Raw genomic sequence first — 572,963 nt, 5'->3', positions numbered from 1 at the left:
CCGATGGCCTTCGGGAATTGTCATTCACGACCATCGCAAAACCCTGTGCCGCCCAAAACAATCAGCTACGTTAGGTGTCGTCTCCCCTGCGCTCGGCTGCACATCGAGCTCACTGCTCCCACGGGGCTGTCACACTGTCACCACCATGGGTCGCTCTGCTGGTGTGCCTGCTCTGTGTCTGGCACCTGTTGCTAGCCCAGGGCCCGCGCAGACACGTGCCCAGGAAGCACCGGGTGCCTAATGCTGAGCACCGAAGGGGGGAGGTCAGCACCGAACGGGGGAGGTCAGTACCCAATGGGGAAGGTCAGTACCGAATGGGGGAGGTCAGCACCGAACAGGGGAGGTCAGCACCGAACGGAGGAGGTCAGCACCGAACGGAGGAGGTCAGTACCGAACGGGGGAGGTCAGTACCGAATGGGAGAGGTCAGCACCGAACGGGGGAGGTCAGCACCGAATGGGGGAGGTCAACATTGAACAGGGGAGGTCAGCACCGAATGGGGGAAATCAGCAGCATTCACGATAGGCAGGAATGGCGGTGACAAGGCCTGAGACGTGGGTGGGTGACCGGGAGCGCCTGAGGAAGTGAGCACAGTAAGTCGAGCAGGTGTGGGGGCGTCTGTGCCACCAGAAGACCCGGGTACCCTCTCCCGGCTGCAGAGGGGGCATGAGGTTCCGGGAGTCTCCGATGGCAACATGGGTTTGCCCCACATCAGGGAACCCCGTCCGTGAAGGCCAGGAACCGCCGAGCCCAGCTGCCACCAGAGCAGGGCCACTCGAGGGGCAGGTGCACTCTGGAACCTTCTCCAGATTCCCAATGTAAAAATCATACCTTTCCCGAGAGGGCCAAGCTGTGGATAATTACTTTTACACTGAAACAGGAACAGAGATGTGGGGTAGATGGCACAGTTCAAATGTTCTTAAAGAATAGACAAGGGAGGGGCCCCTGGGTGGCTCAGTCTGACTCTTGATTTTCAGCTCGGGTCACGATCTCACCGTTCATGAGTTCGAGCCCCATGTGGGGCTCTGTGCTGATAGCTCAGAGGCTCCTTGGGATTCTCTCTCTCTCTCTCTGCCCACTCACTCTCATTCTGTCTCAAATAAATAAACGTTAAAAAATAATATACAAGGGACACACCACAAATATTATCGCTTGCATTGTTAATATGTGGCTATCACACTGCATGCACCATGTTTAACTGTCTCGTCCCTGCTGGGAGCCAATGAAAGGTCATCTCTCCTTACAGAAGCCTCAGCATAAATGTCAGAGGAATCCTTGCAGGGACGTCTCTCAACGACCACAGGAGACACCGGCTTCGCGGAGATGCACCTGTTTCTGCCACGCCGGCCCCCTTGCCTGGTGTGGGATTTCCTCTGAAGGAAGAGTTCTCCCTCAACCTGAAGAGACCCCTCCGTCCCCCAAGTGAATGTGTGGCCCCAGACTGTGAAATCCCGGTGGAAAAATCCAAGGCCTTTTAGGAACATGTTCTCAACTGCAAATAACACTGAGTGAGGAGCTTTTTGTTTTGTTTTGTTTTGTTTTTTTAATAACTGGCGATAGATTTTTAAAAACTACTTTGGAAATGAAAACACAGAAATTTGAAAAATCCTCTGAGGACGCTGAGACCTTCTGGACTACTTTTGCAACATCCGCAGACACCACATGAGACACCCTGCACTTCAGAATCCACAGAAGTGATATAATAAAATCAGAACGGATTCCGGACGCCCCACGACCCGCTCTGACTTGGCACTCTGTATTATTTGTATTCGGGAGGTGGCGTAGCCAGAGGTGAAGCCTCTAGGATCCGGGAGATTTCCGTGGAGCAGCTGCCCTGGGCTGTCGCTGCCTGAGAACATCAGGAAAAGACAAGGAGGGTCTGGGCGACGCGCGGAGAGCTGTCGGGTGGCCAGGACGTTCGGGGCTAAGGTCTCCAAGCAAAGGGAAGAAAGAGCTGTGGGAGCCCACATTCTGCTCTCCCTTCAGGCGTCTGCTGACTCCTAACACGAGGGAGACACCGAGAACCCCAGGTCCCTGCAAAGAGGCAGTGAGGCCACCAGGGTTTCTGGAAATCCCACAGGCCTGGGGAGACGGCAGCTGGGATTCAGGAGCGCCAAGTCAGCGAGGTCTGCAGGGCCAGATCCGGAGAAAAGCCACAGGGAGTTGGCCACACGTTTACGACGTGGGGTCGGGAGGCAGAAAAATGAGACGGAAAGTCGCCAAAAAGCAAAGGGGAATCTTAGGCAGTGTATCGAGTTTTTTCGTTTTCTTGTTTTCTTTCATTTAAATTCAAGCCAGTTAACAGATAGTGTAGTATTGGTTTCAGGAGCAGAGCCCAGTGACTCGTCACTTGCATACGACGCCCAGTGCCCGTCCCAACACGAGCCCTCGTTCGTGCCCATCCCCCATCTAGCCCATCCCCCCACTCCCCTCCCCTCCAGCAACCCTCAGGTTGTTCTCTGTATTTAAGAGTCTCTTATGGTTTGCCTTCCTCTCTGTTTTTTATCTTTTTTCCTTCCCTTCCCCTATGTTCATCTATTTTGTTTCTTAAATTCCACATGTGTGTAATCATATGATATTTGTCTTTCTCTGACTGACTTGTTTCGCTTAGCATAATACCCTCCAGTTCCATCCACGTAGTTGCAAATGGCAAGATTTCATTCTTTTTGATCACCGAGTAATATTCCATTGGGTGTCTATACCACGTCTTCTTTATCCATTCATCAGTCGATGGATATTTGGGCTCTTTCCATAATCTGGCTACTGTTTATAGCACTGCTATAAACATCGGGGTGCATGTGCCCCTCCGAATGAGCATTTTTGTATCCTTTGGATAAGTACCTAGTAGTGCAATTGCTGGGTCGTACGGTAGTGACTTTTAATGTGTAAAACAAATGGTCACAAGCATAACGGCCTTCAAATGTGCAAGCACACGTGTGTCACACCACAGGGACAAAGATGCTCTGGTTGACCAAACACTACCCAACTAGCTCTGACTTCTGGAATCCTTGTTCACCTCTGCGCTGTCCAATTTAACAAGAATCCTGCTAAGTCAGGGTCTCCAGAGAAACAGAACCAAGAGATGATGATGATGATAGATAGATAGATAGATAATAGAGATAGATAGATGAAAGATTGACAGATGATAGAAAGAGATAGATAGAAAGGAAGGCAGGCAGGCAGAAAGGAAGGGAGGGGGGAGGGGAGAGAGAGGGAGGGAGGAGAGAATTTATTATAGGATTGGCTCATGCGGTTATGTGGCTGAGAAGTCCAAGCATGTGCTGTCTGCACGCCGGAGACCCAGGAAAGTTGGTGATGTGATTCAGTGGCATAGATGGGCTGGGAATCTGAGGGTGGGGGGCGATGCTAAGTCCCAGTCTGAGTCCAAATGCCCTAGAACCAGGAGCACAGATGTCCTAGGGCAGAAGACAGGTGTCTCAGCTCAAGCAGAGAGAACAAATTCTCCCTTCCTCTGGTTTTTGTTACATTCAGGCTCCCAGTGACTTGGATGGTGTCCACCGGCACTGGTGAGGGCATCTTCTTAATTCAGTCTACTGATTCACATGCTAATCTCCGCTGGAAACACCATCATAGACACACCCCCAGAAATAATCTTTCGCCAGCTAAGCACCCCTTAGCCCAGTCAAGGTGACACAAAATTAATCACCGCACTTCCCCTGCTTGTCACCTGGGCACCTATATCCATCCCCTTAAACCAAACCTACTCTCCAAATAAAGACAAGAATGAGGTAATAATTTCTCCCAACGTGATACAACCACCATCCTGCGTACATCAGAAATGCACTAATTCCTTCCGCAGAGGAGGAAGGCTAGTCCTTGAGTGACGTTTACTCTCCTCCTGATAAGTTATAACTCACATATACTATTTATGGAAAATTAACGCTACCTAATCACTTACATAAAGTGAATAAAGCTTACATTACATGATAAGGAAATACGAGAGGAAAGAAGGCAAGGATATTTGCCCGATACAGATCTGTATATACATAAAGGTATTCACGACAAAATGAGAGGAAATGCTCATGACAATTGCAGCCCTCACTTCCTACAATGGGTCACGTGGTCACAGCAGCTATTTAGAATCCGCTCCTCCCACTCCCCATTCAGTGCTCCCGTTGCCCCAGCTGCTTGTGGTGCTTTCCTGGCAGGTGACCCAAACTCTCATTCCTGGAGAGTCTGAGCCATTGGTAGCCCTCCTGGATGTCCTGTATCCCAACATGGTCTTCCTCAGCTCCTCTGGGGAGTAGCAGTCCAAATTCCCCTCAGTAGTCAGGATCAATCACTGTAGCCAACACTGTAACTCCCTTCTTTGCCTGTTGATTCAGAGGCACGGGGAGCCCCAAGTGCCCAGGGAATGGTGCCATATTGGGGATTCAGTGTTGGTCTCTGCTGTGGGCAGATCGGGACTCAGCAGTGGCTGTCACCTGGTCAGTCTTCATGAATGGGAGTCAAAGAATGAGAAGAGCCACAGACTGTGGGAAAAATATTCTCAAAAGACACATCTGATGAAGGACTACCACTAAGCCATGCAGAGAACTCTTAAAACTCAACCATAAGAAAACACACAACCTGGTTGAAGAATGGGCCAAGCATCCCAACCTCCCCAAAGAAGATATAGAGATGCAAATAGTCATATGAAAAGGTGCTTCATGTCCTATTCATTGGGGAAATGGGAATTGAAACAACAACGAGATGCCACCACACACCTCTCAGAATGGCCACACGAAAACCTGCACACATATATTTTATTCATAATTGCCCAAACTCGGAAGCAACCAAGATGTCTCTTAGTAGCTGAGTGGGTAAATAAACTGTGCTGTCAGCACAGAGCCCAACGTGGCTCTCAAATTCATGAACCATGAGATCATGACCTAAACCGAAGTCTTAAGCTTAGCCTACTGAGCCACCAGGTGCCCCAATAATTAACATTTTCAATTTTTCTCCCATGCTTATGACATATTATTAACATCTAAAATTGCCTTTTTATTTGTATCTGTCTTAAACAAATTTTGAATTCAATCTTAAATCAAATAAAGTTGCCTTTTTCCCCAAAGCCCTACAAGCTAAAGCTGAATGACTTCATATAAACTTTAGAGAAATCACCACAATGGATCATGTTTGGACAATTTTCACCCCTACGGCAGTGTGGGGTTGAAACTTGTTTTTCAGAGAATTGTTTTCCCCAAAGCAGCTACTGTGTCTTTTCAGATCCCACTAACGAACCCACAGGCTGTCTCTGCAGAAGCTAGACTCAAGGTCACCTGATATAGTCTTAGCCTTTGAACAAGCAAGGCCGTGCATTCCTTACCCAAGATGACGAGCCCAAGACCCCATCCAGTTTATACCACCTCTTGGAGCATATGCCCATGACCCCTTCTCCTTGTCCTAAGGTCACCTCCTGGCATTAGGGCCTGAATTTTGCCTCATCCTGATGTTAAGTCTCCACCCCAAAGTGAACATGGGATGTATCCTACATAGGTATTTGCACAATGCTCAGGGTCCACCATTCCTCATCGATAGTCATGTCTCCCCACCCTTTACACCAATATGTAATCTCAACTCTTATGATTATAAAAAAACTTGTTCTTTCCCCCTGTTGGGAGGTGGATTTGAGGCTTGCCCTCCCATCTCCTCATTTGGCTGCCTCTCGAATAAACTCTTTCCTTGCTGTGTACCTGATGTCCCAGTGATTGGCTTTCCTGTGCATCAGGCAGATAGCCTTGGGTTCCGTTACAAGAATATCGACTGCTATCACAAGAATCATTCAAACTACAGACAAGAAAATTTATCAAAATTGCCACTGCCATTTATCCTCTCTCTGCCATCAAAAGATGCTTCGAGATTGATATCTTCTAGGCTGACTGCCTTCTGGACTCCAGAATGGGTTTATAATTTGTTCTACAGGGGTTGTTTATCTTGGCTTGAAGTATAGTAAAAACATTTATAGCCACCACACTATTAGAGGGGCAAAATGGAATATATAGCATACTTGATTAATTTTTTAAAGGCAAGAATGAAGAGAATAAATGGAGATAATAAATGTAGGGCAAAAGCAAAACCAATAGTAAGAGGATAAGAAATAAATCCAAAGAATTGTGAACTTTATGTAATATAAATGGATTAAATAATCCAATTAAAAGACAAAGATTTCCAGACTGGATAAAAAGAAACCACACATACTTGTTGCTGTTTTCAAGGTATACTACCTAACCTAGGGCAGAGAAAATGTGAAGTGGACTGTTGGAAACGATAAATGGAAGAACTAACCAGAAGCAAGTTGGCTTATCTATACTGACACTAAGCTCCAGATGAAGTAGACTTTAAGTTAAGACACATTACTGGAGATAAAGAGAGTCATGTCACTATGATGAATGGGTTAACCCACCAGGAAGTTATAGAACAACATAAACGCATATGCACCTAATAACCTAGGTGAAAAATGCATAAAACAAAAAGCTCCTTCCAGTTTCCACAGGGAGATTATTCTCAAACTACCAATGTGGAGTGTTGGGAAGGGCTGGTGTCTATTAAAATCATATTACACTGTGGCTACATAGAGAGTGTTGGTAAATATCCAACTTCACAGATGATGTAAAGTTCTTCCAGGTGGCAGAATGCATGCAAATTCCTCCATGCACTGTAAACCAATTAAAATATGGCAGATGAGCCTCAGTTACATATTTACATTTAGGGACCGAAACTCTGCATTCACAATAACTATGAGGAATCAGTTACAAAGGCAACAAAGAGCCATGGTATGTCATTCCCACAGACGTTGGCTTTATCACTGCTCCTAAGCTAACACAGCTCACAGCATCTGGGTAAGCACCATAATGGAGTCAATTTTGGAAACAAAGCAAAAATCATTAAGACCTCATGCAAAGCCATTGTACAACCGAATCCTGAATTCTGTGGGTAGTTTCCCTCACTGTGTCCATGGGCAAGGAAGAGAAGGAAGATCGAGGAAAAGAGATGTATAACAATTGGGGGCTATTATGAAAGACTTTGAAAACAACTGAACTCATACTGCAAGTTCTAAAGAGGTTAAGAGAATATGCTAGAATCTAAAACCACAGATGTCAGGCTGAGGGAAAGCCTAACATTTTTTCATTCAAGCTTGGTATAGGTGTTAGTTTTTTATTGCTGCCACAACAAATTAACACAAAATCGGTGGTTTAAAACAACACAAATCTATTACCTCACGGTTCTGTGGCGGGGGGAGTCTGACACGGTGTCGCCAGGGCTGTGTTCCTTCTGGAGACTCTAGGGGAGAAGTGATCTCCTCGCTCTCTCCCGTTGCTAGCTGCACCCCCTCCCCCTGCTTCTTCCGTCTTCAAAGCCAGCGCCCGCCAGCTCAGCCTCTGCAGAATGGAGGGCTTTGACCACAGACACGTACTGCCCTACAGCTCTGGATGTGAGAAGTCCCAGATGTAGATATGGTCCGGTTGGTTTCTAGTGGTTTCTGTATGTTCTCACACCCTGGCTGGAGACAGCGGCTCTCCTCTTGTCCCCACGTGGTGGAGAGAGTGGGAGCCACAGTCCTATGGGATCAGGGCACCCCACCCGATGGCCGAGTCTGACCTTAATCGCCCCCTGAAGCCCCTAGATCCAGTTCTGGTCACACCAGGACCTAGGGCTTCAGCTTATGCATTTTGGGGACACACGATTCCATCCACAGCACAGGATGACACCCCCTCATGTCACAGCCCTCTGACCTCCTTGGCCTCCTCATTCATCTTTTAAGGATCTTTGTGATTACGTCAGGCTCACCCCGGTAATCCGGGACGATCCCCCCATTCAAAGCTAGGCTGATGGGCCACCTTAGTTCTGCAGCCTTCATTCCCCTTGGCCGTGTAACCTACTGTCCTCACCGGTTCGGAGGACGAGGGCCTCTTTGGGAGGCCAGCGTCCTGGGACTCAGTACGCAAGTCACGAGACCCACCCTGAGGTCTGCACACAGCAGTTTTAGGACAATAAACAGATGTTCTTTATTGATGGTCACAAAAACACATCCTTACCATTTTCCAGCGTGTGGCTTGGCAGTGTTAATTCTGTGCACCTTGTTGTGTAGCAGACCCGAGAAACTGGAAGTCTGCCCCCACTGAACAGCTGCACCCCAGCCCCCCGCGGCCCTGCTGTGCTTTCGGAGTGGGAATGTTCTCGACATGCGGCGGGTGGGGGGAGGCGCCCTGTTAGCCTAACGCCCCCGCGGTTCAGCCACGAAGCATAGCGGTCTCCTTCCTTCTTAGGCTGAATAACCTCCCACGGCACGTCTACACATTTGCCTGCGCGGCCACCCGTCGATGGATGTCTGGGCGGCTTCCAACTTTTGTCTGTTGTGAGTAACGCTGTTGTGAACGCGGGTGTGCGAATATCTCTCCGAGACCCTGTTCTCACTTCTTTTGGGTTTGTTCTCGGAAGTGGGGTTGCCGGATCCTGGTGATTATTGGGAGAGGCCGTCTGGCGTGCCGACTTTCGACCCCCGCGCGGCTACGTGGGGATGGGGACAGGGGCCTGGAGCTCCTCCTCGCCGGAGGCAGAGTCCTCATGTCCCCTGGTGCAGAGCATCTGTCCCCCCGTCACGCTCCACGGGTGCTCCTCTGTTCTGCTGACGCGTGTGCGTCCCGTGGCGCCTGGCCCAGCGCTGCTCCGTCTGTCCCCCGTGGGGACCCGCTGCGGAAGCCGATCCCTCTGCCTCTTCTCCCGCGAGGAAAGCCGTTCTGTCCAGCACCTCACGGTGCCGCGTCTGCCTTGGCCACTTTGCTACCGAGACGCGGCAGAGCAGGCCGAAGGGTTCAGGTGACAGAACGGATGCCACGTGCTGGCACCTTGGTGCGGTGAGTGACGTCACCGGTGCCGCGCACCGAGGCAGGTGGGAGCACACAGGCTCTTCGGCCCCGCTGCCCCGGGGCGGTGCCGGCTCCCAGGGGTGATGGCTGACAAGGTGCTCCCTGGCCCCGGGGGTTCTGCCGCGGCATCCCGGGGGTCCCGGGCGGTGTCCGCGGGGACTCAGGTGCCTCATGCGGAGATCTGGTTTAGTCTACACGAGGCCACTGGTGGTGCAGCTGAAACTACAGTTACTGAAGCGAGACCCTTCTCTAAAACGGACGGGGACGGAGGCCAGGAGACGCGGGCAGCCTGGGTGGTGTGTGAGCTTGCTGAAGGGACGTCGCAGACCCAGATGTCGCCGGGGCACAGTGACACCGAGAAGTGCCCGAGGCCTCCAGGCCCCCACGTGTCGGGATGAAGAGAAGGGACTTGAGACTCTCCCGGGATCTTGCACCCCGGTGTTCACGTGACAGTATTTCCCAACCCCGTGAGGGTCCGTTTAAATGGATGGACATTTGGCTTTGAGAGGACAGGTGCAGAGCCTGCTTGGGATTCTCTCTCTTCCTCTCTAACTGCCCTTGCCCTGCTCGCTCGCTCTCGCTCTGTTTCCCTCTCTCAAAATAAATAAAATAAATTAAAAAAATATATAAGTGCATGACACGGGGGTGGGGGGGTGTTGGGGAAAACGTGATGAGCCACGACGGACAGAGGCCGATACGCCTGCGGGTGTGGGGTGGGTGGTCGTGGCTCCCACAGCCGACCGCATGACAGGCACTGACATTTTGGCTGCTCGTCCCCAGAACGTCACGGCACCCGAGCGGACGCACCGTCAGCAAGGACTTGGAGTCACGATACTGGGGCGTGTCCACCCTCACCCGATACCTCGGTCACCAAAACCCCGACAGGAGGACCCACACACCGGGTGGGAAGGTTAACATGGCGTTGTTAACCCAGGACTTGCTGTGGACCGGAACGTTATGAACCCTGGTCTCGAGTTAACGGCCCAGGTGGGCTGATCAAAAGGGCCTCTGGGATGTAGACACTGACAAGGTGCCATCCCAGGCTGAAAGGTACCGGATGTCATCACTGTCACTGTCCAGTCCATACCCCACACTGGAAAGTCGTCACTGACTTTTTCTGGCTACAGAGAAGCAGGTGGTGTCAGGGCTGAGCCTGGTCACTGACACGATGACTGTCACTGAACTCAACGCGGAGGTGGGTATTGAGGGCTTATCACCTGCGTCCCTCCCTGGGTTCCCTAGGCTGCACCACCAGGGCCAAGAGGGTTTAGGAGAAACAGCAGGGCCTGTGGGTCCCCTGGGAAGGGGTAACAGCTGCTCCCGCCGTGAGGCAGGAGGGGGTGGGAGCGTCTGGCTCTTCTCGAACCGAATCCTGGGCCGGGCCGGGCACCGCGGCACAAAGGCAGGACGGTCGTGGTGAGCAGAGGCCAGCTTCCACGTGTGGCCCCCAAACGACGTCTCTCGTCCCTAGTCCCTTTGCAACAGCCGGCCACACACGACGACTAGCTGAACGTGCCAGCCAGGTGGTGACGGACCCCTCGCCAGCCCTCGATTATCTGCGGGAGGACCAGCGGCCTTAGTGTCACTGCCGGCACCTCCCGCTGTCAGGGAAGGTGGAAACTGCCGGGAGATGGGCCGGCTCGGGTGGAGGCTGTCAGCGGCACCCCTGCAGCCCCTCCGGACCCGCTTTTATTCCCTTCTGGCTGAGCTTGGGCGCTTGGGGATCCTCCAGAGAGGCTGGTCGTCCTCCTGAGCCCACTGCTCCCGATGAGCCTGGCAAAGCACCTCTAAAACTGATCGGATCTGGGGCGCCTGGGGGCTCAGTTAAGTGACTCTTTCTTTTTTTATTATTATTTTTGTAATGTTTATTTATTTTTGACACAGAGAGAGAGCGCATGAGCAGAGGAGAGGCAGAGAGAGAGAGGGAGAGAGAATTCAAAGCAAGCTCCAGGCTCCCAGCCGTCAGCACAGAGCCCGATGCGGGGCTTGAACCCACAAACTGCGAGATCACGACCTGAGCCGAAGTCGACTGAGCCACCCAGGCGCTCCCTTTTTATTATTATTATTTTTTAATTAACGTTTCTTTCTTTATTTTTGAGAGAGAGACGGAGAGAATAAGTGTCTGACTCTTCATCTCAGCTCAGGTCATGATCCCATGGTTCATGGGATCGAGCCCCGCATCTGTCAGTGCAGAGCCTGCTTGGGCTTCTCTCTCCTCCTCTCTCTCTGCCCCTCCTCTGCATGTGCTCTCACTCTCTCAAAATAAAGAAAAGTAAAATTAAAATAATAAAATAAAATAAAATAAAAATAAAACTGACAGGATCTGTAAGAAAACTGCATCTGGGGGGCTCAGCGCCCACTGGAGCAGCCTCCCCACCACGCTGGGGTCGGACGATGGTTCTGCAGAATTTGGCATGCTTTGTCTCTGTGTTCATCCCATGCGAGATCTGGGACATAGGCTGAAAAATTATTTCGTGTTTATCTGCAGCTCAAATTTGACTGACGGCTGTGTTTCGTCTACCACCCCTCCGTGCTGAGGTCCTTCCTCTCTGTTTGCTGCAGAAGGGCCAGGACTTGAGCTCTGAGAGCCTCCCGGTCACACAGCAGAGCACACGCCCAAAGGGACCTTTAGGGACCGCGGGGCAGCGCGGAGTTTTACCCACAGGGCTTGACCCACTACAGTTACATCCACCTGTTCATTTCTATTTGCATACGAAAAAATTATCCTTTAGCCAAATCAGTAATGCTCGAGTGTGGCGTCGACTGGAAGATTTACGGGAGCTTTTAGGAACTGGCCAGCAATGTCCCTGGGGGAGGGTGGGGGGCTGCCCAGGGGATGGGGGTCTCTCAGCCTCCATCTTTAAAAATGATCGATGAAACACTGCAGTCTCAACGCTACGAATTGTCTACGGCCCCTGGAAGGAATTAGATGTGGGTGTCGTGAAATGTCCAGAGTCGGGACAGGCTTGCGTTCCTACGAGCATTTTGCCCTCCCTTCTGGAGGCTGCAGGCCCGGGCTGGGCCCTGGCAAGACTGCCACGGGCTGGGGCCTTGGTTCCGCCAGGTGACAAGAGACCTCTTCCCTCCCCTGCTGAGTCCCCAGGCTCTGACCCTCCACTCCCCCACGCAGATGCATCTGACGTCCAAACACCCCAGGCGGAGACGGAGAACAAGGCCTCACCTGCCGGGCCCTGACCTGGGCCCATGACAGGGCGGAGGGGGTTACGTGAGAACAGGGCTTTCGTATCATCACATCAGCAGAGAGAAAGGGCTCGTAGGGAGGGAGAGGCAGCCAGACCCGGAGGATTATAGAGCAAAATCAGACGTGCAGGGAGAGCCAGAGACAGAGAGGGACATAGATCAAAATCCAGAGACACAGAGACAGGGAGAGACAGAGAGTCTCTCACACAAGGTGGGCTGGTCCCACAGCCCAGCACATGCCTGCCCCACACCCACACCTAGGCCGTGGGCCGGCCTCCCTGCTTCTTCACCGGATCCCGCTCTTGGCAATGGATGCCTTCCCCGTACCGATATGCACGCCTCACCCCCCCCCCCCCCCCCCCCCCCCCCCGTAACCTCCACCTCCCACCGGTACGCACCCCTCGAGGCTGGATGAATCTTTGCTTTTGGTTTCAGTAGTTTCAGCCCTGAGGCTGCAGGAAGTGAGGTTGTCCTTCGGGGCAGACCTGGAAGCTGCCGGTCACAGAATCGGTGCCCCCAGCCAGGGCCTCACCTGTCTCTCCTGCCACTTTGCCCAGTGACATTAACAGCGACCAACGAACCTTGCTCTATTCCCTCTGCTTTGCCCCCAAATGCTCAAAAGAACCACACACAGAGTCACTGAGCCTCCCTGCTTCTTAGAGGGGTTGGTGGGACCTTAGAGGGGTTGAGAGGTGCATTGGTAGCCAACGCAGGTATTTTGTGCGTCTCTGTCAACACCTCAGGTCGTGACCGTCATGCTCTTTACTGCAGGGAAACAGCCCTTGGCGTCTTTAGATGGAATCAGACCAGAGAGCCAGTTCCAGAAACCCAGAGCCAATTCAGAAAGCTCGTCCTTAATATTCTGTTGCTTTAGAACAATTGCCAGTGCCCAAGTCTGTATGAGTCAAGGCTCCCCAGACAGACAGAACCGAGAGGGTGTGTGTGTGTGTGTGTGTGTGTATGGGGAGATTTATTACAGAAATTGGATCCACATAATTGCGGAGACCGAGAAGTCGTATGATCTGCTACTGGAGACCCAGGAAGGCCGGTGATGTAATTCGGTCCAAAGGCCTGATGACAGGGAGGGGGGAACGATGGTAGAATCCCAGTTTGAGTCCCAAACCCCAAGAGCCAAGGACGCCGATGTCCAAGGACAGGACAGGATGGACGTCTCAGCTCAAGCACGGGGAACGAACGAACTCTCCCTCCACCTTCTTGTTCTTTCCAGGACGTCAGCAGACGGTTCGATGCCCACCCACACTGGTGATCTTTACTGAGTCCTCTGAGTCAAACCCTCCTCTGTCCCCGAGACACCCTCGCAGACACACCCGGAAATCGTGCTCTACCTGGCATCTGGGCAGCCCATGACCCAGCCCAGGCGGGTCACACCAGGGAGACTTTATCACCCAAACGGGGATACTTCAAGAGGGAAAGGGAGCGCTGTTGATAATTCTTCCAGGACAACAAACACAGGAAGGTAAGTCCCATGTCAACTGGGGCGCGTGGTCACAGAGCCGACAACCGTCCCTGGTCCAAAGGCCGAGGTGCAGACCTCTGGCAAATCCAGCGGCAGAGGAGAGAGGGGAGGCTGGGGGCCCCAGTCGGTCACACTGGCCGCGCATGACCCTCCCCCCTCCAGCGGACAGGTGTTCAGCAAGGGAGAGCCCCAGGCATACCTGGTGGTTTCACATTAACCCAAAGAGGGCAGAGCGCAAAACTCACGTGCTTTTACAAGCAGAAGGAAGACATTTCAGACGCTGGGTCCTTGCTCTCTGTTGCTCCAGCTGCAGACCCTTCCCCCTCCCTCTCCTTCCTGAGTTGAGGGTCTCTGCCAGAAATGTGGGGACTCTGCTCCCGCCTTCCTGCCGCCACTAGGGGGACACCTCAGTGCCCTGACCCACAGACTCCACCAAGAGGCAACTGGCTGTTGAGAAGGACGAAGGTTCCCAAGTCTAGTGCCTTCAGCATCAAGAGTGAGCCTGAAGGCATCTTTGCCACCATGGGGCCTGGGAGGGGGAACCATCTGCCACCAGGTGGTCTCTTATGACAGGCGGGTTCAGCGAGGGGCCCAATCGCAGAGCCTCCAGGCCCGGCCAGAGGGGACGCAGAACATGCTCCCTAAACTGCGCGTGTTTCTGGCCGTGGCGGGCTGGGCTCTGGCGCGCCCTCTCCTCCCTGTGCCGCAGAGATCCAGCCTGGAGCGCACCTGTCCCTGCTGCGTGTCTCGGAGCCCCCGCAGCTGGAGGGGCCTCCCTGCAGACACTGAGAATTGCTGTGGGGCCCGGCTCTGAGCCCAGATGCAGGGCGTCCAAGGGAGCAAATCTTTAAGCAGGGGACACAGGCGGCGGTGGCAGATCCTTGTCTTCCCCTGCCCGCAGAGGGACCAGCCCCCTTCCTCTCAGCTTGGGAGGGGGAGGAGGCAGGAGCCTTCCAGATGTTAGGAAGGGGAGGCCAGGGTGCAGCGGGGCGCAGACCCAGCAGGCGCAAAGCCCTGAGGACGCGCATGCGCAGCAGAGGGACAGAAACGGGCGCACCCACGGGCTGGAGGGCTTTCTAAGAAAGGGGCACTGGGGGGATAAGGAGAAACAGGTTCTAGGAAGCGCTGGGGGCACTCCAGACGCGCGTGAAGGGGCCTGGGGTGGAAATTGCCAAATTCCAGTTTGGGGAGAAGCCTGGAAGGGGTGTCCCCCCCCTAGTTTCCAGTTCCCCCCTAAATCTCAGCCTGGGGTATCTTGCTGTCGGGGGTAAAGTAGGAGCAATCAGAGGGAAGGAAAGGGCCGGGTGGAGGGACGTGGGAAGGAGCCCCCAGACCACATGAGCGGCAGGCAAGAGAGAGGCAGACTGGAGAAGAGGGGTCCAGGGTGGGGGAGGGGAAGGCTGGAACAGAGACGGGGAGAGACAGAGAGGCAAGAGGAGAGAATCCGAGAGACCAAAGCTGAAGGAGACCCAGAGGTAGCAGCAAAGGGAAAGGGAGAGAGACAGACTAGGAAAGAGGAACAAAGGTATGGAAGGGTGGGTGGGTGGGCAGATGGGCGGGCAGATGGGTGCTGGAGTGGTTGGATGAATTCCAATGAGTGCCTTTCTCGCTGTAGCAGCTCCAGGGGCCTGACTGTTCACAAAGTCTGCTCCCGGGGGACACCCCCCCCCCTCCTCCCCGCACCAATGGTAGACCTGGAGCCTGGTCCCACAATCCCAACGCCGTGCCTTTCTTGACTCACTGTTCTTGCCGTAAAAGAGGTTCGGTTTTCCACCTGCCGGGGGTGTGGAGTGGAGGGGGGATTAACTGAATGCCTCTGAACTTTGGCTGCGTCGTAGGCCCTCAGTCAGGTGGCTGCATGGAAAACTGTATTTTTAATTGAGATGTGGTTTATGTATCCTAAATTCACCATGTGAAAGTTTACAACTCAGTAGTTTTTAGTATCCTCACAAGATTGTGCAACCATTACCACTATCCAGTTCCAGAACATTGTTTATCACCAAAGAAACCTCATAACCTCATACCCATTAGTGGCCACCCCCCTATTCCCCACTCCCCAGGCCCTGGCAGCCCCTCTTCCGCCTCCTGTCTCTCTTCTGCCCATTTCTTTCTTTCTTTGTTATTTAGTGCTTATTTATTTTGAGAGAGAGAGACACACACACACACACGTGGAGGGGCAGAGAGAGGGGAGGGGAGAGAGAATGCCAAGCGGGCTCCAAGCTGTCGGGGTGAGCCCTACTCAGGGCTCAGTCCCACAAAATGTAAGATCATGACCCGAGCCCAAGTCAGACGCTTAGCCGACTGAGCCCCTCCGCTCATTCGTTTGTGAACGGAACCACACACGCAGTGGCACTTTGGGTCTGGCTTCTTTGACTCTGCAGTGTTCTCGAGGTTCATCACATAGCATAAGTATGTCCTTCCCCTTTACTGTCAACTCAGAGTCCATTACACGGATGCGTTACATTTTATTTATCCATTCGTCGGTCCGTGGATATCTGGGTGGTTCCCACTTTTTGACCGTTGTGGTGGTGACGCTGCCGTGAAAAGCCATGGCAAGTTTTTTGGTGAGACGCGTCTCCACTTCCCTTGCGTATGAGCCCAGCTGTGGGCTTTTTGAGGAATTGCTAGACCGTTTTCCAAGGTGGCTGCACCATTTTGCATTATGAGGATTTGTTTTTTACTATTTATTGATATCCCTGCGATGCTCTGCAAAGGTCTTGAGGAAGCTTATCCTCATACCTAAAACAGCAGAAAATGGAAGAAGGAAGGAAATGTTGGTTACATATGGAAAGAAATATGGACACGTTGGCGAGAATGGCAAATGGAGTGGGTTTTAGCAAAGGGATCAGCTGCCCGCATGCTGCCCTGTGGGCTCTTCGCACCCCCACCCTCCCAGACATCAGATACTCCATCCAAATCAGGCACCTTCATTCCCCCCACCGCCACACCACCTCCCCCTCCGGCCTTAACCCCCAACCTCGCCCCCCCCCCCCCCCCCCCAGCTCCGGCCTTACCGCCCACTTGGGGAACCTTGGACAAGCTCTGCTGTACGCATCCCAGTGGCCACTAGAGGGCGCGCCCGCCATTCTCCGAGACGCACCTTCCTGGACGCACTTGGTTTCTGAGTTCCTCTCTTTCCAATGTCGCCAGCAGAGCTGATCTCTAGTGCTCACCCCAAAAACTCCCCAGGGGGACAGTGACAGCCTCAGACTCTTAACCTCAATTAGCACGTGGACAAACGAGAGGGCGGGTGAGAATCTAACAGCTGGAGGCAAAGCTCGCCCCAGAGCAGCCTGGCCTTGAAACCCGTCTGTGGCCGCGCCGATGACCTTGAGCGTATGTGTCCATCCACCTCTAGAAGGTGCTGAGAAGCAGGGCATGAAATGGGGCCCGGGACTGTTCTCAGAGAAGTCGTCTCCGGTTTGGTCACAGCGCTGGGCTCCTGGCCTCCCGGATGCACCTCCCTCCGGGACCACCCACAGGGCTGAGTGCCTGCCCCCCAGGAGTCAGTTCCACTGGGCCCTTTGGAGGGAAATTTTACCCGTGTGGAGAGACTGTGAAAGTCTCACGGATTTTGACGATAAAAGACTTCCTGGAATTTGATCATTTCAGTCCTAGACCCCTGCAGAGTACTCACTGATTTTCTTCTGACTTGGCTTTGGAGGTTGAGAATGTCTGTCGCCAGCTTTCGGGAGGGAAGGCAGATTCTCAGGGGCCAGGAGACAAACACACACGCACACAATTGCTCAGTGTATCCGCTTCAGATTGCATCGTCTTTGTCAGCCAAGCCCCACGCGGCGACTCTTTTTAAGGGGTGCTACTTCGCTCTTAAAATTTTACCAAGTAAAATCCATGTAATATAAAAGTAATCGTTTTGCTTACTTCTACCTTTAGAACATTCGATTTTTTAATTTTTAAAAATTTTAATGTTTATTTATTTTTGAGAGAGAGAGAGAGAGACAGAGCACGAGCAGGGGAAGGGCAGAGGGAGAGGAAGACGCAGAATCCGAAGCAGGCTCCGAGCTGTCGGCACAGAGCCCGACGTGGGGCTTGAACCTGTGAACTGTGAGATCATGACCTGAGCCGAAGTCGGAGGCTTAACTGACTGAGCCACGCAGGCGCCCCTATTTTTAGAACATTCTTTACTCAGTGTTCATCTTAAAAGAACACGTGTCACCGAAACTCCTTTGTATTTTCTGCTTTCTTTCAGTTGTATTGAGATACAATTGACCTACAGCCCTAAATAACTTTAAAGCACACAGCATAGTGACTTGACCTACATATATATTGTGAAATGATCACCGGAGTAAGTTTAGCATCCATTGTTTCACAGAGATACGGAGAAGAGAGAGAAAATGTTTTTTCCCTGTGACGAGAACTTTTAGGATCTACTCTCTTAGCGAACCTTCAAATACGTCGTACAGCTGCATCAGCCTGGTCCTCACGTTGCGTATCACACGCCCAGGACTTACTTATCTTCAGGCTGGGTGCTCCCACCTTCGACCACCTTCCTCCAATCTCCCCACCCCCCACCCCCCGCCTCTGGTAACCACACATTTGATCCCTGTTTCATGAGTCTGGCTTTTTGTCTTAGATCCACACATAAGTGAGATCACACAGTATTTATCTTTTCCAGCCTGACGCATTTCACTCAGCGGTCCGTCCGTGTTGTCACAGATGACAGGATTTCCTTCTTTTCCGTGGCCGAAGAGTATTCGACTGTATACCCACCACACGTCCTGTATCCACTCACCTGTTGGTGGACGTTTAGTTTGCTTCCGTGGTTTGGCTATTGTGGATAAGGCTGCTATGAACGTGGGGGGGGACGCAGATACCTCCTTGACATTGTGATTTCTTTTCCTTCAGATACACGCTGCATATATATTCGGATACGTGCTAGATCATGTGGTGGTTCTCATCCACTCAGTGCTGGAGGCTGAAAGCCCTCCTCTGAGACTGGGAACCAGACAAGGCATCCAATCCAGCCTCACTGCCCCTATTCGATACGGTCCTGCAACTCCTCATCAGAGCAATCAAGCAAGAAAAAATACAAAAGCACCAGCATTGGAAAGGAAGAAATAAGATTATCTCTGTTTGCAAGGGACATGGTTTTATGGGTAGAAAATCCTAAGGAGGCCACCCAAACTTGCGAGGTCGGACCAACTAAGTCCGCAAAGTCGCAAATACAGAATTAACCATCTTGAAACGTGCAGTTCGGCAAATTACATACGCTCATAACCTCCTGCTGTCAACTCCGCCCTCCATCTCCAGAACTGTCTCATCCTCCCAAGTGGAAACTGTCTCCGTGAAACAGTAACTCCCTCTTCCCCCTCCCCCCAGCCCCTGGCATCCATGCTTCTATTGTTGTCCTATGAGTCTGACCCTTCGGGGCACCTCGCCGAAGCTGGACTCAGACAGTGTTTGCGAGGCTTCTGTTTTTACCTCTGTTGTGTTCTTGTTGCTTATTTCATATCACGTCCTCAATTCCTCCTTGTTCTGGCAAGTTCAAAATGTCCTTCCTTTTTAAGGTGGGAAATTTCCCGCTCTTTGGCTAAACCACGTTTTTCTGATCTTCTTGTCTGTTGACGGAGGCCTGGGCTGCTTCTGCGTTTTAGCTCTTGTGGCTAACGCTGCAACGGACGTGGGTGTGCAGGTATCTTTGAGACCCCCGCCTTCAAGTCTTTTCTCTCTCGATATATATCCAGAAGTACAGATGCTGGCTCAAAGGGTAATTGTATTTTTAAGTGGTTTGAGGAACCCGCATACTGTTTCCCACGAGTGTGACAATTTACACTTTATACAGTAGACTTACATTTTGCATTGTACGTTTTATGTTCGCCCCGACAGTGCACGAGGCTTCCAATTTCTCCACATCCTTGCCAGCACTTATTTTCTGGTTTTTGTTTTTGTTTGTATTTTCAAAATGCGGTGGGTGCGAGGTTGTATCCTATTGGGGTTTTGGCTTGGATTTCCCTACTGATGAGGGACATCACGCACGGATTCTTTTGAGAAATGTCCGTTCAAGTCCCTTACCCATGTTTGAACCGGGTTGTTTGTTTTTCTACCATTGAGTTTTAGGAGTTCTTTAAATATTCTGGATACGAATCTCCTATCAGATATGCGAGTTGCAAATATTTTCTCCACTTCTGTGGGTTGCCCATCAAACACCTTTGATTGTGATTATGCTAATTTGTCTGCCTCTTACTCTCTTTTTCCCACTGGGGCTCAAGGGAAAGGAAGTGGCAGGAAGGGTGGGATTGAAAATTCCAGTCCTCGGGCACTTGGATGGCTTAGTCTGTTAAGCGTCAGACTCTATCTAGATCTTGGCTCAGGTCGTGATCGCACTGTGTGTGATTTCAAGCCCTGAGTCAGGCTCTGCACTGAGAGCTCAGAGCCTGCTTGGGATTCTCTCTCTTCCCCTCTCTCTGTCCTTCCCCTGTTGCACTCTCTCTCACTCTCAAAATAAATAAATAAACATTAAAAAAAAAAAAAAGAAAATTCCAACCCTCCATATGGCTGCCTTCAGGCACAGCTGGAACTAGGTGCTCAGACAATGCCAGCAGTCCCAATATACCTTCGTCTCTGGGACCCTTTCTCTTCCATGTTGCTTGAACTCTGAAGTATGTGATGACTTCCAGAATCCCAGCCCATCCTTGTCAAGGCCAGTGGATTAAAAGGGCTTGTCTCTCCTAGTCCAGTCAAAGTCCCAAGTGTGGTGCCTCCCTGGACCAACTTTCCTGAACCAACCACCGAGGCCAGCTGAATGGACTATGTTGACCCGTCAGACTGGGTCATGCGCCCGCCCCTGGCATCAGGGAGGAGTCTTGGCTCCACTGGTGTTGAGGAGGGTAGCTGCTCTGAGGAAATTAGAACTTCTGTTACCAGCAGAGGGGGACAGAGGCTGCAAAACAGATGTTCATGCTTGTAAGTGGGCCTGGGAAGGCAGTGACCAGGGCCAACACCTGTCCTCTAAAACCCTAGCCCGGGGCGGGGGGGGGGGGGGGGGCGGGCATGCATGCAGGCAGGTGTGTGGGTACATGATGGCACCGTGATGGGGTGCACGCCCAGCAGAAGGGGCACACAGTGCGTGGGAGTGGAAGGGTGCACAAGCAGGAACCAAATGCATGGGGAGGAGAAGCAAGGGAGGCTTCAGAGAAGAGGCAATACCTAAGCTGGGTCTTGAAGGGTGAGTAGGAGTTCACCAGGCCATGCCCAGTGGACTGGGCAGAGAACAAAGGCACTGACACAGCAGCTGGGGGTTTGAATGCAGGCTCCTTCCCATCCTAACGTCTTAGGACAAGTTACTTCGTCTCTCTGAGTCTCAGTTCTTTCCTCTAAAAAGGGGGGTGATCATAGGGGCTCCTTGCGGGAGCTGATGGAGAAGGACATGGGAGGAAGCCGGGGACGAAGTTCTCATCTGTATGGTGAAGATGGTAACTGCCGCCTCCTGGAGCAGTTGTGCTTAGCACTGACACCTAGCATTAGCTGCTAACTGTTGTTGCTATTGTTACAACGTTCTGAAGATGAGGAGAGGTCAGGACAGGAGATGCCAGAAGCAAGCAGCCATGTACCCCGAGGAGGAAGAAGGTGGGTGGGACGGCCCACAGCACCCAAGGCCAGCCACGTGGCCCGGGTCAGTTCCTCCCTCTCTGCTGCCCGCACCTCTGCATGTGTGAAATGGGCGTGACTGCACCTGGTCATGGAGTTGCTAGGGTTTGACCGGGACGGCCCTGGGGGAGCTGCTCAGGGGAAAACACTGGGTGGTGGGGCTGGAGGGATGTTGTCCCCTTGCGGCTCTGAGGAGCTCTGCCTGTTCCACTGGGCCGGGGGGTCCGATGGTTGCAAGGACTTCTCCAGATGACTCTGGTGCTGAGGAGGGTCCTGAGCCCATCACAGACCGGAGACTCTGCGGCTTCAAAGGCAAAAGCAGCGACTGCGGGAGCCCTTTGAAGACCGGGGGGGGGGGGGGGGGTGACCGGCGGGGGCTCTCAGGGGGCACTTCTAGTTCTTGAGCTAGCTGGTGGCCTCAAGGGTGTCCCACATCCAGTATGCGTTAAGCTAAACAGTCACGTTTCTTATTTTTCACGGAGGTAGACCATACGTACCACGGTGTGTGAGGGCAGCAATGACTTCCGCATCATTAGCAGGTGCACGGAAGGCGGCCACGGCGTCTCCCGCCCTGGGGAGAGGGGCGCTGGCACACGTCTACGCTCGCCGTCCTCTCATTTCCCCTTGGGGTCGGGTCCATTTCACGCCGCAGCACGCCGGCGCTCAGAGGGTCCCACGGCGGCTCTAAGTCAGCAGCCTCCTCGCGCGGTGATTAACTGGCGGCTCCGCCTCCCGCCCGCAGTCCCTTTAACGCTTCCAGGGCGCCCCCGGCCCCGAGGGCCCCCCCCTCCCCCGCCCCCGGCCCGGGCTGTGGCGCCGGGCGGGTCCCGGGAGATCAAGGTCAAGGCCGCGCCCCCAGGCGCCCCCCGCCCGGCGGAGGGGCGTGCCCGCGCGGTGCCCCGCCCGCGCCCGGCCCCCGCAGCCCCGCCCCCGCGCGCACCCCCGCCCAGTCTCCCGCACCCCAGGGCTCTGCGCGGCGCTCGGCGGCCCCCGCGGACGCGGCCCGGAGCGGCCCTCCGGCGCGATGCGCGGCCGGGGCGGGGGGCGCGCCCGCTGGCCGGCGCCCGTGCGCTCGCTGCTGCGCGCCTTCGGGGCCCGGGACGCCGCCGCCGCCGCCCGAGGCCCCGCGCAAGGTAAGCGCGCGCCGCGGGGAGGGGGCGCGGAGCCGGGGGCCGCGCCGGGAGCCCGCGCCCTGCCCTCCGCCGCTGCGGGGCGGCCAGGATGCCCGCCGCGCCCCCCGGCCCAGAGGTGGGCGCCTCCTGGCTCGGGCTGTCCCTGCAGCGCCGAGGCGGGCGACTCCGTCCCCAAACAAGGGCTGTGGGCGCAGTGGTCCGACGCTGGCCTTGGGGTCTTGGGGTCCGCCGTCGGGGTTTGGAACCCACCTCGGCTGGCTGCGTGTCCTGCGCGCGTGGCATTCGCCTCCGTGGCCGCATCTGTAGAATAGGGGCGAGCCAATGCTTGAGTCTTGGGGCAGTGGTTGGGATCACGTGAGCAGCGCCCCCCACCCAGTAAGAGTTCCACACGTGTTCCATTGCTCCCCTCCCCCTCCCCAAGGAGGACAGCGGGGGGGGGGGGTGGGGACACCACCTGTGTCCGGCAGGAGAGGCCGGGGCCCCTGCAGGCAGACACCTGGTCCTGGAGCGGGTTCAGCTGAAGTTAAAGGGACAGGATCTCCGGAGAGGGGCTGAGGGAGCTGGAAAATGGTAAGGGCACCACCTGGCCAGGAAGAGGCTCTGGGACTGGGCTGGGGCTCAGCTGCCCAGGTGAGGAGGCCAGAGAGTGTGGCCCGACCGCAGTGGCTGTTGATACATTTGGTGATCAGAAGGCTGAACGCTGTTGGGGCAGAGGAGACTCAGGCCACTGTTTCCAGACTGGCTGCTTGGTGAGAAACTGGAAACACTTATTGGGGGCTCTCTGCCCCCCCCCATTTTTCGTTGTTGCAACTCTCCCCTAATTACTACTAGCATCTAGTGGGGAGGAGCCCGGGACCCTGCTAAATGTCCTATGATGCCCAGGACCCCACAAAAGAGAAAAAAGAATGATGTAGTACACAGTGTTAGTAGGGCAGAGGCTGGGAACTGAGATACACAGAGTCAGGGGGTCTAGGAGGGAACAACAGGGATTGGGGACCAGCAGGTGTCCCATGACAGCCTGCTTCGCCAAGCCCTCTTGGTGCCCTGAGGGTGAGAAGCCTGAGACTGAAGCTTTGGGGCACTTAGGTGTGGTTCATGGAGCATCTGGAGTCCCAGCATGGGGTGGGGGGGAAGGGAGGGGCTGTTGAATCCATCCGGCCTGAATACCAAGCACCCACTACTCGTAGACCTTGTGTCGAGCCCTGGGGGTGCAGGCGGTGACCACCAGTGAGATGCCCCACCCAGGGCACTCGACCTCTAATAGGGACAGAAATTTCTTCACCCCGTGCCTGCACATAGGAGGTGCACAGTGCTGGCCTCCTCCCAGAAAGCAGCGTCCCCCGCCCTCACCTTTGGGTGCTGAGTTTACAGCAAAGTGTATATGGGGTTGGATTTTGAGAAAGGACAATTCAAATCCTGACCTCCGGCAGCTCAGCTGTGTATTCAGAGCTCTCACCATGTACGAGCTGCCTGTGGACATTACGAACTCATCCCAGTTGTTGGACGTGTTTTAAATAGTTCTGTGGCTTCCGTATAGGCCTTGAAGGATGGCAGGGCTCAGCCTGTGCTAACCCACTTTCACCAGGGAGAAAGCCAACTGCTTAGGGAGCGGGTCAGCAAATGTTTGCTCATCACTGAAAATGGCTCAGGCGCTGCCCTAGATGCTGGGTATGCAGCGGAGGGCAAGGTCAGCTTCCTGCCCTCAGGGAGCTTTTATTCTAGCTGGCGGGAGACAGATAACAGGCAGAGGAGCAAAGAAGACAGTACAAGAGAATCCCTGTGCAGAGAAGGGCTGAGAAGAAGGGCTGAGACCAAGGGCGGGTGACTGAGGATTGGGGCTGCCTGAGCCGGGCGGGCAGGGAAGATTCTTGGAAGAGGGATATTTGGCTGCGGGCTTGACTGGGGAGAAGCATGGAGCCCTGTGCCTGTGAGGAAGGGGGTGCGGGCATTGCTGGCAGGAGGAAAAGCACCCTGAGATGGGGATTAGGGAATGGGGAACATGAGGGTCACTGGGGCTGCAGACCCATGGGCGAGGGGAGGGGAGGCAGGCAGGTGGACCCCGGACCCCCTCACGAGCTGTAGGGCCTTCCCAAGTGCAGTCTGAGGCCCTGGGGGAAACTGCCTCACCTGCTGTGTCTGGAAGTCACAGGGCTGTCCTGTGGCAGAAGGCTCTTGGTGGGGAGGGAGACACCTGCTGTCCAGAGGACAGAGATGGGGGAGGTGAGCAGCATTGTGGCCTTGTGTGCTTGAAACTGAATCTGGGGTGAGTGGGGGGTGGTGGGGGCTCCGTTTCCGGCCCTCAAAGGCATTGAGGAGAGAGGCTGAGGGGGGAGAGGCTGGTGGGGGAGCCACCCCAGTTGGACGATGACGACGTGTGGTGTGGGCTGTGGAATATCTGTGTCTGGAGCTTGGGGCATGGGTCGGCCTGGAGCCCCCAGTCTGAGATTCATCAGGGTGAGGCTGGCACCTAAAGGAAGTCACCGGGGAGGTGGAAAGGGCCTGGGGCAGAAGGGGCTGAATTTCTGGGTTTCAGCATCGCATCAGATAGGACCCGGTCCAAATGCCAAATTTTGGTTTAGAGCAAGGGTCCAGGGAGCCAGGGTAGAGCCTGGCTGTGTGTCCACAGCTGTGCATTTTTTTTTAATGTTTGTTTAATTATTTATGAGAGAGAGAGAGAGAGAGAGAGAGAGAGAGAGAGAGAGAGAGAGAGAGAGAGAAGAAAGGCAGGCAGAGAGGGAGACAGAGAATCCCAGACAGGCTCTGCCCTGTCAATGCAGAGCCTGATTCAGGGCTCAGACTCACAAACCGTGAGATCGTGACTTGAGTCCAAAGCCAGAGTCGGACACATAACCGACTGAGCCACCCAGGCGCCCCCACAACTGTATGTTCTGATGGCCAAACCTTGGGACATAAGAAGGAGCCAGGAGCCGGAGGACTCCTCCCACTGCTGCTTGGAGCTCAGCTCCCGGAGGCTACCCCCTGGAGCCTGCTTTGGGTGTATCCTAATTCCCAACCTTAAAGGGATAATGTGCTATTTCTGTGGCCAGAGCCACTTTAATTTAGGAATGAATTAGCCACTCGTTCTTCCAGACTTTGAAGTCTGATTTGGAAGCACTGACTCGTAATGGGATATTTCTGCACCAAATGAGGTTCTGTTTTTTTGTTTGTTTTGTTTCGTTTTGAAGGCAAAGGCATGATCGATGAGACCTTGACACGCCCCAGCTGATAGTCCTTAAAAGTTGTGGCTTTAGGGGCTGGGAAAGGCAGCTGGGAATGTATGCCTTGTTTCCCTGGCTCAGCTCAGGACTCAGAGTTAGGGCTGGACCAGGCTCCCCCAAAGCAGTAACCCTGAAGACCGGGTTAGGGTGAGAGCTGCCCAATTCTGTTGAAGTCAGGATGACAGCCAGCTGTCCAGAGCAGGCTGTGGGGCTAGCTAGTGACTGGATCTCAGAAGCGAGAGGAGTGTTTGTCCGTGCAGGACATTGGAAGTCCACAGCTGGGTGGCTCAGTAGTCCAGGGCTTGGGCTGGGTCACGTCGCCAGCCCTTGAACCCGTCAGGGTGGCCTGGGACCAGGCTGGAGCTGGATGGGGGAGGCCAGGTACGGAGTGCACATCTCTCCGTAGCCAGGCCCGAGACCCCGGAAGAAATCAGGGCGATGCCCGCAGGAGAAGGAGGGTGGGTGCCGGACAGCACAAACACCAGCGTGTTTCCAGCTGCCCCCCAGCAGTGCGGGACCGCACGCCTGTGCTCACCTGACCTCCGTGGGTGTGGAGCCCTCCCGAGGGCCCCGGCCCTCTCTCCTGGGACAGGTGTGTGCTTGGAGGCAAAGGCAGTTGTGACCTTCAGGCAGCAGAGGCCCTGCCAGGGTTCACCATCCAGCTTACGACTTCCCCTCTCCTGCTGTCACCTGCCCAAAGGGGCCCAGGGCCCTTTTCTCTCTGTTTGTCTCTTGTCCCATGGGTATCTGCCACGCTGTTACCTTAAATGATAGCTGTCTGCTGATGAACTTGGCTGGAGGACCTCGTTGTTCACTCCATTTCTGGTTTTTTATTTAATGTTTATTTAGTTTTGAGAGAGAGACACACACAGAGCGCGGGCAGGGGAGGGGCAGAGAGGGAGACAGAATCGAAAGCAGGCTCCAGGCTCTGAGCTGTCAGCACAGAGCCCAACACGGGGCTCGAACCCATGAACGACCTGAGCTGAACTCGGATGCTTAACCGACTGAGCCACCCAGGTGCCCCACTCCATTTCTGTTTTTTTTTTTAAATTTTTTTTAATGTTTATTTTTTTTTGAGAGAGAGAGAGTGCCAGCAGGGGAGGGGTAGAGAGAGAGGGAGACACAGAATCCCAAGCAGGCTCCAGGCTCCAAGCCCGACGTGGGGCTCGAACCCACGAACTGTGAGATCATGACCTGAGCCGAAGTCGGATGCCCAGCTGACTGAGCCACCCAGGCGCCCCTCCATTTCTGTCTTAAGGGCAATGAGTGACCCTCAGGCTTTGGAACAGGTCTGGCCTATGGTTGGCACTCAGTGAATATTTGTTGGATGAAGCATACATAGTGTATCCTCCTGTGTAGGCAACAGGCTTCTCCAGGGGAAAATATAATTACACTGGTATTTCAAGACTGCCTTCTCCAAGGGAGGAGTGAAAACAGTACAGATAAGGAAGCACTGCTCTCTGTTTCTCCCTTACCCCCCAGAGGTAACCCCTCTATGACCATTTCCTGTGTTTCCCAGCAGACCGTCTTGACTTGTGTGTGTGGGTCTCAGAAAACGAACACCATCGTTTCCTGTAAGTATTTTAAAGAAATGGCATCTGAAGACAGTACATCTTGTTCTGAAATGTATTGTTTTTGCTCACCAAGGTGTCTTGGAGATTTATCTGGGTTAATAGATTCTTTCTAATTGCTTTAGAATATTCCACTGCTGTTTCGGTCTTTCCGCTGCTGCTGGCCTCGGAGATCGTTCCCGGATCTTCTGTGTTTTAGGCAGGGCCGCGGTGAGCGTCCCGTGTGCACACGCTTCTCTGTAGGGCACGTTTTAAGAAGTGGAATTTCTGGGGCATAGAATGCACACATTTTATGTCGTGTTTGGTGCGGCTAAATTGTTTCCCAAAGGGGCTGTGTTGTTCCCAAAAGCAGGTGCCTGTGTCTGCAGCTATCTTGAACTGTTCAGATCCTCGCGTTTTGTCAGTTCTACAGAAAAAGCGTGGAACTTCCTTGGTTTAATTTGTATTCCCTAGATTGTTAGAGAGGGTTTTTTTTTTTTTTTTCTTTGCGCAAGAGAGAACACACGTGCGCATAGGGGCACGGGGCACAGGGAGGCAGAGAGAGAAAATCTTAGGCAGGCTTCGCGCTCAGTGGGGAGCCTGACTCAGGGCTTGATCCCATGACCCTGGGATCATGACCCGAGCTGAAACCAAGAGTTGAATGCTTAATGGGCTGAGCCACACGGGCGCCCTGAGAGAGGGCTTTTTTTTTTTTTTAATGTCAATCACCCATTTTGTCAATTTCTGTGAGTTACCTCTCAGTCTGTCTTGCCTGTCTTTTTATGGGGTTGTTAGTCTTTTTCTAATTGGTTTGTAAGAACCGTGTGTTGTTTCTAACCCTCTACTTGCTGAAGATACTTTTGCTGTCTCTGTGGCTCAGCTTTTAACTTTGTTTATAGTGCCTTTAGTGGAGCAGAAATTTTTAGGGTTTTTGTTTTTTCAGATATGATTGACATAGAACATCGTGTTAGTTTCAGGGGTACAGCGTGCGGATTGGATACATGTAGACATTGCAGATCCCGAAAGTCTAGTGACCATGCGTCACCTCACATAGTGACAAGTGTTTTCTTGTGATGGGAACTTTTAACATCTACGTTCCTCTCCTTCTTTTAAAATTTTATTTATATTAGAGAGAGAGAGAGAGGGAGGGAGAGAGAGGGAGAGACAGAGCGCGAGCAGGGGAGGGGCAGAGAGAGAGGGAGACACAGAATCCAAAGCAGGCTCCCAGCTATCAGCACAGAGCCCGACGCGGGGCTTGAACTCCTGAACCGTGAGATCATGGCCTGAGCCGAAGTCAGAAGCTTAACCCGCTCACTGAGCCGCCCAGGTGCCCCAACATCTACCTTCTTAGCAACTTTCAAATCTGCAGCCTGGTGCTGGTAACTACCCTCACTATGCTGTATGTTACATCCCCAAGTTTTTAGTTTTGATGGAGTAAAATTTATCAAGCTGCTTCTTTAAGTCTTTGCTTTTTGTTTCTTAAGAAATCTCTTTCTGCCTCCAGCTTAGAGTGAATACCCTTCCTAGTTTATCTGGGATGGTCGTGGTTTTAGGACCAAAAGTCCTGTGTCCCTAGAATCCCTTGATTCCCCAGCCAGGGTGGCTGGTCATAAACATGTTTCCTTTCAATGGCTGAATAGCTGTTTCCTTCACAGTTATGTTTCTAATCCACTGTAATTTACTTTTGTGAAGAGTTTGAGGTGGAATCCAGATTTTTAATAGGGATTTCCAGAGTCAGAGAGTTTAATCCAGGGAGCTACTGACTCTGGTGAAAGTCTCCTACTTTAGCACAGGAGGAGAGGTGGTCTTGAGGGGTGGTGGGGGGCTTTGGACACAGATCACAAAGCAGATCATGTCTTCAGTATCATCAATGGAAGTGGGTTTTAGGCAAGAGTTCTCTGACTTCATATCGTATGTGACTTACCGATATGGTTACCTTTTGGTTGTGCGTTTAATAAATCCCTGTTACTGAGGAGCAGCAACCCAAAGGGGCCAGCTGTTCAGAGAATCCCAGATGTGCCTCCTTGCTGCTTTTGAAGGCCCGCCCCCCCCCCCCCCCCCGATGGAGACCCTCCCCACGTGCCCACCAAGATAAGCGTCCTTGAGACTTGACTCCTGGTAAACCCAGGGCATGGGGTCCCTGGATCCCTCTTTTGTTTGAGCTCCGTTAAGGCAACCTGCTGCATCTGGGATTTCTACCAAAATTGTTGCAGGAAATTCAGTTTTAAGGGAACAGTAACAGCAACGGCGCATACCCCTCGCCTCAGACTGCTTTGAGCCGGACTGGGGGCCTGGCTGGGATTATATGATGGGGCCCGCGGGGCCCTGGCAGGCTCAGGTCTACACCACACGCTCTGCAGTTGTGGGGGTGTGTGGGCCTTTGTAGGCCGGTGGCCTGGAGCACCTTGGAAGGTGTTGATTTTGTGTCGCTGCGGTATTTCCAGGGAAGGTGACTGGTTCCACCTGCCCCTGGGTACGCTCGAATACGTGTGTCTTCATGAGGCCTTCCTCCGGGCGGAATCCAGCCGCCCTGGGTCCTCAGCGCTGGGACATCGGCTCTGAGTCTCCCCGTGTGGGCTGAAGCTGGGCCCCGGCGTGCGGGTGGCAGATGGTGGGAGATGGTCGGACGTCTCAGCCTCCACGATCCACGTGAGCCAGTCCCTACAAGTCTCTTCGTATATGTCTACGGATCTCCTGTCCGTTCCGTTTCTCTGGAGGACTCTGACGCACGCAGATGGGCCACTAGTTTGCTGGGAGTCACCCTAACAAAATACCGCAGACTGGGGGGCTCACACACCGGAAAATAGATTTCTTACGGTTCTGGAGGCTGGAGGTCCAAGATCAAGGTGTTGCAGGCTTGGTGTCTTTTGAGGCCTCTCTCCTTGGCTTGCACTTGGCCGCCTCCTCACGTGGCCTTTGTCCTCTGGGCATGCCCCTGGTGTCTCGCCTCATGTCCAGATTTCCTCTGTTTCTCAGGACACCAGACAGACTGGTGATCAGGCCCCACCCCAAGGGCCTCATTGTAGCTTAATTACAGCCTTAAAGGTCCTGTCTCCAGAAATAGTCACGTGCTTAAGTACATGAATTTTGCAGGGACACAGTTCAGACGGCCGGGGCTGTGGGCTTCAGATCCTTGCCACACGGGCTTTGCATGGGAACGTGGGTCCCCAGAGGCGGCGTCCTGAGAGAAACAGACTCACGTTCTGTCATCCTCGATGCTCTGGCCTTGGAAGTCCCCCAGATTCAGGGGTGGGCGCTGACGCCCATCCCCCAGTGGGGGAGGTGCGCGTGAGGTGGCCGTATTTGGAACTTACCATCTGCCACGCTGTCCAAACGACCCCTTCCTCTCGCTGCACCAGTCCTAACATACTGTCTTCAAAAATTAATTCTAGTTAGTTAGCATACAGTGCAATATTGATTTCAGGAGTCGAATTCAGTGACTCATCGCTTACATCTGATACTCAGTGCCCGTCCCAACGAGTGCCCTCCTCAGTGCCCACCCCCCATCTAGCCCATCCCCCCGCCCCCTTCCCCTCCAGCAACCCTCAGTTTGTTCTCTGTATTTAAGAGTCTCTTGTGGTTTGTTTCCCTCTCTTCTCTTTCCCCCCTTCCCGTATGTGTATCTGTTTTATTTCTTAAATCACAAATGAGTGAAATCGTGCGGTATTTGTCTTTCTCTGACTTACTTTGCTGAGCATAGTACATTCTAGCTCCATCCACGTTGCAGATGGCAAGATTTCATTCTTTTTGATGGCTGAGTAGTATTCCACCGTGTATATATAAACCACATCTTCTTTAACCATTCATCAGCCGAAGGACACTTGGGCTCTCTCCATATATTGTTGATAGTGCTGCTATAAACATCGGGGTGTATGTGCCCCTTCGAATTTGTGTTTTTGTGTCTTTTGGGTAGATACTAGGGTGGCTGTATTCTTAGTTTTCTGAGCAACCTCCGCAGCAGCTGGTCTGGTTTGCGTTCCCACCAACAGTGCCCGAGGGTCCCCCTTTCTCTGCATCCTTGCCAGCAACTGTTGTTTCTTGTGTTGTGAATTTTAGCCATTCCGACAGGGAACACCCACCCTTCTTAAGTCCGGCACAGCCCTCACCCCTGTGTGTAACTGGGCGAGAAAGGGCTGACTGACCCAGCCTGTCTGCTTTCCTTTAAAGGCCTGCTTGCAAGGCTGGCCTTCAGCTGGCCCTGAACAGTCCCCACCGTCCTCTAACTGACCAGAGCGGCTCAACTGTCTGCACAGGCAACGCGGTCTGTGCCGAACCCCTGCTTTCCTTCTGGGGCTCTGGCAGGTGGGCAGAGGGGGCGGGTGGAGCCAGCCGCCAGTGCTGGCCCTGGGCGCTGGGTCTCTAAGGGGCCTCCCTGGGAGACAGCGGTTCACGGGTGTTGTCAGAACTTGTCGCTGGAGGAGGTGGGTGCGGTTGGTCAGCATGCCTCCGTGGGGAGAGGATTCTGGAAGCTTGTGCCCGGTCTCCCCTGGGCTTTACCCCACATACCTTTTCCCCTGCGCATTGTGCTCTGTATCCTTTTACGGTAATACGTCATGGCAGTGAGTGTGGCTGTCTCTAAGCGTTCTCCTGGTGAACCCCACCCTGGAGGTGGTCTCGGAGACCCCCGTACTCTAGTCCTCTGTTTGCTGTCTTGTTAATGACCCGTCTTCCCCGCCCAGTGTCTGGCCTGTTTTAGCAGTGACGTGCATAGCACGCAGAACGGTGCCTGGCGCATAGTAGGTGCGTTATAAATTCTGTGGCCCTACCGAGTACACGGGCAGCAGTCAGTGGTGGGAAACCTCTTCTTTCCTGGCCCCGTGGAGAGAGCCGTCCTCAAGTTTTCCTTCAGGTGGCATCTGTTTTGACACAGAGCCTCTGGCTTCTCCCCAGAGAGGACCCGTTTGGCCCACGAATCCCCAAATTCAGTAGCAATGAACCTTCACGGGTGGGAGGCAGGCTTACGGCCTCTTCATATGCATCACCGCGTGGCTCCCGTGTTCTCCTGAAAGCACATCGCATTCTTAGACTGTGTTGAATTATTTACGTACCATTTCTACAGGAAAACTTGCACTGGGGGTGTGTAGACCTACAGGGGCCCTACTCTCCGGGACGGTCCCCGTGCCCTGTATATGAGTTACCTAATCAAAGCGCCCCTGCCTTTCCTCGTCGCACCCTGTGCACCCCGACCCATTCCTTCCGCCCCAGGCCTGGTCTCTCGGAAGGTGGACAGGTGTCCTGCTGGCTGAGGACTGTGCATCACAGGTTTTCATGGTAGTTCTCTGCCGCTTCCCCAAAGAGCAAGAACTAAAAATAGGCTGCTTAGACAGGATAAGAACTGTATCTCCCGCTTGTGAGCGTCCAGAACCGCTGTGTGAGCTGAGCGGGATCCGTCGTCCGTGAATCTCTTTAACTGCTGTAATTCACGCTCACTCAGCGAATGAAGCTGTCCGAGGCTTGCTGCAAATTTCCATTCTGTTTTTGTTTTAGTGACTTTGCTGTCTGTGCTTTTTTCCCGCTATAATCCACAAAAAATCATGGCAGATTTTTACCTCTCGGTTAAACATCAGGATGATAAAAAAAATAAGAAGAAATATCTCTCCTAAGTGTAGATTCAAGTGATTTCAACCTGGAGAATTATGGCCGCGGGTGAAACTGCAAAAGCTTCACCCTTAATGCTTGCACTGGGTTTTCGCGGGAGTCCCCAGAGCGTGGGACCAGAGGGAAGTCACCCTGAAGTCACCCTGCAGGGACAGCGGTCATCACGCTGGCCAGGGCCAGACTCCAGGCTGAGTGCTGACCTCGTTCATCTGTGTGGGAGCTGTGACCTCACGCCACAGAGGAGGAAAACAGGGTCTTGGGGGGGACCGAGGAACTTGCCCAAGACCTCACCGCTGGTGGTGCTGCCCTTGAACCTGGGCAGTCGGCTTCGGCAGACTCTGGGTGCCCAGCCGTTTGCTAGCCCACTGTCGAAATTTACGCTCTCTTCCTTCTGTTCTGGAAGACAGGACTAGTTCTTAGTGCCTCATTCGGGAGTCCTTAACGGATGACCCACTTCCCGCTGCCCCTTGGAGGTGCCTGCTTTGGAAACGAGGAGGCTGGTGGCAGGAAAGAGCCGTGCTCCACACCGGGACGCTGTGTGCCCCGCAGGTGGGGTGTCACAGGGGTCCTCTATGCCTGTCCTCCTCTGTGGTGTATTCCCTTTGTCCGAGTCTCGAGTGGACCTCGGACGTGAACGTAAGTCTCTTCTGGGCATCGTGTCTGCAGGGTGGGGGGGTACAGCAGGGGAAGGAGCCTTGGGCTCAGGCGGGTGGCTGGTTCCTCCTCTACCCCTGACCTTGTGTGCGGGACCTCCCCCGCCTGAGCCTTGCTGTCCTGGTCAGTGCAGTGTGACACAGAGCCAGCGTCCTCAGCCACTCGGGAGGATGAAAGAGAAGATGTGTGTATTTGTTTTCTACGGCTGCTGAAACAAATCACCGTGAACTTCGCAGCCTAGAACAACACCTATTTATTTTCACCACCTTTTGTGGGTCTGAGTCCGGTGGGCTCGACTGAGCCCCTACCCTGGGTCCCAACGGGGCAAAATCAGGTATCTGCAGGCCTGTGCTGGTTCCTGGAGCTCTGGGGGAGAATCTGCTTCCTGCTCGTGCGGGTTCCTGGCAGATTTCATTTCCGTGGGTTGTAGGACTGAGGTCCCTGCTTTCTTGCTGGCTGTTGGCTTCTGGAGGCCTCTGCGTTGCTCCCCAGCTTGTGGCTCCTTGAGGCCAGCAGGCCGGGGTGGGGTGGGGGGGGGGTGGGCAAGACCCTCAGACTCCACGTCCCTCTTCCCTCCCCTCTGCCCCTCTCTCTTCCTCTCCTGCCTTCCCCTCTGCTTTGAAGGGCTCCTGTGATTGCCCTGGGCCATCCGGATGATCCAGGATAATCTCCCTGTCTTCACGTCTGTCGATCGTAGCCCTGATTCCGTCTGCTAAAGCCTCCAGAGCAGTGCCTAGAGGAGTGTGTGATTGAGTAGCCAAGGGTCAGGAGCCCTGGGGGATTAGCATTCTGCCGTCCACACTCTGGGTAAGTGGATTAGCCCAGGGTCTGGCCCACAGTGAGCTGCTCAGTACGGATGGGTGAACGGGGTGAGGCGAGCATGTGGGACCAGGCTGCCCCAGCAGCACGAGTTTACGGGGGCGTGGCGGCTGAGTCCTGCAGCGAGGAATCCTGACATGGAGACGAGACCTCCCTCTAACTTACAGAGCACACACATCGGTTGTTAATGATCTGTTTTAATAGTAATGGCGCATAGGATTTTTTTCTTCCTTACAGTTTTAGCTGCAAGGTGCCTCTGAATAAGGAGTTGCCTGGATATGGTTACAGTGCATCTGGTTCTGCCCACCTCTCTTTAGTTCCCTGACCGCCAGCTTGGCTGCAGCGTCTCCATGCACCCCCTTTGTTCCCTGGCCCCTTCTTGCCTCCCTCCACTTCCGTCTTCCACCCGGTGGCCCCACAGCCTCTTGAGAGAAGGTAAATCCTGTCTGTCTCCTGTCTGGAGACCCTCCTGGGTTTTCCATTCCTCCCAGGATAAAATCCATGCTTGACCCCACGGGCCATGAGGCCCTTTGTTCTGGGGCCTCTCCTGGACCCCCACCACTGCCTGCCACCCGGCCCTTTCTCAGCTGCTGAGACTGTGCAACCTCAGGGCCTTTGCACATGCCGGTGTCAGGAGCACCGTCCCCTTCCTCACCTCCCACCCCTGCCCCCTGCACAATGCCTGGCACTTACTATGTAATGACTAGCAAGGAAGCGAATCTGTGAATGAGCGAATCATTGGATCAGACCCAACCCGGGCCTTATGTTCTCAAGGGTGTTTCTCATAGACCAAGCCTGGTGGGTCTGTGTGGTCTTCAGGCCCCTGCCTTTCTAAGTGAAGGACCAGCTTCTCGTCTTCACCATGTGTTACAGGCAGTGGTGGGAGCAGGGGCCAGCCCCACTGGAGATCCCTGAACTCTTACCCTCTCCTGCTGACTGTCTCCTGGGGCCCGCTGCCCTAAACCCCCGAGGCTCCGTTTCTTTCTTTCTTTCTTTTTTTCTATAAACACAGTTAGGAGTTTATTTTTTATTTTTTCAGTTTATTTTTGACAGAGACAGAGCATGAGTGGGGGAGGGGCAGAGAGAGAGGGAGACGCAGAATCGGAAGCAGGCTGCAGGCTCCGAGCGGTCAGCACAGAGCCCGACACGGGGCTCGAACTCCCAAACCGTGAGATCGTGACCTGAGCCGAGGTCAGACGCTCAACCGCCTGAGCCACCCAGGTGCCCCTCTGAGGCTCCCTTTTATGCCGTGGTCTGAATGGACGCACGGGTCCCCTGAGGAGCCCTTGTGAAGAGGCAAGAGGGTCAGAACGCCCCAAAACTGCATTGTGAATCACCAGGAGCAGTCTCTGTCGCACCCCAGAGGCTGGCTGACTCAAGTGTCCCCTGCTGAGGCAGAAACGAATGCCGACTCCCCACAGGCTGCCGAAATCCCTGGGGCTGGCACTACCATTCCAGACTGGAGCCTGCCGGGGGCTCCCGAATCTGGTTGCCTGAGCGATGGCTCCCCCAAACACGGGGTCCCGCAGACCCACCAGCTTTACGGCACACGTCCGTTGTGACGAATGGCGGGTTCTGAAAGAGATCACGGCTTCTCTGAAAATACAGACGGAGCCAGCGTTATTTATGGGTTTGTACAAGTGCATTCTTGGGATTCTCACTGCAGCTACAGGACTTACGATGTATTTTTAAAGCACTGCCCATAAACCTAGTGCTATAGATTTTCTGTAATTTATAGATCAGGCTCGATGCCGTGTTTGAACTGTTACACTGTAAAGCACTTGGTCTGCTGTTGCTGCGACAGGCTGTTGGTGACATAAATCCGTGCTCTGGTTTCGGTCAATGAGCCCGGCTCTGCCGTCTCCTGTGGGAAGACAAACATGTCTCTTTAGCATATAAATCTGGTAAACATATTAAAATGTACACATTCTGTTGGAGGAAGGATTGAGTGTTTGGGTGACAAAGACCATTCTTTAAACATGAATTACCTTTTCTTAAAAGGAAAAGGGTGAGACGGGCTGACAGCTCAGGCTACCGGCACGATCGCAGGACAGAAGTACAGACTCACCCTCTTCTTTTTTTTTTTTTTTTTATTTATTTTTGAGACAGAGAGAGACAGAGCATGAACAGGGGAGGGGCAGAGAGAGAGGGAGACACAGAATCGGAAACAGGCTCCAGGCTCCCAGCCATCAGCCCAGAGCCCGACGCGGGGCTCGAACTCACGGACTGCGAGATCGTGACCTGGCTGAAGTCGGACGCATAACCGACTGCGCCACCCAGGCGCCCCTCACCCTCTTCTTTAACGTTATAAATCCTGCAGACGTTTCACGATCTCCTGCTCCTGAAAGAAATGAAAGCGTCTCTCGTGGGGGGTGTGGGGGACCCCCCTCTCCTAGAGGCAGCCGCTTCGGCAACGGAGGACGGAGCAGCCCAGAATCCCGTGTCCGTGCGTTCATGGTGATAGGAGCCTGTGGACGACGTATGGTGCCTGGGCGTATGTGTGTTGGTGTGAGTGATTCGGGCATCTTTGCATTATTCCGCAGTGTAGCCACCTGCCTGGAAAGTAATAGAGTTCCAGGGATGTTAGAATACCTAGATTTCTTTCACTTTAAAAAAGCCGCTGTGTAACATTCCCCCGTTCGGACATGTCCTGGGTCAGCCATTCGGCTTCGAGAGACATTGGGTTGTTTTCAGTATATGTGCCTCGTTCACACCTTCCTGTGTACTTGGGTCCCCGTAGAGAAGTTGACGGGGGATCTGGGTGGCTGGGGTGTGGCATTTTTCGTCCCGGCAGAGGCAGCCAGCCCCCTTGCCCCCAGCGTTTGCTGTCCCCCTTAGCAAGTCCGACACGGCCAGGAGGGGGGGGTCACGTTCTGTGTGTGCTTCTGCAAGCACATGGCTTCGTTGTAAGCTGGCGTTGCTGGTGGGTGATTGGGTGGGATGGGGGGCATCAGGCATGGGCTAGTACAGTGGAAAGATGGTAGGGGTCCTTTCCTGTCCTGTTGCTGTCACTTGTTCGCTCTGGGACCCTTAGTAAGTCGCACACCCCCTTCGTGGTTTGTAAAAAAAAAAAAGGACAGTTATGCCAGCCTCACAGGATTGTGAAGCATGCATGTCAGGTTCTCGCGAAGCCGTATGGTTGCAAAAATGCTGTCGTTAAATCTTCCGTCATCAGCATCAGCACCAGGTCAGTGGCTTTCGGGGGATCCAGAAAGCAGGAAGTCCCTGCCTGTCCCTCCCAGGCTATGTTTGATGTGGTAACAGCCTGAGCTCCGGAGCGGAGGACCTGGGCTCAGATCCTGCCTCTGTTATCCGGGCCAAGTACTAAGCGCTTTGCATCCCACTTGCAAAGTGGGGATGTGCTGGGATCTCCCTTATGTGGTCATTTTTAGCACCAGCCATGTTAATAATCATAAAGCCCTTAGACTGCTCTCTGGCACATACTGAGGGTATGAAGTGAGGGAACACCCAGGAGCAATGGCAGAAACTGTAGGATGTTTGCTTCCTCCACGACAGATCTGGGGGGGGAGGCGGTCCGAGGTCTCCGTCTGCAGTGGCGGGCGTTCCGCGGCACGTGTGGTCCTGCGGGGTCGCGGGTCGGCCGCTGCGGTGCAGACCCCACGGGACGCACCGAGGCAGGAAGCAGGAGCCCAGCTCTCAGCAGTGGCCACGACAACAAACGCCGTTTCTGTAAGTGGCCCCGGTTGTGTACCAGTATTTCCCGGAGGCCTCAGACGCCAGCCCCTGTGCGTTCATTAGCTGCAGAGAAGGGCTGCGCCCCCCAAACACACGCACCGAGGGAACTACGTCGGAGTCGGACGTACAGAGGAGGATGGGGGAAGAGGTCACCTGAGGTTTATGGCTTTGAGCTGACCACACACCCCTGACCCAGGTTAGCCAGAGCCCACGGCGGCTGGTTTCTCTTTCCTGCGGGGAGGGCTCTCTTCTCTCCCCTGGTTGTGCTTTCGGCCCCAGATCCATCACCACCAGCTTTTATGCCCTTCCCTGACCCACTGCGTGTACAGATTGTCTTGCACCGGAAGACACTTTGTGTTGATCGCCCCTGGCACGTGTAGACGCGTCCTGTGTGCTCGGTGCTGGGCCGAAAGCCCAGACCCTCAGGCGAGGCTGTCCCTTCCCTCGCTTGGACACCGGGCACAGAGGGCCACACAGAGGAAGCGATCGAACCCTGTCTCACGCCCAGGTCTTCAGCTCCTGCCCAGAAGCGCTTCACTAGAGAGCCTGCGGGTGGACAGCACTCCGAGGAGGGCTGGGGGCATCGCAGGAGGTCGGGGTCTCCCACAGCACGTTTTTCAGGCCAGCTCTGGCTGCCGGTGCCTTTCAGTATGGAGAGCACGGTTGGTGAAACAGAGTTTTGCTTGAAGAGAGTTTGCTTGTGTTTTACAAAGAGCCCTACCTGGCATCGCCTGAAGTACCGCCCTGGGCAGCCTTATGGGTACGGCCGTAGGTAGAGACCCCATCAAGGACGTGGCCCAAGGGCAGAAGAAACCAAAGTGCAAGGCTGGGTTCCCCAGGCCAGGTCCAGGAGGCTCCCAGGGTGACGGGTTGGACACAGTTTCTGCAGAGACCAGCAGAGGGCGTGGCTCCCCTCCTCACCGCCAGGCTCTGCTGGGGAGAGGCTGTGTTCCTCTGGTCCCTCCATCCCCTTGGCCCTCCAGTCCCCACCCTGGGGTTTGCCCTCTTGTCCCTCTTCTGTTTGTTCCCTAAGAGTTTGGACAGAGATGGCAGCTTGAGCGGGGATTTGCAAGAGATTGAGTTTGCTGGTGTAATTCTGTTCCTGTTCCAGTGTCTTTAACATCCAGCGTTACGTTAGTTTCAGGCGTAGATACAGTGATTGGACAATTCTGTACCACAGCCGGTGCTCCTCATGACAAGTATGCTCCTCCCTCCCCATCACCTGTTTCCCCCGCACCCCACCCACCTCCCCTCTGGTGACCATTAGTTCCTTCTCAGTAGTTAAGAGTCTGTTTCTTGGTTTGTCTCTTTTTTTTTCTTTTGATCGTTTGTTTCTTAAATTCCCCATGTGAGTGAAATCTTGCCATTTGCAACGACGGATGAATCTGTAGAGTCTTATGCTGAGCGAAATATGCCAGTCAGAGAGAGAGAGAATTCTGTTCCTGTTGACCTGGGCCACGGGAGAGGTGAGCCCTCTGCCCCGGGATAGGGACCTCACACCCACGTGTGCATCCGTGAGTTGGTTCAACCAACACGTATTTGTTTCCTGGGCACCCACGGTGTGCCAGGCGCATTCTCGGGTGAGCAGATTTGACAAAGGTCCTCGAACTCACGGCGCTGAAATCCTAGCAGCCCAGTTTCCAGGGCCATCAGCTCTCCGGCGGTCCTCGAACCACGAGGGACCTGGGGAAGAAGTTTGTGGGCTCTCGCAGAAGGAAACCACACCCTGGAATGACCGTCTAGATGCCTGCAGCCTTATGTTGGTGGCCGGCTGTAAGTCACGATCCCGCTGTTGTGCTCTCCGGGTGGCTTCTCAGTGTGTTTGGTCGTCGGGGAGTGAGGTCTGCAGAAGCGGAGCGGCCAGAGCTGAAGCCTTGACGGAGGGGGTCTTGTGAGACGCTTGGCTCAGCACTGGTCACTTGGTCCCTGGAGTGAGCGTCACGGGACAGCTGGGAGGAGTGACCACCATGCTCCTTCTAAGATGAGCTAAGATGCCGGAGCTCATGTCCTTTCATTGTCCCCACGTAAGGGGACAGACGGTATCTGGGAGTCCCGTGGGTGTTGAGCCAAGGCCGCAGGCTCTTCCGATGTCGTGTCTAATGCAGTGTGTCCAAATGGGGTTCCTTGTCCTTCTGTCCCATCCTGCCCCTTCTGCGGCCCTCCCTGCCCAGGAAAGAGCATAATGCCCACCTCGTTGTCAGGATCAGACTTGACAGGCACCTTGACGTCCCTGCAGCCCCATAACCAGTTAGTCGCCAGAAAGCAACAATCTGGCCGTGACCTGTGGCTCCCCTTGTCCCATCCTTCCACAGCCCCTCCTTTGCCAACTCGCTGGGGCCAGTCGTGCAGCACGCTGGACCCAGACTCAGCGCCCTCAGGCCCGCCTGGATGGTTGCCGGTCTCCCGGTCCGTCCCCGGGTGCTGAGGTCCCTTCTCCATCAGCAGCTGGGGGGATCTTCTGGGGACTCACTTCTGCCACCAGCCGCTTGTCACCGTCCTTGGAACAAAATCCAGACTCGGGAGGAGCGGCACGAAACACTGCATGCGTGGTCTGTGTCCCACCCGTGTCTGCAGCCTGGCTCACGCCCTGGCCCCTCACAAGGCCTCCTGCGGGGACTTCAGAGCCCCATGCTGCTCCCTCCTCCTGGCCTCTGCCCAGACAGGTCCCTGGGCCTGCGTCCCGCTGCCTCCTGACTCGTCTGCTTCATCTGTACTGAGTCTTTAGCTTCAGGAAGAGCGTCGCTTTCTCAGCCCAGGCTCCTCCCTGCCCCGGCGAGGCACCCCCAGCGCGGGGCCCGTGCACATCAGCGGATTGACTTGACCTCTTGGTTGCTGTCCTGTGTTCTCGAGACCACGAGCTCCACGAAGCCGAGGACCTATCCTGTTTTGTTCACTGCGGTGTTCTGGGAGAGTCATGTCTTTTGGCCTAAAATAGACGTTGCCCTGCACACTGTGCGAGAATAGAACCAACTCTAGAGACGCGTGTGGGTGGGATTGCGCGGCGAGGGCTCCAGCCTGATTTGAAGCCCCGGGCAGGGACAGGAGGGGTTTTAAGTAGGATCCCACTCTGCAGACGTGAGAGGTGAACCCAGTCTGCCTTCACATCCAAAGCTCTGCCTGGGTCCCTTCGTGTGCTGTGTTGCTGTTTTCGTCGCGTTCTATTTTTTTAAGCAGCTTTATTGAAATACCGAACATGCCAAAAAGCTCACCGGTTTTTGAAATTTCCAGTTGTGAAACCCTCACCATAACCTAATTTTAGAACATGTGAAGTGTTTCTATCACCCCAAAAAGAAACGTCAAACTCTTTAGCAGCTCTTCCCTACCCCCGCCCCAAGCTTCCAGCCTGAGGCATCACTACTCTGCCTCTTTGTCTGGAGACGCGTCACATACATGGAATGATACAATACGTAGCCCATCGTGTTGGAATTCTGTTCTTTTTCCACTTGGGATACTGTTTCAGCGTCCATTCGTATTACAGCGGGTTCAGTATTTTATTCCTTTTCATGGCTGAATAATGTTACAGTGGATGGATATGCCACATTTTATGTATCCATATGTCAGTTGATGGATATTTGGGTTGTTTATCTGTTATGCAGCCTTGCCGGTTCCTGTAAGGCTTCCAGAGTGGGCTTACGGGGATCTTGCTGCAGGGAGGGATGGTTGGTAACTTTCACAAAGACCCCTTGAGGACACTCTCGAGGCTGGGACCTTGTGCCGACAGCTGCCCTCTGCCACCCGTGGGCGGGATCCTCCTGCCAGCCTGTCCTGCTCTGGGGCTGAATGCCTTGGAAGGCCAAGGTCTCCCCCGAAGGCATGTACCCAGCAGTCTAGTCTCTATTGACCGGTAGCAGGGGTCACATTTCTGTTTTTTTAATTTAAAGCTTTTTTTTTTTTTTTATCATGGAACATTGCAAAGCCAGACAAAAATATAATGACAAGCTGCGTGTCTACCCAGCTCTGACAAATCACAATATTTTGCTAAAGCATATTTTTTAAGAAACTGAATCTTGGTTGTCAGTCTTGTCTTCTCCCTCTCTACTCCTGGAGCAAATGCCAAGCTGCTTCCTTTCATACGCTTTTTTTTTTTCAACTAAAATTTTTAAAAAGTTTATTTATTTTGAGAGAGAGAGAGCGAGAGAGAGCAGGGGCGGGGCAAAGAGAGAAGGAGAGAAAGAGATTCCCAGGCAGGCTCCACACTGTCCGCGCAGAGCCTGACGCGGGGCCCGAACCCATGAACTGTGAGATCATGACCTGAGCCGAAAGCAAGAGCCGACGCTCACCCGACGAGCCACCCAGGTGCCCTCATAGGCTTTGAAGTCCGGCCCTGACGGTTTGGTAGGGCAGCTGAGTGGCACCGCAGTAAAGAGTGTCTGAAGGGGTCAGAAATTATTGTAGCTGGTGCACGGACGGACATTGGCTTCCGTAGAAAATTCTTTCCATTCTTTGTCCTTCTGGTAACATTAAGAACATCTCTGGGGCCCGAGTGTCTGGATGCCTCTCCTACCATTGCTCCTCCCCCTTTTCAGCGAAGCTGGAGCCCGGAGGGGACCTGGCTGTCACGACCCGGTCGGCACCATAGTCCTTCCCGCGGACAACAGAGGGGCCACCTCTGTCGCTGTGGCGACGGTTTCCCTTAAAATGCATGTAAGTGCAAAGAGTTGATTTAAGGAAAAATCTGAAGTCAGTGGCAGCACAGGTTCTGAGCAGGCCAGTCCGAAAAGTGGGAGGGTGGACGGCATGTAGCTGGAACAGCCCTTTCTTCTCTTCTCCGGGACACGCCCCTGGGCTGACATCCTCCCCGGCCCCTGGCTGGTCAATCTCTGCACCTGCTGCCGGCTGGACCAGCTACAGGCTTCCTCCTCTCCATGAGGGAGGAGCTGAAGGTGTGCCCGGTTGGGTTTCGCAAGCCTGCCCCTGGGGCCAGGACTCAGCCCGGCTCTCCAGGGGGCTGCCTGAGGACCCACTCGTAGAGACCTTGGACCAGAAGCCCTGGCCCTGCCAGTCCTGGCTTCCTGGCAGGCCACTCACCCCTGTGACTTGCCCGCATGTCTAAGGTGGGGACAATAGTTGCTCTCACCTCCTCGGGCGTCGTGAGGAAGAGGCGATGCCTTGGAGTAAAGCGCTCAGCCCGGAGCTGGGCGCATCACCATCTGCGGATAAAAAGTATCCGCAGATACTTTTTTTTATGTGGATAAAAAGTATTTGGTAAGATGTCCTACCAGTTTCCTCTTTGTTTCATGGTAACTGTTTTGGGGGTCATCTCTTGGTTTATCGGTGACAGCTCTCAGCTCTACCCTCCCCTGCAATCCTGGAAGACCCATGGTGGGGGGTGTTTCTGCATTTGTCCACTGTTGGATCCCTAATGCCGATGTGGTACCCAGCATGCACTAGACTCTGGAATATTTGAATGATGAATGAATGAATGAATGAATGAGTGAATGAATGTTTTCTCTGGAGGCACCTGCTGCTGACAGCCCAAAGCTGTGCGTGAAGCGAGTATCCATGTTATTTCCCCACATCACGGTTCGGTTCTGTCCTTGGCCCTTCGTTGGGGTTCATCCAGCATTGCCAGTGTGCTCCCCCTACGCCCCAGCCCTGCTTTAGGTGCTGGCCAAATCCAGAGGAACAGCCCTCCAGAAGGTCCCCGTCCCTGTGATGCTGTCACTGGCTGTGGAACCCCTCTGACCTCCTCCTCTGACCTCAGTTTCATCCCCTGGCGTGGGGAAGCCCCTGGAGCTGTCTAGGGGCTGAGACTGGACCTCTGCCCTGCAGCAAGTCTTGGGTGGGAACAGTGTCCCCCAGTCCCCCCCGTGGCCCTGCCATCCGGGCATCTGGTGAAATGCCCTCTCCTCTGGGCACCTTCCCAGACCTGGTGATGGGCCACACCCCATGCTTCTCTGTGCCTTTACTGGGCTTTCCTTTTTTTTCATTACCCTCATGCCTTAGAGGAGAGCTGGAGTTGCCCGCTCCTCCCCCCCCCCCCCCACACACTATCTGGGATTGGTGAGAATTGCTCATTAGCACTTTGGAGGACACCTCTGTAAGTGGGAGCCCTTGTGGGGGGGGGTGTCACCTCCATTGTCTGGCCCATCAACTCCATCAAGGCATCTGGGGGAAGCCTCCCGGAAGGCACCAGGTACCCCCTCCTGCCTGTCTCCTCCCAGGCAAGGGAGGCTGAGGGCCTGGAGGAAGCAGGGCTGGCAGGGGTAAAACTCCGGAGGGCACCCCCTCCACCCCCCACCCCACCATGGCGGAGTCTCGGAGTCTCGGAAGCAGGACCTACTGGCCTTCCATATCCCTAAGGGAGGGCGGGCTAGGGAAACCAGCTGCCTGGAGCTGCGGGGGAGATTAGGCCCTGCCTCCAAGGGAGGCACCCTCAGGGTCTCCTCCCCTCCTGCTGGGGAGGGGAGGAAGTAGGACTGGGAGCATTCTTGTTTCTAGAGCCCTGCTGGGGTGGGGGTGGGGGTGGGGGTGGGGGGGCAGTGCGTAACTCAGGATCGCGGCCCCCACCTCCCCTGGGCAGGAGGCAGGCGCCCAGGTATTGAGACCCCTCCCCATCACCACGCTGGCTCTCAGCCCCTTCTCTCGTGACGTCATGCTCCTCTCGCGTGGCATGATGGGAGAATCCTAATGTTTTCCAACAGATGCTCCAAGAACAGCTTTCAGATTAAAGCAATTGCAAGAGCAAAGATTTTCCTTTTTTCCCCTTTTTTTCCAGGGGGGGGTGGGGGGTGGGGTGGGGGGAGGGAGCGCCCCCAGAAATTCCTGGACATCACCCCCTGCCCCAAGCACGCAATAAACACTGACAAGAAAAAGTTTTTATTTCCTGGTTCAACTTTTTTTTTTCCCCTGGAATATAGACTGAAGAATGGGAATAAACACGAATAAATAGCAGAGCGAGGCCGCGCGCGCCGGGATGCGCCTGGCTGCAGCCGCCAGGCTATTGTCTAACCGCCCTGAAGCCAGCCTGGCGTTGTCCCCCCGCTCCTTCCCTCTCCCTGTCCCTTTTGATTTTCCTTTTTAAAAAGACGCCCCCTCCAGCCCCCTCGCCTGTGACCTTGGCCGCCTCGGATGCTCTGATTGCACGCGCCTTCCTCCAACTTGCCCCCGCGCCGGCCAGGCCCATGGCCGCGTCCGAGGACGGGAGCGGCTGCCTCGTGTCGCGGGGCCGCTCGCAGAGTGACCCCAGCGTCCTCACCGACTCCTCGGCCACCTCCTCCGCGGACGCCGGGGAAAACCCAGGTAACGGGGGCCGGGCGAGGGCGGCCGGGCAGGTGGGCAGGCCGGGGCCAGGTGGCGCTGGGCTCGTCCGCGGCGCCGCTCCGCGCCGCGCTCTGCAATCGAGGAGCCGCGCCAGGACCCGGGCGCTCGGGCGCCGCAGTTCGCGTCCCCGGGAACGCGGCCGGGGCGCCGCGGAGCCCTTTGTCCGGGCAAGAACCGAGCTCGCCGGGCAGAGCCGGGCGCCCCGCATCGGCCCTCCCTGCAGGCTTGGGGGGCGCTGCCCGCCCCTCCGAGGGGCTTCCCTGCCTTGCGTGGCTGACCAGCTGGGGAAGGAGAGTCAGACCTGTGGCCGCCTCCGCCGGCGCCGGCTCGGGGCTCTGGCCCCCTCCCCGCGGCCCCAGCTCCCGCGGCCGGGGCTTGGGCGTCCCCCCCCCCGCCCCGGCCCGGGCAGGGCAGCGCTCCCGCGGCCACCGCGCCGAGGGGCTTCCGCTGGGCGCCCGGCTCCGGCGGGGCCTGGCCGCCTCTCGGGACAGGTGTGCCCGGCGGAGCCGCGGGCGGGGAGATGAAGGGAGTGCGCCGGGCTGGAGCCCGCTTGCGTTCAATTATTCGGACTTTGCCCACTCCCCCGCCCCCGCCGCAGCCTCGATTGTTTAGGTGATAAATCCGGCCACAAAGGCGTCTATATGGCTTGATTGATTACTTTCCAGAGAGGAAGAAAGGCCTAATAAAGCAGGAGGGGGGTGGGCTGTGCGGGGCCTGTCGCCATGGAGACGCAGGAAGCAAAGTGATCATTAAAACCTTTCTCCACCAGAAGGCAATTTTCACTTCACAGAGAGAAGTCTGAGCTTCTGAAACGTAGGGTTCAAAAAAAGAATCAAGGCTGGTGTTTTGGTATCCAGCCACTGGACGCGATTTCCTATGGGAGAAGCACAGCGTCCCCTCACAGATTAGGTTTTGACGAGAAGTTGCCCGTTGCCTTTGGCAGAAGACTTGTTTTCTCTGAATGCGCCCCCCCCACCCCTCCAGATGGGGACCTGGACACGTTAAATGGTGGGCATCAAAATCTAGATGATCCCTGGGGCTGGGGCGGAAGGCAGGCTTTGTGGGGAGGGATTCCTTCACTTCCCTGCAACGCATAGGAGCTTCGCTCTCTAACTACAGAGAAAGACCTCGTAAAGGCAGCTCTGTGGGCACCAGGGCCCAATTTGACATTTTAAACAATAAAGCCATGCAAGGCTTGTAAGATTTCTTTGTTAGGACTGTTGACACTGTGTCGTTTGGTCAAACTAAGGTACCAGCCGAGGAAATCCCTCCACTTCTACATTTGGGAGGGTAAGTTGATTTCCTCGGAGTTTCAAGCGGAGCCGGCCATGAGCAGACCCTTAAGGCTTTAATTAATCCTTTTATTAGGAATCGGGGATTAAGCCTTCGGCACTCCATGATGGATTGGTTCTCTGTGTGTCAGAGATGTGCATCCATGACGGTTCCAATTATGGAAGTTGAGTGGCTCGTCACGAGAGAATCCTTTCCAGCTTCTTTTGTCTCCCTGGCAGTAAAAGGAAGCAAACTTGAAACGGAAATTATGGAGGATTTAGCTTTTTGGCTGTCTGTGAGTTGATGCCTCCGTGGGTGGGAACAGAGGGCTCGGCAGGTGGCTGGTGCTGGCCCACCAGGGAGAGGTGGCAGGCTTGGATGATTAAATGTTGCCGTGGGAGGGCAAACGCTGGAGTTAGTCTCTGGTTCAGATGGTCAGAATGGGACCCCGAGAGCAGATGTCTGAGGCTAAAAGTCTAGAGCCTGTACCGTTCTGTGAGTGGTAGAACCTTGCTGAAGATATCAGGCAATTAAGTATTTATGGATTGTGTTAAGCAGAGGAGTTCTGGCAGAAAGAGAATCAGAATCTTCGAGTTGGAAGCAGCCCGGGAGCTGGAAGCAGGCAGGGTGGACCAGGGGAGCATTTTCTATAGCTGCCTTGCCTGGTTGCCTTGGCAGGTGCTTGCATACCTCTTTTGATGGGGGACTCACTTCTTTATGGGGCAGTGCATGGTTCTCTTGGGGCAGATGTGTCTAAAAATTCTTCAGGTGGCTCATAGGAGTGTACAAGCCATCAGTCCTGATGGGGTCCTCTCATGGTGTGTGTTACTCGGGGTTTCAGAGAGTCTGCTCTTCGAGGGCAGTTACCACACCGTTCTGACTCGTTTCTTCACTGCGTTGAAAAGTCCCAGCCCTCATCTTGTCCTCCCTTCGGGACCTCTTCGTTTGTCTTCCTGCCGCTCTAAAGATCTACTCCTGAAAACTGAAGCCGGTGAACCAGCTGTGGAATAACCCAGTACAAAGTCAAGGAGAAGGGTCATCTCCTTTGGTCTAGATTTTGTATTTTTAGAAAACAGCCCAAGGTTGCATTTACTCTCCACCCCCCCCCCCCGCCCCGCCCCAAATGCATTTTTAACGCATCACTATGCTCTTAGTAAAAACTCAGGAACATTCTCGGAAAGGTAAAATATCCTTCTCTCTCTCTCTCTCTCTCTCTCCAGAGGTTACTTCTGCGAGGAGCGTAGAGAATCCTCTCTAGATCTTTCCTACAGGTTCATATCTTCATGTTCCTGGAGAACGGTTTTGAGAAAACACTGTATGTCATGTTCTTCAGCTTGTGTTTCGGCTGCACACTGGGTCTCGGGAGGTCTTGTTCTATGGAACATTTTCATCTCCCTCTCCTCTAATAGGCACATAGTATACCAAGAATACATTTTTCATTGGATATTAGGCATTGGTGTTCTTTCCAAAGTTTACCCATCAGAGTCTGGCTGTGGATGCCCAGGCAAAGCCTCCTTGTGCTTGTGTGTAAATTTCCCCTAGGGCGTGTCCCATCTGGTGGGATGCCAGGGCCACAGGGCACCCACATTTTCTTGTCGTGATATCGCACCCTGGAAAATGTGCCGACTGACATTCTTCCCAGAATCCCCGAGAGTGCCCTTTCTCTGCAGGCTTGCCAACATCTGAGGTCATCAATCTCCTCTTCCCCGCACGAAGAGTGACAAATGGTGGCTCATTGTGTTAATTTGTGGGTCCTTGATCGCTGGTGAGCGCGAGCAGCTTTTTGTGGCCTTATTAGTGCATTAAATCTCTCAGTGGCCACGTCTGTGGCCACGGACTGTGTGGCGGGCATGAACGGCTTTCCCCGAGGGCCCATGCTTCCACTCTCTCCGCATCATTGCTGCGTTAACAATAATGTTGCATCTTCGCAAGACTCTTCTCTGTGAATCCCTGCTCGGTGCCCACAGGCACGGCCAGGCCTTCTCCCCCAGTTGAGCTGGAAACAAGGTGAGACAGCACCCCGTGGCCTTTCATCCTTCCGAGGAGTTCCTACTCACGGGGAGTTTTGCTAGGCTTTTTTCTGCCCCCTGCACCGAGAAGGTGGTCTGTGACCTCCTCCCTGTCCTCCTCCTTCCCTCACTGTCCCTATCCTGTCCCCTCGCTGGCCTTGCCCGGTGCCCCTTCCTGACCCTCTCTTCGCTCGGATTCTGCTGCATTTCGCTCTCCTGGCTCCCTGCTCAGCCGTCTCATCCTCCTTGCAGTGGGCACACTGGGGGTTCCTGTAGGGCCCTCTGCTGACTTCTTTCTCCACTCCACACCCCTCCCCCTTTCCCCAGATGCAGGACCAGAGTCCCCTGGGACTGACGTTTGCACCCTTTCTGTGGGGCCTGGCTGTTTCCCTTTGTGAAGCTTCTGCTCCGGGGGCCAACCAGTGGGGGACCTGTGCTTTTGGGCAGGTTCCTCGGGCTTGACACCCTTCACGTTGGTGCCTACTCACTCTCTGCGGTGGGGGCCGCCCTGGGCCCTTAAGATGCTAAGCGGCATCCCTGGCCTCTACCCACTAGACGACAGGAGCTCCCCAGCCCCTAGTTGTGACAACCAAAAATGTCTTCAGACATCTCCTGGTGTCCCCTGGGGGCAACGTCTCCCCGGAGAGCTGCTGATGTGGCCCGTCGGTTCCCAGTGTGTATTAGTCACCTGGAGTCCTGACCTGGAGTCCTGTTAAACCCAGTGTTTCTGCTTCGGCATGTCCGGGAGGGGCCCTGGTAACGTGCATTTCTAACAAGTGACAGGGTGGGGCTCAGGTGACCTCCCCTGGGGGACCGCTGAATCCAGTGCTCAGCCATAGCCTCGGTCTCTGTGCTGACAACTTCTGCGCGTGTGTGTCCCCATCCACGTGTCTGTGCCCGTGTGTGTGACCACGTGGGCCCTGCCCCGTGTGACTCCTGAGCTCCAGCCCTCGGTGTCCCGCGGTCCCCTTCCCATCCTTCAGGTCTTGGGCTGATGTTGCCTCCTGTCCCTCCTTTCTGATTTGCTCGTGGCGCGCTTCACCTCCTGGGATCCCGGTGTGTGTCATCCATGAGGACTGTCCCCCTCTAGGCCCGGAGCCCCGCACAGAGCTCCCACGCAGGAGGCTCCAGAGAGCATGTGTGGAACGCATGGGTGCAAGCACAGACCGCAGGCGTAGCTGACGAGGCTTGGGGCTGGCCAGCTGGACCGGCCTCTGTGCAGATCAGCTCGGGCACAGCCAGAGGGTGGCTGGGAGACCAGCAGTGGCTCCCTTCTGCAGCCCTACTTCTGCCTTATTGCCTGGAGGGGGAGAAGCCTTTCCGAGCGTCCTGTGCCCTCCTGAGCTGCGGGCTGCCACACGCGGACACGTGCCAGGCCACACTCTCGCTGGGTGTCCCGTGCTGGCCCCTCGCTGGTTGCGTCCTCCGTGCTCCAGCGGGCCCCCTTCCCCTCCTCCCAGGAGGAGTGCTCTTGCCGCTTCCAATTTCCCTGCCATCGGCCACCGGGAGCCCCTGCCGCCTTCTGGCTGGACTGCTCGGTACCGAGTCCTGGTGTTCTCTTCCCTCTGCCTGGTTCCGCCGTTGGTGGGACGGAGAGTTTTCCAAAGCGTAAATGTGGTCTGGGCTCTCCTTTGCCTCAGCCCTACGGCCTGGTGGCGACAGGGCAACGTGCCCCCTTTCTCCCTGGTGGTTCTGCCACGGTCCCCCCCGCCTTGCTCCAGTGCCCTCCTCCCCGAGTCCTGAGTCCCGGGGGTCTCCCTCTGGCCCCTCGCAGAGTGTCCGCTTGGCCTCATTAGGAGCGAAACTACGCGGTAATAACCTTGCCAGCTTCTTCGGGCTTATTAAAACTAAAAGCTAGATGCGTTAAAAAAATATATGGGGTTTAAGAACTTAAGAGTTTTTGTCTGATGATGAAAGCACTGCACATTCCTTACCGGAAAAGATTGGATGCTTCTGAAATTTCTGTTCCCTTCTCACTTGAGTGCAGCACAGAAGGCCACGACCGCGGACGGCTTTGTCGCTGGGGCCTTCCCAGGTGCCCGCACGAGGAGGTCAGCCGCCACAGTTGAGGGTCCCGGCTTTCCCCCTCCCCACCCTGCACCCCTTTTGATCACGTTAGCCAATTTCCCGCTGTCTTGTCGCTCTTTGAAATGATCTCACTGATGTATTTGACAGCCTAGTTTATTTTTTGTCTCTCCCTCTGGAAAGCACCTTCCAGTATGGTAGTCACTAGCTACCTACTGTAGCAATTGAAATCTAAGTTAAATAAATGAAAATGAAAATTTCCTGGCCCCAGCTGCACCGACCACATTTCAAGAGCTCAGTAGCCACGTGTGGCTGGTGGCTGCCATACTGGAAAATGCAGATCTAGACCATCCCGTCCCCAGAGTCCCCAGAACGTTGGGCCAGCACTGTTCTGAATGGGAAGCCCCCTGAGGGCAGGGCCTTGTCCATTATCCTCTTGGTTATGCCGCACTTGGCTGTTTCCCAGTGAATGTTTGTTGATGGCGTTGAGTCCACCCGAGCTGGTCATGGTCCGGAGCTCTTCTTCTGGAGGGACCCTTGGCCTCCCTCAGTCTCATCTTCTCATGTTCCTAAGGGAGGACATCCAAACAGAGATCATTTCTTATCCGCACAAGATTCATTTATTTCGACTCAGTGAGCTTCCCCAGAGAAGCTAAAATGTGCCATGTTGGGTCCTTGCTGGATGGCTGTCTTCCACGAAGACAGCAATGCCATCCAGACAGATACTTTGCCCGGAGCTGGACGGGTGGGTCCAGGTGTTGGCTTTGCCACACGCGAGCTCAGTGACTTTGGACAAGTCACCTCACCTGTCTGAACCTCCATTTCCTGTATGTCACATAGTGGTAGTTATTGTTCCTGACTCCCGGCGGGTGAGGCTTACTGAGCTGTTGTCTGTACCGGTGAATGCATTTTGAGACATTGCTCGTTGCTGTCTCAGCTCTGAGGAGACAAGCGTCTCCCGACATCCTCGGAGATGGTTCCGTCTTCGGTGGATGAGGTCAGGAGGCAGTGGACCCTGCGAGGAGGGCAGGAGGCAAAGGAGGGGCAGCTCCCGGGGCTGTTTGCAGCCCCTCCTATGACTGGGTCCGCGTCAGGGCCGAGCTGTCAGCCTCTCTGTGCTTCATTGCCTGCAGCTGTGACTGTGGGTCAGCCCGTACTGACCCGGCGGGGGCTGGTCAGGACCCGGGGCCCCACAGTGTCTCAGGAAATGGCGATCAGAAGGAGGAGGAAGGTTCTGGTTCAAGTTCAGGTTCTGGGCGCTTGCAGTAGCTGGGCGCTTGCAGTAGCTTGCAGTGTGGGCGCTTGCAGTAGCTTGCTGTGTGGATGGGCTGGCTCTACCCGTCTCTTCCCACCCAGCCGTTGGCTCCAGACCTCACCTGCCCTTTCCCATAACCACTGTTTTCCTAGGGCCGTTTCTGCCTCCATGGCTTCCTCCCTGTCCAGCCCCCGGGTCCCCTTCCTCAGACGCTGCTCCCCAGCTGCCCGCCAGCCCCCTCCCCAGACTGCGGTCCATCCAGAGTCCCCTCGCCTCCAGGTCGCTGCCTCTGGTCCTATAATTCTGGGACAGCATTTTGGGTGGTCTCGGAAGAAGATGTGAATACGTATTCTGGGGGAGAGAATGGTTCACTTTTGTGAGTTTGCCTGGCAGGCTCCTTTGGGAAAAGGGCACCCAGGGCTACCACAACACCCCGTTTCAAGACCTATGCTGGAAATCCAGATTTTGATGTGAAATGTGATTTTTAAGTGTTGTCAAGTTTATCAGTTAGGGATCGGTTTGGCTTCACGTAACAGGAAAGCCAAGTAGAGCCCCGGCTGGATTAGGATCAGGGCTTTGGTCTAGGGAGGCGCAGATAGCCCACCGGCTTCCTGGTCACGGGTTGAGGGCTCTGTGATTTCCTGGTAGCAGCTGGTTACAGGGTGGTTGCACCTCTCGCAGTAGGTACACTTTCTGGGCAGGACGAAGGGGCTGGGGACAGGTTGAGGGGTGTCCGGCTGCTGAGTCATGACCCTCCTTTCCTGGGAGCCGTACCCAGTGACGTCTGCTTACGTGTCATTGGCCAGAAGGGTTCAAATTGCCACCAGCAGCTGCAGGGGGCTGGGGAACGCGGGGCTTTGGGTGGTTGGTTTTGTTTGTTTTAGGTGCATGGCTACCCTTAACAAGAACCGGTGAAGAAGGGGGTAAGAAGAGTGGCTGCGGGTCATCAGCTGCCGTCCCTGCCAGGGCAGCCTAGAAACAAACAAAGCCCCAAGCCAAACCACGCACATCTGGGGATGCATGTGGCCCGCAGGCTGCCCTTTGAAAATTACATAGAAGGTATCTCGGGAAGGCTGAAGCAATTATTATGTTTCATGACATTTCTTTACCGAGAAATTAAAGGTTGGGAGTAAGATGTGTGATCTAAGCCTGAACATTATGTCCATCCAAATTTTATTTGATAATATTTGTTCGGGGTACAAGACTGACAAGGTCACTGGCCTTCACGGAGCTGACAGTCTGGTGAATTATTGATAGCTGGAGTGAAAATGTGCTCGTCGTCAACTCTGTTTTCTACACGGGGCCATCACACTTGTGTTTCACTTTCCTCTAAACCCTCGAGGAAGCACCAGAGGGCTGGGGAGGCTGAGGACCCCAACCGGGGGGCACACTTGGCGGGAGGGGGGGAGGTGGTGGAAGCTTGAATCCTGGTGAGTTTGATGCCCCACCCACACACCTGCCACGCCCACTGCGTGCCTGACCCACCCCTGTCCGCCGGGCTCACTCCCTGCCCCACCCACGCAGCCCCCCCACTCACCCTGCCCCACTCACCCCTGTCCATCCCAGCCACTGCCTGCCCCGCCCACTGTGCCCTGCCCACCCTGCCTGAGCTGCCCACTCTCTGCCTGACCTGACCCACCCGTGTCCACTCCGCCCCTTGCCTGCTCCACCCACCCTGCCCCTCTCACCCTTGTCCATCCCAGCCACTGCCTGCCCCGCCCACTCTGCCTGCCCCGCCCACTCTGCCTGCCCCGCCCATTCTCTGCTGGCCTCTTCACACACCTTCCCTGAAGGGCCTCAGTCTTTGAGATGGAACAGGTGCCTCTGCTTCGTCCCTTTCCTGGCTCAGGCAATCCATCTGACAGATGTATATGTATCTGTAGTCACATAAACACACAGACAGACATACTCCTCCATTTCCCAGTCCATTTAACCAGAATGGCCACCAGGACGAGATTTATTTATTGAAAGTCAGGCAAGGTGATGGCAGAGACTCAGCCATCGTTGAAGGTTTTATCTTTAATGGGCTGGGGCGGTGTCCCTGTTTGTTAAAGCAAGTCATTGGATGGGCAGCTTGGCATGTCCCTTATCCAGTGGGCACCGCATTAAGTACACTTTGACATTGATGAGTGGGCAGTCACAAAATGAATCTGCCAAGACCCCAGGGGAGGACGGGAGCTGTGGCTACATGACTTAATAAATATATTTATTACATGTTGTTATGCAGCTGTTTTAAGGGTAACACTTTGTTAAAGTCACAATCTTTGTCAATACTCTTACTGATGAGTTGTGTTATTACTTTATTTTGGGGGGCCGTTACTTCTTGGAAGTTTGTGTCTATGTGCAGAAAAATTTTTGCCGTGTTGTAATCACTAGCTCAGGGGATTTAAATAAAGTCAGAGAGATGTGCCAGAAATGATCTTTTTTGCTTCCCTTTGGCAGGAAAACATCGTCCCGGGCAGTGTTAATTCTGGGATGACTGTGTTTCTGCAGCCACATGAGTCAGGTTGTCGCTGACCTTGGCATGTTGGTCAGGGTCTTTTGTGCAAAGCTCCTGAGCGTGTGTGAGCGTCAGGACTGTCTCAGCACCTGGGCGCCGCTCTGCTGGGGTCGCCTGGCCCTGCCCCACGTTCTTTATTTTTTCACTGGACTCTAGGTGTGACCGTGGAAGTGGGCTCTCCAGAGAGAGTGGTGGTGTGTGATCTTCCTTTAAATCAAATTTATTTACGTACAGAAGAAGACGGCCTCAAAACATTATAAAGTAGCTGCGGTAATGCCCGGAAACACGAGGAGACACAGGCACGGCAGAGGTCACAAAGGGGGCGTAGGTTTCGGAGGAAGGGGGAGATGCTGTATGTTATCGTCCTGGGCTTGTGACCCTGGTTGGCATTTCTCCGTCTGCTGCCGTATCGAGCACTGCTGTGTGCAGGGGGGGACGGCGTGAGGGGCGATGGAAACACGTACTGCCTGTCCTGGAGGCTCACTGTCTGGCTAGCGACGTAGCACGTCAACGAGTACAGAGCGACAGGTTACCTGCGTAATAAGCCCAGACCCCTCACGTTTGTCTCCTTCTGTGCTGTTTCGAGTTTGTTCCCTCCCAGTGATCGGGGGTCTGCAGCACGGAGCATTCACCGGCGAGCAGGTGTCTGCAGGGTGGCAGGTCCAGGATGGGCCCTGGATGCACAGCCAGCACCTCTTTCCCGCACGCGCCGCATCCTCCGTGGGCCCAGGAGTGGTGTCTCGTGGCAGGTGGAGACGCACGGGGGGCCTCTTCGGTCTCGCGCCTTCACTTCCGGCTCCGTCTGTGAGGACAGGCACGTGGGCGGCGTGCTGAGCAAGGGATGTACACTCGGCCCCCGGTGGGCGGAGCGGGCGGGTCACACGTGGACGCAGGAGGGGTGGGGAGCGGGGGCCGTAGCGCAGACCCCACGGTGGGCTCGCTTCCCCTCGTAGACCGCCAGCGCCCAGAGACGACGGGCTCGGCCGGCTTGACGTCGCCATCCCCTGCCGCGTCTGACATGGCAGGGCTGACATGGGGACACTGGCCGACAAGGTGTGGGGGGGGAATCTGGCGGGTCCGTGGGCTCTGGCGTCAGGCTGCCTGGGTCCACGTGCCTCCTTACATCTCTCGGCCTCGGTTTCCCCGTCTGTAAAATGAAGATTGCTTGTAGCGCTGCCTGCAGTGAAGGGTGGCCGTGGGGACCCGGTGGGTTGGTTTCTGTAAGGCGTTGAGCAGGGTACCCGTCACTATGGACAGGCTTCCCCTCAAGGCGTCTTGGTGGCCCCTGAGCATTTTGGCCAGGGACACTGGGGAGCCCTGGTCCTCTGCAGCACTGAGGCTCTGACACCCACGTGTCCCGCTGGTGCCCTCATGACGTTGCAGGAAGAGTCCCTCCTGGCCTGAGGTCACCACCGCCTGGCGAAATCAGCCGTTCCTTCCCGCCTTCTCACCCTGGCCCCTGCTCGTCCCTGGGGCTGGTTCACAGGGTTGCTGGTTCGGGAGGGACACTCCTCCGGAGGCCCCGTGCGCATCTTCCTAGTTGGGGAGCTGAGCTGGGGGAGTCAGGATGTAACAGGGCCAGGTCAAACAGCAAGGTCGCAGGCTGGGTCACAGCCACAGCTGGGGTGCCGGGCTGAGAGCCCCGGGGCTGATGCTCAGTGCTGGCCTTGGGCTCAGGAGGGGGCATGTGGACAGAGGGGACCCTCCTGTCCCTCTTCCCCCCCCCCCCCCCCACCCTCATGGGTAGCTGGTTCTGCCTCAATAGGAAGCAATGAAAGACTTAGGGATAATTTACTATTTTGTCTCCTTTTTTAGTGGGATTTAATATCTCCAACATGGAACAAACGAGGGGCCTGGCCTGGTGCTTCGGTCCATCCGGGCAGCCCCTCTGGTGGGGGCACAGGCCCTCTCCCGTTAGTGTTCCCCGGCAATCTCGTCTTTTCCTTAAGGTCATTACTGCAGACACTGGTGGCATCTTCGCGTGACAACTTGCCTCTGATGTCTCTTTGTGCCTTCTGTCTGTTAGGACTGGTGTTACCCGCCGTTGTGTTCTCCGCTCCAGGACAGTCCTGCCCGGAGTAGGCGTTCAGGGAACGTGGCTTTTATCTTGAGTATATGATAATGACACCCATGTCACCAATGGTGTGGCTGCCATTCGCGGGTGGCCACGCGCAGAGGTGAAATTGAGGGGCAAACGTCCTCCACATAGCAGCAACAAAAGGCCATGACGGCTTTGGGGTGTCGGGGTGAATGGTCTTGCCCTTCCGGAAATCCCCAGAGCAGATGACCGAGTGTAAAGGGCGGCCGCTCAGAGCGCGACTTATCGGTGGTGCGCGTTGCTACAAAGAAGCCTACAGATTTGTTAATAATTAGTCTCTGTGTGCTTTTTAAAATTGACTAACGACAGTTTATTCCAGGGGGATATTAGCACAGAGCAGCTGTTCTCTCAGGAAAATGCAGGTTCCAATCAGTCGTTTTGTTTCTGGTTCCTTTTTCTGACCCTGGGCGGAGCCGCCGTTGGCTCTTGCTTGGTGAGCCCGTTAGCCAGGGGGCAGAGGTCATTTCTCCCACGGGCACCCAGGAGCCCAGCCACCAAACATTTCAGGGGGTGGGACATCGCTGGTTGCGGAGAGGCTGTTGGGTGGCTCCTTTCCCCAGCCCAGGCTGTCACTGGAAAGGACAGGCACAGAACACGTACGTGACAACACCGGGTGGCTCATTGCAAGTGGGTGCTCCCCTCCACGTCCCCTCCGTCCTCCCTCCCATCCCACAAACCAAGTGCTCTCTCTTAGGCCAGGTGTGATGGCAGCATGGGGACGGCGTGGACAGCCGAGGCGGAGGCACCGCCCCATGCCCCTGGGGTAGTCTAGCGGGGGCCTCGAGCAGGGACTGGAATATCCCATAGGCGAATACCAGTCACGCCGAGGTGAGATTGCCCTGGTGCTCTGAGGGGGCCTGCAGGCTGGGGGGGCTCAGGGAAGGTGTCACTTGAGTTGAGAACTGAAAAGTGGGTATGAGTGATGGGAAAGGCAAGGTTTCCTGGGTGGAGAAAATGGCCCGTGCAAAGGCCCAGAGGTAGGATGCTCAACAGGTAAAGTGAGCCAGTGGCTGGAGGGGGGGGGGGGGCGGGGGCATGTCACCATGTGTGCACGTGTGTGTACCCGCGTGCAAGGGAGGGGGAGGCGGTGGAGAGCTCCAGGCGTCCGGCCTGCTCTCCTTGTGCTCGCGGACCCCTGTGAGGGTTTTTGTAGGTGAGGGACCTGGCTGCACGTGGATGGGACTTCTCTGGGGAAGGAAGCCTGGAATCAGGCCTCACTGCAAGGATTGGGAGGGCCACCTCCGCGTAGTCCCTGTCCCCCTTGGGAAGCTTGGGGCCCATCTCAGCATCGGGGCTGGGACCGTGGTCGGGGCACATGCCACCTGTCCTCCCCCCCGACCCAGTCTCTCTGGCCTGCGGCGAGGGGTCTGCGAGCCCACATTCACCCCCGTCTTCCCTCTGTGGGTGCTCCAGAAACCCTTCCCGTGTCCCTCATGGTGGCTTTTCTCCCACGTGCCCGTGCACAGGATGCTGAGCACAGGCTCCGGCGGGTGCCTGTACTGTGCTAAGCGGGAGGAAGGGAGCAGGCCCCGGGGACAGAGGAATAGGGTCTCCTTCACAGAGTCTCTGGGGGTTTACGTCAGGCTTCCTCCTCCCCCTTCTATCCCTCCCTGCCTCCCTTTCTTTGTTTTCCTCCTTCCTTCAGCCTTCCTTCCTTGTCCCCTCCCCCTCCTCTCTGCACTCCCTGCTCCGCACTCCTCCCTGTTCTCTGTGCTCCTCCCTCCTGCTTGTGCTCCCCCTTCTTGCCTGTGCTCCTCCCTCTCCTTCCTGCCTGCGCTCCTCCCTCCTCCTTGTAGTCCTCCCTCCTTGTGCTCCTCCCGCCTCCTGTGCTCCTCCCTCCTCCCTGTGCTCCTCCTTCTTGCCTGTGTTCCTCCCTCCTCTCCGTGCTCCTCCCTCCTTCTAGTGCTCCTCCTTCCTGCCTGCGCTCCTCCCTCCTCCTTGTAGTCCTCTCTCCTTGTGCTCCTCCCTCCTCCCCGTGCTCCTCCCTCCACCCTTCCTGAGAGGCAGAGGCAGCAGTGGGGGAGGTCACACAGAGACTCACCAGCAGCCCTTTCAAGGTCAACCTGCCACCTGTCTCTCAACGTTCACGTAGCTTTTTGTCCTTGCTTTGTCAAAAGTCATTGGAGGAGTGAGTCCTAGCACGCGTGTGCGCACACGCGTGTGTATTTTTGTATGTGTGTGTGCACACGTCCATGCACTGCTGTAACCTCTCATGGTTTTCAAAGGCCTGGGTGGGAAAGGAGCTGGGCCAGGCCCCACGTCTGTCCTTCCTGCAGACAGCTGGAGCCAGCGGCCGGTGCCCAGGAGCTGGCCTTCCGGGCAGGCTCGGACCCCCGCCCTGCCGGTTGCCGCTGGCCGGCCTCCGCACGTGCCTTCATCAGGCAGTGCCTCAGTTTCGTGCTCCGTAGAATGGACACAGTGACGTTCCCACCTCCTGGAGTGGTATCGAGGTGTGGATGAGGCGGGCAGCCTCGGGCCAGTAGGTCAGCTGTAAGTGGCCTCCAGGCGCGTGCCCCGTGGATGTCAGCAGGTGGAGGCGAAAGCGAGGCGCCCCCCCCCCCCCACCAACTGGGGTAGCAGCCTTCTCCTGGTGCCCACTGGGCGGCGAGGCTGGTGACAGGCCGCCCCGGCTGGGGAGGGCGCTGCTCGGTGCCTGCCGGGCCCAGGTGCCGCGGCACGGGTCACCGTGTCATTGGGCACGGAAAGGCCTCGCATGCTTCTCGCCTCTCCAGCGGCAGGACAGGCGGGGTCGGAGCCGTCTTGTGCGCTGAGCGGGGCGCGGGTCCCACGGGGAGCAGGATGTGCACAGCCAGAGCCAGCTCCGGTCAGGCTGTCCCTGCATCCCTGGACACGTGTGTCCCTCCTGAAAGCCGCGGCTGATATGCAACCCCAGTGTTGCATTTATTTTGAGGAGGGCTTCTGCATGTGTTCTTTTTTTTTTTTTTTTTAATTTTTAACGTTTACTTATTATTGAGAGACAGAGAGGCACAGAGTGTGAGCAGGGGAGGGGACAGAGAGAGGGGGAGACGCAGAATCCGAGACAGGCTCCAGCACAGAGGCTGTCAGCACAGAGCCCGACGCGGGGCTTGAACTCACGGACCGTGAGATTGTGACCTGAGCCGAAGTCAGACGCTTAGCTGGCTGAGCCACCCGGGTGCCCCTTCGGTGTGTGTTCTAATTTTTATCAACTTGGATCAAAAAAATCTTCAGCAAACTCTCAGAACCACGTGTGAGGTGTAAACCTTGAAAAGTAATCCACACCCCCCCTTGGAAATACAGGCAGAGAAGGAAAAGTAAATGTTTCCCATGGGAGGTGGCAGGTACCATCCTTTTTAGAAAATAAGCAGGTTTTTAAAACTGGAAAAGTCATACATGCACATGTTGAGAAAAATGCGTGCCGGCCGGAGACAGGATGGGGGAGGGTCGGCGGCACCCTGGGCTGTGGTCTGTTCTTTTCTTCTCTGCGGTCTGTTTCTCCTCTCCGGGCCTCGGGTTCCCCACCTGTGAAATGGGAACGCTGTAGCCGTATCCACACCTGGTGGTTGCCTTCGGGGAGTCTGTCGGGTGTCTGTCACACTCTGTGCCTTCAGGTGGCCTGTGTCCCAGAGACTCAGCCACGCTGAGTTTTTCTGTGTGCTTCCAGAAAATTTCTCTGCATTATTTTCTTGCTCTCTTTTCCCCGTTCTCCACCTTGCTTTTTCCTCTCGAAACTGTGTCTTGCGAGATATTAGGCGTGAAATTTGGACGATGAGTAGGAACGAACCAGCATTCGAAGGTGACTGTTCCAGGCAGAGGGAACAGCATGTGTGGTGGCCCCGTGGCAGAAGGGGCATCCTATGTGGGTGCGGGCCAGACTGCTGGTGCATGGAGGTGGGTGGGAAGACCTCACTGAGGATTTTGGTCTTCATTCTGTTAGCCATGTGGAGCCATTGAAGGTTGTGTGAGAGGGTGACCGGTTGGTCCGAGGTTGGGAAGGGTCACGCTGCCCCTGCTTTGGGGGTAAATGGGCTGAGTGTGTGTGGGGGGGAGGTTGTTGCCTGAGAGAGAGGATGCCTGAGGCGGGGCAGGGAAATGACAGGGACGCCCGGACGGGTGACCTGTGCTGTCACATGGGGGAGACTGAGGTGAGGCTGGGGTGGGGAGGAGAAGAGCTCGACTTTAGGAGGCAGGCCAGGGCAGATGCCAAGAAGGAACGGGCAGTATAAGCTGGGCACCTGGGCTGCAGAGGGCAGGTCCCACTGACATACGAGTTCGAGGCTCTATGCTTCCCTTGTACAGTCGGGGTGTGGCTCTGGGAGTGACTTTAAATGTCACCCGGACTCTTTCCTGTGTAGTGTCACACGGGGGGACGCTGACCAGCCGGCCAGCCTTCTGTCCACCCACGGTGCACGCAGAGTGCTGGCTGCTGAGGACAGTCCAGCAAATTCCCTGTCCTCTTGGAGCTGGGCTGAGTGGCCTGTGCTGGCCACCCAGGTGGCTTGTGTCACAGTCAGAATTCGAAGTCTGGGAAGGGTGGGTCAGCGGGGGGGATGCTGGGTTAGATCGTGTGGCTTTGAGTCCTGAGTCTGTGTGACCTCTGGTGAGTTACTTGCCCTCACTGGGCCCTCCTCCACCTGCAGAAGGGGACAACAGTGTGACTCACTTTGTTTCCAAAGGTGGCCACAGCCATTACCTCCGACCCCACCCTCCCCTTTGCCATGTCTCCCATCAGGCGGGGTGCTCCTGCCCCCTTGGGTCCCCTGTCACTTGCTTTGACCAATAGGACACAGCAGAAGTGACACAGTATGACTTGTGGGCCTAGAACTTAGGGCCTTGTGGCCTCTACCGAAGCCCTCTTGACTGCCATGTAGAGTCGTCTGGGCCATCCTGCCAGAGGGGAACTGAGGTGGCCCCGTGATACCCATGCTTGCGAGTGGAGCCTTCCCCGAGGACCCCAGCCCAGGCCGGGCCTCCAGCTGAACACTGCTACGCGAATGAGCCCAGCCCCCCCCCCCCACACCCCCCACGTCGAGCAGATGAGCCCCTGCCCCTGTTTCTGGCCCACAGCAAGTGAACAGTGAAATCCTAAAATAGGCCCCTGGGTGGTGGGGTGGTTTGTTACATGCCCGTCGTAGATAGCCGGCACAAACTCTCACTGGTATGTTTGCGTCGCCTGGCATGATTTCCCCCGGTGAGTTACAGTGCGGTCCTTTGTTCCAAGCTGCCGGGCAGGTGCCGACTTTTAAATAAGGTTTCTCTGTCTCTGCCGGCCTCTGGGTCGGCCCTGAATTTGGAGGGTGCACCTGTTACGTCTCTGACTCTGTGCACCTGGCCTGTGTTGACGGCGATGAAGCTTTCTATCCTGAGAGCCAGCAGCTCGGGGATCTTAGTGCTGGGAAGAGGCTGGCCCGTCAGAGGGCCACAGGGCCGGGCTGGATTTTGAAGGGCATTCAACGCAGGTATTCTGAGCCAGGAATGTTCTTTGCGGTCCCCTATGGGGAGCTTAAAAATGCAATCAATCTGAACTTTCTCCCTGGAATTTGTGATGACCAGCTGTTAACAAGTATTTACTGGGCACCTGTTCTGTCCCTGTCACTGTTTTGGGTGCTGGGGATATAGCAGTAAAGACTATGTTGTCCTCCCTTCAGAGAATGAATCATCTAGTGGGATGAGAGGAAACAGATTGGAAAGAAATAGATGTACGGTGCGACACTGGGCAGTTAAAAATGCCCCCAAGCCAGGCTGGAGAAGAGTGGCAGGGAGGAAAGGCCAGCTATTTGACGTAGCATGGCCAGAGAGACAAGGCAGAAATGAGGGAATTAGTCATGTAAATGCCTTGGAGAATAGCCCTCCAGGCAGAGCAATAGCAAGTGCAAAGGTCCTGAGGTAGGTGTGTGCTTGGGCTGCAGTGGGGGACTCGGACCGAATGGAGTAGAGTAGAAGTTCACGTAGTCAGAGATCGTGGTGGGTGGGGGTGCGCTGCTTGTGGCAAACGTCTCTGTACCTGCGTCCTGTTCCCTAGGGCCACCTCTGCCTCTGCTGTGGTTCCAACTCCGGAACCCTCCAGGCTTGCACCAGCCCCGCAAGTGCCGTGGTTGCTGGTGGCCGTCATGTTGGTGGCTTGATATCGGCCACCGTGGGAGTATTTACCCCGTTGACACTGGCAGGTGCTACGTACGCACTCCCCCACCCCCTCGGTCGTGGTCAAAACTCACCAGCACCCAGTGCCGGGCCCCACCTCAGCCCTGCACTGGGTGCCCGGGGCCTTCTTCCCAGGAGCGGAAGTGTGGCCAGAGCAACCGGGGGAGGGGGTGCCTCAGGGCCACCCGTCAGCTGACGGGACAGGGCGTGTCTCCTGGCCTCCCGTCCTTCAGGGGGGCGGTTCCTGGAGCTCGTGCGGAATACCCCCCCTCCCCGCGCCTACAGCAGTGACCTCGAGATTCCACCTGAATGGATCGTCCTGCTCCCCGACTCCCACTTTCTCAGACCATCTTCCAAGCAGACTGTCTACTCCAAAGCCGCCTCCCGCTCTGCTTCCGGGGAAATCAGAGCCAGACGGTGGGGGAGCCAGATGTGGTGAAACGTGGCCAATTTGGAATGTGGTGTTTTGGAAGGGATGACCCTGAGGGCTTTGGTCTGAGCACCTGGAAGAAGGAGGTCGTCCTGGGCGGCGGCGGGGGGCGCGGAGGTGAGCAGGTTGGCAGTCTGGGCAAATCCGCGTGCCCTTCGGTTCTAGACAGTCCTCTGATCCAACGGCCTATCAGATGCCTGAGTAGAAACAGTGCGGAGTTGGGAGAGGCGTAGACGCTCGCCTGGGCTGAGACAGCATTGAGCGGTCGGGACCCTGGCATCTGACACTCAGCTGCGCCCTCCCCTCCGTCCCTCCTCCCCGCCTCCCCTCCGGGCATCTGCTTTCTTATATCTGTGTATCACCCGTCTGTGTGTCTGTCGTGCTCCCCTCCATCCGTCCATCGCTCTCTTCCCTCCGACCCTTCTTTAGCACTTCCGCCCAGCTGGAGCCTCGCCCCTGCTTGAATGCCCCCAGTGACAGGCAAGTCCCTACTTCTTGAGGATCCTGCTTGGAAGTTTCCAACTCCTGTGACCACTCGAGCGCACTGTCCTCTGGGCCCTGCACTCTTCTCTCCCATTTCCTCGCCCCAAGATTTATGGACACTCTCCACTTGCCAGGAGAGAGGCACTTGGGAGTTCAGAGCCGTGCGTCCCCTGGCAGGGCAGCCCTCGCTGTGCTGGGGAAGAATGGGGCCAGTCACGGGGGGGGGGCACCCCCCACCTCAGCTGCAGCTTTAGCTTCCCTCCTCTTGGCTCCCCGGGCAAAGGCAGCTTTGTGCTCCTCGTGGACAAGGCCCGCCATTGAGGCAGGCTGGGGGACACTGTGCAAGAGTGAATGATGGCTAGAAACTAAAATTAGGCATTTCACAGAGAGCGAGCCCTGCGCCCGGGCTCCGCGGCGGGCTTCTGCGTGCCTGCGCGTGAATGAGCCCTTTGCTCTCGGCCGCGGCTCTGAGCTGAGCCCGGGGAGAAAGCCGGTGCTGTTCCCTCCTGGGGCTCTGTGTGACAAAATGAACAAAAACACAAAGAAATGCAAAGCGGCCAGAGGATTGGTTCATTTTCTCCGGGCTACCCGTGGGCCTCCGGACCTGCCTGTGGGGGAAATGAGTGTTCTGGAAGGTTCCAGCGAGTGTTCTGGAAGCTTCCCCCCAGTGCATTTTCAGATGGGCCGAGAGGAGGCTGGCTTCAAGGAGGACCCGCGGGCATGTTAATAAGACCAAGGGAAGCGGCAGCCGTGTGCTGCTGGAAAGACGCAGGAGTTGGCCTGTTACCTTTTGTGTTACGTCTTCCAAGCTTTTCATTTTGACGTAATTTTAAACTCCCACGGAAGTTACCAGAAAGCAGTAACGCCTTAGCTCGCGTAGGACACCGAATGGACACCGGGAGACTGGCCGTGTGCTGTAACCAGACCTGAGGCCGCAGCCAGTGTCACCAGGCTTTCCTTGCACATTTTTGCTGTGAGTTGTGTGAAATGTTGGTGCATTTGCAGATTAACCACCATCAGGTGCGTCCCAGAGACCGAAAGCATTTGGCTCCTAGGTCGGCCTTGGTGCCTCAGGGCTGATGTTGGCGCTGGGCAGTGGTGGGGGCGGGGGGCAGGCAACCTCCTCTCCCCGCCAGGCCCCTGCTCCCCTGGTTCCCACCGGCGCTCAGGACCCCTGCCCCCTTCTGCACCGGCTGCTCGAGGAAGCTCACTTTTCCTCTGTGTCGCTGCCCTCCTGGGGCCGTGGTGGTTCCCAGGGTGGCTGTGACAGGGCACTACGCCCTGGCAGCCTACGGAACAGAAACTTGATCTCTCGCGGGTCTGGAGACCGGAAGTCCGAGATCAAGGGGGGCGGAGGGCCGGTTCGTGAGCGCGGCGAGGGCGCGTCCTGTCCAGGCCTCTGTCCCGCATCTCCCCCCCACCCCCCACATCTCTGGACATCGCCTTCCCTCTGTGCACATCTGTCTCTGCGTCCGGGCGGGGTGGTTGGGGCCCACCCATTAAGTGAGGTTAGGAGGACCTCATTCCGACTGGATCACCTCTGTGAAGACCCCATCTCCAGATAAGGCCAGAGACCGGGGATCTGGGTGGGGGCGGGGTGGTACTTCAGCATAGGGATTCCAGAGAATTTAAAGGGGACAGTTCAACCCATAAGAGCAGCCCTCACTCCCTTCCGTCCGAGGGGAGAAGCAGCCCATCTCTGTCCACACCATCTCTGCTAGGACCCGTTGCGTCCCAGGCTTCCTTTCTCCTTCCTCCTCTGGGTGCAGACGCGCTCAGGGATGCCTCGCTTTGGCAGAAGTGACCCACGAACCCCGCCATCACCTGCGCCTTCACAGCACTTCCGCCCGAAGCCGGACCCGCCAGGTTTCAGTCACAAGTGTCAAACAGTCCAATTTCCAACTGGCTTGCCCTGGGAAGGGAATTTGCTGGTTCAAGTGGGAAACGAGCCTGGCTTCGTGTTCCCGGACTTCGAGCGCAGCGGGAGCCAAGTGTTCAAGGCTTGGCATTGGGAATCTTTCTCTCCCTCACTCCTCCCTGCTTTCCTCTGTGTTGGATTCCTGTCTTCTGGAAGGCGTCTCCATAGGATGGCTCTTGGCAGTTCCAGACTCACTGCTTACGGCTTCGCGGTCTCTGCGGAGAGGGGGTCCCCCGGCAAGGTGGGCAAAGCGCTTGGGGCTGGTGCTGATTCAGCTTGCCTGGGTCACGTGTGCAGTCCCGACCAGTCGTTGATGGGAGGGCAGAGGAGTTCAACGGGCCCGCTGGGTTGCGTGCCTGTCTTCTAGCACCCGAGGTAGGGCAGGTGCGTTGAAGTCCACGCGCTGAGGAGGGGCGGGGTGGGCCTCAGGAAACCACGACGCTGCAGGATGCAGGGAGAGTGGGGATGTGGCGGCCACTCGGCCGATAGTGGGGTGAGCCTCCAAGGACAGGCACCCAGGACAACTCCTGGGCTCTCTTCTTCTATTGTCTGTCTGTCTCTCTCAAAGCTCGAGTGTTTTGTGCCACCGTCCTGTTCTTTTCCTTCCAGCGAACTTTTTGCGTCTCTAACTCTTACTTGTTCCCACATCTCCCTCTCCCTCCTGATCATGAGCTCCAGGAAGGAAGAGATCCCGTCTGAGTGGTTCCCCCGCCTCGGCCAGCACCTGGACAGCGACTAGTGTGTTCCGGGATGGCTGTGTTGCCTGGGACAAGTTGCTTGACCTCTCTGGCCTTGCGTTTCTTACCTGTGATAATGGTTCTCACCTCACCGGCTGGTGGTGACAATGTCACGAGACACCCTTTGGGAAAGCGTTTAGGGCTCGGCACTTGGGAAGAGCTGAGCAGGCCCGTCCTGCTCTGGCGTGACCGTGATGGGGGTGGGGCGTGGCGGTGAGGTTCACGGGGCAGCTGCCTGGGTTCAAATGCAGCTTCACCACTTACTGGCTGGGTGAGCTGGGGCAGGTTGGCTCATCGTTCTGTGCCTCCGTTTTCTCATCTGTACAGTGAGAGGAGGGATAACATCAGCCTATGGGGATTACCTATTTCTAAGCTTTTTCAACCGTGTCTGGCTCCGAACAGCCCATGGAAGTGTTAGGTATTGTTGTCCTTGGCGTTGGTTACTGTCAGACCACAAGGCAGATGGCACTGCTCTGGAGTGAGCCGCCTCGAAGCAAGTGCAAAACGTCCTTCAGGAAACGAACGAAGTGCCTGGGATCTGGATTCCGTGACTGTAGGTCATGCTGCGTGCTTTATCGTTGATCCTAAGGACTCGGCTGTCACCCTCCCGGTCAGCCACATCCCCGTTCACGTAAACACGCTTCATCCTTCAGCCAGAGCAATGTTTCCTTCCTGAGCACATGTCCTGTCTCTGTGCTCTTTGCCAAGAGAGGCCTCATGGGCTGTGAGCTACACGCGGGCCCCAAACAGACCCCTGAGCCTTCAGGCCGCTGCCGGGAGCTCTGGAGGTACACCTGCGACAGACAGCTTCTGTCCCGCATCAGGACGTGGGGCCGAATGAACAACAGTTTCTTCGTCTCTGGAACGGGAGATTAGTTCTTGTGGTTCTGGGGGAGCTCTTCAAAAAAGAAAAAGAGAAAAAAAGACAACCCCCTCCAGCCCATAACGGTCCTCTCAATAATCCCAGTGGGTGACCCTGGATGAGCATCCCACTCTGGAAGACGGGTGCCTCGGACTTCTGTTCACACCTGTGACTGATGGGAAGTCATCTGGAGGAAGCGTCCCAGCTCCTGATAACAGCGGTGATCCCACCCGTGGGTGTGGCTCTGGACCGAGCCGTCCATGCGGCCCGAGGAGAGAAGAAATGGCCACGCAGGATTGAAGACCCCTCGGCGGTGATCTGTGTGCCGGTTCCCTATGAGAAGGTTCCAGTGGCCGCCCATTTGCCAGTCGGCCCGTTAGGGTCCTGATCCGGGAGTCTGTACGTGATTTTAGGAGGTGATGACCTATTCTGTGAAGAGTGTGTATGTTTGTCTAATCTTTTTATTGGAAAAAATACCGTGTTTCCATGAAAGGAGCTGCCAAATTTCCCTTTTATTCTTTTCCCCCCGCTTTTTTTTTAAATATTAAATTTATTGTCAGATTGGTTTCCATACAACACCCAGGGCTCATCCCAACAGGTGCCCTCCTCCGTGCCCATCAGCCACCCTCCCCTCCCTCCTCCCCCATCAACCCTCAGTTTATTCTCAGTTTAAAAAAAAAAAGAGAGGGAGGGAGCCAAACCATAAGAGACTCTTTACCTTTTATTCTTTTTTTTTTTTTTAATTTTTTTTTCAACTTTTATTTATTTTTGGGACAGAGAGAGACAGAGCATGAGCAGGGGAGGGACAGAGAGAGAGGGAGACACAGAATCGGAAACAGGCTCCAGGCTCTGAGCCATCAGCCCAGAGCCTGATGCGGGGCTCGAACTCCCAGACTGTGAGATCGTGACCTGGCCGAAGTCGGACGCTTAACCGACTGCGCCACCCAGGCGCCCCTCTTTACCTTTTATTCTTAAGAACACATTAAGAATATATGAATTACAGGCCAGGTGGTTTTATTATGGCAGAATCCTTGAGAGCGGCGGCCGAGTTGGTGAAATCTGGGAGGTGTGTGGTACAAAGGTCCAGAGCCCCTGTCTGGGCAGACATACTGTTGAAGGTTCTGGGGGCACGGGGACACGGTCCCGGCACGCATTCAGGGAGCTTGCAGGGTGGAGGGGGGACGGGATGGCATGGGAGGTGTGGCCCCCTTGGTAGGGACTTGATAAGCCTGCCGCGGAAGCTCCTTGGCACTGGGGGGGATTCGGGGAGGAAGGTTGTGCTCACGGGTCGGTGGGGTGTGGAGGCATTTGGCAACAGGCTCACGGAGGACCAGAGATGGGTGTGTGGGGATTCTGGAGGTGAAGTGACCGCCACGGTGCAGGCTGGGAGACTGTCATCCTTGGATGGAAGTCAAGGTGTGGGCTTCTGGGAGCCAGTGGAGTGGTGTAGCCCCCCCCAACCCCAGGAGAGAATCACTTCTCTGAGAAGCAGGGCCTTGAGCTAAGAATCCTGGGCAAGCTCCCATGCTCGTGGGGCCCCCTCGTGGCAGAATTAGCGAGAAGAGGTCCTAGGTAGTCGGGTCCTGCACTTCCCAGACTTCCGTGTGCGCTCGGATGCCCTGGAGATCCTGCTACAACGTGGGTTCTGACTCGTCAGCTCCGGGGTGCGGCCTGGGACTCTGCCTTTCCAGCAGGCATCCAGCCAGCCCCCGACCCCCATGGAAGCTCGCTGACCCCCCGCCCCAGTGACACAGGTTTGCTCCGCTCACTCCGTGAGCCCAGAGTCCTGGGAGCACTGGGGTGGGCGGGAGAGGACGGGAGCACTTTGTCTGGAGGTAAGCCTTTGTCATTCTGGAGGTAAGCCTTTGTCACTCATGAAGCGTGACTCAGCCGAGAGGGAAGGGTGGGCACAGGTTGCCGGCTGTATACTTTTGGCCGAATGGGGATGTTTTAAAACAAAAGGACAACAATGAAGAAAAATCAGAACCTGCAGCTCTGACCAACCGGGGTTTCCCTAAAAGGAATGGAAGTCCCAGTCCGAAGAGCAGGAAGGCTGTCCCCACCAGTGGAGGGCCGTGTTTTAAAGTCCACGCAGCCAGCCCCAGGGGCGCCCTGCTGCGTCGTCCTGTCTGGGGGTCTTGGGAAGCGTCCCCACAGGCTGGCGTGGATGGACAGGCCGCGGTGGGGGCTGTAGCTGTGAGACAGGGGGGACTTCCGTGGTCCTCGGTGTGAGGGGTGCTCCCAGAAGGCCCCGGGTGGCACCTTTGGGGCCGCTCTGACCCGTCCTGGGAGGAAAGCCTGGGCCGGGTGAGACCAAGAGCCAGAGGGCCCTTCCCTCCGTGCTGCCCTCCGCTGAGGTCACCGTCCGTGTGCTGCACTCAGAGGAGGGAAGGGCCCTCGCCCTGACCCCAGGGCCTGTGTAAGTGGCAGGGCCAGAGTCCCAGTGCTAGGCCTGTCCTCCGACACTGAGCTCTCTGTCCTCCCGAGCACTTCTATTGGCCCCACAGAGGGAGACCTGTCTTCCCCATCGGCCTTCAGGGTGTCTGCCCCCCTGAAGGTTCCTGAGCTTTCTCCAGGATTCTCATACCGGAGTGTCTGAAAGAGTGAGAGAGCTGACGGGGGTGTGACAGGAGGCATCTGTCGCGGCCTCTGCCGTTGGAAAGACCTTACGACTCCCGACGACTAAGCAGGTGCTAGGGGTTCAGGCTTTCTTCACGGAAGTCGGGTTTTGCTTGGACACTTTTATATTGTCTGGGTCTGCGTGTCACGGAGGGCTCTGTAAGTCACTGGAAAGGGCATACTCGGGAGGTGCTAATGACATATTTAATTTTAATAATGAGACACTCATGCTCACCAGTTATCACCTCCTGTGGCTTTCTGCTCTGACTCTTTGAACGGCGTAAGAGTTTGCGGTTAATGGATAATGTGATGAATTATTTAGAGCGCGGAGACGGGAGGTTCTTATAAAACCAAAGACTTTGTCAACAGAGGAACTAATCGGTTCCGGACTTTAATTATTACTGTGAATTTCCCGAACAGTATTTTATCTACGATCACCCAACTGCATAAAGTTACCAGAGAATGTCTCATGTCTCTGTCTTTTCTTTACTAGGTTTACCTGTCGGTGTTCTTGTTGTCGTGTAGCTCTTCAGCTCGAAGCTTTTGGCCTTCATTTTAGTGCCTGTGAAATACAGACAATAGATTCAGACGTTGTGAAGCCTTTGGAAGGCTTGACCACACAGAGCGATATTTTAATTCCCCCAGAGCGAGAAATGCAATCCCGAGGCTCGGCCCTCTCCCGACGGCTTGTGTTCTGTACAAGTGACAAAGGACAAGTCCTTTGTTACAAGTACAGTGGCCTCTAGGGTCAGGGTGGCCTGGGTGAGGCTCCCAGCCCCTCCCTGCAGGTGGGTTGACTACTCACATCTCTGGCTCAGGTTCTGCCTTTGTACACCATAGCAGCATCAGGCTGGGTGGGCTCCCGCCAAGAGTAACTGAGAAAATGCAGGTGTGGCCGTGCACAGGGTGCGCAGGGTGATGGGTTAAGAGCGTCAGCTATTGTGGTGACGGTAATACTCGCTAGAGCAAACATCAGCAAACTGTGTCCCCGTGGGCCCCCCCTTGTGTTTGCAAATAAAGTTTTATTAGAACACAGCCGCACACACTCGTTTACGCCCTATGGCTGTTTGCACGCGACTGTGGCCTAATCGAGTCATCATGCGGAGATGTCTTAATTACATTTTATTTCGTTTTAGTTAATTAACATTGAGAGTGTAAGAGATCCCTTTGGTAGTGCTTGCGCTCCGGGCACGCGGTGAAATGCTCCTTCTCCCGTGTCAGAGTGTCAGACAGGTGGCACCCTGGGCGGCCCCTTCTGGAGTCCCGGGTGGGGGGCACTGGCTTTGGCTAACACGAGGAGGGAAGGGAGGCTGCCTGCTTTGTTAGTTACAAAAAATAAAGCCTTTTGTGACATATTTGCTAAAGGTAGAAAAGTGTGAAGGGAAAAATTGAGACATCTAAACCCTTGCTTTAGAGAGAAAGCCACGTAAACGTTTTGGTCTGTACGTTGGCGAGATCGGGCGTGCTCAGGGTGGCGTGGCCGTAGGCTGGCCTGTGCGTTTGGTGTCAATTTCATATGTTGTGTGACTATGGAAGAGGGGGTGAAAACGTCCCCGTGGGTGACGATATCGTCACCCACTTTGCCCACGGGTCAGGTGCACACGTGAAGCCCCGTGGAGTCATGGCCCACGTCTGCAAGGGTCCCGGTGGGGTGGTCCCTGCTCGGGCTGGTCACAGTCAGGGACTCTGTATGCAGTGCAGTGATCTGTTAGAAAGCATCTTTGTGGTTTCGTTTTTCGTGTTTATATGGAGTTGCCGTGCACCCGCCTAAGGGATTTTTATCAATTTTTGTTGCTGTAAAAGGTGTTAGAAGCTTCTGCTCCTCCCACGTAAGTTAGCGCTCAATCGTGCCCACCTTCCTGACCTTTGTCAGTCTGGCAGTGAGAAATTACCCATCTTGTATCTGCATTGCATTGGCTTTGAATTAGATGTGTCCCCAGAAATCAGTGCTTGAAAATATCTCTGGTCATTTCTCTTGCTCCTTGTAATCTCTGGGTTGGGTCAGTGGTTATGAACCAGTTACTGAATCTTTGGGTAGTTTGGAGGGGGCATGGGTTGGGTGTGCAGGTAGCCGACTTTTATAGTAGCTCGGATTTTTTTTTTTTTTTTTTTTTAGTAGGCTTCATGCCCAGCGTTAGGGGCCCAGGAGCCCCAGCAGCTCGTATTTAATGAGGGCTTTACTCTGCTCCTGGCAGCTTTTAGCTCCCCCATTCCTGATGAGGCAGGCATTATTATCCCCATTTAATGGATGAGACTGTGAGAACTCCCTCAAGCCTTTGGCGACTCAGCCACAGTCTGGATGGAAACAGATTGCCACCAGGGCTCACACACCTCCAGCCCCCAGTGGGAAGTGCGGTGGGGAGGGGGGAAGGTGGGGGAGATGCTGCAGGGCAGACCCAGCGGGGGTAGGGCTCACTTACTGGCTCTCCACCGGACGAAGTGAGGTGGCCTCTCTCAGAGCCTTAGTTTCCCAGCTCCAAAAAGGGCTACCAGGATATTTACCTTGTGGGGTTGTTTTAAGGATGGTTTTGTCTTTTTTTTTTTTAATTTTTTTTTCAACGTTTATTTATTTTTGGGACAGAGAAAGACAGAGCATGAACGGGGGAGGGGCAGAGAGAGAGGGAAACACAGAATCGGAAACAGGCTCCAGGCTCTGAGCCATCAGCCCAGAGCCTGACGTGGGGCTCGAACTCCCGGACCGCGAGATCGTGACCTGGCTGAAGTCGGACGCTTAACCGACTGCACCACCCAGGCGCCCCAAGGATGGTTTTGTCTCAAGGAGAAGCGAGTAAGGGCCCTGGCTCCGTCCCTTGTACCCCATCCGTGATAAATGGTGGCTGTTATCTCTGTTATCAGCAACGATTATTGGCACGATGATGTGTGCTAGTGAAGATGATGACGAGGAAGCATCTAGAACATTGTAGCTCCCTGGGTATTAGCTAGTATTTATTTTGTTAATATGTCACATGGTGTGTTTCCACATTCTGTAACATAATTAACAGTGAAAACTCTGCCCGCCCAAGGTTACTTAGAAAGCTCTTGATGGCCCTAGGTAGTCTCGCAAATCCAGATCTCTGATCCACAGCGGCCACAGTCCACTGTGGCCGGTAGCATTTTAGATCAATTGAAGCAAGAATGTCACCGTGCTTCCAAAGCAGCCCGCTCTCCCAGCATCCGTGGTGGCTGTCGCTGTCCTCCCTAGCCTGTCACACCTTTGCAGGCTGGTGGATATGTTTCTGCGTGTGGGATCTAATGATGAGAAACCTAGTGCCTGTCGGAGGTGGGACCCGGGCCTTCCAGAACTGGTGCTTCTGGGTCCCCAGTATTGTCCCGCAGCACCTGACTGGCTGTGTCCAGGGGTGGCTCCGGACTTTTCTGCTGCAGGCTAGCTCCCTCTCGGTGTGGACCGATGGCCTGGTCTGCGGGCGCATCCTCGAGTGACGCTCATTTTCAATGCAGAGGCGCCTTCCACCTTCCCCTGGGGTTATGGAGTTGGCCATGACAGCTGCCACTTGTCCGAGTTTACTGCTGGTGAAAAGTCTATGGATTAAACTCTCCCTGGAAATTTGGGTCCATATACATCTCCCCTGGGAAAGACATCTTCTTAAAGGCGACAGCCTCATCATTGACACCTGACTGTCCCTGTCCTCATCCCAGCCAACCATTATGCTCAACTTGAACAGATTGGAAATGAGCCTTAAAACCAACGGACATGCCACATAGAAAAAAAGAAAAAAGGAAGAAAACATCGAGCAACAGGGAAAAAAGTCATTCTTTGGCAGAGCTGTCCTCCTTATTGTGGTTGGCTTGGATGCATTTTCTTCTCGTGCAGACGTTGCTGGAAGGTAGGGTCAGTGATGGGTCCGTGACGGCAGCTAACATCTTCACTGCTCTTACCTGCCAGGCACCACACTTACCTTGCTGAAGTCTTATGACAGCCCTCGGAGACTCCCACTGCCATTATCCTTATTTGGAATGTGAGGAAACTGAGGTCCAGGGAAGGGAGGCTGTGTATCCATAGAGACAGGATCTGAGTCCTGGCCGTCTTGCCTCAGACCCCAAGGTCTAGGTTAGATGTCACCTGGGTTCCTGGACACCTGGTGGGGTGGAGTCCTCTGGTATGAGCCCTGTTAGCCTTTGGAAAGTGCCTTTGTAGCACTCACCAAAGCCGTGCTGTACCTGATTTTTGAGTCCTTGGCAGTCAGAAGTCTGTCGTATAGGCCGAGCCATAGACTTGTGAAGATGGGGGCAGTGCCCAGCCTGTTCTCCACCCTAGAGCCTTTGCTCCACCCTAGAGCCTTTGCAATGCTGCACACATAGTTGGTCTTAGTAACAGTTGGATGGATGAATGAAGGGATGGATGGACAGATGATGGGTAGATGATGGATGCATGGGTGGATGGATGGATGGACGGATGAATGATGGATGATGGATGGATGAGTGGATGGTGGGTGGATGGATGGGTGGGTGGAAGGACTGATGGACACTGATGGAAGGAGGGGCAGCTGCAAGGACAGATGTTTAAAGAAGCAGACATATTGTCTGGGGGGGATTTCCCCAGACAAATTAGGGGATTCCCCTCAGGGTCCCCCAATTTTGTTGCCCTCCGCTTCTGGAGAAAGAAGCACTTGGAGGAAGAGCTTTGCAGGTATGTCTTTTCCTTCCTTTTGGCTGAGACACCCTCACAGCAGTGCCCTGGTCACAGTCAGGAGAAGGTTCTACGGGCCACATAAAACTCCGAGGGGAGAGCAGCCATATCTCAGGCCTCCGGCCGACTCGAATCTCTGATTTCGAACCTCATCCTCCCCCTTCCTGCCTCGGGCCTTTTCTGGGCTGGCTGATTGAAACGAGAATATTCGCACAGGTGACTTTGAAGTATCTTTGGAGGCAGCCACAAAGACGACTGGCACTAGAAAGACTTCTGTTTGAGGAACAGCCCCACCGCTTACTCACTGTGCGGTTGGGGCCAGTCACCTCACCTCTCTGAACCTCAGTTTCCACATCGGAATGCCAGCCTGTGGGTCCGCTAAGGAGGGAAGGGGCACACGTATACACGGAGAAAAGTCGGAGCAAAATTGGTGTCTAGGAGGTGTGAATTGCCTTTAGCTCACTCCCCGTTTCACTCTCCTTGTTTCCTTTTCAGAAAACTCTTGGAAGAGATGTACCGTGCTGGAATTAACTTTCTAGAATTCTAGTCTCTTCTGTCCCCCATATTATCCATTCGAATGCAAAAGAAAGGACTCGCCAGGCCTGCCACTGTGCCCCCTGGGCTGGCGGAGCCTTCTTGGGTCCAGCACTGGCCCTGGTTGAGGGCCTCCTGTGGAAGAGGGCAAAGCGGGTGTCCTTGGTCCTGTGCACACGGGTTTGAGTGCATGGTGTGTGCAGCGGGAGAGGGGAGCGAGGCAGGTGGGTCGATAGTGTGGGTCTCGATTCAGACCCGCCTGGGTCAGCCACTCAGCGGCTGAGCAATCTCGGCAGAGGTCTTACCTCCTCCGGTGCCAGCCTTGGAGGGTGAGGAGGGCCAGGCTCAGGGAGGGTAGGAAGCCTGAGCACATCGTACGAGTCAGTCCCAGAGACTTCCCCGGAGAATGTGGGCTGGGCTCAGAGCACAAGCAGATGATGCAGATATCCCGGGGCCAGGCGGGCAACCCCAGGCGTGGGGAGACGCTGCAGCCGGCCCCAGTGCCGGGTGGGGAGACCCCGGGAGCAGGGAGGACCGCAGCCCCCCAGCACCCCTGCCCTGCCTGCTGTGGTGATCACATGGGAATCCGAGCTCAAGGTTGCCAGGCTCCTGGCTGTTAAGAGAACTTGATCGTCTAGATTTTCATATGAAATGTCTTGACTCTTTAAAAATGTTTGCTGTCGGTTCACGTTTTTTAAAAACGGGGTGCACGCCCGACAGCCTAGTTCTTGACCTGGCCCTGTAGAAGGCAGAGATGAGAATAGAGGTGAGAAGTCAAATGACAGAAGGAAACGGAAAATAGGAGTGGCCTCAGCGATGAGTCCATCAGTCCGCGGGAGCGAAGGCAGCATACGTTTTGTTTCTAGCGAGAGATCACACGGCACACTGGCTTGGAGTCCTGGAGAGACGATCTTGTGGACTGTTAGCTTGCACCTCGGAGAAATGCGGTGCAACCTTGGATGAGCAGCTTGCAAATGTGACGAGCTGTATGGAGAAGAGGGACAGGTACATCTGTCATGGCAAAAGCGTCATAAATGTGTCTTTGGAAATTAAGCCCTTGACTTCCAAGTTATAAAAATGTGCCAAAAAGGGACCTGCAGGGCAGGGACACACGATCGAGCATATGGCACTATTGTTACCTGCCCCCCCCCCCCTTCTTTTCCTCCTCCCTCTGTTTCTGTCTCTCTTTGTCTTTCTTTCAGTGGATGGATGGATAGACAGAGGCATGCACACACGTAGATATCTGTAGATGTGTGTGTATATACGTATACAATACGCAATTATCTTGTATTATACGAGGTATGACTCACAGCCTTGAGGGAGCGATTACCTCTGACCTGGTGGTTTCTAACATCTCTTTATGTACAAATAAATTATGCAGCACTGATGCCCTAGTCCTGTCTTATTAATTACTCTTCTGTTAGTCTGTTTAAAGTCAATTAAACTTCATGGAATCCCAGTTCCTCCTGCGAAAATCAGGTCCCTGTCACTTAGGAAACCCAAGCAGATGATGGATGGCAATTCTAGCTCTCAGGGAGACTGTGACACCTTCCCTGAGGACGAACCCCCTGGGTCTGGGTGGTTTGGTTGTCCTGTGCTGGGCAGGGGGCGTAGGGCTGCTGTGCCTGGCTGTCTGTGGGGAGCCAGTCTCGGGAAAGATGGGGTCTGGATCAAAGGGAAAAAGAAACTGAGACACAGGCAAGCATGTCACCCCAGATGCTTCTTTCTCTGGCTTCCCGGACTTGTGGGAGTGTTGGGTTATCTCAGTGTTCACTTACTGGCTTCTTGCTCTAATGTCTGTCTATACCTTTCTTTTAGACTTTTTTTTTTTCCCTGATCACAAAGGCGATTATATTCATTATTGAAAATTCAGAAAACACAGAAAAATACTGAGAAGGAAATAAAAACCCTTCATAAGCTCCCCACCCCACCCGGAGATAACTCTTACAGCTACTTTTTTGTGTTTCCTTCCTTTTTTGTATTTTCTATGTAACTTTTTTTTTTAAACTGTGTTGGGATTACTTAGTGTATTCTTTATTAAGAGCATATCATAAGCAGTGCTGTGTCTCCACATACTTGAAACCACGGTCTGTGGGGCGCCTGGGTGGCTCAGTCGGTTAAGCGTCCGACCTCAGCTCAGGTCACGATCTCGCGGTCCGTGAGTTCGAGCCCCGCGTCAGGCTCTGGGCTGATGGCTCAGAGCCTGGAGCCTGCTTCCGATTCTGTGTCTCCCTCTCTCTCTGCCCCTCCCCCGTTCATGCTCTGTCTCTCTCTGTCTCAAAAATAAATAAAACATTAAAAAAAATTAAAAAAAAAAACAAACCACGGTCTGTGGTGGTTTTGTGATGCTCCCGATATGCATGTGCCAAAATTTATTTATTTATTTATTGCCCATCCGCTTTCACTGGAGGCTTGGTCTGGCTTGACCTTGTTGTTTGCTCTTTGTTTCTTGCTATAATAAATAACTCCGTGATGGACTTCAGACTGGGTGTCTTTTTGGGTACATCTTTGATGATTTCTTTAGGCTGGAAGCACGGTTCCTGAGTCAAAAGGATGAAGGCTGGAGGCATTTAGATGCCCTCCTGCTGAAGGTGGGGTGTTTGTGGAGAGAAAGTCTATCTAGCTGAACCAAATAGCCTCAAGTAGAAATTTAATTCTACCCCTGAAAGTTGGGAATGAGTGATGGGGTGGGGGGGTGCATCTAGCGCCCCAGCACACGGTGTGCACGAGATGAATGTGACTCCTTTCTTCATTTATAGTGATTTTCTCCACCTCTGAGAATTCAGCTTATAACTGATTTCTTCGTCGCTTTAAATGGGTGTTATCCCACAAAGCACTGGGGGAAATTCACATACACACACACACACACACACACACACACACACACACACACACACAGCAATCTGTTTTTATTATTTTCAGAATCATGCTTTGCACTCTTCCGAATTTTGCTAACTTTTGTCTATCTCTTGAGTTCTGCATGAAACTGTGTCCTACTCCAAAAGGAAGGTGGACATCTGCCTCGATCTTCACAGGGTAATTAGACGCTAAAATTAGAAGGGAAACGTTGCATGTTAAAGATGCACGTAAGTAAAACCCCGGCGGGAGAGCTCGTCTTTCTTGGTGACGCGTGCTCGCCGACCCCGGGGAGCACGCGCACACGTGCGTGGGTGCTGCTGAGGCGGTCCCTTCACTTGGTCTAAAAGGATTCACTTCCACATGAAGAGGAGGAGCCATGTGCACCCTTCCAGTTACATCTTCGTAGTCACGGTTTGCAGATCCGCGAGGGCAGCCCTGAGGGGGCATGAGGTCGCACGCGGTGTTGCTCTGTGCACCTGTCAGAGAATATTCGTGGCTGCGCTGGAGGAAGCGGGTAGATCAGACACCCCGGGGCTTGAGCAGCTTTTCTTCCAATCACATCAGTCGACCCAGAACGTTCCGTAGGAGTGCCTCCATCCACCCTGCAAACATTTATCGCGTGACTCCTAAAGGTCATGGATGCAATGTGGGGCTTGAGGTCTAGTGGGGCAGAAGAGGCTCCTTTAACGAGTCAAGGCTCCTCAGATGCCTACTGTGTGCTGGCACAGAGTTAGGGGCCGGCGCCCTGATGGGCAAACGGGACACGACATCCTCCTTCCTTCTCAGAACTGCCGTCCGATGGAGGAGGCAGACAGTGGTCAATCACCAGCAAGTTTGTGGTGGAAAAGGGAGCCAGGCGTGCTGTGTATCTGGACAAATATTGTGTGTGCTGTGTTTTGAGGTGAACACCGTTTTGAATTAACTTCTGCTGTTGTGATAGCAAATGACGTCAAGAATGTGGAATTCAGACGCTAAAAATCCCAAAGGGCGGGACTGCGTCTCCTTTGTTCCCAGGCTGGCCTCCAGGGTCCGGCCCAGAGCTGGCACCACGTAGCACCTGGCGCGTGTCGGATGGGCGGATGTGCGTGTTGACTCTGGGAGGCACAGCTCGTCCCGTGCTGCGGTGTGGCCTGGGCACGTGGGGGTGGGGCTTCGGGCAGAGGCACATTTGTCTAGGTGTCCCCAGAGCGCGTCACAGCCAGGCTGTCCCCACACCCTCTCGGGGGCTCTCCTGAGGGTTCCCAGCCTGTCCCTTCCCTTCTACTGCCTCTGCACCTGCGCCCCCACTCACGTCACCCACCCCACCGGGCCGGTACTGATGTGCTGGGAGGTCTTTACCAGGGCTGGGCTCCCCTCCATGTGCCCAATAAGAGGTGCTCAGTATTTTCAGAACCAACGCCCGTCCTGTTGTAGATTCAAGAGGGAAGGAGGGAGGAGGGGGGAGGGAAGCAAGGAGGAAAGACCTTCCATCAGATCTTAGCGCCCCAGGCTCCTTCTCATCATTCGTGTCTCCGCTCCGGACGACCCTCTGTGGCCCCTGTCACTCAGACGCTGTCCCCTCCGCTCACCACCATCACTATCCTTTCTCGTCCCGCTGTGTTTTCTCCTGAGCACACTTCGCACCGTCTAGAAATATATTATTTATGCACGATTGACTGCCGCTTCTATTAATTATATATAAGATACAAGCATTTGTACATGTGATATGTATTCGTGTGTGCACACGTCCCTGTCTGCACTACCCGAATATAATTTAAAATGAAGACAGTCTTCTCCGGCACCCGACGCCTAGCATGCTGAAGGCTTAGACAGAACTTGAATGAGTGGATGAAGGAGTCCCCTTTCCCTCCCCTGGGCCATGGAGCCCAGGACCCTTGGCCACCGCCAGCCAGCTCTAGCGCCTGGGCTCGGCCAGGAGGACCCGCCGCCCGGAGCTCACTAGCTCATGCGGCTCCAGGATCTTAACGCCCCCGATTCCTGAGAAGGCCCCATGCGCGTGTCTCCGACAGAAACCCTGACCCAGAGGCAACGTCAGGCTCGGGTCCCTTTGCATCTTTTTGCCCCTCTCTTCCCCTCGCCCACCAATCCCTGTATCCCTTTGACAAATGGGCCCAGCAGTTCCAGAAGGAAAGGGGTGTTAGCACACACTCCCCTGTGTGGACACGCACACCCTGTAGAAAGTCGTCTCCTGCAACGTGCACATTTAGGAATGTTTCCTGGTTTCCTGGATGTCCTAAGCATTGGGGTCCCTGAATCCAGGTCTCGGTCCCACCGCCGATGTGCTTGTGGCCCTCGGTGGCCTTTCTTGGCCCAGTTTCCTCGTTTGTGGGATCTGGGGCTGGGATTATTCCGTTTTTCTGTTTCCTTCCGGCTCAGAAACGTTCCACGTGCTTCTGGTCCGTGTAGACGGCTGGGGTCAGAACACTTGCAGGCAAGGTGCCTCCCCTTTGGAAGGTACGTCGTCTTACCAGACCAGATTCTTTTAGTTGTCGGTGGCTTTAGTTGCCCTTGAGAAACTCAACCAACCACCCTGGCTTCACCGTAAAAGGCACTGAGTGACCTACAGACGGAGTTAGCGTGGGGGCAGTTTGGCCTCAGGCCCCCCGATGCAGAGGATATGAGCACACCAACGTTTGCTGCCCCTCCGCCTCGTGTCGCGATTCTCTGTGTTCACCTGTTCTTGGGCCAGCTCTTCCTCCTCTGGGGACCGTCACAGGCCAACTGATGAAAAGAGGAGAATTTCCGTTTCCTACTAGTTAAGAACAAAACTCTAGGAAATTGTCTTACTGGCCTGGAGATGGGCAGCCTCTACGAAGCCATACGGGCCAAAGGGCAAGGGGTGGGTCCCCCGAGGGAAATCCAGGGACCGCCACCAGCAAAGGGCGTAATGGCTGTTGGGTAGCGGGGAGAAAGCCCATTTCCGTGTCTAAAAATCTCTCCTCTAAAATTTCCCAATGACTGCTTAACAGGAGAGAGGATGGCTTGACTCTCGTTATCCCGGGGTGGGGGTGGAGGGAAGCAGTTGGAAGGCCTGACCTTTGGGGGCTGGTGATACCATTTATTTTCCTGCCCGGTAACAGGCTCGCACTGACCTTGTGGCTTAACGTGGGCCCTGTCCTTTCCTTAGCTCGCCAACATCCATCACTGTCATGTCCTCTGGGCGCTGATTAAAGAAGACGTGTTGGATTCGTAAAATGATAGATTGGGTGGATGTGAGTCGGTGTTGGGGCGAGTGAGAGAGAGAAGCTCGCTCTTAGAGAAAAGCCCCTGAGCAGTGCAGACAGCCTGCTTCAGGCGGTGACTCTGTAACCACCTCCTCCAAGAGACTTGCTTGAGTTAGGGACCCCTCACCTCCTCTGTCTGGAGACACCTGCGCGGAGATGATGAGCCACGAAGTGTGGACGTGGAAACTTCATTCCCCTGGCTCTGTCCAGCGCCGTGTTGTTGACTCAGGAGTGTGTTAAGGAACCAAACGTTCTTTCCCCCAGAGCTTATGTGCTGGGTAATGGATTACTTAGTTGAGTTAGTTTCTGAGTTTTCTTTCTATGACTTGGCCTCACATTAAAAAAAAAACAAAACAAAACAAAAAAAAACCTAACGAGAGCAAATTTTATGGCAACTATGTGGAAAAGCAAATAGCAAATAACCCATCTATGAAATTGTTACAAGAAAAGTTATTATGGTAATAGTTAGAACACAACAACTCTATTTAATGCTTGATGGTTATAGGGAGATTCCAACCAAGATCTAGAAATGTACTTTTCTTAAAAGATTTTTTGAGGCACACACCTTAATGTGCTTTCTATCATATATAGTCCCATGTCTTAAGGAGGTAAATTCCATAGAGTGACCCACCTGCAGAAGCCCCATGCTTGCTGGCTTTATTTTTGTTCTGTTAGATTGTTGTTGTTGTTTTGATGTATAGTTGGCATATAATATTATATTAGCTTTGGGCGTACAATATAGCGATTGACTCGACAATTACATACATTATGAACCGCTCACACAGGAGATGCAGTCACCATTTGTCACCATACAAAATGATTACGGCATTACTGTTTTCCCTATGCTGTACTTTTTGTCCCCTTGACTTAGTTATTTGATAATTAGAAGTTTGTACCTCTTAACCCCCTTCACCCATTACGCCCATTCCCCCCCCCCCCCATGATTTCTTTCTTCCAGTGCGGTATGTATTTCGTGTTGTAAATTAGGGTCTGCATTATACAAGATGGATTTTTTGGTAATGTAATGGATATGTGGGGATTTGTTGAGTTTCTGTGTATTTTCGTTTGGGTTTAAAGAACTTCTCTGTACCTCAATCTATTAAAAAAAAAAGGATCATCCTGTTAGAATCCCCGTTAGGAATGCTTGTTCCTGTTAGGAGCTCAGATGCCGGTACAGACTGGTTATTTTGAAGACTTTTTGCCAGTTCATGACTCAGTAATATTCAGTGGTGTGGTTCCTGTAGTAGAAAGTACCGCTGATAAATTAGAGCGCCTTCCGTATTAGATACAAATTGTCCCATAAGTACTCGCTTAACGTTTACCTTCACATGTTAAAAATAAGAAGACTTCATACTGTGGCGTTCCACATTATCTTTGTTTGCAGTGGGGACATACTTCTGTAAATTAGCTTTTGTCTGACTCACTTGAGTTATATTAGAGGTTGTATTGCACAGTTGATAATTGATAAGTTTCCAATTTTTTCATTGTTAAAAGTCAAGTGGTATTTTCCTATGTACGTCCCCCCCTTGAAGGTCAAAGGGTAAATCTGGCACATCGGTCAAAATATCGATGAATAATTTATAGACGTGCACGTATTTGATTTTTATGGGTATACAAATAGGTAAAAAGGGACTGGGAAGGATTTCCTTTTGGCAAATGAGCATAAAACCAATCAAACTATAAAGAGTGAAATACTAAGGATGCCTGGGTGGCTCAGTCGGTTAAGCGTCTGACTTCGGCTCAGGTCATGATCTCACAGTTCGTGAGTTTGAGCCCCGCATCGGGCTCTGTGCTGATGGCTCAGAGCCTGGAGCCTGCTTCCGATTCTGTGTCTCCCTCTCTCTCTGCTCCTCCCCTTCCCCCCCCCCCCCCGTCTCTCAAAAATAAATATTAAAAAAAAAAAAGAATGAAATACTAGGCTCTGGGTACAGAATAATAATCATGATACAAAATGTGAGAGTTTTTTGTTCATATTTTCTAAGACAGAGTTCTTAGAAATCTGTTTCTGCTGTGAAACAGAAAACAAAGAAATACTTAAACATCAGGAGAACAATCAATTAAAAAACAAATCAGGGGAATTTCCAAATGGATCTGCATGCTTTTATGCTTACATTTTCTCTAAAATTAATAAAGTATATGCCTTATGTATCTGCACATATCTAAGATAAGCTCTAATGATGCTAAGTTCTTAGCGATGAGAATAAATATGAAAAGCTGTCTCTTTTGCATTATGCCTATTGTTCCTGTGGGGATAAAAATTAATTTTAAAAAGCCAACTGAAAGTAAGTTTTGCCATTAAAGAAAGATACTGTTGTTTTAAAACGCTATCTCATTCAATGCAAATTAAAACAAGATACAATTTCCCCTCATCCGACTGGCAAAAGTAAAAACATGTAACGATGGGAAGTGTTGGCGAAATTTGGAGCGACAACTGTACGCACTGCGGATGTTAGCGTAAGTGGATACGACCACTTTGGAGAGCAAGCGATACGCCATGTCTCCTTGACTTCACAGTACTACCCCAGCCATGCCCTGGGCCTTTGCCTCAGAGAAAGTGACATCCCTGAGTAGCAGGAGAGTTATCCAGGGATGTTTCCCGCAGAATGGATGCAGTAGCAAAACATGGGAGGGGCCATAGCAGAGGAATGGGCGATCGTGGCAGAAAGGACCCACACCTCTGTGACTACCGTCATAGCCTCTGCAGTGGTGGCCGGGTCCGCGGTGTGATTGGGCTCCCAGGGTTACTTCAGGGGCCTAAATTCCACCTGCGGTGTTTGCTTCTTCTAATGAAAAGAAACCCTCTTTGAAGCACTTACGTCAAGATGTGAATCTTCGCGGGGGCGCCTGGGTGGCGCAGTCGGTTAAGTGTCCGACTTCAGCCAGGTCACGATCTCGTGGTCCGTGAGTTTGAGCCCCGCGTCAGGCTCTGGGCTGATGGCTCAGAGCCTGGAGCCTGTTTCCGGTTCTGTGTCTCCCTCTCTCTCTGCCCCTCCCCCGTTCATGCTCTGTCTCTCTCTGTCCCAAAAATAAATAAACATTGAAAAAAAATTAAAAAAAAAAAAAAAAAGATGTGAATCTTCGCTAATTCTGGCTACTGGACACACACATGCATGTTTATTTTCTGTGCTGGTGTCTTATTAAAAGCCATCAACACATTCAGATTGCATTTTTTAAAGTAGTGGGATGTTTTTTAAGTTTAGTTATTTATTTTGAGAGAGAGAGAGAGAGAAGGCTCGAGGAGGGGCACGGAGAGAGGGAGAGAGAGAGAATCCCAAGCAGGCTCCACACGGTCAGCACAGAGCCCAACTTGTAGCTTGACCTCACGAACCATGAGATCATGACTCGAGCCGAGACATAACCGACTGAGCCACCCAGGCGCCCCAGTAGTGGAATTTTTTTTTTTTTTATAGCAGAAACTAGAATAAACCAAGCCACTGAAGTTATGTAGTAAATTATGAACTATTGTCTCTAGTTTGGTTGCCAAAATATCCTGCCAGTGTGTATTAACTGATAAAAAAGAGAAACGTTGGAATCCGAAAAACTAAAATACCACGTTATATTGTCTTTACAAACTAGCCATATAAACCGTATGGAAGGAAATTTGGCTGTATTTAGCAGGATGACATAGACAGTTACCCTTTGAACCATTAATCCCACTTCTAGGAATCTGTCCCAGAATATCTTGGCAAAAAATAGCACATATGCAAGGCTTTTCATTTTGTCATTATTTGTTACAGCAAAATGTTGGGAACAACCCACATCTTAGCAAATAGTGGACTGGTTGGCCAAGCAATGTATGTCCACATGGATATTGGGAGTCAGAGTATTGGGTGGCTCTCAAGAGAAGTGAGGATTGCTTTATACTAGAAAGGAGGGAGGCTCAGGGTCCTTGAGTGGAGAAGAATCAAGGTGTAGAAGTGTTTATAGAATACTTCCTTTTGCGTAAAAGGGAGATGCGTGTGGACGTGTGGATGTACATGCGTGTGCGCGCGTGCGTGCGCCTAGATTCTCCGAAAGAATCCCTGGGGGCATAAAGCAACAACTACGAACCGTGGCTGCGTGTAGGGGAGGAAGCCCATGGTATGAAGAGCACAAAACAGAACTGAGGCCTCTGGGAGTGTCCTTTGTGGTATAACTTGGAGCTTTGAAGCGTGTAAATAGGTTACATATTCAAAAAATTCCAGTTGGAAGGTACGTAATCATTGAGCCTAACTGTGTATCAAGTCGGTGGCTCAACCTCAGACACAGGTATTTCTTCGAGTGACGTTAACACGCGATATTTTAACCGCCCATCCCTGGTGAGTTACAGCTTAAAGATACACATGCACGCGGGGCGTCTGGGTGGCTCAGTCGGCCGAGCGTCCGACTTCGGCTCAGGCGGTGATCTCGCTGTTCGTGGGTTCGAGCCCCGCGTCGGGCTCTGTGCTGACGGCTCGGGGCCTGGAGCCTGCTTCGGATCCTGTGCCTCCCTCTCTCCCTGCCCCTCCCCCGCTCGTGCTCTGTTTCTCCCTCTGTCAAAAATAAATAAACGTTAAAAAAAAGATACACATGCACGTGTACATGGAAAGAAACCATAAGCACCATTCGTTGGCCTCATTAGCAATAATGTTGATATTGTGACTTTGAAATGATTATAGGAATGGTGTTAGAGGAAGCAAATGAGCGACGTGTTAATGCTGGGACTCGAGAGCCTTGGCATGATAGCACAGGGATGAGGTAGAGTGTTGTTCGAAGTTGCCTAAAGTCCTATAATCTTAACTTTGAATTGAAATTCCGTCCTTTGCTCTTCAAACTATCTATGTCATATAGTCCGCATGCTGAAGGTGCCTGGAAGCAGGGATGACCCTACGGCAGGTGGAGACCTCCTCCTGCCCAGCATTTGCTCACTAAGTACCGTTTCCATGGAAAGGAAGCAGAGCTCCTGGGCCAGATGATTGCTTCCAAGTCTGGGGTACTTTGTTACACCAGAAAGCAAGAAAGCTATCAAAAATTAAGGGGATTATGTCAGAAGACTGTAGGAATTAGAATGAAGGAGTCGAGATATTTGCAGATCAAACAAAATGTTGACTCAAATTTATTGCAACATTAAAAAAGAATCCATGCCTTCGGATTGATACTTCAAAAAATACTTGGTCAGCATTGGATGTTGTGAGGGCACCAGCTCCTTATGCTGCCGGCCACCAGAGAAGGGGAAAGAGTCACACGTTGCCGCCTCCTTGTTTGGCTTACATTTCAGGGTAACCAAGTAGCGGGTGATGGAAAGTTTGCCTTTAGAGAAAAATTCTAATCAAGACCTGCAGAAGGAAAGATACAATTTGAAATCTACCATTTGACACCTCGAGTGAAATAACAGGTCTAGGCAGTTGTCATCACCGAGTGTTAACATCATCATGGGCACATACACGGGCAGTTGCATCATGGATGCATCTTGCAGGTGTAACTTGCATCAACCGATCTCATCTCACCCCTCTACAAGTACGACAGTCGCACATGACACGCCTCCCGATACAATTAGAAATACACGTCACCATCTGGACAGGGCTCTTGCCTAGAAAAATGAACCCTGAATATCATCCGGCTTCTAGATCTTACTACCAGCTTGCAGGAAAAATGGGGGCTGGAGGAACATGTTGGCACGTTAACCACCTTCTGAAGCAAGATGGGGAGGAGCTCCGTCACTCCAGAAATTTTGCTAGTTTCCTCCTCCACCCGATTCCACCTTTGCGCACAGGAACAATTATTTTCCGTAGATCTCGCCAGAGATTATCACATAAACGGAGCATCCAGGATGCATCTGTGCCTGTCTCTGGCTTCCTTCTCTAGACATAATGTTCTAGAAATTCTTCCATATTGTGTGTGTGTTTATATATATAATTGGTTTGTTCCTTTTTTATTGTTGAGTAGTACTTCCTTACATAAATATCCCCTAATTTGTCTATTCTTCTGTTGATGGACATTTGTGTTGTTTCCGGTTTCTGGCTGATGTACATAAAGCCGTGTGTGAACATTCTTGTACAATTCTTTTTATGGATATATGTTTTTATCTCTCTTGGGTAAGTTTTCAAGAAGTGAAATTGCTATATCACGGAGTAGGTATAGGACTGACATCGTAAGGAACTTAAAGTAGTTCTGAGTGATGCGGATTCTAGTTGCTTCACACCCTTTCCAGAAGTGGGTGTTTGTCATTTTAATTTTGCCTTTCGGGTTAATAGGAGATGGCACCCATTACGATTTTTTTTAATTTATTTTTTTTTACCAAACAGCTTTATTGAGATTCATATACCATGCAATTCACGCATTGAAAACGATGTGGGTTTTTTATATCATCGCGCAGTTGATCGTTTGTGACTTTCTAGGAGTCTGTCTGTTTCACCCAAGTTGTCTGGTTTATTGATATGCGATTATTCAGTGTTCTCTTCTCAGTCTTTTTACTTCTGCAATGTTGGTAGTGAAGGCTACTCTTACGGTCCTTATTTTAGTCATTTGAGTCTTCTCTCTTTTTTTAGTTTTTCTTCATCAGTCCAGTTACGGATTTGTAAACCTTTTTCGGTGCTTCGAACATCCAAGTCTTGGTCTCACTGATTTTTCCTGTTGTTTTCTGTTCTTTATTTCACTGGTTTCTGCTCTAATCTTTAACCAATCCTTCCTTCCTAGGTTTAGTTTACTCTTCTTTTTTCTACTGTCTTCAGCAGGAGCATTAGGTTATTATTTTGAGATTTTTCTTCTCTTCTAGTATAGGCATTTTGTAGCAGTAAACTTCCCTTCATGCTGTGTCCCATGCATTTTGGTCTGCTGTTTCCTCGTTTTTATTCATTTCCAAGTACTTCCTGATTCCCCCTGTGGTTTCTTCCTTGATTCGCGGGTTATTTGGGAGCATGTCTTTTCATTTCCACGTTTTTGTGAGTTCTTCAAATTTCTCTTAAGGATTTCTAACTTAATTCCATGTGATCAGAAGTCATGCTTTTTATAATTTACATCCCTTTAAGTTTACTGAGGCTTGTTTTATGACTTAGCTCACAGCCTGTCCTAGAGAATGTTCTGTGTGCGCTTGAGAACGGTGTGTATTCTGCGGCTGCCGGGTGAACGTGATCCATGGATGCCTGTCAAGTTGTAGATGGCACAGTTGGTCTGTCGTGATGCTTAGTTCTTCTGTTCCTTCTGAACTGCTTCCTGCTTATTCTGTTCATGACTGAAAGTGGGCTATTGACCTCTCCAACTATTGTTATTAAGTTGTATATTTCCCCTTGAACTTCATTAATCTGTACTTCATGTATTCGGGCTATAGGTCCTTAGGTACGTATGCCTGTAATTGTTATGCATTCCTGATGGATTGACCCCATTTATAAAATGACTCTCTTTGTCTCTACTAACATTGTTTTAAAGTTACTTTACCTGATATGAGTGTAATCTCTCCAGCTTTTTAGTGGATGCTGTTTGCACGATACATCTTTTTTTCCATCCTTTTCTGTTCAACCTGTTGTATCTCTGAATCTAAAGTGTGTTCTTGTGGACAGTGTGTGGCAAGATCTGATTTCTTATCGCCTGGCAATCTCTACCTCGAGTTGTTGAATCCGTTCGCATTTAGTGTTACGGACACCGTGGATTCGCATCTGCCATTTTATTCTTTGTTTTCTACATCTCGTATCTCTTTTGTTTTCCCGTTCCTCCTTTACTGCTTTATTTTGCATTAGTGAATACTTTTTCGGGTAACATCTTTAGTTCCTTGATGGCTTTTTAAACTTATTTTCTTAGTGGTTGCTCTAGGGTCTACTGTATTCAGGGTAACTTTTCAGAACACTTCAGATTTATACTAACTTAATTTCAGTCAGATAGAGACACATTACTCTTGTATAGCTCTGTTCCTTTCTACCCACGTTATAATGATTATACATATTACATGTTACATGTTATAACTCCTGTGATACATTGTTATGTAATTATTACATCATATGTATTTATGTCTTTTAAAGAAGCTAAGAGAATATGATTTGTTATATTAACTTTTCTGCTTACTCTTTCTTGTTTTCTTCATTTGTTCCTGTGGATTCAAGTTACCATCTGGTGTGATTTCCTTACCCCCATGCAGCTTTGTTTCCACACACTTCCTTTGTGTTATTATTGTCAAACACATTACATTGCTGTGAGTTGCAGCCCCAATAAGAGTGTGTGTGTGTGTGTGTGTGTGTGTGTGTGTGTGTGATTTTTTGTGGCCGTTTTTTTAAATCAGTTAACAGAAGAAAGCAGAAGAAATATGCATTCATGCTGTCTTTTGTAAATTTTGTTTATGTTTATTTATTTTGGAGAGAGAGGGAGGGGCAGAGGGAGAGGGAGACACAGAATCCGAAGCAGGCTCCAGGCTCCGAGCTGTCAGCACAGAGCCCGACGCGGGGCTCGAACCCACAAACTGTTAGATCATGACCTGAGCTGAAGTCAGATGCTCAACTCACTGAGCCATCCAGGTGCCCCTATCGTAGTTATTTTAAAGTCCCTATCTGATTATTTATTTTTAATTTTTTTTTTAATGTTTTTATTTATTTTTGAGAGACAGAGACAGAGCACCAGTGGAGGAGGGGCAGAGGGAGAGGGAGACACAGAATCGGAAGCAGGCTCCAGGCTCCGAGCTGTCAGCACAGAGCCCGACGCGGGGCTCGAACTCACGGACCGTGAGATCGTGACCTGAGCCCCCCAGGCGCCCCATCTGATTCTTTCAACGGCTCAACTATTTTAGGGTCTTCTTCTGTTGCCTGTTCCCTCTCATGATCACAGATTACATTTTCTTCCTCACACATCTTATTTTTTTACCACACGTCAGACATTTTGTATCAATAACACTATATTCCTCTCCTTTCGGGCTGTCGGAGTTGGAGCCCTGAGTCAAGCTTGTTCGTAGTTGAGCCGAGTCTGGGCTTTCCCGTAGCTTTATTTAGATTTGGTTCAGCACCGTCTGGGAGTTTCCCGCAGCTCTGCTCGGGCTCCGTGTGCAGGTCCTCTTGTGCTTTTCCTCCGAACCACCAGCCTTCTTCTGACCTTGTCACAGACCAGCTAGCAGACGTGGGGGGCACAGCGTGTCCTTGCTCTCCCGTCCCACCGGGAGCCCTCCGTGGCCTTCTCTGCTACTTCCCGACGTTGGAGACTCTAGCTGTCCCACGCTTAGTGCCTTGGCGGGGTTTCCTGCCCCACGCTTGCCTCTGCCCCCAGCCTTCAATGGCTGATGCCTGGCGTTTCCAGGATGGGTTTCTCCTGACTTTCTTGCCTCACTTTCAGGGGACTGCCTCCTTTCACTGCGGGGAGACACCACACATCTGAGGGGGTCTTTCAGTTTTCTTGCTTTACCTGTGGGAAAGAGTTTCCTGTGGGTGAAAACTCACTCAGGGGCCGGGCTGTTTCATGTTGTGATGTTATGTGGCCGTCAGAAATTCACTAAGATATCGTTCTCTGCTTCCTCCTGTCCTGTCACCGTTCTCTCAGGGGTGGGAGCAGTCGGCTGCCAAACCCCTAAAAAATATCGTCTATCACTCATTGCCATTCTCTGGATTTCATACTCATGTTAGTCATATGTAAACACTGCATCGACACAGAAAGGACATCGTTCTCTTAGAGAGCCAGAAAGTGAAGTGTTTTAAGAAACATCTCTTATTTAGTCAATAAAAAAAAAAGAATGCAACCAGAAATGCTACAATCATCATCGCTTTGCCCGAGAAAATTAGAGAGAAGGGATTCGGGGAATCATGACTTCATCTCTGGAGGATACTTTTTATTTGCCTTAAGATGTCCTTTACTTTTCCAAAATCTGATGGACGAGGACGAGAAGGTGGTGGCCTCAGGGTCTGTTTGACCTCGTCTCTTCACACTGGGATTCTCGTTTTCCCAGTGTCAAATTCCAGAATTTTCAAGCAGACAGTGGATTGTCCAGATTGTTCCAAAGCCTCTTGTTCCCTGGTCGTGAGGGAAAGTTGGGCTCGGGGCCAAGGACACAGTGGGCTGAAGTCCTCGCCCAGGTGCCGTGACTTTGCTCGGAATTAAGCACGTTTGAGCGAGAGAAGTCGGTCATTTCCAGCCGGGCTGTTGTCTTGTCGCCGTACGAGGTGTGTGATTCCAAAGTCATCCCCTGCGTCAGGACAAGTGCAAGTGGCCGGTGCCCTTGTGACGCTCCCTGGGCAATTGCCAGCATCCTTGTTTCAGGATTTGACTCTTCGGCCCCCACGCCGGCAGCCTGAGTCAGTGAATGTGTTTGGCCAGATCTTCTGAACTGTGTTGGAAACGTGTCCGGCGTGGCTTTCCATAGGGTGTTCTTTCTGCCGCCATGGGAGCCCGTACATGTTATTTCCTATGCTTGTGGCCTCGGCTCCCTGAGACTTCGGGCTGGCGGTGCAGTGACAGACCTGCCTCTCGGCGGGAGTTTACGGGATGTCTAATCAGATGGAAATCTGACCTGTGTGCATGACCGGCTTCCGCAGTGAGATGGGGCAAGGACCAAATCTGCCTTGGCTTCCCTCTTCGAGGGAAGAGGGGACCAAGAGCGGCACCCGGCTTGCTGTGGGCCCGTCGTCTTCTGGGTGGATTGCCTCGCGTTGGATGGTTTTTTCTTGACCCCTTCAAAAGGGAATCATGGTGGCCTATCATACTCAGTGCTGCGTGGGACACCATTTGGAGACATAACCTTGTACTCCAGGGGCTTTCTTTGTGCATCTGTGGTCATTCATTCATTCATTCATTCTCTCAGCCCCTATCTGTTGTACCCCTATATCCGTTAGACTCTGTGCAAGGTCTAGCCCCTAGGGTCATGGGAGGTAAATAGGAGAGCTTGCAGCCTAGAAGAGAGAGAGAGAGTGAACGGGCAATTACACAGGGGGATGTATGAAGAAGCCCAGGATACGGCGGGGCCCCCAGCAGGGAGACTTGACCGAGTCTGGGGTAGGGTGGGGACAGAGGCGGTCTCCCCAGGAAGCAGCCTTTCCTCTGAGACCCCCCCCCCCCCCCCGGAGAAGCAACATTCCCCAGGTGAGGAGTGACAGGTGAGACAGGGATCAGGACAGCGGTGAGGCGGGAGAGCTGGAGGCCCCGCGGGGCCGGGGGAGGGGGGATGAGCTGGATGTCTCATTCCGAGGTTCTGGATAGACATGACTTTGGGGGACTGCTGGAGGAGGGGCTGTTAAGGAAGGCTCCGGCTTTCTGGCTGAGTGGCTGGACACGTAGCATAGACAGCAGCACAGAGACGGCAGGGCCACCGGGCCACGTGGGTGCGGGCAAATGACCAGGCGGACGGAGAGTCTCCCTTCACCTCCGGCTGACCTTTTGTTTTGTTTATCCTACGCCGAAACCGGCTCGGCTCACCCGCACTCAGTGAAGGCGTCCGTAAACTGATGCGTAGACCTAAGCTCAATTCAGTGAAGGTTGTACGCTTTCGATAGCGTGACGGCCACCGAGAGCCACCCCGTGCCAGGTTCTAGGCTGTGCGGTAGGGAGGGCCCCGGCCCTGGGGCCCGGCCCACCTGCCTGCAGTGCCGACCAGCCCTGCCTCTCTCTAGCTGTGTGGACCTGAGCTCCTCTGAGCTCAACCTGCTTCCTTTGTGCGGTGGGGACGGAAACAGTTGGGGACGGGGCCATGGCAGGGACCATATAATGCTGGAAAGTGCCAAGCAGAGAACCAGCCTGGTCTCTGTTTTGTTTTTACTTTTCATGGAGACATTATGTATGAAGGTTATATTTTGTATTTTACCAAATACCTGAACGGGAGGGTGTCTGTGATCATATGATGCTCGTTGGAACTCCCATCTCGCTATTTAGCATCACTTATCGACAAGTGCTTGTTTTCTTGTGATTCTTCTTCCTTTCCTGAACACTCAGGAGAGAAAAAAATGAAACTTGTTTGTAGATTCTTATCTATTAAGGGTATACTTTATTTAGTAGCCTGGGGAAATGGTGCTTGAGGGATACATAGTAAGCACGCGAATAAGAAAAGCCATCAGGGGCTCCTGGGTGCCTCAGTCAGTTGAGTGTCCGACTTGAGCTCAGGTCATGGTCTTGCGGTCTGTGAGTTCGAGCCCCGCATCGGGCTCTGCGCTGACACCTCGGAGCCTGGAGCCTATTTCAGATTCTGTGTCTCTCTCTCTCTCTGCCCCTCCCCTGCTCACGCTCTGTCTCTCGGTCAAAAATAAATAAACATTAAAAAAGAAAAAGAAAAACAATCAGCTTCCCCCATGGGGAGAGGGCAAGGAAGTGAAAAAAATCCACAAAAGGAGCAGTGACAAAGAACGTTTAATTTTGGTTGATCTGAGAGGTCCAGTTGTTAGCCGGCTTCCTTCCGCAACCCACCTGCATGGACCCTGACCTTGATCCTTACATCACGCAGAATGGCTGTTCCTCCAGAGGTAAACTCCCCCAGCCAGCTGGCTTGCCCTCCGTCTCCTTATGACCCTGCCCTCGGCCCTCCTCCTCCCTCTCGTGTTGTAGGCCTCTCCTGGCCCAGTGTCCTCACTGAGCTAGTCCGGGTCCTAGGACCAGACAGCCTTGCTCTCCATTGGACCTCCGCCTTGACCCGCAGCCTTCATCCTCAACCTCCAAATGTCCCTCCTGCGGTTCAGGGAGCCGGCTTCTTGTTGATGGCAGAAATCACATTGACCGTGCTTTTATCCATTCCCCAGCCAAGGCCCAAGGGCTGCTTACCTATCTTGTACGTCCCGTCCCGGGATTGCAAAGCTGCTAAGACCTTGGTTCAGGTCTTAGCTCCAGCCCTCACTGGACGTACCACACGTCCTCTGCCAACCACGTGGATGCCACCTTTCACCCGTCAGGTCCCAGAATCTGACCCTGTCTGTGAAGCCTCTGCCCGGATTCATGAGAGGAGAGCGAATGTCCTGCTAACCTAACCTCCGTCTGGACGTGGGTTCTCCCGGCCCCCTTCACGTTCTCTGCCCTTGCGTGTGCATCACGCGCTGGTTCTGTCCTCAGCCCTGAGACTGCAGTACGCTCCCTTTGTTTTATTTGGTAATGAAATAAAAAGATTTATTTCACGGAGTCCAAGTTGCAGTCTCGTTTCCAAAATGCAGACGTAGGCAGTGTTTCAGTACTCACTCCAGTAGAAGTTACTTAACTGGCACTCCTCCTGTTGGATGTTTTCAGTGCTTCGGAATCTTCGGTGTGATTACTAATAAAACGGTAAAGCCTTCATGCATGTGGTGTTCTCCGTATTTAGGATTTCTTCTTCTTCAGGATAGATTCTGAGGCACAGATTTGGGAAGTGAAATGTTCTGTGCCTCTTGAAAAATAATGTGGAATTGCCATTGCGTAGGGATGTGCTGACTTACAGTGTCCTCAGCAGTGCACAAAGGGGTTTGATTTCACTGCACCCCATGAGGACTGGAAAATGGGATAGAAAATCATCTGGGAACGAGTGGAGAGCCTGAAGGTTCTCAGTGGTCAGCTCAAGTCAAATAAAAAGAACTTGTCGTGGAGCACGGTGTTGCGATTTTTCTCCAGCCGCTTTTAAGCTATGTGCTTGGGAGCAGAAATGAGAAAAAGCAGATGGCAGGGGCAGCAAGGCTGTGGCAGGGGCATATTGAGCCTCAGGTGCTGGTCGGACACGCTGCCCGTGGGGGATCACGTTGCACTGGATGGAAGTAGCCCTGGGGAGGAGCTGGCTGAGGGGCTGAATGCAGGAGAGAGAGCCCACATGGCCCCCAGGGCTCCGTGAACGGAAGGGCGGGAGGTCTGGGGGGAGTTGAGACACAGGGGCTTCAGGTTTTCAGCGGGGGGAAAGATCTGGGGGAAGCCCTGTCCATGTTGGTCATGGTGATTGGAGGTGGGTTGGTGTGATGGACTCATGATTCCAGGGACCGGGCTGGACATTGGAGCTGCCTGGGTGACGGTCGGGAGGAGACAGAAGACAGTGGCTGGGCTCCCGTGGCCCTGGGGGCATGGCCAGGACAGGCTGATGGCAGAGATGGGAACTAGGGGAACTGCAGGTCCTGAGCTTCGGGGGTGGGTGGGGGTGTTGAACAAAGATGGTGGGGATGCGGGGTGATATAGGCAGAGGATCACCAGGAGGAATCCAGTCCGCTGTGGCTCCAGCACCAGGGCCTGAGGGAGGGGGAGGAGGACCTTCGCGGGGGGAGAAGGAAATTGGTTGCAGCTGGCATGCAGAGGTAGAGACCGTGGAGCTGCTACGGGGGTGTCTGTGACCTCAGCCTGGCGCCTCAACCTCTCTGAGCCTCTGGAAAATGAGGACACAGACTCTCCCGTAGGGCTGCAGGGAGAGCTCTCGGTAGGCACTTGCACAGAGGAGGTGTTCCGTAAAAGCCAATGAAGACACCATGGGCAGCTCTGAGATTTACCAGCGTTCCACGTCTCAGACATTTGGTTATTTTTTTTAGCAACTGAAGGTGGGGTTAATTACTGATCACCTGGGGATGGAGAGTAATTAGGGCTGCTTTCCTTATTGCCTAATTTATACTCAGGATGTAGCTTCCACATTGAGAGCATCTGACCCATGGATGAGCTGCCTGGAAAATTTTCTTGTAATGTTTTGTTTTGGTAACAGCTTTATTGAAATGTAGTCTACCCATCATACAATTGACCCATTGAGAGCATCCTGTTTGGTAGCTTCCGGAATTCACAGACATGTGCAACCATCAGCATGATCAGTCTTAGAACGACCCCTTCCACCCGGGAAAAGGAACCCCGGCCCATTAGGACTAGCTACCCCCCTCCAGCCCCGCCCCCAGCCCCGCCCCCGCCCCACTGCCGCTCCGCCCCCCCACCTCAGCCCCGCCCCTTGATGCCTCCCCGCCCTGGCTGCCGCTCAGTCTCCCCACCTCAGCCCAGCTCCTGGATGCCACCCCGCCCCCGCCCTGGCTGCCGCTCCTCCCCCTCCCCGCCCCAGCCCCGCCCCTGGATGCCGCCCCGCCCCCCATCCCCGCCCTCGCCCCACTGCCGCTCCGCCCCCTCCCCGCCCCTGGATGTCGCCCCGCCCCCATCCTCGTCCCCGCCCAGGCTGCCGCCCCGCCCCCCAGCCCCGCCCCTGCCCCCCAGTGCCACCTGGCTGCTTTCTGTCTCTGCAGATCACCTTCCCTGCAAGTTTCGTGTCAGTGGCTTCATGCGATATTGGCCATTGTGACTGGCTCCTTATGTTTGGCCGAATGACTCTGAGGCTCATCCACGCTGTAGTGTGTGTCAGAGCTTCGTTCTTTCGTGGCGAATAACATTCCGCGGTATGGATGGACCACGTTTTGTTCATTAATTCATTCATTCATCAGCTGACGGATGTTTGAGTTGTTCCTCTTCACTTTTTCAACCTGAAAACCTTTCACAGCGTTCTCGTTTTGCCATCTGTCTCCGTTGTAAGGTCCATCTCTGTGTCCGCCCAACAGATACGTACTGAGCACCTAGTATGTTCTGAGTGCCCCGTGAGGCACTATGAGATAGAGGAGCCCCTCGGCGTCACGGGAGGCCACGCTCTAGTGACCCGTGTGCTAACAGCTAGGTGATATGTCAGGGGGGGGGGTGAGTGCTGGGCGGCGAATCAAGCCGGGGGCAGATGAGGGAGGTGCCCGGGTCTGTTTCTCATGTGCTTGTCAGGGAAGGCCCCCTCTAAGGAGGGGTGTGAGCAAAGCCGTGATCCCGCCGGTCTGGGTCAAGTTCGGAGATGCGTGGGTTATGATGAGCCTTCAGAGGGCTGGAGGTTGGGGCGAATTTTGAGGCCAAAGGCTCTTTTTACTTCCTGTGAAAAGCCTCACGTTTGGTCTAGCACCCCATACCCTCAACACTCTGGAGTCGAAAGAGCAGCCATGTAGGGGCACCTGGGTGGCTCAGTCGGTTAAGCGTCCGACTTCGGCTCAGGTCATGATCTCACAGTTTGTGAGTTCGAGCCCCGCATCGGGCTCTGTGCTGACAGCTCAGGGCCTGGATCCCGCTTTGGATTCTGTGTCTCTGCCTCTCTCTCTCCCTGCCTCTCCCCTGCTCACGCCCTCTCTCAAAAACTAATAAACATTACAAATTCTTTTTTAAAGAGCAACAATGTAGACACAGCTTCCGCAATGCTTCCATGATTTCTCTGCATTGGGCCTTCTCAGGAGAGTGGGGTGAGGATAGGCGCTTGCCATGTCTCCGTCCTGGAAGGCTGGCGGTCACCATACCGACCTTCAACCACACAGGGCACCTTGTCCCTATAGCCTGCGGCGCACGCCGTCTTCCACTGTAATTGGTTGCTTATAGGTCTGTAGCCCTGGATGGTCTTGTGGTTTCTGTCTCCAGAATATCTCCCAAATATGCCTGGGTATTCCCACGCTCACTGCCACCACCCTGGCCTGGCTCCTTGTGCCTGGACAGGTCCCGTGGCCTCCCCCACTTTTCTTCCTGCTTCTTTGCAATCTCGCGTTTTTGCTCCCAGCTAGGGGTGTGCTGTGTGCACTCATGTGGCCTTGCTTTCTGAGTGACCTTGAGGGGCTGCCCCACTACCCGTCGGCTCCTCCCCTGCTCCAGGGGGAGAGAACATTTGGTCCATGAAGTGCCACGTGGTTCTCCTTCTGCTTATTCTGAGCTTTCTCCTTCTTTTAGCTTCACTTCCCAGCATGGGAAATCATGGGAGCCAACTGGAAGAGACTTCCAGAATATCTGGCCTTCCTTAAATGGCCTCTTTGGCCCAGGCAAGTGGGAGCCGTGGCCATCCATATGCCTCGTGATCAGGGCTGAGGCGTAGCATCTTGCTGGGCAAACCTCCCCTCTCCTGGCCAGGGAAAGTCAAATGTGGGATCACAGTTTCCCCCAAGCTATCATGCTTTCTCGTCTCTCTCTCTTAAGTCTGGGTTGGAAGTCATCAAGTCTACAAGCAGCCCAGGGAGGTGGCTTGGCTCTGTTCTTCTCTAAATCTGGTGGAAAGGAAGGGAGAAACCCAAGGTTCAGAATAGGAAGCCCGTGGGCCAAGGTTAGCCTGTCGACTTCGTTGATTTGATGTGTGTGTGTGTGTGTGTGTGTGTGTGTGTGTGTGTGTGTTTAATTGAATGAACATTTAAAAGTTGAGGGATTTCCAGTATATAGAAATCCATTACATTTCTATACACTAATAATGAAGTAGCAGGAAGAGAAATTAAGAAAACAATCCCATTTACAAAATATAACAAACAAGTTTTGCAAACAAATATTATTAACCAAAAGTAATAAAGTACCTAGGAATAAACTTAACCAAGGAGGTGAGAACACCCGTACTCTGAAAATATAAAACACTGATGAAAGAAATCGGAGATGACACAAACAAATGGAAAAATATTCCCTGCTCATGGGTTGTAAGAACAAATATTGTTAAAATGTCCACATTACCCAAAGCAGTCTACAGACTTAATCCTTATCAAAATACCAACAGCATTTTTCACAGAACTAGAACACATAATCCCCAAACTCGTATGGATCCAGGAAAGACCCCAAGTAGCCAAAGCAATCTTGAAAAAGAACTCTCAAAATAAATAAACATGAAAAAAAAAAAGAGAGAAATATTTGTTTTAAAAAGAGAGAGAAGAACAAAGCGAGAGGCATCACAATCCCAGATTTCAAGATATACTACAAAGCTGTAGTGGTCAAAACAGTATGGCACCGGCACAGAAATAGACACATAGATCAATGGAACAGAATAGAAAGCCCAGAAATAAACCTGTGATTAATTATATGGTCAATTAATCTACGACAAAGGAGACAAGAACGTGCAATGGGTGAGTCTCTTCAACAAACGGTTCTGGGAAAACGTGGCAGCTACACGCAAACGAATGAAACTGGACCACTTTCTTACACCAGACACAAAAATAAACTCCAAATGGATTAAGGACCTAAATGTGAAACCCGAAACCATAAAAATCCTAGAAGAGAGCACAGGCATGAATTTCTCTGACATCAGCGATAGCAACGTTTTTCTAGATGTGTCTCCGCAGGCAAGGGAAACAAAAACAAAAATAAAACAGCTCATCAAAATAAAAACTGCACAGTGAAAGGAACCGTCAACAAAACTAAAAGACAACCTCCTCAGTGGGAGAAGATATTTGCAAATGACGTCTCTGATAAAGGGTTGGCGTCCAAAATATATGAAGAAGTTATATAACTCAATCCCAAGAAACCTCGAATAATCCAATTAAAAACGGGTGGACGACATGAACAGACATTTCTCCAAAGACACCCAGGTGGTCCACAGACACACGGAAAGATGCCCAATAGCACTCATCATCAAGGAAATACAAATCACGGCCGCAGTGAGATACCACCCGACACCTGTCAGGATGGCTAAAATCAGGAACCCGAGAAACAACAGGTGTTGGCGGCAATGTGGAGAAAAGGGAACCCTCGTGCATGGTTGATGGGAATGCAAACTGGTGCAGCCACCGTGGAAAACAGGATGGAGGTTCTTCAACAAAGTAAAAATGGTAATTCTGTGTGATCGAGTAATTCCGCTACTGGGTATTTATCCAAAGAATACGAAAACAACTAATTGGAAAAGATCAACCCCTCCCTATGTTTACTGCAGCATTATTTACAATAGCCGAATTATAGAAACAGTCCATGTGTCCACTGAATGGGTGAATGGATAAAGAAGATGTGGTGTGCGTGTGTGTGTGTGTACAGATAGATCGATAGATAGACAGATTGACAGATAGATAGCTAGATAGATAGGTATAGGAATATTATTCAGATATAAAAAGAATGAAATCTTGCCATTTGCAACAACATGGATGATCTAGACACTATAATGCTAAGCGAAATAGATCAGAGAAAGACAAATACCATGTAATTGCACTCATGTGGAATTTAAGAAGCAAAACAAATGAACAGAGAAAAAAGACGAACCAACAAGCAGACTTTTGACTGTAGAGAACACACTGACGGTCGCCAGAGGGGCGGTGGGCGGGGGATGGGGGGAGTAGGTGATGGGGATTAGGCAGCAGACCTGTGATGAGCACAGGGCGTTGTGTGGAAATGCTGACTCACCCTATCGTACACCTGAAACTAACACAACACTGTATGTTAACTCGATGGGGATTAAAATTAAAAAGAGGGAAGGAAGGAAAAGTTAAAAGAAAACCTCGGGGCTTCCGGCAGGGCTGGGCTGCCAGACCATACGTTTCACGAAGACAAGGTTTCTGCCTGTTTTGTTCACTGCTTTGTTTTCTCTGCCTCACATCATGCCTGGAGGTGCTGGTCAGTGAACACGAACGGAACACCAGCTGAGTGGTGGCTGCCCGCTCTGATCAAGACCCACCCCGTCCAGTTTGGCAAAGTCCCTGCCACCGGTATGGAGAACCCACCCCCGGCCACCTCTCCTTCCCCGTGTACCCAGCCCGGCCTCTCGGTAACAGCCCTGTGCCTCTTATTCTACAGTGTGGTCCATCCAGACCACAGCTCCCCGTGCTTCCTGAAATTCCGCCTGAGCAAGCCTGGGTGCCGAGGCTGTGGACGCAGCCTTCGTGAGCGACCACGTTCCGGAGAGGGGTCAGGCGGACGGCATTTGTTGCTGTTTGCCAGGCAGTGCCCGCGGAGTGAAGTGGCTTTGTTGCAGGAGCAGAAATGTCTCTGAGATGTGTTCAGAGATGCTCCCGTTGTCATTCAGCGTCCAGGAGAGTAAGTCTCAGACCCCAGCTGGAGGCAAAGGGCCACACACACCCGCTTCCTAACACCCTGGTGTTCTAACCTCTAGAGCCGGGCTTCTCCACTGGGAGCGGCTTTGGCAACATCTGGAGGCGTTTGGCGTTGTCACAACTGGGAGGGACGTTCTGTTGGCATTGAGGAGGCAGAGACTAGGATTTCAATAACCTTGGAGCTCTTGGGCGTCTTTCTGAGACAACCCTAATCCGTTTGTCTTCTCCTGATTTATGTGTTGGAGTGGCAGGAATGTGCTCAGACTGGGTTCCAGGACCGCCTCCACCTGCTGCCTTGCTGAGCCTCTTTGGGTCTCAGTTTCCCCATCTGTAGAACGGGGATAGAATCCTTCCCTCCATGGCTTCTTGTGAGGATTCAGCAGACCTGATGTTGGGAGTCCCTGGCAGAGAGACGGGCTCCTGAAATACAGATGGGAGGTTTCCGATAATGGCTCATCATCATGAAAGCCAGCCCCAGCGGTGCCAAAGGCCTCCCGGGAGCCTGGTACCGTGCTGAGCGGTTTCTGCGGTTAACCTCGTGTGGCCCAGTGACCGGGCTGGGGAAGACGTCCTTGGGTTCTCTTGTACCTGCTCGCGGCCATTTCTGGGGCTCAGCGTGAGGCAAAGGCTCAGTTGGTTCGGGGGCTCCTGGGGAGGAAAGGCATCTGGGATGGTGCCCCCAGATTCTCCCCACGAGGGGCCTCGGGCTCAGGACTTGCTCCAGGCTTTGTTTGGTGCTCCCCTGGAACCGGCTCTGAACTGGGACGGTGACTCAAGTGCCCTGGGTGTTGGCGCCCTTGAGCCACAGAGGGTCACATCTGGGCCCAGAGTCAGACAGAGGTAGTTTCTGTCGCCCTCCCTAGCCACCTCCTAATGAGTGGCCTTGGGCAGCTCCCTCTACCTCTCTGGGCCTCAGTTTTCCCTCTGGACGTGCTGGCCCTTGGGACCGTCGTAAGTGGGGGTGAGGCCGCAGCACAGTGCCTGGCAGAGAGACCCCCACGTTGCCAAAGGCCTGGCAGCCCAGCCATGCCTCTAGAGCTACCTCGAACTGGGGTCCAGGGGACGTGACCTGTTTAAACTTCCATCCTCTGCTCTCACCTGACGCTCCCCTCTGCTGTCCTCACACTGAAAAGGGCAGAAATGGACCATCAACCTCAGCACTAAGTGTGTACCCCGCTCCCCCCAGCTCCCAGGCGGGGGAGCATAGAGGTGTCATTAGCAAGGCAAGGCGTCTTTTCTGAAAGGCAGAAGAAACCTATCATTGGCTGCTGGAATTAGAGGTTTCCAGAGAGACCCCAAGTGTGCAATAGCTTGTGAAAAATGTTCAGGAATAGTGTGCTTACCCCAGGGACTGTTCTGGGGGGGACCTGGCTCTCCTCAGAGCCCTGCCCTCGGGATGGCCCTCCTCCCGCTTCTAGTCCCCCTCCCCCTCCCCCTACCTCCTATGTCTCCTTCCCCTCCCCCAGCTCCTGGCGCCCTGCACACCTTATTACAGCTCATGTCACCCAGCCTGCGGAGGGCTGTGCCCTTGTACAGCTGGGCAAGCAGAAGGGCAGACCGGGGTGTGGTCCCCACTGCAGCGTGCTGAGGCCGAGCCCAGCCCCTCTCCTGAGCGGGAAGGGTCTGAGCCCCTCCGGGGCCCCTGTGAAGCTGACTCTTACACTGAGAGCTCCATTAGCCAGCTCCTGGCCCGGGCTCAGTTCTTTATGGCCGTGTTACCCGCTTTGCAGATGAGAACGCTGAGGCTCAGACAGATGAACTCCCAAGTTCCCGCACGAAGTCATCAAGTTCCTGATTCAGACCCACAGCTGCCTTTCTGCAGCACAGAGGTTCTCAACAGGGCACCTCTGGCCCCAGGGGGCATCGTCTGGAGACGCTTTGGTTGCCATCCTGGAGGGGTGCTTCTGGCATCTAGTGGGGAGAGACCCGGGAGTCTGCCCGACATCCTATGACGTGCGTAGAATGGCCCGTAAGAGAGAGATGTGTGGCCCCAGTCGGCAGCAGAGTGAAGCTCAGAAACCCTGCTCTGGACCCCTCCTCACCGGGCACCTGCCTTCAGCGTCTTTGTCCTGAGGCCGCAGTGCAGGATTCCTTTCTCTGCTGTGGTCCCTGGGGCTCCAGGCAATCTCCCTGGTCTGAGACTGCAGCAGCCAGATCACCACTGTGCATGGCCGAGGTGCCCTCTCCCCAAGGTCAGCGAGGCAGTGCTGGGGCAGGGGGAGGAGAAGGGAGAGCACCCCCATCGTGAATGGCCAGGAGAGGCTGCTGGCACGGTGGGCTTTATGGGTGGGATTTCAGACTTGGGTTCTGGCGATTCCTGCCAGCTGCTGGCCCGAGCGATGTCCTGACAGTGCTGTGTGACAAATCCCAGGCACCGAGCAGAGCAGGGGGCTTGGTGGGGGCTTGAGCCTGGTGCTTGGTCCACAGAGCTGGCTCTTTAGCCCTGGGCGGCCCTCCTCACCCCCACCCCAAGCCTGTACTCCTGCAACATCTATATTTAAAAATGTTTACAGATAATAATGGTGTTCAGCCCCAAAAGGCAGACAGGAGCTTCCTGACAATTGCAGTGTTGTGCCGGGTTGGGGGTTGGTTCTGCGGGAGCTAAGCTAGTCCTGAGTGCTGGGGGAGGGGACACTTTGCCAAGCGTTACCTCCAAGGGAGGTTTGGGGAGACGGGATCCGGGAGCCTGCAGGGAGACAGAGTTTCCCGGGAGGATGAGGACTGTAATTCACAACACTTTGCCCCTGAGGTGAGCAGAATTCCCCCAGACGCTGCTTGGGGTGCAGTGGAGGGGAGAAGTGGGCATCTTCTGGGGGGAGGCCTCTTGAAAGCAAAGGCTTTGTAGACATTAACAGCAGCAAGACCGGCCAGAGAAGAAATGGCACCGTTTGCCCCCTTGAATCCAGTGGCCACGTGTGGAGTCCGGGCTGGGAGCTGGGTGCTGCCCGCCTCCTGGCGGATGGGTCGTTTTCACGCCTCTGATGCGTCAGGCCGGCGTTTGCCAGCAGCCCAGGACCAGCCACAGAGCCCGGCTCTTTCGTGCCCACGTGAATGTTATTTTGACCCTAGTACCTCTGGGCTAAAAATAAAAATTCCACCTGGATGCATTTTCATCTCCAGCCTGTAAGGAAATTTCCAGGAAATAATAGATTGTCCTCGATGTACGTTTTGACAGCACAGGGTTCTGTTCTAAAGCCAGGTTTTGAAAAAATTTAAAGTACGGAAGGTTTCCGACAGTAGAGATTTTCAACCTTCATTCCGTGTTTGGAATAAACACTGCTCTAGTGGAGTCTTTGTCCCTCGGGAATCTCCACCCCGGAATCCTGCCTGGGAGGGGGGAGGTGGGGAGGAGCACACATTTCGCTTTCCTGTGATTTTTGCACTTAGTTATTTATTTAATGTTTATTTATTTTTGAGAGAGAGAGAGAGAGAGAGAGTGTGAGCAGGGGAGGGGCAGAGAGAGAGGGAGACACAGAATCTGAAGCAGGCTCCAGGCTCCGCGCTGTCCGCACAGAGCCCGATGCGGGGCTCGAACTCACAAACCGTGAGATCATGACCTGAGCTGAAGCCGGACCCTTAACCGACTGAGCCACCCAGGTGCCCCTGATTTTTGCATTTAAGTATCCGTCTGCGGGTTTTGGGTTCTAAAAAATGGTTCGCAAGTGAGGTTGGATATCAGGAGCTGGGGCCAAAGAAGGAGATGGGGAAGCGAATCCGAGTGTTAATATGGGTCACGTGAGGTTCCTGGAGGCCAAATCGGTCCCCGATGGCGCCCGGGTCTGTTTCTAAGCTGCAAGTTTTTGGACTCGGAGGGAAGTGGTGATTCTGGATCCCAAGGACTTCAGGAGAGGGCAGTTGTCTGCACATCAACCCCCTCTCCCCCCTCCCTCCCCCCCCCCCCCCCCAATGCTGGCTTTCCTCTGGGGTGGGGAGAGGGCGGGGAGGAGAGATGGGAATTTAGCACTTGTGCTGTGCGGTGCCCTTGGGATGTTGCTCCGCCAAGATGAATTGCGGAATTCTGCGCGTGCATAATGATGGTAACCACTTCCAAAGTCTAAGAATAACCAGTCATAAAAAAAACACCATGCTTGAAGTTCATTCAGAAATAATCAAGGGTGCACCGTTTGATTAAGGAGAGGAGCAGGGGAACGCTGCCCTGGCACCATCTCCGTTGTCACTTCGGGGTGACTCTCGGCAGAAGCAAACACCGCCAGGGAGGCGTTCTGCACGTCGGCTGCTGTTTAATTTCCCGGCTTTTACCAGGCAGACGAAAATAAGCCTGTGTGAAAATGCACCGTTTCTGTAACCACCCGTCATCTCCCCTCCCTGAGCCACACCTATCGGGGGAGTCTGGCAGTTTGCACCCCCGTCTGCCGGCAAGAGATGGAGACCTTGTTTCTCTATTTTTGTTCCATAGTGACTCTTTAGTTGCGGAGCGGCTGGCCTGCCTTGTTGACCCGCAACCCGTGTCTCACAGCGTTTTTCATCGGTTTTAATCACATCGTTGTTACAATAACGCAATAGCTTTGCTTCGTGGGGTGACTGTTCATATCGTGTGCGCTCAGAACATTCTATTTTTAAAACTATAAAGTATCCTTCTCAGGAGCAACCTGCTCGTTCCTGCCTCCCTGGGAGCCCTACGTTTTGCACCCCAGCGGTGTGGTGGGCATGAGGGCACCTGACTTGGGGACAGAGCGGCCTCTCCTGCCTGGAGCCTCTGGGGGCCTGAGGAGCGGCCCGGGCGCTGTTTCTGTCGGAGCCCTGAGAGCTCAGCCTCGTGGTGCTATTTTTAGCTCCCTTTCTTCCTGGCTTCTTGACATAATCTGACATGTCACAGCTGAATCCCATCTTTTTTACAGAGGTTCCCGTGTTCCCGAAATCTGTGTTTTGTGGGGCAGAAAAAGTCCTTGCCTGAGCTCAGTGAACTGCCTTACTCAGGCGGGAAGTGGAGATGTTGCCGGTTAACGTCAAAAGGGACAAACAAAATAAAACCTGGCCTTTTATTTCTGTGCTGATTTCACTGGCCAGGAGCACCTGAGGGGAGGCCCATTCTTCCAGCTGCTAGCCCAGAGGACAGAGAGCCGCGGTCCTCAGGGTTTGAGACCCTGCCTGTGAATCGGAGGGGGGTGAGGGGTGGGGGTGGGGGGTTTGTCACACCATGAGTGCAGGCCCCACCTGCAGAGTTTCTGGCTGTGCGAGCCTGGGGTGGGTGTGAGGATTTGCATTTCTAGCGTGTTCCAAGTTGATGCTGCTGGCCAGGCTCTGCTCGGAATCACTGATGCAGATCACGGTGCAGAGTCAGTAAATATTTAGGGGCTGGAGGATGCCTACGCCTGGAGAGCCCATGTAAGAAATGTTCAGACAGAAGAGCTGGAGATTTCTGCTGGTTGTGTATCCTGTCCATGTGGTTGGAGATGAACGTGATTGGGAAATAAATCAAAGTTTCGATAAAAACTTTATTTACTAAGGGAGCTGGGATTCGGGGAGCGACGGAGGAATTCTTAGTGGTGTTAGATGCGATCATATTAGGGGGCACCTGGGTGGCTCAGTCGGTTAAGCGTCTGACTCTCGATTTCGACTCAGGTCATGATCTCGCAGTTCGTGAGCTCGAGCTCCAGTCGGGCTCTGCGTTGACAGCATGGAGCCTGCTTCGGGTTCCCTCTCTCCTTCTCTCTCTGCCCCTCCCCTGTGCACATGCGTGCCGTCTCTCAAAATAAATGAGCGTTAAAAAAGAGATGTCATCATATTACTTTAGGGGGAAGAACTGTTTAGAGGTGGAGTGCCTCTGCTTCAGTGTCCTCGGCTCCGCCGTGCCCATGACCTGTAACAGGTGCACGTATGGTAACATATGAAGTACATGTAGCAAAATACTAATCGCTCAACCTGGCCTGTTATGCTATTAATTCTTTTCTGCAAGTTCCAAAATCATATTAACGTGTTAACAATAATAGGGCTTAGGACTCAGATTTGCTCTGCTGTGTATGCGTGAAATGGATTAAGTCAAGATAATGTGTTTAGAGCTCAGTTGCTGTGGGTGCTGTGGATGCATGGGTGGCGCCCTCGAAGCTCTGACCTGCTGTGGTCACTGGGATGTCCTTGGGATGTGACCGTGCACCGGGCTGACGTCTGCTTGCGGTTGTCTTTCTAAAACTGGTATAAAGTTCTCTCCTGGAGCTGGGGTTAAACATGTGCCAATTCTGGGGACGTCTGGGTGACTCGGTTGATTTTGGCTCAGGTCACGATCTCATGGTTCGTGGGTTCGAGCCCTGCATTGAGCTCTGTGCTGGCAGCGTGGAACCTGCTTGGGATTCTCTCTTTCTCTCTCTCTCTCTCTCTCTCTCTCTCTCTCTCTCTGCCTCTCTCTCTCTTTCTCTCTCTCCCTCTGCCCCAACCCCACTCGCGCTCTCTCTCTCTCAAAAAAAAAAAAAAAAAAAAACTTAAAAAAATATCTTAGAAAAAAAATGTGCCAATTCTTACCCAACCTGTATATGCCCTATTTCAGTTGTTTCCCTGGGAATTAACCCTCCCAGTCGTTAACAGAAGAATTCCTTAAATGCACAGCCTGAGGCACCAGGAAGAGAACCTTCCAGAACCTGCCTGGGGACAAGGACCTGGACAGAATGAGTACCAGCTAGAGTTACCGCCCCAGGAAGCTGGCTGGAGTCAAGACTGCAGGGCTCCCATTTAGCAGAAAGGCCCCCCTGGGTGTGTGTGAGACGGCCGCCAGGGGCCCAGGGTGTCACCATCACCAGGCGACTTATGAAGAAGCTCTCATGCCTCCCTCCCTCCTGCCTCCTTCTGTCCTCAAGTCTTCCCTTCTTTTTCCCACCTGGCTTCTTTCTGACACAAGCAAATGGCACAGTAGGGAATCTGGTGGTGTTGAACTTCGTGGTCGGAAATAAAGCGTTTCGTCCGTTCCTTCCCGGCAGCGTGTGGCGGGGCAGTAGGCCCTTCTCCCCTCGTCCCCCCCGGGGCCTGGGAGGCAGGTCCTGCCACTGCCACCATCTTACAGACGGGCAAAGTGAGGCTGAGGCGTTCAACTTGCTCTTAATCCCAGTCTGGAGCCCAGTGACTCCAAGCCCAGTCTCTTCCCCTGCGGCGGTGAAGGGAGGGGGACGGGCTGGGGAGTCTTCTAGTCTCTTCCCTCCGCTGAGCCTCTCCGGGCTGAGCACTCAGCGTCTGAGCTTGGGGACAGACCCGTGGGCATCCGCCTCTCAGTGGGGAGTTCCCAACTGAGTCTGTGAGTTCCCAGCTCACTGCCCCTTGCTTCCCATCATGTGTCCCATGGGCTGTTGATGCCTCCTGGCCCCCGCGGCACGGCTGTGATCCAGGACTTGCGTGAGTGTGTGTGCGGGGTGGGGGTGGGGGGGTGCTGGATCTGCTCAGAGGAAGTTTCATCAGGGGCGAGTTGTCGTGTTTCCCGGGGTTGTGGGCTGCTGCCTGGTTTTGTAAATAAAGTTTTATTGGAACACAACCATATCCATTATGTATTTTTTATAACTGGATTGTTGCAGGGAAAATCTGCCGACCCCTGAATTTTCCTATAGGGTATCTGTCTAGGTGGAGATTACACACACAGACACACACACACACAAAGGAAATGCAAAGTGTTAATGGAAGAGTCTGGATATTGTGTATATGATTGTTCGTTGTACTTACTTTCCTACTTTTCTGTATGCTTGAAAATTTCGTAGATAGTTTGACACCCCAGGATCTCTAAAGGAATGCCACAAGGCTCCCTTCTAGGTCCTGACCCATCAACATTTGCCTTAACAGCTTGACAGGTTAGTCAGCTGATTAATTGATTGACGATAGAAATCGACGAGAGCATTAATAGTCTGGCCGACGTACTCCGGAGTCAGACATGTACTTTGATAGACGGCCTGGGCGGCCGAGCCAACGGGAAGGAGTTTAATGCCGAGGAGCGTGAGGTCCGCACTGAGGTTCACCAGGCTCACTGCCAGGCCCTGTAAGGAGTAGCCTTGGGTGGGAATCAGGCCTGTTCCCTGGGCTGGACCCGAGTCTTTCAGAGTGTTCTAGCACCCTCTGGCAGCTGGGACACCACTGAGCAAAGCAGACAGGACTGCCGACCCCCCGGGGCCTGCATCCCGGTGGGAGAGACAAACAATAACCAGTACCCACAGCCAGTAGAGGGTCATCCGCATGCTGGGGATGAGTGTTGGGCGGGAACGCCCAGGAGAAGTGGGGCAGGTGCGGGAATCGTAAGCGCAGTGGGCGGTGGACCGTTGGGTGTTGAATAGGGTGTCAGGGTCCCCGAGGAGGTGACGCTTGAGCCAGGACCGGAAGGCAGTGAGGAAGGAGCCTGTGGTTGTGGGCTGGAGGGGCCCTAAGGGGAAAGGAGCTGCCAGTGTGAAGACCACAGCGGGGTCTGCCGGAGGGTCCAGGAACAGCTAGGAGCCGTGGTGGCGGGAGAGAGCCAGGGAGGTGGGGGAGGGGCACACTACCAGGGTCGGAGCCCTGGGAGGGTTTGAAACTCAGAGACTCACCCTCCGACTCAGGATGAAGGGACCAGGGCCACCGCTTGGGAGCAGGCAAGTGCAGAAGCAAGGGGCCGACCAGTTAGCGGTGGCTGGTGCGGTCCAGGTGAGAGCTGGCGACCGGTCGCTGGGAGGGTGGCCTGTGCGGGTACAGGTGTGAGGTGGGGCGCTGTGACGGGTCGCCGTTGGGAAAGGAAAGGAAGGGATGGGCGAACCGAGGATGCCCCCCCCCCAGGCCCCGCAGGATTTGCTCTGCGTGTCAGGGGGACAGAGCTCCCCGCCTGTCCTGTAGGGAGGTGTGCGGAGAGAGGTGGGGTCTGGGTGCAGGTGCACAGGGCTGGCGCTCTGCACCCCAAGACTCGGGGACGAGGGCTGAATACATGCCTGCGAACCCTCTCCCACCTGTGTCTTAGCGTAGTTTGGTGAATATTGTCTTTTAATTCAAGTTTATTTTTACCTAAACTCATTTTAAAAGGCAATCTTTTGTTAAGACTTCAAGCGGCAGACCGGGATCGCTTGCATGACTGTAAAGCAGCATTTAGTTCAAACTAGATGTGACCTCCCGCCAAGGTTAAAACACCGAGAGCTACGAATGTCGGCAGGTGTCAGAATCATGGTAGCACCAGCTAAGGCTGTTTCCGTGTTCTCTGCAAGGTTAGAGGGAAATTGAAAAGGGCTGAACTTCTGTGGCCCTGTGTGCTAGGTCCCTGAACCCCCTAAAATCGCCTCATCACCCGCAGGTCTATGCCTAGACCTTGGGGAGGTGCTGGGGAGTGTTACAGGGTCAGGGAGCTTGGGGTCCAGCCTGACCCTCTGCCAGAAGTTGGGTTCACTTCAGGACCCTGTGTTTTCCCAAGTACTTAGGCAAACCGGCATTTGCAAGAACACTGCGGGGGCTGTGGTTATTTATTCTAGAACAGACTTGGGGGATGACAGCCTTGGAAAGAAAGGGTGGGATTTGTCCCGTGTGATTCTGGAGGGTGGCCCCGGGACCTGCGGGGAGGAGCAGGCAGCCAGCTTTCCTCTGAGCACACACTTCCTCTCTGAGAATTCTCACTGGAGTTTGTGCTTTTAAATGAAATAATCTGCGTCCTGACTCCTCTCCTTCTTCTGGGGAGTTTCTTTCTCCTGTCTGTCTATTGTGGTCTCTTTTGCACGTGACAGGCTTTCCTCAAGTGCCTGGTCAGCCATGGCTGACCTTTTTTGCTGGAGAAGAAAGCGGTAGGGAGCTGGGTACACACGCCACAGGCGTGTTCCCGGGGGCAGGTTCGCTTCAGGGCATCCTGGCCTGGCGCTGGCCTGGGGACAGGCACAGGTGGCCCGGTATGGTGTGCCTGGCTATGGGAGCCGGCCGTGTTAAGCACCGCCCACCGACGGCTGGGGTGAGAGAGGAAGCTCACCGTCACCAGGAGTACATACACAGGACCCGGTCCCTCCTGCGATGGAAGGGGTCTAGGGGGCCTCTGGGGTCCTTCCTGCCGTCCATTTGTACATATTGTCCCTGCGACATCTCCTGAGGGAGCCGCCGGGCTTCCGACACCCCTCTGGGCTGGGGGCTGCCGGCGACTCTGGGCGGTGCTGGTTGTGGTCCCGTCACACCCGGCCCTGCTCGGGCATCTGGGGGACTCACCGAAATGTGGAATGAATGGAAGGGAGAGCGAAAGAATCTGCCACTGAGGGCGAAGGGCCCCCGGGCCCAGCCTGGCCCCCACGACTTTGCTGCAAGGTCCCTTCTGCCCTTCCCTAGGCCCCCGGATCCCGCCTGTGCGTCCCCCTGCTTTGTGAAATCTTGACTGCCCACCTCCGCCTCCTCCCCCAGCTCGTGGTGAGCTTTCTGGTTTCTCCGCCGCCGGTTTCACGTGGCTGTTGGACAGCGTCACCAGCCTCGTGGCCGGCCTCCTGCACCCTCTCCTGTCCTCTGTGGGCCCCCCTCCACCCAGAGCCAGGAGCGGCTCTCAGAGTGCAAATCAGAGCTCATCCTGCCCCGCTTCCCACTGCCCTCGAGTGGAACGAATCCAGGCTTCCTTGCCGATGTCGCCTTCCATCCCTGTGGCGCGGCGGCCACGTGGCCGGGGGTCGGGGGCGTGGTCCTGGAGCCCCAGGCAGTGTGGGATGGAAGCCTGGCTTCCGGCTGCTTGCCTCGTGACTTTGCTCCTCGTTTTCCTTACTGGTGACAGTGACAGGGAAGTTAGCCACCTCACAGGTGGTTCTGAGGATGGGCGGGTGGAGGAGGCAGAGCCGGGCACCCCTCCTGGCACGCGGTCTGCTGTTTCTCTCCCCCCTGCCCACAGCGCTCCGGCCACTGTGACCTTTTCCATGCCCTTTGACCTTGTCAGGCTCTTTCCCTGGCTGCTCCTGTCTCTCCTTCACTAGGGACCCTTGTCCCTGGCTTGTCACCTGCTCAGCTCATTATTCTTTGGGTCTCGGGTTAAATGGCACCCCATTTAAAGTGGGCCCCCTGTCCCCGCTCTCTGCCACAATCCCTGATGCCTTTGTCGGCTGCCGTGTGATGTCTGCACCGACCAGAACGGGCCCGTCACGGGATGGGGGCCTTGCCTGCCGTGTCCACCGCTGGTCGTGCGTGGACTGGAGCCAGTGACTCTGGAGGGAGGAAGAAATGAAAGAGCGGATGCCGGCACGAATGCAGACACGAGCGGCGGTGTGAGGCCTGGGGACGTGGGCTGGGCCCCGTGCCTGCCTCTTCCGTACGAGAGCTGTTCCTCTGAATTCATGAGGTGCCGGCCTCAAGGGTAGGCACACCTCACGCCGTGTGGCGGCCGCCCTGCCAGGTTCAGTGAGACAGCGCGGTGTCAGGAATCAGGCAGGAAGGCATCGAGAAGGAGGGTCGGGATCCTGGCTGCCGCACGTGACGCGGACTCCTGCCGCTCATCGGCCAGCTTGGTGTCGTCCCTTGTTAACTCGGTCCCCTCGTCCGCAAGAGGGAAGCAACGATAGGACCTGTCCCGAGGGCTGCTGGGAGGACTAAATGGGTCGGTGGTCCGTACAGGTCCGGGAGCAGGGTCGGTGCCGGGCAAATGGTAGCTGCCGTGTGGGTGGGGGCTGCTGTGATAATGGCAGCGTTGGTGGTGGTGGTGGTGGGAATGGCGGTGGTCCTGTTTTGTAATAAAGTTCAGAAGGTGGGCTCGAGCAGATTTCCAGGAAGGACTCCGGGGCTGATGAGCGGAAAGCTGGGGCACAGCGGGTGCTGGCCGGGGAATGAATACGACCAGTCACGGTATCAGGTGAATTCCGACTCGTGAACTGACATTTCCTGAGGCTGATGGCAGGACCCCTGTTTCTTAGAAGGTGGACACAGCCCCAGCAGGAACCAGAGATTTCCCGCCAGCGTATCTCACAGCTCGGCGGGGTAGGACCTATTTAAAACTTTCCAGTCTGTTGCAAACTGATACTTTCTTTCCTGGGAAGAGAAGCCCTGTGGCACTTGACCCTTAAGGGAAGGGGGGGAGGTGTGCATTGGTACCCGGGACAGAGCCTTGCCTGGTTGCCGTGGCGACACTCACTTTCCAGGTGGGTGGTGGTCCGGATGCCCTTTGAGCACCACTGTCTTCTGTGTAACTCAGGTGGGGCTTTGATGTCAGAATCCTGCGGTCAGATGGCTGTCCCCTTTGAATTCTCCTTCAGGCTTCTGGTTGTGAGTATCAAGGAGAAGCTTTTAGTGTGTGGCTGGTGTGTCTGACCCCAAATGCTAACTGATTTGCCGTTTCTAACAAGTGGAGAACAGCCCCAGGCATGGAGCCCTGTTAGGGTACGGTGCCCGAACAGAATTCCATTGACTTGTTTCCACTGTATTTATTTTGTGGCCACTTAACATTTCTGGAAATTGATTCTGATTTTCTTCGTTAGAGCAGAGGTGCAAAGTTTCCTTAGTAGATAACTTTGGTTAGGTGCAAAAGCGAGTGGTCTTAAAATATAAAGTAAATCGTCTTGTAACTGAGTGGGCATATGGGACAGAAACCTCATGAAAGTGATAGGAGAAAGAATCTTGATAAGTTTTCAGAGAACCCTAGGGGGAGGTGGGGGGAGGGGAGTGGAAATAGATAGGATGGAAGGTCTGAGGGTCACTTGGGGGGGTCCGCTCCTCCCCCACCTCCCTGCGCCTTCTTTGTGAGAAACCACAGGAAGACATTATTCTTGGTGCCAGGGAAGGCTGGTTTGCTTTATTTTGGGCATGTGGAGAGTGTCGCAGCTGATCTTGTTTCTTTCTTCACTGGGGCTGCTAGGAAGCCCGGCATCTAACTTCAATTCAAACTTCCAGTCTCTGCACAGAATACTATGTGTTTTGTATATTTAAACCGTGGAATCGTGGATTTTCTTTCCTTCATGTGTTTTACCTTTTTTTAAGTTTTATTTATTTTTAAGAGAGAGGGAGAGAGAGAGAGAGCGAGCACATTGGGTAGGAGTGGGGAGAGAGAGAGAGACAGAGAGAGAGAGAGGGAGAGAGAGGATCCCAAGCAGGCTTCGCATTGTTAGTGCAGAGCCTGATGCAGGGCTCAAACTCCCGAACCGTGAGATCATGACCTGAGCCGACGCCAGACGCTTAACCAACTGAGCCACCCAGGCGCCCCAATCGTTTTTTTAATTTTAAACTGGTCTTTTTGTCAGGTAGCTTATGTCCTTTCTGAAACATGGTGGAGGTAATGGAAGAATGCTGACTACGCCGGTAAATAAGTAATGAGCAAGTCTGTTCTCACACTGGGGGGCAGCTGTGTTACTGGAGATACTTGCAGGGGGTCAGGACCAGGGAGCTAGCAGAGCACTGGGATGTGAGCCCTTGTTCTCCGAGGCTTGGCCCGGGTGCCGTCACGCTGCTCCGAACACTCATTTCTGTTATTCGGTGGCGCTCCTATCTCGGGCCTCTATTTAAGATACAACACAGATTTCTTCCAGGCGCACATTTGCATTCTGTGTGGGCTGAGGTGCCTGGCTCCGTTCTCTCTATATATACCCGCACCATCCCGTGGGTATTTTTAAATGCACGTCTTGAGAGCCAACTTCTTTGCAGGGTACAGGCTTATCATTGTGCCACGGGAGCTGCTGTGTGGGTTTGCGAGGGCTGAGGGCAGAGTCATTAACTTCAGGGTGGAGAACCGCCATCCTTGCACGGGCCACGGCTCGGCCCCCGGTGCTCCTGTGCCAGGTGCCGGAAGGGCCAGGAGGCCCCGTGGACGGGGGGGGGACAGGAGGGCGGCCAGGCAGGGAGGGTGAGTCAGACGCACTCCGGTGGCGGAGACGGACGGAGGCAGTGGGGGCTGGTGAAAGTGTGGAGTCTGTCGTTTTATCGACGCTTACTGGGGAGACTTTTCAGAGTTTGGAGGCGGTGCCCCACAGGCCCACCAAGAATTGGGGGGCACGCCAGGCTCTGTGCCCCGTGCCCTCTCATCCGATTGGCTTGTATCCTCGGGGGCTGTGTGGATTGGCGGGAGCCCATGCTTGGCAGGTGAGACAAGACAGAAAGCCCTGAGTTAGTCCAGCCTGAGGGAAACTGAGGCTCTGGAAGGGTCCCGAGCTGCGGTCCCTTGTCCTTTTGCAGTGTTCCCAAGGGAAGGCACTGCTTTCTACCTGGCTGCTACACCAGAAACCCGGGAGCCGGCCGGCCTCGGCCATTTCCCTCCCGCTCCGCATCACCCCCAGTAGCCCCGCGTCCTGCACTCTTCCCGAGAGCCTCTCCAACCCACCTGCTTCTTGCCACCTCCGGCCACCGGTGGGGTCCAGGCCTCCTCGTGTCTCCTCTGGGGGAGACAGCTGCATCCTGACCCACCCCCTGCTTCCTCTGATAGGCCCATCTAATTGGGTTTCTGCTGGGTAATTGGAATGATCTTTTTAAACCTCAAATCTCATTATGCCAGTATTTCCAGCCTGTCTCCTATGTGCCCATCTTGCTCAGAATTCCCCAGGGACCGCGCATGACTTGTCAGATTGAAAACACCCAAGCCCCTCACCGGGCCCGTCTGGCCTGCCTGCTCCGGCCCCTCCCTGCACTTCTGGCCTCGTGATGGCACAGCAGTCCTTCCAACCTCAGGACCTTGGCACGTGCTATGACCGGCACCAGAGCTGTCAAGATGTGAGCCCCCCCCCCCCCCCCCAGATGTGCAGACCTGGGACTTTGCCTCGCTGAGTGCTGCTCCCCTTTCCCATCCTCGTCCAAGAACAACTTCTTCACCAGGATCCATCACACCTCCTTGGTCCTTGGGGACACCCAGAACCTACCATCACTTCTGAGTTGGGGTGCCGTCTGGTTCTCTCACCCACTGGACTGTTGGCTCCGTGAGAGCCGAGCCCCCCTGCCTCATGCCCTGCGTCCCAGGTCTTTAGCTCCGCGTCTGTCAGGGTACGGTCATCCATGCAGAATGGATACGGCCCTTCAGTGTCGGGTGGAGGCCGTGTGCGTACGTCGAAGCGTGACGTCCCAGCGGGAGATGTCTTCTCTCTCCTCACTGTCCTAGCAAACGTTCCTTCCCTGGGGTCGCTGAAGCATCGTGTTGAAATGGTTGTAGATTCGGGGTCCCCAGGCCAAGGCACCATCTTCCGTTCACTGTCCCCAGAGAGTGAATCCTAGAAGGATTCTAGATCCTAGAATCCTAGGATCCTTTTGGCTCCTGGAAGGGTCTCTGGTGCGGCTGCTAATCAATGTTTAACTAATTCTTTCTGTCCGTCAGGCTCCCAAAGATTCGCCCTCAGACGCCGGCAGCAACACTCGTGGGAGTCAAATAAAGTTAGTTTTATTGAACTTGCTGCAGCGTGGGAGGACTTAGCTTCCGGGGGCCTTGGCAGCCTCCCAGTGAGAAGGGCGGGGAGGGGCTGCTTGTGCGGTTTGGGGCATGAGCCGGATGATTCCAGAAGGAATGCAGGAAGCAAGGGCCAGCGCGGTGGGATGTTGTCAAGAAAGGGGGCCCTTCCACTGTGGGGTCCCGGTGCAGAAGGGGGTGGAACAGGAGGGGTCAGGAGGTCACGGGTAAGAAGGCGGGACTCAGCCACTGAAGGGGTCGCTGCGGCCACCAGGCGGTTTTCTGCATGTCCTGGCGGCAACATCTCTGGCTGCCGGGCCGTCCTCTGGTTGTGGCAGGGGCCACTTTCTCCCCGCTCACTTCTCTATTGTTTGCTTGTTTTTTCTGTCTTCTGTTTCTGAATTCTCGTACATTAGGGAGGTTAGCCCTTCGTCTGAGATGCGAGCCGGAAGGGCTTTTTGGTGCTGGTGCCTCAACTGCTTATCGCGGTTTTTGTCGTTCAGAAAGCCTCGTTTTTATGTAGGTGAGTTTATCAAGATGTTCTTTCGTTTATGGCTTCGGGGTTTCGTATCCTGGTTAGAGAGGCCCTCTCCACTCCGAGATTATTTTTTTAAATGTTTATTCTTCTTACGCTTTCATTTTTCCTGTGCTTAACGCTCTGAGAAACCTGGAATTTACTCTCACGTAAAACGTGAGGGACAGAGCAAACCTACTTTTCTTCCCGCGTGCCACCGAGTGTCCTAGCTCCACGCACTGAGTGAGCCCATTTTTCCCTGATTTTCGTCTTCGTTCTTTACAAAGATATTAAGTTCCCGCGTGAATTGAGGTCTGTGTTTGGGCTTCTCGTCTTGTCTCATTGACAACTATTCTCGCCACAAAACCACGTTGTTCTAATTATCATCGTGTTTTTTTAAGTTTATTTTCAGAGAGAGAGAGAGAGAGCGCGAGTGGGCATGAGTGGGGGAGGGGCAGAGAGAGAGGGAGAGAATCCCAAGCAGGCTCCATGCTGGGCACGGAGCCCGTCATGGGGCTCAAACCCATGAACTGCGAGATCATGACCTGAGTGGAAATCAAGAGTCAGATGCTTGACTGACTGAGCCACCCAGGCGCCCCTAATTATCACCGGATTGTATGTCTTCATAACAGAACGATCTGTTCCCCTGTACCTTATTCCTCTTTCAGCTTTTTCCTGGTTTCTTGTTTATTTTATTTTTTTAATTTAAACTGTAGCTTATCTCCCATAGGTCTTTTGCATCTCTGATAGGCGTGGGAGTTTGGACACACGGGACTTGCTGGGTTCGAACCCCTGGGAGGATGCTTGCACGGCCTTTGGTGTGGCTCTCCTTTGCTGGAGGGAGCACGGATTTTGCCGAAGCGATGCTGAGTGAGTGTTGATGATAAACCAGGGAGGCCCCACATTCGCCCCGGACCCCGCTCCCCAGCCTGAGCCTCCAGCTCCGAAGCTGGTCTTGCCCACTGCCAAGGAAGCGCTCAACCAGGAGGTGACCTGCGTCCTGCCTTTGATGAACATTTGCTCTGTTAGGTCAGGGCACCACCTTCTGCCGTGTTGATGTTAGAGGAGACCATGGAGCTAAGGAATTCAACCTTGATTTTCGTTTTGCTGTTGGCGTTCTGAGCAAAGCTGCGACGTAGCCAGCACCCCTTCTTTGTGTTAACGTCGGCAGCGAGTTCTGTTAGAGGGCTCGGCTGCACTCGGCTTGTGGGAAAGATCTCCCAAGTGCCCAAGCAAGGGAGGGAGGGGTGTGAAATCGAGCCTGGGCCACAAAGGTCTGGCGGGCGTTTTACCCAGCAGGGCCACGGGACTGGAATCATAGTAAACAGAAGTGGGTGAGAGTCCAGAAGGTCACACATAGTTGGGCTCCAAAGGTGTCCTTGTTTGTGCCTTCGCTCAGCATCGGCTTATAAATAGCATCTGGCCAACTGCCCACGATGATCTTGACTGTCCCTTGCCGGAGGCCCGGACTGGTGGCTCGGTCGTGATTCTGTCGTGGGTGTCTGTGACCTCGAGGAGGGGGACGTCAGGCAATGGTGCATTCTGCTGATATCAGCAACTAACGTTTTTGGACAGCACGTCTGATACCGTTCTCTGCACTCTCCGTGAATTAATCCTTCAGTCTTCAAACGGCCCTTTGAAGCAGGTGCTGTTTTTATCTCCACGTTACCGATGGGGAAACTGAGCCCCAGAGGCGGGATGGCACAGCCACCTCCTGGCCACAGCTCCCTCCCCCCGCCACCTTTTATGTGAAGATAAAGACCACACCAGACGTAGCCCCACTTCCCAGAGGTGAGCGCCGATGGCGTCTTGGGTGAGCTCCTTGTGTTCTTCCCTATTCCTGTGTGCAGATATAGCTTCTGTAAACAAAATGGAATCATGCTGTTGGCTGTATCTGTGGGTTAACCTCACATTATTCTGCGAACATTTTCACGTGAATATCTCATTGACTGAGGATTTGGGGGTCACGTATTTTTCATTTTACCTCTTTTTTGAATGTTTATTTTTTTTATTTTGAGAGAGGTAGTGGAGGGCAGAGAGGGAAAGAGGGAGAGAGGGAGAGGGAGAGGGAGAGGGAGAGAGAGAAAGAGAGAATCCTAAGCACTGTCAGTGTAGTGCCTGACGTGGGATGTAATCTCACAGTGGTGAGATCATGACCCGAGTGGAAATCAAGAGTTGGACACTTAACCGACTGAGCCATCCAGGAACCCCTCATTTTACCTCTTAAACTCCATGTCTTTCTAGAAAATGAGGATTTAACAGTATCTACCTCATAGAGGGTGTTTATTTTGCTTTGCTTTGGGGAGGCTTTTAGGAGCTGGTGCCTTAGCCCTGTCCTGTAACCATCAACCATACACGTTCGACGGAGGTTTCGTTTATTTGGGATCAGAGCAGACAATGTGCTAGGTTCCAGGTATCCCCGCCCCTTCCAAAAGCTGGTGTTAGGCCACATCACTTTTATGAAAGACCCGCTTAGTACCTGTTTTTGCTAACTGCTAACCAGAAGTAATCCAAAGCAGGTTTTCGTAAATGCATTCAGTGTTGGTTTCTCAGTGAACTGTCATAGTGGGAGCACACCCCAGGTTGCAAGGGCAGCGCCCCCCCCCCACCCTCCCCCCAGCTCCTTCCCCTGGAGCCACACTCAGAATCTCAGCATCCGACCGCCAGAGTCTAAACTGTGTCTGTGATCATCTGTGCCTCATCTCGATTTATTTTGCGCATCTCTTATTGAGTTGGGTGCACAGATTTCAGAGAAGTCCAAGAGAGGTTCGTCTTGGGGTCTGGGAATGCTAAGAGAAAATTCTCCGTGTAAATTCTTGGCGATTGCTTCTCTGCTTCATGTTATTTCGGCTTCTGAGAGGTTTCCTGAGGAACAGTCTACTTTCAGAGAGCGGGGGAAACCTGTATTTGGAAGGTCCCACGTAGAGAGAGATGCTTTATATGCTTTGGTATGAGCACAAAATAAACTGGAATAGAGGTCAGAGCAGAGAGCACGTACGGATTCCCGAAGTGTTCAGAACCACGGTGACTGGCTGTAAATTACGGCCATGGTCCAGCGATGCTGCCCCTGCGACTGTAAACACAGCATCATTTAGCGGCAGACGGACAGCCAGCCTCTCCCAGGGCTTTCCCGAGAGCCTCTAGAAAGCGGCAACGGCAGAGTGGGATTGGAGAGTGGATGGCCTGAACCACCTCCCACGTACACGGGTTGACCCCACAGAGGGTGTGACCTGTCCCTTCTTCCTAAGCGGCCAGGCATGCTGGAGTCTGCCCTGGCAGGTATGTTTGGCTCCCCCGCTTGCTGGGATGCTCCGCCTGCCTCAGTGGGGCTTGTGCGTTCCGATGTGGGGCATCTGTATTCCAGCCCGCTCTGCCGAGGAGGCCGGAGCAGCTTGGTGAATACTAAGGAGGCTCGGCCGTGCCAGGCGCCCTGGGCAGCTGCCCACGAAGAATGCAAGCCAGCGGCCTTGAAGAGGGGCCGGCCAGCAGTGGGCCCCTCGGGGTTGACAGGGCCCAGAGCGGCCTCTCAGCTTAACCCTGACCTGCTTTGGGGAGATCTTAAAGGCCGGTGAACTTGCTCCCACCTCATTCTTGCTTTACCCCAGTCAACACTGGGACACTAGAAGGTGTCAAGCTTTCCTGCTGGGTGGTCTCCGGCTGGACGAGTGGAGGGACACTGAACCTATCGGCAGCAGTGCAGAGAAGAGTGTTGGAGTGGAGCAGAGAGAGGGTGACGGGCTTCATGCAGACGTCTGGGCAGAGAGGGGAGAGGCCTGCGGGTAGCTCACTGGTGATGTGACGCCGATCGCTCAGGAGCAGGTTTGCTTCGGTTCTACCAGGGCCCTGGGGGAGCAGAACGGCCCCACTTATCGGGCTGCCAGGCTGAGGCTCGGAGGGCTGAGGGGAGTTGCCCTAGGCTTGGACGGGAGCCCAGGAGCCTTCTCTAGAGCCTTCTCCTAAGGTGGCAGGCATGTGCATGTCCCAGCGGGCGCCTCCTTCCCTCCCTTCTCGGTGTGTGATAGCATCATATTTCACCGGTTGCTGCAGGGAGACTGAATTCCGATGCTCCACAGATTCACGTCGGGACTTTGTGGAAATAGGGATTTCTCCTATTTCTCCTTCCTTTTCACGGCGGCCCCAACCTGCTTCTCCACCCCTGTCTTTGCACACATAGGCCCCTGATGGGACCACAGGAGACTTGCCTGCAGACTCACTGCCCTCTCTCAGCCACGGGACCACTGGTGAGTCACACCCCCTTCCGCGGCCTCACGCAGCAGCTCTTGCCATCAGTGACCCAGGAGGACCGGGGAAACAGTCGTGTACGATGTTATAGGCAGTGCCCCAGCCAAGAAAGGAACGGAGACAATTAGAAGAAGACAGAAGAAGAAGGAAGGGGCAGGGCTTTGTTTCACCCAAGGGACTGAGAAAAAAATTTAAGTCTTTGACGATGTCAAGTGTTGGCAAAGATGTGGGGAAACAGCTCTCTTTCGTCTCAAGTGCAGGTGGCGTGGTCATTTTGGAGTGGCGCTTCGGCAGAATCCAGTGAAATTAGAAATGTGCGTGCCCCCCACGTCTCTTTCTGAGCAAGGAGGCCCGTGCCCGGGGGTCCTTACAGTGAGGGCACTGCAGGTTATAATATAATATTATTATACAGTGAGGGCACTGCAGGTAATAAACCCATGTAGCCAGACAGATCAAATGTGACGTGTTCTCACCCGGGACGCTGGGCAGTTAAAAGCAATGGACTAAATTTCTACGATAAGGTCAAGTTGCACGACAAAATGTACGGTGATGACATGTTTGTAAACCTGACCTCCCCGCCTCCCCCCAGGTCATATCAGACATATGTAAGTAGGTGTGGGAAGGGGGCTAGGAGAGAGCGTGTGTGAGCAAGCATGCGTGCAGAGCAGGTGTGCACTTGAAGCGTTGGCCTGGAAAGGCACGGACCAAATCCATGTGGCTCATTCCTTCTGGGAGAGTCGAAAGGAGCAGGGGAGCGTTTTGGCTTTGCCAGCGGTGCCTTGCTGCATGTAGAACACATACGTGTGTCCACACACACACACACACACACACACACACACACACACCCCTGTGGTACCTCAACGTACATATTATATATATGTCATCACGCGCACATCAGTGCTGCCTCACCGCGTATACTATACATGTTACATCGTCACCACACGCGCACACGAGCGCTGCCTCGCTGCGTGTATCATACGCGTACGTATATTTCAGCAGACACTTATTAATTGCGTATCGTGCATGCGGTCCCCAGAACTGTCTGTGGTGACAGTTCTAAGTTCTTGGCACACAAATAAATCCTCCGGTCGAGTTGATCTTTGATGACTTTTTTCTCTCCGTTTGATGAGAACTCAAGTTGCCATGCTCTGGGCCACCTAAGCTGCGGAAGGCTGAACGCCCATCAGCAGTGCCTGGGACGTACGCTCGGAAACACGACTGCTTCCAGATGTCCCAGACCTCAGATTCCCAAGGCCGCAATAAGTCCGAAGGTCACGTCTGAGCTGTAAAAACTCGTGCAAGTTGCTTGAGTATTAAGTGGAAAGGGATGTTGCTTCTTATTTTTTAATGGGCTCAGAGGACTGCGTGAGCAGGGAAATATCCCACACCGAGTCGGCAAAGGTCAGATATGCAAGCCATTAGCCACTGTGCTTTTCTGCTGCCAGGCATGGAGAAGGGGCGTGGTTCGCAAGGAGACAGCACCGCGTCCTTATGTTAAGTCTTGGGCTGTGTCCAATGTGCCGTTCTCTAGAGTCAGGGCTAAGAGCTACCGGAAACATGCCCTGAACCAGCAGCTTCAAAGCCAGAAGTCACTGATTCCCAAGGAACACATTGACCACGCCCTCCCCCCCCCCCATCCCTGTGACCTGTGAAGTCCTGATGTTCCTTTTTATGCTATTAGTTTTCTTGACTCTGGTCTCCTATGTGTATGGTTCCTTTCAAATCCCCACGGGGGCTGGGTCTTATCCTTGGTCTGGCAAATGGTTTTCTTTCTTTCTTGTTCCTCCTTACATTTATTTATTTATTTGTTTATTTTAATTTTTTTTCAACGTTTATTTATTTTTGGGACAGAGAGAGACAGAGCATGAACGGGGGAGGGGCAGAGAGAGAGGGAGACACAGAATCGGAAACAGGCTCCAGGCTCCGAGCCATCAGCCCAGAGCCCGACGCGGGGCTCGAACTCACGGACCGCGAGACCGTGACCTGGCTGAAGTCGGACGCTTAACCGACTGCGCCACCCAGGCGCCCCGTCCTTACATTTATTTTTAAAATATTTGAATAGATAATACACACATACCATCATCATCACCAGCATCCCCATCATCCCCATCATCCCTATCATCACCATCACCATCACCAGTTATTTGACCGGGAAGCCCCTCCCTCCTCTTCTTCACCGGCTGCCCAGTTCTCCTCCCCCAAGGCCACCTCTGTTAAGAGCCTCCTCTTTGACTCCCTGAAGATATACTCAAGTCGTGCGGCATATAAGCATACACGTGCGTGTGTCCCTGCTTTCTGACACTCATAATGGCATTCTGTACACCGTATTTGGTATCTTTTCTTACTTGGCCACATTTCCTGTAGATCATTCCGTATCGGTCCATGTCGGTCTGTCTCATTCTCTCTGTGTGCTGCCCCCTGTTCTAAGGAGGGCCCCTCGTCCTCCCCCAGGGCCCTCCCCAGCAGGCTACTGAGGTTGCTTCCAAACAGTCGTCGTTCAAGTCGGCTCTAGCACTAACACTCACCTGTGTAAGCATCTTTGTTCTCAGGTTCAGGTTTATTTGTGACCCGTGTTCTGGTGACGGTCGGCCGCTCGGTCAAGAAGTTTCATTTGGGTGGAATGAAAAAAACTGACCTGTGAAGATACCATACCAATTTATAACCACACGGAAATGGGCAGGGGCTCTGTTTCTTGTCACCAAGCCAGGCGAATCGAATATTCTAAAAGACGGGTCAACAAGAGGAGTGTTTAAATTAAGAAGTCGTTTTCAGTTGAAATTCAAGCCGCACTTACCGCTGAAAAGGAGGATGGCTTGCATTGGCTTCAACACCACGCAGTGGGCTGGGGGGGCAGGGGTCGAGGGGAGACCGTGTGCCTGTCTCTATACTTTTTTATAACAGACATTTTCAAGTCAGGTGTGAAACAGTGTCACTGACCCACCCAATACAAGTTTGGATGATAAGCTATCCTGGATTTTTAATTTTTCTGCCTGCCTTTAGGAAAAACTCGTCATGTGCCAGGCAGGTCGAGTGCCCTCCTTGATCATCTCATTTGCCCCTCCTGGCACCCCCCCCCCCACCCCGCCCCACCGAGTGTGAGTGGTGATAGTTTTGTTTTGGTTTTACAGATGAGAAAACAGTGGTTTGAGAGACTAAGTATTAGGTGGCTGAACCAGGAGCCAGACATCTCACAAAGCGACAGGCTGCTGTGATCGGCCGTCCTTTGCCCGGCACCTGTCCCTGGTCACTGCCTGTCTGCCGGGCTCCGTGGACACTAGTCGCTCTGAGGGTTTAGTTAGTAGGCAGGGTCCAGTAGGTTGGAAAAGGCCAGGATGGACACCCTGCTCTGCAGCTGTCCAGCCTTCCTCCTGGCCTCCCAGTGCCGCGCTGGGTCCCGCACCAGCACCTCCCGCTTCTTCTGTCCCTCTGTCCTTATGGCAGCCATCTCACGGGCCGGGTCCACGCAGCTCAAATGACACCTCCTCTGAGAAGCCCTCCCTGACCCCCCTGTGGAAGGAATCTATACAGCCCAGGAATCCTTCACAGGATTCACAAAACACTCCTGCTTTGGTTTCCTTTTTTGCACTTTTCACTCCCCAAAATGATCCCGTCTGTTTGCTTGTCTATTGTCTGTGTCCCCGCAGAGGGAAGGGCCCCTTCTGGCCCACCCCAGGCCCTTGAGTGGTGCCGGGGGTGGGGAGCGGAGGCTGGAAGGATATCTGTGGGATGAGTAAATGGCGGTAATCAGTCCGACCGCTCCAGTGTCCCTCCAGTCGGTAGCCTGACCTCTACGCTGGTTGCGTTCATCCGCTAAGGAGGAGATGGGCAAGTGGTGTGGTTGCGTCTCGGGGAGCTTTGGTGGGGAGCATGACAAGTTTTCGTGCACTTTCTGCTGGAGTTTTGTCCACATCCCCCTCCCTCCGGAACAGAAGGGATAGAGTCCGCCGTGGTGTAGCATTCTAAACAAACATGTTGCAAGAATCAATTTCAAAGGGATGCTCCTAAAATGAGACTTCTCTCCTTTTCCTTCTCATCTTTTTAGCCTTGGAAAAAGTTTTATGTTGGTTCTGCCATTCTCCGTTCCTGGCGTGCCGATAAGCACCATAGATATGTTACTTTCAAACAGGTCCTGAAATTTACTGACATAATTTCCATTTTCTTGTTAATATTTGTGAGCATGGATGTGGCCTTTTTTTGGGGGGGGTGGGGAATTGTCTATAGTTGGGGACAGTTTGAAGGTATTTTTGTGAGGACGTTGAGTCATTGGGGATCACTCGTTCCTGAGTCATGCATTTATTTTAAGCCGAAGTCTTTTGAAAGGTCATTTAGATTTTTCAAATATAGTAGGCAAATCATTGTCTCAAATTCTTTCTCCTCGCTCATTCTTGATGGTTACAAAGGAAATTATTGTCAGGGAAGGGAGGATTGAGACGGTGCACAGTCAGCCTTGGAAGAACATAGCTTTACACGCACACTGGTGACACATATCTTTTCATGGGGGGAGGGGTTGTGTCCTAGGTAGGACGTGGTGAGGACTTTACCCAAGGTCTCATTGCTGATTATGAAAGCGACACATGTGCATGATGGAAATGTTTTCGGGTAAGTGTCAGAAAGAAAATTATTACCCACGTTTCACCGAATATCATGGACATTTTTGATATTTGCTGTGTGTGTGTGTGTGTGTGTGTGTGTGTGTGATCTTACAGATTGGACTACAGACTCCAACCAGGCAGCCCCCTTGTCTGTCTTGTCATTCTCTAGAGTGTCTGTCTACCCCTGAGACGCCCACGGCCAGTTTGCTGGCTGAAATCAAGTTAAGTGTATATGGCTGTCCCATCTTTCAAAGCAAAATTTGGAGAGTTCTCTGTATTTAGTTTTGCATCCTGCTTGTTTTTCATTTAATGCCGCTGATTCCTTATTTTTAAGATTTCTTTGAAAACACGATTTTTAATAGGAGAATGTTTCATTGCATGAAAAGTCATGTTCGAAACCCCTTTCTACCTCAGTCTCCAAGACCACCTTCATTCACTGGCTTGAAATCAGTCCTTAGAAGCAGTATTCTTGGCTTGAAGGGCCTGAACATTTTTAGGGCTTTTGTGCATTTTTGTTAAGTAACTTTCCAGAGAGAAGGCGGCAAGGGTCACTCTCCTCAGCAAAGCGTCAAGTGGCTCCCCTGTTTATACCCCCATGGAAAGTGGCTTTGGGGGCACTCTCACGGGATGGATGGATTCCTGCTGTGTATTCTAAACATATTTGCTCTAGCGAGTAGAGTATCGTTCTGCTGCGTTGTTGTTATTGTTAGTGTTTAACGGTGTGTTTTTGTTAGTGTTTAATGGTGTGTTTTCGTAAGGTCGTTCGCACTGCCTGGTCAGATGAATAGCGACTGATTATTTTCTTCTGGTTCTTTTCTACATTCCTTCTCTTTATATTTGATCTTTAGCTCGTAGAAAATGCATCTAGGTGTGAAGGGTGTGAACCCCATCATTTAAACTCCCCGTTTTTGCCACTGATTTGAAATGCATGTTTTATACTATATCCACTTTTATTTATAGTAAGTTCTTCGTCTGGACTTTTAATTTTCTTTTATCTGCCTGAGCCTGTCCTTTTAATGACTGTAGTTATATATTTTAATATACAACCTCCCTGATTACATATTTGTATGCTATATACTAATTATAATTATATATTAATCAAAGTATATTCATTATGTTTTTTAGTATGAGACCTGTCCATTCTGTCATATGTATCCTACAAGAAGAATATTATGATTTATATCCCGTGAGATTACAATAGAATTGCATGAGACTTTTTAAATTTTTTTTTTTCAACGTTTATTTATTTTTGGGACAGAGAGAGACAGAGCATGAACGGGGGAGGGGCAGAGAGAGAGGGAGACACAGAATCGGAAACAGGCTCCAGGCTCTGAGCCATCGGCCCAGAGCCCGACGCGGGGCTCGAACTCCCGGACCGGGAGATCGTGACCTGGCTGAAGTCGGACGCTTAACCGACTGCGCCACCCAGGCGCCCCGCATGAGACTTTTTAAATCATTTTGGGGAATGACCATCTTTACCAAATTGAGGATCCCGTTCAGGAACCTGCTACATCTCTCTATTTTAAAAATCAATGTATTCTCAAGTTTAAATTTTATTGCTTCTTCCCGAGGAGTTCAATACTGTCTTAGGCCTTCTGTGTGCGTTCAATGCGGTACGTCAGTTATTGCCAATGGGATTGTTAGTTCCCTATTAAATTATCTGGGTGACTGTGGCTGACTAATTAGGGAAAAATACTGATTTGGATCCGTTCATTTTGTAACGAGTTACCTTAGAAACTCTCTTAGTATGTAAAGTAGCTTGCCAGGTGGTTTGGCTCAGTCCTCTGAGTGTGGATGGGATCGACCAGCAGCCCACAGAGCCAGTACCAAAAGGGGTGAGTGCATCCTGTACATGTCCGGGGCCTGCCCGGACCTCGTGCAGGTGCAGGGAACAGCCCTCTGGCCGGCTTTAAGCTGTCCTTGCCCTCCTGCAGGCAGTGATCCCAGAATAAGTAAAGGTCAGCACTCGGTCGGGAAGTGGCCACGGGGGACTGGACCCCAGCTTTCTGATGGCTGGGCCCATCCTGCCTCCTCCTCCGGCCTTTTCAGGATGCTGTGCTCCTGTGCTGTGCTGGTTCCCTGTACCGGCGCCCGCTCTGACCCAGCGAAATCTCCTCCCTCTCGCCTCTTCTCCTGCCACCCTGTCTGCCAGGACAGGGCCCCTTCCTCCTTCCCCATCTTGCTCACCACTGTGCATTCAGAACCGCCTCCTTCAGGAAGTCTTCCTGGACCTTGCCACGAAGCCGGTCTCCCCGGTCCCTGCTTCCATGAGGGCGCTTTCCTTTCTCCCCTGAGGCAGGGGCCCTGGGGTCTCGTCCGCTGATGAGGCCCGGCCTATAGTGAGCACTCTGCCCATCTAGCTGGCTGGTGTCAGGAGAATAATGGGGTGCCGCCGTAAGAGAATTTAGGAAGCCACCCGGGTCTCTTTGGTATCGGAGTCTGGGTCCCCCCACCCCAATAGTCAGGCCGCTGAAGGTGCCAGGCTGCAGCGTTTGGACGCCCGTGAAGGACAGTACAGTTCACTCGGGGGGTGCAGACTATGGGCTTACGTCCCGGGAAATGGAAAGAATCCGTGTGATAGGCTGACAACACCCTTCGGAAGCTAAGTGCCAACGAGGATACGGCACAGAGAGGTTCCCAAACCACGGGACGTTCTAGATCCGTCTGTGCCCTGTGCCTCTCCGGTCGGGCATGCAGACTTTCCTGGGGGCTTTTGCAAACATGGGAATAGCGACAGATGGCACTGTGCCCCCCCCCCCCCCAGGTGGCTGGGCCCTTCGGAGGCTCGTCCTTGCCCCTCCCACAGCAGAGACCAGGCGTCTCTGGCTCCCAGAAGTCAGTGTCCCTCAGGCTCCTGCCTGGATCCCATTAGCGCTAATGGACGTTACGCATGGGCCCGGAAAGATAATGGAGCCATTTCCCCAAGAGCTGTTAATTGGGAAAAGAAGTGTTTGTTCTGCTTTGCTCGTTCTAATCTTGCGATTTCGCGTCGCATGTGAGCACGCACGGTCACACGCGAGTGTGAAAGGCCGGACAACCAAGGGCCCTCTGGCGTGAGAAACCCATGCCCGGCCGACAGAGGGGGCGCCATCCCCAGCCCGGGTCCCTGCGGCCCAGGCCCTTGGCTCCCTGAGTGCGCGGCCCCTGGCCTTTGTCTCCTGGGCAGAAAACATCTGCACGTGCCCAGCTCCCCCAGACTGTCCGTGGGCCTTTTCCTCGGTGCTTCTCTCGGAGCATCTTGTGTTTTCTTCCCAAACAGAATGCAGACTCTGTTTGTGTGTAGTAACAGGTGCAGGGGGAGCGTCGGTGAGAAAGGGCGGTGGGGGGTTCGCGGGACCAAACCGTCCAGGGTGGGGATCAGGCAGCTGCGTCCCGGGCACGGACCTTGGGGGCCGGAATCGGCTCTCGGGTCTTCTCTGCATCCACCTGGTTTGGCTGCCCCCCGCCCCCCTCCGGCAGGCACTCCCCACGAGGGAGCAAAGAGCTGTCCAGAGCGGCGGGCTCGAATTCTCCGAGTTCAGCAGCCCTTACTTGGGAAGACAGATGTTAGTCTCTGCAGTTCTGTCAAAAGTCCTGGGGTTGATTCTCATCGGTCTGGGCCAGTCGCGTGCCGGCCCGGAGCCAGTCACCGTGGCCGGTGAGGCGAGACACTCTGAACGGATGCGCAGGCCCGAGCCGTGTGTCTGTGCGGCTGGAGGGGGTCTAGGGGGTGCGGAGGGTGGGAGGGAGGGGCGTTAGGGTCAGCGGGGCTCGTGCTGCGGTTACAACACGAGCGTCTGAGGGGCTCACAGCCCTCGTCCACGCGGATCGAGGGGCAGCAAAGGGGACTCTGCTCATCCAAGTGCTCTGGGGCCCAGCTTGACAGAGGCTCCACGTCAGCGTGGGTCCCCATGACCACAGCGGCGGGAAACGTGGCCCGCGAAGCATCCGCCCAGAGTGGCACCCGAGATTACTTCCCCGCAGCGTCCGGTGAGAGCCAGTCATGTGTGCAGGCCGAGTTCAGCGAGATGGGGGCGTGGAGTTCTCTCCCAGGAGAGGCACAGGCATCTGTGAACGATGATGGAGTCCACTACAGGCTGCCCTGCTGGCCCCCAAATGCTTAGTTCCTGTCCCCGTCCCAAGGGACATGACCTCAGAGTCCCAGCCGCTTGCCACAGCTCTGGGTCCAGGACCTTTGGGGGATGAATCCCCATCTTCCGCCGTGTTCGGATGGGGCTCTTGGTTCAGAGACAGGACAAGTTATCCGCCCCCCCGCCCCCCACTGTGGGTGCAGTGGACAGGGTGCCGCAACTAAATACTTGAGAAGGGGACGGAAGGGAGGTCGGCACGGCTGCTGAGCTGTGGCTGCAGACGTGGTGACGTTCCCCTCCCTGGGGGAAGGGATGTTCCTCGGTCAGGCCCTGGTTTAGCCCTTGGGACGGGCTCCCAGGGCACGGTTCTTTTCTTTTTAATTTTTTTTTTTAATGTTCATTTATTCTTTTTTTTTTTTAATTTTTTTTTTCAATGTTTATTTATTTTTGGGACAGAGAGAGACAGAGCATGAACGGGGGAGGGGCAGAGAGAGAGGGAGACACAGAATCGGAAACAGGCTCCAGGCTCTGAGCCGTCAGCCCAGAGCCCGATGTGGGGCTCGAACTCACGGACCGCGAGATCGTGACCTGGCTGAAGTCGGACGCTTAACCGACTGCACCACCCAGGCGCCCCATAATGTTCATTTATTCTTGAGACAGAGACAGAGCGTGACCGGGGGAGGGGCAGAGAGAGAGGGAGACACAGAATCCGAAACAGGCTCCAGGCTCCGAGCTGTCAGCACAGAGCCCGACACGGGGCTCGAACCCACGCACCGTGAGATCATGACCTGAGCCAAAGTCAGACGCTTAACCAACTGAGCCTCCCACGCGCCCCCCAGGGCACAGTTCTTAACCCACCTAGCTGCCCCTCTTAGGATGCCCTCTTCTCTTATGGTTCTTATGTTAAGGGAAGATGGTGAAGGACAGGGTTGTCCTGGGCTGTAAGCAGCCTGGAGGCTGAGGCCCAAGGATCGTTTCACGCAGCTCTCGGTAGCTGCTTTCGTCATCTGGTGAGAGTTGGGGCAGGTATGAACCTCTCAAATCTTACCTGATGGGTTCTTGTTGGCCTCGTCTGCCAGCATCCACACCCTGTAATTCTGTTTGAGGTGTGCCCTCCCTGCGAGTCTGATTTGGGGTGCTCTGACGTTGTCAGGCTCCCACAAAAGAGCCATAGCCACAGACCCTTTGCTGAGCAATTTTGGCCGTTGACAGTATTTACTAGACAGCAAATAAATCCGTTTGGGATTTTAATGGGGGGTGTGCCAGCAGATGGGGCGAGCCACCCTTCGTCACTCAAAGCCTTCTTGGGTTTGTGTTTGTGTTTTTCTTGTTGGTGCTAACGAAGCAGGGGGCTTTTCCCCATGTTGCAGATCTTTGAATTTCTGAATTCTCTCTCACTGCTGCTGAGCAGGGGGTGCATTTTCCCATATATATTGGTTACATTGTTGAGGTTAGCATCCACTTGGGACTTGAGTTTCCTTAACACGTCTTTGTTGTTGTTGTTGTTGTTGTTACTGTTTATTTTTGAGAGAGAGAGAATGAGAGAGAGAGAGACAGCGAGGGAGGGGCAGAGAGAGAGGGAGACACAGAACCCGAAGCAGGCTCCAGGCTCTGAGCTGTCAGCACAGAGCTCGACGAGGGGCTCAAACTCACGAACCTCGAGATCATGGCCCAAGCCGAAGTCGGACGCTTAACCGGCTGAGCCACCCGGACGCCCCTCTCCTTAACGTGCTGTAATGAGCAATCGGATGTTTCGTATTTCATGCCTCCCTTTGTCCCCGATGCATTTAGAAGCCAGTGGAAATTCTGGATGAGGTGGGGGGAGCTGGCGTGCATGGGACACTGGGTTGTGGACACTGACTCAGCACTTCTGGGTCCCCTGAGTCAAGGTCCCGGAGCCTGCATGACTCTGCGTCTCTGAAGGGCAGGTTACGGGTACTCACAGTCACCGGGACCTCGTCTTGTTGGGGTCCCGTCACATGTATCGTACTGTCTGGTCCTCTGCGGAACCCACAGAGTTCTGATTTTCTCCACACTGGGTTTCAGGGAAGGCACTGGTAGGTGGCGAAGTCCAGTCAGATGATCAAGTCTTTCCGGCTTAGGGCTATTTCCCCTCTTTACTTTTTCAGGTTGGTTTCTGGAGAGATTTCTTTTTTTTTTTTTTTCAACGTTTTTTTTTTTTTTTTAATTTTTTTTTATTTTTGGGACAGAGAGAGACAGAGCATGAACGGGGGAGGGGCAGAGAGAGAGGGAGACACAGAATCGGAAACAGGCTCCAGGCTCTGAGCCATCAGCCCAGAGCCCGACGCGGGGCTCGAACTCCCGGACCGCGAGATCGTGACCTGGCTGAAGTCGGACGCTTAACCGACTGCGCCACCCAGGCGCCCCTGGAGAGATTTCTTTAAATCTTCCAGGGTTTACTGTCTGATTCAGTAGCTGTATCCTGTAATCAGCCCAGAGAACCCTATTTATTTGGGTATTGCGGACAAGAAAGGCACAGATAGAAGTGACCCCATGGATTCACTGCGTTCTCTCGTTTTTGGTCCCAAGCTGGACGCTCCCAGGGTCTGAGTGGACCTCAGAAGGGATGAGTCTGTGAGGCAGCAGGTGGTGAACGTGAACACACACTTTTTACCCCCCACCCCCTCCACCCCCCCAGGCTCCAGTTAGCCTCTCGATTCTTTTTCACTTCTGGCTCCTGGAAATACCTGACCCCTGTCCCACCGCCTTAACCAATGGCTGCATCAGTGACGTCCTCGTTTCCAGTTCTGTCTTTTTCACGCTCCGCAGCCCTTAGCTCAGCATCCACGTCCCTTCGGGGTCTGCACACCCTCCCTCCCTTTCTTACTTCTCTTACTGTTTCTTCCCCTCAGCCCCCGAACCCACACCTGTCCTTCCTGCAACGCAGCTTTCCGGAGAGTCGTTCCCCACCCTCGAGGTCGAGGTCAAGGGCTGTACCTTCAGGAAGACTTCGAGAAGAACAGCGTTTGTCTGCATCTGAGAGCGTCGCATGCTTATTATAGAATATTTACAAATAAAATGAAAATCACCTGCAGTCACATCCCCCAGTGAATCACTGCAAATATTTACATATTTTACATTCATCCTCTTTAATGCGAGCATACACAGAAAATATTTTATGATACCGATGCCATATTGTAGATCTAATTACATATCCTGCTTTTATTAAAAAAAATTTTTTTTAACGTTTATTTATTTTTGAGACAGAGAGAGACAAAACATGAATGGGGGAGGGTCAGAGAGAGGGAGACACAGAATCTGAAACAGGCTCCAGGCTCTGAGCCGTCAGCCCAGAACCCGACGCGGGGCTCGAACTCACGGACCGCGAGATCGTGACCTGGCTGAGGTCGGCCGCTTAACTGACGGAGCCACCCAGGCGCCCCATATCCTGCTTTTAAATACAGCTCTTGGACTATTTAGATTGTATACTTGTACATAAATGTTTGTCCGTATCTTCAGAAATATGATTATGCCCAAGGTATATAAACTATTTTAAAGCCTTTGACACACATTGCCAAAGTGCCTCTCGGGAAGGTGGTGTTACTCTAGCCTCACATCTGTAAGGTATGTTTGTCTTGCCAAATCTTTCCAGACCCTGATGAGTTGTTTTTTAAAGAATCAGCTACGAATTTGGCAAAAATGGGAAACAGTATGTAATTAGCTTCTTTGGGGTAACTTGTAGAACTGAATTTTCTTTAATTTTTTTTTTTTTTTTTTTTTACTGTTTACTTATTATTTTTTTTCAGAAGACTGTTTAAGTCTTCCATACACTTTCCAGGGGGAGGCTTTTGTTTTTCTTGTTGGTTTTAAAGAGGTCTTTGTATATTAAAGATTTTATGCTTTGTCATTTCTTGTGAATCTGTTCCGGAATTCATTTGACTGTTTTTCATGTGGATTTTGAATGAAAAGTTTAAAAATTCTTACATAATTTGGACGACCCACTCTTTCATTCTTTATTACTTACATACGTTTTTAAATGTTTATTTTTGAGAGAGAGAGCGAGAGAGAGAGTGAGCAGGAGGTGCAGAGAGAGAAGGAGACAGAGGATCCAAGGCGGGCTCTGTGGGTGACAGCAGAGAGCCCGATGCGGGGCTCGAACTCACAAACTGCGGGATCGTGACTTGAGCCGAAGTCCGATGCTCCACCATCGGAGCCACCCAGGCACCCCATGATTACTTACCATTTTAAGTTCACAGAGTTCATCTTAATTCTGAACCCGTTTCATTTTTTTTCCAGACTTTCTACCATTGTACTTAAATGACTTAAACTGGAGTTTATCTTACTGTAACTATGCGGTGACGGTCCAGTGTGACCTTCTCCCAAACGTCTGGTTAGGAGTCTGCCACGTGCTGCATTGTGGAGGTGTGCGAGGCTCCCCATCAATTTTTGAGGCCACCTTCCCGGCGATGTATGCGAGCTGACTGGAGGTGGTCCAGGTGGCCACGTCCTGGGGTCTGGATAGGAATGCCTGAAGATTTGCAATGTGTCTGCAGGTCTGGGAAGGACCCCTGTTGTCATTCCTTTTCACCTCGGTCCCCTCTCGGAGGGACTTCCACATTCCGGGGGTTCTGCTGATTTGTGGCCGTGCTTTTGTTTCGTCAGCTGACGCCTTGAGAGCAGGGACTGTGTCTTCGGTCACAGCGTGTCCCCCACCCCCAGCGCTGGCGGAATAGAACTCCGGGATACGTATTTGTCACATCACGTATGCAATTTCTTTCAGGTCATTTTCTGGTTTACTTGTATTTTTCGGCAACCTGCAATTCAGGAAGCAAACGTATGCCGTTTTTATTAGGCTTTTGTCTCCAAGCGACAACCCCAGCTAATTGAACTCCCAGCGCTGTTAGTAATTACCAGACACTCAGTACATTAGTGATGGCTTTTTCCAGCAGCCGTTTATAGTCGCTCTGAAAAAATTATTTACTTTTGATTTCAAACCAAAACATTATCGTTTTAATTTTTTTTTTATTTCCTTATTCGTATTCCAAACTGAAAGATCACGCTGGGATATGAAATGATGTTGAAACAGCCAGAAAGGAGACCTTGGGTGAGCGACACAAGGTGCGGCTTCCTTTTCTCACGTCGGGGTCTGGGTTTGAGTCCCTGTTTGAACCATGATGGATGCGGGGAGACCGAATGACCTTCGAGGCTCTTCTAAGCGCTCTTTGAACACATGCCATCTGGGGCATCTGTTCACATTCAGGGAGGTGGGCAGACACCCGGAGAAAATTTAATCATTCCTGTGTGTGCTTGTGTTTCTGTTTTCATTTTAACACTTACATACATTTCTGGAGGTGTCCAGTCTTTTTTTTTTTTTGCACAGAATAGATCTTCAAAAGATGGGGTTTTTTTTTAACCTCAAAAAGTTTTAGAAGCCTTTTATTGACACGTCACACTCACATAAAAGTGCAAAACTCTCAAGTGTGCAAACCACCTAGAGAACCACTGTCATGACGGAACAGCACAGATGAGATTTTCTGGGTTCCGTGCTTTACACAGGTGGAACCGTTATGATACACACTAGTTTGTACCGGAGCGCCCCCTGCTGTTGGATGTGGCGATAGGTCAGTCATTTCTTTGCTGTATAGTATTCCTTTGGGTCACTATTGTGTCCGCTCTACTGCCGATAACCTTCGCTTCTTTCCAGCATCTGGCTGCTATGGAGAGTGCCCCTCGGAACATTCTTTGTTTTTGTTTATTGGCTGGCTTCTTTTCCTTTTTTAGTTTATTGTGTGTGTGTGTGGATTTGCTGGGTCATGTGGTCTGTATATGTTCGGCAGAAGCAGATCCTATCAAACAGGCTTCCAAAGTGGGTGAACCACTGTCCCCTCCAGCATCCCTCACCACCAGCAGCATAGGCGTCCGATGGTCCATCTCACCGCCCTTGATACAGCCGGCTATTTAAAATACTTAGCCGTTGGTTGTAGCGTGTGTATGCGAATACTACATTGTGGCTTAATTGGCATTTCCTTGGAAACTAGTAAGTTTGAGCATCTTTTCGTTTTCTTTAGGTTCTTCGTGTGTCTTCGTTTTGAAATGCCTTTCACATTCACTAATAGCGTGAAGAGAGCGGTACCGATCTGGAATAATTTCTAGGATTAAAAAAAATAAAGGTATATTCTAGATTGAGCATTTGAGTGGAGATACAGATCTCAAATTTTTTCCCTTGACGTGACTTGCCTTTTCATTCACCTAATGGTATTGTTTTTGATGAAAAGAAATATTTAATTTTAATGTGGGTCAATTTAAGTTTTTCGTCCTTGTATCTTGTTTGAGGAATATTAGCTCATCCCCAAGCCATGAAGGATTTCTGCTAGAAGTGTTATCGTTTTATCTCTGACATTTAGAATCAGAGCCGACTTTGGTTTGGTGTGAGGGAGGGATCAGGAATCCGCGTTCCCCTATGGCTGTCCCATAGATACAGCACTCTTCTTCCTGGAGAGGCGGATCTCTTTCCCACTGCACGGCTGTGTTCCCTTCCCCCGGGATCCCGCACCCTGTCGGTGTGGGTCTGTTTACGCCATTCCGTGTTCCGTCGGTCTCTTTGTCACTGTACAGCAGCACATTGTCACAGTAGTTGTGGATTTATAGTCGATTGGGATGTTCTGATAGTGCAAATCCTACCACTTTATTTATCTTCTTCGAGATTGCCTCGGCCATTCTTGGTCCTATGCATTTCTGTGTAAAATTATTAAATTGTGCATCAATTCTCTCTCGCTTTCTCTCTCTTACAAGCGCACACGCACACACACGACACAATCTGTTGTGATTTTGACAGGGATTGCACTGACCCTGGGAATCAGCCTGGGAGGAAATGAGATCCTTAAAACACTCAGATTTTCGGTCTGTGAACATGGTGGGCCTCACTGAATATTGACATTATATACTTTTTCTCTCAGTAACGCTTTCTCTGTAGATGCCTCATGCACATCTTTCACTAGGTTTATTCTGGTGTATTTTATATATATATTTTTAATTTTTTTTTAACGTTTTATTTATTTTTGAGACAGAGAGAGACAGAGCATGAACGGGGGAGGGGCAGAGAGAGAGGGAGACACAGAATCGGAAACAGGCTCCAGGCTCGGAGCCATCAGCCCAGAGCCCGACGCGGGGCTCGAACTCACGGACCGCGAGATCGTGACCTGAGCTGAAGTCGGACGCTCAACCGACTGAGCCACCCAGGCGCCCCTATTTTATATTTTTTGATGACTTTTAAATCTCATTATTTAAATATCATTTTCTGAATCTTCGGTTCTGGCATGGAGAAATATAATTTATTTTTGAAAAGGGACCTTCTCTGTAATAACCCTGCTAAATTAACTTATTCTAATTTTAGAGGCTCTTTTGGATTTTCTAAAAACATTACTCTGGGAAAAAAAAAAGATAGCTTCATTTCTTCCTATCGTGTACTTAAACTTTTTGTTCCTGTCGTAGCGGTTAATGTCTCTTAGCAATTTTAGACGAGGACACTTTTGTCTCGTTCCCAATCTCAGAGGCAAAGTTTTTAATATTTCATCATTAGGTATGAGTTTGCAGCGGACACTTTATTCTTCATGACGTCAAGGAAGTTCCCTCCTATTCCTAATTTGCTGATGGTTTTTTAATTATGAATGCACGTGGAGTTTTATCAAATGCTATTTCTGTATTTATCGAAATGATCATGTGACTTTCCCCCTGTATTTGGGTAATGTGGTGATTTCCACGGATCGGTTTTCGAATGTTGAACGAATCCAGGGGAAAATCATATGGTCATTTCCGGAACAAGCCCAGCGGTGTGTGATGTCTTCCTGCCTCTGTCTCTGATTTCCCAGCTTTGTGTGTAGGATTTCTGTATGTATGTTCCCGAGAGAGACTGGCCTGCCCTTCCTGCTTCTAGGCACGCCCTTTTTTGAGTCTGGTATTAAGGCTGTGCTGGCCTCATAGAATAAGTTCTCTCTCTTTTTATTCTCTCCGAGGCTGATGTTATTTCTCCCCGAAGAGCGTGGAGGGATTCCCTGTCAATCCAACTGACGCTTCAACAGATACTTAACTATTTAGAAAAGGCGACATCCTTCTCAGATGGTTGCAAACTAAGAAAAATCAAAAAAGGTAGAGGCAGAGGTACGTGTCCAGATTTCCCCTTAGTGAGAAGGGTTCGTTCGGCAAAAACACCGTGACCGTCTGAGCGCACCAGGCACTGATGGGTGTTAAGGGCGCGGTAGGAGCCAAACCAGAGGCCCTGTGCCTGGGAGTTTGCCTTTAGGACAAAGGAGTGTTTTCAACGTGAGGTTGAGAGTGCGTGTCCCCGCGCCCAGCACCCCACATTCCGCGCGTGCTGGCCCTGACCCCTTCTCCGGCTCCGCCCTGCTCCCTTCCTCCCAGGCTCCTCCGTGTTTCCAGGTCTCGGGTGCGCTGCGCCCCACATGCCTCGGGGGCCCTTGACGATCTGCTCTGACCTTCGCTCTTCCTCCGCGAGCCCTGCACATTCTTAAAGGTCACTTCTCCAGCGAGGGCTTCGCTCGCTGCTGTTTTAAACGTAGTAAACGCATAGAGAATTTGAAAGGTAATAAGGCCCACGATTGCCATCGGAAAGATAGTTTGTTACCGGTCCCAAGAGAAGGGGACAGCCACACCATGCCACGGGAGGGAAGCCCTGGGGTCGGTCGGGAGGCCCAGGGAGCGAGGGGAAAGCGGGGACAAGAGCCTTTATTGTGTGTCCCGGAGAAGCAACCCAGTCCCAGTGAGCAGGTAGCATAATGCCAGTGGGCTCTGGGGCACGGGGGCCACCCCTTGTTGTCTGGCACCTGGCCTTGGGGCGATTAGGGCAAGCGGGCGGTTGTCCAGAGAATGAGACCCCATGAGGAAGCGCACTGAGGGTTGGTTGGTTTGTATTTGCTAACCACGCTCGTGGGCAAGCTGTTCACGGTCTCTAAGATTTGGCTAGTGTGGGGAAGGACAGTCCCTCCAGGGCCAGCAAGGCTCTGGATGTCAGAGCATCAGAATACGGAAAGTAAAAGCCACGGCAATACGGCCACTGAGGCTAAATCTTCAGGCCACAGCCCTAGAGCCGCATTCTCTTCCCGCCTAGCACTTTACAAACATGCAGTTTAATCGCGCAATTACTGTTTTTTAATGTTACCCGTTCTCACCAAATTGTGGCGCTTCCCAGGGACACAGACTGTCCTCGTTCTGCTTAGCAGTGAAGTGCTTGTGCCCCATGCACGGCCAGGCACACACTAGGTGCTCAATAAATGTGCACTTCTTCCCTTCCTTCCCAAAGGGTTGTGGAAGGACATTAGTAGGTAAAAAAACAAAACAAACACAAAAGAAACACAACAAAAAACACAAAAAAACACCAAAAAAACCACACAAAAAACAAAACAAACACAACAGAAAAAAATAACGAAAAACCAACCCCAAATGCAGATTAAGACCAAACCCAGCTTGGTCCCGGTGGGTCCCTGAGCCCGGCACACGTTGCCATCAGCGTTGGTGAAGGAAAGGTAATTGACGTTTACTTCCCTCCAAGAGGAAGACAGAACAGTCATCACAGTGAGATTATTTTGGAAGTCACTTTGTTCTTACGCTCCTCTTGTTTCTGCCACAGACAGTACCTAGAGACAGTTAGTTTTTGTTTTCATGAATCATTGAAAGAACCCTTGAGTGTTCATTCACTGTATCCTCTGGGGCAGGATTAATGATCTTAATAATGAAAACAGCCTGCTAACTTCGTAAAATTGAAACTTGTGGGGGCACCTGGGGGGCTCAGTCAGTTAAGCCTCCAGCTTCAGCTCAGGTCATGATGTCACAGTTCACGGGTTCAAGCCCCGCGTAGCGCTCTGTGCTGACAGCTCGGAGCCTGTGTCTCCCACTCTCTCTTCCCTTCCCCCGCGTGCGCTCTGTCCCTCTCTTTCTCTCTCAAAAATAAACACTACAAAAAATTTTTAAGCTGAAACTTGTGTGGTGATGGTTTTAGACCTGAGTGCAGCCTAAGACATAGTTCAGAGCGATCTGTGTGGCCTTTCCTGGTGCCCTCCCCCCGCCCCCCAACCTGTGCCAAACTAGAGTGTTTAGTTTACGTGTCAGTATCCAACCAGGATATTGACATGGTCGCAAGCCCCTGAATTTATCACGCTCAGTTAGCTTTTAATTCCCATTTGGGGTGCCGTGCAGATTGCTTCTTCTCATGTCATTGTTACAACGGCCCTGCAAGGGAGACAGTGTCACTGCTTGTGTCCTAGAGCCCGGGGCACTACGGAGGTGAGGGCACTTGCCCCACCGGGCACATTCCACGCGGTGTTGCTGATTCACCCCAGGAAGCTCTTAACCGCGTTGATGTGAATGACAACACACGGCTCTGTCGCTCCTTACAGTTCGTTGTTGAAGAAGAGAATGACATAAGTAACAAAAAGAATTTTTTTTTTTTTTGTCTGTGTTTTCAAGTGTTCTTCCAGAATCATACTTTCCGTAAGTCTAAAGTGTCAGGAAAACTGCAAAAATCCAGGGCGCCCGAGTCTTTGAAGAAACTCTTTGAATGGATGTATGCATCATCCATGTTCCTTTAATTCAGCGGTGGACCGAGTCCCATCCTCCATGCTGTGTCCTCGTGTCCTGGAATGGCTCTCCCATCCAGGTCTGCAGATGTCCCATGAGGCTCGGGAAAAGGTCCCAGGGGGTAAGAACTCTGGGTTTGTGATGTTCTCACAGGCTCTTAGCGGCCAGCTGGCTGACGCAGCCTAGCCGTTAGGTGGCCAAGAGCAAAAAGATTCCCCCTTTCCTGCCTTTCTTCCCAAGACTTTCTCCCTTGGAAGATTGGAAACGGCTTCCCCAAGGCCTGGGAGCCGGACACCTGTGGCAGTAAGTTCCCTCCTCCTCCGTGAGTGCCGCCCAAGGCCACCCGCTTGCTTTCCTGCTCGCCGTGTGGCTCTGGGTGACCTCAGGTCAAGGCAGTTGTTGCTGCCCAGACCGACCTTTCCCTCTGGTCCCATCGCAGAGCAGCGAAGCTGTGGGGGCTGTGCTTGTGACTGAGCTCCAGCGGGACCCAGCCCCGGGGCCAGCGGGGCCACCTGCCTGGGCCATGGGCCAGGCTGGCTCCCTGTGTGCACGTGCCTGAGGGCAGAGGAGCAGGGCGATCATTTGCAGCGGTAAGGCTCATCCCGCAAACTTCGGTCTGGCCCCTATTGATGACGTAGGAGAACGCTCCCCGAACCATTGTGGTCATATTCCTATCTCTGTGTATTTCGTTCTAGAATGGGATCTGGTTTCATCTTGCGTTAGGCTGCTCTGTGTGAACCTACCATTTCTGTAAGGCAGCGACAGCTGAATATCGGCAGTTTCGAATGGTTCAATCCAATACAAGTTAAATTAAACTTTGAGGAGTAGGCCGATTAGCCCTTTGCGTGGCTCTGGGTTTCAAAAAGGACGTCTACGGATTTCAGCATATTTGTGTCATGTGTGGTGAGCAGTGGTTAGTGGGTAGGGCACAGTGGTTGGCCTACGTGTAGCCTGTTGTCACCAGAAAGCCCTAGACCTCCCCAAAGGACAGGGATTTAATCGTAAGGTCCTTTCCTTCCCTAGAGAAGAACCCATCGCATCTCATGAAAATTGAATGTGTCAAAGTGTATCGCATGAGGTTTTGTTTTTTTCTTCCCACTAAATTAGTTTGTATCCCTCAGTAACGCAGATGAATAAATTAATCATGCCCCCCCGCCCCCACTGGGTTGTGGGGCCCTCAGTGTGAAATTCACTTTCTCTTGTCGCTGCTCCTTCAAGGGAATTTTCTGCCTTTGACTTTTCTATCTGAGGTGATTTCAAGTTGGCCGGATTCTGTGGGGGTTTTAGCTGGACTTGGCACTTTTGCAGCAAGAGTAGGCCTTTTGCTCTCCTTCTTCCAGAGCAATGGTCAGATCAAACTGTGGTCCCCAACTGAGCCTCTGTTCTGGGGGGTTTGAACACTGTCGGGGAATTCTTTTGGCTTGCTGAAGCATGGGATTTCATGGCTGGTTCCTCCCCTGGTTCTGTCATGGGCATGGCCAATGTGGTGAGGGCCACAGGGCCACTGGAGAGGTCTGTGGCCTGACCACAGCCGTGGGGCCACTGGAGAGGTCTGTGGCCCGATCATAGCCACTGAGGGCCACTGGAGAGGTCTGTGGCCCGATCATAGCCACTGAGGGCCACTGGAGAGGTCTGTGGCCCGATCACGGCCATGGGGCCACTTGGAGAGGTCTGTGGCCCGAGCACCGCCACGGGGCCACTGGAGAGGTCTGTGGCCTGACCACAGCCGTGGGGCCACTGGAGAGGTCTGTGGCCCGATCATAGCCACTGAGGGCCACTGGAGAGGTCTGTGGCCCGATCACGGCCATGGGGCCACTTGGAGAGGTCTGTGGCCCGAGCACCGCCACGGGGCCACTGGAGAGGTCTGTGGCCTGACCACAGCCGTGGGGCCACTGGAGAGGTCTGTGGCCCGATCATAGCCACTGAGGGCCACTGGAGAGGTCTGTGGCCCGATCATAGCCACTGAGGGCCACTGGAGAGGTCTGTGGCCCGATCACGGCCATGGGGCCACTTGGAGAGGTCTGTGGCCCGAGCACCGCCACGGGGCCACTGGAGAGGTCTGTGGCCTGACCACAGCCATGGGGCCACTGGAGAGGTCTGTGGCCCGATCATAGCCATTGAGGGCCACTGGAGAGGTCTGTGGCCCGATCACGGCCATGGGGCCACTTGGAAAGGTCTGTGGCCTGAGCACCACCACGGGGTCACTGGAGAGGTCTGTGGCCTGACCACAGCCGTGGGGCCACTGGAGAGGTCTGTGGCCCGATCATAGCCACTGAGGGCCACTGGAGAGGTCTGTGGCCCGATCATAGCCACTGAGGGCCACTGGAGAGGTCTGTGGCCCGATCACGGCCATGGGGCCACTTGGAGAGGTCTGTGGCCCGAGCACCGCCACGGGGCCACTGGAGAGGTCTGTGGCCTGACCACAGCCATGGGGCCACTGGAGAGGTCTGTGGCCTGAGCACCGCCATGGGGCCACTGGAGAGAGGTCTGTGGTCTGGCCACGGGGCCACTGGAGAAGTCTGTGGCTGGACCACAGCCATGGGGCCAGCATAGGGTACAGCCAGCCCAAATGTCCTGGCTCTGAAGCCCCGGCTCTTTCCAGGTCGTTGAATGAGATTGTTGCGAGCTCCTTGAAAGCAGGCCCTGCACTCATTTTGTTGGTGTCCCTGTGGCTCTGGCTCATCATAGGTGTGTGACGGGCACAGAGGAAGGCCGTTTGGCGCCGGGTGGCTTCTGAAGTGAGGAAGAGGCATCGCCACACTACCGTTGGAGGGCACTGTGTCCAAGAGCAAACAGCTCCTCCCAGGAGGCCCAAACTCCCCACTATATTGGGTGAGCCCCCCCCCCAGCGGCCCCCACCCCACACAGGGCTCCCGCAGGCCGGTACGGTGCCCACATGCACATCAGTAGACGTTATAAGCACCCACGAGGAGGCCACAGGCTCACATGGACAGGCCGGTGGGGCCTGAAACAGACAGAGGCCACGGCCCCTTCCACAAGGTCTCTCCATTGCCATCCCCTTTGCTTCCTGGGGGCGGCGGCCGTGTCTCCGTCAGGCCCCCAAGGACATACGGCTGAAAATCCAAAACTGAATCACAGCGCTGCTTTCCTGTGATTCCCTTGAAAACTGTGGGACTTTGCCCAGGACCTCTGTGGTGTCTTCATGCGTTCGGCAGGTGTTTATTGAGTGCCTGCCGTGTGCCAGAGACTGTGATGCAGGAAGGCCACCCAGGGAGCCCAGAGAGACCGGGGACGAGCTGGCGGGGGCGCTCGTGGTGGGGGTGTGACAGGTGGCCGCGTGCAGTCACCGTGCTGCACTCCCACTCGCGTGAGGTCGCGTAGCCCTCCCGGCGGCCGGTGGCATGCTGGCGTCATGCCCCCTGCGCACACGGAGGCCCGGAGAGGCCCAGGGACTTGGCCTCGCTTCGGCAGCTGATGAGAGCGCAGCCACGGGCCGTCCGTCTGGCTGTGGAGCCGAGCTCAGGGTGGGCCTGCGGCGGCCTTTCCTGGGGGGACTGAGCTTGTGCGGGGGGTCGGTGGGGGGGGCTCCGTCCTGACTGGTCGTGTGAGCAGCACCCACCCGTGTCTACGCCCGACAGAGGCACCGTGGCCAGAAATCCAGCGAAGCCAGAGATTCCCATGCTCCGTGAGACACGATGGAGGGGAGCGGCGACGGGGGGCCGGGGCGCACAGAGCAGGGCCCCCAGCCCTGACCCTGGGAAGGTCTTTGGGGAGGAAGCGAGGTGTAAGCTGCGAGCCAGGATAGGAGCTGGCCAGGCTAGGATGCAGGGCGAAAGGGTTCTATTGGGAAGGCACCTGTAGGGTTCCTGAAGCAAAAGAAAAGAGGCGCTCAGGAACCAAGAAGTGGCCAGTCTGGTTGGGTGATCGGTGAGGAGGCCAAGAGCAGGCAAGGCCAGATCCCGTAGGGGGGATACTGTGGACCTCCTGGGCTCCCATCCAGAGGGCATCTGACCTTGAGCAGGGCGGTTACTGGGATCCAACAGAAATTTATGGAGTTCCTGCTGCCCTTGCTGTATCATGCTGGGTCCACAGAGTCCTTGCCTTCAAGAAGCTTCTGTGCCAATGTGAACGTAAACAGATACACGACACGTCAGAGAGCGACACGTGCCAAAGAAGGCGAAACAAAGTGATGTCTTCGAGTGAGCTGTGAAAGGTACCGGAAAGCCACATGGAGAAGGTGGGTGGGGAGGGGTGGCACGTGGGGACAGTTGAGATTTGGGGATGAGGAGTCAGCCCTGTGGCGATGTCGGGGGAATGCGTTCCCGGCAGAGGGGATAGCTGGTGCAAAGGCCCTGAGGCAGAAGCCCACCGGGCACGCTCAGGGAACGCAGAGTACGGTCAGCGTGGCTGGAATGGATCAGATGGGGTGGAAACGGTACTGAGGGAAGCCAGAGTGTCCTCAAGGAGTTTGGGTGTGATCCCGAACTGAGCGGGGAGCCACTAGGGAGTTTAAGCAGGGGGTGGCGGGCCTGATTTGTAACTCTGACCATCACTGTGCTTCTGTGCAACCAGTGGCTTGTGGAACAGCAAGTGCGGAGGTTGGGTGGAGGGGGTTAGCTCTTGCTACAGAGGACGGTGAATGGGGGTTTCACGCTCCCAGGGTGTGCCGCCACCCCCAAAATGCAGACAAATGGAATCCTGTACCGTGTGGGCTTCCGTGACTTAGTATGTTTTCCCGGGGCTCAGGCATGTGCAGCGGGTGTGACGTTCCTTTATATGGCGGAGTAAGAGTCCCCTGTAGGGACAGACCGCGTTCTATCCGTTCATCGGTTGTTGGAAGTTTGGGTTATTTCTTCCCACTCTCTGGCTACTGTGAGCCACGCTGCTGCAAATATTCACGTACGGGTTTTTGCGTGGACGTATATTTTTAGTTCTTCGGGGTAAACACCTGGGAGCGGAATTGTCAGACGGCGGCGCTGTGTAACCGCTCGGGAACCTGCCCGACCGTCTCCCACGGCGGCTGCCCCGCCTTACGTTCCCGTCAGTGGTGTGTTGAGGGTGACACTTCCTCACATCCTCACCCACACTCGTGAGGGTCCCTGAGCATCTCTGACCCCCGCCGTCACACTCGTCCTCAGCGGTTGCCGGGCGATCTACAAACCAGGCACCTGGCGATAGCACCCACCAGCTCTCGGCTACACGAGAGGCAGCACATCCACAGGCTCCCAGGGGTCAGGACGCCTTCAGGGGCAGGGCCCTTGCGTTCTCTCCTGCCCGTGTTCATTTCAACCCCCCGCTCCCGCTGGAAGGACTGGGGATCTCAGGCCTCACTTCATTTACTTAATGGATGAGGAAGGAAATGATTTCTGAGGCCAAATGATTTCTGAGACCAGAGCAGTCCCATGGACTCCGTTTCAACAATGCACTTAAACTTCCACTTGGGGATTCACTCATTAGGCTGGGAACTGTGACCAAAGACCTTTCAACGTATGATGTTTATAAAGGGAGTTTGAGAATGATGACTTTCAAAAAGGCATTTGAGCGGGAAGGATTGGGGTCATTTTGGGGTCCCCAGTGTGTTTGGAGCTTGTAAAAGCAGCTGGACGCGGGGCGCACTTTGTGCTACCCTGGTCTGGTCTCGGGGGCGGGTGAGCGGCAGAGATGTGCCGCAGTCTCCCTCACCCGGTGAGATGTGCAGCCCCGTGTTTGTGTCCAGGGCCGTCACCGGTGCTGCGTGATCCCAGGCCAGCCGCTCAGCCCTGCTGGGCTACATTTGTCTCTCTGGCACCTGGCTCCCGATGGAAATGCACGTAAGATCAACAGGCAGTGAAGATTTTTTCTGGAGCAAGGTGGGAATGTGAATATTCCAAGCTGCCGCTTTCCAGGTGGCTTCGCACATTGTTTTTTTCTGAATTGGATGTGCTCACCCCCAGCTCATTGTCATCGAGTCAGATGTCTTCTAGGGCGTTTGTCCAGACCTCCATCATCGCCCTCAGGCGCCTTTCTCCCTCCAAGCACTTACTTGGGCTGTCACAGTACAGCTGTGAATTCAGTTCTTTGATTGATGTCCCTGTGTCCGTGAGCCCGGGTAGACAGTGAGCCCAGGTAGGCTATGAGCCCAGTGAGGGCAGGCACCATGTCACCCCAGTTTTGCTTGTCAGTGTCACCCTAGCACGTGGCACAGAGCAGATGGGGGTCTTCGTTTGGGTTTATTGCTAGGCGACCCTGGGACGTGGGTCTGAGAGCAAGTAACTCCTAAGAAAGTGGTCCGAGGAGGGACCGAAAGGGGAAGTCACGTCGGGAAGAGGAAGAGGCTGAGTCGGGGTGTTCTCGGGCAGGGCTGTGCAGAGAGCCACTGCTCCCGATCCCACAGGGGACCCTGGAGCGCGAGCAGCTCCTCAGATTTGTCTCTAACAGAGGCGAGGGGACGGCGCTTTACTCGTGTCAAGTCACCGGCTCAGGCCAGCCAGGCCGTGTCGACCCCCAGCACTGCCCGCTCTTTCACAGGGACACTGGGAGGGCCCGAGGTCGTGGCCTCGGGACGGTGGGGACCCGGGGAGAGCCTGCCCTGGGCTCAGGACACACCCAGGGTCCTGCCCACGTCCTCCTGGTCGTGCTTGGATGAATGGGGCTGCCACCTAGTTCCGAATTTGCGGTTTCTGGGGTGCTCTGACGCGGGAGAAGGTCTGCGATGGTCAGCGGACGTGGAGTTTCGGATTCCCACGGCCGGAGCGCTTTGAAATTCGTGATCCTTCACAATTTTTAATTTAGGGTCATTGCCAGGTTTGCGTGAGACTTTATGCTTTTATGGCTCTTTCACATCTGCGTGAGTCGCAGTCCTGACGCACGTGTGGGTTATCGTTTGGCACCCCGGCCTCCTTCCTTCTGGACCCCAGAGTCCTGATGCTGCGAAGGGCGGGGTTGACAGGCAGAGGCCAGGCCGGGAGGCGCGGCGGCATTAAGTGCACAGGGAGCCTGCTCGGCTTGGTGTTGACCTGCCGCGGCCGGAACAATCGCGCGCTTCGTTCTCCGGGACATCGGTTTCGTCAGCGCTGGGTCAGGCCACCGCTCGAGGTGCAGGTGCATGGAAGAATGGAGGGCTGTCTGCTCTTTGTTCTACTGGAAACCACCGCTCTTTTTGGTGGGTTTTATGGCTCTGACTCTGGCTTTATGACACGACAGAGGGCTCCACTGGGTCAGGACACAGTGTCTGTTCAAATTGAGGTAAAATTACCTAAATTTAACATTTGAAATCCCGAGATTTAACATTTTGGCTCCTTAAAGGGTATGATGGTGTGGCCTGAAGTACATTCACATTGTGGCGCAACCCCTAATTCTAGAACTTTCTTGTCACCGAAACGGAAACTCTGCCCGTCAGCAGCCGCTCCCATCCTCCCCCCCCTCCCCCGCCCCCGGCCCAGCCCTGGCGACCACTAATCCACGTTTGTCCGCTCTGGCCTTTTCGTGTAAGTGGACAGACACGTCTTTGTGCCTGCTTCTCTCTCTCAGCATCACGTCCTGGGGGCCCATCCACGTCGTGGCGCGTGTCAGTGCGTCGTTCTTTCGGGCGTGTGATACGGCGCAGCCGTGTGGGAAACGGGCTGGCCCGTGAAACAGGGCACAGGAGAGCGCCTGGGTGGCTCAGTCGGTTAAGCATCTGACTTCAGCTCAGGTCAGGATCTCCCAGTTCATGGGTTCGAGCCCCGCATTGGTCTGCACTGACAGTACACAGCCTGCTTGGGGTTCTGTCTCCCTCTCTGCCCCACAGGCAGTCTTTCTTTCTCTCTCTTCCAGAATAAAAAAAAAAACACAAAACAAAACCTGGAACAGAAGACCAGAAATCCCCCTCCTGGGTGTATACCCCAAACGCGCTAGAAATAGGTCTTCAAGCGAGCACTGGTCCACAAGTATTCCCACAGCGCTGTGGTGGACCGACAAGCAAAATATACAACGAGGTAGTCCTTTTCTTTAGTGTTTATCGCATCAGGTGTTGTCGCTTTGGCAGGAATCTTACTGCGTCCGGAGACAGTCCTCTCCTTGGCACAGGGCCGCCAGCCTCACTCTCCGTCACGGCGCCCCTTCCGCTCATCGGCTCCTTGCCTGATTCCTTCCAGAATGTCTCTCGGGAACCTGCTGGGGCCGAGCCTGCAAGGCCCGTCCCAGTGGGGAGAGTCTGAGGGAGAACACACCAGAGGAGCAGGGCCCACGGAGCCAAGGACAGAGGACGCGCTGGCACTGGGAACCCAGGGACAAGAAGAGGTGGCCTGCGGAGGAGGGAGGAGGGAGGAGGGAGGGATGGGCCCCTCCAGGAGCTGCCAAGTGTGGGGCTGCGGGGGTGGGAAGAGCCCCCGGTGGCCGGAGCTGCTGGTGAGGGAGAGGCCGGGGCTGAGGAACAAAGTGGGATTTTATTCTGACGCCCGTGGAAGCCCCTGGAGCGGGTTAAGCGGGGTGAGGTGGGGGGAAGGGATGGTGGCATGACATGACCGGGGTCAGACGCTGCAGGCGACTGGGAGCCACGAGGGGGGCCGGGCCCGGGGTGCAGGAGCAGAAGACAGTGCAGGTCAACGTCTAGTTGTCCGTTCTGCTGTTGCCACCCATTTCCCCTAGACCTTGGGTCTGGGAGGGCAGGGCCGGGTCTCGGGCCCAGAGCGGTGCTCAGGAAGGAGCACTTGAGTGTGAGTCCGTCAGTCCGGTGTGCAGTGAGGCGGGGGGTGGACAGAGCTGACTGCCGCGTGAGAGCGGCTCCCGGGGGCCCCGCAGCGGTGGAGAGCAGTGACTGGGGCCAGGGTTAGCCCTGCGGCCATCAGCTGGGGCTGGCCCTGCCTGGGGGACCCCCGGGGGCTGTCTCCCAGCAGCCAGAGACTCTGGGCATGCTCCGAGCAGGCAGGTGTCACCGGCTCTTGCCTGTTCCCAGAAGGTGTGCACTGTGCAGAGTTGCTGGGTCGCTGAGCCGTCTCGGCCCCACTGTCACTTCTGTGATGGCACCAGGGGAGCCGGGGGCCGGGACAGGGCTTGTGGTGAAGCTAGGAGCCAGGGGGACAGCAAAGTGCAGGTGCTCAGGCGGGGCGGCCTTTGCTCTCAGGGGAGGGTCTCGGGGGCAGCGTCACATCAACCCCTGAGGGGCCAGAAGGAGGCGGCGTGGGGCAAGAAAGTGTGGCTAAAAAGCATCAAGTTCAGAAAGAGCTCAACTTGGTATAAAGCCTGAGAAACGTCTGATTGTGTAGGATTGTGAACTTCAGCTACGCCTGCACTAGGTCCCTGGGTAGGGACAGGTGGTTCTCAAATGCTTGCTGAGCCCTCACTGAACCCTCTTGAGCTCTGTGTTTGGGCCTGAGCAGGGGGCGGTTACATGGGACACACTTGGTCCCTGCTCTCCTGGTCACATAGCCGAGAAGGACATTCAGTTCACGGACAGGCAAATCCAGAGCTAATTCTAAATGATACTGAAGTCTATGGTGAAAAACCCGTAACAGGTGGGTATGGAGGATGGGACCGTGAGGTATGCGTAGGAGTTCATCAGGGAAGAGTGTTACCTCCAGAAGGATTGGCATGGGGGCAGCCCTGTGTCAGGAGAAACTGAGCGGGAAGCAGAAGAGAGATAGTGGAGGGAAGCAGCTTGAAGAAGCAGTCACCTGGGGGCGCCTGGGGGGCTCAAAGGACTCTCGATTTCGGCTCAGGTCATGACCTCACGGTTTCATGAATTCAAGCCCCGCCTCGGGCTCTGTGCTGACTGCGCGTGGAACCTGCTTGGGATTCTCTCTCTCTGCCCCTCCCCCGCTCTCTTTCTCACTCTCTAAATAACTAACTAACTAACTAACTAAATAAATAAATAAAAGTAGGATTGGGGTCACAGTTGGGGTCTTGGGTTTCACCAGAAAAGTCACAGTGACATTAAGCAGGAAAGTAATGCGAGGCCCTGCTGGGGGGGGGGGGGGGGCAGGGGGCGGGTCAGGCTTAAGCGGATACTGGGAAACCAGTCTGAGGCTAGAGTTGGAGGTGGGTAGTGACACTGGCTGGACCCTAGGGGTCAGCAGCGAGAGTGAAGGTAAGGGATCCTGAGCCAAAGCCATTCCTTCCCGCCTTCTTTCTTCTCCCGGCGTCCAGTGGGCCTTTTCCCCGAAGACGTTTCCGAAGGGACCACCTAAGGCAGGGGTCAGCTCCCAGAGCACGTGCGCCTTCCACTGGTGTTTATAAATCAAGCTTGGGTAAAGCGTATCCGCGCCTATTATTTAGGTATCGTGGATGGCTCTCATGCAGCGGCCCGGTAGTTGCCACAGAGATTGTCTGGCCCTTTACAGAAAGCATTGGCCCATCCCTGACCCGAGCGGCATGAACGTGGCACCCATTTTCAAGATGCAAATCTGTTGGCTCAGACTCTTCCCAGCCTTTACGTGTGTGTAATTCCTCTCAGAAATGCTAAAAGCACGCGTATTTCTAAAAATTAACATTTGTCCATAAGCTCTGACTGGCATGTAAGAGCCTCATGTCACACTTTAGCGTGGAAAGTCTGGGCTGGGGCTTGGGCTTTGAAGGCAGTGGGGAATATTACTTATCTCCGTTTATAGTGCGATGCTGACGTCTCTCGGTGCGCTGTTTTACGGTTTATCCTTTCTCTGAAATACGCGTTTTTCTCCCCTCTGTAGAAGAAGATCTTTAGGCGGCTGTCTTTAAAAGCAGCTTTTTGTCTTTGCTTCTTGCTAAGCAATTTCTGCAGGAGTTTGCCGACGTGCAAGTGCAGACCAACCTACTAAGCGCGATGCCGACAACACCGGTGTCCGAGACGCCAAAGGTGGCTTCCGGGTCCCCCCTTTCACCGTCCCCAACTCCACGGCCCTCGTGGTCTAATTCCTCGTTGCAAACCCCACGCAGCCTTTTCAGACCCACCTGATTTGCAGATTCGAGCTGATTTTCACTTGGAGAACCGGCCATATGTCTGGCAGACGTCAGCGACCATTGGCAGGATCACGGGGTTGATGCTAAACAGATGGTTTCTCTCGTCCCGTGTGCTGGTTTTCCCACCAGACGTGCGAGGCAGAAAGAAACCACTTTGAGGAGGCCTTGGTTTCTGCAGTGGCGTCGGGGCGTAGATGGTACCCACTGTCCCGTCTTTGTTTTCTCCTCACCATTGCTGTGCGGGGGCCCCGGGCAGCTACATGGCTCAGAGCCGTGGGAAGTTTCAAAGCCCAGCTTCTGCAAAGGTCTTAGAGAATCCCGTTATCTTTGGAACCCAGATATTAGGGATAAGACTTTTATATTCCAAAAATAAATTGTCGTGAACACTTCTTAGCAGGAATACATTAAAAAATTTTTTTTAATGTTTCTTTTTGAGAGAGAAAGCGAGAGAGAGAGAGAGAGAGAGAGCATGAACGGGGGAGGGTCAGAGAGAGAGGGAGACACAGAATCCGAAGCAGGCTCCAGGCTCCGAGCCGTCGGCACAGAGCCCGACGCGGGGCTCGAACTCACAGACCGCGAGATCATGACCTGAGCCGAAGTCGGACGCTCAACCGACTGAGCCCCCCGGGCGCCCCCTGCAGGAATATGTTTAAACTGCTTCATCTCACGTCTCCTGTTCGAAGTCTGTTGTTGCCTCAGCCTGTGTGTGGTTATGGTTATGGTTGTCTGGGCAACGAGGTGTAAATAGGGGTTGCCTAATCTGTCTGTTTAGGAAGAGCTGGTGAAACGGCCGTAGACGGTTGCTTACTGCAGGACTTCTCAGAGCGTTCACTGTGATCATTCGCGGCAGCCCTTCAGGGAGGGCTTCTAGTGTAGGCAGCATTTTCCCATCGGTCTTTATCCACAGAGCATCTCCCAAGCTAGGGTTCCATGGAACATGCTTTGGGAAACACTGGTGTTGCCCCAGTGCGAGCTCTACATCCAAAAGCCTGGGCTCCTGTGCCAGCCCTGCCACTTACCGGCTGTGTGACTCCATACGTGGGTCCTGTCCCCTCAGCCTCCTCTTCCCAAATGGCAAATGGAGCTGGAAACGTAGCCCCTGCCTCCTGGGGTCGTTTGCTTGGAATGAACGTGCCAATGAATTTGGCGGCTGCCCTCGGCCTTCTAAACCGTGTTCTCCTACGACGAAGCGTCCATTCGATCCGCAGGGTCCCGGGGCTCGTGTTCACTCCGACGCCTTGCCAGGGTCTCCTGTTGCCTTCCCTGTGTTTCTTGGGCGCTTTGGCTGACGGGCAGGGCCGAGAAAGCCTCCGTCTGTGTCAAGGGCTGCTCGTGGCGGCCGCCGGGGGAGGGGATGGGCCAGCATGAAGCCTGGAAGTTGCTTAGGGATTGTAATTATCTCCTGCCGTCCAGGGGCGCAGAGGCGACTCCGGGTCGCTGTTAATAACCAGTGACCTGCATTTGGATTGCACTTCAGTTTTTCTACCGCAGGATCAATGTCTCTCATTCATTCATTTATTCACTCAGTCCATCATTCATTTATCCCACACACCGGGTGCCGTGCTGGGCGCCCGAGGAGGAGTGGGAGCCTGCTCTTGGGGTCCTCGTGGCCTTTACTGGTGAGGCCGCGGTTATCTGCACGGGGGCTGTAAGGGACCACAGGTTCTGATGGACAGGCTCGCAGAGCAGCAGGAAAATCCCGCAGAGGTCCTGGGAATAGAGCCATCGGCCCTTAGAAGTTCTTCTCCCCTTTTAAGTAAGTTCACCCTTCTTCCTGCATCCCTGCCCTCTCCCTCCCCACCCCAGCGACCTGTCCCCGCCTCCACTCCCGGCCACGGTTACGTGGAGTGGACTCACGTAGGTGTTCGGCTCTGGGCCCTGGTTCTGTCTGTATTGATCAGTGCTCCCCAGATATCCTGCTCTAAGGTCGTCACTCAAGAATTTTCCAGGAATGGGGACAGTCAAACCACAGTCCTTGTACATCTGGGAGACTTAAAATCCATTTTGAGGGGTGCCTGGGTGGCGCAGTCGGTTAAGCGTCCGACTTCAGCCAGGTCACGATCTCGCGGTCCGTGAGTTCGAGCCCCGCGTCAGGCTCTGGGCTGATGGCTCGGAGCCCGGAGCCTGTTTCCGATTCTGTGTCTCCCTCTCTCTCTGCCCCTCCCCCGTTCATGCTCTGTCTCTCTCTGTCCCCAAAATAAATAAACGTTGAAAAAAAAAATTAAAAATCCATTTTGAAAATCTGGGTTTGGAGGTTCAGATGCATCCTGGTGGTGGTTCAATTAAAACACTGAGAACTTCCTTCGTAGACAGCTGTCAGGGCACATCTTTTGGGGCCTGGCCACAAGCTGTGGGTCTTTCGATGCTAAGTGCCACAGTTTTGCTCTATGCTGCTTTGATGCTTAGGTCTGCTCCAGCCCTGGCTTTCGCCCCTCATCCCCGACAGTGCTGTCTTCACCCGCTCCATGTGATCTAGCGAGGGGGTTAGGATGAGGGCTTTTGGAGCGGACATCCTGACTTGTAAGCATCCTGTCACCTTAGCTGTGTGACCTGGGAAAGTTATCTCACACCTTTGTGCCTCCGGCTTCCTCCTTGTCACATGGGGGATGAAAAGACTGACCTGCCTACCTGCTGAGGTCTTTTTTTTTTTTTTTAAGTTTATTTATTTATTTGGAGAGAGAGAAACAGAGAGAATGAGAGAGCACATGAGCAGGGGAGGGCAGAGAGAGAGGGAGAGAGAGAATCCCGAGCAGACTCCCCACTGTCAGCACAGAGCCCAGCATGGGACTCAAACTCACAAACTGCGAGATCACCACCTGAGCTGAAATCAAGACTCAGACACTCAACCGGCTGAGCCACCCAAGCGCCTCCACCTTCTAGGGTCTTGATGGGAACGAAAGGAGCTGATTCGTGTTCGGTGCTCAGGACGGGGCTTGTCGCACAACACAGCAAGTGCTCCGTAGATGTGCTGTTGCTGGAACAGACCTGGGTGTTCCTGATCCTTCCCTGTGCACCAATGCCCCAGGTGGAGGGCTCTCCCGGCTCTGATGAGGGCTCTCACTCAGCAACATCTCTGGATCCCTCCCTTCGCCGGCCTGTGCGACCCTCATGCTGCCTGTCCCCTCTCAGAGAGCCTCCCTGCCTGCAGCCAGGCTCCCTGCAGCCGTCATCCACACGGCACTCGGGGAGGCCCCTTCACAGCGCTGGTCCTCTGTGCCTCCCCTGCCCTCCCCATTCTAGAAACCCCGAGCTCCAGGATGAAGGCTCTCAGATTCGAGTGCCCAGACCCACGCTGGCAAATTGGTAACACCAAGGACGACACAGTTTTATTCATTTATGTATATTTTTAAATGTTTATTTTCGAGAGAGAGAGAGCAAGCAGGGGAGGAGCGGGGCGGGGGGCGGGGGGGGGGGGTGGACAGAGGACCTAAAGCGGGTTCCACACTGTCAGCCCAGAGCCTGACGCAGGGCTGGAACCCACCAACCGTGAGATCATGACCTGAGCCGAAGTCGGACGCTCAACCAACTGGGCCACCCAGGCGCCCCCGCGTCGTTTCTTATTCACTTATCAATATACTTTTAATTAAAAGAGTCCTCTCTTACCGTGAGGTTATTTTCTGCCTATTATTTATGGTCAGTCGTGGTGATAATACATGACAGTCTCGTGCAGGTGTATTTGCGTGTGTGTGCGTGTGTGTGTTGGTCGTTAATCGGCAGTGTAGGAAGTTGGCATCTCTGAGCACGTCCGTCTCCCACGTGGAAGTTTTACGGGGCTTCTGGACCTCCGAGATGAGGACGCCAGACCTTGCTTTTCTGCCTCATCTCCCATCGCCCAAATACCACGTCCTGTCGTGCTTTGATGGATTCGCACCCTTTATTCAGCTCCTCAACCTCCAAGGCCGCAATCAAGTATCACCCGCCCCCCAGCAGCCTTCTCAGAGCCCGCCTCCCTCCATGCAGAGCAGCTCTGGCCCCGGGCGGGCCTCACCTGATGCCTGCTGCCTGAGTTTGGGAATGAATGAATGCATGAAGCAAGCAGAAAGCGGTTTTCCGATTTTGACTGATAGAGAGGGCGTCTGTCTGTCTTCCCTGCGAGGCCAGCCACTCAGCTTGTGGGGGTCATCAGCGAGTGGGGGTCCCCTCCGTGGTGTGTTTTGGGGAGAGGCCAAGTGCTAGAAGAGGGAGACAGGTCAGTCGATGGAAGATGGGGAAGCAGAAATGCCCGGGGTCACTAAGGAGTGGACTCTGGAGTCCGATGGACGGGGGTCGGATCCAGGCACCAGAGTCACAGGCCAAGCAGGTGTTCATTTGAGTGCCTCCCGTGTAAAGATGCCAGGGGCCCACGGTGAACGAGACAGCCACAGCTCCTGTTCTCACGGACAGGACTTCGTTTGTCCAGGTGAGAAAGACAGATGGCAATTGTAAACAGTACGTCCCGGGAGGATGTCCGAGAGCTATCGGAGCGAGGGTGGACGGGATGTCATGAAGGAAGGGGCTGGCCCTGGGCCAGGCATGAAAATGAGCCCGTAAGCTCAGTGAGCTCAGTCATGGTGGCCTTCCCGGCCTTGTCCTAGAGCGGTACCTCAACGTAGGTCTGTGGGATCCATCGGTGGGGGAGGGAGGCAGGGTTGGGGACCAGGAGAGGGCTGGAGTGTTGGGGGGGCGGAGCTGTCTCGTGTCACCTGCCCCATCCATCATTTGGGAACCCGGGACGCCTCCCGCCTGCCCTGTGGCTGCCAGTTTCACTTCCTCACGCAGATGTGGGGAAACATGTTTCATTAATTAACTGCTAATGCTTCACAGGTGGCAGAGGTGGCCCGGGAACAGCCCCGCTGTGTCATTCGGAGGCTGGAGGGATGTGCTAATGTGTCTGCACCCCCGGAAATGCCCCCGGTGGGGGAAGGGGGCTCCCCAGCAGCCCGAGAGAGACACTGGGTGAACTCACGGGCTGGAGGTAGAGGGAGGAGGGCAGGGGCGCCAACCGCCCTCCCCCCCTCCCCCCACCCCGGGACACACACGTGCGGGAACACAGCCACTCCTGCGTACACACGTGTCCCCGTGCACACCCACGCTTGGTGTGCCCAGGAGGACACACACCCGCCTCTTGCTCACACAGACCCCCGGGCACACAGTCGGAGAGAGTCGTGCCCTCTCTGTCCTCGAGGTGCTTGTGATCCCTTCGCTGGAGGGTACAGCGTCTGTTCTGACGTTTCTGTCCTTGCTCCTGGTCCTGGGCTGAGCCCCGCGGGGGGGAGGTGGAGGAGGGAGGGGGTGCTGGGGGTGCAGCCCTCAGCCTTCTGGAGCCTGCTGCCCTGGGCTTTTGCTCCCCGATGACAGAAGGTCCCCGAGGCGTTGCTCAGACGAACGTGTCTGTCCTGGTCAAGCGAGGCGGGTATTTGCTAAATGGACAAATCAGATCTTTTTTTTTTTAATATGAAATTTATTGTCAAATTGGCTTCCATACAACTCCCAGTGCTCATCGCAACAGGTGCCCTCCTCGATGCCCAGCACCCACCCCCCATCAGCCCTCAGTTTATTCTGTTTTTAGTGAGATGAAGATCCCTCAATGGCTTCCTGCTGAATTTCAAGTCAAGTTCGAGCCCTTGGGGCCCCTGCCCTTTCTGTGCTCCAGGCTGTGCGTTAGGACCCTGTGTGTCAGAGGGGCATTGGGAAGCCCGGTACCTGCTCCAGCCACTAGGGGCAGAGGTGGGGGGGGGGGGGCAGGGAGTCCAGGGACTCACATGATGATGGTGGGGAGGACGGAGAGGGTGGGGAGGAAGGCGATGGCGAGGAGGGAGACTCTGCCCCTCGGCCCACCTTCCATGGGTTCAAGCAAGCCATGTGGCCGAGCCCCGGGCAGGGATTTGGGAAGTCCCGTGCCCTCGGTTCCCCAGCGAGGCCAGGGCAGGCGTGAGGGTGCAGGGAGGGGTGGTGCCAGCACGCCCTGCCCCGTTAGTGAGTGACAGAGCCAGGATGTGAACCCCAGATGCCTGGTTGTAGCACCTGCTTTCTTAACAACCGCACCCTACTGCCTCCCATAGCATGCTGCGTGCCGTGAATGTCGCCGTGCAGGGATGACGACTGTGAATAGGGGGCGGAGGTGAGTGGGTGGCCACCAGGAGCAGCTCTGGGGAGCTACACAGACGTGGTGATCAACCTGCACTTTGTGCTACAGGAGAAGGGGAAGGTCAGGGAGCGTGCGGAACGGCGATGTGATCAGTTATATTTGTAAGGGCGGGGATCGCGGGGAGACCGGCTGGAAGGCCTTGTGGGGCATGCGGGGGAGCCGCCGGCGGCCGGTGGCCTGGACCAGGGTCACGGGTTCTACTTTGTGCTGCTCTGTTTTTGCTTTGGCTGCTAGGAAGCTCGGAGCCGTGTGTGTGCCCTCCTCTGGATTTCCGCACTCCTCGTGTGGGGCATGTGTGTTTCTGTGACGCCACCTTTTGTGGAGTGGTGACAATGGTCCATTGTCCCTCCGCACATCTCTGGGGATCTTCATTTTCACTCCAGCCCAAGGCCTGGGGAGACCTGGCCAGTTCTCTTCCGCAGGACAGCGGCTCTCCTTGTGTCGTGTGGCTCTGACCCACACGCTTGAACCTGGCGCCCGTAGGCAGGAGAGGATGGTAAGGCACAGAAGCTGCTTCTGGGAGGAGAAGGGCCTGTCTGCATCCCGCGGCTGGAGCACGGTGCTGGGGAGATGGTGGGGGGGGATCCGCGACAGGTGCCCTGGGGCTTCCTTGGCTCCCCCCCCCCCGCCACCGGGCCCCTGCTGGGTGCCGGGTACTGGGGACAAGCTCGAGCAAGCTCGTCTCTCAACAAGACACCCCTAAGCTTGTTCTTCCACGTGGGTTGCTTTGTAGACCACCGGGGACAGTCTCCGGTATGTAGTTAGCGCTCAATTAATAACAGCCAGAGAGAGCGGCCGCGCAACCTGGGTGGCTGGGACAGTCCTGCTTTGTGCCTTCTGCTGGTGTCTTACCCATTTGTGTCCTGCTCCGGGAGATAAATTCACACAGTCACCGTAGAGGCAGCTTCCAGATACGAGAGGGGTCCGGGCTCAGGCCCCGCAGGGTCATGCCCGACCTCCGGCGTTTTCTCGCTCTGTGGGTCCACAAGATGACTCACTGCTCTGAGCCTCAGTGTGCTCATCTGTAAAATGGATATGATAGGAGTCCTGTATCTCATAGATTTACTGTGAGGGTAAAGTTAGTTGGTACCTGGCCAGGAACAAGCAGTGACTTTTACTCCAGGATAATTCTTTTGTTCCTCATATAATAGAAATTACTGTGAAAATTTCTACCAGAACTGGCATGGTGTTAGACACCAGAGTGTCTGTATGGTCTTAAAACGTAGTTAATATCATTCTACATGGATTGTAACATGCTCTCAATCAACTGTGTGTTATATATGTTTACCTAAGTTTCCAGCCTCTGGGGCCACCCTGCGTTTTCCTTTGAATGCTGGATGTCAGGGACGATCATTATCTTTCTTTTACACGTGTGGAAACTGAGGCTCGGAGGGGCTGGGTGCCATGAGCCCTGGCTGGCTGCTCCTAGCCCAGGCGGCTCGTCTCTGGGGCGTCCATCACCTGGGGCGCCGGGCCAGGTCTGGCCCCTCTGGTGGCCTCTCACGGAGGACCCTCCCGATACCCCCTCACTCCAGCCCTGCTCATCCAGCATATTTGGGCCCCTCTGGGGCTTCTTGTCTCTTTATAAACTCAGGCTCCCAGCCCCTGCTTGTGCATCGCAGTGAAGTGAATTAACCCACTGGCTGTGGGACTAAATGTGTTCTGGGTGGCACGTGTGTGTGCGTGTGTGTGTGCACGTGGGGTGTCCTGGCCGGGGTCCGGGCACCGGTGCCGGCAGCCATGCTGGGTGGGGAGCACTGGCTGGTCTGTGAACCCCCACCCGAGTGACACTGAGAGGTTAAAACTCAGCACACCCAGGGCCTCGTCACTGCCCTGTCCCAGGAGGGGTTTGGGGCATCTTGAGGTTTTCCCCCATCCTCCCGGGCGCCGGCCCGAGCTCTGGTCTGAGCTGTGCCCGTGGGACAGGGGTCCGGGCGGGCAGTGGAGACAGCAGCCGTCTGGCTCACGTGACTCTGCACTTTGACCGTCTTGTCCGCTGCACTGTTTTCCGTTCTCACCGATCTTTTTCCTTAAACAATGAACACATCGTGAACTACAGAGCGGACTGTGGAGAAGCATGTGTCTTTCTCTTCCCGGGCCCCACAGTAGCAAGTGTCCCCCGTTGCTCGAGGGCCCCACGGACGTCTTCTCTGCCCCGGACTTTGGAGAATCACCGGTGGCCCCGTGGGTGAGGGGAGCCACGCGGGATTGGTGATCACCTGGCCCCTCCTTGGTGTGCTCCCCTTGCAGATGAGATGGACCCAGCCCCCCCAGCGCGCTCCGAGTATCTGGTCTCAGGGACCCGAACCCCCCCCGTGAGGAGGAACAGCAAACTGGCCACCCTGGGCAGGATCTTCAAGCCCTGGAAATGGAGGAAGAAGAAAAACGAAAAACTGAAGCAGACCACATCCGGTGAGCATGGGGGACAGGGAGCCGGTGCCACTGTCCCTGAGCTTCTCGATGCTGATGTTGTCTCCCCCTCCCCCACGGGGGAGCGGGCTCCCACAGCAGGGGCTGCTCCGCCTTTGGGTCCCTTCCTTCCTCTGGCACAGGCCCCACCCACCTGGCTGGGGGCGGGGCCAGCACTGGGCACACCTGCAGCCCACTGCCCGCCCAGACCCACGGGGCACACGGGTGGATGGGACCTTGTTCATGCGCACCTGGGGGTCCCTGCGGGGCAGGGAGGCCAGCTGGTGACGGCAGTCCTTGCCGACCACACTGCAGTAGCACGCGCCCAGCCCCCACCCCCGGACCCGCACTTCGGGGGCCTGCCGTCCCTAGGAGCCCCCCCAGGTGATTCAGAGGGCCAGGGCCCTCATCTCGGCCCCAATTCCCGCAGGCTCCTCCTCTTGCTGGAAGCCAGGGCCGCCGGCTCCAGGGCTCCTAAGCTCTTCCCGAGGAGGGTGCCCACAGGCAGTGCCCCCCCAACGCCCTCCCACCACCGGGTCCAGAAGCCCCCTTCCGTCACTCACCTGCGGCCCCATCCTCACACCCTGCCGGTCCCAGCTCTGTGGGAAGTTGGGTTGCGGCGGGTTGGACCGTTGCCCCTGCCCCCTCGAAATCCACGCCAGGAGCTACGGCCACGAGACAACCACGCGGACACGTGGTGACAGCCATACAGCAGGCAGTGATAGCGAGCAGTGACCAACCAGACACTCAGAGCACCCACGTCTCCCGTCACCCACGTTCCCGTGACCCCGCCCATCTCAGGGAGGGCAAGCCGGTCCCGCGGCCAAGGTCTGGTTCTCGAGTGAGAGGGTGTCCTTGGTGAAGGGGAGGGGGGCCGGTGCCGTGAGAAGCAAACCCCATGGGCCTCGCGCTGAGCTGTGCACCTGTTAGCTACGGCTGGAAACAATTAGTGAGGGAGACGCGCATGTGGAATTAGTCTAGGCCTTGGGGACCAGCCTGGTAAGTGCCCGTCTCGGGCTGCTGTCTCTGACGGTCCCCAGGGCCCCTGTCTCCTTCCCAGCCCTGAAGCCGTGCGGCGTGCAGAGACAGGGCTACCCCAACAGGTCTTTCCCTCACACCTGTTACACGTTTTACAAATTATTTTTAACCCCCTGAGAAGCTGATTGACCCGTTCTCCTTGTCCACAAGGGCAGCACATCAGTGTTACTGCGGGAATCTCAAACACCTCCTGTGTGCCAGGGACAGAGTAGACGGGGGACCCAGGCCCTGTGCACTGAGGGCTCTCCGCCCAGCGGGGAGTGGGGCGACAGACCAGTGAGCATGCGTGCAAGCATGCGAGACGTCACGGCTCCGGTGGGGCCCCAGGGGAGCTGAGCAGGTGCTGGGGAGGAGTGCGGAGGGGTGCGGTGGGTGGGCAGATCTGAGAAGGCTCGGGTGAGGAGGCACCGTTGAACTGAGATGTGATTGGCCCCTTGAGAAAAGCAGGGCAAAGCATTGCAGCAGAGGGAACAGTTCACTCAAAGGCATGGAGTTGGAGAAGGCACCAGGGCCCAGAGCAGGGTGGCCTCCGTGACCTGGGGAGCCCCTGATGCTCTCTGGGCCGTGGGATTGGAGGGTTGAGCCGTGCAGGCCCCCTCGGCACTGTGCTGCCACTGAGTGGCCTGGAGGTTCGTCAGGATGCTGTGGGGTTCTTGTAGATGCATGGAAGGTCTCCAGGTTAATACCTGCAGGATCCCCACCTGGAGGCCCTTTATCAGGCATCTGGCCATCTCAGGAGCAGGACTGCATTTCGTTTACTTATTCCAGACCATTCTTCCCCGCAAAGTGTGGGATGGTAGTTATTTCAGCTTTTCAAAAACGCCATTTCACAAGCACTATTGGTTAGCGTGAGAGGAAGTCAATCTGAAGGTGATTTCAAGACACTAACGAAGCCGGCAGTGGTCTGGGCGGGGCGGGAGGGGCAGCGTCATGGGGACGGCTCCCAGAGGCTGCAGCTGGGGAAGTGGCCCCGAGCCGGCACCTGCTGTGGGGGGCTGGCTCGGTGACAGGGGCGGCCCCCTGAGACGGGACAGCAGACCCTCGCAGCTGCCTCTTTGGGGTGTTGGGAGGGCTCAGGAGTCAGAGCAGACAATGTCCTGTGTGTGAGCCGGGCCCCCGTGAGCGTGACCCGAGCTGGCTGGCTGATCACGCGGCTCTTTGGACCTCCACCCCCGTTCTGCGCACCCCTGTCTGTGAGGCTGGACAGCAGCCCCTCTACTCACACTTCCCAAAGTCAGAGTTCAGTGTCTCAGTTTCGTGCATACTTCTGGTCCCCGGACATTGGATTGGAAATTGGACTAAAAAAGGAAATTATGCTCCCTTTGCCGGAAAACGTCTTCCTGCTGGTATGTTTGGCTTTTCCCTGTCCGTCTTCAGCTGTCGGTGTGAGCGCCCTGAGGGAGGTCGGCCCGGACATTCCAGCACAGCCTGGGCTTCCCAGACCCCTACCTCCCAGTCCCTCTGGTTCTGGGTCATTCCACGGCCCCAGGTGTAGATGCTTCTCATCCAGCTTCCCCAGCGCTGCCTCCAGGCGGAGGCCATGCCTGTCTGGCTCCCCCATGCCTTTACAACGTAGGTGCTCAGTTAATGCTTTATTAGTTCTAAGCATTTGAGCAGCTCTGTTATCCCTGCCGGCTGGCTCCCACTCGAGCCCTGAATTGTTTCTGCTTCCCAGGGACACCCCAGCGCGTGCTCAGTAGATATTTTTGGCTAAGTAACTTCCTCGTCCTTACCTGTTTGTCCTCTGCTGCCAGTCTTTAAGCTCCGAGGGGAGAGGCCGGCTCCGGTCTGTGCTCCCCGCTGCAGCCCTCACCGGGCAGAGTGCTGGCACACACGGGTGACCCATAGGCCCTCTGGGATCAGGCTTAGTAGCCAGCAATTTGCATCTTTCAAAGAAGGGGGTCCAAGGAATTGCATGGGGTCATATTTGGAAATTGAGTTCTAACTGTAGGCAGATCGTTTTCTGGACAGATGAGGAAAAGGAGACCGGCAAGGAGAGTGAGCCCCTGGCCTCGCGAGTAGGGGTGAGTGGGAGCTGGCACCCTGGCCGGGCCCCACCCCCATCCTCCCTCCCTGTCTGGCAACTTCTCTGAAAGCTTTAAAACCCGGGGTTTTCTCGGAGGAACTTCTGGGAAGGCAGTGGTCACAAAAGACCATGTTCTGACCAGAGCTCTAGAGCCACCAGGGTGTCTGGAAACATAACAGGACCCACAGAAAAGCGCCCCCGGGTGTTGGGGGTGGAGGGAGGGTGCGGTCCTGGGCCGGTAAGTTGGGGAGCCTTTGGCGGAAGGTAGGCATGTGCAGGAGTCAGCGTAAGGAAGCGTTAGCCGAGGCATTGCTTTGCAGATGAATCACAGAAATCACTGCCTTGAACAGTGCGCTCAATGTGCTCCCCTCCGCCGTGCGTACGTGCAACGCTCATCAGGCTGCGTAGTAAAAAAGCTTGGAAGTCCCCAACGGCGCTCCCCGCCCGGTGGCCCCCAGCCCCGTGGTCTTGCCCGTGACTCACCGGCCTATTTGTATGTTGTGCAGCACTGGAGAAGAAGATGGCCGGCAGGCAAGGTCGGGAGGAGCTCATCAAGAAGGGTCTCCTGGAGATGATGGAGCGGGGTAAGTGGGGCCGCCACGGTGGCAGATGCTGGGCCAGGGTGCCCGGCAAAGGTCAAGGGCAGAACGGTGATCCGGGAAGCCGGGTATCGGGATACAGGGGCTGGACCCGAAGGAGGCCATTCACCGTCGGGTCCCTCCATCAGGTTACAGGGCCACCTCTGCAAGTGGCCCGGAGCTAACGCCTGTGGGGCCACGTCTGGCGGCTTCCTGCCCTAGCTGGGCCCGGGCCAGGCCGCTGCCGGGTCCTGGTTCCCCACGAAGTGGCAGGATTGGCTTTTGGTTTTTTCCTGTTGACGTCATTGTTCCTGATGCGGGCGAGTTGTTTTTACTCGCACGGCCGTCTAGTACCCTTGGTGGTCCTTGTGACGTGTGGACGGCTTTCTGGGTGCTGAGCGTCCTCACCCTCACCCCTTCACAGCACCCTCAGCCCCCCGGGAGCGCTCGGATGCCGCTTACACTGTGCCCTGGAGGCCTCGCCACTGTGATGTCTGCGTGGCCACCTCTGTGTCTTTGAGAAACACCACCTGTTGTGGCTCGCGGGTCATTCGTAACGTTCGTGGCCTCCCCGCCTCGTCCTGCTCTCTGGGTGATGACGAGGCACGGGACTCAGGGCCCGACGCACACCTTTTGTGGGTCCTCCTCCTCTGGGACTCTGGTGTCCCCCCCACCTCACTGCCGCTGGGAGCTCTCTCTCGAGCCGGACCAAGCTCTTGCCTCCTGACTGAAGGGTCCTGGCCTCCCGGAGCCAGTTCCCAGAGGGTGTGAGGGCACGTGGCGCCCCTACCCCCTTCCTGTCCTAGATCTCACTAGTGTGTTTGTCTTTTGGCCCAGGAATCAGGGCCGGGAAGGGACCTTGCGAAGTCAGGGCATCCGGATGTATACCAGGCTCCGCCCCCGTCCTGCCTGTCTGTTCTCAAACCCCCTGTGGTCTTTGTCCTCATGTCTCTTCTTCAGCTTCAAAGAGTGAAGTATTTTTGGTTTTAATTTTATTTATTTATTTTGAGAGAGAGAGAGAGGGAGAGAGAGAATCCCAAGCAGGCTCTGTGCTGTCAGCTCAGAGCCCGATGCGGGGCTCGGTCTGACAAACCGAGAGATCATGACCTGAGCTGAGATCGAGAGTCGGACGCTGAACCGACCGAGCCACCCAGGTGCCCACAGAGTGAAGTATTTTGAGGACGCCGTCTTCCTGGGAAACCAACACAGCAGATGACTCACGACTGATGATCTAACTTGCGTGTAAGAGGACAGCTCGCTACCCAGTCCTTCAGGGTTCGGATGCCGAATGTTCCGACTCTCGGGTTTGGGGGGATGTCGTTGCTGATAGGAACTTGGACTGTGTTAGTCTGGATGGGACAAAACAGCTCCAAATTCTGCATTTTGAGCATGTTTCCAGCCAACCTTCCTTTGGATCTTGGGGAAGGGGGATGGGAAATGAAAACAGACTTGAGGCCTGTGTATCATCTATCATAGAAAATACTATCGCTGGTGCATGAAAAGTAAGTGGACGGATTTGATTGCTGTCAGGAAAACAGAGGGGTGGGTGCAGAACCGAAGGGGAGTCTTCCAGAAGAGCAGTCTGCCTTTCCTCAGCTCTGAACCTTTGTTAAACGGTTTTGTCTGATGACTGATGGGCCATATGGAGCAGGCGGTGTCTGGCTTTGGCCCCCAGAGTGTCATCTGCCACCCCCCCCCTTTAGATCACACTTTGTCTCGCCGAGTGATTATGAACCGGGAACCAGGTGGGTCCGACACACGGTCTCCTTCCTCAGGGGTTGAAACCGTGCTCATTAAGTGATGCCACAGGAGATGGTCCCACGATGCAGGATCACCACGGAGGGGGTGGGGTGAGCACCCGGAGAACAAGACCCCGGGACCCGACCTGGGCAGGGGGCCACGGGGTCATGTCTGCGGGGGATCCCAGGGCCCCGGGAGAGCAGGCTCGTTCTCAGAGCGAGCAGCGCTGTGCGTTAGCTTCGCCAGGCGAGCTCTTGGATTAAATGCCCTGGGGGCGGGACCCACGCGGCTGGACTTCACGGTACCTCCCCAGCTGCCTCTGGCTTTGGTGCCACCGAGGCTGAGAAACAGAGAGAGCGGGGAAGTGGGACATATCTTCCAGCCCTGGAGGGCCCGCGGTGGAAGGGAGAAGGTGGGTGAGGGGCAAGCAGGTAGGAAGCGTGGAGGGGGCCCTGGGTCTGACAGAGCCTTGTATCTTCCCTGCACCACCACCCCCGGAAGCTACCGGGTGACAAAGGCACTTCCAAGTGGCCGCAGGAGCCCGGGACAGCACAGGGGCACGTGCTGAGCGGGTCTGCGGTGAGCCTGCCCAGCGTGTCGCTGAGGCTGGCATGCTAGGGAAGCAGGGTGCCTCTGGGAGGCGGCCTGGGGCCAGGGGGAGGAGGGGGACGTGCTCTTGTCGTGCTCTTTCCTCCATGTGCTCCAGCTCCTGAGGCTGCAGGGACAGCAGGATCTAGGACAGTGCTTGGCATCAGGCTCCTGGGGCACCTCCTGCCCCACACTGGGGTTTGTGCCAAGCACTTGCTTAGAAAATGCCTTTTCCCACTGGGGGCGGGGTCAAGTCCTGGTCAGGCCGTGTGCGCCCCGGATTTGTCCTGGTATTGGGATGGCCGGCTGGGTGCTGGGAATCCTTGGTGGGGGTGCCGAGTGCCCCCTTCCGGCTCTGGGCTCGGAGCTGAGCCTCCTCCCCTCCACTGGCCTCCGCGTAGCCTCGGTGTGGGGGTGAGCCCCGCCTCCGGGGTTCGGAGGAAGGACTCCGTGGCCACCACCAGCTGCCAGCCAGGCTGCTTGTCTGCAGCCGGAGCACCTCCCTGTGGCCAAGCGGTACCCAGGGCTTCATGCCCAGCGGGCGCCTGGGTGGTGGGTGTGGGTGACAGTGACCAAGGGGCCCAGAGAGGCCGCCACGCGCTCGGGTCACAGACCCTGCAGAGCTGCCCCAGACCTCACCCGTGCCCTTCTTTGGCCAGGACGAAGCCGCACACATGCACGGTCTCCGTGTGTGTCATCTGGGGGTTTGCCCACCCCTAGAGCAGTCAGCAGCCTGATGATGTGAGCTGGTCCCCGGGAGGGGACTGCAGGGAAGAGCCCCGGGGTCCCCGGGAGATGAGCCCGTGTCCCTTCTGGGCGTGTGGTTTTATGAGGCAGTCTGACCCCCCACCCCCCTTGTTCCTGCAAGTCTGCTGATGTGCCGGGTATGCGCGGGGAGGGGGCAGGTGACCCTTCCCTGCTTTGGCCAGGCTCCGCCGACTCCTGGGTGACTGGCGAGGGCCAGCAGCGTCCCAGCCCCTCCGCCGCATCCTAACCCACGGGACAGGAGCCTGCACATTTCCCCCCAGTGACTTTGCTCCGTCTTCCCGCGTGCGTCCACTCGGCATTTGCTTCAGTAACTGGAGGAATCTCCCGTTCCAGCACCGGGTGTAAAAAAGATACTTGTGTTCGGTGACCCGAGAGACGCGTGGTTTCCTTCCTCGGGGAGGGGGGGTTGGGCGGCGACGAGTCAGGTGCATCTGGCTGCTACATGGCGGGAAGGCCGGGCGCAGTGCGTGTGTTTGCGGCACGTTCCTGTCGCTGTGGCCGCTCTGTGTGACACCGGTGGTCCACCGTGTGCCCCTCCACAGCCCCCGGGGGGAGGACGGACATCCGATGGAGAGCAGGCCGGGAGGGAGGGCTGGCTGAACGGCGAGGCACAGGGGACAAGCCACCCACATCTCCTCGCCACCCCCCCAACGGCGTTTCTAGGCAACGGCCCTGCCAGCAGGGCTATTTTGGGAACTGCCAACTTTTCATTGAACGTGATTATGAACCGGGGCTCTGAGCACAGCCCAGAAAGGTCCTACAAGTGCGCTGAGCGGGGACGCAGGGGAGGGCCCCTAAGTCCGCGTGTTTGGGGAGGACGAAGACTTGGCTGAGCTGGCCACGGGCTGCAGGCCTCTGGGCCCCACACGGGCGAGTTCTGGTCACGTGATTGTCGTTGGTGATGACTAGGGGAGGGTCGTGGGTTCAGACAGTGGTCGTCCCTGGCCACCAGCGGCCTGTCCTTTCGAAGGAGGGGTGTGCCTCTGTAAGCGGCGGGCAGCAGCCTCCCCTCACGGAGGTGTGCGGTCCGGCCGAGACGATGCTGTGTCCCCGGCAGGCAGGCCCCTCGGTGCCAGCTGTGCTCTGCGCCCTGCCACCGAGGACCAAGTAAGCTGGTGGCAGAGACCGTCACGACTGCATGTCGAGTCCGCGTAAATCAGCCCTGAGCGGCGTCCGGGAAAGTGTAGTTTTGAGCTTTGTGACGTTCAGCTATGCCCACTGGGTCTGCGCCCTTGGCTGGCATCTGGGTCTTTGCCTGCGCCAGGGCGGGTTGGCAGACCATCGCTGCAAGTCTGCAGCAGGTCTGGTCCGGGAGCAGGTTTTGCAAGGCCCTCGGGTTGGGCACGGTTTTTAAACTTAAAGGGTTTTGTGAAAATTAAAAAAGAACGCAGTACCTGCCGTGTGGCCCACAAAGTCTGAAATACCAGCCGTCTCGTTTTTTGGAAGAGGCTGCCGGCCCCTCGTCTAGGACCTTTGGTCAGCTGACCTGGCTGCAGAGACGAGCCCTTCCCGGCCCCAAATCTCCAGGCTTCCGGCTGGCCGGCCTCTCTGCCCTTCCCTGGGGAGAGGGCTGTGCAGCCGGGGGGGCGGGGGGCTTGGTGGGCATCAGCTGCGACTCCCGTCCCTTTGGGGTCCCACGCCGGGCACCAGGCCCCAGTCCCGGGTGCGGCGAGGATCCTGCCGAGGGAGCCTGTCGCCCTCACGTGGGCGCGCGGGCTCAGCCCAGGGGCCGGGCCCTCAGGCTTCCTCGTCAGGCCTCATCAAGGGCAGTAACGATAATTGCAAGCACATGTCGCGTGCCTGCTCTTGGCCAGGTGCGTGGTGTAGCGGAACTGATTTAATTCCCACGTGGAGGCCGTGAAGCAAGTAGCGATGTTGTTACCCCGTCTCGGAGGCCAGGAAGCGGATGCCCAGAGGTGTCTGCCGTGGGATGGGAGGCATGGGTAGGGCGACCTACTTCTTGTCCAACTTTGGGGGTGAAAGGGACGTTGTTGGGGGACACGAGGGCAGCAGGTAGGGAGTGAGACAGGCGGAGGCGGAAGGGGCCTGACTCTGAGACTGATCCCCGCACCCCCGCCACGGGGATGGGAAGCAGCTCTCCCGAGCCAGGCTGACCTCCCCGCCGTGCCGTCTCCCCACGGGGGGACGTGTGTGGGTCACACTGCTGCTCTGTGCCGTGGTGACCTCCCCGAACTGGCCGTGACACCTGAGGGGGCCGTGCAGGTGCCCCGTGCGTGGGTCGGTGCTCTGTGTCTCAGAAGGCGTGATGGTTATCAGTTGGCTGTGTCCCAGTCCGGACCCGCCCTCTGGTGGCCATGCGACTGGGCCGGTTATGCACCTGGGCACAAAGCCCCTCATTTTCAAAGGCCACACCCTCCAAGTTCCAGCAGCCGAGCCCCCAAGCAAGGGGAGACACTGGATCCTTGTTTCAGCCCTACTAGGAACCTGGGGTCATTTTTTGAAATGATATTTTTAAGTTTATTTATTTTTTTTGAGAGCGAGAGGGAGCATGAGTGGGAGAGCGGCAGACAGAGGGAGAGAGAGAATCCCAAGCAAGCTCAGCGCTGTCAGCATGGAGCCCGACGTGGGGCTTGAACCCATGAACTACCAGATCGTGATCTGAGCCAAAACCAAGAGTCGGAAGCTTAACGGACTGAGCCACTCAGGCACCGTGAGCCTGGGGTTATTTTTTCCTGAGAAGGCCACCTGTCTAGACCGAGGGACTCCCCGCTCTGTGCCCCTAGTCCTGGGCTTGGGGTGCCTCGGAGTGTGAGCCCCCTGCCGGCAAGGACTGACTTGTTCATCCCCGCCTCCCTGGGTGGGCCCAGTCCCAGACTCACAGTGGGGGACTGAGAAGGTTTGCGTACCAGGGACCTGATTGTGGAATGGTGGGTGCAAACGTGGATTGGTTACCAGTAGCCGTGACAATGTCCTGTGGCAGATGCCTGCAGCACCTCAGGGCATATGGCAGCCAGGGTCTGTTGTCCCGTCTGGGTTGGCCTCTGCTGCCAGGACAGGAGCAGCTCAGGTTTGCACCGTCTGCCTCTCGCCCCGGCCCGCTGGCCCCGCATGTCCCAGCAGCGAGGGCAGTGGTGGCTTGACTGCAGGAGCTTGCGAGCACTTTTAAAGGCACAGCTGCGTCCAACCTGCGGATGCGCTGTTGGTCGAGCGAGCCGCAGGGCGGAGGCCAGCGTGGGAGTGGGGGGCGCGCACCACGGAGGTGGGTGGAGGCTTTCCTAGGCTCCCATAGGCAGGCGGTGCACAGAGGCCCCGGGGATGGCGGCGGGGGGGGGGGGGGGGGTGAGTGAGGCAGTGCTGGGACCCCCTTAAGAAGACCGGATGTGGAGGGGGACTCCGGGGGGTGGCGTGGGGAAGAACTGAAGGGGCACCACAGCAGGGCCTGGGATGGCACGTCTCCCAGGAAGGCACCCCGCGTGAGTGCAAGCGTGTCGGAAGGGAGGCGCGGGCTCCGCTGACCGCCGCGTTTCCTTACAGATGCTGAGAGCAAAGTGTGCAATCCTGACGGGGGCCCCCGAGCGGCACAGAGCGAACCGTCCACCCCCAAGCAGGAGATGCTGACTTCAGAAGAAGCCCAGCCAGGAAGCCCTTTGGCCACCGGGACAGACCAGCCTTCCCTGGACGCACCACTGCCCTCGGACTCCCATTCTGACGATGCAGGTACGGCTGTAACCGTGCGGGGCTGAGCCACTGCCGGGATGGCCGTCGGCCGGGTGGCAGCCGAGGTCCCTGGCCACGGCCCGGACAATAGCTCTGGTAGAATCCTGTCCTTGGAGGCACAGCCTGCTCTGGGCTCCGAGCCCTGCCATACTTTGCCGTGTGCAGTTTAAACTCTGCCGGGGCATTTTTCTCTGGCTCTTCCCGGGACAGTCTCTTGCCACTGGGAACGTCTGAGCAGGAAAATTCTCTCCAGGGGAGTGAGCCAGTGTCTGTAGGGGCATCCTCATTGACCCCAAGACAGGAGGGCGGGATGGCGTAGAGGGACCTTCCGAGTGGCCCAAATCCTCAGCAGGTGGCTGTGTCCTCCACAGAGCATGACCTCAGTGCCCGGTGCACAGCGCCCAGAGCCGTGCGGTGCATGTGGGGCGTCGGATGCCATGTTCCTCGCGCAGGGCTGTCCTCGCCACCTCGCCGAAGGGCGTGCTGCATGTGTTGCTTGAAACCTCTTTTCCCAGCTCTCTTAAGCGGGAAGAACAGTAGTTCTCATTCGGTGCCATTTGAAGGTAGTGTGCGCCACTCTGAGCCTCCGTGGGGACGGCGGGGGCCGTGGCCGTGGTGGTTTTCACTGACTGGACCAGACAGGGGCCAGCTGTGGGTGAGGTGGGGAGGAAGGGAAGGCAGAGAGGAGGCAAAACACAAGCCCCCCGAAGGAGCCCATGGTGCTTTGAAGCACCTGCATCTCTTCTGACCCATTAGCTTTTTTGCAGAAATACTCGGGGGGAACTCACCGTCAAGCTGGGAACTTCTCCCCTCATAAAAATTACAAGCTATAAGTACGCCAGGCACAGGGTGGGGGTTGGAAGTTGAACCGTCTGCGCAAGCGTGGCAGGTTGGAAATCCAGGCCGTGTGGACAGGCCTGCTGGGGCTTCTGTGGCTTTGGAGCCAGGTGGGCATCTGTTCTCTGCTGCCTTCTTCTGCCAAACAAGGCTCACACCGACGCTTTCCACCGGCCGCCCCGGCCGGCACTAGTGGGCACCTGCTGAGAGCCGTGCCCCGCCCTCCCTGGGGGTGGCTGTGCCTCCCAGTCTTACCCCAGCTTGAAGATGTGATAGGAGTTTGCGGTCTGAAGGGCTTGACCCTTGGGACAGTCCTGGCCTCTCCTGCAGAGACCCTCTCAGCATATGCCTGTGCCCCGGTGGCCCCAGGCATCAGGCTTGCGTCAAAGTGGTGGTCGGCCTGACCCCGCCTGAGCCCTGCCCCTTGGCCGCCCGGCCTCCCGCGTGCCAGGCTGCTGCACCCAGCCCCCTGCTGGCGCCTGGCACTTCTCCTTGGCAGGTTCCTTCTGCTGCTCAGCTCTGCCTGCTCCGTCGGCGCCCCTGCTAACCTCCGGCGCTCTCTTTCCCTGTGTGCTTGGTTTGGGGATGGAGTCTCGAGAGTACAGTTGGCTTGTTGAGGCCACAGATTCGTGTGAAGGACTTTCTCCCGGACGGGACGTGCTGCCGGGTCGGGGGTCCTCATGGCGAATGTGTCCGGGTCTCGTCCTCCCAGAGTGATGGGGGAAGGCGGACAAACCTGCGGATCTCCTTGAGCTGAGTCCGCGACAGCGGGCGTGCACACTGGGGCCCCTCCCTGAGTCTGGGGGCTGGGGCAGCCTAGCGATGAACAAGCATTGGCCGGGCAGAGAGTGAGGAAAAGGGCATCCGGCTGGGAGAAGGACCTCTGCAAAGACAGAGCACAGGGTCCACAAACTTTTTCTGCACGGAGCCAGTTAACTACGGTTGCCTTTGTGGGTCAGAAGGTTCCCGGTGAAACCGCCCACCGCTTCAGAGCAGCCCAAAAGCGGCCACAGAAGATGTGCTGGGTGCCAGCAAAACTTATTTACGGAAGCAGCCCACAGGCTGGATTTGGGGGCTGTGGTTGGCCAGGGAGCAGGACAGACCAGGGGACTTGTGCAGGGCTAAAGGTCTGTACGTGTGGCCAGCGCCAGGGTAAGATAGAGAGGGGCTGAAGGCAGCTGGAGCCCTGGGGCACGGGACGGAGGTGGGGCCACAGAAGATTTGCGCTGTGGGCGAAGCACCGGGCTGCAGGGCGGGCCCGGGGAGCGAGACCATTGTCCCTGGTCGGTGTGGGGCCCCAGAGATGCAGCCTCACCCCTCAGCTGGACTCTTCGTTCCTGCCCTCGGGGTGGGTCCTGTGCCCCCAGGGTGTGGGAGAGGAGTTTCCAGAGGTGGCTTGTGGCAAATAGCTAGAGAACGTTTTAACAGCGAAGTTTATTTTCATTAGCACAGGTGGAACAGGTTTCTCACTCCGGGTGGTGATTCGGGTTTTCTTCTAATAAACAAGTTGAGACGAAAAGTGTGAGTTCACGTGAAAGAAAACGTAGCAAACCAAAGTATAGGAACACAGAGAAAAGGCCCGATTTTCTGAAGGATGCCGGTTGTGTGCAGGACGCTGTTCTGAGCACATGCATTAGCTCGTTTTATGCTGGAAATGCCTCTGGGGTTTTATCACTAGTGTCGTTGCCTTTTCCCTCAAGGTGAAACGGAGGTACAGGGGTCTGTAGCTCGCCCAGGGGTATAGAATTAGGGAATTCAGGGCAACGTGTTTGCCGCGCCAACCTGGGTCTGAGACGTGCCTCGACTCACTAAGCTGTGTGACTGTGAATAAGTCACTCAACCTCTCTGAGCCTGTGTCCTCAACTACACGTGAGGATAATGCCTCACCATATCCCGGGGTTGCTGCATTTAGGTAATCCGCAGGAATCCCCAACTCTGTCCGGACACACCCTGAGCCCTCCGGAAGTGTCTGCTCCTGGTGATTGTTGTCGACGTCACTACAGAAAAGCAACTTTTGGGGAGCGAGGCATTAACACGCAGGATCCGGCTGCCTGCAGACGCCCCAGAGCCCCTGCCTCGTTCAGCATGTGTGTTTTGGGAGGCGTGTCCACCTGCGCTGTGCTATTGAGTGAGGCCACTGCTGCCGCCGGGAGCACCAGGTCTGTAGGGAGAAGCCTGGCCTTGAGCAGCAGTGAGGGAGTGGATTACAGTCTAACAGGCTTTAAACTCCCCGCTTAAATAATTGAAAGTCAGCATTTAAAAATACGGAGCTTTCGCGAAAACCTTCCACGTTGGGGGCCCCCCTGGGCTGCCGTGGCCACGCAGCCAGGGTCACTGGGGGCTGCGAATGGGCCACTCCCTTCAAGGGGCTCCCCTGTCCGCTCCTGCCCGGCCCCTTCTGGGAAGATAAGGAGCCTGGTCCCTGTGCTGCCGCGGGGGCTGATCCGCTCTGGGCCTCGTTATCACGTGGTGGATACGGTGGTCTCCCCGATCTGCGGTTTCAGTCACCTGCCGTGAGCCACTGGTCTGGACGCGGACGCCCCCTCTCCTGACACGTCGTCAGAAGTTCTGCCCAGCCTGCACCTGGGGTCTCTTCTTGACCCCAGGAAGTTCATGGAAACGTCCAGGGGCCCAGAATGGGATCCCCTGGGGACTCGTGTGGTGTTCACGGTGTCCTGGAAGGTTAGCTGCTTTCTCTTAGAAAGCAGACATCCTTCGAACTTTGCTGGGGGAGGGGGCGCGGGAGGGGCCACATGTCCATGTGCGTGGAGAAGCTCCTGGCTTCAGGGGACGTCACTCCTTGGCCAGGTGGTAACACCTGGGCTGGGGCTGTCACTTCCTATGTGTCACTAACTGCTGTGTGCGTTTGGAGGGGAGGGGTGGGGGTTATGTCCAGAATCACAGGTCTCTTAGGAAAAGGATGTTGTCAAAGATCCTGACCATTGTTTTTGGTTTTTGACCCTCACTTCGAGTTTGGTGATTTGGGTTTGGGATGACTTTGGACCCTTGTATTTGGGGTGGTTTTGTTTTTCTGGTTTTATTTGGATGGTGTTATACCGGTAGCCTAACATTCCCTAAAAAGCCCAGAAGGATCTGTTTTAACTTTAAATGGGACAGGTGGCTGTCCCGCGTTTCTGTTGCCAGGCAGGGCTGTGCTCTGACATTCTCAAGAACGCACGAATTAAAAAAGGAAAGTGGCATTCAGTAAACCTGTACTATGTTCACTGTATTTTCTTAACAACCCTGTTTGTTCAGATGAGAAAGCAAAGGCCCAGAGAGATTGTTGCTTATCTAAGGCCAGGGAGCCCATAAGTGGCAAGCTGGGGTTTGATCCCCGGACGTGCTTTTAACCATAATACTCTACAGGGCGCCTGGGAGGCTCGGTTGGCTAAGCACCCGACTCTTGATTTTGGCTCAGGTCATGATCTCACAGTCTGTGAGTTTGAGCCCCACATCGGGCTCTCTGCTGACGGCACAGAGCCTGCTTGGGATTCTCTCTCTCTCTGTGCCCCTCCCCTGCTTAGGCTGTCTCTCTCTCAACATAAAATAAACTTAAAAAAACAACAACACAATACTCTACAATCCAAACTAGAGGTGCTTCTGGAATGCTCTGGAATATGGGTTGTTTGTGAAGTGAGGAGGGGATGGTGAATGGCAGGCTATAGGTGAGACCCAGCTGCCACCTGTCTGGATGGCACACTCAGTGTGCTGGCCCTGGAAACCCAGACACCAAGCCGAGTCTGCCCCTCCCTGACTGGTGGGTGCACTTCAGCACTGCTCAGACCCTGGGCTCGTCCCGCCTGCATCTGGGACTCAGCCAGCTGCCTTGCCCTTGGCCATCTGTCCCAGTTGAGACATGCCAGGTGTTTGGGGCGCCATGAAACTACTCACAGCAGCTGTCCCCAGCCCACCGGGACCTTCCTGTCTCACCGGTCACTCTTGGTCTTGGAAGGTCTCCAGCGAGTGGTAACTGGGCTCAAAGCATGCCCACCGCCCGGAAGGCACTTCCCAGACCAAAGGGCAGGGTAGAGCTTTTTCTCTTGTTACCTAAGCACCTACATAATATTCTCGAGTTGGCCTCTTGTCCTGCAAAGCCTAAAATATTTACTATCTGTCCCTGTACATGAAAAAGCTTATCAGCCCCTGCTCAGGAAGGTGAGTGGAGGCCACATGGAAGCGTGTCACTGGAACGTTTCCTAAAGTATGCTGGTAAGTCCTGGATGTGCACACTTGGTTGAGCTTCGGTTGTGTCTGTTCCTCAACTGAGCCCTACGTTGTGGTTTGTGCAGCGACATGGGAGCCTTGGCTTAGAGTTTGGTTGGTGAGAAGCGACCTCTGCTGGTCAGGGGAGCAAAGGAACAGTGCCCCCCCACCCCCACCCCATGCCCCAGACAGGATCTCAAATGTGGGAAACCTGTGAAACTGACCTTGTCTTCTACATCTTTTTTCTGATATAGCATTAAGACTTTAATGGGTGTTCATGTCAAGATTCCAAACTGTAATGGTAGCTACACATTCACATGAGCTGCAGAGGACAGAGGCTAAAAGATCTCAGAGCCCCACTTTCTCAGCCTGCGGAGCCCCCGACAGGTCAGGGACATAGAGGTCAGTGTGTGACCGGCATGGATGAGTTTTGTGGGAAGATGTTGGAGAGGATTTTGGTGAGACCTGCCGGTGTGTTGAGTCCCAGGGCTCTCGGAGCAGAGGTGGGGGACCCGCATTCCACCTTGGGCTAGTGGGAAGAGGAGACCTCTGTGGGGCTGGAAGAAGCTTGCCCTGCGATCTCTGGTTGAGGGGTGGGGGCTGGGACCACTGACTCCCAGAAGTCCAGAGCTGTCCTCACCAGTACTCACTAGCTGCATGGCTATTTAGATTAATTAAAACTAAATGAAATAAAAAAATTCAGCTTCACACTGGCCACTTGTCAGTTGCTCATTGACCACCCATGGCTGGTGGCTACTGAAATGGACAGGGAGGAAACATTTCCAGCATCTCAGACGTTTCTGTTGGGCAGCACTGGGCATGCGTGCGTCCACTTCTGGCACAGGCAGGGAAGTTTTGCTGTTTGAACTGCCAGCCCTCTGGAGGTTGCTGCACCAACAGATACTCTGACCTGCAAAAAACCCTTTGTGGACAAAGTTTGCAAAACCCCTCGGGTAGAGAGTGGATTTGGGGCAGGAAGGGAAGGAGCCAGGAGGCCATTGCTGAGGTCCAGGTAGAGGCCAGGGAAGCTTGCATAGGGAGGACAAGTGAACGTTGCTGAGAAGTATTTTGGAAGGAGAGCACACAGGATTTATCTGTGAATGACATATGGGAGGCAAGGTAGTGGGTGTCCAGTCTGGCTGCACGGCTGATGAGCTGTGCAGGAAGCCTGGTGGGGGTGGGGATCTGTCTGGTTGGGTGCCATGTCTGCGGCTCCTAGAAGGGTGCCCGAACCCCATAATTGTTGAAGGACCTTTGCAAGATGGGTTGATGGGTGAATGCATCTGAAGGAAGGGGAAGGCTGGAGAGGGCTTTCCCTTGGGAAATCAAGAGATGGGTTTGAGAATGTTTCATTTTGCCTTTCTGACCTCCAGATGGAGATGTCACAGTGGCTGATAATGTATGAGTCTGGAGCTAGGAGGGAAGGTCAGGGGTCGACAGAGAGATGGGTTGGATTCTGAAGCCGGAGGACTGGATGGGAAAATTAGATGAGAGAATTGGAGCTGTGGACTGAGGAATGGGTCCTAGGCTGAAGGCTGAGGGCTGGGTCCTCCTGGGCAGCCCCGATGGAGCCTGCAGGGGGCTGAGCATGTGCAGACAGCGTGACAGGAGGGAACTGGGGAACAGGTGTCTGGGAGCCAAAGAGGAACGTGATGGAGACTGAGGACAACTGAGATCAAGCGGCCCTGCCCCGCCTGATGTAGGCATGGGGACCCTGACCTGGGCTGCCTAGGCTCCCAGTTAACCCATCTCTTGGCAGCCTGGCTAAGGGAACCTGTGGAGTCCAGATCATACATTGCTCACCTTGTCCAGACCCCCGGGACTCAGAGGAAGAAACTGTCCCGTCCATGTTTGCACATGGCAGGACCCAGGCTTGTGCCACAAGAGTGTCACGGCCGTGGAGTTGGCAGCGGACAATAAAGGCACAGAAATGGTAATAACCTGGGATCCATGGGATGCACAGTGTCTGCTTCCAGAGTTTCCGTGGAAATTCTCCAAGGGCAGGTATCAAGCCTGCGCCGTGTTTTCAGTACCACGGCCAGCGCTCCGCCCCTTAGGGCCTCCAGAACCTTTCCTGAAGGATGGAGGAGCCCCAGGCGGTGACTGTGGGCCCAGCTCTGCCAAGCTGTTCTGGGGAGTGTTTGTATCTTCCTCCTTGGCCGGTTGTAAAAAATGAGACGAGGCCATGTGCAGCAGGCATCTTACACCAGGCTGGGCACCTGCTGTGAGAGGGCAGGGCGTGCTGGGGTCCCCAGGTGGGGATGGGGCTGGGGGTCCACCTCTCTAGTATCAGGGAGGAAGGAAGGAAGATGGGGTTTCAGGGACAGTTGTGTTGGAGTCTGGCATCTAAGAACAGCACCCCCACCCCTGTCTGAAGGCCTCAGTTTCTCCTGGAGGTGAGGCCACACGGGACTGGGGAGGTGAGGAGCTGGAGGCAGGTTTGAGGCCGTGACTGCAGGGTGGAGGCAGAGCTGAGGGCCCTGACCGTGGCAGTCCTGAGGTGGCCACCACTGGGGTTTCTGTCTCACTATCTTCTGCAGCACTCAGCAGGGTGAGCCCAAATGAAAGGAAGGCAGAGGACTTGGGGGTGTGGGTGGGATGGGTGGTGCATGATGGTCAGTAGGACTTGAGTCAGATGAAGGGGGAAGGGAAAAGACAGTGCTCGTGGATGGGAGAAAGCAGAGGAGGGATGGACAGTCTTGGGGGGCGGTGCTCAAGGGGCAGCAGGAGGGAGAGGGGACAGGGGCGCCGGGCGGGCTGACCCTTCCTCTGAGCTGGACCTCCTTGCCTCCTGAACCACTCCCTGGGACCTACATGCACCAGGGGCCAGGGCTGCTGAAAACCACACATGTAAAGTCAATGGCTGCTGAATTTGAGGGTCTGCAGGTGCCAGACCCACACGACATTGTTCCCTCCTGTTTAAACCTTGCAGCAACCCTGGGAGGGACTCTGGTGTTTGTCAGATCTCCCATGTGGGGCAATGGAGACACTGGAGTTTGAGTCACTTCCCAGGATGACAGTGCAGGGGCCGACTGGAGCCTGGGTGTGTCTCATTCCCAAACTTCTGAGCGTGACCAGCCCCAGGTCAGGTGGGGACAGGAGCTTTGGCGCCACCTGTTGACCGAGAAAAGGAACAGAATTACTCCTGCTCCTGAATTCTTTCCTCTTCTCCCTCCCCCCTCCCCCAACAGTTCTATTGACTTCTAAACTTACAGGAAGTCAGGTCTGTACGTTGAGCGGCCCCTCTGTACCCCGGTCCTGTTAACAGTCCCACCCCACCCAAGCCACTTTACTGTCCTTGCTCATGTCCAACCCCATCAGAAGCAGCATGGCTTGTGAACTCTCTGTTTTGCCTTTGAACCCAGCCAAGATGCCGTCAGCATCCAGAGGTGAAGAAGCAGACGCCTCCGGCAGCCTCCCGCCTACCGCGGATGAACCCTCTCAAGCCTTAGCCGGGTCTGACTCCCTGGACAGCCCTCCCAGACCCCTGGAGAGATCCGTGGGCCAGCTCCCCAGCCCCCCACTGTTGCCCACACCACCACCCAAGGCAGGCTGCAAAACCACGAAAAATGTCACAGGTGGGTCCGCATGCATGCATCCTTCCATCCGTTCACCCATCCGTGCCTTCGACCAGTCTTGATGGGCTCCCGCTGCGCGCTGGTTCTCACCCTTTGCTTTTGGCGTCCGGGCTCTAGGCAGTCCCATGGGAGACGGACTGGAGGCAGGAGGCCTGGCTGCTCTTAGCAATGAGCTGTGGTTGTCAGGAGCAGACCCCTGGGCTCCCTGAAGCAAATGAGGCAGTCTATTGGCAGGAGTCCAAGGAGTCTTCCAGAACCTGAATGCACAAGGTGTAGCCATCCCCCAGGAGGGGGACTTTGTATGTTCAGGTGTCTTCTCTGTCTCATGTTCTCTCGCCCTCCCCCGCTCCTCCCCTTCCTTCCCCAGTCTGTCTCCACTTCTCCCCGATGGCTCTATCTCTCGTGGTCTCTGCTTGCTCTGTCTCATGACCTCGTTCCAGTGAGCTCCATCCTGAAAGGCAGAGGGAGGCAGGGATAAACACTGGACTGTAGGGTGGGGATCAGAGAGGGGAGCACGGCTGGGCAGAGGCCCCAAAAGGCATCCGCTCCTATAGCTTTGGCCACACTGGCTGAATAGTCCCTGGAAACTGAGACGTTTGCTTTCGGAGTTTGGGTATTTCTTGTCCCCTCACTGCTGAAAATAGGAGACGCTGCTGGTCTCAGGGAAAAAGCAGACCCTTCAGTCCGAGGTGACTGTTTTGAAGAGTCGATCCTTACCTGCTGCCTGAAGGCGGCAGGCATGAGGACAACGTGGATGGTGGACCTGAGCGGTCTTGCTGTCCGTGAGCCCCTGACCACCACTCACAGTGCCATTCCTTCCCTCTTGTTGGGCCACAAGGAGGCCCAGCTACACACCGCCCGTCCCTAACGCACGGGCCAGCACCTCGAAGAGACCGAGGCTCAGGGGCTCCAGCAACGTCTCCCAGGTCCCACGGCTAACGGAGACTGGAACCCAGTTCTGGGCCTGAGGCTGGTAACCCCCGTACCGCCCTTCCCGCTAAAACCTTCTTCCCCAGCGTCACGCGGTCAGTGCCTATGCGTCTCTGTCCCTCCTTCAGGGCCGCTGTCCCTGACCTTACCCCATAGCAGCATGCGCCTGGCCTTGGGGCACTTACCACATGCTCTGCCTCACCCGGTGGGCTGAGTAATGTGCCCTTAAAACTCACATCTACCTGGAAGCTCAGAACTGCGGTCTTCTTTGGAAGAGGGTCTTCGCAGACATGGTTAGATCGGGATCAACGTGAAATCGTCCTGGCGAGGGAGGGGCCCTAAATCCAATGAGCGTGTCCTTATACGAGACACAAAAGCACCCACCAGACGACCTGGACGTGGAGACAGAGATTGGAGCGAGCTGTCTGCAAGTCACGCCACGCCGGCGGAGCTGGGGGACGCCTGGCGTCTTTCTCTCTCCGCCGTCGGAAGGATCCAGCTGCTGACACCTTGATTCCAGACTTCTGGCCTCTACGACTACGAGAGGATGACGTCCCGTTGTTCTGAGCTACCCAGTTGGTGGGATTTTGTGACCGCAACCCGGGACCCTACCACGTCCTAGTGCTGGCATACAGCAGGTGCTTAGCGAGTGCGCGCAACTGTGACTGAAGGAACAAGCGGACGATCTGAGCCCCGCCTGCTTGTTCCTACCTCTCTGGGATGAGTCTAAGCCTATAGTCTTCCGGGGACGTGGCCACACGGATAGGAGTCAAAGTTTCAAGGCAGGATCACACTGTTGCAACTTGTTGCTATCTTGTGAGAGTTTTCTTTTCCATCCGTTGAGACTTGAAACAATCGGAAATCCATCCGATCAGGCACTGTCCACCATGTTTTATTCTGGCTCACGTACGGTTTGTTCTGGACCCTCGATAACTCACAGGCGTCCTGCCTCCTCTGTGCTTTGGACAGATCAGACCTAAGGCCGCACGGTGAGGTTCCTCTGCCGTGACTCCTCTGCTTGTCCGCACAGCTGAAATTCTGGATTTCGAGGGCCTCGTGCTCTGGGACCCTCCCCTCCCTTTTGAGGAGCTCCAGAACATCGGGGGGATTAATCTGGGGAACTAGACTGGGAGCTGGAGGGCATGGGAGGGTGGTTTCAGCCTGGATCTCTTTTTGACAGCTGAGACCACCTTTTGGCGACTCTGTCTTATTTCCTCTGTTCTCTTTTTTCTTCTCTTTGGGGGGAAGTGTTTGCTTCAGCGTGTGGGCGCTAGGTGGCAGCAGAGGAGGAGCAAGGCCCCTTAGCTGGGCTTAACTGGGACCAGGGTGGGGGACAGCATACACAAGCTGAGTCCCCACGGGGGTCTTTGCCTGCAGGCCTCCTCACTGACCCTCCACCAGAGGTCAGGGCATTGTCTTCCCCCTCCCCCCAACCCAGACCCACTCACAGACTTGCTTTGCCGGGTCAGCATGGTGTCGAGTTTTTTTTAACGGGTCGCCAACATTTTAAACATTAAAATCTATTTAAGCATTAAATATTAACATGTGTAAAACATGTCAGTTTTACCCAGAATCCAGGTTTCTGGCTTTTCTTGAAAAGTCTTCATATCTGGCCACCCCGGAGTCACAGCAGCCCCATTAAGGCGAGCAGGTGCTCTTGTATTTACCGACACCCTCGCCCCCTGTTCGTATGAATTGCGTGAGGTCCCTTGACTCACCTGCGTCTCACTTGCCTGGACCCTGGACCCTGGACCCGTGTGAGTTCACCCCCTCAGGACGAAGCTTTCCCCGTCCAGCTGGATGACGGTCGCTTCCACGTATGGGGGTCCCACGGCCTCTGCCAACCACACTTGGAATCCCGCCACCGAGTTCCAATCCCAGCCCCTGTCATACCCTGGAAGCACGATTTGGGGTTGGCTTCTGAGCCTCGGTTTCCTTATCTGAGAAAGGGGAGTGCTAACTGGTGCCCTGGGCGGCTGGACGAGGCGGGCCAGGTACAGCGCTCGGCAGAGCAGGAAATGGGGGGAAGCTCGTTCAGTGTATTCGTGATTGCCAGCGTGTGGCGACCCTGCGAGGGTCCTGGCTGAGGGAGCACAGACAAGCCACGCCACCTCAGTTTCCCCACCTGTACGCTGGGCCCGGGGATGCCTTCCTAGCAGGTGTGGGCGAGGATTCCAGGCAGCAGAGCGACACCTGCCGGGGAGGCGGTCCCTGTGAGGAGCAGGGGCCGCCCCAGGAGGGGTGGAGGTTGGTGGGGGATGAGCTGGTGGAGTGTGGAGAATTGGGGACGGCCCTGGGGGCCACTCTCGGGTGGAGCCCGCCCCCCGCCCTGCCCGTGTCTGGCCACATTGTGAATGGCTGGCACCGTCTCATCCTTGGGCGTCAGCTCAGATGTCCCCTTCTGCCGAGAGGCCTCGCCTGACCTCCGTAGCCCAGCCCACGTGCTCCCGACCCCAGGCGCTCTCAGCCCCCCTGCCTGGCACAGCTCTTTCTCCAGTTGGCTTTCTGTCTGCCTTTCCTCTCTTGGCCCCACCTGGCCGGCCTAGAGGCCCGTCGAGGGCAAGGCCTGGGCCGTGTGTGTTTCCTGGCCGTGCCCACCAAGACGGGTGTTTGTAAAGACCGCTAAATGATGTGTCCCGATGAGACCTACAGCCTTCCTTCTGTCTTCCTGTTAGTGACATCCACGTTCCAGGATTGCGTCAGAAAGTCTTTGTTTTTTATGGAGTGGTCTCGATCTCTGTGTCTCTGTGTCTGTCTCTCTGTTTCTCTCTCTCTTCCTGCTGAGGCTAAGAAGGGGTTGGTCTGTTTGTATCAGTCTAGTGGGAGCCCGCCTCAGCCTCTCTGGGAACGAGTCTGTGTATGAAGATGTAACAGGTGCCAGGGAACCTGTCGGCCAGGGAACTGTTGGCCCATTTTATAGATAAGAAGGCTGAGCCTTCTCGAGTCTTGGACAGCTGATAAGTAGCAGATTGAGACTGGAGGCCGCATTCATGTAACGACCAAACCCACGCCTTCTGCTGCCCCCAGCGCCTGACGCCATGTGGGACTCGGAGTGCACATTCCGGGAGCATCTGTTAGAGGAGCAAGAGAAGCCTCACCTTCTCAGGCAGGGTTTGAGCAAGTCTATTCTGAGTCTTCAAAATCATTTCATACAAACGGATGTCTATTGCACATGTATTAAGTGCCAGGCCTGGGGATACAGCAGTAAGAAAGGTAGACTTGGCCCTGCCCAGAGTCACAAAGTCGGGTGAGAAGGGCAGACCCAGTGAAGTCATTGATTCCAAGTGGGAGGAGAGGGGCGTCCGGTTTTCTGTGCCTGAGACCTTGCGGGGGGCTCGTTGGCACTGATGTCTGTGGAGCTCATCCCCCAGGCTTGGGGGCGGGGGGTCTCGTGGATGGAACCGGACAGAGGTGAGCCCTGTCTCTGGCTCTGGGGGCAGGGGACCTGGCACAACTTCTGGAACAGGGCGTCAAGGTCACCTGGCCGGGTGGTGGGGGGAGCTGTGTCCTCTGCCCTTGGGCTCATGTCTTTCTGCAGAGTCCCTCCTCCCTGCTCCCGGGGGCTCACGTTCCTCTCGGTCCCTCTCGTGCTCCAGGCCAGCCTGCACTCTTCCAAGGCTCTGGAGGGAAAAACACTGACCCCCCCCTCCGAGGACAGCTTTCCACGCCCACGGGGTCTCCACATCTTGCCACTGTCCACCGGCCACTGCCCCCCAGCCGCGTCATTGAGGAGCTGCACAGGGCGCTGGCCACCAAGCATCGCCAGGACAGGTGAGCCGCCCTGGTAGGGAGACCTGTGTGCCCAGTTTTCCATCCAGGCCAGTCTCGTGTCATGCGCCCGGACTGAGTTCCATGCACTGCTGTCACTGTCTTGAAATTCTTAAGGTTGGGACAAGAGCCCCGCCTTTTCCCTTTGCCCTGGGCTCTGGTCTTGGGTACCACACTCCAGGAGAGGACATTCGGGGGCTGGACACCGTGGGAGCCTGACCACAAAGCCCTTGCATTTCCCCGGGAGGATCCAGGTTAGGGAGTGCCGTGGAGGAGGAGTAGCCGTCCCGGCCTCTGCAGGCTTTGAGGTTTCGTTAGGCAAGAGTACAGGTAAGCCTGTTCCTGAAGCTTGCACGTTGAGTTTTCATTTCCTGTGTCTGTAGGCAGGCCGTGAAGGAGAAGTGGACGGAGGGCAAAGCAGACAGGGAATGGGACGCACGTGTGGTTTGGCAGAAACACTGCACACGTCCGTTCTCGGGAAGTCCTGGCCCCATACTAAGCATGGCAGGCTTCATCATGGGCGTGCGTATGCTGTTCAGGACAGCCATGTGCCTGGACGCAAAGCCTGTGTGCCATCTGGGGCTGCGTGCCCTGTGCATTCAGATCAGAAGCTGGGCGCTGCACGTACTTGGGGAATTCGCAATATTATCGGAAGCCCCCAAGTGGATATGCTGGGTCCTCGGGCGAAGCGGACAGCGTATAACCCAAACTATCTTCCGCTTCAGTTTTCCAGGACGGGACAGTAAAGCGTCCCCGAAGAAGCGGGTGGACGTCCGCCTGTCGAGAACGGCCAGCATGGAGCGGGGCAAGGAGAGGGAGGAGGCTTGGAGCTTTGACGGCGTCTCGGAGAGCAAGCGGACGGCAGCCAAGGGCTCGGAGGAGAACAAGGAGAACTTGATCGTGAATTCCGAACTCAAGGACGACCTGCTGGTGTATCAGGATGAAGAGGCTCTGAACGACTCCATCATCTCTGGTGAGGGGAGGGCGGGGTCGGCGGGGCCATGCTGACCAGGCGCTTCTGCCCCTGGCGCGGAGGAGGGGTGGGGGCGAAGGAAGGGAGACACGCCTCCGAGGATGAGCAGGGGTGTGTGCGGACAGGCCCTGGGCTGGGAGTAGGAGACGCAGACCGAGCCTCTGTTATTTTGGTAACTGCGTATTGATTTTCGTGTTTTTGTAAACACATACAAGAGGCTCAGCAAGTAACTTTGAGAGCGTTGCTGCTGGGGAACACACGGCAGAAAGTCGTACAGGCGGTGCTCGGAGGTCCGGTGCTTGGAAATATAGTAAAAAATGCTACCAGGAAAGCGAAATGAGGTGGAAGGGGGAGGGGGAACCCAGCGGCCATCCCGGACGTGGCACACGTGTGACCACACCTGCTTGTGTGGGAACGCAGGTTCACAGGCCTTGAGATGACAGGCATCAGGTCTGTCCTCACAGCGTGCTCTGGAGCCAGAGTGACTGCTGTGTCTTACCCTGAGGACACAGGCTCAGGGAGGCAGCGCATCGCGGCCGCCCCGATGGGGCAGAGGATGTGCAGGCCGGGACCAGTAAGCACAGGGAGGGTCACCTGCGGGCCCCGGGGGCCGTGCTGAGTGCCCACTACTTGGAGGAGGGTCAGTATCACACAGTGGTACGCCCTTGTCCACACGGTGCCTGGTCGTAAGGAGTGAGAGAGCAGCTGATAGATGAATGGCTTTATATAATTTCTGCAAGGCCATTGGGTCCCCTGAGGTCCGAGATATTGCTGTGTCGACTCTGTGTGTCCACCAGAGGGTCTCGTGGGTGTCTCCAGCCTTAGATCTTCAGGTCTGAGCTCTTGATCTTGGCCCCCAAACCTGGCCTGTTGCCCATCCCTGAAAACAGCGCCTCTGCCCTCCCTGTGGCCTGGACCCACCCTGACACTCTCTTGAAGTGGCACCTGCCAAGCAGGCAGGTGGTCATGGGTCCTCTGGACTCCTCCTTGGAGCAGACCCCAGGTCTGGCCGTGTCCTCCCCGGGACCTGTGTCCCTGCCTATCCCTGTCACCCCTGGGCTCTTCCTCTCCCTGAACTCCCTTGGACGCGGCCACGGGCCCTCGCTGTTCTTCACACGCACCGACCATCTGCCGACAGCGTCCTCCTGGCCTCTGCACGGGGGTTGTGTGTGTGGCTCCTCTGGGTTCAAAACCCCACCTCCTCCTGGAAGCTGGCCCTGGGTACACAAGTGAGCCTCTCCCCACCACAGCTCTGCCAGCCCCTCGCTCCACCTGACCTTCCCCGCGGCTCCGTGTCCCCCTGACTTGGCTTATGCGCCCCCCCTCCCAGAGCATAGACCCCATGAGGTCAAGGGCTTCGTCCAGTAGCTCGTGCTGTGTCTGCAATCTGGGGGTGCAAAGTGCACACTAGATGTCAGTGGACCCAGGCCATCAGGGGGCTCAAGGGGGAGGGTGCCTGTCACGTATTAACAGGTACCAGCCTGGGGAGCCCTCGTCCTCAGCTGCGCTGTCGCATGGACAGTTAGCTGTTTCTCCCGGGGTTTCTCCTGGGGCATGGGCCAAACTTGCACCTCTTGTCACGTGTGCCTCAAAATGTGTCCTCAAGCGAGCAGCGCTTGACTGTGGTCTGACGGGAGCAGGGGGGGTAGAATTCACTCCAGAAACCCTGCTGTTGCTAACGTGCACAGGCTCGCTGCCCAGCTGCCTGGGGAACATGATGCGCGTACTGCATTTGCAGACCCTGAGCAGAGCAACCCTGTCCTCTGTCCCCTCCTCCGCGGGCACCCGTGTTCCCCCCTCATGGTCGAGGCCTCACGTTCAACCCCAAGAACATCCTGTTGTGTGCTGGGCTTGTTGCGTGCGCCATCAGGCATATCTGGAGACCCCGGTCTTCTGCAAATTCAGCCTCTGGGTGCTCATCTCCAGGAGAGTCCAGGGCTCCTGAAGCCTGGGAACCAGTCTGGAGAATGGGTTCTTTGCTTTTTCACATTCTTACGTGTGTCTGTAATTCCCTCAAAGTTATGAACCTCTCAGCCAAAGTACTTGGGGGGGGGGGGGGACCTATTTCGGTTCTAGACAAAGCCTAGAAATGTTACTTTTAGGGAGAATGTTATCGTAGGAAAGACCCATGAAAGTATTTTGCTTTGCTCGATAGGACAGCAGTGGCTGTTACTTGCTTCTTCCGGGTTCAAGCCCTGCGCCCAAGGCTGGTAGGTTATTTGTCAGTCCATGTGGTGCTGAGGCAGAAAAACAGCAAAGCAGTGGATTCACCAATTATTGGCCACAAAAGCCCCGCAATGTTACCTATCTATTTAGCGTACTGTTGACGGAACCTTGGAGGCATCGTCCCGTCTCACGTGAACAGTCCCAGGATGGGTCAACCCGAATTCTCTAATAAGGTGGCACCAGAGTTTCATTTCCAGAGCTGGTGGTGACCCCACCCAAGGCAGGTTGCCTCGTGAATCAGCTGGAAGACGGAAAGACCGTCCTGCTTGACTGAGCTGTAGAGAAAAACGTCTCTTGTCCTGAGTCTGACGGTTGGACTTGCGCGCAGGGCAACTTCACTGTCGTGGTCAGCACAGAAAGGGGCGCAACAGACCGTGTGTTTCTACCTCGTGCCTCCTGCCAGACTGCGGTGTGCACACAGGGGCACCCTCACAGCTGTGCGCAATCGGTGCTGGGTGAAAACGGGGCACCGAGAACATTCTCCGGTTTGTCCAAGGTGAATTCTTAAGATTTAATTTTTTAAGAGCAGTTTTAGGGTCACAAGAAACTTAGGAGAAAGTTACAGAGACTTCCGTGTGCCTCCTCCAACCCCCCTCCCCCACCACCCCCCCCGCCCCGCCTCCCCGTGACCAGCCTCACTCACCAGACTGGTACGTTTGTTACAACAGATAAACCGACGTTGACCCCTCGTCACCCTAAGTGTTCACTCCCGATGTCGTGCGCTCTGGGCATTTAGACAAATGTGCAGTGACTGGTGTCTATCATGAAACTGTCATTCAGAGAATTTTCGCTGCTCCCCAAATCCCCCGTGCTCCACCTGTTCCACTCTCCCCACCGCCCCCTCCCCCGCAACCACTGATCGTTTTATTATCTCCGTGGTTGAACCTTTCAAGAATGTCGTAGAGTTGGAATCCTGTGGTGTGTAGCTTCTTCAGGCTGGCTTCTTTCTCGTAGTACCATGCATCCAAGTTTCCTCCGTGTCTCTTCATGGCTTGATAGCTCATTTCTTTTCAGTGCTAAGTAATATTCTGTTGTCTGGGTGGGGCCCCAGTTGACCCGCTCACCTACTGAAGGACATCTTGGTTCCCTCCAAGTTTTGGCAATTATGAATTAAGCTGCTACAAAAGTCCACGTGCGATTTTGTGTGTGTGGACATAAGCTTTCACCTCCTTTGGGTGAATACCCACGAGTGAGGTTGCTAGATCAGTATGGTAAGACTGTGTTTCGATTTGTAAGAACCCGCCAAACTGTGTTCCCAAGGCGCCTTGCCATGTTGCGTTGCATTGCCAGCAGCAATGAACGAGAGGTCCGGCTGCATCACGTCTTCACCACAGCATCGGGTGTCGCCAGGGTTCCAGATCTGGGCCGCTCTAAGAGGTTGTCGTGCTGTCTCATTGTTTTGACTTGCGTCTCCCTGATGACCGGTGCTGCGGAGCAACTTTCCATACACTTAACTTGCTCTCTGTGCATCTCCTTAGGTGAGGTGGCAAGGTTTGGGACCCATCATTTCTTAATCGGGTTGTTTCTTTTCTTACTATTGGGTTTTAAGGGTTTCTTTATATTTTGGATGGCAGTCCTTTCTCAGATGTAACCTTTGAAAATATTTTCTCGGGGCGCCTGGGTGGCTCAGTCGGTTAAGCGTCCGACTTCAGCTCAGGTCACGATCTCGCGGTCCGTGAGTTCGAGCCCCACGTCGGGCTCTGGGCTGATGGCTCAGAGCCTGGAGCCTACTTCCGATTCTGTGTCTCCCTCTCTCTCTGCCCCTCCCCCGTTCATGCTGTGTCTCTCTCTCTGTCTCAAAAATAAATAAATGTTAAAAAAAAAAAATAAAAAAAAATATGTTCTCCCAGTCTGTGGCTTGTCTTAGTCTCTTGACATTGTCTTTCATCGAGCACAAGTTTTTAATTTTAATGGAGTCTAGCTTGTCCATTAACTGTCATGGATCATGTGTTGGGCAGCGTATCTGAAAAGACCTCGTCATACTCAAGCTCACTTAGGTTTTCGCACATTATCCTCCAAGTTTTATACTTTGGAGTTCTACGTGTAGGTCTGTGATTCATTTAGTGAATGTCGCACGGTATGTATCGAGATTCATTTTTCTGTGTGGGCTGTCCAATTCTAGCTAATTTGCTATTTAAGATGAACATAGAATTCTAATGTTTCATTTGAATTTAACATATTTGATAGATAACAATTTAAATAATTGTTCCTAATATGTTGTTGAGGATTTGTGCACCTGTGTTCATGAGACGTCTTGGTCCATCGTGGTTTTTCTCTTGTAATATCTTGTAATATCTTTGTCTGGTTTTGGTTTTAGGGTCATGCTGGCCTCATAGAATGAGTTAGCCTCCTGTCCTCTGCTTCTGTTCTCCGCAAGAGATTATAGGGAATTGGCATAATACCTTCTTTATAAGTCCAGTAGAATTCACCAGTGAACCCATCTCGGCCTGGCGCTCTCTGTTTGGAAGGTTATTAATTATTGACTCAATTTCTTTAATAAATATAGCCTGTGCAGGGGCACCTGGCTGGCTCAGTCGGTTAAGTGTCTGACTCTTGACTTCAGCTCAGGTCACGATCTCCCGGTTCGTGAGTTCAAGCCCCGTGTCGGGCTCTGAGCTGACAGCATAGAGCCTGCCTGAGATTCTGTCTCCTCCTCTGCACCTCCTCTGCTTGCTCTCTGTCTCTTTCTCAAAATAATTAAACATGAACTTTAAAAAAATAAAAATAAGACTGTTCAGATCATCTATTTGTTCTTGTGATTTTGAACCGATTGTGTCTTTCCGGGAATTGGTCCATTTCATGTAGGTCATGCAGTTGGTGGGGATGGAGTTGTCCATAGTATTTTATTCTTCTAATGTCCAGGGGGTCCGTACAGCTTCCCCTTCTTTCATTTCTGATATTAGCAATTTTGTCGCCTCTGTCTTTTTTTCTTAGGTATCTTGGCTGGAGGCCAATCAATTTCATTGACCTTTTCAAAGAACCAGCTTTTGGTTTCATTGATTTTTCTCTATTGATTTGCTGTTTGACTCTCACTGATTTCTGCTCTAATTCTTATTTCTATCCGTCTGCTTACTCTGGATTTAATTTGCTCATCTTTTTCTAGTTTCCTAACGTGGACATTAGGGTATCGATTTTAGCTCTTTCTTCATTTCCAATCCATGCATTCAGTGCTATAAATTTTCCTCTAAGAGCTGCTTTTACTCCATCTGACAAATTTTGAAAAGCTGTGTTTTCATTTTCACTTAGTTCAAAATATTTTAAAATTACTCTCGACATTTCTTCTTTGGCCCATGCGTTGTTTCAAAGTGTGCTGTTAAACCTCCATGGGAACTGAGGTTTTCCGGTTGCCTTTCTGTAACCAATTCCTGGTTTAACTGCATTGTGGTCTGAGAGCAGACATTATAGGATTTGTATTCTTTTATATTTGTTGAGGGTGTGTTTTATGGGCCAGAATGTGGTGTTTTCTTGGTGAATGTCCCTCATGAGCTGGAGAACAACGTATATCCTGTTCTTGTTGGGTGAGGTAGTCTATGGGTGTCACTTATACGCAGTTGGTCGACTGTGCTGTGGAGTTCAACCATGTCCTTGCTGATTTTCCGTTCCTGGATCTGCCGGCTTCCGAGAGGGGTGTTGGAGTCTCAGTTATGATCATATGTTCGTCTGTGCCTCCTTACGGTTCTGTTTTTGTCTCACAAAGTTTGACATGCTGTTGTTGGGCGTGTAGTTGTTAAGAACTGTTACGTGTTGAGAATTGACCCCTTTTGGGGCGCCTGTGTGACTCGGTTAAGCGTCAGACTTCAGCTCAGCTCATGATCTTGCGGTTCGTGAGTTCGAGCCCCTAGTCGGGCTCTGTGCTGACAGCTCGGAGCCTGGAGCCTGCTTCGGATTCTGTGTCTCTCTCTCTCTCTGCTCCTCCCCTACTCACTCTCTGTTTCTCTCTCTCTCTCTTAAAAATAAACAAGCATTAACAAATTTCAAAAAAAGAGTATTAAAAGAAATGACCCGTTTATCATATGGAATGCCCTTCCTATCCCTGACAGCCTTTCTTGCTTTGAGGTCTGCTCTGTGTGAAACGCCTGCTTCCTCTAGGTTAGGGTTAGCATGGCATATTTTTCTCCATCCATTATTCTTTTTTTTTTTTTTAATTTTATTTTTGGGACAGAGAGAGACAGAGCATGAACGGGGGAGGGGCAGAGAGAGAGGGAGACACAGAATCGGAAACAGGCTTCAGGCTCCGAGCCATCCGCCCAGAGCCTGACGCGGGGCTCGAACTCACGGACCGCGAGATCGTGACCTGGCTGAAGTCGGACGCTTTACGACTGCGCCACCCAGGCGCCCCTCCATCCATTATTCTTAATCTCGATGTGTCTTTATATCCAAAGTAGTTTCTTTAGACAACATAGAGTCGGGTCTTATTTTTTGATCCACTCTAACAATCTCTGTCTTTTAATTGGTATATTTAGGCCATGACAGTCAAAGTGATTATTGATAAAGTTGGGTTAATATCTACCATACGTGTTTCTGTTTTCTATTTATTGCCCTTGTTCTTTGTTCTTCTGTACTACTTTTGTGCTTTCATTTCATTTTAATTCCAGTATAGTTAACGCACAGTGTTACATGTTAGTTTCAGTTGTACAACATAGTGGTTCCACGCTTCCATGCATCACCCGGTGCTCATCACAAGTGCCCTTTGTAATTCCCATCACTTATTTCCCCCACCCCCCATCCACCTCCCCTCTGGTAACCGTCAGTTTGTTCTCTATTGTTAAGAGTCTGTTTCTTGGTTTGTCTCTTTTTTTCCTTTGTTCATTTATTTTGTTTCTTAAATTCCACCTATGAGGGAAATCATATGGTATTGGGCTTTCTCTGACTTATTTCACTTAGCATTATACCCTCTAGATCCATCCATATTGTTGCAAGTGGCAAGATTTCATTCTCTATGATGGCTGAAAAATAGTCATTGTGTGTGTATACACACGCATAAACACACACACACACACACACACCACATCATCTTTATCCATTCATCTATCAATGGACACTTGGGCTGCTTCCATCATTTGGCGATTGTCAGTAATGCTGCTATAAACGTATTGGTGCATTATCCTTTTGAATATGAAGTTTTTGTATTCTTTGGTTAAATGCCCAGTAGTGCAATTGCTGGGTCGTAGGGTAGTTCTATTTTTAATTTTTTGAGGAACCTCCATACTGCTTTCCGCAGAGGCTGCACTAGTTTGCATTCCCACCAAGAGTGCCCAAGGGTTCCTTTTTCTCCACATCCTCGCCAACAATTGCCGCTTTTGTGGTTTTTTTATTTTAGCCATTCTGACAGTTACGAAGTGATATCTCATTGTCATTTTGATTTGCATTTCCCTGATGATGACTGCTATTGAGCATCTTTTCATGTGTCCATTTGCCATCTGTATGGTTTTTTTTGGAGAAATATCTTTTATGCTTTCTATCTATTTTTTTTAATTGAATTGGTTGGCTTTTTTTTTTTTTTTGGTGTTGGGTTGTATAAGTATATAATACATTTTGGATACTAATCCTTTATATATCATTTGCAAATATCTTCTCCCATGTGGTAGCATCTTTTACTTTTGTTGATTGTTTCCTTTGCTGTGCAGAAGCTTTTATTTTGATGAAGTTCCAATAGTTTATCTTTGCTTTTGTTTCCCTTGCCTCAGGAGACCTACCTCGTAAGAAGTGGCTATGGCTGATGTCAAAGAAGTTACTGCCCGTGTTCTTTTCTAGGATTTTTATGGTTTCAGTCTCACGTTTAGGTCTTTGATCCATTTTTTTTTATTTTTACTTTTTAACATTTGTTCATTTTTGAGAGACAGAGACAGAACATGAGTGGGGGAAGGTCAGAGAGGGCGACACTGAGTCCGAAGAAGGCTCCAGGTGCTGAGCTGTCAGCACAGCTGGAACTCACGAACCATGAGACCATGACCTGAACTGAAGCTGGACGCTCAACCAACTGAGCCAGCCAGGTGCCCCATAGGTCTTTAATCCATTTTAAGTTCCTTTTTGTGTATGGTGTAGGAAAGTGGTCCGGTTCATTCTTTTGCCTGTCGCTGCCCAATTTTCCCAGCATTCGAAGAGACTCTTTTTTTTGCATTGTATATTCCTTCCTTCTACCATATAATCGCGGGTTCATTTCCAGGTTTTCTACTCTGTTCTACTGATGCGTGTGTCTGTCTTTGTGCTAGTACCATACTCCTTTGATTCCTACAGCTTTGTCACATATCTTGCAATCTGGAGTCGTGGTAACTCCAGCTTTGTCTTTCTTTTTCCAGATAGCTTTGGCGATTCGGAGTCTTGTGGTTCCATACACGTTTTAGGACCGTTTGTTCTAGTTCTGTGAAAAATCCTGCTGGCATTTGGATAGGGATTGCATTAAGTTTGTATTGCTTTGGGTAGTATGGACATATTAACAATACGTCTTCCGGTCCATGAGCATGGAATATCTTTCCATTTGTGTGCTCCTCAATTTCTTTCATCAGTGCTTTATGGTTTTCAGAGCACAGGTCTTTCACCTCCTTGGTTAAGTTCATTTCTAGGTGCTTTGTTATCTTTGGTGCAACTGTAAATGGGATTGTTTCCTTAATACTTCTTTCTGCCGCTTCATTATCAGTGTATAGAAATGCAATGGATTTCTCCACATTGATTTGTGCATCCTACAATCTTACTGAATTCTCGTATCAGTTCTAGTGGGTTTTTTTGTGGAGTCTTTAGGGTTTCCTCTATATAGTATCATGTTATCTGCAAATAGTGAAAGTTTTCCTTCTTCCTTACCAACTTGGATGGTCTTTATTTTTGTTGTCTGATTGCTGTGGGTGGACTTCCAGTACTATGTTGAATGAAAGTGGTGAGAGTGGAACACCCTTGTCTTCTGACCTTAGGGACAAATCTCCCAGGTTCCCCCCATTGAGTATGATGTTCATTGTGGTTTTCCATGTGAGGCCTTTGTTACGTTGAGGTATGTTCCCTCAGGATGTTGTACTTTGTCAAATGCTTTTTCTGCATCTATTGAAATGATCATGTCATTTTTATCATTTATTGATGTGATGTACCCCATTTGTTGATTTGTGAATATTGAACCACCGCTGCAACCCTGGAATAAATCCTACTTGACGTAGTGAATGATTTTTTAAAGTATTGTTGGCTTCTGTTTGGTAATATTTTGTTGAGGATTTTTAAAATTATTTTAGTGTTTATTTATTTTTGAGAGAGGGACAGAGTGTAAGTGGGGAAGGGGCAGAGAAAGAGGAAGACACAGATTCTGAAGCAGCCTCCAGGCTCCGAGCTGTCAGCACAGGGCCCGACGCAGGGCTCGAACCCACAAACTGTGAGATCATGACATAAGTTGAAGTCGGACACTTAACCCACTGAGCCACCCAAGCGCCCCGAGAATTTTTGCATCTATGTCCATCAGAGATATTGGCCTATATATTGTGCCAATATCTCTTTTTTGGTAGTGTCTTTTTCTGGTTTTGGTATCAGGGTAATGCTAGCCTCATAGAATGAATTTGGAAGTTTTCCTTCCTCTTCTATTTCTGGAATAGTTTGAGAAAAATAGGTATTAACTCTTCTTTAAACATTTGGAATTCACCTGTGAAGCCATCTGGTCCTGGACTTTTGTTTGTTGGGGGTTTTTTGATTACTGATTCAATTTCATTGCTGATAATTGGTCTGTTCAAATTTTCTTTTTCTTCCTGCTTCAGTTTTGGGAGCTTATATGCTTCTAGGAATTTATCCATTTCTTCTAGATTGTCCAACTTGAATATTCTCTTTTTTTTTATGAGTCTCGTTAGACGTTTATCAATTTCATTGATCTTTTCATAGAACCAGCTCCTGGTTTCACTGATTGGTTCTATAGTGTGTGTGTGTGTGTGTGTGTGTTTTAATTTCTATATCATTTATTTCTGTTATAATCTTTATTATTTTTTTCCTTTTACTGGTTTGGGGTTTTGTTCTTCCTAGCTCTGATAGGTGTAAGATTATGTTGCTTGAGATTTTTGTTGCTTCTTGAGGTAGCCCTGTATTGCTATATACTTTCCTCTTAGAACAGCTTTTGCTCCATCCCAAAGATTTTGGAACGTTGTGTTTTCATTTTCATTTGTCTCCATGTATTTTTTGATTTCCTCTTTGCTTTCTTGGTTGACCTATTTGTCGCTTAGCAGCATGTTATTTAACCTTCCATGCATTTGTGCCCTTTCCAGAGTTTTTCTTGTGGTTGATTTCTAGTTTCATAGTGTTGTGGTCAGAAAAGATGTGTGGTATGACTTTGATCATTTTGAATTTATTGAGACTTTGTTGTGAATTTGTTTGGCCTAATATATGATCTATCTGGAGAACGACCCATGCGCACTTGAAAATAATGTGTATCCCATGGTTTTAGGATGGAATGTTCTGAGTGTATCTGTTAAATCCAACTGATCCAGAGTGTTATTCAATGTCATTATTTCCTTATTGATTTTCTGTTTGGATTATCTGTCCATTTATGTCAGTGGGGTAGTAAAGTCCCATACTATTATTGTGTTACTGTCAATTACTTCCTTTGTGTTTGTTATTAACTGTTTTATGTATCTGGGTGCTTCTATGCTGGGCGCATAAATATTTACAATTGTTATGTCTTCTTGTCGTGTTGTTCCCTTTTTTTAAAATTTCTTTTTAAATGTTTATTTATTTTTGAGAGAGACAGAGCACAAGCGGGGGAGGAACAGAGAGAGAGGGAGACACAGAATCTGAAACAGGCTCCAGGCTCTGAGCTGTCAGCACAGAGCCTGACGAGGGGCTCGAACTCAGAAACCACACGAGATCACGATCTGAGCCGGAGCCTGATGCTCAAACGACTGAGCCCCGCAGGCACCGCCCGCCCCCCCCCCCCCCCCCCCCACGTTCCCTTTTTAAAAAAAAATTTTTTTTTTTCAATGTTTATTTATTTTTGGGACAGAGAGAGACAGAGCATGAATGGGGGAGGGGCAGAGAGAGAGGGAGACACAGAATCGGAAACAGGCTCCAGGCTCTGAGCCATCAGCCCAGAGCCCGACGCGGGGCTTGAACTCACGGACCGCAAGATCGTGACCTGGCTGAAGTTGGACGCTTAACCGACTGCGCCACCCAGGCGCCCCTGTTGTTCCCTTTTTGATTAGATAGTGTCTGTCTCTTGTTACAGTCTTTGTTTTAAAGTCTGTTTTGTCTGATGTAAGTATTGCTATCCCAGCTTTCTTAACACATCCATTTGCATGATAAATGTTTCTCCATCTCTTTACTGGCAATATGCATATGTTTTAGGTCTGAAATGAGTGTCTTGTAGGCACCATATCCATGGGTCTTATTTATTTTTTTAATCCATTCTGTCACTCAATATCTTTTGATTGGAGCATTTAGTTCATTTACATTCAATGTAATTATTGATAGGATGTATTTATTGCCATTTTGTTACTTGTTTTATCAGTGTTTGTATAGTTCTTCTCTGTTCCTTTCTTGCCGTCTTCTCTCGTGATTATTTTGCTCTCTTTAGTGATGTACTTGGATTCCTTTCTCTTTATTCTTTGCATATCAGTTACTGGTTTTTGATTTGCGGTTACCCTTAGGTTTGTATATAACATCTTATGCATATAGCAGTCTGTACTAAGCTGATGGTCACTTACATGTGAACCCATTCTTTACTCCTTTCCCTGCCGTGACTTAAGTATATGGTATCATACTTTACATCCTTTTATTTTATGAGTCCCTTGACTGATTTGTAGACATTTTTACTACTATTGTGCTTCCTACTTTACGTACTCTTACTTATGGTCTTTCTTTTCTACTCCAAGAGTCCCCTTTAACATTTCTCGTAGGGCTGGCTTAGTAGTGATGAATTCCTTAAACCTTTGTTTTTTACTTTACCTCTCCTATTCTGAATGATAGCCTTGCTGGACATTCATGGCTGCAAATTATTCCCTTTCTGCATTTTTTAATGCTTATTTATTATTGAGAGAGAGAGAGAGAGAGCATGAGCATGAGCATGGGAGGGGCAGAGACAGGAGGAGACCCAGAATCCGAAGCAGGCTCCAGGCTCTGACCCATCAGCACAGAGTCCAATGCGGGGCTTGAACTCACAGACCGTGAGATCATGACCTGAGCCAAAGTCAGACGCTTAACCGACTGAGCCACCCAGGTGCCCCCCTTTCTGCATTTTGAATAGAGCATGCCACTCCCTTCTGGCCTGCAAAGTTTCTGCTGAAAAATCCGCTGTTAGCCTTGTGGAGTTTCCCCTTGTATGTAATTGTCTTCTTTTCTCTTGTTGCTTAAAAATTCTCTCTCATTACTTTTTGTCATTTTAATTGCTGTGTGTCTTGGCATAGTCCTCCTTGGGTTGAATTTTTGGGGGGATCTCTTTGCCTCCTAGATCCAGATGTCTGTTTCCTTCCCCAGAGTCTGGAAGTTTTCAGCTATTATTCCTCAAATAGATTTTCTGCCCCCTTTTCTCTCTCCTCTTCAGAAATCTCTGTAATGTGAATGTTATTATTATTGATAGTGTTCTTGAGTTTCCAGAGTCTGTTCTCATTTGGCATATTTTGTTTTTCTTTCACCTACTCAACTTGATTACTTTCCATTACTCTGTCTTCCAGGCCACTGAGTCATTCTGCTTCCCTCAGCCTGCTATTTATTCCATCTAATGTATTTTTAATTTTATTTATTGTGTTCTTCATCTCTGATTGGTCCTTTTTTTTAAAAAATCTCTTTGTTAAGGGTCTCATATCCTCTACTCTTTTCTCAAGGTCAATGTGTATCTTTATGATCATTACTTTAACTAATCTATCAGGCATGTCCCTTATCTCCATTTTGCTTTGGTCTCTTGCTGTGGTTTTGTCTTGTTTTTTCATTTGGGAGAATTCCTCTGTGTCTTCATTTTGTCTAACTCCATTTCTCCTTCTAATGAGGTGCACATCGTCTCCTTCTCTTGAACGTTGTGGCCTTAGGAAGCAGAGGCCCAGGCCTTATGAAGCACGGCCTGCCGTGCCGTGTCCCCTGTTCGCCAGAACCTGGCACTTCAGGGGGTCTCCCATGTGTGTTGCAGGCACCCTACTGTTGTGGCCCAGCCACTTTTTCCATCCGTCCCGTTGTCTGCAATGATTCTCTTTGCATGTTGTGGGCGGTGTTCGGTCGCCATGTTGTTAGTGGGCCTGGGGCCTCCTTGAGCTTGAGTTGAGTCAGACCAGGGGTTTGCCAGAGATGCAGGAGCATCTGTGTTGTCCCCCGAGATGCTTCCGTTAGTGGGCAGGGCCGGCAATCAGACCGGATGTCTGCCCACTGCTGGGGCTGCAATCCGACCGGTGTCCCTCTTCCTGAGGCCAGCAAGTGGCCCTGGTCCCTGTCGGGGGCTGTTTGCACACTGCTGGGCTTGTGGCACCCCTCTTGATGGGCTCCAGCCGGGAGCCTGTTGGAGGGGACGATCCACAAAGCAAGTGGGGTGAGATGTGGTGTTAGCAAGGTTTGCTTTGGTCCTCTGCAGGAGGGGACTTGCAGTACTGGGACTGAGGCAGGCCTAGCTAGAGGGGGCAGATCCGCTGAAGCACGGCAGGGGCAGGGCAGGGGTAAATAAGTGAGGAAGTGGGTGTCAGCACTGTGCTGGCTCCCGCGGGTGGCCGTGTATTTATGCTGGGGGATGGGGAAGGAGACAGCTCCTGGCAGCTCCTTGGCTCCTAGAGGAGTCTCCCTACAATCTCTGTCCTTCCAGAACATGCTCTGAAATGAGTAACTAACACTCCCTCCATTGTGACCCAGGAGCTCTTCAAACTGCTGCTTCTACCTCTACAGCCCACTGTATCTCTGCAGACTGTTTGTGGTGCTCCTTAAGGGCTGGGACTCAGTTTCCTCTTGCCTGCTGATTTTCAAAATTCCAGGTTTTAAGTCCTGCTGGTTTTAAGAACTCAAGAAATCCGATCCTTCTGGTTTTCAAAGCCAAATATCATGGGGAATCATCTTCCCTACACAGGCTCCCTGGCGTGATTGTCTGCTTCCCTTCTCCACACTGGTGGGTTCCTCCCTCCCACATACAGTCCTGTGGTCCATTTAGTTCCTAGCTCCATTGATGCGGCCTCTTCTCCACATTTAGTGGTGGAGTTTGTTCTGCCAGAGTCTTCGGGCTTTCTGGATTACTTATGCCGACCCGAGTATTATCTAGTCGTATCCATGGGACAAGGTAAACTTAGCGTCCTCCTACTCTGCCATCTTCCCAGTGATCCTTACCTTTTGTGGGTTTTATTTTATTCAGCATTTGATATAATTTCGTTGTCTCTCCTTTCTTTATGTATCAGTTATACTTTTTTTTCGTGGTTGTCCTTGAGTTTATAGATTGTATATAATACACATATAAGCCAAGTTCACTTTTAAATAACGCTAGATGACTTCACAGGTAACATGAGTACCTCATAGTGATGAGATCATCCTGATTCCTTCCTCTATCCTTTGTGTCATTGCTGTCATTTGTTTCATCACATATAAGCCCACGTGTACACATAAGATATGCACAAGTGTACCGAATATATTTTGTATGATATTTACATAAACATAAGTAATTAAATACATTTTCTATCACTTTGAACAAGCTGTTACCTGTTAGATAGATTAAGGATAAGAAAAATAAAAGCTTTTCTTTCACCTTTACTTATTTCCTCTTTGATGCGCTCCCTTTATGCAGATCCAAGTTTCTACTCTACATTGTTTTCCTTCTCTAAAAAAAAACCTTCTTTTAACATCTCTTGCAAGGCAGGTCAGCAGGCAACAAATTCCCTCCATTTTTTTGATCTTAGTAAGTGTGTGTTTCTCCATTTTTGAAGAATAATTTCTCAGGGCACAGAATTCTAGGATGGTGGGTTTTTTTCTCTAAACATGTTAAATATTTCATTTTGCTTTCTTCTTGTGTGGCTTCTGGGGAGTTAGATGTAATTCTTTTCTTTGTGTTTCTGGAGATGTTTTTTCTTCTGGCTTCCTACAGAATGCTTTTTCTTTATTTTTGATTTTCTGTGGTTTGAAGATGTTATGCCCAAGTGTAGTTGTTGGGTTTTTTCTTTTTCTTTTTCTTTTTCTTCTTGGCATGTATCCTGCTTGCCATTCTCTGAGATTCCTGGATCTGTGGTATGGTGTCTGACATTAATTTGAAGAAATTCTCTGACATTATCGTTTCAAGTATTTCTTCTGTTCTTTTCCTTCTGATATTCCCATTACGTGAATGCTACATCCTTCGTAGTTGTTCCTCAATCCTTCGACATTCTGTTCTCTCGTTCTCTTTTAGGGTTTTTTTTTTTCCTCTGCTTTTCAGTTTTTAAAGTTTCGGTCGAGATGTCCTCAAGCTCAGTGATTCTTTCCTTCGCTGGGTCCACTCTACTAATGAGCTCGTCAAAGGCGTTCTTCGTTTCTGTCACGGTGTTTGTGATCTCTAGAATTTCTTCTGGGTTCTTTCTTGGGATTTCCATCTCTGCTCTTGCTGCTCATCTGTTCTTGAAAACTGTCTACTTTTTCTGTCGTCACCCTCAGCATGTTAATCAGGGTTGTTTTAAATTCCTGGTCTGACGATGCTAACATCCCTGCCGTGCCAAACCCCTGGTTTTGCTGTTCTGTCTCTCCAAATTGTGATTTTTTGCCTTTCGGTATGCCTTGTAAGACTTTCCTGATATCTGGACGTGATGTCCTGGGTGGAAGGAACTGCCTTATACTGGGCTTCAATAGTGTGGGGCTGAGGCAGGTGTCTGTAGCCTGTGACAGGGTCTCTCAGTATTTCAGGGAGCCATGCCTCTGGGCTGTGACCCTCACAAGTGTTTCTCGGTCTTATTCTCCACCTCAGGTGGGACAGGATGGCTCTTGGGGCTGGCGTTGGGGGTTTCCCTTCCACCAGGTCTGTTAGGCTCTGATGATACCCCAGCAGGTTAGACTGCAGTTAACTGGTTTCCCTGGAGGGAGACCTTGTGAAGGAGAACAGAGTGGTCGGGGGTATTTCGGAACGGTTGCTCCCCCCTCCCCTGCTGGAAGGAAGCAGAAGGGGATTCCTTTGCAGACATTCAGTGTGGGAACCTGGTCGAACTCCCGGTGGTAAAATGCACGGCGTCGCGGGGGCCTCTAGGACTGGATCTGTAGCTTTTAATCTCCGACTCGTCCACCTGAGCCCCCAGCAAGTCCCCAGTCATCGTTCGGGTTCCCCGCACTCCTCCCGCCCCTGGCGCTGGTTCCTGTGTAGGCTGCTGCTGGGGAGTCTCTGCTCTGTGTTCACCCCTCTCCAGTCTTGGGGCAGAGACTTCCCGTGTCTTCCTTCTCTTGTGGATCCAAGAGGAAGTAACAATTTCCAGTCTGTTCAGCTTTTTACTCAGTGTTAGAACAGGGTGGTGACTTCTGGGCTCCTTCTATGCAGACCCGGAAAGCAGATTTTCCTCGCTTGGATGTGAATTCTACAAGCAACAGTTTTTACGCTGTTGCCACCCCAAGATTCAAGTTTCAAACCGGCCAAGAAGTTTGCTTTTTCTCTTTTCTCCTGGCCTGAACTCAGGGACCCCATCTGTCTAGTTTGTGCCACTCTCCCTGCACCGGCCCAGTGGATGACACACACACACACGACAGGTGCTCGGTGAGTGGGGGGAGGGGCAGCAAGGGGCAGAGGGGCTTCCCAGCAAGCGGGGCTGCGGGAGACAGGGTCACCGGCGTGGGAGGGCAGAGGGTCCCAGACCTTTGTCCGCGGCCTGACCCACGTGTCCTCTGGTGCACACGGTCTCTGCCCCGGATACTCACCACAGCCAGCCTACAGAGACAGGACACACAGGTGCATCCTGGCCGTGGTCCGCGTTCTGATGGAGCGGGTCCCCCCGCTTCACCCGTGTGGGGTGTCGTAGTCCAGGCTGCTGTGACGAGATACCGTAGGCTGAGGGGCCGAAGCAGCAGGACCTGTGTTTCTCACCCTTCTGGAGGCTGGGAGTCTGAGGTCAAGGTGCCAGCAGATCTAAAGTCCAGTGAGGGCCCACTTCCTGCTTAGCAGGTGGCCATCTTCTTGCTGTGTCCTCACATGCTGGAGGGACAGAGGGGAACAGTCTAGTGCCTTTTATTTTTAAGATTTTTTTTTTATGTTTATTTTTGAGAGAGAGAGACGGAGAGTTAGCAGGGGAGGGGCAGAGAGAGAGGGAGAGACAGAATCTGAAGCAGGTTCCAGGCTCCGAGCTGTCAGCACAGAGCCCAGCACGGGGCTCGAACCCACGAACTTTGAGATCCTGACCTGAGCTGAAGTCGGACGCTTAACCGACCGAGCCCCCCAGGTGCCCCTAGTGTCTCTTTTATAAGGAGCTGTACCCTCGTGATCTAAGCACCTCCCAAAGGCCCCACTCCCTACACCATCACAAGCATTCAATCTGAAGCATCGGGAATTTTGTGATTGACGGCTGTGTGTTCAGATGCGCCTTTGTCTCGGGGTTTACCGAGTGCACAGACAGATTTCTGCAATCACTCCACCTGTCTCAATGTATCCCTTTCTAGCTGCGTGACCTTGGCTAATTTCCTTAACCTCTCTGTGCCTCAGCTACACCATCTGTAAAGTGGGGTTGAGGAGAGGGTTATTCTGATGGTTAAAAGGATCAGTTCACCCAGTGGAGTCCTGGCTCATCATGCTGGGTGAATGGTGTTGCAGAAATAACCATCCCTGTCCCCGTCGTCGCCCGTTGAGCGGAGAGGAACAGGGGAGGGCCCGAGTGCCACCGTGCCCAGGATCTGAATGAATTTCGCTTCCGATTTTGTGGATATTCCATAGTTGATTTGTTCCTCGTCCCCTCAACCAGTTCGTTAGTTTAAAAAGAGTGTCAAAGTCCCTGCAGCCAAGCAGGCATGTCTGTTCTCTGTTGGGAAGTGAAATTGAACATTTGTGTCATCGGACGTGGTTGTAGTCTGGAACGAGGACACGGAGAATAGACAGTTGCCAGGTGGGCCCCTGGCGGGACAGGCCGAGGGCTGTTTGCACCGGGCAGAAAAGCCACAAGAAGGCCTCCGGTGGCACCTGTCCCCGACCGGGTGGGTGGGGGGGAGGATCCCCAGGCCGTTAGCCTCCTTCACGGAGACGGCTGGGCCTCCCTGGTCAGGTTGCCGGGAGGCTGACGAGCCGTCACCTGTGACCACCTGCAGGGCTCCCGTGGTGGCCGCCATCACGTGTCTTCCTTGCTCTTCCTCGCTTGAGAACAAGGAACGTTTGTCTGAGCCCCAGATCCTGATGCCCATGTACCTGTAACAGCAGGTGTCCTGGATCCCTTTATTTAACGTCCCTGGCACATAGCAGGTGCCAACCAGGCACCAGATCTGCCCCAAACACGATGGCAGTGGGTGGGGCCTCTGGGGGGGGAGAGGTGGAGGGAGGCACGGCCCATGGGCCTCGCTTAGGACGGGAGCAGTCCTGGGAGCAGCTTGTCCGCTTAGCTCGGCCCTTGTACTACCTGCTGGTGTGTGTCTTCCCCACTCCGAACCCCACGTTCACGTCTGCTTGTGTTCTAAGGGACCCACATCCTGCTGCCTGTGTCGCTGACCGTATCAGCAGCGAGCACTGACGAGCACTTATCAGGTCGTCAGTGAGGACAGTAACCACAGACAAGAAGTGACTGTTCCTGGCTGTGCCGAGGCTGGTGAAGTAATCTGTGAGGTGTGAGTGCCCCGAATGCTATTCTGTGGGCAGTAAAGGTCAGAAGAGAAGCCCAAGGTGGCGGGGGGGGGGGGTTCTGCGTGCACCCCTGGGCCCTCGGACCCCCGAGCGGCACAGGACAGCGTGCCGAGACCCAGGGACGGGAAGTCCGCACTCGTGCCCTTCGGTGTAGCCGCAAATGGACGTGACCTCCCGAAAGAGCGGTTGGAATTTTCAGTGCACGCGCTCTCTCTTCTGGCAACTTGGCTTCCAGGAATTTATCCCCCGGTAACCCAGCCCTCACGCCTAATGGGTCATATGCACGAGCGTTTCACCGCCGTGGAACTGTCACATCTGGGGCCGGCTAGTCACCTGCTGGGGGGCAGGGGGGGGTCCTACGTGCTGTAGGATATTTAGCAGCATCCCTGGCCTGTACAGCCTCGGAGCCAGAAGCAGCCCGCCCCCCAGTCGTGACATCCAGAAATGTCTCCAGATGCTGGCGAATGTCCACAGAGGAGGGCGGCTACCCGTGGGGGAGAGACACCGGTGCATCTGGACGTCCCCTGTGTCCTCACTGCGATAGGAGCCCTGAAACCCTCCCACTGGGCATCGGTCAGGGACCAGTTCAACAGGCTTTCCCCCATATCTGCAGCGGACACAGGTACTTCACAGAATGTTCCAGCTCTGGAACACGAAGTGCATCCAAAGTGTGTTGTCAGGCGACAGAAAGGATTGGAAGATTGTTGTTTTGTTACCCGTGTAAAATACCCCCCCCCCCCAACACACACACACAGCCATACTCTATATTGTAAGGAAGAGTAAACCAGAGAAAGCAGGCATTTTTTTACCGAGTGTGTTTTGGGCGAAATAGCTGCTGAAAGTTGGAAATACAAAAATGATGTGTACCTGTGCTTAACAAATCATTTCAACGTAAAGCAGGAATGCCAAAACCCCTACACACACAAACGCGCGTTTCTTTGCCCCTCTTTGTCGTGGGCCGGGGCCCCGTTGGGAGCCTTGGGACCGGAGCCCCGGGTCCCTGCAGAAAGCACGCCCGCTGCGCGCCTTCTGTGGCGTCTAGTTCAAGTTCTAGAAGGCAGAGTAGGAGGTGAGGTGCTTCCCAAAGCAATGTGGGAGCTCGCTCCTTCCCCATGTTGTTTCTTTCCGGTTCTTTGAGTAGTAAAAACTACATTAGTCCTTGTGATCCTAAACTTTGTAGAAAGTGCCAAGGGAAGTAATCTTCGAAAGTGTTGGGGTGCCCGAGTTTCTCCTGGATCCGTAGAGGTTGCACCTACTTTGTACTTGTCACGAAGTTCAGGAGAACAGTGCTACTGTGGTTCTTCCCTGTTTGCTTCTTTCCTAAGCAGATCTGGAAAGAAACAGCTGTTTGCCAGGGTCCAGGACTAACCGGGAGGGCAGAGCCTCCCCCCTGCGAGCTCAGGGCCGGGGAGCGAGGGCAGCTGTGGCCACCTGGCCCAGCACAGGTGGGTGAGAGCATCTCCCGCAGGTGCCCAGGCCCCCAGAGGGAGGGCTTGTGTGTTTGCGTGTGTGTGAGAGAGACCGAGAGAGAGAGAATTCTGGGTGCGTCTGGATCCCTGTCGCCGGGCTTGAAGCACCACGTCTGGTCTGTTTCCTGTTTCAGGCAGTGTGGTGAGCGCATCTCTAGAAGGAAGTCCTGGAAGGAAATGCCAGGTCGATACGCCTGTGCCTTTTGCACGTTGACCGGGGGTGGGAAGCCTGGGTGAGGGCTGTGTGAACTCCCTTCTCCAGGCAGAGCAGGGAGCCCCCAGTCCCCCCACTGCCTTCAGCACCCTTTCCTGGGGAGGGAGGCGAGAGGAGGGCTGGGAAACCGCCCAATCGGAAGGGATTGAGGAAGTTGTTACAGTTTCTTACTGTTCTGCTTTTCAGAATGGGCCCGTTTGCTTTTATCATTTGCGAACAGACAAAGGCTGTTTTTGAAAAGGTCCCCTGCCTGCCTTGAGGACTCAGTCACACTGAGCAGGTGCCAACTGAGCCTGACAGAGCCCAAACCAGGGAGCAGACCCTAGGGCTAGGAGCAGGATGGGTGGGGGGCGGATGTCACAGGGTTGGCAGAGGAGTTTGCTGTGGGTTTGAAGAACAAAGAAGAAGTTGCCAAGTGTGCAGTGTCTCTGAGACTCGGCAGAGGTGGGCACATTCTGGAAGCTGGTGGGGCTGCCTGGGGCCCAGGTGTGCGCATGAGGGAGGGTCTTACTCTCTATCACTTTTCCCAGTCCCCGGGTAACCCGACAAGGCTAAGGACACCAGCCATGGGGTCACTAGCCAATATTGCTAATGGCAAAAAAAAAAAAAAAAAAAAAAAAAAAAAAAAAAGGACCCTATTTGTCAAATTGCATCTGTTTTGGAAAGTCAGTAAATAAGCAGCAGCACCTGGACCCCAAGTGGAGTGAGTCTTGAGGGGACCCTGGCAACTCACCCCAGGGAGCTGGGATTGGAGGAAGCGATCCCTGAGGGGCTGTGGGGCGGCTCCCACACCTGCCAGATCCTTCTCCCTCCTGAACGGCATCACCTGGGGGGGTGGGGACAGTTCTGGGAGCTCTGTGACCTGCTACCAGGACTGGCCCCTTGAACTCCTTTGTCCTGAGCAGATGAGGGAGACACAGGGTCCGTGACGGTCTGGTGAATCCAGATGATAATTCGAACCGAGACAGGACCGCTGTGGTGGGCTGACAGGTGGTGACGGTCAGGGGCCAGGCTTCCCCCTGAGGATGGGGCGCCTATCAGACACTGCTCAGTGGGAGCGTGACCAGATTGGCATTTGGAACCTACAGTGTAAAGAGAAGTTCATAAAGTTTTCTGATGGTGCACCCCAGTAGCAGAGGGCAAAACAGTCCACCCCGGATATATGTATGTTATTTGTAAACTATATGAGTGGTATGATGTGAGTATATTGTAAACGTCATAAAATGTACACAGAAATGGTAAGGAAGGGGCGCCTGGGGGGCTCAGTCGGTTGGGCGTCCGACTTCGGCTCAGGTTGTGACCTCGCAGTTCGTGGGTTCGAACCCCGCGTCGGGCTCTGTGCTGACAGCTCGGAGCCTGGAGCCCGCTTCGGATTCCGTGTCTCCCTCTCTCTCTGCCCCTCCCCTGCTCACACTCTGTCTCTTCCCGCAGCCTGACCTATGGAATCCTGGGAGGGAGGCCCAGAAGCTGGCAGGTCCCTGAGCACACAAGTGTGCGTGTTGGGGGAGGGCTGGGGGGTGACTGTGATGCACTTGATCCAGAGTTCATCCTTGATGTGAAATAGTGTAAGAAGTAGAATTTTTTTTTAAAGCTTTTACAAATGCTTTTGTTGTTTATTCAACAAGTACTATACGTCCCAGCTCTGGGCCAAGCGTTTTAAGGATAAACCAGACTGTCCGGGGGGCTCCTGGCTAAAGTTGAAAAGCTGCCTATCAGCAGAAAGGAAGGAGTCAGAGAAGGGGGCGTGTCTGGGTGGGAAATCCCAGGACCCTGGGCGGGGCTTGGGTGGACTTGGGTGTGGGGAGTGGGGAGGGTGAGCACTTCCTGCTCTGGCAGAGCTGGAAGAAGGGGTGATGCCCTGCGGGCTCCGGGACCCTCTCCTGGGGGTCACATTTAGTGAAAAGCAAAAGCTGAGATGTAGTGTGTTCGTTGAATCCTGTTTTAAATGTAGCAGAGGGCGTGTGCAAAGCTGCTCGCAATGGATCCTGTGAAGTCACCTGTGCGGAGTTAGGACTCCCCTGTCCTCCCCAGGGGCCAGGCCCTTTCACAGAGCCAGCGCCTGCTCCCTGCCTGAATGGCACCGGCCATTTCCCCCCCGCGGACACCAGGTGGCGCTGCAGATGGTAACTCGGGCAGGTGCTCTGGAGGCCAGGCCTTTGGGACAACCTGGTGGCCTCTGTGGTGGAGGGTCAGCTGTGGGTGAACCTTGCTGGGCACAGAGCAGCGCTGTGGGGGAGGGGCTCACAGACCCAGTGATGGCCCACAGCAGCCGAGCCGTACTTTCTCAGAGCCGTCACTTCCTGCCGGGTGGTTTGCCAAGCTGTCACCACCTGGTCCCCATGGCAGCCTCACGAGGGTATTGTCCCGTTTTGACGGAGGCAAAGAGGGGAAGGAAGGAGCCACTTGGAGCACCGCTCTCTCTCGTGTCTTGCTGGGAGCGTCACTCTGTCATCCATCGGCAAACTCCCGCTGTGCTGTGAGCAAGGAGATACGGCCAGGCCCCGCCTACAGCCAGCCCACAGCAGGCAGGCGAGGGAGGACCCCCTCAATGCAATTTCAGGATTGAGGGATGAGTCCCGGGATGTGCACAAGCCAAGGACGTGTGCGATTTCTCCTCCCTGAAGCCTCCACTCTCGGGCCGGCTTGTGCCCTAAAATGCTCTGACGCGCGTCCCATCCTGGAGGAAATGCGTCAAAACTGTGGACCCACTGGTCCTGACCCTGCTTCAGACAGGCGTCCAGGCTGTGTCAGGATGCGGGCAATGGGAGGAAGGTGGGAGAGGGGCCGCGAGGAGGGCCCTGGTCCGGCGAGGGGGGGGCCTGCAGAGGGAGGCTAACAGGGTATACCAGTTGGCTCGGGCTGCGGTAATGGGATGCCAGAGACGGGGCGGCTTAGACATCACGTATTTCTCTCTTCACAGCTCTGGAGGCTGGAGGTCTGAGATGTGGTTTATGCTGAGGGCCCCCTCCTGGCTTGCAGATAGCCACCTCCTCACCGTGTCCTCCCGTGACCTTTCCTCTGTGTGCACAAGGGGGGGCCTGGAAACTTCTGTGTCTCCTCTAAGGACACCAGTCTGATCAGATCGGGGCCCCGCCTTTATACTCTCTTAACTTTAATCCCCTCCAGAGGCCCTGTCTGCTGACACAGGCACATATCCGGGCAGGGCTTCAGCCGTGAATTTTGAGGGGGGCTCCATTCAGTCCATAGTGCTGGGACGGGGGGGCGGACAGGGGGCGCTAAGTCAGGATAGGTTGGCCAGAGCGGGGGTAGGGGTGAGGGTGGGGGGAGGCCGCTAGCTCAGAATTCAGGGGAGAGGAGGGGTCCCCTGCACTAGGAACTCACAAGAGGAGGAGACTTGCCCGGCTCATCATCAACCAGGGACCTCACAGTCCCTCAAGAGCATTTATTAAGCACCCTCTGCATGCGTGGTGAGCGAAGCCAAGTGCCACTGGGGGGGGGGGACACAAGTGAGCGTGTGCACCTGGGTGATCCTTGGGGCCACGTGGTCTTGTTTTCCTCACTCCCTCTTCATCCCCTCCTTCCGGTGAAACCCAAGTGGCACATGACCTTTCTGTTCGCTCATACGGGTCTCCAAGCATCATGCAGTCTAAGTCCCAAACTCCATTTGGTTCAGAAATCCGAATATCCTTCCCATGTGATGATCAAGGCTTCTAGGTGATTCCCTGTCTCGCCTGCCCCTCCCCCACAGCCCTCGTCCCCATCCCCCAGCGGGGGCTGGTCCACTGCAGCAGGATGGCCCTGGGCTCTCAGCTGTCATTGGCCGCTCAGACCCCGGCGCGCATGGCCTCAGGGGTCACATTAGAGCCTCAGTTTCCCTCAGAAGGACGTGGTATCTCGCTTGGACAGTTAGAGAACCCGAGACCCTTTGGGGCCCAGATGAGGATGGAGCTGCAGAGACATGGAAAGGATACAGTTCAGAGATGAGAGTTTTGGGGACCCGTTAGTCTCGTCTCCCTGCCGCCGTAACACATCGCCGTCCTTGATGTTTTTGAATAAGAGGAATTCACTATCTCGCAATCCTGAGGGTCTCGCTTGGTTAAGATCATAAGGTCGGCCGGCTCTGTCTCCTAAAGACACCAGGGGAAGATCTGCTTCCTTGCCCTTCCCAGCTTCTGATGCTGCCACGTTCCGGGTCTTGCGGTCCCACCTCCGTCTTCAAAGCCAGCAGTGGCTAGTGGTGACTTTCTCGCGTCTCGTTACTCTGATGCTGACTCTCCTGCCCCCTTCTTCCACCAAGAAGGACCCTGTTGATTACATTGGCTGCCGCTGCCTAATCCAGGGTTCTCTCCCCATCTAAGGGTCCTCTGTCACATCTGCAAAGTCGCTTTGCCGGGTAGGGTCACGTATTCGTAGTTTCTGGGGTCAGGAAGTGGACAGCTAGATAAGGCAGGACACCCTCGAGCTCCTCGTTGTGACCGGCACCCGTGCTCCTCCCTGAGACCAGGCTTGGCCCTGGGGACGTGGAAATACGGGAATCCACACGACTGCAGCACTAGCTCACGTGTGAAGCACACACCGGAAAACGTGTTCTTCCTGGGGAAGGTCGTCAGCCCAGGATGCCGGTCTCTGGGTTCCCCCATCAGGCTGAGAAATCTTAGGAAGTGCCGTCTCCTTTTGAACAGGATAGAGGAGGAGGAGGAGGAGGAAGTAGTTCTAGAAGGCAGGCTGCTCCACCGCGTGCTTTCTGGGAAGGCACGGCAGGAATTCAGGGGCCCCGTGGACGAGAGTGGCGGACTTCCTAACCTGCGGCCCCGAGGCGGGAGGAGAGGGGCATCCAGACAGCCCCCTCTGTGTGTGGTCCCCGTGCTCACCGGTCTCCAGACTCGCTCTGCGTGACCCCGTGCCCCCCCCCACCCCAGCTCCCTCCCTGCTTCCTTGGCTCTCTGCTCCCTTGGTTCCTGGATGTTGATGCTGGAGGCCGGCGGGTGCAGGGGGACCCGGCCCGGTCCACGGAGAGCCCTGGATGTTGACGCTGCAGGTCGGGGGGTGCAGGGGGACCCAGCCCGGTCCACGGAGAGCCCTGGATGTTGACGCTGGAGGTCGGGGGGTGCAGGGGGACCCAGCCCGGTCCACGGAGAGCCCTGGATGTTGACGCTGCAGGTCGGGGGGTGCAGGGGGACCCAGCCCGGTCCACGGAGAGCCCTGGATGTTGACGCTGCAGGTCGGGGGGTGCAGGGGGACCCAGCCCGGTCCACGGAGAGCCCTGGATGTTGACGCTGGAGGTCGGTGGGTGCAGGGGGACCCGGCCCGGTCCACAGAGAGCCCTGGATGTTGACGCTGCAGGTCGGGGGATGCAGGGGGACCCAGCCCAGTCCACGGAGAGCCTTGGATGAATACAACGGATGGTCTCTTGAAAGTCCAGAGAGACCGAGTCTTAGGAGCAGGGAGCGTGTCATGAAGGACCACGTTCAAAACCAAAATAAATTCGCAGCTGCTAGAAGTGTGTTCAGGGTCTTGAAGGACAAGATGGAGGAACAGATGGAGAATCGTAGCAGAGAAGCAGAAACTATAAGGGAGCTGAATGCAAATTGTAGACAGAAAAGATACAGTGGCTGAAATGGAAATTTCACAGCCAATTGAAAAGGGCCCCACAGTGTCAGCTTCTCGTGCGAGACAGGCTGGGGGGCCGTTCTCACGCAGGGGCTCGTGAACCAGGACCTGGGGCGGGCGGGGGACCCCTGGCATCCTCGTTTCTCTCCTGGCACCCAGCCCTCCTTGCTCCCCCTTTTCCGCCCCCTGCCGCTCAAATGCCAACGCTTCCCGCACGCGAGCTCCTGCGGGCCGAGCCCGGCGGGCTCCAGGATGGCCGGTTCCGGCTGGGAAGCGGCTGCATTAGCGGCAGGAGGCGGTGCATCCTCGGAGCTCAGACTTGTGCGTCCCCGTAATTACAGCCTTAGGATCAGTTCCAACGTGGGACTGATTGAGAAAAAGCTTTCTCATGGCTGGCTTGTCTGTCTGTCGCCGCGGAGCCTCTCAGCCATATGTTCGTATGTATCCACGGCCCCATTTATGTGTCGTCCTCCTTCCCAGGAAGGCACGGAGACGGTGGCTCTGGTGGCAGCCGCAGGCCAGGCAAGCAGGGCGGGTGGGGGGACGAAAACCTGTCAGAGATACAATCAGCCCCACTTTGGCTCAGGAATCCCCCTCCCAGGAACTGGGGGGATGGGAGCGTTGACCCCTGTGCTGGGGGGACAGAGGGGGGACAGTCCCTGCAGCTGTGGCCAGAGGACCAAAAGGAACACCTGTGTGTCCGTTCCGGGGGGTGACGCGACCGTCACTCTCTGGGATAGTTGGTGGCCCTTAAAGGCCAGGAGCCGGACTGAATCACCCTGATCTGGAACCGGAGCCCAATGTGTGAGCGAGGCAGGTGCGGTGTGATTCCACTGCTGTAAGACGGAAGAGCGAAGTCGGAGTAAGTGGTTGGTTGTAGAGAAGTAGGCGTGGAAGTAAGGCTCCTAGAACATAGTAGTGGTTTCTTCTGGAGGGGAGACGTGGGCGGAAAGGGCGTCTTCTCCCTCCCTACCGCTGCTTTAGGCTTAAGCTGTCTGCAGGTACCTGTTCTTTTTGGAGCTGAGGGAACAGACTTGTGGGAGCCAGAAGGCAGCCAGCTGGCTCTCTGCTCTCCGCTGTGACCTGGGACAGCTCCTGTGTCTGTGAGCCTCGTGGTCCCTCTGGTGCCTCCCCTCGTGGGTGGCTGGGGCCTGGTGGGCCCCCTCCGGCTCCGACAGTTGGGGCAAGCTCCCTGTAGGTGCAGGGTGGTCCCCTGAGGTCATCGGATGGGTTTTCTTTAAGTGTGTCGCTGTCGTGAATTATCTGGATTGCTTTCCAAATGTTAAGCCACCTTGAACCCCTGTCAGTCATGGTGTTGTTGTCATTTTTACAAATCCTCGGATTTGATTCGCAAAAATTGTTTATAATTTTACACCCATGTTCGTGGGGTTGTCAGTCTTTAATTTTTCTTTGATTCAAATATCTTTTCTGGTTTTAACATCACTGTGAATTCTAGTTTCGTAGCAGGGGTTTTAAAGTCCCCCCCCCTTCCTCCTCCGTCTTTCAACTTCCAGAAATAACTTATGCAGAATTGGATTACTTACTGCATGCTTCATTGTCAATGTATGCCTCTGGGCCTGCAGGTGTTTTTGTCTGGCGGGAGGGGGGAAGCGTTTTAACTACAAATTTTATTTCTTTAATAGATAAAGGTCTATTCCGGTTTTGTATTTTTTTTTTCTTGAGTGAGCCTTGGTAGATGGTATAGAATCAGATGGAGAGCCCACTCGTCTTCCTGATGTTGGTAATTTCTCTGTCTCCCTCTTTCTCTCTCCGCCCCCCCCCCCCCGCCCCCAATCAGTTTGACTAAAGTTCTATCAATTCTGTTGCTCCTCTCAAAGAACCAGCTTTTGGTTTCAAGGATTTCCTTCATCGTGTTTGTATTTTCAGTTTTCACTGCTTTCTTTTTTTTAATTAATTTATTTTTTTAACGTTTATTTTTGAAGGAGAGAGAGACAGAGTGTGAGTGGTTTAGGGGCAGAGAGAGAGGGAGACACAGAATCCGAAGCAGGCTCCAGGCTCCGGGCTGTCAGCACAGAGCCCGATGCAGGGCTTGAACCCATGAACTGTGAGATCATGACCTGGGCCGAAGTCAGATGCTTAACCGACTGGGCCACCCAGGTGCCCCCAGTTTTCACTGCTTTCTGCTCTGAACTTTATTATTCCTTCTGCTTCTTTGGGTTTAATTTGTTCGTCTCTCTCTAGTGTCTTAAGATGGAACATGAGGGCACTGATTTGAAGGCTTTCTTCTTTTTGGAGATAGGTATTCAATGATGTAAAATCTCCCCCAACACCATTTTGATATATTGTATTTTTTATTTGCTTCACAATACTTTCTAATTTCCCTTTTGATTTCTTCTTGGGACTATGGGTTAGTCAGAAGATTTTTTTTTAATTTAGTTTCCAAAGATGGGGGTACTTTTCTAGAGAGCTTTTTGTCACCAATTCCCAGTTTTATTTCACTCTAATCAGAGAGTGTGTTTTCTGCGACTGGAGGGAGCACTTTCACACGTATGAGGACCTGCCTCTAAGCGTGTGTGTGGTTTTCTGGCAGCCGCCGTGCGCACACGCAGGAAGAGAGCGTTTGTCCTGGGCAGGGTTTTTCTAAATGTCAAGCAGGTCCCGTGGCCGGTTAGTGGCTCTCGTGTCTTCCACTCCCTTCCACTTCGCCTTCCTTGTTCTGTCACTTCCTCAGGAGAGGTCTTGAGATCTCCAACAGTGCCTTGAGGCTTCTCTGTTTCTTCTCTCAGTCTGTCAGGTGTTGCGTTTCGGTTTTGAACCTCTCAACAGGTTCACAAATCTTTAGCACTGGTCCGTCCTCCGGATGAAGCCGTCCCTTTCTCACTCTGAGATCGCCCTTGATCCCTGAGAAGGTTCTTGGCTCAGAAATCTACCTTGCGTGATGTTCACGAGTGCCTTTGGCTTTCCTTCGATGGGTTCAGAGCTGTGCGTCTTTCCCCTCGTATCTGTTTGTGTCTTTATAGTCAAAGTATGTGTTTTGTGGGCAGCATAGAGGTGGGTCTTGCTTTGTTATCCATCGGAGAGTTTTTGCCTTCCAGGAGGGTATTCAGACTATTTGTGCCGAATGCAACTCTTAGGTTTAAATTGTTTTTTTAACTTTATTTATTTATTTTGAGAGCGAGAGAGAGCAAGCAAGGGAGGGGCAGAAAGAGAGAGAGAGAGAGAGAAATCCCAAGCAGGCTCCTCACTGTCAGTGCAGAGCCTGACATGGGGCTTGAACTCACAAACCATGAGCTCATGACCTGAGCCGAAGTTTGAGGTGCCTGATAGGGACGGGGGGAGGGGGGCGGGGGACGTCCTGAAGGAAGCCTGGAAAGCAAGCCTGGAGTACAGGAGAGGAGGTGAGACCACGTATGGAAATCCCGAGCCGTTAGCAGTCGGGCCTTAGTGTCTCATGGGACAGAGGAGGTCATGTGGGGAGCGGGTGTGGACAGAGGGTCCTGGGACACACGGACATGTAGAGGTGGGGAGACATCAAGGAGCCAGCAAAGGAGACTGAGACGTGGCCATCAAGGTGGGAGGACAGCCGACCGGAGTGGTGGCTTATGGGGAAAGGGAAGGGAGCCTTTCACAAAGAAGGGAGTGCCGACCACCTCTGGGTCTCTAAAGGTACCCTCTGCCCCACTGGGGTAGGTAATGGGAGCTGACGAGACAGGGGCCTGGGGCACATTGGCAGTTACATACCTGCTGGTGTGCCCATGAGCAGGTGCTGCCTGCTGAGCCGGGGCCCTCTCAGTGCCACCCAGTGCTGTCCCGGCCACTGTGGCACCAGGGGACAGGCAGCATCACCCCACCCTACCTCCTCTGCCCCCCCTGTCTGCTGCACATTGGAAAGGCACCCCCAACGTTCACCAGAGTCGAACTAGATCTGGTACCATCAGACTCCTAATTTACTTAAGTTTTTGGCTTCTACGTTGATTTTTTTTTTTTTTTTTTTTTTTTTTTTTTTTTTTTTTTTTTTTAGCTTTTGCCAATAAAGAACTCCATAGGGTGTTAGGCGGGACCGGTCCGAAGGTAGATGAGAGTCTTGCCCTTGGAAAGACAGTGTTGGTTCCCACAGATGCACCCAGGGAAAAGACATTTTGTGGCAGGTGAGCTCTGACCACATCCAGAAGCCAGCCTTGCCCGTGGGGACTTTGGGGGAGCCAGCAGACAAGTCAGATGGTGGCAGTTCTCCGGGAGCGAGAAAACGAGTATTTTCCCTCCGCTGACCGCCAGGCGGCCGGTCTCCGCCGAGATCTGCACACTCTCAGAGTTCAAGACCACCGCAGGGCTGGGGGGGAGGAGCATGTTACCGTAGACCGAGTGAGACCCTCTCACAGAGACTCAGCCTCCTCCTCTTGGATGAACTTGCCCTGTGTGGCTGCGGCCGTGGGTTATGTACAGAGTTCTGGAAAAGGCGACCCTGACCATTTTTTCCAGTTGTTGCTTTTATGGAGGAGACAGTTTCTCTCCCATCTATCCTGATGTTGCTCAACAGTGTTCTTTCTCTTTAAATAATTGTTCATTTTCATTTAAGGAAATTATGATAAAAAAACACAATACCAAAAAGCAAAATTAGTACAGAAAATGAGGAATTCTTGACCTCCCTAGGCCAATTGTAATGTCATATGTACTTAAAATTTCGGCACCTACACATCTACAGACATGTTTCTGGGGATGGCACACACACATCCATACACCCTGCTGTCGTCAGCAGCATCCTGTGAATGTCTTTCTGACACTCAGTGACCTACAGGCCACCATTGTCGATGGGTCTGCAGAGGCTCACGGTACATACGATATGCCATCATCTGACAGGTGTCATCCTGGGCATCTTGGTTTATTTAATTTCTTGCTTTCATAAATGACGCTGGACGAGCACCCTTGTATCTGGTTTTCTGTGCTTGTCCCACTTTTCTGTGTCAAAACAGGGAAACTGGTGCGTCTGGGGGCATCTGGGGAGGGAGGACTGCTTGCCTCCCACGGTCGGGACAGAAAGGTTTCCTGACCTCGGATCCTCAGCCTCACATCTTCTCCGAGTCGGACCGCTCTGGGATGTGTGCTCGTTCAGAGAGATTCTGGGGGCGCCTGGGTGGCCCAGTCAGTTGAGTGTCTGATTTTTGATTTCCCCTCAGGTCACGATCTCACAGTTGGTGAGATCGAGCCCCACGTGGGGCTCTGCGCTGACAGGGCAGAGCCTGCTTGGGATTCTCTCTCTCCCTCTCTCTTTGCCCCTCCCCTGCTTGTGTTCTTTGTGTCTTTGTCTCTCTCTCAAAATAAATAAACATTAGGGGCGCCTGGGTGGCCCAGTTGGCTAAGCGTCCGACTTTGGCTCAGGTCATGATCTCACAGTTTGTGGGTTCAAGCCCCGCGTCGGGCTCTGTGCTGACAGCTCGGAGCCTGGAGCCTGCTTCGGATTCTGTGTCTCCCTCTCTCTCTGCCCCTCCCCACTTGCTCTCCGTATCTTTCGCAAAATAAATAATAAAAAAATACTAAAAGTAAATAAATAAGTGAGCATTAAAACCACAACAAAAAACCCAAATTGACCCAATTGAAGGTTGGGTGGGAGTGCTGGCCAGATTCGTGGAAAGCCTCATTTGTAAGCTATTTGGAAATTTCCTTTGTTGACTTCTCAGTAACAAAACCTAGTAACCTCCTGACACGCTAGAGAAGACCTGATACCAGGCTCTAAGTTTTCGTCGTGGCCCTACTGTGTGCCCGTGCCGTGCCCAGAGAGGCTGGGAGAACGGCTTGCTTGTTCCCGGCACCGGGACTTTAGGTGGAGCGAATTCTCATTTCCATCTGGAAATCTCTGACGAAGGTTCTTTTTCTCAGTTAAGAACAAATACGATTAAAGTTTGTAATAAGCCCAAGACATTTGCCATGGGCTTAAAAAGACTTTCGTTATCAAAAGCTTAAAAGATTAAGCCACACTCAGTGTGGTTTCATAGTTGAGCATACTCTGGGTCTCTGAAAATGGCAATCCCTTCTTGCCGCGTATTAGACCCTTGACATTCATGAAGGATTTGTCCCGAGACCTTTGCGATGCCCTTAATTCGTGAATGCCACCAAAGCTGTCAGTTGCCCCCAGAACACACAGTAAAGACTAACCAAAAAATGCATGTGACTCCTTCAGGCTCTTTGTGATCCTATAAATGTAGGACTCTAGCCATTTATAAAGCTATTAAAACAAATTCAGGCTAGAGCCCTCGCTGGAATGGTTTGGGGAGTCATTATGTTCCTCTTTCTCTATAAAGCATAGCAAACAAGCTCATATTAGAAATTCAAACCTCAGCGGAGCCCCCAATTTTTGTGTCTTACTTTGTCCCCAACTTCTGTGAAATGTCACATTCTGAGACTCATTTCTGGCTTTGCACCCCCGTCTTCAACGCTAGGCGTCGGCTTTCTCGGGGAGCCATTTTTCTTTGCCTCCACCCAGGGGGTGTTGGGGGATGGTCTGAACCCCCAGATTGAAATCCATGTCCTGGTAAAGCTGCAGAACCGCCACCTGCAGTTACCTGCCAGGGGCGGGGGGCAGGGGGGTGTCTCATTCAGAAACTCACCGACTCCGCACATCGCCGTTTCCTGGCATGCCATCCTTCTCTGCCCGTGAACACGGCCAAGCCCACTTCTCTTAATTTAGACATCCCATCCTCTAAGATCTTACTCGCACCCGGATGTTGGCTGATCCCGGGCGTGTGTGGAAATAAAGATCAGCCTCAGCCTGAGGACCCGGAGTCAGCCCACCCTTTCCTTCGCTCCGTGTTCGCTGGTAACATGCTGCGTCAGCGCTGTTCCGGGGCCCGCGGAGGGTACACTGCTGTTGACCTCAAAGTCTGGTGAAGGAGACGATAAATTGATGGACGGGGAAGAGCTCAGATCCAGGGGGAGTTCACGGTGTGGCGTCATGGTGATTGGAGTCCCCGCGGGCCCCTTTGAGAAGGATGGAGGCTGGCTGTGGGGACAGGGCCGGCTGTGGACGGTCCAGCAGAGCCGGGTGGCCTGTGGGGGGCAGACCTGCTCCGACGGCCCCGGGGTGGGCTGCTCTCGGGACTGGGGAAGCGGGGAGAGTGGACCCTGAGGGGAAAGGGGAGGGGAGGGGACCGCCATGGTTATAGCCCAGACTCAGAAGGAAGCCTGAGTGCCATTCATAGTCACCCTGGGGGAACAGGTGTCAAGCAGGACTGCCCCTGGAGGTCCTCTGTGATGGATCGCCCACCCGTGGAACACATGACCCACAGGCGGTGACATCACTCTCTCCCGGTATCGCCCCCCTGCCCGTCCGAAGGCGCCACAAGCTGACAGACACATCCCCGTTGCCCTGGTGCAGATTCCTTCGAGCAGCAGGGGGGCAGCTAGGTCGGCAAGCCAGCACGCGACTAATACCTGTGTCCTTGTCCCTTCCCTCCCGTCCCTCCGGCGGCTCTCAGGAACACTGCCGAGAAAATGCAAGAAGGAGCTCTTGGCGGTGAAGCTACGGAATCGGCCCAGCAAGCAGGAATTGGAAGACCGGAACATTTTCCCCAGGAGGACTGACGAAGAGAGACAGGAAATCCGGCAGCAGATTGAGATGAAACTCTCCAAGTAAGTAGTGGCTTGTCGCCTCAGGCAGAGGCGGGGGCCCCCCTCGCAGCCCGCACCCCGCTGAGGCCCTGTCTTCCCTGCCCTGCGCCGTCTCAGGGCTCCCAGACGGGGCTCTGACCGAGACTTCTCGCCTCGCCACCGTCCACGCTGGGGACCGGACAGTCCTTTGTCCTGGGGGCCGTCCTTGTCTTCATGCCTGACATCCTCCTGGGACAGTCAGAACTGTCCCCGCACATCTCCACCTGCCTGTGGGGGGGGGGGGGCACATCGCCCCCAGCAGAGAGCACCGGTCTGTAGAGGGCCAGCGAGCCCCCTGAAGGAGTGAAGGGGCCACGGCTGGGAGGGGCTGTGACAGCGTGGGCAGGACATGCCTTGTGGGCGTCCCGGACCTGGGGGAGAGGCTCTGTTTTCGCCTCCACCAGGCCACCTTCCTGCAGGAATGTGCATCCGTGTTGCCAGATCGCCTAAGTTTTTCAAGGAAAGCTGGAATCTACTGGGGGGACAGTGCGTGCACCAAGTTGAGCCCATCTGCTGTCTGGCTGTGACCCAGAGCCACGAGTGAGCGCCCTCTGCTTTACAGCCCCCAGGCGTCCCCTAGGGCGGTCACTAGGGTTGGCTGTGTGATGGGCCCGGACAGCGTGGAGCTGTGGGTCTTTGTGGCTGGGATCTGCCGGGGTCCAGGGATGCGCCGTGGGACAGGATGCTTTGTTACCAGGAGGGGGATGGGCTGTGACCGCGTGGTGGGCCCAGCATTGGAGGACTTTCTAGGTTGCTCCCCAAAAACCGGGGGCCAGAGCACACGGGGCAGTCCCACTCTCACCGGCGGCCCCTGCCACGAAGCTGGCCCAGAGCAGCTGAACATGAACCACAGGGCTTTTGTGGGAATCAGGCCCTTCGAGCCTTCTGGATCGTAGCCCCAGGATTGGGTGCGGGTGTCAGAAAGGACGTATTAATGGGGCTCTGGCACACACCTGTTGCCATCTCCCTGACCTCCCTGCTGTACCTTCTGGAGTATGGCCTGGGCGGGGCTGGGCTTGGAGGGACAGGGTCCCGGACTCCCTCAGCCTACCCGTTCCCCCTTTAACCCTCAGAAGCTGGTCCTGCAGAGCAGGAAGGGATGGCATCCCGATGGCGGACCAGCTGTCCCCGTGCCTCACCCTCGATTTGCCCTTGACTGGCGCTTCTCACTGACCCCTGCACCCAGGTCACCTGCAGGGACCACGGGAACATACAGGTTCCGATGAAGCAGGTCTGCAGCGGCCCTGGGGTTCTGTGTTTAGACAAGCCAGGGGACGCCAGTGCTGCTGGTCTGTGGGCCACCCTCAGCGTCTTCCAGCCCCGGTAGCCTTGACATTTGGGGCCGGGTGAGTTTGTGGTGGGGTGTCCTGGGCAGGCTAGGACGTTTAGCAGCAACACTGGCTTCCACCCGGTGGGGGGGAGGGGTTACTCCTATCTTGCTCCCACCCACCCAACTGTGACAACCAGAAATGCCTCGAGACATTGAGTGTCCCCTGGGGGACAGAATCGTCCCGGTCAAGAAGCACTGATCTGAAGGTCAACTTGGACTTCTTCTCCCGGGGGTCTTTCCTCTGCCTGAGGCACGGGGCTCTTTGGGTGGCTCAGCCCTTGTTCCGCTCTGCACCAGGGAGCGTGGGCCCCGGTGGGCCCATCTTCCGCTGAAATCCCTCACTGAATGTTGTCGGGGGGGAGGGCGGGGAATGTGCAGCCCCCAGGTGCTAGGATTCTCTGTGCCTCGGTTTTCTCACCTGTAAAATGGGGTGATAGCAGCTGCCAGGCCCATGGCAGAGGAGGGACCGGCTCAGCAGGGCACAGGGGCCCCAAGCTGGGGTCCTAGACACTTGGAGTCACACACACAGACCTGGGTTCAAATTCCACTCTACACTGATGTCCGGGGTGACCTTACCCCTGTCCGGGTCTTATTTTCTCATCTTTAAGGTGGGATGCTGACCTTCCAAGGTCATTGTCTGTTTCTGGGAGATCCCGTAAGGAAGGCGTGTTACACAGCACCTGCCCCTCGGCAGGTTGGGCTGCTGACCTCTGCGAGCTGGGGCCTCTTCCTGCGTCATCTCTAAGCCTTGTGGCCAACGGTGCCTGTGACACAGACCGCCGTCAAGGTGTCTGGTGGCTACTTGGGGCTCAGGAACCCCACGGGGAAGCTTCTTAAAATACAGATTGATGGGGCGCCTGGGGGGCTCAGTCGGTTGAGCGTCCGACTTTGGCTCGGGTCACGATCTCTCGGTCTTTGGGTTTCAGGCCTGCATCAGGCTCTGTGCCGACGGCTCGGAGCCTGGAGCCAGTTCGGATTCTGTGTCTCCCTCTCTCTCTGCCCCTCCCCTGCTCGCACGCTGTCTCTCTCTCTCTGTCAAAAATAAATAAACATGAAAAAAATTAAAAAAAAAATACAGATTGGTGAGCCCCATCCAGACCCGAGACCGGAACATTCTAACAAGTTGCCTGGTAGGGGTGGGCTGAGGCAAGCCACCAGTGTGAGCCCGTATTAGCGGATCGAATGAGGCTATGATGCCCCTCAAGCCGTTATCGTTGAGTCTGGGTCACGCGTCAAAGACTTAATTTACTCGTGTGAGGGGCCCTGGGCAGCGGAGATCGCTCCTGACAGCTCGCGCCTTCCTGCAGAGCCACGGCCTCAGACCTCTTCCTGTGTGGCTGAACCGCCCCCCTCCCCCCGCCCCTGTGCTTGGTCCCCCTGCTTGGTGTGGGGCAGATGCCGGAGGAACATGCGCGGGAGGGAGCGGGGAGGGAAGCCTAGGAAGCAAATGCATGAACCCCTCGGGAGGGGTCCAGCTATCACAGACGGGGAGGAGGCCTGGGCCGGCGGAGGGGACCCCTGTGGACACAGGGCCCCAGACCAAGGTCTGCCCCTGCTGCCGGGGGGTGTCCCAGAGGCCCCCTGAGGAGAGGGGTCTGGACCAGCATTTCCGAGAGAGATGGCAGGTGTCGGGTGTGAGCGGTTGTCCGAGGTGCAGCTTGGGCCCGGCTGTGGGGCCCCGAGGCCTTTCCTCCTGGGTGTCACAAGGCCCCTTTCAGGGTCGCGGCTGTAGTCACCATGCTGTGCCAGAGGCCTCTTGAGTGAGGGGGACCTGAGGGCACGGGCACAGCCACGTCCACGGCCACGTGGGGTGTCGCCATGCCTGGCCTCAGCTGTGCTGCAGGTGCCGTGGGCGGGCCGTGGGGTGTCCAGACCTCACCCACGGCAGGCAGGGAGGTTCTTGTACCCCTCTGGGGAGCTGCTGGTACAGTGGAAAAAAATGTCAGACCGTGGGCCAGGGAGGCAGTGGGGACAGTCTCCACGTCCTGGGATGATTTGGGGACTTGGTGCCACCACCCGGGGACTTTGATGGCCGTTGCCTCAGCGGAGCCCCGACTGCCTGTGCCTGTGGGCCGGGCTCCCGGCCCCGCAGTGGGGCCACAGGCTGCTGGGTTCCGGCTCCCGGGCGCCGGGGCTATAGTCCCAGCACTGACTGACCCCCCAGGCCGCCGTGGACGTCTAGCTCCAGCGTTTCACGTGAATGGGAGAGTCTGTGCTTCCGAACGGCAGGCACCGTTGAGGGGGCTTCTCGGTCTGCGGCCCCCCTGAGTGCCTGACGACCTTCAGTTTCCTTTCACTCACCCTGGCCTCAGCCTCATCAGTGATAGCCTTGAGTCCCGTGTTCTCATTATGTGTTTTTTCTTTTTTTTTTTTTTTTTAATTTTTTTTTTCAACGTTTATTTATTTTTGGGACAGAGAGAGACAGAGCATGAACGGGGGAGGGGCAGAAAGAGAGGGAGACGCAGAATCGGAAACAGGCTCCAGGCTCCGAGCCATCAGCCCAGAGCCCGACGCGGGGCTCGAACTCACGCGAGATCACTCGAGATCTCGCGAGATCGTGAACTCCCGGACCGCGAGATCGTGACCTGGCTGAAGTCGGACGCTTAACCGACTGCGCCACCCAGGCGCCCCTTTTTTTTTAAAAAATTTTTTTTTCAACATTTATTTATTTTAAGACCTTTTTTTTCAACTTTTTTTTAAATTTATTTTTGGGACAGAGAGAGACAGAGCATGAACGGGGGAGGGGCAGAGAGAGAGGGAGACACAGAATCGGAAACAGGCTCCAGGCTCTGAGCCATCAGCCCAGAGCCCGACGCGGGGCTCGAACTCCTGGACCGCGAGATCGTGACCTGGCTGAAGTCGGACGCTCAACCGACTGCGCCACCCAGGCGCCCCAGTTTTTTCTTTTTTAAGTAAAGGAGAAGAGAGTTCCTAACTCTTCACCTGGGTGGGGGGTGCGGTGGGGGTGGTTCTGAGCCTCAAATGAGAAGCCACGGGGAGGGGGGTGTGCGTCCTGAATAAAGTCTCCTGCAGGTGTGCTGGAATGATCTTTTTTTTCCCCCCAGTTTATGTATTTATTTTGAGAGGAGAAGGTGGGGCAAAGGAGGGGCAGAGAGAGGGGAAGAGAGAGAATCCCAAGCAGGCTCCAAGCCGTCAATGCGGAGTCCAACATAGCACTCGATCTCACAAACCGTGAGATCATCACCTGGGCCGAAATGAAGAGTTGGCTGCTTAACCGGCCGAGCCACCCAGGTGCCCCTGGAACGGCCTGTCTTGACCCTCTCTCCGCCACGTCTTTGCGGACTTCCCCTTTCCGTTGGTGCACCGGCCACATTCACGCAGTCATGCGCTCAGCAGGTATTTGCCGAATAGCTGTGACGTGCCAGACACGCTGCTGGGTGTGAGGTGTCCTAGCAGACAAGACGGAGGTACTCTCTGCCCTGTGGGGCTTACTGTACCTGAGTATGCTGCAGGCATGGCTGGATCCAGATGCTCCTATGGCGTCGATAAGAGTTGGTCTACTTCTGTTTCTTGACTTGGTTGTGCTCCGTGTGGCTTCATTCTTTGGCTATTTTGCTCCACATCCTGGTCCAGGAAGCTCCAGGCTTCCCTCTGTATGGGAGCCCATTCCTGAAGCGATCACCTTGACCAAAGGGTTGGAAGGCGCTCCCTGGACACGTTTAGGTCACATGCTCATCGCTGAACCGATCAGGTGGCCGAGGGAATATGCTCATTAATCAAGCTTGGCTTGCGTAGCTGCTGGTTTCCTCAATGGGATGTGCACTCGCGTGAGGGTTGGTCTTCTGTTTCTCTTATTTCTGGTGAGATTGAACATGTTTTCAGTGTTTGTTGGCTCCTTGGTTGTTTCTTCTTTTCATGAACTTCACCGGCAGGTTTCTTTGTGTTAATGATTTTAGGAGTTTGCTTTGGAAATTGTGGCTTCGACTCCTTCCTCAGTTTGGTGAGTTACACAGCCGTTCTCTGGGGCTCGTGCTTTCATTTAGGTCATACTTTCCCGTGTGCAGAAGTATTTCACGGTAAGGTCGTTGGATTACCAATCGTACTCTTTTTTTTTTTTTTTTTTTTCCGACGTTTATTTATTTTTGGGACAGAGAGAGACAGAGCATGAACGGGGGAGGGGCAGAAAGAGAGGGAGACGCAGGATCGGAAACAGGCTCCAGGCTCCGAGCCATCAGCCCAGAGCCCGACGCGGGGCTCGAACTCACGGACCGCGAGATCGTGACCCGGGCTGAAGTCGGACGCTTAACCAACTGCGCCCCCCAGGCGCCCCCCAATCGTACTCTTTAGGCATCAGCGGGCTTTTCTGTCAGGGGCCAGCAAGTCAATGCTTCTCGCTTTGTGGACCCTACAGTGTCTGTTGCAACAACACGACTCTGATACTGTAGCACTAATGTGGGCTTAGCCCATGTGGAGTGATTGCGTGTGGCGTTGTGCTGAGAAAACTGTATTTACAAATGTAGATAGCGGCCCGGCCCGTGGGACAGAGTTTGCCGACCTCCAATACACTTTATGGTTCATGCTGTTTGTGTCATGTTTAAAAAATCCCTCCCTACCCAGAGGTACAGAATAAACTTCCTTTTTTTTTTAAATGTTTATTTATTTTTTTGAGAGAGAGACAGAGAGAAAGGGGGAGACACAGAATCCGAAGCAGGCTCCAGGCTCCGAGCTGTCAGCGCAGAGCCCGACCCGGGCCTCGAACTCACACACCGCGAGATCGTGACCTGAGCCGAAGTCAGTGCTTAACCGACAGCCCCCCAGGTGCCTCAAGAATAGAGTCACTTATTGTACTATTTTTGCACCTGCCTTCTAGTTCTGCCAAATGATAATGGTTTTCTATGTAATAAACAGACCAGGTTCTCTTTCAAAATAGAGCGTTACGTGAGTTGATCTAAAGGAAAAATAGTAAACAGTGGTGGTATATACGTGGTTCAAAACCAGGACAAAATCATCACGAGGACACCTGGTGTAAGAGGAGTCCAGGCCGCCCCCCCCCCCGCCCCCCCTCACCCCTGCCTGTGGGTGCAGGAGGGGAGGTGGGAGGAGGCGGGTGCCAGAAACCAGCCTGAGGGCCTGGAAGGCCCCCAGTTTCGAGGAACCCGAAACACATGTCCTGGACCGGGTTTCCTCCGTTACTCACTGAGTCTGTCGCGCATCTTAAACCTTGGACTAGAACGGAGGAGGTCCTGTGACTTTTGTCACCAGGTTTACAAACAGAAAAGCAACCCAGGACCCAGAGAGGGAGGCAGCTGAGAAGTCGCATCCGCATCCGGGAGGAGGGTCAGCTGCTGTCTCCCCACAGACACGGTTTAATTGGATCCCTTTGTCTTTGTTTTGCCTCCTTGCAGGGTCTTTGCTGCTATCACTTGCTGAATAATTCAGCCCTGGTTGCCATGGCAACGTGCCCTCCGCCGAAGCAGCCTGAAGCGCGATGGGTGTTTTTGTTTTGTTTTATTTTCTTTAATTTCCAGACCTTTAATGGTTTCTCTTCCGGGCGCTCCCAGGGCCGTCGCGGGTGAAGCGGCCGCTGTCCCCGGCTCCCCGGCACAGGCACCTGCTGGGTGCCGGGTGTGGGGGGCTCCGCGAAGTGGGGGGCATCTCTCCAGACGGGAGCCCAGCTCACCTCTGTGAGTGACCCTGTCAGTGACTCCGCCCCATTTAAGGACCCCCAGCCCTCGCGTGTCACACAGTAGGCGTGTCCTGGAAATGATGCCCACGGGCGCAGACTGTCGTGCGCACGGTGTAACGGGAGCGACGGTTAAGGACGCCCGCGCGCTTTCAGTTTTAAGTGCTGGCCCCGGGCAGTAAGTGTCACTTACTTTCCCTCTTTTGATTCAATCTCGCAGGAACCCAGGAAGACGGGTCTTCTTTCCATTTATACAGAGGAGAAAACTAAGCCTTTCCAAGAAGTTAGGGGACTCGGGAGGCAGGGTGGGCGCCCTGGAACCACACCCGGGCTCAGGGGAGGCCTCCTGCCAAAGCGCCGCCTCACCCGCTTCGGGCTTTGCACTGGTTAATGTTGGCTCGTCTCCCATCACCGTGCGTTCTGGCCTCCGGCCAACACGTCAGGCCTCTGGGCTCCCAGTCCTTCCTGCCTGTGTCCGGGAGGGGGGGCGCAGAGATGATGCAAAGTGTCCCCTGGTGCGGAGCAGTGGGGGTGAGTGAAGGTGTCCAGAATGGCCCCCTAGCCACACATAGGCTTTGGGGAACCAGGGCCAGGCGGGCTCGATCCCTGCCTCGCTGTCACAGCGGTGGGAGTCGGGCAAGGGCCACCTCTGGGTCTCCCTCCTGCCTGCATATGGAGACTGCGGCAGCACCCCTGGGGCTCCTGGGAAGGTTCTAGGTTAGTCCTTAAAAGAACGTAATAGTGTATCCCTGGCAGGAGGCGCTCAGGGAGACAGAGCTGCTGCTGGCAGGAGCTTAGCTGGGACACACCTGGGTTGTTTGTCACCTGTCACCTCCATAGAGGAGGAGGCCACCCGGCGGGCCGCACTGAGGCTTGAGTGGAGGCCATAGAAGCCTCTACAGGTCGGGGAGCAGCCCCGCATCCTTGTTAATGATGATGTGATCGTTGTTCTCGTCTGTTCTTATTTGTGACTGTCGTGTGACCCGCCTGGAGACAGAGGGGCCTCAGTGCTGCACGAACTTTCTATTAAGTGTCCCGTGGGGGCGGGGGGGGGGGGTGGTTCTCCGCTCTGGGGCTGTGTTGTGAGCAGCTGATTAAGGCTCGGTGATGTCCTTCGGGACTTGGTCCTTAGGATGCCACCACCGGAGTTAAATGCTCCTCGTCGTGTCCCTTTGTACATTTCGTTCTGCATCCGGAACAGGCTGCCACCACTCAGCCTCCATGGAAACAAGTTCGCAGGAAAAAAAGAGTGTCGTGCACAGCTGCCCCCACCCACCGTGGTGGCCTCGAAACCTGCAGAATTTTAGGGAAGACGCTGGATGCTGTTTTGTTTTTTTAATTTTTTTAATGTTTATTTATTTTTGAGAGAGAGAGAGAGAGAGAGAGAGAGACAGAGCATGAGCAGGGGAGGGGTAGAGAGAGAGGGAGACAGAATCTGAAGCAGGCTCCAGGCTCCCAGCTGTCAACACAGAGCCCGACACGGGGCTCGAACCTGTGAACTGTGAGATCATGACCTGCGCTGAAGTTGGAGGCTTAACTGACTGAGCCCCCCAGCCCCCCCCCCCCTTGGCTGGAGGCCTTTAAGGACAGGGGTGGAGGCTGGCACGGCTTTATGGGACCCGAGTATCAGCCTTGGTCCTGTTGTCCACTGAGGCCTCACAGGCAGCAGGGACCCCGTGCAGGGTCTCAGTTCTGTGGACACAGAATTTGGAAAACACAGAAATCTTTCTTTTTTGTGGGCTTACCAGGAAGAAAAAAATGGCTTTTAATTTCTGGAAAGGAAGCCACTCATTTGGGCAGAGTTGAAGCTTCATTGCAGGGGTGGGGGTTTATGATAGCAGCGGGGCACTGATAAATATTTGCCGATTGAGGACCCGTCGCTCTGTGCCCCCCCCCCAACCTGCAGCGTGGGAACCCAGCTCATCCTGGGCGAGCAGCGTGGTTATTAATATGGTTGTTATTTATTTATTCAGTGTCTTTTCTGTACCAGCCTCCTGCTGAGTGCTTCATACACATTATCTCCTCGAAGCCTCACAGGGACTCTCTGGGGGTAGCTACTCCTAATGGTCCTATTTTTCAGATGAGGAGAAGTGCCTCAGAACAGCGCAGTCACCTGCCCCTGCGCGCACAGCAGGAAATGTGGGCGGGTAGCTGGTCACCTGGTCACGTCAGCGTGCACATCTGATCACCAGGGGGCTTTGGGAGCACACAGCTTCCCGGACCCCGCTCCAGACCTCCTGAGTAGGAATCTGTATTGCAACGGGCCCTTCCTCCCCAAGTGTCCCCACCGCCTGACGATGCTCTGTATCCCTGCCTCGGGACTCTTGGAAGACTGTTCTCTGAGGTTTCAGGATCACACTGTGCTGTGTTTCTGCACCACAGCTGCCTGGTGGTATCTTAAGGAGAATGCACACTTTGTAATCAGTTGCGTTTCCCTTTTTGCTTTGGCCGCCGGGACTCTCAGAGTCGAGTGTGCAGGTTCCCATGGCAAAACTGTAAAAAAAAAATATTTTTTAAGAGGGCCCGGGGGCCCTCTTAGGGTGTATGAGATTTTACCATGTAGTGTCACGTCAGAAGTGTTTCCATACTGTGACACAGTACTCAGATGTTCATTTTTAAAAATTTACTTATTTTGAGAGAAAGAGCATGTGCATGTGTGAGCAGGAGAGGGGTAGAGAGAGTGGGGGAGAGAGAATCCCAAGCAGGCTCCTTGCTGACAGCACAGAGCCTGATGTGGGGCTCAAACTCATGAACTGCGAGATCACGACCTGAGCCGAAACAAGAGTCCGATGCTTAACGGACTGAGCCACCCAGGCGCCCTACAAATACTCATCTTTAATAGTGTCTCGTATCCCAGGACCAGATAAGTCTGCCGGCTTCGCTCTTCCCTCCCAACAATCCACAGACTTGGGATCTTTGCTTTTAAGGCAAAACTACAAGGCTCATTTTCACACGTCAATGTCTTCCTCTTTATGGATTATTTTCATGAGCTACACTTCAAGAAACGGGAAGAAGAGAAGAAACATAAGAGCAGGAGGAGGAAAAGAACATTGAATTAGACTAGGTCATTACTCCAGAATAAGGCCCACTTGTCAGCTGGAGCCCAACAGATCGGGTGGGGAAAAGCCTGGACCCCTGGGCTCAGGAGAAAGGGCGCAAAGCTTGTAAACAAATGCATGGGAAGCTCTCAGCTTCACTAGGAAATGCAGATGTAAAAATTCATAGTAACAAAGAGCCTTTCATCCTCAATTAAAATGACAATAAAACCAAAAAAAAATTTTTAAATGTTTATATTTATTTTTGAGACACAGAGAGACAAAGCATGGCCAGGGGTGAGGCAGAGAGAGAACGAGACACAGAATCGGAAGCAGGCTCCAGGCCCCGAGCTGTCAGCACAGAGCTCGATGTGGGGCTCGAACTCGTCAACCGCGAGATCACGACCTGAGCCGAAGTCAGAGGCTCAACCGTCTGAGCCACCCAGGCGCCCCCGCAATAAAACTTTGAAATCGTACCTTTTACTATCCGTATTAATAGAAATAATAATAATGAAACTATAGAACGCTACTCAGACCTAGTGGGGTGGTGATTTACACACACACACCCCGCTGGCAGCCGTGTGGCCCAGAAATAACTGAGCAGGGCACACGGAGAGCTCCGTGACAGTTGGCCCGTTGTAACCGAACATACCACTTCTGGGAGTTTATTTATTTATTTTTTTTTAATTTTTTTTTTTAACGTTTATTTATTGTTGAGACAGAGAGAGACAGAGCATGAACAGGGGAGGGGCAGAGAGAGAGGGAGACACAGAACTGGAAGCAGGCTCCAGCCTCTGAGCCGGCAGCCCAGAGCCCGACGCAGGGCTCGAACTCGTGGACTGCGAGATCGTGACCTGAGCCGAAGTTGGACACTCAACCCACTGAGCCACCCAGGTGCCCCTCCACTTCTGGGAGTTTAAAGAAGGAGAAGAAGGATGCTGTGATGGTTACCCGTCACCTTCAGCAGGTTCTGCTCCCCTGGGGAGCAGGTGATGCAGACGATGGGCCGGTTGACTTTCCAGGTCTCCCCAGCCCCTTGGCTTTCGGGACTGTTGCCGAGACGTGAGCAACCGTGGCGGCTCCAGCCGACACACCGGCTGCTTCAGTGGGGCGACACTGTTCCGACCCGTCACGAACATCAAGGCAAGGAGGTCGGCCTGATCTGAGCAAATGTTGGTGACTTGGGTCAGGTTACCCACTGCTACGTGGGGGTCTGGATCCAGCCCTGCCCCGGGGAAGAGACCCCACAGTCAGGCTGGCCCGCGTTGGACTGGGCTGTGCAGCCCTAGGTAGGTCGTTAAACCTTCGGCCTGTTGCCCTCACCACCCGGGGGCCCTAACTGTACATCTGCGCAGGGGACACGGATTCAGGGTGTCCCCAGCGCATGTGGCCTGAGAGCCTGGTTGCTGTCTTCACACTTCTCCATTGTCTGCACACCTGCTGTGATTCAAAGCCTCGTGGGGACAAGGCATCGCCACAGGTGTGGTCTCCTCCCTGCAGAGCATAGTGTGACAGCTGAGTCGGGAGAATCTCCGGCTTCCAGATGCAGGTGACGCAGGTCTGCGTTAGGTGCTGGGACAGAACGTGCTAACACGCAGACGTGGTGCCCACAGGAGCCCTCGCTCAGGCTGGCCGGGGGGAGAATCACCCTGGGCCAGCGGAGGGCGGGGGCGAGCCTGGTCTTGCTGGGCCCTTGTTTCTTTGTTGCACCTGAACCCTGGAAGCCCACGATTCTCACGTCCACAGAAGTGTCCTTTGGTAAATTTCGGATGTCATGACCACAGCAGCAGCATCCCGGACAGACTGGCCCCTGACTGCTGGTGGGGCGCTGAGCTGACCTGACCACAGTCCAAGCCTGACCACAGTCCCGGGCAGAGCCTATTGTCCCCGCTCTGCCGATGTGGAAACGGCCGGAGAGGCCACATTGTGTCCCAGCGTCTCAGGATTAGCGAGCAGCCAGACGGTAGGTTCTAGAGCCCCTGCCCCCACCCGATGCCAGGGTGTCTTGCCCTCATCTTGCACACAGTGTAGGAGGCTAATGACTTGGGATACGGTCCAGCTTCTGGTAGGTGTCGTACTAATGAAGCTGTTAACAGCCGTCTCGGCCGGGCTGAGTGGGCCTGCTCCAGTGTCAGCAGCCCTGGGACTTGGCTCTGTGTCCCGTGTGGCCTGAGACGTTGTGCACGTGCCTCTGCATTGGTCCCTAGAACATCACGCCCGGTCCCACCTTGCAGCCGTCACTGAGCATGTGTGTGGACATCATGCCCCCAGACCAGGGCCTGGCCACAGCCAGCGGGGTATGTTGCCCTCATAATAAGTTATGCTGTGTCCTTACAAAATCTCAGAAAATTTGCGGTTGATCCGTGGTTGCTGAGGTTAGAAGGTGAGGGTTTAAATCACTTACAGGGGGAAGTTGGGACCGCAGGAAGACGGGCCTTGTCTTTCCAGCTACACCAAATGCTTTGGGACATGTGCGGGGCGCCCACCCCCGAGTACAGAAACGCCAGGTTCCTGCGACGTGCAGAACCGCCTGGGGGCCCTAACTATGGCTGGGGCGACTGGGTGGCTCAGTCGGTTAAGCGTCGGACTTTGGCTCAGGTCGTGATCTCCGGGTTTGTGAGTTTGAGCCCCGCATAGGGCTGCGTGCTGTCAGCTCGGAGCCTGGAGTTTGTTTCAGATTCCGTGTCTCCCTCTCACTGCCCCTCGCCCACTTGTGGTCTGTCTCTATCAAAAATAAATAAATGTAAAAAAAATTTTTTTTTGAAAAGACACACTCAAAGGCAGATGTCTACACCAGCCACAGAGGCGCAGGGCCTGGGAGTGAGAGGAGGAGGCAGGGATGGGTGAGGGTGTCAGAGCGTGGTTTGTTCCCAGCGCAGAGCTGAAGGATCAGTAGGCGTCCCTTAGCCTGCGGGCAGGAGTGTCACGTGTCCTAGGCTGCGAGCAGAAGTAAAAAAAAGTACCAAATACTGAATGGGCGTGGCTGTGGGGAGCATGGGGCGGGGCTGTAAGGGGTGTGGGGCGGGGCAGTGGCCAACGTGGGGCGGGGCTGTGCGGGGCATGACGGGTGCAAGGCCAGAGGGCCCAGCGGTGCCGGTGCCGGGTGTGGGCCTTCCGTGCTCCCGATCCACACGTGATTGCCTCTGCTCCTCCCGGGCCCAGCTTATCACCTCCTGGGAGGTTACCTGCTGTGACCACCCCCGCCCCCCCCCCCCCCCCCCCCCCCCGACTCCCCCATGACATCGTTCTGTGGTTTTTTCTTCATTGTAGTGCTGCCCGAAATTAGCTCTTATCTTGGTTTGCCTCTTCAGGGTCAGTCTTCTCACAGGTGGCTGGATTCTGTCTCCTCACTGATGTGTCCCCGATGCATTCAGTAGGCGCTCGATAAGTTGGTGCTAAGTGGCGAACAGGGATGCCTGAAGGATCACAAGGAGGGGCATGGCGGGATGAGGGGTGTCTTGAGAAAGACCACTCTGCTAACACGAGGGGGGCTGGGGAGCAGGATGGGGCAGTGCCTCTGGCCGGGGAGGTGGGCACTGTCATGTGGGCGATGGGGCTGGGGGGTTGGACTTGGGGGGGTACAGGACTGGGGTAGGCGGTGAGCGCTTGAGGAGCTCCCCTGCCGGGTGGGTTGGGATGCTCTACCCCCGGGGAGGGGACACAGGAAGGAGGAAGGGGGATGTGTGAGGGAGGTTCTGTGTCCGGGTTTGGGCAGAGTGGGGGGGGTGGTCCCTTTCACATTTAGCTGCAGTTAATCCGTGAGTGCGGGGCAGGTGGGGGGCTTGCGGAAGGGGTGTGTGGTTGGGGCGCCTGGGTGACTCAGTCCTACTGAGCTGAGTGTCCTACTCTTGACTTTGGCTCAGGTCATGATGTCACAGTTCGTGGGTTCAAGTCCCACGTCACGTTCTGTGCTGATAGCATGGAACCTACTTGGGATTCTCTCTCTCCCTCTGCCTCTCTCTCTCTCTCTCTCTCTCTCTCTCTCTCTCTCTCTCTCTCAAAATAAATAAATAAAAAAGGAGTGTGCAGACCACGTGGGAGCCTCTGCTGGCAGTTTTTGAACTGATGGACCAAGGGCACTGGGAGACAGGTGTGGTGTTTCACAGGGTGTTTCCTGTTAATGTCGGTTCATTTCCTACCACCTGTCGTCCCTCTGACTTCACACTCCTTTCACAGAGATCGAGTGGTCAGTGGCTTTTCAGTGGCCTCCAGGGACAGAACAAGTCCCTGTGCTCAGGGTTGATAAGCCTCTCCATCTCCTGGAAATGGGGCAGCATTAAAAGCAATGAAAGGAAAGCAGAGAGGATTTGGAATCCCCTTTTCTTTGTTCCAAGTGCTTTCAGGGCTCCAGCTCTTGGCCCTTGTTGAATAATTTGGGATTTGGGGTTGGGCATATTAGGAGCCGAGTGTTTCCGTTTGGATAAGATGGGCCGGGGGGAAGGCTTCAGTCATCCTCAGATGCTGAGGAGGGTGGGGCCTGGGCTCTCCTGACACATCAGGGGTGACCTGGGACTCAGAGCCAGGAGAGGTGTCGGTTTGAGGACCGCTCCTGAGTGGCAGCAGCCTTCCACCAGGAGAGCGTAGAATGCTCTCCCGGCACCAGCTTGACTGCTTGGTGAGACTCCTCACAGGGTGATCTTAGCTCCCTGATGCACAAGAGCACGTTCATGGGCTCGGTCCCAGAAGCTGCCGGTGGGTCGGTTTCCAAAGGGGTTTTCAGAGAATGGCGGGAAGAAAGTGGGTGTATAGAATCACAAAGAACTCATTGTGCCCAGGATAACTCATGAGCAAAAAATGAACAGCTGGGCATCTTCAAAAAGAAATGCAGCTGTGGTGTGGAGCATGAATTTGGACCTATCATGGGCTTTCCTTTTCACCGTGAATCCCCAATTTGCAAAATGGGGGATCATGCCCGTGATGATTAACCTTTGAGGTCATGGGTTTAAAATTTGATGAAAGCTTTATGCATAAAATGTAAACACTTATGTTTAAAGTTTATAAACATTTCTGGAATTTTGCTTTCGTAGCCACTGCCTGTCTGGCGCAGTCCACATGGGCTTGGGACCTTGTGACGTCATGGCAGCTAATCCCCAGGTGATAGATGTCACAAGCTGCATTTTGCATGTGAGGACACCAAGGCTCAAAGTTGTTAGTAGTCAGTGAGTGGTGAGTGAGGGCCTGAGCTTAGCCTGCCCAGCTGAGTCCTCTCCCTCAGCACCCACGGCCTGTAGCCCCATGACAGCACCCTAAAAGATGCCCACCAGCCATCCCTGGTTCAGAACCGCTGAATTGCTCATGATTCTCCACCGAGGCAGGGAAAGGGAGGACCCTACTTCTTCGATGCCTTGACCTCAGTGCCTACCATAGTGCCTGGAACATAACAGGCTCTCAGATGGCAGCTGTTGAATGGATGGGTAGCTGGATGGCTAGATGAGGGATTTGGATAGTCACGTAGTTACGTGGGTGGGTGGGTAGACAGAGAGATGGAGAGATGGCTGGACAGTTAAGTGGTTGCATAGTTATGTGGGTGGGTAGATGATGGATGGTTGGGTACATGGATGGATGGTTGGGATGGATGGATGGTTGGGGTGGATGGGTGGTTGGGGTGGATGGGTGGTTGGGTACATGGATGGTTGGGTGAATGGACATCAAGGTGCACCCGGCTCCGTGGATAGAATGCAAGTCAGTACAATTCAATTCCACAAAGTAAATATGTATTGAATGAATGATTTCCTTTAAGTAGTAGGATCTTCAGGTAACTTGAAGCAACGATTCCTTTCACCAGCTTGATATATAACCAACATATTCCGAAGCATATCTGTGAGTGGTGTGAACCTTCGGGTCCACAGAGGGCGTTCCTCAACGTGGAGTTTGGTTCTGTCCTGGGGGTATGTCCTGGCCAGGGGCTCACATCCCGTTGCACAGCTGCTCTGTGGCCAGCTGGCCGGGCCGGGCCTCACCTGGGCTGCAGGGCCTCAGGCCCTGTGGTGGGAGTACCCCAAGGTCCCCCATCACCGTCACCGGAAAGCTGGTGGACAGCAGGGCTGCTCCAAAAGCTTCCTGAGCATTTTCAGGAGGAAGTGGAGTTTCCCTGCAGGGACAAAGACTCACCTTAACCTGTGACTCTCCAGAGGGGGAGTCAGACTGTCTCCGCAGCTGACTTCACGGAGTAGAAGTCACATCCCAGGGGCTCTGTAGGGACTTGGGCCAGGCCGGACCTGTGGCGGGCGGGAAGTGTGTGTCCTTGCCGAGGGGGCAGCCGCTGTCCGGCCAAGCGTGCGTGTCCCCTCTGGAACGCCAGACCGGTGCGGTGGGATCTCTCAAGAGAAACCGGAAATGTTTATGCGAAATTTCCGTCTGTTAAAGGTTGGGAGTCTATTCAACATTTTAAAAACAGGAAAGCGTGGACCCCATGAAACACATTTGCGGGCCACCTATTTGCCTATTTGCCACCTATTTGCACCTCTGATATAAAGTCCCTTATGTGCTCGTTTTATGAGAAGCTCATTCTTGTTCTGAGATTAGAGGATCAAAGAAAATTTTTTAAATGTTTGTTTATTTTTGAGAGAGAGAGAGAGACAGAGCATGAATGGGGGAGGGGCAGAGAGAGCGAGAGCGAGCGAGCGAGACAGAATCCAAAGCAGGCTCCAGGCTCTGAGCTGTCAGCACAGGGCCCGACGCAGGGCTTGAACTTGTGAACCATGAGATCATGACCTGAGCCAAAGTCGGACACTTAACTGACCGAGGCCCCCAGGAGCCCCTGAGATTAGGGGATTTTTGACTGCATAGGGAAATAATGCACCAGGATCTAAACTGGCTGTCAACGGCAGAAGCATCAAAACCCCCAGGTGTAACCGCCGATGCCCCGTGCAAGGTCTATGGAATTCACTTCTTCTGCATCGAGCAGCGACTCAAAGACCTGGGGTCTGACCCTCGGCTCACCTCGGTCGAGGGCAGCATCCCCTTGCGATGTGAAGGTGTGAGCTGTGGCCAGAACTCCTTGGTTCCTGTCCCGGCCCTGTTTTCCAGCTGTGCGACCGTGGGCGGCCGCCCCCCTGACACGCACCTCCCTTTGCTCTTCTGTAAAAGGGGTGATTACAGAGGAGTCCGTCTCACGGGACCACAGAACGGATGCCCTAAGACGGGACCCCTAAAATGCTTACGAGTGCCTGGTGGGGAGGAAGCACCCAGGGAGAAACAGAGTTCCATGAGAATGGGGAGTTGGCGTTTTGTCTCAACAGTTTATTGAGTTATAATCTCTGTACCGATCAACGCATGCTTTCAAAGTGTGCAATTCAGTGGTTTTTGTGTGTTCATAGCGTTGTGTGTTCCCCAGCATCAACGTCAGACCATTTCCATTACCTGCCAGAAACAGCCCTGCCGTTAGCCCGATCCCCAGGACGGTCCCTGCACCACGGGGACACTGGATGCACAGTGATTGTGGTCACAAGGCTGGAGGGTGGCTGCTTGTAAAGGCCCGGCCTGGACGTCACCAAGTGTTAGTGTCACGGTCTCCTTCAGCTTTGTCTTCACTGGACTCGATCTTTCTCACTGTCTTCATCATGGTCATTGACGTGTCCTGTCTGCCGCATAGAAAGCACTTAGGGAACGTTGGCTCTCAGCCCCTTGGCGTCCAGGGGCTCCACCTTTCGGGGGACGAAAGTGCACATCTGAGGCCGGGTCAGGAGCCTCACGCTGACCCCTGCCTGCAGCGAAAGGGAGGCCGGGAAGCGGTGGGGCAGGGCCGGGACATCACAGACCCTGCGGTTGGATGATGCTCTCTGCTCCCCTCGGCTGGGGTGTGTGGGGCCAGCTCTATGACTGTCTTTAGATTTTGAGATCCTAGGAACAAAGACTCTGTTGAGCAGTTTCTCTGCTTTTCTTTTCCTTCTTGGTGAGGCCGATTTACCTGACTTGCTTCCCATCCCCACCCCCGCCGGGGGCTCCGGCGCATTCCGGGGACTTTCCTTCTCTCTCTGTTTCGAAACTCAAGATACGATGAGGTCAGGTCTACTCTGTCCTGCTAAACCCTCTCGGGTGCCATCCTGACAGCACCCGCCGACCCCTCCCGCTGTGGTTAGGGACCTGCTGCCGGTATTACATGGCCCCCAAAGTCAGGAGAAATGCCTGCATCTATGAGGGCACTTTCTTGGGTCTGTTGCAAACATGGAAAAGGAACTGGAGAGGCAGGGCTGTGAGCAGGCTCTGTGGGATGTTGACCCTCTGCCCTGGGTGGGGGGCGGAGGGTGTCGGGTGGTCCTGCCAGGCCTGGGGAGCAGGCAAGGCCGGTATGATCCACTCAAAGCCGTGCCTGTAAAGCGTGGGCCTTGACATTCTGCTTTTAGACCGAGATGCTGCGCTTCCAAATCGGGGAAAGTTGGGCCCCTCTGATCCTCAGGGAACATAACTATCAGTCTTGGTGTTTGGGAGGAGCTCATGGTCTGCAGGGGTCACGGATGTGTGGGGCTCAGCGGTCCCTGCAGGCGGGGCCCAGGCTCCCTTGTTTGGACCACGGTGTGGTGAGCCCATGGCCTTGAGTTGGCCCCAGGGCCAGCTGCTTGTTGTTTTCCTGGGTTGCCTGGGAATCTGTCAAGGAAAGTACAGCAGGTTTTGTAAGCAAATGCAAAACGAAGCCCACCCTCCCCTCAGGATGAATAAAACACGAATCCCAAACCAGGAGAGCAGGTGGTCTGGTGGTTGAAAGGTCCCCTGGCTGGGACTTGCAGACTGAGCACAGGCGAATCACACTACTGGTCTGCGCCTGTGAAATGGGTGTGTAAGGCATTCACGGAGACTGCAAAACTCTGCCCTGCTTTGCCTAGAATCGGGTGGCTTGTAACATTCATTAACTTGTGTTATGTGCCGCGGACTGTGCTTTGCCTGTATTCACTGAAGCCCAAGACATAAGTACTTTGTCAGTTGTATTTTATGGCTAAGGGAGTGGTGGCTCAGAGAGGGTAGGGAGGTGTTCAGAGTGACACAAGTAGGATGCCATGGAGCTAAGATCTGACCCAGACAGGCTGGCTCTGAACACCGGGCCTGGAGGCTCTCTGCTTCGTGGAGTAATTGCAGACCATCAGGTCTGTCATGCTGTTCCACAGTCACTTGTTCCACTGGCAACAGACCCAGCAGGAGACCAGTAAGGGATTTATTGCAGGTGCTCAGTTATGCTCACACTGGCATTTATCCTCTGTGGTCTAAGATGGCTGCAGGAGCACCGGACATCATATTTAAGTCCCAGGGGTACACATATCCAAGCTGAAAAGGCTCCCAGAGACTCCTCAGCACACCTTTAAAGGTTGGAACCCCTCCATGTGGTGATGTTGAGCTGAAAAAGAGGTTGTCTTCAGCAGAATCCGCTTTGTGATGCTTCATCGGAAGGGAGAATGGAGATTGGGCAGGAAACTAGCAGCCTGTGCTCCTGTGGGTGTTCAAGTTAATTTTGTTGTGTGGACAGACCGAAGAGAGAGGGGGAAGGAGCGAGCAAACAAACGGACGAGTGAATGAAAACAGTCTGCCTTAGGGACCAGCGGTTTCCAATGTGGTCTGGTCCAAGGAGTCTGCGTGGAGCCCCGGGGCTCAGGAGATTGACACCTGTTAGTTTATTGGCGCCCCGCGCACAGTCCAGCACTGGGCTGAGGCGATCCGGGGGGCTGGCGGGAAGCTGGGGTGACATGGACAGATACTGTTGTCCTTCCCCAGGGAGACCCCCTCCCACGACATCTCAGCTCAAGGACAGACGCTTCCTGAGCGACCTCTGTGTGCCGCCCTCTGCGCTGAGCGCTGGGGACCGAGGAAGGGTGGAGGCACTGCCTTGGGGACGAGGGACAGCGGGGGAGGGAGGTGAGCCGAGCCGGTGTGTGACAGCTGCAGGGACACAGCGTGTGGTTGTGGGACACAGGAAGTGCCCCTCGCAGGCCAGGTGCAGGGGCGCTGCTGCGCGGGTCCTCCTGTGTCCCCCTCCCCTGCCCCGCGGTTACCAGCTTCCCCCGCTCTGGGCTGCAAGGGCCAGCCGCTCCACGCGGTCGTGACGAAGTTCCGTGTCCTGTAGAAGTCATCCGGCGTGTAGGGTGGTAGCGTCCCATCAAGGACGGCTTCGAGTGGAGCTCTCGTTTCAGTCCGCCTTGGTGTTCTGGTCTCGGGGATGGGCCCGTTTCCTGTGGCCCCGCCGGGCCCCTGCCCTGTGCCAGCCCCGCCTTCAGCCCCCAGGCCCGCGAAGGAGACGGGACAGAGAGAGACGCTGGCAATGAACCAAAAAGCCGCTTAGAAGAAGAAAGGACCGACACGATCTGGTGTTGCTCCAAATGCTTTACTGTCCCCTGAGTCACACAGGTGCACACTTACTTGGCCATCTTTCTGAGGCGGAGTCGAGAACGTTCCGCTGAGGAAGGACCGACATTGGAGTTCTTCTGTGACACAAGCGTGGGGCGCACCTTGTACGATTTCTGGAGTCGATTTCCCAGAGGAGCGCTGAGGATTCAGAGGTGCTTGGAAGGATCTGAGTGCAGGATCCTTCCTGAGTGTTTGATTCCGTCCCCATCTTCGCACTCTCTCCCACGCTAGCCAACAGCAGGATTTTTAGCATCCCGCCTTTGCTGACTCCAAGCGTTCAACCCCGTTCTCCTGGAAATAACATTTTCCTTTTACACCCGTAGTAAGTCATTTAATCGATGTGCATAAAATTTGATTAAATTACCTAATTATAAAACTAAGTACACCTGGCACATAGGTTTGGGGACAGAGGAGCCAGTTTCTGACGGGCACAGAGCTCGCTGTTGAGGACAGACGGCGATGGGCAGGGGCTACGGACTGAGTGTGGTCATCGGGTCCTGGTTTTCCAGGATGGGGACGGTGATTCACCCGGAGTCGGGGAGTGGGGATACTGGACAGAGCCTCCCCCGTAGTACTGTCATCCTCAGATAGACAAGGACCCAGCAGGATCTGGGATTTATTGCAATAAAGGGATTTAGTGCAATCCCTTATCTGCAAGAAGGGATTTATTGCAGGTGTGGGCGTTGGCGAGGCAGGTCTGGAATCTGTGACATGGCTGTTGGGAAGGGCCGGAACCCTCAGGCGTAGGCAGAGGCCGCTCTCCACAGGCAGAATTGCTTCTGCACCAGACAGCCTGAGCCCAGCTCCTAAAACCTTTCAACTGATTGGGCCAGGCCCACCCAGAGCGCCTAGGACAGTCTCCCTTACGTAAAGTCACCTGATAGTGGACGTCATTCGCATCTCCTAAGTACCTCCACCGCAGCACCTGGATGAGTGAACGAACACCTGGGCCTGTCACCCTGTCAGATGGACACCTCTGACTGTCACAGAGCCAAAGGCAGTGAGACGTTGGTGAGCAGGTGGGAGGTCGCACAGCTGATCGGTGGAGAAGTTAGAATCCCGGCCGGGGCCGGGGCCGGGTCTGGAACCCAGATTCTTCAACCACAACGCGATTTTGTGTTTTTTTGCATCCGCTTTTCTGTCCGTTCTTTCCGGAGTCCGGCTGGGCGACCCTTCCAAGAAAGGCCAGGGTAGACGCGGCCCGTACTTTCCCATGTCTGCACAGGGTTGTTGCCGGCCGGCTGCTCTCTTTGTCCAGGCCCTAAGTGGGCACAAAGGCTCTCCCTGCATTTTGCTCTAATGCATCTGTGCCCCTAAGGGCACTTCTGAACACATCAGCCTTGAACTGGGACCGTTGGGTCAAAGCATACGGGCGTTCATAATCTTGGCAGACGGCACCGATGGTCCCACCAATGGGGGGCGACTCTTCGTCTACGCTCCGGCCAACACCGAATTTCCTCCCTTTTGGCTCTCCGCCCTTCTGCGGTAACCCAGCGACTGGTGGTCCCTCGGTGTTACTGCAGCAGGATGTGGGTGAGGGATGATGGTTTTCCCCACAGCCCAGTGCCCCCCGGGAGGCTTAGGGTGTCCCGGGACCCCTGGCTGAGTGGCTGGCACTGTGCCGGGTGCTGGGGAAGAGGCCAGATGGACGAAGCACCCCCCGCCTCCCCCGGGAGTCTCGGGTCCCGAAAAGGCCACTCCACGCGTTGTCCTGGGTTTGCGCGCACGGCCTCCGTATCCCCAGCGTGTGCAGCAGGTGGGGGAGTCGTGGGCGTGTCCTTTACAGGCTTGGCCAGTAGCTGACCCCGGGCCACCCTGCCGCTGTGTCAGAACCGGGCCTCGGGCTCCTGTCTCCTGGTATAGGAGACAGCCGTGGATGGGCCCAGTTCTCGGCACAGACAGTGAGGGATAGAACCAATGTGGGGTGACTGCGAGGATAAAGGGGGCTCAAGTTTGGGGGGCTGCTCTTCCCCAACGTGGAAGGCCCCTCCTCAGACCCTGCAGCCTGTCCCTGCTCTTTCTGCGTCCTGGTCTTAGGGTCATCCCCGAGAGAGGCCTCCCCGCCCCCCTCTCAGGCCAGCCCACAAGGCCCTGGGGTTCTGCTGCCCCAACAGCACCGCCGTGGGGCTCCCCAGCGCGGGCCTGCGTGTGGCAGGAGGAATCCCCGCTGAATGGCGGTGGAGACGCGCCGGGGGTGGGGCTGGGGCTGGGGGGGAATCCCGTCCCAGGCGGGGACACAGCGTGGCTTGCTGACTGGAGGCTGGCGCAGCAGCGGGATCCCGGGAAGGAGCGCGGGGAACAGCCCGGCGGCCCGTGGGCGTGGGGATGTCGGCTGTGCAGCTGTGCTTCTGTCTCTTGGAAGGAATCTGCTCTCCGTTCTCGCCTGACGCCCGGGTGACTTCAGTCATTCGTCAGGACCTCAGCCGTGGGTGTAGTGGGGGTTTGGGGCTCGGGCACAGAGGGGGCCGCTGGAGCACCTGCTTCTGACCCCTGCCCCCCCTCCCCCGCCCAGCCGGGCGTCCCTTTGACGGTCCGGTTCCCTGCAGCCCGAGAGCAGTGCGGGGACAGTTCAGCGGCCGCCACAGCCCTGGGCCTGCTGTGTGCCGGGCACCGGGCACCAGGCAGCGGCCCCGGGGGGCGGGTATCACCATCCTCCTATTTTGGGGGGAGATGAAGGCCTGGGCACCTGCCCGTGTCACATAGTGGCCAGGTGGCAGCTCGGGACTGAAGGTCTGGAATGACTTTTGGGCCGAGATGCGTGCCCTTCACCTTGATAGCAGATGCCGCATCCCGAGAACACTTTTCTAGGCAGGACTGAGTCAACTCGGATGTACCGTCAGGGGCCGGGAGTCTTGGAAGGGAAGCGGGGACGCTGGGGTGAGCCCCGGCGAAGGCAGGGACGTCACCACCTGGCAGAAGGTGCCCCAGGTGTGCAAGTCCTAGACCTAAGGTGACACGGGGCACGGGGGGCCATCGCAGGTGAGGGCAAGCTGGGCCGGGCCGAGAAGTGCAGGCTAAGCCCAGTGTGCGGCTGGGGCCCTGACATGAAGCCCCAGGGCAGGCGAGGAAAGGGAGGCCCGGGCTCAAGGGACTGAGCAGGTCGCACAGTGAGACACGAGGGCTCGGGCTCCAAGCCCCAGCAGTGCCCCTTTCCGGGTGCTCCTTCCCGGTGCTCCTTGCTCTGCAGGAAAGGAGCCGCTGACTCGGTGAATCAGGCAGGCACACGGTGTGAGGGACGGCTTGGTGCCACGGAACACGGTTTCGGAGGCTCCCCTGGCTTCTCGTTAGCAGTTTCATGAGGACCTCGGTTTGGGGGTTCTGTGGTTTAGAAAAACCCTTGCTAGAAAGCAAGGGGTACTCAGAAGTGGGTGACAGCGTCTAGGGCCAGGGAGGGGCTGGGGGAGTCCCAGGCCTCGGGGACGGGCAGGGCTGTGACGGCCAAGCCTCCACGTCTGCCCAAGGGCCCGGTCGGCGGCTGGCCTCGAGGGGAGGCTGCAGGTGAAAAGAAGACCTATAGGGCGCGGTGATGGTGACACTATGGTCGGGGGTCAGGGTGACCTGGAGTTTGCGACTCTTGTGACTCAGTTTCCCTGGCAGATCCTGTGGCTCAGTTTCCCTGCAGATGAGAGGTGGTGAGGTGAGCACAGGTCGCTGAGTCAGGGTTCCCGGGCACCGGCTGGGCATTATGACCGGACCCTCGCACGAATCCCCCACCAGCAGCCAGCCGGGTGGCCTGTGCACAGAACCGTCTAGAGCACGGCCTGGGGGTGGGCACGCAGGCGGCACCTGTACCCTCACCAGCCTCCCTCCCGGCTGCCGAGCGGGCTCTGGTCCCCATCGTGACCGACCCCTTCTCCTGGGGCCCTGGGCTCGGGGTCTGGGCGGGACCGCTGACCGGTCCGGAAGGAGGAGAGGCCTGGTGGCCACAGCTTTGGTCCCTCCAGGAGACGATGGCCGTTTTCCTGGAGTCGCCTGGGCGGGGAGGCTCAGAGCCTGCGAGCACTCACACCAGCCAGCCCAGCCCCTCGCCCACCAGGACCCCCAGTGTCCAGTGTCTGGAAGAAGAGGCCGTGTTGTCAGCTACTGAGATGCCGCTTGTCCCCGGCCTGGGACCGGAAGGTGCCCCTGCTCTGCTGGCTGGGGCCTGTGGTCCACGTCCTGCCGTGTCTGGCCCCGTGGCGGGCAGCCTGGTCTTCAGCTGGATCCTCCTTCCCGCGGGGCCACGGAGTCTGTGACTGGCACACGGCAGGCCAGCCAGGGGGCGGCTGCAGCCTGTTTATCGTGTGACCTTTTATTGTTTAAAAGTGGAACGTCGTGATGCCGTCCGAGGGGGGCTTTATGCACAGAAGAGCTCAGCCCTCACGCTGTGCTCCGCAACCCCGTTTCCTTCTGGTCCCTGAGTTTTAGCACAAAGTACTCTGTCACCTGGTTCCTCTCCCCTTCCCAAGGCGTTGGGAGCTTGCCTCCGCGTGCCCCTAGTTGAGAGGGTCCCCCGGAGAGCAACCGTAGAGAAACGGGTGTCAAATGGCAGACCCACGGCCACAGCGATGCTCCCGTGTCTGATCCCAGGTCCTCCGGAATCGAGCTGGCGTGCGGAGTAGCTCCTGGGAGGCTAGATGCTCCCACGGGCTGCTCGCCAGGTGGCCCGTCCACTCCTGGCCTCAGCTCAGGTCTGCACCTGCTGTCTGGGCCTCCGAGCTGAGAAGTCACCCTCCCCCCAGGTGCGTCCGGGAGGCAGGAAGGGCGTCCTCGGGACAGGGAGCGGGTGGTGGTACCCAGGGCCCAGCTCGCTCTGGAGCCGGGCCCTGCAGGCAGGGCGAACGGACAGCCCAGGAGATGGGGGTGAGGCCACGGGGAGGCGAGCCGTGGGGACTACCAGCCACCGAGGTGCCCGCTCTGCCTGGGGGTGGGGGGCACGCATCCAAGTAGCCGATTCCTGTGCATTTTCAAGGAAAGCCAGAAAATGGATTTTTAAGAGTGAAACGTCCAGTCGATTAATGTCACTTCATGTTCTCATTTTTTAAAGTATCGTGTGAGCCCGAAATGCAGCTGCTTGCTGTATTTGGACATGAAGCACTGATGGGCCTGGGGGCCAGGCCGTCCCCCCACCCCGATGGGGTCAGGCAGAGGAGTGCCTGCCCACCTCGGACCCGCCTGGGCTCCAGGGCTCCCTGCCCCCGGCCGGGTGCTGGAGGAGGCTCCGGGCCGGTCCGGCTGCAGGCAGAGGTGGGAGGAGGTGCCCCAGGGTGGGGGGTGGGCAGGGCCAGCGTCACGGCCAGCCACGGCCCGTGTCCGAGCCGTGCCTCCCGTGTATGAGGGTGGGCGAGGCGGGACGGTGTTGCGGTCACGCCCTGAACCTCAGCGGCCTCGCCCAGCCCGGCGTATGTCTCGCACACACGGCCCACTGTGGTCAGGGCGAGCCTCCGGGCAGTTGTCCTCTCATCGAGGCTGGCCCGTGCGGCTCAGTTGGAGGCTCCACCGCCTGGGGCGAGGCCCAGGTTGCCGTGGAGGGGAAGGGAGCCTATGGAAGGTCCCGCGGCTTTTCTAGGGCTCAGCCCAGACACAGCCTCTGTCCTGCTCCTGGTCACTGCTCCGGACCGGCCATGCAGCCCTGCCTGGCTGCAGGGGGCTGGCGAATGCAGGGAGACCCCAGACCCTGGAGAGCAGTGGACATGTCCACGCTGCTGGCCCAGGTCGGCTTCCGGAGCCCACGGTCACGGGGCAGTGTGATGGGGTACCAGGAATCCGACGGAGGAGGGGGTAAGTGTCTGATGGAGGCAACTGAGCGAGTGATGGAGGGAGGCCTTGAGTGTCTGATGGCGGGAGGCCTGTGTGAGTGTCTAACGGAGGAAGGAGTGAGTGACAGGAGGCTGAGTGATGGAAGGAAGTCTGTGTGAGTGTCTGATGGGGGAGGGAGGGAGGGAGTGTTTGATGGAGGAGGGGCTGAGTGTCTGATGGAGGGAGGCCTGTGTGAGTGTCTGATGGAGGGAGGCGTGAGTGAGTGTCTGATGGAGGAAGGAGCGAGTGAGTGTCCGACTGGAGACTGAGGGAAGGAAGTCTATGTGAGTGTCTGATGGGGGAGGGATTGAGTGTCTGATGGAGGAAGGAGTCAGTGAGGGTCTGACAGGAGACTGAGTGATGGGAAGGAGGTCTGTGTGAGTGTCTGATGGGGGAAGGAGGGAGGGAGTGTCTGATGGAGGGAGGCCTGTGTGAGTGTCTGATGGAGGGAGGTGTGAGTGAGTGTCCGATGGAGGAAGCAGTGAGTGAGTGTCTGATGGAGGAAGGAGTGAGTGAGGGTCCGACAGGAGACTGAGTGAGGGAAGGAGGTCTGTGTGAGTGTCTGATGGGGGAGGGAGGGAGGGAGTGTCTGATGGAGGGAGGTGTGAGTGAGGGTCCGACAGGAGACTGAGTGAGGGAAGGAGGTCTGTGTGAGTGTCTGATGGGGGAGGGAGGGAGGGAGTGTCTGATGGAGGGAGGTGTGAGTGAGGGTCCGACAGGAGACTGAGTGAGGGAAGGAGGTCTGTGTGAGTGTCTGATGGGGGAGGGAGGGGTGAGTGTCTGAGGGAGAGAGGTCTGTGAGTATGTGATGGAGTGAGTGAGCGTCTGGTGGAGGGAGGGGTCAGTGAGTGTCTGATGGACGAGTGTTTCCTGGGGACCCTGGCCGGCACGGAGGCTGCTGGCAGGACAGAGATTGCAGCTCCTTGGCTGAGGCCGGGAGGGACCAGGTGAACTATACGGATGCCAGTAATAACAACACACTCCGTGTGTGTGCCAGCCCCTTGCCTTCTGTGTTCTCACCCCTCAGTACCCCGTGGGTCACAGGGGCAGGTGGGGCCGGGGACGGGAGGCCCAGGCGGGAGAGGGCGTTAGCAGGTGGCAGAACTGAGGCTCCCCTTGAGACTCGGTGCCGGTTCTGGGGGGATGGAAACAGGACCGCCTTCCGCAGAGCCTGAGGAGCGGGGACAGTGCTGCTGCATCCTTGATTCTCGTACGACCCACACGGGCGTCGCGGTCGGCCAGCTGCCCGCGTCCGCTCCCCGCCACGCACCCGTCCTCTCCGCCTGTCGTCTGCTCGGCGGTCTCGTCCCTGCTCCGCCGTTTGCCGTGTTCTCGGCACAGGGTCCGGTGCGGAGCAGAAGTTCACGGATCCATTCAGTGGACGGGCAGGCGGGCCCTGGGGACCAGGAGCACGAGCTGGTGCCGGGGAAGTGGGGGGCCCCTGAGGACGCAGACCCACAGGTGCGCACAGGCCCCCCGGGCGCCCCGCCCCTGGCCGGGTGCTCCATTCAAGTCCCCAAGGCCCGTCCAGCACATCCCTGGGCCTGGCCCAGCGCTGGCATCCGCACCTCTCCTGTGTGCCCAGGTGGGGACCAGGCGGGGAGACGGGCGGGAGCCTCTCTCTACCCCGGCGTTTCTTTTCCTGGTGCTGCCCCACGCCCCAGCTTAGCAGGAAGAGTCTCCCCACACCCCAGCTTTCTCAGCGGGAAGAGTCAGAAATAGACCGTGGCTTCCCCAGTGGCCCCTGCGCACCACTCCTCCCGGCAGGGCTGTGTTTCTGGATCAGGAGAGGGAGCAGCCTCCAGGAGGAGCTGGGGAAACCCTTCGGGAGCTGGACCCCACCGCACCCCTCCCTGAGGCCTCGCCCCACCCCCCCAACCCAGGGCTGGATCTGCGGGTCCTCCAAGAGCCCCTCGCGGCTGAGGCTCCCGAGTGAAGATGGTCCGGCCTCATCCCGCCCCCCACCCCCCCAGGCTCTGCCGGAGCACGCCTCAGAGGGAGAGGGGTTTCCGTGCGCTCCTTTGCCCCTCGGTCTCGCTGCTTTTGCCCACCTGTGCCGGGCCCCGGGGTCTACGTGGGCCGTCAGACCTGATCACGTTTGCCTCTCTGAGCCTTCGTGGTCGTCTCTGCCAAGTGGGTATAGTCCGGCCTCCTGCCGTCGGACGGCACGTGGGACTGTTGTCGCTGCTGGACAGCGGAAGCCGCATCCTGCCCAGGCAGGAAGTGGACGGAATGGTGAGGCTTATGTATTTAGTCTAACGGGTGTTAGACTAAATAACTTGGAGTAGCACCGCCCCTCCTCCAGGGCCAACATCTTCCGCACGTCTTGAACGTTTTACGGGGCCCTTGGCCACGTGTGGGTCCACAGCACCTGCCCTGAGCGTCTGAAGGGGGTCCTGGCCCCGGGAAGGCCTGCGTCTCCTGGTGGTTGGTTCCGCCCTGTCCTTTCTCGGACAGCAAACTGGAGGGGTCCAGAGAGTGCTTCTGAAGCCTGATCCAGTCTTGGCATCCCTTCACCCCCGCCCCACCCCTGCCTGCCTCAAACCGCCTTCTCGGACTCCTCACCGCAGACGCCAGGCTGTGCCCCACCCAGCTCCCTGCCCCACAGAGGCTCACACGCCTCCACTCAGTCTAAAGGGCACTTGCCGAAGTCCTCCCGATCTCAAGACCTTTGCACCTGCTCTTTCCTCCCCTCTTCGCTTAACAGTCCCCACTTACACTTTGGCTCGCATCTCAGGGGTCACCTTCCAGGGAGCCGGCCCTGCCCAGATCAGCCCGCCTACACTCGGCTTTCATATCACTTTCGGTTCTTCCTCCTAGTACTGTGTGATGGCAGAGGGTCTGTCCCCCGAGGGAGCCTGCAGGCTGGGTCTCACTTCTCACCAGGGGCCAGGCATGTTACGAGTGTGCACAGAACATCTGATGAAGGCAGAAGTTCACAGTCTCACGAAGAGGGATCCCGGGTGCCCGCTGGCCTTCCTGGGTAGGGCCGGGTCTGGATGGGAACTCTGGACACGCAGCGCTGCCCCCAGGGGCACCTGTCCTCGGTGATTGGGCTCCTGCCTCCTGGAAAGACCCACACAGGGAGGGGGCTGGGGTCCTCTGCTCCGGCCCTGGGCTGACTCTGCGGGGCAGGGTCGGTTAGTGCCCACGACTGTACCCGCGGAGTTGTGTCCACCCAGAGGGCTGTCCCCTGCTCGCTGAGAGGTACCCCGGGGGCCAGCTGTGTGCTCAGCCTGGTGACCTCTGGGACGAGCCCTGCAGTGTGTGGTAGGACCCGACCTGCCTCACCCCTCAGGCCAATGGCTTAGATTTCGGTGACGAGCCGTCCACCCTTTTTAGAGAACTGGGAATCCGATGAAATGCCTTTCTGGGGACTCATTCCATGACTGAGGACTCACAGGCTGGGTTTCGTGAGACATTACTATGTACCAAGCAGGCATTTAATACACACTGGGTGCATTGGCTCATTCTGCTCTCACACCTCTGGGAAAGTCTGTTTTGGTTGTCACTTTGGAAGAGCGGACGGTCCCCCAGCAAGAGAAGGCTCGGGGGTGGGGGGACGTTGCCAGTGTGGATCTGAGATACTTTTCGGGTTTGAGGAAATCTTCAGCCTCAGCGCTCAGGTGTCCCTGCGGGCATCCTGGCTAAGCAGCCGGCAGTCACTAGGCACCAGGCTCTGCCCCCTGTAGATTCTCCATGGCTCTGCCAAAAGTTTCCTCTTCCATGAAGCCTGCCATGATCACTTCCCCCCCTCCCTCCCCACCGTCTTCAAGCCCAGTGTGTGAGCAGTTAGGGGACACTGAGGCTGGAGGGTGTGATCTTCCCAGGGCCGGCACCTCTTCAGGTGAGCCTCGGAGGAGATGGGTCTCCCCAAACTCCTCCTCCCCCTGCCTGGTCACTCATTTGTCACAGCCCCTTTTTATTTGCTCCGGGGCACTAGCGCTCTCTGCAATGGTTTTTGTTCTTTTTTTTTTTTTACTGTTTGTCTGCCTTCCCCGTTTAGACTGTGAGATTTCCAGGACAGGGGAGGCTTGTTTGCCACTGTGTCTGGGGGCTGGAACTGCCTGGCACAGAGCAGATACTCCACAGTCCTTTGCTGACCAACGAATGGCATTTGGGAGGTTTCGGGGGGACGGTGAGGGAGCCCCGCCTGAGAGCCAGGTTTCCCTTCCCCGGGGCAGATGGGGAGCTGTTGGGGGGGAGGGGCGGGTTCGGTCCCCACCAGACATCAGGACAAGATGTCAAAGCGGCCGCCCCCGGAAGGGCGCACACAAAGCCCGCGCCTGTGGTGTTCCCAGGAGGCGGGAGCAGCTGAGCCCTGGGGACGCCCTCGGCTTTGTGCCGGGACAGGGAGTGTGAATAGGAGACCGATATTTCTGGAGGCAGCATCCTCTTTGGGGCAAAGTATCGTGGCCCCAGATTCTGGGCGCTCGCAGGCTCAGCCCTGTCGTCGCCCTGGGGTGGCGCGAGGGTCCGGAAGCGGGGCGGCTCCTGGCTGGGACCCAAGCACAGCGTCGCCAGAGTTACAGGGAGAACCGGAGCTTGGTGCCCATTCCGGCTAATTATGACTCCCGCTCCTGACAAGCCTTTTATTTGCCGTATGTATTTGGTTTTCGCTGTACCGCCGACTCCTTCGACGCGAATCCCCCTGAAAGGCCGGTCCTGCGCCCCGCGGGTGGGGGAGGCCGCCGGGTGGCCTCCGGGGGGTGCCCCTCCCAGGGCTGCGGCTGGCTCCGCGCGGCTCAGGAGGCGGCGCTCGCTGTCACTCCCCCTGCGCGGGCTGCTGGCGAGGCTGCTTGGGGCCGAAGCAGGTGCCACCGCTGCTCGGCTGGGCAGGAGGGGCCTCCTCCCTTCCGGGGGAGCGTCCCGCCGGCCGGCAGCGCTCTCAGGTCCCAAGGTGGCACGGGGGGTCGGCCCCGGAGCTCGGGGACAGCCGGTGACCCCCCTCCTGTGCGGGGATCCGACTCCAGCGCCAGCAAGAAGCGGCTGCCAGAGGTCCCCTCCCTCCCTCCAGCTTTTGGGTTCACCATCTTCGGGGGCGCGCCGGCCACCCCTGCCCCCGGCAGAGCCCGGGAGGAATCTGCAGCCGGCCACCATGGTGCAAAATGTAATTCTAGTGTTTTTCCGCAGACGGCTGAGCCAAAGACCTGCCGTGGAGGAACTGGAGAGAAGAAATATCTTGAAACGTGAGTAGCTGTGACCCCTGGCTCCTCTTGGGGGCGAGTCCGTGGCAGGTGCACCCAGCTCTGCAGGCTGTCGCTCCCCGTGGCCCTGTGAGGTCCCACCGGGCTGCGAAAGGAAACCCTAGAGGAAAGTTGATTTGCTCGGAAATATCTCCTTTTAAAATTAAGAGGAAAAAAAAAAAAAGCTTGCCTCCCAGCATAATTAAAGCTATTCCTGTTTTCAGGGTTATTTAATTAGCCCTGTAGATCTCAGGGAAATGGCTCGATTCTCTCTTTGCATTGTGGGTTTCAAGCAGGTCTCCCTGGCACTTTGGGGTGGGAGTTCTGACGGCCGCAGAGGTCACGGGCAGGGTGTGGACAGTGTCAGAAAGTGTAGGGAGGGGGACGTGGCACCAGGGCGAGACAGGAGGGGAAAGGAAGCCCACACCTCCGAGGAGCGCAGTCATGGGAAGCCTGCCCTGGGGGTCACAACTCTGTCTCAGGGATCCCCTGTCCCCCCTCCCCGGCTCCACCCGCACGGGGGTCCCCAGGTGTGTGATCATCGGTGTCCACCAACTGCCTCGGCAACAGAGGGAATGCTGTTCAGGCTCCTTAGAGTCCACGGTGGTTCTGGGCAGTCAAACCCCTTCGGAAGTGTTTCTCAGATGGCGTTTCTCAGATAGTTCACTGGTCCACAGACTTTAGTTTTCAAAACATTTTCTGCAAAAAAGTGTCTTCTTAGGGCCTGGATTCCTGAAAGTACTTTCATTGCTTTTCGTCTTGACATGATGCACACTAAGATATCCTCTGAGTTTGGTTTTTTATTCTGCAAACATCTTGTCACAAAGTTAGGGCAGGTGCCCACGCTGACTCTGTGCCAGGAGACGGGCGGTGGACCCTCCGGACGGTCTGGGCTCCGAGTCCCTGCTGATCCCTGTCTCCTGTCCCCGCCTGGGCACCTTCACCTGCCAGGGGGTCCCCTCCTTCATAGACGGTTGGAAACATTTCACCCTGTGCCAAGGGATTGCACGTTTCTGTTGTCAAATTTAAGATAGGGGACCTAGTCTTCTGTGTTGTATCGACTTGGTCACGTCTGGGGATTTAAAGAACTTGTCATTGATTACCTGCCTAATCACACAGACAGATGAGAAAGTCAAGCTATTTAAGTTATCACGTATTTGAATTTTTTAAAAAGTTTATTTATATTGAGAGGGCGGGGGAGGGTCAGAGAGAGAGAATCCCAAGCAGGCTCCATGCCGTCAGCCCAAGGCCCGATGCGGGGCCCGATCCCACAAACCACGATCGTGACCTGAGCCGAAATCAAGAGTCAGATGCTTAACTGACTGAGCCACCCAGGTGCCCACCCCGCCCCCCAAGTATCTGGTTTGTTAAAAATCCCATCACTTACTTATAAGGCTGCTAAGTCACAGGTGTCCTTAAAGCAGCTCGGAGCTGGTGGGCAAGGTGTGGACTCCGCTGAGCCGCCCTGGGAGGGGTCTGCTGCCACCATGGGGGGCGGGGGGCGGGGCTTCCCAGTGAGCTGAGGGGGCTCTGCCTCCGTGTGGACCTCTCCCCTGCTGCTGGGGACACCAGGTCCTCTGGCCATTAAGCACCTCGGATCGTAGCAGTCTTCACAATGAAACATCAGAGCCTTAAAAACAGAACCAGTGCTTGAATAGAGGGGGTGAGTGGATACGTGGAACTTTCTGCACTCACCTTCTGTGAGAGGAAGGGAGAGATGGGCTTCCTCCGCCGTGGCCATGGCGATCCCTGCTCCGCCATCGAGCCAGCCACAGTGCGGAAGCTTTTCAAGGCCCCTGAGTGGGAGTATCTGCGGGTGTCACTGCTAGTTCATGGCGGGTGTCGGCTTTGTTTTGTTCTGGTGAGCTGAGAATAGGGTAACCATATATGGTCCAGCACACAACATATAATCACAGGCCCCCGACACCAGCTCCAAACGTTCCTGCTACAGTGTATTTCCTACCTATAATCACTTCTCAGCATGTTGTCACGTCGGATCTGCTCCCCTCCCAAGCGGCGAGCTCGTGACTGACTGTGATCGGGTCTCAGGGACACTTAGAGCTCGGCCTGGGTTGTTATTCCTGGATGAGACACGGTGGCCTCTTTCCAGGTGAAGGCACCAAACCTGATACGCCCGCGTTAGGCCGCCCGCGTTAGGCCGCCCGCTGTGCCCGCCCGGTGCTCGGGGCTTGCTGCTGTTCCGCTTTACTCGTTACAACGGAGTCCTGTGGTTTGCACCGCTGTCCCATTTCCTTGGCAAAGAGGTAGAGCCGAAGGCTGCCTGGCTCCACGGGCCGGTTCTGGCCCCTGCCTTAGAAGCAGCAATGCATCTCTGATTATTTGTGGAAGATTCGAATGTGGCTGTCCAAGCCGCTGGCACTCTTTCCGGAACGTGTGGGTGTGGAGACCATGGTCATAGGTCCCTTGTTGGGTGTAAGGCTCGGGGGGCTTTCTGGGTCTCGGAACAAAAGGCCCACAAAGCCATCGCTAGGTGGAGCTCAGAGACAACCTGGGGGCTCGGGCTTTGAGGAAGGCCTTGTTGGGGTCAGTGCCCAGTAGAGCATCTGGCGCAGAGGGGACCCTGCTGGGGAGGGGACCCCGCCTTCCAAGACCAGCGCTCCAAAGCACCGTGACCTTGGTGATGACATCGCTGATGATGAAAAACAAAGGTCTGGTTTTCTGTCCCTGTCCCTGCACTGCTTGGACTTTGCCCGTGGCCTGTTTTTCAAGAAATCTGAAAAATTCGCTTCACATCACCCCTTAAATCCCTCACGGTTGGCCTTGAATGGATACTTTCACGATTTTTTTCTTGACTGTATCATCAGCTTCCTGATGAGCCCTTGCAACTGTGGTTTTCTTCTGGTTTATCACTTGGATTAAAAACCAAGAACATAACAGGGTTTCATTTCCTTTTCTAAAACATTCAAACAGGAGATAAATCTCCCTTTCCAAAAAGTTACTGAAATGTACAATACAGCCCGCACCCAGTCCCGCAAGTGCACACACGTGCGGAATGTCTTAAGTAAAGGCAGGCGACGTGGGGTTGCGTCACCTGCGGGCAGCGGGCTCCCTCCCCTCCCTCCCCTCCCTCCCAGCAGCCGGGTTTCTAGGAGTGAGTGCTGGTAGGTGAGCGTCCCTTCCCAGAATGGGTCCCGAGGCTTTCTTTAGCAACAGAGAGTGCCAGAAATAGGACATCCATTATCTCGTATCCCAGGGCAAAGCCTGCATTTTACACCGCAGCTCCCAATTCTCTATTTTTAGCTCCCAGGTGTAGGTATGAGGACAGCTTGAATGTTAATAGTAACAACTCAGCAGCAGAGCCGAGCTCCGTGAGGCACGGAGGCTCCTTTAAAAGGCACGGCATGTCAAGTGTGCTAAGCGTGCTCTTTTCTGCCACGGGGAGTCGGCTGGGTTCGTGCTGTGTTTAGATTTGAAATACACCCTGGAAGCATAAATTCCAGGCAAGCCCGTGTTGCCCAGAGTCTGGAGAGGTTGTTCCTTGTCGGATGTTGGCTGGCGAAAAGTCCGCATACCTCGGGAGGAGGAGAAGAGAACAGGAAGCAGGGACAGTTCTGTTAGTATCCGTGTATAATATTCATAGATGATATACGTGAGTAGAGCTGTTGTGCACACTCACTTGTCCTACTAAAACTGTGCATGCTGTCTACGTTCCTGGACGTAAAGAGATGAGATATTGAATGAGGGAAGAACTCCCTGTTTCTCCTGCAAATAAATGCACAGCCGAGGGGGGCCAGCGACCGATGACCCCAAGGAAGGGCAGGAGGGAGGCTGGGATGGGGGCAGAACAAACCCCCGCGCACGCGTCTCTGTGTGGCAGTGAGACCACGGTCTGAGCCGTGGCTGGCAGAGTGGAGAGCCAGCTGTGACATGGAAAAAAGTGTCCCCCGTGAGGCGTCCTTGACATCCGCCTCAGCCACAAGAAAGTGGAGGCCGTGAGCTCACTTCTCCACCAAAAAGAAGAAAGTCTAAACCCATTTTTTTCTGTGTTGACCTTTCACAGAAAGGAACGATCAGACAGAGCAGGAAGAAAGAAGAGAAATCAAGCAGAGATTGACAAGAAAGGTACTGTGATTTAAGCGCCTTTTACGCCCTGAATCTCGAGGGACAGGCGCGCTGGAGAAGAGCCGCCTGGGCGGTGCTGGGGTGGGTGAGGCGGGGCGTCCCTGTGTCACTGGACGACGTCTTCCTGGCCAGCAGCGGATTCACTCCCCAGTGCCCCTGCCACCCCTGCTGTGACCCTCCGTGCCCGCGGGTGAGACCCTTACCGGGCACAGGAACAGCTCGTGTGGCGGGACAGGCCCGATGCCGTCACCACTTATGTCCAGGGATAAGTTTTTAAAGGCGTTTTTCTTCATCCCCCTGGATCTCTACGTGGTGCCTGAGAAGCGCACCCCTGGGTGCCAGCGTTCGGTTCCCCGTGACGCTCTTTGGCACATTCAGTTTGTCGAGAAGCTCCTGATGGCAGAAACTTCTTATTGGCGTCCGGGCTGTGTATCAGGGATGCACACGGCCAGGGTGAAGTTGGCCCCGGCCAGCTTGGGTAGCAGCTGCACAGTCCCATCTGGTTCGGGGTGCCGACCGTGTCTGAACTCGAGCGTCCTGGGGGCTCTCTGTGCTCCGTAGTGATGATGACGACGTCTTGACCCATGGGCTTCAGGTTCATCGAAAATCCTTCCTGAGCTCGACTTGCGAGTCTGCTGTGGCAGCGTCCCCTCTGTCGGGGACTTTTTGTTAAGAGCTCCTCTAACGAGAGTGGAAGAGGCGGCTGCTGGAGTACAGCTTGCTCGCCATTCATTCGCTGCCCTTCCCCTGAGGCTGCGCGGTGTACAGGGTGCAGCCAGGCTCCTGGGAGTGACCCCTCTGAGGGAAGGTGCTGGGGGGCTGCAATTTAAGAGCGTGTAATCTGAGCCTTCACGTGGGAGACTGTAGGCATTAGGGTCATTCTACTTCACAGTCGCAGAGTTTCCCGCTTCCCTATAGAAACGTGTTTGTTCGGAGTTTCCTGAGAAAGCTGGTCTGGCAGGTGATAATAGCTAACTGTGACGATCTTGTATTTCAGCTTAATCAGAGACCCACAGTTGACGAGCTAAGAGACCGAAAGATTCTGATACGGTTCAGTGACTATGTGGAGGTGGCGAAAGCTCAGGATTACGACAGACGGGCAGACAAGCCGTGGACACGACTGTCAGCGGCCGACAAGGTACAGAGCAGACCTGTCTGCTGGTCGGGTAGGGTGGGGTATGGCAGCACGTGATGAGGGCAGGCCACGACATGCCAGGGAGTTCGTGCCTGGATGGTGGTGTAGCGGGGTTCTCGCACAGAGAGTCCTGACACCCAGGCTCTTCCCTCCTGAGTTTATTCGTGCCGGCACCGCTCAGTTGGGTTCGTACCCGAAGAACTGAGCCCCGAACGCCACGTGACGTAGGGTTGGTTTTTTTAATGTTTATTTTTGAGAGCGAGAGAGAGAGAGAGACAGAAACAGAGACAGAGTGAGCAGATGAGGTGCAGAGAGAGAGAGGGAGGGAGACACAGAATCCTGAAGCAGGCTCCGGGCTCCAAGCTGTCAGCACAGAGCCCGACACGGGGCTCGAACTCGCGAACCGCGAGATCGTGACCTGAGCCGAAGTCGGATGCTTAACCCGCTGAGCTACCCAGGTGCCCCCATGTGGCGTAGTTTTTTTATATATTTACTTCTTTGTCTCTCATATATGGTAACATACAAACATGCAGTCTGATTAAGGGGTCTCATGTTACAAGGTCGTGAGGGATGTTGTCACATACGTGAATAGCCAGGTTGCCCCGAGGTGTTTTTTTTTTTCCTTAGAGAGGGGACCCTACCAAAGTGGATGCCACCAGGTCTGGAAATTAAGCCTGTGCTTTGACCCCCGTTGTTGGTCTCACAAAGCCAATCTGGGGTCGCGGCTGTGTTTCCAACTAGGGGGCAATGTCTGCAGACATTTCTGGCCGTCACAAGTGACAGGTGCTGCTGGAGTGTAGCGGGTGGAACGCAGGGACGCCACTAAACGGCCCATGATGCACAGGATGGCCCCACAACAGGGAATTCCCCAATCCTGAATGTCAAGAGTATGGAAGTTGAGGAACTATGGTCTGGATGAACCAAAAGCAGGCAAGGCTGGAGGAAAAGAGGCAGGGGACAGAGGTTTAAACAGACTTAGCTACAGTGAGACAGAGAGGGGTGGAGTCGGCCGAGGCCCTCAGGAAAACCCTGGCCGTGAAGACACAGGAGGCTCTGGATGCGTCCAGGACTGGTCCGGTGTGAGGTCCCGGGAGCCTCCAGGGCAGTGTGACCTGAACGCTCTGGGTGCAGGACGAGAGCAAGGAAGCAGTGGGTCCCAGACACTAGGGGACAGAGCAGAGGGAATGAACGTTCACCCAACCCTCGCCCTGTCCTGGACTGAACCGGCCTGTCTGGCATTATTATTTCATTTAATCCTCAGAAAGTCCCCGTGAGAGATGTGTCATTATCACCCCTATGGAGGTGCTATCGGACAGATGATTTGGACGGGCTCAGAGGGTATGTTCCTGTCCATGGTCCCATGCTGTGGATGGGCAGGACTGAAGCCTCATCCCCTCTGGCCGCTCATGATTTTACAGCTTTTAGGAAGAGCAAAATCATTTGCTCAGCCAGTGAGTTGGCCGAACGTGCTAATTGTTCCTTGTTCCCCGCGTGCGGACCGTGAATAAGTGAAGTGACATGTAAATGCACGCAGGTGTCGCATCCCCTTGGCCAGGTGCAGCCAGCCGGCAGGCAGACCGAGCCTTGGCTCCCTGGGCGAGGGGAGAAGCGAGCACGTCTCTGGCAGCACCCGGGTTTGAGCGCGGGAGGAGTGCTCCCTGGGATCCCTGGCTCAGAGCCTCTCCCTGCCCCCAGCTGGCCCCTGAGGGTTTATGTGAGGGAGTGCACGGTCCCAGGGGGCAGGGGGAGGCTGGAAGAGCCTGAGGACCCGCCCTGAAACACTGCGATGCGCCCCCCACCCGCATGTAGCCACGATACTGTTTTTCACGTGACACCAAGCCTGACCTCATGCTGAAATTAGAATGGCTTCTCAATGATCTAATTGCAGAATTCCAAGTAAGTCCACCAAAAGCCCGACCTCCTTCATGAATTTGGTGTCCCTACTTCATGGAGTCCCTAAGCACGTGCCGGGGCCACCTGTCACATGTGGTGGGCATTGTCTTCCTTCTCCGACACAGCAAATCAATTCACTGACCTCTTCCCGGACACCAGCATCAGGGCCGTGCACGTGCTAAGAGGCTGAATGCTGGGCCACAAGTGGTTTCTTTTTCTTTGTTTGAACTACATTACAAAACACCAGAACTCAACCAGGATTGCGAACTGTTGTTGAGCCGCAGCCAGGGTACTAATTTCCTATGTCGGCTTCTTCCTGTCCTGTGTTTACATTTCAGGCAGCCATTCGCAAAGAGCTCAATGAATACAAAAGTAACGAGATGGAGGTCCATGCATCAAGCAAGCATTTGACAAGGTCAGATTTCTAGATGTTCGTGTGGATTTCATGGTACTTACAACACGGTGTTCTTTAGAAAGAAAAGATAAAACGCCACAGAGATCTATGTAATTAGGCAAACGTATCCTGCATTTCTGCCGAGAGCTGCGCTGAACAGACAGTGCGCCTCCTTCTCGGTCACGGCTCCTGTGGGCTTGGGGGAAGGTGGCGTGTAGACCGTGGGTCCTGGGTTTATTTAAGTAGTCAATGTACGGTTTTTTTTTTTTTTAACGTTCATTTATTTTTGCGAGAGACAGGGAGTGCGCGCACCAGTGAGTGAGCGAGCCATCCGGAGTGCGAGCAGGGGAGGGGCAGAGAGAGAGGGAGACACAGAATCCGAAGCAGGCTCCAAGCCCTGAGCTGTCCGCACAGAGCCCGACACGGGGCTCGAACCCACGAACCGCGAGATCATGACCTGAGCCCAAGTCGGACACTCCACCAACTGAGCCCCCCGGGCGCCCCATGTTTTTACCTTTAGTGCCTTCCTCCTTAAATTTATATTTTAGTTATGTTTTATAAGGTAAAAAAAAGAAAAGAAAAAAACTAAAACAGTAGGACTTTTTTTTTTTTAAATATTTATTTATTTTTGAGAGAGAGAGAGAGAGAGAGACAGACAGACAGAGCAGGAGCAGGGGAGGGGCAGAGAGAGGGAGACACAGAATCCAAAGCAGGCTCCAGGCTCTGAGCTATCAGCACAGAGCCAGAGAAGGGGCTCAAACCCATGAACTGTGAGATCATGACCTGAGCGGAGGTCAGAGGCTTAACTTTTACTGAGCCACCCAGGCTCCCCTTAAGTTTATTTATTTTGGGAGAGAGAGAGAGAGAGAGAGAAAGAAAGCAAGCAGGGAGGGACAGAAAGAGGCAGACACAGAATCCGAAGCAGCCTCCAGGCTCTGAGCTGTCAGCACAGAGCCCGACGCAGGGCTAGAACCCACGAGCTGTGAGATCATGACCTGAGCCAAAGTCAGATGCTTAACCAGCTGAGCCCCCCAGGTGCCCAGTAGTTAATGTACCTTTAAGAAAAGCCTCAAAGTAATGTGAGTAATCTGCCAGCACATTGACTCCGCCTCCTGTGAAGGCCAGACGTCCCCACTAGAGAACCCCACTCCTCGATACTGACAGGAGGCCGTGAAGTCACTCCCAGGTACTTGTTCCTGGCTTGAATTTCTGTTCACATCTTTAACACGAGCTGATGCTTCCCTATCACTCACATATTTGAGCACCTGCCGTGTGCCAAGTGCATCTACAGGTGCTGAAAACGTAGCCCTGCATTAGCTAACGGAGGCCCCCTCTGCAGGGAACCTCTGTTCCGGTGGGAGTACACTGGCCTTCATCCATACCCAAGACTTTCCACTTCAAGGTGAATGCGCTCCGTGTTCGTGTTATCATAAAGATGCCATGCGGTGGCCTCTGGGTGACGCAGTGGCCCTGGCTCACTGGCTGCATGTTCGTTGCATGGCCACGAGTCGTAACGCCCGATGAAAGTCCTCCTGTTTAATCCTGACGAGTGTGGGTGTGCGGCTACCAGCCTTCACCTGAACCAGTTCCCGTATCACTTCTCCCTTGGCCTCAAGGCGCTCCAGCCCCAGATGCAAAGAGAATGGAAATCCTGGGTGTAGATACTTCCTTAAACTAAAATAGTGGGACTCCTTTCCTTTTCTGGTTGTCCCAAGGTGGCCCCGCAGTTCTTTAAAACATTCGGTCTGTAAGGTCAGTGCGGCTGTGGAGCAGAGGCAGGTGTGATGGAACTCTATCCCACAAGGCAGTTTTAGGACGAATATATTGGGGGAGGAAGTTGATGTTGCAAAAGCAGGAGAAAGTGATACAAATAAATAGTTTAAAAAACTTTAAGGTTTCCCTCCCCCCCTGACTGGCATATGTTTGGCAGGAATAGATCGTCTTAGTTTTGATTATTCAAAACATTCAAAAATGTTTAGGAAATAAACCGTGCCCAGTAAAACCAAAGCTATTTTTAGTGATCACCCTGTGTTGAAGAAAAAGGCTATCAATTATGACATGGCCTTATGGATGTTAACATTTAATACGTTTGCTCATTACACATTATTAAGGGTTGTTTACCAAAGAGATCTATTTTCTCTTCTAAGGCCTGAATGCCTTTCTTAGATGATGGGATTTTAAGAGTTAACCCCAAACCTGGACATCAGGAAACAGTGATAAGGTGGTATATACCACATGCTAGCACTTGGTATAAACTGTTAAAAGAACACCACCAGCCACATGAGATTTTCTTCAATGTGTTCAATGTCACCGCAAGCGCGTTACCAGCTCTGCCGGAATAAAACCAAACCACAGCTGTACTAGGACTTCCAATAGTTTGTTCCATCCGCCATTTCATTCCTTCTACCGATGTAGCAAAGCCTTGGCCTTTTCTGTGCACACCAAGGGCTTGGCAGGCAGCCCTTCAAACGGAGTTTTAGGAAGTCTTCGGAATTCAGCCTATAATTCCTTTGGGGGCCCAGCGTGGGCCTGGGAGCCGGGAGCCCTCTGGGCCCCCCGCTGCTTGACGCAGAGCACGTCCATCCTTGGGTCTTATATGGTGGATGTCTGAGCAGCTTTTAATAGTGGAAGGTTTTGGCCGTTTTCACTTAGAAGTGGATAGCCTTAAACTGTTTTCTCTTTTCGTAATTCCTAGATTCCACAGGCCATAGAGATTTTCTTCTGAGAAGAATTTTTCTTTAATTTTTGATACCAACACTGAACATTCGTCAGGGAACTTTCCTGAAGTTCAGCTCCAGACCCCCTGCTGTGTCAGCGCCAGGAGCAGGATCACGCGGGCAGGTGGTCTGGGCTGTGCTCACCTGTACGAGGAGAAACCAGGGGACGGCCTTCACTCTCTGGTGTCTGAGGGGTAGGAACTGTCGGACCAGTTAGGACCCAGAGTCGCTCTCCCAGAAGAAAACTGTCCTTTGCCTTTGAACCTTGTTTCGCAGCCCTGCGGTGAGACGGAGGGCGGGCGACGGGCAGGCGCCGGCACCCCTCCGGGCCCCCGACACGGGACGTGCGGCACAGTGACGTTCAGTATTCTGTTGGAAAGACATTTTTATTCTGATCACAGTTAATTTGAGAACTCTTTAAGTTCACGTTATACAAAATTATTTACTGTATTATACTTTTCTTTTTTTATATAATGTCTAACAAAAAAAATACAGCTGCAACATTTTGATTCCTGTTAATTTTGTTCTTTAATTAAATGACTACTTATTGCAGGCAATGAACCTGGGTTTTACGTTTCCTTGGAGGTGGGATGAGAGCGGTGTGTTAGATCGGAGATCTGTGATATAAGTCCAGTTTTCTTACTTTTGAGCCATCAAATCCAAACACGCAAAAGAGAATTCCAACTTTGTGTGCTTTTGTTTTGTAAATTCTGGTAGCGTCTGTGGTTTGTGCCTTGGGAAATCGAATTATCTTTGTCAAGTTAATTTGAGTTTACGTATCGTAGAGAAATGACCCTGGAAGTAAGTACCAGCTCGGCGGGAAAATTCTACCACGATGAAGATGAGATGAAGATGAGGCCCTCTTTAAGGGTATCTTCAGGTTTGCATTTGTAAACACTGTTGCAAACCGTTAGAAGAGACAAAGGTTGAGATGGAGTGGAGATTATAAAGAGGAAAGTTACCCCAGCACAAAGGTAAAAAGGAATGTTGGCACCAGGGGGGGAAATAAATACAAATTAACGTTCCCCGAAAGGTAGTTTTACTTGGCCTTTGGAGAAGTGTCCTCACAGAAGAGAGCCCGCCTGCCCACCCGAGAGCCTCCGGAGACATGGGGAGGCGGGAAGCCCAGGGCTCGGAGCACGCCTTGAGAAGCCTGCAGACCCTGTGGCTTAAATCCCAGCTCTGCGCTGTGCACCAAGATTCCGACTTTCTCTCTAGGAAGATCCTCGCTCTCTCTGTCTCTCTCTCTCCCTCTCTCTCAACACATGGCTGTAATTTCTAAATGCGGGAACAGCACCCGACACGTTGTATGCATCCGGTGAATGTTACCTGCTGGTGGGCCCGCCAGGGAGCCCCGGAGCAGGAGCGTGTCCCCTATGACTTCCTCCTGCACACACGGCCTCACTGCTTCCCACGACCCCTCCTGCTCAACTGCTTTATGACCGAAGCGGGTAGGGTGCCCGTGGAAGCTGCTCGGCCCTCGTGGCAGCGCTCTGTCCTAAGGGACAGGTGCTGGATCCTGGCTGCTGGCAAACACAGTGGTAGTTGGTCGAATTCGACTCTTTGAAAGCAATCGCTGTTGGTCGCAAACCTCCAGCTACCTCTTAACTTGCTGTGTCACCTCCTGCGAATCGGTTCACTTCTAGGAGCCTCAGTTTCTTTGCCTGTGAGACGAGATGATATGTAAACATTTTCTAACCAGAAGCCTGGTTATGCTTTTGTGAGCATTTATGTGTATGTATATATATATGGTGTATTTAGCATATCCTATATTTACTGTATTCATAAGCCATTATTTGTGGCCAGTCAACCTGTTCTAAAGCACATGCTAGCAGCTCCCTACTTTGTTTTATTCCGTTTAAAGTATTAGCTGGGGCCCAGATTGTGTAACACTATGATTTCCATCTCTTTCATATAGAAATATCCACCTACTTCCTATGAAATGAGGAACAGAGAGGGGTCCTTCTGTTCGAAACCATCCTGGCCCCCAAAGCAGAAGGGACCGGTCCTGTTTAGAAGATGGCTAAACTAGGCCTCTGGTTAGAGGTGGCTTGGCAGATGGGACACGTGTTCAGGTAGTTTTGCCCAAGTACAGTCAGTTCCGTAACTAATGGGTAAATTCAAAAGTTAAGATACAGGATACCCGATGGAGGGTTTGGTGTGGTTCAGGCTCGAGGGCTCTAAGATATCCTAAAACCAGAAGACATCTTCATCGTAATCAAAATTTTTAGCAACCGTATCTAACTTCTACGCTGTTCCTTTAAATTGTATTTCTGAAGTTCACGTCCTTATCCTAGAGGTCAAGAGATGAACTGAAACTGTGAATGGAGTGTGTCCACCCTGCACTAAGGAAGGCTCTGGTATGCCATCTCGGAGGTCTCTTATCCTGTCTGGAGGAACAAAATGAAAAAGCAGTGTATAAATCTCACGGAATGGGTGATACACATGATGTGTATATAAACGCACATGTGTTCTATAAATTTGAGGAGAAAGTGTACGTACTTAAGAGCCTTGAGACTTGGGAAAAACCACATCTGCCTTCTTATTCAATAACAATCACATACAGTGTCTGAGTTATCACAGTTCTCCACAACTGGGAGGCATTAATGAGGTTTTTATGCACTGACTTCACAAATCATTTGTTCTAATTTTTACAAAATAAGATCAGCTATTAAAGTAACAACAGGAAGTCGTTAAAGAAATTCTGTTTTTAAGCAGTTGAACAGATTTAAAAACCATTAATTGATTATTTTATGGGGGAAATTAAGTCACTTTTAGAAATACCAAGTTTTAACCCAATATAGGAGAAATAGTACGTTATAAGTCTTTGTAAAAACTACACTTTTAAACATTAAAAGGGGCTTGGAAATTATACAACATGAATAATTTTTAGACAACTGAAATGTCTAAAGCCCCCTGAGCCCAAAACCCTAAACATCAAGAAGTCCATCTTGTGGAAATATGTGGTAATTACAAGTCTAAATTCTGGGAGATGAAAATCCAAGTTTTTAGCTACATACCCACAGTTCTTTAATAGCAAATTCAAGTCCAGTAATGGATAATTCTAATTCTATTGATAATATCATTAGTCTCACATGCTTCTAATCTCCACTTACCCAAGTTCTTTTCCAGAGATTTTTTTTCAGTTTTTCGTGTGAAAGAAACCTCTGAGATGTTGATAAGAAACTGAACATGTTGACAGTCCAACAGAACATATGAAAATATTTCTAAACAGTGAATTACCATAAATTAATTTTTCTGTGGACTTATTGATAGTGATCTCAGGAACAGATCACTAGCTCATATTTAGATGATGTTAGACTGAACAATGGAAAAGCTACTGGCTATCAGGTCCACTGCTTTATGAAAAACAATCTTGTTTTATGTTTAGAATAATAACTTTAAAATCTTTCATCTCAACTGTTAAATCTCCTTTAAAGAAGGTGAACAGGGAAATTCTAAAAATCACACTTTCTTGACAATAGGCAATGGGAGAGAAAGCTGGATGTGGCATAACGCTAATAATTCTTAGAAACATGCTATTATATATGCATTATTGCCTTCTAAATGCAGTTTATTCTTTTTCAAAGATACATATACTGAAAGTGTTATTTCAGCGCAGGTGTGTGCCCTGAGACAATGGTCCATTCCCTGCCTTCCACCCAGAGAACCGGGTGACACCGGTGACCCCCGGTGTGGCACAGACGGTCTCGGGAACACCTCACACCTTGCTCTTACGTTTGTTTGTTGCTACTATTTCCTAATGTGTTATTGTGATCAGAATTCTACTTCCGTTGTTTCCTCATGGGAGTTATGATTCCTTCTCTGCTTTCTTGAACTTTCCACTCGCTGTTAAAGAACTGAGTAGGAGTTCGTGGACGGTGGGTTACTGTCCAACCGTGAGTGGGTTACCGGCCAACAGGTGGTGTTGACACCTGGGTGAAGAACTCCCTCCCACAGCTGGGAGCCTCACGCCTTGTGCGGAGGTTGGAGCCGAGTTCGTCACCGTGGACCTCCAGTTTGCTGTGCAATGAAGCCCTGGACGGAACCCGCACAGTCGGGTACCGCTCAGAGGGTCTGCTCGCCTTCTGTGGCATCAGGATGTGGTGGCATCTGGGTCTCTCTCGTAACGTCTGTAGAGCCAAGGATTTACGTTTCTGCTTGGCTATACTAATGGTGCAAAATTTCTCTTTCTTCCACATGTTCTTCTGGAATAGTTACCACTTTACGGCTTGGTTTGGTTGAGGAAGTGCGATACACCTACACCAACATGGTGTTGAGTTGCAATCCAGGTAAGAAATGTAAATTATTGGCTATAATGATCATTTATTTTTAACATGTTTGAAAAAGGAGGACCAAGAAGTCGTACTTCTGTGTTAGTTAACTAACATTATCATTAGCCTCTGCTGATGCAAAATTGACTTAAATCACTATTTTTGTTAAATAGTAAGATAAATTAAGAAAGAAATTTATAATAAAGAAGAGCGCTGACCTTTAAAAGTTTTCTTCTACACTAGGGGTCTTGCAAACACGACAGCCCACAGACCAAATCTGGCCTGCCTTTTTTTTTTCTTTTAATGCCCTGCAGGCTAAAAATGGATCGTACATTTTTTTTTTTTTTTTTTTTTTTCAACGTTTTATTTTATTTTTGGGACAGAGAGAGACAGAGCATGAACGGGGGAGGGGCAGAGAGAGAGGGAGACACAGAATCAGAAACAGGCTCCAGGCTCCGAGCCATCAGCCCAGAGCCTGACGTGGGGCTCGAACTCACGGACCGCGAAATCGTGACCTGGCTGAAGTCGGACGCTTAACCGACCGCGCCACCCAGGCGCCCCTGGATCGTACATTTTTAAACGGTTACAACTTGACATGTTTATACAAGACCTATATATATCCTCAAATGCCAGAGTCCTGCTCCATTAGGTCCAGGGGTTCCCGAAGGATGAACAGCGTCGGCGAAAAAGTGAAAAAAAAAAAAAAAATAGAACAAAAATAAAAATGAACACAGACCACGGCAGTGTGTTGAACTGGCCGCTTTATTGTGGCAAACGTGGCATATTTGTTAGCAATTTCCTTGTACTGTGCGTCATCTATGTTTTCTGGCATTACCTAATTCTAAAAATGTTCCTATGTATAATCACCCTTTAAGGAATAACATGTAATTTTCTCATGACGTTCCCTCCTGCCCTTTGCTTATTAATTTCTTACATTATTTTCATTATCTACGTTTATCTATAATCTATAAGGCATCTGCCTTGCTGTTTTCATGAAAGGTCATTTATCTCTCAACACCTCAAGTGGAACAGTTACAGGGACATGACCTGTTAGTTGTTTCCCTGAACCACTTGTGGCTTGAGGAACAAAAGTGTTCACCTCGGTCCAAGGTGCTAGAAGGGGGCCAAGAGGGCCTTAGGAACCCACGCCTTACACATTCTCAGAGAGACAATGCACCTGGGAACTAATGAACCATTCTGTCCCTTAACCGACTAGGTTCAGTCATCATCTGGAATGCCTCCTGGGGGCCAAGTGGGCCTAGGGGTTGGAGTAACTTGTGCCCATAGATACGCTCCTTAGTTGCCAGAGTGGGGCTTTCAAATCCACTTGCTCCCTCCTTGGCTGGGAAATGTATGAGGCTATCCTTCCTTTGGGTAGAGGAGTCTTTATAGGGGGTGGCAAGGGCTAAATGTAGGGCCGCACAGTCTCCTTGCGGAACCCTCTTTCTTTCCCAATGGTTCTTTTCCCAGGAGGCCTGTCGAGGGCAATTCCCCAACACATAATTCCCCAGGTACTTTAGTTAAGGCAAGATTACATAAAAGCTGGAGTACAAGAAGCTTTACTGTTGGCAGGCTGCCCTGCAGTCCCGATCCGTCCACCGCCCGGGCCCTGCCATCAGGCCGGTTGGATAGCTCAGCTTCCGGCACTCAAATTTTCCTATTGGTCCACAAAGCCTAAAACATTTCCTGTATGGTCTTTTAGATAATTTACCAACGGCTGCTCTAATTTTTCTTAAGTTTAAATAGATATATAATAGAAAATGTTAAAAATCAACTACACAGAACAAAGCGAAACAGCTACATTGTTTCTAAATAAGCTTAAAATTGCTTAAACATGAAATCTGTCCCAAACATCAGTATTCATTGTAATCTCATACTGACAGTACTTGACTTGCATAAAATGCACATTTTATTAGGTGAATAGTAAAGGCCCTATTGATGTTAAGGCAGGCATTTCATTACTGTGAAAACCCTCACCCCTCCAACTCCCTTGCATTTAAAATTAATGCTATTGCAGCATAAACCAAAATTATAGTATCTGAAGTTCAAGATAGCACAACAGACAAACCTCATTAAAAACATCTGATTCCTGGGGTGCCTGGGTGGCTCAGTCGGTTAAGTGCCTGACTTTGACTCAGGCCATGATCTCCTGGTTCGTGGGTTCGAGCCCCCCATCAGGCTCCGTGCTGACAGCTGAGAGCCTGGAGCCTACTTCTGATTCTGTCTCCCTTTCTCTTCCCCCCCCCCCTTCTCTCTCAAAAATAAACACTAAAAAATAAACATCTGTATTCCTGGTGGGGGTGGGGGGGGGATGTACTGAATTCTTTTCCTCTAGATGTTATTTTAGAATATTTCCATGGATATTTTGACCTGATGTGTTTTAAAACCTCCCCAAACTAAACATTACAAGCCCAGCCATAAAAAAAATATAACCTCTTCTTTGATAACATCTATGCACAATTGATACCCCTACACATTTCTTCCAAGGGGCCAAGCAAATGGAAGTCCCTAGGATTCTGCATCACTACCTTGAATTTCATTTTTAAGTAAAAGGGTTGATCTCTCACTCATCTGTGTCTAGAGTGGAGCGCAGTATGTGTCCTCTAACAGAGGCTCAAGTGGCTGATTGGCTAATATTTTGTATCAATTTTAATGGGAGTGCTGCAACTCCATAAAATTTGAGGGTCTGAGTTTTGGGTACATTGGCCCTCTCTGGTTTCAGTAAAGTCCTATCTAGAAATGCTACATTTGTTCACTTACTTGTTCACATTGTTGCAAGCTGGCTTTTTAGGGCACTTTTTAGGTTCTGGAAATAGTGGTGTAAGTTACTGTTCACAAGTGAATAAGACAAGCTTCCTGTTCTCGTAGGATTTATAGGAGTGGGGTTATGGAAGGGAAGAAGAAAGAAATTTCTGGAGTGATATTAACATTAACAGGATTGTGAGGGAAGATCTCTCTGAAGAGGTCTCACTTACATGGGACCTAAAGGACAGCAAGTTCCCAGGAACAAAGACTCTAAGGTAGGAATGTGATTGTTCAAGGCACGTTGCTTGAAGTCTGAACGAGAGGAGTAGGAAATAAGGGTGAGGAAAGGGACAGAGGCCAGCTCACGTGGGGACTTTTAGGTCCCGCTATAAAGGTGGGTTGTAAAGTGCAAAGGACACCTCTGGAGAGGTTTTGTGGGTGGTGGTTTTTCATTTTTAAGTAAAGTGAGGTGAAATTCAGACGACCTAAAGCTAACCATGTTGAGTGCACTTTGGTGGCATTTAATACACTCACAAGCCCATACAACCGCCGCTTCTATCTAGTTCCAAAACATTTCCATCACGAAGAGGCTCTGTACCCTTGAAGCAGGTTCTCCTCAGCTTCCCCCTCCCCCAGCCCCTGGCAGCCACTCATCTGCTTTGTCTCGGTGGATTTACATATTCTGGAGATTGCATAATAGTCCACTTCTATGGTGTAACCTCATGTTTATTTTTTCACTTAGCATAATGTTCTTGAAGCTCGTCTACACTGTAACATGAATCAGTATTTCTTCCTTTTGTGGCTGAGTAAATAGTCCATGTGTAGATACTCTACATATGTTTATTCATTTAATGCCCACTTGGGTCGTGTCCACATTGGCCCTTGTGACTGGTACACATTCTTAGGTATTTGTTAACTGTCTTCAATTCTTACGGTAGATACCAAAGGGTGAGATTGCTGAGTCATGGGATAATTCCACATTTAACTCTTGAGGAACCACCAAACTGGTTTTCACAGCGGCTGGTAGTAGTTTACTTCCCCAGAAACACACAAGGGTTCCAATTCTTGCACAAGCTTGCCAACGCATTTTCTGTTCCTTGACTCTAGCCATTCTGGTGGGTGTGAAGTGCCATCTCGTTACGGTTTTGACTTGCAGTTTCCTAACGACTGATGATATTCTGTGCATGTTCGTGTGCTGGTTGGCCAGGTGTACATCTTCCCTGGAGAAATGGTCACGCAAGTCCCTCGCCCATGTTTTAATTGGGTCATTTGTTATTCTGTTGCTTAGTTGTAAGAATTCTTTATATAGTCTCAATATTAGATCCTAATCAGGTAAGTGCAAGCATTTTCTCCCATTCTGTAGGCTGTCTTCCCACTCTTATTAAAGTATTTTTGCACAAAGGTTTTCATTTTTTTTTTTTTAAGTCCCATTTGTTTTATGTTGCTGGTGCTTTTGGTGTCTTATCTAAGACTCCACTGCTAAATCCAAGGTCATGAAGACTTACTCCTATGTTTTTTCCTAAGAATTTTGGATCAGTTTATCTTTTATGTGTGTGTAAGGTCAGGGCACAACCTCACTGCTTGGCATGGGGCTAGCCAGCTGTCCTGAGCTATGTGTTAAAGATTGTTCGTTTCCCCACCAAATGGCTTAGCACTCTCGATGAAACTCGGTTGGCCACAGGCGAGCAGGCTTACCTCTGGACCACCGTTTCTATTCCACTGGCCTAGGTATCTTTCCCTATTGAGTCACTACACTCTTTTGATTGATGTAGCTTTGTAGTTAAGTGTTAACATTACAAAGTGTGAGTATTCCAACTGTATTATTTTTTTGAGGTTGTTTTGCTTTGTGGGGCCCCTTCCATCTCCATTTGATTTTTAGGATCAGCTTTTTTATTTCTGCAGAAAGGCCATTGGGATTTTGACAGGGATTGCATTTAATCTGTAAATTACTTCAGAGGACTGCCATCTTGACAATATTAAGTTTTGCACTCGACCACAAGATGTCTTTCCACTCACTCAGATCTTGAATTTCTACTGACATCTCATGGTTTCCATGTGCAAATCTTTTACCTCCTTCATTAAATGCATTCTTTTTAATGTGCTGCTGAATCCAGCTTGCTGTTATTTTGTGGAGGATTTTTACCTTGCGTTCATAAAGTATACTGGTCTGTAGTTTTCTTGTGATGTCTTTGATTTTGGGAGCAAGGGAATGCTGGTCTCATAGAGTGAGTTAGGAACGTTCTCTCTTCTATCTTCTGGTGTTAATTCTTATTTAAATACTTGGTAGAATTCTTTGTTGATTACGGATTCAATCTCTTCACGTGTTATAGGACTGTCCAGATTTTGTTTCTCCTGAAGTAAGTTTTGGTAGTTTGTGTTTCTAGGAATTCACCACTTTCACATGAATTATCTAATTTGTTGCCATATGACTCTTTATAGTATTCTCATGATCCTGTTTCTTTAAGGTCAGTGGTAATGTCCCAAATTTTCATTCCTGATTTTAGAAATTTTAGTCTTCTGTGTATCTCAGTCTAATAATGGTTTACCAACTTTTGGTTTTGATTTTCTGTTGCTTTTCTATTCTGTGTTTTTTTCTTAAATCCCCAATATTTTATTATTTCCTTCCTTCTAACAGCTTTGGGTGTCACTCTTTCTCCTAGTTTTTTAAAGTTGGGTTACTGATTGGAGTTCTTTGTTTTTAACTTCTATAAATTTGCAGCTGTAAACTTCCCTCTCAGTGATTTCACTGTGTCACAGAAGTTCCATGATGCTGCATTTCTGTTTGTCCCAAAGTATATTCTCATCTCCCTTTGATTTATTCTTTGACCCATTAGTTAAGAGGATGCAGTCACTGGAGTCTCAAGGAAGGAAGTGGCACGCTAGGATTTATGACTTAGCAAGAATATATTGGCTGCAAAGTAAATAAAGTATTGTGGGAGCAAGTGTGAGTGCTGGAGAGCCATTCAGGAGGCTGGTATGGTAGTCTGTGTGAGAAACAGTGACACTGTCAATAGTAGTGACAGTGCAAGTGACAGAAATTACACATTTGGAACATACTTGGGCAGTAAAATCCACAGGATTTGATCAACTAAGTGGCCACTTAGTTTCAGTTAAGGGAAAAAGAGAAATCAGAAATTCCTTCTAGGTTTTGGCTTGCATAGTCGGGTGGCTAAAAGCGACATTTACTGAGATGGAGAGACGATGTTTATTTTTCCTTTGGTGTTGAGAAGGAATGCCAAGGGAGAGAAATCAAGGGTTGTTTTGAGACCTGAGATGCTTGTTAGAACTGTCAATAATGAGTGTATATGAGATGCTGATGTACAAAGCAAGGGTCAGAACCTGGATACATCTGGAAGTCATCAACACAGAGATGATTACGTGGAACCAGATGCAGTTACCTAAGGAGGAAGCATAGATTGAGGAATGAGCCCCACATCCAGAGGTAAAGGGGAAGCCAGGGGCGAGACAAGGAATGGAAAATATGCCAGGCCAAGTCTGGGTGACAAAGCACCGAGAAGCTGAGTTAAGAAGAAGATAGAGATTAAACTTGGTAAAATCAATCACTGATGATTTTGATAAAAAGTCGTTTCGGGGAAATAGTAAGTAAAGCAGCTGGGCTGAGGGAAGGTGAAGCGCATGCAAGAAGTGTACAAGCTGAGATAGTAACTGGGGAAAATTCTTTCCCTATGCTCTGTGTGGAGGTGAGTAGAGAATTACACGGGACGGGCAGCAGTCAGAGGGGAGCTTGGTGCTAAAGGCCTTGTTTCGTTTCGTGTGTGTGTTAGTAAGTGTGGGCCACACACCCTGCAGCGAGATGCCAGAGACGGTCAGATGCAGAGCACTGGTGGGGACGGTCCTTAAATGAAGAGGCACATGTGCCACTGGAACATGTGGGAAATTGGGAAATGCCGGTATTGACAGGTAACATGTCAGAATTCAGGGAGAAAGGACGGGCAAGTGGGAAGTGAGGCCCTCAGCTACATGGGGAAGAACTAAGGACAGAGGGAGGTACTGAGATGCAATGATACTCCGGAAAAGAGGCAAAGCCAATTGTAAGGGGCAAGTGAGGATTGTCACGCAGCCATTTGAAATCTGCCGTCCTAAGTTTAAGCTTGATTATATGACTTGGCTCCAGTGATGTTCAGGTTGTGGAATGAGGGGTGTGAATTAGCGGATGCAGTGAGAGGAGAGAGTTCTTTTCGACTGAAGAGCCGAGAATAGGTAAGGAAGGAAAGACAGACAAGAAAGGGAACAGGCTTAGCGGAGCAGTGGTGGCGTGAACAGCCCAGGGCTACTCTAGACAGCAAGCTGGAGAGACGCGACAAAGGTCAGTGCGGTAAGAAGGCTGGAAACGGAGATTCAGAGGGGGAGCAGCTACTGGCACTGGCCAGGTCACAGCTCACACTCGGGCTGGCGTGCACGTACGGTGAGTGTGGCCGCAGAGGAGGTGCGCAGGGAGGTGGGTCGTCATGCGAGCAGCTCTCACGTCTCGCAGGGAAACACGGAGTTGCAATTCCTCCGAGTATTATTTACTGTTAGACAGCTGTCGCTGTCTCGTGCCATAAAATGCCGGCTACCCTATCAGTAATGGAATAAAGCTAAGACGGAAAGGGTTTTCCTCTGCTTGTCCAGACTGGGAAAAGCCACTTCTATCATGCTACTTCAGTGCTGGTAGTAGTAAAATTCTCTGTTACCATTAAAATAGTGAGTGAGGCTGCCGAATTTCATACTCCAGATGTCTGACTGTACGAGGATGTTGTGTTTGAGCCGATGTTCGTAAAATGGGGAAATGATTCACAACATTTTATTTATAATCCTTATCCAAGTGGCACAGCATTTATTTCAACTTTAATATATTAAGTGTATTTTTATATTCCAGCAAAATATTACAGTGAATAGTAGGAGCTTAAAAAGTACTTGTCAAAAGAGCATGCTTAGGAGTTAAGGTAGCTACCTGGAATTAAAATATTTAGAAAATACAGGAACTCTTATAGGCTGTTTAATGCCTTCTAATACAGGTGCCATAACTGAATAAATACACTCTCCGGCAGTGGGCCAGAAGTACCGACTCTCCGGTAAGCATCTGAAATCAGAGGCTTCTCCCCCTTCTCAGCAGGGCCAAGTTTTTATTGCATGTAGTATACTCCGAACTAGTAATACCTTATATTTAGTCCAAACTGTATTCATTTAAAAGTACATTTTATATGGTAAGTTTTAGTTTATTAAAGAAACTAGTTTTGTGAGTATAGTTAACTCAGTAAGATTTGTCCAACATAAACAGTCCTACAGAAACAAGCAAAATTCCTTTCACTATTTGGTTTTCCCAAAATTTTTCCCTAAAAAAAGAACAGTACTATACAGACAAAGGTCTTTTGAGGCTGCAGTCATGTTATAGTGGTTCTTTCTCATCCATAAGACAACAATTTCTTTGGATTTGGAGGCTCCTACAAAAGTACTCTTGCCTGGGTGACGTCTGTTTTTCTCTCGGTAGAGCTACTGTGGGATTTCCTGGTATACACAAAAAGGGGTAAGTGGCTACAACTAATCGCTAACACCCAGGCATCACACATGAACGTTTCTTTCATGAGCCATGAATAATGACATCAGTCCTCTGCGTACGTTGAGAAGCTCCTCTTCTTGCTATAGCCGGGGGGGAAAATCACACTTAGATTTTAAATGATCACTATAAAACCAGCAAACGGAAAGAAAAAGGCTAGCTGTTATTAGGGATTCTTTTCAAAACAACCCCTTTCCTAAAGGTATTTTGTATCAGCGCTCATTCTATCTAGCCCCCCAGGATCTATTCCTAGGTGTCTCCGGAGTTCAGGGCTCAACACGGATATTCTAGGCGCTCAGTGTAGAGATCCGGTCTTTTAAAGCCCAAATTGCTGTTGACATTTCTTTCTAGACTGCTCCCCTCCAAACCGTCTTCGCCACGACAGTCTGCTGAGGTTCTATTAAGGGAGCAAGTACACTAGTGCTCTGTGTACAGGAAGTCTTCAAGTCTACATGGAAAATGCCATCGTTGAGAGCAGTGCCTTTGGACCCCTCCCCTCCCCGCCAAGGGTCTTTGCCCCCAGAATGCAGCTGCTGGGCTACTAGACCTTTGATCAAAGTCCACTACTTTCACCCTGCAATCTAAGTTAATGGAGTCCTGCTGTCCAAGCAGACAGCGATTCTGGTAGCTCTGTCCTGGCACACCTTCTTCAGAAGGCACAGGCCTGCTGCCGGGTACAGAACAAAGAAGTTACTCTTTTAGCTCATGTAAACATTTCCGAACTGGTACTCCCTTAGGAGGGACTCATTTAAATCACCTCCATTAATATTGTACTCTAGACTTGCTCCCATTATTCCAGTTTAAAGAACTAAACCCACTGGGCTGAAAGCCTCTCTCCATCCCCACAGGAGAAAAGGCTGTGGAAGAAGTCGCCGCTACAAGAGACGGAAGCACGTGAACCCCAGGGGGCAGCCGACCCACCGTGTCCTTCAGAAGCTGTTCCTGCAGCACCTTCATGTCCTCCTTCATCGAGCACATCTGTAAAGCAGTATTGCATCCATGACGTTTACCGTCAGATTTTCACAGCGAAACTGTACCGATTATAGGAGTGTAAAAAAGCTTGTACCTCAGATGTAAAAATAGCGTCTTCGTAATCAGTGTTGTAGAAGACATTTTTGTCCAGTGACGCTTTCAAATGGTGAAGCCTAGCAGAGGAAGTCACTTTTGAATTGCTAGGATATTGCAATTACGTTTATATTTAAAAATTGAAAGTGTATATAGGTCATAGTCATTAAGAATGCCACACCAACCTCTGCAGCTCACTTTTTTGATAGGCACTGTACTTCTGAAATATCTTCTCTCCCAATTCCTACATTTAAAAATACAAAAAATAAAACTTGCAGAATTCCTATGTTCCTATTCCTAGTTTAAATAAACTTGGCTAGATGCCCAGCATATTCTAGACGTCATACACTGTCTCAGGGTTTTCCCCATATTATCAAAGGTACTCATCATAAGCTTCGGTCTATAGGTGTGTGTATATGAAACCTAAAACTATTGTTTTTAATGTTTAATGTTTATTTTTTGAGAGAGAGAGAGAGTGTGAATGGGAGACACAGAATCCGAAGCAGGCCTGCACAGAGCCCGGTGCGGGGCCCGAACTCATGCTCCATGAGATCATGACCTGAGCCAAAGTCAGACGCTTCACTGACTGAACCACCCAGGCACCCCTAAAACAATTTTCTAAAGAACAAAATTAACAGAAGTTTTCCTGAGTGTGGCTCTTTAAAAAAATTCTTAAAAGCACAAACCACAAATTCCTTCTCCAAATCTTTTAAAGACTGTGAATCTTTTTCAAAATTCTCCAGCTCCTCTATGATGATGAATTGGAATTTATCGAGTTTTTTGATCCTATTAAGGAAACAAAATGAAAAAAAATTTTAAACTATAGCATTCAGAAGACTGCAAAAAAGGCTTTTAGTACAGACCTGTACTCCTGAATCTGATGGTTCATGTTGGTCAGATGTTGTTGAGCTGTTTTCCAAGACTGCTTTGCAAAATAATCCATCATTTTTTGGCGGATCTGAAAAACACATTTTTAACTTGAAAACTCTTCACAAAATAATAATTTAACCAAGACTGTTAATAACAAAGCCTTTACCATGCAAATGACTAAGAAAAACTCAGAAGTGAAAAATGAAAAACTTGGTGATTTAAACTGAAGTGTTAAAAAAAAAAGCTCAGTCAGGGCAGTGTCTGGTTCCATCAAGAAAATTCTAAGGATTGAATTGATCATTGTTTCCATAAGGACACCACACCCTATTTATAAAAATGCTAGTGATTATAATTCTCTTCAGGAACAAAGCCCAAATTCACACTCAGAATGACTGTCTTCCACAAAAACATATATTTGCTTGATCTAGCCAGATGCAGAACAGAACAGATACACATAAATCAGGGCGGCTTCTCTGTTTATAGGTTGCCCTTTGATAATTAAAATATACAGAATCTTATTTCAGACGGAGGAAAAAGACAAGGTGTTTTTCCACGCGGGTTAACAGGAGGCGAAGCCGAGTACTCCCAGCACAGGCATGTGAGATAAAGAGGTAGGTGGAGAAAACAAGAGTTAATTGTTTTAGAAAGTCTTTTTGCAAACATCGCCTCGCTGGAGCCTCAGTGGCTAAGGCTCCACGAGCAGTAACCTGGTAAAGCAGTGCGAGAGGAGTCCTCCGGCTTCCTCCTCGACTGCAGCAACCTTGCCAGCTGTCATCTCCGCGCAATGAAAACATGAGGCACGGAAAGAAAATTGTTCGGACCGAAAGAAAAAGCACGGAAGGGTCAAAACGGTAAACTGAAAAGGAAAATAAAGAATCTAGGAAAAGAAAGACTATGGAAAATGCACAGACTTGAGAAGAGAAACCAGGCTTAGAAGACAAATCACTCCGATCCTCACCGGTCCGTGAGGAAAAGCGAGTTCCTAAACGGGTGTGTTGTTGCCAAAGGACCAAACGAGCTGCTAGCCTAGTAGACAGGTGGCATGTTATTTTATCGGGTATAAAATTGTCATTTAAAGAAGGGTAACTTACATGAAATTTCCTCCTAAATTCTGTATTGAGCTTCTCACACATCATCCCCACACCTGAAATTTCACTTTCCCAGCTCTCCGCAGGAAGAGACAAGTCATTTGTTGATAACGGAGATATACTTTCAGATACTAAAAAATGGAGACAATCAGCTGAAGATATGCATTATTACAAATTTAGCCTTACTTGTCATGAGGCTGAGGACAAAAATCTTATTTTCAGATTCTATGTGTGATCTAATAACATGACATAAAAGGTAGTTAAAAATATTTTCATTTCTAAAAAATCCTCTTGGCATGGGTATTGAGGCAAAAATGTTAACAGTGAAATGGAATGTTTTTTGGAATGGTTATTTTTTTAACTATTTCCATGTTAATAACCAAATATTTAGTGGCATACCAATATCTGTAAATTTACATTCTAGTAAAACGTGGTAATCAGTAATAGAATTATAAAGAAGATTTAGGGCACAAAGACCCTTACTAACTATATTATTCACATAAAGTGAACTTGGTGATAGGTGATAGAGCATCATCCTTATGAGACTTATCCAAAGTTCTCTTTACAAAGGGGATTTTGTGTGTGTGTGTGTGTGTGTGTGTGTGTGTGTGTGTGTATCATTTAAGATCTCAAAAACCATCTTCTACAATTAATTGCATTTTGACACAGGCATTTGATCTACCTACCTTTATAAGTGTGATTATCTGTGTCTTCAGTTCTGGATAGTTTTTTGGGAAGCAAGTATACTCTCCCTTCCTCCTCCTCTTCTACTACATCAGCATTACTTAGATTATCTTCTTCTATGTATATTCGTTTGCGACTAAAATGCTGTGTGGGGCCTTAGGAACAGTTAAAAAACAATAGCGCTACAATCTTGATCAAAAATAACCTAATAATTTTCTTGCTTTTATTAAAAAAGCCTTTCAGTTATTTATTTGCATTGTTTTAGGCAGCTGTACATTAAATTCTCTCCAGCTTATTTTCAATTTGACATTAGCTATATTGAATAAATGGTATGACTTAAAATGTAATTCCTTTAGAAAGTGAAATTGCATAGTAGTTCAACAATATTGTTTTTAAAGCAATGCTGTGACTACAAACCTGATACATGAGTAGAGTCACAAGGAATGTCGCACCGTATTTGCTCTCTTCCTTCACTAGACATAGATAGTGGAGATGTGGAATGATTTCCCTAAAACAGGTATTAGAAATTGGGGGAAAAAATTCTGTAAGTCCTCTTGGCTTCACCTTTGATCATCCTTCTCAAACCCTAAAGCAAGTCAATTTGCAAACGTCCATTCTTTTTTCAGATACTTTTGTTTAGGTCCCTTCCCAGCCCTCCTCCGCCAAGCTGTAAAATTTTGCATTTACCGTTCTGTGTCTTACAGATTATTAAAAATATTTTTGTTGATGGGCTATAGACTGCGGTAGTGGCACGAAGTTCAACCGATTCCTAAATAATCGTGAAACCAGAAAGTCCCCATTACAAATACATGTCAGTGGCTCAGCAACTATATCTTCACTATTTGAGAACTTACAACTTCTCATTTCAAAAATTTCAACTTTTTTCCATGATCTGCATACTTTAAACATCAGATTTTCCAGTAATAACCGTTGAAAAATATTAAAATATATCGATTATTTAGGGCCAGTAGTCTGATTCTTATAAGAACCATCTTAGTTTAAGTCTGATGGCTATAGTGTCCTTCAAACCTCTATTGCTCCTGTATGTGATCTTCTTTGTTACATGCAAGTTCAACTTTGATATACTGTTTTTTCCCAAACTGTGTTTCCATCTGAATAGCTGGTGGAAAATTATGTGTTCCTTATGTAAGCACCACGGAACTTATTATTTTTTCTGTGCACAACAGTATTATAAATTGGAGTATGCCTGGGCTATGAATGAGCAAGACCTACAGAAACCCAAAGGAAATTAGAAAATTATTTAAAGCCCCAAACAAAACCACAACAATATTCAACCAAAACTACTTATGTTTCGAGGGAATAATTCATTTGCTGCTAAAACTCGACACCCATTTATAACAAAAAGGGAAAAAGTCCTTGGACAACTACAACATTAATTTGATAAGTATCTACCAAAAACAATGGGTAAGTGTGTCTGCTAGTATGGCATTTATTTGACATTTCCCCAAAGGTCACAGTCACCTTAACAATAAAAAACTTAAGTATAAGGACAGGAATGGGAAATGCACAAGTTATCATGAGTAACTGTCTATATCCAGAATCCAAGAGAACCTAGGCAGGGAATTATGACAAAATTAGTGAAGGTAGGTGGAGATATAAAAATCCATAGTGTTTCTATACAAAGCAAAAACATTAAAAACCCAGAAAAAAATTGTAAGGTTTTTTTTTTTTTTTAGTACAGCAAAAAGAAAATCCATAAAATACGGGAATTAATTTTCTTTGTGGAAGATTTGGCATCATTTTTTGGCAATAACACCAAAATGTAGAAAGAAAAATATATGGGTGAGAAAGCACCCAGTATCAATACTAGGAAATGGCATTCTTCCCTCAAACAAAGTAATTCCAAAATTTACATGGATGATTCAAGGGCCATGAAGATTTTAAGCAAAACAATGAGAGGGGCGGGGTTGGTGAAACAGCCTGCAAGTGTTAAAGTCTATACCAACGACAGCAATGGGGCATTAGCACAGAGACAGACTGGCCAGTCACACGGAACACTGCCCAGCAGTTGGCCCTCCAGGTTGCGTAGGCTGTGCCCAGATTAGCATTACGAACGATGGACAAAGGAGGGCACTTCATGTATGATGCTGCACTAATGCCCGAGAAAGACTGAAAACCTACAAGTTAAAACTAACATTTTACAAGAAAGGAAAATATGACCATAGCTGAGGGATTTCTTGATCACAGAAAGACTCTGGTAAATTCCATTATAACAATAAGTTTTGTCATATGGAAATTTTTCATTTAAGTGAAATTATAGCTACTGGAAAAAGAATGTTTGCACTGCACATACATAAGCAATTTAGAATATCTAGACTATTTTAAGAACTACAAGTTTATAAAAAAAAAAAAAGTCAAACAATTAAAAATTAGCAAAAAAAGGCAATTCACAAAATGGCCAAAAAACATGAAGAACTCACTGACGTTTTTAATCGGTAAAATGCAAATCAAAGTTATACACTACACATCAGATTGGTGATCACAAACAGAACATCTGGTAACAGTTAAAACCGTAGAGAAAACTGCCACTATCACATAAGCTGACAGAACTAATTTATATAGCAAATTTCTAATATCTCAGAGTCAACAGTAAACGGGAAACAAATGGCCAATAAATATGTAACAATTAAAATTCTGACTAGCACAGCGTAGCCTGAAAGCAAAGTGGGCAGGGAATCCCCTACGTTTTGAGATTTGCAAGACGGGAGGGACACTGGAGGGACTAAAGGATTCAGGGACACGAAGGATGGTACAGCAAAGGACCGTGGGATGGTGACCTGGTGGAAAACTGGTGTTCTGCAACTGAGAGCCTTGCGAAGGTGCTTTGGGAGTTACCCAGGAGGGGGGCTTAGACCTGTCTGCTTTACATGGCGTAGCTCCACTGTTATTTGTTTGGCACACTGGAGGTTTCATAAGAGATTCGGTTAGAAAAATATGCTCTGTGAAAACTACTAAACAGAACAAAAGGACCTTAAAATCCTGCAGAAATACAAATATTCGGTTCAAAGCGATAGGACAGAAGTTTGGTTTTTATCAGAGGTCTCCTATCTGGGCTGTGGGTACACTGAACTCTCGTTAATTCCATGTCCGTATATGGAGGTCAACACATATCAAGAGAATAATGTATCTGGGTACTTACTACGTATCAGGTATTCCGCTTGTACAATCAGACTAATTTTTCACAACCCTACTGTACAGATGAGAAAACTGAGGTGCAGCGGGCTTCATTAGCCTGTAAAATGTTACACAGCTAGCAAGTATTTAAATGCAGTTCTGTCTCACTCAGAACTCTTTCAGCTATACCCACTTATACTATCTTGGCAATCAGTTCTATAACTTTATAGAGAGACCTATAGAGAACTATAAAATTCTCCAAATTAAGCCATCTATTACAACCCAAGTCAAAATGGGATGGCAGTGGGGTGGGTTTTAAACTGGTACCGAAGTATCCACAATTTAAAACTCTTCTCTGTAGGCATAGTATTTTAACCTCACTTTGACCATAATTGATTCCTATCTTTAATGTCTTTTTACAACACTTTGAACATACCTACACGTTAGGAAGAAATGGTACACGTAACAATACACAAGAGAAGAAGAATGAAGAATTTTCCACTGTATCACTAACTCTGTTCATCTTAATATTCATTCATTCATGAACTATGTGGTTTTGACGCATAGACGAGTGAGCAGTGCCTCTGTCGAAGTGATCATTCCTTGAGAAGAGACACACTCGCTACTTCTCACGCCACCACACCCCTCCTCCTGGACAGCTAATTAGTCTGTCAATCTCACAGAGGCCGTTCTACTTACCAGGACGTTATTCCTGTCCCACAGACCAAACCCAGAACCCTAAGTTAGGTGGACAAGCAACGTGTACTTGATTAAAATTAGAGGGAAATGATTTCCCCACTTCAGATAGATCTGATAAAGGAGGAAAATAGCGTATATTCTTACCAACAAGAAGGATCGTGGAATTGGTGAGCAACGTTCTCGTGCATATACATTTTTGTCACTGTTTTTAGGTGACTTTATTGGACCTCCGACTCTATATTTACTGTTTAAAGATTCAGGTGATGAAGTTTTCAGATAAGGTGATATGGATTTTGTTATACAGTCATAATCCTGAGTAAAATCCTTCTCTGTTATTTTCTCTATACCTATATTGCCTCACAAAACACAGATGACAGGTATTATCATTGATGTCTGCTTTGGAAATAGTAAGATGAAACTCTTAAGACTATAATGATTTATCAAATCCTCATCTTCTTTGTATTTAAAAAGATAAACTTCTAATAAATCAACTTTAATTTATATTAAAATCATTTGATTTGTAAGGCTTAGAAAAATATTAATGGCTCCATTTAAGATGTAACTATAAGAACTTTCAAAAGCTCAAACAAAAATATCTATAGTATGAGCTGCACTGTAATGATCAACCTAAGCATTATCTTGAGTATTTTGACATCACAGCCAGAACTGTTATAAAGTCACAGAATTTTCTGGTTGGAGATGGCTTGGGAAATCATCTTATCTAAATCCTTCATATATAGGTGAGGAAATTCATGGCTGAAATAAGTCTTAGTATAAATGGACTCTTAGTTTTCAGATAAAATCAGGGCATGTGCGTCTGTTACAGTATGCGGTTATCTGAGATGTCAGTGGTCCTGGGTGCTGAGAAAATATTCTAGTAAAGAACAAAATAGCTACTTTGGAGGAAGTATATATTAACTTATGGATACTTGGAAATGCTTTAAAATATCCTTAAAAAGAACCGAAAAAAAGTGCAAACTTATAGTTACTATATTAGAAAAGTGTGTGTGTGTGTGTGTGTGTGTGCGTGTGTGTACCAGAGCTTCAAAGAATATGAATTTTTCTTTGTGAGTTATCTTTCAATAAAAGCAAACCTCAAAAATAATCCACTATGGGTCCACAGAATGACTAGGATATTCCTTGCAGACTTTTTTGTCAATGAAATGTAAAAGAGAAAAAGTAGAAATCCCCATCATTATTTTCACATTAAATATATCTGGGGATTAAAAACCTAAAAGTTGATTTAAGCTTTCACATTACAATTTGTAAATATGCATTAAATATTTTCCATATTGAACCATTTGGTCTTTAACGTCCTCCCGTGAAAAACTTGAGTGTCGTAGCGACACCGTTCCCATGTCTACTTAGCAAAGACTAAGTTACTAGCACTAACTAGTTCACAAAATGAAGTTTTGACTACCTATAATTTTGAGGCACATGTTTAAGATTAATCTTCAAACTCTGTTTTCACAGAGTTATAATAGAAACTTGTTGAATATTTAAAAGAAAAAAATGATACTCACATCTCATGACTTCTATAGATGATGGGCTCCCAGATAAAGATACAGGAGATAAGCCAAGGCTATTATCTCTTACAGCATCTTTTAGTAGAGATGAATTTTTCCATTCTTTTGATATATCCTTCTGTGATTCGGCAGAGAAGGCTTTCTTCTGTTTCTTTGGCAGCTTTATGGTTTTGCTTCTGGAATGGATATTTTCCTCCTAATTGTATTGATAAGTTTTAAATTATACTTGAATACAAGAAATTTATACTTGGACGCATAAAACAAATTATGCTGAAATATTAAATATCTTCTATTACTATACACGAGCACAACAGGGGCTTCAACATGGGTGCTGAAGGACTTTCTGCGTGTAGAAGGCATATGACAAATTCATAGGAAAATATACATGGACTATAATATCCTAAGAAATGCAAATAAAGCACTGTAAGGAGGTTATATCCAGTTTAGGGAAACTAGAAACAGTTCCTGGATTTCATGGTACTTGACGTGCTCGGGAGGCATAGAGAAGATGGCGAGGGGAGACCCCCCCCGACAGGGTGCAGGGACTGGAGCCGCACAGTCTCGTGTGGGAGTCCCAGGTTAGCCCATCTGGCTGTTCCAGCTCTGGGCATACACCGGAGAGCAGGGGAAATGAGCTTGCAAAGGTATTCTGCTGCACTGACCACATAGAGACTGTCAGCGTTTTTCTTTGAAGAGAGAGATGACGACAGGGAGCTTGGGAAGACTCATCTGACTATATGGAGAGTAAATTAAAGTAAGAAGTGATAGAAAATGCACACGTAAGTTATGAAGTCCTTAAAGTCTTCCAAGTAAAGAATAACAAGGTTACAAACAAAGGGAGGTACAACTTTAATTATGTGCAATCAGTCAGAACAGTGTAATGATCAGACCTACCTTCAGTGCCAGACTCTTTGGGTTCAAACCTTTGTTTTACCACCTCCTAGCTGTGTGACCTTGGGCAAGCTCCTTCATCTCTCTGAGCCTCAAGTTCTCATTTGTAAAATGAGATGTCAATAATAGTACTAGTCACCTATGGTACTTAAGAGATTTTAAGAAGTTAAATCTATAAAGTACTTAGAATAGCACCTGGCAAACTATAAGCACTGTTTTTCTTTCTTTTTTTCTTTTTTCACTTTGTTAAAAAAGCTTTCAAGCACAGATGGCTGGGGATATGTCTGTAACATTAAGAGACAGAAAGAAGTCAAGGATAGACACAGGTGGGCAGTGTGTGGGAAGAACCGCAGATCTAGTATTTTTGCTTCCATTCAAGAGAAAGAGTCACAGCTTTCCAACAGTCCGCACTTTTCTGAAGTATAATTTGGAAAAATTCAAGCCCTTTTCTAATTCAAAAATGTTATCTTAAAGTTCTAATTTTACTAGAGTCAAACATCTGTTTTGTAACACTAATGCCAACTTATCACACATTTTAACATATTGCCTAAAGATCAATTTTTAGCATATAACATTTCTCATATACAAGGTTCAATCTAAAAATGTGACAAACTCGACATTTTTGTAAAACTATATTCTCTATTTAGTATTTTAACAGGCTTTTTAGAAATTTTTAATCTGAATTATATCTATTTACTTACCTTTTCTAGCAATTTCTCTTTAAATGAATGTGAAAATTCTTGTTCACTCTCTGATTCTGAATTTGAGAGATCTTTGTAATTTTTTTTGGTTTTTGCCGCTCTTCGTGGAAGTCTGGTTCTCCCATCTGGAACGGTCTCCTCTACCTTTTTGGTGGTGTTTTTGTTGGGTGTCTTTAGGATAAAAATTTTTGAATTAGTAGGTCAATATGTGAGATGTAAGGAATACAAGCTATTTGCTATACACTTGGCCTTGTGAAAATACATAAAATATTTGTATTTTATAAAATTCCTGATTAATATTTAAAAAATACTGGATTTTATCCTTCCGTCCAAATAACTTCCCCATCACCTTTTTTATTCCTATCACTAAAGCTCTGCGGGGTCTGGTATATATATTACCTAACTTACATAAAAAAGAGAAAGAGAGGAAAAAAGAGAAACAGCTATAGGTATTATAATCACAAAATAAAATAGACCTAAAACAGGCCAACATGATTCAAAAAGGCAGAAAGTAAGAGTATGCATGCAAAGGCTAGAACAATTATGGAGAAACAAGTAACAACGAGGATAAAATTATAACATGAAAAAGGAGGTTTTTTACATGCTAGGAGAAAAATAATTTTCAAGGGATGTTTGAACACCAACTTCTTGGTTTTACCATTTTAGATCTTGGTTGTCCCCTTTCCAACGATGGTCCTGCAATGCAAGAAAATAAAGTTACATTTTTCAAATAGATTAGAACTGGTATTAAAATTTATTAGAATATTTCTGCATAGAAGTTAAAATCATAACAAGAATACATATTTAAATTCATTCAAAAATTTGAATTTCGAGATGATTTGAGGCGAAACTGACATCGATAACTTTGTAGTGTTTGGTAGGATATAAATGACCAATTTCTTTTCTCCTTTACACTATGAAACTTCTTCAACATGCGTGAGAATAGGGAATGTAAGTTATAAAGTGAACACCTATGCATCTATCAATTTAAAAGCTAGATTATGAATAATGATGTTACCTATTTATGTGTACTCTCTCTGAGGCTCAATATCCCCTCTGCCAAAAGGGAGTATTTTCATTATCCTGAATTGTTTCTCATTCATTTGGTCTTAAAAAAAATAAAGTTTTACTTCACAGATATGTATCCCTAAACAATATAATGAACTTTATAAAACAGTATCCTCTCCTATGTAATATTCTACAGTGTGCTTTATTTTTCGCCCCTCATTGTTTCTAAGATTCATCCATATTTCCTGAGAGTAGCTTTAGTCCCTATTCCTTTTTTTTGCCTTTCAGGCACAATCAACTTTCTGAATATTCTCTGAAGCCTAAGAAATGGGACTATCCAAGCCAAGGAAGCAATGAAGTTCTGGGAGAAAGGTCTTCCAATCCTGGCGATAGGCCAGTCCCTACATATGACTTGCAGACATGCAGCCGTTTAAACAAAACCATTCACTCAGAAGTCCAATTTTAAAACTCTGTACTGATTACAGTATTCTAACCTTGAATGTCTCAAGATGTTACAAATGAGTATAAACTCCCTGAGAGCATGTGACTTTTATCAGCTCCTGGCTGATACCACGCCGCTGCCCAGAGCAGGTGCAGTGCATCTTTCGGCCTCTTCTCACAGGTCCTGTCTGGGCTCTGGCCGCTCCCCCCGCCCCCCGCCCCCACTGCACTCCCCGCACCAGCACATGCTGCTGTCTCAGACTTCTCTCTCTCTCTCTCTCAATCTCTCTCTCTCTCGTATTAAGATGATTCTGCTGCTTCTCGTCTTGGCGGAGATGACAGGCCTCGTCTCTTTTCAAGATTCAGCCTCATTCACCAATACGTGCCAAGCTTCATTTCCAGGTTTTTGTTTTTACTTCTGTTTACGCCGTCATGCACCCCACCCCCACATACACAGAGGCTACTATTGGTTATATTTATCCTGACATAAAGTAAAGGCTGGTTCTCTTAAATATCAACTTAAAAGGTCTTATTTTAAAAATGGAATATATAAAATCTCTGTGTTTTAGTAAACAAGCTAGGAAAATGGTCCATATGTCTAGCCAAAAACCCATACCTCAAACTCTTATCCAACTGCTCTAAGAGATTCACTAGACAAAGCAAAAGCCATATGCTGGGAAGACATTCTGTGGAAGATTTAGGCAAAAATATTTCTGCAAGAAAATGGTTTTCCTTATAATATGTTTTTATATGCATTCCTAAAAAGTACATGTGTTAGCTGTGACAGGAAATGGCATGTCCAAGATTTGACTTTTGCTTAGAGTGTTGGGTTCATGAGTATTTAATAACACACTATCCACAATTGCTAAACAATTGTGTAACAGCAGGCCACGAGTGGACAAATGGTGAAGAGTATGCATGAACCAAAGAATATGACAATCACATTTTCTGTCTTTAAGATTCCAGTAAAAAAAAAATAATTTCTACACAACCATATTACTAAACATAAAACAAAAAACAAAACCACTGTAGTGTCGTGGTGTATTTACTCTTCTATTCATAAGACTACATAGTTATCAACACTAACAACGTACAAATATACTTGTCAGCCAACAAAGCATTTTAAGTAGTTGACATGGTAAAATCATCTCCAATATTTCTCTGAAGTCATTTCTTACTTGATTTGCCACTTTTCTGTTTCTTCACATTTTTATTTCTGCTATAGTCTATCAGCTGTGGTTTTGATTTTGGTTCCTTCAGCCAGCTAACATCGGTCTTGCTGTCATCACATCTGTATTCTGTGTCAGTATCACTAAAGAGATTTTTCTTTTTATGATTTGCTACAATCTATTAAAAAAAAAAAAGAATCCATATAATAGATGAAGAAACGTGTCTCATCATATACCATTAAAGGTAAGTTAAGCTAGGGGCGCCTGGGTGGCTCAGTTGGATAAGCATCCAACTTTGGCTCAGTTCATGATCTCACAGTTCGTGGACTTGAACCCCGCATTAGGCTCTGTGCTGACAGCTCAGAGCCTGGGGCCTGCTTCGGATTCTGTGTCTCTTTCTCTCTCTGCCCCTCACCCACCTGTGCTTGTCTGTCTTTCAAAAATAAATAAATGTAGGGGCGCCTGGGTGGCTCAGTCGGTTAAGTGTCTGACTTTGGCTCAGGTCATGATCTCACGATCCGTGAGTTCAAGCCCCGCGTCGGGTTCTGTGCTGACAGCTCAGAGCCTGGAGCCCGTTTCAGATTCTGTGTCTCCCTCTCTCTCTGCCCTTCCCCTGTTCATGCTCTGTCTCTCTCTGTCTCAAAAATAAATAAACGTTAAAAAAAAATAAAAATAAAAAATAAAGAAATGTAAAAAAAAATTTTTTTAAGTTAAGCTAAAAAACAAAAAAACAGAAACAACCCAAGCAACAGAAAAACTAACTTAATTTTTTAGCATACTAATGTACCTGGCATTAAGAACACATATCCAGACAAACAAATCACCCAGAAACCCAGATCAGAGATTGAGATTCCTATTTTGTTGTTGTTTGAAAGTTAAAACTGCTTACTTCCACACAGACACGAGCTGATGCCATCAAAGAAAGTAACTAAAGCTATCATATCTTCTGTTAGTAGATGACTTACAAATAGCTCTGAGACCATAACAGAGTCATAATGGGCACATGAACAGTCTTTGGGGGAAAAACCCAAATATTTTTGTTTTCTAGATCTGTAATCATCTCTGGCACAGGAAATTTTTGTTTAAGTATTTATCTTGAGAGAGAGGGTGTGCATACGCGGGGGGAGGAGTAGAGAGAGAATCCCAAGCAGGCTCTGTGCTGTCAGCGCGCAGAGCTCGATCTCAAACCGTGAGATCACGACCTGAGCCAAAACGAAGAGCTGGACACTCAACCGACTGAGCCACCCAGGTGCCCCAGAAAATTATTTTTTAAAATAAAGTTCTTAACGGACACATTAGGATACTGTAACTTACTTTTTTATCTTTTGTTTTGAGAGAAGATTCAAGTTCATCATGATTCCTCAAACCTATCCTTAAACAAAAAGATGCATTAATTTTAATGTAATTACTTTTTCCTTAAGGTAACATGCACCGAACAGCTAGACACGGGTCTTCAGCCCTACTCTTTCACTAGCTCACTGTATAATTCTGGCCAAGTTGCTCGTCCTCTCTGACCTCGGTTCATTATAAAAATAACAAGGTTGGATGAAGGACTGAGTCCCTCCAGCTTCATCATCGGACATGCGCAGCTAACATGACAAGTGCAGAGGACGCACATGTCAGTTTCAGGAGTAAAGGCCGAAGTGTCAGGAACGTCAGGGGGCAGTCCCACCAACAACGTTCCCCATCCTTCTTCTCAGTATGGTAGAGCCTCTCACACAAACTGGGAGGACATACTGAAGAAAAAGAACAGCTGAGAAACTTATTTTACTCTGATCCATCCGATTATAATAAAAACACCTACAATTTTATTGAATTATCCACACAGGCTTCTGTAGCTGCAGCTTGAAATTCCTGGATCTAGATTGTGAATAAACATTAAAAATTTTTTCTTAGTGTCAAAATAAGGTAAACATACGTTTTAAAAAATAAACATATAAATTCTAGTTTCTATCACTTCCTATCGTAAGACGCATCAATTAAATTAAGCTTACTAAAATACTTTTATATATAAAAAATTAATACTATAAAATATATTAAAAACAAACTAAGTAAGAGCGATGGTTTTAAAATGTCTTGTATCAAGAAGCAAAGTGATGTTCTTGAAGTAGTAGGGTGAGTCCCCACTCCCATGTCCTAATTACTCATTTTTCTCTACTTCAGTCCAAAAGGTTTTAAAGGAAACCAAATATACCTAAGTTGGTACAAAAGAAGCTTTAAAGTATTTAAACATACTTTAAAACATATCTACAAGAGAATGGAAACCAAAAAACATACACTGCAATAACAATATAGTGAATACAAAATAAATACTGAATAACCAATACAAAATACTGATTTCTAGCTTACTCCAAGTTTTATAATAGGCTCATCAGCGCCATTCAAGTTAAAATTGTAAACATCATTCCTGTAAAAATGAAGAGAAATATTAACTTCATTATATAATAAATATTCTTCGCATATGAAGAAAACTGCAAGATCCATGAAAAATTACTTACAGTGGGCATTCAGAAGTAACATTAACAAAAGTAGTCTTCAGTTGCCTATAACTTTTTTTCTGAACTTTTTCCTAAATACAAAAGAAGTTTATATACAACCACTGAAACTTGTACATTAGTATACTTGGCAAACAACATGCGCAATTGTATTTTTCATATATTTTCTACCTGTTTCTACTCCTATTTTCCATCTGTAGCTGTTGCCTTAATGTAAACTGAATAAAAGTATTAAACATCCATACTGTTCTAAATTTTGAAGACTTAGGTATTAAATAAGAATATGACTGAAAGTAAATTAAATACAAACACAGAATCCTTACTTTTTAATATGCACTGCCATCACTGTACATAGGTAAATGACCTTTTCACTGGTTTCAAAACAAGCTGAACCTTAGTGATTCCAGAATCACAGAACAAACATGCTTCTTTTTTTTCTAGACTCGTTTGCTTTAAAGTCTTCAACAGAAAAACTTTGGGAGAGACTAAGGTTTATGGAAAATCACTACTAATATCACTAAATGATTGCTTACCGAAAAGAGATGCTCAGAAGTCTAATAAGTTGGAAATATTAAAACAAAACATTCATTTTAGTTGTTAACTATATTCAATTTTATTATGTACTTTGGCTATCTTGTATATAATTATGTGTATTATTCCAGAAAGTTTACCCCTTAATATATTACTCCTCTGATCGCTTATCTGAGTCATCCTTTCCAATATGATTTTTACCAGTGTTTAGATATATCTGTTAAACTCGTCTATTGCATGCTAGCGTGTGTAGGTATTACAGAAGACGCAAAGATAAGCCAAGATATCAAAAGAGATACAAAAGTAAGCAGAAGGGTCACACAGGATACAAAGATGATTTAAACAGACACACACTAATAGAAGACACCAGAGAGAAAAAAGAACCGCAAGACTCAGTAAAATATCAAAAAATGGTACAAAGAAACCGGCGTGTAGATTCTGCCCATGTGGGGTTTGCAAGTTTTCAAAAAGAAGGCGGACTCTGAAGCAAGACTCGCAAGGAGAAATCAAGCTCTGAGGAGCAGAAAAGAGTGTGAGAGCATCCCGACTCAGTTCGGTTTTTCATAAAGAGGGGAAGAAAAAGAGAATAGGCACTTAGGGAAAACACTTCGGGGAATCTCAAGTTATTATGCTTCAGCTAAAGGAGACATGTCTAGGGAACTAATACTAGGAAATAAAGACAGACTTTTAAAGGGACTAGAGAGCCCGCCTAAGTCTGCACTCAGTAAGCAACAGGGACCAGAGAAGTCATCTGAACAGAAGGGCACAGCTGAAGTGTGTGGTTTAAAAAGAGAAAGAGCGGGGCGCCTGGGTGGCTCAGTCGGTTAAGCGGCCGACTTCGGCTCAGGTCACGATCTCTCGGTCTGTGAGTTCGAGCCCCGCGTCGGGCTCTGTGCTGACAGCTCACAGCCTGGAGCCTGTTTCAGATTCTGTGTCTCCCTCTCTCTGACCCTCCCCCGTTCATGCTCTGTCTCTCTCTGTCTCAAAAATAAATAATAGTTTAAAAAAATTAAAAAAATTACACAAATGCCACTGCAATAATCCAGGGGTTAGAAATTAGAACCCAAACTAGGATAAAGGAGCTACATAAGGCGGCAGAGGGTGATTTAAGAGGAACGTACAGAAGGTGAACCTCAAAACTTGAAATTAAATGGATAGAAAGTAATTGTGAGGAATAATTCAAAGGCAATTGGTACTTTAAGCCTGCATAAATAATTTTTTTAACAGAGATACAGAGTTAAGAAAGATCTTCTTGTCAGAAGAGATGAGATTAGCTAAGGAAAACAAATGAAAACAAAGATTTATTGAATCACAAGGCAGAAAGTGAAAATATCACACTCACACATGTAAAAGAAACATTTTGGGGGCACCTAGGTGGCTCGGTCAGTTAAGTGTCCAACTCTTGACTGCAGCTCAGGTCATGATCTCACAGTTGGTGAGATCAAGCCCTACACTGGGCTCTGCACTGCCAGTGCAGAGCCCGCTTGGGATTCTCTCTCTCTGCCCCTTCTCTCTCGGTCTCTTTCTCTCTCAAAAGAAGTAAATAAATAACTTAAGAAAAAGGAACTTTTATTTTGAAAAGCAGAACAGAAAGGACTCTTTTGAGTACTTGTCACTAAACTTGCGGTTGTTTAACCCATTTATCAACATGCTGAAAACATGAACTCCATCCTACTGGGCTTCCATTTTATGTTTACAGTTATCAGAGTCTGACTATACATTTGGTGTAGTGAAATAACCTACCTTACTGAGCTGTAGATCAGATTTGTTTGAAAAACCACTATAAAAAAGATATTGTCAAAATGAAAAAAGCAATCATCAGTGGAATGTTCTTCGTAAAAGCCATGTTATATAAGGTAAAACATTTGGATCGCTAAGTTTACATTTGATACGCTGTAAATAACTGCAGTGTGACAAGACTAGTCTCATAATCCTGCAACCTCCCTCCTCGTAAACAGCAACCACGACTGCTAATTCTAAGATGAACCACGCATGCGGCAAAAGGTGCCAAGCAATTTGAAATGAATGGTTCTGCCATGAGAGTGTTTCATGCCTTGTAATAAGGCCAGAATTAATTTAGACATGAATTAACCACCTACAACCTATAAAGAAACATCTTTTAGTAAGAAAAGACCTAACTTTCAGAAAGACTGCAGACAAAAAATAACATATTTATTATATGAAAGTGACTCAGCTCAGCTCATTTCGATTTCCTATTCCACTCAAGCAACATATGTACATGTGTTTAGTCTTACTCATTACTAGGCTCAATAAATAAAATCTGAAAATGTCTATAGCCTAAAGACTTATGAAAAGGTATGCTCTATCAATATGGTATTTTGATACTTTATAAAATATAATCACATACTACAATGACTAATTTCAAATTTAGTTCCCTTCCTGTATAATTAAAACAGCTACTATTTATAAAAGTAACTAGATGTTTTCTACTAGAAAGTTATACTATTTGAACATGTTCAAAACTAATTTTCTTATAACTGTGAAATAATTTAGTTGGATCTGTCAAAAAAATATTTATGTCTAAAATTTAAGTACATACCCATCAATCAAAGACTCTTTGAATTTTCTTGTAGACTTTATGTCATCCTTGGGTTTATATCTCTTATTGAGTTGGTTTATCAAGGATTCTGTTGCATCGGTAAATCCTTTCTCTTTCGACTTTTCCCTCTGAAACAATGTATAAGTTACTTTAAGACTCTACCAGTTAACCTTCAAAGGAAAATAAAGGCTGAAAGGAATGTTTAAGAAAAATCTGGTTTTATATATAACTACAAAGAGAAATAAAGCAGGTAAGAAATGATTTAGTAAGTTTGGGCTTTGTTAGGCATTAAATAACACAGGATAAAACTTAACACAGAGAACCATGCAGAGTGCTCTGTAGAGATCAAAAGAAAAGTTCCATCCATGTAAAAATAAATGGAACTAAAATACAACTGTGATAGCATTGCTGAAGGATACAAGGTTAATATACAAAAGTTGACTGCTTTCTTATAAACTAGTGATGAACAACTAGAATTTGAAATTGCATTCCGTTTACATTAGTACTCCCCCCAAAATGAAATACTCAAGTATAAATCTAACAAAACACGTATGAGCTCTATATGAGAAAAACTATATGACGAATGAAGAAAATCAAAGACTCTAAATAAATGGAGAGAAACTTCAGGTTCACAGATAGGAAGGTTAATATTGTCAAGATGTCAGTTCTTCCCAACTGGATCTAGAGTTCATGTAATCTCAACAAAAATCCCATAAGTTATTTTGTGGATATCAACAAAATGATTCTACAATGTACACGGAGAAGCAAGAGACCCAGAATAGCCAATATAATGTTGAAGAACAAAGTTGTCAGATTGACACGACCCTACCTTAAGACTTGCTAAAATGATACAACAATCACTATAGTGTGGTATTGATGAGAGAACAAATAGAATAATAGAACAAAACAGAGAGCAAACAGAGAGCCCAGAAATAAGCCCTCACAGTCATCTGACCTTTGACAAAGGAGCAAAGGCAATGCAATGGAGAAAGGACAGTCTTTTCAGCATACGGCGATGGAATAACTGGACATCCACACATCCACATGCAAAAAAACAAAACAAACAAACCAGAATCCGGACAGACCTTACACCTTTCACAAAAATTAACTTAAAAGGGACCACAGGGGCACCTGGGTGGCTCAGTCAGTTAAGCATCTGACTCTTGATTTTGGCTTAGGTCATCATCTCACAGTTGTGAGATCAAGCCCCACGTCGGGCTCTGCTCTGAGCGTGGTGTCTGCTTGGGATTCTCCATCTCTCCCTCTGCCTCTCTCTCAAACTAAACAAACATTAAAAAAAAAAAAAAAAGGACCATAAACCTAAATGTAAAATAAGCTATAAAACTCCTAGAAGGTAACATAGAAGAAAATCTAGGTGATCTTGGGTTTGGCAATGCCTTTTTGTCTATAACACCAAAAGCACAATCCACAAAACACAAAGTTCGTAAGTAGAACGTCACTAAAATTAAAAACTTCCGTTCTGTAAAAGACACTGTTTAGAAAATGAAAAGATAAGCCATAAACAGAAAATATTTGTGTAACACATATCTGATAAAGGATTTGGACAGGCATACCACAACATACCGTCGGTTTGGTTCTAGATCACTGAGATAAAGCGAGTAATGCATTAAAATGAGTCCAAGGAACTTGGTTTCCCAGCACATATAAAAGTTATGCTTACGCTATACTGCAGCCTATTAAATGCACAATACCATTATGTCTTAAAAAAACAAAGTACATACCTTAATTAAAAAATACTTTAATGCTAAAACATGCTAATCACCCGAGTCTTCAGCAAATGGTAATCTTTTTGCTGGTAGAGGGTTCTGCCTGATCACTGGTGGCTGCTGACTGAATAGGGCGGTGGCTGTTGAGGACTAGGGTGGCTGTGGCCATTTCTTTTTAATTTTTTTTTTTTAACATTTATTTATTTTTGAGACAGAGAGAGACAGAGCATGAACAGGGGAGGGGCAGAGAGAGAGGGAGACACAGAATCCAAAGCAGGCTCCAGGCTCCGAGCTGTCAGCACAGAGCCCGACGCGGGGCTCGAACTCACGGACCGTGAGATCGTGACCTGAGCCGAAGTCGGACGCCCAACCGACCAAGCCACCCAGGCGCCCCTGCCATTTCTTAAAATAAGACAGAGATGAAGTTGGCTGCACTGACTGACTCTCCCTTTCATGGGCGATTCCCATGTAGCATGCAACGCTGCTTCATGGTATTTTACTCACAGCAGAACTTCTTTCAAAAATTGAAGTCAATTTTCTCAAGCGATGCCTATGCTTTTCTCAGCTAAGTTTATGTAATATTCTACATTCTTTGTGGTCAATCTTCCCAGAATCTTCACCAAGAGTAGATTCCATCTCAAGAAACCACTTTCTTTGCTCCTCCATAAGAAGCAACTCCTCATCCATTCAAGTTGACTGTGAGATTGCGGCCATTCAGTCCCCTTTTCAGGCTCCACTTCTAATTCCAGTTCTCCTGCTGTTTCCACCACATCCGTAGCTACTTAGGTACCTCCTTCCTCCACTCAAGTCCTGAATCCCCCAACGTTGTCCATGTAGATTGGAATCAACTCTTCCAAACTCCTGTCAATGTTGATAGTTTGACCTTTTTCCACGAATCATAAATGTTCTTAATGGTATCTCAAATGGTGAATCCTTTCCAGAGGTTTTCAATTTAGTTTACCCAGATCTATCGCAGGAATCACTATCTACAGCAGCTGTAGCCATATGAAATGTATTTCTTAAACAGTAAGACTTGAAAGTAGAAATTACTCTTTGATCCACTGGCTACAGAATGGATGTTGTGTTAGCAGGCATAAAAACGTTAATTTTGTTGTGTATCTCCATCAAAGCTCCTGAGTGACCAGATATAATGTCAGAGAGAAATAATATTTTATTTTTTAAGTGTTTATTGAGAAAGAGAGAAAGAGAGAGGGAGAGGGAGAGGGGGAGGGAGGGAGGGGGAGAGAGAGAGAGAGAGAGAGAGAGAAGAAGAAGAAGAAGAAGAAGAAGAAGAAGAAGAAGAAGAAGAAAGGCAGAGAGGGAGACAGAGAATCCCAGGCAGGCTCCACAGCTGTCAGCACAGAGACCAATGTGGGGATCGAACTCACAAATGGCAAGATCATGACCTGAGCCCAAACCAAGAGTCACACACTTAACTGAGCCACAAAAGTGCCCTGAGAAGTAATAATATTTTTAAAGGAATCATATTTTTCTGAGCGGGTCTCAACAGCAGGCTTACAACATTCAGCAAACTGTGCTATAAACAGATATGCTGTCACCCAGGCTTTGCTGTTCCATTTATAAAGCACAGGCAGAAGGGATTTAGCATGATTCTTAAGGGTCCTAGGATTTTTTACATTAAATGAGCACTGACTTCAACTTCCTATCACCAGCTGCATCAGTTCCTAACAAAAGAGTCAGCCTGTCCTTTGAAGCTCTGATGCCAGACATTGACTTGTCTCTAGCTATCGAAGTCCCAAATGGTACCTTCTTCCAAGATAAGGCTATTTTGTCTACACTGAAAATCCACTGTTTAATGGAGCCAAACTTATTACTTATTTTATTCTGGCTGGATCTTCCAGAGAACTTGCCGCAGCTTCTACGTCAGCACTTGCTGCCTCACCTTGCCCTTTTAGGTTCTAGAGACAGCTTCTTCCCTTAAACTTCATGAACCAACCTCTGCCAGGTTCAACCTTTTCTTACCGCTCGCAGCCTTCATAAAATTGAAGGGAGTTAGGGCCTTGCTCTTAATTAGCCTTTGGCGGAAGAGAATTTGGCGGTTGGTTTGAGCTTCTATCCGGGCCACTAAACTAAAACCTTCTCCAGGTCAGCAGTAAAATGGTTTCACAAGAGGCTGAGCTTTTTGCTTATCTCAGCTTTCTGCTTGCCTTCCTCATTAAACTTAATCCTATTTTTAGCTTTCAACTTCAAGTGAGAGACTGAGAGACGTGTGCCTCTTCCTTTCACAGGAACACGTAGAGACCACGGTAGGGTTATTAACTGGCCAAATTTCACTAATGGCTGTCTCAGGGAATAGGGAGGCCTGAGGGGAGGGAGAGAGACGAGGGAGTGGCCAGTGAGCGGAGCGGAGACGAATGCATTTGTCACGTCTGCCATCTTCTCTGGGTGTGGGGGTGTGGTTGGGTTGTGGCACTTCAATCACAATCGGAACAAAAAACACTGATCACAGATCACCATAACTGATACAATAATAATGAAAAACTTTGAAATATTATGAATATTACCAAAATGTGACAGAGACAAAAGTGAGCAAATGCTGTTAGAAAAACGGCGCCAATACACTTGCTCAATACAGGGTTGCCACAAACCTTCAGTTTGTAAAAAATGCAACATCTACAAAGTGCGATAAAGTCTGGCGTGCCTGTATCGAAATTACACAAACAACTATTGATACTCAACAGTAACAAAGAACTCACTTAAAAAATGAGTAAGAGATCTGAATACGTAATGCACCAAGGAAGACATACAGAGAGTAAATAAAAATATAAAAAGATGCTGAAAATCATAGATCATGAGAAAACTGCAAATTAAAACAAGATACCACTGAGCACATACAACAACAGCTAAAATCCAAAACGCTGACAACACCCAATACTGGCAAGGATGTAGACCAATAGGAACTCTCTCATCTGTTGCTTGGAATGCAAAAATGGTACAGCCACTTTTTCCACTTGGGGAAGACATGCGGTCTCTTACAAAACTAAACACACGATCTAGCAATTCTCCCAAATGAGTTGGAAGCTTACGTCCACCCAAAACCTGCACGTGAATGTTTACAGAAGCTTTATTTATTAAGTGTTAAACCACGGAAGCAACCAAGATGTCCTTTCACAGGTGAACAGGTAAACAAATCTCGGTACACCATGCAATGGGATGTTACTCAGCAGCAAAAAGAAATCAGCCGTCAAGCCCTGAAAAGACACAGAGACACGTCATGGCATGTCGCTGAGTGAAAGAAGCCATCTGAAAAGACTGCATACTATATGGTTCCAATTCTACGACATTCTGGAAAAGGCAAAAGTACTACAGAGACAGCAACAAGATCAGTGATCGACACGAGTTTTAGGAGGGAGGCAGCACAGGGGAAGTGTAGGCAGGAAAATGATTACGTAGGATAACGTAACAGTAGGTACAGGCTGCTATACATCTGTCAAAACACATAGAACATACAACACGATGAATGAACTCTAACCTCAACTACAGGCTTTAGTTAATAATAATGTAATGATGTTGGTACATAATTTGTAACCCATATACCCACTGATGTAAGATGTCAACGACGGGAGAAACTCGGGTGTGGGTGAAGGGGCATATGGGAACTCTGTATACTTATACACCTGAGACTGCTCTAAAAAATCCCATTATTTTAGGGGCATCTGGCTGCCTCAGTTGGTAGAACGTGCGACTCTTGATCACGCAGTTGTGAGTTCAAGCCCCACACTGGGTGTAGCGATTACTTAAAAAAAAAAGTAAAAACGAGTAATACTCTAAAAATGGAAGGACTACAAAGAATTATTATCTGCATAATTTTAGGTAATTTGGCTGAAAGAAAACTCCCTGTAATAAAGACATGAGTTCTCTTGTCTTGACTGTAGTTTTACCTTTCTCAGGGAACCAGGCATACGTTTTGTTTTTAATTATGGTAAAATACAACATGAACATAAATACAAAGTTTACTATTTTAACCATTTTTAAGTTTATGGGTTTGTTTTGTTTTTTAAAGTTTACTTGGGGGGGGGGGGGAGGCAGAGAGAGAGGACCCCAAGCAGGCCCTACGCTGTCAGACACGGGGCTCCACCTCACAAACCGCGAGATCATGACCCGATTCAAAATCAAGAGTCAGATGCTTAACCAACTGAGCCCCCCGGGCGCCCCCAAGTGTATGTTTTTATATGTAACAAAGATAGTAAGTATTACTTACTATCTCTCCTTGAGATTACTTTACTTGTTCTTGAGATTACTTTACTTGGCTTCGAAATGTAGCAAAAATGAACTTCCCATAAAATAGCGAGCGTGTGATTTAAGAACTTCCAGCATAATTAGAGCCAACTTGGGAAATCTGTACCATCGTGCTACAGAGGTTCTATTTCTCTGGATTAACCCAGTAAACAAGAAGCAGAATCGGATGCCTACCTTAAAAAGAGAGTCATCCATGTATGCGAGTGGCAGAAAGTCTTATAACACAGGGAGCACCACTGTGTGAGACTGAAGAGAACTTCCGAAGACAGAAAGTGGATTTTAAAAAATCAGAGCACAGCTTAAAAGACATGATCAGTTTCCATGCTCCCAGGAAAAAACGAGTAGCCGGCTTAGGGAAATTCTGTGGAATGATTCTAAACTGCAAAGAAAACAGCTGAAAATAAAAGCTCAACACTCAGACAAAAAGAACCTACTTTCCCTGGGTCTGAAGGAACTAAATAGCTAAGACTAGAAAGAACAGCATACTAAGAAACATGAAAAAGTGACCCAAAAGGATTTGGTCAAAGAAGAAAGTTGCCAAAGCAGGCAAAGTGAAATACAGATTAAAGACAAAATACAAAGGCCGGTTGAGACAAAGGAAATAATGTCTAATCATAAAAGAACAATCGGAAATTATCTCTTAAGTATCTCATTTGCATGTTGAGATGTCCCAACACATGAACATTTTACATCAGCTCTAGATATTTGGCTATCCACGTATTAATACCACTCTGGATGATAAATGAAAATAGAAGCCTGTAAAACCTGGATCTTCTAAGGAGCAGCGAGGAACAGACTGTATTACTGGCAGTGGAAATGTATTCTAATTACAAAGTTTTCTTAATCTGCAGCTTGACAGCAATGACAAGAAAAAGATTTCCTGTAACTGCTACAAAAAGTAAACTTTCAGCCTAAAGTATGGCGCCGCTCAAACTCCTACTAGAGATGTCCTACAGAGGATTAATCTCACGTAGGAGGTAAAGGCTCCAAAGGGGATGAGCAACAGGACAGAAGATCGACTCCTGCACTCCACCTACATCTTTTCTTGAAAAATCTTGCTAAACTTTGATGCAATAATTCAAGAAATGTAGATGCTACCGTGTGCAAAACTGCTAGGCCGTTCAGGATAACAACGGATAAAACACAATCTTTAAACTCTAAGAGGTTAAAGCGGGAGGAAAAAGAACACACAGACAACCAGTGTTTAAAACAAAGATAAGCACCGTGAGAGAGGCACAGACGGTTGTATACACATGCTCAGAGCACCTGCGGGGCAGAGTGAAGGAGAGCCAATGGGAGGAGACAGGGGGCTGCCGGGTGCTTTCTTGCCACACCCATTTACACACCTGCCTTGCGCCTGCAGGCACACTGGCTCGGTGGGGGCTGGTGCCGGGACAGGTGAGGGAGTCGGGAGGTACTCACTCGCACACTGGAGACCTGAGTTAAAGAACGAGGTCTCACGAATGTTAAATCTGCAGCACTCAAGAAAGCGTCTTTCACTGTCTATGTTATTAGGTAGGCATATTGTAAGTATGCAGAAACCAAACACACTGAAAGCTCACCATTTGTTTTTGTTTCAGATCCCAGGAATTAAGGTCAGACGTTAATCTTTTCCCTGATCTTCTGTGACTTTTCACATTTTTTCTAGGAGAAGGGCTTTTATCACAAATAGCGGTATTCACGTCTTTTGACAATATGTACTTCTTCCTATAGATCAGAGACTCCTCAACGGTCTTATTTAAGAGAACGGATTTGAAAGTAGTTTCAGATTCAATACGCCAATCACTCTGCTTGGTATTTTCAGTGTTTTTCAGCTCTGAACGTTTAGGATGATTTAGTTGTTGCTGACTGTCTCTTTTGCAAACTCCTACTTCCACTTTATCTATTTCGCTATGCTGCGTTGTTTTTTTCTTATGCGGCACCTTTTCTGTGTCTTCACAGTTATCACCAGATGTTGAAGAGGATGATTTCTGTTTAGTAAGTTTTTTGACAATAATACCTAGTGGAAAAATAAAACATTTATCTTTGTGAACTTAATAAACTGGTAACACATAAATTTGTTAACATCAAAGATATTTATTAGACACTTAAAGAAATGAGTATTTCCCTGAGCTACTGTTATATACAGAAAAAACGATGTTTCACCTTGATTGAATGTATCTCCTGATGAAGTACTTGCTCTTTTGTTGTTACATAGATTAACACTTGTTACAGGGGTCCAACATGACCATTTGGAGTTCATTTTATTTCCACAGACGTTGTCCAACACACCAGATAACCTGGAAAATAAAATAGCCTGCTTAACGTATCATAAAACATTAGCCTAGGACTCTGACCTGAGACCTTGATTTTTTTTGTATCTAGTCCATGTTTATCGATGGTCATTTGTTAATAGTCAAGTATGAAAAGATTTTGGTAAGTCATGATGAAAGTTAAAATTTACTCTATAACTGATGAGATTAAAAAATGTTATTACAAAAGGTCTATTATTGCCACTGTTTGATATCTACTAACATGTCTCGTATCTTACATGTACTACTGTGCATTTAAACTAGGTTAAATTTCTTCACATTCATACCTTATTCTTTTAAAAATCCCGTTCATTTTGAGTCAATCTGAAAAAGAGTTCTGTTGGCTGCTATGGAAAAGCAGACTATTCCCCATTGTGCAGTCATAGTAACACATGTGATGACCAGAGCTACAGCCAATACCACCTTCTAAGAATACATGGGCCTTTTCTTTTAAATTTATTTATTACATTAATCTAAAACAACATTCATATATGCTGACTTACTTGATGGTTTTTGATACTTACACAGGTTTATCTTTTTTTCCCACGGTCTGTGAATCAGGAACAGCATCCTGCAGTTTATCTAAATAAAACCAAAATTATGGCATTTTCAGTTTTGTATGCAGCTGGCAGGGTAAAATAGGAGTCGGTATACAATTTGATCAAGGTTCACATATTAGGAAGGAGAGACTGATGTTCTTGGAAATAGAGACTGTAGAATATCTTCCTGTAACCTCTAAGTTTCTAAATGCATAAAGCCAAATGCATTCATTATGAATCTTTCTTTTTCAAATCAACGAAAGTCAGTGGAATTAAAGGAAAATATGAAAAGAATATTTTTATAAATATTATAAATATGATATACATAAATATATAAATTTTATAAATATATATTCTAATATTATAATATAATATTATAAAAAGAATAAAATATTTTTTAAAGAGAAAGTAAAATTAAATTTAAGAAGTACTTACTAAAATTTTGGTTTAGGAATTCAGTGTCCTTGTTTTCCGTCTTCTCTACAGCTTTAGCAGTTTTGATATGCTATGAAACATAGGGGACATGTTAATGTTAATTTACAAGGTATTATATGAAAACAACCCTTAAAAGTCACCGTGTTAATGTTTAAAACCTTTAAAATAAATTTGCCTTGCTATTAAAAGTTGGATAGTACTTCTACTGTTTCATAAAGATGATGCCCATTCCAGAATATTGCTTATCCTAAAACACAAGAAAACCATTTTCATTGCAGACAAGGCAGAAGATTCTACAAATTTTCTGGACTCATCCAGGGCTAGTACAGTAATTCAGCTTCCACCTGTAGCCGACACTTTCTAGAATCGCCACGGCACATCTACTGCTCTGCAGCTGCTCTCACAGCCTGCACCTATTCTGGTCTTTTCACTAACATGCCTAAAAGATTGGGAGGTTACGAAACATTAAAGGATTTGGTAAAGTTGTGGCCATTGGGCAGGCGACTTCTTGCCTACACCAAGCTTCCTTCTTTCCATAGCCACAGATGCACATGTACCCAGATCAAATAAAAACCTGCCATGACTATCAGAAAAACACACCCTACAGGCTGGGACATCGTGCCTCGTCCTGCCTGTCTCCCCTACTGAATCCGGCCAGTGGGTCTCTAAGTCGCGAGAGGAGCAGTGGGAACACGTGCTGGTGCGTTTGGTTGTCACGAGGACTGAAGGGCTCCCTGACGAAAAACCACAGGCCTAGAACACTCAGGACCATGCCACACCACTGAATGAATGACAGTGCCCGGATTAAGGAACACTTAGCCTGGAAATCGGAACAACTCCTTCTGACTCTTTTCTTAGTACCGTTTATCATTCTGCCACATACCATTTCATCTTTCCTAAACCCACCACCTATTCTTTTTTACTGCAGTAACAAGGCTGTTAAGCTTTGCTGGAGAAAATTACACATATTTCTGAACTAATACATGTGATAGAATTCAGCCTTAAATTTAGAAGGCCTTCACTTTGCCTCACACCTTTACTTACTCTTCCTTCTCTCCATTATCTCTTAGTAGCTATTTCAATCTTTACAGGTCTCTGAGCCTCTCCTGCAACATAATGCAATAGAAATTCACCAAGCTCACCTGACACTTCAGAGAAAACAGACCTGTTAGGTGCTCCTCATCTACAAACTTAACTTACCTGCATCTCTCATTACCTCCTACATCTCCCAGGAAATAACTTTCTTTTACCTATTCTCTTATCTGTTGTTCTTCAAGAGCATTTCCTGGTCTTCACCCACGCCTCCAGCTCTGGGGCTAGGCACCTGCCCCTCCATTAGGTCCCTACTGCTTCCTTTATGTGCAGTCTGAGAACATTTAGACAATATTATAATTATCTTATTAATCTATCTAATTTCCACAATAGACTTTGAGATACTTAAGGACAGAGTCCACTTGTATTTTACATTTCTAGCAGACACTAACTTGTGTGTGTGTGTGTGTATATATATATATATATATATATATATATATACACATATATGTATATATATACACGTATATATATGGTATATACTATATATATAGTATATATATGTATAGTATATATGTATATACTATACATATATACGTATATATATGTATAGTATATATACATATATATACTACATATATTATATACATATACTATATATATAGTATATATATATATAGTAATATTTTCAACAAAGTGAGATACTACTTGCAAAAGAAATTAGCTCAATATGTATTTCTATAGTAACTTGATAAAATTAATTTTTTAAAATGTGGTCAAAGTAAAATTACTTTGTCTGTATTATCTCTGCTCTTTCTTTCTTCAGATGGTCTGGATGTAAGTGATTCAGCATTATCCACCCCACTTTCGGATGTTTTAGGAATATCAGGTTTTTCCGCAGAACTCATCATGTGCAGCGGTGGTTTAACTCTTCCTCTTCGTGGTGTTGCTAAAAAGGAGGACAAAGGACTGCATTATCTGTAGGGTTTTAAACATGACATATTGCGGGGCACCTGTGTGGCGCAGTCGATTAGGCGTCCGACTCTTTGGTCTCAGCTCAGATCATGATCCACAGTTCATGAGTTTGAGCCCCATACTGGGCTCTGTGCTGATGGTGCAGAGCCTGCTTGGGATTCTGTTTCTCCTTCTCTCTGCCCCTACCCCGTGTGTACTCTCTCTCTCTCTCAAAATAAAATTTTTAAAATTACATATGCTATTACTGAGGCACTTTTTAGATGAGGAATGTAAAAAAGGGAGGTGCTGGGATGGGCCCAAGACTTCTGGTTTAGATGAATAAGTGGATACAGATGCCATTTACCAAGGTAAAAAAATGGACAAAAAACTAGCAGGGAGGGTGGAAAAATCAATTTATTTGGGACCTGTTAAAATTGAGGAGCCTGTTGGATATTAGACAATTGCCCAGGAGGCAACTGGATTTTGGGAACAGAAGGTCACTATTAAATTGTCATAAGACTAATAATAAATATGACTGTTTTATAGCAGCTAGTACGTAGCATTATGTTTTCATTTTTATTCAGCTCTTAGTATGTACCAGCACTGTCTAAATGTTTCACAATATTCCTCATTGAATGAATGATTTTCATTTTGTCTTCTAAACAACTTGATGAGGTAGACACTTTAGCTCCACTTAAAGAAAACTGGTTCTAAACTCACCTGGAGGATAATCTGTACAAAGTACACACCTGGGAGCAGGGGAACAAGCCCAAGCAGCCCGAGGGACACAATGTTTTAGCTGCTATGTTATGGCTGACTCCCGCTTAAATTACAAGTTATTAATCTGGGTATTAATATTTTGAATAATGCTTATATGTTAATACCCGTCAGACCTTTCTTCGAAATTTGAAATTTCTTGGCAATTAGAAGACGTTTGTGGTTTGTATCTTAACAATTTCCATATCTCTAACTTATCCTCTGTGTAAATTAAATCCCCAGAATATCTCTGAATTAAAAAATGCCTGCTTTAAAGATAGAATAGTGTCTGGGGCACCTGGGTGGCTCAATCGGTTAAGGGTCCGACTTCAGCTCAGGTCATGATCTCGTGGTTTGTGAGTTCAAGCTCCACATCAGGCTCACTGCTGTCACCCTGTCAGCGCAGAGCCCACTTCAGATCCTCTGTCCCCCTCTCTCTGCCCCTCCCCTGCTTGTGGTCTTTCAAAAATAAACACATTAAAAAAAAGTGTGTATATATATATATATATATATATGCACAAAAATATGGACATATATATAAATATGTATGTTAGAAATCTTTCAAGAATATAAAACTTACATGTGTTGATTAAAAGTATTGGGCTTCTCACAGTGTATCTATCTGCACCAGGAATAATCATTGATGCTTCAGACATTTTTCTTTTGCTAGGAGTAATTATCTGAAACCATGAGAAGCAGCCACAGTAAACACACATCCTCTTTTGAAATGAACTGTCCTACAATTGTATTCATAACATTTACCTTGACTACACCCAAAAGACATATGGTATTTTATACATGACATCGTATCGAGAAATTTCTGTTTTAGGCTGACTTGAGAGGTTCTATCCTAAATATTTGGTATTGAATAGGTAGCCCAAACAAGGAACGTTGTTTTAAAAAGTATTTATAGAGGGACACTGGGTGCCTCAGTCAGTTCAGCGTCCGACTCTTGATTTCTGCTCAGGTCGTGATCTCACGGTTTGTGAGTTCAAGCCCCATGTCAGGTTCTACACTGACAGCATAAAGCCTGCTTGGGATTCTCTCTCTCCCTCTCTCTCTCTCTCTGCCCCTCCCCTGCTCGCATGCTCTCTAAGAACTAATTTTTAAAAAGGAGTTATAGAGTATCCAGATATATGGAATACAGCACCTTTATATACCAGCTGAAAATATTTTACTGATACTGGGTGTATCTTACAACCAATGGCTCAGTTTCTTATTCTATTTCAGGGCGTGATGTTTGGATACAGACTTAGGCGAATTTGTTTGTGAATGCCTTCATAATGTTCAGCATTCCTCAAAACTTTCACATATTTTAAAAAAATTGTGTTAATAATCTGTGGAGACCAAACTGACTTTGGAGTAAAGGTAGCTACAGGAATTCAGAGACTCAGCAGCACACGCACGAGCTAGTGGCTCTGATAAAGATGCACATTTTCTGACTTCATTCTAGAGTGACTGAACAGAGGGAGGCAAGCAGAGGCAAGGGCTGCAGGAACAGGAGTTTCAGGGGGCGTCATTTAAAGGAGGAGATGATGAAAAACTGCAAAGAGGCAGAGGAGAACTGTGTTGTTGTTGTTTTTTAAAGGCACCTGCCCCTGAGACTAAAAAAAAATACTGCAGGTATTTTAATAGGTATGTAAATGGGGTGAGAAGGAAAGGGGGAAAGGAGAGGAAAAGGGGGAATTCTAAGATCAACCAGAAAACAAACTACTGAACCAATGGATTCTTGTGCAAAGAAGGATAGTTCCTAGCGGCATAGTGAATGGGACCTGGAAAGTTACTTATTCATATAAACGCTTCACAGTTAATTCTGAACGAAAACGCAGTGGGTATTTCACAACGGTGCAATGTTTTTTAGAGAGATCTTTTCCAGAGTTTATGACTTACTGAGTTTAAGGTGGGGGTCCTAAGAATTTTAAATAACTACTCAAGGTACAACTTGGATATAAAAGGCACAGCACTGCCAAGTAGTATTCCATTGTATATATAAACCACATCTTCTTTATTCATTTGAAATCTGGCCATTTGTAGCAACGTGGATGGAACTGGAGGGTATTATGCTAAGTGAAATAAGTCAGTTAGAGAAAGATATCATATGTTTTCACCCATATGTGGATCTTGAGAAACTTAACAGAAGACCATGGGGGGAAGGGGAAAAAAAGTTACAGAGAGGGAGGGAGGCAAACCGTAAGAGACTCTTGGATACTGAGAACACGCTGAGGATTGATGGGGGAGTGGGGGAGAGGGGAAAATGGGGGATGGGCATCGAGGAGGGCACCTGTTGGGATGAACACTGGGTGTTGTATGGAAACCAATTTGACTATAAATTATATTACATTAAAAAAAAAACCCAAAAGGCACAGCAAATGGCTTTTATAACTGAATTGTCTAAGGAAAACTGACATTTCACTTAATGAAGAAACAAGACTAACGGGAAAGGACAGCAACACCAACACGTCGAAGTGTATGGGGGAGCCTGTGAGAGTTCCAGTTGTGTAAAGGTGAGAAGTTAGTAAAAAATGCAGCAGGAAAAGGTCCATGAAGAGAAGTGAAATTAATCATCAAGCCTTGCAAACATAAGGGCCAGGGAGAAATGGGGAAAAGTGGAAAAAAAAGGACACACAACACGGATGAACGTAGAGGCACAAAAATTAGTGCGACATAAGAAAGAGGCAGTAAAGCAACTGACCTTACTCATAAAGTGGTCTTTAGAGTAAAAAGGAGACGTAGAAGGTCCCAGAATGGAGTCCAAGTTTAGATGCAGGAAGGTAAACACAGAGATCACAAAGTTTCTGAGCAGAAGAATGCTACCAGGATGCCGGTACTAAGAAAAGCATGGGACACCACAAGGGGTAGCTCACAGGATGAAGCAACCGTGTCCAAGAACAGTGAGGGGGTGGCTGCATTAAGCCAGGTATGCGAAGATGAGCAACAGTGAAGGGCGTGAGGAGGAAAGGACTTGAGAGATGCTGTGAAAGGACCAGCGCTGGTACCTCGGTCCTAGGTGTGACAGGAGAGGAGGCTGGATTCAGGACGCCATCTAAACGCTAACGGTAGCCTTACTGGAGTATGCAGACAGATGCAAATTTGACACAAAAGATAAAAGAGTTTGAAGTTAGACTTTAGGAAAAGACTTGGAGGGACACACCAAGGGAAACATTAGAAGAGTGAGGCGTCACTGTGGCACTCTGAAGAGAGGTCTGGTACATTTCAAGAGTTTACACTGGGCACGTGAAGGAGCTCTGTAAGCGAGAAGGCACAGACGTGTTCAGGAGGCTGAGCCACGCTTTTAGAGCGAATCTACATCCAGAATGTAGGGAGGGAAAGTACCTCCAACGTAGTGACAGAGTAGGGAGACAATTAAAATGCTAGCAGAAATCGGAGGAGGAGAGGACAATAGGAAAGACAGGGCTGTTGGCCATGTCAAGTGTCACAGCGAGGGAAGAAGGTGGAGTGCTGGTTCTGTTGAGTGTGGCCTAGAAGGGAGTCTCAACGAGCAGGAGGAGGAGGAGGACGGGGAGGAGGAGGAGGAGGAGGAGGAGGAGGAGGAGGAGGAAGAGCTTAATACTTTGCTTTCTGTCCTTGTGTGAGTAAAGAGACACTGCATTATAGATTTGTGTTCTGCATAAGGCCAAAAGCAAATACAAAACAGAGGGGATAAATGTAAAAAGTGGTAGTTACTCTCTTACCCTTACACATAAACAGAATTGCTAAAGCACAATGCTTTTGTTTGCATTTGTAAAAGGCAGGGGAAAATACTCTGAAATGTTATTGATGACGACCATTAATGTAAACTCTAGATGCCTTTTTCTATAATTACATATAGCAATGATTTGATCTATGCCGTTTTACAAACAACTATTTTGACACCATATTTACCCCAAGCTGACTATTCTTTCTGTCCCCTTGATTGCTGTTCTTGATACATTTTGGAGGTTTAGCGAAGTCCTTTTGGGAGTTAGGTTTTTCCTTCAAACTAATGATTTCCTCTTCCATGGGTGAGATTTGACTTTCTGGCACCAGAATCTGTTGGGGAGAATGTGGAAAAAAGTATTTCAAACTCCAAACCACACAAAGTTCTCAAAAATCACTGGATGTCTTAATCAAGTGCCTACTCATCCCACACTTGCATCAATTCTTTCTGTCTTCCATGTACTTAGTCCTACAGATTGACCCAACAAAAAAGCATCCACGTTTCAAATGTCAACAGACATAAAACCAACTTTGGCATTAGAGGCAGGACATATACTTCTAATTTTTAAAGTTATCAAAACTACTAATAACTATCTTCTGTACTAAAATAATAACACACTTTAAAAATCCCATACATCTTATTGGGGCACTCTCTATGCTGAGACAAGATATCTTTTAGATACTCACCCTCCAACATCATACTGTCCTATTACTTATGGGTCAGCTTAGCCCAGTGATAAAAATCAAGTAAGTCAGACACATACCTGTGATCCACTTGCATCAAAAATTACATGCACAGATGTTTTGGCAACGGAAATACCTTGTTTTCTGGTAAATTCCTAAAATTAATTCAAAGAGATGTCATTTTCTCTCAGTTCCTTCTATTTGAATGCAATTATCTCCTGTTTCCTTTCAAAACTGCTGTATTATCTCAAATCATTATTTTGCGTACGTAAATACCCTTCTCAGAATACCATAATGTCTCTTCACTAATCAGTCTTCCTAGCCTGCCATTTTGGTGAGGGTCCCTCAGAAACATAGTCTCTTTTTCTTTATCATAAATCTTTCCCACAGCTATAAACTGAATGTGTCCCCCCCCCCCCAAATTCACATATTGAAACCTAATCCCCAAGAGATGGTATTAGGAGGTGGGGCCTTTGGGAGGTTGAGTGGGTTATCAGGGCAGGGCCCTCATGAATGGGATCAGTGCCCTCATGAGACCCCAAAGAGCTCCTTCATCCCCTTCTGCCATGTGAGGACACGGCGAGAAGCTAGCCACTGTGAACCAGCAAGTGGGCCCTTACCAGAAAATAAGTCTGCTAGCACCCGATCTTGGACTTCTAGCCTCCAGAACTATGAGAAGTCAATGTGTGTCACTGAAACCACCAAGTGTATGGTATTTTTGTTACCGCAGCCTGCACAGACTAAGACATGCATTACCCAAGCTTGCCAACGGGATATCTCCCTCAAACTTAACATGACTTTTCACCTTATGAACTCATGATGTCTTCCACAATTCTAGAAAGCACCTTATCTAAATTACACCCATCAATTTCCAAAGCCATTTCAAGCCCCGTCTCCAAAGCCTTTCCTTTAAGTCTCTTAACGAGCATTCTCTTTCCTCAACTTCTATACCCCATTTTCCCTATGCCACTCATTCACTTCTTCTGGGGTACAGTCTGCAATTCTCACAATGTTTACTATCGTAAAAACAGGGTTTTGTCCCAATTCACTTTTTAAACACCTAGCAGGAATTTTGTTAGATGTTTTGAGTACTGCAGCTTATTTTGTGATCTGAGATTCTAAACAGGCGTCTCAAGGATACAACTAACAATCTGATGGCTATTCCACATTACAAATTTTAAAAACTAAAATCTACATGTCATTTTAAGAATTCTAGGGGGAAAAAAAACAATCAATGAAACTTATAGCCCCAAATAACTAAAAGTTTCCAGAATTATGAAAATAAATATTTATTTAAAAGAATTTGATGAAAGTATGTATTAAAAAGAATTAAAACACTTACCCTGTATTTATTTGCACCCAAAATTTTTTGTGTCACACTAGCAATTTCCAATGATGCATCAAAATACAGAAGCAATTCTTTCCCTTCTCTTTTACTAATTTTTACTGTATTTTTCAAGACTATGGTCAGTAGCTTCTTCGATTCTCTCACTGCACATAGACAAATCATACTGATTAGTTTACATTCATTTCTATGCTGCCACTCTATCGGTACAGTATAAATAAGAAAGTCATGCAGCATATTCATTAAATCGAGATAATATTAACTTCTGGATCTAACAATATTTAATTAATTCTGGGACGAACTATGCAAACAAATCAATTCAATTTATTTTTCCGAGTCTTCTGATCGATGAGTTACAGACTAATAACTCATAAGCTAAAGCCGTAAATATGTTTTGGACACTCACAGGTTCTTAGTAAATATTTCTGGAACACATCTAAGGGAACTATTTGCTTAACTTAAAAGACGCAAACAAAATAACTTCAATTCCATACATAAATAAGTATATTTTTAGGCAAAAGCATCTATTCAAACATTTCTGTTAAAGCCAGTTGTTACAAACAAGTTGACAGTCAACAACGGTCAAAAAACTCGAGTGCCAGGAAACTGAAGAAGAATACGGTGCAATTCCTCATGAATTCACTGATCCAGTGAAAACAGTTAGTGCCAGTGTGTAAGAGGGATTTAGCTCCCTTCGGAATCACTTGGCATCCAACCCAAGTGCCTGTAGTATGGACTACAGGCCACCAGGGTCCTGTCCTACTCTGCCAGCGCTCCTGTTGACTGGCAAGTCGTCACACCTGCCCCCAGTGTACACTTTGGGGCAGGAGGAAAACACCCTGATGGAAATGGAGCACACCACGTAGAAAAATTTCTCTACATCAGGGAAAGCTCTACCGGCTACTCCATGACCTAACCCACGGGATAACGGTCTCCATTGGCTATAAAATTCTGATTGCTATGAGGCTTACTCAAGCAGAAGATGGGTTGTTTTTGCAACGATATGGTCATGAAAGCTTCCAGAGTAACATCTGTCATGGTAATAAGAATTATTAATGGCTTGAAGACAGTGGTGACAGTCTCTGATTTAAAGAGTGCGGTGGTTTTATTTTGGGGAAAAAAAGTCATGTGTGTCAACAGGAACAGGTATTCAGACTTTAGAGATGAAAGTTTTGGTGACTTTGAAGACAATAATGTTTTGAATGCTGATGATGAATATTAGAAAATTTATAATCCTGATGTATATTTTTGCTGGTTATTGTATCGCTCTGATCTTTTTCTGCAGCTTGCTATGAACTAGTAAATGAAACATTTACTTCGCTGCTTACATAACCATGGTATTAGAAATTACTTCAAATGTTGCTGAATGCTTTGTGCCTTTATGTGCAAAGTATCCTCCACATATATTGTAACTATATAAGAATTAGTTGATATTTGTTATCTTTTATTGTCAGCTTTGTTGAAACTTCTGATATTTCCTTTGACTGCGTGGACTATGTCATGGCTTGTTTTTAATTAGCAATATTACTGAGATATCAGAAAAGTCATTTTATTGCTTGCTAAAGAATCCAAGTATTTACAGATAAACATATCTGGACCTTATGTTATCTACATACCCAGAGGAGATTCCAATACACTACAGGTACATGAATATAATATGTTTTCTCCTGCAAAGGCATTTAAAAAATTTTTAAGATCGTCCACGGAGACTAAATGAATAAAAATTCTTACATATTATATACAAAAGGGTCTAACTGCATGCACCCCATTGTGCTGCCTCCTCATCCCCTAGTCTGCAAGTATACTAACTGATCTCCAGGTTTTGCTTTTTTTGTTGTTTTTTTGTTTTTTACTTCTATGGGTGCCATTCATGTAAAAATTCGGTCTTGCCTGCTCCATACAGGTTACATTAGATTACCACATTATTATGAAGGATATTAAAGGATACAAACAAACAGCCAGGTGGAGAGATAAGTAGCGTGAGGTCTGGAAGGGTCCGGAGACAGGAGCTCCTATCCCTGTGAATTTTAGGTTGTACCACCCTCCTGGCACAATGATACATTCTTATTCACCAATCAGGAAGCCCCCCCCCCCAAACACTTTTAATCCACATATAAAGAACTTAATTTTTTTTATAAAAGTATCCTCGTAAAATCAGGATGAGTTTTATATCGGAAAATCTTAAAAATCAACTTCAAGTTATGCTATTAAAACAATGAAAATAACTTTTTTTTTGCCCAATTATGTGCAGCTACACTTGGCAAGATGCAAGACACAACCGCATTAAGAAGTGGCAGCAGTGATTGGTGTGAAAATAGAGGAGAGAGAAGAAATTGAAAAGATTTTAAGAGACAGTAAAAAATGGATGTGGAAAAAGATCAGTTAAGGGAAGGAAATGATCAAGAGTGGCTTCTGTATGGGGCGGGGGGAGCTGGAAGGTTATCCTACCATTTGTCAAAACAGGAAATAAAGAAGGAGTTTGGCGGGATAGAATCATGAGTTTAGTTTTATTTTTATCAATTTTAAGTTTATTTAAATTCCAGTTAGTTAACACACAGTGTAGCGTTGGTTTCAGTGATTCATCACTTACATATAACACCAATTGGTCAACACAACAGTGCCCGCCTTAATGCCCATCCCCCATATAGCCCATCCGCTCACCTACTTCCCCTCCAGCAACCCTCAGTTTGTTCTCTGTATTTAAGAGCCTCTGGGGGCGCCTGGGTGGCTCAGTCGGTTAAGCGTCCGACTTCGGCTCGGGTCATGATCTCACGGTTCGTGGGTTCGAGCCCCGCGTCGGGCTCTGGGGCTGACAGCTCAGAGCCTGGACCCCGCTTCAGATTCTGTGTCTCCCTCTGTCTGCCCCTCCACTGCTTGCACTCTGTCTCTTGCATCGTCTCAAAAATAAATAAACATTTAAAAAAAAAGAAAAAAAAAAAGAGCCTCTGGTGGCTTGCCCCCGTCTCTGTTTTTATCTTAGTTTTTCTTCCCTTCCCCTACATTCATCTGCTGCGTTTCTTAAATTCCACATATGAGTGAGTTAGGGTTAGGGTTATTTGTCTGACTTATTTTGTTTAGCATCATACATTCTAGTTCCATCCATGTTGTTGCAAATGGCAAGATTTCATTCTTTTTGATGCTGAGTAATGTTCCATTGTGTGTGTGTGTGTGTGTGTGTGTGTACCACATTTTCTTTATCCATACATTGGTCAATGGACATGTGGGCTCTTTCCATAATTTGGCTATTGTTGACAGGGCTGCTACGAACATCAGGGTGCATGTGCCTCTTCAGAGCAGCATTTTTGTATCCTTTGGATAAATACCTACTAGTGTATTCCTAGGTCTTAGGGTAGTTCTATTTTTAATTGAGTTTAGTTTTAGACGTGGGTTTAGATATTTTAGACATCTGCAAAAACGTAAAGGTGGGAGAGTTTATTGCTCACATCTCTATCTAGAGCTTAGTGAAGAAATTAGGAAAAAAGATTCAAAACTCAAAGTGTGGTCAACAGTGTCAACTGTAAGGGAAGGGTCAGTACGAGGACTGCAAGTGTGCAAACTGATACTAATAATAAAGTTTATTGTTTGGACATCTAAGATTCGGTGGAGTGGGACGGAAAACAGAATGTAGTAAGAGCAGGACTGAAAAGCGGGAGAGAAAAGATTTAGTGAAAACGCTCATAGTTGGCTATAAATGGAAAGAGTAAGAGGGCTAGAGGAAGACAGAGGATGCAAGTAGGTTTTGTGTCTTAAAAGACAGTAGCATATGTATCATAAAAATGTGGGTACCATAAAAACATGAGATGTGAGGGGCACCCGGGTGGCTGAGTCCATTAAATGTGCAACTCTCGATCTTGGCTCAGGTCATGATCTGACTCATACTGCAAAGTTTCTGGCGCACGCCAAAGCAAAACAACAACGACAGACAGACAGACTAAAAACTTGGTTGTGCACCTGACAGCAAAGGCACAAAAGCCAGGACGCAAAAATGGAAGTTCCCGTGCTACACATAAGAGGGTGTAACATTACACACTATCGAGCTAAAGAGGCACAAAATAAACCCCAAGTCAACCACTGAAGGGGGTATAAAGCCAACAAAAGAGACATAATGAAATCACTGGGAAAATCAGTTAATACCAAAGAAGAAAGAGAGAAAAACAAACATGGCAGAAGGAGTGGTAGGGAGAAAAAACAAGAGCTAGCTGGTAAAGTTAAAGCGTATTCAAAATCACATCACACACCGTAATTCAAAGGCAGACATTGTCAAATTGCATTTCAAAAACAATGCCTTTAGTGTGTGATGCCTACAAGTAACCCACATTAAATAGACAAAAATGAGTTAAAAATAAAGAAAGATATGCCATGCCATAATTAACCAACAGAAAGCTGGAGAAGGTATCTTAATATTAAAGTAGATTACAGAGCAAAGAATTTCACTAGAGGAAGAACAGGGTCATTTCATAAAGATCAAGGGGTCAATTTAACAAGAAAAGATTCTACTACATGTCTATACAACCAATCGTAGAGAGTGAAAATACCTGAGGCAAAAAATGATAGAACTCAACAGGAAAAAAATCACAATTACAATGGTGACTTCCATACCCCCCTCTCAGTAACACAGGACAAGCGGATGAACAGGATATGTAAGACTCAAACGACACTGTCAACCCACCCTCCCACCCAACAACAGAATGCCCATTCCTTTCAAGTGCACACAGAAGATTTATCATTACAGACCACATGCTGGGTCATAAAATAAGTGTCGAGATTTTTAAAAGGATTCTCAAACCATACAAAGTATGCCCTCTAATAACAATGAAATAGTTATCTCTGAAATCCCAAATACATGGACTCTACATAAAAAATTTCTAAACAAAACTATGGGTCAAAAAAGAAATCAAAAGAAAAATCTTAAAGAATCAGATTAATGAAAATGGAAATACAACATATGGTAATTTGCAGGATGCTGCTAGCAAGTACTCGGGGAGAATTTAAAGCTGTAAATTGTAAATGGCAGGACACCTGGTTGGCTCAGTTAGTCGGCTGAGCGTCTGACTCTTGGTCTTGGCTCAGGTCATCTTCCCAGCGTCGTGAGACTGAGCCCTGTGTCTAGCTCCACATTGGGCCCCTGCATCAGGCTCTGCACTGAGCATGGAGCCTGCTTGCGATTCTCTCTCTCTCTTCCTCTGCCCCTCTCCCTTCCTCTCTAAAATAAAACATAAATAAAAATTTTAAAAGCATCTTCATAAAGTACAATACAATAAAGCTGAAATGGCTATACTAGAAGAATAAACAGTCTCAGGTCAATGACTTCAGCTTCCACCCTGAGACACCAGAAACAGAAAGGCAAATTAAAACTAAAGTAAGCTGAAAATAAAGAAACAAGAAACATGAGAGCAGAGGTCAGCAAGATTGAAAACAGGAAAACAAAAGAGAAAAATCAATAAAACCAAGGGCTGGTTCTTTGACAGTATCAATAAATCGATACTCTCCTTTCATCAGACTCATCAGGAAAAAAAGATACAAGTTATGAACATCAGAAGTGACAGAGAGGCCATCATTGTAGTCTACAGACAGTAAAGACAGGAAGGGGCCACAATAAACCACTTAACACCAATAAATCTGATAATATGGATGAAATGGAGAGATTACGAGACACAAATTATCAGTTTACTCAGGAAGAAATAGGTACCACGAAAAACCCCTTAGTTATTAAATAAACTGAATTTGTGGTTAAGAGCCTTCACAACAAAGAAAGGTGCAAATACTAGCAAGTAGTTAAGAAAGAAACAATACCAATTTTACACACATTCTTGTAGAAAACTGAAAACTACGCAGTGCCTGGGTGGCTCAGTCGGTCAAGTGTCCAGCTCCGGATTTTGGCTCAGGCCATGATCTTGCAGTTCGTGAGCTCAAGCCCCATACCGGGCAGGCTCTGTGCCAGCAGCATGGAGCCTGCTTGGGATTCTCTCTCTCTCTCTCTCTCTCTCTCTCTCTCTCTCTCTCTCTCTCTCTGCCTCTCTCTGCTCCCCTCTGCTTGTGCCCACTCTCAAAATAAATAAACTTAAAAACAAAAAAGAAACCTGAAGACTATGGAAAACTTGCCAATTCATTCCGTGAGGCTAGTAACACTGCCTGCACTCTGCCACAGAAAGACATAGACCTAGCATACAGAACATCAAATTCCTGCCTGACTTCTGGGAATCAGTGCCAATGATACAGAAAAGGAGAATACGTACCGAAACCAAGTGGGGTTTATCCCTAGAATGCAAAGTTAGTCTAACGTTGGAAAATCAACGTATTTCTATTAGGAACCTAACAAGAGAAACCATGTGTTACATCAACACATGCAGGAAAAGCATTTCCCCAAACCCAACATTCTTTATTATCAAGGAGGGCTCTCAGCAGCTTAGGAATAAAAGAGAATTTCCTCAGTCTGATAGAGGGTACACATGAAAAAGTGTCACCGTAAATAGGTCATAGCGAAAAAAATGCTTTCCCCTTAACATCAGAAGCTAGATCAAGACATAGGCTCCCGTCACTTCTACTCAACATGGTACTGAAGGTTCCCGGCAGCGTAATACGGCAAGGAGGGAAGACTGACCCTACGGAGTGTCGTCAAGGATGTGGACAACTGGAACTCTCACACACTGGTGGTAAAAATGTAAAATGATAAAACTGCTTTGGACAAGTCTAAAAGTTTCTGAAAAAGGTAAACCTATACCTGTGCTTTTGATCACACTCCCTGGTATTTATCCAGGAGAAATAAAAGCATATATATATAATCACACATACGTGAAGATAATTATACATGAATATTTTCAGTGGCACTTTATAATAGCTGGAAACGGAACACTCCAGATAGTCATCAACAGGGGAATGGGCGGAACAAACTGAAGTAAAACCATACGCTGGAATACCATTCAGCAATAAAAAGGATTAAACTCTTGATACATGTGATGTGGCTAAATAAAAAAAAAATACAAATGTATATACAAAATATGTCCTATATAAACGTATATATTATGTGTAATATATGTCACGTAAAATATGTAGAATATGTACTTCTACATGTATACTTTGTATATTATACATTACATAGACAGTATACATAAATACATCATATACTGATACAAGTGTGTATGTATATACATATGCATTACTAAAAGAAAGCAGCCAGAAAAAATTGCTACATGCTATATAATTCTATTTATAGAGACTGCAGAAAATGTAAACTTATCCAAGGTACAGAAAACATCAGTGACTTCCTGGGGATAGAGTAGGAGATGGGATGAACAGATCAAAAGGAGCATAGGGGTGCCTGGGTGGCTCAGTGGGTTGAGTGTCTGACTCTTGATTTTGGCTCAGGTCACGATCCCAGGGTCACGGGATCAAGCCCTGTTTTGGGCTCCACACTGTGTGTAGAGCCTGCTTGAGATTCTCTCTTTCCCTCTGCCCTTCTCCCGTGCTCATGTTTTCTCTCTAAAAATTAAAAATTAATAAATCTTTTTTTTTTTAACGTTTATTTATTTTTGAGGCAGAGAGAGATAGAGCGTGAACGGGGGAGGGTCAGAGAGAGAGGGAGACACAGAATCGGAAGCAGGCTCCAGGCTCCGAGCCATCAGCTCAGAGCCCGATGCGGGGCTCGAACTCACAGACCGCGAGATCGTGACCTGAGCTGAAGTCGGACGCTCAACCGGCTGAGCCACCCAGGCGCCCCTAAAAATTAAAAATTAAAAAAAAAGGAGCATAAAGAACATTTAGGGAGACTGGATATATTTACTAACTTGAATACCCTAATGGTTTCAATGTGTGTTTATACATGTGAAGACTCACCAGCTTCCTCAACCCGATGGAAATTTATCTACAAAAACCTTCAGCTAACGTCATGCTTAATGGTCAAATACTCAATATTCTTCCTTAAGCAAAGATGATGAAGAAAGCAAAGATGACCACTTTTACCACTTCTATTCAATATTGTACTAGAAGTTCTAGCCATTGCAATAATGCAAAGGGAGGAATAAAGGAAGGGAGGGAGGGGAGAATAAAAGACGGATAAGAAAAGAAAGGGAGGGAGGAATGGAGGAAGTAAGTTAGTTAAGGAAGGGCCTTAGAGTCAGAAAGAAGTAAAACCCTATCTCTATCTGCAGATACCATGACCGACTACCCAGAATAACCTCAGGAATCCACATTACAACCACTGGAACTAAATAGTGACTTTGGCAAGATTGTAGGATACGAGGCAACTATTGCAAAATCAGTTATATTTTTATATACTAATAGAAAATATTTGGAAAATGAAATTAAAGATTCATTCCATTTACAATCATACAAGGTAAGATTGAAGACTCAGGAATAAGTTCATCAAGGGGTGTGTAAGATTTCTACACTGAAAACTACAAAGCGCTGTGGAGCGAAATTGAGGACCTGAATAAATGTAAAGATATACCACGTTTGTGGACTGAAATACGTACTATTGTCACAATGTTGCCCCTCCCCCTCTCAAACTACAATCGCAATCATACATACTGCTACATCCAGCGGGCTTTTTGTAGCAAGTAGTAGGTCAACTCTAAAAGTTATATGGAAATACAAAAGATCTAGAATTTCCTGAAAAAAAAAAAAAAAACCCACAATTTTAGAAGACTTGTACTACCCAATTTCAAGACTAACCAAAAATCTACAGTAATTAAAACAGTGTGGGACTGGCATCGTGGACGGAAAATAGATCCGTGGGATGGAGTACGGCTGTAAGAAATAAGATGTGAACTTCTATCAGTCATCTGACTTTCAAGAAGGGAATCAATGACATCCAGTGGGGAAAGGAAAGCCTTTTCATCAAATGGTCCTAGAAGTAACTGCATGTCCATAGAAAAGTAAAAATGAACCTCAACTCCTGTATCATACCAGAACCAAATATTAATTTGTAATGGATCATAATCCTAAACATAAAAGCTAAAACCACGAAGTTCTGACAGAAAAACAAAAGTTCTTTATGATTTGGTAGTAGGCAAAAGTTACATAAACCTATAAGCACAAATGAAAAAAGTGATAAAGTGGACTGTAAACTTAAAGACTTCTGCTCATTAAAGACACCATTAACAAACTTAAAAAGCAAGACACAGATGGGGAGAGAATACACATATGTATCCATCAAAGGATTGGTATGCACAATATTTGTAAGAATCCAAAAACTTAATATAAAAAAAGACACCCCAGTAAAAAAAAGGACAAAATATTTAAACAGATACATCACAAAGGAATATATATGAATGACAACCAAGCATATGTAAAAGCGCTCGAAGTCCGGAATTGTGATGCCTACAACTTTGGTTTTCTTTTTCCACATCACTTTGGCTATTTGGGCTCTTTTGCAATGTCATCCAAATTTTGGAATTGTTTGTTGCGGCTCTGTGAAGAATGCTGGTAATATTTTGATAGGGATTTCACTGAATGTGTAGATTGCTTTGGGTAGTACTGACATTTTAACAATGATTGTTCTTCCAATCCATGAGCATGGAATGTTTTTCCATTTCTTTGTGTCTTCTTCAATTTCTTTCACAAGCTTTCTATAGTTTTCAGCATACAGATCTTTTAGCTCTTCAACTAGGTTTACTCCTACGTGTTTTATGGGTTTTGGTGCAACTGTAAATGGGACTGATTCCTTGATTTGTCTTTCTGCTGTTTCGTAAGTGGTATATAGAAATACAACTGATTTCTTTCTGCACATTGATCTCATATCCTGCTACTCTGCTGAATTCATGTATCAGTATCAGCAGTTTCTTGGTGGAGGCTTTTGGGTTTTCCACGTAGAGTATCAGACTTCAAGCTATACTACAAGACTGTAATCAAGATACTATGGTACTGGCACAAAAACAGACACACAGATCAACGGAAGAGAATACAGAACCCAGAAATGGACCCACCAAGGTACGGCCAACTAATCTTTGACAAATCAGGAAAGAGTATCCAATGGAAAAAGACAGTCTCTTCAGCAAGTGGTACTGGGAACCCTGGACAGCGACATGCAGAAGAATGAACCTGGACCACTTTCTTACACCACACACAAAAATAAACTCAAAATGGATAAAAAACCTAAATTTAAGACAGGAAACCATCAAAATTCTAGAGGAGAAAACAAACAACAAACTCTTTGACCTTAGCTACAGCAACTTCTTACTAGACACGTCTCTGGAGGCAAGGGAAACAAAAGCAAAAACGAACTATTGGGACCTCATCGAGATAAAAAGCTTCTGCACAGTAAAAGAAACAATCAACAAAACTAAAAGGCAACTGACAGAATGGGAGAAGATATTTGCAAATGATGTATCAGACAAAGGCTTAGCATCCAAAATGTATAAAGGACTTCTCAAGCTCAACACCCAAAAAACAAATATTCCAGTGAAGAAATGAGCAAAATACACGAATAGACACTTTTCCAAAGAAGACATACAGATCGCTAACAGACACATGAAAAGAGACTCAACAGCACTCATCATCAGGGAAATACAAATCAAAACCACAATGAGATACCACCTCACACCTTTCAGAATGGCTAAAATTAACAACTCAGGCAACAACAGATGTTGGCGAGAGAACACCCCAAAGTGTTCAAAAAGGAAACCCTTTTGCACTGCTGGTGAGAATGCAAACTATTGCAGCCACTCTGGAAAACAGTATGGAGGTTCCTCAAAAAACTGAAAATAGAGCTACCCTATAACCCAGCAGTTGCACTACTAGGTATTCATCCAAAGGATACAAAAATGCTGATTCAAAGGGGCACATGCACCCCAACGTTTACAGCAACACTACTGACAATAGCCAAATTATGGAAAGAGCCTGCATGTCCATCAACTGATTAATGGATAAAGGAAATGTGATGTTTATGTGTGTGTGTGTGTGTGTGTGCGCGTTATTATGTGTGTATATGTATATGTGTGCGCAAACACACACAGTGGAATACGACTCAGAGATCAAAAAGATTGAAATCCTGCCATTTGCAACAACATGGATGGAACTGGAGGGTATTACATTAAGCTAAATAAGTCAGTCAAAGAAAGACAAATATCATATGATTTCACACATGTGGAATTTAAGAAACACAACAGATGAACACAGGGGAAGGGAAGGAAAGATAAAATAAAAACAGGGAGGCAAACCATAAGAGACTCCTAAATACCAAGAACAAACTGAGTGTTGCTGGAGAGGTGTTGGACTAAATGGGTGATGGTCATTAAAGATGAGCACTGGGTGTTACACTTAAGTGATGAATCACTAATTTCTACTCCTGAAACCATTATTACACTATAGGTTTACTAACTTGGATTTGAATTAAAAAAATAATAAAAGTGCTTAGCATTTCTGGTCACCAGTTATTTGCAATTAATGACAATCACGACTGGGGTGCCTAGGTGGCTCAGTCGGTTGAGCGTCCAACTCGGCTTATGGTTCAAGAGTTTGAGCCCCGCGTTGGGCTCTGTGCTGACAGCTCAGAGCCCGGAGCCTGCTTTGGATTTTGTGTCTCCCTCTCTCTGTGCCCCTCCCAGCTCATGTTCTGTCTCTCTCTCTGTCTCAAAAATAAACAATCATTAAAAAAGTTTTTTTAATTAAAAACAAAAGACTATCATGACATACCACTACATCCCTACTGAAATGACTAAAATATATCTTGATATGTGAATCTGTAGTGGGGCCAGTCTTACAAGTTGTAGGACTTTGTCCAGCAATGTTATACAATGCCAGTCATAAAAGTGCAGGAACTAGATGTCTGGATCTAATCATACTAACAGAATAAAAAGGCAAGAGCCTTGAATATATTGACAATAAAGTGACTGATCATGGGTTTTAGAGTAGATAACAAAAATAAGTTCCAAAAGGAGTTAGGAAATTGGGGGTGAGGGAAATGTGGGTTCAGGGAATTCTGTTATTAATATGAATGCAAGAAACTGTTGACTTTGTTTTCATGAGTATTTTTTTACCCCAGAGCGCATATAACTGCCATGTGATAAGAATCAAGTAGAGGGGCGCCTGGGTGGCGCAGTCGGTTAAGCGTCCGACTTCAGCCAGGTCACGATCTCGCGGTCCGTGAGTTCGAGCCCCGCATCGGGCTCTGGGCTGATGGCTCAGAGCCTGGAGCCTGTTTCCGATTCTGTGTCTCCCTCTCTCTCTGCCCCTCCCCCGTTCATGCTCTGTCTCTCTCTGTCCCAAAAATAAATAAACGTTGGGAAAAAAAAAAAAAAAAAAAGAATCAAGTAGAAAATAAGCTTAATACCTTCAATGCTGTATATTTGTACTCTTTCCTCAGGCACAGTCACTGCTTCCCATTGATGATCCTTAAATTTAAAAACAGGTTTGACCATAAATAAATAATTTACCCCTGCTTTACACCCTCTTTAAACACCACTATTTAAGTTATACAATCAAGTTTATTTTTTATTAAGTACCACTAAGTAACCAGTTGATACTACCTATTTCTTGCTCCATCAATTGATTGTGTAATAAATACATTACAGGCCACATTTAATCTGCTTGTTCACTTTTAAAACAAAATTTGATGGTGTAATTCCCTGGTTTTCTATTCTTGACCAAAAAAAAAAAAAAAAAAAAGAGTAACTACCATCAATATATATTGGAGAATATCCTTTTTAAGAATGTTACCAAATCCTGTTATTTTGCCTTTGAAATACTGTGCGAAATCATGCACATCCATCAATTCCCACTCATTGCCTGTCCTTAGATTCGAACACGGAATGCATGTGAATAATAGCTGAAATATTTCCCCCTTCTCCCTTCCCAGTGCTTTTGCTGAAAATTTGCAAAACGGGGTAACACTGATTTCACACATGCACAAAAGCTACAGGAAAAATTAGATTCCACTGCTAAGAGATGGGATCCGAAAACCTCCCACTCATCTGGTGAGGAAAACAGACCCAGTCCTTTTGCGGTTCGGGACAATTCATCCCAGGGAATTCACCTGAACCCTCCATCTGTTTGCTAACTGCCTCCACTTCTCGGCCTGGATTGAAACCGGTGCACAGGCTGAGGGCCCCACCGCTGCTACCGCTACTGCAACCACATCGCTGGCTACGGTGCTGGCTGCCCCATATACCGCAGAACCTCAGGGCCGGGAGGAAAGGGTCGGTCTTGTCTTTTCTGCCCGACACTCCGAGCAGTTTCAGGTCTCTCTGGGTATAAAAAAACTTGCTCCCGTGAGGCATATGCAGCTGGCCATTTTCAGGTTCTAACTCCAAAGTGATGCTTCCTGCTTTACTGCCTTCCTTTTTAAGAAATTTTTATCTTAGGGACATTTTCATATGGGTTAAAAGTACAAGTCCTCGTATAACAAAACCAACTCTGCCCTCGCCGAGCCTCCACAGGCCCCGGTACGCCACACACATCTTGCTTCACCTTCACTGCCTACCCTCCCTCTATCGTATGCTCTTCCTCTTGACCTTGGTTTTTATTTGTGGTTTTGTTTTTTTTTTTAACGTTTATTTATTATTGAGGGACAGAGAGACACAGAGCATGAGCAGGAGAGGAGCCGAGAGGTGTAGAGACACAGAACCCGAAGCAGGCTCCAGGCTCTGAGCTGTCAGCACAGAGCCCGACGCGGGGCTCAACCCCACGAACTGCGAGACCATGACCTGAGCCGAAGTCGGACGCTCAACAGACTGAGCCACCCAGGCACCACGACCTTGGTTTTTATTTAATCTATCATCCTGGCCGTCGGTTTGGAAAAGCTCTTATTCTTAAAGTAAAACAAAGTACCTCACGAAAACCCTCCTTTGAATCCAATCTCACTTTAGCGACTACTGTGCCTTCCCCTGACTTGGCGTCCTGACTTCTTGCACAGACACGCAAACATTCCAGGAATGCACAAACCGCATGGCTTCCATAGAACTGCTGTCTCACGGATCACCAGTTCTGATGTCAGTTAACACTTGATTTGACACTGTTCACCATTTCCACCCTCATAAAAAACACCCTTCTCTTCACTTTCATAACATGACACCCTTCCAGTTTGTTCTCTTTTGGCTGATTCTGTAAGTGTCCTTCGGGCTAGCATTCCTTCTACCTATGCTGCGTCTATCCGTGGTTCCCAGTTCTGTCATTACATCCCACGATCGTGTTTATCATCTATACGTAGATGGCTTCTAAATCTCCACTGTGCACACTTCCCTCACTTGAACTTCAGATCAGTATATCCAACTGCCTAGCAGACATCTTTGCTGAATGTCCCACAAGGATCTCCACGTCAAACATGCAAAACTGAACTCTACTCCCTATTTCTCCTACAGAACGCATCCTCCTGTGACACAGCTCTATCCACCCACTCAAGCTTTATTAATCCTTCTTTCTCTTTTTGCCAGAGAAAAAAATCAGGTCTGCTCAATTCTCTTTTCAAGTCTTCCTGGAATCCATTCATTTCCATCCATCTCTACTGTCACTTTCCAAGATCACACCAGCATGACTTCTCACCAGCATTACCACAGGTCTCCTGCCACTGGTCTTGTCCCTTTTTAATCTGTTCTCCCCCCCGTCCCCCAGAAGAATCTTTAACAAGAAGGTGAGCCTCAGTGCCTAGCATAAATCTTGCACATAGTAATTTCTTACTTAATATTCCTTGAATTGATGTTACTTCCTACTTGTAACCCTTCTTTGGCTCCACACTGCTTTATTTCTTTCCAATCTCCTTTCCACTCTATGTACTAACCATACCATAAATCTTTCAGTTCTGTGAGTTTTCTATTCACTCATTCTTGCAATAAATTTGAGTCCTTGATTAGCTATAAATAAGAAGACACAAGTCCTTGATTTCATAAATCTTATACTCTGTTGGGGGAAAACAAACAACAAACAAAATGATTTTAAGCAACAATTACTACTGTAAGGGAAATAAAACAAGACAATGTGATATAATGTGGTTGGGAGGCAACTTTAGACATTAGATGGAGTTACCAAAGAATATCTCCATAAAGAAGCAATATTTGGGGGCGCCTGGGTGGCGCAGTCGGTTAAGCATCCGACTTCAGCCAGGTCACGATCTCGCGGTCCGTGAGTTCGAGCCCCGCGTCAGGCTCTGGGCCGATGGCCCAGAGCCTGGAGCCTGTTTCCGATTCTGTGTCTCCCTCTCTCTCTGCCCCTCCCCCGTTCATGCTCTGTCTCTCTCTGTCCCAAAAATAAATAAACGTTGAAAAAAAAAATTAAAAAAAAAAAAAAAAAAAAAAAAAAAAAAGAAGCAATATTTGTATTGAAACCGAAATGGGAAGAAACTAAGATGCAAAGATCTGGCACCTTCTAGGCAGAAGAACCAGCAAGTAGAGAGATCCGAAATGGGCATGATCTTTGTTAAAGAAATAGGAAAAAAAAAAAAAAATGAATGTGGCTGGAACATAGTAAGCATAGAGAATGGTCTTGAGATGTCAGAGAAACAGCCAGGGGCCAGATCATAAAGACCCTCATATACAATGTTAAAGAGATGAAAGATGGGTTTTAAGCAGCCACTCTACAGAGTATGGATTCTAAGAAAGTCAGAGAGAATACAGGGAGAATGTACTATTGCTACAGAAATCCAGAAAGGAGGGGATTCTGAATATGTGTTTTGGAAGAAGAATCTCCCTACATTTCTAGATCAGTGTCTGGAACACAGCAGGATTTAACACTTATAAATGCATTTTATACTATCCCTACCATGTATCATACTATAATTGCTTATTTTCTTGTTGGAATCATCCATAACATCAAACTGAGTAAAGGTAGGGATTATATCAATCCTATTCTATCTTCTTCCAAAATGAAATCCCATTCCTAAAAAGCCAGTTAAAAATATTCCTACAAACCCTAAAAGAATAAATACACTAATAAAAACTGTCAGTGACCCTGAGAAGCAGTGCTAGTTTCTGGAACTCAATTTTAATTAAGTATTCTATGAAGATACTCTAACATAAAAAGAAACAATGTGGAAATCTTCAGGAGCATTTTGTTAAGGTCTATCCATAGTTTACCTGGAACAAAAAAGCAGTATTTTACAAGAGCAGACTAAAATGACTAAATCCTCATTAAAGCATCCGCAACCGCATCTGATCAGTAAGTGCGGATCAACTCTTAGTTGGATGTTTACGAAGTGACTATATGGTTAGGACTAGAAGCTTGCCTACGGACCAAATATTCAGGATAGCTATTTGGAAACAATGACTCAAGAATTCTGCTCAGGTTAAAAAGAAGTCAGTAGAAAATATACCATCTGGCTGGAAAGTTTAAACATAGCTATTAATATAGCACATAAAGAAGTAAATCTCTTCCAGATACCACCATAAGAATCAATCCCTCTCTATTTTCAAACAGAAGATTTTAGAAGGTATAAGACCACTCGTCATTACCTGTTAATATTTTTAAGGGAGTGCCTCTGTATTTGAGTAACTGGTGTCTTTTCTAAATTTCACTCTTGTTCATATGAATGTTAAATGTTATATCATTAACATGTAATTTATTTCTGAAAAGCTCAGATTGAAAAACTAGTATTAAAATTTAGCATCTTCTGTTGCAATAAAACATCAGAAATAATTTTCATTTCTAATTAACTGCTAAAGGGTTACCATGCTCATCAAAACTATGGGGCTAATACTAAAATCTATTAAAATAGCTAGAAAAATAAACATACAAAAAAATCTACATTCTTAAATTAAGACATTGTAGACGTACATAAACAAACATATAAAATGGTAGATGGAATAAAGCTTACGTCATTATCTCCAGCAACGTAGAATGATAGAGCCTGGCTCCCAAGATTAAAATCTATCCAAAATTCCTCAAGTTTTTCATCTGAAGGTATTTTCAACTAATAAAACAAATATATAAAACTGTTATAGACCATGATTTTAAAAACAACAACAGAAAATGAGGCCTATGTTATGTTCATGGTTCAGTTTTGTTTGTGTGTTTGTTTTTAAGAGAAAGGTGAGGAAGATAAAGGGCAGACAAGTAGAGCATTTAAACCAATTTAGAAACAATCAAAAGAAATGCTTCTTTAATATTTTACACAGAAATGAGCTCTAAGAAATCACAAATATTCCAAGTGTAAATAAAGGTTAACAATATCAGTCTGAATATATTAATGAATGATAAATCAATCAGTGGGCTTGATTAAGGGAAAGAAAGAAAATCTGAAGCACAGACTTTTATTTAAGTTATCCTTGGCTATAAATATATCACTTCAGAAAACACACACACACACACACACACACACACACACACACACACAGAATACTAGACTAGACTAGCTGTATCTGTGATCAAATTATGACTATTTTTAATGTTCTTGTCAATTTATAAGCTGTAATTGACTTGACCCTGGTATCAAAATTCATCCAATAACTAAAACATGTTAAATTCAAAACTCACCTCATGTTTATCAAGAAATGCTGATAAACAAGGAAATGTAAAGACCCTGAAATAAAAAAGTAGTTTGCGCTAAAGATTAATAGGCCTTCACAGTGTAATCTTGACCAGCCATAGAGAGCATATCTAGGATCAGAAGGAAATCAGGAAGTAGGCATAACGACTGAAATCAAATCATCTTTTCTTTCTTATTACTTTTTTTTAATGTTTACTTATTTTTGAGAGAGACAAATAGAACATGAGTGGCAGAGGGGCAGAGAGAGAGAGACACAGAATCCAAGGCAGGCTCCAGGCTCTGAGCTGTCAGCACAGAGCACAACGCAGGGCTTGAACCCACAAGAGGCAAGACCATGACCCTGAGCAGAAGGCAGACGCCCAACCCTTATCCTTCTTTATTACATTTTAAAACAAGAGTTTAATGGAAATTTGTTTCTGTGTATTATTTTGAGGATACTACTACTCAACCTTCCATTCTGACTCGAGTGAGTGTACCAATTTACTTTTCATGCCATCGACTCAGAGTAGAAATTCCTAATTTAGCAGATACTTTCAGTACAGTGGAAGCTCCCATAGGATTTACGTGGGAAAAGAAGAGTAGAAATAAATAATACTGCTGATAAAAATGACCTAGGGGGCGCCTTAGTCTGTTTAAGTGTCCAACTCTTGATTTCAGCCCAGGTCATGATCTCACAGTTAGTGGGTCCAAGCCCCACATCGGGCTCCACACTGACAACGTGGAGCCTGCTTGGGATTCTCTCTCTCCCCCTTTCTCCACCCCTCCCCCACAAAAGCTCACATGGTGGCTCTCAAAAAAATAAATAAATAAATAAACTTAAAAAAAAAAAAAAAAAAAGACTGAATTCACAGAACGCTTTCTTGGGCAGATAATATTATGAGCACTTAGCATATGATCATCTAACTTAATTTTCACAACAAACGTACGAGGTAGGTGTTAGTATAATTTTACAGCTAAGGAACTGAGACAAGTAAGTTTAGTACTTTGCCCAACATTAGAATAGGAAGAGGAGGGGCGCCTGGGTGGCACAGTCGGTTAAGCGTCCGACTTCAGCCAGGTCACGATCTCGCGGTCCGGGAGTTCGAGCCCCGCGTCAGGCTCTGGGCTGAAGGCTCGGAGCCTGGAGCCTGTTTCCGATTCTGTGTCTCCCTCTCTCTCTGCCCCTCCCCCATTCATGCTCTGTCTCTCTCTGTCCCAAAAATAAATTAAAAAAAAAAAAAAAAAAAAACGTTGGAAAAAAAAAATTTAAAAAAACAGAATAGGAAGAGGAGAACTATAATTCAAATCCAAATAGCATGAGTCCCTGCACTTAACCCTCAGCCTGTCTTTTGTTTCCTAAAGTAAATGTGAACTCACACATCCAATAAATGTATCCTGAGCATCTAAAATACAGTGCAAGACACTGAACTCCAAATACTATTCTTCTGTTACTACCAAAAGTGATAATTATGATAATTACCTTTCATTCATGCCCATTCCCGAGATTAGATAACCTCAGAAAGGTTAGCCTTAGTGTATGTTAATTATAAAAAAATGTATTTGTTTGTCGTGTATTTTTATTACAGTACGTGGAGAAAGGAGGTAGCTCAAGTAATATTTATACCTAGATTTTTACAATAATGCAAATGGAATTCTAAATTATAGTAAATCAATTTCAGACACTCAAAGTTATTAATATTAACTAAAAATGCATGTTTCCTCTAAAAAGTACGAAGTAAAATAAGACCAGTGGAAGATTATTTCAGCCTACCAATGTAGTACCTTATTACACAGTGTTACAACAGGATATTGGTTTAAGTATCTCTGTGCATTTTCCATTCCAACACAACAAATAAATTTTAAAGGTTCAACACTGTGTACTCCCTCTTGAGCTCTAGTTCTTTGTCAGTAAATGGCTGAATACTGTATTATGCTTACCTTCTCTTGTCTCCAAGCATGCCATTTACAAGGTTGAGAAATACTCTGCAATCCTAATTTTAAAAAAAAGAGAGACTTTTAAAAAGCAGAGTGATTTTTAAAAACTGTTGTTAATTTGGTATTTTTTTATACTACTCACTGTTTCAAATTCAGAGTCTTTAATTCCTTTAAATGCATTAGCAATAAAATCCATTGAAAACCACTGACATGAAAGTTCCTGTCTTTGTTTTTCTGAAGTCATTCTACATAGTGCTTCTACGATACCTACTTGTAAATCATAATCTTGAAAAAAATCGTTAATATGTTATTTGAAATTGTGAAAAAGAAGCTCACACGTCATCATTTATAAGGTATTAGAACAAGCAGGAGAAAGAAAGAAAACGTTAGTGTAATTCACTCTTTTTTTTGCCATTTTCTTTAGAAGAATTAGATCTATCCCATCATCGCAAAAATGAACACAGTCCAAATAATAAGTTTACCAGCAGAAAAAAGGAGTAAAACTTTTCCCCAAAACAGGATATTTAAAAGAAACTCCTAAATATTCAAAGGCTCTGCCATTCCATTATTAGAGTTGTGAATTGCAAAATAACTCATACAATAATCTATAAATCACAGAACCTTCTACTTTTGTACTATGTTTATAGTTATTCCAAAGTACTTTAACCAGTGGTCTGTTCTATATGTAAATCACTACACATCAAAATGTTCTCATATGAAACTTACAAAAGAAAATTTGGGTTCTTCTAATAAACACATTGTTTAAAAACAAACTTATTAGTCCCCAAAATATTAAAACTCCCAATTCCAAATATAAAACACTATTTGAGGAATTTCTTAGGAAAAGTAATTCAAATCTATTAGAAAATTAAATTATTATTCATAAATCTACGACAGGCATAAATTATATTTAACAACTCCTATTATCATGCTTAATTATTATTTTAGCCCCATAGATACAGATCGTTTCTTATTAGTAATTAAAAATTGCTCAATTGTACAGAGTTTATAATTTCCTCACATAATCTCACTACATTAAAATGTTAATGTTATTTTGACTAAGAAGATATTATATTCTATTAATAAATCCTGAATAATTTCAAATATGAACATTTGAAAAGAACATACTTACCTCCAGCATCTAAAATCCTTTCTCCCATACTACTCCTGTAAACCAAAATAACAGATCATATATTAAACTAGTATCAATTAAATAGAAAACCCATGTATTTGGCGGGGGGGGGGGGGGAATTTTCACTAAAATTTACAATTGGCTAGTATCACAGATCTCTGCAGGACATATAGCCATAAATTATATTACAAATCTAAAACAGCTTATCAGTTTTAATTATTAATGCAACTCATGGTTGCCTATAGCCTTGTAAAATACCCTTTAAATTATTGACTTGAACCACTAATGAAAGCAATGTAATACAAATTATTACATGAGAATAAACATTTCTTGGTCAGAGAGTATCGTTCTGGCGTCTTGAGGCATTTTGTCAAGCATAACATTCATTTTTTTTAGAGCCTAGAAAAGAAAAAAAGATAATCCATTAACTTTATATATTCAGTTATATAAATATATACATGTGTATATTTAAGTATTTAAAGAAATATCCTAGGTATACAAACTTAGAAGCCTATTTAGCACAGCATTTTATGCAGGGAATAGAGAAGGGTGGAGGAAAGAATATAAACTAAACAGTCAATACAAAAAAACATGACAAGGATATCAAAAATAAAATATACCATGATACCTACACTTATCAAAAACAGAATATACCATGAGTCCAGTTCTACTCTTTGCAATAAGACATAGGTTTTCTACTACTCTATCTTAAGAACTAAAGCAAAATTATGATTTGTTCTTACAGTTACCTATACATACACACATACATATAATAATACAGGTTATTTTTAGGATTTAAATACTGAGAACTCCTAATATCTGGATGGTTGAACTTATTTTCATCTGAGCTATGTGTACATAAACCCAGATGGCTATGACTATTCAATAAATATTTAGGTAACATTTATTCATCATTTCAGGCAATACATTAAGACAGCAGAAATACAATACATAATTAATTAAATACCAAGATAAAATGATTATTCAATTTGATGAATTGCTACCATATTTTCTTCACTTTCTCATGTTTGGGGTTTAAAAGAAAATCTAACAAATGACTTTACCTCTTGCTGAATACAAACATTCACTCTTGAATCAATAACCAGGACACAGATTTGAGGTATAAAATTTTCCGCTATTTGCCTTTTACCTGAAAGTGTTAAATCATTAATAAATGTATATTTTAAACCATTTTAAATGACAGTCTTTTCTTATTTGAGTTAATGAAAGAATGCACTAGTTCAGACACGGCCCACTGTCTAGATGGGCATCAGAAAACATGAAATCCAATCCTACCTCTTCTATGAACTAGCCATGTGGCTCTGAAGAAACACCGTTCAACAGAATGACTCATCTTGATGGCAAAGGAAAAACCCCAGATTCAGCTTCTCCTTTTGGGCACCTAAGGCAGTACTGACTTACAGTTCAAGAGGTGAAATTTCTATAGTGAAGTTCTTATGAAAACAGGCCTCATTAATTTAGTCATACAGTAAAACCTTGGATTAAAAGTAACTTGTTCTGCGAGTATTCCACAAGACAAGCAAACATCTCTAGTAAATTTTAACTTGATAAATGAGCAAGGTCACGCAATACGAGTCATACGTGATGCCGAATGTCACCTGATCACAACCAGCCAATGGGTCTTCTCTCTCTTTCTCTCTCTGAAGGATCATGGGTGACCATCTCCCATGCTCACGTGCTCAGTTTCAGGACGTGGTATTTGGCAGAAATCAGTGATTATTCAGGACATTGGAAGGTGCCCACAATTGGTGCTAGTGTATTTGTTGTCACTTTGAAGCACCTAAGGACAGTCCTTTGCTTTTCCAGGCAAGAGTGAGCTTAGGGACGCTTTGCTTCATTCTAGGTCAGGCTGCCTACAGATATAGATCCTTTCCTCTGCTGCCGTATTGCCAGTGACATTATACGGTATATGGCAAGAGTTTATTGATACTGTAGTCAACATCTGGGCGAGCGTGTACAATGGCTCCCAGCAGAAAAAGGCTGAAAAGAAAGGTGGCTAGAAGAAGAGAGGATTATGGTGGAAGTTAAGAAGGAAACCATCGAGAAGTACGAATGAGGTATGCAGTGGCCAAAACTGCAGGATTTTGTAAGAAGTCTACGTCTGCATCTCGTCTGGAGAGGAGGAGGAGAAGAGGAAGAGGAGAAAAGGCGGAGGAATCCCTCACCTCAAATGAAATGAGGGAGATGTGTAAAATGTGGGGAAAAGTACAAGATTTTGTAGAACATCACCACCCGAATAAGGCTGTAGCAGCGCAAGCGATGAATCTGTTTAACGACAACGCAGTGTCACACTTCTGCAAAATCCTCTAAAGAAGGCAAAAGTGAGTGTCATTGCATAGGTTCCTTGATTAAGTTGCACAAAAAGAAGAAGATTCCATAGATAGCAGTGATTCAGTCAGTGATAGCGAAAGCTGTCCTACACAATTACCTTCCTCTCTCTTGTCTCCTTCATCCACGCCACGAAAGTTTTCAAAGGTAAATGCAGGTTCATTTGTGTATTTTTCTTTGTATTTTGTATTTTATAATTTTGTACTATATTACAATATCATAATCATTTTTATATGAATATTTTTGGGTTGTGGAACAAATCATCTGAGTTTCCATTTCTAACGGGGAAATTCACTTCGATATACAAGTGCTTTGATTTACAAGCATGTTTTCGGACTGAGTTATTCTCGTAAACCAAGGTTTTACTGTATACTGTAAATTCCATAATGGCCATAAACTCTTGTCGATATAAAGATCTAAATATTTGAGCTTTTTCTAAAAGTTAACCCTATTCTCAAAAGAGCAGGCTTTATCAATACTAAATATATTCAGAGGAATTTGCCACATGCTATTTTATAATGCAAAGATAAAAAATAATTTTAAATAATGGCCATACTGCAACAGAAAATATACAAATTTCCAAAGTGACTACATTCAAGGAAAAAAAAAATCATTCAATGAGATAAAAAGATATAATGATTGGGGCGCCTGGGTGGCTCAGTCGGTTAAGCGGCCGACTTCGGCTCAGGTCATGATCTCACAGTTCGTGGGTTCGCGCCCCGCATCAGGCTCTGTGCTGACAGCTCAGAGCCTGGAGCCTGTTTCGGATTCTGTGTCTCCCTCTCTCTGACCCTCCCCCGTTCATGCTCTGTCTCTCTCTGTCTCAAAAATAAATAAATGTTAAAAAAAAAAAATTAAAAAAAAAAGATATAATGATTTACTTAAAATTTTTTTTGATTACTTCATACTCACTGGTGCCTTAGGATGGTTTTCTTCCCTAAAAACTTAAGAATTTAGACTAGACTGTTAAATCAACTGCAAAGCAATCGATGAAAAGGTAGCATCAACTACCATTGAAATAAATAGCAATTGAGCTTTTCAAAGGTTTTGGTTTTGAGGGCAAATTGTTCCTTTATTTACAAACAATTCACCAGCCTCAATGACTAATCCTAGGTAATTCTTCCTCAACCAACAGAGATAAAATAATTTGGACTGATTGCTTGGCACAAAAAAAAAGGGCTACTCACAAGTGAGGATGAGTTGTAATGTGTTCTCTATTTTGAAAATTTTGTCCCATTAGATCAAGAGTTGGCAAATTATGGCCCACAAACCAAATCCACCCCACTGCCCATTTTGTATGGCTGTGTTACTCATCAGCAGGTGACTCTGTGGAAATATTTGATTCGATCATGTTTCACTGAACCAGCAGTAGCAAAGTGAATTGCATTCTACTCTCATGAACTTAGCCAACATCAGTTACCACTGAATGGTTTCTGTAATTAATTAGCATGGGCTGCAGAGTTGATGTTTCTTAATGAATCTGACACAAAATTACAAGGCAAAATCATGCTGATATGACAAACTTACACTTCACTGAAGTCATTTCAATGAAACGAAGGTTATCTGAATCACAAGTTATGCTAAACTGTTTTATACATTTCCCAGGCTGTCAAAAATTAAAACAAGGAGTGACATCTCCATTCTCACACAAATTTACAGGAGTACGTTTTTTCCAAACTCCAGCTACAGGTTGAGCAGCATTTTTGGACACTGACAAAGTGCAAAGGACATTCCCATATTTCAAAACCCATTTAAATGTGCAATTGAGGGGCGTCTACCTAACCTTCAGTTGACAGTCATTCATCTGCATGCAATGACATTCTAAAAAGCAAATATTAAGAAAGGACTCTAATCTTCTACAAATGCTTTCCAAGTGATGAACACGCTCAATTAAAAATCATGCTCATGAACTGATATTTGGCATTATCTACATGAAGAGACAGTTTCTAATGCAATATACATAAAATCTCATTACAGATAAGCATAAAAAATGAACATTTGCAATGAATTCTGATAACAGCAAACACTAACTCTGAACCGTAATTAAGTGAAATGTCATCCCCTCAAGAGTACTATTCTCATTAGTTGACCTATTACAGAAACATTGTACTCAATTTTATAATATTTTGAATTGTATAAATAAAACATCTGTGGATATTTGTTTTCTTGTTATATAAGTGGCTATATAATATTCTCACTTTCTTTTTCTTGGTCCTAATATAAAGCTTATAATGTTTACTATCTGCCCCTTTACAGAACAAGGTTGTTGATCCCCAAATTAACTAGTAGATTCCTAATATTAGCACAATACTATGAGGATTGCAAAATTATACTAAAACTCTAATAGGAAATTATTGTTTTAATAGAAGTAAAATGCTTATTATACCTTCATCATTGATGTCATGTATGACCTGAAAAAAAAAAGTGAATAACATTTAGTTTGTAATTTACTATCTTATAAGCCATTAAAAATAGTATTAAAATAACAGATCACATTGGAATTCACCATGTAATTATTTAACTTTTATTTATTAACTATTTAATTATATTAATCAGGATAAGTGCTTTAAACAATCTGAATAGAGTAATTAAATCAAGTCACTAGCCAATTTGTTAGTGACTTTTAGGCTCAGAACATATAGAACACAAATTGTTTTTTAAGTAAACAGACTTGTAAGATTAGTTAATCGATGTGATTTTTACCATCAAAAGATCAAGTAAGTCTTCTATCATATTTATAGCTGCCTCATCTTTTGAATTTCCTCGACTGAGAATAATCTCCTTGGATTTTTCAAACCAGGCAACCATGTAAAAAAAGAAATGTGCATATTAATTACTTTGAATTCAATTTTAATAATTTTAAGAATGTACTTATCTTTGCATAAACAGTAAACCTAGGAATAAAGAAACATCAAAAATAAAAATTCCAGTATTATATGAAAATAAGTTTATGTTTTTAAACATCTTTCTTGTTTTCATTTTTTGGTATCTCACCATATCTTTCCATTGTTTAGATGGGAATAGATGAACTAATCCTAATTCTAGGTAGACCACCTTTCTTTTCCCCTTCAAATACCTAGTTCAGGTACATTCATTAACAGATAAAAATAAATTATCATCATATATTAGATTATTTTGGCATTATCACTATTTGAAAAGTTTTAGTATTATTTTATTGAATTTTTAAAAATTTTTGTAACATTTTATTCATTTTGCAGAGACAGAAAGAGACAGAATGTGAGCAGGGGAGGGGCAGAGAGAGAGAGGGAGACACAGAATCCAGAGCAGGCTCCAGGCTCTGAGCTGTCAGCACAGAGCCCGACGCGGGGCTCGAACTCATGCACTGTGAGACCACGACCTGAGCCAAAATCAGATGCTTAACTAACTGAGCCACCCAGGCGCCCGTTAACGAATTTGTTTTAATGAATTATTTTATTTTAACGAATTCAGATATTTGAGTAGATATTACATCCCAGGTACTGTTCTCAGTGTTAGGTACACAGAAATGAACAACACAAATAAAAATCAATATCCCACATTCTAGCATGGGAAGTAGAAAATAATATAAAAAGAAAAACAAATAATGCTAGATAGTAAACAGATAAAGCATGCAAAGGCCTCAGGGAGTCTTGTGATCTCAAATTCACATGATTATCAAGGAGCCTATGTACAGAGTGTCCTTTTGATCTTCATCTTTGTAACACGTAGCACAGGTTATAGAAACATTTATTTTATCCAAAAGTTTTTATAAAGTTCTCAAATTTCTTTTCAACTGTTTGAGCTGTTAATTTTATTAAACGACACACCTTTAATCATACTCCCTCACATCAACATCACACGTTTCGTACTTATCTTCTGGACTATTCCTTGTTTTATCATAGTTAAAAGTCCGGCTTGCCCCAATATACTGATATTTTTACCACATCTTCCAAAAGAAACAAAAATGGTTGAAACGGTTTGGATGTCCTTTTTATTAAGCTCCTGAAACAAAAGGATACGTGTAAACATCTGTAAACACAAAACAGTACAGAATTGGCGTCGTGCTAGGAGCTTTATAATCCTCACAAATCCTGTAAGTTTGCCATTATCATAATGTCCATATTGCAAAGTACAAAAGTGTGGTTTAGGAGAGCACTGGGGTGGCCTAAAGACACCCGGCCAGTGAGTGACAAACTCAGTATAAAAATGCAGATTTGTATAAATTCCTGCAACTTTAGACTATGATGCAATGCATCAGTTACCTTCCATTCTACAAAGCTCTATGTATGTAACTAATGGATAAAAGAAATTTTTACTCAATTTTTAGATTCATGATAACAAATCTCCTACTGGGGGAGACTGTCAATACTCACTTTTTCTCATGTATAAAAATACCTTACATATGATAAATCAAGTCCAAGGTTGTAGATAATTTTTGTTTATTTGTTTTATTTTTGAAAACACCAAGCTCTGGCCCATAACATGAAGAATATGCTGATGGCTTTTTAAAAAGTTGCTCAAACTTCAAACAGGTAGACTATTTTTCCCCAGTTTAGGTTACAGTTAATAATTATGGGATCACTATGTAAACATAGCTTTGTGTACGTTGTATTTAGAAAACAGCAGACCGATATGTTATTTGGGATTCCTCAGGCTTTTTCTGGTTTTTAATGAGCACTTACTGGGGCACCTGGGTGGCTCAGTCGGTTAAGTGTCTGACTTTGACTCAAGTCATGATCTCGTGGATCATGAGTTCAAGCCCCACATAGGGCTCTGTGCTGACAGCTCAGAGCCTGGAACCTGCTTCGGATTCTGTGTCTCCCTCTCTCTCTGCCCCTCTCCTGCCCATGCATGCTCGCTCGCTCTCTCTCTCTCTCTCTCTCTCTCTCTCTCTCTCTCAATAATAAATATTTTAAAAAATGAGCACTTATTTATATAACTATAACCGAATTTGCCAAAGCCTTTTTATTCATTTTTTCCAATGGAATATTTCTTCCTAGAAAGTAGAGTGCTATCTAATAATTTCAATAATCATTCAAAGAAAAGGAGTACTTACCCTGCATACAAGGTCATCCAACTTGTGTAAAAATTGCTTGCTGCATTTAATCTTTACATCTTCACAAACACCAATTTGTAAAAGTGTTTTTAAAGGTTTGAAATCATTTTTTCTTAAAGCATCATCAATGCATTTTTCCAACTGCTAGAGAAATATAGTTAATGGCACACATATTGAATCAAAACCAAAATTATCACCTTATGCAGTCTAGTCTTCACATGAAAATTCTCAACAGATCTTATGTCAATTCACCTTATTAAAAAAAACACCTGTACACTATTAAGTTTGAAGTAACAGAGATCAAGTTTCTTTGATAATAGCCAAGATTCTATATAAAATATATATATTCTAGTAATTTTCCATTTCACATCCTTTAAAGTCATCAGTACGATGAATTAAAAAAAAAAAAAAAAAAAAAAAAAAAAAAGACCCCAGGGCACCTGGGTGGCTCAGTCAGTTAAGAGTCGGACTTCAGTTCAGGTCATGATCTCACAGTTTATGAGTTTGAGCTCCATGTCGGGCTCTGTGCTGACAGCTTGGGAGTCTGGAGCCTGCTCTGGATTCTGTGTCTCCCTCTCTCTCTGCCCCTCCCCCGCTCACACACTCGCTCTCCCTCTTTCCCTCTCCCCCCACCCCTCAAAAAATAAACATTAAAAAAAGTTTAGGATGTGCCCGGGTGGCTCAGTCAGTTGAGCGTCCGACTTCGGCTCTCAGGTCATGATCTTGCTGTCTGTGAGTTCAAGTCCCGCATCGGGCTCTGTGCTGACAGCTCGGAGGGAGCCTGGAGCCTGTTTCAGATTCTGTGTCTCCCTCTCTCTCTCTGTCCCTCCCCCACTCCTGCTCCGTCTCTCTGTCAAAAATAAACATTAAAAAAAATTTTTTTAAGTTTAAAACAAAGACCCTATTAATAAAAGAAGTGAAATAAACTATATAGTAACTAATACTTAACACCATGGAGAAAACCCTAACACATCTGACTATAAATTTCTTAATGAGGTTTAGTTTTTTAAAAATGCGTAAAGACAGACAAAAGCACTGTTTGGAAACCACAAGTCAATACAATTTAAGAATTCACTTAGTATCCTGTGCATTTTTTAACTTTTACAGAATCCACCATCCTTGGTCGTAAACCACCTACACATTAAAACTTTTTACCTAAATGATAGTATCTTACAATTTTAAATCCTAACATAAAAACACCCAGGCACTGGCTATATATGCATCACTGTGTAATTCTTGTCAATGTAAAAGGTATATGTAAATAACCAGCATCTTTCATACCTCACAAGTTATAACAGGTTTTGAAAACAAATTTATCAAAAAAAATGAAAGAATAACATTTCATTTAAATTATTCTACTCTGGAGGGGCACCTGGGTGGCTCAATCGGTTAAGCATCCAACTTCAGCTCAGGTCATGATCTCACAGTTCATACGGGTTAAAGCCCTTCGTTGGGCTCTATGCTGACTGACAGCTCCGAGCCTGGAGCCTGCTTCAGATTCTGTGCCTCCCTCTCTCTCTCTCTGCCCCTCCCCAGCTTGCGCTTGCTCTCCCTCTCTCTCAAAAATAAATAAGATTAAAAAAATTTTTTAGTTAAAAAATGTTAAACTATTCTACTCTTGACCATTTCATAAAAAGAAGTAGGCTTTGTCTTTCCTAAAAATATAGCACTTAACACTTGTAAATAAACCAAAATGATTTTAGGAACTAAAATATTTCCTTTTGGTTTAGGACTACATACCTGGAGATCTGGTCTTATTGGCATTTTGATGTAATTTTAAAACAGCAAGACAAAACAAACACCTATAAAACAAAATATATGCTTTCAATACCTTATAATCTATTCTATATATGTTTATTTACAGTTCAAAAATCTTAACACACATAAATAAGCTTATACCAAAGGCAATAAATAATTTCTTCAAGTTCCTCACCATCTAAACATCAAATTACACATTTGAATTTGACTAAAGAAGTTTCTGGAAGAAAGCCTGAAGATCATTTATTCAAGCCTTCTCTTTTTGTAGATTACTTAAATAAATGTCCAAAGTCTTGCCGAAAGGTCACAAAACTAGTTAGTGAAAGAATACAAACCTGGACTTTCATGAGCAATTCCTGCTGTATGTGTTTCAACTTTGGGAACAAGAGGAAAACGAATCTTTAATTAATGTGTAAATGAAATTCAGTCTAGTAACCTAATACTCTCATAAGAAGGGGGGAATATCCCAGTACGTTACCAAAGAACAGGATATAAGAGAATAGACAAATACAGAATGAAGGGAATGAGGAAAAGAAAACCTAAGAACATTGTCCCTTCAAAGAAGAATGGAAAACAGGAATCAATCGGGTTACCCTGATTGATTCACAAAAGCATCTAACATTTTCAAATGTAATTTAGATGTCAGCTCTATAAAGGAAAAGAAATACCATCTTTCCTAGACATTATAAGTGGAACAATGTAAAAATAATCTGTACTTAAAGAGCTCTGCAACAGAAACACCAGGAAATCCACCATAGAGAGGCAATTAATTAATCCAAGGTGACTACAGGACCATGTATTCCTAAGAGAACGAGTGGCATTAGTCACAGTCTGCTTTCTTGCACACGCTAGTAGAGAAATTTAAGTGCCAACAAGGGCACACATATCAGGCACGGAAAAGGCATGAGTAAAAAATCTCTTATAATTTCAAATTAACTCTAGGGGGAAATATCTGATCCTCAGAGAAACATTCGCTCCATGTTTATTAGGAGCCAAGTCTAATGATGTTTTTGCAGCACTGTGGTAAGTGGCAACAATTCAAAAGTACCCAGATAGGCGTTGGGAATGGGAGGGAGAGTGAAGAATGAATAAGTAAAATGTGGTATATGATCATCAATTTTGTAAACGTAACAGATGAACCAGAATTGTAGATATCTGCAGTCAATTTTAAGTTAAATTAAAAAACAATGTTGCCAAATGACACATACTGTGTAATGGCATTTATGTCAAAAAAAGAAACACTGTCTTATGTATGATTATATCTCTAGGTGTAAGTATACACATATTGGCACACATGTTTGTGTGTATTTGTGTGTGTGGTAGGGGGAGATAGAGAAGGAGAGGTAGGGGGGAGAGAACGAGAAAGGGAGAGAGGTGGAGGGAGAGGGAGAGAGAGATAGATACCTGTACCATTTCAGGACAGTTGGAAAGTTAGCTTACTGGTGAGGAAGAGTAGTGAGTTCCACAGAAATGTAACTTGCTATTTGTCAGAGGCAGGCTTTACTTGTAATTTATGCTTACGTGACTTTTTAAAAGTACAATAAATTCTTGCCAAAATATAGGTAAGTGGAATCCAAAACATGGGAGATGTAAAATGCGGGTGGGGTTATAGTGAGGGGACAAAAATGACCGAGGCCAGCCTTGATAGTTAAGCAGGTGGGAAGTCTAGCTGTCTCCATCCAAACCTATTCAGGGGCCAGCTGTGATTTTGTCCCCCCTGGTTGTGCTTGTCTGCTCTGGCCTCTATTGTATACTAAAGGGGCAATTCTAGGTCTGCGGCTAGCTGGGAATTCCAATACACCAGCAAGGATTCCAAGATCTCTAAGTAGCTGGTAGTCATTTTGTCACTCTGCCTAACTCAGAGAGATATGACCCAGAAAATATTGGAAATGCAGGGACTCACTCTTTGCTTCCCCAATTCCAAAGAAGGGGTTTATCGATTTTCTATTTGGCTTAACTCTTTAATTCTCCCCAGGCCATCACAGAAGATAGAAATTTAGGTTGGTCCTGTTAGAGAAAGTTTTACTATACACTTCCAAGATTTTAGTACACCCCCCCCCCCACACACAGACTTGCTTCATATATAGAAAATAGTGGGGGAAAGACATGAAAAATATTATCTCAAACACAGGAGTAAAAAATAAGTACTGAAGGTCAACAACCAAATGGGGGTTAATGAGGAACAGCACTGGCTAGAGACCCTTAAGGATCCATTACTGCCACTATTATCATAAGCCTAAAGCTTAGGGGGGTGGCTCTCTGTATAAGGGACTATTCTTTGGGTAATAGGATCCAGAATATCACAAGGAAATGAAATGATAAAATGTATACAAGAAAAAGTTGATATATGAAGGAGAGATGTAGATATTCCAGTATCTATTCAATAAGAATGCCAAAAATTATCTTAAAAAGACAGTGGGGGTGGTAACAGAATAACAGGCAAGAATTTCCCCAAAATAAACATACACATCCATGAATTTAAGGAGTCCACTGAATCCCAAAGAAGACAAATTTTTAAAAGTACATCTATAAACGTTGTGAGGATATTTCTGAATAATAAAAGAAAAAATCTTAAGTCACAAGAGCAAAAACAAAAGCATGCAAAAGAATAATATGATACCCTGTTTTCATAATACAGTAAATTTAGACATCTGCTACAAAGATAGCTTTAAACTTCCCATCTATTTAGAAACTAAAATATGTGCATGTGAATAGTCCTCATGATATAAAAACAGAGAAATGAATAAGTATTTAGTGAATGAGAAAATGTGTGTATACAAAAAACTGTAAGACTCAACCAAAGCAATATTTAAAGTGAAATTCATAGACTTGGGCCAATCTACTGAAAAGTGACAAACAGTAGTAGCCTAAAGTAACAGGGCCACAGGGCCTCCAGATGGTAAAGTTATTAAACACTTTACAGTAACTATAAGTACTGTGTACATAAGGATTATTTAAAAAGACTGGGAACTTTGGCAGAGAACTAGAAACTGGGGTGGGGAGTAAGGAAGGCCACAGAAAATTTGAACAAGAACCACATAATTCTAGAAACAACAAAATAGTCAATAACAAAATTATTTAGAACAAAATAAATAGAAAGACACACAGATGAATGAAAATTACAGAAATGGGAGCCATATCAGAAAAAAATATCTACAAAGAAACAAAGATACACAAAAATATGGGGAGGGAGACTAGAAGACAGAACAACACAGAGGGTAAATAATAAAGCCCTATGTATCTGTAAATGAAATCCCTGGGAGATAGTGAATGGGGCAGAGGCAATAGCTAAAAAATGATGACTGAGAATTTCCCGAAACTAATAAAAGACATCACTATTGATTCAAAAAGCCCTATGAACCCCAGAAGGAAAAAGAAAAACTATACCCAAGTGTACCACAGAAGCCTGCTAACAATCAAATACAAAAACATTAAAAGCTGCCAGAGACTAAAAAAAGACAGCTTACTTTTAAGTAGCCTGATAAGACTGATAGCCGACCAACAGAAACCATGAAAGCCAGAAGGCTTAGAACAGTATCTTCTTTAAAGTGCCTAGGAGGCGTCTGGGTGGCTCAGTCAGTTGAGCATCTGACTTCAGCTCAGATCGTGATCTCGCAATTTGTGGGTTCGAGCCCACCACGTTGGGCTAGCTGCTATCAGCGAAGAGCCCACCTCAGATCCTCTGAACCCCTCTCTCTCGGCCGTTCCCCCATTCATTCACACTCTCTCAAACAAAAAAAAAAATTTAAAGTGTCTAAAGATCAGACTTAACCTACACATTAGACCAGATGGACCTAACAGATTCATACAGAACATTTCTTCCAACAGCAGCAGGATACACATTCTTCTCAAGTGCACATGGAACACTCTCCAGCATAAGTCATATGTTAGGCCACAAAACAAGTCTTACGAAATTTTAAAAAATGTAAATCATATCAAGCATATTTTCCAACCACAATGATATGAAACTAAAAATCAATTACAAGAGGGGCGCCTGGGTGGCTCAGTCAGTTGAGCATCCAACTTCAACTTAGGTCAGGATCTTGTGGTTCGTGGGTTCAAGCCCCGCATCAGGCTCTGTGCTAACAGCTTGGAGCCTGGAGCCTGGAGCCTGCTTTGGATTCTGTGTCTCCCTCTGTCTCTGCCTCTCCCCCACTCATGCTCTGTCTCTCCCTGTCTCTCTCTCTCTCTCGCTCTCTCAAAAATAAACATTTAAAAAAGTCAATTATGAGAAGAAAACAAAAAAAAAAAAAAAAAAACAAACCCACAATTATGTGGAGATGCTTCTGAACATGTTTCTGAACAGCCAACAAAATCAAAGGAGAAATTAAAAAAAAAAACCTTGAGACAAATGAAATGGGAAAACAACAAAACAAAAATTATGGAACACAGCAAAAACAATTATTAAAAATATTTCTTTATTTTGAGATGAGGGAGAGGGCAGCGAGAGGGAGAGAGAGAATCTCAAGTAGGCTCTAAGCCTGACCTGGGGCTCAATCCCACAACCCTGGTATCATGACCCGAGTCAAAATCAAGAATCAACTGAGCCACCCAGGTGCCCCATTTTTAAAAATGTTTGCAAAAACAGTTTTAAAAGATAAGGTTACACTGAAAAACACTTACAGTAAAAGAAAAAAAGATCTTAAATAAACAACTTAAACTTACACCTCAAAGAACTAGAAAAAGGAGAAAAAACTAAGCCCAAAGATAGTAGAAGGAAAGAAAGAACAAAGATCAGCGTGGTAATGAAGGACACAGAGACTTAAAACACAATAGATCAATGAAAATAAGAGCTGGATTTTTGAAAAGATAAACAGACAAACCTTTAGCTAGAGTTCCCAAGGGGAAAAAAAGAGGACTCAAGTAAAATTATAAATGAAAGATACATTACAATTGATATCACAGAAATGTAAAAAAATCGTAAGACACATTAACAATTACATGTCAATAAATTGGACAACCTAGAAGAAATGAAACCTAGAAGAAACATACAATCTAGAAAAATACAAGACTGAATTGTGAAGAAATTCAAAATCTCAACAGATCAATCACTAGTAAGGAGACTGAATCCGTAAGTAAAAGCCTCCCAACAGGGGGGCCTGGGTGGCTCAGTCAGTTGAGTGTCAGACTCCAGCTCAGGTCATGATCTTGTGGTTTGTGGGTTTGAGCCCCTCTTTGGGCTCTGTGCTGACAGCTCAGAGCTTGGAGCCTGTTTCAGATACTGTGTCTCCCTCTCTCTCTGCCCATCCCCCACTCATGTTCTATCTCTCAAAAATAAACAAAATGTTAAAAAAAAAAATTGAGGAAAAAAACCAAAAACAAAACAACTCCCAACAAAGGAAAGTCCAGGGCAAGGGGCTTCACTGGCAAATTCTACCAAACATTTAGAGAAGAACTAACACCAATCCTTCTCAACCTCTTCCCAAAAACAGAAGAGGAAGGTACACTTCCAATTATGAGTTAGCATTCTCTTGATACCAAAGCCAGACAAGGACACTACAAGAAATTACAAAGTACCGAAAGAAGAAACTACAAACACAAATTCTACAGCCAGCAAAAATACTACTCAAAATTAAAGGGAAGAGGTTTAGAGGAAACATACCTCAACATAATAAAGACTCCTACAAGGAAAATGCACAGCTAACCTCATACTCGATGGTGAAAAACTGAGAGCTTTTCCCTTAACGTCAGGAGCAAGACAAGGATGTCCACTCACACCACTTTTATTCAACACAGTACTGGAAGTCCTAGCCACAGCAATCAGACAAGAAAAAGGATAAAAGGCATTCAAATTGGCAAAGAAGAAGTAAAACTCTCATTATTTGCATATGACACGGTAGTATATATAGAACACTCTGAAGACTCAACCTAAAACTACTAGAACTGATAAATGAATTCAGTAAGGTCGCAGGATACAAAATCAACATACAGAATTCTGTTGCATTTCTACACACTAATAACAAAGTAGCGAGAGAGAAATTTAGAAAACAATTCCATTTACAATTGCACCAAAAATAATAAACACCTAGGAATAAACTTAAACAAGGAGGTAAAAGACCTGTACTCTGAAAACTATAAAACACTGATGAAAGAAATTGAAGACAGACACAAATAAATGGAATGATACTGGGATAGGGAGAGCAAATATTATTAAAATGTCCTTACTATTCAAAGTCATCTCCAGATTTAATACAATCCCTGTCAAAATACCAAGAATGCTCTTCACAGAACTATAAAAAATAATCCTAAAATGTGATTGAACCATAATCACCCCAAATCAATCTTGAAAAAGAAGAAAAATGGAGGTATCACAATCCCAGATTTCAAGGCATACTACAAAGCTGTAAAAGAGAAGTCAAAATTGTATGGTACTGGCACACAGACACATGGATCAATAGAACAAAACAGAAAACCCAGAAATAGGGGTGCCTGGGTGGCTCAGTTGGTGGAATGTCCCACTATTGGTTTTGTTTGGCTCAGGTCATGATCTCACAGTAGTGAGATTAAGCCCCATGTCCGGCTTTGCACTGAGCATGGAGCCTGCTTGCAATTCTCTCTCCTTCTCTCTCTGCCCCTCCCCTGCTTGTGTGCACTCTGTCTCCCCACTAAAAAAAAAAATTAATTAAAAAAAAAAAGCCCAGAAATAAACCTACAATTAAATGGTCAATTAGTCTTTGACAAAGGAGGTAAGAATATGCAATGTGAAAAAGACCGGCTCTTCAACAAATGGTTCTGGGAAAACTGGACACCTACATGCAAAAGAATGAAACTGGACCACTTTCTTATACCATACACAAATATAAATTCAAAAATGGATTAAAGATCTAAATGTGAAATATGAAACCATAAAAATACTAAAAAGAGCACAGGCAGTAATTTCCCTGAAATTAGCCATAGCAACATTTTTCCAGATAGGTCTCCTAAGCCATGGAAAACAAAATAAAAAATAAACTACTGGGACCGCATGAAAATAAAAGGCCTGCACAGCAAAGAAAACAATCAACAAAACAAAAAGATAACCTACTGGACGGGAGAAAGGTATTTGCAAATGATATTATCTGATAAGGGGTAGTATCCAAAATATATAAAGAACTTATACAACATCAAAAACACAATCCAGTCAAAAAATGAGCAGAAGACATGAATATAGACATTTCTCCAAAGAAGACCTACAAGTCGCCAACAGACACATTGAAAAGATGCTCAACATCATTCATCTTTGGGAAATGCAAATCAAAACCACCATGAGATATAACCTTACACCTGTCAGAATGGTGAAAATCGACAACACAAGAAACGACAAGTTTTGGCAAGGATGTGGAGAAAAAGGAACCTTCCTGCAGTGTTGATCAGAATGCAAACTGGTGCAGCCAGCGTGGAAAACAGTTCCTCAAAAAAGTAAAAATCAGGGTGCCTGGATGGCTCAGTCAGTTGAACACCCAACTTTTGGTTTCAGCTCAGGTCATGATCCGAGGGTTGTGGGATTCAGCCCCACGTTAAGCTCCACGCTGAGCATGGAGCCTGTTTGCAATTCTTTTTTTCTCTTTCTCTCTCTCTCCATCCCTCTCCCCCATTCACCCACTCTCTCTCTCCCTTAAGAAAAAAGAAAGGAAGAAAGAAAGAAAAAATAGAACTACCATATGATCCAGTAATTCCAATGCTGGGTAATTACCCAGAGTACGAAAACACTAATTCGAAAAGATCTGTGTACTCCTATGTTTACCGCAGGATTATTTATAGTAGGAAAATTATGGAAAAAGCCCAAGTGACCATGGATAGATGAACAGATACAGAAGATGTGGTATATATACACATGTATGTATGTGTGTATGTATATATGTACATACATATATACGTATGTAGTAGAATATTACTCAGCCATAAAAAAAATGAAATCTTGCCACTTGCAACAATATGGATGGATCTAGAGGGTATAATGCTAAGTGATGTAAGTCAGAGAAAGACCAATACCATATGATTTCAGTCATATATGGAATTTAAGGAACAAAACAAACAAAGGAAAAAAGAGACAAAAAACAGACTCTTAAATATGGAGAACAAACTAGTGGTTACCAGAGGGAAGGAGAGTGGTGGGATGGGTGAAACAGGTAAAGGGGATCAAGAGTACACATATTGTGGTGAACACTGAGTAACATAGAGAATTGTTGAATCCCTATATTTATGCCTGAAACCAATGCAACCCTGCACATTAGTTATACTGGAATTTAAAAAAATTTTAAATAAGATAAAATATAAAATTAAAGGGAAGAATAATCTTTTTTGATGGTAAAACATATTACAAAGTCACAATTACCAAACAAAAAAAAACAGTGTTAAGAATAGGAAACAAATGGACCAATAAAACAAAACAGAATGCAAATGCACACCCCATGCATATATTGTAAGTTCATGTATACATAACGCTTCATAAATCAGAGGGAAAAGGTAAACTAGTTGATAACTGGTATTAGGAAAACTGACTTACCACGTGAAAACAAATTAGACCTCTATCTCCCACCATTCACAAAAATAAAGTCTAGATGAATTAACTATCCAATGTAGTAAGTGTTTAAAAACTACTAGAAGGAATACATACAGGAGAATATCCCAATGACCTTGAAATACAGAGGCATCTAAGACACAAAAAGTATAAAGCATAAAAATAGGAGCTTTTTGTACATCATTGTCTCTCTCTTACACACACACACAATTTTATTAAGGAGCACACAGGAATCTCTATTCATTCAGAATCCAGAACTGGCCCAGCAAGTCCTAGAACCACGAACACATTAATTCTTGTAATTCACCACCTTCAGGCCCCAGAGAAACACTTTCCTTGCCTACGCCCTTGGAAGAAGGGGACTTTAGTTAATTACACTATTCTGTTTATTTTATATAGTTAGAATCTTCTATTTTAAAAGTTTAAAGGCGTGGGGGGAGGCTAAAACAATGCTGAGAAGGTTGCAGGTTGTGCTGACACTGACACTTTTGTTTCTGCTTTAGAATGGAGGTAGAATTTGAGAAACCTAAGTGCTCAAGTATGAGAAAAGACATTAATTCACTGTCGAATCCTTCTGTTAGCAGAACAAGAATACAGCTGATTCTTGCATAATGAAGAACTGATCCTTAACAGTGCCAAACGCCCATTTTCTTGCTTCTCTTTGCATTTCAACTTGTGGCTCTACAAGTACCAGCAACTCAGTGCACAGCTGCGCATGGTGACTGAGGAACATCTTGTAGTTCTAAGCGATTCATAGTATTCTTTAATTTGTACACATGTAAATCCAGACATAAATTGCATGAGCATAATATGGATCCTATCATAGCAAAGGGCAAGTAAACACTAGAATGATGACTAAGTTTATGCTTATAAAAAATTTAGTGAGATTCAATTATTCAAAAATAATTTCAGCATTATTAAAAGAATTTTAAGATTAATGTTCATTAATAATTTGTATTTTATCTTAATCTTAAGAGAATTTTAATATTTCAAACATTTTTAAGGGAAAATATTTTTATACTATGTCATGTTCTTATGAAAATATTCTCAAATTAGATTTTGAAAGCAATTACATATTGTTTCAATCCTTAAATCATACCGTCCATAATAAAACACAAAAAGTAAAAGTCTTGATTGTAACACATTGGTGATTTATCCAAAATTAAAAATTATGGCATATATAACTTCTGACTTACATAGATCGATATTTTATTACCTATCCAAAATTCACCAGTCCATCACCAAAGATTCAGTTAATCTTTGATATTTTGCCAACATTCAATCATAAAAATAATAGCTTTACACATATTTGTCTATTTTATTGCGATGAAGGTATATCTGTAAAACTGAAGACTAGAACATTTTATTTAACATTTGAAAACTTGGTTAAAAAGTTTAAATACTTAAAATATATTTTAGGCACATCAATTTGTACTCTTTTCCTAGGGCCAGCAACTTTGGGGGCAGGCATGCCTACGTCCTTATTGCTTTTCTGCCTCCACAAATAAAACAATTTGGATTTGAATCTAAAATGTACTTTACGAAGTACTCTTGAGACGTGAAATACAGCAAAAATCACTTATGGCCAAGAGGCTCAAAAATGCTAACAAGATGGTTTAGTTCCTAGACTACCTTCCTGCAAGATGTCAGCCAAGGAAAACTGATTAGTATCTCCGCAGGTCGATTGAAAGTGAGAAAACTAAACAATCCGGTGACCTGTCCCTCCGTCGCAAGGCCGAATGCCTACTGGCCTCAAGAGAGCCAGCAACTGAGTACCGTTCGTTAAACAAGCCAGACATTTGCAGCTGAGCGATTAAGGCCGACTCTAGAAGGAAACAAAGGGGATACACTCCACTGCCAGAACGAGTGACCCCCTCCTAAAATATCCTTCCGAGGTACCACGCAACAGAACCGGAACACCAAGAGGACGTAAGAAACCCGGCGCAGAACACTTTTCACAGAGAGTGTGGGGCTGTGTGTCCAAGCAGGCTTTGAGCCCCGGTCCACTTAGGGGCAAGACAGAACCAGTGAGGTGATGAATGCGAACACGCAGGCGGATGAGGACGGCGGTTGACAAACAGGAGGGGCGCGTACTTTCCCCGCAAAGCCGAACAGACGCTTAGCAGCCTGGGATCAACACAAGGTCCCCTCCAGCACCGGCCCGACGGCTCACATTTACAAATGCAAAGAGGAGGCCGACCCCGCCCGAGGGACGGGAGGAAGGGGGTGGGGGTGCGCAACGGGGGACGGGGGCGGGGGCGACGGGATGGAGACAAGGGAGGACGGGGGAAGGGGGAGGAGGACGGAGGGGGGGGTGCCGGAGACCGGGGATGCGGGGTGGGGAACGGGGTAGACGGGAGGACAGGGGATGGGGGTGGGGCCGGGGGTCTGGGAAACGGGAGGACGGGTGCGCGCGGGGGGCCGGGTGGGGGTGACGGGGTGGGCGGGCCGGGGGGGGCGGCTAAAGGACGGGAGAGGAGCGAGCACCACCTTTCTGAAACGTTAACCCCAGCTGTGTCATCAAACCCCCGTGATGGTATTACCATGGAGGCCAGCACGCGCTCCCATTTTATCCGAGCAGGGCAGGCGGCGCTCAGGGAGAAGGCCGCACGGGGCACGGAAGGCCAGGGAGGGGAGCACGTTGGCCACGGCTAGCCGGCGCGCGGAAACGGCGCCCGCAGCGGGAAGCGCTACCAGCCCAGCCCCGCGCCCCAGCGGGGAGCGCGGACCACCCCGCCACACCCACGCCAGCGGCGGCCAGCACGCCCCCACCGGCGTCCCCCGACAGGCGGCACGCGGACCCGGCGGGGCCCCGCCCAGCTCCTCCCGGCCCACACCTGCCACACCCACGCCCGGGCTGCCGGCACGCCCCCACCGGCGTCCCTCGAGGGGCGCAGCGCGGCCCCGACCCCGCCCAGCCCTGCCCCGCCCAGCTCCTCCCGGCCCACTGCGCGATCTGCGCGAGGCCCGCCCGGCCGGGGTCCGCCTCGCAATCCCGCCACCGCGCCGCCCAAGTCGTTTTCACAACGGCTCCGCCTCAACCGTCGGGAGATGGCCGTCCCCCCCCCCCCCCCCGCCCGCCGCCAGAGGCCGGCCCGGTGCCGCGGTCCTTCTCCACACAGCCCCGCCCACCAGGGTGGCCCGCCGCGGCCCCCGGCTCAACCTGCGGCTGGAGAAGGCCTCCGCGTCGCGCCCACGGAGCCGCCGTTACCGTCGCCGCCCCGCCCCGCGTCTCAGGCCTCAGCACCTCACCTCAGGAGGCCGACGGAGAGCGGGAAGCGTCTGCCCAATCGGCGCCGCCTGCGTGCGGGACCCCGTCCTATCAGCGCGGCACGCAGGCCAGGCTCCGCCCCTCGTGCCCGTCAGCGACGCCGGGGTCGCCTGAGTGGGGGGGGGCGGGGGAGCGCGACTCCCGGCCTTACTGGGTAGGTGGACTGCGGCGCCTAGGCCACGAGCCCTGCCCCTGCCCCGGCCTCGCGGACGCGCCCCAGGAGCCCTGACTTGCCTCTGCAGGCTGCCGGTCGGCCCCAGGAGACTCCCTGGCTATCCACCACCACTCTGGACGTCGACGGCTGGACGGAGCCGCCGAGACCCGGGGTACCAGCCTAACCCGCGAGGGGGGCGAGGGTCCGACTCCCTGGAGGAACACACACTGTGGCCCGCGGACGACCGCAGAGGCAGGGCGGGCGGGTCCCCACTGACTCTAGCCTACTGCCCCTGCTGCTTGACTTTACGGGGCGGCCACCTGCTCCACCCGGCCACGCCCCCGGAGGTCACGCCCTGAAGACCACGCCCCTGGCGCCCCGCCCCCATCTTCATTTCCTAGAAGCAGGAGGTGCCGGTTCTGCTGTCCTCATTAGCCAAACCCCAGACTCCTGAGGGGCACCAGGCCCAGGCCATCTAGGGGCGGTACTGGGCACAGTCATCGACGATATATTCCAGGCTTTTAGAACATTTCCGTTCGAAGTGTCAGTTTAAACGATAAGATCAATGGATGCTTGGTGTTTAAAAACATGCATGGATACATGGATACAGCAGACAAGCACTTCAAAATTTAAACTACTGATTTCTCATCTTGCCACTTTTTAGTAGAGAGAAAAAAATAATTGTCCTTTCTATTGTTTCATGTGTCTGGAAAGCAGAAGGATTGTTTAGTAATACCACATGGAAGATCAAAGCAGATCAACTTAATCTTACTTGAATTGTTTTTAAATGGGTTTTTAGAATGTGGTGTTAGATGGAAAAACCTCATCAATCAATCACAATTGGACTTTCAGTTAAATTTAACAAGCACTTATTGGGAACACCCCATCACAGGGCAGAGCGGGTGGATTCTGGTATAGGTTTGAATGCTGACTTTGCTCCTTACCGGCTGTGGGTCTTTCGAAGAATTAAGCCTCTCTGAGCTTTATTCTCATCAGCTAAGAAAATAGGGAGATTATCTCCCTGGTAATTTTCAGAGTCTACTGAAATCAAATACATGCAGTAGCTATCACTGTGGGCAAGCCAGTGAGAATGAGTGAGTGCACAATAAATGTCACAGTTTCCTTCCCCTACGTGCCAGGCTCTGCACCGGGTGAGGGAAGGCAGATACACACTCATCACTCCATATACAGCATTCAGTAAGCACTGAAAGAACAGTAGGGTAACTATCCCATACCCTACATTCCCTTAGAGCTTTCTTCCTATGTTAGCATCGACCTGGCATAAAGATTGTATCTCACGGGGCGCCTGGGTGGCTCAGTCGGTTGGGCGACCGACTTCGGCTCAGGTCATGATCTCACGGCTTGTGAGTTCGCGCTCCATCAGGCTCTGTGCGGACAGCTCGGAGCCTGGAGCCTGCTTCGGATTCTGTGTCTCCCTCTCTCTCTGCCCCTCCCCCACTCATGCTCTGTCTCTCTCTGTCTCAGAAATAAACATTAAAAAAATAAAAAAAAAAACCTGTATCTCAGTTTCTCAAAGACATACACAACTGTGCTGAAGCTGAGATACAATCACAATTCTTTTTTGGTAAGGCCCTAAATTTGATAGTGCTTTAGGAAGGACAACACATATATGAAATGATTTAAACAAACAAGAAGTTTCTCAAGTCTTTTTTCTGTATTAGACCACAAGAAAAACACTCATCAGATAACAATGTATGCACATACTTTAATATTTAGGCTTGAGTGAAATCATCTTAAGTGACATTAAAATATGTTTGGGGAGACAACCCCACAATTGCACAATCCACTGCAAAATTTTAACATGGAAGCACTATAACTGTGTTAGGGTCTGAAAGTTCTCCTTCAGCTGAACTTTTATCAACTCCTGAATCAACTAGGCAGGTATATGTAAGTTTTTAAATTTTTAAATGTTGATTTTTTTAAAGGCACGTTGAGGTTCTCTTAGTATCGAAGACAAAACATTTACTTTATATTCCGTGACCAGAACCTTTTTGGCAAGTGACTGTCACATGGATAAGATTCTTACATGCCTTTACACAACAATACATTTGGCAGCTCTAACTCTTACACCTGAATACTCTGGACAATTGTCTTGCATTCTGGGCTGGGGCCAACGACACAGCAGCCAAGGCTCTCACAGGCTTGCTGACCTAATTGGACAGTTTATTAAACAGCAGGAAATGGAACCAGGCTTCTGTCTCTCTTGCATATCAATGTAGTGCACAGTGCTAATAGCCAAAGGTTGTTCAATTTAATTACAATACCTTAAATCAAAATTCAGTGTTGTTATTATCAAAAGGTACCAAAGAACGCCATCCCTCTTCTTGGAATTTCAGAAACCCAGAAGTTGCAGTTATAAAAACGAGTTGGTTAAAAGGCAAAACACATCTTTTACATATTGATTTGATAAATGTCAGTAAGTATTCAAAAATTTAGAGTGAACTTATTGGTGACAGCTATCACAGATTCACCCCACCGGTTTCAGCCGTATCAGAACCAAACGTCACAAGCTGGAGACCCTGTTCATATTAGCTGGGTTTTCACACCCTCAGTGCTGGCATCTGCTGTCAGAAACCACCACTCAGCACCAAAAGAAATGATCAGCGCCTTGCTGGGTGTTTGAAGTCATTGTGGCATTCAGCAGGGGACAATGGCCTTGACTTCTTGGAGATTTAAAAAACAAAACAAAACAAAGAAGACAAAGCATTTAACAGTTTAAAAACTGGGGGGGGGGGGGGGGGGAGCCCAGACGGATGTTAGAAACTCTATCTGAAGGCACAAGGATGTTAGAAACTCTATCCGAATAAAGTTGGCAGATAGCTGATAAAACTGGGCATATATAAATACAACTTAAAACGATTAAAAAGTATAAATGTTTGTGACTTTTTTCCTCTAGGGCTCTGGCTATTGATGAAAACACCTTCTAGTTCCACTTGGTAACCTGACTTCTGAAAGATGACTGCTGGGAATTTTCTGACACTTAAGCAGACATAAAAAAGAGTCACCTTAATCATCAAAAAGGTAATTGCAAAGGGCATTGTTGCCTGAAATTACTCTATAGAGCTGCCTGGAAATTGAAATAACTTAAGGCAGAATTTCTGAAAATGTTTAGGTAGTCTCAAACCTAAACACAATGGCCTGATCACATGCAGATACAGAACTGTCAAACACGAAGAAGGGAAACTCACAAAGAGAGAAGAGAGACTCCAAGAGAAGGGGCTGTTTGGCTAGTTTAAAAGTTAAGCTTTTCCCTCTTCCTTGGCTCTTCCTTTCCTCTTCCACGGCCTAACCAGGGCAGCCTGAACTCCCAGGAATGGTTGTATGATGACTGATGAGGCATAAATTTCTTGCCTATTAATAGTTTCCCACTGTTAGAGGTCTACAGGCTTTGGCAAGCAAACCTAGTCTCAGGTTTTCCTTGTCCCAGGGCAGAAATGCCTCAAGGAACCACGGTGGGAGTCACACCATGCGTTCTGTTTACAATGGGCACAAACACACCAGACTGACTTATTCTTTAGCTTGTTAAACCCAGAATGTTCCTGAGAAGGCATCCAGTAAGGGTAAAATGTTCCAACATCACAATGATAATAAATAACAGCTACGTTTACAGAGACCCAATCAGGACACATGCACAAGCCACAGGCCTTTCCAAAAAACAAACCAACTGACCCCACCTGGACCGTCGCAGGAGGGGCCAACACTGCCATGCATCTGCCCCCCCCACCCCCACCCCAGCACCCTCCCTCCACCCCGGGCGTGACACTACTCGGCCTTCTGGCCACCTGAGGCTACTTTTTGAGACCTAGCGACACAGGCAGTTCAAGTAGAAGATGGGAAGGGCCACTTCCCAGGGACCCTGCAGCGGGAAAGGAGGTCAGAAGACTCAGGCAGGGGGTGGCGTGTGAGGAAGCGTCGCCAACTGGCCCGGAGTGCCCAGCGTGGGAACCACTGCGGGGCGGCCTTAGAGGGGACTCGCTCAGATGAAGTGGATCCAGCTCTCTTCGCACTCCCCGCGAGGCATGTGCAGCGCGTGGTTGCGGCACGTGAGGCTGTAGTCTCGGCCGTGGTTGTTGTCCCAGTACTCGGCGCCGGCCACTCGGTAGCGGAGCGCGAAGTGCACGCGCGAGCCGAGCTCCAGCAGGAAGGGAGGCACCGGGAAGCCGAAGGCGAAGACATCCTCTGTGCCCGCTGCGCCCGCGGGCCCGCGCCACCTGGCCACCGCCTCGTGCGCGCTGCGCCAGTCGGAGAAGGTGTAGCGCACCGCCACCTGCTTCTCGAAGGCCACGTTGCGCACGCGCACCGTGCCGCTGATGCCCAGGTCCGAGCAGGTGACGCGCTCCAGACAGACGAGCTGCCGCCCCAGGCGCTCGGCGAAGTCCGCGGCTTCGACGGGCGGCGGGAAGTCGGGCACCAGGCACTGCAGGGTGAACTCCAGGTCCTGGCTGCTGCAGCACAGGTCCGAGTTGATGGCGAGGCGCGACAGCACGTGCAGCGGCACCGACGGGTCTTCGCCCGCGTTGAACACCTTGACCTGCGCCAGCTCCAGGCCCAGCGCGTCGGCGAAGCGCACGCGGAGCTGCCGGCTGCAGCCCGGCCGGCAGGCGGCTCCCGGCGCGCCCCCGGCCTTCTGGCGGCGCTCGGGCGAGCTGGGCAGCGAGCGCGCCCGCCGCAGGATGATGGGCCGAAGCGGGGGGTCGCAGCCGGACGGCTCCGGAGGTGGCAGCGGCGCGCGGCCCGGGCTCCCGGGGGGCCTGCAGGGCCGTGGCTCCCGGGCCGTGCCGCCGTCCAGGTCTGAGAGGCAGCTGAGGCTCCGCGGGGCGGGCTTCCGGGGCCCCGGGACCGGCGTCGCCGGGCCGAGACCTCCGGACATGGCCCGGCCAGCCGTCGGGCTACGGGGAGGGGGAAACGAGGGGCGGCCTCCGGACCCCGCGCCCCCTACCTCGGGGTCCCCGCCGGGCCGGAACGGCAGCGTGCAGGGAGCGTCTGGGGCGGGCTGCGCTCTCCCCTCGCCCGCCACCGCGCCCCCCGAGTCCTGGCGCGGGTCTTCCGCCTCCGGCAGCGAGAAAGGAGCTCGTCTGCAGACACAGGAGTGCTTTTTCTCCAGGGGAGAGGAGGTTTTTCCGGGCGCCCCCGGGAGCGCGGGGTGGCGCCTCCCTTTGGCCGCCTCGGAGCTTCTCGGGGGCGGGGGTGGGGGGGAAGGCTGCGTCCGTGGAGCCGCCCCTCCCGCCTTCCCCGCCCGCTGCGTTACTTACATGGCTGCAACTTGTCGGGGCGCAACTTCCCGGCGAGCCTGCGCCCCGCCCCTCGTGACGCCGCCGCGCGCCCGCCCCGCCGGTGGGGCGCAGCCCCGGAGCCCGCCGCGCCGCGCGCCGCCGCCTCCCGGCCCTGCCGCAGCGCGCCGCAGTCCGACCTCCGCGCCCGGCGCCGGGAAGGCCGGCGGACGGCCTCGTCACGTGTCCTCGGCGACCGCGGAACAGGTCTGATCCATTTCTGTCTGCGTCTGCCCGGCCCCTGCGCCTATCGACCGCAGATCTGTGTCTGCACAAGCGGAGGACGAGGGAGATGCATGCGGCGGGCCCTTGGATTTCTGGGTTACTGGGGGTGGGGTGGGGGGTGAACGCAAAATGTGGCCTCCCCGGCAGCTGGTCCCCGGGCCAATTTGAAGTCTCTGGGCTAGCCAGCTCTTTGGACGTGTGCACTGCAATGCAACCTGGAACCCCGTCCAGATCCAGGGAGCCTCGCTGCGTAGAGGACAGGCGACCTGACCACACATCACCCACAATGCTTTGCCGCCCAGACGGCCGGCCGGCCGGCCAGTTCCCTGGAGGGTGGGGAGGGGCGGTGCTGCCTCTGTCCGTCTCCTGGCGCCTAGCCTGAGAGGAAGATGTGGGAAGGCGAGTTAATGCCCTGTGATGAATTATGCAGCTGCCCTTAGTCAGCCGCTGGCGCTTGGGAAGCAGTCTTGTAGCCAGTCTCAGACTTGTAGCTTTGTTCCAATGCAAGCCTGAACCATCAGGGAACCCGGGAGCTTGCTTTCTGCATCTTAGGACCCTACAAGCGGTCCTTTCCTGTGTCACTCAGTAACGTGCCCAGAAAACGCTGCCGCTTATGGTGCAGAGCATGCCAGGTGAAATGAAGCGGGGGAAAAGGTGGAATTGCACGTTCCCGACAGCAGTTTGGGACCAGGCGTTGTGGAGGGGCCCTTTTCGCTGTCCGGAGGGAGAAAGCAGAAGGAAAACCAAACTATTGAAGGAGGGCTGGTAAAGGGAAGAACCTCTTCTACATCTCAGATGAACCCAGCCTGTTGATTGTGATAGAAGTCATTAACTGTGAGAGCCTGAAAAGGCACACATACTTATGAAAAGTAAATACAGCAGAATTTCAGGAGGACAAAAGAGTCTTCTATAATCCCACCTTTTTTCTGTTTTACAGAGGCAGGGGATATTATGAAAGACAATATTCACTTTGAAATCAGGGCACTTTTTGTAGGCCACCCACTGAAAATCAGGGAAAGCAGCATTCTCCATGTGAGTCAACAGAGATAGCATTATGTGCACAGAGATAGCATTATGTGATGGGTATTACTAGATTGACAATCTTTTACGGGATTGATGTGATCGAAAAGGCAGGAGGATTAAAGGGGAGCTTCCCTAATAGTTTTAGTTCTATGAGAGCAGGGATATGTGCATTTTCTAGGCTCTCCTGTAATTGTTGAATGAATGAATGAGTGGACATGGGAGATTGGAGTAATACCTGACCTTAATTAGCCCTGCAAATTTCCTGAAGGTGTTATTGCCAAGGAGACTCTGTGTGTATGTGAGGAGAGAGAGAAGGATTCCATTGGCAGCATTTATAGTGGTCTGATTTTGTATCTAATATCCACCGTGAAAAATAAACAAGCAAAAAAGATGAAACTATAAACAGAAGGCAATACCCCCCACCAACATTTCAATACTATGCAAATATTTCAAAACAAACAAGTGAAAACCAGCCCAGTACCGGTGGCAGAGCCGTTTGCAATCCATACTTACCTACCATGTTCTGTTACTTCTAGTTCCGGTGGCCTGGAAGAGTCCTTTCCAAATATAAGAGGAATAAAGAAGTCACTTCCCCAGCTGTCATCATCTGCCAACAGATTGAGCAAGAATATTTCAAGCACTACAGAAAAGGTGATGTAAATTTTGAGGGGAAATCTTACTTAGATTTGTTTTGCTGTTTTGTTTGGTGTGTGTGTGTGTGTTCATGGTATTTATTACTGCATGTCTGTTTTTTAGACAGTCCATCAAACCCTAGATGATGATCAGCCATGTGATTTTTTCAAGAAAGGGAATCGGGTGAATCAGTGTCATCAGAAAAGCAGGTAAATAATTTTAATTGCTTTCTCTTGCAAATGGCACGTTATATCAGTTCTCCAGACCGAATATGTGTGGCTGGAAAAAAAGTAATGTCTGTGGATACGAAATATGTACTTATGTTTTTGACCCATCAGAAATGAGTGGGCAAAGTGGTTTTAAACAGTACCAGTTAGTAAAAATTCCAGAGGCCATAATTCTGCCACTGTTAGCAGAATCTATAATTTTAGGTAAGCCCCTTAATCATCCTTCTATGCGTGCTTCCTTTTTTATAAAACGGATATCGATAATAACTTTTATTGATATACACTGACAGAGTAAACAGAAGTTATAACGGTTTTGGTTATGAGTTCTAAGTAATGACAATTCCTTTATTCATTTTTCCAATATATATTAAGCACGTGTTAGCTATTGCACATGATTCGACACCCTCCATATTTATTTAAAAAAGTAACACATTTTCAAACAGTTGCTTAGTGTGGCAGAAACCACTGGACAGGTGACCTCTGAGCTTTCCAGAAGGCCTGTTTACTGCCCATTTTCTTTTACCCTACCTGACTTAATGTTCCTGAGAAGCATTATGAATCCTAGTGAGATGCTGTGTGTTGGGTAAAAAGAAAAGAAAGTGTTTTCCACTCTGATATGAGATCCTGCCTGGGAATAAATCACCTCCGGGGGAATTGCAGCCGTGCTGGTAATGCACACAGAATCCGTCATTCCCATTTCCTGCCATTCACAAGGGAGCATGAGTCCTATGTTTTTCATTCATATGGTGTTTTAAGGCACCATATGATTTTTTTCTCTCTCATTTTAAATACGGTTTTTCTCAGTGCACTTCCTATTTGAAAACACATGAATAAGCTTTCGATGTGAGGTACAGGTTATATATGCTACACTCTTTCATGTTAAGATTTTATTTATTTATTATTGGGCCCACCTGGGTGGCTCGGTCAGTCGAGCGGCGGACTTCAGCTCAGGTCATGGATCTCACAGTTTGTGAGTTCGAGCCCTACATCGGGCTCTCGGGCTCTCTGCTGTCAGCACACAGTCTGCTTTGAATCCTGTCCCTCTTCCTTGCTGACCCTCCCCTACTCACTTTCTCTGGCTCTCGAAAATAACTAAAAACATTTCTTTTTTTAAAAAAAATTTTTTTTTTCAACGTTTTTTTTTGTTGTTTTTTTTTTTTTTTTTTTTTTTTTGGGACAGAGAGAGACAGAGCATGAACAGGGGAGGGGCAGAGAGAGGGAGACACAGAATCGGAAACAGGCTCCAGGCTCCGAGCCATCAGCCCAGAGCCTGACGCGGGGCTCGAACCCACGGACCGCGAGATCATGACCTGGCTGAAGTCGGACGCTTAACCGACTGCGCCCCCCAGGCGCCCCCCAGGCGCCCCTAAAAACATTTCTTAAAAAGATTTTATTATTTATTCATTTTGAGAGAGAGAGTGAAAGCGGGGAGAGGAGCAAAGAGAGAGAGAGAGAGAGAGAGAGAGAGAGAGAGAATCTCCAGCAGACTCCACGCTGCAGGGCTCAGTCCCACGACCCTGGGATCATGACCTGAGCTGAAATCAAGAGCGGGTTGCTCAACTGCCTGAGCCACCCAGGTGCCCCTTTCATGTTAAGATTTTAGGTGGTTCAGGCTCAGAATCACCACCAATCAGTGACGAAGTTCTATACAACTTGCATTTTACACCTTGTTTACTTTTCATTGAAAATAGGCTTGTCAAAGAAAGCTGTGGCTTTTACTTGTCACTGTTGTTAAACACTGTTCATCATTAACAGAACAGATTGAGAGTTTACAACAGATTTTCTCCAAACTGGTGGGGTTTTTTTGTTTGTTTGTTTGTTTTGGAATATACACGACTGGTCTAAAATTACAAGCACTTTAAGAACTGTCAGTGTTTTTCCTAAAGGGAGCTGGTATCAGACAAAATCCATGCATCCACTCTGGGCACCTGTGTCCTGTCACGTTTCTTGAGTGGCGTCCTGTGTGCCCAGTTGCTCTGTGAGCACCACCGGCTGGGCAGGGGCCGTGCGGGCCTTCCTGGGGACAACCGAAACGCCACTGGCGGGTGCCTGTTGTCTGTTTAATCACCGGCAGGCCAGGTCTTGTCCAATGAACTAAGAATTACAGTTTTATCTCTCACAGCAATATGAATGCTGGCCCATCTTGGAATAAAGCACAACGTTCAAAAAACTCTTCAGGAAAAAGGCAGAGTAAATCCCAGGCACCCCAGGTGTCCCCCCATCTGCCTGTGGACAGACTCAGAGAAAGCGTTTCCCCGGAAGGCAAACCCAAAAGGAGCCCCCTGGACCCCAGGTGTCGGGGCGCCTCGGGGAACGAGCTGTTTCTCGACCTTCAGTGCATGAAAATCATGAAGGAGGGCGCAGACGAGGACGAGGACAGCGCCAGCGACTTGTCGGACTCGGAGAGAGTCCCGGTGCCGCCTTCCGCGCTCGCGCCCCCGGAGCTGCACCTGCGAGCGGAGGAGATCGATGCCGCCAGCCCGGACCTGGACCCGGACCCGCGGGGCACGCAGACCACCTACCGCTACGCGGACTTCCTCCCGGCCCCGTTCAGCTCCTGGGACCTCCGCGACCTGGCCGTGCCACCGGGCGCCGAGCCCAGGCCAGCGTCTCAGGGCGGCGCTGCGGGGCTGCTCGCCAGGTACATCGACAGGCTGCTCCAGCTCGAGTGGCTGCAGATGCAGACCGTGCAGGGTGAGAAGGGGAAGGGCGCCAAGGCCAGGCCTCCCACCGCCCCCGGCATGGCGGGGGCTCTGAAAAGCCCAGGCAGAAGCAAGCTGGTGGTCAGCGCTCCCGCCAGGCCTCACCAAGAGGGGGCTCCCAAGCCAGGCGCTTCCCGAAGGAGAGACCTGCACCTCGAGGAAGCCCGTCCATCCTATTACGCCTTTGACACCCCCCGCAAAGCTGTCCACGTGGCGCGGAGCGGGGGACCAAGTTCGCAGAAGCCAGCCTTGGAGGGCAGGACAGAGGAGCAGAAAAAGAAATGGAGTAAGAGCCCCAGGCCGCAGCGCCGGGACCTGCCCTGCAGTGACAGCGGCCCCCGCGCGGACAGCGGCGGTGGCGGTGCTTCGGCGCAGGCGGTGACCACCCCGGACTCCTGCGGAGCCCCCAGAGTGCAAGCTCCCGGGAACCTGAAGAAGAAGGGCAGTGCCAGCACCTGCTCTCAGGCCACCATATCCAGTGAGAAGAAATTCAAAACCAATGGAGTAAAGCCAAGCACACACAGATTCAAATAATAACTGAAATAATGAATTGCAAAGACCCGCGGATACCTAAACATGAGAGCTCTTGCACAAGTCACGATACGGTGCATTTTAGGACGTTTTATGATGACTGACATGTAAGTCGTTGACTGGCCCTTTAAGTGCATCCCCACCCTTACCCCAGCCACACTGGGCTTATTTCCAAACAAAGGTGTCTTTCAATAAGCCTTTCTTTGTTTTGACTGTCTTAAGCAAGTGAGAGCCCTTTTGAGGAACATTTAACCAAGATCTGTGCCATATGAAGAAAATGACAGGGAAAGAGAGGTCTGAACTGGAAGCAGCAGCCAGCCCACAACATAAGGCAGGCGGTAACGTTCAGCTCCCCGCTTGCAGTGCGCCTGCGTGTAGAAAGTAGCGCATACGTACTGCTTTGAACCCCTGTGGGATCTGAAACGTTTGAGATCGAGTTCTTTTTTTTTTTTTTTTTTAATCAAGTTTTTTTTTTGTTTTGTTTTGTTTTTTTAATTTTTTTTCAACGTTTATTTTTTGGGGGACAGAGAGAGACAGAGCATGAACGGGGGAGGGGCAGAGAGAGAGGGAGACACAGAATCAGAAACAGGCTCCAGGCTCTGAGCCATCGGCCCAGAGCCTGACGCGGGGCTCGAACTCCCGGACCGCGAGATTGTGACCTGACTGAAGTCGGATGCTTAACCGACTGCGCCACCCAGGCGCCCCTGAGATCGAGTTCTTGGTGTCCTCCTCATGAGCTGTCCAAACAGAAGTTGTGTCCACTGCAGCCCGAGGAGAAGCTTCGGCTCTTTCTCAAGTTTGGGAGCATCTCTTTTGAGCAAAGTTATGTATCACTAAGCTGCTTGCTCTTTCTAGACCATGGAATCTAGCACTTTCACAGTTGTTGTTTTTTCTTTAAAGTATTTTAAATGTCGAGGTGGTGGGGAAGTCCGCCTTTGGAGTCTTTGTATTTACGGTTAAAGTGGTGCCAAGACTTTGTCCGGCTGTAAGTTAGCGGGTCTCGGCAGGACCGCTGCTGTTTGGTGGGAGATAAACATGAACTTTTTGGCACCCTAGTGTTTCTGTATGCATGTGCATACATGCAGTGCATGTATGGCTTCTGGAAGAAGGTGCACAGAAAAACCACCTTTTTAGAGTTTGTACATGAAAGGCCTACCATCAGACACACACAGAGCCACATGTGACTGTCACAGTCATTCCATTACTGATTTGGATACCCTGCTGTCCGCAATCAGTATAAGGATCTGTTTTACTTTGCAAGAGCAGGATTTTACCACCTTGCTTCGGGGCAGAGGAGTGAGGACACATTTCAGGATGGAGGGGGCAATTGGATAGGAATGATAGGGATTACTGAGTGTCTTCTTAACATCCTTAGCTGGTCCCTGGCTCCCTGGCTCTCCTAGATCCTAGATGCTGCTTATTTAACTGTCCTTAAGTGATGCCTGCTTGTCCATACACTTGTGCTGTGACCCAAGTCACACACAGATTCAATTCTGTTGCTACTGTGAATATCTTTAAAACCTTCGGTGGACTGCTGGATACCCAGTATGTTTTGATGACTGTAGCTGATTTTATGTCTTTAAATGATCACTCTCTTTGTTTTCATACACATGGGTTTCAATTTTTTTCACCTTCGGGGCAAACTAAAAACTTGGCTCTCTTCATTTGAAAATGCATACCGGCCTGCAGGCTCCGAGGACCCTGCCATCCAAGCGCCATCTAAGATGCTTTAAGTTAATAGCCTAAGGACAAGATGCATTTGTAAATAAATTAATCATGGGCAGAAGTTCAATATTAAGGTACCATTTAAAAAAATTTTTTTTTTCAACGTTTATTTATTTTGGGGACAGAGAGAGACAGAGCATGAACGGGGGAGGGGCAGAGAGAGAGGGAGACACAGAATCGGAAACAGGCTCCAGGCTCCGAGCCATCAGCCCAGAGCCCGACGCGGGGCTCGAACTCACGGACCGCGAGATCGTGACCTGGCTGAAGTCGGACGCTTAACCGACTGCGCCACCCAGGCGCCCCAAGGTGCCATTTTAAAATCTGACTTTGATAACGTTAAACAACATATACACATTTTCAAGGTCATTTTTTTCTTCCAAGAGTTTATGTCTAGAGTTTTACGGATTCCCTGTTAGAGTCTTTATCTTTCACAGCACCCTCTGGGAGAAAGCATGCTCTTCACGCGAAGATCTTGTACCTTTGGATGTGAACAAAGACGTGCATCCAGCGGGCATCCCTTCCCGAGTTCTCGGTGATGCTGTCACTTCCACACCCGGTGTCTGTATTGTAACTTGAAAACAGCGCTGATCTTACTTCACCTTTCTGTGCTTCCTGAGCGGCACCCCGTGTATCCTGCACCCTACCTGCTGCTCGTGAGTGCACACGGACTGGTCCTTTATACACGGCTGGTGCTGCGCCTCGTGCACAATCCTTTCTCTACTCAGATTTTTACACAGCTCTTGATAACATTTCAGGGCCGATAAATCTCTGTAAGCACGTTATACGCACATATATATACTCCTGTTACCGATACTACGGGGTTTAGGCTGCGTTGCTGCCTTCTCTGGTAATGCTCCCTTTGGGTACTCTTGGACACCCCCCAGGGTGAGGCTATCCGGCTTCTTTGCCTCGCGTGTGTCGGAGCCAACATGATTAAGAAATTTACAGGTGGCACCTGAGATGTTCCATTTGTTCCTTGCTCTTTGACTTGAAGTCAGTTGCCTAATTTGGGGAATAGTTATAATGTCACCTGTTGAGACCATTTTAAAAGCCTGTGAAAGTGACTTTGCCTGTTTACTTCTTTGCCTCAGGTTGATGCTTTATTTTAACCAGTATTCTTGCAACGGGATCGGGGCTCCTGATGAACCGCATAGGTTCACTGCAGAACGTAAGCACAATTTGAATTCTGTGATTTCTGGTACACGTCCCCAGCACAGCCTCCTTTTGTAAACGCTGCAGACAGGAGTGTGGCCATTTTCACGCAGATGGCCCTGGCAAGTGGGAGTCGGGACCTCCTCTGGCTGGTCCGGTCGCAGCCACCGAGTGTCCTGCTGGTCTGGGGACATGAGTCGTTCATTCAGCATTCAGAGAAGTGCCTCTCATTTCTGGGGAATTGTTTACATCCATGTTATGCTTCAACCAATTAAAATGATGCAAGGTAAAAAAAATGTAGAGAATGTAAGAAGAATTAATTGCTTCCGGCTCAGAACCAGTGGGAAATGTAAAAACATACAAAAACAAACTGCAAAAATATATCAGTATTAGTACAGTTATTTAGATTGAGACTACTTCTCAAATCTTCAATGGCTCGATTGGCCAAAGGTTCGTAAGTGACTGGGCACTTACGAGGGCAGGGTGGGTGCCCCGTGTCAGCAAAGATCGGGGGACGTGGTTGATCTCATGGCAGCTACGGGCTCAAGGGAGGAAGGTTTGGAGTGGTTCTTAAGCTATTAGGTTAGTTTCCGGAGAAACGGAAGAATCTTTACCTTTCATGCTTTAAATATTGCCTAAGTCCTCTTTACGCTCACCTACTGGAGTAGTTAAAAACATAAAACCCTGGGTAGGTGGTAGTGGATTTCACGGTAACAGAGAAGCAGTATTTATTATGCATTCACGTGCACGTACAGAGCTCCGTTTCAAATGGCCTGACTCTGTGGGGCATGTTTGTTATTTGCCGTTATGATTATCGTATGCTTGGTTTTGTACATAATAATACAGAGCGCGTGCAAGTTTTTGTGAGTCTGGATTTCTTTCCTTGAGATCAATTAAACAGTAGGAGATATCGTCTGCCTTTTTTGGATATGGTTTTGTTTCGCTTTTCGTGCAGTTCTCTTCCCGTTTGTCTCTTTTCTCCCGGATCACCTCACAGAACCACAGGGGAGGGGACTCTGCCCCAATCCTTTCTTAATACTGAGCAACGTATGTGACAACATGACTGGATGCACCTGAGAACCACTGCCGGTGTGTTTTTGAGTCCCTCTTCCTCTTATACCCCCAGAAGGTGCTGAACTGAATTTCCGGGATGGAAATTCAGTAAAAGTAAAATGGCATGTGCCAGAAGGGGCTCACTTTTAGCTTGCACGTCTAGGACTGAGCGCCTGCTGTCCCAAGGAGGGCACCTGGGTGTCGCAGACATGCCGAAAGGCCCTTTGCTCCTTCATCTAAACTCTTTGCTCCTTCTTCTAAATTCATATCTGGCAAGGAGGTGCATTCTTTTGAGTCTACCGAATAGTGGTATTTAGAAAAAAAATTTTTAACATTTATTTTTGAGACACAGAGACAGAGTGTGAGCAGGGGAGGGGCAGAGAGAGGGGGAGACACAGAATCCGAAGCAAGTTCCAGGCTCCAAGCTGTCAGCACAGAGCCTGACATGGGGCTTGAACTCATGACCTGAGCCGAAGTCAGATGCTTCAACTAAGCCGCCCAGTCGCCCCCAAATCGTGGTGGTTTAAAAAATAATTTTGGGGGTGTTAAGAATTCAACTGAGGGGCGCCTGGGTGGCGCAGTCGGTTAAGCGTCCGACTTCAGCCAGGTCACGATCTCACGGTCCGTGAGTTCGAGCCCCGCATCAGGCTCTGGGCTGATGGCTCAGAGCCTGGAGCCTGTTTCCGATTCTGTGTCTCCCTCTCTCTCTGCCCCTCCCCCGTTCATGCTCTGTCTCTCTCTGTCCCAAAAATAAATAAACGTTGAAAAAAAATTAAAAAAAAAAAAAGAATTCAACTGAGAAAATTTTATCGATCTTACTGGCTGTATTTAATGATGCATGAGTCAGGCAGCATCCCATCCAGCAGATGGAAAGGAGCCCCAAGGTACGTCCAAAAGGGAAGGACTTTTATAGGCAGAAGGGAGTGGGCAGGAGGAAATTGTACAAGGTCACTTTCACTTCTGGGGTGGCCAAGGTCTTACCAGGCGGATGGCCTCACTAGTGCTGATCACATGACTCCTGACTATCTGGTTTAAGATCCTGCTCTGGGAGAGGCAAGACTGTAAAGCTGGGTTCGGTGACGGGCCGGTAGACTTGTGATCCGGGGGGTTAAAAATGAGTTTTTGGTAGTTTGGAAATTAACCACGTTGGAAGTTTTAAGTCATAAATTTGTACATAAGATAGCAGATTGTTTTTGGATGGTGCTGTGTTATTATCCACAAGGTAGCAACTTAACCTCTAGACCTAACCTAAAACAACCTCAGTCTGCCGTCTCCCTGTTTGATTGCTTTAACACCTTAAAACAACTATATCAAGTGTAGAATAATGCTCAATGAAATAACATGGATGAATAATTTGTAAAAATCTTCCTAGAGACCCTGTTTCCAAAAATAGGCCTCAAATAGCCCTGTCCTCGGCGGTTTGATACGTAAGGAATTAACTCTGATAACGCTGGGAAAATGTAAGTAGGATTTTAAAAATGGAATAGTCATGAATACAGTTGTCCTCGTGTGAGTGATACTTTAGAGGAAACCAGTGTACGTTTCTCTGTACGTTACATTCAACCAGAGCCGTCTCATGCCGCGCTACCCAAGCTTGTGAGCCCCACCTCAGACCTGCTGCACGTGAAGGAGTTCAGCACACGCCACCCCAAAACGTGACACTCTGGCGAACTGACTGCCTTGAGCCAAAGGCACTTGAGAAACAGCAACTCAAAGGAAAACACTCTTCCCTTTCTTTTTCTTCAAAGCAGGAGATGAAATTCCTGTATGAAAGACATCCTCCCTGCGCCAGAAAGGAAGTAATGTGCTTCTCATCAGGGATGAGAGGCTGAGGCCAAGAGGACTCTACACGCATTTTGTTTGTTTTTTTTTTTTTTTTTAATTTTTTTTTTTTTTTTTTTTCCTCAACGTTTATTTATTTTTGGGACAGAGAGAGACAGAGCATGAACGGGGGAGGGGCAGAGAGAGAGGGAAACACAGAATCGGAAACAGGCTCCAGGCTCTGAGCCATCAGCCCAGAGCCTGACGCGGGGCTCGAACTCCCGGACCGCGAGATCGTGACCTGGCTGAAGTCGGACGCTTAACCGACTGCGCCACCCAGGCGCCCCGCATTTTGTTTGTTAAAATGACCCTTATCTGGGGCGCCTGGGTGGCTCAGTCGGCTGAGCATCTGACTTCGGCTCAGGTCGTGATCTCACGTTTCTTGGGTTTGAGCCCCACGTCGGGCTCTGTGCGACGACTCAGAGCCTGGAGCCTGCCTCGTGGATGATGTCTCTCTCTGGCTCTCCCCCACTTGCCTTCAGTCTCTCTGTCTTTCTCGCTCCCTCCTCTTCCTTAGTCTCCCCACATGGCTCCCTCTGTCCAACCTAATACCAAAGCAGGTAACCGTGGCCATTTCTTTGGGTCTTTGTTCCTTAGGAAGTCTGCATCATGGAAAACTTGTATTCTAGAGTTTGCATGCTTTTGTCCCGCTGATCTGTCTTCTGTCAACTTAATTCTCAGGACCGGCCAAACAGAACCCTAAGAGGGTACCAGGGGAGCCGTGTTTGCAGCCCCAAAATACGCCTCTTTGACATAAGGATGATTTTAGGCTCCTTATATTTGAGAAACAGCGTACACATAGGAAAACCTCTGAGAACTGAGAAGTTACCCTTTTGTAAGAGACACGTGGGGGAGATCTCCATCTGTAAGGGCGCCTCCCTTTTGCACCAGGAAGAGGATGAGGAAATCTCTAGAAACACTTATCAACTCTTATCTCGTTAAGGCCTGGACTTACATCTGCAAAACAGCCACGGCCATTTATTGTACTTTTCCTAGTAACCTCATATAAGCGCCCCCCCCCATCCCCACCCCTCGTATCTTTTGTTTTTTGGTGGAGGTGACATTGAAGGTGACAACGCGAGGCATTTCAAGGACTCTCCGTTTCCTGGGTCTCTCCCATGTATGCAGGAGGCATACGTGTTATTAAACTTCTGTTTGTGTTCCTCTGTTAATCCGTCCGCGTCCAGAGGTCTCCGTCAAGAACCTAGATGGGTAGAAGTAAACTAATTTTTCGTCTCCTGTGAAGGTAAGGGTAACATTTTACCTCCCCAACAGAATCAAAGTCTGCATCTGAACAAGGTCCTTGGCAGGTAACGTTTGACAAAACTCACATTCGTGGCACTTAAACGTCTGCAAGTTTGGGGGGCACCTGGGTGGCTCAGTCGGTCAAGCGTCTGAGTTCAGCTCAGGTCATGATCTCACGGTCCGTGAACTCGTGTCCAGCTGTGTGCAGCCCGCTTCGGATTCTGTGTCTCCCTCTCTCTCTCTCCCCCTCCCCAGCTCATTCTCTGTCTCTCTCTCCTTCAAAAATAAACATTAAAAAAAAAAAAAGTCTGAAACAACTGTTTTGACCACACGCCCCTGGCCGGACCCCCTGCACTCTGGCCACACTAACAAGTGTGTCTGCTTATCTGTATCCTATTTTCTCCGGAGCTCACAAGCCCTCTGCTATCTCTTTGCCCATGAACAGGTCATTAAATGGCTTGATTTATGGCCTCTGATAACCCGTGGGGCAAGCGAGTGCCAAGGAACTGAGGTTTCTTAGAACATGTCCACCTTGAACACACTTCGACTTTGAGGCACTTCCACTTTTATTTATTTATTTTAAAGAGTGTGAACATTTTATTTTTATTTAGAGAGAGAGAGAGAGAGAGAGGGGGGGGGGAGGGCAGAAAGAGCAGAGAGAGAGAGAGAATCCCAAGCAGGCTCTGCACTGTCAGCACAGAGCCCCTTGCGGGGCTCGAACTCACCGACTGAGATCATGACCTGAGCTGAAGTCAACAGACGCTCAACCGACTAAGCCACCCAGGTGCCCCTACACTTCTGCTTTGAAACTCAGGAGCGAGGGGCGCCTGGGTGGTGCAGTCGGTTAAGCGTCCGACTTCAGCCAGGTCACGATCTCGCGGTCCGTGAGTTCGAGCCCCGCGTCGGGCTCTGGGCTGATGGCTCGGAGCCTGGAGCCTGCTTCCGATTCTGTGCCTCCCTCTCTCTCTGCCCCTCCCCCGTTCATGCTGTGTCTCTCTCTGTCTCAAAAATAAATAAAACGTTAAAAAAAAAAAAAATTTAAACTCAGGAGCGAGAACCTCACCGTGCCCTCAGCTCGCCTTCCCACTGCCTTCATCATGCTGGCCACGTTTACAAGACTGACTGCCGCCTGTCACCAAGCTTTTCCTCCGAAACCCTGTCTCGCAACATTCCCACCCCAGCACAGTAAGGAGAAGGAAAGGGAAGGCTTTGCTTTTGTCCCACATTGCTCAGTTTTCTAAATACTGGAATGAAATGCTTTTTACTTATAGGTCTCACACAATAAATGAGCTGAATGGTCTCCCAAGTTTAGTTGAAGATGTTCTAATTAAAGGAAGTATGTCTTTTTCCCTCAGCAGGACAGTTTTGATGTGGGAGGAGATTAAATAGCCCCAAAGTTCTCTCTTCTTTCCCGAAAAAGCATAAAAATATTTATATACATAAATCACTGAAAAAAAAGCTCAGTGCGTCTGCTATCAATATAATTAGTATAAAACATACTTGCAGAAAGCGAGAAGCACTTCAATCTGTTGTATTTGGCAGTGTTTCTAAGCACCCCCACCCTTTCATCTCCAATTACTAGTTGAACAAATAGGGGCAAGAAATTTCTCCAAGGAAATGTTCTGGCCAGCTCTTGGTGGCTGACAAAATACGAAAACGTAAGGACCACGCTTTCTCATCAGCCAGCCTACGTGACTACGAAAGCAACAACACAGGACAGACAAAAATGTCTCGGTCCCTTACAGCAAATCAGGAAATACAAATGACGAATAATTTTATTCTCACGTGAAGTCTACCCTTCACTCCCACACACGGCAGGTATTGGGGTACAGTGTTAGATACACAGTATTAGACTGTAGGCTCAGAGTACGCTTAGTCATAAGTTGCATTTTTCAATGCGGGAGTCAAATTCGCTTTTCTGATATTTTCCCCCCAACATCGTGTTATAAAAATCTTCAAACATACAGAGAAGTCGAAAGACCCGTACAGCGAACACCTAATGCTCACTGTGTAGATGCCACAGCTCACAGCTCGTTCCCTGCCTTGTGCCCCCACCCCGCCCCACACCCACCCACCTGCCTCCTCCGAGCACCTGCCGCCCTCCAGTTTCCACCTGCCTCTGGTCGCTCGCCAGTGCGCCCGCGTCACTGTTCTGTGTTTTGGTGAGCGGTGGTCATTCTTTGTGGCAGGCCTGGGCTGGGGAACCAGTTCCCATGACTGGGGACACAGCCTTTCCCTTGGGTTTTTGTTCCTGTTCTATTTCATTCCTTAACTCTACTTGAGACCATTCCAAGACTCGTGACTTTGGAGAAACAGGACCTTGAATTGAGAATCCTTTGACGGGAAAATAAATTTTATATGAGGGGACATACATGGAGAAGTCCCAGCCAAGGCAAAGCCTAACCAGGAGCCATGTAATTTGTTCTAAATCTGAGTTTTACCTATTTATTTTTGAGAGAGAGAGAGAGAGAGAGAGAGAGAGAGGGAATCCCAAGCAGATTCCACACTCAGAGAGGAGCCCGACTCGAGGCTTGATCCCAGGACTCTGGGATCATGACCTGAGCCGAAATCAAGAGTCAGATGCTCAACCGACTGAGCCCCCCAGGTGCCCCTGAATCTGACTTTAAAGCAGGCTGTTTGACTCCCTCAGCTCCTGTGGGCACTCTTCCCCAGGCTCCCCAGCGTGGGGTCATCTGCCTCCCGGTTAGCAGGTGAGCGGTCGGGGGTGGGTGTGGGGGCTCGGCCTGCTCTTCTCCAACCTCCCCTCCGGCATAGAGAGAAGGGCCGCCTCCACTCCCTCCCTCTCCTAGGCCCTGCATCCTCCAGCACAGACAGGGGACACTGAGGCAGAAGCAGCCGTGTTTCCTCTTTCACAGACCTCCCTCCACACTTTCACCGAGGCTGGTTCGCCTCTGGGCAGAAGGCGTCCACACGTCACACACCAGACCCGTCTCCACCTGTCCGCACAGCAGCCCCCTCAGGGGGCAGGAAGAAGGCTCCCGTCCCACTGTTTTCCTCCGTTGACATTTACTTGACCGCGTGGGAGAGTCCGCCTCCTGGCACGCCAGATGGAGAGCATTTTCCCGTGCCCTCTCTAGGGCCCGATGTCAGCCACACTTCTGGTCTCCTCAGCCGGGCACAGGCCTGGTCAGCCACACCCCCGTCCGAGCAGAGCCGGGATGGGGCGCCAGGCCCTCGGCCTTACCGTCACCCCCGCCCATTCCCAGTGACTCCACTCACTGGGAAAACCCCACCCACTGATTTCCAGAGATGGAAAGAAAGCTTCCCATCCCTCCCCGGCTGAGGCAAGCGGAAGGCAGCCGACCCCCTGCCCCGTGACCCCTCATGTCCACAGGACCAGTCCTGCCATCATCTTTTAGAGTCCTGAAGCGTCTGGTCTCAGTTGTTGGGGTCTCTTTTTAGAATGTAGTGAATGTAACACTTCCTTGTCTTCAGTTCGGGATCCTACTCACCAGTTCCTGGGCAAGTACACAGCTTCCGTGCCACGTGCTTCTCTCTGCAAAGACGGAGAAGGGATACATTTAAGTTGCCGTCGCTAAGTACCCTGAAAATGAAGGCTGGCGGGTGCGGGAACCCTAACTGACATGGATAATTCAAGATGAAATTAATCCTTAGCAGCACTCGTGGTGTGCTTACCATTATAATGAATGCTGAGGGGTGCCTGGGTGCCTCAGTCGTTTAAGTGGCCCACTTTGGCCCAGGTCATGATCTCGAGGTTCGTGGGTTCGAGCCCCGAGTCAGGCTCTGTGCTGACAGCTCGGAACCTGCTTCTGGGGCTCCTGGATGGCGCAGTCGGCTAAGCGTCTGACTTTGGCTCATGTCATGATCTCACGGAACCTGCTTCAGATCCTCTGTCCCTCTCTCTGCCCACCCCCTCCCCCAAATAAATATTTAAAATATTTTTTTTAAATGCTGAGAACTTGTGCTGGGTTGGGCACCCCTTGAACACCCCAAGGTGAGACCGTGAAGTCCAGGTAATTCGCTGTGGCTCTCTCCTTCCTTTTCGCCCTCCCACACCATTTATTTATCTTTCAACCACATTTCATTCAACTGTGTACGTGGATCCGGGAGCTGCCACCTTGTGGCTTCAAAGCATTAGTGCACTTGTGAGGGCACAGGAACCCTGGACAGTCTTCTCTGCAATCAGATGCTCACGAGGAAAGGGAACTGACACCTTCTAGTTCTGACTCACGGGGGACGTGTGGCAGGCGAAGCCCAGCGTCTCTCAACCCAAATGAGAGAAGGGACGCCTTATGGGAAACTGGCATCTTGCTCAGTTATTTTTAAATGTTTGAGGATGTTGAAAATGTGGCTGTTTCTAATACAGTAAAATACCCATTTCTTTCAACTGAAAACAAATGTGAAAGTAGAATCCATCATAAGCATTCCCCAGCCCCTCCCCAGATACCTGGAGGTCAGCACACTGTCTTTCCGGCTGTATATTATCTCCCTCAGCATTATTCCAGCAAAGGGGTGCCCAGCTTGCAACTTCTGTTTCTCCCCCAAATGTTCCACATGGTTTAGCTTACCTGGTCTAGAAATTCTGAATTAGGGATTCTAACGTAAGCAAAATTTCAGTAGAACAAACGGAATAAAAATACCCACTTTGAAAATAAGCATGAAGTCGTAAATTCGATAATTATTATTCTGTTTCTGTTTATGCACGGGAGGTATTTACCGACCTTCAAATTGCATTTGTTACTGTGTTTAATAATAAACTACTAATTTGGATTAAGGTAACAAACTACTCACAGTATAACGCTCAGCAGCATCTCACAGAACCATGAATGGGCGGGAAGAAAGGCTACCTTCTCCACTCGCTAAAGAACGGTTCGCGATTTTAAAGGTGTTGGGGTACCAAGCTACTAGTACCCACAGTACTAGTGATCGGGTGAACGGAGCTCCGAGTTCATCTAAAACTCAATCACTGCAACCTGAAGTGCGGATTGGGTAGAACCCTTGCCTGCGCTTTTTTTCTGGTAGTTTAGTGCAAAACCCCCAGGTTGGCACAGAGCCCCTGCCCGCAGGGCGCCACTCTTTATCTCTTCCTCCTCCAATCCTAAAGTCACAGAGTCAGCTAAGCCTAGCAGAGACTTCGGTAGAAAAGGTCCGCGCGCCGCGGAGCCCGGAGACACGGTTGGGATAAATGAAGATGGTTGGTGCTTCGGAAAGTGGACGCTGTCTGCGTCTTTCTCCCCGCTTCACAAGGTTATTCTTTCTTGGAGTCCCTTGGCACTGCTTCTGTTTCAAAGCACAGGCGCTGTAGGAAACGGTCGTTGAAATAACCTGCTTCAGAAAGAGGTCACGGGACATTCCGCTTGGAACTAAAGTCAAACAAACCAACCACAGGTGCCGGTGTCATGTTCCTCGAGCTGATCTAATCCCCCGGGGTCGGGCCCCAGCCGGGCTTCTGTGCCCGTGACCCAGCAGGCAGCTATGTGTGTGAGGCAGGGCAGTTTTATTCCCCTCCACTCCCTTCCCGGGAACTGGATTGTCATCATGAGGTTAAAGCTTAAGGCTCAGCCCAGCCGCTCGCCGTGATAAATAGAGGAGGAGCGAGAGGAGATGAGGGTTTCTGGGACAAAGTGCCCCCAGAGCGGTCGGAGGACCAGGCTGAGGAGGAAGTGATCGGGGATCAGAGGCTCGGGGGGGGGACCTGCGGTCGCCTGCGTGCACCCTCACTCGGACATGGGCTCCGGGACCCGCCCCTCGCTGCCACTTCTTCCAGTGCTGCTGCTGGTTCTGCTGCTGCAGGTGAGCTGGGCAGGTGCTGGGAACCCGGGCCGGGATCCATGCACAGTGGGACTGAAGGCACGGCTCAAGTTGGCCGTGCCCCTGCTGCGGTGACAGGCTGGGAGAGGGGCCGAGGAGAGCTCTCTGGCCAAGCCCTGCGAGGAGGGCAGGTGTCGGGGGAGCCCGGGGTCTGCGCACCCGTAGGGGGGCGTTGGCAGCAGGGCTCCCGAATGTGTACAAGGGACGGGTTGGCTTAGGGTCACAACCTGTTCGGGGCAGTGGTGGAGATGGGCTAAGGTGTGACTTCATCTTAAAACTGGTTTCAATAGTACACAGCAGTTTTATTTAGATTTGTGTTGACCCAAGCTTCCTAAGGGCACTTCTACTCACGCCTCGTATAAGGCTGAGAAAATCTCAGCTGTGTGTGTTGCGGACGATCTGAGCAGACGAGGAGGGTGGGAGGGCGTAATTCCCCCTGCCCCCCACCGCTTGCCCCCTAGCACCAGTGGAAATACAAACAGTGGACTCAAGGTTAGAAGCACAGGGGCTTGTTGGATTTGCACTTACCCTGGGAGACTCACCGTTGGGTATGCTTGTCGTTACCCCTGCTCCGTGGCTTTCCGCCACAGAGAGGGACAGCCCCGAGACTCTGCCACGGAGTTTTCCCTTAGGAGCCGGCCATGGGCCAGCTGTACATCTGGATCGGGTTGCCTGAAGACCTCGGTCCTCACCTTGGCTCGAGGTGGACTCTTTTAGGTTGCTGCAGAACTCCCGAGGCCTGGGAACCTCTCCTAGAGGTTCGGCCTGAGCTGATCTGGGGGGTGGCCTGGCCCTTATGGCTTTAACTTGATCTTCTTAAGCCTCGTCTTCTTTACCTGCAAACGGGGCTAATAGTTGCTCTCCCCTGCCCTGGAGGTCACAAGAGTGAATGCGGAGATGGGCTTGGCTGGCGTGCCCGCATGTCTGTGTCCCTCTGGTTTTCTAGCCACGGGGAAATGGTTGGTAACACGCATCTAGCGCCCGCTCTGCTGCTATGTACTGGATACTTGCTCTGGGCCGAGTGAACAAGGTGGGGGGTGGGGGGGTGGACGGAACCCCCGTGTGTGGTGCCCACTCCAGTGCGGCTGGCTCCTGACGCGAGCATCATGTTTGGCACCAGGGGCGCGGAAGTTGGAGGATTTTCTTGGTTCCTCGTCGCCACATCCAGTTGTGAATGTTCTTAATCAAACAGTACTCCTTTTATCTCCAGGAGACTTTGTTGAATCCCGTTCATAGCCGGTTTTAATCATCAAACCCTGTCTCCGTCTTTCCCTTGCCCCTGCCCTTGCCCCTGACCGGTCTCATCAGAAAACAGAGGTGCGTTTTCGTCTTCTGACCGAGCCCAAGCAAGTTAGTTCGCGTCCAGGGGCGTGTTGAGTCGGGGTGGGCAGCGGTGATTGGACTGTGGGTAGTAATCCAGTGTTTGTTGGAAGCAGCTTTCTGCTGATTCCAGGGGATCGAGACAGACAAGAAGAATGTGCTGCAGTAGGAACCAGGGGGGGTTAGCAATCTCCATTCTGGACCCTTAACGGGGCAAAGAGCTTTCCGCCCATCGGGTGCTCAGTCACCGGCCATCGGCCATTAGTAACCCAATTCCTTCCCGTTCCTCCCCTTGTCCCCCCGCCCCCCGGGTTGGCTTACAACCATCCCTGACCTCCAAAACAGGTACCCACTGCCCCTCTCTGATCTCCAAATGCAAAGTCAGTACGCGCACTGCTGGAGCACTGCTGTCTCCAACGGTTTTCTCGTGAACCCCCACATCCTCGCTGTCTGGGGGGCATAAAGCAGAGGACGACGTTGTGAGCCTCCGGCAGGTTTTCACCTTTGCTCCAGACTCAGCGACAAGCCTCGGAGGGGAGTCCTGCCCCCTTCTCTTAGGTAATTTCTGGTCCCAAGGACTCGGGAGTGTTCAGGCCTGGACTGTGGCCAGCTCCCCAGATCACAGAGGACGGAGGGACTGAGAGAAGGAAATCGGACGTGAGCAAAGTCTGTCATGTCGTGGTTGCTGGTTTTTAATCTGGGAAATTCTACACCGAGTTTTCTTTCAAAAATTGTCAGCATCACTGGTCTGCCCGATTAATTTGCTAAGCCCTTCATTCAAGATGAACAGTCAGTGGGTTGTAGGGCGAGGGACAGGGTGGCAGGGCTGAAGCTGGGCGCTCAAAGGGACAGAGCAGGCTGGACAGAGCGCTGGGAAGCCAGTGACGTGGTGAAGTCTGCACTTTTAAAGATCACCTGCGCTTCTGTGTAGACGATGCGCTTGGGAAGCGTGTCAATCTCCTAGGCCTGCCGTGGCAAAGTGCCCCAAACGGGAAGGCTCCAAGCCACAGAAGGGTCCAGCATGGCGCCACGGGTAGTCCCCACACCGTAGCGCATACCTGCAGGTCGTTAAGGGAGTGAATCTTCCAAGTTCTCAGAACAAGGAAAACAATTCCGTAACTACGTGTGGTGACGGATGTTAACGAGACTCATTGTGGTGATCATTTTGCAGTCCGTACAAATTTCAAATCGTTCTGTTGTACACCTGCAGCTAATACAGTGGTGTTTGCCAATTATACCTCTATTAAAAAAATTCTCCTTGAATGCAAATTCGCAACGACAAATGGAATATATTCAGGGCGCCTCGGGGGTCAGTCAGTTAAATGTCAGACTCTCGATTTTGGCTCGGGTCCTGATCTCACGGTTTGTGGGATCGAGCCCATGTCCGGCTCTGTGCTGACATTGCAGAGCCTGCTTGGGAGTCTCTCTCCCTTTCTCTCTGCCCCTGCCCTGCTCATATTCTCTCTCTCTCTCTCTCTCTCTCTCTCTCAAAATAAAGAAATCAACATTAACAAAAATAAATATTTTTGGGAAGGAATTATTTCCATGCAGTCTTCTTAGTTCTTTAGTAGCCTCGTGCAGACACAAAGCCTCTGTATACCCAGATCATTTCCCACCAGTGATGCCCCAGGTACTCATGCAGGCCAGCCTGAACAGTCCTGGTTCCACGTCCCCAGGCCCAGCACTGCCTGTCATATGATTTGTGCGTGGCCCTTGCAGCCAAATGCCTGCCTGCCACACAGCATTAGGTGGCCACTGCAGCCAGAGACAGCAGCCTCTAAGAAGTTTTCTCCCCCCGCATTCTACAAGCATTATGTAAATCTTTTTTCAATGCTTTTTTAAAAAAGTTTATTTATTTATTTTGAGAGAGACAGAGACAGTGTGAGTAGAGGAGGGGCAGAGAGGGAGGAAGAGAACCCCAAGCAGGCCCCACGCTGTCAGCACAGAGCCCGACGCGGGGCTCAAACTCACAAACTGGGAGGTCATAACCTGAGCTGAAGTCAGACGCTGAACCGACTGAGCCACCCAGGCGCCCCACCGTTTTATATTTTTGCAAATCTCTTGTCCTAAAAGAAGACGGCCAGATTCTCCTCTCTGAGTCTGCAGTCTATTGTAAATGTTGTTTAGTTAAAAGAATGAAGAAATTCTGGCCTCGCACAGGTACGCACATGGAAAGGGAGGAATATTTGAATAGCCTTCAATGGATCATTATGGATATCCTTCTTTGATATTACACCAAAACTTGACAAAGTGGTATTTTTTTTTTTTGTTTTCAACATTTATTTATTTTTGGGACAGAGAGAGACAGAGCATGAACGGGGGAGGGGCAGAGAGAGAGGGAGACACAGAATGGGAAACAGGCTCCAGGCTCCGAGCCATCAGCCCAGAGCCTGACGCGGGGCTCGAACTCACGGGCCTCGAGATCGTGACCTGGCTGAAGTCGGACGCTTAACCGACTGCGCCACCCAGGCACCCCAACAAAGTGGTATTTTTTAACAACTGCTTCTCATGTGGAATCTGAACACATGTTAATAAACTTGCCCTGCTCTGTTACGTTAAAACCATGTCTCTCTTGCCTTTTGGCAAGAGCATGATTTTGGAGGTCATGCATTAATCATTAGGAAACCCTTTTGGCTCATTGAGTTATGCAGATCTTCCAAATGTTGACATATTTCATTCTACAAAATCAGAAAATCACATTCATTAATAGCTCTACTGACATCATCAGAAAATTCTTCTAAGTATCGGGAAGCTGTCAAGCCCCTTGTAGCAGACAGAAGTTTTCCAAAATTCTAATTTTTGCTTGAAAGCTTATGTTTGTTTTATCATTGGCAACATGACACCATCCACTGTTTTCCTTGAAGTGATCGGCTGGCTTGTTTACTATCAAAGAGCTGTCCATCGAGGGCCCGATCCTGGACAACACGGTTTGTCCGTCATTCTTTCAAGTAAAATGCTCTTCTATAAAAAAGTGGCCCGTGGGGCGCCTGGGTGGCACAGTCGGTTAAGCGTCTGACTTCAGCTCAGGTCATGATCTCGAGGTCCGTGAGTTCGAGCCCCACGTTGGGCTCTGGGCTGATGGCTCGGAGCCTGGAGCCTGCTTCCGATTCTGTGTCTCCCTCTCTCTCTGCCCCTCCCCCGTTCATGCTCTGTGTCTCTCTGTCCCAAAAATAAATAAACGTTGAGAAAAAAAAAAAAGTGGCCCGTTCACCTGGTACCTCCAACGATCACACACACACTTTCTTAATTTTTCTTTGTAATGTTTATTTGTTTTTGAGAGAGAGAGAAAGAGAGAGAGAGAACACAGCGGGGGATGGGGGGGGCGGGGAGGGCAGAGAGAGAGAGAGGGAGACACAGAATCGGAAGCGGGCTCCAGGCTCCAAGCTGTCGGCACAGAGTCCGATATGGGGCTTGAATCCACGGACCGCAAGATCATGACCTGAGCTGTAGTTGGACACTTAACCGACTGAGCCACCCAGACGCCCCTCACCAATTCATTCTTAAATGCAACAGGCTTCTACCTTCTTCCTTTTTCTTCCTGCACACGCGTACCGATGAAGATACCGTGGGTGATGCTGGTGCCCTTGGCTTCCTCGGTGCCAAGGCCCCAGTGATTTGTCCCATCGGTGCAAACGTCATACAGTAAAGCAGGCAAATGATACCCTAGAGTTATTAGGGAAGTGTGTGGCCCTGTGGGCTCTGATGGCGATGAGGAGGGGAAGGGTTGACGCTAGGCAGGGAGAGACCAGGGAAACCTCAGGGAGGCTGACCAGAGCTGCAAGTGGGAGGCAGGAGAAGCCGCGAGGTTTGGAATTAAAAAAAGGATAAACATATGCCAGACCTGCCTGGGCCCGGTGCCATGCATGGAGCCTCACAACCTTTCAGATCAGGTCCCAATAGAAGGTCAGTGACAAAAGTCCTCGGAGGCTCCCCAGTCGGAACCCCTCTCACTCTTGAGAGCTTCGTACCTTCCCTCAATTAGCTCTAACGCTTCGCTCACTCTCTCTTGTCCGCGAGATCCATTCTTTGACTCTGTGAGACAGGGACCAGCGTCTCCCCCACCTCCTGTAACAGGGTCAGGGACCCCGGTGTACCGCACTTTCAAAACTGCCACTCTGGAGAAAACTTCTCTATGCACATGGCTGTTTACTACCGCAGCATTTTTGTTTTTTTCTTGTTGTTGTTTTTGGTAATAACAAACAACCGAAAAAGTCTAAATGACCATCCCCAGAAGAATGAGTAAATAAATTGTCTCTGTTCAGGCAATGACACGGTATATGGTAGTGACAGTGAGTGGATTAGGGCCATACATGTCAACACACACTTGCTCGTTCAGTGTTGGTCCCGACATCCTCTACAGGGTCTGTCTTATTTCAACAACCTCACTGCACGTGTGTGGGTTTTATTTTTATTTTGTGTGTGTGTGTGTGTGGGGGGGGGGAGAGTTTGTTGAGATGTAAGTTATAAATAAATAATTCTCAATTGTAAATCATTATATAAACAAAAAGTACCAGGTTCTATTATCTTATTGATTATTATAAGATAGAGTCTAAAATTAAAGGGCGGGGGAGAAAAAAAGAACAGGAGAAAAGGCCCAGTTGGATCTCTCCAATTAACGTTTGGTATTTACGTGTGACATACCAAGACATCTATGCTCATCCGAAATAGGGTGATCTCCCGAGTTACAGTTTTAGACGTCCCAGTATCAGTGATACTCTGTGTAAATCCTTCTGCATGGTTCCCCTACGGTTGCAGAGGAAACGTGGTAATTCTGAACTGAGATGACAAGAGAAAGAAATTATACTTATCAAAATGAAATAAAGTTCCTTTTCTTCCTTTTCTCATTCCAGAAGACCAGTGTGACTTCAGGCAGGTCCTGATAAGTGTATCCCCTACTAATTCATGCCATTTTTATTTTTAAGGTCAACAGCGTCAACAGCTTCCAACAAGAAAATGATGATCTCGCTCAGCAAACGAAGGTGGGGTTCGGAGGTCACTTTCTTCCTAAGCCACGTGAGACCACACTTCACTCAGGGACTCCGTTGCAATGTTAAGGTTTTTAGTTCCTGGTCGATATTCAGTTTGCAGAAAATAAATTAGTAACTACATGTGGCCTTTTGGAATCTTCAGGGATTGCCAGAGAATTGCAGAAGGTGCTTTTATGTCTGCTAGAATAGGAACAATCTGTGAACATCAGAAATCAGCCATCCAGTGCCAGCCCAGAGCTTTACCCACGCTATTTTCTTCTTTATGCAATTAAAATATATTGAACTTAACATTCTCCGGTATGTGAGCTTTGGACAGTCCAGGGATGCAGCCACACCCCCCAATCACCTTGTGCCACCTTATGAATATCTCCTTCCTGTCTTGTGATCAACTCATTTTCTAATTGAATACCGTTGACCTTTGAACAACATGGGTTTAAAGTGCATGGGTCTATTTACATGCAGATTTTTTTTTACAGGACAGTACTGTAAACGTATTTTCTCTTTCTTATAATTTCCTTAATGACATTGTCTTTGCTATGTACAGCATATAATACACAAAACATACAAAATATGTGTTCATCGACTGTTCATGTAATCAGTAAGGCTTCTCTGGTCAATGGTAGGGTTGTTAGTAGTGAAGTTTTGGGGGGGGGTCAATAGTTACATGTGGATTTTTGGCTGCCCTAGGGGGCACCACCCTAATCCCCACATTGTTCAAAGATCAACTGTAATTTTTTAAAAAGCTTACATGTTTGTGGACAAAAAAATTAATATGGCTAGAAAGCAGCTTCGCTTATAATAAATAGATGGTTAAATTCCATCTGTGGTGTTTTGCCTGACAAGTCTCTGAGCCTGATACCTGAGTCTGAGTCTCTCTCTCTTGCTGTCTTTGTTAAAAGGGAGGGGAAGAGACGAAGTGCCAGCCCAGAGCTCTATCCACACTATCAGCACCGAATGGAGATGTTCTCATCAACTCTTTCCTTTTGTTATATATAATTTATTGTCAAGGTGGCTAACATACAGCGTGTTCAGTGTGCTCTTGGTTTCGGGGGTAGATTCCCACGATTCATCGCTTATATACAACACCCAGCTCATCCCAACAAGTGCCCTCCTCAATGCCCATCACCCATTTCCCCCCACCGCGCCCCCCATCAACCCTCAGTTTGTTCATCAACTATTTCCAAAAGACGGAAAGACAAATGGGGAAAATAACCTTCTCGTTCATTCAGCGACTGTTTGCGTGTCTGCCGTGGGACAGGGGTTGGCACATAGTAGGCAACGGTCTTCAATGTTATGTCTGCACAGCCCTTAAGACGATCTCACGATCCATGTAAAATCATTGGGTGGCCCGTGCCCCACCGTCTAGGAACGACTCTGCAGCTGTGAACAGAACAGGCACTTTGGACTCCTCAGCATCGGAGGCTGTTGTGAGGACAAGGGAGATAATGCAAATGTAGTGCCTGCCACCTCGCCATCACCTCCTTGTTGCCGTCATTGTAATTTCAGGGAGAGACCCACCGGCCCCTACGGCGATCCAAGAGGAGATGGGTTATTACCACCCTGGAACTGGAGGAGGAAGACCCAGGCCCCTTTCCCAAACTTGTTGGTGAGGTAAGGAAGGCCCCCACCATCCTCTCTGATTGGCAGGCGGGTTAAGTCTTGAAAGGCTGTGTGCTAGGGGGGATAGGTCAGTGATGGGAGGAACACCGGACTGGGTTCTAGAACCCACTGTGCCTCTACCTAACGGGGCGACTTCGGGCGAGTCCCTTCACGTGAGTGGGTGCTGAGAACGTCGGTCACATCTGGCAGCGGGCTGGTTAATTCCAGCCCACAGGCCTGCTGTATTCGGCCCAGGCAAAGTCTTCGGTAAAAAAAAAAAAAAAAAAAAAAAAAAAAAAGTATTCTTTAAAAATAAGGGGATTGTGGTTACGGGAGGTGGGAAGTGGGGACAAAAGGGAGATTAGAAAATAAATAAATAGAAAGTGAAAAGGTGGCAGCCAGGGCTGGCGGGAGGAGGTTCATAGAGACTCGCTGTCTAATGGGGACAGGGTGTCAGTCTGGTCACATGAAAAGCACTGTGGACACAGGTGGTGGTGGCGGCCTCCCAACCTGGAGCGCTTAGTACCGCCGGCGTGCACACTCCGAGGTGATTAAGACTGTGAATTGTGTGTTATGTGTATTTTACCATAATAAAAAAAATGGGAAAAAATAGGAAGATTGTATTAGAAATTGTGTAATTTTAGAGGTGTCTTGAAAATTGGAAAATCTGACCACACGGAGCAACAATGAGGTGGGGCTCGTGTTACCCCCAGTCCCCACCGCTCCCTGCTGCCTCCCGCACTCTGAGGACTAGCGCCAGCCCACGCGCCAAAGCGGTCACCTGACGGTGTCGCAATGCCGGAACGTTTCCGCCTGGCCCGTGTCATTCCCTCCCGTGACAGTCCTGACCTGATGCACCTGTGCATTATGCACTGAGTCACTAAGTCCCTACAGCTCTGACATCCTATGGTTTCTCGAGAAACAAATGAAAACAATTTGTATTTTTTGCAGTGTTCATAAAGATAGTAGATGCTATATATATTTAAAAAAACATACAGAAAGTTTTCAGGGCTCAGTGGTTAAAACTGTATCCTCATAAGAGTCAGGGGAACACAGTGGGCTCCTATTCCCGAGGTACCGTATCCCTAGTATAGGAGTTAGATACACTCGCTGCTCCCTGTCTGCCCAGTACAGGCCATGATGGCACCTCCATTATGGGGTTGTTTTCAAGATTAAATAGGCCAGGGCAAGTGAGGCATATAGTGACCTGGCTCACTCTATGGCCTTTCGAAATGTTAGGTTTATGAGTATTTCTCCTCTCTCCCTGAAGGGATCACCAATGATAACACATCGTTACGTATGCTTCCAGATTCTTCTCCATAGCCTCACTAATGTGAGTCTGTATTGACAAATGGGATTGCCATACGTATATTGTTCTGCAAGTTGCCTTTCTGGTTCAACAGTAAGGCACAGCCCCCTCCCTGGGGCAGGGCGTGTAAATCCTGAAAGATTGGGGGCCTGTGCCCTGTGAAAGGGTTCTTTCCCTGGGGAGGGACATGTGTGTTGTTCAGTCAGGTGCTTGCCTCAGAACCCAGGCTGCGATGCACCTGCTTGGGCCCCTAGCGTGGGACAAGCTGGACCTGAGGCTTCTGGGCCCCAACGCGCCTGGCATCTTAGCCTTGATAGTCAATGCGCCTTGTGATTTATTCTCATTTTCTTTTCTCCCCCCCCCTTTTTTTTTTGGCCTTTTCAGCTGTTCAATGACATGTCTCAGAACACGTCATTAATGTATTTGATCCGTGGTCCCGGTGTGGATGAGTATCCAGAGATTGGGCTGTTCTCTATAGAAGATCACAAGAACGGACAAGTGTACGTTCACCGCCCCGTGGATCGAGAGACAACGCCATCTTTCACGGTACCTAAAACTTGATATATTTTAAGCTTGGGTTTATTGTGAAGCTGCTGTGGGAATATTGTATTAGCTAGGCATTAGTGAAGCTGTCCACACGTCACATCCTGGGAGACCGTATATTATACACCACGGTGAGCTTTAAAAGTATGCGTGGGCAGAGAGGCTGACTTTGTAATGTTCTTTTAAAGTTCTGGACTCAGAGGATTCATGGGAGTTGCTACGGATCTTCCTTCCAATGACTGGATTCCCAGCACGATCAGAATATCCGAAAGCACTTGGAGATAGGGCTATAGGATGTTTACAAAGTGGGCTAATCTGATTTTTGATGAGTCACCGTTGAAATATGTGGGCAGGAGCTCCAGGCAGAGTCCACAGTTATCTAACGACTGATGGATGAACAGTTGTATACCTGGTGACAGTTTCTCATCGTGAGCCCGCGTGTTTCTTATGATCTCATAACCCCAACACCATGGTCTACTATGAATCTGAAATCCAGGCTCTAAGCCAGGAAAGGAAATTGTAAAGTAAAATGCCCAAACCACATGGTGTGTGTTACTTTACCGGCCTCACCTCGCGGGGATAGTAGGACATTTTCGCCTTTGTTATGTTGTGACTTCTGCTGGACACTGAGCTTGTCTGCACATTAACTCCTTCAGGGTGGGAAAGAACATCGAAAGACGTAATTTAAATACCTTGTCTCCAATGATCTCAAACCATTTATATACATAATAGAATATTTGCCCTTAACTCATTGATAGGCTCTGAGTCTCTAATTTTTAAACAGGCAGAAATTCTCCCCAAACTCCAAAAGTCCTGCACAGAAGACTTTCCGGGTCTTCACTATTCATAGAAACCCTTGCACATCTAGGGAACGTGCATTGTCTGTTAAAAAGAAGCAATATAGAGTGGTCACAGGGGGACCGTGGGGCAGCACCGTTAAATCTGGAATGAGCAAACAGGTCACCGAGGGATCTTGGGAAAATGCAGATTTTGTTTCCACAAGTCAGCGTGGAGCATAGACTCTGTGTCTCCAAGAAGCTCCCAGGAGAGGGAAGCTTGGACCATGGCTTCTACCCGCTGAGCCCGGTGGGGGCGGGGGGTGGGGCGGCTCCCACAAATAGTGGGCGCGACTCCGTGCAGGGAGGAAACAAAACATTTAGTGCTGTGTTCTTGGTCTTGCTGTTGTGATTTGGTTGCTGTTGTTTGCCTTTAACGTCTTTACTGACCTATCGAGGGTTGGGTTTCACAAGGTTTAACGTGGGACTTCGTGTCGGCAGCAGATGATGCTGAAGCCAAATCCATAAGAGTGTTTCCTGACACGTGAGGTCCAGATGGAATAGTTTGGCACGTCACAGGGAGGTCCCAGGGAACAATTCGAGCAAACGGGGAAGACGTGGGGACCTGAGCAGTGTTCCCCTGGGTCCTGTTCTATCAGGATTTCCGGGCCCTGTGCTTGGACCTGCCCGGCCAGATGGAGACCCAGCCCGCGCTCCGCCCGATCCCCCAATGCACTATCACGGCCGTCCTTTCACACTGAGTTCTGCGATCGCCTGCTAGCTGGCCCCTCATTTGACTGTGAACTTGCATGACGGAAGACTCAGGGTGGGGATTTGGAGGCGTGCCCCCACCCCGTGGCTCCCTGTCTCACGCCCTTGGTTCACGGTCTCCTTGATACTTTTCATCGCCTGAAGCGCATACCTGACACGTGTTTGGTTCTCTGTGGGTGGCCATTCTCCCCACTGGAGGCACATTCTAAGAGGAGGGAGTATCCTTTCCAGTGCCACTCCCCCCCGGGTCAGGAGTCGGGCTCTGCACTTGGTAGGTTTTCATTTAACTATGTTGGATGAATGAATGAGCACAGTGGCATGCAGTCTCTGCTTCGAGGGTGTTGTGGGTTGAGCTGTGTCTTCCAAAGAGAGGGGTTCGTGTCCTCCCCGTGGTACCTGTGAATATGACCTTATTTGGATATAGGGTCTTTGCAGATGTCATCAAGTTAAGACGAGGTCATACTGGATCAGGGCGTGTCCTCATCCAGTGACTGGCCTCCTTATAAGGGGAGGGGAATTTGGACACCAAGAAGGACACAGGGGAGAAGCAAGAGACAGAGCCTGGGGTGATGCACCTGCAGGCCGAGGACACCGGGATTGGCGGCAGCCACCCAAAGCTGGGGGAGAGACCCGGGACAGAATTTCCCTAAGAGCCTCCCATGGAGGGAGCCATGCCTGCTGCCCCCGGGTGTGGTTCTGGTCACCAGAAGGGCGAGAGAACACACTTTGTCGTAAGGCGCCCGGTTTGGGGTAAGTTGTTGCAGCGGATGCAGGAGACTGGCACGCAGGGGTTAACCTACTCGTTAGGGAGCCACAAGACAGGCCAATGAGAAGCGTTCCCAGCCGCAAAGAGTGGGACAAGCAAGTGTCACCGAAACACCACACAAGCCGGGCCTTCCAGGTCCACCACCTACTTCTGGGTCTTGGCTGTCCCCAAAGCTGGGGCGTGTTAGGCACGCAGTCAGCCCGAGGAGGTGGCAAAGCCCCATTCCCGGCAGCGCTGCTGTGTTCTTGGGGGGCAGCGAGGGGTCACTGGAACCAGCCAGAGCATTTAAAAACCTGTGACTGGGAGCTGAGGGGAGGTTGAGGGGCTATCTTCTTGTTAATTCCGTAAACCTACAAGAGGGCGGTAACTGCGGCTGAGAATTGCTGGAAGATTTAAGACACAGTTGGAAAGGGGGGAAAAACCAGATATTTTCTATATAGGAATCTCATCTGTTTATATCAAAATATGCGCAATCCCATAGGCTACAGGTACACTCAAGAAAATCATTCTTTTATTTCCTTGAAATAGTCATTTGTGGGTCTTGATCTCCACGCACCCATCTTTGCCTATTTAGAGCCCCTGCACGTAAGTGATTTTGTCTTGTGTGTTCGGTGTTTAAGGTATTTCCGCGTGCTCACCAGTGACTAGAGTACGCATCTTGCACGTGCCATTTAAACAGCCATGTACCCCTCCGTCACGTCACTGCTCTATGGTGTGTCATCCAAGATCTAAATCTTTTTTTTTTTTTTTAATTTTTTTTCAATGTTTTTTATTTATTTTTGGGACAGAGAGAGACAGAGCATGAACGGGGGAGGGGCAGAGAGAGACGGAGACACAGAATGGGAAACAGGCTCCAGGCTCCGAGCCATCAGCCCAGAGCCTGACGCGGGGCTCGAACTCACGGACCGCGAGATCGTGACCTGGCTGAAGTCGGACGCTTAACCGACTGAGCCACCCAGGCGCCCCGAAATCTTAAGGCCATAACAAAAGGCTGAAAACCCTTCCCAAGTGCAGAAAATATCCATGACGCTTCCTCTGTCCATTGCAGCTCTGAGGCGCCAGAAACTCTTAGCATCTTGTCAAAGAATAAACAGTTATTTTGCCTCTCAGGCATCTTACAGAACTTACTGTCTCAGAAGTCGCTTTTAGGATGATACATGGAACATAAAATAATAAACATAAAACAAACACGCGGTTCTTAGTTTTAAGTGGAAGGGTTACAGGTGGCGCCGTTTCGGAGCCAGAAGTCCGCCTGATTCGGCAGCCAGCAGTCATAAATTATGGAAGAGCATGTGGAAATGGTGTGTGAGAAAGCCAATTTGCTTGCTCAAAAATTTTAAAATGTATGTTGGATTCCCCGGGGCGGACTGGTTCAGTAGTCTTGTAGGGGAGAGGAGACATTTAAGCAGGAGAGCCCACGCCCAGGCCACTTTGCAGGACGCCTGGCGGGGCCACCATGGTGGATGCCGATGAGGAAGCAACGTGTCTGCAGAAAAGACGCCCAGGGAGGTACGTGCCTCGGAGACCTCGTGGGCTCCGGGAAAGGGGTGGAGAGATCATTGCCCGATGCTGTCAAAGTGCTGAGACCCCTGTATGGTGAAGCTGCCTGCTCTGGGCCCTGGGGGAGCCACGGAGGGGAGTGGTGAAGACCTGGCTGGTGGTGTAGTCTAGTCTACACCTTCTTGGAATGAACCTGGGCCGAGCTGAGAGCGGACAGCCGCAGAACCTCTCGGCGTTGCAGAGTGGAGCGCTGGGGATGCCTCCCTCTAGGGCTTCTCTGAGGTAGAAAGGAGGTGATCTGTGTAAGAGCTCAGCCCCAGGCCTCCCTGAAGCTGCTTCTTCCAGAATAAACCCCATGCTTGCTCGGCGTCCCCGAGCCGGGCTCCGCACCTACAACCGGCCAACCCTTGAGAAACCAATGTTCCCATAGCAGACGGTCGTCTGCTTTGAGAGGTCCTCCGGGCAATGTCCCCCTTCCCACTCCTTTTCCTGGGACTCTGAACTTCTCTCTCACTGCTGATTCTTCCCCCACAATCGATCAGCTTTCAACAGATCAAATCACTGTTTATCCTAGAGCAACAGAGATGCAGCAGCAAGTCTCATTAGACTTAGTTTAAAATATATACGTTTATGATAGATATATGTTATATAATTTTTATGTCTATCTGTATCTGTATCTATACCTATATCTATATCTATCTATATATGGTGCTCACTTTCACAGCACACAGGCTAAAATTGGAAGGACGCAGAGAAGGTTAGCGTGGCCCCTGTGTGAGGATGGAGGATAGCACGCATATTTGTGAAGCGTTCCATATTTAGAAACATATAACACATAATATATATGGTTGCCCACTTTTTATTTTATACGTAGGGGCTTTTTAAAATTAGTAGACCTTTTTTTTTTCGAGCGGTTTCAGGTTTACAGCAAAGTAGAGTGGGAAGTCTAGAGCGGCTGTCCGCCCTTCACGCCCTCCCCACCCCACCCAGCTTCCTCTCTTATTAACATGGTGCATGGGCGCTGAGTTTACGACAGGGGATGAGCCAATATGATACGTTGTTATCAACGAAGCCTCTAGTTCACGTTAGGCCTCACTTGCGGTGTTGCACCTTCTGTGGGTTTGGACAAATGTGTAGTGACACGTATCCACCGTTACGGTATCGTACGGAGTATTTTCACTGCCCTAAAATTCCCCAGTGCTCCCCATATCCATCCATCCCTCCTTCCTGAGCCCTCGGCAACCTCTGATCCTTTTGCGATCTCCATACTCTGCCTTTTCCAGGACGTCGTATAGTTGGGATTACACAGTGGAGAGCCTGTTCAGATTGGCTCCTGTCACTTAGCAACGGCCACCGAAGATTCCTCCATACTCCCTGCTTTTTTAGTGCTGAGTAATATTCCATTGTCTGCCGGGACCACAGTCTCTGTTTATCCAATCACCTAGTGAAGGCCATCTTGTTTGCTTCGATGTTTGAGGACTATGATTAAGCTGCTATAGACATCTGTGTGCAGGTTTTGGGGTGGTCATAAATTTTCAACTCTTTTGCATAAATGCCAAGGAACATGATTGCTGGTTTGCACAGTAAGAGGATGTTTAGTTTGGTAAGAAACCACCAAAGGAATGAAGAATTCTTTGCCACCTGTGCGTCTTCTCTGGAGAAAACGGGTCTGTTCAAAACGTTGCCTGTTTTTAACCTTTGAAATTCGATTTTAGCAAGGTCCCAGGAAATCAAGTTAATATATAAAAATCAATTATATTTCTGTATCCCGGCGATGAATGGTTGGAAATCAATATTTTAAAAACCATGTCATTTATAATATCACCAAAACAGACGAAGTGCTTAGGTATTCGTCTAAAATCTGTGCAGTATATGTTTCCTCAAAACTATAAAACACTGATGAAGGAAATCAAGGGAGGTCTAACTGAATGAAAAGATAGACTGAGTTTATGGATTGAAAGATGGAGTATTAAGGGGATAATTCTTTCCAAATGTATCTGTAACCTCTGCACAAGACTGATCAAAAGACTAACAGAACTTTTCATACGTATCAACAAGCTGTGCCAAAATTTACATGGGGAGGCAAACCAGCTTTTGGTTCTCTTGGCTCTGTGTTGCTATTTTGAACTTTATCGATATATCTTTATCATTTCCTTCTTTCTGTTTGAGTTTAATTTCCAAGGTTCTTAAGAAACCGAAGGGAGAGAAGCCTAACGTATCAATCCGAGACCTTTTGAAAGCAAAGACTTCCTGCTGCCTGTTTGGGGTGATGCACCCTCCTTATTCAAGCACGAAAGTAACAGCAGTAGCCTTTTGAGAACCCACCGCAGCTCAATGGCGGTGCCAATTACTTTCAACGCTCCTTTTCCCCAAAACTTTTAAGTGTCTGCTCTCGGCGACATTTCAGCAATACCGGTTAGCGTATGTATTTTTCATGACCGTGCTGACACGGCCGAGGCTTCTATGCAATCTGGCCACGTCTACCCGGGTAGAGAGGCTGAGATTAGAACCTAATTGTAACTCATGGTGTACTTTTCCAGTCAGTGCCTGGGTTTGTCCCACAATCTTTGTGCCAGCCCTGTGCTCGGTCCCTGGGGTCACATGGCGAAGGACAGCGACGTGATCCCTACCCTCAGAAACTTCCCGGCAAGTTCAGGAGCGGAGGCAAAACATACGAGCACGCGAACAGTGATTTGAGCAGCAGCATCCAGAAAATGATCCTGCAAGGTTAACACAGTTCTCCGCTTTCTAGGTTTACTTTGATGTTCTGGATCGCCTATCAGGAAGAGTCATGGACAGTTCCCTGATTTTCAACATTAGGATCAGTGACGTGAACGATCACGCACCCCAGTTCCCTCAGAAGGAATTTAACATCAGCGTGAAGGAGAACCACGCTGCAGGTGTGTGCAGTGGGGCGTCCTCTCTGCTCTGCTCCATAAAGGTTTTTCCTGCTTTGATTCTGAGGGGGTGCTTGATCCTCAGGGAGACGGTTTACTGTTCACATCCTGAAGGTTGCAGGCCCTGGATTCCAGCGAAATGCTTGGAGGTTTGTAAGCCTCATTTCATATTGGCAATAAAATGATATGGAAATCATGTCTGTCGGAAAAGCCGATAGGTAAAGACCAGTCTGAAATAAGCCAGGGGCGCCTGGGTGGCTCAGTCGGTTGAGCGGCCGACTTCGGCTCAGGTCATGATCTCGCGGTCCATGAGTTCGAGCCTCGCGTCGGGCTCTGTGCTGACAGCTCGGAGCCTGGAGCCTGCTTTGGATTCTGTGTCTCCCTCTCTCTCTGACCCTCCCCTGCTCATGCGCTCTCTCTCTGTCTCAAAAATAAATAAACGTTAAAAAAATTAAAAATAAAATAAAATAAGCCAAATGCAACGAGGGAGAATGCCGAGCTGAACGGCGGGCTCCCTCCCACGTAGTCTCTGTATTTTCTCACCTGTAAAATGGCAATGAGATGCCATCCAAAGTTTCTGAGCCACAGATTCTGTGAGTCTTTAACTCCAAACCACTCATACTAGAGTGTGCATCTATTTTAATAACAGAAGAGCATGATTTACTGCACAAAATAGTCTTTAGAGAACTCAGAAAATTCCAAGAAATTAAGACTGAAATAGAAAGCATATTTCATACTTCTAATTAGAGATAAGTATCATTAATGTTTTCGTTTATATTCTTTTCAGTATTTTTCTTTGCATTTTGTATATGTGTGCATGTAAACACACTGTATGTTGTATTTACCTATGTGTATATATTCCCGGATTTTTATATATAAGCACAAATGCATATATGTATATATACGTACATTTTTCACCTTTATCATAGTGCAAAATGTAAATGGGTGTATATTAAATATTTACAAATGTACGGGTGTATTTTTTTTACGTGGGTAGATTTATGAATTTTCTCTTCTAAAAGCGCAATTCTGCTGTTTGTAAACTGTGTCCTCCTACAGCATCCTATGGTGTAATACTTTAGTTCATGGATGTGTTTTTACAGTAACTAACCTCCTATTGTTAGACATGTATGTTTTGTCCCCACTTCATGTTATTTTCACAAAATATGCTTCCATGAATGTTTTTGAGCTAAATCTGCATCCCCTTCAAGCGTCGTTTACTTGGCATAAATGCACAGAACGACGGCACACGACATTTAAGTATTCTGCTCCAGTCACCTCCCAGCACATCCCAGGGGGCCTGGCTGCTGTCCGTCTTTGATTACTGAGTGCTTGCTTGTGTCGATAGGTTTCCTGTCCACGTGTTCCTTCCTTTTGTCTACTTCCTGTTGGCGTGCCTGTCGTTTTTCTCCTTGATTTTAACCTTCTTATTCTATATGAAGAATGTTTATGTCTGCCCTATATATGTTTTCCTGGCTTATCATTTCTTTTTAAGTTTTGTCTGCAGTTTTTTTTTGTTTTTGCCACACATTTAAAAATCTGTCTGATCTATCAATTCAGGCCTTCCTGTCTCCTGCGCTTGCAATCGTGATGAGAAAGTTCTTATGACTATTTAAATATTCCTCTTTATTTTTTATAGTATGTCTGTAGTGTGATTTTATAAATATTTAATCCATTCTGGTGTATGCCTCAAGGCCATTTAGCAAAAGGATCGTCATTCTGCTGGGTCGATAGGCTGCCTTTGGTCAATAGTAACCGTTAAAACAATTCTTTCCAGGTCAACCCATTTTCCGGATGTTAACAGTTGATTTGGATCAAGAAAATACTCCAAATTCTGAAGTCCTTTATTTCCTTATTTCTCAAACGCCAATACTGAAAGAAAGTGGCTTCCATATCGACCGTATCAGTGGAGAAATACAACTCTCAGGATGCTTAGATTATGAGGTTATGTGGATTTTATTCTTTTAAAAAAATGAAATGTGTTCTCTATCTCTGAGCCCCAGACTTAGGATTTATGTTTGCAGCAGAAAACCCTCTGTGGCTAGGCTTGCTATTGAGATCGTTAAAATGGATTATTTTTTTTTCTAATTTTTTTTTTACATTTATTTATTTTTGAGAGACAGAGAGAGACAGAGCGTGAGCAGGGGAAGGGCAAAGAGAGAGGGAGACACAGAATTGGAAGCAGGCTCCAGGCTCCAAGCGGTCAGCACAGAGCTCGACGTGGAGCTTGAACTCACGAACTGTGAGATCATGACCTGAGCCGAAGTCAGATGCTTCACCGACTGAGCCACCCAAACGCCCCTATAGTGGATTGTTTTTTTAATATTTCCCTTTGCTGCATTTGAAGGGCTTGACTGTTCATTTCCTCCCCACACAGACGGCTCCTCGGTTTACACTGCTAGTCAGTGCGAGGGATTTTGGAGAACCACCACTGTCATCCACGGCCACGGTTCACATCAACGTGGAAGAAGGCAACAACCACATGCCCACGTTTACCCAGGAGAACGTAAGGCACCCAGGCTTGCCCTGAATGCCCAGTCCGTACAGAAACAGCCTCAAGTGCTAGGCTCAGTGTTGCTGAGGGGATCGGCCATACCCCCAAAGATACATGTCATTCTCCAAAATAACTTAAACTAGAAAGAAGACACCAGCCATGCTGATACAGAATCCCTCAATAATAGACTGGGGAGCTTACTTTTATTTTTTATTTTTTTTACTATTTTGGGCTAGATCCTGTGCTCAGAACTTTTACAGGCATGCTTTCATTTTCAATTGCTGGGACTAGCACGTGATTCCCATTTGACAGATGAGGACACTGAGGCACAGAGAAGATAGAGAATCCGTGCTCACTGTCCACAAGATTTCTCAATTCCACACTGTTGACGTGGGATGGCAAATTCGTTGTTGTAGGGTCAGGGGAGGCCGCCCAGTGCACTGCCCAATGCTTAGTAGCATCTCCAACCTCTACCCACTAGATGCCAATGGACCTCCCAATTGTGACACCCAATCATGTCTGCAGACATTGTCCAATATTCCCCGGGCCGGGGGGGCAAGTTCGTGAGAATCTAGACCTGAGCGTTTAACCAACATCCAGAGCTCTAGAATAGGGAAGATGAGCAGGTGGGTTCTGGCTTTGCCTTTCTCAGCTCATCTGATTTATAGACTGACATGGGATTTCACATGCTACACATCCCCATGCTTGAAGAAAGCACTGGAACCCACTGTTCCAGACCATTTGGAAATGCCACGCCATTTGAGATCTGCAAGATTGCTAAAAACACTCAGGAGCTGTCCCCTATTTTGTATTTTGTGCTCTTCTATATGAATTTTTCTGAGAAAAATATCCACTTTACTTCTTTCTCCTGACCCCTCTCAGTGAGAACTTTCTGGAAGACCTAGCGAGATCCCCAACCCAGCACCCCTCCCTCCCACCCCCCAACCCAACACACCCACCCACACCCACACACACACACACACACACACACACTCTTAATCATCAGCTCCCTGGGGATGGAGTTTTGCCAATCCCGTTCACAGCACCTAAGATAGAATCTGACACATCATAACCTTTGCTGAATAAATAAATGCTACAAACAATTATTTGAGAAAGTATTATTAAAAAAAATTTTTTTAATTGTCTAGACAAGAGGAGCCCGGCCTGCTCAGTCAGTAGAACCTAAGACTCTTGATCTTGGGGTTGTACGTTCAAGCCCCATGTTGGGTGTAGAGATTACTTAAAAATAAAATCTTTGAAAGGAAATAGAATAGACCAAAGCTGAAATGTTTTCAGATGAAAACACCTCAGCAAACAGTATAGAATAACTGAAAAAAAATACTATGTTTCAACCGTATTTCAAAATCTTTCTCTGGTTTAGTAAAAAGCTCTGCTCTGAAGTAAGGGTGGGGAAAATGCACCCAGTTTCGATATACTTGTCAAAGAGAAATTATCTTGTCACCTGAGTATTGACTAACAAGTTCGAGATCTACATGTGTTAGAAAAATGATTGCCTTAATCTAAGTAACCGTAAGAGTTCCATCTTAGGAGAAGAGTTAGGACTTTTTTTTTTTTTTTAGCAGCACAAACTAGGATGTGTATTACTATTTGAAATATTCTTAGAAAAATAGTGCATTGAGTTGGATTTAAGAGTACTTTCAAAGTCATTCAGCTGTCAGGGCGTCTGGGTGGTTCAGTCGGTTGAGCGTCCGACTTTGGCTCAGATCGTGATCTCACCGTTGGTGGGTTCGAGCCCTGCTTCGGGCTCTGTGCTGACTTGGAGCCTGGAGCCCGCTTCGGATTCTGTGTCTTCCTCTCTCTGTGCCCCTCCCCACCAGCACTCTGTCTCTCTCTCTCTCAAAAATAAATAAATTAATTAAAAAAAAAAAAAGCCATTCAGCTGTAGACACAAGTCACCGGGGAAAGGGACAGAGGAAGGACCTGGGTGTGCTGGGTCAGGCAGAGTTTCAAATCACTTGAGATTAAGTTCAATAGCAAGAGAAATAAATACCCATGTTAAATCAAACTCAGTGCACTATTTTCCTAAGAATCTTTAATATCCATGTCGTTGTTGTGCATTTCTTTCCTTGCTTTCTTTTTCTTGCTTTTGTCCCCGTGACACGGAAATGACGATGGCCGCTCCCAGTATAAGATTCAGATTTCTGAAGGCCGCGCCAGCTGGGGCGTGTTGCGTCTCCTGGTCCAAGATGCTGACTTACCATTTACCTCAGCTTGGAGGGTAAAGTTTAACATATCGCAAGGCGACGAAGAAGGACATTTTGACATTCTGACTGACCCCGAGACCAATGAAGGGATTTTAAATGTTATCAAGGTAAAGCCATCAGGGGATGTGCACCTACCAGTGGCCGCGGGAGTCCCGATAGCGAGATGCCTGCCGGGTGCCGAGCACATGAGGTGTGGCATGTCGTGTGTCCCCGTGGCGCCCAGTGAGGACGGCAGGCTGTGTCATGACCCCCTGCTGCCGTGGGCCCTCGGCCCTTTGGACTTCGTGGCTCCTCTCACCAAAATATTATCAATACTACAAGTTAGTTTTTTGAGACGGTGTTAAGCACTTCAACATTTAATTTTCTTATTGTTTGAGACAAAATTTAATAGATCTATATGGGCCCTAAAACGTTTTTTTTTTTTTTTTTTCTGATATGCTAAAAATATTTAAAACATTTTCTCTAATCCTGGGAGTCTGTTTTTTTTTTTTTCTCCTGAGTTGAAAAGACATTAGAATATTTGCACGGACCCCTGAAAGTATCGTGGGCCCCTGGCACTTTGCTGCTGTGCCTAATGAGGAGCTGGCCCTGCAGGAAAGTATATTATCTTCTCATTTGACTGATGAGGAAACCAAAGCCCAGAGAGGTCGGGTTGTTTCACAAAGTCTCACAGCTGGCGTAGGGGTTCCGACTGAGGCAGTCTGACTTTATTGCTTTTAGTCTTACTCTCACCTAGAGCCTGGAGTGACCAGTGCCTCTGGGTCCGGGCAGGTGAGTCAGCCTGGGGGTCAGGTTCACAGACAGCCCTGAGTCGGTAGGTCTGGGGGGGAGGGGGCTGAGCTTCTGTCTATCGGAGGCACAAGCTCCCGGGTGATGCCCCTGGGACCCTCCCACCTTGTGAATAGCAGGGCTCTGGGGGACTCTATCTCAGACGCCTGGGATTGAATATTTCAAATACTCATGGCTTTTCAATCCTTTTAAGGCAGTGAGTGCCCTGAGTAACAGCGATCATTAGTATCTGTATTTCCTTAAGCTCCCCCCCCCTTTTTTAGCAGAGTCGCCACATTAATGTTTCATTAGGTTATGGTTTTTGTTGCATTTTTCATTCCCCTCTGATGGATGGTGGCTCTTTTCAACCAGGAGAGGGGGAGGAAAAAAAAAAAAGAACTCCATAAATGACTTGAAAATGAGCTGGCAACTGTCTTTTGATCACTACCAGAGGCAGTGTAAATAATAAATGAAGCTCAAAAGCCACACGCTCGGGGTGTGCGTGATAGTGGGCATGGAACTTTCTCCGGCCAGAGAAGCAGCCGCAGGTGCTAATGGGATCCTCTCTCTGGGACTTGCAGCCCTTGGATTATGAAACTCACCCCGTGTGGCGCCTTGTCATCACGGTGGAGAACGAGGAGGCCCTCTTCTCCTGTGAGGGGGGCCGGCTCCGGGAGCCCAGGACGGCAGCGGCGAGCGCCACTGTGAGTGTGCAGGTGACCGACGTCAACGACCCCCCGGCCTTTCACCCCAGGAGCTTTGTCGTCAGTGAGGTCGATGGCGCCGGGCCTGGAATTCAATTGGGAATATTTAACGCTACAGATCCGGACAGAGCCGCCGGCCGGATAAGGTGAGAAGAGAGGGCCGGGAAGAGTGGTCGTTTAAACAGAAGTAGTCACACCGAGGGCAGCTGGTGAGGTCGACTCAAGACACCCGGAGGCCCGCTGGCCTGGGTTCAATGCCACCTTCCTTCCATAGCTTTCTCTGCGCCCCCCTCCCCAGGTGGGGTTCACCTGCTCGTTTTCCTTTGCACTTAGCATACATCGCTTTCATACGGGTTTTCTCGTATTAAAATAATTTGTTGTGCATCTTGATCTCCCTTTTTACTAAAGGTTGTAAACTGGCAACAGAAGGGGTTGTTTTTTTAAATTGTGGTAAAATATATCTAACACAAAGTTTACCATTTTAACCATTTTTTTGTTTGGTTATTATTTATTTATTGAGAGAGAGAGAGAGAGAGGTGGGGAAGAGCAGAGAGAGAGGGAGAGAGAATTCCAAGCAGCGCGGAGCCCCATGCAGGGCTCAATCCCATAAATTGTGAGATCGTGACCTGAGCTGAAACCAAGAGTCAGAACCTTAACCAACTGAGCCACCCAGGAGGCCTCTTTTTTTCTTTTTAAAGTTTATGTATTTATTTTTGAGAGAGAGAGAGAGAGAGAGAGAGGGATTCCTAAGCAGGCTCCACACTGTCAGCATAAGTATGACTTGGGGCTCAAACTCATGAACTCTGAGCTCATGACCTGAGCCAAAATCAGGGGAGTTAGATGCTTAACCGACTGAGCCACCTAGGTGTCCCCCATTTTAACCATTTTTAAGTTCACTGACATTAAATACATTCACACTGTTGTGCAACTGTCCCTGCTGTCCGTCCCCAGAACGTGTTGATCTTATAAAACTGAGACTCTGTCCCCATGAGACAAGAACCTCCCTCCCACCCTCTCTGCCCCCCTCCCAGACACTGGCGACCAGCACGCTACTTTCCATCTCTACGGGTTTGACTGTTCTAGGAACCTCACAGAAGTGGAATCATACAGTGTTTGTCGCTGACCATACTGTCCTCCAGGTGCGTCCACCTGGTAGCATGTTGCGGACCTTCCTTCCTTTTCAAGGCCAAGTAATATTCCCCTGTCTGCATAGACTACACTGTGCTCATCCGTTCATCTGCGGGTGTGCACTTGAGTTGCTCAGTGTTTTGCTTTTACAAAGAAAGTTGCCAGAATCCCTAGGAAGATGGCGGCGTCAGAAGTAGCAGGAATCTGCCTCCCCACCGACAAGGGCGCTAGAAGAATCTGTCTCATGTACCTGTTTTGGAACTCTGGATTCTATTGAAGGGCTGCAGCGCCCAGGGAAAGGCTTGGGTGGTAAACCGAGGTTAATTTTGGTCAATTATAGCTCTTAGCACGTGTTCCTGGAACAGCCAAGTGTACAACTTGCAAGAGCCCGAGTGGGCACAAAAACCTCTGGCCTCCAAATGTCAGGGATCCGTGCTTTGCTCACTGATTGCTGCTTTCAGTCCCAGAGGTACAGACGAAGAGGCAGGTGGCCATTGTTTCTGGTCCCCCACTCTCATTGCTACAAACCCCTTCCCCCCTTCAGGGGATTTGAAGGTCCGATGCCTTTACTTCCCCCTCTTCGTTTTTTGCCTCTTCCTGTTTCTGGAGCCAGACATTAAAGGCCAGGAGAGTCCACATGAAGCGCAGATAGGAGGAAAGTTAGAAAGGGACCACGCACACCCAAGGAAGGGCTCAGGGAAAAGGCGTGAGAGGGCCTGAGGTTGAGAGGCTGGGCCTCAGCACAGAGACAGCCTGTGATAGTCAGACAAACAAACGAAAATAAAGTAAAATAAAAACAATAAGGAAAACCAGAAAACCCTGGGAAGGGGCAGAATTTGATTTCCAGAATCGTCACATTATTAGATGCAAATGTCCGGTGCTCGAGGAAAAAAAAAAAAATTACAAGGCACATAAACAAACAGGAAACTAAGGCCGATTCAAAGGGAAGAAAATAGATCAACAGAAACTGTTCCCGAAAAATACCTGATGGTACATGGGTGGGACAAAGACTTCAAAACCGCTATCTTAAAAACGCTCCAAGAGATAAGGAAGCTGTGGAGGAAGTCCAAAGGCGATGTGTAAACAGGACGGAAATGTCAACAAGGACACAGAAAACGTAACAGGAAACGAGAAAGTGATGAGGGACTTGCTGTAAGAATTACTTTACACATTTACAGATTCTACTCTTTAATCAGAAGACAGAGATCGACAGCGTGTATAAAAACATATGGTCCAGGGGCGCCTGGGTGGCTCAGTCAGTTGAATCAAGAGTCGGACTCTTGATTTCGGCTCAGGTCATGATCCCAGGGTTGTGGGATCAAGCCCCAAGTTGGGCTCTGTGCTGACAGCATGGAGACTGCTTGGGATTCTCTCTCTCACTCTCTCTCTGCCCCTCCCCCACTTGCACATGCTATCATGCTCATGCACTCTCTCTCTCTCTCTCAAAATAAATAAATCACTTAAAAAAAAAAAACCATGTGGTCCCACTAGATGCCGTCTATAGGAAACTCACATGAAGATCCAAATACACGAACAGGTCACTTGGTACCATACACAAAAATTAACTCAAAATGGATCAGGACCTAAATGTAAGACCAAAATCAATAAACACTCTTAGAGGAAGCATAGGAGAAAAGCTTCATGACCTTGATTTGGGAATGATTTTTTGGATGTGACACCAAAAACACAGATAACAAAGGAAAAAAAGAGTCAGATTGGACTTCATGAAAATCAGAACATCCTGTGCTTTAAAAGACACTATTCATGGAGTAAAAAACTGACCACAGGATGGGAGAAAGTCCTTGCAAGTCCTATATCTGATAAGGGATTAATATCCAGAATATACAGAGAACTCCTGTAACTCAGCAACAGAAAACCAAGAACAAGCAAGTCCCAAAGTGGACAGGACTTGAACAGACATTTCTCCAAAAAAGATCTACAAATGGCCAGTCGGCACGTGAAAAGATACGCAACATCGCTAATCATGTGAGAAGTGCGATTCCGAACCACAATGAGACCCCACCCCACGCCCATTAGGATGACTTCTATCAAAAAGCCAGAAAACAAGCGTTGGCGAAGATGTGGAGAAATTGGAACCTTTGTGCACAGTTGGTGACAATAGAAGTCGGTGCAGCCACTGCACAAAACAGGACGGTGGTTCTTCAAAAAATTCAAAGTAGAACACCATGTGACCCATAATTCCACTTCTGGCTATGTGCTCCCAGAATTCAAAGCAGGACCTCGGAAAGATATTTGTACACCCACACTCAAAGCTCCATTATTCACTATAGCTAAAATGCCAAGGAAGCCCAAGTGCTCACTGACGGGTCAGTGGAGAAGCAAAACGGGGTATATATATATATATATATAATGGGATGTTATTCAGCCTTAAAAAGGAAGGAAATCCTGTAATATGCCACAACATGGATGAATGAATTTGTCGACCTTACGCTCTGTGGAATATGCCAGACACAAAAGGACAAATTCTATTTGAGCTCACTTACAATTTCCCACATCACTTGCGATAGAATCTGTGTCTGCCGTGATATATTTTGATTTGCCTTTTGATGTAACTTTTTACTTTTTAAAATCGTGTGTGTTTCCTTCTACAAGGTATAAACTGGTTCGTGACCCGGCAAGTTGGGTCACAGTAGATGAACTCTCAGGAACAGTCACCACCAGGAAGCAAATTGACCGAGAATCTCCTTACGTAAATGATAGCTTTTACATAATCATTGCTCACGCTATTGACGATGGTAAGTGTTGACCCAAAATTAGGCGGGAAGGTGTGTTTCCTGGCTTCCTGAGGGAAAATAATCCTAGTGACAGTCTTTCAGCCCAACCTGGAAAACTGTAAATCTTTTTATCACTACGCAGCTACTGGCACCTATTTTTTTTTTAATGTTTATTTATTTTTGAGAGAGAGACAGAGTGTAAGCAGGGGAGGGGAAGAGAGAGAGGGAGACACAGAATTGGAAGCAGGCTCCGGGCTCCGAGCTGTCAGCACAGAGCCTGATGCGGGGCTCCAACTCGTGAACCGTGAGATCATCACCTGAGCTGAAGTCGGACGCTTAACCAACTGAGCCACCCAGGCGCACCCTCCTTTTTTTTTTTTTTTTTTTTTTTTTTAATACTGGCAACTATTTTTGATGATAATGTTTGAAATGGCAGACTAGAGGCAAATGCCATGGGAAGAGGGGCAGTATTCCTTCAGAAGATGATTGAGTCGATGAGGAAGCCACCATTGGACCCAGTGTCTGTTCCACCTAGACATAAAGCAGCTCTTTAGCTCTTTCTCAAAGCTGGTGGTGGGTGATAAATACTTAGCACAGTGTCTCTGTACTGGGAATGGCTTATAAGCTCTGACAAGTGTGACCGTATGGGACAAATTTGTCATAAACCTGGCCGGGCAGTTCTGTGAGCGTGTTACAACACTACTGTCTCTGATCTCCCATGGCTGAACTTTTAAACCTGCTGAAACCAGGGTGCCTGGGTGGCTCAGTCGGTTGAGCGTCCGACTTCAGCTCAGTCATGATCTCACACTCTGTGAGTTCGAGCCCTGTGTCAGGCTCTGTGCTGATAGCTCAGAGCCTAGAGCCTGCTCAGGATTCCGTGTCTCCCTCCCTCTCTGCCCCTCCCCTGATCATGCTCTCTCTCTGTCTCAAAAATAAATAAAAGCATTAAAAAAAATTTAAAAAACCCTGCAGAAACCAAAGTTGAATAAATCACAACTTTCAAATAACTTTAGTTAATTGCCTTGAAGGAAATCTGTGAATTCAAACCCAGGTTTTAAGGGAAATGTAGGTGTATATCCCATTTGCACGATTAATGAGTAGAATGTTGGTTAGGTTAGGAAGATATTAAATCTGTGTTCCTTTTTTTTTTTTTTAATTCATTTTGAGTGGGAGGGGGTGTGGAAAGAGAATCCCAAGCAGGCTCCCCACTGTCAGTGCAGAGCCTCGTGTGGGGCTCGATCCCACAAACCGTGAGATCATGGACTGAGATCGGGAGAGAGATGCTTAACTGACTGAGCCCCTCTCCCGCCCCCGGGCATCCCCCAATCAGTCTTAAGTGAGGAGAAAGAAAGGGGGTCCATCTTCCAGGGATCTGAAGAAATGATGTAGTGGGTCCAGAGTACCCATTATCTGGTGTCCCCTGGTGGCTGACACTATAAAACTGTAGTGACAACCAGGATTCTGATGTGGACTCAGCCAAGATACAGACCATCTCCGTCACCACCTCACACGGTTTCACTCCTGTCCCACCCCCTTCTTGATGCCTGGCATGACCGACACCCAGAAAAACGAATGATTCTATCCCACCTGGTTCTACAAATGATTTTGGGTGGCAAGTGTTCTGTTCACGTACCCTCCCCAGAGATTCCAAATTTCCCAAAAAGCAGGAAGACAGGTCAAACACCTACTGTAAAGCTTACGACTTTGAAAGGGAAATGGAGTCAGTCTTTCTGTGGATCGGCTCTCTTCCCCGGAGGGCGGCAGGGCTCATTTTCCCGGGATTTGTGCGAGTGGAAAAGGTTCTTTCATTAACGAGCAACCCTGTCTGGAATCCCTGTGTTCCAAGGCCTCCCGCCGCAGACCGGGACGGGGACCCTGATGCTTTTCCTGTCCGACGTCAATGACAACGCCCCCGCTCTCCATCCGCATTCTCGATACATGGAGGTCTGTGAGTCTGCGGCGAACGAGACGCTCCTCCTGGAAGCGGAGGATGGCGATCTGGAGCCCTTCGCAGACCCGTTCACGTTTGAATTGGACAAGTTGTGGGGAAATGCAGAAGACACATGGAAATTGGGGGAAAATCGGGGTGAGTATTTGTTACTCACAAAGGATAAAGGATTGAAGGCAACCTGCCTCTCACAGACACAGGCAAAAAAGGAATTTATTGGCTTATGTAACTGAGAAAGATGCCAGGTAAGCCTGTGTTCCAGCAGAACTGGGTCTAGGTGCTCAAGGGACATCCCTGGACAATGTCTGTCCTTACTGTGGCTCAGCCTTTCTCCGGGTTTCTTCATTTGCACGCAGGCTCTCCTCTGGGGTGGCAGGGTGGCTTCCGGGAGTCCTTAGGACCCATCCTAGCACCTGGCAAGAAGACGTATGTCACTGTGTGACCTGGGTCGCCTGCTGGGAGTTGGGAAGGGCAGATATGTGGACTGGCTGGTTCCGAGTCCACGCAGAACCATGCTGGGATCTGGGCTTTATACCTCCTGACCCACCTGGGCTGAGGGTTCCGGAGGTGCGGCTCTCCCAAAGGGAAACGGGGGTGCTGTTACCGGGAGGAACCACTGGCATCCATTGTCAACATTCTCCTTTGAGCTTCTAGCAGCATATCTGCAGAATGGCGCGTGTCTTTTAGTTGCCACTGTGAGCTCATGTTTATGGTTCCCAGACCCAGAGTGTGTAGGGAAACACTGAACTTTTTCCCACAAGAGCTCTGGCCTTTGCCCTTGGCTTCCGGGAGTTACTCTCTAGGCCCTTGGGACGTCCTGCCTGAAAGGAGTGTTTCTGCTTACCTGGGGTCTTGTGCCAATCGGAGAGGAACACTGGGATTTAGGGTGGACGCTATGGGTCCTGTGGGCATCCGGCCATCTCCAAAAATGCTGGGGCCGGAGGTCAGCCGTACGGGTGGCCGGCCAGGTTTACATGACTGAGTCTTGAGAAAGATTCTGGACACAAGGCTCAGTGAGCTTTCCTGGTTGGCCTTGCTCCAAGAATGTTGTCACTTACCTACGCGGGAAGTGACGCCATCCTGACAGATACAGAAAGTGACACCGTCCTGACTCCACGGATACTTCTCTGGACTCTGCCCTATGTGCTTCCTGCCCTGACTGATTTTAATCTCTATCCGCTTGCTGTGATAAACCATAACTACGAGCACACAGCCTTCAGTGAGTTCTACGGGTCCTTGGAGAAAATGTTCAAACCTGAGCCTTGTTGAGAAGCCACGGACTTGTAGCAGGTGTCACAAGTGGGGGTGGTCTTGGTGACTGTTCCCTCTCACTTCAAAGTTGGCTAACTTTTGTACAGAGCCTTGGCACATGGTAGGCACTTAGTAAATACCTGCTGAGCAGATAAGCAAATGAACGAGTGAATTGCACGCAAGGTCCGTTTCCTTTTGCAGGTCGGTCAGTTGAACTTTGGATGTCGAGAAGCCTCCCGCCTGGGAATTACTCAGTGCCACTTTTCATCAGAGACAAACAGGGACTTTCCCGGAAGCAGACCGTCCACGTGAGGGTCTGTTCCTGCCCTGATGGAGTCACATGTGCGGAGCCGTCGGTCACAGGAGCTGGGCTCCTCGTGGGGGCCCTGGTCCCTCCCTTTGCAGCGTTCGTGGCTCTAGCAGGTCAGTGGTCTGCGGAACTGTCCTCGGGATGCGGCTCCTCTCTCCGGCCTGTCAGCCGGCAGTGTGGAGTCCTCCCTCCAGGGCGGGGAGCGGAAGATGGCAGAGATCAGTGGGATGCCTTGAGAATGACCCCTAGGCTCATCGGAGTCACGGACTCAGATCAGACTTTCCCGACCTGGTCGGACATGCTGCCTGTCTGGCAAGAGCAGCTTCTATTCAGCCGGCGGCTGTTGATAGCAACGGAGCCTGTAGACGAACGCTATGCTTTGCAGTAATGCCGGGGGCCACAGTGTACAGATATCTAGGCTCCTGGGCTGGGAGGAGGCTGACGAGGACGATATTATCGATCGCATGGTATGAATCGATTCAACCAATAGTGATCTGGCACCTGCTCGGGTCCCAGGCTGCACTAGGCCTACAGCTACAGAGACGATCGCGGCCCAGTTTGGCCGTGTCCACTCATGGCCGAGTTGCAAGTTATCAGAACCAGAGCCCGTCAAAACCCCCGTCCGACTCATTGCCCTGCCTGGTCTCATTGTAGTGGCTCTGCTGTTCCTGCTGCGGTGCTGCTGTGGCTCCGGAGCCACGGGGCACGGACGGTCTGTCCCACGTGACCAAGGCCAGCAGACGCTGATCGTGTGTAACGTTGAGAGCAAAGCCATCTCGACCCAGGTAACGGGGCCTCACGAGCCGTGTTTCATGCTGGTGACGTCCGCAGTTCACAAGGCACACCTTCCCATTCATCGTGCCTTCTCTCACCTCTTCAAACTCACGCATGTGTGAGTGGAAAATGGGCAAAAAAAAAAAAAAAAATCCCGTGAAAATTGTCCAGCTCAACTACACCGATTTCTTGCGTTAGGTCGGTCATTGTCAACCAGGGGCAATTCAGCCCCCCACCGGGGGACGCGTGGCGATGTCTGGAGACGATTCTGATGGTCGTAACGGGTTGGGCTGGGGAGACGTGGTTTTGGCTTCCAGGGGGTGGGGGGAGGCCAGGGCGGCTCCCGAATGTCCTCCAGTGCACAGGACAGGGAGGGGGCTGGCCGAGGTGCCAGCCGCGCTGAGGTGCAGAAGCCTTGCTTAGAGGCAGACGGTGTCTGCCGCGTGGAGCTTCTCTACATGGAGAGTGTGTGAGGCTCACCCGTGAACCGCCTGGGGCAGGGGTGAGGCACAACCCGGCCCTCAGCCCTCTCCCGGCCGAGGCTGGGCACCGAGCTCACCAGCCTGGCAGGGACTTCTCATTCTCTTCGTCACAGCGAGTGCGCCATTCACCCTCACGTCCTCACCTGCGCACCACGGATGGCCAAGTCCACCTTAGAGACCGGCTGTGGATCAAGCAAGACCTGCCCGTGGAAGCTTCTCACCCTCCCCAAGACACAAGGCGATCGGCAGGTGACTGTTGGGTTTGCAAAGCTGCTGCCGCCTCCGCTGACCTTGCTGGGTGTCGTCACAGCAGCCCTGGGCTGGGGTCGGCCGGGCAGCACAAGGAAGGCGCTGCGAGCTCTCCTGCCTCACTTCACCTGGAAGTGGTGGTTGATCTAAAAACCGAAAGCCAAGAAACGCGCGGAGGGAGCACCACCCTTCCTGCGCGGGGGACACGGGACGCCCCATCTTGCTCTCGTCTCAGATCTCCACCCACAACTTTCTCCTGGGACAAGAGACTTGTCGCGCCAAGTGAGCCGTCTTTGGGAAAAGACAGTCCAATTCACTTTGGCCACGTGCTTGAGTAAACAGGGAGATGTTCTCAGAAGTGATGGGTGGTTGGAGAAGCTGGCGGTGACCCAGACCGCTCGGCTTCTTCTCACATTTGCTCTTCCTTCCTGGCGTGAGGGAAAGGGAAGCGACTGCCTTGGGCCATGGTGTGGGTGCACCTGCCTGTGCGCCCACAAAGGACTTCTCTGAGCCCTCCCGGGGTGGGGTCGAGAAGGCAGGAGGTATGGTACAAACTCTCCAGTACACACAGCACGGCCCAACCCCGGGGGCCCCGAGAGCGTCGCCGCGAGCCTTGGAAGAGAATGAGCTTTGGACTCTGAGGCCCCATCACAACAGTCTTTTTCACCATCATTTCCTGTGAGACACAGAACAAGAAACTCTGCCTCCTGACCAGCAGTTCCGAAGCCGTGGTCTGGATTTACGGGATAGGTGTATTTTCCAGAGTCGGGATGTTTCCTGTGAGGGTGTTGATCCGTGTTTGGGATGTTAGTCCTTGCTCTCTGCCTTTATTTCTGCCGTCTGTAATTTCAACCCCGTCATATTTCTTTCCGTGTGCCCACAGGGAAGGTCAGATGTCAGGGATCAGATGTCAGTCTGGTTGCTAAACACAGTGGGGGCGGAGGCTGAGCTCGGTGCTCAGGTAAGCACGGCCCATCGGCTGCTTGGGTTTAGACGGAAGGTGGCTCTGCGGAGGGTTCCTGCGGCATGGAGCCCCCAGCCCACATCCCTCACGCCCCTCTGTGAGCCCGCTCCGTGCCTGCCTGCCCCCTGCCTCACCCGCAAAGCCCTGTGACTCCACTCGGCCTAACAGGTCAGCAGCATCCGGTGACCCCACGCCCAGATTTCAGCCTCAGCGGTGCCACCTTCACGACCTTCTGCCACACGCACATGCCACCCGTGCCGGTGTCCTTTTTACAATATTTCTTTCTCTCAGTGGATTTCTGTCCGGATAAAGCACGTTTCTTTAAACAGGAAATCCTATATTTCAACGGTAAACAAAAAACTAGTTTTACCTGTACGAACAGCCGAGAAGTGGAAAATAGATAGAATTGAACTAGAACCCCGTAACTCTGGGTAGAAAATGCCACCTGCCAAAGGCTCAGGTCTCTGAAGAAGGCAGAGACGGGAGAGCCACGCTGTCACTGGGTGGAGACCCCCCCCCCCCCCGCCCCCGATGCCATCAGGAGTGTGGATGAGGAGTCAGAGGGGGAAACATCGTCTCACCCTGCAACTCAACGTCATTTAAACCCGTGTTCCCAAACCGGCCAAATCTTCCCTTCTCTACGTGATAGATGATCCGACTTCAAAGACAGCGAGTTAAATCCGGGCTGCCATAAATTATTGAGCAGGTGCTTGGCTGGGGGTGAGCAGGGGCCGGTCCACGGGCGTCCCGCCCACCAATCCATGCCCCTGGGGGAGGAGGACTGCTCCTTCTCTCTTGCACACCTTGCACACCGATACCGTGTGAGCTGCGTCGGGGGGCCTGTCAGCTTCCAGAGGCCAGAAGCATTGAGTGTGTCCTAGGCATGCACCCTGCAGGCCCCACCCGCTGACTCTTTCCCAGAACCCCCGGGGGAGGGTGATCGAGGCCTGCCGCTTCTGCTTCTCCATGTGCCTCTGGGTTCCTTTCACCCAGAAAGTGTAAGTCCTGCAAATAGTAACTTCCCCTGTGGTGACGGGTTAAATACAGTGCCATTCACACACCTTCCCTCAGTCAAGGTGTCACGTATGTTTATTGGGTAACCTGATATGTTAAAATCTGCTGCAAAGCATGAGCTTTGTTAAAGCCACCCTTAAGATCCACACCCTGCTTTATTCTCTTGGAAATTTTGTTTCACCATCGAAGGGCCTAACAGAATAACAGACACCCAAAGCAGAAAGTGCCGACAGCCCCACCCTTGAATCCAGCTTCATTGGTCTGTGTCACTGGCTAGGTCTTGTGCACGCACACCCTTGGTTTTCGGGCATCTGCTGCACTACGGATGGAATGTTCCAGTCCCTGCCTACAGTCATGGTGGGCCACCTGCTCTGTCCCCAGCTCTGCTCTTACATTTTTCCACCTTTCTCTCCCCTTCCACCCCCCTTCTCCTCACACTAGCTTCTATCTGCGCATGAGCATAGTGTGAGGGAAAGGTGCGGAAGGACGCACACGCGCGCTCTGCTTGCAGCCGGGGGGAAATGCGTCGTCTTCCGAGTAAATCAACATCTGCCTCCCCCGCCCCCCAGGATGCACACGACGTGCTCGCACCTGCGTCAAGAACAGCAGAGCAGGAATACTTTGTCTTGGGGACTTCAGCGCATTACAGAGGCTCACTGCCTGTTGCGGTAAGAACCCCTAATGTTGGGGTGCCTGGGTGGCGCAGTCGGTTAAGCGTCCGACTTCAGCCAGGTCACGATCTCGCGGTCCGTGAGTTCGAGCCCCGCGTCAGGCTCTGGGCTGATGGCTCAGAGTCTGGAGCCTGTTTCCGATTCTGTGTCTCCCTCTCTCTCTGCCCCTCCCCTGTTCATGCTCTGTCTCTCTCTGTCCCAAAAATAAATAAATGTTGAAAAAAAAAAAAAAAAAAAAACCCCTAATGTTTGACAGTTGGCTCCCTTGAGAGGCAGCCCTTGTAGAAGATTCTGTGTCGCGGGTAGAACAAACACAGTCAATGAAAAGCTTCTCACTTACCTAACTAGCTATGGTTATTGTTGGCTGTTAAGAGTTGTTGTTTGATAGTTTTGATCAAATATGATGCTTCTTTTTAGAACACCCACAAAGAAATACATTTTCTTGTGTCCATCTAAGGGTACCTGAGATAACCCATGAGATTGCAAACACGTGGCTTTGGCCCCAATCACATTTCAGCCCTCCTGCCGACTGAGCCCTGACATCCTCCTGCATCGTGTCTTCATGCCCTCTATGTACAAATTCTAGAACTATTGCTTTGATTTTTGGAATGATTTTTCTTGGGCGGTGGCGGGGGGGAGCCCGGCTGGCTCAGTCAGTGGAGCACGTGACTCTTGATCTTAGGGTTGTCGAGTTCGATCCCCATGTTGGGCGAGGGGCCTTAAAAAGTGGTTTTTCTGAAATCATGTGGCTTGGAAGAAATTATAAAAATAGACCAGAGAGTTTCTGTGTACACTTTCACTCAGCTTCCCCCAAAGATAACACAACCATAACATTTTGTCAAAACCAGAAAACTGACTTTGGTACAGCACTATTGTTTTTAAATTTGTATTTAATGTTTATTTTTGAGAGAGAGAGAGAGAGAGAGAGAGAGCAGGCACAACTGGGGGAGGAGCAAAGAGCGAGGGAGAGAGAGAATCCCAAGCAGGCTCCACACTGCGCAGAGTCCGATGTGGGGCTTGAACTCAGGAACCATGAGATCATGACCTGAGCTGAAATCAAGAGTCAGACGCTTAACCAACTGAGCCACCCACGTGCCCCGGTACAACACTACTAATACGGGTCTCAAATAGAGACCTTATTTGGACTTCACCAGCATAACTAGGTACGACTTTAACAAAAAATGTACAGTTTTGACGACAACTAAAAGAGGTATTCAAGGTCCAAAAAGCCACAATTTCTATGATGGAAAACTTCTAAAAAAGAATTCATGATCTCTATCATTTCATTCTCTTTTCTCAGGCTGTGTTTGAGCTAAGATAAAAACGTGCTGTTCTTTTTTGCACAAAGATGATGCCGTGGACCCACCCTTGAGTGGGCTTGTGTATTTGTGAACGTGCCCCTCTAACCCTGGAAGGGCTGGCTTCGTGGGCCTGGACCTGGCCGGTCACACGGGGCCCTGTGCTCACAAGGGCCCCGTGCCTGGTTTAAAGCCCTGTTGTCACCACCTTGAAAGTCTTACCGTTTGGACAAGGGGCCCACGTTTTCATTTTGCAGCGGGCCCTGCAAAAAGTGTAGCCGGTTCTGGGTCCCAGGGATGAATGTGCCTCATACGCAGATGTTGAGCCTACGCCCATGGCGCAAAGCGAGCCTTCCTTGGGCCTTCCTAGACCAAAGATGGGGCTTGAAAATCTCACGTTTTCATCCTCCATCTCCACAAAGCACCATGTAGCTGGCTTGTGGATTTTTGCTATGGACAACAACATTGCCATCACTGGAATTGTTATAGTACAAAAGTTAGAAGCGAAGTGATTGCAAGAATGTCTAGGTACATGTTTGCATCCTTGGAAAATTAATATGAAGCCAATAGACGTTCCATCCATGTTACTTTTCCTTTACTGATTTATGTATTTTCATCCTTTTTAAAATTAAGGGTTGTGACATGCCTTCCGAGCCAAGAGGCACGAGGAACAAATATTCTACTCCCGTAAGTACAGATGGATGTGTCACCAGGGAGAGGGTCCCCTTACCTTGCTAACAGCTGTGGAAAGCCCTGAAAATTGGAAATTTGAGAAATTCTGCCCAACACCCAAATGAACGAAAAGGAGGCGTGAGTGTGGAGAATGAATTCGAAATAAGTAAAAAAACCACACATCTAGACTTGGAAGCACAGAGTTTTTCAGTCCCTGGCAAATTCCTTTTGCTGCCGAGTTGCTAAGAACTTGGCCAAGGACCGAATATTCTTTTGCCATCCTCTTCACAGGCTTACAGAAGTTTTGAGCGAAGAGGGCCCCAGAGGCCCTCTGGTTCGTTTTGTTCCTAGACCTTACTAGCAGCAAAATTCTTCTGGTTCATCTAAGATCCTGGGAAGAATGCCATTATAAGTAAAACAGATAAGGGAGGCTTCTTATTAATACCCACTTTGAGTATGCGGACACTCACAACGTAGACCCATTGCCAGAGCAATCAGTGGAAGCAGTGGTTCTGCTGAAAAACAAAAAATACAAGCCAGACGTTGTGGGTGAAGAATGCAAAATCATGTTATCCCAGCACCTGATTCATTGCCCCACATTGTTGTAAATCGGTTGTTAAAATATCAAGAAAATCTGAATTTACGCCAACAGGCAGTTTCAAATATTAAGTTTCTAGGTAGATCGATTTATAGCATCAATATCTCCTTTGATTAAGCAAACAGGAGATGAAAATTTCATCCAAGTTCATGAAAGCAAATTGTGACACTTTTGCTTTTATGAACATGTTGGGGGAGGACTCAATTAAAAAGACGTAAACGAAAAAAAACGAAAAACAAAAAGACGTAAACGATTTTCCATTATATTATAAAAATAGCATTCAATAATATGTTCAAATAACGTGCACATAGTTAAAATGAAATTCAAGCACTCTCGCTGGAGTGTCCTGGGCGAGTCGTGGCCCCGGGGACACAGGCTGAAGCCAGTGACTCAGTGCGAGGCCGGGAAGCTGTCCTGTTGGTGAGGGCGGGGGCACATGCTGTCTGCGCTAGGGCAGAATGGCCCCGAGTCTCGCTGGAGACGGAGAAGGACCAGTGTCCGACCAGTGAGCGCCTGGTGAAGGGCCCGGGTGGCAGGAGAGGTCTCTATCTCCAGGAGCCAAACCTGGCACAGCATCCCCAGCCAGCGCCCTCGTCGGGGCCACGGGTCCTCAGCACTGTTTGTAGCCGTCCACACTTGCTCTCTGGCTAAGTGAGTTTAGTTCAGGTCAGTCGGTGTGATGTGGCAGGTAGGCAGATATGTGTGTAGATGGGTGTGTGTGTGTGTGTATACATGTGTGCGTGTTACACATGAACTTGTACAACTTATATCCTATGTGGACATGTGAGGTTTTATATATACATGAAATTGTCCCAGACTTTCCCATTTTTCACACGCTTCTCTGGACCGCCACAAGTACCCCTGCCCTCAGGGATGGCCGGGAGTCACGTCAGTGTCTTAAAACACAAATCGTATGGAATTGCGTCCAGTTTAAAACTTCCCGACGGCCTCCCGCCGCACTTGGGAAACAGCCCGCAGCCTTGTGGCCCAGGGTCCTCTGGGACGTTCCGCTCACCCCTGGCCTCCACCTGCCGCTCGGGCTCCAGTCTCTCCGTGCTCCCCCTGGACTGCGGGCCTCTGCTGGGCCTTCCACCTGGAAGGCCCTCCTCCTCGGTGGCCCTGGTGTTCCTTCCTCCCGCTCCCCCTCCTCCCGAGAGGCCTCCCTGGCCCCGGCTGGGCGGGGTCCCCCTCACCGCTGCTCCCCAGCGCCTCACTCTTGTTCCTCTTCGCCCTCGGGTGCTCCCCTGCACCTGTGTGAGCACGGGAGCGAGGCCGCCTTGCTCTCGTGCCCCAGGCGCCTTGCCTGCCTGGCCCCAAGCGGCCCCGACTCCCATGATTCAGTTGTGCAAGCTGCAGGCTTAGCGCACTTCCCCACCGCGGTGCCCCAGCCGTGTCCAGGCCCGAAGCCCCAGACCCGCAGACACTTGCCAAGTGAGTGAAGGGTGCCCGCCCACCACTGAGAGCCAGGACCGGCTCTTCCAGAATCATCTGCTCACTGAACCTACCTGAACCAAACCTGAGTTTGCAAACCTACCTAAAGCCTGCTGGCTGGTCCTGCTGGGGCTCCCTTCCCCAGCCCCCCAGAGCCGCTGCATTGAAAGGTCCAGCATCGGCACCTGCCGGGCCTCCCCTCTCTCCCAACGCTCAAATAGGGGACATGTGTGCACACAGTCCTTGGCCTGCCAGTCCCTGGGGTGGCCCTCCGGCTGGGAGGTGGCCCTGTCCCTGCCGGGCAGCGGAGGTCAGGAAGGTGAAGGGCCCCCCTCACTGGTGTTGGGGTTCTGCTGGTTGGCTTCGCAGGTGTACCGGGATGCCGTGGTGCCCAGACGATGCCCGGAAGCGAGCGCGGGGACGATGGCGGAGACCCTGAGCCAGGTGGGAAAGGCTTCCTTTTGTCAGTGTGGCTTCCGCTTCTGCCTCTGACTCCAGGTCCCCGGACCCTGTTTGGTGAAGCCGAGTGATGCTCCCCTGGCCGTGAGGATGGGTGGCAGGCAGGGCGGCGCCACTGTGGCTTGAGGAACCAGACCTTGGCGCTCCACAGTCACCGCCTGGGGCCTGCCCTGTGTCAGGTTCCTCTGGGGCCCGGCCAGTCCCTGGGGTGGGAGCTCCGCACCTCGGTGAGGCCCCGAGGCCACAGGGAGCGTGGTCCCTCCCCAGCCCAGCGGACGGACAAAACCACAAATACTTTATGTCTCCAAGTCTGGAAGTGAAGGCACACGGTCCCGGCGCCTTTGGGAGGGGGCCGAGTGTCCCGCACGGTCCTGGCTGCGTCCCGAGGCGTCATCGGCCCCGCTGTGGGCGGGGAGGACGGGGAATGGGCCACCCAGACCGCAGCGTCTGCCCGTCTCTCCCTGTGGGGACAGGGCCGCGTCACGCCTGACACGTGGTGGCCATGGATGGAGGACAGAGCGGGTGATGGGTGCTCAGACCCAAGGCTGGACCGGGGGCCGCCGAGGGCCCTCTCCTTGAATGGCCACCCCCAGCTTTGAGCAACGTCCAGGGGGCCCCCATCCGCCCGCCTGCAGGGAGACCCGAGCGAGCGGCTCACTGCACACCCGGCGGATAGAGTCACCGGCACCTGGGGATGGTCACGTGGCATCTGGCAGCCCCCAGTGGCACACAGCTGCACCCAGGGGGCCGTGGGGACGGGCCAAAGGTCCAGCCCGGGTCGTCCTCCATCCTCCAGGCAGGAAGGCGGCCTGTGTTGGGTACGAGCCCGGAGCGCTGTGCTCGGTGGAATCGGTGGAGGAAAACAGCAGACGAAAGGCCTGGTTCCTTCCCCGATGAGCCTTCTGCCTTAGTTGGGGCTTGATGGTGAACTGTTGATCTTGCGGGGCTTCTGAAATCGCTGCATCAGGGCCCAGGGGCGCTGCTGCGTCGTCAGCCTCGGAGGTTTTGAGCCTGCACAGCGCGGACCCCGCTGCGGGTTGTCATTCATGATCCCTCCAGCGCCCCTGGGGGGACGTGAGGGGACTGGTGAGGCCTCGGCCAGAGCGTGTGCACGTCGCCAGCTGGAGGCGCTTCCTTTCCTCCCCCGCCCCCCCGCCCCCCGGGGTGATGGCCAGACGGTGACCACAGTCCCCGAGCGAGCGGGCGCGGACAGGGGCCTACCTGTGGGCGCCTGTGGACACGGGGCTGAGACGCTGCGTCTCCCTCTGAACACAGAGCCTGGGAGGGGCTCCCGTGAGCCCCAGGAAGCTGGGTACAGCGGGGAGCTTGGGGACAGGGATGGTGTCCAGGACCCCTCCATTCCTCTTTCCGGCCTTCTCCCGCCTCCTCCTCGGGCTCTGGGCCCACTGGTTCTGAACGTCCCCGTGCCCTCTGTGAGCTCGCCCACTCAGGATCTGCCACTAAACCCGCTCCCACCTGGGCTGACGTGGCTCAGGTCCAGACGGCACCGTCCCCGAGGTGCTGGAAAGCAAGCAGGTGGGAGTCCGTCCGGCAAACATTTAGTGAGTCTCTCGGGCCAGAACAAGCCAGAGAAGTCTTCGCAGAGAGATGCCTTGGGCCCTGAAGGATGAGCGGGAGTTTGCTCAGTGGAGGCTGGCAGGTGGGGGCGGGACAGCAGGAGCCACGAGGGGGGGCATCGGGGTGCGGGTGGCGAGGCTCACCCAAGGGGTCAAGGCGGGGGTTGGGGGGGGAGCCAGGACGCGCAGACCGAGAGCTCGCCACGGTTCCCTCCGGGAGAGCAGCTGGGGAGCGGGAGGGTGGTCTCCTTCCCCTCGGCTGCCGTTTCTGAGGCTGTAGAAACTTCTGAGACAGCCGGGGCCAAAGAACAGCGTGCCATTAACACTGCACTGGGGCAGTCCCCCCCCACCTGCCCCTCCCCAACCCCCCCGGCCCCCCGTGGACCCTGGAGAAAACGGACGGCGTGTGGAAGAACCTGGCACTTACCTTCTCTTCCCCTGGCTTTTCTCCAGAAGCTCTGTGGCGTTGACGCCCTAGCAGGTGACGCTGGTCACCGGCCTCACATCTACGCGGAGGAGGGAGAGTGCGAAGGAGCGGAAAGCCTCAGTTCTCTTGCCTGCTCGGAACCGGACTCGGGCTTCAAAGGCTGCTCCGCTTGAAGAAACGTATGCCGAGTCAGGTGGTCCTGCCTAAAACAGCCCATTTTGGACAACTGGGATAATTCGTGGAGGGTATCCAAGGGAGTTCACCTGCTATGCTAGTCAAGGGACTTTTCTTCTCCCCAACCCTCCTCCTAGTCCTAAACTAAGGGTAAACTGTGAGGCTGGATTCTGATATTTTCAGACCAGGCATCTTGAGCCAAAGCAAAACAACAGGTTATGCTTTTTTATAAATGTGACTCGTCAGATTTTTTTTTTTTTAAGAGAGACTCCCTCCTTCTGTTAACAGCCCAGCTCTGAGGGGAAATGAAATGATAATTTATAGATTAGCCAACAATTTTGTGGCAACAGGTTAATACTGGGGGAAAATGTAAACTAGATAGTTTTTAGTGATTATTTCTATAAGTATAATTCTGCTTCAGTTTAAGTAAAAAAAAATAGATAAATAGGGAAATGTTTTTGGAATATCTGTGAGCAGTATTTTTAGTGATGGTCAAAAAACAAATACTGGTTCCTTTGCACCTCTTGAGTAAAGAAATATGTTATCGTAAGACAAAGGATTATGGTTATCACTTTATAAGCTGTACATACTTTAAAACATGAATAGGTATAATTTAACTTGTATTTATTACATATGAAAGAATTTATATACATATGTAACAGAATTTAGTAGCCATGGAATGAATACATTCCAATTAGATTTTATCTTTAAGCAAAACTCAAACTTGGGACACATGGGTGCCTCATTCGGTTGAGTGCCTGACTCTGATTTTGGCTCAGGTCATGATCCCAGAGTCGTGGGATCGAGCTCCGAGTTGGGCTTTGTGTAAGTATGGAGCCTGCTTAAGCTTCTCTCTCCCTCTCCCTGCCTGTACTCCTCGTGCCCTATCTCTCCCTCTCTTAAAATAAATAAAATAAACTTAAAAAAAAAGAAATATTACAAAAACCCCCAAACTGAGTTTTTACTTGTCTACTTACTGCTAGTTTAAGTGTGTGTGTGTGAGTGTGTGTGTGGGGGGGAGGCTAGTTTCTTTTAAAATTCTTTTAAAAAATTTAAATAGTAGGACATTTGCCCTATAGAGAGTTCTCTTGTCTGGGTAACAGATGTACGTGTGGCGCAGAAGCGAATGCATGTTCCTCACACGAGGAAGCCCCCGCTGGACCGATCGTTGGACCACCTTATTCTGGACTCAAAATGAGGGAGATTTAAATATGTCTTGTTTAAGCTTCAGCTCTTTCGGATTTTCTGCCACCCCTGGGCAAATCTAATGTTAACTGATACAAAAGAAAGGACGAAGCAGGGCACCTGGGTGGCTCAGTCGGTTGAGCGTCCGACTTCGGCTCAGGTCATGATCTCGCGGTCCGTGAGTTCGAGCCCCGCCTCGGGCTCTGTGCTGACGGCTCGGAGCCTGGAGCCGGCTTCGGATTCTGTGTCTCCCTCTCTCTCTGCCCCTCCCCTGCTCACGCTCTGTCTCTCTCTCTCAAAAATAAGTAAAGATTATAAAAAATAAAAGCAAAACAAGACAAAAAAAAACAAAAACAAAAAGAAAGGACCAAGAGAAGCGAACCGCCAAGCAGTAGAGTAACAGTAGTATGATGATGTTGATAGTAACAGAATGAAAACAAGATAGTTTTCTTGTGTGAGTAGTTTTGCTCAGCAAAAGGCTAGTGCTATCAGGACACTTTAATAAATACATTGGCTATCGAAAAGCCCAGGGCCAAAATTAAAAAAACAAAAGTATATAATTGATGGGCACCATCTTTTGCCGTGCCCTCTCGCGCCCCGGGAAGTATCAGGAGAAACACGTTGGCTGTGGAATCAGTGAAGTATTACATTAAGCAGTTTCAGCTGACTCAGGGTTACAACTTCCCCTTCTTTCTGAAGAAGTATTTCCTTCAAAGAAATCTCACGGGTCTGTACGTGGTTACGTCCCTCATCACCTAGGGCTCTGGGTGACTGAAGGGGAAGAAAAACCATCTCGGAAACACTGGGACATCGACGTGGCACCTGAGTGTGTACAATAGCTGTGCGAATGCTTCACTGATTCAGGAGAGAGTCCGGGACATTTTCTGGGTAATTAGGGATAAAAGTAACTTTTAAGAAAACTACGCCTTTTGAGACTGAATTGTTGCCAGGATCAGTAGGTGGTCATTAGACCTTCCTGGATCTGAGGCAACGGCCAGAAAACCAGGGCAGTGGGGCGGATATGGTGCACCATCTGCCTTTGTAAATAAAGTTTTATTAGCACACAGCTCTGTTCTTGCAGTGTCTATGTACATCTATGACAGCTGTATGCCCACGAAGCCAAACATATTTAACGTGTGCCAACCCTTGGTGAAGGCATTTTTTAGTGGAAACTCCGTATCGTATCAAACATTTGCATTTTATGTTTTAAATTTTTTTTCACTTTATTTTCTTATTTTGAGAGAAAGAGAGAGGGTGTGCAAGCAGGGAGGGGGCAGAGAGAGAGAACCCCAAGCGGGCTCCGCACCGTCTGCACAGAGCCCGACGCAGGGGCTCGATCTCGCGGACCCTGAGATCATGACCTGAGCCAAAATCAAGAGTCAGATGCTTAACCGGCTGAGCCACCCAGGCGCGTAAGGCGGATACGCACCCGTATCACACATTTGAACATGTATCCACAGCCTGTGTGAAAAACAGACACACTGCCGTACAAATTCTGAAAGGTTTTAAATAAGTTTGTTTTTGGCTACAGGCAGCTTGCTTCCTTTGCTACTGGTTATGAAATCTTGGCAGCTGCGTATACTTGTGAATTCTTGCATTATGAGAGACTCTGCGACTAATTGTTTTCAAAAGTAATAAAATACCGATGAAAAATTCATGAATGCTGAACTTAACAATTAATGAGGAGAACAAAGTATTATATTTTGTAGATGCTTAATTAGACATTTATTAATTTTAATTTTGCTGCTCCCTCAGTGTGTTTTGAAGGCAATATTTTTTCAGATCTTGACCATTTTCATAGGTCTCGAGCGTGGGGGGCGTGGTGTCCAGCAGAGATGATGTTTGTGCAACACACACGAGGCATACAGCCTCTCCCTTTAGGATGCCGGTCTGTATTATGTATGATCACTTTCCCCGACTGACATGATTCATGGATGTTCTCACCACAAGGTTTTTCTCAAGTCTGTGTACATGACTTAAAAAGTTTCTGCGGCACCTGGCTGGCTTAGTCAGGTAAGCGTCTGACCTCGGCTCAGGTCACGACGTCACGGTTCGTGGGTTCGAGCCCCACGTCGGGCTCTGCGCTGACAGCTCAGAGCCTGGAGCCTGCTTCGGATACTGTCTCCCTCTCTCTCTGCCCCTCCCTGGCTCCAACTCTGTCTCTCTCTCTCAAAAATGAATAAACACTTAAAAAATTTTTTAAAAATAAGAAGTTTCTGTTAGAAACACTGGCATCAGGAGGTTTTGGTGAAAATGCTGAATTTACATATATCCGTGAACTAAGTCAAAATCTTATTAATAGCAATGAAGAAGGCAATAGAAACAGAAATAGTAAATATTTTCAGGGAAAATGTGATTTTATTAAGAACATTAGCCTCTAAATGACTTAGTAGTCCAAGACTAGCCGCAGTCTGGGAAGGTAAATATTTTGCATTTCGTCAATTTTGGTTTTCCATTTGCATTAATAGTCTTGTTGGTTTTATGGGTGCTTCTCATCGGAGGTGTTTGTTTTGGTCACTTCTGTGATTCACTGAGCACCGAAGCCCTCCTAGCTGTTAAAACCTCCCAGAAACAGTAGCCCGGAGACCCTCACTTTATGTCCCCGTGAAGTAGGTGTAGCAAAAGCATCCTCAAGAATGATGCGTGGGCAGAAGACTGCACACCTTGTCTGGTCATTGTCTCTTCTGCAAGGTGCATGTCAGAGGCATAAATCTGTCCTGAAGAAGGAGGAGGCTAGAGAATTCTAGAGCTAGAATAGGAGAGACACTGACACTGAACTTTTCCACATAAGCAGAGCCTAATTGCCCCCAAATCCATCACCTCTCATTCCTCAACAGAAACTTGACTTTTCTGCCATCCACAATGGAAGTGACCCTTCCATCCTCCCTTGAGCCAGGTATGACCATGCGACTAAGTTCTGGCCAACGGAAGGCAACTTCCCGGAAGTGTCCCTGATGAGGGCAGATGTGTCTGTCTGTTCCCGCTCTTCTTCTTCTACTGGGTTGGAATGAGGATTTGATGGCTGGCGCTGAGGCAGCCATCCTGGGCATCACCATTAGCGCTGATATAGGGCACGCCAGCAAGATAGAAGACGGGTAGGTTCCTGCCGCCATGGAGTCCCACTGGACCGTCCATGGGCCACCTTACTGTGGACTCAGAATGCGGGAGATTTAAAAGTCCCGTTGAAGCCACTGCTCCTTTGGATTTTCCGGGCAAATCTAATCTTAAGTGATAGAAAAAAAAGGACCAAGAGAGGTGAGCTGTGAGTAGCAGAACAGAGACATGTGGCACTGACTCCGTGGATGTTGGCAGGAGTCAGGGACTCAAACACTGTGGGCCAGAGGCCTGGTGACAGCGTGGAGAAATGAAGCAGTCGCTAACAGCTGTCCCCTATTGTTTTTTGAAAAGCAGCCCGTGTTCTGAGCTCGGATCGAGGGAGGGAATGACAGGAGAGAGCCATGACGCAGAAGCGTGGTAGCTGCTGCTTGCTGCCGTTAGCAAAGCTTTACGAGAGAGCGGCCGGCGTAGGCGTGGGAAGAGGGGACGCCCTGTGATGATGGAGATGCTCCCTGCCTGCAGCCTGCCACCGAAAGTGACCGAGAGCTTGGTAATTTGGAGCCTTGCAGGGTTGAAAAAGCAACTGCGAAGCTCTCCCACGGCATCTGGAACTGGGATGGTTTTCCACAAAGCAGCACACTTAGCAGAAAAGAAAACCGAGCCCCGTCCCACTGACGTGTTAAGTTTGCAGCAAAGCCCGTGGCCCCCAGAGGCTCAGGGTGGCCAGGACATCGCGCCAGGAGACGGGGGGGGGGGGGGGGGGCGCGTGCAGGCCAGTGAGTGAAGACAGCCAGGCACTTCAGGGTTAGAAACTACCTTGACGGCTAGAGCTGATGGGCAACTGATAGATCAGAGGTCCACACGTTCTGGAACAAACACTCTGCCAAAGAAACCACAGCCTGGTCTGCAAGAGCCCGGGACTGTCCAGCCCCAGAGCAATCCCTGGAGCCACCACCACAGAGACCCCAGGACGACACGCCCTCTGATGCCCACATGGGGCAGGGGGGCAGAGACGCACCTGGCGAGGACCCCAGCGGGGCGCTGTGGCGTCCTGGCTGTTCCTCCCGCTTGGATTGGCGCACGTGGATGGACCAGGGGAGGTTGTGCTTCTCAGTCTTTGCTCCAGAGGGGGGTTTTCGTGCCGGCGTCTCCTTCCCACTCACCCGCCTTATGCTGGGTGGACTGGGAGCCGGGGACTGCCTGGTTCGTAGCTTGTCGAACCGTTTCTGGTGGGGAGGTTTTCCACGTTATCCCTGGGACCCTGCGTTTTGAGGCAGATGCGGGGACCGGCTGGGGCTTTGCCGCTGTGTCCGGGGGTGCGGTGGGGGTGGGTCGTGGGTGCAGCAGAAGGGCGAGCGCCGATATGCGGGTGGCTGCAGGGTGGGCGGTGGCCGAGACTGCTACCCAGCCCACAACCCCGTGCCTTCTTCCTTCTCCTAAGAAATAAAGTCCCTGAGTTTTAGCCAGAGTATGGCTTCCTCAAATGCAAACATCTCCCGGACTTGCCTGACCTGGATGTGACCAGGTAACCGAGTTCTGGAATGTACGTGTAGAGCTTTACCCACCACGCAGCGCATGTTGGGAGGAGCCTAGACCCTCACACCGGCAGCCACGAGGGGCCAGATCAGCGCACTTTTACGGGAGAGGAAAATAAACACAGCCCACTGTTTACTTGGGGGGGGTGCTGTCTGTCACTTACAGCCAAGCAGAATAGTAAGCCACCTAAATTATATGACCTGAGAAACGAACCTATAAATAGAAAAAACCCTTGTGTGCCTACTAATGTGCGTTATGCTTTAGAGAAGTTACCTTTGTTAGTTCGTCTTATCCACCGAAGAGATATTTTTTCATTACGTTCAAACACATTTTTGTACGATTAATGTTTTGCAGTTATAACATGCTGCATTTTTCCTTAATATGTTTCTACAATTCTTTTTAAAAATGTCTGTTACAGGGGCGCCTGGGTCGGTTAAGCGTCCGACTCTGGATTTCGGCTCGGGTCACGATCTCACGGTTGGTGGGTTTGAGCCCCGTGTCGGGCTCTGCACTGGCACTGTGGAGCCTGCTTGGGATTCTGTCTCTCCCTCTCTCTCTCAAAAATAAATAAATAAACACACACAAAAATGTCTGTCACTATCCCGTGGCAGATCCTTTAAAATATAAGGACACATAGTGCACAGGTTACATAGTATCTTTCTGGCACTGGATTAGATTTTTGGAAACTGCCAAAAGTCATTCGGGACCTTGCTGGGTAAGCAGGTGAGTGATGGGTGTCAGTGATTCTGTTTAGAGCTGGGAGTAGGGGTGAAGGTGGCCAGACCGGGAAGGAGCTGGGTCCGGGGAAGTTCTCAAGGGGACCCGTCAGATGTTTGAGCCGTGGGCTCCCTGGGCAGCCGTGCTGGGTGGGCTCACCGTGCCCAGCTGGCCCTCTGAGGTCCTGATGTGCCCTATTTTAAGACCAGGAGCTTCATTCTACAGTGTGTGCCTTGAGACGTTCGGTCGGGCCCCCTGGATCCCAAATGAGCACGCTTACCTGGTGGGGTGGTGTTACCAGGGTCTCTTGCTTTAACCAAGAGGAAATTTCTCAAGGCTGCTATGTCATGCAGTTGGAGACATAAAAATCCACACATGAATCTGAACCCACGAAGGAGGCCCCCACTGGGCACCGGGCGGTGAGCAGGTCCTAGGTTCTCAGAACCATATCGTTGGGGCCACTGTTCCCTTTCCAGACACTGCAGTGTCCGTGTTAACTAACCGGTGACCTGAGGGGAAAGAAAGGAGAATGATTTTGTTGTTAGGGTTATTCACGTTACATTAATGAGCCACCTCCACCGGTCCACACGCGCCAGTCTCTGGGGGAAAAACCCAGTTTGGCGAAGTTTTCAGCTGGGATCTACTGAGAGCTGCAAGGTTTTTTTTGTTTGTTTTTGTTCTTTAATTTTTAAATTAAAAAAAATTTTTTTTGCTTTTAAATGTTTATTTTTGAGAGAGACAGAGAGAGAGAGAGAGAGAGAGAGAGCGCATGAGCAGGGGAGGGACAAAGAGTGAGGGAGACACAGAATCCAAAGCAGGCTGCAAGCTCTGAGCTGTCAGCACAGAGCCTGACTTGGGCCTCAAACTCACAAACTGAGATCATGACCTGAGCTGAAGTCAGAGAGGCTTAACCGACTGAGCCACCCAGGTGCCTGTCCAGGGCTGTTTTTACCAGCCTGTTCACAGGTCAGTGGTTCCAACGGGAGTGGCTGTGCCTCCAGGGACACCAGGCAATGTCTACAGACACTTCTGGTTGTTACAACCCAGGGGGTGGGTGTGCAGGCACAGGCAGGGTGGATGCTGGGGTGCTGCTGAACCTCTGCAGGGCACAGGACACCCACCCCAGAGAACCACCCGGTTCATAGACCCACACGGACCCCCTCTGAAATACTCTTCCGATGCCAAGAAGCTAATGACCTCAGTTTAATCCAAACAACAAAGGGCTCTGGATGGGCGGGGGTGGGGGGAGGAAACAGCCAGCAGCGGACTGAACCCTGCGCCCAGGGCACTCACGCTGGGCCAGGCCTCCGCTCTCCCCCCTGGTCTGGCCTGTCAACCAGTTCCTCTGGGTTGACAGTGTCCCCTTATGGAAGCACTCGAGCTCCCAGGGGGCTGGGAGTAGAAGATAATTAGACGGGAGCGGCTCGCCCCTGATCCAGACAAACCCGGAGCAGACGAACTCACAGGTGCAATGCTTTCAGCCCAGCGCAATCAACTCCTAACACTCAGTGCTCTGTTTAGCAGGAGGTGGGCCTGGAAACTTCCGTGTTAGCAGAGCCCAGTGCCAGGCCCAAGGCCACAAGCAGACCCGTGGCCCAAAGCAGGGGCCCAGCTCAAGAACCTGCGGGGCTCTCCCTTGCTGGGGACGTCCCAGGTCAGGGCCTCAGAGTCTATTTGTAAAGTGTCATAGATTCAAGAGCCTCAGTTTCCAGGGACATCAGGATGATCCAGAATCGACTGCGGCACAGGAACGTTGGCGGGTTGGTACGGCAGGTCTCCAGCTGTCTGTCCGGCTGTGACTGCACCGACTTCTGGGAAAGCCCATGCGCACTCCAGGCGTGGATCCGGAATGGTCTAAGCCCCTCAGCTAGCCCCTCCCCTTGCCCACCATGATTGGCTCAGAGATGAGTACATCACTGGGTCGGAGCCAATGAGGGTCAGGTCCAGGAGTTGGAAGCCGGCCGTGTCTTAAACGCAGGGACTGTGGAAGCCGCTTTGCAGGGACTGTGGGGGCACCAGTTATGGGCAGCGTGGAGGGTTGCTGAGATGAGCGAAGGGCAGGGGCTGCGGCAGGATACTGGTGAGGAGACGGTGAAGTCAAGAGTGACCTAGCTTCCAGCCAAGCACCCCCTTTCCAGAAGGTTCTTTATGACCATAAAGGTTTGAGTCAGTGTATTTGTGCATGTAATGGATTTCTCCTCCTTAAAAAGATTCAATTATAGATTCAAGCATCTGAAATTCAATACTCAAGGATTAATTGAATTAAATTATTTGTAAAAACTTCTCCAGGTTCTTTGCATGAAAGGAGTGTAATATTCATGAAATTCTGTTTGTAATTTCCAGTAGTTGATACGATTCAGCTGCATTTTTTTGAGCATCTTTATGGGGCATGGAAGGTTCTTTGTAGGAAAGGCAGAAAGAGTGGGCAAAGGATGCCGGGAGAGGGCTGCCCTCACTTTGGGCTTTGCCCGCTGTTTCTCAGGAACCACGTGGTGACCACTGTCTTTGTATTTTCACTTTCTGATTTGATGTTTGAAGCTTTTATCCTCCTATTTTGGAATCCTCTTGACTTAATGTATCGTGTGATTTGCAAATGAAGACCCCAATAGGAGCTGTCTGCTTTCTTAGCTTTAATAGCCTTGGTGACCCTGAGTGTAAGACCTGCCTCCTTCCGAAAGTCAGTTTTTAATATGGAACAAAACTGAGTTGTTCCTCCAGGGGCCAAGCAGGCTAAGAATCGTAAGAAAAAAAAAAATAATAATAATAATGTAACCGTATTATGATTCAATAATTATTCAAATGCCACCATGAAGGCCTGGGCTTTGCAATGGATGATGGAAGTTGGAGAAATTAGCCCTGAATTAATATTAGTCAAGGAAGTTAACGTGAGAAGCTTTCACCAAGAAATCCACTAATTCTCTTAACTAATAAGGGGTTGTTCCTCGTGCAGAGATAGTCCAGTCACTGCACGAAGCGGACCCCGAGTTCGCTGTGGCCGGGAATAGATGAAGAGGGCATGGTGACTCTTAAGTTCTGCTGATCAGAACTGGCCCCACGGCCACAATCTGCTTTCACGGGAGGCTGGCAGGTGGAGAGGGGCACGTGGGTAATCAAGCCCTAGATGGATGTCTGCCGTTGAGCCTGTTAGAAGTGCAAGCAGAGATTCTGATTTCGAGGGTAGAATTGTGGAGAACTGAATGTGGCCCTAACCCAAGAACCGTGCCTCAGCCCCGGGGTTCCACAGATTATCAAAACACAGCTATGAAGATGCACGTGGGCGTCCGCTCCATCATTTCCCCCCTGGGTGCCCTTCATTAAGTCTAGTCCGCACTTGGAGCCTCCGCGGCTTTGTCTGTGAAAGGAGGAAAACATCGATGCATCTCTTACAGGGTTTCCGAGAAGTCGTCAGCACTGCGGTCCCCCTCACCGTCACCGTCACCAAGGCCACCAGGGTCAGCAGCAGCAATGTCAACAAACTTGGCTCTGTCGTGTCCTAAACTGCTTAACCGTCATCTGCGCATCACGGTCCGTGGAATGGTCTCTGCTAGGCGCCACCTGCACGGCCTGGGCTCCTGAGAGAGGTCGACTCCACGTTTAAGCAGTGATGCTTGAGGAGTGGGGGGAGCGGGATACTGTGCCCGGGCCTGGGGACTCTGTGGAGCCATCTGTAGGTTCTCTATGGCCGTTCTGTGGCGGAGCACTGTCCCTGGGAAAGAGGTCGGCTATGGGGCTTCCAAACCACATGGAGAGCTTGTCCCAGTACGGTTTCTGGGCTTGGCTTGGGACATTGGGCTGCGGTCTGAAAACCTATATTTTTAATAAGATTTTCAGTGACTCTTAAATAAGCTACACATTATTGTTTAAGCTCAGCCTTGTATACAGACTGCATTCGTGCATGCACGCATCAAGTATTTATTGAGCACTTAACCGCGTGCTGCGCCATGTTGGGTATTTTGGCCGCTGTATCTGATTCTCCCATTCTGTCACCACCCCATCCTGTACCTGAGGACCATGGAGCTTGGGGATAGCACACGAGTGACCTGCCCCAGGCCACAGCTGGGAAGCGGGTCCAGAGGTCACACTCTTCACATCCGTTTGCAAAAAGGGGTCTTTTCCCAGAGCTGACAGAGGACAATAGGCAGGAGTCACAGCGGATAGAGGATGTGTGGACGGGCGTGTGTCCATTCTTGGAGGCTGGGTGGTGAGGGGCTGGGAAAGGTCTCCCTGGAGGTCAAGTCAGTTATCTAGGAGGACAAGGGGTGTGTGTGTGTGTGTGTGTGTGTGTGTGTGTCTGAGACACAGAGAGAGAGAGGGAGGAGGGAGAAGGAGAGAGGGAAGGAGAGAGCATGGCAGAAGAAAGGACACGTGCAGAGGCCTGGCAATAAACAGCATCTCCTCTGCAAGCTGGGGCCTGCCGTGTCCTGACACTCCTGAAGTGTGACGTTCTCTCGGCCGGTTTCGTCCCTGCTTATCAAAGTCCCACAGAAGAGTTTTTCTCCGTCTTCTACAAATTTTAATAGAACTTCCTTTAAGGCATGTTAGAAAGAGAGTAAGTGGTATATCAAACTCATGAGGTCGCACTCACGGTATTTCTTAGGATGCGGGTCGAGAAAATCACAGTATTTCTTAGGATGCGGGTCGAGAAAATGAATCCGTGTAAACGACATCACAGAGCACGAGAGGAATTGCAAACACGGTGAAGACCGCAAGCCCAGGGGAGCTGGAGATTGGGGAACCCTGGGCCAGAGCGTGTCTGTCTGTCCCAGCCTAGGAGCCCCACTCTTCAAGTCTGTCTGCGCATGTCCAGAAAGCGGTGCTGTTCCCAGCGGGGCAACCGTGACCCTCTGCCGCTTTGAGCAGGGAAAGATAACGCACTACAGATACCAGCAATCACAGGGCCAGATTCTGTCCTCGGGCCGCTCGGGAAGAGCTGTGCTCTCTGGGGGAAGGGTCATGCAAGTTCTAAATTAGCCTCGGGAACCGGTCCAGCCCAGAGCAGGGGCCCGCGGTTCAGGAATGTTCTCTGGCCCTGCCCTCGGAGTCCCTGCTCACAGCCTCAGAGCTGTGGCAGCCACAGAGAGTGGCTAAAAATACCTTGGTTACGGGCCTAGAAAATTACTTTTAGAAAATTGCTTTCCAGAGGCAACCTCGGGGAAGAGCTGAGGGTAACACGGGCCCCAGGCAGGCCGCCCGGCCACAAAGGTCAGCCAGCCCTTCGGAGGCCTGCGGATCTGAGCCTCAGCCAAGTGCTTCTTAGGGCTCGGGCTCCAGTGAAATACCACTTTTGGCTCCTTCGCTTACGAGGTCTTCAGAGCCGGAGACCTCCCTGCCTTTACCGCCTTAACCGCAAGCGTGGGCTGGGTGTGCAGGAACGGAGGCAGGGCTTGAACCCGCCAGCACTTGAGAAATGTTCCCGCAGCGCCGCTGGGCCCGCTGTGCTTCAAATCACCGCAGAAGCCGGTGCCATCAGGCTCTCCTGCGTGGGTTCCGAGGAGGGACGGGTATGGGTGGGACGCGGATCACTTCTTTAGGGAAGGGGACTGTGGGCGGAGGTCGTGCCCAACTTCCTCCTCGGCAGCCTGGCACTGGGGGGGTGGAGGCTGATCCATGCCAAAGCGATGAGCAAGGAAGGCACCTGACTCTGAGAAACCACACAGACCGTTGCGCCTGTCCTGTCCCCGGTCCACCCGCAGGGTCCTGTGTCCTCAAGGGCCTGTCAGTTGTGGGGACCAGGACTGGGTCAAGCATCTCTTGAACAGTGCTATTCACGGCCGCTGCTGTCACTGAGCACTTAGCATGCGCCGGGCACCATGCACCGTGCACCGTCTCATGTAATCTTTATGGCAAGTGCACCCGTCAGGGTTGCCACTGCCCCTGTTCTGCTCACGAGGACACAGGGGTGCAGGGCTAGGTGGGGTGCTTAGGCTAACCCAACGGGTCAGGGGAGAGCAGGGATTTGATCCCGGATTCCTCGGCCACTCCACTCACCTGCCTGGGCTCACCCCCCGGGGCTGTGCACAGAGATAGCCCTTGTTCAGTAGACTGAGTGTTCACGGCTCTCTGGGCCATGATTAAAAAGGCCGGGTCATGATCCTGGGATGGGTTATTTTTGAGGGTAGGATTTGGCCAGGATCCTGTGGCTGAAATAGCAGCTGCACTTGGATCCCCGTGGGGTGCCATCCAGGGCTCCTGGTGCCCTTTGTCCTGGAGCAGAAACCGCACTCACCAACTGGAGCAGCAGTTCTCAAAGTGGGGTGCACTGGACCGGCAGCCTCAGCATCCCCGGAAGCTTGTGGGAGGGCACGTTCTCGGGCGCAGCCCCAGATCTGCAGAATCAGAGGCTGGGGGTGGAGACCAGCACTCCGTCTTAGGAAGCTCCCCTGAGGGTCTGGATGCTCGGGAAGCTGAGAACCATGGCCCAGGGAGATGACAGGTCCCCGTCGTGTCCTTTCCCACTGCCCCTGAGAATGGCTGTTCCCACAGTCAGGGTCGAAGCAGGGGTCAGCGAGGGCTGAGTCATTCCTCACGGGAAGGGTGGGGCTGGGGCCCCGGGTGAGGTCTCTGTGTGTGCGACCAAGCCATATGCCAGGAAGTGACTCTTGAGGAAGATGCTCAGCTACTTCTGACCTCTAGTCGCTCCGTTCTAGACGACCAGGGCACCCTCCATTCCCTGGAGTGCCCCCAACAGTGCCGATAGATGGGTCTGCTGGAGCTCTCAACACCTGCCTGGCTGTCCTACCTCGTAGAGGAACTAGGCAGGTAGCAAGGTTTGGGAACTGTAGACCGATTCCTTCTACCCCCCGACAGTTCTCTCTGACACGGTCCCAGTGCCTGAAATGCTGCCGTTATTCTTGCCACAGTGTAGCATCTTTGCAGGAGTCATTAACACTTTAGTGTGAAATAGATTTTTCAGCAGTATTTCTAAGTCACGGGTGCTGAGAGTAAAGTCTGGTGGGTTTGGAAGTTGTATGAAAGATTGATGGGGGTCCTGAGCATCACGGTCAAGACTCAAGACAGAGGGGAACGCCAGCAACTAAGAGGAGGTATAATCAGGACGTGACCAAACTTGAACAGTTTGAAAGAAGAATCTGTGAAAAGGTGACTTCCTTCCCGTCCAACATCCCAGTCCCTTGGCCCTCCTTCCCAGAAGTGATCATGACTCATTGTCTTTGTGAATAGGCGTGTAGATAGATTTTTTAATATTTTCATTATGTGCCAACTGCACCACACCTCAATTTGTTCACCTAAACGTCCACCTCAAGGATTGTGTCTTATCAACATGGGCATCTTTATCCAACTTTTTAGAAGTTTCGCACCACTCCTTTGTGCGATTACATTGGAATTTACATAAGTGCCTTCCTGCTGAGAATATTCAGGTGATTTCCAGCCTCCCGCTACAACAAACAATACCGCCGAGAGCGTTCCGATTCACGTCTCCTTACACACATGTACAGATGTATCGTTCAGGTAAAATCCTCAAAGTGAGATGCCTACACCAAGGGGAATATACAGTTTAAATTTTAATACCTATTGGCAAATTGTCCTCCCACACTCCACCAATACTGTTTCTCATCAATTTTTAATCTTTACGAGTCTAAGTAAATTTTTTTTAAATGTTTGTAATTGTACTTTTCATTTCCATGTCTTTTGTTACAAATGCAGTGAGTTGAGCATATGAAAATGCTTATGAGCCACTGATTTTCCTATGAACTGCCTGCTTTTTTCTCTTTACCCCTTGTTCTAACGAGTTGGCGGTCCTTTTTGTTTATTTGTAAGAGCTCTTTATATGTGAGGTTCCCATCTCTGTCAGTCACAAGTGTGACAAATATTTTCCCAAGGTGTCATTCGTTGGTATCTTTTTCCACATGGAAATTTAAAACATCATGTGGCCAATATATCAGTCTTTTCCTTTATGGCTTTAGGAGGACATTGATTTCCGAGTGGGGACAAAAGGGGACGAGGAGAAACCTCTCCAGCTGCCTGCGCTTGAGCAAACGGAACTTGGTCTCAGAACACATCACCCCGACTGGCCGCATGCTTCACCTGCATGTGATTGATGTTCCACGCTATAGACTGAATGTCTGTGTTGCTCCCAAATTCACATGTTGAATCCTAATTCCCGGTGTGATAGTAGCTCCACGTTGGGGCCTTTGAGAGGCAATTAGGTCGCAAGAGTGGTGGCTCATGGATGGGATTACTTCCCTTATAAAAGAGGCCCCAGAGAACCCCTGGCTCCTTCCGCCACTCGAGGACGAGTGAGAGGGTGGCCAACTCATAACCAGGAAGGGACTTTTACCAGACACTGACTCTGCTGGTGCTTTGATGCTGGCCTTCCCGGCCTCCAGAACCGTAGAAATAGGGGCGCCTGAATGGCTCTGTTGGTTAAGCTACCAACTTTGGTTCAGGTCATGATCTTGCAGTCCATGAGTTCGAGCCCCGCGTCGGGCTCTGTGCTGACAGCTCGGAGCCTGGAGCTGCTTCGGATTCTGTGTCTCCCTCTCTCTCTGCCCCTCCCCTGCTTATGCTCTGTTTGTCTCTCTGTGTCTCTCTCACTCAAAAATATATAAACATTAAAAAATAAATTTAAAAAAACTGTGGAAATAAATCTCTGTTGTTTATAAGCCACCCCGTCTGCGGTATTTTGTTAGAGCAGCCGGAGAGACTGAGACGGCCCGTCTCTTATCCTCGGTCACCGTCACCTTCTGTTTCCTTCTTCACATTGTGAAGAATGTGAGCATCACCTCCCCAGAGCGTGTCCCCACTGCCATGTTCCTTCCCGCCTCCTGAAATGTCTCCCTGCTTCCAGGACCTCTGACCCAGCGGGTACTAACATCCCCACCACACTCTCTCTCTGTATCAGAAACCTTCAGTGGCTCCCCAGTGCCTATGGGTTTCCATGCAGTGGTCTTCAAATCCTGATCCTGATCTCTACCTCCAGCCAGAAATTCCAGCAACTCCCAGTTATGTTGTTACCCCAGACACCTCCCTGGCTGCCCCCAGGCCTTTGTTCATGCTGTTCCCTCCTCCTGGATCCTTGTCACCCTTCCTATCAGTGGAACTCTCTGGCCTCTGCGGCCATCGCTATGGCCCTTGTCCACGGTCTCCTCTTCCTCCCCAGGTTGCCTGTGGGCTCTGATCCTCCGGGCCCTCTCCTCATGGCAGGCACTTTGCTGTATCTTCCTGATGGGCAATGGTGCTCTGTTGTCCTGGGGTTCCTATTCGTTGACCCGGCAATGACGACCATCCTTGATGTGGGGCTCCATCTGGCTCCCTGGCCAGATCAGAACATTCTTGCACTCAGGGGGCCAAGGTCTAAGGGCCAAAGACAGCAAATACACACAGATGTGCAAGCTTGTGTGTGGGAGTGCCGTGTGCAGGTGGAGGGTTGACGCTGAGCTGGGACTGAGGGATTAATGGGAGCCAGCGGGGGCCAGGAGCCCCCTAGGCAGGGAAGCAGCAGTGGGGCTTGGGTCTGAAAGGGCTACACTGGTTCAAGGGACCAGGAGGGGAGGGAAGGCTGGAGGGCACGGGCCAGAGGAGAGTGGGTGGAGAGGTTGGTGGGGGCTGATTTCTCAGGGCAGGAATTGGGGGCTTATTCTTAGGGTATGAAAAACCACTTGAAGGTTTTAGGTAGAGAAGTGACAGTACGATTTAGGTTTTATAGGCCCAGAGTTTCAGACGTGACCTATAGGGCCCTGAATGATCCCTCCCTAGCTGCTTCCTCAGGACTTGTTTGAAGGTCATTGCGCAGCTGCTCGTAATTCCCAGCATAGGAAAGGCTGTCCTCCCTCCATGACTTTGTGCTGTGTCTGCTGAGTACCACATCTTTCTCTCCGGTTCTCTCCTGGGTTATTCACTCACTCACTTGTCCACCTGTCCGTCCATCCACCCATCCATCCACTCACCCATCTGCCTGCCCATTCATCCACCCACCCACACACTCACCTGTGCACCTGTCCATCTATCCACCCATCCATTTACCCACCCATCTATCCATTTGCCCATTCACCCACCCACCCATGCTCCCATCCAACTGTCCATTCACCCAGGCACCCACCCACTTACCCATCCATCCACTCACCTATCCACTCACTCACCTACATACCCATCCACCCATCTGTCCATCCATCTGCCCAGCCATCTACCCACCTATCCATCTACCCATCCATCCATCCATCCATCCTCACATCCATCCATCCTTCTAGCCATCCCTCCATTCATCCATCCCTCTATCCATTGACCTCTTGCTCTGTGCCAGGCCCTGTGCTGGATCTTGCAGGGCACTTTCCCCCAGCTCCTCACTTTCCCATAAGGGGGACCACTACTAATTTGGAACTACTAGCCTCTTGCCCACACCTTGCCTGCACCTCTCCATGGACTGTCTGTGGCTGCAGTCAACCTGTATTTCCTATTCCCTGAATGCCTGGGGTCCCAGACATTCTCTGTTCTCTCCTCTCCACCCAGGAGGCAGCAAGCCAGGACAAACAGAGCCTGGTTTTGCCTAGGGTGCGCTGCCCAGGGCCTAGTTGGCAGATTGTATAGTGCACAGGGCGGCCTGGTGAACCTGCTGGGCGGCACCCCACGGCAGCCCCCCACCTCGTGGACGTAAAGCTGACACAGTGTTCCCCACCTGCCTGCCTCCCCCAGGCCTCTTTCTCCCTCAGTTAATTCTAAACCCTGGCGATTCTTAGTAACCCGCTAAAACCCCAACACAGGGTACCCGGGACATCGGGGGGCAGGGGGCAGAAACAATGATCTCTGTTCTACTGGAACAGAGACACTTGAGAGAAAGATGAGAATTAATCAAGCAATCTCTCTCTCTCCAACCCCTCCCCCACCACCACACACACACACACACACACACACACACAACCACAGCTATCGTCCTTGCTACAGAAAGGAGTTTGTGATGACTGGAGAGTGTCACAGGGGGTTTGGCCTCATCTGGGGGTCGGTGCTGCTGAGGGAGCAGTGACCAGGAGGCAGCACCACAGGCTGAGTGGCCCAGCAGGAGGCTCCGTGAGGCTGGGGCACAGGATGAGGACGTCCACAGCGATCCTGCCTCCCCCGACCTTGCCTTTCAGAGGATCTGAGGCTGAACCAGAACGAGGGCAAAGGCGGGCATGTCCCCCAATGTAGCATGTGACAAAACGGGCAGTCTTTTCCTTTGGAACCAACGTAATTTGCTCTCGAGCAAACAACCGGAGAAGTGGGAGTTGGGATCCCCAGGGATGGCGAGCGGTGTCGCCCAGGTTGGGCTGGTGTTTCGGGACAGGTCCTGAGCGAAGGGTGACTGAGCTGCAGCCACCGAAAGCACGCTTCCGCCCAGAAGGTGACCCACGCGGGGAAGGCGATTCCGCGGGGCTAGGCGGCTGCGAGGGAGCCCCCCGGGGCACAGGAGGACATTTGGGGACTCTACTGTGCCTTGGGTTCTGTCTTCTCAACAGCTCGAGTGCACGAGAGAGCTGAGATCACAGCTACATGTTAGCCTCTGCTTCAGATTTTGTTTGCACGGTGAAGACAGATAGTCGAAATAATGCACATTTCAGCTTTGGATGAAATACCCAGCAACTCAGGATCTGCGTTCGTTTGCAAAGTTTACTCGCCCAATGAATCACGCCTTCGCGGCGATGCCATTAACGAATAATTCAAGGCTGGTAACCTTCAATCAACCGTGATTAAAGAACTTTGGCTGAACGGAGAGGGGATAACACATTTTCCGGAATGCCAGCAGCAAAATCTAATTACACCGTCATCCATCTTTACTTTGATAAAGTGCCCTTAACTAGTAATTCCAGGTGGAAGGATTTTAAATCAAGCATGGGGGCTGGCAGGATTGGGGCAAACGCTCAATTACCGTAAAGACTATTTTTTTTTTTTTTTTTGCAAACCATCTTCAGATGGGCGATATTCACTTAGGTTCTAAAGTGCAGGTGATATTCCAAAGCCTCCCAGGGCACCTGACCCTGTATTCATTCGTGGAATGTGGGCAATTCACACCTGCTGTGTCAGGGTTCAACCTTGAAGCGCAAAGTTCAGGTGCTGCGCTCCTGGCTGGAAAAGCAGGTCCCCAGAGTGATGCTCAGCCCGTCCCTGCCCCGCTCTGCCTGGAATCCCGTATCCCGTATCCCGGCCACACTGGGCTTTTCCTTGGCTGTGCCCTTCTCATCCTGCACGGCCTGGGCCAGCACCCTGCTCCGCTTCTCACACCAGCCCCTCGCGTGGCACTGGGGACATAATCCCCTTTCTGGCTTGTCTGCTCTCCCCTCTCACAAGCCCCCTGGGGACAAGGCCTCTTGGGGGGGCCTCCACACATAACGGAGCACCTGGTATGGGGTTGGTGCTTCATCAGTGTGTGTCCTCGAAGCAACTGATGAGTGAATCAGCCCCTTGCTGATTCATACTAACGAGGGAAGGCTGAGGGCTAGACGGTAATGACAGACGGGACCTGAGCTCCCCTGTGCCAGAATCTCCGGGGGAGCGGGTTGAAATGCAGATGCCGGGGTCTCACCTCCAGGAGCTCATTCAGCAGGTCTGAGCTCGAACCCTGGGAATCTGCATTTAACAGATTTGCTAACCTCCGCCTCTCCCCTTTCTTCTTTGCCTTGGATAGACATGCCTATGGGCTTTGAGGGACAGGCGCTTTTCTATCTAGATTGTGTTGAGTATTTTGGTGCTATGGGTCTGTGGTCTTTGGACAAATAATTAGTGGGCAGGGTAATAGGGAGCCCTAGAAGGTCTGGATAGCCAAGGGAGATCAACCTAAGATATTGTGATGGGGCATCTGGGTGGCTCAATTGGCTAAGTGTCTGTTGCCTTTGGCTCAGGTCATGATCTCACGGTTTCATGAGTTCGAGCCCTGCGTCAGGCTTTGCACTGAGAGTGCAGAGCCTGGTTGGGATTTTCTCTCTCTCTCTTTCTGCCCCTCCCCCACTCACGTGGTTTCCATCTCTCTCAAAATAAATTCACTTAAAATTTTTTAAAAGAAAGTATTGTGCAAACTGCAAATGCATTCACCCATTCAGCATGTATTTGTTGAGTACCTACTATGTGTATGGGGCAGTGTCGGGTCCTGGGGCAAAGAGGCGAGCAGGGGTGACCAGATCACAAGACCAGATGGCGGTCTGGTGGGTTCTGGATCTGATGGGAAGGGGAAGAGGCTGAAGCCCTTGACCCACCGTACGTGGGTGGTGGGGAGTGAAGTTCACATCGCCAAGGCCTCTGTCTGAACTTGCTTCCCGCCCAGGACAGCATCAAGTCTGCAGCCGCTGGGCCACCTGGGACCATGGACAAGGCCTTGCCAGAGGTGAACAGTCTGGTAGCAGTCCCCAACCCCCACGGTGCCAGCTGTGGCCTTTCTCACCGTGGCTTTGTGCGTGGGTTGGCATGGAAGTTCATGAGGGGTTTTAGTGGAACTGAGACCCCCTCAGACATGGGTGCCTTTCACAATGGGTGCAAATGCTGCCCGTTAGAATGAAGAGAGACCGTGGAGGTCTCACGTGGAGCTCGTGAGCCCTTTGACACCTGGCTCCTCAAAGTGTGGTCCCTGGTCCTGTGCACCTGGGCATCACCCAGGAGCTTGTTAGAAATGCAGAGTCGTGGGGGCGCCCGGGTGGCTCAGTCGGCTAAGTGCCCGACTTCCGCTCAGGTCATGATCTCATGGTTTGTGAGTTTGAGCCCCGCATCAGTCTCTGTGCTGACAGCTCGGAGCCTGGAAACTGCTTTGGATTCTGTGTCTCCTTCTCTCTCTGTCCCTCCCCCACTTGTGCTCTGTCTCTCAAAAATGAATAAATAAATGTAAAAAAAAAAAAAAGAAATGCAGAGTCGTGGGCCCATTGCACACCTATGGCACCCAACGTCACACTCAATGGTGAAAAACTGAGCACTTTCCTCTGAGATCAGGAACGGTACTTCCGGACGTTGACTTTGCAGGGAGATGGGAACATGACCGCCACTTGGGGAAACCCATGCTCCTCCCCCTTCAGGGGCAGGGCCCGGCATACTGTGTTTAACCCCGGGAATTCTTGTCTTTTGAGCTTTCTCTTCCTGCAGCAGCAATCTGTTAATTTGAGGCTATGACATACGTTTGGACAGCCACCCAGACACATCATCCCGGGTCAGGGGCATAATACACAAATGAGTTTAATCTCCACTTTAGGCACAGACTTCGAAGTTGTATTTGAAGAGAAGGGAAAGGAAACAAACCACCCCTACTGATTTCTGAAGAGGCCCTATCAAACCCACGAGGTATTGACGCCAAAAGGAAGGTGGTTTTAACATTTAGCTCATTTTGAGCATCTGCCAACGAGGACAATCTGGTGGATGACGGATTTGTGACCACGATCGAGGGGATTAGCAGCTTCTTGGGCAGCCTCCCAGAAGAGAGGCCGGCCCGAGGTCATCTGAATCGCTCCCAACATGGAAGGGGACAGCCACAGCCCTTCGCTCCGAAAGAGAGAGTAGTAACAGGACCGGGAGAAATCCTGCTCCAAACTGCACGTAATCTATGTATTAGGTTGCATTAGGAAGCAGAAGGAAAATGCACTGCCTGATAAAACGGTCGTTTTGCCTAAGAGAACACTTTGTTGGGCCGATTTGTCGTGAGAGGCAACGGATGGGGCATTATCTGGAATGGGGACATCTTGGCAAAGAGTCACATTAGTCTGCATAATGAGATAAATGTGAGCCTTCCATGTCCCAAGGCAAAATGGTTCTCACTCTCTGGGATGAACGCAGTCCCCACTGTAATTTCCACTTCCTGCACCTCTGAGCAGTGGCTCCTGAATTCAGTTCTTTTGGAGGGGCCCCACAGATACATGGTTTGAAGCTGGGCATGGGGCACCAAGGAAGCAGGGTGGGGGCTCTAGGAGAATGAGACGCTATGTGGGTGCTATTGGTAGAGCAGGGGGATGTTGGGGAGAGAGCTGTTAGGGGTCTCTGGGCTGGGTCATGGGTGATGCACTGTGTGGATATCGTCTGATGCCTGGGTTTATTTATTTATTTATTTGCTTATTTATTTGTTTATTTATTTCAGCTCGGGGCTGTAATGTGCTTTCAGTGTCTCCCTCCTGCTCCAAGACCATCAAGCTATTTTCTACCCACCGAGGTCACTGAACCTGAGTAAGGTGGTGGGGAAAGAAGGAAAGAGGTCACGTCCATGTTTGGGGCAAAAGGGAGTAGTGTGTGGACCCCAGCCACAACAGAGATGAGATACTAGGGGTCAGGGAGAAAAGCAGGAGGAGAGGAAGGGCACTGTTGGAAAATATAAGCCCTGTTCCACCCACCCCCTGCCCCCCATCTCTTAAAACCCTCAGTAATATTCTGGAGAGGACTCAATGCATGAGGGAAGTGTGTGATGTGCAGGTGTGGGTTATTTTGTCCCGGGCAGTGGGGGACAGAGTGGCTCCAGGGGCTGGAGGGCTGCAGGGGAGGAGCTGCAGCAGCCAAAGGTTAGTCAAGGTCATGGCTGTGGTTTGCCCAGCAGTGACACTAATGACCACGGAGGAATATGGGAATTCAATTACTTGAATGTATATCCTGGGTTTTCACTTTGAAGTTAAAGGCAATTCACAGCAAAAATCTTGTATACACAGCCCTGCCTCCATCACAAAAGGACATCATGAGGAGGATGGATGTTTGGGTGCCCATTTTAGAGGTGGGAATCTTGGGCTTCTGAAGAGGACCTTAGGAGTCAGAGATGGAACAGTGATGTAGGTTCAACCCAGCTCAACCAGCGGGTCGGAAGGGCCAAGACAGCACAGAGATAGGATATAGGAAATCATAGAATTTGAAGGCTGGAAGTATCCTTAAAAGCAAAAAGCAAAAAAAGAAAAAAAAAACAACAAAAACAAAACAGAACAAAAACTATGATGATGGAGGCAGTGGTGATGGTGGTAGTTATGATGAAGATTTGAAGGTTAAAAGTGTCCTTAAAAGCAAAAACAAAAACGAAAATGAAAACAACTATGATGATGGAGGTGGTGGTGACGGTGAGATGTTGGTGGTAGTGGTGATAATGATAATGATGGTGATGGTAGCACCACATTACCTTGAACACATTTAACGGCTGGCTCCTTACATTCCCTGCACCTGTTAGCTGGTCTCCACGGATCATCTCTGGACTCTCCACAAACCAATTTCCATGGGTTTTTCAACATGGGCACCATTGACATTTGAGGCAGAGTTTAATTCTTTTCTTTCCTTAAGGAAAAATGGTCTGCTTGGTTCAACATATGATTCATTGATCTGTCCAAACACAGTCGTACTTAATTGTCCTGGAACAACTCTTACTGCGTATACCTATATGCAGGTACAAATCCACGAAGCTGGTTTATCTCACCGATTACTTGTTACCAAGTTCTGCACTCAAAATCCCATGAACACTTTACCATCTTGCATATTTATCTTCCTTTTTTCCCCCCTGGCTTTATTGACATATTATGGGTGCTATCTGACATTGTGTAAATTTCAGGTGTACAGAAGAACGCCTTGTTGTGGGGGCCGTCCTGTGCATTTTAGGGTATTTAAGCGGTGTCCCTGGCCTCTACCCACTAGGTGCCGGTAGTGTCCCCCCAACTCCTGGTTATGACAACCAAGGATGTCTCTCAACGCTGTCAAATGTCCCCGAGGGCTGAAATCACCCCCTTTTGAGATCCCTGCAGAATCCCCCCATCTTTTCAGTCTGCCTATAAGATCCCCCCCCCCCCCCCCCGACAGGAGGACCTTTGACACTTCCCACTAATTGCTCCTGAGCTGCCAGGTAAACTGTAAGGCCGTTCGGTTCCCCCCACGTTGATCATGACGATGCTGAGCCACCGAGGACGTTTCAGTTGTGAGCAGCACATACCGCTCAGGCCGCCACGAAGCGCGTGTGCTGCCAGAAGAGATATTCCCACTCTGGAAGGGTGAAGCTCTAACAAAGAGCATCCCGTCCTCCCCGCCTGATTTTATTCCTAAAGAGGTAAGACCTTAGCGCTCCAGAAGGGCTGACTTCTTGGATTAGCTAAATTTATGGCATGTTCCTCCCAGCTGAGGCCTCCCCAGATTTGCCTCTTCAGAATAATTTTACAAATGTGTGTTTCCAATTTTCTGCGTTGCCTGTCTTTCCCCGAGGACCGGGGCCGTCTGTGCTGACCCACACGTCTCCAGCCCCGGGCACAGGGCCTCGTGTGCGGTGGGGCTCAGAGGGGATTTTTGCGGGTGAGGGACGAAGTGGGCAGAGAGCGGCTTAGGAACAAATCCATGCAGATTCCCAGGGCTGCGTCCGAGCCCCGGTTCCGCCTGACCGAAGGGCCCTGGCAGACCCGGGGATCCGACCAGCCAGCGCCCCACGGGGCTCAGGAACAGCACTACCCTGGGGACCCGCCCACGACCGTCCCGTGTCAGCGCCTGATGCGTCTGCACCTCTGAAGGTGGAGAGGTTCCACACCTGCTGTCATTGTCTCATCAGCACCCCAGGATGAAAATGCCTACCTGGGAGGATTAAGATGAGGATTAATTTGGTGAAAAAAAATATTTCAAAGCACTTATCGTTCACTTTCAGAACTTTCCTCCTCCTCTCTCCGTGTTTCAGGTGGGATTGTTATCGGATTGGCCCGAACCTGGTCAGCTCCCCTACCCTGCGCTTGGTCTGGGGATTGGCAAGTGACCCGAGCGAGCCAGGGAGAGTCTCTGGAGAGGGCTGATAGGGATGCTGGGTGTCTGTCCTTCCCCGGGTCCCTGGGCTTTGGGCTGATGGACCCGTGAGCGGGTGGTGGCCAGCCTTGCTCCATGGGGGCCCACCGGAGATGCAGACGGCAGCCGATTCCGGAGATGGAGAGAGGTCGCGTGCCGATCACGTTGCTTAGACTTCTGCATCCAGCTTTGCCTGAAGCCCACACACCTTTTGTGTTTCCATTCCAAAGCCATGAGTGCTGTAATTCTTGTTAATGCAGTTCAGTTTGGTTTTTGCCACTTCCAGTCAAAAGGGTCCTGACTGAAACATTATCTCTCTCTTTACTCCTCCCCTCCTCCTCTGTTTGACTGCCTTCCCTCCCTTCCTTCCACGCTTCCTCCTCCCCCTGTGGAGTCCCCACTTTCCTCACTTGCTCGCCTGCACCCCAAATTTTCCTCATCTTCCTGTCCATTGACTGTTTCGATGGCACCCTCATGTAATGGAGATACTCCTGGACATTTTTTGTTTTTCTAAAGTTTATTTTTTTATTTTGAGAGAGAGAGAGAGAGAGAGAGAGAGCACAGTGGGGGAGAGGCAGAGAGAAGGAGAGACAGAATCCCAACAGGCTCTGTGGGCACAGAGCCTGATGCAGGGCTCGAACTCACAAACCTTGAGACCGTGACCTGAGCTGAGACTGAGAGTCAGATTAACCAACTGAACCACCCAGGTGCTCCATTCCTGGACATTTAAAAGTTATAATCCAAAGCCCCTTTCAAGATTCCCAGGCACACAGCTTTCTTAGGACAGCGCTGGGCTGTGCCGTCGGCATCCGGGGTCAGGAGGCTGATATCCTTCAGCCCCAGTCCAAGCCACACTTCGCTGGCTTCTGCCTCAGTCTTGTTTTCAGGTACCACGAGGACCAACCTGTGCGTATCCCCCGTCCGGCTGTGTTTTGACTGTGGTCTCCAGCTCCTGCTCGTGGCTGACGTGGCTGAGGGCTGCAGGACCTCACCGCTGGGGTGGACTCTGCCACCGTGGAGACGGGGCAGAGAACTAGCACAGCCTGCTGTTGGGTCTCTGGGTCTGGCAGCCCAGGGCTCCAGTGAACAATCACAGGCAGAGGATGTTCTGTGCCCCCCAGGGGTCTCCTGAGCAGCAGGCGGTCTCATCAGCCAGTGAGGAGTTTGTGAATATTGACAGGGCTGATGTATTGTTCATCTGAGGAGCAGGGATGAATACGCCCAGTGATTTCCAGGATCTCAAACACGGGAAGCACGGCCTCGAGGGGCACAGTTCACGGCTGGAAGGAAGACACAAATTGAGGGGTTTGGTTCCGACCGTCGACAGGGTTGTTTGCAAGCTCCGGGGAGAGCAGGTAATTGTCTCCGGGCACAGTGGCCTGGGTCCCCGGAGCAGTTATCCCCACCGCGCTCACAGCCGATCTCTTCCAAAGGGGGCTGCTGGAAGTGAGTCGGCACAGCCGGCCTCCGCTCGCCACAGACGGCTAACAGGCCTCGTGATAATAGCGGCCACATCTCCGGTTTACGGCGCGCTCACCGTGGTCCTGCCATGTTACATCCGTGATCTCCGGCCTCCCCAGATTCGGTCGTTCAAATACCACCTTGCTATGTTTGGGTAACACTTTTTTTTTTTTTAAACCCGACTAATGTTTTCCCCCACGTTAAATGTACCTGAAAAGTAAACCTCTCAAATCTCCTCTAAAGGGAAAACTAGCAGCCCTTGCTGTGAATGGGAGAAAACCATAAGAAGTCAGAGGTAAAAAATGGAGAGATGAGTGGTTTTTGGTCTGGCATGTAAGCAGCTGAAAGAAAGACGGCGCTGTGTCCTCACAAGTCCAACACAGAGCAGACTGAAAAATCAATAGCTCTTTTTAGGCCCATCCGAGGAGTGAAGTTTCAGGAAAGTGCCTGCCCCACAAACTGGAGACGCCGACAGGCCCAAACAGAGAGACACAGCCTCCGCCAAGCAGAAACCCACGGTCAACAACTGCACAGCGGCCAGACCCAGGGCTGGGAAACCTGAACTTGAATTGCAAAATTGCCGGAGGCTCAGTGTGGACGAGCCTGAGAGAGAAAAACTCCAGGACAACCCGGTCGTCAGGGCCCTGATGCTTTTGTGAATCTTACCTACAGGAGCGTGACCAGGTTGTCACAGTGAATATCAGAAATATCCCTTGTTTCTGGCGGGGGAAGAGGAAGAAGAACCATTTTGAAATACACCGCGTTCTTTTACACGAGGTCTGCCCTCGGCAGGAACCAGTTAACCAGAGCCTAACGTGCTGGGGTTTACCAGAGTCTAGCTGACCTACAGGAAGGGAAACACCCGACTCCAGCCCACAGTAGCCATCCTGTCCCACCTAGAGGGAGAGAAAAAAGCCAGAGGAACCCTTGTGAAGTTCACAGTCCGGAGCTGAAGCTCATCAAAGACGGAGACCTAATCACAGGCTATAGGTTGCTTTCCTTCCCCACACCTGACAGCAGCATTACTAACGGCCTGTTCACTGCACTGTCTTCAGCATCATGTCTGGCCATCAAGAAAAAACTGCAAGACATACGTGAAGGCAAAAAAACACAATTAGAGAAGACAGAGAAAGCATCAGAACAAGACTCAGATGTGGCAGGGATGTTGGAATTACAAAACCAGGAACTTAAAACAACACTGGTTAATGGACCAGGTAGATGGTGTGCAAGAACAGATGGGCAACGTGAGCAGAGACGGAAATTCTACGAAAGAACCCAGAAGAAATTCTAGACACAAAACCCACTGTAACCGAAACGAAGACTGCCCTTCACAGACTTATGAGTAGAGTGGACACAGCGAAGGAGAGAACCTCCAAGCTGAGTGCATGTCAACAGAAACAGCCAAACTTAAAAGCAAAGAAAAAAAAAAGATTAAAGAAACCCCCACAGGATACCCAAAGACTAAGGCACAACTGCAAATACACGAAACAGGAATTCCAGAAGGAGAAGAGAGAAAGGAGCAGAAGAAATATTTGAAACCGTAATGACTCAGAATTTCCCCCAAATGAGTGTCAGACGGAGAACCCCAGATCCAGAAAGCTCAAAGAACACAGAGCCGAATAAAGTGCCTTAAGAAGACAATATCTGGGCACACCGTTTCCAATCACAGAAAATCAAAGGTAAAGGAAAAATCCTGAACGAAGCCACAGGAGAAAACCACTATGCCTACATGGACGCAAAGGTAGAATTATATCCCGCTTGTTCTCAAAGCAACGCAAACAGGAGAGGGAAGGACTTGAAGTGTTGAGAGAAGAAAAATCAAAACGCCAACCTCAGAATCTGTGCCTCGTGAAATTATCCTTCAAAAGGGAAGGAGAAATAAAGGCTCCCTCAGTCACACAAAAACTGAGGAAGGCTGTTGCCATGGCCCTGCCTTCCAGAGATGTGAAAAGAAGTTCTTTAGAAAGGGGGAACGTAATACAGGTCAGAGACTCGGATCTGCGGAAAGGAAGGAAGAGCATGAAAGGAGGGACAAGCAAAGATAGAATAAAAACCTTCCTCTTTCTTATTCTTAATTGATCTAACTGACAACAGTTTCTTCAAAACCAGTAACAGCAACCCTGTGTTCAATCGTGTGTCTGTGCGCACTTGCGTGTCAGTGACAAGGACAGCAGCAACGACATGGGACAGGGGGCAGGGGTTAGATGCCTCTGCGGTATTGCTCTACCCGGAGAAAGTGAACTTGAATTAGTTGTAAATGCGTATCGGAAATTCTAGAGAAGCTACTAAAAATAGTAAAACAAAGGGGTATATCTGATATGTTAAGAAAAGAGAGATGTGGAAGGATAGAAAACGTTTAATTAAAACCACCGAAAGCAGAAAGAGTACAAGACAAAAGCAGGCACCATGAACAAGGGTAACAAACAGGAAGCCGTTAAAATATGGTAGTTGTTATGCCAACTCCATCCGTAATCACTTTAAATATCGATGGTCTAACTGGACCAATTCAAAGACAGAGATGATCAGAGTGGATCAAGAAACCTGACCCAACTACATGTTGTCTACGAGACACATCACACATCTATTGAAACGGCCCAAATCCAGAACCCTGACGACACCAGACGCCGGCGCGGGGGTGGGGCCTCGGGAGCTCTTCATCCGTTGCTGGTGTGAGTGCAAAATGGCGCAGCCTCTTTGGAAGACAGTTTGGCAGTTTCCTCCCAAACTAAACATACTCCTGCCATATGATCCAGCAACCACTCTCCGTGGTATTTACCCAAAGGAGTTGAACACTTATGTTCACGCAAACACCTGCACGTGATGTTCATAGCAGCTTTTTTCATAATCGCCCAGACTTGGAAGCAACCAGGATGTCCTTCGGTGGTTGATGGATAAAGTGCAGTCCATCCAAACAATGGAATAGTGTTCAGGGCTGAAAGGAAACGAGCCGTCGAGCCATGAAAAGACATGCAGGAATCTTAAATGCTTACCACTAAGTGCAAGACGTGAAAGGAGCCAGTCTTGCTACATATTGTGTGTCAGTATGTATGACAACGATGTGACTTTCTGGAAAAGGCAAAACTATGGAGCCAGGAAAGGATCAGTGGTTGCCAGGAATTAGGGGGAGGGAGGGACGAATAGGCAGAGTACAGAGGATTTTTAGGGCAGAAACTACCCTGTAGGTACAGTCGTTGTAGGTACACGTGATTATATATCTGTCCAAGCCCAGTGAAGGTACAACAGCAACGTGGCCCTAACGTAAACTCTGGACTTTGACGCGTCAATCTAGGATCGTCAGTCACAACAAGTGGCCCTGGCTGGTGGGGGTGGTGATAACAGGGAGGCCGTGGGGTGGCGGGACAACAGGTATGTGACAAATCTACTCAATTCCACCTTCCACTTGGTTTTGCTGTGAATAGAAAACTGCTCTAAAAAATAAAGTCTACTGAAAAAAATATACGTATAATATATAACTGAATGATGGTTGATAGCGTTGCCTGCCCGGGACTCCGAGCTGAGCCCTGCATCTGTTACAAGGGGACTTGGTGAGTGGTGGGGGTGCGGTAAAGACATGCAGATACCAAAGTGAGACTTACTTTTTTTTAATGTTTATTTTTGAGGAGGGGGGAGGGGCAGAGAGAGAGGGGGACACAGAATCCGAAGCAGGCTCCAGGCTCTGAGCTGTCAGCACAGCGCCCGACGCGGGGCTCGAACTCACCAACTGCGAGATCATGACCTAAGCCGAAGTCGGACGCCCAACTGACTGAGCCACCCAGGTGCCCAGAGATTTTCTTCTTTTCTGTTGCCAGAGGCACAGAACGGGGCTTCGCAAAAAGAGAGTCACTTGTTACCATGTCGCTGTTGTGGCCCCTCAGAAGGTCCCCTGCAGTGCTCAGAGCTGCATGCCCCATGTGGTGCTTTGTCTGTCTTGTTTCGCGTCTACCCCTCGACTTGGACACAGTGCCCATTTCAGAGATGAAGGACGTTCAGAGTGGAGGTCCTGTCCTGGAGTGCTGTGGGCTGACATCACACCGAGGGGGGACACTGAGGCCCACTGAGTGTCGGGCCCTTGCCGGGGCTCCCCTGGCAGGGAGCAGGATCAGGGCTCCTGGTGCGGGGAGCACACTCACGAACCACTCCGGAGCATAGTTCATTGTTGTGTCAGCGATCAGTCGTGTGGTCTCCGCGTGGCCGGGTCCTCGAGAGCCCAGCAGCGGACGTGTCTCTGACCAGTGCAGCAGAAAGGGGTTTGGGGCCTTCGGGGTGCACAAGCTTTGGTGCAGCCGCTAGAGAAATGGGCCTAGAAAAGCAGGAGGAGGAGCCCCTGGTGGCGGGAGGAGTCAGAGCATGGCCAGCAGCCTTTTCTCCTGTCCTGGGGTCTGTCTGCTCGAGGGTGGGGACAAGCAGGTCTGATTGGCCTGCTCAGGTCACGCACCCGTGCCCTGGGAAGGTGGGCTCCCTGTTTGGATGGCAGGCAGCAGGACCTCCCGCAGTGCAGGAGGGGTGACTCCTTGCAAGGAAATCAGGGTGCTGTCATCAAAGACTCAGAGGCCCAAATTGCAGCAGGTTCCCACAGCACCCACTGGGGGTGCCAGCCCATGGCCAGGGGCCTGCCTTCCGTCCCACCACAGTAAGAAGCCCTAGCCTGAAGGGCTCGCCCTGGCTCTCTCTGCACTGGCTCCAGGAGAGACATCCTGGGTTGGGCATATCATCTCCGAGCAGGGGTGGGGGGCTCAGAAAGGTCTAGCCCAGCTCCCGGGGCTCTCTGTCTGGGGTGGTCTCGGAGCCCCTCCAGGTTTGACACCTGCACACCTTCTACGCCCCCGAGGCCCAGTGCAGCCCCCACACTGGCATGCCCCTCAGCAAATTCTCTTCGGGTGGCCTCCCCTCTCTGGTGCCCCCTCTCCCAGGGCAAGCCTAGCTCAAAACAACAAGACACAAGGGGAACCTCATCCCCACTGTTTAAATAATGCATTAGCAGGGTGCGTGGGGGGCTCAGTCCGTTAAGCATCGGACTCTTGATTTTGGCTCAGGTCATGATCTCACTGTTCATGGGTTTGAGTCCTGCGTCGGGTTCCGTGCTGACAGCATGGAGCCTGCCTGGGATTCTAACTCTCTCTCCCTCTCTCTCTGCCCCTCCCTCGTTCACGTTCTCTCCCTCTCTCTCAAAACAAATAAATAAACTTAAAAAAAATAATGCATTATTGTATCGTATCTTTTCCAATAATAGTTTTCATTAAATTAAACCCACAGCACATACATTCCTGGGAATGGCTGGTAGGTTAAATGTGGCAGAAATGTGCTGGAATTTCTTTAGAAATCAGCCTGTTGGCTTTTGAAGAGTGGCTGGTGATCAAGGGCACAGGCTATCGAGTTAGGCTGGGGGGGGGTGTGGTTTAAACCCAGGCTCTGCCCCTTGTGGCTGTGTGACTTTGACCAAGAGACATCTCCTCCCTGGGCATCGGCTTCCCCATCTGAGTAATGCAGACAATACCGATTCCTACCATCTGGCTTGTTGTGAAGGTCAAATAAATTCACGTAACATTCAACAAGCTTAGCTCCAAACATGGAGGTGCACGTGGGCCATTCCTGGAGCAGCAGAGACCTGGCCAGAAGCTCGCTGACTGAGGTCAGACTGTCATGTGTAGGCAGAAGGGCAAGACTGAAGCGGGAAACATGTCTTAGCGAAGCTGGTTATTTCTTTAAGACTAAGAGCAGGGATAAGCTGTCCTAACCTCCCCCACTCTCCTTGCTTTGTTTTTTTTCATCTGGCCAATAGAGGGTCTCCTTTGCACTCTATTTCCTAATACAGTAACCTATATCATCCTAAATGTAAACACACCCAGCCAGCACAGACAAGCACTTGCTTCCTGCACACTGCTTCTAGAAGAACAGGATGAGGGAGGGTCACCAGGGAGAGCAGCAAATGCTCCAGAAGGCAGAGCAGGGTTCGGCCCAAAGGCCCCTCAGGTTCAGTCCACTTGCTCCTGCCTCGTTAGACTGTTTGTCTGTTCATTCATTCACTGGTTTAGTGAGAGCCATGTGGAAGCCAGGGACCTTGCCTTATGGAACTTACGTGAAGAGGAGGCAGGGTGGACCAGGAACCATGCAGTGTGTCGGTGCTGAGATGTGCCAATTTACTGAGGACTCTGGGAGGGGGCACAGAGAAGGCCCTGATTCCGGGAAGGCTTCCTCTGGGAGATGTGTACAGATAGAGAAATGAAGAACAAGGGAAAGATGTCAGCCTGGCAAAGGGCTAAGGGGTGTGCACAAAAGTCTGTAACAGCGTGGAGTCAGAGAAAGCACAGTAACTATAAAATTGAAAGAATCATCTTTCCATGGCTGACAACCAATTATTTGGGCATGATATGTCCCTGGGAAACCTCCGTTCGATCCAGCTCCCCAGGTCTATCTAAAGGTAGCTGTCCCACAGCACCCCAAACTTCTCCAGCCCCAGCTCAGCTTCTCAGTGCCTTAATTTCCCTTGCACCATTGTCAGACCATTTGGAGATGCTCTTGGCCTTGTTCTCTTTCTGGTACCTTTGTCTGCTCTCCATCTGGGATGTGGAGATCTTGAGGACAGGACTCTATCTCATCCCTTCTCCACATGCCCCTCTTCATGACTGAGCTCAGAATAGGTCCAACAAATGAGCAGCCGATGGCCAAACTCTTTGTGCATTAGAGGCATCAGACCAGAAACCTTGGCAATCTGCACTGTGGCTCGTGATCCAGAATTCAGGATATGCTCTTGTGCCAGTCTCCCTTTAACCTCAAGTGTGTTGACTCTTGTGTCTGTTTGTCCCTTTACCCTTCTGTTCCACTCAGGCTGATGCTAGGCCATGCTGTGGTAGCACATTAACTGTAAATCATAATGGCTTAGCACACAGTCTACTTCTAACTCATGGAATGAGCACAACACGTGTATTCATGCATGCAGGGAGACTCTATAGTCAACTGGAGACACGGTCTGATGAAGGAGTCACCATCATGTAGCTGCACCAGCTGGGGCACGGGGGTCTCTCTGGTTGCCGTGACAAAGGAAGAGAGACCTGGAGCATCATTTCCCATCTTGACTCTTCCATGCTTTGCTTCATCAATTTTGCTTGCAGCCTATTAGGCAGAATAAGGCGTACGGTGCTAACCAAAATGGGGGCTGGGGAGGTGGGGGTACAAATGGATATGTGGTGTGTGGTATTTACCAAAATAGGGGCTGGGGAGGTGGGGGTGCAAATGGATATGTGGTGTGTGTGTCTTGGCCACAGCATCTCATTTCTCTGCTCAAACACTCCTTAAGACTCCCAATGCACATGCATTCTTTTTGTCTTTCTTGCATCCATTCCCTCCACTTTTGGTATTGGGCCAAGGATATGCAGTTGGGTCTCCATCTACAATCCTGGGGAGGGTCCTGGCTATCAGGCTACTTTGAGATCTCCATGCCATGAAGTGGATGTTTAATCCTGTCAGCAAGGTATGGGTTTGACTTTCACCTTCGAAGGATATTTTGGCTAGGTATGGAATTCTAGGTTGGCGTTTGTTTCCTTCCAGGAGGTATTATTCTATTGTCTTCTGGCTTCCCTAGCTTTCCTTGAGTTCATCTGTACTTTTACTGTTGCCTCTTTGAAGGTAATAGGACTTTTCTTCTGGCTGTTTTAAAGATTTACTCTTGGTCTGTGGCTTTCAACAGTATTACTATTACTATCATGCCTTGGTTTTGTTTTCGTTGTATTTATCTTATATATATGGGATTCAAACTGATTCTTGAATTTACGGTTTGATGCATTTCATCAATTATAAAAACCTCAGGTTTTATCTCTTCAAATATATCTTCTGCCTTTTTCCTCTTATACCAAAACTTTGATTACATTTATATTACTTTTCTGCCATGGCCCATATATCACTTACAATTTCTATTTTCTCCTTCTTTTTACCTTGATTCTTTAGTCTGGATAGCTCTTCTGACACATATTCCAGTTCACAAATTCCCTCTTTGGTTGTTAAGCTCATTTCTTGCACTTTTAAACTAATTTATTATACTTTTCAGTTCTGTAATTTCCATTTACTTCCTTTTTTACAGGTTCCAGTTCTATGATTGATCTTGTCTTTTAATTCTTTCCAGATATTGATCATATTATTTTAAAATATCTCCATTATTTGGATTTCCTGAGGATCTGATTTATTGTCTGCTTCCCCCAACCTCCCCCCCTTTTTTGGTCACAGTTTGGCATTTAAAATGCCTGGTTATTTTTGATTGAGTGTTAGGCATTGTTAAATGAAAATTTCTTGAGTTCCTGTGCAGTTTTTTTGAATGATGTTATCTTCCTTCAGAAAGGAATCAATTATATTTTTGGCAAGCCGCTATCCCAGAGGAATGTACCTCACATGATTATGGTTTGATATAATTTGAAGCTGACTTTCATCTCTCTTGAGCATGACTGTTGTCCAGTCAACCCTTACCCTTAAGGTAAAGCCTGTCCAGGTCCCAGTCCCAAATTCAGGAGTATTTCTCAAAATTTCTTCTCCTCAGCAGTCCTTGAATTTTAATGTTTGTCCCCTGGCCTTATGAGAATGTTGTAAACTCTATTCAACTTCTTAGCCTTTTAGTTGTTGATTTTGGAACTGGCAATTGCCTCTAGGGGAAATGAGATACCTGATGCTCAGTTCCCATCTCATGGTTTCTTTCTCTCCCAGATTCTGCCTCACATAGTCTCACTGCTTTGTTAACTCATTGATGCCTTCAGACAAATATTTTGAAATTTTTGTCCAGATTTTCTTACACAGTAAACCTTGGATTTTGAGTAACTTGTTCTGCAAATGTTCCACATGATGAGTAAACGTTTCTAATAAATTTTAACTTGATAAATGAGCAATGTCTTGCAATAAGAGTAAGATATGCTACTGAATGTCACAGGATCACAACTGAGCCAATGATTCTCTCTCTCTCTCTCTCTCTCTCTCTCTCTCTCTCTCTCTCTCTCTGAAGGACTGTGGGTGATCAGCTCCCCTGCTTGGATGCTTGGTCTCAGGCAGGAATATGTTTGTCAGAAATCAGTGATTTTTCAGGATACCGGAAGGTGTCCACGACTGGCACTAGCGTATTTTTTGTCACTTCAAAGTACCTGTGGACAGTCATTTGTCCTTCCATATAAAATTTAAGCTTAGGAATGCTTTGCTTCATTCTAGGTCAGGCTTCCTGTGGCTCTAGACCCTTTCCTCTGCTGCCTTATTGCCAGTTACATTGAATACAGTATATGACAAGAGTTTATGAACACCATACTGTAGTCAACATCCATGTGAGTGTATACAATGGCCCCATGCAGAAAAAGATTCTATTGAGCCAATAGATGGCAGTGACTCCATTAGTGATACTGGAAGTTGTCCTATACAATAACCCTCCTCTCTCTTGTCTCTCACACAAGCCATGAAGGTTTTCAAAGGTAAGTGCAGGTTAACTTTATTTTTCTTTTATTTTGCATTTTATTTATTATTTTTTATTCTATATTGTATTGTAATCATTTTTATATGAATACTTTTGGGTTGTTGAATAAATCATGAGTTTACATTATTTCATACGGGGAAATCTGCTTTGCTATATAAGTGCTTTGGATTACAAGCATGCTTCTGGAACAAATTATGCTTGCAAAGCAAGGTTTGACTGTATTTTAAGTAAGAGGATTGGTTCAAAGATCTTAGCCTGCTGGAAGGAGAACTCCACTCCTCCAAATTGTATATGTTAAAATTGGAAGCAACTTAAACCCAACAATAAAATATTCGTTGTAATACATCCATGTAAGTGGAATATACTATCATTAAAAATGTTGGGGCACCCGAGTGGCTCAGTTGGTTGAGCATCTGACTCTCGGTTTCAGCTCAGGTATGATCTCACAGTTCGTGGGTTCAAGCCCCGCATCGGGCTTTGCACCAACGATGCAGAGCCTGCGTGGGCTTCTCTCTCCCTCTCTCTCTTCCCCTCCCCTGCTTGTGTGTGCTCATGTGCACTCTCTCACACAGAATAAATAAGTTAACATTAACAAAATTTTTAAAAATGGCAAAACTTCTTGTTACAATAGAATACTAACAATGATATTTTGAAGGAAAATCAGAATATACTTTTCAAACATTATCCTAGTTTTGTGAAAACAACAAAATATCTATATGAGCATAGATAGATGACTAGAAACAAAGTAAAATATGCCCTGAGGATATATTACTTCTAGCTAAGCCAAAAACTTAGGAAAAATAATTAAATTTGCTTCAGGCATGCATCATTTGCTGGACCATTTCTTCAGTATCCGCCCCACCCCCGCCATATCCCAGCAGCACATGTGTCCTCAGGGAGTCCACTACTACTTGGTAAGTGTCCTTGATCATTTCATACCAATAATCTTTGTTTCCCTGATTTTTTTGTATCTGAATTTGGGGTGTTAGGGGGCTGGCTGTGTCTCCTGAAGCCGTCGTCTGCAGTCAAGGTGTCTTACCTACTTCTCATTGGTACCTGTTGAGGAATGTTTATGGAAAGGTCATTGTTTGCCAATACCACACTCATTGTACCAGATTATGAAGCGTCTGTGCTGGAAGGGAGCTTGGAGATCCTTTAACTAAGTGAAACATTCTGCATAACACACACACACACACACACACACACACACACACACACACACACCAGCTGGGCTGCTCTCCATGAAGAATGTCTGTGCGTGTGTGTAGGGGCGATTTCCACTCACCCTTGTGGTCTTCCACCTGCCCGGGGAAGGTCTGTGGACCCTACTGTTAGGTATAAAACACAGGTGCTTCCAGGCCCCTCTCTGTATAAGTGAGACCCTTAGTCCCCCACCAACCAGGCGAGGTAATGCATTCTCTCCTCAACGCGGGACACTTCTGTATTACCCCATGTCTCACAAGGAGCATCCGCGACTTATTTAATTTTTGCATCTGCCAGCAGAGTATAATCAACACAAGGGCAGGGACCCTGTTCATCCTGCTCACTACAGCCTCCCAGGACCATGTCCTGAGGCTAGCAAGTTACCAGTCTCTCTGCATCTGTTCCCTCGCTTGTACAATGGGGGCGAGTTAATGGGGGTACTTCGCAGGGTCTCACGAGGAGGCAAGAGTCACCATATGCAAAGTGCTTAGAACAGCAGCTGGTGTAGAGTAAGTGCTACCTGTCACCTGCTGATGCTGCTACTAGGGTCTTAAGAGCGGGCTCTCTTGCCTTCTGCATCCAGGATGGTCACCCGTCATAAAAACTCTGGCTTCTGACTCTAAGAGCTTCAGTAAGCTGACAAGGAACCGTACCCCTCTCCCCACGATGGGTCCCCGTACTCTTGCTTTCCTTAGCAGGCTGTCTCTGCAGGCAGGGCCTCAGATGCTGACTCACTTCCCTCTTTTGGCCTCAGCGAGGCTGGTCACTGGGTTTCTCCATCATTTTCTGGGGTGTTAATTGAGCAGGAAAGCTTGGTTTCCTGTTCACTTCCTGCTGAGCCCCGGGCCCCTGCTGGACCTTGTGAAACCCCAGTGCATGGCCACACCCAGCAACGCAGACTATGCGCAGAAGTCCACAGTGTCCAAGTCACCTGCCCTGGGAAGGAAACACTGAGAGAAAGAGCATCCCCCCAGTGGGTCAAGCTAAACCCAGTTGTCATCATGGCCCCAGGGGCTAGAAACCTGCTTCGCAGCTGTTTGGCTAATGGTAAATGTTCACAACGCAGTGCAAAAGCCATTTAGCACCTTTAAAGAAATTAGAAATGGGTTTTTCACGTGTGGCGGTGCTGAAAATTGCGAATAATGACAGAATTATTAAGAACAGCCTTCCTGGCCTCGCGTTCCTAATTGCCTCTGGTCTGTAAAGCTGAAAAATAAGCACCGTAGAATCCAAATGTGCAGCAGTCTTGGAAGCCTAGGAGAATGGCTCCTGGTTCTTTTGTTTTTTGGGCGTGAGAGTGCTGTCTGGGTGGAGAGGTGCTGTGGGGACGAGAGCAGAGAGCTGGGAGCCGGGGGCCCTGGTTCCTGCCTGGTTCCACTCTCATCTCCCTAAGGAGGCAGTTTGAACTGATAAGGGCAAAAGGGGTCTGTGTGGTGACCTTCCAGGCCCCCCCCCCCACACCGCCGGTGGCTCTGCAGGTGGCCAGCTTTGGTACAGGGGAGCCAAGTTGACTAGATTTCTTCCTGCAGGACTTCCCAGAGCCTTTAGTAGAGTTGCAATGATGGGTAACATTTATTAAGCACTCACCCGGAGCCATCCCAGGGCTGGAAGCTTTGCACCTGTCCTCACTTGTCTTTATCAGCAGGTGTAGAGGAGCTGCTGGGGCCTAGAGGTCACAAACAACTGCTTTTCCATTCCCAGGGCTTGTGAGCAGAAGCGTCGGTCTGCACTGTGGATCTGACCACAGAACCTGTGCTCTAGTCCTTACACTGCCTCTCTGTCCTGTCCAGAGACCCTTGCATGCAACCCTGAAACCGTGAAGTCCAGCGCTGTCTTCCACATCATCTTCTCTGGGCCTCTGAATGCATGAGGGCGGGATTCCTCTCCTCCGTCCTCCACTCCCCAAGCCCCTCCCCCAACTGTACAACTGGGCCATTTGCTTGTGCAGTGGTAGAATTTGCCCGCAAGTGCCTCACTGCTTCGGTTCAAATCTTGGCTTTCTCACCTGGCTATGCAGCTTTGGGCAAGTTACTTAACCTCTCTGAGCCTTAACAGCCTCAGCTGTAAGTAGTGCTCCTTAATCATAGGTTTGATACTGTTAATAGAGTTAATAATATATGTAAAATGCAGAAAAGTCATGGGACTAGGGCCAGGAGACTTTCCCCACCCACCTGGGGCCCAGAGTCTGCCCTACTCAAGGGATGGGTCAGCCAGGCTCCTGGCTTTTGCCCAGAGAGAAATAAAGTTGGCGATGAATTACTTCTTCCCAGAAGGAACAAAAGCACCCGTGAGACTGGAAAATAAACCCCTCTTCTCTGGTGCACTTTAATGAGTGGCCAGCAGATGGCAGGAGCGAGCTAGGGAACGGGGCTGGTGCCCCAACTGCGGGGCTGTAGCAGCAGCCCTGAAAATCCCATGGTGTTTGGTGGTCGTATTAAGAGATCTACAGTGTGAGCGCTCTCCTTTATTTGAGGCTGGATTCCACACAGACTCGGCACTGGCTTTGTGGCTGGCACAGACCGAGGGCCCAGGGGCTCCCACCGCCAGCCTCATGCAGAGAGGACTGGCCACTCGTCTCTGCTCCCTGACCGCAGAGACCTTCCTGGCCGGTGCGCCAAGGCCTGGGGACGGGCGTGGTGACAGCGTGTCCCTGTCATGAAACTGGGGGTCGTTGATTGTAACTCACGTCCACAAGGCCAGTTCTGGGGATGTCATTTCGCAGGTATTTATGGAACGTGGACTGTATGCCTGCCCCCTTCCGGGGTTTGGGGACACAGGGTGAAAAAGCACACATTAGGTCCACGCCTGACAGGGAGCTCACGTTCCAGCGGGAGAGACAGAAAACGACCGGTGAGCAGTTAGGATACTGTGGGACTGAGCCAGGCGCAGAAGGAAAACCAGATAGGGGAAGAGGCGGCCAGGGGGTTCTGAGGGACTTTACGGGGCGGGGGGGGGGGGGTCAGGGAAAGCTGGGCCTGGGAAGGGCAGTCCAGGCAGGGGGAGACCAGGGCAAACCCCGGGTGGGGGCTGGGCTTCCACTGTTTCAGACCTAGAAAGGAGGCCTGTGTGGCTGAGCTGAATGTGTGAGGGGGAGGGGAGGGGGCAGGGGTGTGGTCACCTGCAGGCAGGATCGAGGTTGGGATGCTGCTCGGTAGAAAATGTGAGATTGCCCAAATGGCCGGATGCAGAGATTTCCATGGTTCAGCCTGACTGCCGAGCAATGTCACTGGGGTTGGGTTCATGGGCTGCATAGACCCCCTAATTCTGCAGCCCCTCCTTCCAGGTGGATCCGCTCTCCAGGGCAGCTGGAAATGTCTTCAAGGCAACTGCGTCTCACTGACATCATTTCTCCCGTGAGCACCGAGCTCCAATGGTCAGCTGGCCATCTCTCCCCTTGTATCTGGCTCCCTGCCCAGCCCCTTGGCATCCCCACCCACCAGGCCTAGCCAGGCCCCAGGCCCCCAGCCCCCCCAGGCCTAACCAGGCCCCCTGAATCCCCGGCCCCCCAGGCCTAGCCAAGCCCCCCAGGCCTAACCAGGCCCCCTGGCCCCCCAGGGCCCCCAGACCCCCAGGCCTAGCCAGGCCCCCCAGCCCCCAGGCCTCCCGGTCCCCCAGGCCCCTTGCTGTTTCCTGGGGCCTTCCAGGGACACTCAGGGCAGGTGGAGCCTGTACACAAGCCTCTGTCCCTGCGTGTCCAGCCTGTCACGGTCCCCGCGGGGCGCACGTGAAAGCCGAGACGTGTTGTTCACATCTGAGAAAACAGTGAAAGTGACAATTCCTTGCAGACTCAGGTTCAAATCCTTATTAAGCTGTTAAGTGAGAAGGGATTTCACGTCCTTCCAGCGGCCCCTGGTTCCACCGCCAGCGTCTGTTTGGTGCAGCTTCGTTCCTCAGCCAGCCTGCCCTTCACTATCTGCTCCTCCTGTGTCATCGGAGGCCACCTGGGAAGCCGCCAGAGGCTCCCTGGGGCCCCTGGTGAAACAGAAACCCACGCAGCACGAGCTGAGGGCAGGGAGAGGCAGAACAAGGCCCCGGGGAGGGCAGGGTGGGGACCTGGAAATGGAATAGGCAGAGAGTGAATGAGGAAATGCGATGGGAAAGTTCCTGAGTTTTAACCTAGATGTTTGGGAGCCGTGTTCACCATTGACAGCAGGTGCCCAGGAATTCAGGTCCTGTGCAGGGGGGCTCAGGGGCCCTCAGCCTCCTCGAACTCTTGAACAGGAAGCTTCCTGGTGGCCCCTAGAGGTGAAGGCTGCTGCACAGGGTCAGTTTGCTGCCTGCCTCTGCCGGGCGCTGAGGGCTCTCTCCCGGATTCAATTCAGATCCTGCTTTAACCTCTGCTTCATGGGAGCCGTGTTCCTTGCGGAGTGGGAGACAGAATTCAAATCTGACTCTGTGAAAATCTGCATAGAAACACCCCCCTTCGTGAGCCCGTGCAGTGAGGGCGAATCAGAATCACACGTTTGCGTTACACGAACCACCTTAGTGTATTGCCACTTGCTGTTCAAGAAGGGTTAGTGCTGGGGCACCTGGGTGGCTCACTTGAGCGTCCGACTTCAACTCAGGGCATGATCTTGAGGTTCGTGAGTTCGAGCCCCGCGTCGGGCTCTGTGACAGCTCAGAGCCCGGAGCCTGCTTTGGATCCTTTGTCTGCCCACCCCCTCTCTGCACCTCCAATGCTTTGCACTCTCTCAAAAATAATAATAAAAAGAATGGTGTAGTGTTATTTGGAACGTCGGTTGGAGGGTTTGGGATAGGCGGGGAATGTGTTATCTTTTCTTCTCATTTCACAGAATGGGATCTGAGCTTCCGATGTCTGCAAATTTATTCTCCTCTAAGCGTTTCCAGGAACTGATAGTGCATGGATGATGGGAGGTTCCTGCCTTTTGCTTGCTCTCAGCTGCTGTGGACATCATTTTCACGTGATGGGGCAGGTCACGTAGGGAGCAAACAGGTGCCACCCAGCACCAGACTTGAGAGATCCCTGCCTTCTTCTGTCATTAACGGGAAAAAAATGTCCCAAAGAACCTGCTGGTTGAGTGGTTGGTGGAAATCCTCTCGTAGGGCTCCCTCTGTAGCTGTCAGGTAGGAGCCCCTCTGTGGGAGTGGGAGGGCACTTTGCAGCCCTTCTGCGGCAGGAGGCTGGTCATGACTGAGGCCCCCACCCAGGCAGAATGCAGGCTCCGCCCCTCATGGGGCCGGTCCCTCGTGGGCTGAGCAGAGCTTGTAATCAATCAGCACCACCGCTGATTGATCTCCTCAAGCCCAGCCCGTCTTGCCAGGCGCCCGGAGGCCCGATGGGTCTACTGTGCCGACGTGCCGCTGGGGAGCCGGCTGCAGCTGGAATTTCTCTGCAGCCTTTCTTGCAGTAAACCCGGGATCGCCTGGGCCCCGCCTGTCCATCACGGAGCGGGCCGGGCCGGGCCTGCCTGCTGGGCCTGGCAGCCGACGTGGCCCGAAAGCTCATCTTGTAGTCGCTCTACCCTGAGATGTGGCTTCTGGGCTGGCAGGATCCGTGCAAACAGAGGCTTCTCAGCTCCCTCCTCCTCGGTCCTCCTCTGGCATGCATCCCCACCGTCTGCCAGGGAGGGCCACTTGGTGATACTGTTAATTAAAACCATGGCACTCGGGGGCAGGAAGGAAGTTAAAAACTCCGAAGTCGCTTTCCCTAATAGAAATCTTATTTCGGAGGTGCTCACGGGGGTCAGGCCGACCAGGAAAACCTGTGCACCTCAGATGAACTCAAATAGATTGACTTAATTTACTCAGCCAGGTGCCTGGAGGGACAGAGGCCTACCACTGGCAACGGTTGGGGCGGTCCCCCTCACCTATGGCCCCAGATTCAGTCCTGGGGCAGGGGGATGGGAGCAGAGGGCCAGATCTTGGAAGACTCCAGAAGTGCTGACTAACTGCTTTGGAACTTGCTGACTCAGGAGTCTGTGAGCTCAGCCTGTCTGGCCATCTCTGCGTCCAGCTCTCTAGAGTGTGGCTATGGTCCACTGGAAAGTCGCTTCAACGTGGCAGCAGTGAGTGGGGAGTGGCCATATCTGGAACCCGTGAGTCACACAGAGAATTCCTCCTTCTCCGTGTTTTCTGGCCCAAGCAGCTGCTCTGAGTGCCGACGGCTCTTTGGAATTGGCCGCATCTCAGGCCACACTGAACTGGCTCCTTTGAGAAGAGTTGGAGCGGTCTGAAAAGACCCAGAGGGAGGGGCGTGCTCTGAATCTGGGGCAGCGGCAGGCATCTTGGGTCTGCAAGCCCAGGCCTTCGCCGAGGAGGGAGCCGGGCGCTTGCTTCCGGGGAGCAAACTCGTTCTGGGCTCTCGGACCCATTTGTGAAATTACCTCTCCCCACAGGGCTGGAGGAGCACTGCCTCCAACACCAGCAGCTTAATTCCGGATCATGGCCCTAAGTCCATGGAAAACCAAATTTTATCCTTTCTTCTTCATTTGCCTGTTTAAAGCCCAAGGCGGTGGGGCTGGGATGGGGCAAGGGCCTGGAGTTGCTATGGAAACACCGCCTGGGCCTGCGGCTTGAGTGCAGACACTGCTCCCCGTGCTGGACGCGGCCCGGCTCGACTCCTTCACTTCTGAGCCCTGCGGCAGCATGGAGGCCATGGAGCCCGGCCTGCTTTGCAGGAACCCAGGAGGGCGCCCGGGCACGCTGGCTTTCCCTGAAACTCACATACACCTCCTACAGGCTCCTTCCGGAAGGTTCTCCAAATCCTCTCCCAGTTCAGCTCCTTCTGTCTCCATGGCAACCAACACCCCATGACAAGTGGCCAGACCCATTACTGTCTTTGTTTCACTCCTGGCATCTTGAGCCACTGATAAGGAGGTGGGGGTCTCAGATGCCCGGAAGCCATTCCCTCCTGATTCTGCCAGACTTCGGAATCCATACGTGGCTGTCTTTCAGTGACCAGCATTAGCCCAGCACAAATGTCCCTGTTGTGTAATAAGGGATTTCTGGCCTTTGTCCCTGGCTTCTGGGAGAAAGCCTCTAAATCCTTGGAATTTCCTGGGCTGTAGGAGTAGCGATGTCATCCGTGCTGGGCCCCTGGGACCTTACCTGGGATTATGCTGAGGAGGTGACTCAGGATGGGGGCTGTCCTGCTGGAAAGACCAAGGGTGTGAACAGAAGGCCCACATGACATGGCATGAGACCCCCGGGGGTCGGGATGGAGGATGAATTCAGTCAGTCTGTTTGCGTTGCAAGCCCTGGACGCCAAGGCACAGCTTCCTGGCTGGTGACGCTCAGCGATGTGCCAGAAGGGAGATGCCCTGAGTCTGGGACTTTCCAGGCCTGGCCCTGTGGCTGGTCCTCACTTGTACCCCCTGTAATAACACTGTTCCTCAACACAGCACGTCCCTGAGTTACGGGAGTCCTCTGGCAAATGACTGCACCTGTGGGGCTGTGGGACACCCCCCCCCCAAAACGCGTAGACAGATGGTCAGAAGTGCAGGTGGCCACTGGGCTGGCGGCTGAGGTGAGGGGTCCTCCGAGGACCCTCCCTAACCCGTGTCCGAGCTAACTGGGCTGCATCTGTTGGCACTCACCCCAGTGCCTCACTCAGAGCAGTCAGGGGAAGAGGGAAGGGGGGTGTCTTCCCATGTCTACACTTCCATTCAGTGGCTTCCTAACCTGGCTGCCCCCTGAGTTGTCTGAGGGCTTCTAGAAACGAGAGCTGCCTGGGCCCCGTCTGGAGCAAGCCTGATTTGGCGAGCCCGTCACAGGAACCTGAAATGGGCGTGTTTAAAACCGCTGTGACAGGTGGTTCTGAGGCAGGGCCGCATTTGAGAGCCATTTCCTCGCGAAGCCAAGCACACGTTCCAAGCAGAGAAAATCTGCTTGAAAGCGGGGAAGATGCAGGAGGCCATTTGCCGACATTCAAACAAAAGGGAACAAAGGGACGGCGGGTAGAAAGTTAAGTGCTGGTGGGCAGATCACGTTAAGATCTGTCTCCGGAAAGGCGAAGCTTGAAAGCCACATGTCACCTGAAACGTGCTGTGATATGGCGGCCACTTGAGAGACTCCTTGCCTCTAATATGCTCTCCCCCGGCTCGCGGGGCCTTGAGTCTTTCTGCAGGGCCGAGACGCCGGTGTCCTCTGCTGGGATGCACGCGTGCCGGGTCCCCGGGGCACCGGAGCTGGGGGCCGGAACCTCGGCCCTGGGAGTAGGGTCTCGTGGAGCCGTAAACGTGTGGAGGCAGGGAGGAGTGGGGCAGAAACGTCTGGAGAACTGAGAGCACATGAACAATTCACTCTGACAGCTTCCTCAAATCTGCCCTTTCTCTCCTCTTCCCGGCCACTGCCCCGAGTCCCGGCGTCTCCCGCCAGGCGACAGTGACGGATTCTGCTCTCATTTCCCTGCTGCTTCGCTTGCTCCTGTGCAGCCCCCCCTCCTCCCAGCAGCCAGGGTGATCCGTTAAAAAGTTCATCGCGTCATGTCTTTCCCTTGTGTCTAATCCTCCCATGGGGCCCCACCGCACTGTGAAAAATAGGAGTCCCTCTGATCTGTCCCCACCTGTGCCTCGGTCTCCCTTGGTCCACCCTTGTACCAGTCGGCAGCCACATTGGCTTGCTTGCTGTTCCTCAAAGAGTTCCCAACTCTCTTCTCCCACAGGGCCTTTGCATAAGCTGGTCCCACTACCCTCAATGCTCTGCCCGCGGCCCCACACTTGCCATGGCTTGTTCTTGGAAATTCATGATCTCGCCTTAATTGTTAGCCTTCCAAAAGGCCTTCTTTCAGCAAGATACATAGGTAGGTTGCCCCTAGTATTACGCAGGACATCACTCTATTCAGGCCCTTCACAGAACAGCTCACGCTTAACATACATTTACTTGCTGAGTTTTCCTGTCTCTTCTACTTGGCTGCTGAATGTTCCAGGCCATGCCTGGCCCAGAGTAGGGGCTCATTTTAGCTGGAGGGATTACTGCTAGCTGCACCTGAGCTGACCCTAAAAACCTCAGTGGCTTGTCTCAGAAAGGCTTATTTTTTTGATTATCTGACTCACCCCGTGTGGATGGGGTGGGGATTTCTGATCTCTACACTCCAGCTAAAGAAGGGCCTTGCCCCTTTGTAGCCTCCCCATCCGAACAGTGTAGCCCGTAGGGTTTGCCAAAGAGGAGGAGTCATGAGAAAAGTGAGGCTTGTGGCTTTTAACAGCCTGGAGCCCACCCGTGTTGCCTCTGTTCATGGTCCATTTGCCCCAAACAGTCATGTGGCTCCACCGTTCTGCAGGGGGCCTGGGAGACAGAGGCACATGGGGTGCTGTGTGAACACTCGTGGGGGACGGTGGGGTCGGTAGGGCAGACCTACACGGCCAGGAGCCCAGAGTGGGAGGGGCCGGAGGGACAGGAGGGGCCGAACCCTCCAGAACCCCACAGAAACAAGGTCTGTGGCTTCTGCTGGATGTTCCCTGTGTGTGGACTTCTGGAAACTAATGGCCACACTGAACAGCGGGCAAGGACTCAGGACAAATCCCCCATTTCCTCGGTATTAGCGTCGGCCCGGGTGATGGAGTGGCTGTGTTGGCCGCTGGCAGCATATATGTTAAGAGGTGGACAGAGACTCAGCGGCTATTAACAGGTCCCGCCTGCCTAATGCTCCATGAAGCGCCTTGGAAATAGGCCACCGTGGGAAATAAATGATCCGGTGGGCACAGGCGACCTCCAGCTGCCTCCACCGGTGCTCCCTTTCCCCGGAGGCCTCCCCCTCCCTCCTTGTGGGCTCCCAGGAAGTGGGTGGCAGAAACCAGCCTAGTGAGTTACCTCCTGCCTTCTCGTGACTCCCACCCAGTCCTGTGCATCTCATGTTTAATTATGAGGCTGTGGATGGCACCGATATTAATTATAGCACTGAGGTCGTGTTACCTCGAGAAAGTCAGTGCACATGTAAGTTGACTTTCCCCGAGAAGGAAAATTATATTTTTCTTGATCTCAAAAAGAATGCCAGGGAAACATGCCGAATCACACCCGAGGGTTTTAAATGAATGAGCTTCAGTTTAAAAAATTAAAAACCTTCTTATCTGGAGAAGATCGGGAGAGTCCACAGGTACAATCTGGAGTTGCTCAGGAAACTCTGTGTTTCCCGGCGGTGGCCTGGGGAGGGCCCGGCGGCTTTCTCGCGGGGAGGGCTGCGCAGCGGCTTTTGGGCAGAACCGGCTTTGCTCACGCTGCAAAACCAAGAATAGGTCATGGCTGGGTTTCTATAAATGTGGAGCAAGAGCATTTCTTGGCAAGATTGATTCTTGGCTAAAAGCAGACATGCACATTCCACAGGGTGACACGGGGAGAGTCTGACACACTTTGGTCTGTAAGCAAAAACCAGGTTAATGTTGGTAATGACAACACCAGTAACAAGTAACGACCTTCATTGAGCATGTGTTACCGGCGAGGCCCTAGTCCATGTGCTGTGGGTGTGGGCTCGCCACCACCTGGTCTTCGCGGGAGTCCTGCCGGTCGCCACCCCCCCGACTTTGACCCCATCACAGAGGAGGCTGGTTACAAGGATGGGAATGTGCCCGTGCTGGGTGCGCACGGCAGACGGCACTGCAAACGCGCCATTCGGGTGTTGCGCCATGGTGTCTGCGGCCAACTCAGTGCTGCCGTTTTAACCTCTTATTGTGTGCTGAGCACTTGTGCGTGCGCACGTGCATGTGCCCAGGTGTGTGCACGCACGCGTGTGGAAAGAAACTGACCTGGGTGAGTTGGCGTGCTGTCAGCACAGAGCCTGCCGCGATCTCACGAACCGTGAGATCACGATCTGAGTGGAAATCAGGAGTCAGACGCTTAACCAACTGAGCCAGCCAGGTGCCCCTGAACATGTTTAAAGCTTTAACAATGTTGGACAGTTGTGCCTGTAGAGAGAGGTGCACGCGGATCCCCAGGGTAATGAGTACGCAGGAGGCAAATGGATGTGAGCTGCGCTCAGGTCAAGAACTAACAGCCTTCACCTGGGCAGCCGCTGGGTGTCCCCCTCCAGTCGCACCCCTCACTAGAGCCTGTCACTTGCTGAGTCTTTTCTTACCTGCTGGCAGGAAGCGCTGTGTGCCATCATCATCGAAAAGGCAGAGACAAGCCAAGGGGACAGCGTGTCCGGCTCGGTGTAAGACACTTCCCCGGGGACTCTCGCGTGGGCCTCTGCAGACAGCGCGATGCCGTCAGCGCCGGGACTCCCCCGACTTGGCAGATGAGGGCAGCGTGGCTCTGAAATGGGATCCAAGCACACATCAGGCCAGTCTCGAGTGAGAGGCCATCAGTCCCTCTCTATTCCTGACCTTCAGGTTTTCTTCCCGTTTCCTTTTTTTACTCCAAGTATCTCCCTTTCTTGCTGGGTGGAGGGAAGCTGAGACGCTCTTTGGCTATAGAACCAGGCCTCTGGGCAACTTTCCCGGTATTTTATTACTTCGACTTTACCTTCCCAAGAATCCCGGGGTCCCATGAAGAAGCCAGCTCAAATGGTAAATTATTTAACAGAAGGACGGACGGCTCTGCTGTGCTGAAACTAAGGATTTGGGATAGACAATGGGAAGCTATTAATAAAAGAAATTCCACCATTTTCCTCGTCCCGCAGTGGGAGAGCCGTGGAATCAACTCTGAGTGAAGGCATCAAGTGTAAGCTGCTAATTACTTCTTAATCATGCAGAATAAAAGCGACATCCCTTAAAATACACCAGGCAGCTAAACATAATCTTTGCTCTTCCCGGGTATCGTCGAAGGAATCCAGATGTTACTGTAATAACCGCTCCATAAACAAACACAAGACCCAGCTGTAGGAACTGACTCCTCAGCATTCGTGTGCCCCCAAAAGGCTCTTCCTGGGCTGAGGTCCTGATTGCTGCGCAGCGTCCCTCTGGGCAGCCCCTAATGCAGACACGCCCACAAAACCGGAAGGGAGCCGGGCACACAGCTTGCTGAATGGTAGGGACTAAAACCCAGGACCCACCTGAAACCTTTGTGGGCTTCTCAGCAAATGAGGGGCAGCCTTGGGTCTCGGTGGGGGACTTGGGACTGGTGGGGGACAGGCATCAGACGATGCCCTGAGCAGGTGGAAATAAGTTTGACTCAAACTCATTTATTTAAATGTTTTATTTATCTATTTTTAAGAGATAGTGTGAGCAGGGGAGGGGAAGAGAGAGAGAGAGAGAGAGAGAGAGAGAGAATCCCAAGTAGGCTCCACACTGTCAGTGCAGAGCCAGATGCGGGGCTCAAACTCAGGTGCGGGGCTCAAAGTCACAAACTGTGGAAGCGTGACCTGAGCCAAAATCAAGAGTCAAAAGCTTAAGTGACTGAGCCAACCAGGCACCCCTAACTTGAACATATTTAGATGCTACCATTTATTTTTGGTCCGTCAATATTAGTAACAGTGTAAGCAGCTGACGTCTTCTGGGGGCTCAGTGCATGCTCTCGCACTGAACCCCTCACAACTCTATGAGGAAGCTCCTTCTGTTACTGACTGAGATTCAGAAGTGAGGTCTTTTCCCCAAGTCTCCGAACAAGTTTATGGTGGAGGTGGAATTGGGAGTATAGAAAATCTGGTTCGGCTATTATTTTCCTTGTCCCTATTTGGTTCGAGCTGGCCTCTAATCTTTCAAAACTTTGGCTGAACTCGTGGTTTTGTAAAATAAAGTCGGTTTTGAGATTCAACAAATAAGCACATTTAAAAACGTTTATTCTTATTTTATCTTGCAAGTGACGACATGTTTATAAAATGATAAATGTTCACTTGCTATGAACATTTTGAACAACATTAGGGACCATCAGAATCCCATCCCTCAGTTGGATGCTTTGCTGAATATTCTCCTTGATATGTTCCATCCCAGACAGTCTTAAGGTGCAGGACACTTCAAAGAGGCTTCAGGAGAAAGGGGTCCTGGAGTCAGCATGTTGGGAAATCTTGGAGGGCATGAGAATTTCTGCAGTAAATAAACCCTTTGGCTTGATCCAATGTCATGTCTCCCAAACCAACTTGTCCATGGAGAGCCTTTCCCCACGATGTGGGTTTGCCTTCTCTCCAGAGATAGGACCCTGGGAAATGCTGGCCTCACAAGACTACACTCAGCCTACAGGAATTTACAAGTCTGGGCTGTTTCCATGCGGGGCTCTGGAGGCTCAGGGGTGAAGGAGGCAGACTCCTCTCCCACGGTGCCCACCTCCTCATGGCAGAGGCAGCACACAAGGGAACAAGAAAAGGAAGAAACGCATGGGCACTTTCAGGTGCTGACCGTGGCCACCAAGAAAATCAGAGGTCCACACGGTGCCTATATCCGTAGAAAGCCTTCTCAAGGATAGGCGGCATGAGCTGCGTGAAACATGACGGTCTGGGGGCAGATCTGGAGTGAAAACCCTTTGGCCTCTATAAGTAACGATGAAGACGCGTGTATATAAGTCACATATTTGATATCATATTGGATTTTGACACTTGCCTTTCCTACTCAATTACAATGTCAAAGATAATATTTCTAGTCCGTGAATGTACTTCCTGTTGTCATGTTTAACAACAGAGTGTCTACTTACCCAGTCACCTGCGGGTGGAAACTCCACGTTCTAGCGTGTTCAGGCTCGAAATTCCATAGACTGGTGGCCTGTATTTCCCACAGCTCTGGAGACGGAGGAGACCAAGAGCAGGAGCTGGCACATCGAGAGTCTGGTGAGAGCTCTCTTCCTGGTTCACGACATCTGTCTTCTTGCTGGGTCCTCTCATGGCAGAAGGGGAAGGGGGACTCTGTGGGGTCCCTTCTGTAAGGATCACCGATCCCACTCATGGGGGCTCCACCCTTGTGACCTCGTCTCCCCCACAGGCCCCGCACCTAACACCATCACGCCTGGCGATGGTGTTTCAACACATGAATTTGCGGGGGACACAAGTAATCAGTTTACAGCACTTGGGAAGTTTTCCTGTGGGTGCACCTTTCTCACTTCTGAAATAGCCTCCTTAGGATAAGTTCCTGGAAATAGGATTGTTGGGTCCAGAGGTGTGAGCATTGTATATTTTTATACAATACTGTCAGACTTCCTTGGAAGCCAGATCCTTCTTTTCACTCAAGACCTTCAAGACCGTTCTCCCAAGTCTCTGCCATGACTGGTTCTCATCTATACTGTAGTTTGCCAATCTGATAGGTGAAAAATGGGATTATTATTTTTTTAAATTATTTTTAATGTTTATTTATTTGAAAGAGAGAGAGAGAGAGAGAGAGAGAGAGAGAGAGAGAGAAAACAGGGGAGGGGCAGAGAGAGAGGGAGACACAGAATCCAAAGCAGGCTCCAGGCTCTGAGCTGTCAGCACAGAGCCAGGGACAGGGCTCGAACTCATAAACTGTGAGATCATGACCTGAGCCGAAGTCAGATGCTTAATCAACTGAGACACCCAGGTGCCCCAGGAATTTTATTTTTATTTATTTAATGGATAATGACCTTGAACATGCCCATTAGTCTTTTGTATTTCTTCTTTAATGACATGCTGTTCAAGTCCTTTGCCAAATTTTCCATTGACGTATTGATTTGTTTTCTCATTTTTAAGAGCTCTTTTGTATGTGGGGTATATTTGTGATAAATTTGTGATAAAAATTATGAAATTTTTGTTGTTTTTGGTTTTGTTTCTGGTATTTTAAGCCACTTAGATGTTGTAAATTTTTATGTTGTTAACTTAAAATGTCTTATTTTGTGTTTCTGATCTTATAGTGTGTTTAGAATGGCCAATCCTACCTTATGATTATACAAATATTCTCTCATATTTTCTTCTAGCAGTTTTGGTTTCTGTTTTTCTTTTCCTTTAAACTCTTTGTCTTTTAGGAATTCACTTTGCAGTAAGGAATGAATTTGGGGTCCAGTTTTATGTTTCCCAAATGGTTATTCAACTATCTTCCCCTTTGTTAGAAATGACCGTGGTCCCCTCATTAAAACCCCTACATACTGGAGACTATAACTGTGATCTTGATTTCTGTTCTTTTGAGCTGTCTCACGATTCCTTGGCCAAACCACGCTGCTTTCCTTATCGTCACCATACGATACATTTTTAACATCTGGCAAGACAAGTCCCTCAATGCCACATTTTAAAGACTTCTCTTGGTTATTATAAGATAAACATCTTACAATTTATCTTACAAAACATCTTATAATACTTCCTGAGAAATTTTAGAATTATTTTTTTTCCAAGTTAAAATATATCCCACATTGGAATCATGTTGAATTTAAAAGGCTAATTTAGGAAAAAAAATTATGTCTTTATTGTAATGTCTTCTTAGTCAATAAAACAAGATATGAATCTCCATTTACTGAAATATTTTAAATGATCTTCATTAGAAACTTAGTTTTTGCTTCATATATGTCTTGCACATTTATTGTTAAATGTGTTTTAGGGCTTAGGTTCTATTGCAAATGATTTTCTAAATTATAGATTTCCTAACTTGTTATAATTTACATATGAGATTGCAAATTATACTGATTGTTCTATAACTGATCATACTACTCTGTTTTTATTATTTTAATAATTTTTCTATTATTTCAGGTTTTCCCAGAAGCATACCCTCATTAGTTACAAATTATGGTTGTTTTTGCCTCTTCTCATGATCATAACTGCTTTTATATTCTTGTCTGATTGCTTTGTTCAGTACTTCCAGAACAATGTTACTCAACCGTAGTGATAAAGGGCACTCAGAACTTTTTTTCAACACAAATGGAATGCCTCTAGTATTTTTCAATTATGGTAATTTTTTGGATTGAAATGTATGTTTTTAAAAATCTTTAGGAGGACGTATCCACCATTTCCATTCCAAGTTTGAGAAGTGGATTTTATGAAATATCTTTAATGGTTTTTAAGAAATGGTTGTATTTTTTTTTCCCTTTGTCCTATTAATATGGTAAGGACATTTTTAAAAGTTTCTTTTTTTTTTAATGTTTATTTATTTTTGAGAGAGACAGAGACAGAATGTGAGTGGGTTAGGGGGAGAGAGAGAGAGAGACACAGAATCCTAAGCAGGCTCCAGGCCCCAAGCTATCAGCACAGAGTCCGACGCGGGGCTCGAACTCACGAGCTGTGAGACCTGAGCTGAAGTCGGATGCTCAACCGACTGAGCCACCCAGGTGCTCCCATTTTTAAAAGTTTCCTAAGCTGAATAGTTCCTGGACTGTGTGCATCACTCATTGTCGTGATGTATTATTCACTCCTTTTTGCTCACGCTTTATTCAAGCTTGTTGCATAACTTTCTCTAAGTAGCTTTTCTGTGGTGTTCTACATCAGGCCCTGGCACCCAGGTGATGCTGGCTTCGTAAACACAGTCAAGTGAGTTTTGTCTTTCTCTATGTGCTGGAGTTGTTTAAATAGTGTAAGAATAATTGGTTCCTTGAAGGTTCGAGAAACTAAGACTCTGGCAAGCACTAACTCTTAACCCACTATTGACAGTGTAAATTCTTTCAACCACTTTGGACAGCAATTTGTTAATATCCAGTTAAGTCTAAAACATTTCTACCCTATAGCCCCACAACTGCGCACCGTATCTGTACCCTAGAGAAACACTCTTATATGCATAGAAATATCTACCAGGATTTCCACTGCAGCCTTGTTTTGGTTAACAAATTGGAAATGACCTAAATGCTTTTCATTGGGGGACGGGATAAGGTAATGTATGCAAAGACTAATCTGTGGCAGTTGAAGCGACTGAATTAGATCTCCCCATATCGGGCTGGAAAATTCTAAAAAACAAAATACTGGAGGAGGGAGAAGAAAATGAAAAAAAAAGTCCATTTTGATACAATCTGTGTAAAAATAACACTGGAAGCAATGCTATATATGATTTTTGGATGCACATACATTATCAAAAGGGAAGAATATTCATCACCTTCAAGAATCTGGGTTTGCACTGGCAGGGCGGGGAGGAAGAGGAACAGAAATGGTCACTCAAATGTCTTGGCTTCATTTTGTTCACTAAGTCCCAAAGGTCTGCTGCAAACACAGAAAAGCCATGACATTTATGAAGCTGAGCAGTGGGACATGAGTACTTGGTATATTAGCCACACGTTATGTACAGTCTTACAGCCTCTGTTGCCTTTATTCATTTTTTACGTGGTTTCTCAACGAAGGACCGAGAAGATTTTCCAGTGTCCTATTGTGTTTCTAGTCATTTTTCCTGTTTATCCTCTTTTTAGAACTGGAGATTGATGCTGGATAGTGATGGCTGTTACTCTTTGGGTATTTTGAATTGGATAACACAAGGTTCGGCACACAGTAGGTGTTTAATAAATGTGAGATGACATCATCTTCCTCCTTCTCCTCATCGCCACTTTGGCGCTATACTCATCCCCCTCAATTCTCTGCGCCTCCTGCCTTGGTATGAAGCTTTGACAGTGGTTTGTGACCTTGGGGTGTGACCATTTCCATGAGAGTAGCACCCCAAGAGGAGCTGAGGCATGGACACCTGAGCTTGCCGGACCCTGTGTATGTCACCTGCCCTCTCCATCCACTTGCAGTGCTGATCCCAGGTTACTCTACAGGGCCTGCCCCACCTGGTTAGAGACAATAAGGGGTTTGCCTTCTCCCCCATCCCCGCTCCCTCAGCTGGGCCCGCCTGTGGGAACGAGCCAGCCTATGGTGGCTTCTCTTTCACCCTGGCTGCCTGTGGTCCCCTCCCCAGACCTCACATTTTTCTTATGAGTTGAAGTGACACACGTTCCCTGGCGTCCTCTCACTGAGATCTCTTTCTGCTCGTATCTGGGAGATTTATCTCCTAATTTCAGAGGAGGCCAAGTTTACTTGTCCATTTGTGGATTCCTTAGGCCAACGTTTCTCCACCGGGAGTGATTTTGCATTCTGGGGACATGTGTCAGTGTCCGGAGGCATTTCTGGTTGTCACACCCCGGCTTGGCAGGGGGAGAGCTGTGCTACCGGCATCTAGTGGGGAGACCAGAACGCTGCTAAGCACCCTACGATGTGCAGAGAGGACAGTCCCACCCCAATCAAGAATTATCCCGCTCAGGTGTAACTGGTATCAGAGCTGAGCACCTCACTTTCGGCCCAGTCAAGGAGCCATTTTGTGCAGCCATTTTACCCAACTGGCTTGGCCTTGGAGAAATGACACGCGCTCCCCCTTCAAGTCCATGTGACATCACTTAACACTCGCTCTAGGCGCGTGGTGTTGTCCTACTGCTGACTGGCCTTCCCTCTGTCCTGCAACTGTTACTGTGTGCAGTACAAGATACTGACTTGAAGTCAGGAGATGGGATCGGACCTTTGCTAGGTCACCTCTGGTGTGCATTCACTCAACAAACATTTACAGAGCACCCACCGTGCAGTGGATACAGAGCGTGACCGTGCTGGGGCACGCACGGTCCGGCAGGAACACGGGCGGCCGGCGGCACACGAATGAATAAACGAGGGCATGTTTGAGGACGACAGTGTGGGGCAGGAAGGAGGTGAGAGCATTGGGTGGTATCTAGGGAGAGGGTCTCTCCGTTTTGTTGGGCTGTAACAAATCACGGCAAACTTGGTGACTTAAAACACCAGAAACCTGCTCTCTCACAGTCCGGAGGCCTGAGGTCTGTAATTCAGGTGATGGCAGGGTTGTGCTCTTTCTGCGGGCCCTAGCGGGTCCTGCCTCACCTCTTCTGGACTCTGGTGGCTCCGGTGTCCCTGGCTTGTGGCTGTGCCATTGCAGCCACTGCCTGTCTTCACACGGCCTCTCCTCTGAGGCTGAGTCTCCTTCCCTTCCACCTCTTGTAAGGACGCTTGTCATCGAATCTGGGGCCTGGAAAGCCCAGGATGATCTCATCTCAGGATCCTTAGCTTAATTACATCTGCAAGGACCAGACCTGTTTTTCCAAATAGGGTCCTGCTCACAGGTTCCAGAGATTAGGCTGTGGACCTGTCTTTCAAGAGGCTACTATGCAAACCCTTCAGAACTGCACAATTTTCCTGGGAGGCCCCCAGCTGATTTCCTTTTTTTTTTTTTTTCCTTAACCACCAATGGGAGGTGCTAGCTTAGAGCAGACAGGATCCATCCACCTTCCTGCGCATCCTGGCGCTCACACACACGAGTTCTAAAACCAAGACGATAAGCGGCAGGCTCTGACACACCAGAACCTTCTTCCTCCCTGTTTTCCTACCAAATGTCACACTTCCTCCACGCTTTTCATTTATTTTCCTAAAGCAGAGATTCTGAAACCTGAGTGTGCATCAGAGTCACCTGGGGCACTTGGGTTTCCGGTTCAGAGCCTGTATTTCAGACAAGATCCTGGTGACGCCGGTCCTGGCACCCCACTTTGAGAACCGCTGGGCTGACATGTTCCTCCTGCTTCTCAACTCCCCGATTCCCCTCAAGGCTCACTTTTGCCTGGAGCCTCGTGCAGGCTCCAACCCACAGGTCTTGCCTCCTTTCCTCTTCTATTGCATTTACTATGACCTTCCCTGGAGCCCCACTTGCAGAGCTTGTCTTATGGCCAAGGACGGTGCCTCGGTGTCTCCATTTTCCCAGCATCTAGCACAGACGTCCATGTGGACAGCACTCAGGGATGGTGCTGAATGAATGAGTGAAGGAGATTCATGCTCGGCCTTCCTCCTCCAAGGAACCCATGATGCTCTGAGAGCTTAGACTTCAGTGAGCTCCGAACTCGACACCGCCTGTGTGCACGTGGGGGCCTGGCAATGTGACCCTGATTAAGCCATTTAACTTCCCTTGGCCTCCGTTTCCTCATCTGCAAAGGGGGCATAACAATACTAATACACAACAAATACTAATGATACTAATCTTAGGAGTATCAGAAGTGATAACAGCATGCATATAAAATGTTCACTGCATTTTTTAAGCGACTAGTAAACATTAATAAACCATAAGAGACTCTTAAATACTGAGAACAAACTGAGGGCTGATGGGGGTGAGAGGAGGGGAAAGTGGGTGATGGGCACTGAGGAGGGCACCTGTTGGGATGAGCAATGGGTGTTGTATGGAAACCAATTTGACAATAAATTATATTTAATTAAAAAATAAAGAAAATAATAATGATCACAATAGTATCATTCATGGCAGAGGGGTGCACCCGTGCTTCCTCTCGCCGGAACAAGGCAAGTCAGTTGTGAGTGCGTCCTCCTGCTCCAGCTGGGGGTACGCGCCTCGGCGGGCGCAAGGCTGAGAGTCAGAGGCTGGGTAAAGCCACCCGGAAAGCCTGGTGTGACGGCCTGGAGAACCAGTTTCCCACATGGTGAGCAATTTCAGCTTCTGAACACTATTGTCGGATGCAGTTCGATCACACGGCAGAATGAAAATGCTCGTAGATTTTAAGACAAGACGTCCAGACTTCAGCACACTCCTCAGGCAGAGACCCCGATCCCTGCAGGGCTGGTTCCCTCGCTGTCCTCCCGGGGCGCCTGGCGCAAAGCTGCCAGCAGGCCGGGGCTGCGGGCCTGGCAGAGGCGGGTGGATTGATGTTCTTCCCGCACCTCCCTCCTCCTTACACAAATGCTTTTGCAACCCCGTGCCCCGAGGCTGTGTTTCAGACAGGTGTAGGCCCTGGTGACGCGGCAGACGCCGGCAGCTGAGCCCCGGAGGAGGCGCGTTCGATTGCTCGAGGCCTGAACGGTCCGGCCCTCACCTTCCTGGCCTTCTGTGCCGGAACAGGCCAATCGGTTCCGTCAGCTCCTGTCGGTGGTGACTCGGTTTCACCAAACACTTGTGTGTCTGGGAGAGAGAGCTCGCCGCCTGCCTGGACGATACATGCCTCGTCCCCGCCCTGCTGCGCACTCTCCCCCAGTCACATCGGCCAACTTCATCTCGTTTCGTAGGAACAACACAGGGAGACAGAATGCGGTCCCCGCGGCCTGCGTCTCAGAGAGCATCTTGTCCCAGCTCGACAGCTGCACTGGCTCCACGTGGCCTTGGCCTTGCTGCGCCGTGTGGACTCCGGCATCTCCCTCTGTCTCCCCACCGCTCTGTCCATTCCCAGCGGGTGCCACCCACCCAACCTCCCTCCCTGCCACTGCCCTCTGACACGTGGGATGGTGGCAGGGGCCCCGGGAAGGGGCCACTTCCCAGGTTCATTCTCCAAAAGTGGTGGCTTCTCAGCACTTTGAAGGGCCAGCATGATCATTGTAAGCATCTCAAGAAAGACTCCGGCTCAGGCTTTCCCGACCCTATTGACATTTGCGACTGGATCGTTCTCTTTTGTGGGGCTGCCCCGGGCACCCCACGGTGCTCAGCAGCATCCCTGGACCTCACCCACTGGATGCCAGTGGCTCCCCACCCCATTAGACATGACAACAAGAAACGCCTGCAGACAAAGCCAAATGTCCCTGGAAATCAAAAACGCCCTGGGTCGAGACCCGTTCAGAGGCAGTGAGGTGCAGAGCAGGGCCGGACCGCCGGAGCGGATCAAAGTCTCAGTGGTTGGCCAGAGAGAGGCCTCCAGAACGCCGGTGAAGGAGGCAGCCTTTTTAGGGCCTTGCTCACCCCCAGTCAGAGGCATCCACTCTGCCCAGGCCCTGCCCTCGGCCGCTCAGCACAGGACTCACCTTGGCCTCTGAGCTGCTGTCTCCTGCAGGCTCCTTCCTGAGCCGGCTTCTTGGATGTGGACCCAGCCCATCTTTCTTCCCTGTGCTCTCTTGCCTCAACGGCTCGGCGCTCTTCTGGGCACCCGGAGGCCCCTGGCTCAGGGGTCAGAGGGGCTCCCTGAAAGGCAGGAGCCGGGCCTCGGGGAAAGCTTCTCTCCTCCACGGCTGGAGACTCCAGTATTATTTTCTTCTCTTTATGCTTTGGTTTCTTATGAGAGATCCCACTAACGAGATAAAAACGTGTGAAGGTTTAGGCCGTCTTCCACAGTAAGTGGCACTCACGATTCGGGAGGCTGGCCAGGCGAGGGGCTTCTGATCAGGAAGACAATGGCCAGGCTTCTTTCCAGAATTATCATCTATAGATCAATGTAATCTGTCACACTTTATTCATCATGCCCTCAGGCCTCTATGTGCGCATGTAGAGTAGGCGCGTCTGTTTTACAAAATCCAGAACAAGAAAGGCTGACCCTCGCGGGCTGTGTGAGGACTCGGCGGACGGTCGCCCGTGCGCACGGCCCACTCATTATGCACTTACCTGCAAAGGGCATCGAGGCGTAATCGGCCCATTTGACTGCAGATTGCTCGGTCCTTTAAATATCTCCTCTGATGTGTTAAAATTAGCTTCTTCCTAAGCCACAAAAAGAGAAAGGCATGTCCTTTTTAAGCAAATGTGTGGAAAAAGCTCCGGTTGTCTGGAGCAGTTGAAAGTGGCCATCCATATCTGAAGCCAAGGGCGTGTGCCAGGTGACCTCGCCAGGCAGCATCCGACTTGAGATGTTAGAATTCTCCCCTTTTGATTGGGGAAAAAAAGACTTTCTTGACACTTCAGAGCGTTGGTAGCACAATGGAGTCGGGAAAGGAGGAAGGGGTGGAAGGAAGGGGGGGACCCGAGGTGCGGAGCAGGTGCGGAGTCTCTGGAGTCAGGCTGCCGACGTATAGTGGTTTGCTGCACACAGAAAAGAGTCTGTTGTTTTACTCAGCCCCCCGCCCCGTGAGGACAGGGGTGCTGGCTCTCCTACCGCACGGGGAGCTCACCTCGGCCCCTCACGTGCTTCCCTGCTCCTTCTCCATGCCCCTGCACAGGCACGCACAGCGCGGGAGCGTCTGCAGCTGCCCGAGGTCGTGAGGGGCGCGAGGGACGGAGCAGAGGTGTGAGCTCGCGTCTGCCCCAATCCAAGGTTAACCTCATTAAGCCATCCCGCTGCTAAGGTCAGGGGAAGAATCAATCTTGCCTGTTCTTCTTCCCTAATCGAACCAAAGTCCCCAAAGACCTAGAGAACACATTTGAGGCTGTACAAATAAAATTAAGCCCTTTGGGAATTCTCCTGGTCTTGAAGTTCTCCTGGTGATTTTGGCGGTGGAGGCGCCCACGGCTTCCACCTGCCCGCAGCTGGTCTGACCCCGGCAGCCTGACCGTGGCACGCTCGGACCGAGAAGCTCTGGGTGACAGTGGCCCCCAGAGCGGGGCCGGCAGGTGAGCCGAGGGAGGGGGAGGCCGCTGTCCCGGGGGCGCATGAATGGAAGGAAGCTCTGAGAAGGATCGCAAAGAGCACATACATATATTTTTTACTTCATTAGTATTTCCACAGTGAGCTCTATGCTCGAAGCAGAGAGCAGGGGAGTGAAGGAACTAACACCAATGTTTGGTCACACGCGTCACGGGGAAAGAACAGAGGAACAGGGGGCAAAGAGGTCGAGAACATTGGCCCGATAGCATGGGATCTGTCAATCCTTGGCCGTGAGACCTCACGCAAGTCATGTCACCTTTCTAGCCTCAGTTTACCCATCTGCAAAGTGTGGGCAATGAGCAGCAGCAGCTTACCGGTGCGCCAGCCGGACTGCTGGAAACAGGACCGGGGGCTGGGCTGTCCACTCCTGTTCTGTTCCCTCCTTGCTGTGACTCTCGTCCGGTTTTTCCTGTACCCCTGAGCCTTAGCTTCCTCACCTGGAAAACAATAAAGGTAAAAATTAAGACGATGGGGGCAGAGGGAAGACCACCTCCTGGGTTTGGTGTGGAGACACAAGGATGATGGACGGAGGTTCCCCACCGCAAACGGCTGCAGGGCTGCAACAGCACGGGAGGTTCTCACATGTCCTACTCACTGTGCCCCGCACCAACCAGAGATGACTTAGCCTTCACCAGCCCGTGACTCCGCTCCGCACAACTCGGGGGCCAGGGTCGAAGGATCAGGACGCCGAGGACGGCCAGCCTCCAGGCAGTCCTGTGTTCCGTAGAATCTGGGCTGTAGGTGACACACGCGGGAAGCCAGTGCCACAGTGGCTGGAGAGGGGACATGAGGAGGGTGAGGCAGAGGAGGAGGAGAGCGAGAGAGGATCACCGTGGGGTGTTAGGAGGTGTACTTGGGGGCTCGACAGGTGAGAAGTCTACAGGGTACGAACTAATTGGGGAAGAAAAGGCATTTGGAGAAGGGATGCTTTTGGAGAGAAGCAAGAAAAGCCTGCAATTTGTTCCTGATCATTTTTGGCTGTTGGGATGCGCTTCTTTGAATGTGATTCCAGCAGAGACTGGGCCACCTGGGGCACTGGTGTGTAGTAGGTCATCTTGCAAAGGTGTTCTGGAACATCCTTGGGAGGATGGCGATTTCACCATGGGGTAGGCAGTGTTTTATGGTTCACAGAGTGCTTTTGCAAGCATTTTCTCCTTTGAGTCTCTCCCAAGCACTATGAAAAAGGCACGGTGCGGATTTTATATGTGTGCGTCCTTATGGCTGTGCTTTACCCGACTGGCGTGAGTAGGATTCTGGGTCCCCTGTCATAAATGTTAAGCTTTGGCCATTCACTAAATGTCAAGTTTTACCAGCGAATCAATCATTTCATGTATTCACTGGCTTAAGGAATCACAAAAACATTCACCCTGCCCCAGGCACTGTGTTAGGCAGGCAAACGTGGTCAGAGCCTCTGGTGGAAGCAGTTCTGCAGGCTCCAGAAAGATGAGCGAGAATTCATTGCGAGGACAGCTAGGAGGCGGGGGGAAAGAGGTGAACTCGGTGGAAAACATCCAGTTGCCAAACAGAGCCTGGCTGGGGAAGCACAGAAGTCACAGAGATCTACCCATTTAGCTGTCCTACTATTCTATGTTCCGTATCTTAAGCCAGATGCCAACGGCACAGAGCCCAACGTATGGATCTGCAATAATTGCAAATAATGACATTTTATAAGAACAGTTCACCAAAAGGCAATACTTTAAACCTAATTTTCCCATGTGTGTCATTGATTTCTGAATTTTTAATGTTTTTATCTAGAGTCCACGTGAAGCTATACCAGAGCCCAGAAATTCTGAGTTGCTCTGGTTTTCTAAAGATTAGTTATTGCACAAATAAATGGTAGATGATGGCATGTGAACGGAGAAATCAGTGACATAATTTATTTAACTATCCCCTTAATTTGTTCAACAATATGGTATGACATCCTACATCTAGATTCTTCTAGAACTCTCCAGAGCTATCTCCATTTTTTTTTTTTTTAATGTTTACTTATTTTTGAAAGAGACAGAGGCAGAATGCGAGTAGGTTAGGGGCAGAGAGAGGGAGACACAGAATCCAGAGCAGGCTCCAGGCTCTGAGCTGTCAGCACAGAGCCCGACGTGGGGCTCGAACTCATGAGCTGTGAGATCATGACCTGAGCCGAAGTCGGATGCTCAACCGACTGAGTCGCCCAGGCGCCCCTGAGGTATCTCCATTTTTAAAGCAGGAATAGTGAAGGCAGAGAATGACCAAATGATTTGTCTGTGGTTACCCTACTAATAAAGGGTCAAACTAGAATGAGAAGCCAGCTTTTCTGCATGGGGCTTATGCCTGTAAAATCACACATGGAGAACGTGGTGAAGGACTCTTACGTCCTAGAGTCTCAGGGTCTTTTCTCTTGAATCAAAGGCTTGTCTGTTACCCGGCGTTCATGCTGGGAGGGGTGTTTGTGCAGAGGGGCCCCGGAGGGCTACTACATTATGCAAACTTGATTATCCTGTCTGACATTATTGATGTCAGCAGCCATTGTGAAATGAAGTTTGGGAGATGGAGTGTGGAGGATCCCACTTGTAATTTTTAATAATCATCCTCCTTTGCCTCTTGGGGGGAGGCAGTGGGGGAGCCGCAGAGCTCCGGGGCTGTGGGTACTTTAATGGAATCTGTCCGTCATGATAAGGAAGTGGAGAAAGTCTCTTAGCACTGTGCGGGCTGGCTCGGGGCTTGAGCCATGGGGCTTCTGGTGAACAAGTTCCTCGAGAACCTCCGATGTTCTGCACCATAAAGGCAGACTGGGAAAGACTGCAACACCGGTTTTACTCACCTCTGAAATCCTGGCGCCCTTCATAGGACCTGGAACCTAGCAGGTGCTGCCACAGTGATGGTCATTTCCTAACTTAATAAAGAAACATTCGAGTAGAGTTTCAGCAGCTCACCCATTGTGTTGTTGGCCCCTTCAAGAAACTGTGCCATCCAAACTGCCTACTCAGTTTCTACCTTTGGGTGCCGCGTGACCAGAAAACGTCCCCTCAAGGATGCTTCATGTGAAGACCAAGTAATGACACCACCATTTCCCAATCTCCCAGTGCGGGTATGACACCCTGGCATCATTTCTGACTTCCATTTCCCTTTGCTCCACCTACCTGCTTATTCAGCAAGCACACCTCTTCTGTGTCCTCCCAAACTCTTAGATCTGCAGTCTTCTCTCCATATCCACCAGCGACTCCGGGGGACTTGTGGCCATCCTGTCCCACACTGGCAGCTATAACTGTCTCCTAATTGGTTCCCTGTCAACTGTTCTCCCTGTGGTAGCCGGGATGGCATCGTGTCAATGCCCACTTAAAACCCTCCATGGCCTTTTAGTCAAAGTTCAAGGTCCTCACATGGCCTAAGGCCTCTTCGAGGTCTGGTCCTCGCCAACTTCTTCACATCCATCCCCCACCCCGCTCTGCACCTGCCTAACCCAGGCTCCTTGTTTCCTCCAGTTCTTCCAATGTGCACACCTTCTTCACACAGCCTTCACCCACGCTGTGCCCTCTGCCCCTCTGCCATCCTTCCCTGTTCCCTCGTCTGGCCAATTCTTGCTTCTCTGCCTGGTCTCAGCCTGAAAGTGGGTCTTCAGTGAAGATTTCCCAGAAGAATAGGAAAAGCAGGTGCTTATAAAGGCCTTGTTATGTGCCAGGTAGTCACCGAAGCACTTTGCACACGCTAGCTTCCTTAAGCCTCGCAATGACCCTATGACATAGCTAAAATGGTATCTGCAGTTTGCAGATGGGGAAACTGAGGTGCCAAGAGGTAAATGGACTCATCCAAGGTCACAGACTAAGGATCGTCAGGATTCAAATGCAAGAGGCTTGCCCTCTTCAGCCTGTGGTCTGATTGCCAGACCACAGAGTCTCTCAGCCAAGACCATGGCTAACGATACACCTGCACCCCACGCACTGCGGATCTCACTTCCACCACGCCATAGTGCTCATTGGGTGCTAGTCCCCCCACCACAGCATCACGTGGGAAGGACCGTGCCTTCTTGCTCCCAGAAGCTCCTAGAGGAGGTCCCGCAGGGGAGTGCCCTGGCACTGTGGAGTGCTGTCCTCCAGTGACTGTAAGTGACCACGGTGAGCGTGTTTATTCAGCTCTGCTTGCTTTCTCTCCTGTGGAGGCACCCCCTTGGTCCAAGAGGATGCCTCCATAGTGAGTGTCTTCTCTCCCAGGGGATCCAGCCTCAGGATGCTGAGAGGGCCCAGGGTGCCAGGCAAGAGCTTGGCAGGAACAGTGGCTTGTTCCGGGGGGCGAGGGGGGGGGGGGTTGAGCCAGCTCAAGGGAATCTGGCTTTACAGGAGTTTTATTCAATAATTAATAGCAGTGGGCAAGGCAGATGTGACATTAGGAAAATTTAATTAGAACATGCAACTTATACATGTAATTGGATGCCTAGGGGTAATAATGCATTTTCACAACACTTCTAACCAAAAAAAAAAAAGAAAGTAAAAGAAAAGAAAAAAGGTTTGTTTTGAGTCATGAAGTGGGATCAGCCGTGACCAGCTGCAGATGGTATGGACAGTGATTTCTGTCATCCTGAGGGTCACTTCTGTCACCCAGCATGGGACATGCACTGAGCAGGTGCTCATGATAACTGCTGACGTGGGCTTTGATGAGGAGATTAAATAAATCAGGCCACGCGTGGCTTTCAGGACTTCACCAGGTGATTGTGTGTCTGGTCCCAGAACACGCCTCTTCGTGTATGATGGCGGCTCAGTCGAAGCCTCAAAACAGTGTGGCAGCTATTCTTGGACCCATTTTACAGCCGAGGAGGCCGAGGTCCAGAGCCGTCTACTAACTTGACCAAGTTCACTCGATAAGAAGTGACAGAGTTGAGACTTGGACCTGGGTCTCCAGAGCCCCCACTGTGAATTGCTAAGTAAGCACTGGGGTGTGACGGTCGAGGCTCATCTCAGATCCCAGCTCAGTGCCCACTGGCTGTAGGGCTGGGACCGGGCAGCTCAGGGGCCAGCTGCACAAGGTTGACCCCTGAGAGGGTGAGAGTGAGGTGAACAAGGTGATGCCCGGTCTTGCCCACTGTCCTGCTTGCCTTACAACAGCCGGAATTATGCTTTCTAAAATGTGTGAGGTCGTGAGACCCCTTTGCCCAAATGTTCTGACAGCCTCCACCTCACAGAATGAAACCTGACATCCATGCCTTGGCCTCTAAGACCCTGTGCGATCTGGCTTGGACCACACCGGCCAAGGCCACTCGCCCAACTGGAGTGGCGATCTGGCTCCTGCCTCAGGATCTTGGCACGTGTTGTTCCCTCTGTCTGGGATCTCACCCTCAGGTAGCCTCACGGCTGGTTCTTCATTTCCCGTGGGCCCCAGTTCAAATGCCACCCCTTGGGAGAGCCTGTCCCTGGCACTGTATCTAAAATAACACCCCCAGCCCATCCCTGGACTGTCCTGACTCCTTCGACCTGCATTCTTGTTCTGCATAACACTTCCTACCATTGCTTTGCTGGTCTGTGGGAAGGAGGCCCCAGGGCGGACTGGCACCTCCCCTTGGTCACTGGTCTCCCTGTTTCTAGAACTAGCTCGTCCCAGGAGCTCAGGGAACCCACGTGGCATGAATGAAAACAGTCCTGAATCAGTATCAGTGATTCTTAACAGTTTTTTTTTCTAGAGGTTTTCATTATCAACTAAAGATTTATAGTTGCTGCATAAAATGTTGCTATTAATGATGTCGTGAAGAATTCTTTATTTATTTATTTAATTTTATTTTTTTTTAACATTTATTTATTTTTGAGACAGAGAGAGACAGAGCATGAACAGGGAGGGGCAGAGAGAGAGGGAGACACAGAATCCGAAACAGGCTGCAGGCTCTGAGCTGTCAGCACAGAGCCCGACGCGGGGCTCGAACTCATGGACGGTGAGATCATGACCTGAGCTGAAGTCGGACGCTCAACCGACCAAGCCACCCAGGCACCCCAAGAATTCTGAAACTGTACAAAACCAGTGTGTGTTTATAACCTTTCTCCTACTGTTAAAATGGTACTTTTTTAATAGAAACTACATTCTTGTATAAAACTATTGTATAAAATCGCTTGTCATATTTTTTTAACGTTTTCCTTCTGTCTCACTTAAGGTTGGGTACATGTATATATTTAAAACTTTTTTTAATGTTTATTTATTTTTGAGAGGGGGGAGGGGCAGAGAGAGAGGGAGACACAGAATCGGAAGCAGGCTCCAGGCTCTAGGCTCTGAGATGTCAGCACAGAGCCCGACGTGGGGCTCAAACCCATGAACCGTGAGATCATGACCTGAGCTGACGTTGGATGCTCAACTGACCGAGCCACCCAGGCGCCACATGTTCATGTTTTTGGCCTTTCGCATTTTGTTGTTTTCACTGTGGCCAGATGCCCATGACATACGATTTGCCATTTCCACCATCTCTAGATGTTGCCGGTGCTCACACCACTGTGTACGGTTGTGTTTCACATCCCACGATGCTCTTGCTGTCTGTTCAGCTGTTAGGAGGAGAAGGTTTCCTCAGGAGAAAAGCTGAGGAGGAGCAGCGGCCGGGCGAGGCCTCTGCTGGGGAGGCTGCCTCCTTCCACATCTCCAGGTCCCAAAGGCTCAGTCCCCAGCTTGCCCTGGTGTGGTCTCTCACCTGCCCTCCTGTGGCGCCTGCCCAGATGGGAGCTCATCCCCACAGAGGCCCAGCACGGACGTCTGGTTTGGCCATTGGAACGTGTCCGGTGACGGCAGGCTGATGGCATCTACCCTCCACCTGCTGGTCACTCGCCAGGGGCCCCTGTGCAACCTAGTTGGGCATAGGGCGCGGGTGGGCACACGGCAGGGCAGCGGGGCTCCCCTCACGACACGCTGACCTCACCGTGTCCCTGGGTTCACCCGTCTCTCCTCAGCTCCCCTGCTTGGGATTTCATAGAAAAGCAGAAGAAAGAACCCCAGTCTTAGGAGATGCCTCAAATAAGCAGTGTCATGTTGTGGCAGAGATGAGGGAGGGGGAGATGGCATCTGGCAGGTCAGGGAAGGCTTCTCTGAGGCCCCTGGGGACCAGGAGGAGCAGAGAACTGAAGGGACAGCAGGGGTGAGGCCCTGGGGGTGTGTTTGTGATTCCAGGACTGAGCATGGAAGGAGGTGGCCAAGAGGAGGGAAAGGAGACCAGGCTCATCGTGCTGGGCCACCTACTGGAGAAGGTCACTCTGGCAGGTGACTGACACACGGTTCCTACCAGAGGATGGGCCAGAAGCCGACCAACAGGGTGGTGTGTTGGGGTCACGCAGGAGCCCCCATACTCCACAGGGCCCAGCAGCAGCTTGGGTGGTCAGCCTCCTGGGGGCAACTGGCTGCAGACATGGGTCAGTATCTGGTGCGGGTGCCCACTCAGGAGCCCCTCAGCCTCCCCGACAACCAGGGTGGGGACCCTGGACCCCTGCTGGCTGGGTGAACACAAAAACAGCAGGAAGTCCAACAGGGTCTAGTCACAGAGACGGCAGCCATCCGGCCTCCCGCATATGGAGGTTCTGGAATCCAGGCTGTGGCCATTTCCCCTGTGTCACCCAGCACCTGCGGGAGGCCCCACCAAGGCAGACACGAGGCCGGCTCTGTGCATGCGCACGTGCGTGCGTGTAACACATCACTCACCCTGGTTCTCTCTCCGGGCCTGGCCACCCGACTAGGGGAGTCTGGGCCGCACTGGCCAAGACCACTTGCCCAACTGGAGCGGCAAATGTGTTCCTTGGTATAAATTCTGTTTGTCTTATTTCTCGGTTATTTTCCTAACATGCCAGTCTCCACTCTTCTGGCTTCATTACTTCTTCATGGTGTGTCTGGATCCACAAAGGGGCCTCCACTCAGCTCCACTGCTGCCATGTTTATTCCCAGCCCTTTTGAGATTCTTTCAAGATTTTATTTCCAAAACCTTCCAGCTGGCCACTTAAGGAAGGCTCCCCCAAGGCTCAGGATCCCAGCTCACTCTCCAGGTCCTCTGGCTGGCTGTCCCCAGAGTTAGCTGGCTTCAGAGCTTAGTGTCAGGGAAATACAGTCTGTCTGGGAGGGAGGGGGGGCGGAGCCTGAGTTGTGTTGATAGGGTGTCAGTTGTTCAGAAAATCAACTGTTTCTTTGGGGTCTTGACCAGAACAGGATTTCCTGGAAAAACTGTGCTGTCTCCGTGCCTGTGGTCCCTGCAGTGAGGAACTGATGGGGCAGATGCACTGGGACTGCTCCGGTTTCCTGAGCCCTCTGTTGACATGGCCATGGGACCATGGAGTTTCCACTGCTCTACCTGCTAGTGATGAAAACAATTGTGGCCAGCAAGTCTCACCTGCTTGCCATCCCTGCTCTGCTTGCCATGGGGCTCTGAGGGGCCCTGGCTGTGGCTAGAGGGGGACAGGATAAATCTCTGAAGTCCTTCCCATGGCAGGCATCTCCACGCCAGCAGCAAAGTGTTATTTATGAAGCACTGTGCTGTTTCATCAACAAGATGTATCACTGAATTTGAAAACCTCTTTGCTATCATTCTTTCAATTATCTCAGGCAACGAGACAAGAGGGGGAGGCTCAGATGCCTAATGGGGACAAGCACAAAGTCATGGCGAGGGATGCCGGGGCTGACCATGTGCTTTGGGGGTGGGGTTGAAGCTGCTTCCCTCCCGAGTGGCGCTTGGAAATGAGTTTCCCCAGAAACCTCCTTGTCCTAGACCAACATTGCCAGTTTCACTGATACCAGCTGTTGACTGGGATAAGGTAGTGTTGATCTCAGTAACTGCCTTTTGAGCATGAGCTTTGAAATTACCCCGACACCGTCTGACATGTGCTTGGGGTCTGTGTGTTGAGGAGGGGCTGAGCCCAGCGTTTCCCCCCAGTTTGCTCTGGGGACTCACCAGCCACACGCTGCTCTGTCGGGGTGGCCCCCAACCCTGCTTGCTCTTAGATCTGCTTCTCTCCACCTTCTGCTCCCCCGTGTCACAAAGAACCACCTTTCCCACCAACTGGCCTCAGCCACTGGGAGGCACAGATGAAGAGAGGAAGGAGGGAGGGGAGAGAGAAGCCACCTGGCTTCTGGGCTCTCTCACAGCTCACAGGCCTTGGGAGGTGCCTCCGCACTGGCTCTGGTTCCCAAGGGGCAGTCACCCCACCTTGTTCCCAGCTCCAGCCAGCGTACCCCTGCCATGATTCCACCTCAGCCCTTGGCATTGGTGTCCTGATAAGGCCACCCCTGCCACTTCTTCTTTAGTCCTAGGATTATTGTGCCTGTGATGGAAAATCAGAGGAGCCAGAGGGATGGGGAAACAAGCCAGAGACTAGAAAAGGCAGGGAGCGGCTCCCACCTCCAGCTGACCCTACCCAGAAGCCAGGTTGCAAGGCAGATCTAGGCTGGTTTCTGTTTCCCTAAACGGACCCTAACTAACCATCCACCTGGTAAGCACTTGGGCCCAGCCCATTAGCAATGATGACCCATTCAGGGAAGGGCACGTGATGTAATGAAGCCAATCCGAAGCCGTGAGACTTAATTCTGAGTCTTGCTTCAATTAAGGGCAAGCCACTACATTCTTCCTCACCTGGTGCTATGACAATGGGGGCCAGGAGCTGCTGCAGAACAGCATCCCAATGGCGTCATCTGAGCCAGGCCAGATGGAAGACAGAGCTCCTAAAGTCTGCTTAAAGCAGTAACTTCCTCTCTCAAACGTAAGCCAGTGTGAATTGGCCTTTATCGCTTACAACAGGAGTCTCTCCCTACACAAAGCGGGAGCCACACAGGCAACAGGATGAGGTGAGGAGGACACGAGATGGCACCAGTCAAAACTGGTCCTGTGCCCACATCGCCATGAATCTGTTAACTGACACTGAACAAGCCTCTCCCTCCTGGGGGCCTCAGCTCTCTCCCCAGTAAGCAGAGAGGTGAACTGTCTTTCCACCTCTTGTCTTTGAGAGTCAAGTGCCCTGCAGCGTGAGGAATACAGGAGTGGCTCAGTTGGTTGAGCATCCCACTCTTGATTTTGGCTCAGGTCATGATCTCAAGGTTCGTGGGCTCGAGCCCTGCATCGGGCTCTGCGCTGACAGCATGGAGCCTGCTTGGAATCCTCTCTCCCCCTCTCCCTTTGCCCCCCACCTCAAAATTAATAGATTAGCATTTAAGAAAAGGAATATAAGAAAGCTCCAGATGTCATGATGCCCCACGCTCCACCATGTGGCTCTTCCCTCAGCCTCCCTCTTTACAAGGAAGCCACTCAGGAACCAGCTGCATCTAGGGATGCATACCTTACAACAAACCAAATCCACTTAGGGTTGCTTTCCTTGGGGACAGCACAACTAGCATGTATCACAAGCCTGGGGTTGGAACGACAGGGAAATGTGCAAAAGGCTGCCAAAAAAGCCATTAGACTTGACTGGCATCAAAATCTGACAAAAGGCAGGCTCCAAAGAGAAGGGAAGAGGAAGTGGCCATAGCCTGCTAAAAGGCAGGGGACCGTTATTTTTTAACAAGAATGCACTTACTTACCTCTAATATTTATTGTCCAATTATTATTTCCCATTTACTGTCTTGAGCACTTTATATACATGTTTTGACTCCTCACAACATCCAACAAGGTGCCTGGGGTACTATCCTTGTCCTCGGTTCAATAGATGAGAACACAAAGTCTCAGCTAGGGAACTTCCTCAAGACCACAGAGCGGTAGGCTGGGGGAGCCGGCATATAAGCCCCAACACTGGAGCCCGTGTTCTCAACCACTGTACTATCCGTGGGGATTTTCACTGACTTGAAAAAGTTCTCCTCTGCCTGTGGTTGCAACATGAGATTTATCTGAACCTGTATATATTGATAATTCCGCTAGCACTTCCTGAGTCTTATCTGCAGATGTCAATGTTCCCTGCCAGTGCCCTTCCCCATGTCTATGCCTGCACCTGTTCTCTAGTCTCCAGGATCCTGCATTCCCACTGTGTGGTCATTACCTGTTTGGGGGTCATTTGGGGTGGTGGATTCCTTGGTGGATTCTGCATTGGCAGAACCTGAGCAAGAGATCCATGGAGTCCTGGACAGCACGAGGTAGTGGGAAGAACATGGGATTTGGGCTTGGGTCTGAATCCTGGGTCTTGTCACTGGCTGAATCCCAAATGCTGGCTGATGAGAAGCATCAACTGGGCCTTCTGGCACAGTTTTAGGAAGGGGATCCAAAGAGGGGCTCTGCTGACTCTCCCAGTTCTGGAGGTAGGGACGCACACGAGTTTTGAGCTTCAAAGTCAGGCAGAGCCCAATTCATGCCTTGCCTCCCTGACTTATAGGCTGAGACCTCACTGGATCTCCCTCACTCAGATTCCACTGCAAATTGGTTTCGCAGGACCGGTGGGGTCACATACCCGCAGCCCTCGGCACAGAGCCTGAGGTGACTTGAGTCCACGGATAGCTGTGGTTATTGTCGTTGTTACTACTGTCACTACTAACTGTTTGCTCCTCTGCAAATGCTCTTTTCTCCTGTTCCTTTACATCTGCTGCCTTTGGTCCACCAGATGCCCTTCAGCAAGTGCCATTCAAGGGTTCCCGAAGTTGCAGGCAGCCCTCATTCTCCTCGGTTCACTTTCAATTGCCTTTTAATGGGAGAGAGATAAAGTGAAATTACGGCCTTGGGTAGCTGCTTGCTTGGGAGGCTGGGAGCAGCCCAGCCCTTTGCATCATATACTATGGCTGCATTTACGGTCCCAAGAGCAAAGGGACAGATCGCAAATCAGATCATTTATTGCTGCTGCTAGCTCAGCGAAGAGAAAATTCCCGCAGGGAAAGGGGTAGGGGCTCTGGCTGGGAGTGTAGCCCTGTGGTCCCAGGGCTCCTGAGGACCAGACCGGGCATACCAGCAACACCAGCTTATGAGAGCAGTAAAGGAGGGCCAGCATTCTGTGAGTGTGCGTGTGCGCGTGTGCATGCGCTTGGGTGCTGTATCTGTACACGGTCTGTGCATCAATGTATGTGAGGTGGGGAGCTCTCTGACTGATGGTCTGTAGAAATAAAACACAGCTGGCAAAATAAACAAAGTGACTGAAAATATGCTAAGGTCCCCAAGCCTTCTGCCTTATCTGTGATCTTCAGAGCTCTTATGATAAGGTGCCAGCAGAAGCTGAGAGGCAAAAGCTTCCTCGGGTTTCCTTCAAACTGTGAATCAGGAGGCCCCTGGTTTCATTCCCTCTGGTAGGATCTGGGCATCAAGTCCCAGCTAGAGCTCAGAGCCTTCATAGACTGACCTGCTTTGTTCGTCAAACTCTTCCTGTTGCCCAGTACAGGGCTCAGGATGATGCACAGTGTGTTTGCAGGAGAATATATTTACCGTGTGAGTTATGAGCCACCAGTGAACTGACAAACTCAGAATTCAGAAATTGTATGGGTTCCTTTACTGAGCCTGCCATGTCACAGCTGTCTTAGAGATGACATTTATGCACACTGAAAGCCCATCCAAAGTTGTAATTGTTGTTTTCCATCCTTGAACACATTTTTAGAAAACTCCAGAAGAGAATTGCTCATTTACTCAGAACGTTTCCACTTCTGTCGCTTTTCTTTCATTCGTGATGCTGTTAGTTTCCTTCTGCTTAAAGAACTTCCTTCAACATTTCTTATAAGTGAAGGTGTGCTGGCAATGAGTTCTCTTAGTTTTCCTTCATCTGGGAATATCTTTATTTTGCCCTCATTCCTGAAGGGTGTTTCCTCTGAATATACAATTCTGGGTTAAGAGTTCTTTCCTTTCAGTCCCTTATAAATGGCACGCCACTTTCTTCCACTATGGAAGAATCTGAGGTCATTCAGACCATTGTTCCTTCACAGAGAACAGATGCTATTTCAAGATTTTTTGTTTGTTTCTAGTTTCTAGTAGTTGGATTTCAATGTGTCTGAGTGTGGATTTCCCTGGGTTTATCCCATTTGGAGTTTGCTCAGCTTCTGAAATCTGTAAGTGTATAAAAATTTGCCAAATTTGGGAAATTTTCAGCCATTATTCTGTCAAATAATTTTCAGCCCTGCAGGCTTTCTCTCTCCTTCTGGGAACCTGAACACCTATATGCAAGAACTTTTGCTATTGTCCCTTAGGACTCTGAAGCTCTTTTCATTTTTTAAAGGCATTTGTTCTGTGTTGTTTGGAGTGGAGGATTTGTTTATCTTCAAGTTCACTGATTTTTCCTTCTGTAATCTCTATTCTCATTTTGAGCACATCCATTGAGGTTTTATTCTGGTTATTGTATTTTTTTCAGTTCTAAAATTTCCATTTGGCTCTTCTTTCCATGTTCTATTTATTTTTATTTATTTTCTTTTTCTAGTCACCTTAAACATGTTTGTGATTGCTTTTGCGGGGGGTGGATATTTCTGTAATAATTGCTTTAACGTCTTGGTCAAAAATTCCAACACATGTGCCATCTTGATTTTGGCATCCGTTGGTTATCTTTTCTCATGTGAGTTAAAATTTTCCTGATTCTTCATATGCTGGGTCATTCTGGATTTTATCCTGGACACTTTGACCATTGTGTTGTGAGGCACTCAGTCTTGTTTATGGAGACTCATAGAGAATGTGGACATTCTTGGTTTGGCCAGCAACTGAACAGGTTGGGCTCAGGCCATAAGTTCCAATCCAACTGGGGGCTGTAGTTTCAATCATTGGCTCACTTTTCAAAGTCTTTACATGCTTCTCAGAGATGTCCTATGTGTGTGATACCCAGAGACCAGTGACTAGTAGATATGTCGTCAAATTAGTTGGTACGTGGATTAGGACCTGGCCCTCCCGAGTGCAACTTGGATTCATAAGCATCTCTGTGGGGTTGCTTTCCTGTTTCCTCCCTCTCTGCCACCTCCCTGGTCCTGTCGGACTCCTTGGGGATATTCTTTTCCACCCTCCATCCGGAACGCTGGGGTTTCAGTTTCCCCATTCCGCCATGCACTTCTGTGACTGTGCCCACCCCGGGTCCAGGTTGGGGGAGGACAAAGAGAGGTAAGTAAAGCAACAGGGATTCACCCCCTCTCAGACCTCTGGGGACCACAGTTCACTGACTGGGAGAATCTTTCCTCTCAGAATTTTGGCTTTTATGGTACCCTGTGTACCACTGCTGATTGCTTGGGGGCTGAGAGAATAAGGAAAACTTAAAAAAAAAAAAGACTTCTGCACTCTTTCGGGGCTTTAGGAGTGAGTGCCCCTCTCATTCCTCAGGCCGGAATAACAGCATTCTCGCACACTCCTCTCTCTCTCTCTCTCTGTCCTGATGCCCACTTCCTGGTCAGGCCGTGAGGATATCAGGCTGTGGGATTCTGAAGATGGTAAGCTCATGGCCAGTGCAGTGGTACTTCTCTACGATGAAGGGTGTGTGTGATGTGTGTACAAGGGGACGTGGGCTTGGAATTCTGCCCCACCAACCCCTGGGGGAGCTCTGACAAGCCTCAGGCTGCAGTGACTGTTCAAAGGTGGAAAGCTGTCGCCTGTGCGTCCTGAGTGACAGCTGGGGCTGTGCTAGGCCACTGGGGAGACAAAGCTCTGTCTCCCTCCAGATGGTGCTCTGTGCTCACGTGGGGCCAGATCCCATAGCCCTTGTGTCCCCAAGCAGGCCAGCCTGTGGGTTACATGGGTGCTGGGCAAAGGTTAGAGCAGTCACCAGGAAGCCAAGGAGCTGGTCACACCGTGACCAAACCCTCCCCATGCCCCCCGACACACAAGCCGACCAAACTGCTGGAAAGAATTCATCCTTCAGCTGTTTTTCTCACTCAAGTGTCCCTGGCCTGGCAGCCTGCTGTAAAACATGTTTAATATTCCATTTGTAGGATGCACAAGCCCAAATCCACGCTCGCTGGGCTGCTTGTCAAGAGTACCTTGATGGGTATAACAAAGGAAGCAGAGGGAGCCACTAATCAGGGGCCCTATGCTGTCACTGGGCACAGAGCTGCTTGGCAGTCAGTGTCCTCACTCGGCTTCCCACACGGGGTTCCCCGTGCACTGCTCGGAGAACTCTGAAAGTCTAGCCTCTGGTTCTAGGCGGGCCTGGTGCAGGATCCCTCAAGTGTGGGCTCCTGTCTATCCTCCACTTAGAACTCATGGACAGGCCAAGGGGCAGCTGTCCGTGGAAAGCAGATCGAGGCACCTGCTTAGATGGACTGACTGTTAGCTTCCGCTAAAAAAATAAAATATTGACCTGTCACTGCTCTGAGACACCATCGCAAACCAGTTGTTGACATCTTTTGTGTTCACCCTGGAGAGTGTACAGGGCGGAGCCAGGGCCATGCCACGCTTAATAGATGGCTGTGCACTTACCACGCCACTCATGACACACGCAGTTCTAGGGCCGCGTCCGACCACTACAGCGTTCACAACAGACGCATGGCCACAGCTGCTGCCACCACGTTGCTGCTGTGGTTCGTATGGCACCTTGACCTCTGGAGAGAGGGGAAGGGGAAGAAACCTGTGGCCATGGACTGGGTCAGTTCCCTGAAGTGTGGCACGCAGTGTCGTCTTGGGGTGGAGGGTCACAGACAGGGCATGAGACGGCAACACATCACACATTGCCACTGTCCACGGTTCAGCTCTTTCTTGACCTGATGGCTTCACATAAGAGGTCTCGGCTGATGCCGGATATCTTGAGTTCCACCACACTTCCCTCCTTGTTTCTGATGCAGACAGAGGGGGCCTTGGGGTGATGCTCCTGCAGGTAACTGGGCTGAAGAGTTAGCAACACTGGTGGGTTTCATTCCTTTTTAAGGTTACAACCAGTTAAGGAAAGTGGTATTAGTTTTCCATTTAGAGGAGTGAATGTTCTTTGGAATGTACAACTTACTTCCTTAAAAAGTTTTTTTTTAATGTTCATTTTTGAGAGAGAGAGAGAGAGACAGAGAGAGGGGCAGAGAGAAGGAGACACAGAATCCGAAGCAGGCTCCAAGCTGTTAGTATAGAGCCCGACGCGGGGCTTGAATCCATGAACTGTGAGATCATGACCTGAGCCGAAGTTGGACACTTAACCGACTGAGCCTCCCAGGCGTCTCCTTACTTCCTTTCAATATATCATCTACTTGCTTATTTTTGGCTGGGTGAGACCCTCACCTGGCTGGAAAACAGCTGTGTATAGAAGGGTGCGTATTAAAAATCCTGCCTCACCTCCCAGCCCTGCCTCTTACCGCCCAGCTCCCGCCCACATTATGTTATCACTCCTACTTCTGCAAAGTCTTCCAAAGAGTTAATGAAACACCACCTGGTATCAGCATGCATTTTCCTCCGACATTTCACATACCGCCCTGTATCCTTTCTTTACATATTGTACCCTGGTGGATCTCTCCTTATCTGTGAATTTCCCTATTCTCTGTGCTGCTGCATGAAATTCCATTTTTGTGGGTGTGCCTTAGTTCACTCATTCACTCCCAGCAGACAGACGGTGAAGTTGCTTCTGATTTTCTGATATTAGGCACCGTGCAATTGGGAAGAACTTGGACTTCCATCAACCCATATACGTGTGAGCTATCTGGGAGTCAGCACTGCTAGGTATTGCTGGGTCAAAGAGAGTGTTCACTTGTAATTTTGATGGGCATTGCCTCCCAAAGAGCTATGGGTTTTTTTTTAAATTGTTTTATTCATTACAGGTTTATGGAGAAGATTTAGAGCTGAGTAGTACAGGTGATGTACAGATGGGGGTAAAGCTTGTGGTGCTGGTATGTTCGTTACTGTGTCTGGGAAGGATGAACAGAATCAGCTGGGGGGCAATGGGGGTGGGAAGCTTTGTCTGCTGTGTCAGGGGGACTCTGGCCTGGTGGGAAGGGACCCAGGTGCCCAGGTAGAGGTGGCCAAGTTCCTAGGGGACTCCTGTTTCCTGCCTGTCCTGTCCCAGACTGGCTGCTGTGTTTTTCTTGGACTCCGACAGATTCCTCGTAATAAGTTCCTTTCTGGGCAACTTGGAGTGGCCTTCTTTCCTTCTATGTGAAACCACCTTGAGGCACGTGTCATGCCTGCCCAGGTGGAAGCGACCCGATAGGTAATGTTAGAAATACTGTTGCATCCACTCATGTTCACGTTTAAAAACTTGGAACTCGGAGTTTGTCTTTGATCCCATTTTGAAAAGAAACCGGCTTGGCAAAGCTTCTGTTTTTTTATGGCTGCTTTTGTGCCCAGCTCCTAATGGTGAGTATTAAGAATTTCTTCTTAGAGTCAGAGGGGTGAAAAGGAATTTTTCATTCAAAAATGACAAAACAGATTTATGTTGGAAATAATGGGAGCTTTGTTGGTGCCCTGACACAGTATGTGAAAAAAGGGGGGACAGAAATCTCTTTTATTGGCCAGATTGTACAAGTTCACACTTGGGTCTCAAGAGAAGAGCAAGGTCTTTCTTCTCGTTGGCAAGTTGTTTTCAACAAAAGATTCAGAATGCCTTTTCTTTTTTCTTTCTTTCTTTCTTTTTTCTTTCTTTCTTTTTTTTTTTTTTTAATAAAGGAAGGATATAGTTAGTTGACCAGGATTAGCTAGGGATTAAGGGCCGGTTGACTTTGCAATATTCCTACCTGCCTGCTGTGCATATTCTTGAATTAACAATGGTAAATAATCAAAAGGGTATTAAAATGTGAGTTGGGCCACAGAGGAACAGCCCAGTACTCATCTTTCTGTTGTACCAAGGTCCACTGGGCCTCACTGGAATTCTGTGGTTTTGAATTTATAACACCCAGGGATCTGGGGGCTTCTGAAAGCCACACTTCCAGGCACACTGCAAATAGCCATGATGTGGGGTAATTTTCTTTAATGGTGAAGTTGATTAAGAATCCAGGTTCCATTTAATTGCTAGGCTTGTTCATGGCCAGCCATACAGTTATCGGCTGAGACACATTGAAACTGCACAAAGGGCCGTCAGAGCGGCGAGGCCAGTGCCAGGACTGCCACAACCACCTGACAGAAGACGTAACCCACTGGGAAAGGGGCCTGACCGCAGCCGCTTCTCACCTGCTCAGTTAAATTTAACTCAAAAGGCTGGGAGGACGGTTTGATTAATTCCGTATCTCAGTGGAAATCGAAGCATCTTAGAAGATCAAGGTTTCAGAACTCTCCTGGGGGAAAAGACATCAGCCACACGGCACAAAGGAAACCCTTCTGTTTGTCAGAGAAACACCTAATTGTGCCTTTTCCTCCTTGAAGAAGTTTATAAACATTTGCAAGTTGTCAGAAATAATTAGTCTAAAATTGTTTCATAAACCATGGGATGAAACAGTACGTGCCTTGTTGAGATCAAAGGGCTCCTGTTACCTCCTTGTTAATGCACTTGAGACTCTCCTGAAAGCGAGCCCCTGGAATCGGTGGTGGCTTCTGTTGGCTCTTGATGGTGGGGGAGGGGGCAGAAGGATTTCGATGCCGAGCATCAGAGAGGAAGGTGCAGGAGTAAAGCCATATGTGTCCACAGAGACTGGAGTGGGTCTTGAGCAGAAACACTGCTCGGGGCCAACAGGTGTAAAAGCCTTTTTCCCTGGGAACCTCAGGCCCTGCATTCCTTCCAGGATTGCAGCCAGTGAAGCCGGGATCTATGATCTTGACCTTGCAAGGTGGGAATCGGCGTGTCCACCTGCACTTCCACGGACAAAGTCAGAACAGGGGCTGGTGAGTTCATCTGACCGAGTCTCCGCCCCAGCACTGCCACCTCCGTGGACAAGCCACGTCGTCACTCTGCGTCTTAGTCCACTCATGTCTAGGGTGTGGATCAGAGACACACTGCCCTCCTGGGTGAGGTGGGTGGTGTTGCAGTCGACCGGTCGGTTTGGTGTCTAGCCCAGAATAAGCTCTCGGTGACAACAGCTCTCGAGCTCTTACTGGTATTCGGTATCAGTGTCCGAAGAGAGCAGACATTTGCCGAGGGCTTCCTGTCCTTTGGTGTGTCCCAGGTGCTGGGGGAGGCCCTGGGGGCCAGCTCTGAGCAGAGGAAGAGACTTCCTCCTCTTCTGGGAAGTCAGAGGGGAGGCCAGCTCACTGCTCGCCTTCAGGGCTGCGTGGAGGTGAGAGACTCAGGGGTGAGGCACTCAGTAGCCACACACACACATAAATGACATTTGCTTTTGGTGATCCATCTGTTCTTTTTGGTGACAGGGGTCTGTTACTATATGGATCAGAAGTTTGATGTCTGAAGACTCAAACTCTTCCCTACCCTTGGAGTTGCTTTTTCCTTCTCTCCACCACCCACCCATCTTCTGTGGATTTTATTTCCAGTTGCTGGTCCTGAAAGAACAATGTGGACACTCTGCAGTGGGCCACTCTCCTGCCTGTCTCAGCCTGTGCCTGTCTTCTCATCTCCTGGCCGAGTCCCCTGATACAGGGACAGCCACCCAGGCAGAGCATGACTGGCGGCAGCAAGAACACAGACGAAAGCCCAGCTCTTACCTGTGCAGACAGGGTGACGATACTGCCTGCGGATGTCATCTGACCCCTTTGAGGGGTTCCCCGAAGTTCAAACACAGGACTTTCTACTATGATGTTCCACAAACAGTCCCGGAAACCCTCCTGTTGTGTGAAATCATGCATTAAGAAACAAACAAAACAAAACAGCAATTAAAAGCAAAACAGGGCTATGGGTAAGAAAGGGTCAGGACGGATTTCTCCAAACCTATGGAATTTTGGAACCGAAGCACTCACAGAAAGATAGCAATGGCAATGAAAACACGAGCCCCATTCGATCTAGGATCATGGTCAGAGAATCCCTCAAGGCTTAAAACTCCCAGTGGGCACCTCCTTCTGTGAGATGGAGGTCTTGGAGGGTATTCACTCTGAACAGAGATGGTCTTAAAAATGAAAATTAAAAGCGAACGCAGGGTGTGCCTGAATATATTAATCTGTTGTTCTGAGGCAGGGAGATGTGGCTGTGGCTTCTTGTGCACGTGCAAATTCTCCAGGTGGCCCGGCCAGCAGAGAGCCAAGTGGCTCTTGAAGCCACTAAGCAGCCACTGCTTGCATTAAAGGAAGGCATTTGTATAGATTTTAAGTATTTTTTTTTAATTGATAAGGCTTGCTTTTCAAGTGGGAGAAAGCTTGCCCCTGACTGCTTCAAGCCATTAATGTGCTTGGAGAAACCACGTGTGTGCACGGTGCCCCACGGTCCCTCCTTTCTAGCGTGGTGGAGTCCGCCCACGGGCCACCCCTCACCACAACCCAGGAGTCCTGCACATTGAGTCACTGGGGGGGCCGTGCAGAGGATGCTCACGGGGGCCCTGTGCTTCCGTGGAAACACTGCTGTCCCGCTTGAGATCCTCTGTACCTTTGGAGTAAGGGCCCATGCTTTCATGTTGCACTAGTAACATCTGGAAAGTTCTGTGGCTGATCCTGCACGCTGGCTGGTGGGGTCACTGGGCCCTGTGTTTCATCACGCATCAAATGGGGTTTTGGAGGGTGTGGGGGGGACCTGCAAAGCCTGGTGTGGTCTTTAGCATGGAGCTGGCTGTATGGAAGTAGGGGGGCATTACAGAGGTTGCCCATCCTTGGGGACGGCAGTGCAACAGGGGTGCCAGGCCAGGGGAGCCAGGCCATCTCCCCCACCAACCCAAGCCGGTCTGTCCTCCTGACCCCGGGTGAGTCTGACTGCTTTGTCTGCTCCCCCCGCAGAACCTCCCTCCCAGCCTCCATTGTCTTTTTTTTTTTAATTTTTTTTTAATGTTTATTCATTTTTGAAAGACAGAGAGAGACAGAGAGCCAGCAGGGGAGGGGCAGAGAGAGAGAGAGAGACACAGAATGTGAAGCAGGCTCCAGGCTCTGAGCCGTCAGCACAGAGCCCGATGCGGGGCTCGAACCCACGGACCGCGAGATCGTGACCTGAGCCGAGGTCGGACGCTCAACTGACTGAGCCCCCCAGGCGCCCCGCAGCCTCCACTGTCTTTGCTCAACAGCTTCTATGCCGCCCCCCCCCCACCCGCCCCAAACAAATCAGTCCCTCTGCCACCCACCACCGACGCTGTGGCTGGAGGGTCTCCTTGGTGCCAACACCGTTGCGACTTCCTTGCTTTACTTCTAGTGCTTCATCTTTTCTTGAGAGAAGTGACCGAATGTTTACCACCGTCTGCAAGGCCTGGCCCCCTGCGCTTCCCCTCCAAGTGTCTGCCTCTCCTGCTAACTCGCCACGTTCAGACACACTGGGTGCCTTGCAGTTTCTCTGCTTCCTTTCCCTTTTCCCTCAAAGGCCTTCACATATGCGAGTGTCTCTGGCAGGTGGATACGCACCCTGGTGGACTCTTACCCCTTCTGGAGGCCTCTGTGGCCCCAGAGCTACACCGGCCTGGCACACATGGCCAAGATGCTCCACGTCTCTCTCCAGCACTCCCAATGTCTGTCGTCCCCACGGGTCTCCAGGGGGACACAACCATGACTGACATATTCAGCTCCACCTCCGTGTGGGGCACATAATAGCTGCTCAATAAATAGTCACTTCTTCATGGAGAAATAAAGGCTTGAGAGCTAGAAAGATAGGGCACCCACCGTGTCTTAGAAACATGCAACTCCCGTATCAATGGCACATTCGAAACAGATTATGATGATCATGTGAAGACAGGCCCCCAACTCAGGGGGGGGTGGGCGAGACAGGAAATGAGCGTTAACATTGGCACTGAATGTGAATCCTGCGTGCCCCGAATGGCCCTCACACGCACTCTTGAGCTTTCTGGAGTGGTCCTCACCCAGGACAGAATGTGCATGAGAAGCTGGGGTTAGCAGTGGTAGACAGGGTCGTACAGTGTCTCTTCAACATTAGCATCATAGGGCCACTTGGGGCCAAACACCTCACGGCAGGTCACACTGTTGGGAGTTACGTGGCTTTTCTTTGGAATCTTTGAAATCTCACACCGTCTGCATTTCTATGTGTTTTGTCAAAGCGAAAGCCCCTCCAGTTCACCCCCCAAATTCTCCAGCAACTTATTGTCTCTGTGGATACATGCTAGCATCTTATTAACTTACTTTACGACGATGAGAGCAAACAAAACCATTTTTGTACACTTGCTTTTTGTACTTAACCGGTCGTGGCTGGCTTTCTAGGGAAGTACATCTCAGCCTCGCTAACTTCTCTCTCCGTTGCAAACGACGAAACGGCCATAGTTTAATTAATCAGTCCCGTGTTGATGGAGATCTCGTCGTTTCCAATTTTTCACTATTACAAACCATGCTGCAGAGACCATTAAAAAAAAAAGTTCTTGCATAATTGGGTGATGGTTTCCGTAGGATAAATTCCTTCCTAGAAATAGAATCCAAGGGGCAAGTGGTGCGAACATTTTAAATATTAATTGACATTGCCAAATTGCCATCCACAGAAAGGCTGTGAAAAATGTATACTCTTAACAATCAGTGAGAACTTAGAGCAGAGAGGATGCTTTTGGGTGGAAGTGACAGAACACCCCACTTGAAATGGCGGAAACGGATAAAAACGAAAGGGCTTGTGTGAAGGGAAAGTCTGCTGGAGGGACGTCACAGGTGTTCTTGGAGTCTGGTTGTGTCCGGGTCCTGGCTCAGCCCTGCTGTCTGCCGTGCATGTGCCCTATTTTCAGGCTGGTCTCTCCCCGGTCCACAGCAGGGGAGAAGAACTTCTGGGCACAAGCCCGGGAATCACTTAAGCCCAGGCCGCCCGCTCTGATTTGGCTCACATGCCCCCCCCCCCCCAACCAATTGATAGGCTCCCCCCGAACCACTTGGTGTGGTTGGGGCAGTGTGACACAGTGGTGGCTTGGCACTGGGGCCACACGTTCTGGCCCCGTGGCCGCCCGTGGCCTCTGCTCACACTCGGCCGAGTGTGGCTTCACAGGTGTGCAGCTGGGGTCTGCGCCCACGGTCAGAAGGGTCCCGTGTGCAGTTTAATGCTCTGCTGTCACCATCTGGACATTCCTAACAATTGTTGAATAAGGAGCCCCATGTGCTTCCATTTGGCTTTGGGCTCTGCAAACCATGCAGCCAGTCATAGATGGGAACTGGAGTGTTTCTAGGAAAAGGGGGAATACAGCCAAGTCAACAGCACACAAGGGTTCGCTGCAGTGGCCTGTGCTAACTGATATGATTCAGGCTGACTTTCCCCTTGAACAGTTTTGTCACCTGCCGTCTCTAATCCCGTGCCCTGTATATACAATGATGGGACTGGGTGACGTGGTCTTCAATGGTGTTACTGCTCTGATGTTCTCCTCCTAATGAGGTCTGCCTCCGTTGAGGCTGTGAAAATTCATCTGTACCTTGTACCAAGTTTATGGACATGATGATATTTGCAAATATAAGTTGTCTCAACTGTACCGGTATTAAAAAGTGACTGAATTTAAAGAAAAAGAGGGGCGCCTGGGTGGCGCAGTCGGTTGGGCGTCCGACTTCAGCCAAGTCACGATCTCGCGGTCCGCGAGTTCGAGCCCCGCGTCGGGCTCTGGGCTGATGGCTCAGAGCCTGGAGCCTGTTTCCGATTCTGTGTCTCCCTCTCTCTCTGCCCCTCCCCCGTTCATGCTCTGTCTCTCTCTGCTCTGTCCCAAAAATAAATAAACGTTGAAAAAAAAAAATTAAAGAAAAAGAAAAACTTCCGTTACCAGAATGGAAAACTGAATTGGTGGGGCCCAGCCTTACTTAGGTCTTAGTGACCACCTAGTTATGGGGAATTTCCAACAGGAAAATCCTAAGGTTTAGGGCAGTGCTTTTTAAAGATTCTTGAGGGGTGCCTGGGTGGCTCATTGGTTAGGCGTCCGACTCGATTTCAGCTCGGGTCATCACGTCACGGTTCAAGAGTTCCAGCCCCGTGTCAGGGTGTGTGCTGACAGAGCCTCCTTGGGATTCTCTCTCTCCCTCTCTCTCTGTCCCTCCCCCACTCATGCACGTGCTCATTCTCTCTCTCAAAATAAATAAACATGAAAAAAAAAAGATCCTTGTAAATGGGTAACAGCTTGGTGTAGTGGATTAGACATATTTTCTTAGTCTGCTTTCTTTTTAAAAGTAACCCAGTAACGGGGGTGCCCGGCTGGCTCAGCTAGTAGAGCATGATACTCTTGTTCTTGGGGTTATGAGTTCGAGCTCCACGTTGGGCATAGAGATTACTTAAAAAATACAGTCTTAAAGAAATAAAAGTAACCTAATTATTGTTCTCTAATTGAGGAGAAAAGCAGACACTTAACTGGCATCTAAGTATTTCTAATGTGCTTCCTTTCCATCCTTATACATGGTCCCGTCCACACAGATTTCAGCAAAAACTATATGGTCCAGCTTCCAAAAAAGCAATTGATATTTAATTTAGCTATCAATACATAAATACTCTGATAAAAAGTAAAAAAGAGAAGAAAGTGGAAGAATTCCAGGTAAGCTTAGAGTCCTTCCTGACCCACTCTCTGACCACTCATTCTCAGCCTTGCCCCCTTCTCAGATAAAACCACTGTCAGCACGTCTGCATCTCCTTCTAGAATGTTCTATGCATTTAGATAGCTATCATCTATCTGCATGTGGATACCCACAGAAAATATCGAAAACACTGTTTTGAGCTAAAGGGCATCATCATATTTGCTTCTTTTCAGTTTTTTGATGTTTATTTATTTCGAGAGAGAGAGAGCAAGCGAGTGCACATGAGTCAGGGGAGAAGCAGAGAGGGAGGGAAAGAGAGAGAATCTCAGGCAGGCTCCCCACCCCCCACCTGTCAGTGCAGAGCCCTATGCAGGGCTTGAACTCACGAACTGTGAGGTCATGCCCTGAGCCGAAACCAAGAGCTGGACGTTTGACCGACTGAGCCTCCCAGGCACCCCTCTTGTCACTTTTTCAAACTCAACATAGCTTGGTGGGTTTTCTGTGTAATCATATGCAGACCCACCAAGCCCTTTTAACAGCAGGCGTTGGTGCCACAGAAGTGTTCCACATCTTATACAGCCTCCCTGGGCCTTTCAGTTGATTTATGGTTTTCAGTATTTCACACAATCAGCGATGTGGACATCGCTGTACACAACTTTGATGACAATGTATCTGGTCAGCATGGATCCCCCAAAACTGTTAGGAGGCCATAGGATATGGCACTTTGGGGGTCCCTGCTAAGGGGGCTCTGAGACGGTTGAGTGGGGAGCGATCCATACCTCTGGGGTCCAGAGGCAGTGGGAGTGGACTGGATGGGGGGACCCTGGATGTGATGAAGTTGTACCAAGGCCCCAGTCACTCCCATGCTTGGGGGTAAGCCCTGGAGCAGAAACAGCTCTTCAGAGTTGTTCTGAGCTGGGGCCATGGGGCTGGGTGTTTGCACTCAGATCAATCGGTCGCTGAATGTGGGCTGCCCTAAGCGGTGGTCTTCAGCAATCCCAGGGGGGTTGAGGAGGCAGAGGCACCAGGGTGGGCACTCGGCTGGGGCCACCAGCCACACCCGGGGCAGCCTAGGGATGGAGAGAGAGGTGGGGTCATGACGCAGAGCCCCAAGGACCCTCGGGGGCCACACGTCCTAGAGGCAGCATGTGAGATGGCCTCTAGGGGTCACGGGCTTGGAGGTGGTCCAGCGAGAAGACCATGCATCGCTTGATTTCAAAGGGAGGAGACGTTGTCAAGAGAACCCCAGGCCAAAGCCTTGGCCATCTTCAGCGAGGGCCGCACCTGCATTTTTGTAGCCATCTCCAAGCGCGGCCCTTTTTCACAACCGCTTATACTCTGTTAGTTCTGCCGCCCAGACACGGTTAACTTAAGCACAGCTTTCTCTCCCTCAAGGCAAATGGCTTTTAAGGCGATGCGCCGGCTGGACACCATTGCCGATGCCTCTGGCAGAGCTGGCGAGACTCTAAATGTGAATTGCCACCCATTAGCACATGCTGCTCTCGGCCGCACATCAGTTGGATGAACTTGAATAAATTGGGGTTTGATAACTTATTTTTACACAATAAATTTTATTAAACATAAATGGGAATCATTAGCTGAAACACTTAATTAAAGCCATGGCCAAATTAGATACATGCTAAGGAGAGTCCTCTAGATTTATTGCCCGATGATCTATAGGCTTGCTCAGTAATATACTCCCGGAAACCTCCTTAATGAAGCTATTAAGTGCATAAATATCATATGTGCCAAATGGCGAAATTTAGTGATGATCTAACCCAATTTACTTGCTAAGTAAATAAACCATGTGGAAAGAAACCAGTAATTTATGCTGAGGACGACCACCGGACAAAAATCCTCACCTGCCTGAAAAAAGACCTTTTAAAAGAAGCAATTTATTTTACCTGGAGGCTAGGAAGTGAGGAACTTCTCCACACCAGCAAGCCATCACCAGCTTCTGAACTTGTCCCCCTCTATTTCTTGAACTCGCCTTCTTGCAAATGCAAAGCACACACCGTGGGCCACGGACGCAGCCGGGCTTTGATTCGCTGCACCACTTGGCATGGAGTCTGGCAGTGGCTCCTTCTCAGGAGCGCTCCTCTGCTCGGAGTTGGGCGGGCTCTTGGCTGACCTGGCACCGGGGTCTGGGAGGCCGGGGAGGGCTGCCGGTGTGCGCAGTGTGGAGCTGGGGCCTGGAAGGCACCCCGCCAGCCTTAGAACCTTGCTTACCTGACCCGTCACGCCTTCACTGGCAGCGGGTGGATGGAGCTCAAGCCCCTCATTCAGGAGCCCAGCTGAGGCAACTGCAAGGTAATGACCCATGACTGTGGCCACAGAGGGTGCTACGAGACGGGCCCTCCTTCCCTGTTACCCTCACCTGCTGCTCTCGCTTTTGCTTACTGCTCCAGCTCTGTCGGCGCCTTGACCCTTCCTTTCCAGCACCTGAGTGCCCCCGGCCCCCAGTAACCACATGGCTGCACGGCTGCTCCCTCCCTCCACGGAGACCCGTCTGCCAGCTCCTCTCCTCTCCTCACCACCTCTGAAGAGGACGCCCAGGCCCGTCACCCCTCACCCTGCCCGGCATGGTCTCGTGTCCTGGAGCTTGTCACCTGTTGGTGACATACTTGATATGTATTCATTTACAGTCTCCCTTCCCACGACTGCAAATGCCACTGGAGCCAGGGGAGAGGGTGACCACTCGTTTTGTTCACTGTGGATCCCTAGCATCTGATTCAGTGTCCGGCACATGGTCGGTACTCATCACACTGGTTTTCTCGATAAATGGATGAATGAATAACGAGCAGCAGCCACGTAGAGCTCCCGCTGTGTGAGGACGCACACTCCACCTGCCTGGAAACAGCCAGCACCCTGCAGGGACCTGGCACAGGGGAAACGGGAGATCATAAGAGCTGGTGGGGTCCTCCCGTGGGAAGTGCAGGGTCCGCAAGCAGTCCCAGGAAGCGAGCTGACGGTGGGGGGGGGGGGCTGGGTGGGAAGTCGAGTCCAGCGGGGACCAGCCAGGTGAACCGGTTGCCGAGTGACTGGCTAGTGATGCTGGAGCCTGGCGAGCCAGGGCCAGAGGCCTGGAACTGGAGGCACAGGTGTGCAGGTAGGGACAGCGGCCTTGGAAGGCGGGACTGCCCTGAGAATGTGTGTGGTGAACAGAGAGAGGCCATGGACAGAGAGGCAACATGCACAAGGGGCTGAGGAAGACGTGCCCTCCAGGAGGGGAGCAGCGGCTCCCAGAAGCAGGACAGAGTCCAGGAGGGCTGGGGCCCAGCTGCAAAGGCAGAGCCAGCCAAGGGCTCTGTCAACCGAGTCACCGTCGCTCTGTGGCCAAGAAGGGTCAGAAGCATGGCTATCAGCCTGAACCAGAGGCTGTCGTGGTGACTGGTGGGTCTGAGTCAAACTGCAGCAAAGAGAAGACAGCGTTAAGGGGAGAATGGAGACTGAGGGGACACTCTTTCCGGACTGCTGGATCTGTAGCAGTAAATCCTATTTACCAAGGGGAATCTGAAGGTCAAGTTTGCTCAAGTCGACCCAGGTCTGCCTGCCTTCACAGAGTGGCTGTGGTCATTCTGACAGTGATTTCCCAAGTATGTGGATGTGTTTGGAAGATGCTTTGTGGTGGCCCAGGGACATGGCACCAAGTGACACTCCCATAAGACAGGTGAGTACTGGCCTTTCCAACCATCGGTCCTGAGCACAGAAAGCAAAAGGACACCTGTAGGTGTGATGTTGTCTCGGGCGCCTCTCTTCCACTTGCCAATCTTCCTTCTGCACAAAGATAGCAGCCTTGCAGACAGAGCACCGGCTGGACGCATCACATCACTGGGTTCTGTGAACGGATCCCCCAGCTCATCTGGTATCGCAGGCAAAGGAGGTTCATGTTTCTTTAAGGTGGTGATGTCAAGTTTCTCCTAAGAATGCGTTAAGTTAAAAAAAAAAAGTGAGCCCATTAAAAAAAAACCAGAAAGCTAATTAATTAATGTTAACTAACAGATGGCCTAGAGAGAGGGCCAGGCTGGGGGTGGGGGGGAGGGGTGCAGGGTGGGACACCACGGCCACAGCCACAGCATGCTACAAAGACGATCTGGCAGTGCCCTGAACCTGGGATCCAGAGAAAGAGAGTTTGTGACAGCGACCATGGATAGTCTAGTTAGCATTCTACCGGGTCCAATAGTGTCCTCTCTCCTCTCCCCCCAAGTCATGTCTACTGGGAAGCTCAGGGTGCGACCTTATTTGGAAATAGGGTCTTTGCATTATGTGATGAGTTAAGACGAAGTTGCTGCTGGAGTAGGGTGAATCTTAGCCCAATGACGGGTGTCCTCGTCAGAGGGAGATCTGGATGCATAGACAGGCAAGGGAAGAAGGTCACGTGACAACAAAAGGCAGAAGGTGCAGTGACGTGCCTGCCAGCCACACCATGCTCAAGATGGCCAGCTGCCCCTAGCAGCGGGAAGGACCTGCTCCCAGCGGCTTGGAGGAAGCACGGCGGGACTGCCGACACCTTGAATTCAGACTGGCGGCTTCCAGGTCCGTGAGAGATCCAATGTCTGTTGTTTTCAGCCACCGGGTTTGTGGTGCTTTGTTACAGCAGCTGCAACACACGTGTACAACCACTTACTGAAAACCGATCAATAGGTGAATTAACGATTAAGAAAAATGGCCTTCTGCAGCACACTGGTGAGCATTTTGACATCCCTAAGATTTCTTTCTCGCAAAGTGTTACTCTGGGTGAATCCTCCGGAAGCCATATGGTGAAAACACAAGATTCTGACCCAAGCCATGGGGTCTTCACAATATTAAGCATATTTTATCTTAAAAGAAAAAGAAAACTACGGACCTTTGCATGACAAGTAGGTTTTTGCCAATGTGTATTTTTATTTCCAATAAAGTTGACGGGATCGGGCAGCAGGACAGGTTGCCTGACTTGGAATAATGATCCTTCTGGATGTATTCTTGTCTTGCTCTCATTTACAGCCTTCGAGGCATCAAAGCATATTTTCATAAAGCCGACCCTTCTATATGAAGGCAGATTTATCATTCAGATCCATCATTAATTTCCCAATGACGTTCTCGCTGGCCATAAAAAAGACGTAGAGCTCTTTACGAAAATTTTATTCCAGAGAAAATGGTCTTGGAACATGGTTCACACCGACCTCTTTTAACTTCTGGCTCTCTGTGTTGTGATTATTAAGTAATAATGTCGCTTCCTGCCGACATCACTCTTCCCTCTTTGTACTTCAGGAAGCAAGCGGTGCCTTTTGGAGTGGAGGACAAGTCAGCACTGAGTCACTGCCTCGTGCTCCTGGCTGGTCCCTGTGTGCCTGCTGAGATGGCGGTCTTACATCATCTTTTATGAGTACATCAACTTATTTGCAATTAAGTTTAGATTGTCTAATAAAATCTGGTGACATTTTAGCTTATAGTTTATGTCCCAGTAAAAGGCTCCAAATGTTATTGCCATAAGAATCCATGTGACAACTTGACATAAACCTTTTATTTCGGGCCGGACAGCTGACTGTGCGTTTAGAAATGGTAGGGCAGGGAGGTGGAGGGGACCAGAGGTCGTGACTGTTGGTGATCCCCGAGGCTTCGTTTTTACTGCCAAGTTCTCCATCTAGAACTCAGAACTCAGGAACAGGAGCCCTACCCTCCCTCCTTCTTCTCCCATCTAATGATCTATGCACGCATTTATTTTGCACTGTGGTAAGAGACGTAACATGAGCTCTACCCTCTGAATGCATCTTCCCGTGCACAACACCCTGCCGTTAACTATGGGCACAACTCTGGAGACAAAGCGGACCTCTGGAATGCATTCATCTGGCATGACTGAAACTTCATATCCACTGAGCAGAGACTCATCTCCCTCCTGCTCTAGTCCAGGACAACCACCATTCATTCCGTCCTCTAATTCTACGAGCATGGCCATGTTAAAGTCCTCCTACAAGTGGAATCCTGGAGTGTTTGTCCGGCTCATTTCACTTAGCATAGGATCTTCCACGTCCCCCCGTATAGTTGCAGGTGGCTCAATAACATTCCACCGCATACACAAACCGCACTTTCTGTACCCGTTTGTCCACTGACAGACATGTGGGCTGTTTCACGTCTTGACAACCGAGAACAAGGCTTCAGTGAACACGGAGGGGCACCTGTCTCTTCAGATCCTGATTTCAGTTCTTTTGGATGAATACCCAGAAGTGGGATTGCCGGGTGGAAAGGGGTTGAGATGTCACTGGACATGAGCTTTGGGTCTGGGCAACAGCTGTGAGAGCTGAAGAAATCTCAGAGGGAGTCAGACACACTGGCAGGATTGTTTCCGGTTCTCAGAAGGTCTCCGAACTCAGCTCAGGAAAGGTTACTTTCGTAACAGTCATACAGACACCACATAGACACCTCGCTCAGGGGTTCTCTGCTGGGAGCGATCCCCTTGCCCGGGGACGGCTGTCTGGAGACAGGTTCTGGTTGTCACATCTTGAAGGAGGGTAGCAGGCACCTCCTGGGTGGGAGCCAGAGACGCGGCCACCCATCCTGTGATGCGCAGGACAGCCCCACCACAGGGAAGGATCCAGCCCCGAATGGTGACAGTCACCACAGCTGAGAAGTGCTGATGCCACTGAACTTCTGCAGTGACAAATCCCTGACTTTTCAAGGTCCTGCCTAAGGGTCCTTTGTCTTTCCACCCAAATCATGTTTTTGCTCAGTCCTTGAAAATGATAAGCCTGCTGTACGAGAAATCACCGGGCAAGGTCACGGGGCCACCGGCTCCTGGGAAAGCACGTGGTGATTTTCGGAGAGGGGAAATAGGAGAACAAAATAGGCAGCCAGGTGGGGGAAGGAGGAAAAAAGCCCCCACGATCTGCTTCAGTTTTCTGTTGAAAGAGAGGCACCTTCGAAGCAGTGGCTTCATTTTCAAATAGGAGGCACATCTTTTGAGGAAAAATCACCCCGTGCCTTTGGAGTAGCGTTCCAAAGGCCCTCAGGATTTATGAGCCCAAACTATGCTAATAGGCGCTCTGGATGAACCTCTAGGTCTGACGTGGATGGAGTGTGGAATATTCCATGACTCTTACATCTTAAAAGCTTACAGATTCCAGAAATGAAACCAGTTCGTGCATAAAATATCCACTCCCAGAGCACAGTCATTTTCATGCTTGCCCTTGTGTGGGGATCTGGGTTATAAAGTACTGTGGTTAGACCCGAAAATCCTCAGCCGTGTGGAAAGAGGCCCCTCTATTTATAGTTCTCCTCGCGATGATTTACAGCATAGGCATTAATCTCCATCCGAATCCTGAGCCCCCAAACGCCTAAGGAGATATGCTAAACCCTTTTCCCCGTGGCATTCTTCCAGACCGAATTTAAGAGACACTAGAGGGTGGCACATTTATACTGAGTTTGCAGTTTCCTAAACATGAAGAAGATGAACGGCTCTCAGTTAAGGAACACGGGTCAGATAGGAGCTTGAAATTGAATATTTGAGCTGACACAGGAGAGAAATACAGAGAGTGGCTCCATGAAGTTTCTGGCATCTCTAAGCTTCATGAGACCCTGTGATTAGAAACAGACTGAGGTCAGAAAGCATGGTCCTATTTGAATCAACGAAAAAGCCAAATTGCTCAGAGTGCTAGTTTCTGCGCCACACGTCTGGCTGCTAGGTCTGGAGGGGCTATGGTGACCTCTTCCGCAGGGTGGAGGCATCACGTGGGTGCCGGCCCTCACCTCCCCTCTCCTGTCTGCTTTGGTAACTTGAGATTCCAAATAGATTTTGGTAGAGAAAAACACAAAACGACTCTTATTAATTCAAAGAAGGAGGGTCTGTTCGTGAGAAGTTGGAGTGAACTATTTAAAAAGAGAAAATCAACTTGTGTACTCTTGGAGGCAGAGGAAGCTTGGAGAGTGGACCTTGTTGTCAAACAGATTTGGTCAGATCTAAATGCCCATTCACCAGTCTGCGACCTTAACCCTGCTGAGTCTCCAGAGCTCACTGGGGCTGCTGCAGGGGAGGGTCTGGAGAGCAGCCCTGCGTAAATGCACAGAGGAGGTGGGGGGATGGACGGCAAGTGAATGGAGGTCTTGGTCCCCCACCTTGGGTTCCTGTTGACCTTGTTAGGCCCTGAATCATTTAGACTTCTTGGGTAGCAAGCAACAGAAACAATCTCAGGCTCTTCAGAGCCATGAAGGAACTTACCAGATGGCTGTCGGATGGCTGGTATGTAGACAGAGTGGAGACAGATGCAGAAGAATTAGGCCCAGGAGCAGGAAGGAAACCAGGGAAGCCGCCTTCCAAGTGCAGAGCTGAGTTTTGGTGGGCATTACTGCTGGAGGCAAGTTGATGGCCTCGGTGTTTTCCTGACCCAAGTCCCTCCAGCTTTGGGTGACCAGCCCGTTCCTTACGGGAGGGTAAAGTGCACTTGTTGAGAGGCCCTAAGCCTCACCATGGCGTGGGCAGTGATGTCCCCAAGTAAATCCAGATGCCGGCAGCCAAAATGCTAAATGCCACAAGCCCCACATGGCCTGTGGTTCCTGCCCACCCTGTGGCTCAACGCTGCCCTCCTCTTGCGGGCTTTTCACTGTAGTCACCAACCTCTGCCAGCTGGATAAGAAGGGACTGTCAGTTCCAAGTCAGCTGCCCCAGCTTGTTTATCTGAAGTCAGGATTTTGCAGAAGCATTGGCTGCCACCATAAATATTCCTGTCACCAGGCAGGCAGGCAGCAAGTGGCATACACTACTGTCTTAGGGAGTTTTAGAACCTTTCTAATGATGCACTCCAAAACTTGGTCTTAGATCTCAAAAGTTTCCAAGTTACTTAAGAACCAGAGTCCCCAGAAATACCGTGGGCCAACGTTCATTCCCAACGCCCTTTGCAGGCAGGCCCTCTACGTGCGGGTCTGAATGAATGCTGAATAAATTATCAGCGTGTGTTAGCTCATGCAAATGCCCGGCTCCCCGTTTGTTCCCCTGTGTGCTGACATCTTTAGTATTCTGCGGGAAAACTCTGTAGATCTATTTCAAAAGTATCTTATTCTGTAACGTTATATGAAGAAATCTAGGGGAAAAAAATACAGGCATATTGGCTAATTAAGAAAAAAACCCTGCAAAACTAAGAGAAACAAACAGCCTCTGAATTTCAGACTTATGAAATATTTATTCAGTGGCAGAGAAGACACGGAAGTCGGAAATGAACTTTGCAAAGTAATTACTTTTGATCCCAGCAAAACGCATTCAGAGGCCTTCAGGTAAACATCACCTTTGATAGGCAGGAGGTGAATTGTAAAGCAACATTATGCTTTTAAAGGAGACAAGGAGTGAATGAAAGTAAGTGGCTTGAAGGGCCTGTCGGAAAGCCTTCTGCGTGGATGATAGTCTTGGAAAGGGCGGTGGGGAGGTGACTAGGAGGGTAAGATATGACCAAATGGCAAATGAGCAAAGCCAGAGGCAGCCAAGCCCAGAAAGGAGCTTCCCCCTTCTTAAAGAAACGTAAAATAATGCACATGTATTTAAAAAGAGTGTTTGTGCCACTAATTTTGATAAAGATCTTTCAAATGACATTAAAATGGAAACACACTCAAAGCAGACACCTCCTGGGAAAATGTCACTAGTTATGTTACACTTGTCTTCCGTTTTGCTCCAATGCTCTTAGGAAAATAGCTTTATCTTCAGTTCTCCCAGACTTGAAGGATGCAGTTTCAGGGATAAAGGAGCATTTTTTTTTTCTTTTTTGGTTGTAAATAAATTCTCTAGGGAGAGCTTGCGCTGTGGGAGCACAGCGGCTTTTCCAAGGTGTTTACCCGGGTGCTGTTTCCAGGGGTGTATGTTTGCCTGTGTTCTTTTCTCTTTAGAGTTTTAAACCTCTGAGAGAGCAGACCAAGGTCCACTCCCAAGCTTACTGAGTGTTCAGAAGTAACAGCCTAACACCTCTGACCAAAGAACCTGTAAACGGCCCCGGTCCCAAGTTAATACATAGATGGCTGATTCCCCCTAAGACTCGGTGTTCCTGGGTCCACACAGACCCAGTTGGAGATGATCTGATGGCTTCAGACACTTAGAAAGCTTGTCTGAGGGCTATTCTCAAGCGGGTGTTTTAGGGAGGAAGACACACCCTGCCCGTTTCAGTCCCCAGACACGTCAGCGGTCAGTGCTACTGCAAACACATTCCCCTCTTTCAAAGTTGTTGGGAGAGGTACTTTATAAATTCCTCATATGGAAAGAAAAGCAGAAAAATTTGAATGCGTCTCTTTGCTTTCATAAAAACCTTAAAACAGTTTCTTTTAACTCAAGTGTCATTTCCGAAACCCTTCCCTTGAAATCTTGGGACACTATTTGGAAAGAAACAGCAAACCCCCTTCCTCTCTCTAGCTCATAAGAAGAAGGAAAATTCTGCCATATATTTGAAAGAAAAGGCTGGAATAGGTCTATCTTTTCCCTGCTGGATTACAGAACAGCAGAGAAAGGTGAGCAAAGATTCAGAATAGTAATAAAGGTCAAGTCATCCCCCCAAAGAGGGCTCACAACTAATCTCAGCCTTTGTAATTGGAAAAATTGTGCATTTTGAAGATGTGCTTTGGAAGATCTGGAAAACAAGCCAGAACTGTTATGCGTGGGGCTATCCAGTGAGGCTGGTCCTCACCGTCCTCCGAAGTGGGAGGGGTGACAGGGAACGCTTCGGGCTTGCAACAAATGTTTACCAAATGCCAATGCGAACCAGTCCTGGGAACAGGCTTTGTGCACAGGCTGAGTTACTAGGAAAGCTGGGGAGGGAGGAGGGCCACAGGATGCGAAAGGTAGAGAGAAGCCAGGCCAGGGTTCCACGGAGGTGGCGTCAGCAGGGCCCTCCAGGGCCACCAGGAGGGGTTTCTCAGACTGAGGCTCGCACATATCCACAGTGGTTAGTTACTGTCTTAGGGACAGCCGTCAGGCATCTCCCAGCCAGTGCAGACAAGGGGATCCGGGAGCCTCTGGGCCCTCCCTGGAAACAGGCGCAGTAACAAGAGGCTAGAAGTAAAAGCGCACAGAAGCCAGAGGGAGTGGGGGCCTGGCTCAGAAATGGTGAAAGGGCCGGGGGTGGGGCCGGGGGTCTGGGTGGAGCACCCAGTGTCCTGTGCAGCAGGCAATGCAAACTAAAAGCCACAGTGCAGAAGGCTGGGTGCGCTCTCTGAGGGCTCGCAGGCTCTCAGCCACGTGCGTGCGGCCCCGTCCTTCTCCCCCCGTCACAGATGAGCACACTGAGGCTAGAGAGCGGAAATCAGCCGCTAAAGGGCGCTGATGGCCAGCTGTGCAATGCCAGTTGGGCTCACACAAAATCCACCTGCCCTGCACCCACTCCCCTGCCTCTCCACTTCGGCCAAATGTCCTTCTAGCCATTTTGTTAGAAGAACCTTTTGGCCAAAACCGCTTCCTCCCTACGATTAAACAGCTCCGCTAGCTCAGCTCTGCTACTCTGTATGCTTTGTGGAATCCTGGTTTGTTTGTTTGAATACATTCTTTTCTTCTGCGAGCACGACAGGCAAAGGCCCCTCTCTCCCCCAGCAGATGCGCGGGTATCGCTAAGTGACAGTGAGAAGTAATTAGCACCCCAAGTCCCCACTGCCTGCAACCTGTCTTTGGCGGTTCTCGCGTTCCCTGTCAAACGGCTCTGAAGCCCATGGATAATTCATGGTTACATTCTGCATGCCGGCAGAGACTCTACTCTGGCTGCTGCTGGAGAAAGGAGCTCGGCTTACAGAGCGAGGTGGCTTTCCTTCTCCAAGAGGGTCTGACACACAGAAGTAACTGGCTGATGACCAGCTCCAACGGGTTCTTGGGAACGCACGGAGATGCCCGATAAACCGGCCCAAAGCAGCAGCCTGGGGACAGCTGAGTAGGTTCTGGGGCCCCTCGTTTCTCCCTTAAATGCTCTGCTGGTAGCTTTGAGGGTTTATTCATTAGCCCAGGGAGTCTTTATGGAGCCCCACCGGAGGGATGCTGCCATCTCAATAGTGGGCGGACTGCTGACGGCTTCCTTTGTTTCTTGTCGCAGGGAGGTGCCCACGGAGGCAGCTCAGGCCTCGGCTTCCCAGGCACGCGGGTGGGGGCAGGCTGCTGAGGGGCCTGGGGGGCCGCAGAGTGAGGCAAGTTCCCTGAGCTTCCATGAGGGCATCCAGTGCGGCCAGGAGGGAGATTCCAGGAAGGCAGGACATAAGGAGGAGGCCCGCAGGGGGAGCGCTCTGAGCTGACCTGGGCAATGCGCTGTCTCCTTGTATTTGATTTCTGGGATGGAGTCATTTCCTACTTTCAAAATTTTACTCTCTAACACACAGAGCACATACACCCGTCACAACAGGGTCTCAGACGGCAAGTGGCCAAGCTCTCCTTGTGTCTGTGTGTGAGAGTGTGTGTGTGTGTGTGTGTGTGTGTGTGTGTGTGTGTAAGGGTATGCATATGCATGTTTGCATGAGCTGAGTGTGTGTGTGTCTGTCCGTCTGTGTGTGCATGATCAAGTGTGTATGTGTGCACCTGATCCTGTGCCTGTCCGTGTGTTCACACTTGCGTGTGTGAGCATGTGTGCTCAAGTGTATACGTTTAAGTGTGTGCATATGTGCATACGTGTGCCTTCACGTACACGTGACTGGGTATTGAACGGCATGTATGTGTCTGTATGTATGCGTGAGTGTGTACGTGTAAATGTATGAACATGTGCACACATGGTCGTGCGTGCAAGCGTGCTTTGCTGTGTGGGTGGCAGGTGTGTCTGTGTGAGCGTGTGTGCGTACATGCCTAGGTGTAGGCAGGCACGCACGCATTGAAGGCGGAGAATGTCTCTTCTGCTCGCCCATGTCCACCCCTGCAAATCTTACTGGAACTTAAGGGCAGCATGCTCCTGGCATCACTCACTTCTCTTAACTCACTTTCTTCCACCTTCACAAGACCTGGTCACTTTGAGACTTTCCTACGTGTATGTCTGGTCTGGCCACCTCTTCCACAACTCCTGGGAGCCTTAGTGTCCTATATGATTTCCTCCCGCTCCCAGCCTCGACTGACAGATGCTAAGTCACAGAGTCTTGACTCTTCAGTGGATTTATTTTGGTTTTTAATTGAAGTATAACATACACACAGAAAAATAAATCATAAATGTACAGCTTGATAAGTTTTCACAAAGCAAACATACCCATGGGATTACACCCAAGTCTGGAGATAACACGCTGCCAGCCCCCTTGTGCCCCCTCCCAGGTACTAGTGCCCTCATCCCCAAAGATAACCTCCATTCAATGCTGAATGTGCCACATTAGTCTTGCCTTCTCTGAACTGTGTATAAAGGAAACCATACAGTAAGCTTGCTTTTTGTGTATGGCTTCTGTTTGTGAGGTCCACCCTTCCATTGCTTGTAGTGGCATTTCCCCCTTGTAATCTCTGTATAGTATTCCTCCACATGCAAATACCAAACCAATATATCCATCTTACTCCTGACGGGCAATTGGACTGGTCCCAGACTTTGGCTATTCTGAACACTACTTCTACGTACGAATATCCTTACAAATCGCTTCTGGTGGATGCGCATAATGCGTTTCCACTGGGTATCTACCCGAGAGTGGGATTCTGAGTTCCCTCCAGTCTTTGCTCAGACTCTAGCAGGAGCCTGAAACCAGGTTTGCCTTGATCTACCCCAGCCTGCATTCCCCATGCCGCAGAGCACATCTGTAGGAAGCCCAGCTCAGCTCCACTCAGCAACTCCCAAAGCGCCCCCCACTTGTGGCACAGAATAAACCTTCCAGATACTTCTTACGTGATACACTGCAGAATACGGTCACACACTCCTCCTGTGGAGGCTCATGCCTCTGTGCTGTGACGCCACAGTCCTCTCCGTTCATCTACTCCCTTGAATGCAGACTGCCCTCCTGGCTTGTTGTGGCCCATGTAATGCAGTGAGAGTGACTCCGAACTGGAGCCTCGAGAGGCCCCGATGCTTCACACCTCTTCCTGGGATGTGAAATGTCTAGAATGAAACGCCATGTGAAGAGAAGTCACGGCGTCCTGGCTAAACCCAGCTCTGGCCAAGCCCCCTAATCAGCCCAGGAGTCCCGAGTTTTCATGGGGTTATGACGCAGCAAGAGACTAACGGGTGGACCCCAGCTGCTGGCCTTCCCTGCTGGACAGGTCTTGCCCTCTCCCCTCAAGCTCTTGCCCTGCCTTCCAGTCTCACTCTAGTACCTGCCGACCCCATGGGTTTTGTCCTGGCTCTCCGCCCTGATGTCATCTCTCCTTCACCAGAGCACTCAACACTGATCTTCACTTCTCTTAGGCCACCTGCCCGGCCTGGAATGCCACTGGCTGAGTGCCTACTTTTCCTCCAGAGCAGTCTTCTCCAGAATGGGACAGTCATCACCATCCACGGCACCACTGCTTCTGGTAACAAAGTTCTCTCTCTGTCCGGGCATCTTCTCATAGGTCTTGTCACGGCGCTTCCTAGACATCATCTCATTCACTGTGTCCTCCCTCTAAAGGAGGCGCATCACTCTCCGGTGGCTGAGAAGACAGGGAGACACAGCTCCAAGATGCAGTGGGACTGAACTCGGGGGTCGGCTCCACAGCTATGGCATTTCCTCTCGTGTCACTGCCTTACTTTGCACGGCATCCGGCCGGATACATGCGAGACACTCAAAATACTGGCTGAGTATAAACGAATTGGAGTTATTGGACCCCTTAAGGGTAATGTGTTATCATGTCTGGGCACCTCCGGTAGGAAGTTATATTACTATATAAATCAACAAAGGACAACAAGAGTGGAAAACTATATGGTTTCCCAGTAAAACCTGCCTGGCATGCAACACACACTGCTTTGTTTCCTGATGAGCTGGGGGCTCGGAGCACTTCCCTGCTAGGGAGCACGGAGACGGTAGACCACGTTGCACACCACCCGTTTTTCAGCTCAGTCACCCCAGGAGGTTACTCTGGTGCCATCATTTTACACACATGGAAACCGAGGCTTGAGTGGTGACGCCATTCCACAGTCAGTAACGGGAGGCGCCTGGCGTTCATCCTAGCTCTCCTTTGTGCCGTTTGCTTAGCAGATATTTACTGAGCCGATGCCACATGCTAAATTCAGACACAACGGGATCCACTCAACTCGGCTGGGACACCTTCATGCTCTCTGAGACGGACTCTCACGTTCTAGACATTCTTCAAGCTTGGCGTCACGGCATCCCCTGCTGAGCTGGGTTTTTGACTTCTAAGATCAGCCTCTCTGCAGGCACGCTGTCACCGTGTGAGGTAACACGTGGCTGGCTGCGGGTCATAGAGGGCTTATTTCTTAGACTTCTAACTGTCAGTGGGGTTGGTACAATTTAAAGAGTTGCAAGTTTATTGTAAAGCTTTACCTAGATAAAAATTGAGTTGTTGTAACATATTCCCAATAGCTTCCTTCTCTGTCTTGCCACCTCTAGATAAATCTATTGTCTGAGTTTTCAGCAGTGAGTGACTGCCTCTTTCAGTTTTCAGTATTGTTTAACCACAACGAGTAGAAGGTAAATTATGTTGAAGTAATAATTCATAGTATGGTTGTTTTACCATTGGAAGGGTTTTATCTTCTTATTCTTTCTTAGATAAGCATCAATAAGGAAAAATGGGCAGTAAAACACTTCTCCTTAAGATTTTGCATGGCTGTATAACATGGGTCACATTCTCAATGAGCCTAAATAAAATTCCCTCCAGTTAATGTTCTTGTTCATTGGTTGTTATTTGGAAGAATAATGATGAGAATTTGAGAACTCTTTCAGATGGAACTTAAGAACCCACATTTAATATTTATGGTGTAGAAAGGCCTGCGCTGGAAATTCCAAAGTCAGAGTGTGGGGAAGGGAGAAACTGATTCTGGGCACTGCTCAACCTGCTATAAATCTAATTGGATGCTTTTCTTTCATTGCCCATTTCATCAGGATGCAGGTTGAACCTGGAATAACGTGAATGCTTTACCCCACTTGCTGACTTAAACAATACATTTCATTTATTTTAAATATTCTATAGTTCAGTGCATAGACTTGGTGCTTATTTATGTTGTTCATTATGTCTCTTACTACGCACTTTCTAGCTCAGTGCAAGAAGGCTGAACTCTGAAGTCACGGGTTCAAATGCTAGTTCAGTTCCCTAAAAGCCCGTCACATCACTGACCGCGGGATGCTTCAGTTTCTTCATCTGTCAGATGGGGATTACAACAGTGTTGCATTCACAGTGTCGCTGTAAGGACTGAATGAGATAATGCAAGGGACAGCCTGCACTGCGCCCAGCCCGAAGCAGGTCCTGAATCACCCTGCTGTCATTGTTGCTGTCGTGTGCTGCGCACGAGGGTGACCGATGAATGCGGATGGACAAAAGTATCTGGAGAATTACGGCCTAGAGAAGTTGTGATTTGCAGAAGAACTCGAGGATGGGTGGCATTCCTTAGACAAGAGGGGTGGGGACTAAAGTCACTTCAGTCCCAAGCATGGCGTGGGCAACAGCAGGGCAGGGGAGGCATCAGCAGGTCTGTGCACATGCTCATATGCATTTCTCTCTTGAAGAGGGAGGCTCACTTGTCTAAATGTGTGTGCATGCTGTTTCCTGAGTCACGTGGCCCCGTTCTCCCTGCATTTTGAGTATGTCTTTCCATTCATCTGTGTTCTGGGCACAGGGCTCTGGCTGTGCACTGACTGCCGGTTCGGAGCGTGCACAGTGCCTGCCGTGTGCTGGCGGAGGGGTCCCTGGTGGTGCGCGGGGCAACCGTGGACGCAGATGCAGTGAGGGTCTTGCAGAGAGGAGGCAGCGCTCGATTCTGGGGACTGGGGGTGGCGGTAATTCTGCCGTCAGCACCTGCTTGTTATTCATAGTAGAAAGCGAAATTCTGCAGAAATAAGACAAATGTTCCATGCAACTGCACAAGTTTTCTTGTCAAATTAAAATCACAAATGGTGTAGCAGCAGCTTAAATATTTTCCGCTTCTTTGTGTCACCTTTAACAAAAAGAAGAAGAGAAAACGGTGGGCAGGAGATGAACAGGGGGCATCCTGGCACAGGTGAGGCTAGGTTTGTTGGCTTCACAACATCAACAGATTCTGTTCCTGTGCCACGTGGAGGGCCGCCAGGAGAGGTGTGACAGAGGGAGAGGCTGCTTCTGAAAACCGTCTGTCGCAGCTTCTGAGAGCATTCCGGCACGGTCTGCTTCGTTGCACCTTTAGAGAACGTGTGCCGACCAGCACCTGGCCCTGGGCCCATCCGGAATATCCACGGCCTGGGTCTGTGCAGAGCACACAGAAGCCGTGGGTTGTGTCCTGAGGCAGATGCCAGCCTCGCCTCCTGCAGGCGTCCGCCTGGGAGCAGGTATTCCAAGAGGAGAAGAACTTTCTGGAAACTGTCCCTCCCACTCCACTCAGACCTGTGTATTTGGCACGCAGCGGTCAAGACACTTCAAGCAGGAAGGAACAGCTGCTGGAGTGGAGACGTCTGGAAGCTGCGGGGTGGGACAGCTGCCCCGAAACCAGGCAACGGAGGAAGCTGCTGGAATCTGCTGAGGAAGCCACTGCCGCAGCCTGTGCGGGAGGCCGACAGTGGGCGGGCCGGAGGGGGGTAGGGCTGGAACATTCAGGAAGGCCCTGCCTTTGCTGCTGCTGGTGCTGCAGAAGTACAGGCAGTGGCTTATCTCCTGCCTTCTGCATTTCCCATGAGCGCCTCTCAGAGGCAGAATCCAAACCAGGCTCCTGCTGGAAAGGGATTCCGGAAAAGGTAATTAATTCCCAGGGTCCGGCCCCGAGATAATGTGGCCCCGTTGTTGCAGGGAATGGGTGGCGTGAACGTCCACAGACCACAGCCGGCACAGTCCACTCGTGGCTACTCAGCGTCCACACCCACGTTCCACTGTGTTTAATTTCCAAGAGGCAAATCACAGAACCATCACCATATTTCTTCGTACGAAATGAGAAATGTTCTCCCCCATCCAGAAAAGAGACACGTTAGTCACATTGTTCAGTAAAAGTCACCCTTACATAGACTGTGGCCTAGAGTCTGAATTATTAGGTTCGCCATCATCAATATGCCTTCCATGAAGCAGCAGGGGATAGGGGGACCGGGGACCGGGGACCGAGACGGTGGTTAAGGAGATAAAATGTATGGAGTAAAGCAAACGGGAAAATATCTGTAGGTACTCGAGTCCTCACTTCTGCAACTGGTCGCAAGGCCTCCTTGGTGTTTATAAATTCCTTCCTCGCCACCTGCCAGTCTCTGTTACTGCTGTTCTCAGCCATCCCCCCAGCTAGTGTGCTTTTACTAAAGCCTCAATCCCAAGCGACTGCGCCCTCAGCCATCTGGCCTGTTTGGGGTTTGCTTCTGGAAGTCGTAAGAGGGGCCCCGGAGGGCCTGCACTTCAGGTGTCCTGTCCCTGCCCCGCCACGTTCCTCTAACAGAAGCACGCCTGGTGACCTTAGCCAGCACAGGAGGCCCTGCCCTTCACTCTGGAGGAAGGAGAGGCTCTCGATGGTCATGCTGTAGCCTCAACCTCCAGCATTTCTCCCTTAGAAACCAAAACCTCTAAATCCACCAAAGGTTGCAGGGATGGGGGTTAAACACCCCGTGTGTGGGCTGTTGGGTGTGTTAGTGACAGAAGCCACCTCCTCCTTAGTTCCCAGGTCCATGTACGCCGGCTGGGGGGGGCACAGCAGCACACCCCGGCCACTGGTCCAGAGCTTAAACCGCAGTCTTGTGCACACCACACGTTGGCAAGGTGGCATCTCCCGCCAGCACCAAAACTGCCTCTTCAAAAAGCCATTCCCCATTCTGCCTGAGAAGAAGACTTACCACATAGCTACAGGAATTCAGTCCCTGTGGTGCTGGGGGGGGGGGGGGGGGGGACAGACAGAGCAATGGAAAAGAACAGAGGGCTCAACGGTTAGACCCACTCAAATACGCCCCACTGAGCTGTACAAAGGGGCGAAAGCAATTCAGTGGAGGAGGGAGAGCCTTTCAGCAAACAGTGGTGGAGAGGTCGACACTCATGGGAACAAATGTTTCACCTCAACCTCACACCTGATTCTCAAATTCACTCACAATGGATCATGGATTTAACATAAAACTGAAACCACACAACATGTAGGGAAAAAAACCAGAACAAAATCTTTGGGGTCCAGGGCTAGGTGAATAGTTCTTACACTTGATGCCCAAAACACGAGCCACAAAGACAAAAAAAATACATCGGCCTCATCAAAATAAGAAACCTTTTGCTTTGCGAAAGTCCACGTGAAGAGGACGAAAAGGCAAGTTACAGACTAGAAGGAATATTTATGGACTATATATCTGATAAAGGATTAGTATCTAGGATATATAAAGAATTCTTACAACCGAACAGTAAAAATCCTTAAACAGTCTAATTAGAAAACAGACAAAAGACAGATTTCACAGAAAGGACATACAGATGGCAACTAAGCCGACAAAACAATAGCCAACGTCATTAACTGTGATGAAAACGCAAATCCCAACCACAATGAGATACCACTACATACCTATCACAACAGCTAAAATTAAAAAAAAAAAAAGCGATAACACGAAACGCTGGCAAGGATGTGGAGAAACTGGGTCATTTGTGTCACTTGTGGGAACGTAAAATGGTACAGCCGTTCTGGAAAGCAGTTTCGCGGTTTCTCATAAAACTCAATGTATAATTACCATACAACTTGATCATTGCTCTTGTGGGCATCTAGCCCAGAGAAATGAAAACTTATGTTCACATAAAAACCTGTACGTGAATGTTCATTCATAAATAAAGCAGCTTTCTTCATAATAACCCCAAGCTGGAAACAACTCTTATGGCCTTTGGTGGGTTAGTGGTCAAGCAGACTGTGGGTCACCAAGCCAGGAGAGCCTACGGGTAATCAGGAGGGATGGACCATGGATGTACACTTACTTGGATAAATACCAAGGGAATCGTGAGTGGAATAAAGCCCATCCCCAAAGGCTATATACTTTTGTAGGTATGAGTCCGTTTATATAGCATTTTTGGAATAATGAAGTTAAAGAAAGAGAGAAAAGATGAGTAGTTGCCAGGCATTAGTGAGGGGCTGGGGGTAAGACTTGGATTTGGTTATAAAAGAGAAGTCTGAGGGGGCGCCTGGGTGGCTCGGTCGGTTAAGCATCCAACTTCGTCTCAGGTCATGAACTCGCAGTTTGTGAGTTTGAGCCCCACATCGGGCTTTGTGCTGACAGCTCAGAGCCTGCAGCCTGGTTTGGATTCTGGGTCTCCCTCTCTCTCTGCCTCTCCCCTGCTCTTACTCTGTCTCTCTCTCTCTGTCTCTCTCAAAAATAAATAAACATTAACAAATATTTAAAAGAGTAGCCTGAGGATCCCTGGAATAGATCTACTCTCTATCCTGACTGTGGTGTGCATACGTGAACCGGCAGGTGGGATAAAAGTGCATAGGGCTAAACGCAGGAACGCACACACACAGACATACACGAGTACAAGTCAACTGCTAAAATCTGAACAAGACAGGTGAACTGTGTCAATGTGGGCTTCCTGGCTGTGATACTGCACTCTGGTTTTGCAAGATTTACCAGTGGAAGAAATGGATGAAGGCTACGGGGGGCCTGTCTGCATTATTTCTTACAAAAGCACGTAAATCTATCTCAAAATTAAAAACGAGAAAAAGGTGGTGAGGCAGCAGGAAAGAATGGTAAACTTCCAGAGTGGCTCCAGTGACTTGCTTCCTCTGCTCTAAAATGAGGTTCTCGGGGAGAACCACTGTTTGAGTAGGTATCTGTCTGCTGTATGAATGGATGATCACGGCGCACTCACATCACCTCGCCCAGAGTCCGGCTGCCACTCTGAGGGCTGGTGTGCTGTACCTCGAGTGCTGTCTGAAGTGAATAACAATATTTATAAAAGATTACAGGTAATTAATGTGTATCTGAGAAGTTACTGTGTGGTAACTGTATATTCTGCTACTTAATGCTTTACCTTATTGTTCGATGTTGCACGGTAATTTTATCATGTTATGTGACAATTTTGTGATTACTATATGATAGTTTTCTATCCTGCTACCTTAATGCGTTAACTTATTGCTTACATGTCTTACTTGGAGTTTTTTAAAATGAAAAAAAAACTTTATATGAAAATAATAGTGTGGGGGATGCCTGGGTGGCTCAGTCAGTTAAGCGTCCAACTCTGGCTCAGGTCATGATCTCACAGTGCATGAGTTTGAGCCCCACGTTGGGCTCTGTGCTGACAGCTTGGAGCCTGGGGCCTGCTTCAGATTCTCTGCCTCTTTCTCTCTCTACCTCTTCCCAGCTTGCACTCTGTCTCTCTGTCTCAAAAATAAATAAACATTAAAAAAATAAAAAGAAAGTAATAGTGTGCCTGGTGGCAATACAAATGTATATAATTTTCCTGGGAGTTAATGTGACAACATAACTCAAAAACAGAACTACAAAAAATTAAAACAACACAACTGTAGTCCAGCCTCCAACTTTTATGAATTTATCCTAAGAAAATAACTTGACAAGTGCGAAAAGATGTCTGTGTAAAGTTACTAACTAACGCATTGTTCAGAACAGGCAACCAACAGAAACAAGCAGAATGTCCAAAACAAGCAGAAAAAGACTGTTTAGGCCTCGTGGGGCAGCATGATGTGAAGGAGCTGGAAAGGACCCAGCCATTCAAAAACAATGCTGTGCTTCTATATTTACTACAGCGAGAAACTGTTTCACACAAATTAGGTTGACATCACTGGGTTTCACACTAGTGTGCTGCATGAATCCATACTTGCTTGTAAAATACCGAGGCTGTGTGTGTGCGTTTATGTAAGCTTACAAACGGGGCATCATCTGGGAGAAAAAAGACCCAAACCTTAACTGTGCTAATCTGTGTGGGAGATTTTGGCTAATGAGGCTTAAAAAAAAAATTATCCCTTTGGGCATTTGTAATTATTTTCTGTAACGGTTACTTATATATGTAAAAATTATAAAGTCTCCTGGGTGATCACATTCTCAGAAATTTTATTTTATCATTTATAGTTTCCATTTTTAATAGATTTATTGCATGGAAAGATCTGCATAAAAACAGCACCATTTATTTCAGATCTGATTAAGAAAGACAGCTTAGTTCTGAGTGCAGAATGAGCCATGATGCCAATACCTGGCAGAAAGTGTCAGGCCTGAGTGGTCAGGGGGGTGCCCTTGAAAAGACAGGGCTGGGGGTGTTCCTGAGAGCTGGACATTAACTAGGCCAAGAGGAAGGACTTGACTGTGAGCTCTTTGAGGGGAGGGAGCACTCCTCCGTTCACTTCTGGGTCCCCTGTACCTGGCCAGCATCTGTCACTCCAAAATATTTGTCGAGCAAAGAAACCGACTTTGTTAACTGAGGCAACAGTTTTGTCTGCCTGTCTTATGCTGGACACCGTTCTTTGCGCTGCAGAAGCGGCTATGGACTGGGGAGGGGCGGGGGAGGGGCCACAGTCCTGGCTTCGAGTGGGGGCAGGTGGGGAATAAAGAGGTCAGCAGTAGACGGAAGCATGTGACAATTATCAGAGTCATGAAACAGAATGTGGGGGCACGGTAGGAAAGGAGACAGTCACACTCAGCCTGCCCTGAGTCACAGCCAGGCCTGGGATGGCTGGAAGCAGCCACTTGCTCGAGAAGAGCGAATTCTAGAGTGGTGAGACAGAGAGGACACAGAAGGCCCCGACGGGAGGAGGGATGACGAATGCCGCAGGGTTTGGCAGTGTGGGCTTTGACGGACACATGGAGAGAGAGATGTTGTTCCAGGGGCTACAGGAGGCTATTGGAGGGTTTTTCAGAGAACTTTTAATTTTGGAAAATTCTAGGTTTACAGAAGAGTGCCTTGATACTCCTTTCCCAGTTCTGCCCATAGTTAACATCCTGCAGTGCTATGGTAACTTGTCATAACTAAGAAACTGACATTGCCGTCAGTCTAACCGCACACTTCAACATCTTTGCATCAGTGTCCTTCTGATCCAGGGACCCCACGTTGCACTCAGTTGCCATGTTGCCTGAGGCTCCTCTGGGCTGTGCCTGAGACTCTTCCTTGTGGTGACCTTGGCAGTTCTGGGGAGCAGTGCTGGTGTTTCGTGGGATTTGTCCGGTGATTTTCTCATGGTTAGACTGGGGTTATGAGTTTTGGGGGAGAAAACCTAAGAGGTGGCATATGCTATGAACATGACTTACCACTAATAAGGTGAAACTTGAAACTTGGTCAGGTGGTCAAAGAACGAGGGAGTTACAATGGGAACTGACATCCTTTAAACCATGACGTCCTTTAAAGAGGTCGCTTGGGCCAAAGGAACAGCTAACGTGAGTGGGGGACCTGCAGGAAGAGAGGAGAGGTGTGCTGTTGGTGTTCTGGGCAGCAGTGGTGGACCAGCTGGGCCTGAAGGGCGATTCGTGCAGACACGGGTGGGGGGGGGTGGTGAGGCTGTGCAGGGGTCTGAATGCCAGGCTAGGAAGTCTGAGTTCTATCCCAGTAATTTCTAAATGCTGGCTTCAGAGCTCTGCCCTCAAATAGCACTGTACAGAGCATAGCAAAGACAATACAAAACCTAAAATGAATTCCCTGTGATGGACGGGAGACACCGAACCCGGTGGCACTGCCAAGGGCAAACCACTGGCAGAGCACAGCTATGGGCAAGGCGGGCGAGTGAGGGTGGGGGCCTGGGGGGTGGTCACACCTGACACGAGGGAGGCCCCTTCCTTCGTCCAGATGGGAAGGACCTGCGGCCGGGCCAGGTGGGCAGGGGTCTGCGTGTGTGCCTGCTGAGGGGGGGAGGGGCTTGGGGGGCACCAGCACTGGCAGGAATCAGCAGCCAGCCCGCCCTCCCCAGGCAGGAAGATATGTCAGGGTGCGGCCGAAGGCAAAGTGGGACAACAGCACTCCTGGTCTCCACTTCTCTTCCCCTGGACCTGGTCTCAGGGATAATCGGGGAGGACACTTGAGGCCACGGAAGACACATAGGGGACCTAGCTTCATCTGGGCCTGGCCACTGGTGGCGGGGGTGTCCTTGAACTGAACTTGAGCAGCTGTCTCCCAGACCCACGTTTCTCCTTTGCTTGAGGGTTTTTGTGACATGGTAGACAGAGCAGGCTAATGACCACAAATGATTGCCCAAGAGGAAATCTCGTTTAATATTTAATACGCAATAACAACTGCTAGCTGTAGTCCTCCTTCTCCCCACGGGCCGCGCGGGGATTATTGCTTGGGAAGTTCCAACTTAGTAATGAGAACGTGAGAATCCTGGCCCCCTTTGAAGGACCCTTCATCCCAGAGACAGTTGCTTCTCTGGCAGGAATCCAGGCCCTACGACTCTAAGAGGAACGCCTTCCCCGGGGGCTTCCTCCCTGCTCCTGACCCTGCCCTCAGTCCTCTTCCAGAAGCTGTCCCGACCTTCCAGGATTTCATAGTGCTTCACTCCACCTCACAAATCAAACGCTAAGCACCTGCTCTGCGCTATGACAAAATCGGTCAGACTTCAGCTCTTAAGGAACGCACTGTCTTACCCTGGTCCTCACATCATCTGAATCAGAGACTTTGGGGTCAGGGTCTGGCTCTCCCCCCTTAACACACAGTGTGACCCAGGAGCTTGGATGGATGGCTGTCCCCCATACTGAACTCTTAGCATGTAATTTAACCCTCTTTTCAGGGATCTAGAATGTGCCTTAATTTGCACATGTATTTCCTCTCTCTTTAGATTGCTGTGCCCGGTTTACAGTAGGCGCTGGTCTGTGTTTGCTGAATGGACGAATGCACGGATGGGTGATTAAACCTTCCCAGGCAGGGTGGGCATCACTGGGGGTAAGAGGCTAGTGATGTGTAGATCCTCGAGGCCGATGCTCAATGAGGCATGCGGGTGTGTGGATCACGTGAACGGACATTGAGTCTCCGTGGCTCACATGAACGGAACCCTTGGTCTAGCACGTGGGGTGGGGTTTGTATCCGCGAGGACTGGCTCTCAGCAAAGTGACGAACAATGATGAGAACAATGCCCTGCTGGGTGGAAGTTTCCGCATCAGGCACTTCACATGTCTTACTCTCCATTGCCTCACACTCCAGGGGAGCAGACCCTACAGCCCATCATACAGGTGCCGAGTGGAGACTCGGAGAGATCACACTTGTGGCTGTATCAGGACAACTACTAAAGACCCAGCGGCCAGAGGTCTGAATGTTAATAGAGGGACCTTAGCAGCCATGGCGCTGAGCCTGGAGAGATCTGGGAGGCAGGCAATGCCGGTGCTCACAGTGGGGCAGACACCTTCTCCACGATGCATAAGCGTGGTCTGAGTGGTCTCAGTGCAGGGCTCCTGCCTGCTTCCCGGTGGACGTCGGGCAATGAAACAGCTAGACCCTGGCAACATCATCTCTCAGACCCTAGACTTTTCCAGGACCACATGACCTTTCTCTGTCCTTGTCCTGCTTCAAGTCAGGTCAACCATGCTGACTGAGCACTGCCGATGAGTCATGTCTGTGAAGGAGACATGGCCATACCCTTGAGGAGCTCAGAGCCCAGGAACTGTCACTGTAACGGACTTCGCGGGGACAGAGTCATATGTACACGCCAGACATCGGCTGGCTTTGCTCTCATTAAGATAATTGCCCTGCACTGTGCTAGCAATTAGGCCCCTCGGTGTGTGTGGGCACGTATGCCCCAATTAGTTATGTCCTTTACCTAATACAATGTTAATATTTGATAGCAGTCCTAAAAAATTAAACTTAAATAATTAGATAAACCGAATTAAGATAGCATAATATTACCAATCAGAATAACGTGGCATCATAACCCAGTGCGAAGTCATACGAATCTACCAGTTAGCACGTCAGAGGGTCAGACCACATTCTTTATTGCTTTGCCTTAAATAATTTAAAGCTTCTCTATCCATGGGGCGCCTGGATGGCTCAGCTGGTTGAGCGTCCGACTCTTGATTTCGGCTCAGGTCATGATCTCATGGTTTGTGGGTTCGAGCCCCACGTCAGGCTCTGCACTGACAATGTGGAGCCTGTTTGGGATTCTCTCCCTCTACCTACCTTTCCCCAAGCTCAAGCTGATGCTCTCTCTCAAAATAAACTTAATTAAAACAAAAAACAAAAAACAAAAAATAACAACTCCTCCTTCTGGAGGAGGCCAGGTGTCGGCTGACGAGTCGATGGTCTTGAACATAACCTTTCCAGTGCCCCGAGGAAAGGTGAGACCAGGATTTGCCGAGTGCAGCACTCTATGGGAAGTTCTAAGGTGAGAAGCAAAGATTCTATCCTCCAGAGGGGCAAGCCCTGTTACCACACAACAGCAGCAACCGTGCGCCACAAGGACAGGTGCATGTACATGTGGGACAGAGTGAACTCAGATGTCTCCAAACTGCTGAGGAGGGAAACAAAATAGCTAAATGAGGAGAGTGAGATTACTCTCACCAAGATTCACGTCTTAGGTTTTCCGATTAAATTCCCAAGAATTTCATTAAGTAGGTCAAAGTGCTAAGCATGAAACTTGGGTATGCTGCCACCAGGGGGCAGCATCCACTCATTTAAAAATACTTCCCTCAACACCTACTAAGTGCTGGGCATTCTGGGCAGACAGCAGGGCCCAGGGCAGAGGGAGGCCTTGGCAGCCTGTGTGGAGCTCACAGGCTGGTGCTTAGATCTTACAATCTGCGGGGAGAAACAATCTTAAATGACGCAATGTTAGTTAACAGAAAAGCTGCTTTATCTATCTCAAAGCTATAATTTTTACTACAATAGTCATGAAATACATGGAAGATAAATATTAAATAGTTCTCAAATGAGAAATAACATTATGTTTAGTTATAAAATGAAGTAGAGGTTTTCAAGTATCTTTAAGCTCTGTGCATCCAAAATTATGTGAGGAGGCCAAAACCACGAGCACCGAAAATAAAAGGCGCTTTTCTGTCTCAAGTGGAAATGGGCTGGGGCAGCCTTTCCACCTCGGGCCAGGCGTCCAGGGCTCCACAGAGAGCCGCCGGAGGAGCCCCAGCAGGGTGTTTCCCTGCCACCCAGCCCGGCGCCTGCACGGCTGTGTCACCAGTCGGCCACATGCGCAAACTTCTGCCTCCGCATCCCCGGTGGACCCCTTTCCTGTAGTCAGACCCTCCCAGGCTCACCCCCAGATGAAGGACTTCAACGGGGTTAAGCTGTTGCTGGGGTGCACGGGCCCCCAAGGAAGCTGGCGGCTGCGGCTTCTGAAATAGGTCCCGATCAGGTGCCGGTTTACCGCCTTCTGGTCAAGCAGTCCCCCTGAGCCATCAGCTCCCTCGGAGGCCACTTTCAGCCCAAAGAAGGAAAATAAAGCCTCCTGGTGGCTTACGCTGCTGGCAATCAGAGGCCTGTGACTGTTGTTACCCCCTTCAACCAGAAGGAGGCAGTCTCCCATTTCCCTTCTCCCTGGCAGTTCTCCTGTAAGCCAGCCTTCCCCTGCTCTGAAAGTAGGGCGTTCCCGGAAACCTTTCCTAACCGAGCCCACGTGGTGGAGAGTGAAGCCATCAGCACGAATTTCCGTGGGAAAATTGTTCCCTCATAACTCCTCTTGGGCTTTTCTGATCCCATAGAACACATCTTGCTAACAAGGTCACGAAGTGCGGCGAGAGGAAGCGCGGGCGCTCACGGCTCTGGAGTGGGTGCTGAGTGTGTTTCCGGGAAAGGGGTTGGGGGCGCCGCTCTCGAGGCTGGGGGTGCCGAGCGCTGGGGGTGCGCAGCTGCCTCTGTAGGGCTTGCTGCAAAGCCAACGCTGAAGGATATCTTAGTTTTTCACTTCTTTTTTTTTTTTTAAAGCAAAAGTCCTCTTTGGATTTTTTTCGGTTAGTGAAAACAGCCGCTGATGTAGGTCTCTTGTAAAAGTGGAGTGGTAGGGCGGGAGCTTGCAGAAAGCAGGAAGACGTGTATTACGTGTTGTAACATCTTCGAGCATTTGGAAAGGAGAGCAAATAAACAATAAAAAGTCACACTCCACCATCTGAATGACAGCATTGTTATTTTGTTGTAATTCCTTCCAGTATTTTCCTGCAATGTTTATTATCGATTCGATATTTGCAATCATAGTCGGTAAAATTGTGACTCGTGATTTTTAACTTACCTTAAAATTCTATTTGCAGGTGGCTGAATTTCCTCAGCAAAATTATTTTAATGGCCACTAACTACTGCGTGGTTAGCAGCGATTTACATAACCATTCTCTGTCCTCTGCATCGCTTCCATTTGTTTAGAAATGAGCGCGGTGGAGACTGTCATCGCCCTTTTCTATTTAAAACAACATCCGTTAGGTCAGATTTCCACATGTCTGATCACTGGGCCCAACGGAACAAAAATTTATAATAGCTCTTCACGTGTACTGACTGACTCTATCCTAAAGCTTATTGTTCCCATTTGCTGGTTTACCAGACGCTTCCAGAAATATATGACAATGCTAATTTCATTATACCATTGCCAGCACTAGGTATTTCCACTAGAGGCATTTTAATGCAATATGCAAAAGGGACCTGCTGCCTGTGTTAACTCCATCTTTTTGTGTGACAGTCAGGTGGAACATTCCAGTCTTCTCTGGAGGGCAGAGCATTACATCTCCAAGGAGACCCCCAGTGGCAGCTCCTCTGTTCTCTAGCTCCTGCCTGAGGCCAGCTCTGATCTGTTGGGACAGGCTTCCCATGTGTCAAACACCCCTGGCATCGTGGGTGTGCCTCTGTCATCATGTGGGTGCCACAGTGCTTCATCATAAGGCTATCTGCAGCACAGGACCATCTCTGGGGAGATGTTTTGTAATCGTCTACACTGGCCGGCACGGCACCGTGCATGCACCAGAGGCCTAATCCAACCTTACGACTAAACTAAAAATGAGTAATGCATTGAGAAAGTCCTTCCACCATGAGGCCTCAACATCTGAAAGCTCATGCGTGGAACCAAGAATGAGAACACGGAGATCCTGGTTCTGGTTTTCTTCTATCTCTGATTCATGAATGAAGTGAATCATGTGGCCTTTCTGGCCTGGCTCATTTGAAGCAGGTGACGGGATCAAAGCCCCATTCACCCTGCTTTGGGGATTCAAACCGATGATCCTGTCCCTCCTGGCCTCCCAGGTGTAGGTTTAAATAGGATGTGTCTGCACCCCTGCCTTCCTCGTGGGTCAGAAAGGAGGGGGAGGAAGCCATGGTCCTTGAGGATGCCTATGCAGGGTCCATCAGGTTTATTAATTCATTCATTAAACAGGATTTTTTTTTTTTTTTAGGAATTTTACTCTGTGCCAGTAGGGAGCTGCATCTGCGAGTGAAGATAAAGGATGATCAGAAATGACCAGAATAGGGATGTTAAAAATACCGTTTTCAGAACTAGTTGATCAATCGCTATTGAGAATCAGTCACCTGCAAAGACCCGTTAATAACACAAAGTGCTCCCCCCCCCCGCCCCGAGTTTCTCATTCAGCAGGTGTGGGTGAGGACAGAGACTGTGCATTTCTCACACGTTCTCAGGGGACACTGATGCTACTGGCTCAGGGACAACTTGAGAACTGCTGCTTCTTTACATAGAAACTTGACCATTCGCCAGGTGTGCTGCTAACTACTTACTCCCGCTGTCTCCATTTCCAGAGCAACCTTATCAAGGAACTGTGGACTTCTGAACTTCTGAGAGGAGGACTGAGGACAAGACAGGTTGACGACATAGTTCAGCTGACGCGGCTGATGGGTGGCAGGGCTGGGTCTGGCCCGGCTCTGGTCTCTGGCTCTAAACCCGAGCTCTGGGCTGTCCATCCCCTGTGGACACCAAGCTGCTTTGCCTCAGCAGGAACCCCTGTCCTAGGTGATGACTGCGCCCGAGTCTGCCCTCACTCACCCACCAGCCTTCCTCTCCACACACAGCGGAGGTGGTCTCTACCAGTGTTCCCAGTTTCTGTTTCCGGTCCCTTCTTGCTGTTACTGCATTAAACACGCATCTTCCACAAATCAGTAAGAAAAATACAAGACTTTAGTTTTCTTTCATTGACATTCTTCCTTTCTTCGTGTAGATTCGTGTTTCTGACCTCTCCCATTATCCTTCTGCCTGGAGAACTTTTAACATTTCTTGCAGGGCAGGTCCATGGCAATAGATTCCCTCACATTTTATTCGTCTGAGATGTTACTGCTCCTTTATTTCTGGAAGACAATTGTTCTGGATATAGAAAGTGTTTTTCTCTTACCTTAAATGTTTAATTTTCCTTCTCTTTATGCTAGCCTGGTTTCCAATAACTTCACTGTGACTCATATTCTTCATCCTCTGTAGGTGAGGTTTTTGTTTTTTGTTTGTTTTCTTCCCCCTCCCTCCTGTCTCGCTTTGTCTTGTTCAATTTGTCTTTGTCTTTGTTTTTCTGTTGTTTGAATATGATACACCCAAGTGCGTTTTTTAGGGTGTTTCTCGATTCTCTGGATCTCGGGTTTGGTGTCTGTCATTAATTCTGGAAAGGTCTTGGCCATTATTATTTCAAATACACCTGCTCTGTTGCTTCTCCTTGTATTCCAGTAACATACGTTAAACCTTCTCACATTATCCCACAGTTCTGGGTGCCATGTTCCCTGTGTGTATGTGTGTGTGTGTTTTCTTCTTGCATTTCAGCTTGGGAGGTTTACATTAACATCTGTTCAAGTGCACAGGTTCTTTCCTCAGCTTTGTCCAGTCTCTTGATGAGCCCAGCAAAGGCATTCTCATTTCCTTTACAGTGTTTGTGGTTTCTATGCTTCCTTTTGATTCCTTCTACGTGTTTCCATCTCTGTTTATATTACCATCTGTTCTTGCACGTGCTCTACTTTTTCTGTTAGAGTGCTCAGTGTATTAGCCAGAGTGGTTTTAAACTCCTGGTCTGATGATTTAGGGTAGGTAGTAGGAGCCGGTAGAAGGAACAGAGGCAAACAGGCCTTAGGGTGAGGATACAGGTCATCGGGCTCCGAGCTGGGCTGTCCGATGTGTGCCATGGCTGTAGGCGAGAGACTTCAAATTCCTCTGGTGTCCTTGTTTTTGTGGGCTCCCTTGAGCCTCAACTTCCCCCAACCCCCCCCCTCCCCCCCAGACAGCCTGTGTCTTGGGGCTCTTTGGGCTGTAACCTGGCTGTCACACTGCAGTCCCACTGGTGTGCTGGAGAGGGATGGGGGCGACGGGAGTGTTCTGTGACCTTCTGGGTAAACCTGTCTTTCCGTAGGCCGCGAGGACAGCCTGTGACCTTTGCGAAGGATTCTCCAGTGGCAGGGCTTTCCCTGCCCTCTGTTTCTTCCGGCCGCAGCTTTTCCCCCCGAGGACCGTTTTTTTGTACCTTAGATGAGACAGAAAGGTCAGAAGGACTTCCTGTTTCTGACATTTTCTCTGATTCCTTCAGCTTAAAATATTCCATCTGCCAGATTGAATGAGGGGCTGGATTTTGGGGCAGCGTGCCCTGAACCCCATTGGCAGTCGATTTACTCTGGAAACTCAGTTCCCCAATGACTCCGAGGAAAGTCAGTGATTTTCAGTCCATGCAGCTTTTTCTTACTGGTGTTGGGAGATGATGTCCAGGCTTTTTATATGCAAAAACTTGAAAAGAGAAGTCTCTTCTCTATAATTAAAAGGGCCAATTCCCACTTTCATGAATGTCTCAAAATATATCACCCATCATCTCCTTCAGATGATAATTCATGGGCTCAGAGAAACCCAATTTTTGGCATTTCCGAATGAGCTAGAGACTCATGGTTTTCTCCTAGGAAACACCGCATTTAGCTTGCACACTGACAGAGAGAGAGTGGATTCAGAACAGCACTCAATTGGGGGAGAATTAAGGGGCAAAGACCACAGGAAGTTGGAATCACTTCTCGCTGGGTCACATATTTGAAACAATGTACTCAAATCAGTCCCAGTTATTTTCATATTATCTAACTGAATTGTTTCTAGCGGCTAGTTTCCATCCTCCCAGAGATGCTGTATTAAAACAGATCAACGCAAACCCGTTTGAAAACTGTTGTACTTCCGCAACACTGAGATTAAGATACATTATCAAGCACGTACTAAAGATTTTCCTCCTTCCTCCTTCTTCCCCTGCGGCAACCCCACCCTAGGATCTATACCAGAGCCCTTCTGCCAATGCTTGCAATCTGCAAATTACATGCAAGTTGTTAAAACGGCGCCTGGAGGCCCTTATCAGCCTGCTAAGGCTTCTACATGTTTTGTTTGGTGGAGAAGAACAAAGCAATTAAAATTGGGATGTGTTCTATCTACATATTTGATTTAATGCAACTTCTTGGATGCATCCTCAAAGTGAAAGGCTCTGTCTGTCCAACAGAGAGGAGAAAGGGGCAGGGTCCTTCCGGAAACCTCTACTCCTGGTGAGGGGTCAGACCTTTAACGGAGTTTGGAAGGTTCCCCCCGACCCCCTTCTCTGTACATCATGTGTTCTGTGGGAAGAAGTCTTCAACTGATTTATCTAAACAACTGTGTGAAGTAGCAGGTCAAAGACTGTGGATCACAGGATATGAAGAACCTGGATGTTTCGGGGGGAAAAAAAGGAGGCAACTTCACGTGTGGTGGATTTGAGGAAATGGACTCAGTGACAGCAGCACTTTCTTTTTTTAAAAATGCTTATTTATTTATTTTGAGAGCGCGCGCACACACAGAGCAGGGGCAGAGAGAGAGAGGAAGAGAGAGAATCCCAAGCAGTGGTGGGACACCAGCTCCACACTGTGACTGAGGAGCCCAATATGGGCTCAATCCCATGAACGTCAACATCACCATACATGTTATGTAGCCGAAACCAAGAATCAGACACTTAAGTGACTGAGCCACCCAGGTGCCCCAACAGCAGTGTTTTCTGATTCGCAATTGGCCAGTGTGGATGTCCATGAGGAATTCATTAGGACCCCGCAGCTTCCAGACAGGAAGAATTTGTTCTGACTGATCATAATCTCTAATGGCATGCCAAACACACTTCCGCTGGTAAGTCACATGAAGCGTATTACCTCGAAAAAATCCAGAATCTTGGTGCACATCATTCCACCTGGTTCCCTAGGGCACACCTGAAGCCAATCTGCCCGTAGGCTTGCCAACTGATTCTCCGTGTTCCCCCCAGCACCAAAATGGGTACACTAGCCAGGTGATTCCAGCAATGATTCAGACAGGGCAGCCATACATAGAAAGCCACACAGATTTTTATCTTGGAGATCTCTGACAAATGTGCTGTGGGAGGAAATAAGTGATCTGAATTATTACTGAATTTTCCACTCTTTTATTCAAATGCTGAATTGATGCACCCATTTGGATATCACATGAGCCTCAAATCAGACATGAAGGCTGGATGCTGGCCCCTACGACTAATGTCACCAACATTTTCTCTGTTTCTCTCTCTGCAGTGGCTTTTCCCCAGAGTTTCAAAGGACAGGGCTCCTCTGTATCTCCAAAGCTCACAGAGTCTTTTCTTGACCATCTGCTATGGATGCTTGTGTCCAAAGGGAAATTTATTCTCTCTGTGTGATCTGGGGATGGGTCTTCTCCTGCTTTTAGACTCAGATTAGGAATTAAACCGTGGGCTTCCTGGAGTCTCAGGTCTTCATACTTGGACTGGAACTCTATGACCAGATTTCCTGGGTCTCCAGATTGCAGATGGCATATCATGGGACATCTCAGTATCCATTATCACATAAGCCAGTTTCTTTACATAAATAAAGACGCTTATTATCTATTTTTATGTATCTTTATATTCTACATCTATTCTGTATCTGTATCTATTACATATACACAACATACATATACATCTCCTAGGATATCTATCATCCATCCATCATCTATCTATCTACCTACCTACCCATCCATCCATCCATCCATCCATCCATCCTATTGATTCTGTTTCTCTGGAGAACCCTGACCACTACAGTAATTATGGATAAATGAGGTCATAAGGATGAGGTCCTAATCAGATAGGATTGGTGGCCTTATAGGAAGACAGAGATAGATCTCTCCTTCTCTCCACGTGCATGAACCGAGGAAAGGCCATGTGAGCACACGGGAGAAGGCAGACGTCTGGAAGCCAGGAAAAAGGACCCTGTCAAGACGCTCATCATACTGGTACCCTGATCTTAGACCTCCATCCTCTAGAACTGTGAGAAAATAAATACCTGTTGTTTAAGCCAACCAGTTTGTGGTATTTTGCTATGGCATCCTGAGCCAACAAAGACCTGAGATGAAGCAGACCTGCTCCCTTCCCCATCATGGCACCTGGCATCTGCCCTTTATGGCACTGCTCACCATCTGTGAGCCCTCTGCACAGTCTGCTGAGGGCGGGCGGGCACAGGGGCTCTTTCCCACATCATTCATCTCTCTTGCTCCTTCCCTGCTTCTGTACAGCAGCACCAGATAGGTGAGCAAGCCACACTTACTCAACAGAAATAATTTGAGGCTGTCAGTCCTGTTTAGATGATATTAATACTTCCTATATTTGCATACGGCTGAACAATATTCCAAGCACCTGCATGGTCTGAGCAGATCCTTCCAAAAACTCTGTGAAACGGTAGGCAGGGCATGAGGGCATCTAGAGAGTGATGTCTCATTTCAGAGGGAGAACATTCAAAGCACTTCAAACTCAGTTTTCTGCGTGAAGAGGGAGCTTTGAGGATCTGTTTCATAAATAATAGACAAACAAGGAGAGAGAGAGAAACAGGCAAAGGTACAAACAGCAAAAGAAAAGGAGAAAGATACGAAAACAAGCAAGGTAGAACACACAGAATAATGACAGAAACCGGCAGAGATGCAGAGACCACGGGACAGGCGATGAGGGCATTTGTGGCAGCACGGTGGGAAGTTCGGAACCAACAGTGTGAGCGAGCGGGGGACTGGCCCTTTCAGAACAGGGTACTTCAGGCCTCAGACTAGAATACAATCCCCGATAGCCATCTGTCTCCACAGCTGTCAACTCTATGGTGAAACAATGGCCTGAGGACTATGGCCTGAGTCACACCGTCTGCATGGGCTGAGTATCTCGTTAGCACTTAATGTCTAGAATGCCTACCTGAAGCCCTGATGCAGGGACAAAGGAAAAGGTTGGACTGCACATACTTCATGACCACAATGAGTCTGCATTAAATGGCTCTTTCTCTTAGGATAGTGGCCAACTGCAGGGAAGAAGATATTGCAGATCAGATGATCTACTGTATCTGGGAGCGGAGACTGCTTGGGTTCATTCATCCAGGCTCCTCATGGACTGAACACATTCAGCATCTGTGTGTGTGTGTGTGTGTGCACGCACGTGTGAGCTTCAGGACATCCTCACATTTGCACACCCACTTCATGAGTCTCACTCTCTTTCTCCATTCCTGGGAAATAACTTTTTATCTGGCCTCATCAGACAATGAGCCAAATCATGGAGCTCAGACAGCTTCCCTGAATGTTTAGTACTCAGTGGATGCAGGCACACCCTCACCGCACAGAGACTTCTCCTTGTGACTAGTTGAAACCCCTTTTCTTCCCTCAGCTTGCCTTTCCAGAGTAATACTCTTATAAAGCCCACACAGCCGAAAAGTAGGCTTTTGGGAGGGAATCCGTGATCTGGATAATGGACAGCAAGGTGGCCCTTCTGATACCAATCAGGAGGACATCTGTATTTCTAAACTAGGACACTGTTTATGAGATCACCCACGTGTGTTCCCAATTCTTTTTGCTTTAAAAAATGAAGAGAATTTGATTTCTCTTTCTTTGGGCATATTTGCAAGTTATCCAAAAACAGAATATCTCTGCAAATTCTCTGTGCTGCCTATTCTGTGCCATAGTGTGTTCAGGAAATGGGTCTGATGATGGGCTGCCATTGACATAATGTAGGCGTGGCCAGTGGGAAGGAAACCCAGGCATAAACAGCCCCTGCCTGCTGACAGGATTGGAAAGATGCTCCAAGTGAGTGGCGACAAGCCATTTAAACTTTTTGCTTCTTAAACTAGAGCTTGAATTTAAAAGTGAAGTCAACGCAAGAAATCCATTAAGCCAGATCATTACTGAACTCCAGTCAAGACCATCCAACTCTGGTCATCAGGTCTGGTTGTGGTTAGCGTGAAAAGTAAAATAAAGTCTGGCTACTCCTCCTTTCTGCCTACATTAATCTCAATTACCGGGTAAGTTTAAAAACAATCCTTCCAGTGGTGATAGAAGTGGACCTAAGGGGAAAAGATTTAAGGCGAGAACGGTCACAAGGATGTCTTGACAAGGTAGCGCCCCAAGCCCCGGACCTCTTTGTTCTGAGGGTTAAAAGGAACTATCCTTAGAAACCTGCACTGGAGGCGGCATGGCTCCCCGAGAGGACCACGGGGGAGGGTCACAGGGACCACAGGGACAGAGGCAGCACGCTGACTGTTGGGCTAATTAATAACGATGACTGTGAAAGGTCATCAGTAAAGAAGTGAAGAAACGAGGAAACTAATATTTAAACGCCCCACAACGTGTGACGCTTAATTCAGAGAGCAAAGTCCAAGCCTGCAAGCCATAGATTGCACATTAAATGCAGTGCAATCGGAACAGGACTCAGTGGGTATTTCACTTTGCCTTGGTCTTAGGTTAAGTAATTAAAATCAGCATCAGGTTCTGCCTGGAAGCTAGGGCAGCTGAGCAACGGCTAATTGTTACAGCAGCAAAATTAGCAGATGATCAAAGAAAATTTCAGAATTTCTTGCCAGAATGAATACGCATGAAATTCTATCCTCTAGTCCAACAAAATGCATACAGGATAGAATTAAATTTAGCTAATTAAATTAAGTGTGAATTAACCCACAGTTTTGATTTAGTAGACCGTATGAACATATACTGAGCACTTGTCATAAAATTGTAGAAGGTGTATGTTGTCAGGACCCTGTTGGCTGGTCTAGTCCCACCAAGTGGCTCGCTCCCTTGATGTTAACTCCTTAGACATATCATTGTCCACTCTGCTTAAAACCCCCCAGAGGCAGGGACCTCACCACTGCTGCCTCTGACTCTGAAATGGAGGTGGGAAATTTACACATTATGTTGAGTTGCGACGCAATAGGAACGAAGGGCAGGATATGGCCACTCTCACAGCACCGTGGTGTGGCAAGGGGCTGAGGAGTGGCAGACCTCGTTTTTGGAAGGGTGGCTTTTCCAGCAGCGGCTGGCTTCCTTTCCTTTGCTTTCATCGAGGAGGCTGAGCTCATCCCAAAGAGTTAGGAGTTGTGAACGCCGGATGTCCTGGAGAGTTTGTTGAGTGATCTGGACCACTGTAGAGTCTCCTACCTCATCATGTCCCATTGATTCTGCCACTGGTCTCTTAAGTTGTACCTGCTCAGCATGTGGAGGGTAGACGCTTAAACACTTTTTTTTTTTATCATCAAGGATTACTTAGTAAAAAATAACATGCACAAAGCTTAAGCATTTAATTCAATGAGGTTTGTCCACTGTACACACTCATGTAATCATCACCCAGAACAAGATGGGGGCCAATTTATCATCCCCTAAAACTTCCCTAGTCCTCTTTCCAGCTGATCCCCTTGAAAAGGCAAGCACTTTGTGATTTCTGTCACTATAGCTTTACTCTTAGATCTCATATCAGTGGCATCATATAGAACACATTTGTTTGTATCTTTTTTTGTAATCCATCCATGGGTTATTGTGTTTTAGCAACAGTTTATACCTTTTTATCAACAGGTAGCATTTCACTTTATGAACATACCTCAATTCGTTCATCCATTCACCTGTTGACATTTGGATTCTTATTATAGACATCTGGATTATTTCCAGTTATGGGCTATTATAACGAAGGTCATTATGAACCTTCTCGTACAAGTCTTTTTGCGGACACATACTTTCATTTTTCTTGGGTAAATACCTAGGGGTGGAATTGCTGGGTTACAGAGGAGTTAATTTAACTTGATACAGAACTACCAGTCATCCAAAGTACTATTCTACAGTGTATGAGACACTCCACATCCTTGCCAGCACTAAGCATTGTCAGGAATTTTGACTTCAGTCTTTCCAACGCTTGTGAAGCGGTATTCAGTTCTAATATGAATTTCTCTAATAACTAATGGTGGTAAACTCCCTTTCACGTTTAACATGAAATGATAAATGTCTAATTAATAAAGCAATTTATTTATCCTCTTGTGAAGTGCCTGTTCAAGTCATTTCCCATTTTAATTGGGGCATTTGTCTTTTTATTATTGACTTGTTGGAATTATTTAACCATTCTGTATACAAGTCCTTTCTTAGATAAAAGTGTTGTGAATAGTTTCTCCCTTTCTGTGGTTGTGTATTTATTTCTCTAATGGTGTCTTTTAAAGAGCAGAGTTTTTTTTTTATGAATCCCATTTAATCTTTATTTTCCTTGTTTGCTTTTTACACATTTTGTCTGAAAAATCTTGGCCTACCATAAGGTTGTGAGAATACCCTGTTTTCTTCTAGAAGATATATGGTTCTAGCTTTTACATTTAGGTCTATAATCCATCATTATCATTATCTGGTATGGAGCAACATGGAGTCAAAAATTCATTCCTTCCCCCCAAACAGCTATACAGTCGTTTCACATTTACTTAACACATTTTTCTTTCCCCATTGAATTGACTTCATGCCGCTCTCAAAAAATCAATGTAGTGGTCTTCTTCAGGACCTTTCGTTCTGCTCCCTTGATGTGCATTCTATTCACGTCATTTTAATACTTGTTTTCCTTATTATTCAGTTGAACTACTTTTTATATTTCCTTGTGATATATTCTTTGACACATGCATCATTTGGTTGTATTTTGCTTAATTTCCAGCCATTTTGAGATTTATTGTTATTATTGTTTTTAGATGTCATTGTTTTATTAGTTCACACTATTTTGGTCAGAGGCATAGTCTGTACATTTCAGGTCTTTTGATGTCTGCAGAGATTTGTTTTTACGACCTGTCATTTTTTTCCTATCTTGGTGAATGTTCAATGTGTATTAGAATACTCATGTTTATTGGTAGTGCTGAGCAAATGTTTTACGTCCTTATACATTTGTGTTTTTGTTCTAGTAAGTACTAAGAAATGTTAAAATCTCAAACTAAGACTGGATTCATCTGTTTTTCTCATCTCTCTGCCAATTTTTACGTACATTTTCTCAACCTCTTGTTATTTGCATAACGCTCAAGATTACTGTATCTTCTCCATAAACTGACCCTTGAATAATTATGAAACTGCCTTCTTGGTCTCTAGTAACACGACTTGTCTTAAAATATTTTTTTCTGTGTGATTTTGTTATGCTTACTTTTTGCCTGACGCATCTTTTTCCACCCATTTACTTTCAACCTGTAGGTCTGCATTTAGATTTCTGGTCAACAACACACAGTTGGGTCTTGATTTCCACCGCACCCCCTAAAATCTGACAATCTGTCTTCTAATGCAATATTCTGTCTACTAACTTTTAATATAGCTGTCAGTATACTTGGATTTAATAAGCCTCCCATTTTGTCATTTTTTTCTACTTGTTGCATGCATTCTTTGTTGTTTTCTTTCTTTTGTTGGGTTAACTGAATATTGTAGTATTCCTCCCCAACCCTTTTTAGTTATATCTTTCGTATTTATTTTAGCGGTGCTCTACATGTTACAATATTCATCTTTAAGCCATCACAGACTGTCTCCAGTAATATTTTATCACTTCACGAACAATGTAAACATAGCCATATAATTCCATCTATTTCCCATCATGCTCTGTGCTTTCATTATCATTTTATTTTACTTCGGTGTATGTTACCAGCTTTTCAATACTGTATTACCTGTGCTTTAAACAGTAAAGAATCTGGTATAATTTCCTATAATCCTAAATAATGTCCCCTAGACTATTATTTTTGGCAGTGCATTTTTGCTAGATATGGATTATTTCAGCTTTTATCTGAAAAGAGCTTCCATATTTCTTGATTTTGAACTGCGGCCCTCCATGGCTTCTGTTGAGATGTCAGCCTCCATGCTTGTCAGTGTTTAACTGTATATAATATCTTCTACCCTGTGAATACTTTTAAGACTCTCTACCTTTGAGTTCAGCAGTTGGATTATGGTGTGCCTGGATGTAGTTTCCTTCCTATCCACACCGCTCCGTATTAGCTGAGATTCTTGAATCTCCCAGTTGATGTCCTTCACCACTTTTTAGTAACTGCCAACTCTGATTTCAAACACTTTTCTATCAGCCTATTTTGTATTCACCCATAGTTCTATGGCATTCTCCTCCATTTTTAAAAATTGCTCTTTTTTCCATTTTGTGTTTCAGTGTGTAGAGTTCATAATATCCTCTCACTGGTCTTTTCTTCTGCTGTGCCCCGTCCTTTTAAGCCTGTGGAATGAACTATTAATATCTTATATGATGTTTTTCAGTTATTGCATTTCTGTTATTTAAGGTTTTCCTTTTTCTGCAAAAATTTCCTATTTGCATGCTGTCCATTTTTTTAACATGTTGTCCACCTTATGCTAGATTTTGTTTAAAATATTTTTTAAGTGATCTCTATGCCCAAGGTGGGTTTTGAACTCATGACCCTGAGGATCAAGAGTCTCACGCTCCACTGACCAAGCCAGCCAGGCACCCCCATTTTATGCTAGATTTTTGAGCTCACTTGTCAGAGCTGTATTAAAGTCCTTGTCTGCTATGCAACAGCAGGCCATCTATCGCATCCAATCCAATGACTGTTTTCTTTTGTTAATGGGTCCTCTTTTCCTCCTTTTTCTAGGTCTCATAGTTTTTATTCATGCGCCAGCTATCATATGTAAAAGAACAGTTAACACCAAATAAACAGTATTTGTCCCTTCAATCTCTTTTTTTGTCAGGATGCTGGTGTGGGGGCAGGATAGGCTAATTTGTGGTGGGACTGGGTCAGGGCTCTGAGAGGGTTCCTCACATTAGGGACATTTGTTCAGTTAGGTTTCATTTATTCTCCCCTCTCTCGTGGATCTTTAAGAACTGTGATGCTGTGGGACATCTATCTTGTTCTCATTGTTTATACGCTATCAACAGTCTCTTGTGACTTCCTACATATGTATGCCAGTATTTTCTATTATCTTTATTATTATAGTGAAGATTTTATCAATCGCAACAGTGTTTTTCATCAATGTTAAGCAATTAAGCTGTAACATAAATACATGAATAGGCTGCGTTTCTCCGAGAGAATTGTGGGGACGGGGCTTGGAACTTGAGGGCTGTGTGCAGTATCGTGCTGATTATTTCTTACTGAACAAGGTAAAAATTTATGGCAGGGACTGTTGGATGCCAGCTGGTTTCCATATCTACTCAAAAATTTACACTCAACATGAGGAAGCCATATCTATCACTCTGCTGTCAACCTGAGTAGTTTTGAGGCCAGCTGTGAGTCACACAGTAAGGTCCAAACAACCATCCAGTGAAGCTTCAAGTGAACTGAGGTTCTGGCGAAGAGTCTCAGGGCACAGCGAGGGACCCATGGCAGCTTCTGGTATGTGAGGATTAAATAGGAAGCCACATGCAGGTCGTATGGATTTCAGGGGTACGAGACAATAGGTTGGGGGTAACTGAGGTGGCTATGAGACTGGGCTTTGTTCTAAGAGTATCTAAGGGGTGAAATCCATTCACAAGGCATTTACTGAGCATCTACTACATTTCAGACTCTGGCTCAGAACAAAGTAATATAAGATCATGGTTACTGAACACCAGTGGTTTCCTCAGGAACTTTGCTAAATGTTATATGTGCATTATCTCAACGGACCTTCACCACAACCCCATGAGATAGGGACCGCCCTTATGCCTGCCTTATAGGCTTAGAGACTTCTACAGGGTAAGTGACTTTCTGAAGTTTACAAAGCTAGTAGCACACAGTGGAGGTAGGCTTTGCCTGAATTCAGAAGAATTCTAATTTACAGAGGAAGACAGTGAGACCCTGTGGCAGGTCCACATTAGCATTAATGTGCTATCCATTAGACCACATACTTCATGTGGGCACTGAGGGCGCTGGTTCCATTCTAACTCCCTGTACGCCATGCCTAATGCAATGTCTGGCACGCCGTAAGGTCCCAATAAGCATATGAAGGAAGAAATCAAGTTATTACTGAATGCTAGGCACCAGGGACACTAGAATGAGTCATCAGGCTTCTGTCCACTCCCTGCTCTGGTATCACCGGGGAGATGAGGACCTCGGAGGATGTGGGAGACATCTGGGGACCGTGTGTATCCTTGTCACATCCTGTTCCCTTTGCTGTCTCTCCCATGAGACTCAAGTTCCCGAAGGTGGGTCTGTATTTATCCATTTTTTTTCTTCTCATCTGACACAGCAAGAAACTCAATAGATGTCTGGGGGGGGGGCGGTCAAACGGAAGAAGCAGGTGGTGATGTCTGAGGATAAATTGGACAGGGTTTTGCCTGCTGCTGAAGAGGGAGAGTGTTTGTCTAGTCCGAGGAATCAGATGCTGCTGACATCACACGCACTGAAGAGCACACAGTCTTAGCGAGACTAAGTGAATCCAAGAGAAGACAAGAAGGGGGATGTGGGGAGGAGGAGAGAGAAGAGGAGAAGAAGATGGAAGGAAGGAGGCAGAGAGAAAACCAGCCATGTCTGAACACCAACCCCTCTGGGCTTCCCGTTTACAAATTCATGAATTCTCTAGTTTGTTTCCTCCACTTTCAGTTTGGTTTCCATTTAACAACTGAAAGGATTTTGACTAAAATTGATAAGCTTCTGCTCAGTGACTGTGTTAACCTGTTTTGTTTTTTTTTTTTTGTTTTTTTGTTTTTTTTGGGTTTTTTTGCATCTGTTTAAAGCAGTAGTTGGCTAACTGAAACCAACGTGCTGAATCTGGATCACCGTTCTGGGAACCCCAGGAGCTAAGAATAATAATGGTCACTGCATTTTAAGGACACCGGGGTGGCTCAGTCAGTTAAGTGTCCAACTTCAGCTCAGGTCATAATCTCACGGTGTGTGAGTTCGAGTCCTATATCGGGCTCTGTGCTGACAACTGGAGTCTGGAGCCTCCTTCCGATTCTGTGTCTTCCTCTCTCTCTGCCGCTCCCCTGCTCATGCTCTGTCTCCCTCTCTCTCTCTCAAAAATAAACAGATATTTAAATTAAAAAAATGGTTACTGCATTTTTAAATGGTTGAAAAATAAAGGAGAATATTCATGATGTAAAAATTGTATAAAATTCAGATTTCAGTGTCCCAAATAAAGTTCTAGTGGCTGGCACACAACCATGGCCATCCACTTCTGTACTGTCAATGGTACTTTATGCTCCAATGAGACAGAGTTGAGAAGTCTGACACCAGACAGCCCACAAAGCATAAACTATCTACTCTCTGGCCCTTTATGGAAAATGCTGGCTGACCCTCGTCTAGAGCATCTAAGGCAGAGAGCACTGACAACTAGGGATCATTAAGGATATGACCTGCACCAGGGAAATGAGAGGGGGCAGAAGGCCCTATGGCTATCCCAGGATGGCCCCTCTATCCCTTGGGGGGCTAACCTCCAAGTTTCTCTTTCCCTCATCTTCTTTTGTCTCTCCTCATTTAAAAAAAATTTTTAATGTTTATTTGAGAAAGAGAAAGAGAGAGAGAGAGTGTATGTGTTGAGTGGGGGAGGGGCAGAGAGAGAGGGAGACACAGAATCGGAAGCAGGTTCCAGGCTCCGAGGGGTTAGCACGGAGCCTGATGTGGGGCTCGAACTCACAGACCGCGAGACCATGACCTGAGCCGAAGTTGGATGCTTAATTGACTGAGCCATCTAGGCGCTCCTGGTCTCTCCTCATTTTGATGCCAGTGTGTTTCAAGCTTTTCTGGGCATTCGTGACTGGAAAGAGCACTGGACTGAGGGGCCACAACCTATGTGACCCTAGGCTACCACCCCACCTCTTGATCTCCAACCACCTCATTAGTGAGTTGGGTTGTATCATAAAGTTTACTTCAGAGGTTGATTCCAGTGATTACGTGAAATCAGGCCACACATACGGTCTACAGACGGTCGCAAATGCTCTCTTCACTCTCATGGTGAGAACTGAATGAAATACACTTTGGAAAAGCACTGAGACACACAGCTGAAGGAAAATACATTTTACTTTTTTATTTTTAATTTTTTTTTCAACGTTTATTCATTTCTGGGACAGAGAGAGACAGAGCATGAACGGGGGAGGGGCAGAGAGAGAGGGAGACACAGGATCGGAAACAGGCTCCAGGCTCTGAGCCATCAGCCCAGAGCCCGACGCGGGGCTCGAACTCACGGACCGCGAGATCGTGACCTGGCTGAAGTCGGACGCTTAACCGACTGCGCCACCCAGGCGCCCCATTACTTTTTTATTTTAGAGAGAGAGAGAGCAGGAGTGGGGGAGAGGGGCAGGGGGGAGAGGGAGAGGGGGAGGGGGAGGGAGAGAGAGAGAGAATGAATCCCAAGCAGGTGTCACACTCAGCATGGAGCCCAATGTGGGGCTCGATCCTACCTAGGATCATGATCTGAGCCAAAATCAAGAGTTGGAAAGAGCTGGACGCTCAAAAGACTGAACCACCCAGGCACCCCAGGACAATCCATTTTAATGTTGTAGTAATGACATGATCAGTTAGAAACCAAATGACCCTGGATTCATTACATCCCTCCACCTTGGATTGTCTAGTTTTATACCAAAAGCTAATCCAGACACTTGGGAAAAATTGAGATTAGTACAAAAATATCAACAGTGAAAATTAAGGCTCCCCTGGGTCCTCCTTACACATTCTTCCCAAAGGCACTCTGTCAACCTCAGATTGCACATCGCCAGTAAATGTAGTGTTGTGTGCTTGTGTGTTTGTGTGTATGAACTCACATCCAGTCCTTTATTTATTTATTTTGAGAGAGAGAGAGAGAGAGAGAGAGAGAGAGAGAGAATATGAATATGCATGGGGTAAGGGCAGAGAGAGAGGGAGACCGAGAATCCCAGATAGGCTTCATACTGTCAGCACAGAGCCCAGAGTGGCGCTCGAACTCACGAACCATGAGCTCATGACCTGAGCCAAAATTAAGAGCCGAACGCTTAACGGACTGAGCCACCCAGGCCCAGTCCCTTTTATGTACACCCCCCCCATACCAATGTGGATGTACCCAAACACTCTGATCTGTACCTGGCTATGTTTACTTTAAAAACACACACTTTCACAGTCACCGGAGATATGTTCAAGAATATTTAAAGCAGCACTATTTGTAATAGCCAAAAAATTGGAAAGAACCCAGGTATCTATCAGTAGGAGAATGAGTACATAAATTGTAGCATATTTATACAACAGAATTATTTTCCACTAATGAGCATTCACAAACTATAGCTGTAAATAACAATGTGGACAACTCTCCTAGACATACCTCTGATGGAAAGAATCCAAACATGAAAGGGCAGGTGCTTCCAGCTCTAATCTCTGATGTCAGAAGTCAGGATGGTGGTCACCCTGGGTGTGAGGGAGACAGAGAGAGCGGGAGGGGGCTCTGGTGTATTGTAATACTCTGACACTTGATATGGATGTTGGGTACCACTGTGTGTGCACTTTGTGCAAATTCATCACCACTTATGGTTTTGTGCACATTGCTGTATGATTTTATCAAATAAAATTCATACTGCAAGTTAAAAAAAAAAACACCTTATTTTGGAAATTGAATTCAGACCACATGGATTGACTTCCTTCTCTTTCTTACCTGTGGAGACCTGTTCTGTACAGGTGCACTTTCTTCTCATCCCTGTCCCTCTGACGCACAACGAGGTTGTTCCTAGCTACTTGCTATCGGATGTTATTTTCCAAGATACTTTCTAATCACCCTTCTACACTGAAGCGGGTTGTTATGAACACAGAGGATACCTTGTTGCACAGAATCACTTCTGCCCTGGAGACACCACCAGGCAGGTCGGCCTGTTTCAGATCACCACGCAGGTGAGCAGGGCCCTGACCCATCCTGAACTTGCACAGGCATCATGCGGGCAAACACACCGCCTGCAAGGCTGCATTGCTGCTCTTGGGTATTCCCAAGGCAGGGTGCCGGCATTTGCATTTTCTCCTTGCCATGAATGCCCAAGTGTTCTGAATATTAATGAAACCATTCACAGCCTCCTTTGCAGGCTTAAAATATTCAGCATCAAACATACTGTTTTGTTCCCATTTCAACCAAGTTTAATTTCTCTTAACCGGCTTTGTTTTTGTAAAGCAAAATTAATGTATAATTTCAGTGTTTAAATCTCAATTCTCAGCAATTCACGACAGATTGCAAGTGACTATGATTTGTCCGTTAACACCTAATGGGTTGAAATAATTTATTGTGCAAACATTTCCAGGAAAACGATGCCACTTGAGCAAAAGCAAATCAGGAAATGTTACTTGTTTATCTAATAAACTACCCTAGGGTGAGCGAGTACATTAGCATTGCACAAACTTTGTGACTTATTCATCATCACTATTTATTATTAAAACTTTATCTGTTTCAACTTAGTGAATGGCTGCCTTGGGATACACTGCTTGCAGCAACAACAAGAAAATAAAGTTTATGCAATTTGCATAATACTGTACAAAGAATATTAGCTTAGAACAATATGAATCCCTGGATCATTTGCAGCCCTTTGGTGTTTAATGTTGGTAAATATTTAAATAACAGCAAGCCCGTGTAATTATAAAGATTTCTCTTTCTAATCTGCTCAGGATGCACAGCTGCTGTGAATCACCTCGATCCCATGGTTTGGCGGGGAGAACGTTAGGGGTGACGTGAGGGGTGACGGAGAGGCTCTTGCTGCTTTTGTTGGAGAAGAGGATGGACACTGGAAGCAGAGGCGGGGAGGGGGGCGGAGTCTGAGACAAGGTGCTGAAGCTGCTCTTTTTTCCTTTTTCCCCTTTCTGAGTGCATCTCTGTTTCCTACAAACTGGGTCCTGCTTACAACAGGCCCGTATTCTGTCTCATGATTGAGGTCTTTGCATATTAGGGAAAGACAAGAGTCTTACCTCAGGATCTTTGCAGGTGCTGTTGTCTCCCTTTGGGGTGTTCTTCCTTCCCATCACCTGCTTGTCCCAAGTTACAGCTCACTTGTGGGTTGGGCCTCAGTGTAAATCTCCACATCCTTCCTGCTCCTCCCCCCCCCCCCCCCCCCCACCAGCCCTGACTAGCCTGGTCTCCCTATCGTGCACTTTCACGATGCCCTGCATTTCTCCTTCCGACCTTACTTACTCAAGCTTCTTTCCCCTGGACTCTGGGCCCCACAAGGGGAGGGGTGTGTCTGTAGTGGACAGAGCTGTGTCCAGGAGGGCGTGGCAGGTGGTAAAAGCTAAATTACATTTTGGTTGCAAGGTGAATAGATGAATACCTACAGTCATCCATTTAAAGAAATGTCTACATAATCAACAATTATATGCTAAATTACCTTCTAAATTAAAAAAATGAATTATAACCTCTAGTGTTGGTAGAATTTAGGGATGTGAGATGTTCCAAACACTTTAGGAGAACAATTCAACAGCATGACGCCAAAGTCTCAAAATGATTATTTTATTTTTTATTTTTTTGGCTCGGTGAATAAATTTGTGGTAATTTATGCTAAAGTAGTAATCTGGGAATGTGTGAACACATTTGGTTCCAAAGATATTCATCACAGTGTTGTTTAAAATTGTGAAAAATCATAAGCACTTTAACGGTCAACAACAGAAGGTTAGCTCAGAGAGCTACAACTCACCTAATCGATAGAATACTATGAAGCTGCTAAAACAGTGATTTAGAAATGTTTTCATGACCTGGGAAGAGGCTTATGATCTACTTTGGAGGGAATAAAGCAAAAATAAAGCCTTATGCAACCAGGATTCCATTTTTTGTAATAACATTTATGTATAGAAATGACAAGAATCACGTATGTTAAATGTTAAAGAAATTATTACCTGTGGTTTGGTGAGCTTTTGCTTTTAATGTAATCTTTCCTCACAATCGAACACAAAACGAAAAGAAATGAACCTATGCACTGAGTGAATGGTTTAAGCCACACAGGGAGGCATTAATTTAAGTGAATATAAAAAACAGTCATTTGGGGCACCTGCGTGGCTCAGTGGGTTGAGTGTCCAACTCTTGGTTTGGCTCAGGTCATGATCTTGCCATTTATGAGTTCAAGTGCCATGTGGGGCTCTCCACGCAGAGCCCACTTAGGATTCTGTCTCCCTCTCTCTCTGCCCCTCTCCTGCTCAAATGTGCAAGTACGCTCTCTCAACAATAAATAAATACTTAATAAAAACAAAACAAAAACCATTTGGCTATGTATCTTAGTTGGATATATGTTAAGGACAAAGAGAACACCAAATAAATTTTCTTTCCTTTTCAGTAATTATATTGTTAATTATTATATTGGTGTTTCTATTTAGAAGCTACTTAAGTAAATTATAGGATGAAACAAGGAATTATGTTAATGTCATCAGTGAATAAGATATTCAGCTTAAGAGTGAAAAATAGAATTTAAATAAAAACCAGCGACCTTAAATTTGAGCTGGAAATATCAGTATAGCTTCCTGATGCATTTTCTCTTACAACACATATTTCCTACCTCTGTCCACTGAACAAGCCCAGAAACCAGGAGCAATCTAGCAGCGACAGATGCTCCTAGCATCCATACTGGGATCACTAAATGAGATTTTCCACAGAAACAGACCAGAGCTCCTTAGAGAAATGGCTGATTCCAGAACAGGGGCTGGAAATGTACGTGAAGATACTGGATCATCTTATCTTACGAAAGGAAATGAGAAAAAAGGCTCCTGGGTAAGAGGGCTTGACAGCCTGCTTAAATTGACTCCCCAGCCAGAGATGGCTCACTGGGAGCACCAATAAGAATGACACAGTGGATTGGAACACATCAGGTCTGATAAAACCATGCATAGAAGATGTAAGGACAACAGTAACTGGTTTCTTCTGAAGGATGGAAGAGAATCAGCCTGTAATTCTGAAAACTAGCAAATAACGGGAAAGAATCCAGCATTTTTCCTGCCTTCATTTTGCACTGTACCTCAGAGTAACCAAATGGTTTACCTGAGAAGATTTCTCTTTATGTTGAAGAAGTCCCACTCAATAATGATGACGGAATGACAGAATCAGAACGTCCCAATTTTTCAACCTCAAGTGAAATCATTGAACCATGCCATCGCTCCCAATGACTACTGGCATCACAAAGAGGGAAGCCACCAGACATCCTTTACCTCTTGATGGAAACAGATGACACCACTTACGGGGTTTTCTTGCCAAAATACTGTACCTGGCACCACAGGGATGCAATCAGCGAAACTAATGGCAAAGAAGTTAAAGAGAGGCTGAGGACCTATAGACAAAGAGATTTAGGAGATATTAGCTAACTGCAAGGTGTGGGTTTGTTTGGATCCTAATTTGAGAAAAAGCAAGGCGATGTAAAAAAAGAAAAAGAGGCCGTCTGAGAAATTTTAATATTCACTAGGTATTTAAAGATATTAATAAGTTATTGTTATCCGTTATATGTGATGATGGTGTTATGATTATTTTTAAAATTGTTTATCTTCTGGAGATATACGCTGAGCTATTTCTGGAAAAAATGAGCTTACCAGAATGCCCGACAGATGTAGGATTTTTTGCACTTTCACTAATTTTTTTAGGTCCTTGGGACCCTTTCATTTTGAAGACTCAACAAGAGACATATATTTTCAGTGCTCAGAAATGGTCTATTATTTTATTGATCCTTGCCATATGTGCATTATTCCATTTTAGAATTTCATAATTCCCTTGGGTATATAAGGTAACCTAACCTGACTCTATATTTCTCTTTTCTTCTCTAAATTCATCACTTCAGAATAATTGAATTACTCTGAATTAAGTGAAGTTGATCCAAAGCAACTTCTATCTAATAGGGGATATGCCAGCTACTAGCTGGTGTATCAGCTACATGATTCTACAATGGAAAAGACTCTTCAAACATGAAAAAATGACAACGATTACGTCTTATGCTACAGAGAAGTAGTGTGAGCAAAGAGCTTCAGAATCACTGGGAATACTAAGCATTTGAAACAATTATACAAAGGCAGCAAAGAATAATTCTGTTTTCTTGGGCCAACTACTAATTGTGCTGTAATGTTCTCATCACTTTCATCTGTCATTACGGGGAAATACTAAGAGTCCTTTAGAATGGGAATTTGAAAGAACTAGAGGTTAATAAAGACACAACTCCCTATGTGTACCTAAATGTATGATATAGGACTAGGCTAATTTTAGAATAAAAATGATGGTTTCAGAACACTACAAGATAAATACCTCCACAATGTCTATAACTGTAAGACATTAGATTAAGTTTGTGAAAAAGGATTGTGCTCAAACAGCCCTAACCTATCCCTCATCTAATTAGCTTGTTTACAAAACTTAATTGATTTATTTTCCCTAAAAGGTCTTTCTGCGGACTTCCCTACAGATATTGTTGTTCTAAAGTCTTCCAGGTACCTGTTACTGAAATCCAGCTCAAAAAAATAGGCTCATTTTCTGTTTAAGAAGGAATATACTTTCTCATTGGATGGAAAAACCAGAGGCTAGCTTCTTAGGTATGGTTGACCAGATGCACAGTGATGTCTCCAGGAATATGTCCCTCCTGTCTCTTGGCTCTGTTTTCTGTGCCAACTTCAGTTCCTGGCAAGCTCTTTCCACCTGGTAGAAAGGTCCCCAGTAGCTTCGGCCACAGGGGAGGCGCACCGGCTTTGTGTCTGCCTTGCTTGTGTCACATTTGTGTCCCCAAATACATCGCTTGGCCAGGAGCATGCTGTCCCTTGGTCAAGCTTGGGTCCTCTGCATACCTGTGGAACATATATTATGGATTCAACCCATAAATGATGGAGGGTGGTTCTTTGACAGAAACTCATAGCCTGCTACTTGGAAAGGGGAAATGTATGCCAGGCAGGCAAATGAAATATCAGGCATCTACTGCAGAATTTTAAGTAGTTTTAGCGATACAAAGTCAGTATACATGGTGTGGCCCAGCCTGGTCATTTGTAGGTTAAGGGAGTGGTAGCAGGGCTGACTTGGAAGCTTTGGTGCTCTGTATTTAGGGGTAGAAGGAGGAGAAGTTTGATGAGAAAACAGATGCCAAACTCCTGATCTGTTTTGTTTTTTCTGAGGAGGATACAAAGCCAGTCTTTGTCAGATGTACCTTTTCTGGTAGATCTTTAGTGTTTTTTTAAAGGTTTATGAAAAAAACAAAACAAAACAAAACAAAACAAAACAAAACCTTTTGTTCTGTGAGAATTTAGGAATGGTAAAGTAAATCCCCACCAGATATCTTCCCTGAGGGGCAGCATTTAACAGCTGCTTATTTATTCTCGCTTTAGCACTGTCAAAGGTTGTACATGATGGAATGACTTTATTGGAGAACATGAAAAATGCTGCCCTAGAACTGTCTACCTGGTCAAACAATGCCTATGACACACCCGTAAAGATGTGGTCAGCCACCTCGGAAAGGTGGTATTTGGAGAAGATGTTCAGTCAAGTGTTTGTACAGGTGGGTAGTTTTAACTAATAAAACATTAGCTCACATGTGTTGAGCCCTACTGTATGCTAGATGATTTGCCGTGCACTGGGGATACAAACAGAAATATATGAATGTGCACTGGTGTAATACAGAGATTAATAATACATATATATATATATATATATATTTGGACTTTGTCCCCTTTTCTCCCCCAGAGCTCCTAAAACCCTTGGAATTTCTGAGAGTTGAGAGCTACAGATGTCTTTTGTTATTTTAATGAGGTGACTTTTGGGCTGCATCCAAGAATGGGGGCTGGCTGCCAGGGGAACCAACCCTGTGAGGAGAGGGCTGGAATGTTCAGTCCCACCCTCTGCTCTCAGGGGTGGGGAAAGGGAGTGGAGGTTGAATCAATCACCATTGGCCAAAGAGTTAATGGATCCTTCCAATCGAATGAAGCCTCCATAAAAACCCAAAGGATGGGCTTGGAGATCTTCTGGGCAGGTGAACATGTGGAGCTGGGGAGAGTGGTGTGCTTGGTGGCAGCACCGAAGCTCCGTGCCCCTTCCCATATACCTCGCACTGTGCAGCACTTCCATCTGGCTGTTGACTCATAACCTCTAATATCCTTTGCAATGAACCAGTAATTAAGTAAAATGTTTCTGAATTTTGTGAGCTGCTCTAGCAAATCATTTGAGCCCAAGGAAGGTGTTGTCGGAACCTCCTATTGGTACCCCATCTAGGTTGGTCAGGTTAACAATCTGGGCTTGTGACTGGCATCTGAAGTGGGGAAGGGGAGGGTGTCACACAGGACTGAGCCCTTCACCCATGGAATCTGATGCTGCGTCCCAGCAGACACTGTCAGAATTGAGCTGAATTATAGGACACCCACCAAACTGGAGTCCTGAAGGATTGCTTAGGGGTGTGTTGGGGGAAACCCCCCAACAATGACACTGGAAATTGGTCTCAGAACATCCAGATAACTGGGGATACAAATATATGGCTCCTGGTGTCTTATGACCTGCTTCTATCAAGTGACTCAAAAGAATAATTCAAATAAAGGGAAACTTTTTGTGTTTAAACAAATGGGAGATTTATTCTAGATCTACTGACAGAGTGAATAGGATAAAAATAGTATTTGATTTTAAGACTTTTGTCCCAATGCGCCTTAGTACTAGGAAGCATAGGTGTAAATCTCTGAAATGGGTGAGTTTATTTTGTCTGACGTTATGTGGCATCAGGATAGTCTTTAATTGATAGCGGTTTCTTTCTGCTTGACTGGATACCGAGGTTTGCTGATATTTCTGCATAGCTAATATGATTTCCATTTGGTATTTGGCTTATGTACAGAAATACATATTCAATTGGGCTGAGAAAGACCAGACCATGGTTGTTCAAAACCCTGGGGATGTGGCTTATGCTTGTTAGCACTTAGCTGTCTCTGGTTCCTATACACCAAGCTCACTGTCAACCTTCAACATAGAAATCAGCATGAAAATATTTACATGGGTATAAAGACCATTGTCTTAACATCTCTGGCTGGTGTAGGGAAATCACTCATGTAATGGATCAGAAGACCTGAGCCAATTTAAAATCCTTCATAAATGCCGTTCTAATGAGCATTCTAACCACTGCGGATGATAACAAATTAATGTAAACAAGATCTTCCTTCTTTTTATAAACTCCCTTAAATCTCAGTGGGAGATTTTAGAATTGGTCTCAGTTGCTATCACATCAGCTACAGATTTCTTTATGTGTGAGGTGGAGGTGGGGATCTGATGCTGGGGCATTTCAACTCATCTCGGCTAATACAGGTTTGCAAATGCGTGTTTACCAAAACTAAGACAAGCTGCACTCCAGGACGAGAGTTTCCAAGCAAGTGGTTTCTGAACTAACCGTTGGCTGCATTAGTACCACAGGATGTTTCCATGATCAAGCAAGTCTTGGGTCTTATCCAGTTCTTGAAGCTCCCAAAATATTGAAAAATAACAGAACCTTGAGTCAAGATTATAAAAATTGGGATATACTTTAAAGATTTGCATCGAACCATGCTTTTTTTTTTTTTTCCCTCCACAGCAAAGTGCAATGACTACACATACGATTTCCTTGATCATGCATCCAGCAATTACTGACTGGACATTTGTGAATGTGGGGCTGACACCATGAGAGGCAGAGGCACAGAGAGAGGGAAGTGGGGTGCTTGAATCTCTCCCTGAGCCACGGAATCACACTTCCCTGGAAGTCTGGTAGTTGCCCTGTTGCTGACTCTTTACAGTTTAGCCAATAGATTCTTTTATTTCCTAAGTCAGGGGAAGTTGGGTGTTGGCTTCTTGAGGCTGAAATTATCCTAACTTGACACAGACTCGTTCTGCTCACTGCCCCCACCCTTTAACCACTTTGCTCACACACAATGCTAACACTGTCTTTATTTAATTGAAAAGTTAATTATAGGCAGAGGTCTGTTATATAGTATGTGGTTATTTCATTCTCTGTAGCAGTAAACACATTTGACAAGTCCTCTTACTGACTTAATGGATGGATTGCTGATATGACATAATTCTAGCTATTAGCTGTCAGTCCTTTCATCTTAAAGAGGCTGTTTTCTCTTTTCTTTACATTGATTTGACAATTTATACATTTTGAAATGTTTTCACATGCATTATCTCATCTGATCATAAAGGTACGCTTGGGGCTTATAGAATAGGCATTTTCTGATTTCTCAGAGAAGGAAGTGGAGACAGAAGCCTGCCCAAGGCCAGTGTGAGGACAGGGTCCCAGGCTCCTCAGGAAGCCTGTGTGCTCTCCATGGCTCCTCATGGGTTGGCCAAACCAATTACTATCCATGCATTAGGCAGCAAGTGACTGAACACAGTGACTCAGGCCAATCTAAATAAGGACAAATATGATGCCGGGCAGAAGAAATCCAGAGGCAAAGTGGGATCCAGGCATGGACATCAGGAGCCTTTATCTGCATTTATCTGGGCTCCCTTTCCCTCTGGGTGTGGACTTCATCCTTAAGTGGACAGTGATGTGGCTATAGCTACTCAGGCATCATCATACCCAGACACAACAATGTCTGAAAGAAGACGGGACTTTCTCTTCTCCTTTCCCTTGGGAGCATGAAAAGCTTCCCTACAGATACCCCCAGCAAACATTTGTTTTGTCTAGCACTGGGTCCATGTCCGTCCCTCAACCAGCCATGGGAAGAGGAAGGGGTGTCCAAGATCTGCCTAGAACATCGGAAGATCACAAGGGAATGTTAGATAGTGAGCCACAGTAACTCTTCACTGCATTGATTTAAAACAAAACAATTTAGGGGCGCCTGGGTGGCTCAGTTGGTTGAGTGACTGACTTCGCCTCAGGTCATGATCTCACAGCTTGCAAGTTCGAGCCCTGCGTCGGGCTCTGCGCTGACAGCTCAGAGCCTGGAACCTGCTTCGGATTCTGTGTCTCCCTCTCTCTCTGCCCCTAACCACTCGTCTTCTGTCTCTGTCTCTCTCAAAAACAAATAAACATTAAAAAAATTTTTTTTAAATAAAACAATTTAAAGTATAAGGTTGTTCAAGAGAATTGGCCTGGGGTCTGGTGGGTTGTTGCTATCATGGCTCTCCATTTGCTCATGCTTCCTTGTACCCATGCATGTGGGTAGTTCCCTCCCACACTGACTCAGAGCTTGGCTACAGAACTTATTTTGATCAATGAGAAAAGAGTGAATGCTACACAGGGGCTTGGCTTCTGGTTGCTCTCGGGAACTGTTCCGGGCTAAACTTTGTCCTCCCCAAATTCATAGTTTGAAGCCCTAACCCCCAATGTGAATATACTTAGGGGTGGGGCCCTTAAAAAACTACTTAAGGTAAATGAGGTCGTAAGAGCGGGGTCCAGATCCAATAGGGCTGGTGTCTTTAGAAGAAGAGGAAATGCCACAGAGAGCACATTGTGTGTGTGCAAACAGACAAGTCCATGAGAGAACACAGTAAGAAGGCAGCTGTCTGAAAGCCAGGACTCAAGGTCTCACCAGAAAGCAACCTTCCCAGAACCTTGCTCTTGGACTTCCAGCCTTTGAACATGAGAGAGTGTTTCTGTTGTTGAAGTCACCCAGTCTGTGGTATTCTGCTATGGCAAACTGGGGAAACTAATGCAGGAACCCCACAAGAGCCATGACAGGAATAAGCCAGGGCTACTCTTCTAGATGATGAAAGACACAAAAGGTAGTGACTTTTATTGCCTCAACCTACATCCAGCCGACCTGCAGGCACGAGAGGCGGGTGGTTGACCCCCAGGTGATCAGATGCGTGACTGAGCCCAGGTGAGACCAGTACAACAGCTGCCTAGCTGAGTCCAACCCAACCTGCTGACCCACAGAATCACAAGCCAACAGATGGCTGTTTTAAGCCACTGAGTTTGAGAAGGTTTTGTTGCACAGCAAGAGATAACTTGTCCATGTGGGAAACATGGAGCTTTTAGTCACATGCTTTTATGCTCCACGGAGGACCTGCTGACACATGCTCCCACTGGTCTGTTGCGGAATACAATTTATCTCCCTCACAAGTCAGAACCCATGTGGGGGGATCGGGCAAAGTGAATGAGCAAGGCAGGCTAGATACAAAAAGTAATCACGAAGATTATTTCACGAAGATCGAGTTTTAGTTTTCACCTGTGGATAAAGACACAGGTACAGGAATATTCTCATACCAGGAGAAAAGAGTACTGGCGGGATGCACGATGACCACTGCCTGCATGCTCTCGGTGCCGGGGAAACCCTGAGGGGGTGGCAGGGACAGAGGAATGGAAGTAGCCGACTCTCCCAAAAAGGATGGCTACTATTCAGCTCTGGCCCTTGTCGCCATGTGGGCTCAGTGCTGTGTTACTAGAGCTTCCGATTTTTCTTTTTTAAAAAAAAAAAATTTTTTTTTTCAACGTTTATTTATTTTTGGGACAGAGAGAGACACAGTATGAACGGGGGAGGGGCAGAGAGAGAGGGAGACACAGAATCGGAAACAGGCTCCTGGCTCTGAGCCATCAGCCCAGAGCCTGACGCGGGGCTCGAACTCCCGGACCGCGAGATCGTGACCTGGCTGAGGTCGGACGCTTAACCGACTGAGCCACCCAGAGCTTCTGGTTTTTCAAAAGGAACCAGAACTCTGCGTTTTTACAGAAAATCTCCTAATTTTAAACCATTGATTCAATTAGAATTAAGACACTGTACAAGTGAAATAAAGTTGATTCTAGCCTGCACTGCCTCTTTAGACCCGGCTACACACACACTAACACAAGTCAGAAATCAGTAAAACGCACCAATGTCACAGAACTGGTTTGACAAAACTTTTACTTCCCCATCGTTTGGGGCTTGTGTGTGTGCAGCAGACAGGTGCAAATGGAACGGTTCGCAGAAAGGGTGGTTCTCACTTCAAAATATAATAGAAAATGAGACAATGAAAAAGGTACAGTCTGTGATTGCAGGCCTACCTGCCTCCAAGCTCAGAGAAAACAAACAAAACCCCAAGCCCTACTACAGGAAACCAGTACAAAAAGGCATTTCAAATTCAAAAAACAAGTCAATGAGGGTTTGATCCTTTGCATTTCAAAATAATTCTCAGGCAGATGGCGGATTTCTTAAAATCAGGGGCCTGACTTGACTTATCTCTGTTACACACCTGGAAGCTGGAAGCCGCTAACCCAGGGTGACACACGAGTAGTCCAAATGGGCTCACAGGTGATCGCCACAAGCCATGTGTATCGGCAAGGGGCACGGTGTGGGTGACAAGCACCCCGCTGGCGGACCCAGCTTTCTTCCTGCCTGCTCCTCCATTCTGGAAAGGGGGTTCCCCCACTTCTCCGCTTCTCCTCAAGTGTAAGATGAGGACAATAACAAACACCTACCTGGGGGTGGTGCGAAGGTAAAACGGAAGCTGCTCGCGAACGGCACGGCACAGCCCGAGTACAACGTGGGTTCCGTGGACGCTGTTACTGGGCTTGATGGCTCGTTTTAAACAGTGGGTTACCAGGTGAGCTGACAGGAGGAGATGGGGCATATTTAACTCTTCAGGGACACACCTTTTGAACAAGCAGTAGGAATTTGGACTAGATTAGGTAAAAACGTCCTTTATACGGACTCTGAAAGAAACAACTCGGGTCACATCTTGGGCAGAAGCCTAAGGAATCTGGGAGGAGACCCAATGCTGTTTCCAAAGCATTTTCTACAGCAACGAGGCCCAGATGTTTCCCTGGGGAATGATTCTTTGCTATAGAATTGGCCATTTTCGGCAGCACACACTGATGTGGTAATGACGGGGATAAAGCATGTGAGTCCACAGCGGCTGTTTATGGAGTAGTCGGTATATTCCAGTTGCTCTTGAATGAGCAAAGAGAAATTGCATTCTCTACGCCGGTAGAAGCTTGTGGCTTTTCATTTTCTGCCTCTTTTGGGGTATTGTTGCTTTCCTTTTCACTTTGCCCTAATAAGGAATGTTCTCTCTAGAGCAAAATAGATGCCAATCTCAAGCATTTCTGAAGGAAGAGCTATTGTAGTTCGAAATTACGAAATAATTCTCAGGGTATTATTTTTTGTCATTATTGCTAGGCTTTTACTATTATGTTCCTGATGTTGGCTGGGACCTCCCAGTCCTCGGAGATGTAAGCAAGGTCAGTCCTGGCCGCCATCACATGCTCTGCGGGGCGGGGGAACCTTCTTGTGTCTCCAGCAGGTGGAAGAGAGTGGTGAGTGGGGCGGGGAAGAGCAGTGCGGACCCTATCCTGGCGCCTTCGCCGCCTCCTGGCTAGCGGTTTCGCTGAATGCGGGCTGTTTTGCTCCATGTGGATCCAGAAAAAAAAAGAACCAAACTTCTTTACCAGTTCCATACACTGACCCTATTCACATACAACATATGCGAATATAGCAAACTTGGGTTTTTTTGTACTAGACTCGAGAGTGGGGAGAAAGGGGAAAACCTCTGCCTTGAAATCAGGTGAAGAATTAAAAATAACTTCCGGTGGAACAGAAGGTCATCCTGCTCTCAGTATAACCACTGTCGCCACCCACCCTTCTCCAGCGGGGGTGCCTCTGACACTCGCCTGATTTCTCGCCCCTTCCTCATTTGTCCTGGAACTCCAAACCCTTCTCTGCAAAACCCGCGCGGAGACCCTGCAGCCGGTCCATCTGGATCCAGACGGCAAAAAGGCGCCCCCTTTCCCTGGCACGCATCCCCAAGGAGCAGCTTGAGTCATCCTTTGTTTCGGGTATATCTTCAGAGAGCGTGGCGAGCGCGGGGTTTACACCCGCCGCGCGCCCACGCGGTCTGGGCTAGACAAAAGTACCGCCCGGCCACCGTACGCGTTCGCTTCACCCACCTTGTACTCCCGCTTTGTCTACAAGAAGTGCCACCCGCGCAACGTTCGAGATTCCAGCAGCCCCGTCACACCCAAAAACCAAACAGCTGAGCTTAATATTGATGATGTCCAAACTATTACCACCTGCACATGTAATCAATAGGAACAAAACCTAATGAGACATTTTACCTTAGTTTTGTCTTCAGCATCCGGAAGCACGTATCCACCAGCTGCACGCCTCGCTCTGGGTCCGCGGGTCCCAGGAAGGCACCGGGAGGCCCTGGGGCGGCGGCCGGCCGCGGCGGGGGCGAGTCCTGAGGCACCCAGCCGGTCGACAGCCAGTCCGGGTCTCGGGTGCCCCCGCGCTTGCCTCGGGAAGGCGAAGGCCGCCACTTCTCTCTTTGTAGCGGTAGCCATCCCGCCAGCCCAGGTGACGGCGCCAAGTGCGAGCGCGGAGAGTGGCTCAGGCTGCGCTGGGGCTGGGCCACGTGTCCAGAAACCGGCCCAGCTGATTGGCTCATCTGCGCTCCATCCCTCCCAGGCTGGGGCGGAGCTTGTGGGGCCTGCGCCTTCGGGACTTCTCGCGAGGAAACTGCAGACAGGTGCTTGGCGAGGACAAGGAGAGCCGAAGCCGCAGGACGCTGTGGTTAGGTAGGTGGCAGGGTTCATAAGCAAGGGGACCTCCCTGTGAGGCTGCTGGGGAGGCCGGGAATTGAGGAGATCCTGCCCCTGCCTGTGGAACCTCGCGTTGACAGAGAGGCCGCAACTGGTCTCCATCACTGCTCGGCCCCCATGGTCTCAGGGCCTCGCGCCCTCTCAAGGTTGACTCCTTGGAAGGGCTCCCCGTGGGGGAAGGGGGGACAGATCCATCTCCCAGGGACAAGGGAGGGGTCAGGAGCCGCCGATTCCTCCCCTTGGCCGGCAGGCTAGTCCTCTCGGTGACCTCCTCCAAGACTGCGCGTGGGGCCAGGCCACAGGTGAACCTCGGGATCCCCCACCGCAAGGGGTGACGGGGTTGCAGGGCAGCTCCACACGCCGGCCACAGAGGCTCCAGCGAGCATTTGTACCTTATGTCCGCCTCAACATCAGAGTTACTTTTGAGCTTTGTTTTGGTTACCCATCCTCCTCTTACAGACATGTGGGTGTTTTAATCGCCCCTCATGAAGTTGCCATGACCACTCTGCCAAGAACATGTCTCAATTCAGATAATTTTTCTTTCAAAATGTCTGCGTTGTCGTTGTTGTACATATGCTTTTCAGTTCTTGACTCCGCCATGTCTTCTTCATATGTGAGGGCTTCCAGATGAGATTCTGTGTTTTCTGGGAAATCACCGTTATCTACTTCATAAAATCCGGCATCATTTGCAAGATTTTCACATTTCCTTTGAAACCGATTTGCCTTATCCTCTTAGATGCTGCCAACATCTGCCTCTGAAGGAAGGAACTGGCTGATAAAGCCTTGGTGCAGTGGGCAGGGGCAGGAGCTGGAAGTGGGCTGGGATGTTTGAAAGGGGCTAATATTCGCACAGTCACCTGTAGGTGACTGTCTTTATGTTACGCTCACCCTCTGCTCCACAACCTTGTAACTGGGGATTGGGTTAATGTATACTCAGTTAACAAGATCCTCTTGTATTCAGTTTGAAGTCTACTGCTGTAGAGAATCCCTAAATTTGCCACCGGAGGATCATCTCCCTACCCTTTAGACTCATGCTGTGTCTTTGATTAGTGGTGTACATATGTGTGAAGGGGACAGTTGTCACTGAAATTACAGACAGCTGAATGGCGATTTGAATTGCATGAGCATTAAGGTCTTCCTTGAGAGCGATATGCAAAACCCATGGTTAGAATGATTTTATTCAAGCATCAGGAAGTATAGATAAATCCCCCTGACATCAACACAGCAGGGGACACTCTAAGAACCTAATTCTAATGAATATACATTTTGACTTTTCAACTACAAGGGAAGTAGGGCAGAGGATTTATTTAGATCTTCCTAATTAATAGCCTAGTATATTAGTCAGGGTCATTACAGGGCTATTCTGTTTCTCTAGAGAAAAAGAACCAATAGGAGATACAGATGTATATATATGTGTGTGTATATACATATATACACATATATATGTGTACTTGTATATATATATACAAATATACGCATGTGCATATATACATACACGCATATATACGTATATGCGTATATACGTACATGCATGCATATGCATATATACTTATATATATCTTTGTGTATATCTGTGTCTCTGTGTGCATAAAGATTTACTGTAGGCATTGACTCATGTGACTAAAATGTCCCACAATCTGCCATCAACAAGGTGGAGAACCAGGAAAGCGGTATAGTTCAGCCCAGGTCTGAAGGCCTGAGCGCCGGAGCACCAGTGTCCGTGGGCATGAGAAGATGGATGCCTCACTACAAGCAGACAGACTGAATTTACTCTCCTCCTGCGCTTTTTCTTCTATTCGGGCTCTCAGTGGATCGGATGGTATCCACCTGCATTGGTGAGGGCATCTTCTTTACTCTGCCTACTGATTCCCATTCTAATCTATACACACACACACACACACACACACACACACACACACACACACACTGTTATAATCGTTAAGAGGGAGGTGGAAATGCTTGCATTTTCTAACCCGTGACAGAAATGCCTTCTCCTGGGAAGCCAGGCATGAAAATACACCATGGTGTGGGCGCTGGGATTGTGTGTTCTGGGTGAGGCTGCACCGAGATGCCTTTCAGATAGGATCAGAGCCATGTCTGCAATGGGACATTTCTCACTACGTAGTTCATTCACTTTCGCAGCCTTTGATTATTTGGAAGGTCACTCCGCTGGTTTATGGAGAGGTGGCTATGGGGAATACAGGGAAGGAGACGGGGCCCGCCTCAATCCCGCTGGCCCCCGGAGCCCAGTTTGTGCAGGTAGTTGAGGTGTTTCTGAACGGGAAGTCTCCTCAGGATCGATGTGGCAAAGGTGGTTGGCTAAGGAGATCCACTGAGCTTTCCGCTGACCAATGAGAGAATGTGCTTAGTGAACGTTAGGTAGAACCCCGTGTAGCCACCATTTTTGTAGGTCAAAAAAAGGGTTGGACCAGCACTTCCATAAGATTCAGCTGATACTTTGTGGAACATGTGACGTGCCCACATTTATTCCCAGTTTCCCTCACTGTGTCTTGGGTGTCATCTGACAGGGCGGTGGCACCCCCCTGTGTGTTCACTCTCTGTTACGGGTGTTGTCACGCTGGAGTGTAGACGGGATTTGTGTACACACGTGTAGGCACCTGAGAAATGTCATACTCAAAAATTTTCTTTAAGTGGAATTAAATGTGAGCCTGGGGCAGTGTTCGGGTGGGCTGGAAGGAAATTCAATCACAGACACTTTGGAGACCCCTTTACTCCCCTTTGGGGGCACAAAGCTGCTGCAGGTTTAGGTGAAATCTGAGGCAGCCTTTTCTCCCTGGTCTGTGTGCTCAGTGCCAGTAGTCTCGTGCTCAGCTGCGTATTATCCTTGGAAGACAAAACCAGAAAGGCAGCTTTCCAGCAGCTCCTCTTTGTCCTTTCTCGACAAGCTGTCACCACAAAGGAATGTGCTTTCGCAAAGGATTCTGAAGGAACATATCCCACCGTGCCCCCAAAGGCCTCCCTGGCGGCCAGTGAAGGATAGTTTGTGGGTATGATCCCTGTCTGGGCTGTGAGCTGTTCCAGAGCAACGGCCATGCCTATCTTCTTTACTGCTTCATCCCAGAGCCCTGAACAGCCTGGTGCCTAGTGGGCATGTAATGGACATCTGCCGGAGGCATGAGCAGGTCCGAAAAGCACCAGGGTTGACTCAGTCGGGAAGTCGGGGGGTTTAGGAATAACCTGGATACAGGTCTTTCTGGACTGTGGTAGCTAACTTTTATGTAGAAAACCTGCCTGAGACCCAGTGACCCTTTTCAGTGGGAAGTGGCCTGAGGGATAACAAAATACTAGAAAGAAACCCTTGTAAAGAATTATCAGTAGGGGCGCCTGGGTGGCTCAGTCGGTTGAGCATCTGACTTTGGCTCAGGTTATGATCTCACAGTTCGTGGGTTTGAGCCCCGCATTGGGCTCTGTGCTGACAGTGTGGAGCCTGGAGCCTGCTGCAGATTCTGTGTGTCCCTCTCTCTCTGCCCCTCCCCCCACTCATGCTCTGTCTGTCTCTCTCTCTCTCAAAAATAAACATTAAAAAATTAAAAAAAAAAGTGTTATCAGTAAACTTGCTGTAGGTGGTACATTGGTAGAAGCTATTACTGAATACAGAATAAGACCTTTTTTAAAATTTTTTTTTTTCAACATTTATTTATTTTTGGGACAGAGAGAGACAGAGCATGAACGGGGGAGGGGCAGAGAGAGGGAGACACAGAATCGGAAGCAGGCTCCAGGCTCTGAGCCATCAGCCCAGAGCCTGACGCGGGGCTCAAACTCACGGGACCGTGAGATCGTGACCTGGCTGAAGTCGGACGCTTAACTGACTGCGCCACCCAGGCGCCCCTTTTTTTTTTAAAAATTTTTTTTCAACATTTATTTATTTTAAGACCTTTTTTAAAAAATGCATTTTATTACAATATGACACACATACACAGGTGTATATAAATGATACTCATAGAGTTAATGAACATTTACTCTCTCCCGCACCCCCCCCCCCCGCCCCCCACAATACTACCTCAGATGGCAAGCACTCTTGAAGTTATATCATTAGGGTTCATTCTGATTGTTTGGGGCTTTATGTAAATGTAATCAGGGAGTATGCTTTCTTTTGTGCCTGATGCCTTTTACTCATCATTATGTCTAGGGGGAGGCATGCATGTTGTGTGTGGTTGTAGTGTGTTTGCACTGTGAGAAGAGATGGTGATTTATCCATTATGCTATTGTTGGACAGCCAGGATGCCTATTATGATGAGCAGTGCTGTGAACATCCTTGTTTGTGTTTTGGGTGCACATGCACACATGCTTGTGTTGAGTGGATTCCACTTAGGAGAGGAGTTGCTGATTGTTTTAGGTCACAGGGTCCAGAAGTGGAACCTGAGAGGGTATTGCCTTTGCAGGTGGTTTATGGAAATGTTGTTCTCTGGAGGAACCTGTAAAGGAAGAGAGAGAGGAGGAAAGCCAGGGCAAGAAGCCAAGCCAAACTGTCTATCTGGTTGGCGTCCACCTGAGCCTGACTCCAGGTGAATGACACCGCAGTCAGCCCTGGAGGACTTTCGTAACCTGTAATCAGCCAGGCATTGGCCATGGGCCCGCCCCGAGGGGTGCACATCACGCTGTGGGCATTTCCGGATGAGATGGCTCCCGTTGACGAAGTCATTCTCTGGAAAAGGTGCGAGCCTTCATCAGTCGGCAAACACAGAAGCTGGGCGATTGGTACTGGCCTCTACAGGGATCTGGGCGGTCACCAGCCGCAGCTACTCTCCCAGCCCGTGGAGGGTGTATGCTCAGCTGTGGCGGGTGCTGCCAATACACACATCCGCCAGCAACTCAGGAGTGTTTCAGTTCCACACCCGCAGTACCGCTAGACATCATCTGACTTTTCCGCTCCAGCCATCAGATAGAATCACAGTAGTATCTCATCCTAACTGTAATTTGCATTTCCCTGATGACTAACGAGGCTGAGCCCCTTTCTTGTGTTTCTTGCCACGTGGATATTCTCTTTCGAGATGTGTCTCAAGTCTTGGGCCAGTTTTTCTGTTGGGTTGTGTGCCTTTTCTTACTGTGTGCGTTCTTTATTCTGGTTAGCAGTTCCTGTCAGATATTTATGTTAGAAATATCTTCTCCAGCATAGTGGTTTGGCTTTTTCCTCCATAATGTGTCATTTGCTAAACAGAAATTCTAACTTTTAATAAAGTATGTCATCTTTCCGCTCTGTGGTTGGTGCTAGTGTGTGTCCTATTTAAGAAATCTTTGGCCTGAGGCCACGAAGGTGTTCTCGTATATTGTCGCCCAGAGACTTTGTTTTAATTGTCACCTTTAACATTCGGATCTCTGAGTCATTTGGAATGGAGTTTTGTCTATAGTGTGAGACGTTGTTGCTTTTGTCATGAATCAAGGAATGTGTGGTCTGTTCCTCATTTTCCATGTAGTTTTTTGGGATCTATTGATCTATTCTAGTGGTTGCTCCCTGGGGGTAATTTTTGCCCCGTCTGGGGAACATTTTACAATTTTTGGAGACGTTTTTTAGTTGTCATGAGAGAGAGAGAGAGAGAGAGAGAGAGAGAGAGAGAAAGAATGTGTGTGTGTGTGTGTGTGTGTGTGTGTGTGTACTGTAGGCATCTAACAGGTAGACACCAGGGATGGTGCTGACCATCCTGCAGCACACGGGACAGCCCCAGGGGAGAGTCGTCCGTCTCCAGTGTCAGCAGTGCCCAGGTGGGGGGACCTGCTACCCTGCACCGGTGCCACTGTGTTAACCTCTTAGCTTCACAGGGTCATTACTTTTGGTCTTGTGATCCTACAGTTTTCTGCATCTTTCCAAGCCTACCATGGCCCTTCTTTTGCTTCTGTTTTTCCACATACAGTTTGGAACTGGCTTGCCAGTCTACACAACCCCTCTACCCCGGAACAAAAATCTGCTGGGATTTTGGTGAGATTGAATAGAATCTCTAACATGCCCATAAGTTTGAGGAAGTTTATGTCTTTTCAAAAACAAGTCTTAAAATCCATGAACATGATACATCCTTCCGTTTACCTAGCACTTATAAATTTCTTGTAATTTTTTATATTTTTTTCTATAGGTGTCTTGCAAAGCTTTTGTTAGATTTATTCCTAGACATTGGATAGTCCTACTGATACTGTAAATATCATCAGTTCTTTCCATTTTAATTTCTAGTTACATGTCACTGGTGTGGAAAATGTGGTTGTGTTTGTATATCGGCATGCATATAATGGTGAGGCTGGATTCTCCTAGTGATTCTATTAGCTTGTGTATTTTTTCTTAATTTTCTACATATTTGTATCAAATATGAGAGCTTTACTTTTTCCTTTCCAATTGTTTTGCTGTATTTATTTACTTACCACTTACTGTGTGGGTTAGGACCTCCAGCACACTTTTGGATAGTGATTGACCACCTTCAGCTTGTTTCCAATCGTGGCAGAAAGTTTTCAGGGTTCTACCATTAACTTCTCCCTGGTGACTTTTCTTACTTTGGAGTCTGCTGTGTCTGAAATTAGCACAGCTTCTCTTGTTCTCTTTTGATGAGTAGTAGCATGGTGTATTTGTCTCCATCCCTTTTAATTTTCATCTCTGTGTGTCTTCATTTTTAAAGTGGGTTTCTTCAGACAACATAGAGGTTAAGTCTTACGTTCTGATCCACTCCAACAGTCTGCCTCTTACCTGGTGTATTCAGGCCATTGGGGTTCGAATTGGTTGTTGGTATTGGGTTAATAGCTACCATGTTTCTTACTGCACTCTGTTTATTACCCGTGTTTTTTGTTCCCATTTTTGTCTTTCACTATTTTTCTGCATTTTCTGGTTTTAACTGAGCATTTTATGTGATTCCATTTTTTTCTCCTTAAAATATTAGTTATACTTTCTTTTTCTTAAGTGTTTTTTTGTTTATTTTTGAGACAGAGAGAGACAGAGCATGAGTGGGGAAGGAGCAGAGAGAGAGGGAGACACAGAATCTGAAGCAGGCTCTAGGGTCTGAGTTGTCAGCACACAGCCCGATGTGGGACTCGAACCCACGAACTGTAAGATCATGACCTGAGCTGAAGTTGGACCCTTAACTGACTGAGCCACTCGGGCGCCCCAGTTATACTTTCTTTTTTTACTTTTGTTAGTGGTTGCACAGGAATTTGCAGTATATACTTAGGACGATTCAGGTCCCTTTTCCAGTAACAGTACATGTACTTCACAGACCATGCAGATGCCTGTATACGTAGAATGCAGGAAGTACGCATAGCACACGTAATCAAGTACGTTGTTACTTTGCACAAACTGTTACCAGATCAATTGAGAATAAGATAAAAGTTTTCATTTTACTTTCACTTATTCCTTCTTCAGTGCTCTTCCTTACTTGATGCAGGTCTGAGTCTCTGACCTGGATTACTTTCTTTCTCTCTAAAGAACTTTTCACGTCTCTTGAAGGCATGTCTGCTGGCAACAAGTCCCCTCAATTTTGTTTGCCTCAGAGGGTCTTTGTTTCTCCTTCCCTTTTGAAGGAAAATTGCACAGAATGCAAAACTCTAGGTTGGTGGTTTTTTTCTCTCTCAACACTTGAAATATTTCAGTCTACTCTCCTTGTTTGCACAGTTTTGCAAAAGTTGGATGTAATTCTTATCTTTGCTTCTCTGTAGGTAAAGTGTTTTTGTTTTTGTTTTTTTTCCCTCTATGGCTTTTTTTTTAAGGATTTTTTCCGTATCTTTTCTTTTTTTTTAAATTTTTTTAAAGTTTATTTATTATTGAGAGACAGAGAGAGACAGAGCGTGAGCAGAGGAGGGGCAGAGAGAGAGAGGGAGACACAGAATCTGAAGCAGGTTCCAGGCTCTGAGCTGGCAGCACGGAGCCCGACATGGGGGCTCAAACTCACAAACTGTGAGATCATGACCTGAGCCGAAGTCAGACACTTAACTGACTGAGCCAGCCAGGTGCCCCTGTATCTTTTATTTTCTGTAGTTTGAAAAGGACATGCTGAGGTCGAGGGTTTTGTTTTTGTTTTTGTTTTTGTTTTTTGCATTTATACTGCTCAGTGGTTTCTGAGCTTCCTGGATGTGTGGTTTTGCGTCTGACACTGATTTTGGGGAAACTCTCAGTCATTGCGGTTTCAAATATTTCTTCTGTTTCTTTCTTTCTTCTTCTAGAATTCCCATTACAAATATGTTACACCTTTTGTAGTTGTCCCTCAGTCCTTGGATGTTCTGTTTTTGTTTTATTTTGTTTTGTTTCTTTCAGTCTTTATTTTCTTTGCTTTTCAGACTGGGAGGCTTCCATTGCAATGTCCTCAAGCTCAGAGGTTCTTTCCTTAGCTGTGTCCACTCTACTCATCAGCTTGCCAAAGGCACAGTATTTGTTGTCTCTAGCCTTTCTCTTTGCTGCTTCTTGGGATTTCCAGCCCTGTGCACATTGCCCTTCTGTTCTTACGCGCTGTCTACTTGGTCCATTAGCGTCCTTAACATATTTTTAAAAAATGTTTTATGTTTATTTAAATGTTTTTAAATGTTTAATTTTGAGAGAGAGAGAAAGAGAGAGAGCACGTGCGCAAGCGAGCAGGGGAGGAGTAGAGAGAGGGAGACACAGAATCCAAAACTCCAGGCTCTGAGCTGTTGGCACAGAGCCTGACGTGGGGCTTGAACTCATGAAGCATGAGATCATGACCTGAGCCAAAGTCACTCAACCGACTGAGCCACCCAGGCACCCCTAGCGTCCTTAACATATTAATCAGAGTTGTTTCAATTTCTGGTCTGATAGTTCCAACATTCCTGCCGTGTCTCACTCTATGCTTGTCTGTCTCCTCACAGTGTGATTTTTGCCTTTGAGTGTGCCTTGTAATTTTTTTTCTTGATAGCTGGACATGAAAAGGGTGAAAGGGCCTGCCGTAAACAGCCTTTAGTGGCATGGTGGTGAGGTGTAGGGGGAAGGGAAGCAGTCCACATTCTGCTCGTTAGGCCCCAGTCTCTCAGGGAGCCTGTACATCTGAACTGGGAACTTGCCAAGAGTTTCTCGGATTTTCTTCTCCCCTCTTCAGTGGGCCAGGATGGCTAGAGTAAGCTGGAGCTGAGTATCTTCCTTCGCCTGGTCGCGTAGGCTGTGGTAAAACCTGAGCAGGGCAGGCCCTGGTTAACTAGTGTCCTCTGAGGGCAGGCCTTGTTGAAGAAGGGCAGAGAGCTCCGAGGTGTTTCAGAATGCGTCCTTTCTACTCCTCCGTCTGGAGGCAGGAATGCATTTTGTCTCCAGCATTTACTGTGAGGACCTGGCTGAGCTCCTGGAAGTAAAAAATTTGAGCCGGCCATGATTGGGTCTCCCTGCCACTGGGTCTCCCTGGGGTTTTTGTCCACTCCACACCAACAGCAATTCCTTCCGTACAGTTTAGGTTTTCCTGCTTCAGAGCTCACCGGTCTCTGCTCTGGAAGCCATGACTCCCTGTGGTCACCTGTCTGTCTCCATTCCAGTCGTGGGGGCAACGGTGTGCCCTGTGTCTTCCCTTCTCTTTCAGAGCCAAGGAGAGGTGTTCACGTTTCCATCTGGTCAGCTCTTTACTACTTGTTAGAGTGGAGTGGTGACTCCAAGCTCTTTAAATATGGAATCAGAAATCATAGGTTTCTCAGATCTTTTCTAGGTCATGAACGTTGTGGAATTTCAGCAAATATACCTTGAGATGATCATATGATGTTTCTCCCCATCATTCTGTTGATGGGGTTGAGTAGTGAAGAATTAATCTGACACAGAGAGAGGTTTGCCCTTGGTTTTGGGGAGGTGCTGTGGCCCCAGGAACGTCCTGCCTGGCAGGAGTGTCCTTGTTTGATGGGGCCTTGGCCACTGGATAGTCCAGCAGTGTGATGTATGATGGGGTCTTTAGGACCCATCTGGGTCATCGGGACATGGTCAAGCCCCGGTTAGGACTCTGAACACGAAGGCTTGGGTGAGCTTCCCGGGTGGGCTACACTCTGGAGTGCTGTCGCACGTGAGAGCCTGAAGTGCATAATGCTGTCTAGGACTCCGTGGGAAGATCGGAAGCTTTGCATTTCGACCCTCCAAATCTCCACTTGATGTGTCCTTCCTTTTGGCTGCTTCTGATTTGTGTGCTTTTGCTATATAATAAGACTGTAATTGTAAGTGCAGCACTCCCCTGAGTTCTGAGAGTCATCCCAGTGAATTATCGATTTAAGCTGGTTGTGGGAACTCCTGACTTTGTATTCCTGCTGGTCAGAAGTAAAGAAAGTCCAGGACACGAAGCTGTGGTCTTAGTAAGAGCAGTCTGGCGGAAGACTTGTGAGGTTTGGCCCCCTCTGGGTAGTTGGTACCAGAAGTCATTGCAGAATGAATTATATGGATTTTTCCCCCCAGTTTTAAACCAACTTTGTGTTTCTAAAATAAATCCAGCTTGGCCACAATGCATTATTTTTGTTATCCTTTATATATGTCACTGAAAAGATTTATTAATATGTGATAAGGATTGTACGTGTATGTTCGTGACAGGGATTGGCCTGAATTTTCCTTTCCTATAATGTCCGTGTTAGGTTTTGGTGTTGAGGTTTTTCTGGCCTTATGCACAAGTGTTAGGAAGTGATCTTTTCCTATTTTCTAAAAGACCTTGTGTAAGACTGACACTTTCTTCCTTAACCTTTTGGAACATTTTTACCAGTAAAACTTTCTGGACCTAAAGTGCTCTATAAGAGATGTGGGCTCTATAAGAGTGTTTCTATAAGAAACGTGTTTCTGTTTCTTATTTTATCAGTTTTGGGAAGTTTGGGCTTTAAGAAAATTACCAATTTCATGTAAATTTCCATACTTATAGGGTAAAGTTATTCATAATGTTCTCTGATTAATTTTTTAGTGTCTGCAGGTTCTCTAAAGACGTCATCTCTTACATTATTCATATTGGTAATTTGTTTCTTCTTTATCTTTTTTTTTTTTAATTTTTTTTTTTCAACTTTTTTTTTTATTTATTTTTGGGACAGAGAGAGACAGAGCATGAACGGGGGAGGGGCAGAGAGAGAGGGAGACACAGAATGGGAAACAGGCTCCAGGCTCCGAGCCGTCAGCCCAGAGCCGACGGGGGGCTCGAACTCACGCGAGATCACTCGAGATCTCGCGAGATCGTGAACTCCCGGACCGCGAGATCGTGACCTGGCTGAAGTCGGACGCTTAACCGACTGCGCCACCCAGGCGCCCCTCTTTATCTTTTTTTAAATCAATCTTTGTATGAATTTCCCAATTTTATTAGTCTTCTTGAGATGCTAACCTTTGGTTTGTTGGTTTCCCCTATTATACATGCATTTCCTATTTGATTATGTTCAGCTTTTTCCTTTGTAGCCCTTCCCTTCTGCTTGGGATTTTCTGGTTTTTCAAATATAATTTCTTGAGATTGATGGTCAGACCATTGATGTTTCAGTGTTTTTCTTTCTCACATGTACATTTACACCATAAATTTTCTCTTAAACATGGCTTAGCTGCATGGCACACATTTTCATTTTGACATGTGTATATGTTACGTGTCTCATATATATTTGAAAAATATGCAAATTCTGCAGTTGTGGAGTGCAGTGTTCGTGTAAATTAGGTCAGGTTTGTTAATCATGGTGCAGAGAGCGTCTGTATCCTCTTTGGCATTTTGTCCGCTGTTCTGTTATTTCCTGAGAGAGGCATGTTAAAACCTATCAAAGCAATTGTAGATTTTTTGTTTCCTCTTTTATTTCTATAAATTATGCTGTACATATTTTGAATAGATGTTAATTAGGTGCACGTACATTTCACATGGTCCCATCTTCCCAGTAGATTCTTTCACTATCCAAGATATCCCTGCGTATTTCTAGTAACACATCTCTCTTTAAAACGACTTTGACCAGTGTCCATATAGTATCCTGACATTCTCTTGATTGACTTGTGTGAGTCTTTTTCCATGCTTTGATGTTCAGCTTGCCTGTGTCTGTATGCAGAAAGCGGGTTTCTTTTACAGCATAGACGTACAAAACCCAATCAGACATTGTTTTCTTTAACTGGAGTATTTAGTCCATGTATATTTTCTATAAGTACTGATATATTTGAGTTTATATCTGTAGTTTTACTACTTGTTTTCTCTTCCATGTTTTACCTTTCTGTGTTCCATTTTCTTTCCTCTCTTACTTGTTTTTATGTCAATCAATGTAATTTTGTGATTTTATGTTCTCCCTTTTTAGCTTATTAAGCATTATGTTGCTATATTCTAATGGTCCAACTAGATATTACAACATGTATCCTGGAGGCATTGCCGTGTGTCTGCCTGACATAATTAGCACTTTTACCACTTCCTGAGTGACTTAATGACCGTAGAACACAGTCCGTTTAACCTTTATCACCTTCTGTGTTATTTCTGTTTTGTATCTAAACATATTTTCAATGCCACAAAACCGGGTGGTGATGATGCTGATGGCATAGAGGTAATCTAAAGAGCTCTTGAGATTGACCCATGTACTTACACACTTATGTTTTGTTTTTCACTTCTCCTGAATCTGCACTGCTGTACGGGCTTGGTTTTATTCTGCCTATAGACACCTCTTGCAAATTTTAGTTAGTTCACTGATTTTTGTTTGTTTGGAAAAGTATCTAGTCCTCGCCTTCAAATGACAGTTTTCCTGGGCGTAGAATTCTCGGTTGGATGTTAGCTTTTTTAACCACTTTGAAGGTGTCCTTCCTTGTTGTCTGGATTCTGCTGTTTCTGTTGCCAAGTCAGCCATCACTCTTACTGTTGACTGCAGTAAAGGTAACGCCTCTTAATTCTTGGCAGCCTTTCTCTTTGTTTTGAGAACTGAGGTGTGGCTTTCTTTTTCTTGATCTCGCTTGTCAGTCTTACTGTTACTTCTGTGAGATAAGGTGGTTTATTTTGTCTGGTTGCTTTTAAGTTTTCCTCTTTGTCCTAGATTTTTAATGCTTTCGTTAAGATGTCCCTAGCTGTGGCTGTTTAGAAATTCACATTCTTAAGGTTCATAAAGTTTTTGGCATAAGATTTTATATTTTGTATCAGTTCTTGCCGTGATTTCATCAAATTGGGGTTTGTCTCCAATTCTCCACCTCATCCCTTCGAGCCTCTAGTTATACGTGTGCTGAGTCTTACCATCCCGTGTGCAATTCCTGCCTGTTTCCTGTTCTTCGGTTTGGGCACATTCTACTCTGCCCCAGCTGCCTACTCTCTTCTCGCTTGTGTTGAATCTGCAGTCAGACTCATCTATTGAAAATGTACTTTCAGGGCGCCTGGGTGGCTCAGTCATTTAAGCGCCCCACTCTTGGCTTCATCTCAGATCATGATCTCACAGTTTTGTGAACTTGAGCCCCACAGCGGGCTCTGCTCTGACAGCGCAAAGCCTGCTTGGGATTCTCTCGCTCGCTCGCTGCCCCTCCCCCACTCACGCTGTCTCTGTCTCTCTCAAAAGTAAGTAAATAAACTTTAAAAAAATGTACTTTCAGTTATTGCCTTTTTGAGCTCTAGAATGCCCATTTTCCAACATTTTATAGATGGTAATTCTCCACTAAAATTCTTTATTTTGTGATTTATTTTCATGAATGTGTTATAGTTATTTTTAAATCCATGCATTATGATTACAGTATATATATATGTATATATATGTATATATATACATATATATATATCATCTGTGGCTCTGTTTCCATTGTCTGTGTTTTCTTTGTGTCTTACACACAGCGGGTTTGCTGTTTTAAAAACAATTGTGATTAATTAGTGGAGTAGAGCCTCTGTAAGTTACCATATTCTTCTGGAAAAGAATATTAATTTTGTTATAGCTTGTCGTGGGCAGTTGTGTTAGGGGAATCAGAATTCCTTTTACCATTTCCAGACAGGGCCTTGCCTTCCCATTTGCCCTTTTCCAGGAGTGGCCCGTGCTCCGGATTCATCACAGCACCTCACGGGCTGGAAGCATTACCATTTCCCTGACACGGGGCCGATTTTCTGCTGGTCTTAGATGTTTGCGATCCCTAGTTACCAACGAGCAGGTGTCTCCAGGGAAGAATCGGAACAGAGTCTTGAACTGTGTTCGTGCTTCCCTTCTGTCCCTGTCCCTGGAGTCCTGGCGTCCTCCAGCACCAGCTGGTCCCCAGCCCTGCACCTCTGCCCAGAGCCCGCCCAGCTCCTGGTTTCTCCAGGCTTTCTGCCCACGATCCCGGCCTCTTGTCCACACTCCTTGTGCACTAGCAACAACCTCGGGGCGAAAGCATCGTAAAATACCAGCCTCCTTGAAATGTGGTTTCCTTTCCTCTGGGACCCAGGGCCATCCATCCGTGGTAGTTCTCTCTCTAATCCTGGAAAAACAAAGCTTATTTATGGAAAATTTAGCTTTTCTCTGTATGTATTTTATATGGTTTTTCTGCATCTACAGGGAAAGAATTTTCTTGCTGCAGACTAGTCATTTATACCTTGAACCAGATGACAACATCTACCGTCTCAGTCACTGGATTTCCTGTTATAAATCCTATATAAATCCTATATAAATAATCCTATATAAATAGCCTATGCATCCCTCAAAAGGTTTTTCGTCTGTTTGTTTTTTGTTTTTTTGAGTAAGAAATGGAAACTGACCCTGGTTAACTTAAGGAGATCAAGACAAAAACTACCCTCTCGGATAGGCACTACCCTCACCTTCATTGTGCACCTGAAGGTCTGAGGTTCTGGAATGTTAAGTAACAGATGGCACAGATCCTACATCGCAGAGTGGGCATTTAGACCAAAGCTCTCTGGCCCGGAAATACTCTGAAACACTACTGTGTACTGCCATTCCCTAGTCCTTATATGGATCCCCATGCAGGAGTAGAAATAACGTGCAGAAACCCTCACCCTTCGTTCAGTTTCCCCCAGTGATAACATCTTGAAAAGCCATATATTGCTGCATCAAGTCAAAGATGCTGACATTGATACAGTCAACCAGCTTTATTTCTCCTTAACCCATTTGTGTGTGTGTATGCACACGTCGTCCTCTGTGATTTCACGCCACGTGTAGATTCCTGTGGACCCCAGCAAGGTCGAGACAGAGAACTTCCATCACAAGGACCTCTCATGCTCCATGCTTCTCTTATAACCGCAGACACCTCTCACCCTCCACCTGCCCCTGGCAACCGCTACCCAGTTTTGTGTCTATAATCTTGTCCTTTCAAGAATGTTCTATGAATGGAGCCATACCCTGTGCAGTCTTTTGAGGCTGATTTGTATCACTCGGCATAATTCCCTTGAATCCTCTGCAAGGTTGTGCACACATTAATAGTTTCTTCCTTTATAGTGCTTAGTGGTGTTGCCCATGGGTTTACGTTTAAGATTGAATAAGATATATGTAAACTTCCCTCCGCAGTGACTGCCACATAGCAGGACACCCCATCATGGGAGCTGGTGCTGTTTCTCTATGCAGAAACATGATGTAGTTGTTTAAACTTGAGTTCAATTACACATGCAGCTTTAGAGGTTGAAGTGACCCCAGGCACACTTAATGTGTCCCAAGTGTTTAGGTATGAACAGTGTTTGGAGGCTGAATTGAGGTACCCTTCTCATCTCCCAGAATTTAAAAATACTGACATAAGTTGGCCTCAGGAATAGAATAGCATGGAACACCCTAGAACGGAGAGGTAAAGCCAGGTGAGGAGGCAGACGAGAGACTAGGGCCTGATTGAATCTATTAACATATGTAAAGTGAGTTTGTGCCATTGGGAGAAAGTTTGCTCCATCAGGGAAGCAGAACCAGGTAGGAATCCCACTGGCAAACACTAGAAGTTTCATTCAGAGCCTCTCTGACGGGTAGAGAGAGCTTAGGCTTTGGAGACACTTCTGCCCTGAGTGTCAGAGACTGTCGTGTGAGGCCCATGCATCTTCTCAGCCTGTTGACATTGACTCTTCGGTACCCCAACTCTTGCTGCTTCTATTCCAGGATCCCCAGGCGACTGCTGATGGTTTGTGATGGCTCGCATTGGTGTGTCCACCGGGAGTAACGCAGAAGTCATAGGGGCTGTAAGCCTTCCCTTCTCTGTCAGAGTTACTTTTCATTGTTAACAAGTGATATTCCGAATACGATTTGGCGTCTGTGTCTGTGGTGAAAGAAGGCTTGGTCCTGCAGAGGCAACATTTTCTAATTTCGTGATAATTACAGGACATTTTGCTGCCACTTATTGAACACTTACTAGGTGCCGGGCTCCCCGTGAAACCTTCTGTTTGCATTGCCTTGTGCTGATCCTTACGTTACCCGGATGTGAGAATCCAGGGCACATTTAGAG

General features: G+C 49.9%; 5 protein-coding genes, 1 long non-coding RNA gene and 1 pseudogene across 15 annotated transcripts; 5 read left to right on the top strand and 2 right to left on the bottom strand.

Annotated features, from left to right (window-relative positions):
• Positions 1-158,737: 158,737 nt before the first annotated feature.
• Positions 158,738-260,302, top strand: PHACTR3 (phosphatase and actin regulator 3). 2 transcript variants are annotated; one of them, XM_047852204.1, is made up of 12 exons: positions 158,738-158,894; positions 162,462-162,539; positions 169,125-169,307; positions 177,713-177,925; positions 182,452-182,626; positions 183,349-183,596; positions 217,182-217,335; positions 248,606-248,661; positions 252,680-252,741; positions 253,739-253,879; positions 256,108-256,184; positions 258,859-260,302. In XM_047852204.1, the coding sequence occupies exons 1-12, from the start codon at positions 158,738-158,740 to the stop codon at positions 258,872-258,874; spliced, it is 1,560 nt and encodes a 519-aa protein (XP_047708160.1). In that variant the 3' UTR covers positions 258,875-260,302. The 2 variants fall into 2 exon arrangements, with proteins under 2 accessions (XP_047708160.1, XP_047708161.1); XM_047852205.1 differs by lacking the exon at positions 158,738-158,894 and adding an exon at positions 160,942-161,275 and having other exon boundaries at positions 258,859-260,295.
• Positions 260,303-260,355: 53 nt separating this feature from the next.
• Positions 260,356-349,907, bottom strand: SYCP2 (synaptonemal complex protein 2). 8 transcript variants are annotated; one of them, XM_047852198.1, is made up of 44 exons: positions 348,231-348,268; positions 337,972-338,010; positions 337,619-337,680; positions 335,879-336,022; positions 334,696-334,824; positions 333,547-333,651; positions 333,230-333,254; positions 329,559-329,644; positions 328,808-328,893; positions 328,495-328,529; positions 327,505-327,647; positions 327,366-327,418; positions 325,436-325,481; positions 324,777-324,872; positions 320,307-320,367; positions 308,036-308,184; positions 306,774-306,848; positions 306,196-306,342; positions 302,894-302,993; positions 301,395-301,552; positions 299,572-299,641; positions 299,122-299,179; positions 298,452-298,585; positions 297,869-298,305; positions 290,320-290,447; positions 289,503-289,539; positions 287,232-287,302; positions 287,083-287,140; positions 286,538-286,593; positions 286,048-286,105; positions 284,743-284,911; positions 282,774-282,811; positions 282,116-282,286; positions 280,521-280,719; positions 279,142-279,353; positions 275,581-275,671; positions 275,166-275,318; positions 274,483-274,610; positions 273,385-273,479; positions 273,208-273,307; positions 272,707-272,765; positions 272,523-272,601; positions 272,378-272,434; positions 270,702-271,539 (listed from the first exon to the last, which is right to left on the bottom strand). In XM_047852198.1, the coding sequence occupies exons 3-44, from the start codon at positions 337,640-337,642 to the stop codon at positions 271,462-271,464; spliced, it is 4,398 nt and encodes a 1,465-aa protein (XP_047708154.1). In that variant the 5' UTR covers positions 337,643-337,680; positions 337,972-338,010; positions 348,231-348,268; the 3' UTR covers positions 270,702-271,461. The 8 variants fall into 8 exon arrangements, with proteins under 8 accessions (XP_047708158.1, XP_047708154.1, XP_047708156.1 ...); XM_047852202.1 differs by lacking the exons at positions 270,702-271,539; positions 337,972-338,010; positions 348,231-348,268 and adding exons at positions 260,356-260,544; positions 349,300-349,366; XM_047852200.1 differs by lacking the exons at positions 337,972-338,010; positions 348,231-348,268 and adding an exon at positions 349,642-349,907 and having other exon boundaries at positions 335,879-336,019.
• Positions 349,908-353,302: 3,395 nt separating this feature from the next.
• PPP1R3D (protein phosphatase 1 regulatory subunit 3D) lies at positions 353,303-354,856 on the bottom strand. The gene has a single exon (XM_047852207.1). It carries the CDS (start codon positions 354,450-354,452, stop codon positions 353,559-353,561), a length of 894 nt encoding a protein of 297 aa, XP_047708163.1. The 5' UTR covers positions 354,453-354,856; the 3' UTR covers positions 353,303-353,558.
• A 71-nt stretch (positions 354,857-354,927) lies between these two features.
• Positions 354,928-360,717, top strand: FAM217B (family with sequence similarity 217 member B). Its single transcript, XM_047852206.1, has 4 exons — positions 354,928-355,059; positions 356,637-356,751; positions 356,857-356,942; positions 359,083-360,717. Exon 4 carries the CDS (start codon positions 359,087-359,089, stop codon positions 360,194-360,196), a length of 1,110 nt encoding a protein of 369 aa, XP_047708162.1. The 5' UTR covers positions 354,928-355,059; positions 356,637-356,751; positions 356,857-356,942; positions 359,083-359,086; the 3' UTR covers positions 360,197-360,717.
• Positions 360,718-360,792: 75 nt separating this feature from the next.
• LOC125161905 (uncharacterized) lies at positions 360,793-363,985 on the top strand. The gene is made up of 2 exons (XR_007150806.1): positions 360,793-361,992; positions 362,225-363,985. It is a non-coding gene; the product is annotated as an uncharacterized LOC125161905 (long non-coding RNA).
• Positions 363,986-372,795: 8,810 nt separating this feature from the next.
• Positions 372,796-414,562, top strand: CDH26 (cadherin 26). Of its 2 annotated transcripts, XM_047853454.1 has the most exons (18): positions 372,796-372,964; positions 379,225-379,281; positions 380,797-380,901; positions 382,583-382,744; positions 389,307-389,454; positions 391,229-391,395; positions 391,829-391,957; positions 394,092-394,277; positions 395,520-395,788; positions 399,384-399,526; positions 401,352-401,591; positions 402,906-403,127; positions 403,669-403,799; positions 405,403-405,480; positions 407,067-407,165; positions 409,100-409,153; positions 411,537-411,611; positions 413,657-414,562. In XM_047853454.1, exons 1-18 carry the CDS (start codon positions 372,899-372,901, stop codon positions 413,801-413,803), a joined length of 2,478 nt encoding a protein of 825 aa, XP_047709410.1. In that variant the 5' UTR covers positions 372,796-372,898; the 3' UTR covers positions 413,804-414,562. The 2 variants fall into 2 exon arrangements, with proteins under 2 accessions (XP_047709410.1, XP_047709409.1); XM_047853453.1 differs by lacking the exons at positions 372,796-372,964; positions 379,225-379,281 and having other exon boundaries at positions 380,559-380,901; positions 413,660-414,562.
• LOC125163133 (uncharacterized) lies at positions 387,263-387,376 on the top strand (annotated as a pseudogene).
• Positions 414,563-572,963: the final 158,401 nt, after the last annotated feature.

This window comes from Prionailurus viverrinus, chromosome A3 (assembly GCF_022837055.1).
Source record: "Prionailurus viverrinus isolate Anna chromosome A3, UM_Priviv_1.0, whole genome shotgun sequence".
In the NCBI taxonomy this organism is placed as follows: domain Eukaryota; kingdom Metazoa; phylum Chordata; class Mammalia; order Carnivora; family Felidae; genus Prionailurus; species Prionailurus viverrinus.
Note: the sequence above shows the minus strand (reverse complement) of the source record. Positions and strands in the feature narration are given on the sequence as shown.

Bases quoted from the DNA above. Each gene is read 5' to 3' on its own strand.
- PHACTR3 (XM_047852204.1), top strand. From the start codon at position 158,738: ATGGACCCAGCCCCCCCAGCGCGCTCCGAGTATCTGGTCTCAGGGACC. The intron at 162,540-169,124 runs GTAAGTGGGGCC...GTTTCCTTACAG, and splicing joins CCTGGAGATGATGGAGCGGG to ATGCTGAGAGCAAAGTGTGC. The intron at 169,308-177,712 runs GTACGGCTGTAA...CTTTGAACCCAG, and splicing joins CTCCCATTCTGACGATGCAG to CCAAGATGCCGTCAGCATCC.
- SYCP2 (XM_047852196.1), bottom strand. From the start codon at position 337,642: ATGCCAATAAGACCAGATCTCCAG. The intron at 336,023-337,618 runs GTATGTAGTCCT...ATATTTCTCTAG, and splicing joins CAATAAGACCAGATCTCCAG to CAGTTGGAAAAATGCATTGA. The intron at 299,642-301,394 runs GTAATTTTACTT...TATGTTTCATAG, and splicing joins GCAGAGATAATACAGACAAA to CATATCAAAACTGCTAAAGC.
- PPP1R3D (XM_047852207.1), bottom strand. From the start codon at position 354,452: ATGTCCGGAGGTCTCGGCCCGGCGACGCCGGTCCCGGGGCCCCGGAAG.
- FAM217B (XM_047852206.1), top strand. From the start codon at position 359,087: ATGAATGCTGGCCCATCTTGGAATAAAGCACAACGTTCAAAAAACTCT.
- CDH26 (XM_047853454.1), top strand. From the start codon at position 372,899: ATGGGCTCCGGGACCCGCCCCTCGCTGCCACTTCTTCCAGTGCTGCTG. The intron at 379,282-380,796 runs GTGGGGTTCGGA...TTGTAATTTCAG, and splicing joins ATCTCGCTCAGCAAACGAAG to GGAGAGACCCACCGGCCCCT. The intron at 403,800-405,402 runs GTAACGGGGCCT...GTGTGCCCACAG, and splicing joins GCAAAGCCATCTCGACCCAG to GGAAGGTCAGATGTCAGGGA.